Source organism: Paralichthys olivaceus, chromosome 13 (genome assembly GCF_024713975.1).
Source record: "Paralichthys olivaceus isolate ysfri-2021 chromosome 13, ASM2471397v2, whole genome shotgun sequence".
Lineage (NCBI taxonomy): Eukaryota > Metazoa > Chordata > Actinopteri > Pleuronectiformes > Paralichthyidae > Paralichthys > Paralichthys olivaceus.
This window is the reverse complement of record NC_091105.1, coordinates 4863593-5333834: the sequence shown is the minus strand read 5'-3', so window position 1 is coordinate 5333834 and position 470242 is coordinate 4863593. Positions and strand designations below refer to the sequence as shown.

General features: G+C 41.9%; 39 protein-coding genes and 6 long non-coding RNA genes across 100 annotated transcripts; 21 read left to right on the top strand and 24 right to left on the bottom strand.

Annotated features, from left to right (window-relative positions):
- Positions 1-4401: 4401 nt before the first annotated feature.
- Positions 4402-28183, bottom strand: slc9a1a (solute carrier family 9 member A1a). 2 transcript variants are annotated; one of them, XM_020093404.2, is made up of 13 exons: positions 27025-28150; positions 17441-17913; positions 15986-16236; positions 14745-14962; positions 13482-13684; positions 10963-11052; positions 8956-9026; positions 8484-8660; positions 7764-7890; positions 7297-7398; positions 6647-6728; positions 6308-6364; positions 4402-5832 (listed from the first exon to the last, which is right to left on the bottom strand). In XM_020093404.2, exons 1-13 carry the CDS (start codon positions 27314-27316, stop codon positions 5537-5539), a joined length of 2439 nt encoding a protein of 812 aa, XP_019948963.2. In that variant the 5' UTR covers positions 27317-28150; the 3' UTR covers positions 4402-5536. The 2 variants fall into 2 exon arrangements, with proteins under 2 accessions (XP_019948963.2, XP_019948965.2); XM_020093406.2 differs by lacking the exon at positions 6308-6364 and having other exon boundaries at positions 27025-28183.
- Positions 28184-51537: 23354 nt separating this feature from the next.
- Positions 51538-68012, top strand: fam110d (family with sequence similarity 110 member D). 4 transcript variants are annotated; one of them, XM_069537549.1, is made up of 3 exons: positions 51550-51689; positions 56091-56263; positions 63926-68012. In XM_069537549.1, the coding sequence occupies exon 3, from the start codon at positions 64642-64644 to the stop codon at positions 65986-65988; it is 1347 nt and encodes a 448-aa protein (XP_069393650.1). In that variant the 5' UTR covers positions 51550-51689; positions 56091-56263; positions 63926-64641; the 3' UTR covers positions 65989-68012. The 4 variants fall into 4 exon arrangements, with proteins under 4 accessions (XP_069393649.1, XP_069393650.1, XP_069393651.1 ...); XM_069537550.1 differs by lacking the exon at positions 51550-51689 and adding an exon at positions 55118-56016; XM_069537548.1 differs by lacking the exon at positions 56091-56263 and having other exon boundaries at positions 51538-51689.
- Positions 68013-82231: 14219 nt separating this feature from the next.
- LOC138413596 (uncharacterized) lies at positions 82232-83404 on the bottom strand. Its single transcript, XR_011245976.1, has 2 exons — positions 83260-83404; positions 82232-82624 (listed from the first exon to the last, which is right to left on the bottom strand). It is a non-coding gene; the product is annotated as an uncharacterized lncRNA (long non-coding RNA).
- A 534-nt stretch (positions 83405-83938) lies between these two features.
- Positions 83939-88239, bottom strand: LOC109633205 (uncharacterized protein C1orf232). Its single transcript, XM_020092854.2, has 4 exons — positions 87867-88239; positions 86368-86445; positions 86094-86200; positions 83939-85552 (listed from the first exon to the last, which is right to left on the bottom strand). The coding sequence occupies exons 1-4, from the start codon at positions 87945-87947 to the stop codon at positions 85195-85197; spliced, it is 624 nt and encodes a 207-aa protein (XP_019948413.2). The 5' UTR covers positions 87948-88239; the 3' UTR covers positions 83939-85194.
- Positions 88240-92090: 3851 nt separating this feature from the next.
- Positions 92091-100681, top strand: LOC109633555 (uncharacterized). 2 transcript variants are annotated; one of them, XM_020093525.2, is made up of 11 exons: positions 92091-92470; positions 93888-94105; positions 94186-95207; positions 95421-95564; positions 97033-97113; positions 97731-97847; positions 98206-98355; positions 98503-98670; positions 98991-99143; positions 99276-99467; positions 99813-100681. In XM_020093525.2, the coding sequence occupies exons 2-11, from the start codon at positions 93931-93933 to the stop codon at positions 99915-99917; spliced, it is 2307 nt and encodes a 768-aa protein (XP_019949084.2). In that variant the 5' UTR covers positions 92091-92470; positions 93888-93930; the 3' UTR covers positions 99918-100681. The 2 variants fall into 2 exon arrangements, with proteins under 2 accessions (XP_019949084.2, XP_069393100.1); XM_069536999.1 differs by lacking the exon at positions 92091-92470 and adding an exon at positions 92932-92987.
- A 456-nt stretch (positions 100682-101137) lies between these two features.
- tektl1 (tektin like 1) lies at positions 101138-106028 on the top strand. The gene is made up of 8 exons (XM_020093273.2): positions 101138-102350; positions 103063-103347; positions 103545-103649; positions 104080-104230; positions 104681-104847; positions 104934-105029; positions 105107-105220; positions 105354-106028. The coding sequence occupies exons 1-8, from the start codon at positions 102069-102071 to the stop codon at positions 105579-105581; spliced, it is 1428 nt and encodes a 475-aa protein (XP_019948832.2). The 5' UTR covers positions 101138-102068; the 3' UTR covers positions 105582-106028.
- LOC109633425 (uncharacterized) lies at positions 102388-110043 on the bottom strand. 3 transcript variants are annotated; one of them, XR_011245851.1, is made up of 7 exons: positions 109787-110043; positions 108344-108440; positions 107043-107146; positions 104611-104811; positions 104054-104192; positions 102986-103309; positions 102388-102666 (listed from the first exon to the last, which is right to left on the bottom strand). It is a non-coding gene; the product is annotated as an uncharacterized lncRNA (long non-coding RNA). The 3 variants fall into 3 exon arrangements; XR_011245850.1 differs by lacking the exon at positions 102388-102666 and having other exon boundaries at positions 102702-103336; XR_011245849.1 differs by lacking the exon at positions 102388-102666 and having other exon boundaries at positions 102702-103309.
- On the top strand, positions 106258-109037 carry LOC109633424 (sperm acrosome membrane-associated protein 4-like). The gene is made up of 3 exons (XM_020093274.2): positions 106258-107270; positions 108302-108421; positions 108551-109037. The coding sequence occupies exons 1-3, from the start codon at positions 107219-107221 to the stop codon at positions 108754-108756; spliced, it is 378 nt and encodes a 125-aa protein (XP_019948833.2). The 5' UTR covers positions 106258-107218; the 3' UTR covers positions 108757-109037.
- Positions 110044-110309: 266 nt separating the features above from the next.
- zp3d.2 (zona pellucida glycoprotein 3d tandem duplicate 2) lies at positions 110310-113668 on the top strand. Its single transcript, XM_020093269.2, has 8 exons — positions 110310-110696; positions 111495-111610; positions 111690-111793; positions 112059-112233; positions 112332-112437; positions 112608-112693; positions 112780-112853; positions 113242-113668. The coding sequence occupies exons 1-8, from the start codon at positions 110310-110312 to the stop codon at positions 113643-113645; spliced, it is 1452 nt and encodes a 483-aa protein (XP_019948828.2). The 3' UTR covers positions 113646-113668.
- Positions 113669-114441: 773 nt separating this feature from the next.
- On the bottom strand, positions 114442-128912 carry fli1rs (Fli-1 proto-oncogene, ETS transcription factor-related sequence). Of its 4 annotated transcripts, none has more exons than XM_020093270.2 (10): positions 128671-128912; positions 121920-122125; positions 120781-120947; positions 118968-119171; positions 118377-118454; positions 117159-117227; positions 116939-117001; positions 116319-116366; positions 115982-116068; positions 114442-115473 (listed from the first exon to the last, which is right to left on the bottom strand). In XM_020093270.2, exons 1-10 carry the CDS (start codon positions 128686-128688, stop codon positions 114953-114955), a joined length of 1461 nt encoding a protein of 486 aa, XP_019948829.2. In that variant the 5' UTR covers positions 128689-128912; the 3' UTR covers positions 114442-114952. The 4 variants fall into 4 exon arrangements, with proteins under 4 accessions (XP_019948829.2, XP_019948830.2, XP_019948831.2 ...); XM_020093271.2 differs by lacking the exon at positions 128671-128912 and adding an exon at positions 128170-128641; XM_020093272.2 differs by lacking the exon at positions 115982-116068 and having other exon boundaries at positions 128671-128898.
- Positions 128913-133352: 4440 nt separating this feature from the next.
- Positions 133353-138580, top strand: etsrp (ETS1-related protein). Of its 4 annotated transcripts, none has more exons than XM_069537571.1 (8): positions 133353-133541; positions 134262-134343; positions 135689-135775; positions 135866-135940; positions 136030-136179; positions 136270-136509; positions 136846-136964; positions 137853-138580. In XM_069537571.1, exons 1-8 carry the CDS (start codon positions 133488-133490, stop codon positions 138135-138137), a joined length of 1092 nt encoding a protein of 363 aa, XP_069393672.1. In that variant the 5' UTR covers positions 133353-133487; the 3' UTR covers positions 138138-138580. The 4 variants fall into 4 exon arrangements, with proteins under 4 accessions (XP_069393672.1, XP_019948338.2, XP_019948337.2 ...); XM_020092779.2 differs by having other exon boundaries at positions 133360-133541; positions 135656-135775; XM_020092778.2 differs by having other exon boundaries at positions 133384-133541; positions 135656-135775; positions 136027-136179.
- A 459-nt stretch (positions 138581-139039) lies between these two features.
- Positions 139040-142733, bottom strand: LOC109633171 (uncharacterized). 2 transcript variants are annotated; one of them, XM_069537812.1, is made up of 6 exons: positions 142316-142726; positions 141422-141447; positions 140957-141316; positions 140428-140584; positions 140115-140303; positions 139040-139365 (listed from the first exon to the last, which is right to left on the bottom strand). In XM_069537812.1, the coding sequence occupies exons 1-6, from the start codon at positions 142563-142565 to the stop codon at positions 139067-139069; spliced, it is 1281 nt and encodes a 426-aa protein (XP_069393913.1). In that variant the 5' UTR covers positions 142566-142726; the 3' UTR covers positions 139040-139066. The 2 variants fall into 2 exon arrangements, with proteins under 2 accessions (XP_069393913.1, XP_069393914.1); XM_069537813.1 differs by having other exon boundaries at positions 139210-139365; positions 140394-140584; positions 142316-142733.
- Positions 142734-143089: 356 nt separating this feature from the next.
- pycard (PYD and CARD domain containing) lies at positions 143090-146336 on the top strand. 3 transcript variants are annotated; one of them, XM_020093186.2, is made up of 4 exons: positions 143116-143416; positions 144647-144685; positions 145061-145120; positions 145633-146336. In XM_020093186.2, the coding sequence occupies exons 1-4, from the start codon at positions 143164-143166 to the stop codon at positions 145890-145892; spliced, it is 612 nt and encodes a 203-aa protein (XP_019948745.2). In that variant the 5' UTR covers positions 143116-143163; the 3' UTR covers positions 145893-146336. The 3 variants fall into 3 exon arrangements, with proteins under 3 accessions (XP_019948746.2, XP_019948745.2, XP_019948744.2); XM_020093185.2 differs by having other exon boundaries at positions 143119-143416; positions 145055-145120; XM_020093187.2 differs by lacking the exon at positions 145061-145120 and having other exon boundaries at positions 143090-143416.
- A 580-nt stretch (positions 146337-146916) lies between these two features.
- Positions 146917-149258, top strand: dnajc28 (DnaJ (Hsp40) homolog, subfamily C, member 28). Its single transcript, XM_020093183.2, has 2 exons — positions 146917-147191; positions 147567-149258. Exon 2 carries the CDS (start codon positions 147569-147571, stop codon positions 148721-148723), a length of 1155 nt encoding a protein of 384 aa, XP_019948742.2. The 5' UTR covers positions 146917-147191; positions 147567-147568; the 3' UTR covers positions 148724-149258.
- Positions 149259-149298: 40 nt separating this feature from the next.
- On the bottom strand, positions 149299-151063 carry LOC109633376 (potassium voltage-gated channel subfamily E member 1-like). Its single transcript, XM_020093188.2, has 2 exons — positions 150754-151063; positions 149299-149754 (listed from the first exon to the last, which is right to left on the bottom strand). Exon 2 carries the CDS (start codon positions 149719-149721, stop codon positions 149299-149301), a length of 423 nt encoding a protein of 140 aa, XP_019948747.1. The 5' UTR covers positions 149722-149754; positions 150754-151063.
- Positions 151064-151656: 593 nt separating this feature from the next.
- LOC109633373 (sodium channel regulatory subunit beta-1) lies at positions 151657-154867 on the bottom strand. The gene is made up of 6 exons (XM_020093184.2): positions 154446-154867; positions 153569-153735; positions 152680-152914; positions 152343-152493; positions 152159-152212; positions 151657-152019 (listed from the first exon to the last, which is right to left on the bottom strand). Exons 1-5 carry the CDS (start codon positions 154486-154488, stop codon positions 152167-152169), a joined length of 642 nt encoding a protein of 213 aa, XP_019948743.1. The 5' UTR covers positions 154489-154867; the 3' UTR covers positions 151657-152019; positions 152159-152166.
- A 2793-nt stretch (positions 154868-157660) lies between these two features.
- LOC138413586 (uncharacterized) lies at positions 157661-158485 on the bottom strand. The gene is made up of 2 exons (XR_011245960.1): positions 158031-158485; positions 157661-157902 (listed from the first exon to the last, which is right to left on the bottom strand). It is a non-coding gene; the product is annotated as an uncharacterized lncRNA (long non-coding RNA).
- A 172-nt stretch (positions 158486-158657) lies between these two features.
- Positions 158658-183892, top strand: gramd1a (GRAM domain containing 1A). 3 transcript variants are annotated; one of them, XM_069537810.1, is made up of 19 exons: positions 158658-159130; positions 168845-169064; positions 169983-170003; positions 170951-171035; positions 171193-171296; positions 171505-171600; positions 171926-172006; positions 172658-172776; positions 173226-173535; positions 174835-174988; positions 175589-175735; positions 176916-177037; positions 177540-177682; positions 178449-178552; positions 178772-179002; positions 179616-179700; positions 181098-181205; positions 181593-181713; positions 181878-183892. In XM_069537810.1, the coding sequence occupies exons 1-19, from the start codon at positions 159015-159017 to the stop codon at positions 181977-181979; spliced, it is 2469 nt and encodes an 822-aa protein (XP_069393911.1). In that variant the 5' UTR covers positions 158658-159014; the 3' UTR covers positions 181980-183892. The 3 variants fall into 3 exon arrangements, with proteins under 3 accessions (XP_069393911.1, XP_019948739.1, XP_069393912.1); XM_020093180.2 differs by lacking the exon at positions 158658-159130 and adding an exon at positions 161406-161851; XM_069537811.1 differs by lacking the exon at positions 158658-159130 and adding an exon at positions 166149-166449.
- Positions 160714-161801, bottom strand: LOC138413585 (uncharacterized). The gene is made up of 2 exons (XR_011245959.1): positions 161661-161801; positions 160714-161580 (listed from the first exon to the last, which is right to left on the bottom strand). It is a non-coding gene; the product is annotated as an uncharacterized lncRNA (long non-coding RNA).
- An 835-nt stretch (positions 183893-184727) lies between the features above and the next one.
- scn1ba (sodium channel, voltage-gated, type I, beta a) lies at positions 184728-197933 on the bottom strand. Of its 2 annotated transcripts, XR_011245958.1 has the most exons (7): positions 196143-197933; positions 189195-189361; positions 188035-188269; positions 187554-187695; positions 186912-186983; positions 186700-186760; positions 184728-186085 (listed from the first exon to the last, which is right to left on the bottom strand). XR_011245958.1 is itself a non-coding variant. In XM_020092601.2 (6 exons), exons 1-5 carry the CDS (start codon positions 196198-196200, stop codon positions 186917-186919), a joined length of 669 nt encoding a protein of 222 aa, XP_019948160.1. In that variant the 5' UTR covers positions 196201-197930; the 3' UTR covers positions 184728-186085; positions 186912-186916. The 2 variants fall into 2 exon arrangements, 1 of the variants encoding a protein (XP_019948160.1); XM_020092601.2 differs by lacking the exon at positions 186700-186760 and having other exon boundaries at positions 196143-197930.
- Positions 197934-198401: 468 nt separating this feature from the next.
- Positions 198402-204974, bottom strand: LOC109633494 (uncharacterized). Of its 2 annotated transcripts, none has more exons than XM_069537815.1 (4): positions 204802-204974; positions 201799-202155; positions 201028-201315; positions 198402-200517 (listed from the first exon to the last, which is right to left on the bottom strand). In XM_069537815.1, exons 1-4 carry the CDS (start codon positions 204959-204961, stop codon positions 200408-200410), a joined length of 915 nt encoding a protein of 304 aa, XP_069393916.1. In that variant the 5' UTR covers positions 204962-204974; the 3' UTR covers positions 198402-200407. The 2 variants fall into 2 exon arrangements, with proteins under 2 accessions (XP_069393916.1, XP_069393917.1); XM_069537816.1 differs by lacking the exon at positions 204802-204974 and adding an exon at positions 202948-204127.
- On the top strand, positions 204252-210914 carry psmc4 (proteasome 26S subunit, ATPase 4). 3 transcript variants are annotated; one of them, XM_020093407.2, is made up of 11 exons: positions 204252-204337; positions 204954-205052; positions 206063-206249; positions 206974-207120; positions 207467-207576; positions 207777-207870; positions 208435-208602; positions 208763-208839; positions 209354-209522; positions 210277-210332; positions 210461-210914. In XM_020093407.2, the coding sequence occupies exons 1-11, from the start codon at positions 204305-204307 to the stop codon at positions 210572-210574; spliced, it is 1254 nt and encodes a 417-aa protein (XP_019948966.1). In that variant the 5' UTR covers positions 204252-204304; the 3' UTR covers positions 210575-210914. The 3 variants fall into 3 exon arrangements, with proteins under 3 accessions (XP_019948966.1, XP_019948967.1, XP_069393915.1); XM_020093408.2 differs by having other exon boundaries at positions 204280-204425; XM_069537814.1 differs by having other exon boundaries at positions 204305-204639.
- Positions 210915-213674: 2760 nt separating this feature from the next.
- Positions 213675-230352, top strand: LOC109633433 (beta-1,4-galactosyltransferase 3). 2 transcript variants are annotated; one of them, XM_020093285.2, is made up of 7 exons: positions 213675-213851; positions 220912-222228; positions 224086-224321; positions 225131-225318; positions 225423-225545; positions 225749-225853; positions 225963-230352. In XM_020093285.2, exons 2-7 carry the CDS (start codon positions 221955-221957, stop codon positions 226207-226209), a joined length of 1173 nt encoding a protein of 390 aa, XP_019948844.2. In that variant the 5' UTR covers positions 213675-213851; positions 220912-221954; the 3' UTR covers positions 226210-230352. The 2 variants fall into 2 exon arrangements, with proteins under 2 accessions (XP_019948844.2, XP_019948845.2); XM_020093286.2 differs by lacking the exon at positions 213675-213851 and adding an exon at positions 214010-214272.
- A 599-nt stretch (positions 230353-230951) lies between these two features.
- Positions 230952-239764, bottom strand: LOC109623672 (uncharacterized). Of its 2 annotated transcripts, none has more exons than XM_069537106.1 (5): positions 235109-235248; positions 233524-233669; positions 233277-233415; positions 233023-233130; positions 230952-232712 (listed from the first exon to the last, which is right to left on the bottom strand). In XM_069537106.1, the coding sequence occupies exons 2-5, from the start codon at positions 233667-233669 to the stop codon at positions 231699-231701; spliced, it is 1407 nt and encodes a 468-aa protein (XP_069393207.1). In that variant the 5' UTR covers positions 235109-235248; the 3' UTR covers positions 230952-231698. The 2 variants fall into 2 exon arrangements, with proteins under 2 accessions (XP_069393207.1, XP_069393205.1); XM_069537104.1 differs by lacking the exon at positions 235109-235248 and adding an exon at positions 239630-239764 and having other exon boundaries at positions 231330-232712.
- lsr (lipolysis stimulated lipoprotein receptor) lies at positions 236475-248631 on the top strand. 4 transcript variants are annotated; one of them, XM_069537096.1, is made up of 15 exons: positions 236475-236605; positions 236945-236995; positions 237171-237194; positions 237716-237967; positions 238624-238689; positions 241949-242278; positions 243197-243316; positions 243582-243638; positions 244885-245031; positions 245508-245705; positions 245824-245880; positions 246126-246239; positions 246405-246693; positions 247074-247545; positions 247983-248631. In XM_069537096.1, coding segments are annotated over exons 1-15 (2214 nt in total). In that variant the 5' UTR covers positions 236475-236604; the 3' UTR covers positions 248019-248631. The 4 variants fall into 4 exon arrangements, with proteins under 4 accessions (XP_069393197.1, XP_069393198.1, XP_019949044.2 ...); XM_069537097.1 differs by lacking the exon at positions 243582-243638; XM_020093485.2 differs by lacking the exons at positions 236475-236605; positions 236945-236995; positions 237171-237194; positions 237716-237967; positions 238624-238689 and adding an exon at positions 240270-240598.
- A 1216-nt stretch (positions 248632-249847) lies between these two features.
- mag (myelin associated glycoprotein) lies at positions 249848-267515 on the top strand. Of its 9 annotated transcripts, none has more exons than XM_069537103.1 (13): positions 249848-249990; positions 259028-259119; positions 261665-261765; positions 262118-262193; positions 262310-262678; positions 262830-263126; positions 263981-264238; positions 264622-264882; positions 265086-265394; positions 265534-265633; positions 266220-266316; positions 266588-266641; positions 266928-267515. In XM_069537103.1, the coding sequence occupies exons 4-13, from the start codon at positions 262148-262150 to the stop codon at positions 267084-267086; spliced, it is 1950 nt and encodes a 649-aa protein (XP_069393204.1). In that variant the 5' UTR covers positions 249848-249990; positions 259028-259119; positions 261665-261765; positions 262118-262147; the 3' UTR covers positions 267087-267515. The 9 variants fall into 9 exon arrangements, with proteins under 9 accessions (XP_069393204.1, XP_069393201.1, XP_069393202.1 ...); XM_069537100.1 differs by having other exon boundaries at positions 249959-249990; positions 259028-259126; XM_069537101.1 differs by lacking the exon at positions 249848-249990 and adding an exon at positions 254922-255059.
- A 2824-nt stretch (positions 267516-270339) lies between these two features.
- LOC109633079 (sialic acid-binding Ig-like lectin 5) lies at positions 270340-278071 on the top strand. 3 transcript variants are annotated; one of them, XM_069537093.1, is made up of 12 exons: positions 270340-270435; positions 270729-270819; positions 271165-271575; positions 272028-272348; positions 272453-272764; positions 273291-273566; positions 273651-273929; positions 274074-274182; positions 274270-274339; positions 274990-277109; positions 277744-277854; positions 277960-278071. In XM_069537093.1, exons 2-10 carry the CDS (start codon positions 270759-270761, stop codon positions 275371-275373), a joined length of 2223 nt encoding a protein of 740 aa, XP_069393194.1. In that variant the 5' UTR covers positions 270340-270435; positions 270729-270758; the 3' UTR covers positions 275374-277109; positions 277744-277854; positions 277960-278071. The 3 variants fall into 3 exon arrangements, with proteins under 3 accessions (XP_069393194.1, XP_069393196.1, XP_069393195.1); XM_069537095.1 differs by having other exon boundaries at positions 274978-277109; XM_069537094.1 differs by lacking the exon at positions 274074-274182 and having other exon boundaries at positions 274978-277109.
- A 229-nt stretch (positions 278072-278300) lies between these two features.
- On the top strand, positions 278301-282044 carry LOC138413499 (uncharacterized). Its single transcript, XR_011245855.1, has 2 exons — positions 278301-278540; positions 279247-282044. It is a non-coding gene; the product is annotated as an uncharacterized lncRNA (long non-coding RNA).
- A 268-nt stretch (positions 282045-282312) lies between these two features.
- Positions 282313-284553, top strand: irgq2 (immunity-related GTPase family, q2). Of its 2 annotated transcripts, none has more exons than XM_020092835.2 (2): positions 282313-282424; positions 283247-284553. In XM_020092835.2, exon 2 carries the CDS (start codon positions 283249-283251, stop codon positions 284386-284388), a length of 1140 nt encoding a protein of 379 aa, XP_019948394.1. In that variant the 5' UTR covers positions 282313-282424; positions 283247-283248; the 3' UTR covers positions 284389-284553. The 2 variants fall into 2 exon arrangements, with proteins under 2 accessions (XP_019948394.1, XP_069393208.1); XM_069537107.1 differs by having other exon boundaries at positions 282328-282420.
- LOC138413500 (uncharacterized) lies at positions 282701-284336 on the bottom strand. Its single transcript, XR_011245856.1, has 2 exons — positions 283920-284336; positions 282701-283734 (listed from the first exon to the last, which is right to left on the bottom strand). It is a non-coding gene; the product is annotated as an uncharacterized lncRNA (long non-coding RNA).
- Positions 284277-294036, top strand: LOC109633080 (B-cell receptor CD22). 14 transcript variants are annotated; one of them, XM_069537082.1, is made up of 17 exons: positions 284710-284846; positions 285037-285121; positions 285633-285706; positions 285804-286202; positions 286689-286961; positions 287266-287550; positions 287666-287938; positions 288686-288973; positions 289516-289791; positions 290573-290836; positions 291236-291317; positions 291409-291472; positions 291569-291708; positions 291929-291977; positions 292643-292719; positions 292806-292863; positions 293110-294036. In XM_069537082.1, the coding sequence occupies exons 3-17, from the start codon at positions 285658-285660 to the stop codon at positions 293320-293322; spliced, it is 2790 nt and encodes a 929-aa protein (XP_069393183.1). In that variant the 5' UTR covers positions 284710-284846; positions 285037-285121; positions 285633-285657; the 3' UTR covers positions 293323-294036. The 14 variants fall into 14 exon arrangements, with proteins under 14 accessions (XP_069393181.1, XP_069393186.1, XP_069393193.1 ...); XM_069537080.1 differs by lacking the exon at positions 285037-285121 and having other exon boundaries at positions 284277-284846; XM_069537081.1 differs by lacking the exon at positions 285037-285121 and having other exon boundaries at positions 284658-284846; positions 285618-285706.
- LOC109633081 (myelin-associated glycoprotein-like) lies at positions 293833-300601 on the bottom strand. Its single transcript, XM_020092673.2, has 12 exons — positions 300503-300601; positions 300349-300391; positions 299552-299607; positions 298980-299348; positions 298593-298889; positions 297520-297777; positions 297180-297440; positions 296348-296614; positions 295962-296258; positions 295787-295874; positions 295547-295604; positions 293833-294765 (listed from the first exon to the last, which is right to left on the bottom strand). Exons 3-12 carry the CDS (start codon positions 299595-299597, stop codon positions 294487-294489), a joined length of 2220 nt encoding a protein of 739 aa, XP_019948232.2. The 5' UTR covers positions 299598-299607; positions 300349-300391; positions 300503-300601; the 3' UTR covers positions 293833-294486.
- A 1023-nt stretch (positions 300602-301624) lies between these two features.
- phldb3 (pleckstrin homology-like domain, family B, member 3) lies at positions 301625-323966 on the bottom strand. The gene is made up of 16 exons (XM_020093494.2): positions 323653-323966; positions 322828-323399; positions 315463-315618; positions 315188-315298; positions 314391-314528; positions 313811-313939; positions 311868-312056; positions 309696-309806; positions 307280-307381; positions 306609-306696; positions 305916-306072; positions 304858-304939; positions 304387-304536; positions 303447-303657; positions 302629-302714; positions 301625-302320 (listed from the first exon to the last, which is right to left on the bottom strand). The coding sequence occupies exons 3-16, from the start codon at positions 315607-315609 to the stop codon at positions 302186-302188; spliced, it is 1836 nt and encodes a 611-aa protein (XP_019949053.2). The 5' UTR covers positions 315610-315618; positions 322828-323399; positions 323653-323966; the 3' UTR covers positions 301625-302185.
- Positions 323967-327427: 3461 nt separating this feature from the next.
- On the bottom strand, positions 327428-332000 carry ethe1 (ETHE1 persulfide dioxygenase). Its single transcript, XM_069537108.1, has 7 exons — positions 331404-332000; positions 330429-330573; positions 329688-329836; positions 328784-328913; positions 328527-328616; positions 328019-328135; positions 327428-327871 (listed from the first exon to the last, which is right to left on the bottom strand). Exons 1-7 carry the CDS (start codon positions 331602-331604, stop codon positions 327825-327827), a joined length of 879 nt encoding a protein of 292 aa, XP_069393209.1. The 5' UTR covers positions 331605-332000; the 3' UTR covers positions 327428-327824.
- Positions 332001-332734: 734 nt separating this feature from the next.
- Positions 332735-341158, bottom strand: LOC109633082 (transmembrane protease serine 11D). Its single transcript, XM_020092674.2, has 9 exons — positions 340622-341158; positions 336736-336828; positions 336390-336521; positions 336014-336179; positions 334867-335045; positions 334414-334509; positions 333585-333727; positions 333298-333453; positions 332735-332785 (listed from the first exon to the last, which is right to left on the bottom strand). The coding sequence occupies exons 1-9, from the start codon at positions 341061-341063 to the stop codon at positions 332735-332737; spliced, it is 1458 nt and encodes a 485-aa protein (XP_019948233.2). The 5' UTR covers positions 341064-341158.
- A 2503-nt stretch (positions 341159-343661) lies between these two features.
- Positions 343662-359524, bottom strand: drd2l (dopamine receptor D2 like). 2 transcript variants are annotated; one of them, XM_069537751.1, is made up of 9 exons: positions 359127-359524; positions 353583-353705; positions 350919-351400; positions 350370-350479; positions 348831-348967; positions 346693-346910; positions 346355-346438; positions 345869-346223; positions 343662-345606 (listed from the first exon to the last, which is right to left on the bottom strand). In XM_069537751.1, the coding sequence occupies exons 3-9, from the start codon at positions 351282-351284 to the stop codon at positions 345410-345412; spliced, it is 1467 nt and encodes a 488-aa protein (XP_069393852.1). In that variant the 5' UTR covers positions 351285-351400; positions 353583-353705; positions 359127-359524; the 3' UTR covers positions 343662-345409. The 2 variants fall into 2 exon arrangements, with proteins under 2 accessions (XP_069393852.1, XP_019948354.2); XM_020092795.2 differs by lacking the exon at positions 353583-353705 and having other exon boundaries at positions 343663-345606; positions 359127-359523.
- Positions 359525-361071: 1547 nt separating this feature from the next.
- Positions 361072-377549, bottom strand: xrcc1 (X-ray repair complementing defective repair in Chinese hamster cells 1). The gene is made up of 17 exons (XM_020093498.2): positions 377088-377549; positions 376908-377000; positions 376021-376128; positions 375754-375912; positions 375464-375541; positions 375033-375156; positions 374695-374801; positions 373149-373311; positions 372830-373061; positions 370862-370978; positions 366054-366135; positions 365840-365942; positions 363603-363651; positions 363106-363245; positions 362740-362830; positions 362554-362629; positions 361072-362030 (listed from the first exon to the last, which is right to left on the bottom strand). Exons 1-17 carry the CDS (start codon positions 377136-377138, stop codon positions 361923-361925), a joined length of 1881 nt encoding a protein of 626 aa, XP_019949057.1. The 5' UTR covers positions 377139-377549; the 3' UTR covers positions 361072-361922.
- A 385-nt stretch (positions 377550-377934) lies between these two features.
- Positions 377935-383319, bottom strand: LOC109633083 (sialic acid-binding Ig-like lectin 5). The gene is made up of 8 exons (XM_020092675.2): positions 383012-383319; positions 381860-382261; positions 380796-381107; positions 380447-380710; positions 379857-380129; positions 379113-379215; positions 378853-379018; positions 377935-378723 (listed from the first exon to the last, which is right to left on the bottom strand). Exons 1-8 carry the CDS (start codon positions 383052-383054, stop codon positions 378583-378585), a joined length of 1704 nt encoding a protein of 567 aa, XP_019948234.2. The 5' UTR covers positions 383055-383319; the 3' UTR covers positions 377935-378582.
- A 2352-nt stretch (positions 383320-385671) lies between these two features.
- LOC109633084 (free fatty acid receptor 2-like) lies at positions 385672-388604 on the top strand. The gene is made up of 2 exons (XM_069537645.1): positions 385672-385810; positions 386541-388604. Exon 2 carries the CDS (start codon positions 386552-386554, stop codon positions 387464-387466), a length of 915 nt encoding a protein of 304 aa, XP_069393746.1. The 5' UTR covers positions 385672-385810; positions 386541-386551; the 3' UTR covers positions 387467-388604.
- LOC109633085 (free fatty acid receptor 2-like) lies at positions 385719-392139 on the top strand. Of its 2 annotated transcripts, none has more exons than XM_069537646.1 (2): positions 385719-385810; positions 391129-392139. In XM_069537646.1, exon 2 carries the CDS (start codon positions 391140-391142, stop codon positions 392052-392054), a length of 915 nt encoding a protein of 304 aa, XP_069393747.1. In that variant the 5' UTR covers positions 385719-385810; positions 391129-391139; the 3' UTR covers positions 392055-392139. The 2 variants fall into 2 exon arrangements, with proteins under 2 accessions (XP_069393747.1, XP_019948236.1); XM_020092677.2 differs by lacking the exon at positions 385719-385810 and adding an exon at positions 389239-390816.
- Positions 392140-392288: 149 nt separating this feature from the next.
- lim2.5 (lens intrinsic membrane protein 2.5) lies at positions 392289-395516 on the bottom strand. Its single transcript, XM_020092824.2, has 5 exons — positions 395297-395516; positions 393857-394069; positions 393243-393392; positions 392892-393026; positions 392289-392461 (listed from the first exon to the last, which is right to left on the bottom strand). The coding sequence occupies exons 2-5, from the start codon at positions 394032-394034 to the stop codon at positions 392400-392402; spliced, it is 525 nt and encodes a 174-aa protein (XP_019948383.1). The 5' UTR covers positions 394035-394069; positions 395297-395516; the 3' UTR covers positions 392289-392399.
- Positions 395517-397666: 2150 nt separating this feature from the next.
- On the bottom strand, positions 397667-403809 carry vsig10l (V-set and immunoglobulin domain containing 10 like). Its single transcript, XM_020092739.2, has 12 exons — positions 403568-403809; positions 402321-402650; positions 401434-401706; positions 401087-401347; positions 400528-400773; positions 400148-400426; positions 399522-399614; positions 398981-399205; positions 398767-398886; positions 398647-398687; positions 398218-398304; positions 397667-398134 (listed from the first exon to the last, which is right to left on the bottom strand). Exons 1-12 carry the CDS (start codon positions 403638-403640, stop codon positions 398060-398062), a joined length of 2103 nt encoding a protein of 700 aa, XP_019948298.2. The 5' UTR covers positions 403641-403809; the 3' UTR covers positions 397667-398059.
- Positions 403810-405577: 1768 nt separating this feature from the next.
- Positions 405578-410389, bottom strand: etfb (electron transfer flavoprotein subunit beta). Its single transcript, XM_020093515.2, has 7 exons — positions 410229-410389; positions 408738-408896; positions 407989-408147; positions 407816-407878; positions 406995-407153; positions 406552-406752; positions 405578-406246 (listed from the first exon to the last, which is right to left on the bottom strand). The coding sequence occupies exons 1-6, from the start codon at positions 410280-410282 to the stop codon at positions 406582-406584; spliced, it is 765 nt and encodes a 254-aa protein (XP_019949074.1). The 5' UTR covers positions 410283-410389; the 3' UTR covers positions 405578-406246; positions 406552-406581.
- Positions 410390-411837: 1448 nt separating this feature from the next.
- Positions 411838-427187, top strand: usf2l (upstream transcription factor 2, c-fos interacting-like). Of its 3 annotated transcripts, XM_020093376.2 has the most exons (11): positions 411838-412269; positions 412727-412767; positions 412985-413088; positions 414173-414292; positions 415019-415172; positions 417814-417907; positions 419742-419780; positions 422722-422780; positions 423119-423213; positions 424024-424152; positions 424952-427187. In XM_020093376.2, exons 1-11 carry the CDS (start codon positions 412235-412237, stop codon positions 425039-425041), a joined length of 960 nt encoding a protein of 319 aa, XP_019948935.1. In that variant the 5' UTR covers positions 411838-412234; the 3' UTR covers positions 425042-427187. The 3 variants fall into 3 exon arrangements, with proteins under 3 accessions (XP_019948935.1, XP_019948936.1, XP_069393412.1); XM_020093377.2 differs by lacking the exon at positions 419742-419780 and having other exon boundaries at positions 411854-412269; XM_069537311.1 differs by lacking the exons at positions 411838-412269; positions 412727-412767; positions 412985-413088 and adding an exon at positions 413854-414074.
- Positions 427188-433137: 5950 nt separating this feature from the next.
- hamp (hepcidin antimicrobial peptide) lies at positions 433138-434142 on the top strand. Its single transcript, XM_020092771.2, has 3 exons — positions 433138-433566; positions 433667-433744; positions 433878-434142. The coding sequence occupies exons 1-3, from the start codon at positions 433480-433482 to the stop codon at positions 433980-433982; spliced, it is 270 nt and encodes an 89-aa protein (XP_019948330.1). The 5' UTR covers positions 433138-433479; the 3' UTR covers positions 433983-434142.
- The last annotated feature ends 36100 nt before the right edge of the window (positions 434143-470242 follow it).

The window sequence follows — 470242 nt, the reverse complement described above, 5'->3', positions numbered from 1 at the left end:
CTTCAGATTGAATCCCAGGAGTAGCATTTGCAATTCAATCATCATTAAAGACCTGAAATACTAGACTTAATAAATAATATATATATAAAAGAGAATATACAGTATATAACATATATTTATACAATATAAAACATAATAAGATAAAACATTATATCCTAAGATAAGGTTAGATAAGATAGTGAAGTTGGTTTTGGAACAGTGAAGCAGGAGGAGTTGTATCGATGATACTTTAGTGCAGCAGAATGAAGATCGCTGTGTTTGTAGCATCCACCTCTATGTGGAGATAGTGGGTCTCAATCTCATGGTTGTGTCTCCAAGAAACAAAAGTTTAAAACACAAGTTCCACAAAATTATATAATAATAATAATAATAATAATAATAATAATAATGATACATTTGTGTCCATTTGTTTGTAATTTTACTTCAGTAAAATGTTTGAGTACTTCCTCCTCTTCTGCCATCTCATCTGCATCTTGATGATTTTCATGGATTAATTATGTTTTGAAGAAATACGTCGTGTTTATGTTACATCCAGATGAACCGTGATGTTTTCGCACAATGTGCTCGTTGTCGTTGATCAGCTGGTTTCACTTCCTGTTCAGTCCTCTGGATGAATATCAGCTCAATGTCCACAGACACAAAAGAGGAGGATTTTCCAGCCAAGAACAATTCTACTCTCAAATAAGACTTTCAGAAAAATGACACTGGGCCAAACAGACGCTGAGCTAGAAAATAATACAACGAATCCAGACAATTAGAATAAGTGTTTTTTTTAAACAGCAGCATATCTATTCCAGACACATTACACACAGCTGGTGAAGAGTCATTGTGAGTTCCCCCATCAAACACAAATAGAAGCAGAATAAATAAAGCATCTCGGCCGAGGCGACCACAGCTCCCTCCCTCTCTCTGCTTATCTCACATCCTCCATACAAACAGCTCAGGGACGATATCACACGTTAACGAGGCCGACAGCTCATCCTCAGTTTAATAAACTAACAAAGTGTCCAATTATAAAATGTCCCAGACGCACAAATGTGAATCCTCCCTTCTGTTTTACATTCGGGACTCATTCTGAATCTTGTCTGTTTATTTTCTATAGGAAGAATAATTACACTGAGTGGAATATTCTGCCTCCGGGCCTGAAATATCAAACGTTTCAGGTCGGAGCAAATGAGTTGATCCTGCACGGAGCTCGTCTTTACGTTCCTCACACAACGAGAGATTCACTCTATTTGATTTGATGAGGACAGAGCTCATTGATCCAAACACAAAATACTGTAAATGAGCCAGAGACAGTTTCCTCCAAGGTAAGTGACCTGTATTCACTCCTGTGTTTGTTAAGCAAGATGATACAAAAACAACTCAACAGATTTCCTTGAAACTTGGTGGAAGTACGTGGCAGCTTTTCATTTTAGGGCGGATCCAGGAATTTCTTTTAACTTTATTTAACATTTCCATAATTTATCCAGGGAACAACTGACGGATCCTGTTGAAACAAATCAAGCATATTTAGGGAACCGATATCTAAAAATCTTTTCATGACACTTTCAGAAATGATGCGACATGGACACATCGGTGCTATAAAGTAAAACTTTTATTCTGTATATAGTTTCTGATGTAGTTTCACCTCTGGTTGTTAGTTTTCACTGGTCAATACAGGAATGGAATGCTAAAAGATGAAGATTAATCAAAAAGAAAGTGCACACGTATCGTTCAGATTCTTATTTCTACATTATCGTGATACATTTCTAGTACATATTTTTTTCTCTATTTATACTATATATTTCCCAGTCATGTGTACATAAAGTAAAAAATAATCTTTCATTATTGCAAAATTGAAATTGTCAAACTGCACAAAGAAACTGTCACAAAATTTCAATGAAGACATGAAGATAAACAAAACATGAGGGAAATAAAGGGAAATATAATCAAGTCATTGCGAGGCGTTCTCTTTACATCAGGACCGAAAACAAAAACCCATCTCTCTGATAAGGCCCGGCACGAAAGTACATTCCTTTTCCCTGTGATGTGCACGTTACGTTAAAGCCACTTATTGCTCTCTCTAACATCAGCATTTTGAGATAAAGGTTCTGCTTCGTTAAAGTGCTCAGTGTCGTGTGAACGGTGGAACACAACAGAAGAGACTGATGAGGTGAACGAGGGTGGAAAACAGTCTTTGGGTGGAGGAGTGATGAATCGACAGGGTCACTGTGGTGATGACGTGTTTGATTACAGCTGTTTATAATCGTCTTAATGTTCACCCAGGTTCTAACCTTGCACTGCCCGGCTGGTCCAATATAACTGCATTTAAAGGAACATACCAGCGTCGTACCTGCATATTTTCTTCCATGGAGTAAAAGACACCAAATCAGTGCAACACATAGTGTTTTTCTATTCTTTGAAACAACGTTAGTTTATGTATATTTCACCGTTGCATGGAATAACTGTTATTAGTTGATTAGATAAATATGCACTGTTATTATTACACAACAAAAATGTACCGGACAGCACTAAAACCTCATGTTCATGAAGTTTAAAATTCATCAGTTAGGACAAAAGTAAATGAGAAACAAAAACACCAGTGTGTCGTTCAGGGTAAGAGTCAGAAACCAGCTTGTGTGGCTGATTGTAATCGATATGAAGCCAGAGCCTGACCTCCACAGTACTGTCGTTACAGGTAAACAGCTTTAAAAACCTCTGTAATCCACATGGAGTGATGCAACGCAACAGTAAAGCACAAAGAGAGGGACTCAGATTTCCCTGTAAAGCCAAAATAAAGGTCTCTGCGTGATACAAGCAGTTGAACTAGTAAAGCACATGGAGGTCGTTAAAGCAAAAGGATGCAAAAATAAAAACATCACAGAGCTGGTGACGCAACAGTGTTGACATAGTCCAACACATTCAATGAAAACAACTTGAAACAATTCATCGCTGAAGAAAAAATGATATCCAGAGAGGAAACTTTTCAAATTGGAAACATTCGTTTGAAAAACAAGCAAAGACACGAGTGATTAAAACGTTAAGATGTTGAGCAGAAAAAGGCAAAATGATGTGAATGACATTCTGATATAAAGAAATTCTTCTTTAAGGTGTTTGGCTTCAAACTGAGGTTTTCTGAACCAAACATTTCCCTCAGAGGAGAAATGTTTGTCCCAAAAAGATTCATTTGGTGTGAGAAAGAAAGAAAAGCATGAAAATAGTGATTATTAATCTCTTTGGAATCGGGGAAATGTGTCTCATTTTTGATATGAAAGACTTCCAGTGTATAAACGTATTCCCTCTATGTATCACATCACAGGCTGGAAACCTCCCGAAAGGTCTCTGCAGAATGAGAGAGCAAGAAACTGCCTTTGACTTCAGGGTTAATCATTCAACACGTGAGGAGACGTAATAGATCAAAACACCTCTCCGGGATTCGGCAGCTTGACTTTATACAAACCACTTTAGAACCTGATAAATCTAACGTCGCACATAAATGTCACTTTCCTTTAATGGGAGGAGGATCTGAGGAAGAGGAGAAGATGGCCCCACCTGTCATTTAGCCATTCTCGGCTCTTAACATCCCCCTCTGTGTTTCACCTCGTCTGTTGACATTTTCAGCAACATTTCCAAAAAAGAATTTCAGTTTGGTCGTGACAGGGAGAGGAGACGCTTTTAGATTTGACCCTCGCATCTCTCTGCTGCAATTATCCTTTTAGAAATAGGGGAGCAGGAAACGTGTCGGTGGGAAGAAAAGGACTAAACGCCCTCGAACTAGAGAGCAGGCACACGGACAAAACATCCCACTGCTCTCCAGACAGAGCGTCTGTATTTGACCTTCTCCGCTGTGATGTGAGAGGGAAAGATTCAAACAGTGAATCTTCCAGCGTCTTCGGTCGGACTGTTTCAAAACCGAACTTTGCTCTTTGTGTCACGTCTTTTTTTTTTTTTTTTTACGTAATGTGAACTGATGATAAACAAATACTCAAACGTTTGCTACCGAACTCCTGATTGGCTGTTGCACTTTGCTTTTCTGAATGTAGAAAAAATAAAATGATTTTATATTATCTTTTGACGTTCAGCAACTTTAACCTGCATCATAATCTGATTCACTGAGCAGCTGTGTAGAAAAAACACAGAATGTACTTTACACTGGCTATCATACACGCTGTACAACTACACAGAGTAAAGTCACAGTAACAACAGAACTGAATATTATGTGTTCGTGTCTTTTCATTCGAATGTGCAAGAATGAAATATTTTTTCTGTGATTGTTTGTCTTAATGCCCGTGTTTGATTTCAGCTTTAGTTAGTGGTTTACATGTTTACAAGATTATAAGACTTCAGCTTTAAAGGGTATTCATAAATATATGATATTAGAATAAATTTACATAATTTACACATCCATACTGCATAGAGTTCTTTTTTTTTTTTTTTTTTGCCGTGACATGCCTACAGTCTTCAGGAGGTTAGGGAGCGTGGATCGATTCCTGTACAGACAAACCTTCACTTCCTTCTGAAATATGCTCGAGAGAAACGTAGGACATTAAAACTTCTTTTAAAAAGCCATTAAAAATTGGAAGAATGCTAAAAGGTGAGCGTTAGATCTGATATATTAAATCTCCAGTGGTAGAAGGATGATGATGATGATGAGTGTTAGATGTTACATCTGAGGAATCTACTTCAACATCAGACTGATCGAGGTAAAACAACAGATATGTGACGTGTGACTGAACTCAGACGGAGAATCAAGCGTGATGACTGACATCAAAAACACCTGTGCTGCACCGCCGCCTGTCGCACACTCATCCGACACACGAAGGTCAGAACTACGTTATAGAGCGAGGAATCTTGCGAGTCCACGTAAATTCCCTCCACGGCCACAGCTCGAGGCCGCAGTGGTTTGCAAAGTGACTGAATACATCCAGCTTTAACCTGCAGCTCAACAAACATGCGTCAGTGCCCCTGAAATTAAAACGCACTTTGTTAAAAAAGAGAGATAAAAATGCACCAAGTGAAAAGATCTGACGTAAAATCAGGCAAAAATACTTTCGACTCACTAAATGTTTGGATTTTCAAGAGGCAGAAAGAAAGAACTCAAGTTCTGTTTGTGAAAGAGGAAAGTGGACTGAAGTAGTTTGATTTGAATCATTTAGATCTGAAGGACCAGCACGAAAAGTTGTAAAATGATAAAAAAGTAAAATTGACATCTGTGAAATCATTAAGAAAGAAAAGACACTAAGGTAAAAATGACATTGTCTGACCAACAGTCCAGACCTTTGGTAATGCATAGTTCTTTCCTGAATGTCTCACACTAACCATCATTAACTGTCAGCGGCTGCTGTTCGAAGCCCGTCTAAAAAAATAAAGAGCAATGACGATAACAAACTAACGGCTCTTTTTCTTCAGCTTGTAGTTTCTGCTTTGTACAGCTTCAGCAGTTTTGGCTTGTTTGGTTTTTCTGGACCAAAGAGATAATCTAGAGCAGAGCGGTGAAGCGGCCCCCCTCTCCTCTGACCACGCAGCCTGATCCCTCCGCAGCCGCTCTGCCGCTTCAGGGCAGGAAGGGTTCGTCCTCGTCTTCGTCCGCGCTGGGACCCGGGTCACTGAGGCACCTCGTCAGCTTCTGCGGGTCTCTGGACCCGTCCCCCTCGGCCGGCTTGTTAGGTCCCCTCTGCCCGTGGGGAGGCTTCATCATCAGGCCCTGCTCCTCCTCCTCCTCCTGTTGCTGCTTGGCCCGTCTGAACTCATCCATTACATTGACAGAGTCTGGAGACTGAGGGGAGGCCAGGTCTACCTGGATGGTCGGCACGCTGTCCGACACTTGCTTCATGCTGTAGGCCTCGGGGTCTATAGGCCGGACAGGGACACAATATCAGGGAATTCGCTTTAATACGGATTTAAAAAATCATTCAGTCATTCCATCAGTGTGCGAGAACATATGGAGTAAAGGGACGTGGAAATAAATAAATAAGGTCAAGAAAGCTCCGCTGCACAGCAGACGACAGGAGGCTTTCAAAGACCTTTCCACAAATCTAACAATACAACAAACACAAAGGTCACAATCCTTTATGAAGCAATAACTCCACAAAACACAAACTGAAGTTCCCCACATGTAACATGCTGTTAACAGCAGGACTCTTTACTCCTCGGCTGTGATTAATCACCTGAATGTGGCTTTGTCAATCACGTCATGGTTCACAATTATCATTAGTAATGAATAATTAATGGTTGTTAACAGGGAGGGTAATTGGAGCATGCATGTTAGGAGTGCTGCTGGGTTATCACTCGAAATGAACATTCTCTACGCTCGCTCGCTACCTACCTGCACCGACTGTGGTCCCTTTCTGCTGCTGAGCAGGAGTGAAATCAGTATCTCTCCCTAAAAATGAAACCACACACTGGTTTACACGCCGGCCGTTAAGAGCAAACACGTTTCCATCGGTGGGGAAATATCTGTTGCCGCAGCGGTGGAGATCAGCAGCTGCCTTCCTGCAGCGTTTAGTGAATTCTGCTTTGTGAGCCTCGCACAATATTATGACCGATCCTCGTGGGTCCCATCAGCGACACTGTGAATTCCTCCCGTCGGGTGGCGTGGTGCCTGACAGTAAAATGCGGGTGGATATTGAGTGTTTTTGCGTTTGGCTGAGACGGATGTGTTTACCTGAGGACAGTCTGGCTCGACGCATTGTCGGGGAATCTGGAGGAGCCGCGGGCACCGTCAGGTAGTTATTCATCTCCTTTATCTGGGAAAACACAAGGACACGGTTTGTTTACGGAATGACTGCTCTGTTCCACAATGAAACTTCCATAATTGTTTTCTAGCAAAATGAACAGAAGTTCAGATGATAGAAAAATGAGAAAAAATTACTGTTGTGCCTCATTCCCTTGTTTTGGAATCACAGCAGCCAAAATTAAAGAGTTCAGCAGTTCTCCATTAATCAACATCTTAAACTAACTTCATTAGAATTATGCGCCGCTTTCTTGGCCTCTCAGAATTTCTCTTGAGGCCGCGGGGGCTTCAAGCACTTTCGATTTAAACAAAACAATCTATTTTCATTATGTAATTACAGGCTGATGAAATGGAAATTTGTGGTTGGGCCCCTCGACCGAGCAAATAAATCATCTCCCGTTTGTGTCACAAAAATGAATTTAGGAGACTGGAGGTAGGACTGGATCAAATCATAGTTTTGCCTCAATCATTTAGCTGCTGGAGGTTCGTTATGAAAGGAGAAGAGCCGCTCTTCATCTGTGGGCGGTTCAGAGTCGTCTGTGCTTCTCAGGTGTGAACACAAAAACAGCCACAAGTCGTACCTTCTTCTCCAGCTCAATCATCTTCTGCTTCTTGATGAGTAAGTCACTGAATCCATCTTCAAATGGATCGGCCATCAGAGTGTGTCTGTTGTAGGAGCGCAGCTGAGAAAGAAAAGACAATTTAATGGGGAAATAATAAAAGTTGAAATTTATGAAACCTGCAGAAGAAATAGACAAAAAATACTTCTACTACAGCGAAATGAGTCGTCACAAGAGAACCAAACCTGAACCAGTGTCAATCAATGTGAACAAAGTGCTTTTCTGTGTCTCTCAGTGTTTCTCTCACGTTTGTATGAGTCGATGTATGAGCAGAGCTGCTGATTATCGAACCACAACACAGTCAATACATTAAGCAATAATACAGGGGTCATCTATACAAATCAGTGCTGTGATGAAAACAACTGGTAACACAAGATGATATATCTTCAGCTGAGAAAACTTTGTGTCTTCATATCGCAGCGTGTTACCCTCTGTCGTGTCTTCTGAAGGTTGCTCCTCAGGATCTTCCTGATCTCCTCCTCCCTGCCTTTAGTCAGCTGTGGCAGAGCTCTCTCTGCAGACTTGGCAGGAGGAGGCTTCTTGGGCTGAATGTTCCTGAGGAACACAAAAAGGAAATGCATCTGAGTTTTAATCTCGCGGGTCAGAGGAAACTACATTTCATCCCTGTCGCTTGTTGCTTTTTGCGACAGCACACAGTTTGTTAGTTTCTGTTTTGACGATCAAAACTCTGACAGTTTGGTATCTGTGAGGTGAAAAGTCCTTTTTTACGAGTTTCATTTGTCTGACAGGTCTGATCTCGTCTGTCTTTGGTCTGAGTGCAGCAGAGTGTAAAGGTCCTGTGATCAAACTGGTAACAGAGGGGCTGTACATGAATGTCTGGGTCAGTTACTCTGATATTTTCCAGAACTTTTCCTGCCTGTGAGCCATGATGACAAGATTCAAGAGCTTTTGTCACAAACCCATGAGATATAAAATTCTTCATACCTGTGGATAAAAATCTTCCTTAAAAAGAGAACCTAACATATTTACTTAAAAGGAAACTAAAATGTCACCATCAAGCTCCAGGAAGCTGCACAGCTCACTGGATGATTCTGTGACCTCTTTTACATTGTGATGTATAAAATATGGATTATAGCTATTTTGGTTTTCTGATGTGATCACTCTAGACAAAGCAACTCAACACTCACTGCATGGAGACGGTGGAGGGAATAGCAGCAGGCAGCTTGACTCCCCCGCCGCTCTCCACCAGCTCAATGGCCTGTTTAAACTCCATCTTGTGATAGAAGGCGATGAGCTGTGGCTCCTTGGAGCGTTCGCCGGCAATCAGGCACTTCTTCACATACTTCTTGTTGAAGCGGTTCAGTCTGAGCAGAGGAGACGAGCAGCAGATGAAAACACAGACCAGAGGTTATACAGAGACACGGGACGGCTGGAATAATTATCTGATCATGACAGAAAATATATTGATGATCAATCAATTAACTAATGATATGAGCCAATTGGACATTTCTTCAAAGTTTCAGAATCAAAGATTTTCTTGCATCTCTTGATTTAATTAAAGACATAACTTTGAGCTTGGGTAATTTTTAATGAGGATTTGTCAACATGTTTCACATTGAGCGATCAAACAGATGATGACTTTTAATGCAAAATCCATACTTGTCCTTCCAGTGGTGGTGTCCATAGTGTCCACAGATGTCCTCAATTCCAGTCAGGAGGTGGTCGAGGAACTGGGGATGAATAAGAAAAGAGAAAATGATCTTTAAAGCTGCAGAACTGGGATCAGATCAGACTCTGAAACTGGTCCCTGAGACGTGTTTTGAATTGTTTTATAGCAAAGCAAGAGAACGGTCGTGTCTCTCAGTGCAAACTTAGATCTGAAATACCCGACGTTCCAGAGCCCACGTTACAGCTGCTGTAGTGGAATGTCATTAAAAATCAATAACTGAGTCTCACAATGTTTTCAAATCATCACTACGCACAGTTTACAACTTGTAGACAAAATGAGTTTTTTTTTAATGAATAAACTTCATCCAAACTTGACGATATTAACATTATTAGCAGTGACTCTGCTACTGCACGTTATCTATTACCATTCGTCAAAGTCACATCACCCTCCCTGGACAGACAACCGACATCATTATCATCGACAACAGGTTTTAAAAACGGAGAGCGTCTGTTGCTCTCGCTGCTGCTGCCGGGTCCGCGGGTCGCCCTGGTGCTCTGACTAAGCCTGACAGCCTGACAGGCAGCGTTGCTATGGGAACAAGTCATTAAGTGGAGCCGCAGAATTTACTTGTGCTTATTCAGAAGTGACTGATTAACATAAAGACTCTCCAGCACTGCAGGGGTCGGGTGAAACAGCAGCTACTGTATGAAGCGTCTCTGTGAAGGTGTTGTAGGGGTGAGAAAAATAATGAATACACATCTATATATATATTGAGATACATTCTGTACTAGTCATAGTATCTATCTATATATCTATATATATCTATATATATGCTGCACATATACATGGGCTTAAACTTAAACTTCTAATCAAATGTTTGATAGACAATTGTTTTTACACATTATGCAGAAAACACATATTATTACATTTCTTTTTATCATCGGGTTGTGTTTTCCTTTTTTGCAGTAATGTTGTGATAGACTATACGAGATTGTCCCACAATGCAGTGCAAAAAGCATTTATCTCCTGTGCTGTGATACCGTGATCATTCTGAGGAACAGAACTGTATTTATGTTGTTTTTCTATCACCACCTCTAATACAAACAGACTAACGTATCTTTAAAAAGCTGTTTGAATGGATCCTCAGCAGATGGAGTATGTGACTTCGCTGCTTGTCTAAATAAATGAATGAATGAATCACAAACTACATGACAGACGACTGGGTAGCACAACATCTGAGGCCCAGTAGGACTCCGTACTCAAGCAGCTCTGTTGACTCTGACCACTGGTGTTTTACAGAGGAGGAGAAAAAACCCTTTGGACAAACTTCTCTTCCAGCCTGGAGCACTGGAGACTCACCACAAAGCCCCAGAGACGCTGTCTGTGGTTATTTGTGTGTAGTTATGCACTGTGACCGTGTCCATGTGTCTTCCTATCTGAGCTGTGTTAAAGGAGGATGGACCAGGGTCAATCATGAATTTGGTGTTAAAAGGGTTTGAATTTAAAGAATTGAGCAACAAAATTCAGAATGATGTGTATTTTAAATTTCTAGTCATTTGCGTTCTGTGTTTCAAACCTGAGCATTGCTAAAAGCACCATATGAACAAAAAGTATTATTTTCATTATTATGAGGTGAAGTACCACCACACAGCCAGTAGGTGGTAGCAGCATTCAAAATTTTATCATCTGAATGGCCTCAGAGCAAAATTACAACAAACATCAAAACGTTACTGTTTGTGTGGAAACTGATAACAACGGTTATATCATTGATGAAATCATTGAAGCTGAGTAAATAGAGATGACTCATTAACAAAAGGTTGGTCACTAAAAGAGGAAGAATTTATGAATATTTCCTTTGACACATTAATAATTTCCTGTGGTTCCAACCATTTCAAGCTATTCTGACATTTCATTGATTACCTGCACACACAAACATTCTAAACCATCAGGAAATCATCGGCTTGAGGCGATGAAGGCCGACGATGTGCTGATTTTACCTGGGTGTGGATTTCCTCATTAATCGTGCGCTTGGCCTCCTGTTTCTTCTTCACTGCCAGCAGCTCCACCAGGGGTTTGATGGTCATGCCCTGCAAGAGGAGTGAGAGGAACAAAACATGATTCACTGTGAACACTTCCTGACCTCAGCGAAAAGCAGAAATAGCCTCTCCTCAACCAGTCGAAGCAAGAGTGGAGTATACGAACGCCACATGTGGGCTTTGAAATATGTTTCTGAATTATACTTGTGATGTTTTTGTGTCAGAGTGATCGGTCGTCTCTATGACACTGATCAGGTCACATCTGGATCACAATGCAGACAAGGACCTGGAGTATAAACCTTGATGTGTCACAAGTCACATCTTTCAAGTTTTGCAACATCTGATTAACAAAACCTGCAGATTTTCACACAGCGTTTCACAAAAAACTGTCGTCTCTGATGCAAATCTCTCGTCACTGTAGAGGATGACAACTCCTTCTAGTAGTAAATTGTGTTAAAGAATAGTTATTCTTTGTTCCGTTGTTCCATGGACATTCATCTGTGAAGTATTAGGGACATAGAGCAGTTTAAGATTATCTACAGAAATCCTGACCTGCTAAAACTATGAAGTTGTTTATGTGCGACGCATTGTCAGTGACAGTAGAGTTATCATTCTAATAAGTCACCTAGTACTGTGATTACATTCTGAAGAGTGTGATCGTACACACAACACAAGTGTACGCACCATATGTGTGTTCCTCTGAATGTGGTTGTAATTTTACACCGGAACACTTTTGTTAAACCTGTCAAACCTGTGTTCAAACTATAAAACCCAGAGTTCAAATTCCCCTTTCCTCCTTTCTTTTTGACACAAACACAGATTTTCAGATAATTGAAGAAGCTAAAATGTGTCTCCATCTTGAAACCATTATATCTTTACGAGAAATGTCTCGACGTTTAATCCCATCGTCTATTTTTGGACATTTATCAAGAGGATTAAGAAAAATGCAAAATGACTGAACCTAAAGGCTTGAGCATATCATTTTGCTTTTAAATAGATTAAACTGGGCATCTGGTTAAGTGTAATATCTTAAAGTGAGTAACAGAAGATTTCTGCTCTTTCTGCCAGCAGACAATGAACTTGCACTTCTGTCACCTCGTGTTGATTCCAAATAAACCACACAAACCTGGATATTAAATGTATTCCTTCACCCTAAACAAGTAGAAATGTCATATATGATGGTTATTCCTAATGTTCAGGTGGCACTTTAAGCCAACAGGTTAAATTTTAAAAATGTCATAATGAGGGAACGAGGTAAATGAATAATTCAAAATCCTTTCCTCGAATTCTTTGCAGGAAAAATCTGAAGTATAGACGAGAGATTTATGCTCAGTGTGAATTTAATTCTTCTGCGCTTGTGATAATGTTCGTTTCACATTAACACAACATATTAACACAGTCTCTCTTTTACCAAATTGTCAACCTCAGCTTACCCACCTAACCTGACTCACGTGGCACTTGTCAATAAATTAATTATACTTAAAATAGTTTGAGTAATCAATGAGATATTAAACTAGAAATCATAAGTTGTACTGTAACTATTACTGCATCCCACTCTCAATCCCAGTCTCACCTGCACAGTTATACTTTAAAGGTGGAGTGGGTGTCTACCTTCTATCTGCCTCAGCATCAGGCTGCCAGTGCTCAGTCGAGTGCCATGAATAAAACATTGTTTCTAATCCAGCCTCAGAGTACGGGGCACGTCTCAGGGTTTTATTTTAGCTGCTGCCATTCTGGGTCCAATTCACGTCCAACAAGATTTCTGCAGTTTTTCCCGACAGCCTTGTTTATCTGAGCGGATGCAGTGCACAGTGCTTACGTACACAATCACTTCCTGTGTGGCTTTGACTTGCCTTCATGTTAAGGTTGTTGTATGTTGTCTTAAGGCAAAGAACAAACTGAACCGGAAGGTCATCTTCCCCTAGAACACATTTTGTATTCTTTCTGCACGTTTTGATTTGTGTGTGTATTAAGCTCACCTTCCTGTCAGCGTGCTTTAAAGTGGTTTCATGAAATTTGATTTTAAAAGCCCAGCTGCAGATGTTTACTTCGAGAGCGAAAAAAACAGTAAGAAAACATGAACACTTGAGGTTGAGGGGCTGACGCATCATGAGGACGAGACTTTACTGTAATATGACGTTCTTCCTATAAATATATATGAAAAACTGATTTAATCTTTAAATCTCAGCTTGTCCAGTAGGAACAAGATTCATTGTTCTGATCTACACTGGTTTTGTTTTTGTTATTATTGGGTGAGCGACAGAAAATGTATATAAAATCCACATTGTTTTTGTATGAGTGCAGAGGACAATGTGCAATGTTTAATTCAATGGAGGTGACGAGTAGAAGCTCACAGAAAAGTTTAAATAGGTTTAACAAAAACTAAATTAATTGCCTACGACAAGGCAACAACTTAAAGAAGGCTACAACGCAGGAAACCAGGCCTTAAAAACAGGACGGCCTGTACATGGTAGTCGCACCTGTACGAAGACTGTGAAGAAGATAACGGTGATGATGGCCGTGAGGAACATCTCTCTCATGGGGAAGAGATCCTTGTCCAGCAGGAAGCCAAGGGAGAAGGCGATGGCCCCTCGCAGGCCACCGTACGCTATAATGAACTGGTCCTTGGTCGTTAGCTTGACAATGCGGAACTTGTTGATGAAGTAGGTCAAGCCAACCACACCTGGGAAGGAAGACACACAATCAGAAACTGAGGTTGGGTTTGTGTCATGTACGTTTACATCTGTAATAGATGCAGGTCAAACAGCATTCTTTCCAACAGTAAATAATTAAGTAGATGCGCCTCAGTGTATTTTTCCTTATCTCTCATTTGTTCTCAATGGGCCATGCTCCATTACAGTGAAAACCAAACCTGCTTTATTCACCCCAAAAACATTTGGCTCCATGAGTATGGATTGTTGACTCTTTTTTTTTTTAATCAATCTGCACGTGGCCGACATGGTTTTATATTAACGAGCTAAGTTTATCTTTAAGAAAAGCGTATCGCAGTGATACAAATGGAAACTAACTGCTGACTGGACAGTCAAGTATTTAAAACTAAATAATACTTTAAAAAATAATCAGCAGTTAAACATGTGATTTTTTTTTCTGTAAATAATCCAAATCCTGCAAAAACATTTAAATGGTAATTTAGCCGACAAGACAATTTAAATTATTTTCCATTACTGAGAAAACTATTTAGTCGCAGGATTTTGTAGGAACGTTTGCTGAAACCCTCATCAGCTCCTGAAGCGAAGGATGTTAAATAAATTCATGACTGAAAACATAATTTCACTTTCAGCCTCTCTCTCCTAAACAATAGCAGTAACTGTCACATGACAAATGTTCAGCAGAACTTGTGACAGCCTGAAGTCAACATTAAAATCCTGTTGGCTGTTTGCTCACACACCTGCTGTGTGCAATGAAGCAGTGATTCTGGCCACAGCTCCCAGTTCCCTTTTTTAAAAAACAAGGTCTTCTTACAAACATAAAAAACCTTGTGGTTTAAAATAAAATGAATTGAAAAAAAAATTGTACCTTAATCTCCTATGCAATTTAACTTGTGTGTTTTTGATTAGCATATAAACTCTATGGATGAATATGAATCTGCTCTCATAATGAATATAATCTCAAGAACCCACAACATTGCAAGTTTACAACACTTCCTCAGCTGCTTGTTAACACCTATTTCCGCTTTATGTTAATTCACAAGCACGGAGCCATGATAGAGCAGTGGAGCTGACCTATGACCCGTGCCACCAGACACAGGATGACGGTGACAGTGACGAAGGTCCAGTTCCACAAATGGGGTCCGTCCACCGTGGCTACGCCCAGAAAGATGAAGATTAGCGTCTCACTGACGCTGCTCCACATTTTCAGGAAGTACTTAATGGTGGTGTGGGACTTGTGGGATATGTTCGCTTCCACGTAGGGCCGCATCACTGCTCCACACGCTATCAACCTGGAAGGAGGCAAAGAGGCAAATGTGGGCTCAGTTTATAGAATTAGATATTTTACTAGTTTACTTCTTTCCAAATTTGTTGTTCTTGTTACAAAAGCTAAGATGTGTTATCCAAACTGAATAAATGTCATCTGATAATGGGAACATGTGACACAGACAAACATGTCACCATCCCTGTCTGGTGACCACTTCTCTATTCCTTTCTTGTGTCATGCAGTGGAGACAACAAACGTGATCCGAGTTAGATAAACCGCAACAGCTGCTCAGCGGTCACAACATTCTTCTTCCATGTGAATATTGGTTCGGCCTAAAGGGCTTTAGAGAGACGATAAAAGGAATTCGCAGCAACAATCCAACTTCTAACACATGATACGCAATAACGCAAATCCACCGAGACAAATCCAGTTTTTGATGTGAGAGGCAATATAACAGCCACAGGCACCGGGGAAAAGATTGTCCTTGAAAGTGCAGATCCATCGGCCCTGACACACGAGGGGAGACTCAGTATATTATCACCTCCTCCATCCAACATCAATAACACCTTGCTACGTAAAATAGAGGGGGATTGATGAGTGCTGGAGGAGCTGATGAGAAATGGCCCCTCAGAGAATGTTGAGATGCCAGTAAATTTAGGTTCGGTTTAGATGACACTGGATGAGATTAATTCATTAGACCCCTGGTTACCCGGAGTGCAATCCAACATGATGTACAGCTGACTTACTGTCATAGACGCGGAGCTGGAATGGATTTTCCCTGCAATGGCAAGGTTGTCTATAGACCTGACATTTAGTCCCAGATGGAAGAAAAACATATTTACTAGAATTTGCACCTTGCAGCTGCAGGATGCAAACAGAAGATGCAGTTTAGATTCATGTCTTTCTAGATTCATATTATTTCTGTAGTGCAGAACGCTATGATGGTGCAATGAAGTTGACCTTTGACCTACTGGATGTCTTATTGTCAGTCTTACTGATCCCATTTACTTAAGAGACATTTATTGATGGCATATGCCCATAAACTTACGCCATGATGCCAGAGAGGTGGAACATCTCCGCCGACAGGTAGGCCATGTAGCTGTACACAAAGACAAAAAGTGGCTCGATGACACGTGTGTGGGAGGTGAAGCGCGAGGTGAAGGCAGCCAGGAAGCCGTAGATAGCCCCCACTAGAATGCCACCCAACGCAACCACCAGGAAGGAGATGATTCCAAGGAAGCCATCCATCACCGTCACTGTACCGACGGCTGTGTACTCCTCAAAAAGGTGGTATAGTACCTAGGAGGGGGAGGAATGGAAAAAGAGAAGAGGGAGGGAGAGAATGAGGGTGAATAACAACAACACTATTCACTATGTAACTCTATTGATTCTCTGATTAATTCAAAAGAGGAAGATGGTATAAAGTCATGAGTCATGATGGACATTTTTGAAAATAGATTTGACCTCTGGTGTTGTTACACAGTCAATCACAAATCTAAAGCCAAAGGTTCCAAAACATTTGACATCATTACAAAGTCAAGCGGAATGAAGCCTTGACTTGACATCACTCTGTGTTGCAGGGATATTATTTCTTTTAAAATTAGTTTTGTAGGAAACCAAAATCGGTTGGTCAATTCAAACCCTTGTTAGCCGGCAGAGTTTACCTGTGCCAAATGGATAAAAAAGATGCTCTGAGTCCTGTACCAAGCATTTGCTAAGCATTTCACTATAATGCCAGGCCATGCAGATCGGCTGCCAAGTGCTCCTCAGCTGATGAATGAGCTCTGGCTCTCACTGCAGTCAATGACAAAGTCCAGCTCAGTGTAAATGTGCACTGAGGCTAAACTCGTAGTTCAACACATGACCTTGAAACAATGGCCTTTGAGAAATGACTTCTGAAAATATCTGGCACAATCTCCGGTGCAGGAATGATTTGTGCCAGTCAGAAAACACCAGACTTTAAAAAGAAAGTTGGTGACTCAGGCAGCGACGATGTGAGTAATTTTGTTACAGTATTTGAACAGGTCAGATAACAGCTGGTGTTCCGCGTAAGCTGAGAATAACTAGGAGGGGCCAGACTAGTCAGATGATCATGTGCTATCTGTTTGCAGATTAAATCTTACAATGAATTCAATGCCCCATAGCGTGATCTGTATACATCACCCACTGACAGAGGTTTTAGCTTTGTCACAGTCTGCTGAGCAAAAGTTTGAATTTGTCTGAGCAAGAAGTCTTTCGGGGTGAAAAGGTTCAGGAATGACTTGATGAATGATGCTCTACAATGTTTATGGTTTCTCTGGACAGCAGAGTTGCTACTGCACCTAATTATGGCTGCAGTACTGACACAGGAGCTTCTGAGAGGTACAAGCAAAACTGTATCTGTGCTATCATTTAGATTCCTGACAGTCTTCACTGGAGAACAGATAAATCAATAAATGCATTCCCTCATAACAAATGGCAGCGCCAACCACACTGCACTCTGTTTCTTTATCCGGTCGCTCACCACAGTGACGGCATCGTTCAGCAGTGACTCCCCAAACACCAGGATGTGCAGCAGTTCGTTGATGTGGATCTCCTCAAACACAGCGAGCACAGCGACAGGATCCACAGCTGAGATGATGGAGCCGAACAGCAGGCAAGGCAGCAGCTCTAGGTTGTAGGGGTTCGACGGGTTGTTTGGCTGGATCTGAAACACAGCGTACAGGAGGCCCCCGATGAAGAAGGCATTCCACAAGGTCCCCACCACAGCGAACATCAGGATGGTGCCCATGTTCTCCATGAAAGGGCGGATGGGCAGGAAGTAGCCGGCATCCAGGATGATGGGCGGCAGCAGGCAGAGGAAGAACAATTTTGAGTCCAGCACTGGTGGGACCTCCTCTCCAGCCACTTTGATGAGCCCCCCCACCAGCAGGCCCACCACAATCAACAGGCAGCTTTCTGGCACAATGTTGGACAGACGAGGAATCAGGTGGAACCCTGGGAGAATGGAGGGAATGGAGAGATAAGATACAATTAACACAGCAGAGTTCATTGCTTCAGGCTGAAACTTAACTGGAAATCTTTCTTCCAATCTGTTTTCTTACTTTTAAAAATGGAAACAGTGCAAAAAGCAATCTGAAAAATCATTACAGGAGCAACCAGCTGTGACATACTACACTTCGGTGAACATCAGCAACCCCCTAGACGACAAATTAAAAACTTCTGCTTTATGTGTAGTGTCCGCTCTGATGGTAGACTGCCCTCTCAGGAAAGTAAAACACTACTGTGTGTACAAAGTGTACAAATCAATGCAAGAAAGTTTTTGTGAAGGTTAAGTTAAGGTTATGCGAGAAAAATGCATAGATTTCTGTGTTGGCGATGCAGCGTGTCGATGCTTGTCTGCCCCCATTTGCCTATTTCAACAACCACCTGTCTGTAACACAAACAAACACATGACCTCTATGTGTAACCACATGGAAAAAATCTGATCTAAATAAAGTCAAGGCCGCAATTTATTTGGCCCACGCCCACATTCAGGAAACAAGACTTAAAAAAACCCAAAGTGGTGAGACACTTTTTCAGCTTTAGTTTAAGCGTTTAAACAAAGCGTTTATATAATAATCAATTTTTTAAAGGAGTTCCACTTAATTGAAATAACCTTTTGCAATTATTCGCCAACGCCGGAGGCTGCACAGTTCAGAAGTCACACAGAACAAGCAGCTCTGCAGTGAGACTGTCAATGTCAATAGACGTCTCCCTGACAAATGATAAAAGCTGTTCCAAAGCCTGTGTTTTTGACTACAGAAGGCAGGCCTAGGTTATATGTTACAACAAACACGGTCACCTTGCGTACCATAAATAAATGGAAGGGGAATTTAATTTTGCAGCTGGCACTGAACCAGGAGATGACATGATGCATTAACACTGACATGCAAACACAACACAGAAATATGAACCAGGTAAGGTTACATGCTCTCATGCTGGCAAAACAACCTCACAGGGGGTAGATTATATGAAACTGTATATCATGGTGAAATATAATCTGGAAGCACTGCAAACTTGACTGGTACCCAGTAGAGTGCACAACTAAGGCCCGGCAGTTCCCTGCACCAAATGCACCATGTATCGTTCCAAAACTATTGAGGATACATACAAACCTTAGCTTCCCTACTGAATCTAGATGATCTCAGCTACACATTGGTGCGAGTTGCAGGTTTCAAGGTTCCCAGTTTATTTGTTTACATTCATACTTCAAGTTATGTTAGATTTATAAAACCGGTATCACTTTTATTCATACCCAGGACAATGTTTTATATTCTGTGTGTGTTTATGGAAACAGAGGGACTGACATGGTAACTGAGCCACAACAACAAGCTGTTTTACACATCCGCCCGAAGCTACAGCTATTACATGGAAATACGTCGTCCGCACAGCCCAGCATTTTTATACCCAAACGGAAATATTCATCTTAAATGTCAATGCGGCTGTAAGAGTATACATAAAAGCACCCACAGAAGCACATGACACGCTGTCAATCACCACCACAGACACTGTGTTAAAGCTCTTCAGAGAGAATGGACAGAGCTGTGGCAGAAGCAGCGTTTTGCACCATAACCACAGGGTTTACAAAGAGGGGAGGGGCAGGCCCAGGCCTCCTCCAGTTAGCTTACATTTACACAATCAGAGGTGGAACAGCTTATTAATATTCCCTCATTAGCACATATCACAGCTCATTATGTAAAGGACGAGACTGAGTAAATAAGAATTAGAAATAAATAGAGCTGGAATCATATTTACACTTGAACACAATGGAACCGGCTTCGTCTGCAAAGTAAGTTAAGCAACTGATATTCTCTTTGGGGAAACCCGACATCAAAGGTGGGGGTGGGGTGGGGTGTTTACACTTGGGCACTTAAAGACAACACTGTTAGTGTTTCAGCACAGTGCATGTCTGTGAATTATACAGCTGCATGCAGCTGTAGGTCTGCTGCTCTGAGCAAAGACAGTGAGGAAGACTTTGTCCTAAATGGTCGACTGAGGACTAATATCAACTCAATGAGATGTCAGAGCCTAAACTCTTTTTAGGGAAACTTTTTAGACAATGAGCTCCACTCACAACTCTACAGGGGCTTTGAAGCCAGCTGGGTTAACAAAAGAGATTCTGTGATAACTACATTTAGCAGAAACCAGGCTTATCTCGTGAGCAGGAGGTAAATTCCACAGCTAGTTCTTAGACTTTCCAAAGCACAATGTCTCTGCCGAAGAAAGCCTACAGCCGTTTACTGGAGGCTTCCACATGAAATCTAAATTAGCACATTAATGCTTACAACATCTCAACCCCCCTAAGATACTGTTACATAATTAAAAAGCTGTGAGACACCAGCACCAAAGACATCTCTGTTCAGTGTGGGGGGGGGGGGGGGGGGGGGGGGCACCAGATGACACAAGTGGGCCTGCACATTTCCAGGACGCTAATTGATTCCCAAATGAAAAGAAAAGAGATTACAGTGACAGGCTTTCTATAAAAGTGATGGTAGAATGTAATGTAAGACTTGTGAGAGTTAGGGTTAGAGTTTAAAACTTTGTTACTTCCCTGCTTTACTACAAATGCATGTATAGAAAAAGAATGAAGTATAACGCTATTAACAATTTGAGATTAGCAGCAGTTTAACATAGAAGGTTTTCAGAATTGTCCTTAAAGGTAGATGGGCTTGTTCAGCCTGTTGCAACCTCAAAAGCAAGCAGGAAGAAGTGCAAACAAGGCGGTGAGAGAGAGAGAGAGAGAGAGAGAGTGAGAGAGAGAGAAACAAGGTCTGCTGACAATGATTGTTTCATATCTTCAGAGGACTTGTGCTCTACTTTGCTTGGCATATTGTATATTTATGATATCACTATGGTTGGACGATTATACTCAAGGAAAAATGTGCATCCTTTATAAATGCTACTACTCAAAAAAACAGAAGCTCAAGAGGAAAGCAACTGATATTATCTAAGAAATGACTTGGTGTATTTCATCATAAAAGATTAATTATAATTTAAAGCATGTGCGTGGAAGAAATAGCTCTTTCAACTTTATTGAAGTAAAATATTTCAGGAAAGCCTGCAGCAGACAGGGTTTCACAAATTCATGCAGCCAACACTGGTCGTGATCAAGTTACACAAACGTCATCTGCTGTTACTCACTGATGTTAAGTGGCTATAGAGCAGTTTGCCTAAAAGGGAAAGCTCCAGGTCACATGCTGAGCATAAACAAATCTCAAAGGGCTTCCCAACGTTAAAGCTTTAGTAAAAGAAACAAGTATAACTGTCTCCTATGGATGGCTTGGGAAATCAAGTGAGCTATTATTAGAAGACAGTCCTACTATCCCTAATTTAAAGTGTTCTTCCGAGTTCCCATTAATGAACCTGAGCCAAGGTACTTTTGGCTGACAGCTTTCTGTCCTTGAATCTTTATCTATGAATAGGCAACAACCCACTGGCACTTAAAGCTCAAATATGCAATGAAGCAATGGCAGCCATGTGAAGACTGTGGTAGGCCATTTTATTTTAAAAATAACAAAATGGAAACACATTAGCTGAAGTTCTGTTGGTATTTTTCATGGGTTACATGGCAAAGCTGGGGAATAATGCAATAGTATTATTTATCCTCTTTTCATATCACTAGTGCAGTGCCCATTCTAAACATGCCTGTTTGCCTGGCCTGTGGTAATGCTGATTGGAGTTTTCTTTCCAAAACTTTAAGAGTGACCTGGAGTAATTGAGTAAAGACTGATTCAGGACTCTGTCCACACAACCCTGAAGCCCCCGCTGCTGAACAAAGAGCTGTTCACCAATCTATTCAAAATTTGGTGAAGCTCATGATCGACAACGTATGTGGATCGATGGAAGGACATGAATTTGAGTTTTTATCTTTTGCCCAATACTCCAGTGAACACTATATCACTGTGTCGTCACATTGCTCAGCCTAGCAGGAGCTGTGAGATAATACTCAGTGACTCGCAGGAATGTTACTTAATCCTCATGGGAAGGCAACACCTCAGGAAACATTTCTAAACAGTTTTTATGACCAAGTCATTTACAAAAAACCTTCATTAAAAAGATGTGCAGTGTTTCCCTCGATAAAAGGGCAAACAGGTCATGGCTAGATGGACTAAATGTATTTCTGCTGATGCCTCTAGCAGTGGTACTCTCAACACTGGACCCAAGAATGACGCCCTTAATGGCCCATTATCATTCATGGGTGACCGGGAGGGACAAGCATAGACTCTGTGCACGCTGCATAACCAGGAGACAAAAAGACATTTCTGCATCAATACTGACCCTTTGAAATATAAATATATAAGGACAAAAAGGATCAGCGAAGAAAGCCTGAAGGGTCGAAACATAAGTGGTGACGGTTCACACGTTCTTAAGTCTTTCCAGCATGACGCCAATTATGGCTTTCAGTGTTCATCTAGTGTAGAGCCGCACTGCAGGAGATAAGATAGGGGAAAGGAGGGCTAGAGAAGTTCAAAGAATCACTCTTGGCACACATCTCAAGTGTCGCCAAGATTTGTAAGAAGGTGATAAGTGGTAAATGCACTCGCACAGCATGTGCAATATTCTTGAACTATAAGATCAAGTGGTGAATCCTGGCTGCTTGTCAATAACGACAGGTGCTGTGCCCTTGCCTATATGCAGCAAGGTTACTGAAAACCAGTAAAGGGTAACAGGTCTTTCACTCGTGAGCTTGTGTTCCCAGCGTCAGCAGAGCCTGCCACTTATTTATCATCTCAAAACCTGGGAACTGTGTACTGCTGCCAGGTAACTAATTGTACACCGCTGGCAAACCGAAATCTGCTGGATCAAGCAAACACAAAAAGACATAAAAAATATTTAAACAGTGGGTTTTTTTATAAAGAAAGTGACTGGTGATGCATTCATTTGATTGTTTTCCTAGAGACCATGGTGTTTAACTGGCTGACCAGCTTTCCTACACCTTTATGTTCCCACGAGAATCAGGAAACGTTACAGAGCAATGTCGGCCTTGTTCCTGACAACAGAGCTGTGAAAAAGATAAGCTTTTGTGAGCCATTGTTTGATTGTTTGATGCAGACCATTGTGCTCCTCAAGTTGCTTGGGCAAGATTAGCATGGGTTTAAATTATTAATAATGCTGCTGGTGTATGGCATTTCAGTATGACCCACTGTGCAATAACTGCACAAGTACACTGCTGGCTTACACAGGAGATTGCTCACCAGGGTGTGTTTCCAAGTTATAGTGACAGTTGTGATGTCAACACCACTACACCTTATCAACTTACAATAATTCACAAAGCCATCTAGTCAGTGATAGTATCCAATGTCTGTTACAAGCAGGACTGTACACACACCTTCTAGTGATCTGAGTGTGTGAATGGAAAGAAAACGCAGAGAAAATGTTGCTTTAGAAGTAAACAAAAGAAATCAACAAAAGAATGAACATGATAGACACTAGTTCTACCTCAGTGAAGACATGGCCTTTTGTTTCACAAAGATGACAGCAATATTGTAGAAAAGATAGTAAATTATATGAGAGTCCAAGATAATGACATACATAAGAGGTCATTCTTTGAATCACATAGAAGAACAATCGCAAACACCGTGAGTCAGGCTAATCATTGAAATGTCCTTATCTTATGGCACATAAAATGATGATACTGACCCAGTGATGCATGGACAGAACAGACAGCCTTCAAACTAATTCATATTCATTACTGCTTTTATTGCTATTGATGTGGTTGCTCAAGCTACATACTAGATATCGAACGATCTTGCTGAAGGCTAGGCAAAGATTTCTAAGATTAAAAGTACATGAAAAGTTTTCTTTGTCATAACCCTTCAGTGCTAAGTCATAACCTAAATAGTAAACGGAAGATAAGCTGCGTAACGCTTGTGACACATTGACCAAAGCTTTGCCTTAGGTGTGGTTCCCAATGCTGTACCTGGAATCTTCCCGACACAATATAGATAAGCTAAATTGTAAGGCCCATATTCCTTCACAGATTTGCCAGATCTTGTTACTTTGGACTCCACAACAACAAATGCATTCATTAAACTTACCTATAGAGTTGTATATTTTGTTAAAACAAGGTCGGACGTAGAGTCTTATACTGCCAATTCATAATAAATCTGCCCCTTCTGAGACACTGCTTTAATTTTTTACATTCATTAAAAAAGTTAAATACGACTCTTAAGGGACACAAGGATTATACAGGTGATTTGAAGGTTAAGCCAGTAAAACTGATAATATCTCCCTCCTTAGTTATCAGCCATTGTTTACTCTAGATAAGAATTATTTTAAGGTATGGGCAGCTCTCTTAGGGAACAATTGCTATATACAGGATTAAGAGAAAAAGCAGCTGCTATAGTGTAACAGGAAAGTAAAATTCTAAACATGTAATATATGAAACTATAAAACTTCCACAGTCCTGAGAACAAAGCCATTTCTCCTACCTCTATTTTCATTCACAACCTCTACCACAATCTGTGGTTTATGACATATATGACTTAACAGCCGGAAAATCAGTGATGGCACCATTGTATTGTTTTATCCTACATATAAGAATCAAGGTCCAGATTGCAGCCCAACTCTCACATTGACAAAATACAGTTTACACAGATGACAGGATCTTGTGTGTGTGTGTAGATTTAATGGCACACACCTTCTCTTCAAATTGTTTGGGTGGTTATTAATTATACATGGAAGGTGAGACTAACTGGACTTGTTAGACATGTTACAAGGCAGGAGGGGAACACTGGAAACAAGCGGCTTCACAGGCAACAAGGTAATTTAACAGAGGCTTGTCCCACTGCCCGCTAATGTATGACTAGAGAGTAATATCTGAGGTCATATCGAAGGATCAGTCGGAAAGTCAATGCCTGGTGGATGTTTGATAAGAATACTTTACTATGTTGCAGTAAACACATCGATGTTTATAACTGCCGGTGAGCTTTTGTTCATGCTTTAATTTGTTACATATTACTTTCAAAATAAGACTATGGAACAAGGTAATATAGATAATAGCTTGGTGTCATGTATTCTAGCTGATTATAACTGTAACAGATCCTTTCAACTTCATCCTTCTACTGAACAGAGGTCAATGAGGTCAATGAGGAGAAATGGGTTAATATAGAATAGTTATTTCTGTGCTATAATAATCTGCAGCCTAAAAACATGAGCCAAAATACAAGATGACTCATAAATATAAGGACTTAACCAATTACTTTAACAAATAAGGTTAGGTAAAGCCTGACCACCTCATCGATTGGTCAATAAAAATATATATCAGCGATTAAGTTTGCTAGTATGAAAACTTTTATTTTACACAATAAACAACACAGAAAAACATTTCTATTTTATATTTATGATTATTTTTCTAACTCAAGTTCTACATGTTATACTGTTTTCTAAATGTTTTAGCTATTTATGACGTTTATGGTTCCGCTTCAAAATATCAAGCCTAATTTACATTTTTTGGTCATAAGGGTGTAAATAACGACATCTTACGTGATGAATATACTAATATTAATATATCTGCCATTGTATCAGGAATTTTTTTAACTGGCCAATATCGATACTGACATCTGGCACACACATCCATATCGGCTAGGTTCTACTGGGGCAAAATCGAAGTGAAACTACACTCACTGGCTTTTGATTTATATGAAAAGCTTCTGCACAGGATATAATCATTCATGAGAAGTACATGTGTGTGAACAAGGACAGAAAGGCACCATGCACACAGGCAGGGTTGCTTAAGAGGTAAATGGTCTGTGGATGTGCTTTTAGGCCTGTACAATATTGGGTTTATGGGGATGAATAAGAGACAAGGCCATGGCTGAACAGTGTAGCAGTCACATCAAATTACCCACAGCCCATTTTCAGCGGTTGTGAGACAATCAAAGGCTTAAGGTCACCACTGTCTACTGCTGCTGTCAGCTCACACACACTCAATCCAGTCTCAAATCTTTTCTGCCTCCCTTCTCCTTCACACTTTCATAATTCCTCCAACTATCTTGCTGACATCTCTCATTTTCACTCCACGGCCTTGAGCTGTGTCCTCACGTTGATCTACCCGAGCCAGGTGGTCCCTCACTTGAGACACAGGGATTCTTGCCCAGACAGTGAGGCAGTGTCCCCCCTGGCTACACACTGGTGCTCAATCAGGCCCCTGGTATCGCAGGCAACTGACAACCTTCTGGCTCTCAGGAAAAATGCTGCAGAAGAGGACAATGCATGTCTTATGTGGATATACAAGGAAGTACTGACAGGAAAGATCGGACAAAGAGGACATGAGTAAGAGTGAAAAGGAATGGAGAGGGGAGGAGCAACAGAGAAGTCTTATAATGTGGATCAGAGTTGAAAAAAACTAAAGAGGTCCAACTCTAATTTCCCTGTCGCTTTTGAGACATTCATCACGACAGTGTCACAAGGCTTTGGCACAAAACAGAGGGAGGTTTCGTCTACGTTGAAAACTTGCCAGATAGTTGCTCTCCAACATCCACACGGATGCATCGAGCTGCTTAGTCATCACTGTGGTGAGGAGCGAGTGGAGCCCCAAACACAAGAAGCTGACAGATCTGATGAGTAATCTGTGTGACCAGCAATAAAGATTTACGCTGACTTCTTGACCGGGGTGAGATGTTCAGGTCAAACCTAAGTCAGCATGTACCAGTGGGATCGTTGCTTAGTGTGCAGAATGGAGGAACGGTAGGGTGACGCTGTGGTCAGGGATTATCTTGAGACTGTGAAGTGATCAGATTCAATGTGAGCCTGTCAATACGAGGCATGTACTCTGACATGTCACATGCTATCTCTGCTGGGGTTATCTATTATTTCATCACCAGGAATACAGTTGACACACCTTCTATTCAACAAGTGGCTTTGATTCAAAGCCCAGTCTGATAGAAAAATAAACAGACTGTTTGTGTTGGTGTGCAGGCACCTGAGCGACTGGCTGCAAACTTACCTGCAATGTTTTCACCTGAAACCGAGGCCACATCACCTGGAGCTAACTCAGGTGGAGCTAGCATTTCTTGACAGTGCAGGACTGAAATGCAGGATGAAGGACATCCACATGCTACTCACCTAATTTCATTAAAGAAGCCAGGAGCACCCATAATGAGATTTCAAATGGCATCTGTATGTGGTGGTAGTCGATGCTGAGCACAGGGAAAGCCTTCTTGGTGAAATTATGTCCGGCGTCCGCGGTTTTCTCGTTGCCTGGATCTGGCTGGTGGTTGTGATCCGGAGAGCTGGCGGCTCCGAGGGGGAGCACGGATCCCTCCAAGAGCACCAGAACCACCAGCAGGAGCAGCCCCCGCTCCGGTAGCCTCCTCCCGGATCCGGCCGGGCCAAGCGAGCCTGTCCTCGAAGGCATGTTTTCGAGAAAGTAATACTAATATTGAGTTCAAAAGTCCGCTTGGAAACCTAAGCACGTTCGAGGAAGTTGAGTTTCTCACAACTTCGTATTATTTGGTTCGTTAATTAACTCGTCAAATCGCCGAAATGACTTTAGCGGTGGGTTCGGCTAGCTTACACCGAACCTGGAGCCCGTTCTCCGCGGGGACGTAAGCTAGCTTGGATCCGGCTCTGGATCCCGTCGCCAGGTGAACACTCGCACCGACACAGGCCGGAGGAAGAAGACAGGGAGCGGCCGGAGGAGACTTTTTTTTTTTACAATAACGCTGTAAAAGTAAAAGCTTTTCCTTCTCTGTCCATTTTGTTTTCACACACCGGCGTTTCCTAAGTTTGTCCCCCCGCTTCTCTGTCAGTGGCTCTCGGTGTCCGTGGACGATGTCCCTGCTGATGCTGGAGGTAACAGAGGACACAGCGGTATCCACTCCGCGCCTCGCCGAGGACGGGTCCTCTCCGACAGACAGAGAAAGTCGTCCGTGAGGCGGCGGTGCTCCGATACTGACCTTGAGGAGTAGCCGCACGGCTGCCACATCATATTCCCGCCGTGTGTCCTGAGTGTCTCAACTTTTCTCTTTTTTTTACTGTCAGTGTCCGTGTGGATGCGGCATCCCACTCCCCTCAGTAAGTCCCCGGGAGGACAGGAGCTTGGTTGGCGGCCCAGCAGCGCAGAGAGACGGCGGGGTGAGGAGCGGAGGAGACTCTGGGTGTGTTGATGATCCCCGGCTCCGGAGGCTCGTCCCGGGTTGTGAAGCCTCAGCGGGTCGCGCTTCTGTTTAGCTCGGTACAACCTTCAAAACACACACCCTGGGAGGAGGAGGAGAGGAGGAGGAGGAGGAGAGGAGGGGAGGGGAGGGGGAGGCCGACTATAGTGACACCTATAGGAATGGAGGTTTGAGGCGTCTCATGGGGAGAGAATGACAGAAAATCTCCTCAACTGCATCTCCTGAAATACATTTCACCTTCACACATCTGTGCATGGATGGGATGTGTTTACTCTGTGTTGCTAATGACAGTAATCTGATACTGGTCTGGTCTCACAGGGACGCCGTATGCCAGAGAGGTCAGGGACGGTAAAAGGACGCAACCCGGAGAGAGAATGGTAGGTGGTCTGTATTTATATCACGGACGACACATACGAGGGATAACCTCCATCTTGTCCTGTGTTCTAAAATGGGACAGCATAGAACAAAAGGCATAGAGGTAATGATGTCTGATCCACATGTTTTTCTGCCATACAGACCAATAGTCAATCAGATTTACCTTTAGCCTCAGCATACCCTCAAGTTTGTACCAAAACACTTGATGACGCGAAGGCGCACACCTGAGGTGATGTCCCTAACATCCGCTGGTGGTCATGAACAGCTGAAGAAAAGAACTGTCTATTTGCTGCGTGGTCTGTATTTACTTCTGAACATGTAGAACGCCTGAGGATGCAAAAACATTTGTAGTTATTTCTTCCCTCAAGGACACTTTGGGGGACCATTATAAATGCTGGCTGTCATTGAGCCGTCAGCTTTAACATTTTTCACCTTGAATCACTCCGTCCTCCTGCAGATTGTTATTGTTAAGGGAAGCTTGTCCACTGAAAACCTCAGCTATATGTTATTTTACAAAACTGTAAGCAGCCCATCACAGAAGTGTCATCAAATGGATCATCATGGAGCCCTTATAGCCAACCCTGATGATATCAATATGATTATAGAAGCGTGCCTTTGCCTTAATCTCAGATGCCAGAGGACACTGGTTTGCTCCATGATCTGAATACTTATTAAGCTTGATGTGACCCAGCATTATGCAGTGATATTTGCCATGGCAGACTGAGGAGTCAGGGGGTGCATACATTTGCAGAAATCAAGCCTGAATATAAAGCTCAATCTAAATGTTGTTTAAGGACTTTTAGTCTACACTGTCAGAGGTCAGGTTCAGCCTGAATAGGAGAGCAGCAAACAGTGAACACACAAAAAATAATGAAGTTATAAATGCTTATGTTTAAAGATATATATTCTGCACCACACTGTGTTTCTGGTGTGTAGCAGTGGGAGTGGCCTTGGACTTGCATTGTTTGTTCAGTATTATGACTCAACTTTTCCAACATAGTTTCCAGGTACACCTTTCTACATTTATCAACACAGAACTGACCTGATAACAAAAGCATTGATTTGACGCAGGCCTGTTTAACAAGGGTCACTTAGGTCATTGTAGGTTCATGAAAGCAGTAATAATCATTGCTTTCTACAGATCAGGAGTATATAAAACATAGCTTTTACAATTATAGATTAATTGACCAGTTTATTTAAAAAATATATATACTTGAAATTATACTTAGTAGTATTTTCTTAAGGTATTTATCAAGCACTTAATCAGGAACACCATGTACTGGGCTAAGCTAACAAATAGAGGTCCATTTGCTCTCAAACAGCCTCAGTTCTTTGCTGAATGAAGTCCACAAGATACCGGAAACATTCCTTAGAGATTCTGGTTCTCAACATCATTGCATATCTTAATTTCTGAACATTCACGTCCTGTCCTCCTCCCAATGTCCTTTTCTATCACATCCCAAAAGCAATCAATTAGATTCAGATGTGGGAACAGGGGAGACCATCAAATTACTCTCATTGTGTCATATTCTTTGTTACATGGTTGTAGCCATTAGGAGGCTGTGTAAGCTATGGTCATAAAGGAATGGTCAGGGTAAACAACAACACTCAGAGAGGCTTGGCATTCAAAGGATGAATGATTGGTAATAAGGGACCCAAACTGTGCCAGGAAAACATTATCATTGTACTGCTGTCATGAGATTTTCTGATTAGGTAATTGTATAAATTAGCAGAGATGTTAATGGATATTGTCTGTTAAATACATATTCTTGCAGATCAGCTTCTGCCCTTCCACTGATGTTTGTGAGAACAAACCCTGGTTGTACAGTTTGTCTCTGTTACTGTGATGAAACCAGAAATTACAGTAATATATGTTGAGAAGTGCTTATTATTGGAGTCCCCAACAATTAGGCCTCTAACAAGAAATGAACACATTCTCTGATTATAGTTTTGTGCTTGAAAAGCTGTTTTCCCAACTTTTAGACAAAAAATTGACGAGTGAAAACGATAATTGTTCTGAGGCTAAACTGAGAAACAAAACTGGATTAGTTAATGTCTAGTCCATCAGTATTAGTAAGATATGGTTGGCGTTGATAACAGTGCGCTTAACAAAACACACACACACACACACGCACGCACACACACACAGACACACACACAGACACTTAAAGCCGGTCAGAGTTCAGGCGACATGGTGTCTACACTGTTAGTCATTTCTGTGCCTCTCTATGTCTTTATCACTCTTTATGACTGCGAGGCGCTTTATGTTTTACAGCCGTATCGAGCTGTAGAGCTTCATATTTCCACTGCATTAACAAACTGCCCCAAACAGGGGAACACCCCACATCCTCTGTACTGTTGTTACTTTTCTCACTCATAACATTTTTATTCTTATATTTCTGCTCTAATGTTGTGTGATCTTTAACCTTCCTATCGTTTGGTGATCAACTTTGGGGCTCGCAGGATAAATTTAACAACAATTTGCCATAACTTCAAAAAGGATAAAACAATTGTTTAAATTTAGAATAACAAAACAAAAATAAAGAAAATATGTGATTAATGTTCAGATTTGAGTTGTTCCCACGTGACCCCTGAGTTGATTTTAGCAGATTAGCATCAGTTGCAGTTGGTCACATTACAGCATCACAGGAAACTGCAACGTGTGCATGTAAGTGTGCTCTCTATCCTTTATGTTCCTCAACAATAATGGGGGGTTATAGGGGGTGGGAGGGTAATGGTCTGGGAACCCTGGATGTAAACCATACCAAGAAAGACAAATATGGGGTTGTACCCAGTCAACTTCACGTTGGAACACAAATCCATAACCTTTACTTTACACCGTCAGCTCTGTTGTGATTCAGCTGTGATGCCAAGAACTTTCTGCAGATTTCTACTTAATGATTCCAAATGTCATTAAATCCTTGGAGAAGATAATTGGAGGCATGTTTCTGTGGTTAGTGGATATGAGGTAAATTATTCAGGATGCCGCTGGCCTGACGTATTTTCTGTTAAAACTACTTACACCAAATAGACTGTGGGCATCGAGGCCACATGAACTGAATGCCCTTTGGGTTCAGAGCTGTAAACCATTCTGCATCCTACAACCGAAGCCAGAAATTCAGATTTGATCAAAGATAAATTGTACCCTCCTAAAATAAATCCCCCGGCTGGAGAAAGGCGCAGCATGTGGAAATCTTTGTATTCATCAAAGATCAGGGGGAAAACTATTTTTATTGAACTGTAGTAACCAAGCCTGCAGTCCAAATCCTATTTTCTTTTGCTTCTGGGAGGTGTTCTATCAAATTCCTGAAGCTAAAGAAAGCACAATGATAGAAGTCAATTTTCTCTCTTTCTCAAACTGTGCAATTACACATGTTCAGAACATAAAACTCTACGGGCTCAAACCCCAAAACACTTTTTGTTGGGTTTGAAGTTTTCTGCTTTTATCTGCAGGAGCTGTGTCACAGAGTCTATTTCACACAAACCACTCACTGTGGAGCAAAACAAGTTTATCCTTGGCAAGTGACACTTGAAATTACAATAAAAAGATGGTTCAAAGTTTTATTATATCCACTTGATTCATTTGTTAAAAGTGAATCTAATATTCAAAACCTGTTGAGCACACGGATTCACATTTATTTATTCACACAAACAGAACACATACAAAGGTAAAACAGGCTACACTGAGCCTTCAATGTGAAGCAACATACACCAATCATACACCAACGTTAAATTGTAAAAGGATTGTATTTAGATTTATATTATTAGATAATATATTATGATGTTATATCAACCACTTAAAATATTTTACAGCAGAAGACACATTCACCCATTCACACAAATTAATACAGTGCTTCTATACACTCCTATTAGACACGTGGACGACGCTCTCTACATCGACTACATTTATAGAGCTGTTTGTTTTTCCTCAGAAGTGTATTTGCTGTGTTCATCTTCAGGCTTACCTCAGGATCCACCGCTGTCACCTGTAGGATTTGTGATGATGAGCCAGCAGGAGTCTGGGGTGAGACTCGATGAAACAAACGTTGACGTGACGCCACCGCAGATAATCTCTGTAAACGATGACGAGCTCTGACAGCACGTCTCTCAGCAGCAGGGACGAGAAACAAAGACAATTATATTTAAGAGCACCCTGTAGAGCAGAGGTGGTGATCTGAGGATTCTCTGGGTTAACAGTCATTTTGACATCTGTGGTCTGTGTCTCACTCTCTCTGTATCTGGTCTCTTTCAACAGGATTGAGTTTGTTGCTACAAACCTTTTTTATTCCTGTTTCCTACCAGCCACTGCAAATATCACTGCTCTAACTCCTGCCAGATCCCATCATGCCTAATAACAGTCACCCCAGCAGAGCACCACTGTCCTCAGGGTGTAATTTCCATCATCTTAGATTAAGGCATATTTTCATAATTATGGCCATGTGGTGGACATGGAACTCGACGCGTCAGACAATAATCCTGGTACTGTAATGTCTCGTTCAGAGCTTACTGCTGCTGACAGGATGCTGTAACCAATCATCATAAAATGACCAAGAATTATCGTAATACAGAGCATCGCAGAAATGTCACATACATGCAGCAGGATGATTTATCTTTACTTGAAACGTGTGTGTGTGTGTGTGCAGAGAAGTTTAGTTCGGCCAACTTCATGTAAGAGAAACAATAAAATGGTTTTATGTTAGGTTACAATAAAAGAAATAAGATAATGATTCAGCCAAAGTCAGTGAGTTTCATATTCAGCCTTTAAACCTGATTTCTTTATCATTGAATGACACAGTTTTTTACCACACAAATATTTGTCTCCCTTTGTTTTGGGCATTTTCTTAGTTTTATGGTTTTAATGTTATACATTTTACGATTAAAAGGAAAAGAGATTAGGAATTGATAGCAAAAAGGGAACTTTTGCTTACAAACAAGGAAGTTAGGAAACCAAATCCTGGTGTGACATAATGGTTTATTGGTTTAATATGTTAGGAGTTAACACCCACCACCTCTTCACTGCAGGATAAGGTCCATTCAAAGTTTCCTCCCCTCCTTCCCTTCTCATCCTGTCTCCTTGCAGCATCTTCTCCAATGACTCCTGCCTGAACGCAGAATATGTTCCAACAGACATTTTCATCTCAAAAACTAAACACTGTCAAATTGTGTTCAGATGATGCAGCACCACCTCAGTCAACCAGGTGTCATCGTTTGCTACTTTAGGAAAAGAGTGCACGTACAACTTTCAGCCTGAAGGTGGCGACATCATTCAAGGAGTGTGAACACGTCACTGAGGAGACACAACAGTGATGTAGAATAACACTGGAGTTATTGTCATCATATGTTTTGATATTCAAACCTTTATTAAAACAGCCATGTATTGTGTTTTACCTGGATTACTACACGTTTCAACCAGGGACTATAGAGAGAAGGTTGCAGGGACAGAAGCAAAACACTGGAAACAATTCACCAAAATAGATTTCATTTGTCTGTCATGGTGGTGAAGAGTAACGACTTCCATCCACTGACTGAGGACAGGTTTGAGTCCTTGAGCGAAGACAAACTCAGCGGTGTAAATCAACTTCAGATGGGAGCCCTGCGGCCCGACACTATTTTTTTTCTTTCCTCTGTGTTGTCAGGTCAAGGTTTCCAAGGTGTTCTTCTCTTTGTGTTGCAGGCAGACCTTCCTTTTGGCTCCGGGGCGAACCATAACTCTTACCTCATTACAATGAAAGGTGCGCTCGCTCAGCGACTCTGCCCAGGTCACATCTGGCACCACCCAGAATGCACTTTGGGTGTAGGCTCAATAACTTTGAACTTCAAAGCAGGAGGTACAATGTGCTCAGAGGAATCGCACTCTAAACACAAGACATTATAATCAGAGGTAAAGTAGAGAAACATTGATTATCTTGGTGGACGTGAATTATTTTGGTAAGTGGAATTTTAATCCCACGGCTGAGTTTTTGTACTTGACCTGTAGAGGGCCCTGTTGGTCCCAAAGTGATGTTTGCAAATGAACATCTGCAGGAGTTATGACTTCATCTCGGAGGGGATGAATGAGAAGGAGACGGTGAGTGTCTTTCCTCAGGCTGCACTCTCCAAGGCCAGTGGTGATATGAGCTGTACGTCAGCACCTCTACATACCGACTGACGGAAATGAAGAGACAAAAACCAGCATCAATTTTCTCTCTGTCTTATCCAAACACATGCACACACCGAGCATTATCTGCCGCACTCCACAGAACCACACTCCACCCACACACACACATTACGCCTGCACTCACAAAGTTGTTAGCGTTTAACCGTGTTCTGACTCGACCTTTGCTCTCACAATCTTCTGGCACAAACACAAATCATCCTCTCAGCTAGGTGCAGCCAGCCAGGAGGAGATGTTCCAGCATGTACCTTGACATGGCGGCTCTGTAATTCACCACCACAGTATTCATGTATAATTTACCACCGCAAGAAATTCCTCTTTCATGTATTATTAAACGGAATAACCCGTCATTTGGACTCCACTCGCTGTGCAATTATGTCCGTACAGGGTGAGTGCTCTGAGAGTTTGTGAAGAGTGAAACTGAGTAAGGACACTAATAGTCAGAAGTTGTAATGTGGAAGGTCCAAATTTAGAAATGTGGCAGAGTGAATTTACCTTTCTGCATTTTCTGCACTCTGTCCATTTTTACTTTATGTACTGATTGTATTGGTTTATACTTCTGTTGGTCACTTGGGAGCAAAATGACAGCTTCCCAACAGTAAAGCCAAATCATCTAGATTGCCCCATGGTGGCTGGCTGCAATAAAGGGTCATAAGTCCCAACCTACTCCATGTTAGTGGATGGACAATGGACCAAATTTAAAGACTACATGTTAAATACGTTTTTCTCAAAAATGGTTTCTGTCAATTTAAACAGTTCTTATCGCACTGAGGTTTGTTCGAGTGTTCATTTATCCAATAAGTTTGGTTTTAATTAGTAATTTGATGCCATCAAAACAGGGTTAACCATCATGATTGACAGCTGAGATTGTCTCGTGATAGGTTGAGCACATATCAGCTGGAATTCAGTGCGAAAGCTCCACCCACTACTGCACAGACGTGAAAAGAACAAAATGGCAGCACCCATATTCAGCATATTTTAGCTTCGTTTCTGTACAGGGAGAGGGGGGAGATGTGTCATCCATCTTTATATACAAACTATGACCATGTCAATTTGATGGCTAACAGCAGCTAAGCAGACATGGACCAACATTATCATTTATTTGGAGAGTTGCCTTCAGAGTTTTGTAAATCCGATCTTTTTCATCAACTCCTGCGGAAAAGATTTGGCTCTTTAGCAGCGAAATGCTCCAATATCTTTACCAGCTAGTTGCAAATTTCCTCCGTCCAGATTGTGGTACCGAGCAGTCAGAGTGCAGTGGGTCAATCAGATTAAACTGCTGCCTGCTACGATTGGAAATCAGGATAATTTGACCAGGTTCACCTTCATCATTTAATCCATTGTCATTGGCAATTCTGGCTTGTGTTGGAGAACTGAATATACTGACTGTGATGCTGTAGTTTAATGCACTTCAGAGATAATTAACATTTCCTTTGTCAGTCACTGGGTCATTTAGTTTCCTGCCCAACACCAGATTCTTTCTGACTGAAGCTGCAATTTCCATAGTGATGAGAGTTCTTATGACTGAATGTGTGCGTTGTTGAAACATGAACCATCTTGGGTCATTGAGTCAGCGCTGTTCCTCTTAGATAAACTGTCATTTACTTTTGCTTTGCTAAATATGTCACCGTGCTCCGTCACCCTCTTTAATCAGTCTAATGTTTCTCAGCTTAGTGTCACTTAAACCACTGCGTCAGATCAGGGTGACGAGTCAATGCCAGAGTTCACTTCCACTGTGTCCCGCAGGGAAACCACATGAGAGCAACACAGTGACCAAAGAGTCTATAAACGGAGCAGCCCGCTGCAGAGGAAGAACCACAGAACTCCATCCTCATCCCCTTTTTCAGTGTAGGATCGACAAAAATATAGGTCCTCATAAAATATGCAGGGTGCTATTTCTGTGAGACAGCACGGTTACACTAAAGGGAGCCAGGGGACTTATTGGGGCATGCCTAAAACTGCTTTATCGACTCGCGGGTACAACGTGGTGACTTGTTTTATGAGAGACAGAGAGAATGTGAAATAATGTAACCCTGCCAGTAAACATATAGTACATGGACAGAGGCAGGAAGAGTGAGGCAGCACCGAGCAGGACAGGCCACATCCTTCCTGCCTTTCTGTATATCTCTGTCCGCCACACTCAAAATCTGAATCATGCTTCCTGGGATGTTATCCTGTCGGATTAGCCATAAATGCATATTAATGCACATTGTTCATTCCATTCAGATGGTTGCAATGAAGTGTGTCCAAAACAACTGCTATAGGCCTATTGAGTAATTCTGCTCATTTAAATGCAAGTACAGTAGAAACAAGGATCAACATACAAAAAAGATGCAGATTATTTTTCCTGAAAAGAAAAAGTTATGGAAACTGCGCTCAAGTTAATGAGACGCACAGCTCAAATATGTGTTTACATCGGCTACTTACTAATATATTAAACATTGTAAACACAAGATCCACCTACTCAGCGGTTCCTGCACCATATCTCATAGTCTTCAGCAGAAATTGGTTAATGATTATGTTGATCTGTTCATGTGACGATAAACTAACCAATCAGCAAGCTCATTTTGATTCCCTTTATCCGTCCTGAGACAGTTTGGGCCAATCACAACCATTTACTGCGTGTATAATCGGATGGGTTTAATGCAATGATTGACAGATGAACGCCACTGAAGTATTTTCGTTAAGAACAAACATGGCTGGATTGTATATTCAGTCTAAAGGAAGAATAATCAACTGCACTCCCAGAGTAGGTTGATAAGAAAAATGTGCTGGATGTAACAAGTTAAATTTACCAACCGGCGCCAGTGCCTCTGTCACACATCACGTTTCATTGGTCTACTTGGTTTCAGATGTATCCAATTGCGTCCTGGGGCATTTTGCTCTGAGACCGTTGATAATGCCTCTTAAAACCTGAAAAAGATCCGAGGCGATGCTGGGCTAGGCTGCGTTAAAGAGTTCCAGGAGTAGCTATGAGTTGAGCTGTGGTGATAATATCTCTCACATATTCCCTGAAGGTCAAAAATAAATCGTCATGCTTCATGTTTGAGTTACGTCCCACCAAAATGAGGTGTTCTTAACATGTTCACACAACTCTTACTCTTACTAAACTAATTTAAGTTAATAAACAAATTAACTCATTCAGGTATTCATAATTAAAATGTTCAGTTTGAAGCGTGTGTGCATGTGTGTAGGTTTTCATGAAGAGGTTGCCTGCTTACCTAGAGCGCACGCACATGGGATTGCCCATACCTCTGCATGCGTTGTCGCCCCCGCTGCCCTCCAGCATTACACAGAATGTCAAGAGGCTGCGGAGGCTGTGTGGGGAGCGTGACTCAGTGCGGACGGTGATGAAACAGGACAGCTTTACAGCAGCGGGCCACGCACCAGCATCAAACAGAGGCTAGATTTGAATATTGCATTAGAGAGGTGGAACTCCCTGAACCTCCCCCAAGGCTCCGTGAAGCTCCAGCCCAGCGCTAACCCCTTATTCTGGGGGAAGGCACTGTGGAGCCTCAGTTGGAGTTGACTGGATCATTCTGGAGCTTCGTCTGTCTCTATTTTTCTGGATTAACGAATTTATTATCTCAGAATTCCACCAAAAACTTTTAATTAAATGTCTTTCTGAATGAATGAAGATAATAAACTAATTAATTTGGAAAAACAGAGCAGATTTTCCTCCCTAAATTCTGCTCATGTTTTTCTTAATTAACAAGATAAACAGGGCAAATGCATCTGAGCTCCATGAGGAAGGTGCCATATCGAACCTGACGAGAGGGAAACCGAGCTTCTGTTTCATTTAGCCTGTGTGAGTATCGGCTGACCACAGACTTGCATTCTGGGCCAAACCCAAAACCACAAAGCGCAGAGTGTATAGAGAGAGGTGGGTGGGAACTTTCAGGATGAATGGGCTGAAAGCTGCAGGGTTGTAGAGTAGTGATAAGGATCTGCATATAAAAATCAAGAAGATGAAAAAACAACATCAGAAATTAATATATACATGTGCCCTAAATATAATATTTAAGCCACAGGGGAGGAGACTACACGGTTCACCATCTCCGACATGATGCACATCTGGTAGCTTCTCTTAACCTGATGTAAGTGGAGGGAATGAAAGCCAGAAAACATCAGCACAAAGCCCAAACTACAGATTCTACCATTAACCACAACAGGCTTTGTAAAGTGCTACACTCGCACGTGATAGAGCTTTTTTAAAACAACACGGTGTTGGATTTTCGTTTGACTCACAGCCGCTGACAATGCCAGCGCTGGAGAGGCCAGACGTGTTGGCAACCAGGGCAACAACACAAAAGACAAGACAAACACTTCTCTGTGAGTGGCCCGGCCCACTGCTGGATTCCAAATGAAGATGTCATCTACTGCACAAGTCTGCATGGAAAAACAATCAGGTTTGGTCGGGTGTAAAATAGAGGAAGCGTCAGCCTGAAGGTCGGAGAAACAGGACGGCGACTGGAGCCGTGCCAGCTGACGGGGGGAAGTAGATGATTAACACTTTTACCTCAACAGTTCCAGTCAAGAGGTTGTTGTGTAAAGGATTTAATCGCCTGAGCCTGGAGGTTAATTTTGAAACGACAGGTGCTGATATAAGATTTACTTAAGAAAAGGTCTTTGAAAGCAGGGCTCCTCCAGATGTGTTCAATCTCCACGGCTGGAACACTTCTTTCGTCTGCACCACATCGTCTCGTAGAAGACGACACACTCACAAGGCCTCCTCTGAATGAGCCTTTGTCCACAGCAACAGCAACAACAAGAAAAAGAAGAATGGAAGATGAGAGAAACAAATAACTATTGTGCTGTTTTTTGGAAGGGGGGAGAAAAGCAAGCGATTGTGGCGTTTCTCCACGTCAGCGATCATAAGGAGCAGGGTGGGGGGTGAGACAGAGAAACAAAGAAACATGTCATGACGCTCGTTTGGGCTAAAAGTTGAAGAGCAGTAACTAAGAGCAAAGGAGTCCGTGTGATGTGGTGTGTGTGTGTGCGTTCTTAGTGGGGGGGCATGTGTGATAGGTTCATTTTATGTGAGCACACATTTAAAAAAAGAAGAGCAGCCATTACACATTTTAATGGGCCTGTGTTTGTGTTACGTAAGGGGAGAATCCTGCATACTGTATAAAGGATGATGTTGCTGAGCTGCAGGCAAGACTGAAGCTCTGTAACGTTTTCATTTATTCATAAAGACTGATGCAGGGTCCGGTCATTCAGTGCAGTGTATGTTAAAAGTACTAACTAAAACGCCATGTACAGTATTTAAATAAACATGACCCTGTGGGGAGGAGATACATTTCTTCAGACAACAGGGTTTTACAGAATTGCTGACGAGCTGCACTCACCTAAGCCGGACATTTTCCTGAAATTGTCCGGAGGAGCTGTATGTGAGAACCCAAATGTTATCATAGGGTCTTAAAAAGTCCAAAATTTCATCTGAAAAAAAAAAAAAAGATAAACTGAAGGGAGAATAATAATAATAATCGTTTGGCAGCTCGACATTGCCTGGAATCATCTAAAGCGTATGAGAAGTGTGTGCCATGTTCAACACGCCTGCCTGCTTGTCCTCCCTTTCTTTTCAAAAGACTGAGAAAAAGAAAGTAATCAAACACGTGACTCTCCTCCCTTCAAATAGTCAAAGTCAGTCAGAGGAGTTATGAGTCATAACTCCACAGTTTACCGATGCCTGACAGTCGCACTCACATCAGCCCACATCAGCCTGTCAGCCACACACACTCCATCGTTACATTATCATCGTCGTTAACGTTAGCCTGCAAATACTGACTCACACGAGTTAAACAGCAAAGTACAGGTACGAGGGGGAGGGCACGCACACAGCTGATACACTTAAACACTGACGTGCAATGTGCAAACTCATATTTACACACACACGTCGAGTAAATGCCAATACAAACACATTTTTTTCCACTCCCCTTCTTATCTCTCTCTTCCTCTCACTCTCGTTCATTTTTCCTCCTGGATTTTTCCATCTCCTGCTGACACAGCTGCACGTCCGTCAGGTTGAACTCCTACTCTGACGATCCTCATCTGTATGTGGGCGTGTTTGTCCGGGTGAAGAGATAGGACTTCTCAGAGAAAGTTGCAAATTCCTCTTGATACTGAAAGCAGGTCAATCTGCCATTTGTTTTCCAACTTATATGACTCATATGAGGTGTTTCACCAGAACCTGTGAATGTTATTTCAATAGGATTTAACGTTTCCTTTCACAGCAGCTTTTCCCAATTGTTCATAGGTGGGGTTCAGACTCAAGTTTTTCCTGACAACAAAAATATCAGATTCAGGGAATCGAGAAGAAAACATGACTCTGGAACTTCAGGTTAACAAGGAAGTGAAGTAATAACAGAATAGAATGAATCAACCGGGTTTCCTCTGGAGCCGTTTTCAGACATCGACTCTGGGGAAATATTGGGTCTGAACAGCAGGAGATCGTCTCGGTCAGATACGTTTACACAACAACAGGAAAAATGTCCAGAACATTCAGACGGGGAATTGGCGTCTGGGTAGAGGAGGAGGCAGGAGCGAGAACCTGACGCTCAAATTCAGCTGTGGAAATCACAATGTTTTTGTTTACAGAACATCAACACCGCTGTCAGCTCTTATCGCCAAAATCGCTCGAATCTCGTCGTCTTTCCAAATTGAATACAGATAGGAAAAAATAACATATTCCTCTCTTTCATGTGCGATCCCTGAATTCTGATCAAGAGATGTCATTACACAAGAAGTATTTCTTCTTCTCTCTCAAATAAGATTATGCATTTTTCTGGCAGCGTCAATGTTCTCACTGTAAAACTGGAGGTAGATTTCTACTCTGTGTGTTGACAAGTTGAGGATTAAGGTGTCAGGGTGGGTAAATAAAGCCTGATACTCGACAGATGCTGAGGATTGTTGTTTGGTGTGTGTGTCACTGTGTGTGTTCTGGTTTGTGTCACTCAGTGAAAAGGAGTCGAAGCTTCCTGGGACCAATGAGACGAAACCAGAGAGGGCCTCTGTTTCCTGTTTATAGCGTCTTCCTTGTTAATGCTTCGTCCCCGGAGACAACACAGAAACCTCCACCTGATAAAAGCAACAGAAGGACAAACAGATTTCAAGTTACGCTGGTGCTTTTTTAGACACAGCTAATCTCTTATCATAACACTTATCTTGTAGCATTGTCTTTAAACATGATGCTACTTGTCTGACTGCGAATTTAATAAGCTCGCGTGTCTGTTTTTCGATAAGTGTTCTTGATCATTGAAGATGCCATGCTACAGGGACCAACGTGTTGATGTCTTTTTAAGTGGAAGGGATGAACCAGGAAAAAAGAGGATCCTCTGGGACTCCAAATGCAACAAGTGTCAATTAGGGCAAAGCTTTCACACAAAATGACAGAAGACACTGACCAAAGCAGACTCGTGACCTTTGAAAACAACGTGCGAGTGGGAGGTCTGGGCCAAAAGGCAGAGATGGAGGTCAAGCTCTATTTGCCTTTTGCTCTGAGGCCATAAAGGTCCCAGCTCTGGAGCCAGGACCCAACCTGAGCTGTTTGGCCCCTGAGAAACTGTGGGTTAGGATTTTTCAAGACAGAGTTTTAATGGGAATGAACTGTTTTATGAGATGAGCTCCAGTTTAATTTTTTTTAACTGGGCCTTATTCAATACACCTTTAACTATATTAAATTGTATAATATTCAATATGACTATTCAAAAAGAAACACAGATCCTATATTTGTCAACAGTTGGACTTCTATTGACACTTTTTCATGGGTTCGCATCTAACAGTTTTAAGTGTTGGAAGCCTAATGCTCCAACCACGTATCCATTATCCTTAACTATTCATTTTCTCTGATTTCAACATGCTAAATACTTTTCACACAATCCCATTGGTTGATTCAGCTCATGTCAAGAGGTTTATCTGAAACATTGTTTACATACTTGTTCAACAAGTACAAAAATGAATTCTACAGACATGCTACTGCAAAATTTTATAAAAGATGAAAAGGAAAGGTTTGATGGATTATGTGTAATTTATGGAACATAAGGAATTCTACAAACAATGTTGAAACCACAGTCGCTCTCTTAGCTGATCTGCTTCCTTCCAAGTCAATGCTCTCCGTCTCTTAGCTGCCATGCATCCGGTTGTTTATTGTGTTTGTGACCAGGTTCCTTCACTGAGCGTGTTTCAGCCTTGACTCACGTCAGAAGGCGATGTATGTGCTTTGTAATCACGTAATCACTGAACAGCATGATCTGCACTATAAACTACACAATTTAGACACTAGTCAAGCAGCAGTGTGTTGCACATTTATCACTGCCCTCACGGTTTGTCAAACATCCCCTTTATGTCAACAACTGTGCATTGGGCAATGGTCCCTGTAATGGTCCCATATGAAGGGTGTCAGTGTGTCGGACCCTGGTGTCAAAGCCGTTGTGTCCAGTTTAATGGCGGCTCCTGGATTTAATGACCATGTGACATTAGGTATGGTAGTACCCTGAGGTTATCCCTGGCTGGAGCCAGACTGTGTCTGCCAATCTGGGCCTATTTTCCCGCTCAGTCTCACCCATTAATGCTCTCGTCTCTCTGCAGCCCTCAGGGAAACCTGGACCTGTCCACAAACTGTTGACTGGGGGGGCAATAAAACTTCCTACTCCACCAGATCAAAGAGCACAGGACAAGCTAATCAGAGGGACCTGGGCTAATCAAAGTTAAAGTCGGTTTAAGACTCCATTTTACCAGGGTTCCAATGGCTGTAGACAATGTGATTTCAATTAAGGCTGATGGGAAAATCCCTTCTCTTTGAAATTTAAAAACAAAGACCACCTCTGTGACTGACAGCCATGAAACACTGGAGCTCACTGTCTGCCAGAGTCACGGTGACATTTGCCAAAGGGAGGAATCAAAGCGTGGTGAGCTTTTGCAAAGTTGCACACAGTGCTGTTGGAGCTGAACAAGTTAACATGAACCATTTGTTGGGTTGAAGATGCTTCTGTCAAGCGACTATAAATTTGTTTCCCTCGGGATAAAATGTAATATGCAACGAACAGACATTTTCTCAATGGAACCAACATCACAAAACGTTGTAAATTCTGATGTGTCAGATAAATGACTGTAATCTCAAATGAAAACACAGTCGTATCTGTACCTTTGACTTTAATTCATGACTTGTGGTTTCATGGTCATTTGGACACTGGCTAAATTGCAACTCACATGTTGGCACAGGCGCTTTTTACTTGTTACTGTTTTCATCAACCCGGGTGCAAAGCTTTTGGTCTTGCAGCAAGCTGCTGCACTTTAACACTCATTAACTGAAGCAATGTTTGGTGAACACATGGCTGATCCAAACAGTTGCAATCCTCCATTAATTAAAATCTGAACCAAGTTTGACTTTGCCACACGTTTCAAATTATATCATAATGATTGCTGGCTGTCTTAAATACCAAAAAAGCCATCTGAGTATGCACAGATCTGCTCCAAATTATCTGCTACGGTTTAAATCAGAATGACAGATCTTGTTGTGTGAGCCTAATGAGGAACAAACAAGAGACGAGCAAACTCTGCCACATCACCACGCTTCACGTCGCCGCAGGGTTCGTCCACTTAGAGTCTTATGTTTTGGGACAAGATAGATGTTGACAACCACATCCGACCACCGTGCTCTTCAAAAAGCCAAGTCGCTTTACAAGGTATGAGTGAAGCCATGCGCGTTACTGCAGGCTGAAAACCTTACATGGATCTGCATCTCCTGTTGAGGGACAAGCACAAAGGGAAGGCCAGACTTCCAGGCCTAAAGGGACAATAGCAACTGTCACAGGGCCACTTACCGTCCTCAACACCTCAGCAACAGGACAGGTGATAAGGCTCCTCTCTTCCTACTGGGGGGGGCGAGGATAAATCAGAGAGAGCTATCGGACCACGGAGAAGCGAACGACATCCTGAGTTACAACAGGAAAAGCTGATGGAACATTATCCTCCTCAGATGATGCTTTGTTTAACTTGTCCGCTAACTGTGGGATTAAGGCGCAGTCTGCAAACCATCTCCCCATGACCCTGATGCTTGGTGTAGCTCATTAGCCAGCCCACAGGAGCCATTCATCACCGGGCAACACGAATACATGTGGAAACCATTTCACCTGGTTGTAGGGGTACAGTCGAGGCGGAAGTGGTCTGCTCAGTGTTCCGTAATGTTACTAATTGGTGGTGCAGATCAATTCATGGAGTTGAGCTGCTCTGTCTTGGGAGGGAGGTCGTATCTTTCACAGATTGAGGCGATTAGCCTGGATCTAGATCCACATCTGTTCTGTGCCAGCTGCTTGGCAGAATCCTTTGGAGAGCAGGAGCAGGCTGCCGCTTAGTTCTGTGATCAAGACCTTTGAAGTCCGCCTTGTTTCCAGAAAGCGCTGACTGTCCAGATTCATACTCCGAAACAGAGCTGGCTATTTTCAAACCTCTGGCTAAGGTGGCAGGAGATGAAAAACAGCCATCGCATGCTTTTAATGTCGTTTCCAAAATGTGCAGCCTAAAGAAGTTTGAAGTGAGAGCTGAAATCTTAAAATCACAGTGACAATGAGATTATAACACCAAAAAGCAACGTTTCATGTCAGGTTGATTTGTGGTTTTTGGAGTTGGAACTTCCCTGAGTATGTTGGTTGCACCACATTCAATTAAAGCCATGTTTTCATAAAAAAATAAAACTATCCGAAAACCATATGGAGTAAACTCCTCACTACTGAACCAAAATACACATTTCAGCCATAAAAGCTGGATATTCTTAATCAAATCTGGCTAAAAACTGCTGCTTCTTTGTCTAATCAGACATATTGAAGTTACTTACTAAGGAGGCGAGAATGTTCTCTGGACATTGTGATGTTTGTATCTGCTGTAAACAACCGCGGATCTAGGGACAGAGGATGATATGCTACAGATTTTAAAACCCTTTGAGGTAAAGTGATTTTTTACACAATAATGAAATTGACTAAAGTTGTAAGAACCTGTCAACATCAAAGTCCATAGCAACCAAATGATTATTAATTTTTTTAAATGTAGTATGTATTTATTAAATTAAATTAAATTTAAAAAAACATTAACTGCCACATATTAGGTGTTTTTGATGTACTTGTTGTGTTTGGATGAAGCATCACTTTAATATCACAACTTTAAAGAGACAGTGATAAGGGAACACCAAAGTGTCCTCATTTTCAGTCTTGTTCCAACAAACATGTTTTTACAGTGTTGAATATTATTGCAGGTGTCAGAGCCGCCATCAAGACACGACATCTTCTCCAATCATGCAGCTGAAACACACTGACCCACATACAAAAACTAATCCCCTACGTTCCACTGTTTGCTTTCATAGCGCTCCCAAATGTGTTGGCTGGGTCTGTTTATGTGGAGACCTTTTGGCTCACTGACCTCTGAAGTCTTTCTGCAGCGTGCCAGCTCCTTCTCTGGTGAGGCCTGTCCACGTCTGGTATTGTTTCTTCACAGGAAAGATGTTCAGCCAAAGGCTATGAATCCCTGATCCGACTGTAAATACCCAGAGAATGTCTCTCTTTCGACAGGATGAGGTGGCTGCTTTTCTCTGCACTTGGACAAATATTGATCTTTAATAATAGAAAATATTACCCGCACCACATTCCTGCCATTCTCATCATACACTTTGGATTCATTTCATATTTTGACCCTGTTCCTTAGAAAACAGAGAGAGAGATGTCGAATGATCCACAACACAGGGCTTCACACCTCGCAGGGATTTACTTGGTTTATTGTTTGGAATCTTACTCCTCAAACTCAAAATAAGATAAAGATTATTAGTTGGCACAACTTTTCTTAATAACGTAGCAGTTTTGCTTGTTTTTGAGTTTTCCTAACTTTTTCTTCTTTGCTGTGTCGAGTCCAGGCGTCAAACAAAGCTGTGGCACATTGGATGATAAACTCAACGAGGTCTAATGTTCCTCCGAACAGCCAAAGGTCAACAGCTTTAACTTGTTCAGGACTTTGCGAACATCTTTTTCGCCTTTGTTTTGCTTTTCTTTCCTCCTTCTTCTCTGAGAAATGCTGCGAGCACTGAAACAAAACAATGCAGGGGCATGCTGTTCCTCAACCAGATGTAAGCTCCAAACAAAAGGCGTCGTAACTGGCAGCAGTGTGGAGGGGAGAGGGGTAAAGGTCAGCACACAGGGCAGAATAAACAAAGGAGGAATCACCAGTGTGAGCACGTTCAGGTCAACCACCAGGTACAGACCCAATCAAGCTTCAGAGATTCTGTGGATAAAAGCTTCACCTGCAGATGATGAAACAAACTTAGGTTTAGATTTAATTTTTAAACCTGAGTCTGCTATATCATAAATAAAAAATCTAATGGATTCTGAGCTCAATAATGCATTGACACCGCAAATGAAGAATGAAGAAAGTCGCCTAAAAATCATATTCACATACAACAATTTGCAAAATATCCTCTGCAGTCAACGTAGAGTCTGGATTTCATTTTAATAACACACTACAATATATATAAAACAAAGTTTATAGACTGTCATCACATTTTATATGTCTAGCCTTCTGGGAGGTTAGTGCACCACATTTCTCCAGACTGACATATCTTAAAAACAAGGCTTCATCGTCTAATCTTCTGTCTCTTCATCTAGAATCACCAGCATGGCTGCATTTTCACATTTCACATGATGTATTAAATGGAATGGCACAGATTTTAGCTGTAGATCATGTTCCCCAAGAGGATGAATCCTTTCACTCTGATTTACCAGAAGCCTACAAACCTAAAATTTCAGCTCTAACTAGTCAATGTTACCATGCTAATGCTAATTGTAATTTTGAACATGGTAAATATGTCCTTTGGAGGCTGTATTTGAAGATGGATTATATCACAGTGGTGTAACTAGGCTGTCCCATTTCAAAGGCTCTTTCAAATGTAGCAGACAAATACGTCCTTCTATCCCTGAGAAACGAAGGCACCGATAGGTGGATCCTTCACGGCCCAACCTATCCCAGAATTCATTGCCCTTCAGTGACCATTTTTCAAAGAGGTAACGGTGCCAGAAAGTGATGAGACGTCCAATGCTTAAGTATAAACTCAACCAAACAGCTAATGGTACACATGTTGAAAAAGGTGTCATGATAAGATGGTGACACCGATCACGTAAAGCCTCTGTAGACCAGACCATCTCCTTTCAGCCTTCACGGTCTATGTGTCCCACAGAGTGTGTGGTCTTCCTGGCCTTCCTAAGGATGCAGCCCCTGGATTGAGACACCACAGTTTTGCCTGCCAAACGTGAGCATATTAGCACTGTCGCTGTGTGCATGTTAGCATTTAGAGCGCCAGAGTTCTCTACTGTTGTCTTTACTGAACTGTTCTACAGTGTCTGTTCCTGGTTACCAAAAGAATGATAAACATTTTCATGGTCAGGTAACTCAAAGTACTTGAATTCGTTTGGAGAAAGAACGTTGTTATGGTCAAATAATGAAAAGGTCAAAGCTCGCTCGAAGCATGTGATGGAACATGTTGCTTTGATTTGACCTTCTTCTCTCTACGACTCCATGAGGACACCATACATTTCCAGGGCTGGAAAAAACATCTAACCTGATCCACATAGCAATTATATTTGCTCCAACACAAATGTGAAAAGAAAAGCCAGACACAATTGCTACAGTGCTTTGTTTAATTATACAGTATATGATGCAGGTTCAGACGCTGCTTTTCTGCAGACAAAACACTGACAGACGGAAGACTGAGGGATATTTAGCAACAAGGGCAAGTACAGTTTTTACTCTGCTCACAATCCAACCTAAAAAAAGCATTTTTTTTATTCCAAGACAAATGAGCCCCATCAAGTTTGAGCATCATCACGGCAGACCACTGTGCCGCGGGCGTCTCAGTGTTAGACTCAACCTGCAGAAGACAAAGTGCTGCTACATCAATGGGAAGCTCAGACGATTTACCTCTGTGGCTACAAATAACCACCACATGGCTCACAAGGCCATCGTCAGCCACAGAGATGCCAGCAAATGGTCCAGAATGGGCCGGGGCAGGAAGTCGGCCACAGAGCGGCTTCCTCTCTTTGAAGTGCTATTAATCCTCAAGCCTGTGTGTGTGTGTGTGTGTGTGTGAACCCGAGCACACACACTTACTCACACACACACACTCTATGTTTGTGAGGACCAATTTGAATTGAGGTTGGGAAAGTGAGGACTTTTTTTGAAAGTGAAGAAAGTTTGATCCTCATGTATTTTCATCACATAAGTCAGTTGACTTGTTTATCGAGCAAAGTTGTGAAAAGTGTATTTTATCATTCCTGTATCTGAATGGTGTCCAGCCATACATAGTTCTGGTTTATAGACTATGTTTATGTATTTATAGCCCTTATTGACCATTGAACACATTCATACAGTTCTATTGCTGAGCTTTTTCCACACACCGCTGGTACAGGGGCTCAGTTTCTTGCCCAAAGACACTTTGAAAGGGCAGGGAGGCTGGGATTTGAACCACCACCCTGTTCGAAACCTTCAATATGTCTAAATCAAAGCGTGTTTGAATGAGAAAATGTAAAATGTACTTAAACTGGACGTGGCTCTGTCCATTAGTCTGTTAAAACACAACTGGTGGATTTAAAAATAGACAGAAATTAGTGACCAAATTGAGATTTTGCTGTCCACTTAAATATGAGGGTGAGCGACACCCAGTTTGAACCCTTTTGTCTCCCTCGTCCTCTCGGTGCGCTATCTTTCACAGCTTTCACAGGATTATCGCCGCCGACTTATCAGGGTCTTAAACCGCTGACTGGCACCAGGAGCTGTGCTACAGGAATTAGCCACCTGCTACATCGATGATCCACTGTCACATAGCTGCAGGGGGAGAACAGGAAATGTCCACCCGGGGGCAAAGATGGCATCAGACGAGGTTGAGGTCGCTCAGCACCTCGCACACAGCGCTCATCAGGAAGTGTGGCTTCCGTGATTCTGAGCCGTGGAGGTCAGAGGTCGTGGAACGGGATCAGCGGATCGCGTTACCGACCCCAGATGTGGCACGAGGACGGCCACTGCTCCACTGAGGAGGAGCCCCAAATGTAGCATGACCGACAGCCTGCTGGAACTGGAGGAACAGGAACTTCTATTTTGAGAGATGTCATTCCTCTTTACAACAGAAGCGAATTGATCTCTCTCTCTTTTCTTGTTTTTAAATCTTTCAAGGCTTTTCTGAGTGTGTTTGCTGTTTTTAATCTTCACATTTTCACACTTTCTTTTAACCTTGAAACGACACTTTCACTGTGACCTCTCGGAGCCTCTTCTCTGGTCTGTTTAGTGTGAACCCTGTTCCTCGTGGGCAACACAGCCGAAGATGGACGTGCGTGTGTTTGTACGATGTATTCTCTATGTGTGGATCATGTGAACCTCACCGTGGCTCTGTTATGGAGCGTGTTTATAATCTGAGTAAAATATTTCCAGTGGCTCTCGGTGTGCTGTGCTTCCTCACGGGCCTGTCTGCCCCGTCAAGAGTGATGAGCTTGGGAATGAGAAACAGGTGTGCGTGAAATGTGCGGATCGCTTCTTTATCCCGCTCTCTTTTTACCCACCCACCCTCTCTCTCTCTCTCTCTCTCTCTCTCCCCGCCTGTCTGAGTCGGTCGTGTCGAGCTGCGTTTTATGACGAAAGTGGTTTAAGGGAGGAGGACGAGAGGAGAAAAACACAGGAGGAGACAGGCCGAGAAAGAGAAACACAAAATGAGCCTGTTCATTCTCCGTTCAAACATCATCTTTTCCGAGTGTTCAGCACAGCGACACTTAAAGTACTGAAGGAAAAATAACAGTCACATCAATCCCAGCTGACGAGAGCCCAGGGAAGAGTTTCTCAGCTACAATGATCACCAGTGTTATTTTTATCTCACCGTCACATGTGACTTAAACAACATGAACGTGATGAAGTGGTAACTGTGAAGCTGAAAGTCCAGTAAGATACTGGATGTGACTGTTTCAGATCCGTTAATCAAACACTGGAGAACAATACTGATCAAAGCACAGACGATCAATCAACTATTCAGAGTCTTGATTGACATTAGTTAACAAGGAGATCAACCAATCACCATGAACGCAGAACTCATTTCAAACTGATCAGCAGGATTTAATCTCAACACGTACTGGACATCATGATATTTGCTACAGATAATCTTAGTCCCCACAGGATCAACCACACTGACTTTGGTGATTTTTTAATGAACACAAACATTTTAAAGTTATTCACCAAAATAAAAACATTGATTTGAATAGAGAGAGACTAAATCTTATGGCAGCCAAGTGATAAATGCTGTGTCTTTGGTGGCATGTGATGAAGATGTTAAAATATATAATAATAAATTATATTCAGAACAATAGAGAACACTTTACATAGGTTAACATTTTCAGTGAAACTTTTTAAGGGAATAAATTGTTAATAATCTGATGTTTCTCCAGATGTTGTCCAGTTTTTATCCTAAAAATGATTTTGGTTGTATTGACCTAACTATGATTAACTTTTTAATACAGACTATTCCCATTATGTAAAACCCCAGCTTAGTCTTTGTTAATGCTTTTTGTGATGCACAAAGTTTTATCAAAGAATTCCCTTTAACAATTAAAAGAGCACAGCTCTTAAATTCGCCTGCAGTAGATTAGAAAGTGGTTTCGATTTCGACTTTAACTTCACACATACTGTCTGTGGCTGTTTGATTAAACATCTATTGACGTTAAAAGGCTTCAGCAGTTAAAGAGCCTCGTCATGTTCTTAGTCTTAATCTTCAGCCCCCCTGCAGCTCCACTCAGCTCCATCAGCTCCTGCAGGCGACACAGGAGTCAGTTTACACAGACTCGTACCTGCCCCCCCCTTCTCTCTCTCTCACTCTCTCGCTCTGTCTCTCTCTCTCTCTCTCTCTCCCCCTGTTTACTTCAGTGCTGCTGCGCGCAGACCAGCGTCATTCAGTCCTTGTGCCAGCGGAGCGCAGAGCGCAGCGCTGAACCAGAGGATCTGTCACACGCAGGATCTCCACGCACCTTCACTGGATTTTTCAAACACAACACGCGTGGATCCACTGAGCGAAGCAGGTGAGAAAACAGATCCTTTATAATGTGAATGTAACCAGGAGCTGTGTGCGATTATTGATTATCTGTGAAGTTTTCTTTTTACCGATACGTGTAGTTTGTGATCCCATAATGTGGCAGCACTATTTAGCTTTACTCCAGTGTGAGGTGGCATCATGGATTAATCACATATTATCTGGGCCATATATGAAGTGTAAAACTCAACTAGTCCATTTGTTAGTGTCTGGCTCTTACTGGTGATTTCCCCCACATCTATAGGTGGAATAAAAATCCTTATATTAAGATTATTAGACACAAGTTAATACCTGGAGTGTATATGTCTTTACTTCATGGACTAGCAAGCGTCTGTCATTTTAAAAATGATGACAGGATTACTTCAGTTTGTCATTTTAAGAGTCCTGCCTGAGATCTTTATGGTGTGTTTATGGTCCATGCCCTATAAGGAAAACTCTCCTCAGCAGTGTGTCTGTGATGGATGTCAGGCTGTGTTCACCAGACCTGGCTTTTGGAGCAAGAAACCGTTTTTTAAAGAAGCTGACAAGTGCAGCAACTCATCATCTGCTGTGTAAACCTACAGGGTTGAAGCCTGCAGGCTCTGGTTAGAGTGTGAGAGGGAGAGGAGACTGACCACTGTGCTCGGTCGACCTGGGGATTGCAGGTTTATTTCATCTCTGCCCCTGCACACTAAATATTTACATCTGGATGAAATCAGAAGGGGAACGGCACAAATGAGGCTCTGGCTTCTAAACATCTAATCAGGGAATAAATGTTTCATAATCCTAAATCAAGTCAAGTATTTTCCTACCAATCAGCTCATTTATGGCAAATACGTGTCTGGCTTTTGAAGCCAGTGTAACCTGAGAACTTCCGAAGAACAAAAGTAAGTCGGGGAGGGTCATTATGCAACCCACCCACTTCCAAGCAGGCGATCACATGCCCTCAGGGTCAACTCCACCTTGACCCACCTCTATCACCCCCACCCACCCCCTCTGATATATTTAAGGCTGCGGATTCCCGAGTTGGTTGATCAGCGCAGGGTCACGAGCATAAACAGCTCGGCAGCAAGACTAAACAGACCACACAGGTCTTCTAAACACGCTCACCCTCAGACTCATAGGTGAGCATGTGTTGGTTTGGCCTGTGTGCAGCAGCAGCAGCAGCAGGTTTCAGTCACGCTTTTTGGCTCAGACCATGAACTGGCAGTGATGCTGCTTTACTCTGAACTTTCCAGGGGGGAGACCTGCTCTCTCTGTTCCCTGCGAAAGAAAGGAGGATGAACTGATTTCAGCAAGACGCCCGTTTAATCGCTGCTCTTGAGCTTTGTAAGATTCAGTGTTCCCTGGCAGATGAGTTTGCCCATTTCTCTGAGCACTTAAGGGACTTAGATGTTAATTTAAAAGATAAACTATTGCAATATAAAGCGATTGGGTGTAATCGCCCTGAAGGCACTTATTAAAATGAATGGAGGTTATGCACGAGTTATAATGAATTGCCAGAAGGTAGATTACGATCCATCTCCTCCCTGCCGTTGCTCGATTCAATTTTTTGTTCTTATGTGAACCCTGAATCCTTCAGATCTGACCTGGCTTGCATTCTTGCCCAATATTTGAAAATGAGTCACGCTTCATATTAAACACCCACAATCCTTCATATTGCACACGTTCAAACACAGGACACAAAACGCCTCTGCCGAATACCTACCTGCTGAAATTACAGTGCGATGCTGTCGTAAACAGTCCTTTCTTCTGCTCCCCTGATTCATGCAAATTTTTCCAGCTGTAATGCGGCTGCATCCGTGTTTGATGCAGATCCCAGCAGAGGGGATGAAAACAACCTCCTCCCCTCACAGAGCCGAGCCCGGCGGCGCAGAGCGGCTCGCTGCAGCCGCTGTCTGAGGTGTTGACAGGACGCCTGACATCATTAGCCTGACTAAATGAATTGTAATTTAGGTCTGTGCCTTCCTGCGAGGCCTGTAGCCCCGGCAGTGATATCGATGATGATGATGGCGCATCTCTGTCCGCTGAAGGCAGCCTGGAGACAGTGACCTGCAGATTCAGGTTGACCTCATGACTTCTTAGACACTTTGGTTTTTGCTCCCACATATTTATGCACTCAGCCATCCACACAGAAGCTGCCTCATCATTGACCTGATCGAGCACAGGTCTGAGAGTTGCATATCTTTGGGGATTTAATGGTAGACGTGGATTTCTCTTAGTCTTTTATTTTCCAATTTTCTCCCCTTTTTTTCGTCTTTTTTCAGCACTTTTTTTTTAGGACTCCAGAATAAATATAATCTGATTGGTTTGAGCCACATCACTGAGACCAAGCGGAAGCCACAGGTTGTTTAACGGTCCTTGTTCACAATGGGCCGCTCATGTGTTTCTTATCACTTAAAGTTCCACCGAACCACAGTCACATTCACGGCCTGGTTTTACTTTCCTGAAAGAAAAACCTTACAAGCAGGACGTCAAACATTTGTTCTGTTTAATCCCTTTTTGTTGCGTGGTTGTACGTAAAGACCCCCGAGTTATGGCAGGAAGCTCAAGTTTCTAATTAGAGGGGGGACTGTACCCTGCTAATGACATCATCTTCCCCCTGGCACTGCACTGAAGGAGTGTGTGTGTGTGTGTGTGTGTGTGTGTGTTGTGGAACAGCAGCTGCTTTCAGACATTTGACGTTCGCAAAAGCAAGGGAGTTCAAACGCTCACACACAAACCGTCAGACTTATAATTTAGCTTTATTGCTCCTTGTCGCCCTGCTATCGGGCCATTGTGCCCACGGAGTCTGGGAACTTCCTCACCGAGTGTTTTCAGGAAGAGCCGATTGAAAAAGAGGAAGAAGTTCTCAAAAAGTCACAACGTCTCAGTTCCATCGAGCACCAAAACAACACATTCAGACCGACACCCTGTTATAAACTAATCCCCACACTCACAAAGAACTGGAACGAGAAGTGAAACCTAACATCTGTAAACCAGGGGTAGTATTTCTTCTGTTTTGTAAACACCAGAGTGTGGAATCATATTCACTGAACTGATCATTTCACGAGCAAAGACATATTTTTCAAAATGTCGCCTTCGCACAGTAGCTTCACTGAGTGAGACCTTTACTTGCTGGCTTACCTCTCCTGAGGGATTTACAATTCTCCTGCACTCTGGAGGAATCAACATTTTCCAACCACGTGTTTAAATTTAAATTTTAACTGATGTCTTGTCATTCTCTGACTTAGTCTGAGTCAGTTTCTGCTGTTACGTCACGCTCACCTCCACTGGCTCGTAACTCAATCCATAATTTATTGTGGGCGATGGAATCATGAAACATGATTTGACAGATCTCCATCTCCTGACAGCTCCCTGTGTGTGTGTGACAGCTGTGAGAGCCGCCCCCATCTCCCCACTGCTCTCACATCCTCGTAATTGTTCACAGTCCGACCGGGCGCCTCTGTAGCTTTGCCACATCGCATCACACTCAGCCACGCCGAGCTGCGTCCGCTCAACCGTGAGGAAGACGACACAGGCCCCGGACATTCCCTCCGACGCAGGAGGAGACCATCCACGCAGCTCCGGCGGACTCTCCGGGCTCCTCCAGATGTTTTCTGATTCTGACAGGAGCGAGGGAGGAGAGGGTGGGGCTGGAGGCAGAAGTGGGACAAACGAAGGGGTCTGTTTCCGTGGCACTCGGGGGGCTGTTTGCGGGAAAGCAGGTCGGTCGATCGGTAATGAGAGAAGACAGCTGGCAGGTTCAGCGGAGGTTAACAGCTAAGCTTAGATGGCAGCGGGGAAAAACAGAAGAGCTCAGGCGAGGGTCTCTGTGAAAGAGATTTCTGGATGTTTCGTTTTTGGATGTAGTTTGTTTTTGGGGAGAAGTCCGGATGTGAGTCAGGTTCGAGGTTTTGTTTTTGGGAGGGTTGCGAGAGATAAGGGTTGGATTTTGATTTATTTATACTGAAAGTTCAGCACTCATCTGACATTAAACCTGCAGTATTGTATTTCTAACAAGAAACTCTAGGTCAATGCTCCGGTGGTAAAACCTGAAAGGATTTTTTGACGTGTTGGCACTAGTACCGTTTTAACAGAATCGATTTAGCACCAGTAACAGAAAAAACCCAAACACTTAACCACATTGTCACATTTGTCTGATTCTACAGATCAGCTTCTGATGAAACTTTCACCGAATCATGACAAAGGAGTTATACTTAGTTATTTTAATAGACAAACACTTTCAGCGGCTTTGATACTCACGACGATTTCACACTTGTTCAGAAGCTGAAAGCAGTTTTGGATGATGCAAATAAATTGCTGCAATATTTCTCACACGCGTCTTTACATGATGAGTAAGTTGAGTATTTTATTTCATCAGCAATCGGGTTCTATCTGAACTCTATCAAACTCACTGCTTTGTTTCCAGAGGGCGAATCAATGTTGGCACATTTTGAGTGTTGGAGAGTGAGTGGTAGCACAATGGGTCGGGGGCACTTTGGCACCACAGCCGCAGATGACCCAGTGTTTGGGGACACAGCACAGCTGGAGCAGCTCTAAGCCCCGACCAACCCCAAACAGCCCCATGACACGTCCTCACAAGTCAGTGCTAACCTTTTACTGTTGACATCAGCAACATGTGTTTACGATAACGTATTAATTGTCTGTGTGAGAAGAGCGGGGTTGACGCAGATGTTACACTAAGTTTCTGTCTCTCCGATGCCGTGCAGCTTTTCATTTCATCCTCAATCTAAACGTTTCCTCTCGAGCGGCTTTCACATCCATGTTTTTCAGGATATCGCCGTCATCTCAAAAGCAGGTTTAAAGGTGTATACTCTAACACCACTGACTGTGTTTTGACATTTTAGTTACTCTTTACACTCTATCCAGTGAAGCGTCTTTTATCACCCGCCTGGCAGAGTTGAAAAATGTGCCGACCTGGTGAAATAAAACATCTGGCACCCGGCCAGACGGAGCTGTCTCTCTCGGAGCATTCACACCAGCTGAGAGCGTAATGAGGGTTCACAGTGTGAGAACAGGCCTCCATGATTCAAGACTCTAGGAGACTGAGGGATGTGCCCAGATTTATGCCTCTGCACCACACTGTATGAACAGCTTCAGGACAGGCCTTGTTTTTGGGGGAGGTGTCTGTGGGACCCTGAGTTGCACAGTGCGTTCCCAGTCGTGAGCAGTGCAGTTTGTACCGTTGGTCACATAAACTGAAATGTCAGCCGTGGTCGGGATTTACAAAACGAAGCTGTCCAGGTCTGGATGTTTTGTGTGCAAACTATCTCCCACATTCTGTTTCACTGCATTGTCTCCTCCTACACACACACACACACACACACATCCACACACTGCACACTGTGACTTGTATGAGATCCAATGTAAGAGTTTAAAAGGCTGCAACACACCGATACAAACAACAAAGTGCAAAATAAGACAATACAAATTTAAAAAACACAGGATGATATAAGGTACGAGTCTGAAATAAAAGACCAGATTTCGTAATTGATAAAAACAGAATTGAATGAGTTTCTCGATGTGCGTATCAAAGCTCAGGTCGTCATCAAAGATAACAGAGGATAGAGACACAGGAGCTTTCAGACAGAGGCTGAAAAGAGGAGCTGCAGCAATGGACAGTTTGAGGAAAGTGATGTGTTTTCTCAACATTAGAGCATGAAAACACAAAGCAGAATATGTCTCCCTTAAGTTCTATTAAACTCTCAGAAACCAGCAAAAAATAGTTTCCACAGCTCAAATCGTTGTCTTCAAATGTCTTGTTTTTTGCAACTAACAGTGACCAAGCAAATATTGACACTTGAGAAGATGGAACCTGTGATTTTTTAAGCTGATCTATCATCAAATAGTTTTCATTTAATTTGAAGTAGATTGATTGAGCTGTGACAAAACATTATTCTTGCATCGCTCACATGCGGAGATGGCGGTGTTGTCATTGTTTAGCTTTGAAGATATGTTTTTTTGTACAGTTCCCATTTGAGGATCCAGGTATTCGTCGTCTCCTTGTAAGTGTTCGAGTTCCCCGCCAACAGTTCACTCATCGACAGTGAGGTACTGCAGGCGGGCTTAACATTCCTGGACGTAGTGGCTGCTTCAGGTGTCTCTCTGTTAGCGTAGGAGATGAATTATTAAGTTCCCTGGTGGCTTGCACCTGGTAGAGAGAAGATCTGATCCTCTCACGTCAAAATTTCATCTGAAGTTTGGATTTGCGTGATTAACTTTATCATCATTTGGCTGTTTTAGTCTAGACTTTTATAAAACATTGTGTGCCCTTTCTTTTGCTTTAAAGTAACCGTCGCTGAAAAAGTAAATAGAGGCTGATAAAACTTTATAGGTCAGAGCGGCTCAGTTATCAGCTGTAGCAGCTCTCTTCCTGAGCCCCGAGCTGAGAAAGAAAAGGGAACTTGCCCAGTCTCTTGATAAAAGCAAGAATAACTGCAGCCGTGTTATCTCAGCACACTTTATCTATTAGCACTGCATGGGTGTTACGATGTTGATAAAGACCTGACGTACAGTATAATGGCTGTAATAGGTCGACTATCACATGGTAAAGCAGCTGCTAAAATCAGATTATAATTGTTTTAATTACAGCTCACTAAGATACGTTGTGTTATCAGTTCAATTTTGTAATTTCAAAATCAAAGAATATGGGAATTTTTACATAAGAGGTTCATACTTTGTGTTTCTGGTTATTCATTGTAGACTTCACTCATTTCATGCTTGACCTTCATTCTTAGCTAATATTGACATGTACTTGTACATGCACCCAGCAGGTCGCTGAGTGGTACAGTATCTTATCACTTTCATCTCAAAGTCTGCACTGACTCGGCCTCTTTGGTTGGTGGCTCCAGCCCTCAGCTGTCCCTGCAGTCATTAGCTTTGAATAACAAAGGAGTGCCAGCAGAGAGCGAAGAGCCCATCTTGTCCATTTTACAGTCTGGGAGGAGGTCTGTTTAGGTCGGGGGGGGGGGTCTCTTTAAGTCGTCCCAGGTGGCCCCACTACTGCTCTGCATGAATGTGAAGAAAGCCTCTAACCATAGATCCAGCAGCTGATGACTGCAACAATGGTGACTGGATTTACAAAAGGCGGCAGTCTTTGAGGGGACAGCGTGTGTCCCGTGGCTCCGGCTTTTTCACATTTTATTGTCATCGCGTTGTTTGTCCCTTTCCCCTCCCTGGCTAATGAGGCAGAGCAACCAGGTCAAGATTTATCTGCAGACCTGAAGGAGGCCTCATTGTTGTCAGTCATTAATAATGCAAAGAAAGCCCTGTCCCTCTTTGTTCGGGGTAAAGAAGAAGACACCTCCTTTTCTTCATCTAGCCCCTTAAACAGACTTCCTGAGGCCTGTTGTCTGTGTTGGACCCGGACAGAGTCGTGAATCCAGGCTCATTAGTGGCAGATGCTCCACATTCACACTGTAGAGGATCAATGCGTACAGATGCCTCGTCGTCACGTCTCTGAATGATCTTTGGTTAATGTTTGAACGTCCAGAAACTTCAGTCCATTAGTGAGGATTGTTAGTCGGTGGCATCATTAATGGTGGTGCCAGATGTTGGTGTGTAGCAAGTGAGAAATGCAAAAGGGGAAGATATTTAAAGTTGGCCAGTTGGCTCCTTGTTGGCAGCAGATGCGTCTCATCTGTGCAAAGATTCATTTGACAGGTAAGCGTGCTGGATACATTCCCAGGAGCTTCAAAGGTGGTCCTCATGAGTTTATTAACCTCTTATCTTATGTTTACTGCTCTGAATACATCATTCACACTGGAACTTCCTCTAACCTCCTGATCCGAGGAGGGCTGGAGTTTCTTTGGATACGCCCAGCGAAGTTATTCTTTTGTGGGCTGCGTTAAAGCAAACAAATGGTTCCTGGATTTGTGTGTGTGTGTGTGTTTAGCTTTTCTCACATCAGGAAAATAAGCAGGTCTGCATCTTTTCATTTCGTTAGCGTGACGTTATAATCAACAACAAAACTTTGAACATGACCTGCTCTTTCTCACGGGGTCAAATGCAGCTTATAGCTCAAATCGACTGAAGCACACAGCCCCTTTCCCATGACAGGTCGGTGTCGGGGCCGTCTGAGCATCTTGATGTAGCTGGACTCAAAACATCTGGTTCCTCTTTAGCTGCACGGGGGCGCCTTGTTAAGCCTCCCCTGCAGGCCGGACTATCTGCTCCACGCAGAGGACCCGAGGGAGGGAGGGAGGGAGGGAAGACGGAGAGAGGGCAGCAAGACAGACAGAGGAGGTTTATTAAAAGAACAGAGAGATGGAAGTTGTGTAACGGGGGTCAGACACTTAACGCAGTAATCTGATAATCCTGCAGTTGGTGTTGTTTTGCATTTTTGGTGCGTTTTGTGTCTCGGAGATCACTTTAGGAATTAGAAGTATGGAGCTTTTGAAGGTTCATCACAGTCGACTATATATGTCAATGTTGACTGGTTGGTCATGTTATTCACCCTATACACACTAACCAGAGACTGACTGTAGTAAGGCAGCTATGCAATTCATTTATATTACGAAACGAAAACAGAAATATCATTATCTTAAAGTTTTTAAGATGAGTGCGTATGAAGGCTTTAGGCCTTTAGCAACGACCATGGGAAAAATATATTTAAAAAGAAGTGGATGAATGTCTTCATCTGTCTGAGTGTGTTCATCAAAATGTGACCTTTCGTGTTTCTCTTTGGGCGCCGCCGCCTCAGGTCTGTGCAAAAAAGTAGGTTGTGACACTGTCAATATACAGTCAGGCGTCTTTGGAAAAGCAACACAAACATGTTGTTCCAAGCTGAACAGAACCTTTAGAGGATTCTGCAAATGGAGAAAAATAGAGAACGATGCAGAGGGAAAGAGAGAGGGTACGTTCACAGGAAGAGAGCGATAGAGTGGGGAGGGAGACGGGAGGGTAAGGAGGCCCTGTGGCATGTACAGGAGATGGAGAGAGATGAATAGTGGTGCAGGGGAGTGCAGGGGAGTGAGGCACAAGTTTAGGTAGCGTCAGGAAGGAGAGTGTGCTCGTGTGGGCGCGGGTTCACGGAGGAGATGAGAAAGAGGGGACGGAGTTTAGAGGTTAATGACGACCTGCAGTGAGAGAACGAGGGAGACAAGATAGACTCCCCAGCCTTCTCACACTCTTCACAGGCTTTCAGATCACAGGAGAAGGTGCTGGGTACTAATTTGACTCATTACAATGTACAATGGAGCTAATGGCGGCTATTGTTCTCACGCAAATCCCAACTGAGTCACTGTGTGTGTGTGTGTGTGTGTGTGTGTGTGTGTGTGTGTGTGTGTGTGTGTGTGTGTGTGTGTGTGTGAGATTGCACTCGGAGCAAGAGATAACCCCTGAGAGTGGCTGGATTCCTTCAAGCTCTCGATGTTGTGAATGCACACGAACATTAAGAAAAGAACTAAGGAAAAACATAAATACTTTAGAAGTAGGTCAAATACGTATAGTTCCTGTGTTGTTGTGGATTTCAAGGTTATGACTGCTGGGTGATTGGGGGATTAACAGTTCCTGTATCCACATATATTCTACACACTTTAGCCCCATCCCCCCCTCCATGGAAAGCCAACATTAGGATTAATGACTTTGTTTTTGCTCCCGTGGTGATAATCTCCTTCAACGCTTCAATAGCATTAGCCTGCCACTTTTCCATTTTGAACTGTTCTGGAAGAAAGTTGTCCAATAAAATACCCTTTAACTCCCCCAGCCTTTGCACCGTAACCCCGATTCCAGATTTTCTGCCCATTTTTCTTGTTTTATACCCGCTCCGTGTCCTTTTCATCCCCCTTCACACCTGTTTGGAGACGTTTTTTCCCGGAACTCTACCTAAACAATGGACGACAGCCCAACATCTGGAAAAGCTGCCTGTTGCCTGAGTTAATTTATAGCTGTATGCCATTTGACAGGCCTGGTCTGTGAGGGGTGTGGTGGTGGCTAAATGAAAGTAGAGAGTAAAAGTGAAATGAGGTCCCTTTGTCGTAGAAGATATGGTTGAAATGAAACCAGTTGAAAAATGCAGAATGGATTAGTGTGATCTCTTGTAATTAGAGAATGTCTGTATAACCAGAGCTGTGGCTATATAATAACAATTGTGCTATAAATAATAATTTTCACACACCAGTCACAACCATCATCTCTCTGCTGTCTACATGCAACATTTAATCTATTGAGTCCTAAACAAGAGATGAAATCTCACAGTCTCTCATGTCTCAAGATTCTAAAACTCATCTGTAAAAAAAAAAGTAAAATACATCAGGATTATCTCTCCCTGTCTCTGGGTCAGACGTGTCCACAACAACTGGAGAATATCCAGAAGATTCAGGTGAAGGGTGACGTCTGGGTAGAGCAGCAACAGGCAGGACTTTCTGGATAATGTCTGGACTTCAGCGGATGTTTGAAAGCAGCTTGAGTGCCAGAATATTTCTACCTTTAAAAAATAAAGTTCCACTTAATTGAGTTGAGATATTAAGTGTTTTATTTCCCTTCATAGTTTAATTCAGTTGAATTCACACTGTGAGTGTCAGGGGATTCAAAGGTTTTCTTTTGTGACCTTTTTAACTTACTTATAATTCAGCTGTTTGTTTGCGATCTTCTAAATCAAGGCCGTGTCAAAGTCTAAAAATGGAACACGTGTACATTGCGGTGTGAGTTTTCTTGTGTTCTCGATTGTTTGCGACAGACGACATATGGATCCTTTTTCCTGTCAGACGCGGTTGTTCATTGTTTCACCCAATGTGGAGGAAAAGCTATAATAGCATTAGATAACACTTGAAGCGGACCTGAGGGAACTGTGAGCACAACGATAGAACACCCTCCTGCTGTCTCGCACACAATGAGGAGCATTCATCTCTCCAGATGGACTCTATACATTTTGAAAGGAAGGTGAATAAAAAACAGACTCCACCTGTGCCTCTGGGTACTTATGACAGCTTCAAGTTTGAAACATCTGCACATCTCACAGCTTTTTTCTGCTCATGAAAAATGTGCAGAACAACAGAAAGGCTCCAGAGTCTGTAACTGTGCACAGAGGCCTCCTGCATTTACCGGGGAAGCCTCTTCTTGCCCTGTGCTGTCATTGGCTCAGTCGCAAAACTAGAGCAGATACACAAATACACCCGTCACGAGACGCACATACACACATACATGCTCACATACATAGACACACGATAACCGTGCTGGAGTGTTTTCAGGCTATTAATACTCCTCGGTTGAAGCCTATCCTGTTAAAGGCACATGCAGCTCCCTCCCCCTCACAAATCTTCGTAAAGCTTGAAAACGTATTGTATATGAAACGTGTCTCTCTTCAGCACTGAGCGGGAAATGTGACGATCCGTGTCGTAGGTTTAAAGTTTCATTTCACTTTAGTTATTGGTTGTTAATTTGAAGAACAAGCTATTTAACTGTGACTGTGAAAGAGTTATTGCCGTATGCTTGCATTGGTTTACTCAAGCTGTTAAAGTTAAAGCTGTTTAAATTACAGGAGCCTCAGTGTGATTTTCACTGGAGACATTTGTTTAAAACTTTACAGAGGTCAGATATCCACACAACTCAGATTACTGCAAGTTTAGAGATTGTAACTTCTTGTTATGTCAGTGCAAAGTTGTGACAGTAAAAATAGATGCCAAGATGTTTTGCTTGTAGCAAATTACAACTTCCTGTGCAGAATGGAGACAAGTATGTCATCATCCTGTCACTGTTGTGTCCATTTTTCTTTCACCTGCCACTGACAGGATGCTGTCATCGTGGCTAGACACAGTTAAAATAAACAGAAATAGTTGCATAGCGCCAGACACAAAAGATTTTCCTGCACAGGGAACATTGCAGAAGTGTGCTTGTTGGTTTTATATGTGATTTCTGTGTTTAAATTAATGCAACAGCTCTAAATTACGTTCAGTGTTAGAGTCACGTTTTGGGTTCAACGTTCTGTGTCTGCAGCAACGTGCTAACGCACGTTTGAACTCTTTGAACCTGTGTTTGAACTCTTACCCGTTTACTGAAAGACTGTTGATTTACAGAGTCAGCTACTGTACATGTCTAAAAATAGTCTGCGTGTTGTATTTAATATGTACGCATGTAAGGTTGAGGGTCATTAAAAGTGCTTACATGTCAGCTCTGCACATGCAACTCCCTCCAGCTTTAGATAAGCACGATCTGAGCGGAGCTTGAGGGAACACTGTTCTGCCTGCCATCTGGTCTCAGCACTTCCAACTATAACCACTTTTTCTGTCTGTCTGTCTCTCTCAGGGGTCCGCCCAGGTGAGGTGAGGACGAAGACGAGATCTACACCACCCCTATCCGTCCATCAACAGGCCAAGTGCCTCGGTGCCGGCCACCCGCAGGTCACCTCAACCCCAACAGGCGCCAAACAATAAAAGTCTTGACCCAGTGTCCCTCAGACAGCCTGCGCAAAGCAAATATTTGAGGCCATTATATCTAATTTCTCCAGGCAGCTGTCACCGAGAAGATCAGTGAAGGGTGTTGTGAGGAGATAAAAAAAGAAAAGAGAGAAGAAAAAGTGGGGGAGGAAAAAGTCACTCTTTCAAAGTGCTCCCTGCGAGTTATTTCTGCTGCGCTGTGGGCAGAGAGCATCTCATTTAGGAGAACTTTTGGCTGACAAAAAAAGCACTTCCCTGTGCCCTGCCTTCCTCTCCAAATGCCTGTGTAAATACTGGATAGAGATATAAATTTGTCTGGGCCCAACAAAGAGACCGTTTGCTATCTATAGACAACGTTACAACAACTTGGACTCTGTGGTCACCTGAATTGCAGCTTATCTATTATCCTTCAAGGAGGATTCAAGAGCTGCGAGAACTGGAATGTGACCGTTGCCTCCTCTTAAAAACCTTTTCAAACACCCTCACTGGTTCAAATCTTCTCAGGGTCAAACAACAACTCTCTTAGGGAAACTGAGTCATCGGGCGGCTGCAGTTTTGATGCCTTTCCCTGCCCTGTGAGTCAACATGAAACCCCTAACACCGATTGGATCCCCCTCTCCACTGAGGCTCCTCAACAAGGGTCCAGACTACCTGCGCAGGCAGATTGACGGCGGTGGTCATGGTCGCTCGATCAGCGCAGTGGAGAGGCTGGAGGCAGACAAAGCCAAATATGTGAAGAGCCAGCAGGTGATCAACACCAAGCAGGAGCCTGTGCTGGTTCCCTGTGCGACGCCGCCACCGCAGCCCCGGCGAGGTGTTGCCAGCACCGGGAGTCTGACCCCTCATCTTCCCCCACGTCATTCATCCAACACCCCCTTCTCCACACTCTCCGGCTCCTTCACCTCACGAGATGAAGATGAAAACGATGACTCCAGAAAGGAGAACAGACGGACTTCTCTCGACACTGAGACACATAACAGGAGCAATGTTAACAAAGTGATGCCTCCAAGCCCCAGGACACCGGGGATTAACACCTTCGTAGCACCACACAGCGCCCCTGTGCTCAGAAGAAGCACTGGTAAACGCATGATGAGGCCCGACTCGCTCCTCATCTACCGTCAAAAGAAAGAGTGCAAAAGCCCCAGTGGTGCGGCAGTGGGAGAGAACAATAACATGGAGGTGAAGGGATACAGTTTTGTCCGCCGCCTATTTCAGGGCTCCATGAGGGAAAAGAGTAGCGGATGTGAAGGTAGAATTCAGAAAATGGTGATCGGTGAAGAAAAAGCACCATCACGGGATGGAGATTCCCGCATGTCTTGGACCAATGACAAAGACACAGTGGATGCTGGACCAGGGAGCAGGAGGTCGAGTAAAACTGACCAAGAACGCAGCCCGGGCTCGTTCCCTAGTCCTGGGTTCAGCTGCACACTTGAGTGGACTAAGAATGGATTTACAAATAGTGCCCGGGAGGAGATAAACAATGGAATCACCAATGGAAACCACTCAACCGACCATGATGACGAGAATGACCCGTGGAAGCGGGCGTCTCCGCCACCAGTGCCCAGGAGGAAGTTTGGGCAGTTGCATCGCTCCAAGTCGGACCTGCGTCTGCGCTGCTCTGTGGCGTTATCAGAGCAGGAGAATTTCTTTGACTTTTGCGGGCTGGATATCGACATGATCGAGCGTCTGGGTCGGGAGAACTTCCTCTCTGGGGCCAGCTCCATAGACACGCTCTCATTGGCCCTCCGCAGCTGTGGCGGCTCGGAGCCCAGCGAGTTCTCCCGACACTCGGGAGACGGCCTGTTCCAGGAGGAGCTGGCCGAGCAGGTTCCCACTGGTGTGTCGATCATCGAGAGAAACGCTCGGGTCATAAAGTGGCTTTATGGGTGCAAGAACGCAGCCAGAGAGGGACCCAAAGAGTCGACTGTTTAAAACAAGGACAAGGAGCCATGTGCCATGGAGTGCTGAGAATCTGCCGGAGTTATTTTTAGCAAAACATGAGTTTTCTGTCTGAAATCATCTTGTGTCTTATTTTTTTTACCCTTTGTGGAGAAATTTGTCTCTGAGATGCACCGCAAACCAAAAGTAAAATTCACTTGAGCTTAAAAATGAACTGTCGGAATGGGCTGTAATTAACAGGCCACATTCCTCCAATGCAAAACAAAAGGGAAAAAAAGAATTTGCTTCTATTTTTGAGCCACAAGAGGCAAAGCGGGTGAAAGCGGCCGAGCTTTGCAGGGCGAAGCTGTCAGAGAAGTGAGACTTTTCTTTTCAATTTCAAACAAGAGTCAATGACGGTCGATCCAAGGTTTGGTTTGTTCCATGGCACATTGAAACCTTCACCCCTTCGTTCTTCCCCGACTCCAAAGAGACTTTTAATGAGAGGACAGCGACTGCTACTAGTTATCTCGTGTCAAATTGATATATATTTTATTTATAGATCCTATGGAAGAAGTATTGTGTGGGTGAAGACTGACCTTACTGGCGAATGGAACCATTTTTCCTTGAAAATGTTTTTGTATCTGTATGTGTGTGTGTGTGTTTGTGGAGTGGACACCTTCGTCTTCTTCATGTGTAGCTTCTATATTCAGTTAATGACACAACCCTATTCACAACTGATCTGAAATCAGCCCTGTGACTCCTGACGAGACATCAGTGGACACAGTGGTTTCACACTCTTCCTTCAGTTAAAATGGAAAACCACTAAGCTACGTTTTGTTTTGTTTTTTCTAAACTAGAAAACTGTTGTGTGAGTGTGAAGTGAACCGTGAGTACCTCATTCGAATCTGTCCCAGTTTAGTTTGTGTGTGTGTTGCTGTATTTTATTTTTTTTTACTCCTTAAACGCAGGCGTTGGAACATGCGAGGCGCCCCTGTGGGGTTTGTTAATGCACTGAACTGGACAGGGAGAGAGGACATGAAACATATGAGATATACAGAGATTCAACACATGTAACGTTAAACACTGAACTGGATTCAAAGCAGCACCTGCACCTTGGAGGACGAGGAGCCGCGTCCTGTTCATCTCATCGTTTTCAATTCAATATTTTAAAAGAGGATCAATTCTCACGCTGTCCAATAATCACTCGTGACACAGTTATTGATTAACACAGATAACACTTCATGCCTGTTCCGTTAGCTACAGATCTGCAGCTGAGAAAACAAACATAGAAACATAGAGAATTGGAATCTCACAAAGGAAGTTTCACAACTCAATAAATACTTAAAACGATGTTAAAGAAAAATCCTGGATCTGGCCCATGGACCAAATTTGACGTGTTCTTCCTTCAGTCATGCCCCGCCCACCCTTCCACAAAATCTAAAATCGGTTCAGTAGTTTTTTGATTACAAACAAATGCTGACGAAAACATTACCTCCTTGGCTGACGTAATCGACTCTCCAAAAGTCAACTTTAAGTCATCAGCCCCTCACTGCCAAATGCTTTAGGATGTTACCATCTGGCCGTTTACAGATGTTTAACCTCCCCAGCTGGCTCCGTCAGCCTGTTTCCCATCAAAACAAGCAGGGGAGGCTGAATCCTCTCTGATAACAGATCCTACCTCACTCCATCCATCCTTCAGGGATCGTCACTATCTCAGCTAAAGGTCATTTCCATCGCTTTCCCCGGAGGATGCCACTGAAATATGAACTTAGGGGTCTGCTGAGGTATGTGGAGGTTAGACTGAGAGCATCACTGAACCCAAGGGAACATTATATCTGTGTATGCGATAAATGAACACAATTATTTGTTGCCTTTATATTTTTTTCTGTATAAAATCCTTCAAACTGGACTAGATTTATATCTCCTCCCTGTCCGAAACACATTTTGGTGCATGTTTACAAAGTGGCTCCGTAACTTCTGAATCTCATTTTTATTTCATGTATATGACGGATTTTGATTTTATTCCAAAGAGATGTGTGTATGACGTACACAGCAAATAAACACAAATGAAGTAATATATGTGTGAAGGACATTTTTTTTTATTGTCTTCCTTTTGTTGCTGGTTGATTTTATTGCATCTTTTATGACACATTGTGTTTTTATTCATGATGCTTAGAAATAATAATCATCATACGCACTTCATACATGTTGGATTTGTGTTGTGTTAGAAAACAGTCAAAGAGCCAGAGGAACAGACTGTGATTGTGATATGTTGTCTAATCTTGTTGGAGGGTGGTGGTCGACTGACTCAGCGTCGTGATGGTGTCTCGTCCTTGACTTTTTCTTCACCGCATCGCGTCTCATTTTTCACATTATCTCAAGTGGCTGCCTGTTAATCCTTTTAGCATTCCCCGCATGCTGCGCTGCTGAGTGAGTTGCAACAGGTTGTGTTTATAGACAACGAGGCCTGTGTGCGGCCTGATGCTGTGTCTACGCCTTCGAGGAGCGGACCCTCTTCTCCACGCCGTCTGCAGACGCCTCCTGACACCCTTTGTCTTTTCTTTTTTTTCTCTCCTTCTCAGCCCTGACTCAGCTCTTGTTTCCTCATGCACCAGCTCACAGTGGATTCAAACACTTAGGGAAAGTCTAAGCAAATGACAAATGTCTCCCTGCAGGCTGGAAGTCAGAGCATTAATCTTAAACTGAAAATATCGTCAGGTTGATCCATCGGTGCCCGACTGTGGGACTGTAGATTTTTTTTAAAAAGACGTCCTCACATATCAAGAGGTTCCTGGTCTGAATACCAGCTTGGGCTCATCTGGATTATTTCAGGGGAATATCTGGACTTCAGCGCACGTCTGAAAGCATCTTATTAAGTCTTTTCTAGCTTATTTCAGCAGAAACTCTTTATTACAGATGTGAGTTACAGAATATATCCACATCTGTAAAACCATCACATGTGCTGTGCGGCTTCAAGTTGTTTCCATTATTCACCGTCTGTGGAGCAGCTCCACGATTCATCTTATTGAGCGATTTAGATGAAAAACTAAAGTTAAACTTAACAACGGGGGGAAAAAAACGTGATTTCTATTTTGAGGACTTTCCCTTTAAAGAGGTTTGAGGACATTTAAGGACACAAACATCTGAAACATTCTCAAACTGAACACGATTTCAAGTCTGTAGTTTTAAATAGCAACACACAGTGTACAATAACTGCATGCAAATACACACACATCCGATTTTTTTCTCCCATTTCCCATTTCTCCCACCTTCTGTCAGCAGAACAACACAACAGCCCTCCTGTGTGTGTGTGTGTGTGTGTGTGTGTGTGTGTGTGTGTGTGTGTGTGTGTGTGTGTGTGTGTGTGTGTGTGTGTGTGTGTGTGTGTGTGTGTGTGTGTGTTACTGTGACCGGAGGGCCTGCTGTGACATCCTGTTTTGGGTTCATAGGACAAGGTTTAAACATATGGTCGTGTTTTTGGGCTCAGCCATTTCTCCCCTCAGTCTGCATGGAAATAAACAGACTACAGCTGGTGGAGCACAATTCTTTATTATTACTATTATTACAGGGCTGACACACCGTGCAGGTTGAGGTTGGTCGAGTGCTGAGTAAGCAGAGTTTTTCAGAGGAAAAGTGGAGCCTGTTAAAGATGTGAGAAGTGGATGATAAAGTGTCAGGGTGTCCACCGGGCTTTGATGCTGCTGATGTGGTTTTCCAGCCACATTAAAAAAAACACCACAGGGGGTCTGGAGATGAAAACCTCCTGTTTTACACTTTTGCCCACCAGCGAATCTTGTCCAGCGCAGTTCTGACCCAGTTAGGGCCTCACAAACTGGTTTGATGCTATTACTGATTAAAGCTTCTCTTTAAACTTCACAGAACTATTCGTGGCCGTTTAATGAGCCACAAATGCAACAAACCAGGCTGTTTATTATTTACACGAGCAGTTGTGGGTTTACTGAACATGAAAATCTCATTCTCGCTTTGCCAGGAGATTCAAAGTCTTCTTGGCTGTTGCATCAAAACTGTTTCAGGCTTAAACTGCTTTCAGACGTGCAAGAACAACAGAACACGTGACTGAACGGAACTATGTTTACGTTAGCCAGCTAGCCACTGTTAGCAAAACCAGTTCATAATAACGCTGCATTTCATATACGACACATTTAATGATAGAAGTGCAAATAAACAGTAAAATCTACACTGTTGATAAACGGAGCAGCCATCTTGGGTTTCGTAGTCGGAGGTGGTGAGGTTCCTCCGGCCCTCCGAGTTGAAGTTCTGATTTGAGAGGTCATTCAGTAGCAACTTCTGACTTGGGGGTCGGTAATTCCCAGCTCCGAGGTTTAATGGAATGCGGCAAGAGGGGCTGTAAACGGAAATGTCAGAGTCTGTTGCTTGAGACATTCACTGGAGAATTCACTGTGAGCAAGTGGGCGTGTTGATGACATTTCTGATCTAATAAAAAACATTACTAAATGTCCTGATCATTTCTTGTTGCATTCTTCATCTGTGAAAGTCTGGATAATGTCTGGACATTTTTACAAGTTCATGTCTGATAACAGCTTTATAGTTCCTGAAACTTCCAGTCCAGCTGTTTGATAACATCTCATCCATGGATTTGTTCCTCGTGTTCTCGTCTGGTCTCAAGCTGTGTTGAATTCGTAGTTGGGATTGTTCCTCCGTGGTCTGGGAAGAAATAATGTGTCAGGGTTAGCATGGCTTGTGAAGTGTGTCAAATCTGGCCTAGTTCTTCTGCGCCAGCAGCCTCAGCAGACTGCGGACGTCTACGCTTGAGAGGAGCTCAGTTCATGACTCAGGGACAGTGGCTGAACACACACACACACACTCACTCACACATATACACACACACTCACTCACTTGTACAACTCATACACTCTGATCTGCCAAGGACAAGAGTAAAAACATGGCAGCCGGAGCCTTCACCAAGTCACTATTCGAGAAATATGATAGAAACGTCAAAAAGCTACAAGCACAGGGGACTGTGTAGCAGCCGCGGTGTTCGGAAACTGAAAACACTGGAGCAGAGCGAGAGCTGTGTCCCAGTTCCATATGTACTGATCCTGACAGGGGGTTTCAGGTGTGATACATTTAGTAAATATAAGTATATTTAAACTATATCTACTCTTCTTCTTGTTAGATTTTGGTCTGCTACGAGTGTCGTATGACTTAAACCATAAATATGCATGGAACAAACCTACGAAGCTCCACAGAGACACTGCAGCTGAGTTGTGAGCTTCCACTTTCACATCCAAGCAGCCATCACCTATTATTATTTTAATTACAACCACTTTTGGCATATTCCTAGAAAGCTATTTGCATACAAATACTAAATTAGCTTGATTTCAATGTGTTTTCGGTGTTAAACTATATGACCCCAAAATAACATTCAATAAAACACCTGGAAAAAGTAAAGTGATTTCAAACAGACACACACTGATTCACTCCTGACAAACCAAAATAAAATCTTCTCAACTCAGTCCAAGGAATGATTGGAACGGTCCAACGCAGCAGCACTCAGATCAGTTGTGTAATTCTGTTCCAACAGCTGGCCCACATCTGGGAACACAACCAGCAGACGATCATCCAGAATTAAATGATAACTGTTGTTGTGGCTACTTGTTGTCCTCTCACATTACAAAGCAGTTTTGTTTCACCTCTCAGCTTCTGCCTGTGGACTCAGAATGCCAAGTTGCACCCCCCTCGCCCCTCCCCCCCACTGAAACCTTAAACCAACGCTGGCAGGAGGCGGTGGAGGAATCTGCTTTCGTCTACCTCCACCTCCGTAACAAAAACCATCCCTGAGCTGAAGGTATCCTGTAGCTGTGTAGGGCTGTAAATCAGAGGAGTGGCCCTTTTCATTCCCCTCTCTCATGCGTGACCTCCGCCTCCCAGGGGTAGTCGGGGGAGATGGGCTGAGACTCTGCCCTGTGGGAAACCTGACCAGGAGCCGGGACCCTCTTCAAATAACCATCTGACGTCAGGAGAGGCTGCTGCGGAACAACGGTCGGACTGCCGCGGGGGGGCTCTGGTTTAACCCCAGCTAAAACTTACAGGAAGAGCACACAAGAGTTTTATGTGTTGTCTTTTCTGTGAGCACCAAGGTCAGCTGACCCTCATTGTGGAGCGAGGGCAGGACCGACAGCTGGGCTGACCTGAAACTGAATATTGAACCTTTATTGTTCTGCTTTCACTCAGAGAGTATCACAGCTATCGATAACGTCCTGGTTAAGGAGTTGTTAGGCATGTTTACTCGTGAGTCAGTCTGAGCTGTCAATCACAAATACGCAAATAAAATCTAATCTACCAGAAAATTGGAATTGTTTGTCGTCCATCTTTTATACACAGTCTACAGTTTTTACAGCAGAGTCGCTTCATCATCATCTTATTTAAAGCCAGTACTGTATATAGGACGCTGGCGTGTTCATGTAAAGACTCGTATTTGTTTTGGAAGGAGAGAGAGAGATGTATGTCCTGTGTTGTTACAAGTGTTGTACGAGTGAGTGGAGGCTGTGTGGTCGAGCAGATCTGGGTTTAACGCGAGCAGCAAACGGTCCTGTGTTTGTTTTCAGCTCAGATTAACAGGGTTTACTGAGAGTTTTGCTACGAGAAAGAAGAAAAATTCTCACTGCCTGTAAAGTTTATCAAAAGCAAACTATACCGTCCCTGCCGGTGAGAAAAGAACAATAAGAATTCTACAAACAAGCAAAGGTGTTGGTGAACGGTTTAGTTTATGAAACTTATGGAGGTCAGACGAGTTGTGCATCAGTCTGTGAGACTCACATGAGCGTGAATGATGTGTGATAGAGAAAGTGGTGTATAAAGATGTGCTGTGTAATAATAATAATCCATTTACCTGCTTTTCGTCTCCAAACTGTTGTTACTTCATACGACAGAGAGATTGATCTATAACTTCAAGTTAAAAAAAGAGAGACTCTTAACTGTTAATTAAAAAGACGAAATGAGAGCAGTTATATTTGGTAGTGCACCACACAGTGTTAGCATACTATTAGTGGTTCCAGCTTTTTTAATTATGCAGCTAGTTAGTTGAATAGCTGATTGATAGTTGACTATGTTTGTCCCTTTGAGGGCTGGTGTTCCTCCAAACAAGAAGCAGACAGGTCTATAATGGAACTTCTTGAAAGTACATGGTGAAAAAAAACTTTTGTTATGATCCATTTTTAAAATTGGTGGTGAGAAAATGTTTGCAAAGATACAAAAAAGTCTGTCTGGATTTCACAAAATGCCACTGAAGCAGTGGTTTTATTTAGACTCCAAATGTGTTTTTCTGCAAATCGTTATTGCATTTAGATGCAGCCGTTGCCTAATGTGCATGAGTGTGAGAAGACACGAGTCTTGAGGATGAAACAGCTGTTTATAGGAAAGAAACTATGCAGGATTCAAACTTGAGAAGTTGCTGTTAGCGGAGAGACAGACTCTCTGATTACCGCCCTGACAGAGTCCTGAAACATGGGTGTGGGCAGATTTTCTGAAATGACTGTTTTCTACTCTTGTCAAAGAATTAAGAAGAAAAAGACATTATGATTATTATTGTATCTGAATCCACTCTACATCAGTTACAGTAACATTGTGCAATGTGATCTTCACCACTGCAGCGAGAGCGCAGCCTAATCACACAGTCAGATCTATTCCAGGTCGTGTGGGAACAAGAAAACATCAGGACGACAGCTGGCCCTCCCTCCTCTTCTGCATCCACCAAAACATCCAAGCACGTTTCTCCAGCTCCGATATTCGACTCTGGCGAGGACACAGAGTTCAAACTTCTCGGTACAGTCTTTTTATTGGTTACTTTATTGCACCCATAGGTTTTTTTGTTTTTTTTCGTTTAGTCGCTTTCACTTTCAGTTCTTGATGTTTTCACCAAACAGGGTAAAAGCGTCTCCAGGGAACATATGTTCACAATATGTTCCACAGACAACCACTGACTCTTTTTAGCTGCCGGCTTTGATGTGTTAGCTCGTCGGTTGAATTTGTTTAGGAAAAAGTGAGTTTGAAAAACACACATCGTCCGCAACTTCAAATAGTCTGAATCGTGATCTCTTCACACAGGACGGTTTCTGCAGGCTTGTTTAACTTTTATTGGATTTTACTAGTTTCTCCATTGAAACTATTCTTCGACGAATATTTTTCACTCTCAGAACTGTATCTCACCACCTGACCCTACATAGAAATACCAACTGAATCCTGATTCTAATGATGGATGTTCATACATGAGCAAGTTTATGTGTGTTTGCACAAATATGTGGGAAAATGGCATGAAGGTTTACACATGGTCATATTTCTACCGGATGTGTTTGGATGTTTGTCTTGTAAGAAATGATCGCGTGTAGATCGTAAAAAACTAATTTCTCCAGGTCACTCTGGCTTTAATAAAATCCATGTAATTTAAAAAAACCTAATATATCAGTGGGAGAATGTAACTCTGGAAACAGACGTTCAGGAGGAACTATTTTATCGACGGATGTCCACTGTAAATGTTCCAGGATCCCTGATTGTTAAACAAATGAATTTCCTTTTGCTGTTATCCAAAACATTTGGAGGTGAAAACCATCAGATGGTCAAGGTCAGTTTATTCTGAACTTCTGCGTAGGTATGGCGTCAGCAGGTCTACGTACCTGAATAAACATTTGTTGATAAGGTTCCTTTGTTTTTTTAGCCATGACTCTGGTGCACAGGCTTTCGTTTGACTTATATCCTGACACTGATTTTTATCGGCCTGGCAGGAAAAAGTTGCAAAACCATTTGCACAGAACACAAACTCAGTTACACGCACATGAGTTTTGTCTCCACGTGCATATTCACAGACGCAGCGATCAGCAATACTCGATCCATCCTCCCAGGATCCGTCTGTCTCCAGATGAACAGAGTCTGTCTGCTGCAGCCTCCACCATCATCAAAGCAGACCAGAGAGTTTGACCTCACCCTCGTCTCCACCACAGCTCTGGGGTTGGCCTTTCCTAATTTAACCCCAGTCTGGTTGGCGGGGCGAGGGAAGGCCCGTATCCCTGGCGCCACCCTGGGGAGGACCTCCCCTGGGGATTTGGCCCTCAAAAGCCACAGAGGATCCCCACCTGACACATCAGTGCTCAGTGAGATCTTATTATCGTATCACACAAGAGAGCCTGTCAGTCGCGAGAGGTGACGGAGGCTTCACACGAGCTGAGCCGGGCGTCCAGCACCATATCAGGTTTAAGACGATTCAATTCAAATTCAGCTGTGGCCTTCACTCACTCTGTGAGAAGATGTCAGGACGGCTTCAGGTCACATGGTACAGGATCACCTCTGCTTATTTGGCTCAAACATCACAGCCAGGGTTTGGTTTAGACAGATACTTCTACGATTTACACAACTGCTAATTACTAAAGCCATTTTCTGACATGAACTCCTGAGGATGTCTGTAGAATTGGGTCCAGACTTTCTCCGGACGTTGTTTTTCACACATCCGAAACGCAGCAGCACACAGAAGCCTGTGGAGCGTTGAGGTTAGGGGTGGAGCAGCAGGCAGGAAGTAACGTATAACTCTGCTGCGGAGATCACATGTTTTTATTACTTACGACCAGAAGCGCTCTGGACATGTTAGTCATCATCTTCCACGTTTTCATCCAGAGACTTTTTCTTTTTTTTCTATTTTTGCTCGTGTCGCTTGTTAGAAATGTCATCAACACGCCCACAGCGAATCCTGCGGAGGATCTCCTGCTGTGTTCTCATATCTTCGGACATTCTGCAAAGTTTTTAGGGGGGGGTTGCTTGCGTATGTCTCAACAGTGGACAATGGTTAATGAAACCTCGACTAAAACTGCTCTTACATAACTCCGACATTCTGCAGCTTGTACCTCATGTGGCTGCATTCCTCACTGAACTGTGCCCAGTTATTCAGGACCTTAAGTCATGAGAGCTCCTGCTGATGGACTGAAGACTGTAATTAGAGGAAGCACAGTGCATTAGATCACATTGGACTCTACACTGGGTCAACAGGCTTTCACATTTCACACGTAATTTGTCGACAGATAATTTGTTTTCAAGTTTCTCACCCGTCACTTCTGATCAGGGCTGCAGATTCTTTACCTGCACAAGTACAGTGGTTTTTTTCTCATATTTAATATCCTTCCATACGTATTTCTACAAGCTTGTCAGAGCAATTTTCATCTCCCACTTAAAAGTGTAGCTGAGTCAAATATTAAGACTGACCAGTTCAGGTTTATTAATTGTTTTCTGAGAAAATGGTGAAAATGTCTGACGAAAACACTTTAAACAAAAGTTCCTGTATGTAAACCAAAATTGAACGACTTCTTTTTCTTCCCATGTCTGATTCACCAAGTTTGGTTGAAATCCACTGAGGTGTTTTTTTCCGTAATGTTGCTGACAAACAAACAAAAAGTCAATGGTGAGTAATAATAAAGTCAAAGTAATCAGCAGGATTTGAAGTGTTACCTGTTACCTGAAGTGTTCCAGAAGGTTTGAGAGTGATAGTAATATGCTGCCTGGATTATTATTATTATTAATTTGTGTTGTTGAACTTTTATGGCTGTTTTCTAACTTTATTGAGTTGTGTCACGTCCACACAGGCTCCTCAAAAATACCAACTGGACACACGGAGACAACAATAGCTCTACCTCCTGACAGTCTCCATCAACCTCTCATCGAGTGACAACGTCGGCCCCACCGCCTCCTCCCTCAGACAGGCAGTGACACCACGGATTCCCACGTCAGAAATAGAGATGGACAGAAAGAGGACGAAGACTCCTGGGAGAGGAGACATGCAGAGGAACGCAGGAATTCCTGTGGGGTGAAGGGGTAAAAGAACGACTAGCCTGAGAAGGAGGTATGGAGGAGGGCTTAATGACATCTTGTTGACAAGCGGGATGGGGGTATGTGCCCGGTTCCTGCAGGAGCTGAGGAAGAGAAGAGTGTAAGACGAGCCATATGGGCTTTGTGTCGCTGTGAATAGTCGCTGCTCTGTTGGGCCTCGACCCTGCGTGTCTCCACACTGGCACTGATCGTACACGATGAGAAACAGGAGCGGGGGAGTCTCCAGCTGTGCATCAATGCACAATTTCCGACTTGGCGAGTTGTGTTACGGGCCACTGGTTCCTCCAGGCCCAATTTGCTGATCACGGATGCATGATCAGAGTTTGAGGTTGGTTACTGATGTGGTGGAAAAGAAAAACCCTGAAAGGGAAAATCGATATATGGACATAAACGTAAAGGACAACATCATCGACCAGCGGCTCTAAAGATCAGAACTTAGTGCAGATATATTCTGTCTTTATTCCATAAAAAACTAGACAGCAAAAACAACATTAGAAAATCATGATGCATTAGAAAATCTCTTTTTTTGGAGAAGTATTTTTTGAATGTCTTCTCAGTGTCGTGCCCGAGTCGGCTGGTTCTCACGGTGAACTGTGTGTTTCTGTGTGTGTGTATTTAGTCTTAGAGGCTGTAGCTGCAGGTCGGCAGCAAAAGCAAAGAACAACAATCCTGAAGCAGCTGCAGAAACAGTAACTCGAGACTCAGTCGAAGGCTAAAGCATCGATTAGCATCCCAGCGACCACAACACCCAAACATACGACGTAAAGATGTCCCCCATGCTGGCACTTTTATTGTCCGAGTGACCACAACAACCAGTGATCCAAAACAACAACGTGACGCTCAGCGTGATTGATGAAGAACCGTCGCACTCTGGCATATCGTAAAAATAACTTTAAATGTAAATGTGGAGCCTGAAACATCTCAGCTGTGCAGTTATATTTTCTATGTCATGTATGGAAAACACCAGGCTCATGTTCTACTCGCTGAGCGCTCCTCTTGGTAGGTGCGCCCCCCCCCCTGCTGTGTGGAAATAATCAACACAACTAACGGATACCAACAGGAATCGAGGAAAAAACCCACACACATTGACTGATAATGTCGATTCATGCTCATGGGACAATCCTTTAATCCCCGAGCTCTTGTTAGAAAGTGTCAATGACTGTAGAAAAATCTATTTACAGCAGACAGACCTACATTTGGAAATAGGTGATCAGATTTCAGCAGAGATGGATAGATGATGGCGTGTCTGTGCCTGCAGTGTGGTTGGGGGTTGGTTTAACTGAGAGATTACCGCCCTGCTGGGGAAGAGAAGGGGTACGGGAGGCAGGTTTTCTTTTATGGGGGGGGGTCTCAAATCCGCCCACAAAGAGCCATGAGATTACAAAAGCGAGATTGAGCCTGTAGATTACAGGGATGAAACGTACAGTGGGAACCTCCATGAAGCGAGGTGAGGGACAGAGGATTGTGCTTCTCTAAATAATTCACTTTTCTGCCTCATTTTCCTCCACTGAGAGACTGTGGCTTTCAAACATGGACTGAGCTGCAGACATTTTCCTGAAATCTTCCGGAGGGGCTGGATGTGAGAACGCAAATGTCCGAGTCAATTGCTGCGGACATTTCACTGAACTTTTCCTGCCGGACCCCCAGTGAAGTGTAAAATGTCCAAGTGAGCCCATGTCAGAATGAAAAAAGGGCAGACGCCGGTGTCGCAACGTGATTTCATGTAATTTCATTTGTATTTCCTGCTCTACCCAGGCACCACCTCTAAATGTTTCAGATGTTTCCCTGTTGTTGTGTTGTGTGTTTTCACGTCTGACCCAGAGAATCTCCTGCTCCGTTCTTCATGTGTGAAAAGTAAATTCCAAAATGTCCGTACGCAATTTTCCAGAAATCTTCTGCATGTCTTAAAATAAACAGTGGGGTGCCATGCAAGTTAAACTGAGCCTGTGATATAAATATTTTGTGGTGTTATATAACATGTCATGGCTGTAAATCTAAAGGATTTCCACTTCAAAGTGAGATGTCCACCTCTCAGCATCATTACGAACTATTTCAAAGTATTTACTTCCTCATACAAACATTTGTGAGGATGAATCTTCCTGTGTCTGAATATTAAGTGTCGAGTATTTAGTTAAAATGAATAAAGAGCAGAAGCGTCAGTGCTTTTTTCTTTAAATCCAACCCTCTGATTTTAAACAGGCAGTCACACGTTGTCACCTGAGGATTAACAAGACCACAGGTTGTGAGACAGGGGTCAAAATAAGCCCACAGAGAGTTAGACTCACTCCCGAAATCAAGTCTCCTCCTTCTTATCTCTGCAGAGTTACTGCAAACAGTGACAGATTAACACCGGCCGGCTGCGTCGGCTTCGTGTTTGTTTGGGCGATCTCCTGCTTTTAGCTGATAAAACTATCAGAGTGATGTCTGGTGCAAAGTTACAGCTAATCTCTCACACTCTTCTGTCTGTAATCGACCTCTGTGCAGTAATACCGAAACGTCCAATCTGTAAATTACTGACCACAGAACCACATTCAGGGCATTAGTATAATTAGTGTAAACAAGAAGGACCATTAGAGAGGAAATGAGCCGCCTCTGGAGACTATTTATAAAGTTTCCCTCTGGGTCAGATTTCATGTTGAATCTACAACAAGGAATAGTGTAAGATTTAATTTTGCTTTAAAACAAGATTGATCTTTGGATAAAAAAATCTAATAAAATAAGAGATAATTAACTTTTGTAAGGGGCCATTTACTTAATGATGATTAGAGTTTGGTCTGCAAACATGGAGGAGCTGGGGTCTAAGTCCTGTACTGCAGCCAGTCACTCTGTAGTCAAGGAACTCAAACTTCAAATGCTGCCTCCTAGCTTTAAACTGAGGATATATATCCACAGAAAGATGACAAGTGTAGGAAATTAAGCCTTTTTTTACATAATATATATAATTAAGTTATCTTATATGATATTTGGGGTCAAATCATTTGATGGAATCCGGCCCTTTGCTGCGTGTCTTCCCCATTCTCTCTCCTCCAGTTCATGCTTCTGCTATCTTATCAATAAAGAGGAAAAATACCCAAAACATTATGAAAAACAACTAAATAAAGACAGAAAATATCCCTGTTCAGCCCATAAAACATGTCACTGTCTCGGTGCATTGTTAGAAACAGACAGGCGCACGGACGGCACACACCTACACCAAGGCTTGATGGCCTATCCTGCCACATTAAAGAAAATGCACAGGAAATGACCGGATCTGTTGTTTTCGGGTTAATGGGCTCTTCCTGGGGTCACGACAACCGCTACGTTAAAGTTCATGGAAATCAGTTCAGAGATGGACAGACACAGACGCACAGACAGACACAGACAGACATGACCTCCTTGCTCAAGGTAGAAATAGAAGATTGTGAACTGTGTTTGAAGACCAACACGAGACATTTGATTCAATGTGCTGGATGAGAGACAAAACGATTATGTTTTCCGTCTGTGTGTTTGTGTGTTCATGTTTTCCCAAGAGTAGTTTCTTCATCCTCACCTCAAGCAGGTGTGGAGTGTGTGTGTGTGTGTGTGTGTGTGTGTGTGTGTGTGTGTGTGTGTGTATCTTTGCTCCCGCAGGTTGGTTTCCATATGAGACTGCTGCTACCAAAGCGTGTGAGTCACAGCGTCTGTTGAAACGTCGACCACAGCGTCGTCATACCTGAGCGCTGCCAGACATGTCTGTGTATGTATGTATTTGTATGTGTGTGTGTGTGTGTGTGTGTGTCTGTGAGGGCTTTTATGTGAGAAATGTGTGTGTGAGGGTGAAAGTCAAATATCACCTTCTGCAGTTCCTCTTCCATGATTCCACCTGTAAATCTTCTCAGACAAAACCATGAGGAGACAACACCTGATATTCTTCAGTGACTCACACCACTTTCGAAAAACTTAACAACCTCGAACTGAAAAATCCCCGAACCTGGCAGAGTCCACTCTCTTTAGCTTCGTAATTTATGACTCTGGTCGGCCGAGAGGAGTCAACGAGGGACAGATGCTGGGAACGCAACATCAGCTTACAACATAATCACATGGTGGCTTGACCCAAAGTCCCCATACGGCACTGAGTCTCCAAAATAGTCCCACTGACCTCATCTAATGTTTCTTTTCTTTCATTTCTTCAGTGCAGCAATCGACAAACGAGCGAGCTGCGGACAACCAGAGTCCCCTCAGAGGATTGAGACACCATCTACGTATAATACATCTAATTTAGTGTCTAAAGCAATAAATCATTATAGCATCAACTTGTGTTCATAATCACTGTGCATTACCTCCATAAATAATCAAAATTACAAAGGTGATCCCGGCACAAAAACAATGTTGGATATAAACAGCAATAACTTTGATCCAGCAAAAGAGACGTAAGAGCATTGTGGCCTTTGTGCAGCAATTAACGTCGCCTCGCACAACTTAGTGCTGTTTTTGTCTGCAGTAATTACAGTGTGTGTGGAACAGAGCCAAGGGCAAGGTGTGAAGCAGCTTAGTCATCGTTGCTCATCGGCACATCTGCATCTACGTCTTGGTGTTCGTGGTGTTCGAGGCGGGCGGGGAAACGTTTTGGGCGACACGAGAGAGAATGATTTTTTCAGGACTTTCACAGTAAAACAAAGGTGAAGTGTAGATTTTATAAGTGTTTTGATTCCTGACGCATGCAGTGAACTCCAGATAATCTCCTCTCACATTCGCTGTGAGTGAAAACGCAAATGTCAGAGAGACTTTTTCCGGAGTTTCTCCTGAACAGCCCCCAAAATATTCTCGAAGGGATTCAGACTACAGACGCATAACTGGAAAAAAAACAAAAAGACTATAAATATCTCAGGATAAATAAGCGATGCCACACACATGGAAGACTCATTTTTCAACAGAAGAGAAGAAAAAGAGTGAATATCTTGCTTTGAATGATCGGCTGCCCTAAAACAGATAACTTCTTATCAAGACTAACATTGTTCTATGTCTGATTTGTTTGTAAATCGGCCACAGTTCAACTTGAGAGTGATAAAATTGTGTTAACAGCTTATTCCTGCTCCCCAAGTGGCCCAATTGTAAACTTGGCTAATGCTGCTCGGTTCGTCACCTCAAAGTATAAAACCTATTATCTTCTTAGTTGAGAGTTAAATGAATGACTTGCATTTACAAGTGAGAACTCCACTTGGGAATTAAAGAAAAAATACTATGATTTTAATTGCTGATAATAAACAGTTGAGTATTTGATCTTCCTGAGACACATTTTAAACAAACTCCAGATATGAAACTTGTGATCCATCCTCTGTGTTTCCCTCCTCAGCTCCTCCTCCTCCCCTCACACAGCCATCACTGTTCAGTGTCTGATGCTGTTATTCTCTACAAACCACATTTCCACTGAGCGTCGCTGACCCGGTGTCGTCAGCAGCGCTCATCAGCTTTCACCCGAACAAAGCACTCACTGAAATATCATTTTATTATTATTTCTCCTGACACAGAAATCAGGCGAGTTAACGAGTTAAATAAACGTCCCAAAAGCCGAATCATGTCGCTGTGATCTGCTCTGAGTCAAACTGAGGCTGACAACTGTGGAAGTTACTGAGAGTCCCCGAGCTCCACGGGATCCATGATGACAGCAGAGTCTGACTGAAGATGGAAACGCTGGAGACTGGTCAGCTAAAAAAAGAACGAACAGGAGCTTCGGGTTTGTTCGCTCACGCAGTTTTCACCTTTTATTTAAAGGCGTGTCTTCAATGTCAATGGAAACGTCGACAAAGGCCCTTAAATTGAAAAGGAAACCGTTTTGTATCTGAGGAAACATGGCACACTGAGACAGGAAGTGGGTGTAGATCTGGGAAAACAGGAAATAAAAGAGGAGAAGGAAAGGAGGCATCAGAGAGAACAGTTAATGATTAGAAATGTGGAGCTGAGTTTGGTGTGAATGTCAATCAGCTGTAGAGTAAAGATTGTTTTATATTTGTAGTAGAGGGAGCCACCTGCTGGTTAAAGGACCAACAGACAGACAGAATTACACATTCACTATAATTTGGGATTTCAGTACCAAAATAAAAAATGTTCACTTCAGTGCTTTTATTCTAATTGCACCTTAAAATGAAATGAAGTGACAGTGGTACAGAAATTAACATACGGACAAGTAGACCATTCCAGGGAGGGTATTAAAAAAATAGTCAATGTACTGAGTTATACTTATATTTCACTTAATATTGCATAGTTAGATATCATTGCACTTCTTTTTAATATTAATGCTCATGTTAGGGCCTCCAACAAAGTCAAGGTCAAACCAGTTGCCACATGGAAAGTCCCTCAACACTTTAACAACATTAGGATAGAAAGGATAAAATAAAACTATCATAGAAGTAACTGGTCTGATGAGTGCTGGGAGTTACTGAAGCATGAAGCAGGATCAATATACAGTATATCAATAATATGATTCAAACAAACTGGATTTGTAAACATGAACCGAACCTGAGAACAGGATGAGTGAGATCCTGGTCCTGTAGATCTTCATCAGACCCAGGAGAATAATACCTTTACATAGGAAAACATTTCACTGCTAACGTTACTCAAAACAGCACAAATAAAAGATTCTATTCAAACACTGTGGCCACAACAAGACAAACAAGCAGGTCACACTCTCTCCTCCTTATCGGCTGCAGAGTCAATGAGCTCAGGTGAACTTTATTCTTCAATTAGACGAAGAACGCAGCAAATTAACACAAAGCAAACGTCAGCGCAGGACGTTTCATATCAGATATTCTATCGACCAACTAAACTGATTTTTGCTGTTAAGATGTGAGTTCTGTCTTTAAGAACAAGCTTCTGAAATTAACATTTGACATAATGTTTTTGTCACTTCACAGTAAAAGTAATCTGTGATACTTTTTATATTGTCGCTTGAAACATAAGCAGATTACAGGGCAAAGTAATACTAAGGATTACATAAAGTTTACTTACTTTTTTGATAAGGGCTGTCATCTTACTTAACACCAATAAACATCATTAAAATAATACTTAAATATAGTAATTGTATTTATGTTCCCTTTTCACCTCTAACTGATAAAAGATGCAAAAAAGGTTAAATCTACCTTTATTATATTTCTTCTTCTAGTTGTATCAAACAGTCTTGGAACAGAAAGTCATGTCATTTAGTGCAATAGTCTTTATTAGAGCATACCAGAAAACAAAAGCAACAGAATAAAACAAAACACAGAGACCAAAATCAGAGCGGAAACATATTAAATATATTAAAATAATGTCTCATGTCACAAAATTAGGAATGTTTAAAACTCACACCTTCAGTCACAATCAGAAAATCCAAGTCAGCGAACTCATCACGTGAACAGACCACACACATTCATATTTCACACAGTTCATTTGAATGCCGACATGAATATTATGTAAGAGTTATGTTTCTCTCCGCTGTTTAATCCCCTGAACGGGTTAAGTGAGATTATCCTCCACTTATCCAGATATCACTATCTTTAATCTCTTAATCCTGTATTTGCTAAACTGCAGATCAGATCAAGTTTGCAGACAGGTGTGAAGGCCCCTTTATGTTCAGTGTTGCAGCAGTTTGGATAAAATAGATCACGTTAAATCCCCAGAATAAACTGAGCATGAGCGAGAAGCCTTGTGTTGGAGGGTGAAATAATCTGTTGAATTTAACTTCAGACTGATTCCTTTCGGCTGCATGCGTCTTTAGTTATTAAAGAAATAGCTATTAGCTGTGTGAGCAGATTTGCATAGTGCACCCATCTTATTTCTAAGGCATAATAAAATATTTCTTAGAGAATAAAAATAGAATATTTTATACAGTGTAGTCTTTAAGTCCCCCTAGTAGTTTGTATGACTCTATTCCTCAAATTGTGTCTCTAAATGTGAATAAAGTTATTGTTCATTGATATATGTGCAAGTATTCCTCCTTTTTCTGGAAAATGAAATACAAAAAAGTCTAAATGACTTTGTATTATTATCTTCTCTCTTTGGTTTTACATTCTATATTATATAACTTCTTGTCCTTTAATTAAATGAAATCTCATTCGTTCTGATTTTTTATATTTTTGTTTTTATTCGATCTCTGTGTGAAGAACTTTGTAACATATGTTCTCTTTTGGAAAAAGTTATTTGGTTATTTTATTCAAACCTGAAATTGTGTAATGGAAAATTAAATTAAATATAAAACACTGGTTTATCTTCTTTCCTTCGTCGTGATGGTTGGTGGATAAAAAACATCTCTGGGGGATGTTGCCAACGTTCAGAATGCAAGAACAATGGATGCACACAACAGCTGTACAGTTCAGTTACAGGACATATTGTGTGATGTATAACCTGCTGGAACACAACCATTTAAACTTCCTCCACCTCCACCGGCCTCACACCCTTCACTCTCTCCTCCAGCAGCTAGTTGGTCTTGGTCATGCTCTTGGTCTTCAGCTCTGCCAGCTTACTGGTGACAAAGTTCCACTTGAAGGGAGCGTCCTCGCTGCCTCCTCCCAGTGAGACGTATTTGGAGAAGCTGTTGTTGCTCCTTCCTTCTCCTTCGCTCTCCTCTCCCTCAGTGATCTGCCCGTCCAGGTTCTCTTGCCCTCCTGCCTCGGTCACCGCCGCCTCACCTTGGCCTTCCGCCGCCTCGCTTGCAGCGGCGGCTGCAGCTGCGGCCTCTGCCTGCTTCTTGGCGGCCCAGTTGGCTGCAAAGCTATCCCAGAATCCTGAGCGCCTGGTGGGTCGAGGAGGCTCCTCGGGCCTCACTGCAAGAGGACTGAGAATTGAAGAGAGAAAGCAGAGGGCAGAGATGTCAGTTGCTTTGAAACATATGATACTTTACACAGAACTGTTTTTATTAATTGAGCGTGTACAAAACATACAATGAACGAGGACTCATTTTTGTTAAAGGTCTATATTCTTAGAACTTGAGTAAAGTAGTTTAATATTTTTAATTTACACTTGTTCTTTTCTTTCCAAGAATCAGATGAGCAGACCGACTCCACTCTCATGCTTGGCCCTGCAGCCATTTAGCATAGTTTAGCATCAAGAATGGAAACAGAGGGAAAAGGCTAGCCTGGAAATGAAATATAACCTTATTTAAATGTTACCTTTTAACCAAATCAAGCCCAAATTTGTATTTCAGAAACATATTTTGATCAGACCTTCTTTCCTATTCAGGCTGTCTGTGGTTATTTGAGCTTCTTTTAAGTGTAAGTGAAGTATAATTAACTTGTGATAATGCACAGAGACTGTAGCAACGATATTTACCCCACACAAATGTCACAGATGCTACAAGGTGTGGGAATAAAACTCACTGGTCTGCAACCGGTGGGCTCTCTGTCTCCTCCAGAAGCTGGTGTTCATCATCTTTGTTGAACAGAGCTGAAAATCTGTTCCAGCTTTTGGCCCCGGCCCCTTGCATCTGCACACACAACCAACAGGACGCAGGGGGTCACAGGTCAAAATAGACTGAATTGAACACTGTTCCCCTTTTCAATGATTATTCCTCATTACAACATATGATCTGTATTTGTCTTCATTCATCTCAAACCATTTTTAAAGTTAAACAAAACTCCAATGTTCTCCTACTTTCTTGGCCAGTTGAGAGACAGCGTTGGGCCCCTCGTCCTCCTGCACTGGACTCATATCATTCTCCACCTCTGTGACCTGCAAAATAAAAGTACAACTTGATGATTGATGAAACAGAAATTCAACTTGATTTATTTTAAACTGTCAAAGTGAGTGTGGATACACATGACTTGTGCAGATAAGTCGCCATCTACTGCACATGTTGGATATGACAAGAGAAAAACTCTATGAGAAAAGAGACCGAGGTGGAAACAAACATTTTGTACTTGGTGTACACTTATACACTTTAATATTAGAGTAGTATTTTTACAGTATATGTTAAGCTCATGGTACGCATGGCATAGACTCAAATAGCAGCTCTGACAACCCGACATCCATCTGAATGGAAACTATCTCTCCAAACACACTCAGTGTTTCCTGTTGTCCTTGTTGAGGTCGGGGGATTGTGAGTGAGCACGGTTTGAAGTCAGCTGGTTCATTCGACGACAACGTCCTGGCATTCTGGAACGCCAACTAATGTGTATGTCCAGCTCTCGTGCAGGATCAGGTTTCTCAGAGAGATCTGGGTCAACTCAGCCTGTTTCACCGGCACCGAACACTGGATAGAGTACAGGTGTCGCAGTGAGGCCAGGAAAACCAGTGGAGGTAGAAGTACTCAGAGTATTCAAGGGAAATGCAACCACACAAAGTATTCCACATACAAGTAAATCTGCTGCTGTGTTTAAGTTTATATTTCTTTATTTACAATAAGAGTTGATCCCTCAAATGAGTCAGAGAACAGAAATCTGAGCTGTCAAGAATGGAAGTTATTGAAGTTCTGTAATCAAACAATTATTCAAATGAAACGATCTGAGGAAATTAGTGAAATAACTTCTCAGACAATTGAAATGTGACTTTTTACCTTTGCCAAGGACGTTATGTTTGCACAACCTTGATTGTTTAAAAACCACTGAACAAATGTGGATGCAAATGTGTGTGAGGAAATAATCCGTAATAATCCAGCTCAGGGAGCAACATCGTGAGATCAGACGTATTTTTCAACATTTTCACCAATTTCTCAGGAAATAATTTGTGGATTTTAATGAAAAATATCTGACATATTTAGAGAACTAGTATATGAGTGTGTGACATTTGGTGCAGCTCCATTGAATTTAAGCGGAGCGCTCTGAGTGCGATTATAGTTTTGTAAACCAAAAGGTTTGGGAATGATTATAAAAGTAATGAGAAACTACAGTGTTGAGAGAAAAGTGGTGGAGGAGAAAGTATGATATCGACTTTTCCAGAGGAAGCGCTGCGGAGGCCTAACTTCTGCCTGGAAGTTCCCTTTGCTGAGAAAACCATGAAGCTCATCTGATGAATAAGAAATGATGAGCAAAACCAAACCTGCTGACTTGTGACTCGACCTGGTGACGGTGCCGACGGCCGTGTCAACCTTCTCGTGCTACACCACATGAATCTGAATTACTAACATGATGGAGAAAGGTGTAAAGATGCTGTACCTCTTCAGCAGCGTCCTCCTCATACTCCGGGTTCAGCGTCTTCAGCACTTTGCTCTTGTAAACCTTCCACATGGGATTCATACTTGCATGAACGATGCTCGGCACTCGGGGAAAGACCTGTGAAGACCTCTCTGATGTCCACCCTCCACCAAGTCTCCTCGTCTAGCGTCAGCACGTCTCAGTTGGGCCGACGTCGACCTGTTCCCATGAATAAAGTTCTCAGTGGTTCGGGAAGAGCAGGGGAACGTGTTCAGCTCTGAGGCCCCGACTGACTCATAGCATCTCTCCTGAGCTTGTCAGAGCCAACTGGGTTGACAGCTGTGTTCCTCCCTGCGGAGTCTGATCAGGTGAAGCTAGGGAAGCTGTGCTGATCATGCATGCGCCCACGCAGGTGTATACACACACACACACACACATACACACACACACATCCAGTGTCACTGTTCAGAAAGAGGTGTGGATTTCCTCATTCATATTTTAGAGCGTCTCCTTTCCAGAGCCAGAGGTCCATTGTCAGCCAGCGTTGGAACACTGGCTCCTGTAACTCTCATGCAAACACACACACACACACAAACATATGCACACACACAGTACTGCCATGTTTATGTTTAGATAGGAAGGGTATATTGATGTATTAAAGCTCTACAGAGCTCATGTTGAGTTGACAGGTTCCAAAGATGGATCCCAACTCTTCCTGGTGTAGGAAACCTTAACCGATGTAAAATGACAATGCAGAAATACCTTAGAAATAAAGATATATAATATTTTCTTGTCAATGAACCAAACACACACATTCATGCGGTTTATTCAGGGGAACACACCTTTGCACCATCTCAACACCACCCACTTATCTTCCACTGTTACCTGGGCACTTCCTCACCATCCTCCACTCCGTCCTCATTGGCTGCTGCCACATATCAGTCAAACACCAATCAGATTTGAGGAACGCTCCACAGGGTTTTTGTGACTGGTCACTTGGAAACCTGAGTGAGGACGTCCAGTGTCGTGGAGATAAAGAGAGATGTATAAAGCTTTGATGACTGATTGGGTTTCACCGGCCACCAACAACGATGCAGTCGACCAAGGAAATACAGAGTTTGGTATTTATTGACTCAAACATCAGAAAAGTTAACATCTGAGAAACCATTTAATGAAAAGTTAGAATGTGAAGTTAACATGTCCGAATGGTCTGTTTTATTGCAGTAATGATTATGACATGGGAAAAATCTATATATTGACTCACACAATAGAAACACAGCACTAATCCACACTTGCTATATAGATGATAATCTTGATTATACACCAGAGACTTTTGATCCAGACTTTCCTGTAGCTCCTGTTGCTGGGTTTGATTAGCACACACAGTAATGAAGCTGTGAGGTCGGGCAGATCCATAAGATCAGCATTAATTATGAATGCAGTTCTATGGACGACCAGTCTATGCACTCAGACTGTTGGGAGCTTGTTGGTTATTTGAAGAGGAGCCAGTTTGGTTGTGGCCTCGAGCAGCTCAGGTTTCAGACCAGAGAGGGACACACCCAAGTATTTAACACACCACGCCAAGGATCTGGAGGCAGCTCCACTTCTTTGATGACCTTCATATGTTTTTAAAGGATTATAGGTTGAACCTGATTTAGCAGCATGGCCGTGGAACTCTGACGAGACAAGTCAAGTTTGAGGCAACAAAAAGATCTGGATGTAGTTTAAAATACTGCAATGAGATGTATTTATATATGATCCTGATGAAATTATGAAAGGCTAACACAATACAAAGCTATAGTTTAAACTACCTGATATATATATATAAAGAAACTAAAATAAGCACATTTTGCACTAATCCAGTAATATGGGACATAACATAGAACTCATTAGGGGACGTCACACTGAATAATGAGAATCTCTAATGTAGACGATGACAGTATTAAATAGAAATGTTGTGTAACATATTTAAAAACATACCAAACCTGTTTTTGTCAAACCATAACAAGTGGTTCTATTTTACTGACCTCAACAAAAGGGTTTGAAACAATAAATCATAGTTCCTTCAATTATCTTTTGTATTTTCTTCTCTTGATTCTCTGATTAATTCATTTCTGAATCATTAGTGAGTCGTCTTATCTCCTCGATTTCCACTGACGACCTTGCAATCGAACCAAATGATGTAATTATTGTAAGTATAATGGATGTAAGAGACAGATCTGTAACTTCACTGATCTAAACTTCCTCTTCTTCACTGAATCTCGATCATCCCTCCTTTTGTTTATCACTGGTTTTCAACATTCATTAATTACTGACAGTTGTAAGTCATAGCCTTAGATTACCACCAGGGGGCTCAATAGGCCTTTATATATTTTGACCAAATGTAACTCACACATTCAGACAGAGATGTTTCACCAGCTGTTCTTCCTTTAGTCCTTATTGTTGAATGCAACAGTTTGGTCCTCGGTGTGAAGTATGAGGCTCTGCTGGCAGGTCACTGGTCCATGTCTGTGATTGACCCTGAAGTTGCCCCAATAAGAGGAAGTCCGGATTCGTAGTAAAGGGCCCGGTCACAATCTAAAAACCTATCTGGAGCTATCTAACTTATCTTAAAAACTAGAATCTCTTTTTCATGAGTTTATTAACGATGATACATGATCTGAAGTCTGTTGTTCATTTGTAGTCATCCATGATTTATTAGACTCTGATGAAAATGTACTTGTCTGATCTGTCAACATTTCTGAGTTTGTTAAATTGAGGAAAGGTCCATGAAGTAAAGCCTGAGCTCAAACTTGTCACACTTTGATTAGAATGTGGTTGTTTAGTGTTGAAGAGCAGAATGTGTGAGTCCGTCTGCAGACCTGCTGCCATGTAACGTGTGCACAGACCTTCAGCACGATTGACCTGACAAAAAACAGTAACAGTGTTTGACCACAAGGTGTCAGAAAAGAGCAAACGGACCTGGCTGCAGACAAGATGGTTGTCTCTCCTCCGTGGGCGCATGCGCATTAGATGTCCGTAAGCCAATATGAAGTTGATTCATCAAGTCTTTACAGGATCTCCAATTATCTGATTTTATAAAAATTAATCTTTATTGTCTTAATCCAGAGAAGTTGAATGCATCACAGTGACATAAAGCTTTGTGTGAAGCTTTGAGTCGGCTTAGTCCTACAACATTTATAACTTGTTACTTCAGTGTAAAAACGTGAACCTTAGTGATTCATTGACTCTTTTTCAACATGTAAAGATGCTGTTGAAACTTTTCTTTAACGTTAAATCAACTTCAACCACAAAGTATTATCTGTAAACACACGGCATTACAATATAAAGTAGTGAGAAGTAAAAAGTCTGAATGATACAATAAAGAGTCCAGAGATCAACTAACAAGACAGAAACACTTTCAGGGACAAACAACAAGCAAACTAATGAGTTTGAATATTTCTATTTCTCAGACTTTGAGCACAGTGAACCCTCCTTCAGATACAAAACAATACAAACTAAAAAAACAAGCTTTTCCTCCACTAGTGAAACTTCTTCTCAAACAAACCTCCAGAGGAACAAGAAGTGAGGAGACTGATGGACTCACTGAAGAGTCTGACATCACAGAGCTGCTGCTGCTGTGCGGCCATCTCTCCACAGGGAGGCGCCATCATAACAGCTACTCTTCCGTATTTAAAGGTGGAATCACTGATTCACTTCAATTAAAAAGTGTTGAAAGGAAAGAATGGAGACTTTCTGTCTTTGTTATTGTTTTTACTGTATTTATCATCCAGGTAATACTCACTATCTGTGCTAGTGTGCAATGAATTCCACTGTAAATGTATTCTGTTTCAATTGTATATATAATTTCGATTATATTTCTATTTTATTCAATGTTTACTTATTTATTACTTTAACCAATGTCTGTTTTGTGACTATCCCTGTTATTACTGCATCACAGCTATTCTTATTTGCATATTCTTATTATATGTGCACGGTGTTAACACTGATAATAACAAGCTACACTGTTGTTCTACATTGTGTTTTGGAAAACACTACTTTAGTTATTTACATGTATGACTCTTCTGCCCTTCACACATGATTAGATCAAAGCTGCATACAGGGGAGTGATCAGTCAATCAAACCCATTGATTTCTCCCCGAGAGAGGAAGAGAGAGAGAGAGAGAGAGAGAGAGAGAGAGGAAGAGAGAGAGAGAGTCTCTCTGTGTGTGTGTGCTCTTCACGCTCTCTCCCCCTCTCTCTCTCTGATTGCAGACCTCCTCCTCTCAGCTAGTGATGTTTGTTTGTGTGTGTGTGTGTGTGTGTGTGTGTGTGTGTGCTCCCCCCTCCCTCTCCACCCCCCTCCTCCTCTTCCTCCTCCTCCCTCTGTTCGCGCGGCTCTAAACAGGTATGACTGATGACGTCAGAAAGGTGACACCTCCTCTCTTCCTGCTCCGGAGTGAATCTGCTCCTCTGTGCTCCTCTCTGCTCCTCTTCCTCCTGATCTCTGCGGAAACTTTTCTTTTTCTTCACTTTGAACCAAACCTCCGCTCCTGACTCGATGACCATGAGGAGTCCTCCCTCCACGTATCCAGGACGTTTAACCAGCACGTGATTCCCGGAGGACTAACGTAAAAAAAACAAAAGTAAGACGCGATTTTAAAAAACTACACTTGCTGATTGTGTGTGCTTGGAAAAAAAAAACTGAGGGTATCGAACTGCACACGTGTAACCGCCGGAGCTCCAGTGTCACAGTCTGACGTTACTTTCACATTGAATCGCTGCACCTCACTTCCTCCTAATAGAGATTTAACACGAGATCAAAGATTAGAAGGTTCAAATGTTTCTGACACATTGACGTCATGGAAACAGTCGCTTTCATGTCTCGTTTTATTTCATTAAAAGTTTATCTCTAGTTATATTCGCGCGTCCAGCTGCTCTCGTCCTCTCACGTGTGTTTGAAATGTGATTGTGAGAAGTCTCATATATTTATATGAGGTCTTTCATTCATCGGTCAGTGACTGGATCCACTGTCAGCGTGGCTCAAGGTCGACGTGTCCCGCCCTGTGGGGAGCTACTGTAAACAGGCAGCAGCTGTGAGCAGCAGCAGCAAACAGGCAGAATGTCCACGCAGAGCCAGAAACACAGAGTGGAGACTCGTCGGTGCGTAAAACTGGATCCAGTGGCTCAACCAGCCTGTTCTCAATGTGCAGAGACCCAGTGTCACAGCAGCAGGAAGTGACTGTCAGGCCACAATCCATCTTTAATCTCATTATTCTCTGGCTTCTTCCCCAAACTTAATATTTGTGACTTAGTCTGGGATTTTCTGGCATTTAAAAAGTCTTAGATATGTTAAAATATGACGTACCTAAGTCTTCATTGTGTTAACCAGCTACTTCTTTGCACTTTAAAGTAAGTTTTCCATATGAGACAAGTTATCGCCGTGTGTCGAAGTTCTTTTTCAACTGTGCAAACATTAGCGTAATGTAATAAAACGACAAACAAGTCCAACGTGGGTCTGATAACTGATCGTCTACGAACAGCCCAAGTCAGAATTTATCTCAAAACGCTGGATACCAACTGTCTCTGAGAGAGATAATGTAGCTTCCAGGGTTATTCTCTACTCGGCTTCTTCACCTAATCTTCAATAATAGGAAAGTGAAGGTAATTGTAGGATGTTGCTTCATATCTGTCGTACTTGACATGCATCTAAAATTTTACTCTTCATGGTCTTAAAAAGTCTTTCATTTAAATCTGTGAAACCTGGAGAAACCCTGCAAAGATAAATCTGTGAGAGAAGATATACCCCCAAGTTGTAGAGCTGTAACAAGTAACTGTGACAATTATTATGTAAAACAAGGAGGTTGTGTTTTCACCAGTAGACTTTATAAAGACGACGCTTCCTCAAATATGAGTCAGTCTCAGTTGTCAATCATAATGTTTCCCCTGATTTAAACCACTTGAATCTTTGCCACTGGAACAGACATTAGTGGGATTTGAACTCCCAGGTTTTAACCCCTGCTAATGAAAATTCATCCGTGTTTTCTCTGTTTTAATTCACAGACATCTGTCGGACATCAAGAGGAAGGATTGCAACCATCTGTCCATGATGTCCTCCAGAGGTAAAAATGACCTGTGCCGAATATGTGGCAGTGCTCTCCAGGGAAACCAAAGGCGGTGGCTGTTTGGGGGCCAACACAAGAAGACGAGTCAACCTCAGACCCCGACGGAGTCCCTGAGAGGAGGACGCCTCTCCCGGTCCTCACGGAGCAGCCCCTGGGGTGAGTCTGGAGTTTAAGGAAGTAAAGACGAGCTTTAGGTCCCACACAAGAGTCTGAACAGTTTTTCTTTTTCTTCACAGGAAGCACATTATCTCTTGGTTCCTCAGTGTCATCCTCCAGGTCCCAGTTATCCCTGAGCTCCCCGTCCAAAGGAGTGGATCTGCTCTCGGTGTTGACCCACATACTGGGGCAGTCTGTACCTCGGGGCAGCAGGAACGGGGAGTTTGTTTGTGGCAAATGCGTATGTGCCCTCGAGCGGGTGTTCAAGTTCGACTCAGTGATAGCCAGGGTGAGGGTGCTTTCAACCGAGAGGCTGCAGAAGCTGGTGCAGGAGAGGGACAAGATCAGACAGTGGGTGCGTCAACACTACCAGCAGAGATATCCACAGGACTTCAAGAGCCGGGGCAGCACCAGCGAGGAGGATGGAGACCCAGAGAGGGAGGGCTACAGGGAGATGCTCAAGGAGAATATGGCGCTCTCAGAGTACGAGTGCTGGTCTGAGAAGTGGGACACGTGTCCGTATTTCATAAGAACTGGTAAAAGATGCAGAAAGGGCAAAGGATGTGAAGGCTGTGATTCCTTACGTGTGTCCGACTCAGATTATGAGTCCGTTTGTGGGGTTCCTCGTCACTTGCCTTTCCAGCCCTTCTCCCCTTTGTCGCGGGACAAATCCCAGAGCATGCCCCTCCACTGGCAGAAGGTGCCATCCATCACCTCCAGCCCTGCTTCACTAGCGGGATCCAGTTTCTCCTTACGGCCGTCCTCCCGCACAGAGTCCATCTCCTGCGCCGAGTCCATTCAGTCTCTGGACTCTCTTGATGGCAACGACCCGTTTGATTCACCAAGTGATCAGGCAATCAACTTAGTGCTGAAGGAACTGAGAGGTATCGAGGGGAAGTCGGTCAGTTCGCCATCAGGGAGCAGAATCCCAGTTCTGGACAAGAAGGACGGGAGGTACACTGGAAAAACTGGAGAGTTGGCGTCACCCACAGTGAGGGTGCTGACCTTTGGGGATGTGGAGAACGGAGGGGATGAAATGGATGAAGAGGACGGGGATGTGCTCACAGAGCTGAGGGACGAGTTCATGCCTCTACATCGACAGGTGATTGTTTCATCCGTGTCTAACTGAACCGTATAGAAATGGAAAAACTCTGACTCGACGCTGTGTGTGCTGCAGTGGCTGTAAATATTGACTCAGTGTGCTGCAATAATTCATCCGGGATCATCTGAGTCCAACGAGATTACACATTTCACTAATGTTTCTACTGACTATTATTACAAACCATGTTTCCAATGAAACCATTTGTTATTTCAGAGCGCTACTGGCAGGGTTCACCAGGCTGTCAGGAACCTACGAGGCCAGCTGAACCAAGCTGAGTCCCGAGTCAGGGCCCTGGAGGACGAGCTGGAACATGGGAGGAGCAAACCTACTGAAGTCAACGGATCAGACTGGGCACCCGTAAGAAAGCGTTCAGTTTGTTCTCTGGCACGCTCCATTTGAGATAGTTTCAAGAGCAGTTTGACATTTTTGTTTATTCACTATGTTTATTCACTTTCTTGCACGGCCAGTTATCTTAGCTTAGCATAAAGACTGAAAACAGGAGGGAAAGTTTGCCTGGCTGAAAGGAAATTGATAGTTTTATCTAGAGGGACATTAGATAATAGCTAATATTAGCATACAAAAACTTCATTGCTGTTAAGTGAATTTGCAGCTATTTTGGTTTGGCTGTATACATTTTTTTTAAGCAGAAATATAAATTTCTAGCTTATCAGCCCTCTGAAGTTTTGATGGTTTTCTTTGTCAAACATGATATTGAATTTAATTTCTTTGGATTTTGGACAAAACAAGACATTTGAAGATATTTGGTGGAAATTTACAAAAAAGGATTTTTTGAAATTATTTTCTGGAAATGTTTTGACCAAATGATTAATGGATTAATCAAATCAGTAGATCACTCTAACATTCAAAACAATCAACAGTTGCAGCTCGGCAAGTAAGTGAAACGTGTTTCTTAAAATGTCAACTTCTCCTTAGGGAGTAATGTGGTCAGTGTTATATCATGAGGTGCATAATAATGTGAACATCATAAGTTTTATGCTCACATAAAAATATGAAAGAGTGAATTGTCAGCATAGTTATGTAACAGAAGTTTAGCCTCGCAGCTGTTGTTTGCGCAGTCGTCATGATAGATGTTGGCCTCTAACCTTTTTCCTATGGAAGGAAAACAGGTTTATTACATGGTTCATCAGTCCCTCAGTCACATGTCCTAACAGCTCCATAAACCCCTGTGTGAATGTGAATGGCGCACACATATAGCATTATGAAAGGAATGGAGGGTGGGTGCCCTGTGTTTTGTCTGTGCAAGGGTGTGTCCATGATTCCTCATTTACAGGTGATTACACACACACACACACACACACACAGCCTCTCTCAGGAATCCTCCCCGACCTGTGGAGTTTGCCCCGGGCTCAGAAGTCTTATGATAGACGATATCATTAACATGCTCCTCCACCTGATCTCTCGTCAGATGGAGGGCTTGTTAAGATGAGCAGGATATTAAATGTGTGGCAGTAGCAGCAGATTTGCGGTAACTATTTGTTTGAGGTCACTTGGGAGCAGCAGGAACAAGTTTAGAACACAACACTGATGTATTTATTTAATCACCTTTTTAACTTGATGTGACGAGGTCTCTGGGAATCAGTCACATGATCATTCAAGTGAAGTCACTTGTTTCTAGCCTCCTGGCAAATATAAGCCCAGTGTTCATTATCTTTTTGCTCTGTTTTGGTCTCTACCAACAACTGAGGGAAATATCCACGTCTTTAGCGGCCTAATGATCCGCTCTGTTCACCAGCTCGTCTCTCACAGTGTCTCATGTTTGGTGTGGAGCAGGTAGTAAACAGATTTGCTCTCCTCTTTCCTCCAGCTGGTTCAGGAGGGGGGCGACGACAGTTCCCTGCTGCAGAGCCTCGGTCACTCCCTGCAGAGCCGGGAGCGTCTGATCCAGGTGGGTGAGGTGATGAGGGGAGACAGGAATCATTCATGCACGAGGCAGTGAGATCTTCTGCCACCGCTCTGGCTCTGGCTCAAAGCTCACTGGAATGTTGTTTGTCTTTGAGGTCGCTGCCCGCCCTTAAAGCAGCAGTGCCAAAACTGCATTCACGTTGTTCATCAAATAGTATCAGCGACAATGACAATGACGTGTGTTTTCTTTAGCTCTTATCGCTCCTGACATTATTTTTAGCTGCATGTTACGATGTTGATTCACAGCAGGAATTGTTTTACCATACACTAATATTAGTTTGAGCTGTTAAAATGCAGTGAATCTTCATTTAGATACGAATTTAATGCTAATAAGAAGAAAGCTACTGTCCTAAATCTTTATAGTGAAAGAACAAAGAGTTTTAATTTCCTTTAGCTTTTTCCTGAATCTGTACAGTGAGACAGTTGTGTTTATTATGGCCGAGTGTATTGATTCAAGAAATGGCTTCAAAATCTTTACTTTACATCTTAAAAACCTGCATAAAGAGTCCAGATCAGATTAACTGCTCTAGATTAACTGTGCTGCTGCTGCTGCTACATTTATATTTTGCACTGAGCAGACACATGTTTCCTCTCCTCCAGGAGTGTATGGGTCTGATCAGAAGACTGTGTGTGGAGGAGGGAGCAGGCGCTGAGCTGGCCAACAAGCTGACTGAGAAACTGACTGAGAATCTGAAGGAAATTCTCTCTGAAAACAAGGTGAGAGTCGACATTGATCTTTTACATAAGACTTTTATACGAGGCTAATTCATAACAGTCGTTATATCAGGTCACTGTATATATACAGAGAGCCACCATGAATTATAAGCAAATCATCAGACTCGGTCGTTCTGTCCCTGAAGGATTTTGTGTTTCAGTGCAGGTCTTGTGACCATTATATTTATTTTCATTTTTTAACCTCAGGCCAGTTCAACCAGTCCAGCATGTCAGCGATTCCATTTAGCTCTGTGGAAAAAGTACGGCCCAGATTTCACACTGGAAAATCTTCATGTTCGATCTGATAAAGAGACGTTGTTTTTAAATGTGACGGAGGTGTCTCATGTTCTGTGCTCTGCAGGCTGCCCTGAAGACTCTGAGGTCTGAAACGACGGAGAAAGAGAAGAGCATGCAGGAGGAGATCGATTCACTGAGGAAGGCCGGGAGAGACCGAGAGAGAGACCTCGACACACTCAACACTGTGCTTCAGTGCAACCAGGACATTATCAATGTAAAACACACGCACAATGTGCATTCTGGTTCAGAACACACACTCCCACATTCGTCCTATACATTCAGGCACTGTGGACATTTGTACTTTGTCCTCAAGCTGGAAGTTTTGTTTACACCTGCATTTTTTTGTGCTCACTCACTCTAGGACTTGAAAGTGTCTCTGGGGGAGAAGGAGTGTCTGCTGAAGGAGGTTCAGAAAGAGAGGGAGGTGTGGAGACAGAGGGACCAGGCCCTCGCTGCCGTCCAGCAGGAGAAAGAGGATCTGATCCGCTGCCTCAAAGAGGAGCTGGAGGGCCGTCAGAAAAACGTGCAGGTAATATACAGTATGTACACAGGGGGCGTACTTGTAACAATGTCGGCAGGGTGCACATGAACTGAAGGGGGGCAGGTAGGGGCAGTATGGGAATGTGGACACAACAGCAATTTCAACAGTGGATCTGTATGTATGTGTATTTATAAATTGTGAGTGAACGTATTCAGCTCTTTTAAAGAACACTTTCATTCTCTGTGTTGTTGAGTGAGGAGCTTGTTCTCTGCTCCTCAGTACTTTGAGTCTCTGGCAGTCATATAAGTAAATACTGACCTCGCTGACCTCAGGGAAACTCTTACTCACAACCTGTCATTTTCCTCCAGGCTCGTTCCGACTCTGCGAATGGTCAGGAGGTGGCAGGGGGCGGGAATGGGCAAGCAGCCTTGTTGAAAGACAGAGTGGAAAACAGCGCCATCTTGTGTCAGGAAGTCACTAAACTCACCACAGCCCTGCAGGAATACCAGGACATGGTGCAGGTGAGATATCGGCATGAGGAGATGATTTGAACATCGAAGAGAAAACAAAAGATCACCTTCACCTTCAATCTTCTTATTTCCCCGAATGACAAACAACAAATCTCAGGCTCTCTTTTTTTGTGTCGTCACCAGAATCAACAGGAGAGCTACAGTCAGACGGTGTCTTCTCTGACGGGTGAACTCAGGGACGCCCGGCGGGAGCTGAGGGAGAAGGAGAAGAAGAAGAAGGAGGCTGAGCGAGCCTGGCAGAACGTCCGAGAGGACGGAGACAGACAGGAGAGGAAACTGAGGGACAGTCTGGACAAGAGAGACAAACTCATAGAGGTAAAGATTTTCATTCATTTTATTTATATTCTATTTAAATCACTGTGAACTGGACATCTATGGGTTTTGAACTCACATCTTGACAAATTAAGATCTTTGATGACGGCATTTTAGACGATAAGAAACTGTGACGGACAATCTCGTGCTGCGTTTTTCATATGAGAAAGATGAACTCCGCAATATGTTTAGAACTAATTTTCCGGACTACCAGAAAACAGATTTACAGAGAAATATGTTAATACCAGGTCTCAGAATTAAAACCACTTTATTGAACCCCTCGGTCGTTCATTGTTAATATTTGTGATGGTTACTGATCGAGATCTTTTATTTTTTTCTTCATTGCAGCAGATCCTGTTGGACGCTGAGGAGCGGGACCATGTGTTCAGAGAGCTGCAGCAGAACCTGCAGAACAAACGTAACCCTCTGACAGCCATCAAACACACACTGTGACGGAGGTGTTGAAACGACGAGATGCAAACCTACTGCACATACGTTGGAGGAAAAATTTGCACTTTTTGCACCACCTTTTTGCCTCCTCATATTTATCGTGGTGCACATTAAGTCTATTTATAAATTTTTGAGGTTTGCACTTTGCAGACCTGCCCTGCTCTGCCATGGCACGAAGGAAAGTTTCGTTTTCCACAATTACTACTAAACTCTCTGGTGTGAAACAGCAACTTCAGACTCAGAGCGTGAGACACAGGCTGATTGTTGGAGATGTGTCGGGTGCAGCTTCTCACAGCTGGATGTTTAATACTTGATTTATAATACCAGAGTACTGTATGTAGTTATTTTTTTAATGATTCAATGGTACGACAGTGATTACATTCCATTTCATGCGGTGTGACTGTTGCAGAAACATTTCTGAGAAGTTTGATTATCTGAGGATCTGAGTGACTCATTATTTCCTGTAGGACAGGAGTGGGTATGTTACTGCTTTAAATCGTATCTTATTCTGTAAAGCTCTTGGTACAGATCTGCCAATTATTATTGTTTACAGTGCTGGTTTGTTTCTCATGGAGGGGAATACTTACAACCAAAATTATATTTTTAATCACATTCAGTTTCCCCTTTTATATTTGTCTCTTTATTTTAATTTTATTTAGTTCCTGTTCTCTATTCACCTCAGTGATTATATGTCTTGTATTGTTTGTCCGGGACAAATGCTGTTTTCTTTCTTTTAGCTCATGAGAATTAAACTCTGATCCAAGTTACTTATGTTTGTAGAAACTGTTATTTCATTGTCCAGTGTGGGCGCGTGGTGTTGAATATATGACCTTTCAAATGTTTGTTTAAAGCAAAACTATGCCACTTATTTTTCAACCTTAGATAAGCAGCCTCATTAAGATGAGTTGGTTCAGTGACTGTGAATATGGAGAATGTTTCCTCATTCATCCCCACTCTGTGAACGTCTGTCTTGCTCTCTGTAACTTTATTGAGTGGGTGTGATCTCCTGTGAGAAGAGTGGAACTGACTGAGAGTCTCAGCTTCACTTGTCAGAATCAGCTCCAGCAGGTTGAAGAGTGAAGCTGAACTGTAGATCAGTTAAAAAGACTCAGAAGTTATTAAAAACCAGAGTTTATCTCCAATGTTCAGCAGGAAACGTTTAAAATATGAAGAATTCTAAACAGAGTTTGGTGGATTTGTTACAGCAGCAGGTTCTCTGGTTCAGGAGGCCGGGGATCATGGGTAATATCCACTGTTGTGTATCACATCAACGAATGGGACAAAACTGTCAGAGCTCCACAGACAGGGCCCAACAGAATGTATCACCACATGTGGCTGTAGAGGGCGCTGCTGCTCAGTAAAAGTTACATGTGTTTTAAATGAAATTTTACTGAAGCAGGATTCATGTAATGATCCTCACTTCTGATCATATTACATCAGGAAACAGTTTGAGAGAGTAGGGGGATGGTGTGCAGTAAATGGTCCGGCCGGCCAGGATTACGCAAAAACTACTAAACCACTTTCCACCAAACTTGGTAGAGGGACGGGGCCTGTGTTTGGGAGGAACTTCACATGGTGCGGATACACATTAAGAGGCGGGTCTATGAATTTCTTTTCATTTTCTTAAACATTGTGTTATAGAACATTTTTTAACATCTTAACTACATGTTGGACTTTGTTTTATGACATAAATCAATGATGTCATCACACCACGTCCTTTTTTCTGATTGTTTGACAGAGGCATGTGACCTGAGGGCAGAAAGAAGTTGTTTATCTCATGTAGCCAAATAATTGATAAATAATAATAGATCATAATTTAAAAAAAGATAAATATGTTGTTACTGATAATTCGAACCCGGAGAGTTTGATCCTGATGTTCTGGTTGTTCACTTTAAAATCTTCTCCAGTTGTCAGATGTTCAACTTTGTCTTTTGGGGAAAATGAAAAGTGTTGGGTGACTTCTCCTCACTGTCCAATCAGCTTTGAGTTTCTGGTTACTTCCTGATTACTTCCTGGTTACTTAAGGAACTGTTACTATGGGGATGACACAGTTGTGACTCTGGATCCTTCACGGTGGGACAGATGGTTCTCTCCAGATGTTTGTATGATTCACGCTGAAACAGCTGCTGGGCAACTCATTGTGGAAGTCAGGGGATGCAGGTGCAGTCGGTTCCCCTAGGCTCGGTCACCATCGGCCCGCTGTCTTGGCGCGATGGGACGGTTCGCTCCATCCGGTGTGCGGAGCGCCTGGTGCGGGAGACTCGAGCAGGGAGGTCGGCGGCGACTCGCAGCCGGACCCGGGGCAGCAGCGCCGGGTTCACCGCGAGGCGCACAGCGGAAACAACCAGAGACGATAAGATGACAGAGGAGGAAAGTGCAGCAGAGAGTCGTGACTGCAAAATCAAGATGTCCAGGCCCCAAACTACAGGAGGCACGGTGAGGAGAACACAGAAGCACAGCGATAAGTGACGAGACACATGGGTTGAGTTTCTCCATAACACTGTGAAGTCTCCCCCTTTATTGGGTGAGATGCAAACACATTTAATTGAATAACAAGATAACAGAGTATTTGGTCTGACAGATAAAGTCTGACACTCACATGGAACAGCATGGATCTTATAATACAAGTTAACATCTGCAGACAATAAAAAACTATTTGTATTTTCATGAAGATAATGTAGGTCAGAGGTCAGATCCCTGAATGGATCCCTGGTGCATCTGTAGGCATCACTGTAGTTACTCTGTTCTGTGTCTGTGCCAAAACAAAACAGGAAGAAGGAACATGTGTAATTCTAACAGGGAGACACGATTTTATTATAAGATGAAATCAACTTGTAAATCTGCCTGTGAAACAATAATTATTTAAGTATTCAAAGTATTTCGTCCAGTAAATTTACTCTTAATACAAGTTAGCTACATAATTATCAGAAAAATACAGTTAGAGTACATAAGTTAAAGTATTCATAAAGTGCGGCTCCATGGTTTATTTGATCATTACTACATGTGTAGAATATTTCAGTGGTTTTAAAGGTTCAGCAGTGGAATCTGCAACAAATCATAATCTAACTCACCAGATCACTGTAACTTTTTATAGATTAGGCACCACTTCAATACTTATATTTGGAATTTATTCAGATTTTCTCTCAAGTTCCCCAGTTCGTCCCTGAGGACACGTGTGGCCCCGTTTCCGCCCAGCAGCTTGCGTGAGCAGTGTGCCGGGGTCAGCGGCGCTGTGGCCTGTGAGTACATGCGCAGGGTGCGGGAGGTGGAGGGCCAGCTGCGAAGGCAGGCCGGCAGGGTCACCCAGGAGGGGGTCAAGTTGGAGCGGGAGAGGGGTCACCTGGAGAGGATGCTACGCAGCATCAGCACCAATCTGACCGTCAACAGGAAGAGCTCTGAAGGGAGGAAGAGGAGACCAGCCGCTGCTGAGACGGTGAGTTTACAAAGATAAGAAATAAAGTTGATGATCAAAGTGCAGCAAATATCTCATCATTTCAAAAATCCTCTTTAGTTATGACTGTGAAATATATGAAGTATTTTCCCAGCTATTAAATCTTAATCCACATGTGAGTGGAAGAGGAGACTGAGGATTTATTAGTTGAGTTTGGCGACAGCTCTGCTCTGTTGCAGGAGAGAGACGGTGCTGATTACTTGCTGCTGTGTGAGAGAAGAGAGCTAGTGGAGCTGAAACAAGATCTGGAGGCAGCGCTGAGGAATGCACTGACCCAGCTACAGGTGATTCCCCCCCCCCCACAGTCTGTCTCTGTTTCCTCCTGTTCTCTCCAATGACACTAGAACCTCCATGTGATTTAGAGACATTGATAATGCAAGAATAACAACACTGCTGAAGCCTCCACACACAAATAACCTCCACACTGATCTTTTCATCAGGTTATATTTGTTTTTTTATGTAGCATGGATTGTTCAGACAGAAGAAGACATTTGAAGATGTTGTGGCTCAGTTGACATTTTATAGAAAGTAATCAAACAATTGGGAAACTAGAATGGAACTCAGTAGAGCTCATACCGCCACCAACAGCGGCACCAAATAGATTTCAGTCCCCTGGATATGCATGATATTTTTCAAAGAAATCTATGAATTATTCCCTTGGAAATTTGTGAAAATGTCAAGAACATGCCTGATTTTGCAACATGTGTGGTCCAGGCCCTGGGTCAGAGCAGCAGACGGCTGCTGGACTGTGCCGGGGAGAGAGCTCGTGTCCTGGAGCTGCTGCCTCACAGCGGCTCGGCTTCAGGACGTTACAGCACCGCTCAGACCTTCACCAAAACAGACCCAGTCAGCCCCTTTACACCAGGTGATTATACACTCTGTTTACAGCGCAACTCCATGTCTGTTATATTCAGTATGTGCAATGGGATCCAACATGTGGAATAGTTCTCTGTTTACATCTTTATCTTTTTATTCAATATTTGTAATTTAATTTGGTTGAGTGCAATACTTTAATGTGTGTTTGCACATTTATCTGTAAATTATTTTACTTATATTATTACAATTCTTTCCACTTTTGATAGCTTTTAACTCCCTGGGAAACCACAGCATTAACAAGAGTCTTGTTAATGTGCAGGAGCATTTTATTATTATATTGCAGTTTATTTACTAAACATATATGTTCAATGCAGAGATACAAATATAATAATATGTATAAATTCTGTAGAATATATAATCAGTACTTACCCTCATCACTAAACTAAGTCTAACAAGAAAATTAAATGAAACGGCTCATCTCTGGTTTGTCCTCCTGCAGAGTGCAAACAAGTCTTAGAGTCATCTACTGTGACAGTCAACCAGTCACAGCTACTGAGGGAAACCATCAGACAGAAGCTGACCAGCGCCATCGCCAGGCAGAAAGCTGCACACTGCACCGTCAACGATGGCCTAGTGAAGAAAATTGCAGAGACAATCAGTCTGCAGGTACAAACACTTTGCAAAGATACAGAAATACTCAGCAACAGCTTAAAATCGAAATAATAGTTTCCATTTTATTCCGTCTTCTGTAGCAAAACCTGACTTTGGCGTGTGCAGCCACCCGGCAGGCCTTGTTCCGCAAGCAGAGGGAAATCAACTGTATCCGTCACAGCCACGGCAGAGCGCAGGTTAGTGAGCATGTGAAACAGGACTTTGCTGTTCTCTGTTCTCGGTGTGATGTTTCTCTGTGTTATTGTGTTCACAGGGTCCAGAGTCCAGCGGCGACACACTGTCCAGAGAGAAACTCAACAGGCCTCTGGTGCAGGTTTATCAGAGACACCCGGGGACTCGGTTACCTGAGGCTGCACATCTCATACAGGTGCTCACTTCCTCCAACATCTCAAAAAGACTCAACTGTGACAGTGACTGGAATTCTACCACCTTTTTCTTACTTTATAAAGAGGTACTGACTTGTAGGTCACAATTTCCTCTGTGTATCCTGTGTCTCTCAGGGCAGTGCAGTGCTCAGACAGTGCCTCATGTCCTCTGAGGGCGAGCTGGCGAAGCTGCACTGCGCCTGTTTACAGCTGCTGGACGACCTGCAGGGCAAGAGAGAAGCAGCTCGGGTCGACGCAGGCGTGATTCGCATGAGGCGTCAGCAGGTCGACAAGCGAGCCATGCCTTCTCTGCTCCAGCAGGGGGCATCAAGAGGCCAAGTCCACTTGTCTTGTGTGGAATAGGGCTGCAGCGAGTTTGAGTAGAGATGGTAGAGCTAATTCAATGTGTGGTGAGAACAGGAAGCTGTGTGCAAGAATATTAGGTAAAAGCTGCACTATGTGGCCAAAAGTAAGTAGAAGCTGCTGTAGATTTACTCCTGTGTACTTTAGTTTGATAGTTTTGTTCGGGGCCATTTCCTATTTTTTGTCCCCTTTAGTGCAGTAAAACCCTGACATGTATTACAAGCTATAGGTATTTAAAGTGTTTCAAAACAACGAGCCCGACTCTTCTGTGGAAAACGTTGCACTTCTCTGTCCGAGAGATAAGCAGATTTGTCAACAGTGACTCAAGAAAACTTCAACAAATTCAGTCCCATATTTCTAAATCATGTTTGTCTTGTTTATGTGACTGTGAGAATCTTAATTGTCCTGGTGCAACAACCCTCAGAAAAAAATAAATACCGAGATTCATTCGCTGAAATAGTTAATTTTGGCACAATAAATTCAATTTACTGTAATAAAACATGATCACAATAGGTGCCACACAATCATGTACAGTAACTGTTGGGCGATGGACCCGTGGTTTGAACTAATTAAACCAAAACCTACCTGAAAACATGAACACTTGAAACAAACATTAATGTGATAAGAATTCAATTAGATAACCATCTTTGAGTACTTTTTAGTTTACTCCAGGTCCCATCCATTAACATGGAGGAGGCGGGGTGAATGACCCATACTGCAGCCAGTCAGCAGGTGGTGTCCATAATAATCAATAATTGACTAGTATGCACAGGCTGCTAAGCGCCACACTGGACTTTACCATTTCCTTACAGAAAAGCACATAACAATGGAAGCCTAATGAAGGAAGTTCTTTAATTTTAAAGTTTTATTATAAATAACTCTGGAGCATATAACTTCATCGCTTCCCCCTGAAACAGTACTTTTATTGAGTTAATATGATTACCTTCCCTAACAGTTTTATCACATTCCTCTATTTACTTATTAAACTAAAGTATGAGAGTTTATTTTAACATATCAACTGACAAACTGCCCTTTTTCCCCAGTGTAACGCTGTGGCTCTGTCCTGCTCAGTCGCCGAGTCATGGGACTGCAGGTCACCTGACAGCCCTCCCACCAAACTCAACGTCTTCCATTAAGAAATAAAACATGATTCAATAAACCCGCCGCGTTTCACCTCAGCACAGACCGTGTGTCTTATCTTTCTATTAAAAAAACATTGCATTAGTGACCACGAAATAACACATTTTATACAGATTTTAAACGAGAGTGTAGTTTCCTAACAAAGCCCTATTGATTCTGGTGAATGTGAATGGGGCTATTCTCTCCAGGACAGTGAGTGCAGAAAAACAAATCATGGCTCTCCTTGGGGAGCTAACAGCCTAATTGAATCATACATATTGGGTTGTGGAAATTCTTGGTAGTTAATTTACAGAATATCAAAAGAAACCAGAAGAGATTTACCTTCAGATCTCTGCAGCTAAACACGCAGAGGAAACCGACTTCACGCCTTTGAGACGAGTCTCAGACGGGATTCTTCTGTTCAGGATGACCACAGCTGGTTTCCTCTAGAAAACAAGGGGACGACGTCAAGAGCTGAAGAATCCAGCAGTGAGAATATTTGACAGAAACAGTCAGTAATGTGGAAGCTGGTTTGTCCTCTGCTTCTCCTTTGTTTACTGCCAGCTGTGGGTAAGTGAACAAAACATCCGTGTGTGCAAATTTAAGTGCAAGGTGTTGCCAGCAGAAATAATAGCTCATATCAGGGCTGCGACTCGAGAGTGTAGTTTTAAACATTGATGAGAATTATGTGCTAATTACTTTCTCTAACGACTAAATATTTGGACTCTCAAAGGTCAGAAAATAGGGAAAGTTGCTGATCAAAGTTTCCTTGAGGCCAAAGTAACAGTTCACAATGTAAAACAAGGTAAACCAGCAACAGTTTGATGTTTGGGCTTAAAAAATGACTGAGACCATTATACAGTATTTACTTATAACTCAGCTGATTGTTCATGAATTTACTTCCACAATTGCAGTACCACTAATAATAATGTTTTTTTAAGCTCACCTATTATAAATTAAAGTTAACCCTTGTTGTTGTCACCTGTTTTTCAATAGATGTTACAGTTTGACCGCTTAACATCTGTGTGAGAGCTGGGTGATATAAGATTATTTATAATACTTATAAATGTTCATATCAGTCAATATTGAGAAGTATCATGATAAATGTCACATAAGTATTTCTTGATAACGCTTGATTCAACAGAAAAACATACAATGTGTTAAACCTCCTCACTGTGCACAATGCATAAGCATAATATGCATTGAACTCCTACTCCATTGCTTTTGAAAATGAAAATGATATTGGGATTTAGTTTTCGAAGATTACACATAAACTACTCAGTGGATTTGAATGAAACTTGACGGAAGGATGTGATGTGAATCAGGGAAGAACCTAAAGTTGGTTGTGGATCCAGATCAGGGGACACATCCTGGACTTAGTTTTTCACTTTCTTTAACGTTGCAAGATGGGATCGGTTTTTTGGGACATTTTAAACATTTTCTCAAGGAATAACTCACAGATCTTGGTTTCAGCAGGTATACTAAGGGAAGTGACAGTTATGAGTGTGTGAAATTTCTAGCTTGATTGACTTTAAGAGGACTGTTTGAATGTTTTATTGCCGGGTCATTTTGAGGTGCTAACCAACACGTCTGTCCTTCAGTTCCCCTCTTCTGTTACACCTGTGTGTTCCCGGCCATCTCACCTCTGGACTGCATCAGATACCCTCTGAAGTGTCCCCCGGGGCAGCTCTGTCTGTCCAGCAGAGCAGTGGGCGAGAACGGTGAGGGCGCCTCAAGTCACTGAACACAAATTTAAATGAATCAAAACTGAGAAGAAGAACTGAGAAAGGTGCAGAGGGAGGCATGCCAGAGTGCTTTATTTTCTGTCATGTTGTTTGATGAACTTTCAGGACACTTCCGTGTGGTGTTGTATGAGAAGAGCTGCGTCCTTCCCTCGCTGTGCGGAGTCACGGGTCAGAAATACACCATGGGATTCAACTTCACCTTCACCAATGAATGCTGCAACACACACCTGTGCAACGGAGCCGCAACTCCTGCGACCCACAGCTGGACTGGCTCATTACTCACACTACTTCTTTCATACTCTGTCTGGTGAATAGGAAAAGAAACATGTGCAGGCAATGTGAAACAGAACTAGTTTGACTCATATGAGGTGGAGAGGAGACTTTTCTTACCTCTGATAGACTGACACTGCACTCAGTTTCATTTTGTGCACTAATCTGTGCTAAACCAAGATTTGTTGCATTAATATGAGATGGACAAAGTCAAATTTCTTATTTCTAACAACATTTAAAGACATGTCTTCCTGGTTGTTTTGGGAGGGATGAGTTGGGATGAGTGTAAACTGTGATGAAATAAACTACTTCTCTCCACTGATCGGTCAACTTCATTTACACAGGTGAACTTCTCAAGTCTGTCTCATTTGAAGAAATTAAATCAAATTGCAAACTAGTACAAAGTTGAAACTGGAAAATGATTTTCTCATTTTATAAATTCCTTTTTTCAGTCTCTGAAATGACAAGAAGTGAAAAATGCCCAATTAAACTTATCAGTTTCACATGTGCTTCTCTTGACTTGGACTGGATGAAAAAGGAACAGTAGAACAAACTAGGTTAAATATGAATTATACACCTGTTAAAAGTAGAGCATTAAAATACTACTGAAAGGGGCCATTTTGTTTTTGTCTGCTGCCATTTCACCAGTGCTTCCACAGAACTGGAAGATAAAACCGATTCGGCTGGTTAACTTTTACTCTTCAGATGGTTTCAACCCATGATGAGGAGGGAAAACACTTCAGGTGCATGTTAAACAACAGGAAGTAAGTGATTGTAGTTTAATATTCAAACAAATACATAGGAAAAATCAGGACAGAACACAAGATCTGTTAAAACCAGTGAAAAACCAGCATTAAAAGTCTCTTGTTTAAAAATATGTTTTAAGCAGTGATTTAAAAACAAAGTCTAAACTCCCCATATCATGGTCAGTCTTTAATTACCAGCCTGGATTTAGAAGATCTTAGATTTAGAGCATGTCCATTACTTTGAAATGATGAAACTAATATATAAACAAACGTGTTATGTACTTTGAGTGTGTACATATACACATGTATAGTCTGTGTTACTTACATTTCCAGAATATCATTATTTTTGAGGGCCACTCCATAAACGCCATAAATCTGCTTAGGAACAAAATGGCCGAACTTGCTTGAGAATCGTCACGTTTTTAAGTTTTCTTCAATGTCACTTCAATTCACTAAAAGTTAACAATACAGCCAATGGTACGTAAGGAAGAGACACTTCGAGTAGCTAATTCGGCGCGTTTACTTTAACATTATATGATCAAATACAGGTTCAAAATCTGATTTGTGTAATTGTACCCAGGTTAAAACGGTGGTTGACTTCCAGCAGCACGGGGCGTGTTCTGCTCTCTGATTGGCTCGTTTTGTCAGCGTGGTTCCGCCAGGTGTTGTTAATCTCACCGAACATTAGATCGCATCAACAGTAACGAAGCTCCTGCAGAGTTCCATTGAAAATATTCACAAATAAAGATTCAATGTGTTTTTACCTTTCGTTCGTCCTCTTACCGCTGCTGATCTCCACTGATGGAGGAGCCACGTCCAGGGCGGAGGCCTCAAATCAAACAGCCCAGATGAAAGCAGATGTTTCCCGCGGGGAGACACCGACCCTGCCGCCGCCATACCTCTTCCTCCCGGTGTTCGTGGACTCGAACCTGCCGCTGGTGAAGAAGGAGCACTTCTCTCCGGCCAGAGGCTCCAGGCAGGAGCCGCTACCCGAGGCCGTGCGGGAGCTCCTGATCCCGGCAGCGCTGCCCGGCACCAGCCCGCCCAGCGCGTCCCAGGACCCGGTGAAGACCTGGTGCTGGGGGAGCAGGATGCATGTGCAGGTGGAGAGGAGCCTGCTGGGGACCGGGGAGACTCACCCGCAGCTCCGGCTGGGAACATGTGAGACCAGCAACTCTACCCGGGAACACCTGTACTTTGAATACGACTTCGACACTTGTGGAACCAAACGCACCGTGAGTTTGAACTAAGATCTCATCGTCTATCACTGGAGATAATGTATATTTTTTTAAATATAATATATAAAAGTCATAGTTGTGAGATTTGTGCTCACTTAAACTGTATTGCCTCCATGAGCATGGTGTTAATATGTGTTGTTGGGGCCTAGTGCCCCCACACTATACTCAGCAGTGGTGGTACAAGTACACACATTCTTTTAACAAGTAGAGATACTTGTGTTAGAAGTGACCAGTAAAAGTATAAGGACTGATTAAACCTCTTAAAGGTTCAGTTTGTAAGATTAAACTTGAATATAAAATAAACCTAGTGATATTTTCTTTAGTGTGTTTCATCCAAATTGTGCGAATTGTTGTTTTCTTTCCTCTTTATATTGAAATACTTTATATTTACATCAGGAGTGGGCCTTCTCTATGGAGGCCGCCATGTTTTTTTTTACAGTAGCCCAGACTGGACACACTAAACACCCTTTGAGTTTTTTATGACAGCTGAAGGCTACCACAGGTTCTCTGTCATGATTTAAAGTAAAACGTTTTTTCTGACTGCTTGTGTGCAGAGCAAACTGAGACTCGTGTCATTCAAATTATATTATATTATATTGTCCGAAGACTATTTAAATTAAACCAATCTTACTTAAAAATAACTAAAATAAACAATTTACAAAATGGGTTAAAGCAATGTCAGACACAAAGACATCAAGAGTCATTTTTCAGCATTTCACTGTGAATATATTTTTTCAGTGTATTTTTGGACTCAAGATTTAAAAAAAAAGAAACAAGTTCGATGTCTATTTGCAGATAATTGACAACCAGGTGGCCTATTTAAACACGCTACGATATGATCCACCAAAGCTCCAAGGACCGATCAGACGAGCCGTGCCCTTCACCCTGTCTGTGGCTTGTTACTATAACAGGTGAGGCTGGATGCTGACCAGTGAGCTCTCTGCAAAGCAAGTTATTAAAATCTCATGAACACTGTATTTAACTGTCAAGGTACCAGTACTCCTACAAGATTGGCTACAAACCAAAGATGCAGATGCGCAAGATTTTCAAATCCATGAAGAACAGAGCGAAATTCAGTCTGACTCCACGAAATGGTAAAAAATCTTTTGGGGGCCACTTATTATGAGTGAATCAAAATGTGACTCTTAAATCTTAAAGTATGTAAATATTGTTATATTGGCTAATGCATTGATATTTGAAGGGTTTTACTTAAAAATCCCTATTGGTCCTACTCTTCAATACAATTAGAGGTTTGATAACCATATCATGTTCTGACAAAAAATTTTCTCTTGATGAATGAGGAAGAGTCTTGAAGCTGCCGTTGGTCTCGTTGCCTGACTTCTTCTGTCTTTCTTTCAGCTCAGTGGGAAAGACTTTCTCCGTCTGATCAGTACGTGCTCGGAAAGCCCATGTACTTCGAGGCCGAGGCTCCGTCCATGTCCCAGGACAAGAGACTGTACGTCCACTTGTGTTACGTGACCTCCGATAAGTCCCACACCTCCACGCTTCAGTTTCCAGTCGTGAAAAACTTTGGGTAACAACAACCTCACTCACACAAACCGAGTATCTTTTAATATTTATCCAAAGAGAAATATGTCAAGTATGTCGCTGCCATCTTTTCTGCTGACGAAGGTGTATGGTTGAAAGCAAGGAAGGTCACTCCAGATTCATCCCGTACAAAAACAACGCTGTGAGATTCACCGTGGATGCCTTCTTGTTCAAGGGAATGACGGACCAGGTGAGTAAAGATGCCTCCAGGAGAAAAACTGTTGTTTTTATGCTCTAGTTCTGTGTCATAGACAAAGTTTCTCTGCAGCCTCTCGGCTACAAGTTGTCAGATTTATGTTTAAACACAGTGTAAAGACTCTGAAGTATTTCACTGATCTTGACTTTGCTCTCCTACCGCAGCTCTACATGCACTGCGACATGTCTGTGGGCAGTTCTGTGCCCTCACCAACAGCCAAGTCCTGCAACTATGACACAAAAGCAGGAAGGTTAGTTTTTCTTTCTGAATAAATGAAAGAATGAGAGGTAAAGTTGAAATAAAAGGCAATCAGCTTCTCATCACTGTTTTCCTCAGATGGGTTGAACTGTATGGATCAGACTCGGTTTGCACCTGCTGCGACTCCAACTGCCGCTCTGCTGCATCTCCAGGTGAGACATCGATTCTCACATTGTCCGCAGTAAAACTATAACTGGAGAAGTCTGGAGATAATCTGTCTATAAATCTCATGAAAATACCAAAACAACAGACAAAAGTTGATGGTACCTTTTTATTTAAAGCCTGGAGCAGCTTATTTCTCGTATTAGCACCACCAAGGAAGTTATCTTTTCATCTGCATTTGTTTGTCAGTTGGTTGGAAAGATTATGCACAACTAAAATTGTGTGTGTGTCTGTGAGTGTGTGACCAAGGGACCAAGTTCCAAAGCTGCTTTTATGTTTTGTAATGCATCTTGGAATATCTACATTATTCTACTATTAGTTAAGCTGTCTATTTTGTGTCATTTGATTATATTCTAATTGCAAATCAACATTTTCCAGAGACCAAAATAATCAGCAGCAAACCGTGGACAATAGAGCCTAAAGTTAAACCTACGACTACCCCGAAGAGGAAGAGGGTTTCCACCACCACCACCACCACTACCACAACAACAACAATAACAACAACAGCAGCAGCAGAACTGCAGCCAGAGACGACCAGAAACATGACTGAAGGTAGCACAACGCCACAGATGGAAGAGAAAGCAGGGACTCAGATGGGTAAGGTGGAGAACAAGGTGAAGGAGTGGCCCTTTGGAGGTGGAGGAGTGACGTGGGTTGAGATGGAAGGTGAGGAGAGGCAGGTGATGAAGGGCTCTGCTGTTGTGGAGGAGGAGGAGGAGAAGCAGGAGGAGGTCAAGGAATCGCGCAGAATATTTGAAGAAGTCTTTGATTTTGGGAAATAAAGCCGACATATGAACAGTGATAAGATCAGCACGCGTGGCTTCATTACACCTAGTGAGCTAAAAGCAAAAATCTATAGAGTCTATGGAAGTGTGTTAGGTGCCGATGTTTTCTGCACAATCATTTTTGTGATGCAAACTTATTGTAATATTCCACATAGCCTCATCTCTTTAAATGAATAGTTCAATGTTTCAAGAAATTATCTTCTCTTTATTTAGAGAGAGAGAGTGAGTTAGTTGAGAAGATGTAAACCAAACTTTGATCTGTTCATACATAACATCGACTGTATTTAAAGGTAGATTATGCGTCTCCACTTCATCTCACGATCCAGAAATTAAGCTGAAATATCCCGGATTTAAATGCAGCCAACGTGTGGATCAGTAGCGATCCGGGGGGGTAGTCAATGTCAATGTCCCATCCGCTAACATGGAGGAGGCAGGGTTTATGACCTATACTGCAGCCAGGCTCTAGGTGGCAGTCTTGAAACTAAAGCTACAGTTGTCTTAGCATTTATATTTCCTGGATTAATCAATGAATTGAAATAGTGTGTTAATAACTAATGAACTTTAAAGGTGCTGATTTTGTCATTATGCTAAGCTAACTGCTGCTGGCTGTAGCCTTACACAGAACAGAGAGATGAGTGGTGTCTTGATTCTGAATCCTCAGAGGCCACAATGAGAAAAAAACAAATAAGCATATTTCCTAAACTTGGAAAAAATGGTATTTTGCCAATTTAATGAAAGACAGAAACATTTTTCTTTCCATAATCTGTGAATGTTAATGGTCACAGGAGTCGACTTTCAGGTACAAGCATCATTTATTAGCTTTACATCTTGAGTAAATGTTACATTGCTACATGAGAATCATTCTGTACAACTTCTCTTTTACAAATGTCAGTCACATTGAATGTGAAAACTGCAGGGATGCTATCCATTGTGCTACTCACACAGTTAAGGGTTTGACTTGTGTCTTTACAACAGTTTACTATCAAACAATGTACAAATTTTAAAAAACACTTGGTATCATAACAACTGTATAACCGTTAATATATTGTCTTCAGTGTATTTAGAAAAGAAAACTCGACGAGGAGTACGATATTAATCCTTTACATTCATCACAGAATTAATTTACCCTCATGGTTTGTCCATTTTCAAGAAAGAATGTGACAAAGACAACTTCATAATGCCCTCATAAAGCAGACTGCAGCGTCATATCACCTTCATTTCAGACGGGGTTCAGCTCATCCTGGAAGACGTGAACATGTTGTCCTCTCCCATGTTTTCCCTGTCAGGTGTGAAACGCCCTGTCCTCAGTAGTACGAGCTCAGGTGGGAGTGAGTGGCGGGATGTCTGGTCATGGCTGACCCTGGATAGATGGGGCTATTGGGGGAGTTCCAGTACGTCGACGGGGGGCCAAAAAAGTTGCCGGGGGAGACGGGCATTGGTGCCGGGTGTCCACCCATGAAGTTCATTTTAGGCTGGTGGCTGTGGTAGGGTTGAACGTAAGACATATCCGTCTGGTACTTAATCCCGCTGTCGGCCGCGTGGTTCTGGTGCGCCTGCGAGATGCCCTGGAAGTCAAACTTGTAGGCGTAGCGCTTGCCATGCACCTTGGTCATGATGTTCTTGTCGTAGTAGTAGCGCAGGGCGCGGCTTAGCTTGTCGTAGTTCATGTTGGGCTTGCTCTTTCGCTCGCCCCAGCGCTTGGCCACCTCATCGGGGTCGGTCATCTTGAACTCGCCGTTGGTGCCCTCCCAGGTGATGATGCCGGCGTTGTTGCTGTCGGACAGCAGCTCCAGCAGGAACTGCCACAACTGGATCTGCCCCGAACCTTGGGGGGGGGGGGAGAGGAAGAGTAAAGTGGATAAATCAAGACAGAAAATGTGCAGTTAGCTGATGTTGCTGTGTGAAATGTTTGTCTGTTCTTCTTGCTCATATTGGAACATTTTGCAGGATGTTGTCATCTGTGTGAAAATATCAAGTTTTTAAAACTGGGAGCCTTTAAAATTAACATGAGCGTTTTGAATAGCTTTAGTTTTAAACAGCTCATTGATGTGTTCTGTTTTTGATGTATTGATGTATTCCTCCGCAGGTCATCTTCCTGTCTGTGTTTGTTTGTTAGCAGGATTATACCGCTTGACAGATTATCACGGAACTTGGAAGGATGTAATATGGGTCAGGAAGGTGTTTGCTCTACTGAGTGACATTCTAGTTTTCTTTGTGCTTGCATTGATTTCCTAACATTAATATGACATCCCAGTTTATTTATTTTTAAATCAAATGTGACCTTTTCACTGTGTGGCTTGGAGGACGTGTGAGACGGCAGGGCAGAAACCTACCCACAGGCCTGTGAGCGCTGGGGTCAGGGAGCTTGTACGGACTTTGTTTACCCGTTCGGTTCTTGGATGAGCTGAGGGCTTGGCCTTCTGTGAGGAAACAGCAGGGCAAACAGTCATTTTTTTGGTCGGGAGGGAAGCCGGATTTTATCTCAGTGCAACATGATGCAACTTTTGCTGACACAACAGGTGTTGCTTGAAGTTTACTTCATTTTGGAAAGTTGGTGTGTGCCAGCCCTTGCTCGCTTTTCTCTCCCATGTTGCCAAAGCAGACAGTGTAAAGGCCTCATTTGTGTCATCTTGTTTGTTGGCTTGTCTTGTTTTTGGTTATGGTTCTTACCTGGGTTGGCTAGTCGACTGCTGATGGGCCCTAGTGTTTGATATGGGTCTGGAAAAAAGAAAAAGTGTTATTAGTTTTACATATTGTCTCTTGCAGATACAATTTTTACTAATTCACCCTAAAATTTAAGTTTTGTCAAGACTTGATAAAAGTGAAAATGTTTGACGTCACATTAAGTTTCGTTATTTGTGTGTCTGGTATCGTGCTCATTAATAGTCACAGAGGGACAGAAATGTTACTCACTGCTTCCCCACCTCCCCCCCGCCCCACCACTAAAAACACAATGTGAGTCTGAATGAATAAAGAAAAACAAAGTGGCCATTAGTCCTGATTATGAGGTCAAAACAAATAGTCTGTCTTATCGTGCAGCCATTTTAACCATGCCAGCCGCATGGAGCTACAAATGTGTGTTGGGTCGTTCAGATACTAAAATATCTCAACAATATTGTTGTACTTCCAAGAAATTTGGCTCAGACATTAATTCCCTACCCCTGGATCTATAGTAACAACTCAGGTGATTTTTTTTATCTTTCCAATACCCAGATTACAAACTTTGGTTTGCAATTAAGACCCCTCTTAAATTTGAATATGACAGTGTCTGGTGCAAGGTTCCTTCATACCTTGCACAATTCTTGGAGCTGGGTCTGTAACTCTTGTGCCGTGTTGGTGCTCCATGGAGGAACCTAGAAAAAAAGAATTAAAGAAATGGTTTGATCTTCAGCTGGAGCTTCTTTTTGGTTTTCAGTCAATTCCGAAGCGAAACCTGACATTTGTTCATGCTTGAAAAAATTCATCATCATGGTCTGTGTTCCGTGTCCTCCTCGGTTTTTGTTGTGTTACCTTTGGGCACTGCTGTCATGGTGTTAGCTGGCCAGCTGTTTCTGCGGCTGATCTCATCAAACCCGCTTTCTACACACACACACACACACAGATAACACACGGTTTAAAAAGGCTTTGAAGTGGACAGTGGGACAGGACGGCTTTAGTAGGAAGGAAGGCAGTAAATGGACATGATAAGTCTGTGGAGGTCTAAGGATGACCCTCAGTTTCTTGGGTGAGCATATTTTTTTATTAGTTCAAGCCACCTCTGTTTCTCCACAAGATTGTGAATTGTGTCCCAGGAGCTGGACCGATACCCGCCCCCCCCCCCCCAACTTCCTGTGCCGGTGCAGCTGTTTCCTGTCTGAAACTGGCTGTTGAATTTTGAACTCGTCAAAGTTTTTTGTTCACTAAAGAGTTGTGGCACGAAACCTTTTACACTCTTGAAATGATGTAACATTTCCTTAATGCATCTTTTTAAAACCTGAAGTTGTGCTGTATATTCGTGCGTGAATCTAAGCTTTGATTCAAACCCAGAAGCACACGTTTAAATCAAAATATAAATAAATGTGACTTTTTTCCATTTGTTTTGTGTCATGTAATGAGCAGTAGAAGAAATAATAGATTCTTTATCCAAGTAAAAGTACAAATAGTAGAACATATTTCCAAACAACAAAATTTCCCATTACGAGTACAAGTAGTCAAAGTTGTACTTCAGTGAAAATACAGAAATACTTTTAAAGTATTTTATAATTGTGGTTGATCCAGGTGCAGATATTTCTGATTACTGTGTATAAATTGAGGTGATGTGGTTCCCATGGTTGAGGCCCCTCCACAGGATCTCAAGATAAACCTGAGGGGTCATGTGATGATTAATGAGATATAGGGAAGAAAAGACACGGCTCTGCTACAGAAATGTGAAATATTTAATGTGAAATATTGGATAATTTGAACTCAGACTGTTTTGTAAGTGAAGCCACTTCAGAAGTTTAGAGTGGAAATGTTTTCGGGGGAACTGTTAACATCTGAAGCGTGAAGAGAGGAAACCGGTGACAATAAATTCACTTCATCAGGTTTGATCACAACATTTAAATGTTGCTGAATCCTGATTGGTGCGTGAAGACGAAAAACTCTCATATCGCTTTTCAAATAGCAAACTGTTTTGGTTTTGGCAGAAAATGATGAAAACCCTGTTGCTACTGGTGAGAAGCTGATTGAGAAAGTAGGTGTTGATCTCACCTGCTTTCACTTGTAGTCTTGGTTGTTGTGGGGGGGTGTTGTTGGTGGGAGTTGTGGGGTAGGAGAAAGTCGGGCTGCCTAAAGAAAAAAAACAAAGAAAAGCTAACAAGTCAAAAAAATTTTTTAATATAAGATGAAGGATTGATGTAACAATTTACTTAGTTCATTTTTATCTATTTATTTGTATTTCTACTGAAGTAAAAGTACCACATTCATTTAAGTAATGTGGTAGAACGTAAGTAACTACAATAAGAAATTATTCTTTTCGTTTATTTGTGACTGTGATTTGCAGAAACTAAATCACTGCTGCTACACAACAAAGTAAAGTATCAGAAATCACGACAACACACTGAACACCACACACAGGAAACCTCCATAAGCAAAAAGGGAACATTCAACAAATTACATCATGTTTTTGCCGCATCAACAAAATATATGAGGACGTTGTAAGTGCCCCTGTATTTCCAGATGTTTGTAGTATTTTGTCCAAGTATTAGATTCTAAGTGTCAAAATAAAGAAGAGTGAAACACTTTGGGCCACAGAACAACGTAAACCAGAACAATGTCATCAGCTGGAGAGTGCAATCTTACTCTGCCGGAGGTAATTGAGGTGCGAGAGCAGCATGTCTGCGTTGTAGGCCGACGTGAGACGCATCATGTCGTCCTTGGTCATCTTGCACAGGGCCTTGCCGTCCAGGGCTTGGAAGAGCATGACGTCCACCTCCTCCAGGACGTACTCCTTGATGGCCCAGTCCAGCCACTGTCGCACATGGTCCTGTGTCCAGACCTCTGGATCTGGTGTCAAAGGGTGGAGGGAAGAGAGATGATCAGGAAAATACTCTGGATTTATTCATAACATACATTTACAACATGGTTTCTCACTCTGTCCGAGTAAATCCTCTTGTAGCAGGGTGCAATCTACGACCTTTTAATTTCAGATAAATGCTGTTCTGGTTTTCAGGCTTTCAAAAAAGGTTGTGTGAACAGGAAGGTGTAGAAGTTACAGGAAGAGTCATAGAGAATTTTGAATTGTTATTTTCATATATATGCGAGTGTGCGCGCGCATTTATAGATAACCTTTTTTTATATCCTCTAATTAAATCTGCAAATATGTTTTGTTTCAAGCAATGATGCTTGGATTACTTTTTAATAAGTGCAATGAGGAAAGATATAATTGGATAAGATGCTGCTTCAGTAAACCTGAAGCACTGTGTTGCTTTGCCCTTTAACTGTATCTCTTGGTTTAAAAATACTCAATGTCATGAACACATACAGGCTAAAGCTAATGTGCCTTATTTTGTATAGTTGTGTCTTATCCAAAGAATCAGACCTTTGTGGTACAGACGTAAAATGGATCCTTCAGGGAGGTATACACACGTTTCCAGTAGCACACAATGACTGTGTGGAGAATTGCCTGTGATACTAGTCAAAAGCAGAGGCCGCCACACCCTCGGGTCCCAATTGTCCTCGTTCGACACGTTTCAACCGTGATGCAATATCCACGAATTATAAAGCAGAGTAACTCGGTGCCGGTGACTCATTGACGAGTCTCATTGGATTCCACCGAGCTTAGTGTTTAATCGTCAACTGTCTGAGGTGGTGTCCCTCCAGAGGATGAGTCACTGTACAGGGCGGACAACGTAAGATATTTCATCATATTCAGTTCTCAGGTGGCTGTGACAGAGATTTATAGTGAAGATGAAATGGACTATAGACGCCGCAGGTTGTGCTTAGGTAGAAATGACACATCATTCACTCCCGAGTTAAGTCTGTCTCAGTGGTTTTCCTCTGTAAAGAAACTGAGTTTCTCATAATGAGAATCATCAAGATTCTTGGATCAAATGTGAAGCAAGTGAGTGGGTGCGTTGATGAAGTTCCTTACACTTAACTGGAAGAATAAAAATAACTCTGGATGAATCATTGCCATTTGTTTATTTATAAATTAACTCATATATCACCATCTGAAAGATTTATTCTCCTAACTGGCTCCAGAGTCCGTACCCGTCTGACTCTAGATGTGACTTCTGGTTATTAAACCAGGGTTGAAAATGGGGTTATTAAAAATATAAACGCCCCCGCCCCGCTAATCACATGTCAATTCCTGCTTGTTCTCTCTCGTATGAACTCTAACAGCTCTGAATACTAATTTAAATGTTTAGCATTCCTTGTAAACCCTGATGTTGTAGTTGTGGTACTGCAAAGTCATAGTTAATAGTAGTAGTTGTATTTTGGGGAAGAAGAGTTTAATGCACAAACACAAGCTGTGCCCATCTCTGATTCAGTTATTTACGTTGCATAAGCCCAGTGCATGCCAGCTGTTGGGAAACAGTCTTGTGACAGTGTTGTGTGATGGAGGGAGGGTGACGGAGGGAGACGGGCAGCTCGTGTGAGTGAGTCAGCTCACCTGCTGGCACGATGACCCTCTTCTCCTCTGTGGTGCTGCTGGGCGGGGTGACGGTCTGGGGGCTTGCGCGAGGCTCCACGTACGAGGCCTGGTACGACAACGGAGCCCCGTCGTTGCTTATGTGTCTGGAACGTTTGGTGACGCTGCAGTCCACAGGGGACTCACGGCTGAAACGGGGGAGAACGCAGCGTGTGACAGTTAACATGTCTTTCAAAGCTCGTTAAATGTTGTACAGCATCAACACGCGAATAGAAATCTAGCTATAAGACATTTCAAATAATTAGATATTTGCGATCGTGGTCTCTGATTTCTGACATTATACCACGAGTGTCAGTGTCGGTCGGGTGCAGGTGTATTTCATCTGCAGTATTTGCTAATATCTGTAGCTGACAGGTTATAAATTTAGTCCAGGTTTTTTTATTTCAGGTTTTTAAAGAGCAGGGTTGTGGTCTCCTGTAAGCAGCTGCTGTTTTTAAGTTCAAACTCAGTTGCACATCACTTATTTTATACTTTTATTATTATATACTATTCGTATAATCCTCTCTCTCCTACTCTAACTCTATTGCTTTCTATCCATCTTTACCTCTCTCGCTCTATCTCTCTATCTACCTCTCTCTATCTCTTTATATATCTCTATTGCTTTCTCTACCTGTCTGTCTCTCTCTATCCCTCTCTCTTTCAAGCTCTGTCTCTCTATCACTATTGCTCTCTCTCTACCCCTTTCTCCATCTCTATTGCTCTATCTCTATCCCTCTCTCTCACTCTCTATTGCTCTATCTCTATCCCTCTCTCTCACTCTCTATTGCTCTATCTCTATCCCTCTCTCTCACTCTCTATTGCTCTATCTCAATCCCTCTCTATTGCTCTATCTCTCTTGCAAAAAAAGCAGAGAAAGGAAATACAATAAAGTAGTTTTCCTGAACAAGAAAACTTGAGTAAATGTATTTAATTACTTCATTCCACATGGTTAAAGTCAAAACACTGTCACTGGTGATTCATCATGACACAACTTCATTAGTTGTAAGAGCAATAATCAAATGATTTTAGGATCTGGGAAAAACCTGAATTTCGACATGGAGCCGTAAGAAAGTCAGATCGTCCGGGAACCCGTTGTCCCCTGGGCCCCAGCCCTGACTCACCTGGTCCCGTTGACATGTTCGCCTCTTTTCCCCGGGTTTTGTGCCGCTGACCCCACCCACTCTGGCTCGGCGGCCTCCGGGCTCTGCTTGGATGCCTGGCCGAAAACTCCGGGCGACGTCATCTCAGCCTTCATGTGCATGGCCGGGGCTGCCGGGTAGGGCGGCTCAAACATGGGCTGATCCTCGCTCACCACGGACAGAGCTTCCTGTCCAACAGAGCCACAGCGGTCAGAGTCTGACATTAATGTGCTCGTCACAACCTGTGGAAACTTTGTTTTCCTGTACAGACTCGGTCTATTCAAACTGAGATGCTTCAGTGAAGTTAAAACCTAAGTGGAGCTGTCGCAGTAACAAAGCAAGCACATCATGTTTATCTGAACCTTCAGAATCAAAACGAGATAGTTCCTTTTTTACAGTCCGAGCACAGACAGATTTCCGTTTTTAAAATCTTTGATAAAAGAAAGTAAGGGACTAAATTTAGTCTTATGGAACTTGGCTGTGAATCAACAAAATCATAGTGTGCAGAGGATACACCAAACAAAACACATCTTGTAGATATGACAATATGACAGATGTGGGTTTTTTTTTTAATACCTCCACCAACAAGACCATATTTTTAGTTTAGTTATTTTTTTGTTAGTTTTACAGCATTACGCAAAAACTTAACCGGATTACCATGACATTTTGGGGAAGGATGCAGTATGGGTCAGAAATGAACCCAGTAAATGTTGATGTCCAGGATTTTAGTTTTTTTCTCAGGCATGTTTAGGGGACTGATTTATAGGAGTGAATTTAAATGTGGATTAGGCCACAGCGGACATATGCGCTCTGAGTTCCAGTTCTTTACTTTAATGTAATAAATAAATGGATGTACTTTACTTATCCCAAACTGGGAAACTCACATCTTTCTAGCTTTTCTACTTCAACAGTAGATTTTGAGTTCTGACCATTTCTTGTTCACTCTTCTCTTCCACGCCCAGTACAATGTTGAAATGCTTAGATTTCAGTGGTATTCACCTGTAGTTGACTGAAACATTAGATGTGTATCTAAACGCACAAAAGATATGGCACACAAGAATGTCAGGAGGCTGCCTCATCTTAAAAAACACATCAGTAACTTTACCCACAGCTTTATTTTGTCGTTAGGATTGGGGTTTGGGGGGGGGGAGGGGTGTCATCGAGATTTCAGTCCGTCTTCCTGTGTTCAGCACCTTCGAAATGGCACTTTCATCTCTCACACTTGCGAGGGCAAACACCCGACATGTTGTTCACGTCTGCTGCTCGCATTACGCGCGTGCATGTGTGATGCGACCATGGCCGTCTGAGCAAGAGCGTGTTTGTTTAGAAGAGTTGAGCATTGTCTTCGGGCCTCGTACGTCAGCGCCGTGCTTTGTCAGTGGCCTACAGGAAACCTGGCCGCCATGTGCAGAGGAACCTTTTGGCACAGGCCGAGAGAGAGGAAATGGTGGAGGAGGGGGCACAATGTGAAAATGTGGGTCATTTTAAAGCTGGAAAACAACACTAAAGACCTGTGGAGAGGGAGTCGGGTTCATTGGACAGCGAGAAGAGCGCAGCCCTGATTGAAGTGCTGCCTTTGCATTGTTTTCCTCGTTTCTGTTTTCCTATGTGTTGTTTTTAGCTCAGCATTGTTAACCACGTCTTAATGCATGCCACACAGTTTGGCATTTCCTTGAGGCTGCAGACACTGATACAGACGTGCAAGTTGGATTTCAGAAACCTTTGTTTCATATACATTTTCTTCTTAAGTAAACACAGGCAAAGGGTTTTATCTGAAAAGAAAAAGCTTGATTTTATATCAAATGAATGAAACCGGATAAAAGTTGTTCAATATTTAAGGACAGAGATAATGGAACCACAAACAGTCCCCTTACATTCACTGTTACTATCACCCTGCAAATAAATTGCCTTACAATGTTAGAGAAAGTGAACTTGAATGGGTTCTCTCTTGACCCAACATCCTTCCACCACGTTTTGTGGAAATCCGTTCTAACCAACCAACAAATAAAAAGAAAAGGCAAAAAATAACCTCCTAGCACAGCTAACAGAATTTCATGGTGCGCTGGTGAATTACAAGATTTACCTCTGAGCTCCCGTGAAACTGTCTGACCTGAAAAATCTCAACTTTTTACTTAATTTTACAAGTTTCAAATTGTTGTAGCAGAACCACATACATCGCTCTCCTCCTTCGGCAAAACATGGTAGCTACATTACCCACAATGCAACTCCATTCTCAACAGCTCTGTCAAAGTAGGACATCATTGGAGGCCGTTAATCAGACAACGTCACACAGCTCACTGGAGTCAATGACTCTTTATTCACACATGCTCCTATAAACTATTTATCTGTAGAATTAGCGGATTTGTCCTTTTTAAATACTAAATACTTTAAATAAACAAAATAAAATATATTGCGAATTAAGGATTTGATTAGGTGTCACCTTAGATCTTAAACAAACATGGACGACACTTTATCACACTGTCCACAAATGAAGCCAAAAGGGCGTAAAATGACGATGTGATATTTTGACTTTTTAGTTTGGTCCATGTCCCATCCGCTGACATGGAGGTGATGGGATAAATAACCTATACTACATCCAGCCACCAGAAGGCGATAGAGAGGGAGCCTCCATCTTTATATCCAGTCTACAGGAGTCAGTTTAAAGTGATTTTTCATCCTAACTCAACACAAATATTTTTAAAAACATGTATTTTGCTTGTCAAGCGGGTCGAGTGTGAGACGGTAAACGTTGTTTTAACGATTAATTTCTGTTTTTCTGCTCAACACTCAGAACTGTTGATATTATCGTGACTCACAGCCGCTCGTCACATTCAGCTTTCAGCACATTCAGCTTTCACAACCACAAACTCACACTCCCGCTCTTTCTTTATCTCCCCCTCCCTCCCTCCCTCTCTCTCTCTCTCTCTCTATCTGTCTGTCTCTCTCTTTTCTGCACACTGATAGAAATATACCAAAATGTGGCCTGACCGCTGATGCCACAACTGACTTCCTGTTCACAATGTTTCAGCCTGTAAATGTTGCTCGGGGACACAAAACAACTTTTGAAAAACCATCTCGGGGGCGATTGTGCCTCGATGTCCTGAAATGTACAACCTGGTTCTGCAGGGTTTGAAAGTAAAACACCTTCGAAGTTTTTACTCTCAGCGAAGGCACTGATGTGAAAAGTCCTGTGTGGAAACTTTAGTCGTGGCTTCAAGTCAGCAGCTCTGCGGGTTGCATCAGGCACGTCTTGCATAAACGAAGAACTTGTTTACGACAGTGAGGTTCTTACTTCTTTCATGTTTTAGCTTCACAAGGAAAAATAACTAAATCAAAGTGTTTGACTTTAGTTGCCTAAACCTAAAAGTTTAGCTCAACCGATCTATTGCTTGGTCGATAAAAATGGCTGATATGAGCCTTTCTCAGACGTATCTGTGTTTATGTTTGCTGATATGAAAACTTTCAGAATAAACTGCAGAAAACGTGTAGTTATCCTTACATTTTACATAAAAGTAGATTTTCTTTCTTTCTTTTGTTTTTTAAAGACTAATGTTGTTGTTCTTTTATATTTTTCACACTGTCGACAAATCCAATCAACAAAACTCTTGAAAAGGCCAAAGTCAATAATGTGCTTGTCCATCGTTCCATTTGGTTGTACTTGTTTTATCTTACAGTTATTGATAATAAAGTTTATGGTTAATCTGTAAAATATCAAGCCTCAGTAACATTCTTTGTCACAACATCTTTGGAATCATTGCCATTTTAAAAAAAAAACATAAAACACGTGGGCTTTGTATTAAGAATCTTTTTACGCCCTAATATTGAAATTGGTCTCGTTCTATGTTAAAAGTTCCAGCCCCAGTTACTTGTTTCCACCTCGTTGAAGTCACTTGTGGAGTATTAAAGAAATATTCTAACAGTTATGTTATGAATCAGACACTGGGGTGGAGGTGGTGCTTGGTGCTGCCTCTCAAATGTTAAAAGCCAGATGATTATCACCAAGTGTAGGTGGAGCAGCCTGAGAGAGTGGGTGGATTCAATTAAATTTAAATGTTTTACTCCCAGTCATCAATAATCAAACATTTAAACATCAGTACACGGATCAATCATTTGCACTGTAAAACAAAGAAAACTGAAAAAGAATTAGGTTTATCGGTTTCATCGGTTACTGGTTGATCGATTTACTGGCGAATCGTTTGTTTTACTGGTATCAGTTCAGATCCCAAGGAAATTCTGAGGAGTTACAAACTGAATAAGGATCATTTTTCATCTCTAGACCTTTAAAACCATTCACCTACTTTACATCTTTGTTTAAATTAATTGATTGGTTGATTACAAACAGAAAGGTTTGGGGCTAATACCCTAAACTACAACCAAGGATGTGGTTAACTTCTCCACCCTCTTTTGCAACAACAATGTGATTTTTATCTAAAAATGAATTTAAATATCAGCATCTTTTCAGGAAGAGGAGTCTCTTGTCCATTTTTGGAGACACAATGGAATGGTCTTATTTAAAGAAGCTGGTATTCTGGTCCTAACACCTTCAGTTAGGTTCACTGCAGCTGGTTTTGGTTGTGTTGTGTTGGTTGTTTCTTTGCTTTTTGTTGAGGATTAAATGTCAGATTTCTTATCTGAATAGTGCATATTGACTTTTAAAAGCAACATTCACATGGGACTCATTATATCACATCGATTCCATTTTATGACGTGGCCTCATGATACCTTTTGCAAAATGATGATCATATTGATATTTCCACAAGATATGTTGAGGTCAGGGCTGCAGCTAACTCTTATTTTCATTACCAGTTGATTTACTTTTAACTTTCACACCATATGGTCTGAAAAAGTCAGGAAGTGAGAAGTGTGACTAATCTATAGGGCTGTAATGATGATTTTTACTGTGGATTAATCTGCTGTTTTATCATTAATCCACCATCTCCAGATAGCCTGTGCTGTTTTCAAAGAACTGGACCACCTTCAGTTTGCAGTGATAAGGTTTAGAGTCTGCTGAAGGTGGATTAAAACCCCAGATCTAGCTCAAAACAACAACAGCTTATCCAATAACAAGTTGTGCAAAAGGCTCGTCCCTCTGTCTTCGCCATGTCTGAGGCAAGTGACAGAAAGCAGAAGTAAAAGTTCAGCCGAGCTGATTTTGCAAAGGCCTGAGCTGCTGCAGCTGCGCGCTCAGCTCCTGCACCAACAGGCTCTGGCTCTGCAGGCCTCACACCCACAGGCCGGCTTCTCCTCCGCTCACACAGCACATCATCCAGTCTAAACACATTGTCCACTGCGTTTCTCTCTGCAGAGGCTTTGTTTGACTTTTTCTTTGACTTTTTTTTTTTTTTTTGTCCAGGGAACGGAAATGTGCGCGGAAAGTCTGAGGTTTGAGACAGGAAGCCTGCAGAGTTCAGATAACGACACCTGACAAGTGCTCCCGTTTGCAGCTATAAATTATACTTAAAATAACCTCAAACACACAATCTGCTGCGACACAGTCCAACAGAAGAACTGTCTGGATTATAAAGGATTCACGCAGCAGATAGATCAGTGTTTAAACAGTAAAACCCCAAAAAGTACTAAATTCATAATTTAGTTGCACTGGCTCTTTTTTAAATCACAGAATCAACCGTATGTTAAAAGCATCAGTGTTGTCAATATAAACATTATTCCTTAGAAACGAAACTAGAGAGAAATTAGTAGAAATATTAGTTCCTCTATTTACTCAGGCCTCCTTTTTTCAAATGGCTTTTAATGCAGTTTTAATCGAGGCTGAACAACACTTGTTTTGGTTGAAATATCCAAAATATCATATTAAATCCTTTCAATAAGTGACGTTAAAGCGATGTTCGTATTTCCAGGAAACGAAAAACAAATTCAGTTAGCGAGAAAGTTTTTGTCGCAGAAATAAAACCGTGCAGGCCAAAACGCAGATTCGATACAAAATACAACGAATACTTTGAATTTATTTAGACGAAATAATATATAATGTAACATATATATATATATATATATATATAATGTGTCTACAGCAGCAGATTAAATTGTTTCCCTTTTCTCCACTTGCGCAATGATCTGTTTTCAGTTTAAAAAGTCTCTTATGTAAAGTGCTGACAGCGACGCCTTTTTTTTCTGCGTTTCTCAGAAGACAGAAACATTAGAAACATTTACCGGCTCGTCGGGAGAAGGTAGAAACATGAAGCAGCAGCAGTGTGAAATGTGAAGTACCAGTCACCTGATGAAAATTGATCCTCCTGCCCCGAGAAAGACGCGCTCACTGCGTCCAAACTGATCCATGGCGCCCTCATGGACACCTGCCAGTTGCGCATCAGTAAACCCCCGCATCCCCTCGACTTGCTCCTCGGTAAAGAGAAAAATAACACCTGCCGCGTCCGATACAGCTTCTTCAATTATTAGTTTTTCAGTTTCTGCGAGATTAGAAAAACGCCAAAACCCAGCGATGAGCGTGGAGGTGGAAAGTCGTGCGCTTGGAAATCCTCCATTTACTCGTGTGAGCGGCGACCAATTAGTGTGTTTTTTATGCGAGTGTAAAGATGTAGCGGTTAGTTGTGTTATTATAGAGCCGACATACAACCACGAACGGGAAGGAAGAGGAAATTTTGTACAAGAAGGAAAGAGTGGGGACTCTCTCACTCAGCAGCAGACTCGGGGCTGGTGTGGGTGTCCGCCTGTCACTTCCACAACCAGCAGCAGTTCCACAAACCATCACTCTTACCTTTATCGTGCAGTCCATTGCAGCAGCCTCTGGGTCATTTAGTCACTTTGGTCCCTTTAAACTTCTTTTAATTTACTCTTCTGACTTCTCTTCAATTCATGCACGGGTGCATTGGCTCTATGGCGCAAACCATTGCAGTTAGATTTTTTTTTTGCTCGCAGACCATAACCGGATGACACGTTTTCTCGCTCTCTCACTCTCTCTCTCTCTCTCTCCCCCTCTCTCTCTTTCTCTCTCTCTCTCTCTCTCTCTTTATCTAAATTGGGAAGTGAAGTCACCAACACACTGTGAAACTGTCAAGCAGCTTCTCATGAAATCAACAACAACTTTCTGACCAGAGAGGAACACAAAACTCCAACACAACACACGTGTTCTTCTTTTATATACATGTGCTTCACTGTATATTGCAAGAATTGACAATGGCACAATAACACAACTTTGATCCTCATCTCTGAATTGCACATTTTTGAAAAACATAAACAGCCTTGTGTTATTCCTACTTTACTTTATTCACATTTTAGCTCTTGCATGGCGTCTTCCTTTTGCTGCTGTGTCATTTGTGAATTTCAGGATCAATAAAAGTACATCTTATGTTTTATAAAACTTGTTATTCTTCAATATAATTAACAGACATTTTGATATACATTGCACTTTTGTTCTATTGCTATTGATAAAATTGATATTACAATAATTACTAATATCACTATTACTCATATCACACCATGACATGTCATTAGGGAGTCTATAAACTACTTTTTATTGTTTGTGTGTAGAGCTTTTTAGAAACAGTCTATGGTGCAGAGTGAAGTTAGAAAGCTTTGTGTTCATCCTACCTGGTTTATCTATTTGAATGTTTTTCCTAAAATCAAACTGAATTTGCTTAATTATTATTGTTGTTGTGTGTGGTTTATATATGTGGTGGTTTATTTTTTTCATACATTACATGTCGGTAATGTCAGAGGTCGGTTAAGCTTTCGACACAATTTTCAGACCCAATTTAACAACTCTTCAAATAAAAGCTCTTTAATTCAGCTCGATGTGAAGCATAACAGCAACAAAAAGAACGTTGTGCTTTTACTTTGAAGACAAATTGCCAAACAGGAAATGATTATATGAATGCTCCTGCCATGATGGCGATCAGCAAACACCTTAATAGTTTTTGTGCCTCTAAATTCTAAATTTTGGATTATTTGTTTAGTATTGTAAAGTTGAGACATGATGTACTTTGTGTGTTTGTGTCAGTCAGATATGGTTAAGTCAAAATCGTTAAATTATCAAAATAGTCTGATGGTAATTTTTATGCTGGTGTAGTTTATTATTATTATTTGATTTGTATTTTCAATGTTTTCAATAATTTGATGTGTTTGTTTCAAGTCCAATGCACTAACATGGAGGAGGCAGGGTTTATGACCTGTACTGCAGGCAGCCATCAGCGGGCGATCGAGCCTTGGCTTTACTTCTTGGCACTCGTCCTGTCTGTGGTTCTTCACAGAGGCCTCGTCCCTCCACCAAGTTTGGTGGAAGTTGTTTTTTTAAATTTTTGTTTAATAATTCTGCTGACAAACAAACTCACAAACAAACACAGGTGAGAACTAAATAATATATAATGTTGGCGTCGCTCTCCACCACCTGAGACACATGACCATTAAAGAAGGAACATTCAATTAACTCAAATCTTTTCTGCTGGATTGCGAAGTAAACAACTGCTGGTGCTGTTTGTCATGTAGCAAAAACTTCACTGTTGCCCCTTTAGGTACTGCATTGTACTTCAGAACCACGTTGAGGTACTTATACTTCGGTTTGTCCATTTTAAGATACTCTGTAATGCTATATTTTAAAGTAGCAGAGAAGCGTCATGAAATGCTTTTTACTTATTTAAAAACAGAGGCTATAATACACTGATAGGTTAAATCTATAACATAATATGATATAAAAGTGGCTCCATCTTATTTCACTGCATCACGACTCACCCTGACAATATCTGTAAAACAAGAACTCAGACTTTCAGACGATGCAGGAAGTAAAAAAAAAACTTCTTAACTCACGTTATGTATTTGGTTGTCTTTTTTTTATTGCAAATTAAAATAGTTATATTTTTTTTAAATGTTAATAAAACGAGAGAATTTCTAAAAAAGAGGAATCAAGCACAGAGAAATGAACGCTGCCATCTGGTGCTGATGACGTCATTTGGATCTAGAGTCGTTTCGTTGGCTCAAACATATCGTTAAAGGTGTTTACGATATGAAAAGTTTTACTTTACAGAATAAACGAGGCAGAAGAGAAACTCTGCATTACATTTCACGAGAGGAAAAAGTCAACTCAAGTGTTTTCTTTTTCTTTGACGTTAAATTAAAGTTCTTTATTAAACATTTAAATTAACGAAGATCATTTCAAATAAAATAAATGTTCTGGTCTACGGCTCCACGTGAGTTAACCTGGGCTGACCCACAGTCCTGAAGGGGATTCCTGAGCTGGTAGTTTCTGCAGACAGTTGTTAATCACTTCATGTGTTGTTGTGTAACTTTATCCTGGTTGTGTCCTCGTCTCCCAATCACGACTCTGCTCTCCCACCGACGCGCACGATTTCCCCCGGCTCCACTTTTCCAGATGTGTGTGTTTATGTGTGTGTGTGTTTATGTGTGTGTGTGTGTATGTGTGTGTGTGTGTGTGTGTGTGTGTGTGTGTGTGTGTTTGTTTATACAAGGCCCTGGACTCGCTCTTATCTGCTGCAGCCACTCACGCTGTGATTTCAGACTTTCTTCAGCGAACACTTGGCTCAGTGTTTTTTTTTTTTTTACGGGCCATTGTTTTGTCGAATGGTTTCTAAAGATACAGAGATTTTTTTTTTCTTCTTTTCTTTTGCTGCCACCTCATTAAAAACCGACTGAGTGAGCTCTGATTTCAAAAGGCTGCACTTCAGCTCCACCCAGACTGAGACTCACAGACAATAACAGTGAGAGAATAAAAATACACTCTTGTTATTCTTCCTTGTAATTAACACAGACAATCAATTCAAGATAAACATTGATAATTATATTAATAAAGTTCACATCATTTGAAGTTTGAAGTCCCTTTTTTTGCTTTTGGCTTGAAAATGACCAACATTTCAATCATTTGATATAATGATATTTTTTGTATTGTGGCCGGTTTTTAAATAGAAAGATATCTTGTTGGATGATATAGATTCTTATGTCATTCAGTTAAGAGACTGATTTTTGCTCCTGAGGGAAGGTTTTAAACTTCTTTATGAGCAGAGAATGACAAACACTTGATAAACTGAAAAAAAGATGTATTATTGCCCAGCCCTAAATTAACATGTTGTACGGACCTCCACCTCCCTACCTATTTACGATTATGATATTTTGTATAAGCTTCATATCAAGTTGTTTATTTTAATGAAGTTATATAAAGTGGCCTCACTATATCTTCAGGGAAATGTTTATGTCGCTGGCTCCAGCTAACTTATTTAACTTAAACTACTATGAAGTGTGTAGAGTCTGTAGCTAATGATGGTTTTCATTGTGGATTAATCTGTGTTTTATGATAAATCCACTAATCATTTGTCACAATCATCCCATAGGGACAATATTCAGTTTAAAGTGGGGAAAACAAGAAATCCTTGCGTTGATAAAAAGTGAAATCAGGAAATCATGAACATATATAAGTCAGATCGTTTGAAACATGAATCTACACTATCCAGATGTTCCAATTTAAAATTTAGTGTAGTGACTGATTTGTGTCCATTTAATGCTTTATAGGCTAAAAAAGTATTAAAGCTTATACTTTATTATCATATAGTTATATACACAAATTCCACATTTGTTAATTTTTAAAAGTGAAAAGAAGTAAATAAAACCCCTGCAGCAAACAGACATTCAAATTATGATTTTATCAAATAGGAAAATTACTGTTTCACTTCTTTAACTTAAAAAAATAGTATGTGCCAAGGTTTGGACACCTCACTGAGTCATTGTTTAGTAACAGGAAGCAGTTAATGGTGGATTCTTCAACGTCTTGACCAATTGCAGGACTTGTGCTTCCAGAATTAGCCAAATCTATTCTTCCACACGTTTTGGTTTCCTGGCTGCCACACAACCTCACAGCTGAATATTTCCACCCAGTGTCAAACAGCTGTTATTATTTTTTACGTGCCACAGGAAATTAAAGTTGATGAAATAAAAACAACAGTAAAATAATATTTGACGAAAAGCGATTTAATCTCATCTTTATTTAAAGTCAACAAGATACTGAAGTGATCACTTATCACTTAAAATTACCTTTTTTAAAACAGCTTTTTTAATTAGTTTTTATTATGCAGGATTTTACTTTTGTTAATCTCCTTTTTATTTACTAGTAAATAAACCAGTGAGTGTTTTCTTAATGAATAAGTGTTTGGTGGTTATAGTGTCACATGAAGCTAAAGTGGATGAAATAAGAACAAAATAATTGTGTATAATAATTAAAAATAAAAAAAACGTTGCCCAAACTTTAACACACAGCTGCATGAGACGTTTTAACAAAGCGTTTTAAAATCATTTCTATCTTCTGGATTTTTTTTAATTCTCCATTTAAAATAAACTAGTGAATGTTTTTTTTTTTTATGAATGAATCTTTGGTTGCTGGGAAGGGGGAGGGGGGTCTGACGTCACTTCGTGTTAAACAAAAGCTCGAGCTTCTGGTCACGACGCACGGCGGTCACGCGCCCCTCCCACCCCCCCTGTAGCCTTTATAATGGGACCGCGCGCACACTGACCACTCTGTCGTTAAATCATAACACGTCTGAGAAAACTAAAGAAGAGAAGAAGAGGAAGAGAGTGATGTACTGGGACACCATCATCAAACCTGCAGACAGAACAGAGCCCAAAATAAAGGTAGAGTTCGACTCTTATTCTATTTATTTAACTTTCAATTTCATTATTTGAAGATGAGAGGAAATAAGAAGGAAGATGTGCTCATCCTGAGCTGTGATGTGGCTTAATTCGTTTTTTATAAAATCTGACAGTGAATAAAAGTTTATATTAGAAAAATGATTTAAACATATGTCTGACATTTTAAAAACAAAGATAAATCACTGACAATTAAAATAATTGCAAATAGAAGCATCTTCTTTTTTCCTATAGCAGACAAGTCCACATGTGGCCCGCAAACTCCCAGGTTTACTACCTTGGTTCTCAAACTGTGGTTTGGGGACCCCCAATGGTCCTTAAGGGGGTTCCATGAGGGTCCTTTATTGTCCTCTTTAACTTCATGACCTGATGTATGACTGTTTTGCTCCTGAATTCCAATCTGTTCCTGTTATAAAACACCTGAAAGTAAAGATCTTGTCAAATGGGGGGCCTATCTGGGTCAATGTAGGGGTCCTTGATGTGTAAAGTTTTAGAACCACTGCTTTTAGGATCACAGAGGGGGTTGGAGCCAATAGAAAACCAACACACATTAACAATAAATGTTCTTTTAATTGATTAATCAGCTCTGTGTGCATATGAGTGAGTGAGTGAGAGAGAGAGAGAGAGAGAGAGATTGCTGCCTCTGTCTCTCCATCTTGAAATCAAAGCTGATGAAAGTAATAATCACACGTTCTTTCAACACAGATGGAGATTTGCCAGACTGGATACTACACAGAGGACTTCAGGACACAGGAAGTGCCCGCCGGCTTTGACTTTACATCTTATGGTGAGTTTAGAGAATCACTTGACTCTGTGATGTCACTGTATCACAAGTTAAAACCATCAGGGCTTTTCTTTTTTCCCCTGTTGGTGACGATCTGAGAATGAAGCAGTGATGAGGACAAAGTTTTTTTTTCGCCCTCAGTGTTTGTGCGATCTGTTTCCTCTGAACCTGAGCAGCTGAAGGACAGAGGAAATATTTTCCGCAAACAGTATCATCACATCTGTCAGAGCTTTCTCGCTGAGACCTTGAGAGTGGGGGGCTCTCGCTCGAGCCCAGTGGCGTGTCAGGATAATGGGGTGCCGCCGGGTTTGTGTGTGTGTGTGAATGAGCTGAGGTGGACAAAGACAGAGAGAAACAGGGTGGTCAGGTTAAAGACACTCCCCGTGTCGCACTCCCCTGCCTAATCCTTTCCTCCAGACTTCCTCTTCAAACAGATTTAGAGCCCCCCCTTCCCCATCCCTCCATCACTACTCTGTCACACACCCTCCGCTGGCGTTTCCTCCTCTCTCTTCCTACCCCTCCCTCCCTGGTTTCCTCCTCAGAGCTGCCTCCATCCATTGAGCTGAAGAGGAAAAAAACAGCAGGGCTCGAGTGCCTGGTGCTGATTCGACAGTAAACAAACTGGCTTTTTCTTGTGTCAACTTCCACCGTAAAGATAATGACCCAAACTGACATATTCATCTCTTTTCTCCCCTCTCTTAATGACTGTTTCCTTTAGCTGAGCTCTAATCAACCTGTTTAAAGGATCATACCAATGATTTAGCATTTTATAGCAAATTTGACAATGTATTAGATTAATTCACGGCCTTACAATTTCATTTCACGGTAAGAAAATCTACTTGCAGCGACTTGGGAGTGACTTGAAAGGTTGTAGTTAGCTGCTGCGTTCCTGAAAGCAAAATCTAAATCCCAGAGAAATCAAATGGAAAACGAGACTGGCACTTATGCTCATATCTCCTTCAACAGTCCGCTGAAATCAGCGAAAACATAAAAAATCTGAACAGGATCCAAACCAAAATGTAGTGGGTTCTTCCTCCACTCATACCTCATCCTCCCACCAAGTTTTATTTTATTTCGTCCAGTACTTTTTACTAATTTTTGTTCACAATCCGACCGACCATCAGTGAAATGGACAGGGGTGAAAGGGTTTTCATGTTCTCGTGTGGACAGAGATGTGTAGCTGAAAATAAGGCCATAGCCTCATGTATAAGCACCAATAGGATAAAAGCACTGGTATGCTCCTTTACCTCAGTCCTTCCTCCATCATCATCATCATTCACTGACTCCATCTGTCTGTATTATGTTTAACCTCCAGACTACCCTGGTGAAGAGCTGTCTTTTCTGTTAGACAGTAAAGGACCCGGGCAGCAGCAGTATCCAGCAGAGAGCAGCTTCCCAGAGCCCCCCAAATCTTCTCATCCTTACGACTCCAAAGGTAAAACCTCAAAAATAAATCCACTCTGTCACCATGTCTGTATTTTTTGCCTTTTATGACAATTTTCGGTCCAATTCTCTCTCTCCTCAGTGAGCACCAGTGACACTGCTCTGTTCAACCTGGACTCGTATCAGGAGTTCAACTGGTGGAGCTCTTATCCACATGGTGAGCCCCTGACTCATGTTGTCTCACTCTATATAAGTACCTTTGTAAAGGACCCTCTTTTTATGACCAACTTTCTTTGTGACAAGCAGACGGGCCGACGGTAGATCAGCCGCAGGCAGGATACCAGGAGTCTCCGCAGACATATCAGAGCCTGGTGCCCCAGAGTGGACAGTTCAGCCCGGCCGTGGAGGGCAGCCACAGCCCCTTTTTAACCACAAAAGCACCAAACACGTTACAAAGTAAGACATTGTCATTTACAGTTAGAAAAACAAAATGATCACACTGCCAGTGGGCGGATCTGTAAAGTGTCTACCTTCTTTTTGTCTCAGGTGAGATGGATCAGAGTTACTACGACTCTGACGGACAGAGGCATTCGTCAACCTTCTGGCCTGAATACCCATCTCCCAGCTTCGCCAGCCCCCTACCTCATCTGCCTCTGGCCTCCTGCCCCTCAAGCTCCAGCCCTCAGTCCTCAGAGCCGTACTGTCCCCGTGTGGCCAAACGCAAAAACCCACACCCTCAGAGACCAGACAGGGAGGGCCAGATGCCAGGGATGTCGGCCTATCCAGGTTAGAATATACCATTCTTGTACTTTTTTACATTAAGTGCCACTTTATACTTCATTATTTATATATATACTTATATATAAGACCAGGAAAGCAGTATACAAATGCTATCGATTATTATTGATTACATTATTCCAGTAAAAATAATTATTAAGCAGTATAATGCAATTATAATTCCTCTATAATTTTTTATTTTTGGATACTGAATTGAGTATTTTTTGTGCTGCAGTGCCTTGAATATTTTCTCCATCTGATTATTACAGGTTAATAAAATCTCACATTGTCTTATAATCTACTTGCCCTCTGTAACCAAAGTAATCTGTGTATTTATTCATTCAGGTTCTGGTCCAATCCAGTTGTGGCAGTTTTTACTGGAACTACTTCTGGACTCAGCCTGTCGCACCTTCATCTCCTGGACGGGAGACGGCTGGGAGTTCAAGATGTCCGACCCCACTGAGGTAAGGATACATTCTGTTGTGGTTTAGAGCCACTGCTGAGTATTAGTTGACAGTAGTGGAAAACAAGTGGAAAGTAATTTTTTTACAAAGGTGCTGTATGTATTAACAATGTTTGAGGTACTTAACTTGAGTAATGTAACTTGAATATTTCCATTCATGCCTCATATTTGTAGTCTGCAACATTTAAAGAGAAAATATTAACTTTTTACTCCACTACATTTATTTTAAAACTGCAAATATGTTAATATGTCAGTATTTACAATCATACACTGTCTTAGATAATGATATATCACACATGGGCCTATTTTCTGCAAATTTCGTACTTTTACTTTTGACACGTACAGTACATTCTGATGTCAACGCTTCTGTAGGTTTGCTGAAGTAATTTAATCTCAAATCATAGATTGTATATAAAAATGGACGTAGAGTCCGGGTCTGGAAATTGAAGCCATTTGTGAAGTTGTCTAAAACCTGTATTGTCTTGAATGACCAGCAGAGGGCGGCAGTATTTGAAAAGTCAGTTTTTGAGAAAATTACTTCCCACATGATTTATAACACCAGTAAACATTTAAAAGTTTATTGTGTCACTCTCTAGTTTTGAGTCTTCTTCAATACACTATTTAGAGTCAAATAGACCATAAAGCACCAAATGCATTGTGGGTGCAGGTTCCTCAGGCTCCACCCCCCACTCCTCACTCCTCCAGATATAGATACTTCTGATTTAAAAAAACAAGATGGTGCAGGACAAAATGCTAAACTCGAGGCTTCCAAGTGGCCGTTCACAAACCAAACCACCGTGGGTTGCCCCTTGGTGTCAAACGTTCTGCTCCCACCGCTGTGTTTTTCTCAAATCTGAGCCCACCTAAGTGGTTATTGTTGATCTTACAGGTGGCCAAGCGCTGGGGCCAGTGCAAGAACAAACCCAAGATGAACTACGAGAAGCTGAGCCGCGGCCTGCGTTACTACTACCACAAGAACATCATCCACAAGACGGCAGGAAAACGCTACGTCTACCGCTTCGTCTGTGACGTGCAGGGCATGCTGGGAAAGACGGCGCAGGAGGTCCTGATCAGTCTGAACGTTGTGCCCACAAACACCGAGTCGTGGCAGTGCCCAGGGGTGCCGGCTGCGGTGACGTCTGAGCACAGCAGTGAAACATGGCCGCCTCAGTAGGAGATGGAGGACTGGACTGGTGCTGCTGGCTGAGAGTGACCAGCACGTTTCAATGTTGCATTTCAGGGAAAAGAAATAATCAAAACTCATAAAAGTCACAATCCATCAGTCTTTAAAAACAACGTGTTACTCTCTATGAAATAATAAGTCTCCCAATACCTGACTCATAAACATGAGGCTCCTTCACCTCAGGGCTAAATAACTGCAGAATAAAGGCCTTATCTTCATTCGATGTGTTTCTAAGGAGGAACTGATATGTAAATAGTGTTTATAGAAACCCATATGTAGAGTTTTGTGCATTTATATATTTTTTTATGCAAAACTCATGTCTACCTCTGTTGCTGATCAGAATAACATGAAGTGAGATCATTTGCAGGCAGCCACTGTGAAGGTTTGAGCCTGTGTGATGATCATTTTGTGTAAATAAACTGTATATAAACATAGATGTTTGTGTAGTCTCATTCTCATTTGGTATTCTGGTAACTTTTCAACAATTTCACTTTTATCTATCCTAATATATTAAATTACTAAGGTTAGGCCTACCACTCTCTTACAAGGTACTGTTAGTTAATGCAGCTATAAATAGTTAATACAACATTTACTGATGTTTTATAGGTCAGTTGTAAGACATTAACAATAGCAGCTTTCGGGTTGCCAGGTTGTGTAAAACCAACATGGCTCTGTTCTTGTCTTTTTAGTTTGCTGTTTGATTTATGAAGTCAAAAAGTTCAAAAACACATTTCTCTGCATCATATAGAACTAAATAGACATGACCCGATCCTGAATCCTTCTCCTGGTCTGGAGAACGGATTCTTTCCTGACCAGTTTTTGCATAATCCTGCTAACAAACAAACAAACACAGATTAAATTATAACCTCTTTGTGGAGATAATCAATAAGTGTCAATGAAGTACAACATGTGTGATCTCTTCAAGCAAGTGGAATGAACCCCTTACCAAGAATAGTGTCATCACAAGGATTGTCAACAGAAAATAAAGGCATCAGTGTTGTTTTTTCATCCATAATAAACTTCCATGAGTCTGCAGCTTCAATGAATGAATTTCCCCTGACAATTTTAAATCCACATCCTTTATTTGCAGAGTAATTTGTTTGGATTAAATAACATTGTGAAAACAAGTAAGAAATCCCAAAGAGGATTTTGTCAAAAACGGAGAAGACAGGTTTGTTGTGTCTTCGACCCGGTCCTTCTCCACTTCCCCTGTACGGACCTGTAGGTGCGACAGACAAAAGAATGCAGGGTTGAGCCAAGCCTTATAAAACGTTTTTTTTTTTTCAATAAGTCGGGGACATTCTTGAGACTAAACCTCAACTTTTTTCGACAAGGAACAATTTTGTTGAGAAGACATACCATTTAATACATAAAAAATGACCACTAATGTGTAAAATATGTCAAACGGCCTGCAAAAAGTGGTAATGAGATGCCTGTTATAAAATGTTCAATACTTATTGCCAGTTTTCACAATGAACCAAAGCGATTTGTACTCTTAAATAATAAAAACTCTTTTCTCAAAATTTACATTCCATCTCACTCCCTGCTCGGAATTCAAAGCTTTGATTGGCTGAGCTGCGTCACATTTCCTGGGCTGCTGAACCGGTGCTGTGAAGGCTAGAAAAGCTGCACCAGTTCTAACAGAAACACTAACACACAAAATTTGACAATGATTTATGATTTATGGTTTATTGTTCTGAGGCTGGAACCAGACTGGTGTCCGCCTATTAGTGACCTCTGCTCTATAAGTTAAACTAAAGGATAATATTTAAAAGATAAAAATAATGAATGACTACAGTATGATAACTTAAAATCAATCCAATCCGAATCAAGTTCTAAATTCATAGTGGAGAGATCAATCAAATGAAAGTATATTCAAAAAACATGCAGAACGAGGACCTCCAGTACACTACATACACAGACAGTAGAAGAAAGTACTACAACACTTTCCCAGAGTACAACACATACCTTGAGGAACTGGTTCTGTTGCTCTTTCTCTTCCTGGGTCCCCTGCAGAAGGATCTGGTGAATGGCCTGCTGGGAGCAGTGCCAGCTGCAGCCAACTCCTGGTCACGCTGTAAAATGTATCTGATGGCGTCCACCATCTTGGACCCAGGTGTGCACTCTGACTCCATTCTTCGGAGGTATTTGACATAGCTGTGTGTGTAGAGGGGAGAGCAGTGGCCTTTAATGTCTGCTGATGCACCAACAACACCATCTGATGCAATTCACTCTTTTTTATCAAACCTGATTTTGTCCAAGTCCTTCGACTCATACAGACCCTGCAGCGTCTCCCATCTGTGAGCACCAAAACCAAGGAGGGCCATTCCCTCTTGGCCTGGCTGAAGGGATCTCTGTTTGGCTCTCAGGTACGCATGATGATATCTGAGTTCTTCTGAAAGCTCGTGGTAAGCAATCACGTATTGTGTCAGGGAATCCTTCAAAATAAAAGAAGAGTTTATGTCATAGTTAAAGCTCTTTCTATGCAATTCAAGTTAGCAAACAAACACATAAACAGTTTATTTACATAAATGCAACCTAAAATTCAAATAGTAAGAAAATGAATACAAATTGGTAGCAGTGTCCAACCAACTGTGAGAAACGAACCACGGAATCAGTTGAAAACTCAACCTCCTTGCTGGAAGTTATAAACTTGCCTTTCCTCACAGGCCTCTCTTTAGAACTTTGTATGTTATTTTCATTAATGTATTCTCCAACTATTCTCCTAAGTTTAGCTGAGCTCTTTTTTTTTTCAAATAAACAAATCCCGCTTCAAATGTCAGTGTGCATCTCATCTTCCTCTGCAGTACCTTGTGGGCCATGTGTGGGCTCTGGATCATCGAGTGCTTTCGCTCTCTCTGGTGTTCAGCCACTATTAGGGCAGCGTAGGTCAGATCATTCTCCAACAGCCATTTGAAGTTTTGACCTTTGTACTTGCCAAACTGAATCACATATCTGCTCAGAACGAGCCTGTCATTGCCAGGGTCTCCGCCCTCAGAGAGAACTTGAGCCTTGGCTTCAGCCTCCACCTCCTCTGGCCTCATCATCTTCACAGAAGCACCTTTAACAGCTTTTGAAGTAAAGGGCCTGGCTGCATGGTTCTCAGCTTCCTGCGAGGGCTTTGTGTTCAACTTTCCGTCAGAGGTCTTGCGAAAAATGGGATCACCTGTCTATAGAAGAGAAAGAAAACCAAAACAATCCAGCAATGTGTCTTTATTAATGACCAGCCACTTGTGATAGAGAATCTCTGAATTGCACTGTGAGGTTGAACTTACGTCCACACATGCTTTGGTCTTCGATTCTGTAGAGAAGGATGACAGGTTTTTAAAAAATAATGTTATTTTCCAGTGTGCAGCATGCTGACTCTCTGACTTTGACTTTCTTTTGACTATAGAGTCCAACTGATTTATTTTATTTCACAGACGGAGCAATATCAAGGTTTAACTGCCATGTACTTGTTTCATTGGGATGTTGAGTGATCAATACAATGTTCACAGGTATGTTCATACAAAAAAGGGCATCTAATGTATCTTTACATTTTAAAATGATCTTATATGAGTTTAATAACAACACACGATTTTATACTTTGTTGTATATCAGTGATTTAGTTGTGTTATACAGCAAAATAATCCTTCTGTCCCCATATGGACATTGTTTCTTTTGATAACGACTTCTTGTTCAAAGACAATGCTTAGTTTTCACACTGAACAGGTCCCACTAATCCCAAATAACAAGCAGAAATAAAAAATGCATACGCAACATTTACGAAACTTTGGGACATTGTATATTGAAAAGCATCAATGAGGTGCACTGTGAGAGAAAAATCAAGCTGAGTTACAGGACAGTATGAATCTATACATATTCACATTATGCGTTATAAGGGATAAGGCCGACAACTATGCTGTATAGGAAACGAGACTAGCATCTTCTCCAATGAAATGTGCAACAGCACAGCTTTAATTCAGGGTTCAGTGGCGAAACAAGATAAACAGCCTTGCCCTCTTCTCTTCTTCAGCTGTCTGGCTTTTAGTCTGCTGAGCACTGCCGGATGCTTGGGAGCCATACTGCTGCCCCCCCCCCCCCCCCCCCCCCCCCCCCCCCCCCTCAGGTAGGTCACTTATTTAGGATCCAAAACGGCGAATTTCGCCGAAAGGTGAGTGATGACTCACCCAGTGTCTCAGCTTCCTGGTTACAGTCGATCAGCCTCAGTGTCTCCACGGTCACTTTCACAGCTCGCACTGCGGTGAATTTAGAAACCATGAGGTCTGTGATCTCCACGGGACTCTTCTTCTCCACCTCTCGGGTCCTGATCTCCGGCTTGTCCCCGCGGTTCCTCAGGTGGAAACAAAACTTTTCCAGGTTTTTACGGCTCAGATCCTCCAGGGCCTGCAAGACGCGTGTTTTTATTGTGCGCTCCATCTCTCAGCAGCCCGCACGTGTTGTTCACATCGATGTTTTTAAAGAGATTTTATTTATTCAAAGTGAGACTAGGCGCCAACATTTTAAAGTCAGCGCCAAAATGTAAAAGTTAGATAGACGGGGTCAACAGTCTATGGCCCCGCCCAGCAAGCTGCTTTCAATGACGTCGGGAAAACAAACCACCCAACCATGTAAGCAAGCAACGAACTGACAACCAACCAACCAATCAACCAACAAACCAGCCAGGTACCTACCGATAACCAATCAACAATATAACCCACCAACCAATCCCCCAGCCAACCAACTAACCTTATAAGCAAGCAACCAACCAACAAATCAACCAACCAACAACAAACTATATAACCAACCAACAGCCTCTGTGTGGAATATTTAATACGATTGTAAACCATTTATGAACTATTTGATATTTCCCAGAAAAACTAAATAGGTGAACTGTGTGTCTGTACGCGTTTTAATAAAGCTTAACAAACAAATTATAAAAAAGAAAACCAATTTTGGTATTTCTGACAGTACGTGAAGGCAGCACCATCACTCCTTCTTTCACTTTCGTTTCTGGTCGACAGACGGTCTGTGAGCCATGGCGCCAAAGACTGTCAGGAAGCTTTTAGCGGACACGTTGGAGGATCTGTCCGAGCAGGACCTGCAGAAGTTCCGCCACCAGCTCGTGGACCGCCGGGGGGAGCCCCGGGTCAGACTCAGGCGGGTGGAGGGGAAGGACTTTCTGGTGCTCACCGACGTCCTGGTCTCCACTTTCACCGAGAAAGGAGCGGTGCCTGTGGCTGTGGAGGTTCTCAGAGACATCGACTGCAACCAGGACGCAGAAAGACTCGGTAAAAGACTGTCTGGAGAGATACGTAGTAGAAGAATGTCTGCAAAGTCCACATGCATGATTAAAGACAAACAAAACTAATTGACACGTATTTACAGGAAGAATAAACATTTGTGTCCATTACAAAAATTAAATAATGAATCCATGATAAAAAAAAAAATACATACATGTCAGTGGTACAAGCATATTGTGATGAAAAGTTTGATGTGTGATCATAATGAAAAGGAGAATTGGAAACTATAATAAACAATAATAGATCGATTGTATTAGCTTAACAAGAGAGTTAGGAAATTAATAACATTTCTGCAGAGTTTGAAAAGACTCACATTAGAGTCATGTTTATAATTGTGTTTAACTATTTTTTAGGCAGATGTTTTTGCTCCTGCAGTTTAGTGAACTTTGTGGTTTTAAACTAAGCAGATAATAACTTTTCTACAAATCTGTGGACGCGTTATATCGATGAAGATTGAACGTAATGCTGCTATTGATGAAAAAAAATGTGTAATAGCTATTGATCCTGTTTTAGTGCCCAGAGTAAAGTCAGAGGAGCCTGCATCTTAAATGAAATCCTAAATGATTCCAATGCATATTGCAGCTTTAGCTCCGACCTCAAATGAATGATTGGTTTGTGTAATAAGAAAATCCTGAACTTCTCCAGATATATTGACATCCATGTGTTTAGCTGATTTATCTTCAGTCCTACAAAATTCACAAATGTTATCAATATCCACAAATTCTGGATAGATTTGTTTTGGTGGGATGGATATTTACCCACTGGAGCACAGGAAATGTATTTTGGAGAAGCCAAATAGTTTTCCATGTAATTTCTTCATGTAATTTCTGGCGTAGTCCTATGGAGCACCATATGTGCCTCATTTTATGTATAACAGCAATCGCGTGTCACAGGCCATATATAACTTTATTCATCTTTAATATTTTTAGTGGTCAGTTCCTCATAAATGATTGCCCTTTTGGATATTTCTTGTGAGGCTCTGCTTGTCGGATGGAACTAGTAATAAGAGCGATGTACCTGGTTAATGTAATATTTTCCCAATGCCCACAATCCCTGGTGGTTTTTTATACACTGAGTCACTCACCTCACTTGTCCTGTATTACTCCCCATCCATATTTCACTGCCACACTCAACTCTACTGAAATGTTTTTTTACATGAAGCCTACGTGTCTTTATCACTTAAAGAGAACTTAACTGTCTGTGGTTTTTTTTTTGCAGAAGAGGAGGTAGCTAAACAATCCTCTGGATCCAGTGACGGTGAGTTCGTTTCTGTTTTTTTACAGTTTCACATGAAGTTTCCGTCTTCTCCAAAGTGGACATTTACTTTGGACTGTACTTCACCGTGTAATTTGACCATAGAAGGTTCTTTGACATCATAGATGTTCAGACAAGTTCAGTCAGAAAACTGTTTATCAATAATATCATATCTATGTAAAGTAGAAGAGAAGAACACACAATAGAATACCACTTGATTTTCCATTGGTTCACCAACACCTGCTAATCTTTGATTTTGTCATTAGACTATGAAATAAAGCTGTGTGCTTGCTTTGTGTTTGGAGAAAACAGTTTATATGCATAAAAACTCACCTCAGACCAATCAATAATTGAATCATTTCCCAAAATTTGTTTCAGCTGCAAGAGCCTCATGTGGAGCAAATGATGGAAGCGGAAAGGCAGAGGGTGGATGCTCAGGTAGTACGACATCTTGTCACTAAAAGACTTCTACTCTGGAGGGTTAGGGTAACGAAAAATAATGTAAACATCACTGTGTGTGCTTAGGTAACGTTACATTTAAAATGAAAACATAGTCATGTGGATGTAGCCTGTGTCTGTAAACCCCGCACACTACAGGATCATTCGGCCAGATCATCTAGATCAGCCTCAAATCTGCAACGCCCCTGCAGTGATAGAGAGAACTCCATCAGCCCCAGACTTGGGCCGATAATCCACTAGTGTTCCGCAGGCATCATATAGTTGTGTGCGTCATGTTTGTGTTTAATTTCCACACAGCACAAGAACAACTGAAATATAGAGAGTGGTGCTACTATCCGACTCTCAGACCAACCACAACATGCATTGTCTCTATTGAATATTTACGGAATTTCACTCATCTGCATCTCTTTTGTAGAAGGAAGAAGTTCTTAAAGATTCCCCAAAAAAATTCCTAAGTGTTTGGTTCTAACTTCATCTCCTCTTTTCCTCAGAAAAGCACTTTGTGGACAAACATAAATGTCAGCTGATCAGCAGAGTGAGCAACGTTGGACCAATTCTGGATGAGCTCTTGGAGAAAAATGTCATCCAGCAAGAAACTTATGATAAAATCCGGGCTCTGGCGACCTCTCAGGAGAAGATGAGGGAGCTCTTCTCTACATCCCTGAAAGCCAGTGAAACCTGCAAAGATATCTTCTACGAAATCCTTAAGAAAAATGAACCATATCTCGTAGATGACCTGCAGAGACAATAGAAAAGGTGTTGGTGAAATCCATTTCTTGAACAAACATGACTTGTGATGATGAAGTATAGATGTTAATGGATTTTATCTACTTGGGTTTTTTTTAATGTTTATCAGAACTGTTGCTCTTAATTTTCTGTTCTCTTAAATTTGTCTGGTGTTAAGTTTCTTCTTTGTCCTGATCAGCAAGGTTTAATTTAATTACTTTTTAATTTTTTAACAATCATATGTCATGAGACACCTGTCAGGTTTAAAGCAACATGTAGAAAGTTTTGATCTGATAATCATGAAGAATTAATTGATTAAAAAAATACTATTATGCCCAATGTTTGCATGTAAAGCAAGTTTTAAACTCTCTTGTATGCCTGATATGCTAAATGATTTTTTAAAGATAATTTGTTGTTGGAACTTCATTCAAATGTTTTTTAAATTTATAATAAAATGTTTTGATTTCTGTTTGTGGTTCTTATATTTGTAGTGCATGGATGGAGAGTCTTACACATTGTATATTAAGTATTTATAATGATATAATGCTATACATTCAGATGAGGAACTGTGCAGGAGTGGTCGTGAGACAGTAAAGAAGAGAGGAACCTTTCCAAAGTGTTCTGTCCTCTGCTTTTCACTCATAAAGCTCGGACAACATTTTTTTGTCTTTGAAAATCATAGATTCACTCTCCATTTAGTAGGTGGTGGTAATACACCTAATTGCTTGATGCCTAATCAGAAGATTATTGTATAATTGTATTTGTATATGAAGATACCTAAACTTTATTCCACCATTTTTTTGCAGGTTACACGTATTTCATTGTTGGAGGCCAACCTTTTGATCCGAAGAGGAAGCAGCAGTAGCAACAGTTTATATTTTGTGGTTCGTGTGTGTGTGTATGTATTTGTAAATGAAGATTTATATTTCAAAACTTTTTCCCACCATTTTCTGCACGTCACAATCATGCGTTCACACTATAGTCCAGTAGATGGCGATAATACTTTCAATTGTTAGATGCCAAACTTCTAATCAAAAATATATTGTTTACTTGTGTGTGTGTGTGTGTGTTTGAGAGAGAGAGAGTGTGTGTGTGTGTGTTTGAGAGAGAGAGAGAGAGTGTGTGTGTGTGTGTGTTTTACATAATTTTTCGGCCATGTTTTGCAATGTTACAATCATGTGTTCACACTCCAGTCCAGTAGGTGGCGGTGATGGGCCTGGTGGTGTGGGGTCTGATCAGAAGAAGAAGTGGCTCTCTGTCCTCTGGTCATGTAAACACTGTTTGGTCATGTAACACTTTTCTCCGGAGGTTCTCAAACCATCAGGTCTGTGCTGAAGTTTCTATGATCATTTTATTCATCAGGAGACGAGACTGTCTTTAATCATGTTTCCATCATGTTTCCGTCATGTTTCCGTCATGTTTCCGTCATGTTTCCGTCATGTTTCCGTGTTTCCATGTTTCCGTCATGTTTCTATCATGTTTCCATCATGTTTCCGTCATGTTTCCGTCATGTTTCCATCATGTTTCCATCATGTTTCCATCATGTCTCTATCATGTATCGTGACTAGATTATATACTCTATTTATTCTCTATACTACTGGTGGTCTGTTCTGGTTCGTCATTGCTTACTAATAGTAAATGTATTTATTGTAAGATATCTTCTAACTTGACTGACTGAGGTAACGCCTTTGCTTTTCAGACATGAGTTGCACGTTCCTCCTCCTGGCTTCTCGCAGTGACATCTATCACGGCCGTTTCCTGCTCGTCTTGACTCGACAGTCCCTGTTGCTCAGATCACTCAGCTCTCGTGCCCAAATCAGCCGCAGCCTGCAAGAGAGCTACAGGCTCCTGCAGCTGCCTGATGAGGGACAGAGCAGTCCTGCGCAGGTGAAGGAGGCCTACCTGCATCTGGCGAAACTGTACCACCCAGACTCTGGGGCTCCGACCGCAGATTCAGCACTGTTTGCCCGCGTGGAGGAGGCCTACCGCACTGTGCTGGCACATCAGAGTAAGACCAAACCAGCTGACTGGGCGAAGGAAGTGGAAGAGGAGGATAGGTCCAGAGGTGCAGCACTTCCACACAGACACTACCTCAGCTATGACGGTATAGGCTCAGGCACTCCCAGCCAGCGTGAGCGTCAGTACCGGCAGATTCGTGTCGACCGGGCATCTGAGGAGATTTTGAACTACCGGCAGAGGGAGCATGAGAGGGCAGCAGCTGCAGAGGGAGCTCTTGTGGAACGGGATATGCGTCAGCGCAGCAGGAAGATCAAGATCACCCAGGCAGTGGAGCGGCTGGTGGAGGACCTGATCCAGGAGTCCATGGCCCGCGGGGACTTCAGGAACCTGAGTGGAGCTGGAAAGCCCCTCAACAAGTTTGAGCACAATCCGTACGCTGATCCTATGACCCACAACCTCAACCGCATCCTCATAGACAATGGTTACCAGCCAGCCTGGGTCGTGACACAACGCGACATCCGAGAGATGACTGCTCAGTTCCGAAAGCGGTTATTGGAGGGGAGGGCCAGGCTTGGTGACCCCATGAGCCCCATGGAGCACAGCCAGTGGGATCAGCTGTGTGCATCTGTAGAAGAGCAGTTGGTGAAACTGAACAAGATGGTGGACAATTACAACCTCATTGTACCGATGCTCAACATGCAAATGGTTCACTTCAGCATGTCCAGAGAGATCGACCGTGCTGTGAAAGGAGCCCACCAACACAGACTGGAGCAGCAGAGAGAGAGAGAGAAAGAACGACAGAGGAGAAAGGAAGAGAAAAAAAGAGCCAACGCCGTCACTTATCCTAAAAACAGCAAACAAGGTCTTGTGTCATGGATGCAGAATTTATTCAGATGAAAACACTAAAAATCTGAAAAGTGCTTTCAGACATGCACTGAGATTTGTCCTGTAATTTTCCAGAGGGGCTGTTTGTGAGAACGCAAATGTTTGAGTCAAAAGTTCTGTAACATTTCCTGCCACCCCCTCTAAAATGTCCAGAAAAATTGAGAGTGAGCCTGAGTGAGAAAACAGCAGGAAAGTGTCCGAGCGTGTTGATGACGTTTGAACATGAGACACTGGGGAAAAACATAAAAGCAAACTCCTCTACTGGCAATGGGAAAGGAGTCAATCGTCAGAAAATGTCTGAACACGGCTTATGTGACCATAAAGAAGTTTGTGGTTTATTTATTTTCTCCCACTTGAACCATCATTATTACAAATATCTGACCCAGACTTGTTCACCTGCTTTGCTCACAATCTGAATCAATGATTTTTAATGATAAAAGTTGTTTCTGTGAAATCACTGATCTTAAAATACAAACCTATCACTGGAACTTTTTCGTTGCTATGTGACATTTAAAGTTAGGGTAATTAAAGATCTTGTTTAAAAGTGTTTCTGTGTTTGGTTATTTTAAAGTGTGAAACGTCTAATTCTAGTCTGACAGCTGATCCAGTGTTGCAGGGTTGCAGATGATGACTGGGTCCTTGCTGCTGGCTCCGCTTCCTGCAGCCTCCCTGTGCAGAGCCTGAGCGACGGCCCTGGAGGGAGTCGTCACCTTGGTCCAGTCGCGGGCGATGTACTGGTGGTACGGGTCGTGAGAGCTCTCCAGCTTCTTGGAGCGAATGAAGCTGAGCATGATGCCGAACGTGAAGAAGCTGAACAAGCCAACCACCAGAAGGATGTACAGGAATCCCTGAGACTGAGCGTGGGCCGTGGCTCCAGTCGCGTAGTGCACAGCCTGCTGGGAGGTGTGGTTCTGAGGTATCGGTGGAGACAGCACTCTTGTGCTGTTCAGGCAGTGCTGCAGGAAGGACAGCAGGAGCGACTGCAGCTCAGTGACGTTCATGTTAGACATGGTGACCCCCGCTGGACACTCAGCAACCTGCAACTGAGGAAGAAGAAGACAATGAGAAAAACTATTCCTCCTTCTTTATCACTACACTATTTTGTTTTATTTAAATGTACAGTGTGTAACTTCTGCCACTAGGGGGTCCCTAAGTCAAAACAAAAACAAAAGTCCTGTTTGATGAAGTCCTAAAGCAGCATGGGATCATGGGAGTTGTTATCTCCACCACCATTGCTGATGAGAATCTACCTGATACAACTCAGGTGTAAGTAATGAGATTACGCATTCAAGAGTTTTTTACCTTTTGCAGCAAACAACAAAGATTAATCTTGATCCAATACGAGTGACTGATACAAACAGTGGACAGGGTCACAGTGTGTTTTTCATTTGTCAAACATAATTACTCAGGAGTTAAAGCAGAGCCACTGCTAAAGAGAAAACATTTTGATGAAATTAAATCTGGGTTTCAACATTGCTGGAAAAAGTTTGGATGAACAAGTCAACATAATATATAACAGCTGCTTTATACTTAAATGAAGTATTGTAACATATCTTTAATATGTAAATTCTTACTCCTTTACAACACCCTAGAGACGACAGACTAATAAAAATGCAGGATATCTGAGCTGCAGATGACTTGAATTTACAATTCTGCCAGAAGCTTTTACATATACTCCCCTAAAACCCAATTTGGATTAAATCAATTCATGTTATGACATGAGAAGAAAGATGAAGGAACTAAGTGGGAGATGGACATGCACTTAAAATTGGTCTCCCACTTTAATACAGGAATTAGAAGCTAAAGAAAAAGAGGCACATTACACAGTAGTTTTAATAAAACTCATCCAGGAGAAGGAAACACAAAAAACCAACACATTTCATGGAGGAGACTCATTTTCTAATAACTTTGCATTTATGTATTTTTAACCTCGGGTGAACTTTCAGTGTTCAGAGAGGAAACTAGACATATCTACGTCATGATTTTTTAAAATCTACATCATTATTGTTTCAGCTACCTTCAGTACAGAGAAATAATCCCACCTTTCAAGGATCCAGAATCAGTTCCTGCTCTTATTGGCATCAGTCATTTCAAGTCTCCAGCAGGATGAGAAGCATCTGATCCGTCCACGTTTCCCAAACGACACAGAGCAAAAAATGTTCAACCCCTGTTCTCTTCGTCCCACACGTCTGCCCTTCTTCCCTGGTTTTACGTGAAGGAGACATGCTGCACGTTCTGCATGTCAACACGTTTAATGAAACAAGGAGGTCACAGGGCAAGGTCAAAAGCTCGGTGTCGTGAGGCAGCGGTGTAGCGTGACTCAAACCACGGAGCTCTGCAACACTCGTCAGTTCACTGAGCAAAGATATTTAATTTACATCAGATCTCACGCAGGCAGTGGACATCATAAGAAAAACATGTCATGTATTTATGCTACAACTGCATGTGGAATAAACAGCAGTCTCACCACTGTGTCATTTAATCAGGGGCAAAAATCATCATCCTTTGCAGTGGGAGCTGGGGTGTGTGGTAGTTTCTGGCTGATGCAGGAGAACAAAGCTGCTTTCAGACCAGAGCCTGAGTCTCAGACGAGATTGAGTTACAACACAATCACCTCTAAATGTCCTTTAGCTCGCTCTCACAGAGCGCCTCTGCTTTGTAGAAGAAAATATGCGACTAAATATCTCTTCTTGTTATTTTCTTAATCCAGATCCACTTCGTTCATTCCTCTATATGACACTGTGGTCTGCGTGAGACAAACTGGTTTCACACTAATTATCCAGTACCTGTGTAAAACACAGAACCTGAAGACTTTCTTTCCTACATGTGGATTCAATTTAAGAGAACCTCAAATAAAACTCAGATAATTAGAAGATCAGATGAAGGAAATAACATCTGTGCTTAAGACAACTTAACAATATCCTCCATTAAAATCCTGGGCTGCATTGACATGTAAACAAGCTGGAGCCATTTATTTAAAACAGCTTTGGTATTAACACGCATCTGGAGATCCTGCAGAAACCGATCATTTAGGATGTCTGTTATTCTCTGTATACATTCGATAGGTATTTCAAGTAATGCTACATGAACATGAACAATAAAACATTGTAATTCGTTGGATTCTTGCACTGGAGGCCATAAGTTTTCAAACACTTTTATCGTCCTTTAAAAAAACAATTTAAAAAGTGTTAAATTCTCCCGTTAGACTGAATACGACCAAGAATCAACCTCCTCCGCAGCAGTTGTGTTGTTGTTGTCGTCACAGAGCGGAAATGAAAGCTTAACTCTCGGGTAGATAATCTTCCAACCTGGTGGATACAGAATAAAAAAATCAAAACACAAAAGTGCCAAGAAAATAGAAGAAAACCAGATGCCTTCGCTGATGAGTCCTAAAAAATGTTGATTTGATTGAAGGTGGCTCGAAGCATAAAATCCACAGGAACTCACTGTCAGTGTTACTCCAGCTGCACCCCGTCACAGGTGTCTTTAGATTCCAACAGTCTGGAAACATACAAAGACAACTTGAATTATTTAGACTATGATTAAATCTGATGGCATCATTGAAAACCCCAGTTGAGAGTGTGATGGCTTGAATTTGAGATGTGAAACATCATATAGAAGACAGACTCACTCTGCCTGAGCCTTACGGGCCTCCCGAGCCTCGTGCTCAGCTGAAATCTTCTTGTAGCAGTAGACCAGAACCACAATGAGCCACAGCTGCAGAACCAGGATCAGCACATACATCATTATCTCTGCGACCACTGACGTCAGCTCCCGATTGGCTGCGAACATTAAACAAACACATCTCTATTGAAAGACAAAGTAAGTATACAGGTGAAGTCCCACATCAACAGTCACCATTTCATTTTCATTTTTGATGGGTATTGTTCTTTTAAAATCCAAGAGCCTGTAATGTCATGTTTTACAGCTTGTGTATATTTCCACCTGAAGATATCCCGCCAACTCACCCACAGCCACCACGCTGAGCTCCACCTCCTTCTCCACGACGACCTGCTCGTCAGAGATCGCCAGGAAGAGGGTGCGGTGGAAGGTGCAGCGGTACGTCCCCGTGTCGTTGAAGGTGACGTTGTGAAGGTAAATGGCTCCTGTCTGAATATCACTGTTTTGGGTCCCATGCCACTCGAGACGCTCGCTGAAATCCTCGTGCAGGATCTCAGCACTGGGGTGGTCATAGTGGAAAATCTGAGAAAAAGACATCAATGATAATAGTCTAATGACTCAGGGAAGGTTTGAGAAGTGTAAATACAGCAGAAGAACTTCCACCGTTAATAAAGGCTTTATATAAAGTACAGTATTGAAACTTATCACATCTCATCAATAAGAAGAAATCTGGGGTTACCAAGTTTTGGAAAATCTTCCACCAGCACAACATTTTTGTTTTTTTAACTTGCTATTTCATTCATTATGCAATCCAATAGGCATGTTAGAGTATTTTCATACTATGCAACTTAATCCAACCTAAATCCAAATGATTACTCCTGCACACTCGAGGATGCCTCGATGGGTAATTGATACAGATGTGGTAAAATAATTTAAATGGGCTCAAAGACGTAGTGATTCAATGTTGGTGGTCGGAGGTCACCATAAAAAGATAAAAACTTGTTTAATCTATATGTTTGTGGATGTGATCATGTAAATATATGTATTATATACATAAATATGTAGTACATGCCTGTGATGTACAAACAGCATGAATCTGGATGTTTTATGTCTGACTGCAACTGAAACAAAAATGTCAAGTTAACATCTGTCCATGTTCCAGAGTTTTAAGAAAATACAGATGTAGAGACGTTAAAAACTTGACTTATTAAAAAAAGGGATCATCATTCGACTCACATGCCTGAACTCCTCCTCTTCCACTGGTTTGAAGTGCCAGTCCACGGTGGCTCGGGCAGAGACCTCCTCTCTCCTCTTACAGGAGATGCAGCCCAGCAGGAATCTGTCTCCTGCCACGGCCTCGGTCAGAGAGTCCACCTCCGCACAGCCGCCGTGACACTGAGACACTGCGGGAGGGGAAGAACAGAAGAAGAGAAGAGGAGGATTAAGTAGAAGAAAATGAGACACAGGAGAATAATTAAACAAATGACAAGAACGAGGAGCATGAGAAAATAAAATAATGAGATTAGATTGAATTGAACAGATTAAAGAGTAAAAAAGTTACGGATCACTATCCCAATCCCATCATGTTATTAGTCCTGTTAATGCAACATCTCAGGAACACCTTGAGGTCATTTCTACATATTTGGTACAAATATTTACAGATTAATTGATTCCATTGTGGTGGTCAAAGGTCAAAGGTCACCGTGACCTCACATGAGTCTGGAAAAAAATGTATGTACTGGTTGTTGGAGGCAAACAACTGCTGGATGGTTTTTCTAGTTTTAAAAAGTCCAATGAAATAAAGACGTTCATATTTATAGATACACTTATCCATAACTCATTTACATATAAAATATAAGGATATAAGCCGTGTGAAATCACCGAGAGTGAACAAATTATCCTAAAAAATGCTGGTTGTTTCTACAAAAACAAAATATTTTAATAAAAATGCACATTTTATTTACAGTCGACTGATTCCTTCTATAACAGTGATCACAGGAGTGTTTTTTTTAAGAAATTTAATAAGACAGATCTGAGAACTTTTAAAAGACATTTTAAGTGTTTTTGTCCAGTTTGCAACTGGAGCCACAGACCTCACTGACTCGGGACTTACCAAAGAGGCTGACGACGACAAAAAGAGACAAGCAGCAAATCATTTCTGTTGGAGCAACTTATCACCAGCAGCTGAACAGAATGTTGAACTTTCCTCAACCAGGAGAAAGATCTGCAACAATTCTACTTCACTGACATAACGACGTCTGATCGCTGACTCTTTCCATGTTCCTCAAAGTGAACCAGTCCAACTTTTTAAATCCACACTGTCAGTCCATGAATTCAACAATCTTACCCTCACACTGGGCAAAAAGGAGGAAGCCTCTAAATCATGTGAGGACGCAGAAATTGTTAAAAAAAAAAAAAAATCTCTCCCTGTTCCCTCGCAGTAGTTTTAAGTCTCCCCTGATGTCCTGACTGTCGTTAAGGCAGCTATAATTAGAGCGTGTGAATCCAGGAGAGTCGGACGTTTTGAGTGTTGAAAGGCAGCAGGAAATCTGAGATGATGAAACTTGATTCATAACTACAACATGACCGTCCAAAACAAGACTACAGCCATGCTTCTTCTGATTTATAGATTAACTAAGAAATATTCTCTCTTATACGTAAAGATTTTATTTTAGATTTTTTGTGCTTTATTTTAGTTATTATAGAAAGTTACTAAAGAATAAAATTAAATGTTGTACAGACTTTGTTTATTATACTTTCTTATCAAATGGTTTTATGTAGTGGCCGAAAGTGCCACTATATAAAACCATTGCACAAACATTATGGAAATAAATGTGAAAGATGCAAAGTGTGCGAGTGTGTGTGTGTGTGTTTATTCACATTCATTATTTGATAAAAAAGAAGCAGGTCAGACTTGAAAAATCACCTCTGACATATTTTGTTAAACAAATTTATTCAAACAGGTGCTGAGAGTCGAGCCGCTCAGGCCTGAAAGACACAACTACACTTACAGCACAGTTTAGATCGAACCTTTCTGCCTTTCCCACCTTTTTCTGTCTGGGTGGGATTTCTGTGCAAGAAGATTCACAAGTTTGAATCCCAGCTTTGCCGTGGTCTTTCCGAGTGGAGTGTTCTCGCCATGTGTGCGTGGAAACGATCTGGTGTTGTGTGTTGTTTCTCTGTACGTCAGCTGGTGACTTGTACAGGGTGTACCCCATCTCTTGCCTGTCAGCTGGGATTGGCTCCAGCCCCCTCCCTACGACCCTCAAAGGATAAACACTTTTTATAATGGATGGATATATGTCTGTAAATAAATGCTCTGTTCTGCTGCTCCCCATCCTCAGGTCAGAGGTCACGGAAAAGCTCCAGCTCCCTGTGGCTGTCAGGGATTCAGCGTCTTGCTCAAGGACGCTTTAGCAGTGATACATGAAAGTATCTCAGTGAGTAAGCAATGAAAATAAAGTACCTTCATCCAGTGTATTAGGTGTCAACTCTGCAAACCACACATTCCCATGAATTTAATATCAAAGTCATTTTTCTCTCAGCGTGAAATATGTACAATATATAGAAAACACACACTGACTGAAGGCCTCGACTTGTGTGCTGACAAAAAGATTCACGTGGTTGATTAAGCTGCAGCGTGTTGACGTGATGAATGTAATGAGTTCTATTTATTTATTTATTTAAAAGAAGGACGTCTTCAGGGACGTCAGGTCAAATTAAACATGTTCCACTCTGAGGACGTCCAAACATTTCAAAAGGACGTGAAGGATCGTACCAGTGTTTCTGCCAAACAGTGTGTGTGTGTGTGTTCATGTGTATGCGCTTGTGTTCATGTGTGATTATTTGTAAATGTATCTGTATATGCATGTGTATTTTAATTTGTGTGTGTGTTTGTATATGTGTATGTGTACATGTAGGATCATCTGTGTGTGTGTGTGTGTGTGTGTGTGTGTATTAGTGTACAAGGACATGTTCGTGTGTATGCATGTTTATGTGTGTGGGTGTTTACACGTGTGTGTGTGTGTGTGTTTTGGCTGTGCTGGAGGTCAGGGATGTTGTCCTGTGATGTAACCAGATGACAGCTCAGCTCTACATAAGGGTCCTTGCCTCTTTTGACCTTGTGCCTGCCTTCAAATGATAATGACGCTGAAGAACTGCCATTGTGGAAATTATTCACATGTGATCACAAGAGGCTGGAGAAAAAAACAGACCTTGGGTTGGCACACTCATGCGGGGGGGAAACCTTATGGAAATGTTGACATGTGATAAACTCCATGTTTAGAGTATGTGTGTGTGTGTTTGTAGAGTGTGTGTGTGGAGTATATTGGGGTGGGCTGCACCTCTGTGACCCTACACAGACATACACATATACACACAGTGAGTGACACACCTCCTTTCTGGCAATGCTGGTGATGTTTTTTTATTTTTAGCCCAGATCGAGTTTCCAGTCTCCGATTCAGCAGCCAGGAGCGTTCAGCAACACAACTCCCTCTCTGGCTGCCTTGGTGACACACAGCTCATCCCTCTGTTTTGAAGTGGAGCCGGTGAAGTGTTGATTTCAGGATGCAGTCCCAAGGAGGGAGAAGACACAAGATGCCTGGTGAATCTATGGAGAATGTGAAATTGCCAAGTCATTGTGATGCTCTGCTATCGATTTGAAAGGACACAGAAGCACCTGCTAGCTGAGGAGTAAAAAACACACAGGCAGGTAAAGACACATCTAATATGGAAAAGATTTACAGGATGTATGTTGTTGAATGTGTGTATTCCCTAGAAATGAAAAGGGATGATATGACTGCCTCCCTCAGAGCCACAAACTTCTCTGCTTTTTTGTGTAGCTTCTAAAATGTAGTTGCTGCAGTACGAGGATATCTGCTGTGTATCGATTTGTGCTGCTTTAAAAAGACCGGTGCAGCCAGTGCACAAACATTAAGGAAATAAGTGTGAAAGATGCAAAGTGTGTGTGTTTATTCTGTGGTGCAGGCATTAGAAATGTGACAATGTAGTACTTCTTGCAAAGTAAACTAATACTATTGGGTTCTTTTCAATTCACAAGAGCTGAGACGATAAATACATTTAAAAAGGTTTATAAACAGAAGCGTGTTGCATTTTTTAAAAGAAAAATGGCTCTGAGTCGTGAGGATTTGTTGCATTTCTATATCTCGTGTGATATAAACTGAATTTTTAACTGTTGGTCAGAAAAAAACTGTGATGGACATTTTACACCATTCAGTCAATTGAGATACCCTGTGGTGCTCAGTTAGAATCTGAAGAGTTTCAATTATTTGATTTATTGATTCAAAAATGACCCAGTGATGAAAATACTTGTGATTTACTGCCCTACATTCAACAGCATTTCAATTTATTTTTACAATCTGTGCATGTATTTGGTAAAAATATGCAACTTTTTCATCACCATCATCATCCCAACTAAAGGCGTCTTGTCATCGTTTTGTTTTCAGCTCGGGACAAGGTGACCTGCCCTGTTTACTGCATGTTTCCTGGAGAAGATATCCAATATCTCACAGGCTGCATCCGAGTTGTTCATGAGACCAGATGAAACAATGCTGCAGCAGGAGGACGCAGGAGGTGAGATGAGCACACCGAGCCACTACATTTCAAACATCATTTCTGCTTACATGAGGTCACATGTGCGAGTTAACAGTAATTTAGTGAAGTTAGTGATGTTACAAACAATGCCTGCATGTTCCCTCGTCAGACGCAAGGGGTCGCACTGTCTATGTGTACTTTGTTCTGGCCACGCACCAGCTCCCTTCACATGAACTCAGAAAATGAACCAAAATCTGCGACTGCTCCTCCACGCGTGTAACTTATCATGTAGCACGTTCGCAAGTTTGCGCTAGAACGAAATGACTTCGATGACACCTCCGCGTTTGTTTCCATCGTAGCGATAAAAAACAAGCGTTAAAATAACGCGACGGCATCAACACAGGTGCTTGTGTAAGTCGAGCGAATCGATGAGACAACATCTGGTAAAAGATCAAAGCGCCTCCTCGCAGATCGTGTTTGTTTGATGTCACCACATCTACTGGACAGTTATTTTTTTCGGACTGTACCACTAAGTTCAACAGAAGGGGTGTTCCTCTCCCTCCATCTTGTGGCTGTTTGTATTTTACAACAAAACTAACGGGTAAAAGTAAATGTACACATGTAATATAAAGTAGATATTTATATTTGCTGGGTTGAGTGTCTCGTTTCAGGTGATGTCGATAATAGCTTTTTCTTCGTGTAAAGTCCGCCCCCCCCCCCCCTCGCATCCTGTGTGAATGGTCCAACTGACTGACTTTGTCTCTTTACACTTATCTCACAAAAAAACGCATCGTCCGCTAACTTTAACCCAAGTTAGCGCGCTAGCCGCGTCAAGCTAACTCCGGGGCTTAGCTTTGAAACCAGTGTTTTATTCTCGGGGTGTTTTTAAAGTAGAACATGGAGGCGGCTCTTAGCTGGAAATGAAACCCTGTTAACCAGATAGTCGTCTTTTCCTTTTTTTTTGTTAGGTGGGGGGGCTGGTGTCAGGAAGGTGTGTGTGTGTGTGTGTGTGTGCGGGAGGGAGGGGGGGGGGACGCTAGCTAAAAACTCCGGTGCTTTTTGTCAGGGTTAGCCGGCTACAAGCTAACGGTTAGCCGCGGCCGGCAGATGAGTCTTCACGCGTGGGACAATGTTGATGTGTTCCTGCGAGAAAGTGGATTTTAACATCGCGCCTCGCAACGTCGCTCGGCTCGTTTTCGAGGCCGAGCAGGATCACAGGAGCGGGGGGATCTCATCCAATGGGAGGTAGGAGCTCCAGCCTCGGTCCTCCGGGCCGTGGAAGTTGTCCCGTGGGTTTTATTCATGGTTCTGTGGAGTTCAAGCTGCACGTCTGTACATTTAGTTCCGTGTGTTTCCTAAGTTACAATGAACAGCAGCAATGGTGAGTGATGAACTTTCTCTCGCAGGGTCAGCTGTTCCTCACTCTGTTGTTTTTCTTCTTCTGTAGTTTCCATTTCGTCTGATGTGACTTGTCGAGGTGTAGTGTTGTGTATTTGTAGCTGAACATAGTTTATAGCAACAAAAAAAAAAAAGTGAGACCAGGCTGTGAGTGGCCCCAAAGAGTGAAGGCAGCGCAAGAGATTATGGCAGATTACATTGGACAAACAAGTATGTGTCAAGATTGTTCTTGTTCAAACAGATCACAGTAAATGCAGTCAGACGTCTGTTCCTTGGAAGTGGTACAGAATGGAGACACACATAAGTGTACTTCTATTTTAGGGGAAGTATGCATTTGCATAATGTATTCCCTACCCCCCCCTAACCTAAACCATAACAACTAAATGTCAACTACCTCTAACCTTAACTCTAGAGCAAGTCTCAACCCTTAGCACCCCCTTTAAAAAGTGTTGACTGGACAAAATGTCCTCACTCAGTAAGGTTTACGTTCAAAGTGCTCCTAAACAACACAAGTACACACACACACACACACACACACACAGTATTGGGCAGCCATCCCTTTTAGTACTTTGCATGGATTTCCAGTCAATGTCGACAGCTTCACCAAAACCTTATCCTTGATCTTAACCCAATTTAAAGTTGTTACCCCAAAGCTTCAGAAATGAGCCTTTGCCTCATAAGGACCTGACTCTGGTCTCCATAAGGTGTCCTGGTCCTCACAAAGTCAGTATTTATGCTGGAAAAGGTCCTAAAGAATCCCAAAAACTATGAAGGACACATCTGTAGTATGTTGTAATGTAGTGATGACCTTGTTGGCATATAGTGCCAATTGGAGCTCTTTATGGACAATGCATTTTCAAAGGGGTGTGTTGTTTGTGTCTCCTACAGTGCCTGGTACTTGTGAATGTGTGAGATTGTGTTTTTGTTCTTTTCGGGCCAGATCATCTTGGAAACGCCAGCATTTAGATGGAACATTTGCTTTTTTTCCCCAGCAACCGATAAAGAATTTCCTTGCAACACACAGAGATGAATTTCCTCAGTGTGTCTGTTCTAGTCTGCTGATACACAAACACTTGTGTCATTCCAACGGTTACAATTTTGGCAATTTCTGAGTCACTTGAAGGGAGAAAACTTAAGTAACATCACTGAAAAAGCTATTTTAAAAAATTGGGCTGAAGAAATAAGATAATAAATGACTCCACCTGGAAAAAAGCTATTAATTTACTAACAGGAATAGTATTTCATTGCAAATCATCATCTTTGTCATATAATACCTCATATTCCCAGAATTGGCAGAGGAGAAAGTTTCAAAAACCAGACATAAATAACTTAGTCCTGTTATGGCTTGATTTCGCAGTAATGTTGAAGCATTAATATTTCATGAAAAAACACAAAGATTCAAATAAATTCAACACAAAGAGGCAGTTAGATACAGGTCAGCCTTTTTAAATGCAAAGTTTCTGCTCTTTTCACTCCTCAGGTAGCAACTTCCAGACACAGATCCGTCTTTGTCTGAAACTACAACTCTTGCAAAGATGAGCTTGATTTTATAAATTCAAGATTGAAGTCTGCCAAAGGAAGGAAAGGAATATTGAAGAGAAAGAGAAACATCGGAAAGTGCAGAGGAGGAAGGGGCGAGGCACATAAACTAAACATAGAAGAGGGACGACACAGCATTTTAGTTGCTCTTACCCAACATATGCACATGAGCGGATAACTGGAAATGGATTACCTGAAAGAGAAGGCCTGTCACATAATCCAACGGGGCCCCTCCTAGCTTCGTGCTGCACTGTTGACTGAAGAAACACCCAAACCACTGTCTTAATGGTTTTAACAATAATGGGGAAGGAAGAAAATTGAAGTTCACAAAAAATTTGTGGAAAGATGAATCATCCTGTTAATCTGGTTAGTGTTACTTAAGAAGTCAGAGCTGATTTGAATACAGGACGTACCTGACTTTTTTAACCACCCTGTTACTAAATTATATCAAAAGCAAGCATGACTGGAACTTCACAGTCGGTCATGGTTCAGGCTCAGCTCTAGATGCAACCAGCGTATGTCGGTGCCTTTTTAAAAAAAAATGTGTCTAAAAGAGAAAATGAATCAGTAGAAAGCTTTGAAGATGAGTATGTCCTCTCCTGTGGGACCAGAAGGTATCACTCTGGCTCAGCCCGTCCCTGTCCCAATGCTGACTGTCATGCCACCATCCTCAGATACAGAGTCCTGGTCTTGCTCACCAAGCCCCAGACTGTCACGCTTTGGCCGCCACAGTCGATCCCACCGCAGCAGGACCAGAACTAAGAAACGAAACGAGGATGAGCAAGGTTGCAGTCCGAAGCGGGGCAAAACGCCGAAAATTCAAATAGAGGACACTCACCAGCGAAGCCCCTCGCCTTCCCCCTCTGTGGCCACTCACATGGAAGGCGTTGACCAAGGTCAGGACAGCCCTTCACAGGACCTTCTCCTACCACCGTCGTGCTCATGGTCTCGTAGTCCATCTCCCTGCCGCCGCTCTCGTTGGTCTCTCAGGAGCCTGCTAAGCAGAGACTCTGACTGGGACAGCTGCAGGTTAGTGTGCTGGATTCATCCCAACCAACCAGCCAAAGATTAGAAACAGTATGATGAAAGAAGTAATATTTTTTATTCCCTTATGAGCAAAGGACCCAAACTAAAGCTTATTTTTCTATCCTTCATTCAGACTCTCTCTTTGAAGCTCACTTATCTTACAGCAGCACCAATACATATAGGGTTCAGCGACTCGGAACAGTGTGTCCACACTGTCAGCACTATGTTTGATTGTCTCATGGGTATTCAGTGCTTGTAGCTCTGTAAAACCTCAGCCAATTTGCATGCAGGCCTACAGAGACCAGATTTGGCTGCAATGACTTACTGGAATGAGTAGCCTCTCATTTGTGCTTGTTGGCTGGGAGTAAAATGGCCTTACATCTGACAGATTTACTCTTAGTCCACTTTCCTCAACTGCCACACAAGGTCAACTATTTTGGAACAGGACGTAGTTAATTAGCTATTGGCTAAAACTAGTGAGGACAGATTACACTGTTAAAGTCCAGATTAAGCGGAGTTGGTTCATGGGACACTCTGACGTTAGATAAATTAGTTGGCCTACGCTGAGGTGGTAGAATTTAAGTGATAAAGCAAGAAATGCTCTTGTGCAATAACCCTCCCCCCAATAATGTACATGATACATTTGACCTGGTAGTTCGAGGAGTAGCGTGAGCTGTCAGCATAGACAACCTCTTTAAATAAGCAAGACATCAACATTATGCAGACTGTAAACAAAGAAAGTGAGACCACTGTTGGAGCAGCAAGGAAAAACAGAGCTGGGTCAGTCACAAGGAGCTAGAGGCGGGGTTAATGCGCCATTTATCCTTCCTCTGGATCATGACATCACCCTCAGCCAATGAGAGTGGGCTCTCAGTCTGATGATGTCATGTGAGTCCAATCAGAGGAGGTTCAGGGCATCACTGCAGTGGGCTTTAGAGGGCGAGCAGAGGGTGATTCTCTTCTGTGCTCCATATGAACAGCTGTGCCCTTGTTGTTTTCATTTATACATAATTGTATTGATTGATATATTCGCTTTATGCAATGGGATTATGCATTTTCCACTATAAAGCTAATGCTTTGCTGTATATGTAATTTAATAAGTAAATGAAAGCCATAAAATAATTATATAATGCTATTCAAATATAGCGCTAAATCTCTTGTGTCCAATTCTGGGTTTTCTTTTCAAAATACAACTTCAAATGCAAAATTATACTTGACAGTTAACTGGGTTGGTTTTCTTTTTTCATAAGACAACTCACAACACACATGGCCAAATATTCAAAAAAGAAAAAAAGCACGAAACAAAATATGGAATTTGGAGCGTCAATGTTAATTCTAAGAAAGTGTGTGTGTAATTCCTAAGATGTTGTTATCAAATGCAACTGACAGAAAAAAAATAACTGAGGCTAGAAATTTTACAGTTTAACAATAAACTATAAATTGCAAGGAAACACATACAACCAAATATGTAGAACCTAATTTTAGAAAATACACAATTGACAATCAGTCAAGGTGTTTATGAAACATACATAAGAGGTACAAGAGGTACAAGAGGGAAATACAACACAAACCACAAGTAGTATAGTCTACAAAGCAAGCAGCACAAATAAAAGACAGAATAAAACACTCAAAATAATTAATTTTTATAGCGGACCTGGTTTGCCCCATTAACAAAAGTCAGCTTCCTCCTCAACACTGTCAAAAAGCTCCAGATAAGATATTAAATATGCAACCTTATCTCCTCTTTTAAATGAATTGCCTAAAGCCACCTTGTGTAACTTCTGTTTCCTTTTCAAGCGTTTCTTCAGTACTGGTCTTTCCAATGTCGCTGAGTCACAGAGCAGACAATTGATGTATTGGACATTCATTCTGAACCACAGCCCATCTAATCTTGGCTTTCGTCACATCAGTGTAAAGAGAGTTTTTGGACTCTATTGATACAGTCTATAATCATTTTTAACTTTGCCCTGATCATGCCTCAAGCAATGGAAGCTATTAAGACTCTGTAGACGGGCTGTTACACAGCAAATTACTGGTGTCTCAGTCCAGACTGTGGACACAACACACATTATACAGTAATCAAGGAGGATGCCAAAAGATTTTTAATGAAAAGTTAGAGTGATAGAACAAGTTAGAGCTGAAGCTTAAATGGTTTTCTTGCATGGGTCTTGAGTGGACTGCCAGTTTACACCTGAAGTGTTTGCGGCAAAGTATGAAAACTTCATAAAGTTCATAAAGGTCAGTAGCTGTGTTTGTGAGGAGCAAATTGATTCCTTTTTGTGTTGTCGAATGTCTATGTTGATTTGCTTTAGTTAAAGCTGCCTTTAGGGAGTACAACTGAAAGAGTACTTCTGCTTTACACTGGAACCTCATCCTATATCTTTTGGTGTACTTGTTAAATGGCCATAACAACATTCCACTTGTTGGCCTCTGATTTTTAAATATTGCTAATCTGTACGCTCTTGTCTTATGTTATGTCTTGGTTTTTTGTGTGTCTGTTTGCAGAGGACAGTATAAAGTGCAATTTGAAGAGTTTAAGAAATGTGTTGAAAAGACGTTCTGTCCGATATTACTTAAGACACTGTAGCACCTTTTTATTTTCAGGTTACCCTACAATTTAGATGTATTCACGGATAAACAAATGGAACCACATAATAATAAAAAAAAATCTCTTTTCATACCTTCACTGATTTGTTTTGTACTATGCATAGTGTTTATTTTTGGCTCTTTGGATTTTGCACCAAGCAGCAAACTCCTAAATAGCTCAGACTTCGATCTGTGCTCTCTTCTCCTCTCTTTGACATTTTCTCTTGGTGTATGAGTAGAAAATATACATCTTGTAGTACATATAAACCCTGTAGTGTAAAATGTACATCTTCTACTTTACCAGTTATTCTTTAAAGCTTCATTTTGTCTCTTTGCTCCATGCCCACTTGGCCCACGAAACCCAGACGTTATTGTGGGCTATTGGTGAACCTCAGAAAAGCAGATTACACAGAGGGAGGCAGAATGGTGGAGATGTGGGTTTGGCTCAGCCCAGCGTGGATTATGATGTGGACTCTAATCCAGAGGGATGGACAGAGAGATTGGGGGTTGAGGGATTGGGTGGGCTCTGGGCTTTGGCCAGGTGAATTCACTACTGCAGACATGGTCTCTGTAGCGTTGTAGTGAACTTGTGATAGCTGCATTACAATGGGAAAGGAATCTTGACAGCATGACACCCACCACCTTAATCTTATATTACTGTGAAGACATTCATGCTAAAATGAATTTAACAACAACCGCTTTATACGAGATGTTTTTTATGTGGGTTGGAAACAGACTTCGAGAGATCGTTTAATTATTGATATATCTGATGGTTATTATCCAGATTTTTATTTAGTCTCTATATGATCATGTTATTAAACTTAAATATGTTTGTATAAATAAAAAGTAAACATAAAAAGTACAACAAAATATATAAAATAGAACTAAAAAGTAAAATAAAAAAAGTAAAGTTTCTTTATTGTTCATTCTGTAAAATAAAAGTTTGTATATTGGCACATATCTGCAAACATCAGCCGCCACCAATAAGTTTGGGAAAGGCTCGTGTTTGCCAATGTTGCAAATGTATTAACGCGTGTACCGGATGTCGTCTTTTGTCTTGCTGGAAATACAGGATTGTCATAAATGAATTGGAGAATAAATAGAAGACTAATCTTGAAGCTTGTCAAATCTGCCAAAGAGGTTATGTATTTATCTGCGTATGTTAGTGAGCAGGATTACGTTAAAAACTACTGGATGGATTACCAGTAAATTTGGTGGAATGGTGTGGAATGGATCAGGGAAGAACATAAAACATTTTGGTGCGGATCAGAGGATGGGTGCCTCTGGAATTTCCTTTTTTTTCTCTCTCTGTAATATTGTGAGAGGTGTTTTTGAGAATGTTCATTTGGTGTGTGGAAGTAGGATTGAGAGAATTTAAATGTAGTTTCACTGGGAGACTGTTGGTGGAAGAATATGCACTTAACACTTTAGGGCCATTCCAGTTTGTGAGCATGTGTTTGCTCACCGGGCAGAAGCTGCGTGTAAAGCCAAGTTAAAATAAAACTTTCATCACAAAGATGACTGATAGTAAAAATATGTTTTAATCTCTAAATCTTCACCGATGCCTGCACCTCACTGTACACATGGAGCCGCCTCCACCTCCCCCCTCCTCCCTCCTGTTCCTCCTCCCACCAGCTCCCTTCTTGCAGAAAGGGATTACGGATGGACGCAGAGACGGCAGCCCGTCACCGGCTCCTGCTTTCGGCATAGGGAGCGGCGGTGTGTCCGGTACCTGGCTGCGAGGTGCTTGGGCGTCGGTCGCGATGGGAAATTAACAGCCGATCCTCCGGGGCGGTGGACGATGGTGGACGTTTCTAACCCTCAGATAAACGAAGGAAACAAGGCATAAGCGCGGACATCCAACCCCCTCCTCCTCCTCCTCCTGCGTTTTTAGCGTCTGGTTTGCTTTAGCTACACACACACACACTGGAGACACCGTTGCAATACTGATGCAAAATCGTATAAATTCTCGTCTGAAACAACCGTGAGCAGCAACCGCCTCATGACATGTTCGAGTAAGTGTGCGTCATGGATAGATAGCATCTGTTGTGCATGTGTTGTGCAGGGAATCAGTTTGTTGTGGTCAAATAACCAGAGAATCTTGTATGTATGGTGCATACATGCTCGATGCAAAACCTGCAGAGTGTGTCTTTGTGTGTCTGTTGCTGTGTGTGTGTGTGTGAGCTTGAGATTTGTTTATGTTCATCCTGTCTGTCCTCATTCGGTCACCCTGTCTGTCTACACCCCCTCACCCTCACCCCTCTGCCCCCTGTCATTGACCACATCGCCTTTGCACAATCAAGTGTCTTTTGAACCAGTTGCCTAATTTCCCCTTGACTGTTTTGACTTAGCTCTTGTGTGTTTGTGTCTGTCAAGATGTAGTGTTGGTTGGGTTGTGGGTAGCTGGTTGTGCTAGCTTCCCATTAGCCGATGAGAGGACAGTGTTTACCAGGTTGAACCACATCAACGAGAACTCCAGCGGGAGGTCTGTGTCGATCTGGAAATGCTGCCGCTCGGCCTTTTGCATCCGTGCTGCTGACGGATTGTAAACACACGCTGACACAGATTGACATCACTCAGTGTCCTGGTCACATTTAGTCGCACCGACTGACCGCACAGCCTATTTACAGCCTCCTCTCCCCTCATGGCAAGATGGCTTAATGCTGCGTGTCATCACGCCGCTGCTTTGATCAACACGGCCTCATTAGATAGAGTCATATTTCTTTGATTATTTTCTATAAAAGCAACTTGGTGAGATGAGGGGATGACGTCTCTCTAGCTACAGTGGTAATTTTGTCTGGTCCTTTCCTCTCCAGCTCCTGTCACTGACAACACCAAGCTGCACTCATTTCATTTTTCACTCCTCTACAAGAGAGGAACCAAGAAAACATTATTACAACATAGAATAAGATAACTGCCATGCACTATAGAAGACAATAGATCATTTTCAGTTATATGTACAGTACCGTGTGTAACTTTGGCCACAATCAAAACAATAACGTAAGCCCAAGTTTGATGATGTTCATGCAAATTGTTTTCTCCACCACCATTTCTTGTCACATAATCTTGAGTTACCTGGTCTCCCTGTGTGTTTGTGCTTTACTCAAAGAGATTTGCGAACTGTTTATTATAAATGATGTCTATTCCATTTACAAACAGTGGGGGGGGGGGAAGTGTTGGACTCTTGGTTTGGAGTCGTTATAAACTGCAGCCACATTTCATTCATAGTGAACGCTCGGGATAATGGAGCAGACAATGATAAATAGTTGCATGTATATGTTTGAAAGACGGAGGTAAACTTCTAAGATGATCGATGGTGAAGGTGACAGTTAATAAGCTGCAACCATGGAAACGGTGTGTTGTGGCATAAATACAGCCATTCTCACAAGCCACTGACCCCGAATGTGATGCTTTGGCAGCTGTAGGGTGACTCCAAAGAGGCATTACATCTGTGTATATAAATATATAAAACGACCAGGGCGGTGCTGGAGGTGTAACCTCTTCACACCTTTTCCTTGGACGTAGGTAAAGTTGTGCCTGAAATTCCTACGCTAGTATTTAAAATGTAAAATTTTGTTTAGTGTGTTTTTTTTCCCCATTTGCTTTTCAGTTTGTGCTAATAAGGACTGAGGAAAAGAAGAAAATAGTTGTTAGTACACAAGGGAAACGATTGTCACAGTTATTACAGATTACTTTTTTGTCAACTATTCATTTCACCTCTGTTTTGGCAGCATATATGTATAAAGAGGTAAATCCATAAGAAGACAAAGGAACATTTATGGTAAAGGATATGGAGGATTCAGATCAGTTCAATTTATTAGTATAAAAAAATTTAGTTTGGTCCAAGTCCTGTCAATTAACATTGAGGAGACAGGAATTATGAGGTTTACTGCTGCCAGCCATCATGTGGCTATTGAGATGCTTTGGCTCCATCTTTATTAACAGTTGTAAATGTAAGACCCAATATTGTCACTTTTGGGTCCTTTATGAATTTGTGGGGAAAAGGTCCTTAAAGTGCAACAATCATCTTTTTCCAATGTGACCTGTTTGTGTACCACAGTTTTCCCAAGTGATGTAAACAGTGAGTCCTTGGTTTTGTACTTAGCTTCCTTGATTGGACTGTCTGAAGACACATTACCAAACAGCGTTAAATACCCTCACTGCCACGCTCCATTAAAAATTAGTCTAGCTGATAACCCTGGCCTTACATAGCCTTTCTCTGGTCTCCACTAGTCAGTCTGAGATGATATGCTATTATCAAATAGGAAGTGCCTGCAGCCTTAAAAAAAGAACCAGAAAGAACATTTTTTAACGCTCGTCAGAGCAAAATTTAGCGTTTGATATATGAAACCATTTCTGCTGTACTCCCCTGAGGTAAATCTCACCGTGTCTTTTTTTTTTTTTCTACAGTACGGCCAGTAACTCTCCACGCAGCACCCCTGGTAGCTCCCCCTCCCTGCGGCGCAGGGTCCTTGGGGGTGGCAGGGCCAGTGAGAGCGAGGGAGGAGGTGAGAAGGGCACAGGTGGAGGAGGTGGAGGTTCTGATAGTCCCCTGCCCTCCATTCCCTCGGCCTCCTCCCTCACGTCTGCCTACCCGCTTGCTTCCCGCCACTTCAGCCGCAATGCCAAGGTAACTCGGAATATTCATTGCTCCTGAGAAAACGCTCTGCCTTTGTTCCAGTTACTACACAGGCTGATCGCTGTGTAATGTGTGTCAGCCAAAACCTCAAATCTCTTCTATGTGATCCCAGTGTCATTATCGTTCACTGGGATCATCACTAAATCAAACCTATTATTACATCAAGGCTATTTATCCTGCATTCTTGTCCTCATCCATGACTCAAATCCTTTTCATGATGACTTTGCAGAGTTTGAACAACACTATAAACAGTTGTGCATGAGTGAACGGATCTGGCAGAAGTTCATAATCACCTTAAATACCAAGTATATCTCCACTGTCACCAAGTCCTTGCTCATTGTGGGAACTGTTGGGCTTCTCTGTAATACTGTATGTAAGGTCTGGACCTCACTATACAAAGTGCCCTGAGATAATGCATTTTCTGATTTGGCGCAATACAAATAAGATAAAATTGAATTGGGGTTTCCAGTAAATTCTACCCTTTATTTAGTGGTTTACCTTCCATATTTGTCTTTTGTTGACAGTTTCTGTCAGCAGATTGCATTATAGGATGTTTACATTAGCATGTTTGTTGTAAGTTAATTAACCTGGATGTTGTATGTACCTGCTTTGTGTACTAAGGACTGTTCATTACAGCTGGTTAGTGACACGTATCTTTTTGAAATGGAGACGTGCTGATAGTTGACAGTGCTTGAAAAGAGCAAAACATCAAGGTTACATAAAACAGACTTGGCCTCTGGTCTGGACTTGACTGGCGTGAACACATGCTTTAAATATCACACTGTGCTGCTTTACCAGGGCATTGAACACTCATACCTTCAAAGATTAACTGGTGTAATCTTTTTTTTTATTCCTGCTGACAAATTTCTGCACTGTTCACTACTAAGTGTGCCATTCTTTTCTTCACAGAAAATGCAGAGCTGGTACAATGTAAGTAAATATTAACAGACCCTCGATACACATTTTCACTCCAGTTAACTTTAAAGGTGGAAGTAGTTGACAGAGTGTTTTGAGATTGTATGGACGTGTCTGCACCTTGCCATTAGATTTCAGTGCATATGCTGGCACCACAGAGTAGAGTCCTGCACCAGGTCTGATACCCGCAGGTGAAAGTTTTATTTTTATATATATATAAATTCACAGGCAAGGGTAAAAATGCAAGTCCAGCGTGTGAGAACAACTCTTTTTTCCATAGGAATCAGAAATTAAAACACAATATTTTTTCTATATCTAAATCAGCTTATATGAAGCCTAGTCAGACTCAAGGATTTGTTTTATTATGAAATGCTTTGACAGCACCTCTGACCCCTTCGCTTCCACTCAGATAACTGTCGCTACTGACAACAAATAAGCTAGAACATCAAAATGGATCACATTAGGACAAAAATATGCACTGGTGAATTTGTTCTTAGTGGCTCTGCTGCTTGTGAAATGTGCCACAAAGTATTAGCTTTTGACAGCAGCAAGCTCAGCACGTTGTCACTCATTGACAGCTGGAGGAGTGAGCGCAGGTGCTGTGGCAGTTCCCAGATACATTTCAGAAATCACCACTCTACCCCCCTAAACAGGAGGGCATTTGACTGACTGTGCATGTAGCATGTGTGTTTGGAGGGGTCGGGTTGTAAGTCACATGTTAACTGGTCCGGGATGGTCCAGATTTGACTCGTGAGATTCAACATTACCATCTACCCAATGCTTGTTGTAATGACAGTGGTGTCGTCATCATCAGCATCTCCTCTCCTCAAACACTGCAATGGTGAAGTACTCATCACTGCCGTTTAACTTTTTTTTTAGATAACCTAGCAGGTGACTGCTGTGTAGGCCTGTTGTGAATTTGAATTTGTGTTCTCCTTTCTTATTTCTGTTTTTCCCCTCAGGTTCTCAGTCCTACATACAAACAGCGGAACGAGGACTTTCGTAAACTCTTTAAGAAACTTCCTGACTCAGAGCGACTTATAGTGGGTGAGTGAAACAGAGAAGTGTCAAAGACCAGAAGATTAAAAGCTCACCGTCACCTCTCTCTCTGAAGTCGACCTCTTAAATTGTTGGAATGATTCCTGGCATAAGCGGTTGTGTCTCAGTCCCCTGACCCCTTGTCTTTCCCTGTGTCACTCCTCAGACTACTCTTGTGCTCTGCAGAAGGACATTCTGCTTCAGGGCCGCCTTTACCTGTCAGAGAATTGGCTCTGTTTCTACAGTAACATCTTCCGCTGGGAAACCACTGTAAGTCATGCACGCACTGTGTACACATTTGCACGTGCACGATCAAACACACGCCTGTTGTAACCAGGTTAATGTGACACCTGCAATCTGATAAGAAGTCTTTTTAAATGACTTGTTTGCAGATCAATATAGATACGCTCAGGCCCTTGGTGAGATAAGAGTGTCCGACACACTGACACACAGTAAATCCCTTTCCCGCTCTGTTCAGATCACTATCCTGCTGAAAGATGTGACCTCAATGACCAAGGAGAAGACTGCGAAGCTCATCCCAAACGCCATTCAGATCAGCACTGACAATGAGAAGGTCAGACTCCAGCACAAATAATACTGAGTCCTGTTTCACACATTTTCAAAGAAATAAAGACTCTGTTATGCATTAAGACACCGTTATTATAGTTCAAGTTTACGGCTTCTACAACGGCAGGAAAAGTGTTAGCTGTTGATCCTTTTCTTTGCTGTTGAAGCAGTTTAAAATCAACTGACTCAACAGTATCTCGTCTGACTGACAAAGCAAACATCCCGGCAGAGGGAAACCATTCGTCAAATTCACTGTCACATTTGTCTCCCTTCTTTTCTTCCTTCCTTCCTATCCTCCCGCCTTCCTGTCTCACTGGTATTTACCTCCTCAGCATTTCTTCACATCTTTTGGAGCAAGGGATCGCAGCTTCATGATGATTTTCCGTCTGTGGCAGAACGCACTCTTGGACAAGGTACAACCTCCTCTCCCACCCCCCCTGGTGGTTTGTGCTGCTGCCTGATGGGACATGGCTATTAGTTAATGTCTTAGAATAGACCTCAGTGTCAAGAAGCAGGAAAAGACCATAAACGCAGGCTCGGGAGAACAGTTTAAATCCCTGTTATTTGCTCAGTTTGAATACAGACATTTATTTGGACAGCGCTGGTGCAGAAACAGCAGATTAGAGTTAAAGCACATGGCAACAGATGGTGAGATGAAACTTTGCATGCAGTGGAAACATGACCTGACTTGGTCTTTGCATCAGTGTCATTGTTTCATCCGCAAAAGGTTGGGTTAAGCCTTGTTCACACTACACGACTTTTAGCCCAATTTTTTGGACTATCCGTGTGGTCAAATGTAGTTTGGAGATCAGACAGACTAGTCGTGGGTTTGTGCTGTTGAAAGATCGAGTAGTGTCAGTCAGTCAGTGGAGTAGTATGAACTCCCAACCACTGCAAGACTTTTGAAGTTGTGTAATGTGAACTTGGCTTAAGCCACACTGGCCAAACAGTTTCTACCAACTGTGTGTAGATGGAGATCTGTGGAGCTATAAGAATGAGCAAATGAGTCATTTAATTTGATCCTTATAAAGTATTTAATTAAAGGTTTGTGTTTGTTTTCACAGTCTTTATCCCCCAAAGAGCTGTGGCACATCGTTCACCAGTGTTACGGCACTGAGCTGGGACTCACGAGTGAAGACGACGACTATGTTTCCCCCACCGCCGAACACATGAACGGCCTACTGTGAGTGTTCACGTGTGAAAACATGGCTCTTTGCTTTGTTTTATTTCAGGGCCTTATATTTGTTATGCTTGTCATCTGACATCAACACACTTTTCACATAATACAATTGATCGTCTTCCAAAAAAAAAAAATCGCCATGCATGATTTCTTGTGCTGGGAGAACAACAGTGAACTCAAATTATAATTTTATTGTGGTTATTCAATGTTTAACATCCATTAAGTTTTTGCTGTCCTCCGAGGCAGCCCCCATTCTAGTTTAGATTGTAGATAAGCACATTTCCATGAGGGGCATTCACATTGTAGCGGGCACCCATCTTGAGTTTTTCATGTGAGCTCACATAATAATAGCATCAAGTATCTAACCACTAAACAAACTGCACCTTCCTTTCTCAGTCGAGTTAAATATCTCAGTTTAATTCAGTCTGACCTCCTCTCCCTTCGTTCTCCAGGCCAGGAGACGAGTCTGTGTCGGTCACAGATCTTCTAGACCTGAGCTCTGTGTCAGTTCCCTCAACGGGCAACTCTCCCCCTCCCCTGGTGCCCTGCGGTCCTGCCAGCCCTTCCTCTGCTACGAACCTCGGGAGCTCCTCTCTCACGTCCTCCGCCTCCTGCCTGCCCGTAGACGTGCCATCTGCATCTGCACGCAGACTCAGCTCCGACCCCATCGAACCCAGTCCGCCCAGCTCCCACAGCATGTTGCCATCCACCACGCCCACCAACACCTCTGCCTCAGCCCCGGTCTCTGCTGCTGCCTCCTTTGTGAGTGTTTCTCTTTGACGTCCACACATCCTTAGACATCAACGCTAGTGTAAATGTAAATAGTGTAAATGCTCAGTTTGATCACATGGGATTTTCTATTTACTTCATTATTTCATTTACACTAGTTTTGCAAGAGTAACAAAAATAACTTTGCACCACCTATTGTTAAGAATATTAAAAAACAGGTTTCAAGATGTCCTCCAGATATTTGCAGGCAGTTGTTTAGTTAGCATTTGCTTATTTTGCAGTGATGAGTCAGTTACGTAGAATCCACACAATACTATCAGCCGTAGACTCCTGGTGGTTCAGCTTCTTTCGATTAATTTTTTTGTGAATCGCTCAAAAGAAATCCGACATGTGTAGAGTAGATAATATCTATGAACTGGTGCAATTTCGGGCAGATACGAATAATAATAATGATCCATATATATCTGGTTTTAATGAATGTAAATGCACTATGGTGATAAAGTGGCTGTGCAGCCGTGGCATTCTCCAACTGACGCCACATTTTCCATCAGTTTTTACATGAAAATACTCAAAAACAAAATCTAAACCTACAACAAATATTTGTGCAGTCACTGATTGATCTGGTGGTTTCTGTGTTTGTGTAATGTCTGTGTGTTGGCATGTAAATAGTGGTGTCTGGCCAGATTCATGATGTACTTGCTAAACAAGTCTGATTTGTCTTCTGTAAAATATCCAAGCAGTGCTGCATAGTTGCCTTTTTAACATGACATGACTCCTCTAGAAGATTTGTGGCTTGATATAAATTTGAACTGTATTAGTAGTAGCACCTTTGTAACACAGCAGCAATGCGTAGATAGTGTCAGGTCATGCAATTTCAACACTAGATATCACAAACTTCTACACACTGTACCTTTAACTGTCATTTTTCCAATAAAGGCATAAAATGTCAAAAAGAATGAATTAAGTCAAAGCAGAATAACTTGAAGTAATAGATGACAAATGGGGTGAATGTGTATTAAGGCAAGAAATAGTCACATAGTGTGTAGTTGTTCTTGTTGGCCTCCGCCTGCCGAATCAATCTCAGTATGGACAGAGTGAGCTCAGGTCGAGCTACAGTGAATAATGGACTGCTGTGTAGACGGTGTGTCGGCTGCAGATTAATTGCACGGCTGCAGTGGTGTGTGTTCTCGGGCTGTATCAACACAAGGTCATCCAAGTTGAGCCCTTGTATGTCTAGTCATATGACAATGGGGTGATTTCTCCAAAAACCTTTCACTGACACTCCTCTCGTGCGCTGCTTTCTCCCCCCACCCCCAACCCTCTCTGTCTCAGAATCTAGAAGAGGGTGGAGACAGTCTGTCTGAGTCAGCCAATCACATTCTGCCCCCACCGTCCACCAGTCTGGGAAACCTCTCGTCACTGGACATCACCAACGATGAGGAGCTGCCCTCTGACCACAGCAACTCCTCTGACACGCATGAAGAGAGTGAGTGATTTTTTGGCATTGGTGCAGGTCACCAGACAATAAATTCAAAGTATTTAAGGTTTCTGGAATGAATCTGTTCTAACACTGTTGTTAAAGATTATTATTATTGCAAGTTCTTTTATTTCCTCCTGAGCTCTGTGAATGAATCTCTTTGCTTTCACTTCTTCTTCTTTCAACAGTGATCACAGGGAAAATGTTTCAATCATTAACATGGTGTGATTAACTGCTCTGTGGAGGTTTATGTCCTCGATATATATATATTCACATGATATACCCTAAAAATAACTTCTAAACTGCCAACATTAATATATTATTGCCTGACATTTGAATATAGAGTGAGCTTTCACCTATTCAGCAAAACATAAAGCAACGACTTGCTCCACTGCTGGAGTAAGTGTCAAATTAAACTCTAAAGCAAACATGTCAAAGTCCAGCTTTGTATTTAGAATCTACAACAATACAGGGATAAATGTTTAACTATGATTAAAAGAAAAAAAATATATATATATAGAGAGAGAGTGTATGACGACAACCAGAAAAAGAACCCAACATAAAATCTAAAGAAAAGTAAATGTTGTATATGCTGTTCTCGATGTGAAGGTGAGGTGGAGTCCTTCTGTGCTGACCTGAGCGGACGGCTGCACATCAACACTGTGGTCCGTATGAGTGTAGACAAGCTGCACGACCTGCTCTTCTCCGCTGACACACACTTCATCCAGCACCTCTTCTCTCAGAGACACTTCACTGGTAGGTAACACATACACACACACACACACACTGAAAGTCTGGACAATGTCTGAGTGAACCCATGTAAGCGAGTGGGAGTTGGTGATGACGTCTCTAACTTGCGAAGGATGCAAAACTGGAGGAACACAAATATCTCAGGATGAAAGAGAAGAGCCATTCACATAGAAGCTGAGGGAGAGCTTTAGGTGATGAGGGCCAACGTTGGTGTCAATATACTGTGAACAAAACCACATGATTACTGCAGTGGAATTTATACGTCATGTCCTGCCTCCGTCGTTCTTTGTCATGTGTGGACGACAAACTCGCAAAATGATGAGACCCAATTTTCCAGACTTGTGTGAAAACAGCTCTAGGTTAGCCGGGATGATAATGTACCGTTCCTACAGTTTCCTGAGTGTGACTTGTGTTTACTTGTCTCATAAACAGTGAGAGAGCGAGTTTTTCCTGTTGTGACCGTGACATCTGAAACGCAGAGTTTGTTGTTGGAGCTCACCGGACCATTGATGCTGCCGTTTGTTCTTTCATGATCTCTGTATCAAGCTAGAACTTCATTATTTGTTGGTTTTTTTAGATATCATGGGATAAAAAGATGTTTGGAACCTGTGATGGTTTCTACTTTTTAAGATTTAACTGTGGAGACATTTTCTTTGGTGATGTTTTACTTTTGGCCACTGGCTCCATCTGATAAATACAGAAACAAACTGAAGCCCACTGTATTGTTTCACTAATGAAAGTGCTGCACCAGCTCTTCATGCTGCGTTAACCACCATTTATCGTAGTTTTTTCATGCCCTCTCACTGTACATCTACATATTTTTAAATTGTAATTTGGATATTTGCACACATGCACTGTGTATTTTACATATTTCCTGTCATGAAGTTCATTTGGAGCTAGAGTTACTTTATTCCCCAGTTGGAGCCCCAGCCTGCCAGAGAAAATTGTGTCACTCTAATTGGGGAATTCTTTCTCTTTCTTTGAAGGAGCGTGGTTTGACCCTCTCTTTTTCTCTCCCCCCTCCTTCAACCCCTCCATCTCATGGTCTCTCTCCTCTTCTCATTCATTAAATTCTCATCCTCTCTTGTCCTTTTGCCCTCTCATTTTCACAAAATCTCTTCATGTCTTCTCTTTGGATTTGCCTATTTTCCCTGACTCTTTTCTTCTCTCTCCGTCTCTCTGACAGACCTGTCGGTGGGTGACTGGCAGCAGGACAGCAGCATTGGGAATACCAGCCGTGTGCTCAGCTACACCATTGCCCTCAACAACCCCCTCGGCCCCAAAACCGCCCCTGTGGTGGAAACGCAGGTCAGTCCTTGACAGGCAGCGGCTCTAATACAGGATATTAACACTGTGCTTATTCAGCCTGAACTGGAGGAGAACTTTTAATTTGTAACGATGACCTGTTAATCTTTTTAATTTGCTTTATATTGGTTTCAGTTTTAGGTCTATTTATGGGTCGACAGCTGGTTTCAGCTATTTTAGTTTAACACAACTACTATTTATACATATAAAACTGACTGCTTAACTGCTGTGACAAGGTCATTTAATGTTGTAGATAAAGAGGTAGTGTTTTTTTTTTCACAGTTAAACAGTAATGCAGTTTGTACTCGTTACGCCTGGGCCACGCTGTCTGTGTGAGCGGCTCATGTGCAACACAGAATGTCTTGCTTTTCATTTAGACCCGCTGCCTCAGGAGCACATTACAACGAACAGATGGAATGAGTTGATGCTTTTGTTCATATGAGAGGAAGCAAACAAGTTTACTCACCATTAACTTTCCACCTCCCACTTTTTCCCCGTCTTCCAGACATTGCATAAGAACAGTGTCCGAGGCGAGTGCTATGTGGTGGATTCGGAGGTCATCACCTCGGGCATCCCCTACCAGGACTACTTCTACACTGTCCACAGATACTGCCTCACCTCCATCAACAAGCACAAGAGTCGGCTCAGGTAGGGTTGTTGTTGTTGTTGTTGTCTTATCTCAGCTAATCCACCTGGATGGGTGGGTGGGACGGGACAGAAATAAACAGGACTCCAGGGAGAATACGCTGCCATGTTTCATCACCTGTTCACGTTTGACCCATGTGCTGTCAGGCTGTAGCAACATAAATGATGTAAACTTTAATTGACTGGCTCTGTCCTTTTACTCTGGGGACCAGAGACTCTCACTGGGGAGACAATCCCACGTGATCTTTCTCTAGCTTGCTCCCTCGCTGCTTTCCAAATACGTAAAGTCCGAGCACTACAACGCTACTGGTATTTTTTTCTCCATTGATAGATGTTTTTGCCAGAGTCACTGGCCAAATGAATTAAAAGAGTGGTGTTTAAATATTATGACCACAAATCTTGATGTCAGCGTTTCAACATCAAAGAGCAGGGACGTCTTTCTTAGCATTTTGCAGCAAAGTTCAACAACGAGAGGATGAAAATGGAACCAGTCATTTCTACACTGCAGCAGCCTCCATAGACCATTATGCAATGTGATTATAAGATATGTTTCATTAAGTGAGGGCTTTGACTGTCTCACACTGCTTTTACATGAGGTTATATCACTAGATGCCTTTATTTGGAAACCCTTTTTCCATTAATGCAATGTTATTATACGAATCCAAAAAGGAGAGAGTGGCGTCTCTTTCCGAAGAGACCGTCTTTGCGTAATTAAAGGCAGATCAACAAAATCCAAGGAAATGTGTGTGTTTGTTTTTCCTCCGGTCAGAGTTTCCACAGACATCTGCTACCGGAAGCAGCCGTGGAGCCTGGTGAAAGCACTGATTGAAAAGAACACCTGGAGCGGCACTGAGGAGTACTACAGACACATGGGTGAGTCACATGGCTCTCCTCTCCGAGCATATCTCTGTGTACACACACACATCCCCATGGAAACCAAAGTGTCCCTTTCAGGCACATTTTCCTTTTGTAAATAACTGAACAACAGTAAAGTTTGAATGTCAACACAGTCCATGTAGTTTTTAGCATTAATGTGTAACTGTGTGGTGGGTGCGTTTTAATTCCTCCATATGTCTCCTTTGCCCCATGCAGAAAGTGAGGTGTGCAAGCTGGAGACACTTCTGCAGTCTGAGGTTTCCGTGGTGACCACAGGCGAAGCAGTGGGTGCCGGTGTTGTCAAGACCCCCCCGGGCCTGCGCCGGCGCAAACGCACCGGCTTGCGGCGGCCAGGCGAGAGGGAGCGAGAGAGGGACGGAGGAGGATTGGGCCCTGGAGAACGAGGGGACAGAGGAATCGGAGAGGAGAGAGACAGGAGAGAAGCTGGTGAGTCAGTGAGGAAACAGTTAGAGGTGCTTTGGCTCAGTGCAGGAATTTCAAAACTTCCTCCATCACTGTCTGTCATGGAACCAAGAAGAGAGCTTGAATCTGTGCGATACTGCCCTCTCCTGGGTAACTACAGAAACAGGTGTTTATCTGAAGATCTGGAAAACATTAATTTGTGATTTACAAAGTATTAAAAACCTACGTAGTCTAATTTATGTCTTTAGTGTGAAATACACGTTAACATTAACAACAAAATGTTTTTTAATCTAAGAAAACCTGGGGGGGGGTCCTCTCCAGCAGCAAGTTTAATAAGTTATTTATTTATGTTACGTTTACCTGTTTTAATTATGTAACATTTATTGTACAGATAAATTCATATTTTTAAAAAAATTTTGTCTTTGGTATTTTCTGCAGTGTGACTGTGAAACAGTGATTCACATTTTACAGTGTATTAAGTATCCCTCCATTGTTATATTGAACTTCTGTGGATTTCTGAGGTCTAACTAAAAGTTTTAAGATCATATCCCTCCTCATGAAATATGTGCAAAACACATTTTTAGAATTATTTCAAATCCTGAATCTGCTATATAATTGTTTACCTTTTTTTTTTTAGGTTCTGAGTATATGAAGCTGGGTGAATGTTCGCGTGGTGGAGGTCAGAACAGTATTTCCACCATCCTGCTCATCGTCAGCTTCATGTAAGCTTGTGTGTGTGTTTGTGTTTGTGTGTGCGTGTTTGTGTGTGTGTGTGTGTGTGTGTGTGTGGGGGTCTCTGAGTCCATAAATAACTTGAGACTATGTGAACCAGCGCTCGGAGCTTCCCTCCTGGCTGTTTTTTAATTCAAGATCGTTTTCTGTTTCACTGATCATAAGAATGTTAGTTTTAGTCATTTCATGCACAATGAGTTACACAGACGAGCATTTCTGAATAGAGATTTTGTTGTGTTAGAAATAAAGTAAATCCGTATAGTCTACACATAGAAGCATATGTGTGTCTTTGCATGTGTTCCCCCTCTTTAGAAGCACAGTACCTCCTTTCCTATACAGTGGAGTTTACGGAGTTCCCACCCGATCAAATCACTGGTTTGATTGTGTAGCTTTAATTTGATCTTTCTGCTGTCTTGATTCTTTCTGCTGTCTTGATTCTTTCCATGTCTGAATGCTCCTTCATCCAGACATGCTGGATATAGATCTTCTGCATACTAACAGCCTCACAATGCCTCTCTTGCTATTTCTCTTCTTTTCCCCTCCTCTCTGCAATACTTCTTGTGCATAGGATCTGTATCAGGTTCGTATAAGAGGCTTTGATTTTACACCATTGGCTGCATAACTATGAACTGTATCATTTTCTAACAGGAAAAATCCACCATTCAAATTATAATAAGCGTTCAGATTGAATGTGATTTTATAGTTTTTGTAGTATTTGTAGTGCTGCTGCTGCAGTATTCAGTACCTCTGCCAAGGAGGTTGTTTGTTACTTGGCAGGATTACACAAAAATTACTGGACAGGTTTCTATGAAATGGTTTGTTGTGGGTCAGGAAAGAATCGATTCAGATCTGGATCAGATCCAGGATTTAACTTTTTTTCAATATTTGTAATGTTTTCTCAGAGAATTATTCATCCAACTCCAAACGATCAGAGCGCCAGGTGGGGTGGCGGCAGTTTAAAGTAGTTTAAAGTTCACTTGTCAGGATTTCTCCTGGTAAACGATCGTGTAGCTGTGAAATGCAGATTGTTCAGTGGAGGAAGACGTTTTTACCTTGTTGTTAAAATGGAGCTAACAGGGAAACGTCTAGATTCGAGTCAACATTCAGCCGCATAACGCAGCAAGTGTATCAGCATTCATTGTTTGTAACATTAATATTTGTGTTGAGTGGATTTCTCCTGTGACAAAATGACAGTATGTTATGATCGAGAGCTGCTTTGTGATAAATTGGACTTTGCATTTACAAACCTTAAATTATCTACATTTGCTTATTTGGTTGCCGTACTTTAAGCTTTTTGCTTTTTATTTCTCACTGACTGTGTTTCTGAGTATTTTCGTAGCACTTGGTAAATGTATAAATCTCTTTTCTCTGTCTGTGTCCCGATCAGTCTGGTGGTGCTGGTGGCTCTCAACATGCTGCTGTTCTACAAGCTGTACGCTCTGGAAAGAGCGGCTCATACACTGGAGACGTGGCACTCCTATTCTGTTGCTGACAGGTAAACACGCTGCATTATTTTCTATAGAAATATAGCACACTGTGTTATCTTCATCCCTCACCCAGTGGGATCGTAGTGTTAATTGGTGTTTGGTCTCAGGTTGAAGTTTTTCTCATGGGAGCTGAGGTATGAAACGTCCCTCAGAGTTTTAGTGCAGAGCAACAAAGTAAACCTTTGCCTTCTCATGGTTAAGTGCATAGAAATTACTATGATTAATATTTTCCACTGTGAATCACATAGATACTTGTAGGTGAAAGGTTTTTCTCCTAATGATAAACCCATAGAGATTTTTCACCAGACTCTACAGAGCACTTTTTTTTTTAATGACTCTGCTCCTGTCCCTTCCCCTCCACCTCTTTCCCCCTCCTCCTCCTCCTCCTCATCCAGTCCGTTGCCGCAGACGGCTGGAGAGTGGGCCCAGGTCCTGCAGCTCCAGAGGCAGTTTCACCAGGCTCAGCTCAGCAAGTGGCAGCAGATCCTGCAGTCGTCCGTCACACTTCTCGACCAGGTACGTGTGTGTTTTGTTTCAGTCTGTTTAGAGAAATTCTCGAGCGGACGGGCAGCGTGGCACAAACTGCTCATGCTCTCTCTGCATTATGTAATCCAGCATATCTGACTCTCTCTCACACCCCTCACACCCTCATCACCCCAACCCGTGTGTTTATCTCCCAGATGAAACAGTCTTTAGAAAAACTCCACCGTGGTATTGTGGTCCCAGAGGTGCATCAGGAGCCCCCATCTGACACGCTCACCGAGTCCCTGACTGAGGCCTGAGTCCTACCTCTTCTCCGACTGCCCCACCCCACCTCTAAATACACCCTGGCGGACCCTCTCCCCCTCTTTCCCACATTTCCAAATCGCAAAACCAGGTGTGGGACATGCGGGGGAGGAACTACCTTACCCACAACTCTCTTCGCCTGACTGACTTGAAATGGCAGCGGTTGCCCCACAGCCTCGACCAGTAACAACTTCAGTGAACTCTGTCGAACGAGGAAGATTTCAGGACCACAGCAATAACGTAACCTACAGCTGCAAGTCATCTGTACGTCATGTCTGGAAACAGGCCACTGGCTGGGCTGATTCAGACCATCCATCCACTCCTCGAGAATCATACACACATTTTAAACACGGCCAAACCCCGTCGTTTCAGAATGACTTGAACTGAGACCTCGTCCCCGATTTCAAGACTATCACAGACTCCAGTTTCTCTTCCGACCTGCAACATTTCATAGATTCAGCAGAAAAGGGATCAACGACTCTGGAAGGTGGGAGGTGTCCCTCCTAGTCCTGGGAACCGTCTGATGCCTTGTCCTCTGGTGAATGCCTGCTGATATAGAAGAAGAGGAGGGGAACGCCACCTGCTGTGAGGACACGAGGAACCAACGGGGGGAGGACAGAGAGCGCTGACAGGGAGCAGGACGCACCTCCCGTCAGAGGCCGTCAGTCTCGGGGGACGAGGAACATTTCTACACTTACGTTTTCACCCAGATGTTTTTAGATGTAGATCGCACATCTGGGGATGAATCCCAAACACTCCCACTCTTCCTGCTGTTTTATCGTTTTTGAAAATCAGCGTGTTGGCTCGTTTGTTAGGACCGTTACAGTATTTATTATTATTATTATTATTACCAATGACTTTTGATCTGAAGTCCTGTCCTGCTCTTAAGGAGTCACATGGGGGGGGGGGTCTTGTGCTCTGATTTGCTGTTACAGTGCGGACCAAGAGGAACTCAACACGATTAGTGGTCACAGCAATAATGACAATAGTGATTCTAGTACTTTTTGAATGTTTCAAAACAAAGTAGTATATAATAATTATTATAATAATGATGATGATGATGATGAAATGTGTGTGAATGTGTGTAGAAGCAGTGAACAAACCAAGAAAAGAAGATTTTGACATCACAGATGTGTGCGAGTATGCGAGTCCTCGATGTTACATCCTCGATCGTTTCTCTTTAGGTTTTCTTTTTGTATATATATCATTTTTGAGATTCCTCTTTCAGGTTTGGTCGTGAGCCAGACCTCAACAGTAGAGTATTTACTGTAGACTTGATCAGGTAGAAACTTCAAATGTCAGAACAGTCAGTGACGTGTTTGTCCAACCGGGTCGCACATTTCTGAAGAAGAGGACCAACAAGGACTTACATTGGCCCAGGTGAAGAAAAAGGGAATCTGATTTGCAGTATTGTTTCTTTTTGTGTGTGCGTGTGTGTGTTTGTTAGATTAATTTGACTCGTCCTCTCTTTTTATTGAATCCCTCTTTGTTTTCTATCTTTCATCCTGTCGTCTTTAGTTGTTTTTCTTTCTCCCACCCGTCTTTCTTTTTGCCTCTGACGTTGGAAACATCTCACCAGTCTGTACTCCCTTCGTTTTCTCCACCTCATCTCTTCCTCTCCTTTCCTCTGTGTGCTCACTCTTCTCCCCCCTTCACGCACTCATTCTCTCTCTCTCTCTTTCTCTGTGTCACTGAAACAAGTGGCTATGGAAGCATGTGGGCCCTGCTGTGCACGGCCGTCCGCGGATAACAAAAGGATGTACTATTTATTCGGGGGGGGGAACTGGCTTGAGGGGGAGAAAGAAAGAGAGACACAGCTGAGGAGTATGGGTGAGAACGTACTGTAAAGATGTGATTGTACAACAGGCCATGGAGAGAAATGAAAACTAAAACGTGCAACAAGTCCTCACTCGTCTTTGAGTCTGTGTGTTTCTTCACCTCGAACAGTGTTCGGGTCAAATGAGGCTAACTCGTCTGGAGTTGTGCCGCACGGCCGGTCGCTCTTATTATCACCAAAGCTGAGCTCCCCGCTCTCACCACAGGAAGCAAACGTGAAAAACATTCACTTGGATTCAAGAGTGACCTAAATCAAATGTCACGATGACCTTTTCATTTCCTCTGGAACACGTTAATCTTAAGAACGCCTCGAGAGAATAACCTTCACATTTAGAGCTTTTAGATTCATGGATTAACTGAGTAGATTTGGGAGGTCAAAGGTCAAACTAACTGCGGATTTTCTTTTCTTCAAATTTGGACCCGTTGTCACTCGGACTCTGATCAGCTGATAAGATTTCAGTGGTTAAATGTTAAAGGTCACAGTGATGTCATGACACTGAAAAATGTTTTTTTGTAATTCAACAGTTTCAGTCTCAGTAAATGTTTTGCGTCGTGAGACTCATCCAAAAATAACCTTTCGTCCATAGACGAACTCTGTTCAAGTTGATCCATGAGGTAAAACCACAAACTCCACGACTCCCTACCTCCGCACGTTCTGTTCTTTCTTGAGAGTTTAGAGAGTTTGTCATCTCATCCCAAGATCCGGGTATAATTATTGTTTCCTCACCAATATTCAGTGAAGGCAGCTTTGTGGCTAAAAGGATTCTTTGTAGATTTATAGGTGTTAATGAAGAATGATAAATTCTGGTTTTGTTGAAGTTTGTCTTCAGTTTGTGAACGTCTCCGACACGTCCACGTCTTACATGTCCACAACTGCACATTACATCAGATCAATGAATTTCAGCCAGTGAATTTTACAGTTTTATTTAGTTTCATCCAGTATTTTCTGGAGAGAGTGACGCAAGTACAACAACTTTTTATATTTATACAAACACTTCAGCTCTTTGCTTTTCCCTCTTTGGTTTCCACTGTCGTTGCTCTGGGAGGAAGACTGGACAGGAGTTTTTAGCAATTTGCCAAGACACCGAGACATTAGTGTGGAATTACACTGCAGCCGGAAAGTCTCCGCTGCAGATTTTACCTCTGGACAAATTGATAGAGCTGATTTTTCTTTAAATCCACATCAGTGAGGTGCTATCGTCGTCTGAAGCTTTCAAGAGATTCAAAAGAGCAAATTAAAATCAGCATGAAACCGACTGTTCAGCTGAAAGTGAAGATAAATTAAGCTGATGTTTAAATTGAATTTCAGTTGTCGCTGCAGGAAAAGTTTCATTGTTGATTTATGCGTCGGGAGCTCTGAGGGAAATCCTGCAGCAGAAAGTGTCTCATCGACTCCAATGTTTAACCTTGAATTTACTGTCGCTTGTGACTATATTTACCTTTGACCTGAGGGCCGATGACTCTAAACTCTTCAAACAGCCGACGGTGACGAGCTAAACATTCAGCAGGATCCAAACGCTTCAAATTAAGCCTCGTTTTAGCAAAATTCGGGGGGGGGGGGGGGGGGGCGACACCTGATGCTTGGTGCTTTCATCCTTGTGAAATGAAACACTGAACATGAGGACTAAATGCAAGCTGTTCTCACTGCAGTGTTCAGTAGAGCTGCATCACAACAGCAAGAACAGAAGCTGTAAAAGCTCATCTGAGTTTTAAAGGTCACATAAAAAGATTGCAGGTTTTCATTTGCGTTTAAATGTTTTGAATTGCCTCTAAAAACATTTCATTTGCAGCTCAGCCTCGTGAGTAAACAAATGGATGAAGACCTTATCGACGGAAGCCTGAAGCCGACACACTTATCGTGCAATGAAATGAAATGTGACAAAACTGTTTCTTAAAAAACGTGACGCAACCTTTCGAGCATGTCGCCGACGGTTTAGATAATCTCGTTAGCATGCAACTAGTGAATATACAATGTAGGCCTACAGTTTATTCTAGATTATCTGTGCAGACATACAGAACAGGTCTGTGTCTGTGTCCTGATGAACTACAACCTGATGCATCCCCCCCGTCCCTCACAACAGGACACAGCTCAGTCTTTCTCATTCTTCTCGTTGGAAGTCACTTTAAATAACTGTGGAGATCTGTCTCCCCTCCGTGGTTTCATTTGTCCATCGTGTGGAGAGGTGGTGTATGACGGTGAGGGGAGGTGGAGCACAAAAATGGACGTGAGATTCCTCAAGGAAGTCGTCTTGAATTCTTTCTTGACCTGAAATAAAGAAAAAATGGAAAACTTTCATATTAAATGAAAAATGTAAAATAAAAACCAGGACAAGAGTAACACCAGGTAGAATGTCTCAATCTAAAATGTGTTAAAAGCTCGTGAAAGACGACACAACATTACCTTTTATTCTTCTACGTTGTTCCAAGATAAGAAATCAAACATTTAAACAGTGAAAAGGTTTTGAGATCACACACTCGCAGTGTTGGAACTTTTTTCACTCACAACAGATCCACTAGAGTTGAATTTAACTTAAGTTTGATTTTTGTTCGACATTTATTTACAGTAGATATTTTATATAGTTATTTATACATTTAGATGCCAACTAATTTGGAGTTTCTGGGTGTTTTCGGGGGGCAACATCATTATCAAACCAATATAATAAAAAAATTGTAGAAGCTATAGAAATTTTCCAGTTAACCACAAATTTCATTCAAAGTAACTCAAATACAACCAAATATATAGAACTTCAATCAAGAAAATATATTTTTTACATAAAATTTAATGTTTTCTGCATAGCTCATTCTGTAAAATACACCAGGCTGATATGTCAGTTATCAGAATTTATTGACCAAAGAATCAGTCGCGCTGAAACAGCTTACCTCTAATTCAAAGACGTTATCAGATCATGAGTGACATGATTGAAAATGTCTGAGAAGAATCCTATGAAAGTGAAAATATTAGATTTACTTTATCAGAGGACTCTCTCCCAGGTTTCATTCACAGGTTGTAGCAGCAGGACACGAGTCAATTGTCAAGTGAACAAGAAGGAATAAAGGAAGAGAAGAGAAGTCAAGTGAGAATCCAGACGTACCAGTTCTATTCTGCCACTTGGACACTCGCACAGTTATCTTTACTTTCCGATGCTATCGCTAAATACTCGGCCCTGAGGGGAAGAGATTGAAAAAGAGGAAAAGATCAGTGGAACAGAATCAGAGCAAGAAATCAGTTCAGTCCGGAAAAGGGAAAATATTTGTCATTTTTGAGACGAGCAGATTTGAGACAGATTGTATCTGCAGGAGCGTTTCTCAGGACTTTGGAGGCCCCAGGCGAAAGCGACCCCCCCCCCCCCCCCCCCCCCCCACCACTCAAGAAACATGTGATGTCAACTTAATTATTCCAACAATTGAGCAAAGTGCATACACATAACAGAAGCCAGTGGCCTGGGGCCTCGTTCGGTGGTTTCTGTCCGTGCTGTTTTGCAGTTTCCTGTACGTAGCCGATCACAGAATTTAAGGGTTTCCTATTAATTGTCAGGGCCCTGATGTAATTGCCTGTTTTGCCTTTTCCCTGCGTCTTCTCTTTCCCAAACGGACAGGAGACAAAACCAAGGGTGAAAGCAGAAGGTGAGAAATTGGGACATTTGGACGACCCAGCGTGATCTGGATTTGAGGGAGTGGTACCGCGGAGAGGCTGCATGTGCGTTTACTCTTTTCGTGTTGTAGGCGCTACTCACGCGCTCTCTCTCAGAGCTTCCTCTCCTGCCGCTGAGATTTTCCTGTAGCAGTAAATCATCTCAACCAGCAGCCAGAACTGCAGCCCGACGATGGAGACGTACATCATCACCTCGGACAAGATGGATGCCAGTCCCCTGGTGACTGAAGAGACAGAGAGGAGATGAGATAAGACCTGTGTGTGTGTAAGAAGAGCGGGTTGGATTTAATTTGTAGCTCAAACAGGAGGAGTACTGCTCAGGCCATTTTTTTAAACGTCATAACTCACGTCCTGAATTATGTCACATGTCGTGAATGCTGCTGCAGATACTGTGGATGTAGCTTCAGTTAAATAAAGAGCAGGCTTCACTCAATAGAAATCACTAAGGACCAAGTATTGCACCTTTTTAACATTCTCTACATATACATACATTTGTCTGACCACTAGGGGGCATCAGAGCATAATATAAGACCCTGATTGTCTGTATAACCCCCCCCCCTTACGTTGTGCCACCACGTTAATGGTGATTTTCTTGGTGAAGTTGGTTCGAAACTCATAGTTGGAGTAGATGAGGGTGCGGTTGAATGTGCATTGGTAGGTGCCCGTGTCGTTGTAGGTCACGTTGAGGATGTAGATGGAGCCGTCCTGCAGGTCCCTGGTGTCCTTGCTGCCGATCCAGTCCAGACGCTCGTAGAAACGTGGGTCGATGATTTCCGCTTTGTCTTCGTAGCTGAAAACCTGGAAGAAAATGACACGTTGGTATTTCTTGGAACAGGAGGCAAAGAAAAATAGACAGTGAGCTTTAACCTTTGACCTCTTCCACGTCAACACCAGAGGACGCAGCTCGGCCTATTTTTTATACGTAAAGGAACCGTGAATGAGTCTTTGGAGAAGATTTATATCCCTGATACTTTAATCTTAGTTTTATTTACTTACTCTGATCAAGTTTTCCTCACAGCTTTCCCGTCGTCCTGGCTAACAGCTCGCCTCCACACCCTCACCGCTGCTACATCTCCGTAATTGACCGAGCTGCAGTTAAAGCCTCGCTGCCTTAAATGTGGGCTGATGGGATCTCTCCTGCTCAAAGTGCTCTGTACTGTAATGGCCTGTTTGCTCTTCCTGGTGTAGTTTCCTCAGCTAAGCAAAAGTGCTGCCTTCCGTTCCATCATGAAAAATGCAAACTCTGCTTTCTCTCTCATGATTAATGCATCGCAGCCGTTTCCCAGAGGAGACGAAACACGATGTTTTAAGTATTATTTGGGGTTTTGTGCTGATTTTATCATTATTGGACATTATCTGGACACCAGATAACTCATAACAAGATGTTTCCATTCTTTGTGCTGAGCCAAGCTAACCAGCGTCTGGCTGTAGCTTCATATTTATTGTGGAAAGGCTAAAAACTTGGTGCGTTGTTTTACGGACACTTGGATGACACCACAGGAGCAGCATGGAGGCATTTTATGTTTTAATTCTGCTTCTTTTTTACATTTAAAGAAGTTGTCCCCATTTAACTTTCCCCCTGGAACTCCAAAAGTCTTTTGTGGACTCAACACTGCATAGTGGTGAGTAGATGATGAGTGAAGTTTCATTTTTCGCTGAACTATCCCATATATATATCACTTTAATCGAAGTCTGCCTTGTGGTTCGTCTTGTTCCTACTTACATGGGAGAACTCGGCCTCATTTGAAGCCATGAAGTACCAGTTGACGAAAGCCGTGGCCTGCACCTCGCCCCTCATCTTGCAGGAGATGCAGCCCAGTTTGAATCCCTCATTGGCCACGGCCTCGGTGTCTGAGTCCACCTCCACGCAGGCTCCATGGCACGGAGATGCTACAGGGTGAAAAGGACGGAGACCGCAGGGTAAGGAGCACCTCGTTATCACTCTTTCATCGCTCTCCTTCCTCTTTTCATCGTCCCTGTGACTCGAGGGAGCGGTTGACACACGGGCAGAGCTCTGGTGTTTTCCACTCTCTCAGTACTTGCAGGCAAATACAGTATTTTACAAAACAAACGTTTTGTATTCTTACGTGCTCTCAATGCTCGTTGCATGCGTGCTATTTCTTCAACTTTAATATTGGGCATAGCTTTTTTTCTTGCATGTCTTTTATTTCCAGTCATCATTTCAGTTCATAGATTGTTGAAACTTGAATTCATTTGTCTCTGAGTTTACATTTGATGTGTTTAAATTTGTGAATGAGAGGAAATAAAGCGGTTGCAGTGAGTGATGATACTATTTTCTTGCATTCTGTCAATTGGTATCTGAGCTACAGCGTCATATATAGAAGCGTGAGTCTATATATGCGATCATCATCATGACACACACTTCTCATCGGCCGGGAGTTACACACCTGTAACTCCAAATGTCTCTTTCTCACACTGCACCTTGCAGTTTCCACTGAGGCCTCAGCATCGCTCTCAACCAATGATCGAGTGCTATTCTCAACTTTGACCTCTGGGGAAGCTTTTGTTTTAAATCGCAAGATGGAGGGGAAGGAGATGAGGGAGAGGAAACACATAGCACAACGATGATCACATGAACTCCAGGATGTCGAGGTTTTCAAGGTTGGTTGAGATTCACAGTAACTCCACGTCCTCCATGTTTGCAAATATAGACAAAAAAAGCTGTGTATCTTTTTCTTTTTTACTCCCTGGGATACAAATATTAAAAGAATTACAGAAATAGAAAGAACACAATGCAGAGAGAAATAGAGGTGGAGGACAGGTAGAGAAAGTTAGCACAAGCTTCAATATTTGCTATTTTCTACAAAAGCAAGGGGGAGAAGGAGCCTAATGCTGGATGATGCACTGCAGACATGGAAGAGGGAGAGAGGAGAAAAAAAGGGGAAGGAGGAGAAGAGAAGGTTAAGAACATAGTGTAAGACTCCACAGGCCTAGAACTAGAAACTAAAATGCAGCTCACACAGATGAACTGCCTTCATATCTTTTTCTTTGGCCCATGCATTTCAAACCGAACGCAGACCCAAACCACCCAGCTGCACCGAGAAAGAGCTGAGACAGAGCCTGAGCTTGATTTCACTCCAGATCAGTGGTTTCAGTCTGAACAGAGGAAAGTGACTCAACACTTCAACCTCAGATATAGAAGTGTTTGCACCACAGCCAAAGGAGACAGTTGCATTTTGTTATTTCTGCTCTTTATAGTCTTTTGATTCAATTTCATGTATTTCTCTCTGTAGTTGTCTCTCGTAAATATGATACTATTTATGTTCTTCAATATTTACTTTTCACGTTTCTTTCTGACACATCTTTTTTTGCATTTTATTATTTTATCTTTATCATTTATATATATTTAATTTAAATTTTTTAATTTGTTGAAGCACTCTACAATCTTACCATAGAAGCTCCACATGTTAAGTTCTTGCCCAACTTGTTAACAATCTGTCTACGTGTGTGTGGGGGGGGGGGGCTTGTGTTCACGTGTTGTTGTGGTCGTCATGTTTTTGGGTTTTCTGGGTGGTGGGTCTGCTCAGGACCTCGACATAAAAACAGACCCGAGGCAAAGATTCATTTGCAAATGCTGGACCTGAACTGCTCAGAGATGCAGGTGCACATATTCACAGAAAGCAGTCGTTGCATTATTTATAAGCTCTGCCGTGATTAGCTCTCTTGTCTGTTACAAATGTGATCTGATTGTTTGCGTTAATTACACGATGCTGTAAAGCTGCACCAGCTGTCGGTGCTGCCGCTAATCCACGGCTGCCACCAGAGGCCGATGAATGTCGATAAAATGTCACAGGAAACGACTCCAGACTCCAGATTTCAGGTTAAACATTAATACGCAATGATTTTTTGACTCAAGTCTGTGAGAGATTCTAAGACATCAGCTTTTACAGACAGAAGAGACAGAGTGAAAGAAAGAAAAAAGAGACAGACTCAGGAAAATTAAACATCCCATGCAGGGTTTGAGATCAAGGAGGTGAGACCTGGAAGACAAACAGGAGGAGACACATCACAATCACATCGAAGCACATGTTTGACACACGAGAGGAGAAGAATGAGGAGGAGGTTTGACGAGGGAGAGGAAAACTTTAATTTGCGTGACAGAGGGAACAAGGAGGGATGGAAACCTGGTGCAGGAGCCGCAGCACACACAGACATTATGAGGCAGTAATCCTGAGGGAGGCCAGTGACACAGTGAGATTGTGCAAGGTGAGCATGGAGGCTGCTGACTGTCCAAAGCTGAGACAGCAAGTTAAGACGACAGCGAAAAAGACAGAGCGAGAGAGAGGGAGAGGGAGAGAGAGACAAACATGCAAGCAGACAGAAAAGGACCTGCGCGTCCAAAGTGCAGACTGAACAGGGTCAGAGGCTCCAAACTGCCTCTGCAACAACTCTCACTGACAACACACACAAACACACAGAGCATCAAAAATGCAAAAACCATTGCGTAATCTGTGAAACGAGGTTCAGGATTATGCAACGGATATTCCAGAAATTGCAGATTAGGATTTTTTTTTTCCCTGACCGGGGGGGCTGGCTGGTTAATCCCTCACAAAAGCAAAATAAAAAAAACCTGACTTGAAGCTTTAGCACCACAAAAGACCATCCACCCACTGAGGTTAGCTAGTTTAGCATGTCCCTGCATGGGAGCTAAAGGAAAAGGGTCATTTAGATTCGCTGAACTGGTCGTAAGAGAGAACATTGGCGACAGCAAAATGAAATGAGGGAGGAAGACACTGGTTTCCATGGCTGGGTTTCTACGGACACACACACACACACACACACACACACTGTAGGCATACGTAACTGGTGGAAAGGCATCCCTGACATTTCCTTTGACACCAAACAAGCAAGAGACTTTCCACAGAAACAAGTAGAACCACCGTCTCTTTCCCTTCACTCCACTTTGGTCGTGGCAATGGAACAATATCTTTTTCAAACATGGACTAGCGTCAAACTATTCTTACTTACTTACCAACAATTAGCAAATGTTAAATCTTACAAAAGGTTTCACTTTGTCCGTCTGTTAATAGTTGTCGGGCAGAGTCAGCACAGGAGTGACTGTGGTGCGGAGTCACACATTTGACCGATCACGCGTCAGCCTCAGCTGTCAATCAAGATGTTTCAGCCTGTTTTCATAGAATCAATTAACTAAATCAAAACCAAACTTATCGAAATCAATCAGCATTTGAGCAACGTGAAGTGAGTCATGACGGCCAGCTCTGTTTAAATACTATGCTCAAACATGTGACACTTCAACAGTAACTAAGATACATGGGAATAAGTGTCCATGTCCAGATTCATATTATTTGTCCTCGGCTGCGGCACACACACACACACACACACACACACACACACGCACACACACGTAGTTTCCAGGAGTTCTGTAAATGAAGAGTACGTCACTCTTGCTCATAAACCATTAGTGACGACAGCACTCGGGGGAGGGGGCAGGTGTCTCATGACGTCACCTCCTCCTGCTTCTTTCTTTCTCTCTTTCCTGAGCGAACGCTAAAGAACTTTTTTTTTTTTTTACTGTAGCTTCTTCATTGTTTCCTCAAACTCTCATGTCGCATGTCTATCTATAGGTATCAGGGCCAATTTTTATTGTGAGGACATTTTGACCAGTACTTACAAATTAAATTGACTGTTTGAGGGTTAACTTAGGTTAAAGGTTAGATTAGGGCAAGAGGCCAGGGAATGCATTAGGTTAATGAGTGTCCTCACAACCATAGAGAGACACGCATGTGTGTGACACAGGATGCATACAACTTACAATTAGGTCGTGGCACAGTGTCTCGCTCCAGATGTGTGGGTTAGAAAAGCCTCGAATAGAACGGAAAATTAAACTCCTCCGTCTGAATCAGTCACGCAGCTGTGAGGCCGCAGCGTCTGACAGCAGCTGCACAATTTAACGACTGGATTGGAGAGACAATAAGATGAAGGGCACCAATCGAGATCTCTTCCTGGTTTATGATGTCTGCTGCTTGTGAAGGCCAATAGATCCAGATGTTTTTTGAACACAGAATGAAGCAGCCACTGATATATAATATTCATTTAAATGATTTGCTGCAGTGCGTCACTTGAGTAGCTGTAATTGGTTAATGCACGTCCAACCCTGCAACTTAAGATGAGAAGCCTCTGCGTAATGTGATTTCCAATTTGTGCAGATGCAGTGAAGTGGAGAGACGGAGTGGATCTGAACTCAAGTGGCTTGATGGCTTGGTTGATGGAGATCTCCTTTGACCGTAGGTCCGCACTCGAGCCATTTGCAGACTGAACGTCTCCACGGTGCGAACACAGTCTCTTTGCAGCACACATTAGTTAACATCAGGGTTTAAGAGCCCTGCGTTGTGGAGAGCATGGAAACACGGATCTGTGTTTTGTTTGAATCATATCTGATTTCATTTATCCTCATGGCGCTGGAGGCATTCGTCCACCAAGGCCCAACAGTCTCCTTAAATCCAATCAAGCTTCACCAAGTCCTTTAAATATGCCGGATTCTTAATGAAGATCCATTTATGTTCCGTCCCCTCCTTTCACCAAGTTTTGTAGAAAAACCCAACAACCAACGGACGGGGGTGAGAACATAACCTTTTGCTGAGGTTGTGGATAAAGACATCTGTTTATAATTTCTGCATCCTCAGTGCTGTTATTGAGAAAAGCTTCTGAGCTCTTTCCCCCAGCGTCGCCTCCAGACCGACCCGGATGAACCTGGCTGCAGCTCAGCTTCAATCCGGCTCAGGTTAAAAACCTTCTGCTTTTCAGAGGAGGCAGACATTCGGCATTTGCACTGATATCTGTGGATTATTCTGGAAGATCTTTCATTACATCTGGAATTTGAAGTTTTTTTGGCACGAGTGTGTAATGCTGAATTTTAGGCAGACTGAGAATTATTTTCCTGTTTCTTCTTTGTCTCACTTCCCCTCTGCAGACCTGATTTCGACGGAGCCTAGTGTGAGCCTGATCATCACTCTTAAATATTTAACTCTTGCCATGTTAGTTTCTCCTTTTGTTTGTAGATCTCAGACATTTTAAATTCCCACTCATATATTTTTAGCACATTAAAATAGACATTTCTAAATAAATAAAAAAAGAGCCCATGCAGGAGTTTTCAGCCACAATCCGTTCCTTTTCCTCTTCTTATGGAAGAGTCCATCCAATTTCCTCTCCCGCCTCATGTCCTCATCCTCACTGCGTCCAGCTCCAGATGTGCTCGCTGACTTCAGGCCTTAACTAACCCGTCTGCCCTTTAACTGAACGTCTATTTTCGTCCGTCGAGGTCGTATAAACTAATCTTCACTCGTCTGCTCTCTCTCTGGTCTCTGACTCAACTTTCTGCAGCGTCTGCCTGCTTTTGTTCCTCTGTCATCTGTCGAATGATCAGCCTCTTCATTTAGAGGAATAACAACGTTACAGTGAATGTGATGATTTTTGAGATTATGAATGTGTGTTGACTTTTGCATGTGTGTGCACTCACTCGTATTGTTGCCAGTGACGGAGTGTGAGACAAAGAGAAGCTCAGTGCTCAGTAAATCTCTCTATTTAATGCATTGCTTCCTTTTTGTGCTTAAAAAAAAGTTTTGATATCTGCCTGTCACGTTACCTAACATCAACTACTTTTTGGTTTTCCTTTCATTTGGATTGGTTTTCTACCCAGATTTCTATTTTCTACTAAGGATTTAAAGGGTTTGTTTCCATGGTTTCAACCCATTTACCAATATTTACATCTTGTTTAAACTGCCTCCAGTCATTATTAATTCACGCCTATTGATTATTTTACATTAAGTTATGTTTTCAAATCAGCCTAGACGCCATAAATAAAGAGATGCCAGCTGTGATCATACATTTCTCAGGACAGCTGGTGAAAGACGCAGCATTCCTCCTCCTCTGAGTCATGATATCTCAAACGAGACCAGCGGGAGGAGGGGAAAGGTCGAGGGCAATTTAGTGCTGAAATCACCAATTTAATCACTGAAAACATTCAGCTGATCTCCAGCGCATCGATTATCAATTAGTTTATCTGCAGAAAATCCATCAGTTGATTCATTATCTTAGAACAATTTCAAACAAAGACAAATTTGTTGCTCAGCTCTGTTTTATGTCAATTTAAACTGAATATTTCTGAAATATTTATATTGTATTATTACACATTATTATCTCTCTCTCTCTCTCTCTCTCACTCTCTCTCTCTCTCTGTCTCTCTCTCTCTCTCTCTCTCTGTGCATGTGTGCATGTGTGTGTGTGTGTGCATGTGTGTGTGTCTGCAGCCCCACATGGCCTCATCTCATTACTGTGTACAGGAAAAAAAACTGAACAGCCGGGCTTTTGGCAGACAATCCAGCCTAGTGATGGAACCACAAAGCACTCACTCACTTATCTGCATCCACACACACACACACACACACACACACACACACACACACACACACACACACACACACACACACACACACACACACACACACACAGTCGTTCTAAAGAAACCCCCCAAACATTGCCAACAAGCAGTGTCCGTCAACAGGAGACACCTCAGCAGTAACACACGGCGCAGACAGTGAACAGGGGAATGGACGGTGGCCCATATGTGCATGCCTGTAGCTGTTGCCGCCACGGCATCGCCATGGCAACATGAACGCTACCCACCACTCACCTTGGAGCACCAGGAGACACAGAGGTAGCAGCAGCAGCAGCTCTGGTCCTGCAGACATCCTGACAGGAGAGATAAGATGGTGGCAGCTCTCAGTGGCGTCCAAATAGACACACACACACACACACACACACACACACACACAAACACACCACACAGCTCAATATGACACACACAGGCAGACAAAGCAGAGCAGATATTCCAGTTTGCGGATGAGCACAAAGATACCCAAGCCGTCCTGACTGCGAGTTAAAGTCTGAGAAGTGAGAGGAGGAGGCTCCTTCCCGATGCTGGGGTCTGGGTGTGGTCCACTTGGGTTCTTCTTCTTCTTCTTCTTCTTTTCTTTTCAGCTGATACAAAGGCAGGAGGAAGGGGTGGGTGGGTCCTCTCAAGCACCTCTACAGGAGCGTGGACGGTGCTTCGCTCTTCACATCCCTGGGTCTATATCTCTCTCTGGTCTAGCCTGTGAGTGTGTGAGGGTTTAGAGTTACCAGAGGGAGGAATCACTCAGAGTTTTGGGTTTCTGACTCCAAAGGAGCCTTTGTTCAACTATTTATACTCAGTGGCAGCCCTCAGGCCTCCTGCACAATGAGGCTGTTAGGTAATGCCAGTGCCCCGACTGGCAGACAGGTCAGTGATTAACAATTAAAAGCTAATGGAAGACTCAGATGTGATCTGATACAGTGGACGATGGTGAGGTGTGTGATGGATTCTGTGCTGGAAAATGGAAGATGCCTGCGGTTGTTGTGCAGTTTCAAAAAGTCTGTTCAAATGTCAAAATGCTGCATGCATGAGGAAACATTCAGCTGCACTCACACAGCTGCAGATTTGACCTGGGCCAAAAGAAAAAGAAGGAAGCTCTGTGCTTGAAACAGAACGAAGAAGAATGTGTGAATCCTCCTCTTGCTCCTTTCTTTGGCTTTGGAAGAATAATTATCCTCCTTGTTATTGACTCAAAATCTGTGTTATTGCTTAATTCTTTCTGCAGATTCACAAACTATACATGTCTCTTTAGATTAAAGCTGACTTGATCCACGGCTGCTTCTGTACTCATCAGTTAAATCATCCGCTGGATGTTTGGTCTGGCCTCTGTGTGCACAGGTGGCTCTGCTGCTCACATGGAGGCAGTGTGGAAGTCATGCACTGCACAGTTCAGAGGGGGGAGGATTGTTTACATCGCTGTCCGCCTCATGCGCGTCTTTGGGGGCTTACAAAAGTGCGCAAGGCTTCCGTGCATTCCTGCGGGATTTTAAAAATAACGCGTGGCTGTGCGTAAAACAATCAAGTGAGGTGAATTTGCACAAAAAAAAAAAAATAATAATACGCATGAAGTCTTTTGATTTCCACAGCTTCTCTCACCTCAAACCAAACAAACGATGCGCTCTTTTCCTCACTGGTATCCTTCAGACGTCTCCTCCAGCTGATGATGGGTATTGATGAGTGGACGGTCCATCACGCAGTCAGCTCCTCCGGGACCGTCAGAAGAATAAATAAAAAACCTCTGTCTTCTTTTATTTTATCGCCTTCCAGTTCCAGGAGAGACGCACGGAGGGAAATACCTTCTGCAGAAACGCGTCTTCATCCTGGAGGCGACGCCACAATCAGAGGGAGCCGGTGGGGACGTCCACGTGTGCACACAAACACGAGAGAAAATCAGAAACCTCCAGAAATGACGTGGTGTGAGTGTGTGTGTGTGTGCGTGTGTGTGTGTGTGCGTGTGTGAGAGTGGAGGGATGCAGCGCTAATCAGTCTTTGGGATGGGTGCAGGCTGGGGAGGGAGGTGCATACCGGGGGAGGAGGGAGGGTGATGCATTACTGCAGAGGGATGGATGGAGTAATAAGAGGAGGAGGAGGAGAGAGGTATGGTGCCGTCGTTATGGCAACAGTGATTTAATGTGATGGTTCATCCCTTCCACAGAACTCCCCACGTGCTTCCAAAGAGAAGAGTCATGGGCTGGACAAGGACATTCAAATACAGGCGAGCATGTTGTGAGAATATTATGGGATTTATATTTATATAAATATGTATGACGTAAACATGGAGAATTTAAAAACTGATTTTTGTTTTCAAAAATAATTTTCAACAGGATCTTGGGATGTTAAAAAAAAGATTTAAGAGTCAAATGTGAGGTCAGTTCACAGGGTGGGCCAGAACACTAGTGTGAACAGCAAAAATAGATCCTAAAAAAAGATGATTTATGGATCAACTGTATGTTAGAATATTAATGTGTGATGTGCAGGAACCAGAAACTGGAATCAAAATCAAAATCAGGATCTTTTAATAATAACAAGTCATATAACATCTGTTATGATTCTGCCTTCTTGTGAACCTTTGACTGTTCATGTTGTGGACGTCTCTATGTTTGGACTTTTGATTTATGTCAAGGACTCGGTATCTACTTGTGTTTAGTTTTCTGGATTTGTGTTCTGTTTATGAATTCAGTAGGTCCAGATTTTTTATTTATATATCATTTATATTTCAGATCTCTGAGCTATTCTCCGGGAAATAAATGAAAAGCCTGAAAAATGCTCAATCTCACGATGTTACAGAAAGAAAAAACCCGCCCTGATCTGGATCTGCGCCAAAATTGGATGGGTCACTTGGAGAATGCTAAGGCTAACACTCGCCAAGTTAAAGAAAGATTTTACTAAATCCTAGATCCACCCATTTGTTCTGATCTGTTCCAAAATGTAATTGGTTCTTGCCTGAGTCATGCTCCACCCCTCCACAAACTTTTACAGAAATCTGTTGAGTGTTAACAAACTTACTTCAAATATGATGCAGTTTATCACAACACATTCTTTGGTGGAGGTTAAATTGAATAACTCATTTAATTAGACTTTTTGACAATGAAGATTCTCAAGCCTCTGTTGCTCTTGTAACATGTAAACATGAGCACAGGTACACTGCTGCCCTCGAATCAGTCCACTGAGTATGTGTTTGTGGAAGTGTGTGTGTGTGCGTGTGGATGTGGATGTGTGCGTGTGCTGATCTCTTGTTTTGGCCATTTCATCATGCCAGCAGTGAGGATTACTGTGGTGATTGCGTCCCTGTCCTCGTCCTGCAGAATGCACCGTGTGTCTGCATGTGTATGTGTGTGAGTGACCTTCTTGTCCCTAATTCCACTGACCTCCCTTTTTATTCATTTATTTTAAATGTGTGGATTAACTTCAGTCACAGCAACAACACCACCGTGGACAAGAATCACTTCTTCATTCAAGACACATTTAGTAAAAAACGTATTCTATCATTCACAAATATAAACACGTCTTGTGATTTCAACACAGAAAGGCAGCTTCGCATTACTTTGCTTTGTCAGGGGCCGTGCACAGACGAGCCGCTAGGTCTGCATTATGGAAATGCTGGGCATTGTGATGTCACGTCACGTAATGGTGGAGCTACTGACGAGGTGTTTCAGGAGCTTCATTCTTTTCTGTGGTAGAGAGGAGCTCGAACTACCAAGGACTTTTGGCTTTTTAACCTCGCAGAGGTTTTACATGAGTTTATAAAGAACACTGGACGAAAGAGAAACTGAAAAACAACATACTTCTCCTTTAAAATCTGTATATCATATACAAGCTCTCAGCTATAAGGTACCAAGGCAGAGAAAACAAAGAATGCAATGTCTTGTAGAGGTAAAATGATTTAGTGGCCGAGAACCTTTGAAAGCAGGCAGGTTAATAGAGATTATTAAAAGAGTCTGGGGGCGTCTACACCGAATGCCCAGTGAACTTTCTCTGGGTGGTGCAGGTGACGGAGGGCGGACTGTGGGTTTGGGAAGGAGGAGGTCAAACAGGCATTTGGGGGTATTAGGGAGGGGATTTAAAGTGGGAAGGGCAACATTTTGTAAAAGGATGTGGGACTTGACTTGGCAGCAAGTAAAGTTGGTTTAAGGTGGGGGGGATGTCACGCTCAGTGGTTTTGTGCAGCTGCTCTCGTTCACCATGAGAGGGCGATAAAGTATCATCAATACTTTTCCGTTCTGATGACATCACTAAAAGTCTCTCTCTGGCCTGACGTGAGTGTTGCACTAGTTTAAATTGAAAATAAATAAATAAAAGATGTGTAAATTAAAAGAAGCAGAGCAGACTGTGAAAAATAGACGATACTGAGAAAACAGAACCAGAGGTGTACATATCCTTAAATCACCCCCTACTCCACTCATAGATACAGATTATTCCACTGCACACCTTGAGTACACGATTTGTAATTTTGTCCTCCTTGAATGCATTTACAGTCTCTTCCTGAGATGTCTTTGGTGGCAGACTCAGCATCTGCACAGCAGGGCAGTTACCAGACCCAGCAGGATGGTGACTTGAACCAGAAGTAGACCCCCGTACAGGAACCACGGCTCTGGAAACTCCACCACACCTGAGTCTGAGAAACACAAAAGCAGTGATGTCAGTGATGACACTGTTTTAATCCCCCTCGGTGTCTTTTAAATACAAGTTATTTGGTTGAGTTGAAGCGTCGTGCTCAAGCATCAGACATCTCGTCAATTGCCAGAACCGTTACCTCTCAGAGGTCATTTGCAGCCAATAACAGTTATCACTGAATGAATCCTGCCATTCGTTGAAGGGTTAGGGTTGGCTGGTTAGTATAAGTAGGTTTTTATCGGCCACATTTAGGAAGAATCTTGGAAATGGGACTGCTTCGTCACGCAGCTGTTAGCCAATAAGTCTTCAAACGCAGCCTCTGAAGGATGCAGCACCTGAGTTGATACACAGCTCACAAGAAGAACTAGGAGCTCCAAACCAAAAAGCCCTGGATTCAGTCAGCAACACTCACATTAGGATTTGTGTAATAAAAGTTTTGTTGGTTCAGGTGCTGAGCTCCTCTTGGAAACTAGAATATTAGACACATTAGATGAGGAGGGTGGATCATTACCAGGCAAAATGTGGTGGAAGATGCTTTTCGTTATCAGCTCTTCACTCAGGTGCAGCCGACACTCATATTTTCCGGCGTCCCTCAGGGAGATGGTCTTAGAGAGTGTGACATAGGGCAGAGCCACTACAGGGACTCCCGGAGCCGAGTCGACAGATTGTGGTTTCCATCCATTGTCAATGTCAGTGTTGTTGTGAACAATAGACAAAACCAATCCTGTCTCCCGTGTCACGTTTATTTCACAGTGGAGCAGAGAGTCGTTGTGGGCGGTAAGGTCAAAGGTCATGGCGTCTGAAATGAAACGCAGAGATAGACAGGTATGTGTACAGGTGAAAGTGTACTCGTGAAAACAATTACTTGTTGCAGTTTGTTAAAGTTCTCATCAAATGAAACAATTACATTTGAATATGATGTCGGAGGAGCATGTATATTATAACTGTCCACATTTTTCTAATTGCACATTATAAGTAAGGTTTCGTGTTCAAAATATATATTAAAAAAATGCACTTCTGTTTGTGTTCATCCTTTAACATCACTCACTATATATATATTTGAGGGCTCAGCTGGAGCGTCTGCTTTTTGGCCGCCTGCAGTTTTTGTAACAGTCAATCCTTAAAATATCCAACAAATCTCGAATCTTCACCCTGGTCCTGATTCCTCTACCACAGTTTTTCTTAATCGTCTTGACAAACTAAAACTTTATCCCACTTCTGTTTTCAATTTGACTCTTCAGATCCTCCACACCCCAATTAACTGTAGCAAGGGAAAAATTACCGTAAATCATCAATAAAGTGTAATTTCCTTTACACCTGAAACTTTTGGCCTTCTCTGTGGTTATGGACAGTTTGCAGTTGTACCTCCCGTTATCTGTCCACTGGACATTTTTGAGAAGCAAGGACTTGTTTGAAAAGTTGTTTTCGTCGAGGAGTTGTACACGTCCCTCATATATCTCAGATGGTTTCCACAGTCTGTGCTCCTCAGCGTCCTGTGACGCAAACACCCAGTACAGAACCGGTGCAGTCACCAACGTGTCATTGGGGGTGAGGATGAGCTCGCACCACATGATGACATCCTGACCCAGAGCAGCGGTGACCACAGGGGGCTGGTGAACTGTGACCAGGCAGCAAGAACCTGAAACGGCCATGAAAAATAAGATTAGAGAAAAGTCAAATCATGTTGGTAACCGTAATATTTCACTATCAGTTGTATGTGCAGTCACAATAATGTAGTTTTAAGTTTCATTTTTTAGCTAAATCTTCATTTTTAAATGTTTGTATTTGAAGGCAACCATGTAAATTGAATGAAGGTCAAACAAAATGCCTGCTAATATGCTGCCAACCAGATTTATTGGATCCAAAGATGCCCCAAAAAAACTAAACAGCAAAAATCTAAAGAGCCACTTTTCAGATTTTTGTTACATAGGTTTCATTAAGTCTGGTTCATTTTTTCAAACTTGTTGCAGAACATCAATTGTAAAACTAGAACAACTGAAATCCTGAACTGACTTAAAAAACAGTGTATCTCGATCCACCAATGTAAGTTATGTTTAAAGGTTTTATTCAGTTGGATTTATGAAAGTAAAAGAAGTTTAACAAGCTAGAATGTGACACTTCAGTTAACTAAAGAATAATAACAATCAATGATGCCTGTTCTGTTTTCTGTACACGTGTGAGCACCACAGCAGAGAAACAACTAAACAAAGGTTAAAATGAATGACTGACACCATGTCACTTACAAACAGTGTCAACAGGGAAGCCTAATGATTAGATTTCATGAATGTATAAGAATTACCTCTAAAAATGCATTTAGAGCCTGCAGCACATTTATGATTAAGCACAGCAAACAGCAGAATATATAATCACACACCATAATAGACATAGAAATGTTTTCCCTTTCATAAACAAATAAAAAGTAGGATTTTACCTGAGACCGTAAAGTAGAGAAACACCCACGCTCTCCAGACCCATTTTGTCAAAATTATGTTGCGATGCCATTCACAAAAAGAGATTATTATCATGACTCCTCCAATCAAAGACACTGCTTAAAAAATATGATGTTACCTCATTTCACTGCAGACTATGTTTGACTCACCACTTCCTCACCCGACGGAAAATATAACTCACTGGCTGGATCTAAAACGTAGCGGTGTTTCAACCCCCAGTATTTTATTATGGTCTTGATGGTGCAAAGACAGCATTGTTTAACTTATAACAACATATGTATTGATTAGAAAAATTCTAGTAAATTAATTAAAACTTAAAAGTTGGAGACTTGAACATGATATCTCAGATCTGTCTGACGGAAATTTCTTCAAATTCTGGATTCAAAGTTTAACTGATTTCAGGGGTCTTTCTTTCTTTCTTTCTTTTTTTCTTTCTTTCTTCATATCAGAAGTCAGTCCCTGACTGGCAGTTGCAGTGGTGTGTGGGTATATCACCCCCCTTTAGTGGAGTTCTGCAGAAGTGTAACGTGCAGCAGCTCTGCAACAGGATACAAACAGGTTTTTCACACCCTCATGTGCTTGAGGTAAAATGGTGTGAAGGATAATTACTAAAATAACAACTAAAATGTTCTCTGAAAAGTATTTTGTTCTTTTCTACCCGTCAGATTTATTTTATGATAATTTCGAGAGGTTGACCTCTTGGTGGGGAACCACTGGCCTAAACAACCTATTTATAAATAAGATATCTTGATAATAGATGAACTGAATATCTAAAATAAACCAGCTGCAACGGTAGTATAATGCTTTTATGTTACTGCATCAGTAGTAACAATCTAATAAAGCCATGTATGACAGCCTACATCAGACGACAAAGGATAACGTATCCTGCAGAATGAGTACTTTTACTAGTACTTTTACTTTCTTTTACCTCGAGGTTCAGTGTGTAGAATCCACCTCCCCTTCTGAACACGATAGAGAACCTGTGGAAACCTTCAGTCGTCATAAAAACTCAAAAGGTGTTTTAGTTTTTCCAGTCCGGGCCACTGTCAAAAACATGGCGGCCTCCGTGGAGAGGACTCGCTCACGGTGTAAATGTAAAGTGAAGACATCACGAGCATCGTTTCATGTTCAATTTCTCCCTTTCACCTAAATCTTCCACACTGAAGCTTTAAGTAGGATGTTTACTGTCTGTGTAGTATTTTTTTTAAATGACAGTATTGCTTGGATACTTTTACTTTAGCTGTGTGCCCCATTGAAAGCACGAAGTGAACTACATTACCCATACAACCTTTCGCCAGCGTAACACGTCAGAACGTCAGTCGGTAAGCAAATTCCAACATGGAGGATCTTGTAGCTGTAGAGAAGAGCCCGGTACGATTTACAGAGATTGTTTCGCGTCGGTTTTTGCGCCAAAGATCGAGTTAGACTCTGCGCACTTCGCAGTTTTACGTGTAAAATCGTGAGTTTTGCGTGTCTGTGTTCGTCAGTCGTTGTGTTTGCGCGTCTGTTCGCTCGTTAACGCGGACGAAATGTAAACCTGCCAATTCATTCTCTGCTCGGTGCGGATGCTATGTCATGGGAGTTAGCCGCTAGCATTAGCATGGTGTTTGTGGAGCTATAAAACTGACTTAAGCGGCTTCTTTTTTTTTAAATTAAACCTAGAAACGATGCAGGTGATTGAGATGATGGTTTGATTTTGTCCTCGTGTGTGTCGCCGCTGCTGTCGCTATTGTTTTAGCTTTTGTGAACGTAAGCTAGCTGTCAACATGCTAAATGTTAGCTAAGCTTGTGTTTGTCCCTGTTAGCTGTTAGCAGAACACCCAGCTGTTGTTTACCTGCACCTCGTGTTCTTGTGCTTTCCTCTCGGGCTGAAAACAGTCTGCACCCTGAACATGAGCTGAAACGCAGTGTAGCATCGTCGATGGTGTGTTGTTCACTGCTGTAGTTAGCTCCTGTTAAATGTACTGTGTCGTTGTCACCTTGACAGGAAGACATGCCGGCCACACTGAGCTCCAGACCCCAGACAGGTCTGTCCTTCCTGGCACCAGAACCAGAGGATCTCGAGGACCTGTACAGCAGATATAAGGTCTGTAATCTGCTTATATACTCGATGTAAACGCTGTGAACCAACACATGTGTAGCTATGATCAAACTGGAGGCTTTATTTTGCATCTCCGTGGAAAACCGAGGCCTGTGATCTGCTTGTTCATTTTCATTTGTGAGGTCATGCGTTAAAAAAGAAATCCAGCATTTGCCTGCTTATTCTGATACCATGACAGTTGTTGCAGCGTTGAAGCATTCAGCTCAGCCGTAATGTCTGAAACACTATCAAGCAATTGTTGTATAGTTCACTTTTCATCACAACCTATATTCAAATATGCCTCACAGAAAAAAATTATACAATATGGTGATTGCAGATAAACCAGGGGTCTGCGGCAGTTAATCAGAGAATATGTCACACATGATGTGCATAATGGTCAGAACATTCAAACTCTCAACAGCAGTGATATTGACTGGTTAATTTGCAGATCTTGAATATAATTGAAATTTTAGATATATAGATGGATACTTTATTGATCCCAAGAGAAATGTGGGCATCCAGTATCTCACAAAACAGCCAAACACAAGTACATAATAATAATAAAGGGTCAAAATGAGTCAAGAATAAGTTCACTGTAGTGAGATGAAATTCAAGCCACTAGAACTACTACAAAGCTGTCACTGTAAAGGAGTAGAGGCAAATAAAGATATTGACAACACAGATATTTTAAGTACAAGGTGATTAAGCCACAAGTAACTGAGGCAGAGTATTGGAGCCAAATATAAATACAGATTTAAAGATAAGTAACTGAAGCTGTACAAAGTTGTGCATTAGACCAACATAGACTGTAAAAAATATAAAATCAAATAAAGATAAAGATGCTTTATGTACTTTTTATTCCAAAACTGCTGTCAAAGTCTTTCTTAAATGTTTTAGTTAGAGTTTTAGACTCAAAGCAACTTGGGTCTATTATCCAGCAAGTTGATTTATGGTACATAAATCCCCAGCAGGTTCTCGCACTCAATTCTTCCTCTCTTTTCGTGGTTTGTTTGCAGAAGCTGCAGCAGGAGCTGGAGTTCCTGGAGGTGCAGGAGGAGTATATTAAGGATGAACAGAAAAACTTGAAGAAAGAGTTTCTCCACGCTCAGGAGGAGGTGAAGAGGATACAGAGCATCCCACTAGTCATTGGCCAGTTCCTGGAAGCTGTTGACCAGAATACAGCTATTGTTGGCTCCACTACAGGTACCGTCAAAAGAAAAAACGAATGTATTATTTGCTGCCATGTTTTTGTTTTACCAGTCCCATAGAGCTTCACATATATGTCAGCCTGTCAGCCTTAAATAGGACCACCATTTTACACAAACTCAAGAGGAACTTAATTAAAAAAACATCCTTAGACCCAGGCCTTAACAGAACTGTGTAGCTGTACCTAGAAATGGGACCTGAAACATTGCAGATCGGAAAGTTACATCACTCTGCTTCTACTTCCTGTGTGCACAGTGGTCAAATGTCAAACTGCTGACAAGCCCCAGCTTATTGACAAAAACGATGCAAGGAGTGGATACGTTGAATTATTTAGCTTAATAAGCTGACAGCAAAAACAAGCGCAGTTTTGAAACAAATAATTTTAGGGGAAGATCTCATGCTGCAAGGAATAATTCAATTCTGATGAATGGAATACCAAGTTGTATACCTCTTTAAAACAAAAAATGACTTTGAAAATAAAAAAATAAATAGTGAAAGCTAGGAATTAAATATTAATGTTATAACAAATGATGCATGTAGGCTGTATATTCAAATGCTTTATCATGTTCTGGCTTTCAGAGTCTTATGAGAAAACCTAGAAGAAATGTACTGTGTGTGCTGTCAAATTTCAATTATTCAGTGTAAAGTACATGTTTTGAATCTGTAATGCATTCTGTTCCTGTGTTCTTTCCATTTTTACTCGCTATCGTTTCCCTCTAAGGGTCCAACTACTATGTGCGCATCCTGAGCACCATCGACAGAGAGCTGCTGAAGCCCAACGCCTCAGTGGCCTTGCACAAACACAGCAACGCCCTGGTAGATGTGCTCCCTCCTGAAGCTGACAGTAGCATCATGATGCTGACATCAGGTAAAACGCTCAGTGTCACTCTCTCTCAGAGGATTTCAGGTTTCATGATCAGTAGACTTGTTGAGGTCCTCAGAAGCTCAACACAGCTGAACAGAGTGTGACAGTGATCACTATTTATAAGCTGTGAGCTTATTTATTTCTAGTAGCATGTCAAAAGATTTTATAAATTAAGTTTTACTATCAAGCTGTCATTTAATATTATTTCCTAATCCGCAGACTGTAAATTTTCCACTAGAATGCCCAACAGGATATTTTCTGGGCAAAAATGTATTAATTTCTGAATAAAGTTTATTTTTGTTGAATATTAGAGATGGTATAACTTTGCTTTCTCTGTTTCTGCTCCCAGACCAAAAGCCAGATGTGATGTATGCTGACATTGGTGGTATGGATATCCAGAAGCAGGAAGTTAGAGAGGCAGTGGAGCTGCCACTTACTCACTTTGAACTCTACAAACAGGTCAGAGATTCAACAGAAATGTGTAATTTCAGCTCAGACAGACAAACATTTATAAGCAAAGTGAAGGAAGTTATCATAGATTGGCTCAATGAAATGGAAGAAAGCTAGATCCTTTGCATGAAAAGATTAGCATAACCACAGAGGAGCAGCAGCGTAGAAACAGGACTAATCTTTCAATCCCTGTCTGCTTACTGTCTCAGATTGGTATTGACCCACCCAGGGGTGTCCTTATGTACGGACCTCCAGGTTGTGGTAAGACCATGTTGGCCAAGGCTGTGGCACACCACACTACAGGTAAGTCCTCCCAACCGGAGACCTCCTCTCACTGCTCAGGAATAACGTCATTGAAATACTATTACTGGACTCTGTCTGTCTTATTTTGTTGTGTGATTTTGTCTTGCTTTATACCAAATTAGACAATTAGCCATTTCCCACAAGACCGTCTACCTGCATGATTCTGTGGGGTCAGTGTAGGCTCACCACAAGTCAGCTCTTCTTTCAGAACAGGAAATGTACAAGAAAAACAACTACACTAGCTATGTAGAGACTTCCGTTTCTACACTGTTGTGTGAACATGGCATATTGTGAGTGTATCTTTGAGGCTGTACTAGGGCTGGGCGATATGGCCTCAAATTAATATCAAGATTATTTCAAACTTTGCGATTAATGCACGATTATCCTATGAATTAAATACTTCAATACAAATGATGAATTCAAACAGTATAATAATAATTATCCATATCATGACTCAAAACATCACAGACAAATACTGACAAGTGATACCTACATTAGATGCTGGATTTTAGTTGCAGGTTATTGTATAAAACGAAAATAAAATATATCTGTCTTTCTCTCCAGCTGCGTTCATCCGTGTGGTGGGCTCTGAGTTTGTTCAGAAGTATTTGGGTGAAGGCCCTCGTATGGTGCGTGATGTCTTCAGGCTGGCCAAGGAAAATGCTCCTGCCATCATTTTCATTGATGAGATTGATGCTATTGCCACTAAGCGTTTTGATGCACAGACTGGAGGTAGGAATCTGTGTGTCTCACGTTGAATAAAAACCCAGTTTGTGATGCTGTGTAGCTAATATTTCTGTCTTAAAGTCAAGATTAACCCTGATCACATCGTTGTAAGTAACATCACGCTGATGTAACTTGTACCGTCTTACATTGTTGTGTTCATCTGCAGCTGACAGGGAGGTGCAGAGAATCTTGCTTGAGCTGCTTAATCAAATGGACGGCTTCGACCAGAACGTCAACGTCAAGGTGAGTCATATGCATCTCCCTAGAGAACAACTAAACAGTTTCCCCTGAGGCTCAACCATCTCCATATTTGCTGACTCGTGATGCCTATGTGAGTCATCCTAGCAACTAAAGCCCTGCCCCCCCATCAGCCATCCATTCACTGTACCATCGTCACTCTGTCATTCAGCTTCGAAAACACCCCTGAAGCTTGTTGCCAGTTTTCAAATCCTTAAATGCACGTTTTCCCTAAAAGCCATTGAGTTTCTGTTTGCAAATGGCAGTAGCAATGCAAAAGTACATTTAATGCCCTTTGTATCTTACATCAAAGCTTGAGCGGTTGGTGAGCGATTAATGTTTCAAAGGATATTCAAAAAATCACTGCCTTAATGTATCCTGGATGGGGGTTAGCTCCAAGTTAAGCTAATTTCTCATCCATTCAGTAAAACAGAAGCAACAATTTGTATATGTATCACCATATGTTTACAGTTTACCGTTATGCTCACATGATCTCTGTTGACATTTGAACCCCCCTTAGGTGATCATGGCCACCAACAGAGCAGACACACTGGACCCAGCCCTGCTACGCCCTGGTCGTCTGGACAGAAAGATTGAGTTCCCCCTCCCCGACCGCAGGCAGAAACGTCTCATTTTCTCCACCATCACCAGTAAAATGAACCTCTCCGAGGAGGTTGACCTGGAGGACTGTATCCTTTTGCTCAATAACAGCAGTGGTGTTTGTGTGTAACTGGGTAAATGATTGTCCTCTTAGAGGGTATTTTTTACATAGTACAAATCATCCAAAACTTGTTTTATGAATTTGAGATATTTTATTGTGAAGCAGTTTGAGTCAGGACCACTGAAGGTAGTCATACCTGTACTTGGTCGTTAAATGACACCAGTTTATATTTCAAATATTTGAGTCACACTCAGCTGGTAACTAGATATAAGAATGATCATTTTAGTTGTATTTTAAAAGCATATAAGTGTAGAAAAGCACTTCGTATAATCTTTAGCTCACTGAGGCTGACAGCCCTAACGCACGTCTCTTCTTTGTGTTAATGAAAGAGTCATTCACGGACAATGTGTGTTAGTATCACATGTAACACATAGCTCAGTTTTTATTTTCTTCATGAAGACCCTTTAATAAGTCATTATTTTATCTTCTGCTGTGTCAAAACTGGGGTGCAGAGATGTTGACATGACACTCACTTTGTTCCTGACAACAGCGTGGTTACTCTGTATAAGCTGCTCTCAAACCCTCAGCTATACAAAGAGAGAAATGAGAAAAAGCAAGGGGAAAAAACACACAACAGCTATTTCATTTGCAATTCAAAAAACATTTAAAGTTAGCATGCGCTTTACATGAACTTGCAGTGCATCATTCCTGTATGTAAAAACACCGTGATCTATTTCTTGTATAATTGCTGTGTAGTTCAGTCATCCTTAACTAAAGCAAAGATGTGGCCAGACCAGACAAGATCTCTGGGGCTGATATCAACTCCATCTGCCAGGAGGTAAGCTAGAGCTTTAAATAAGAAAACTCATGAAAATGAAGCAACTTTTATTTTATGTATAGAACAATTAAATATCAATTATTTTATCATCTGATTTCTTCTTTCTGTCTCTTCCTCGCCTCTCTCAGGCTGGCATGTTGGCAGTGCGTGAGAACAGGTATATCGTCCTGGCCAAAGACTTCGAAAAAGCTTACAAGACCGTGATCAAAAAGGATGAGCAGGAGCACGAGTTCTACAAGTAGAGAGAAAACCCGGTCCAGGAAAAAACGTGTCCAGACACACAAGTTTATTATTGATATACGTCTGTGTCTGTATCTACTGTGTCTTTTGTGGATTTGCAGTCCCCGACCCGCATCGATTTTTGGACTAAATTTACTGCAGAGCACGGCCGGATGTCAGATTAGCCCCGTGTTGTTCCAGCCTTGAGAAGACACTACGTTGTGATGGAGTGTTTTTTATACGGGCACTCTTCTGGTTCCTAAAAATATCTGGCCTTGACTGTAGCTAGGATAGAACATTTATATGTACTTAACTAAGAAGACATTACTTAAAAATCCATTAAAGTTTTCCATATAAAAGGTACATGGTCTTCATTGTTTCTCTGACTTGAAAATGTGTGTTTGGAGTGAAGATACTTCGTTGCCAGATTGAGGTTGTGTTTAAAGCTGTACTGATTAATGGGTTTATTGGCAAGTTTGTCAAAAGTAAAGAATTTGGTTTTGATCAGTTACAATAATGTTTTCAAGCAAAACAAAAAAAAAGCACTGGTTCCACTTGTCTGTTGTGAGTATCGGCCGATGGTCTCACTGTCTTATATAACACTGTGTTGGTCAGACAAAACAAGCTTTTTGAAGGTGTCAGATTAAAAAATCATGAACCTATAATTTATCTGTCGAGTACAGATAAATTATAGGTTAAAATGATCCTCAGTAAAAGCCCTTGTCGAGGGTAATGTTAGTAAGTCGGCAATTCTCTCAGCAACATTCTCTTTCATTACTTGGTCTTTGTCCGCACATTTCTCCCCCACTTTTGAGTAGTGGTGTCATATTTCCTGCAGGCAAAATGTTCTTTGGAAAGATTCAGCTAAAGCACTTACTCAAGACACTTCAACACAACATTTAGAGGTAGTGGAGAAGGGAGATGCTGCCCTCTGTATAAATTGATTCCTTGGACTAAATCGATTTTTATAAAATCAGTGTTAACCTGAAAAATACCTGTCTAGAAACATATCTATTTGATACATATCTGCGCTTGTATGAAATTACAACATCAGTCCTCAGATCCCAAGCGGCACAATGGCTCGTTTCTGTTTTGAGTCATTGCAGAACAGCCTGAGGTTGCAGCTCTCCCCGCAGGCCACAAGTGGCAGGAAGAACATTCAGTACAGCGTTCAAGCTGCACTGTCTGTAAAACAAACACACACCAAGCTACACAGCTAAACAGCCTTTTTTCAGAAATATTCAGGGTTTGCATGGTCAGGGTGAGGGGTTCATGAAAGACGCTTGGATTTTGTTATAGTAGATTTGATTGAGGTTCAATAAGGAACAACTTAAAAGAATCGATCAGACATTTGAACTTTGCCTGCTGTTAAATATTAACTGACCAAATAAGTAAAAAAGACCTAGGTGTGCAATGAAAGCTTCATGTGGAAATCAAATTAATGGTTACCCAATCAGTGAAACCTGTAGCTTGGTGAACTGAAAGAGGTTTACTGCTTTAGTTTCTGAGGGATGAGCTTTGATGGAATATACAAAGTTTGTGGCACAGCCACTGCACCTGGCTGGAGCTGTCGTGTTTCATTTCTCCAGGATTTTACCAGGTCAAAACAGTTCATGTTTGCTATATCCACATGTCGCAGCATGTCCTCAGGCACTTTCTACTGAAGTCACAGCTTCAACTAAACAGGCAACAATTTCAAATAATAAACAAACCTTTGTGCCACTTTCAAAGAGGATGCGTTGCAATTGGCTTTAGGCAAAACAGCGCCATGGTCGGAATCACCCAAATGAGGCCTCATGTCACTGACTTCCTGCCAAAAGTGTCATTATTATTGAGGTTTAGTTTGAAGCTGGAACGTCAAAATGTGTGTGTGATGTGCCGGAGAGATAGTGGTGGAGGTTTGCACTTGAACTTTACTGTTTACTGTTATATATTTGTAAGCACATCTGCACTTTTTTTTATTTTCCAACAAAGAAAGACTTGGGGGGGGGGGGAGGGGGTGTACAGACAAGAACCATGTCCTCAACACCTCCAAGATGAAGGAGTTGATTGTTGACCTCAGGGGAAGGAAGTCCGACCTGCAGCCCATCTACATCAACGGGGAATGTGTGGAAAGGGTGACCATCTTCAAGTTCCTGGGGGTGCACATCGATGGAGACCTCCAGTGGAGCTCCACCACCTCGGTGGTGGTGAAGAGGGCCCAGCAGCGACTCCACTTCCTGAGGATCCTCAAAAGGATCATCCTGAAGAGAGAGCCGCCGACCATCTTCTACCGCTGCTCCATAGAGAGCATGCTGACCTACTGCATCTCTGTGGGGTTCTCCAGCTGCACCACGGCACACAGGAGGGCGATATATTATCTGTATATGTATCTGTACAATTATTTATTTTCTATAGTATAGCCACTTCTTTAAATGCCTTTGGTCCTGGAATCCCCTCATTTTTATTTCAATTTGTGTAGTGGATTGTGTCTTGTTAATTGTATGTTTGGCATCGAGGAGGAGGACTGCGCTACAATTTGTTGTGCTAGTGTACAAAGTACGAATGTGCAATGATAATAAAGTCAATTTGAATTTTCACCCCCTGTCTGTTTGGTATTGGCTTATCTGGATCTGGTGAATTTAAATGTTGGGCCTTGGTGGAGATGTGAGCTCTCAAGTGACATATAAGTACACAACATATAAAGTACTCAAGTGACATACTGTGTAAGCACTCAACATATTAGTATACACACAGTACAGGGAATGCGGTTTATGCTTGTAACTGGGATAATGTAAAACTGAGTGAGCAGTTCAAATACTTAATGGCTGATGTGCAGAATGTATTAATGTAATGTACATGTTATATTAATCATAGTAAATGACGATGATGATGAAATCACCACAAAAAGTGATTGTTTTACATGTGAAAGGGTTTAATGACAGTCTGTGCCTTAATGTGTTGGTTGTGTTTATAATATCTGACCTTTACTTTTTATACTTTTTTTTTTTTTTTTTACCAGTAATTAAATACTTCCACTTAACATTGGACACTTCTACTGCAAAGTACCAGTATCACCCAGCCTCAGTACTTGTGATTACAGCTGTTTCCAGGTGTTGTCGTGAACCATCCTCCCCTCGTGTTTCAGCTCCTTGAAGGGGAGGAGGGGAGGAGGGGTGAGCCGCCGCTCTCACTCCCTCTCCGCCGCTAGTCGCGTCAACTTCCAGACCCGTGTGGCCGACAGAGGAACCGCGGCGTGTCGGGGGACCTCCGACCGTGAACAGCCGGCTCAACAACCCGGGAACACACCCAACCTCTCCGGTAAGGATGAAACGACCCCGCGTGCTGCGAACACCGCCCCGGATAAACGGCACCAAAACAGCATGTGTGTGTGTGTGTGCGGCTCGTGGCTAGCTAGCCAAGCTAACCCACTCGAGTCAGTTAACCCGCAGCGGCTAGCTCGGCTCGGCTTCCCCGTCACAGCTGGGGGCGAGAGTCGGGTGTAGTTGTGAGGCCGGGAGTGGTGGGGGAGAGAGAGAGAGAGAGAGCAGCGCGTGTGTGTGTCCGTGTCCGGGGGCTTCAGGCTTCAAAGTGTGGCCGGTCACCTCCTGCTTGTTTTGGGGTTAACGCACCAGCCGTCGACCGAGCGACCCTGCGGCGAGAGGGGACGGTTGCGTCCGCGAGCGTCGGGAAGGAAACGCGCGAGCAAAGTTGACTCTCACGTCGATTCACCCGGACACTGGTGAGTTACCAGTCTGACACACAAGTGGACGTGTGGCGCCGCCATTATCTCAGCTGACCGAGAACCAGCTCAAAGTTTCGTAGCACCCCCCCCCCACACACACACACAGGCGTTTGCGCAACTTTTCGCTAACACCCCCCCTCCCACACACACACACACACACACACACACACACACCTTTGAGAGTTTGCATGAAACAAACCGGTTCTCTCGTGTTTGGTTTAAAAACAACACACAACCGGGACACGATGCAACTTTTCCCGTGAGTTCAGCCGCAGCTGGGATCTGTGAGGAACCCGGTTTGTTGGTAGCTATCTACCGAATAACGGGGGGGTGGGGGGGCTTCACTGTTAGCACATCAGGGTTGGTCGTCGCCATTGTTGGTTTCTCAGCCTCGTAGTGTTTCTTCATGTACACAGTCCTCGAGCGGAACAAAAGGCTCAGCATGGCCGCCCCCTCCCCCTCTCAGCTGTCTGACAGATAAGACCTGAGGCTGGATCAGTGCAAGGTGCAAACTCTGCTCCCACTCCTGACAATCTGCACCTGAACGAGAAACAACAGGATGTTCTGGTGACGGTCATGAGGATGAAACTCCCACAAACCTTCTTTACTTGGGGGGAACTCCAACCACTTGTTCTCACATACACATGAATGGATTGATGTGTACTTCATTGATGCCAGATTGAGAAATGATTGCAGCACATCAAGGGCTCTGAGAGAAGTAGCAATAAAACGGTTAGGCATGATTGAATATCACAACAGATGGGGAGAGGAACAAAGTGTGCCAGGCCGGCGTTTTTGTTCTTGCGTGAGTTGTGATGTTACGAGAAGAAAGTCGTATTTGAGAAGTAGGTCGAAGTATTACTTGAAGGAAGTCTTAATATTGACGTCAGGGAGAGATGATTTTCCTCCACGTCCGTGTGATTCTTCGCTCCGAATAGACACAGTCACAACACGATCTTTTAATAATAATGTGGTGCTGATGAGCCAAAAGATTAAGTATTTAGTGGAACTTACTCTGAAGTAAAACTTGTCAAGATGCTACACATTCCTCATTTGAACTCAAGCAACACACTGATCATCTTATATTCCCCTCTAAAATGACATGTAATCTAAAATCATGACTGTATACTTGTACTTATATGACTTTATTCTGGCAGTCTCAGATTGTTCCCCTTTAAGTGCCCCTGCTACTCTCTATATCATATTAACACTGATAGGCTTTCATTTATTATTTGAACTCAGACTCCAAATAAGCAAAGGAAACAGACCTCTATGAAAAGAGATGTGAAAGCAGGTATGTCGGCCCAAAACCATAACTTCTAAGTTAGCAGTGTAAACCACTGTATAACCTTTCCGTTTGGCTTTCTCTTCCCTAGTTGTTCAGTAAAAAGTTTCCCTTTCCAATTCACAATAAAGAACAAGAATATAATAGAATAAGGTGGGAACATGTTGTAAAAAATAAAATGTGAATACAAAACCTACAAATTAATTACCCTCCAAACCATGACAGCGTATCAGGGCCATGTTAAGGAACAGAATAGTGTCATGATAGATACCAAAATACTTTATTGTTCCCATGGGGAACTTAGCTTACAGCATCGCGACAGGACATTTCAACAAAATAAAACGTAAAAAAAAACATTTAGTTCTGTATCATAAAAGAAGGTGAGAGGAACAAAATGAGCGAGGCGGCACCAGGTTAGCTGGGACAGCCTTTGTATACTTGTGTAACTTGTGAAATTGAACGGAAAAAAGATGATGACTGATAGATTGGTTTTGATAATACAGTCCTGTGGAAGAGCACTATTCTCAATGTCAATTTTTTATCCATTATCATCTTACACATTACTGCATTAGATGAGTTCATTGTCAGTCTTTTGTATATTATTCTTCTTTCTTCTGGATTAGATATTCCCATGGAATAACTGTAGAGCCACCGTAGCCCTGGTATCAGTTATTATGCCTCCATGTCGATGTCAGCTGTTGCTGGAGGCATAATATGTTTGGGTTGTGATGAGTGAGTGAACACCTTGAGGAAAGTTTTTTTCAAGTTTGGCACAAACGCTTAAACTCAAGGATGACGTGATTCGATTTGGTCAAAGGTCACAAAGGTGGTGATTGGATGTCTTTGTGTTATCTTGTTTGAATACTCTAAACTCAGCTATTTTATCCAACTTGTTGCTCCAGTTATGTTGTGGTTTTATGGTCACATGGGAGATTGCTTGTCTCCATGGTTGTCATTGCTATGTTTGATTGGATAGGGGACTGGACTTTCCCTGAAGGCTTGGTTACAGCATGAGCACTACACTGTGTAAACTGTATGAGCAACCGAAGGCAGAGGGATGATAAGAGAAAGTCGAAGGAAGGCAGAGGATGATGGTGTATATTTTTTTTATGCTTCCCCTGTCCTCAGCAGTTGGTCCCAGTGGATTTGGACTCGAGGGAACAGCTATAGAGACGTGTACCAGCTGCACCCGCGATTAATAGCCAGGGCTCAGGATGGGTTGCCATGACGAGGACACTGGCACGCGTTGTTATGCAGATACCTCTTTTCTCCTGGCATGTTTGCACATTATTCCATTGCCCGGTCTTGCTTGGTTAGTGGTTGAGACAAAAGGACTGCTTGCGTATACAGAATCTGAATAACATTTTACTTTGTGTAAAGAATATTACCTTCGGTCTGTTTTTGGTCTAGTTTTCCACGTGTCTCTAAGTTTTTGGTGTTGCATAAGAGTGATTTGCAGTCTGCTGCTGACCACATCTGTCCACATCAGTTTCAGCTCTACATGTTGTATTAAGCACCAGCTCCTAATCCTGTTGAGATACTTAATTATATTACACTCACAGGTCTTGACTTCTGGTTTTGAGGAATGACATAGACCAGTTGTGGAATCACCGTCCCTGTCTATGGGTCAGGGAAGGATCTAATGCGTTTCGTTGCTGATCCAGGAATTTTGATTTATCACTTTCTTTAACATTGTGAGACAGGGTGTCCTTTTGACATTTTCACTGATTTTTCAAGGAATTAGTCATGGATCTTGACTTTTTTTTTTGACTATTTACTGCATCTTGATTGAATTTAAAGGGACTGTTGGGCCTTGGTGGAGATATGTGCTCTACTGAGTGCCACTCTGGTTTATTCTGTAAAATGGAAGTTTTCTTTGGGCTAGTGGTTGGGCTATGATCTCTACAGATCTGAACAGTTGCCGGTGCCAAAGGGGACCTAGGCCGAGGTCAAATCTCATGAGGAAATGTGTCATTGCTGTTACTCAAGACTTTGTGGCATTATACGCAATGAGAAAATCGGCCCCTCCAATACCACACACCACCAACAGAAAGAGGTAGATTTTACAGGAAGGTCTGAAGAGAACAGGGTCATCCTCAATAGGCTGGCCTATATTGAAGTGATGACACATTAAGACAGATGTGAAAGCTTCATCCTTTAATGCAGAGCCCTGCTATCTGCTACAATGAGGTTAAGAGGTCGACGTCTTTACCAGACAACTTAGACAGCCCTGGTTTTGTTGCAAGCTTTTATACCTTTTTTTTTAAACTCTCTTGGTAAAAAACAATCCTTGCCTCACAATTCTACATCACACATTTTAAAAGGAAAAGGTAACACTGGTTTAATCTCATTAACAATGCCTTGCCTCCAAGGAATTTAAATATCAATTCTCATTACTGTTGTACACAAAAGCTTTTGATTCCCTCTTCTTCCAAACAGCTTTGAACTCAGCTGTGGCCATTTTTTGATATGAAAATACACTCGAGCTGGAGTCTCCACTTTGTACTCTGCTTATTTGATGTGAACCAGCTGTTCCTGGAATTTCTGGCTCAGATAACTACCAACTGCAAAGATACCAACAACAGGCGATGAAAGACTGTTGCTGTTAAAAAACATTATGATTTGTATGTTGGTGCAGCTGATCATTTCCAGTGCAGGCTGCCTGGACAATTGGAGAGACATAGAAAGGGAATAAGAAGGGAGGAAAAATAGAAGTGGTGGTGGGGCCAGTGTAGAGTTTGGAATGTCTAAACCTCCTCAGTGGATGAACCCCACTGTGATTAGGTCTGGCTCTCGTTCTCTTCCTCTGAGACGGCTGTAGCTGTCGATGGGCTGTGCATGAGTCCCTTTAGGATTTGAACAGCAGTGCTGAGGGTAAAACATATTCCCCAGATGATGGTCTAAATATATAACTCCTATACCCCCATCCCCTTTTATTTCCTTGCTTGCTCTTTATTATAGCCCCCATGCTGTCCCTCTTGGCTCCTCTTGCATTCATTCATGTGTGTGAAAGCATGCATGTGGACATACCATATACAGTATATGTAATATTAATGCCCCATGGGCAGAAAAGAAAGTGTCCCATTTGTCAGCTGTTATGTGCCATCACTGTTTAAAACAGAGTGAAATAAAATAACAGGAGAGTGGGGAGGGGGTGCTGGGCACATGGTCACGAATGTCTGTCTTTGCTGTGCTGGAGTTTGTTACATCACGCCAAACCTGCCTCTCTACATTCTAAATGTGGAGAGCAAAGATATCCGTGCAGGAGAGAATAAAGTCAAAAACACAGCATAACCCGAATACAGGCTGCATTCCATCTCCCCCTCCAGCTCCTCTCAGTTCACTTTGTCCTTCTGTCTCTTCAGTTCACCCCTCAGCCTGTTAGCTAACACCGGAAGATTTGTCTCGATCTAGTCACTGGGTCTCCTTTTATATGCGTGTTAAGTCAGGGCCTGCGCGTTAGTGAAAGAGGTTCCTTCCCCCAAGTTCTTTCACTGTACAAGCCAGCTTTATCACAATGTGGCACTCAAGCATTAAAATAACCAGACTTGTCTTCTTCCCTTTGTAAAGACGTTTGTATATCTCATTACAGATAAATGAAATAGAGGAGACAATGACATGGGTTTCAAAGAGGTTTCATGGGGGGGGGGGCGTTGTTTCCTTGTGCATGATGGTTAGTCATCAAACTCGAAGTCCACAGTGATCTTATCGGGCCATGTTCCGCCCTTTAAAACTTTTGAGGTTTTATCGTTTATATTAATCCAGCGAGCCTGGAAATCATAAATGTGTTTAATAATTACTTTGAAAACGCTTGGTGTTGTCCCAGTTTTTGTGCTCAGGACGGATCACATCACTGAGTGGTGGAGCTGAACTTCCTGTCTGTAAGATTAATCAGAGTCTTTATTGCATGATCTCTATAAACCATATCCATAATCTACAGGGTTATTATAGGGGCCAGGCAAAGTGAGAGGGTCAATCCCCCATCTGCTCACAGTTCCACGTGCAGATGAAAATCATCTGCAGAGGCTTTCCTCTCCCTTTTGATCCACATATCTCCCGAGAGAAAAACCTTTTATTATCCTTGCATTGGAAATCCTTGCAGTCGGCTGTCAAAGCAGTTTGCATACATGGATAAACACTTAAGTTCTGCGAGCAGTTGTCAGATGTCATTAGTGCATCTGTGTCGTTGATCTAGAAGGCTGTATGTTTCGGTAAATATAACTCAACATAAAGAGAAGGCAGCCATTCATATACATATCTTTTCCGCAAGCATTCAATTGGACTGGGGCTTAACTGTATATATATCTATATATAGATATATATAAAAACATATATTTCTGTGTGTGTATACCATTTCTTGCAACAGATTTAAAACACCACTAACCTATTTTTACCACCTACACAAGAATCATGTCAAACCATACATAGAGAATCTACAGATGAGAACCACAAGTATAGTACAGTTAAGTGCTCAGAAAAAACCCCAGACTCAGACGTTACAAGAGGCTTTTGCTGGTGGCACACCATATGGCAAAGAATCATAAAAACGGAAAGAGGTAAGGCTGCCGTTAGGATTTACATCTGCAAAGACACAGCTCCCGTTTACATGTCTAGAAGTGAAATTATTTCAACCATGCAGGATGTGAGATTCTTCTTTCATTCAGTGCCATAGACATAAGCAAGCTTTGAAATTAAAGCTAAAATGTAAATTAATAACAGTATGTGAGAGGTTGACAGCTGCTCTACTTGTTTTAAACATTTTTTTCTGTCTCTTGCAGTCTCTCTCTCTCTCTCTCTCTCTCTCTCTCTCTCTCTCGTAGTATTTAGAGGGATTAGGATTAGTGGTCGGAGGAAGGCTACTTTAACAAGTACTAATTGATTTGCAGCTAAGAACGTGTTGGATGCTGCAGTAGACAGCACCAGAGCCGTGGCAGGGGTTTTGTAAGGTCGGCAGAGACACAACATTGCGTCAGAGCAGAGAAGAGCCATTGAGATTATTGAGAGTTTTTGTTATTGTTAGAATTAGAAAGTTGCAGTGTGGTGCATGAATTCCCGTCTGCTGTCCACCGTGTGCAGCAGGCCTCTCTTTGGGGAGGCATCTGCACTGGAGCCCACGCTGGGCCTGATTAGTCGAGGCCATCCAACTGTACTGTTGACTCTTCAAATAAACAAACACACTCCATTCTGTGCTGCACAGCCTGTGCTGCACACAATTAGTTATTGTTTGCATGTGAAAAACATTCTGCTGTAAGTTCAAAATTGCTGATGTCAACAGTTTGAATCAAAGAGTTTCAGTGAATGTAACTGTCCCTCCTCCTCTTCTGTTTTTTATTTTTTTTTTCTTCTATCAGATCCGGAGCGATTGGTCCAGTTCCTGTCCATCCTCGGTGTCTAGTGGCTGTCGGCCCTGTGAGCTGCGAGAGGGCTCTCAGAGCTGCAGATTGCATCATTATGGAACAATAGCAGTGGAAACATCTCCCTCCGCCACCTCCCCCCATTTCTTTTTCTCTCAGCCTGCCTTTCCTCTGGAACCCTCCCCCTAGCAAATACAGAGTCACCCACCCACATGCAACCATCTGACCGCTCCTCCCACGCTGGTCATGGTCCACTCCCCCTCGTCTCTCTAGTCAGTCAAGGCAGTGAGTCAGTGGAAGCAGTGTAATCCTCTGTGAAGTAAAGGGCCTGTACGGTTGCATATGCTGGCTTTTGTCATGGCGGTTGTTGTTGTTGCAGAGGCCTCCCTCAGAGGAGAACATGAGGGAGAACAGGAGGCAGCGTAAAGCTCACAAAGGGAGGAAGAGAAAGCAAAGGAGTGAGTGAGTGAGAGACTCTGACATTGCCATTTATTTGAGCAGAGGAGCATGAGCTTCACAGGCCAACGGATGGGATTCAGTGGTGGTGACACTACATGATGAGGGACTGGCATTACTCTCCCACATCAGCCACAAGTTGGACCAACAATCAACTTTGGAGATATTTGCCACATACAATTTTAATATTTTAATATTTTGGAATACTTTTTATTTTCCATTTCCTTGGTGGTCTCCTTCCATTGCCGCCCACCAAAAGTGCCTTTTTGTGTTACCTTTGTCTATTTTTTTTTACTCATCTGACTTCATTATTAGATTTCATAATTTCACAGATCGTTGGTAATAACTTTACATTCAGTAATCATTAAACACGTTGCCATATTCTAGAGAAAGTACAGCCACGACACCACCTTCCATCAAATGCACACGTGACAATCATCACCTTACTGAATTTAATCTCTGTGTGGGGCAAGCGCATTGAGCCACAGTGTTAAACCACTGAGAGTCAGGTTACTTAAGGCTGGTGTGACTTTTTACACTGCCTCCCCTGGATCGCTGCTTTTTGACGACGCAGAGCCGTCGCCATGGTCACCATCCAGTCAAAATGGCGCTACATGTTCATGTTCCTGGGCATCCAGCTGGTGGTCATGGCACTGCTGTCCCGGGAGGGATACCAGAAGAGGGTCAACTACTTCATCCGCATCTTTCGCAAGGCCAACACCACTGCTGTGTCAGGCCGCAACCACACTGCACCCGGCATCGTTGGAGGGGATGTATATGCCAACCTCTCCCACTTAGCCAGAAGTAATAGCCATGGAGATGACATGCCTTACTGCCCCAAGATATCCCCTTTGATAGGTGAGTGGTCTCTCTTACTTATAAAGCTATTTTCAGTGTTAATTGGTTACTTCACCAGTTCAGTAGTTAAACATGCAGTTGTATAGGGTCGCCACATTGCCATCGCCACAATTCTACACACTGTACCTTTAAGAAAAGTGCTACTGCTATTCACAGATTTGACATAATAAGACAGTGATGCTAATGGACTCATTTAGTAATCAACAAGACTTTCAAATAAACATTTGTATAAACCTGATCTAATTTCACAATAGTTCCTCTTTAGAGCTCCACAGTATCAGCTGGGCTACATTTCCTTACCTGACATAATATTGTGATATAAACTCTGGCAAACATGGCACGGAGTCTGGCACCATATAAAGACACAGAAAGAGTAGTGTACTGACTAATGCTTGGTTCATGGCATAACAGATCAGGTCACAAGTGGACAGCTCTAAATTAGTCAGTTCCCATCTGGGATTAGAATACGTACCGAATGTGTCCCCTGTGATCTCACTTCCCAAACACACGTTTGCCATTTCAGTTTGCAAAGACCCAATGATGTTGTTTTTAGCCCGTCTGAGTTTACACGTGTCCAAATAAATCACTGTGTGGGGAAACAGAGAAGTGTAAAAAAAAAAACGTTTTGTTCATTGTGAAACTAACGGTCAAATGTGTAGGCGGTCCTTAATCGTAACCCAGGACATATCTGTGCATGCTGATTAAAGAATGTAGTCACACGTGTCTCAGACCACCTCCGGATGTGATCTGAGAGGTGAGCTCTCGGATGTGTCCTCACTGTGTCTCGGGTGCGTCCACTCTTGAACTTTATACATTCTATGCCAGATGTGAACTAATACTTAGAACGGTTCACGGTTGAGCAGATCTCTTATGTTAATACCAGTTCTGAATGGGGATCAATGTGGATGATATGGGGCAACTTAGCATGTGACTACATTATTCTCATATTGATCAAACCATTGTTACATTTTGCAGAGAGACATTAGTTTTTGTTCATTATAACATAGAATGAATGTAAACTTACTAAACCGTTTCTGCGCCGAGTGTTGTGTGTGTTTGAGTATGAAGAATTCATTTGTGGCCTTGGAAACTGCAAAAAAAAACCAAACTCAAAATCTACTCTTGGCTTCCACCCCCCCAGAGCTTTTAACCCCACTTCTTAACCACATTTTTCAACTTAGTTGCTCAATTATCAAATGAGCCATTTTTATTACAACCCAGCAAACGTCATCTGATAATGAAGAAAACGAAATTTGGTTGAAAGTTTTGGGGGGAAGTGGACCGTGTTAAATGTTCATTTGTCTGATCCTTTTCACAAATTTCAGTCAATCTGCATGTTGAAATATTTCTGTGCCTGTGTTGACAAAAACAATAAATGAACAGAATTGAGACCATGGCTGCCACAGTCAAGGCAGCTATTTCAAACACGGACATCGTGTGACACTTGTTCGTACAACTACAGATCAAAAACGGTTCTGTCTCTGTTACTTCAAAAACACTGTGTATATATAGATATAAACACAATGACCTGTCTGTGACAGTCAGTAACACTGGTACATAGAGTAACTAGATCTTTTGAGCTGGGTTTTTATATTTATCTGTACATTATCATCTAAAATTCATTGAAATTGGGTCGTGTTTGAAAGCTATTCCAGTCAGATAAAAATGGATAATGACTATAAAACACTGTGGTTCTCTAATCACACGTACCAGAACTGTTATTGGTACATTTGATAACATATCAAGGATGTCAGGGTCATTGTAAACCATGATGTCATATTCAGATAACAGGCTCCAGATTATTTGCCTTCCCTCTATTTGACCTGGTGATGACAGCAAACTGATTTCTGTTCTCAGGTGGGCCAATCCATGTCAACTTCCCATCAGGGCTCAGTCTAGCAGAGGTAGAGAGGAAAAATCCCCTGGTGGTTAGGGGAGGACGTTACAGGCCACCTGACTGTGAGGCGAGGCATCGAACAGCCATCATCATTCCCCACAGACACAGGGAACATCACCTCAAGTTCCTGCTCTACTACCTACACCCTTTTCTGCAGCGTCAGCAGCTCAACTATGGAATTTACATCATTCATCAGGTAAATATTTCTGAGGGAACATTCAAAGGGTGAATAAGGGAGTTGATGAATGTGTCACTCAGTGCTTTGGTTTATTTGTGTTGTACATTCGTTAGAAACACATGGTGGTGTTTTTATTGTATGTGTTTCATCTACTTCATTTGCTCTGTATGGAGTGTTGTTTTTGTTGGTATTACAGTTGAGGCTAGCTGAAGAGTGCCCCCTTGTGTGCCAATACCAGTAGTACATGTTGAAGTATAAGACGACTCAAGCGGTTCAGAGTGTTTAATCTCCTGAACTTCTTTAACAATAGATGGATGTTTACTCATCAGCTTCTTGCCTCTTACAGCTCAAGAGCAGGATGTGTCACATTTCTGTCTCTGTTTTCATTAAAGCTTAAAATAAACCAGCTGTTTTTTTAAGGATGAGTTGGAGAAATAAAAATAAGATCTGAATAAGATCACATTGGGAGAAATTGGAGACATCACATATGAAGGATGAAGTGCTTTATATAAAAAAATATCATTTAATAATTTCTTGGGTTTAAACGTAGCAGGTCTTTAATTACAGCCCTCGTCTATATTTTTTATGAATGAAAAAGAAAATCCCCCCCCATTTACTCTATCAAGGTGGGCTTGATAAAATGTCAAGCCCACCTTCCTTTATGAGTCAAAGGTTCCCTCACTGTCACAGGCTGAACTGAAGTGCCCAATTGAATATATGCAGCACTTTAAGACAAGTAAGAGGAGCAGTTTTCAGATCTCACCAGACCCACTGTGTCAAACTTTCAAACAGGTATTTGACACTAAATGTGTATGTTCGCTCCGCAGGCTGGAAACTACACGTTTAACAGAGCCAAGCTGATGAATGTTGGTTTACGGGAGGCCATGAGGGAGGAAGACTGGGACTGTCTCTTCTTTCACGACGTAGACCTCATTCCAGAGGACGATCGCAACACATATGTCTGTGATAGCAACCCGAAGCACTCGGCCATCGCCATGGACAAGTTCGGCTACAAGTGCGTTCCATTGAAGGGTTCACAGACGGACCTTTACCACATTGTGTGCTGCACTTATATTTGAAAGACCAATCTGAGCTTTTGTGATCTCTAATCGTCTACAGGCTTCCATACAAGATGTACTTTGGAGGAGTGTCCGCTCTGACACCACTGCATTACCTCAAAATGAATGGTTTTCCCAACAACTACTGGGGCTGGGGTGGAGAGGACGATGATATCGGAGTCAGGTAAGAATAGTTTCTGCCAGAGGCTCTTTTAGGAATTACTTTTTACAGATCACTCCTATGACATTAATCCTAATCCACATTCAAGCTATTTTTCACGTCTATAAATATATAAATACTGCTGATGACATTATTTAGAAAAATGTTCCTACTCAAACAGCTGTTAGACTGTGTGAAAGACTGACCTTTGTGTCTCATGTTCTCAGGGTGTCTCTGGCCGGGATGTACATCAGTCGTCCATCAGTGAAAGTCGGCCGTTACAAGATGATTAAGCACAAGCTGGACAAAGGAAATGGTGTGAACCCAAAAAGGTGCGTACAAATTTGATCTAATTTGTTGCATGAAGAATAATTTTTCTTTAGATTGGATAAAGCGTTGAGGTTAAGAGAGTGAACTCTGCTCCATGTTCTCCATTTAAAGGTTCAACATGCTGGCCAAGACACGTCAGACCTGGAAGTTGGACGGGATGAACACAGTTGAATATGAAGTCATTTCACGGCAATACTTCCCCCTCTACACAAACATCACGGTCAACATCGGCACTGAGAACGGTTTACATCCACTTCCTCCAGTATCATCCGTTGCTGCCAAAGCTGCGGGGAAACCTGCTGCTAAAGTGCCAGCCGAAGTCAAAGAGAAAGAGCACCCCTTCGTAAAAGACAGCTAGTCGTGCTTCACTTTGCCATTACTTCAGGAGGATAATCCTGCCAGCACACGCTGTAGGATGGTGGCTTTTCTTCTCAGTGGCCTGAAGCCTTTTGCTCATTTCAAGCCTTTTCCTCTGTTTGTGGAGAATAGACATGATTCTGTCTGCAGACAGTCAGCCAGTCCTTTAAGTGATAATTAGACCTGGGGCCGTATTCACAAACATTATATTTTCAGAAAGCTCCTAACTTAGTCAGAACATTTCTAGCAAGGACTCCAACCTTGGAGTGATTTTACGAAACGTTTCAAAGCAACTAAGAGACAAAGCAGGGACAGAAACTTTGACCTCAGTGAGGAGGTGTGTTTGACCCTGGCGCCAGGTGCTGCTGTCTTTTATAAGGTGTGATCAACAGATATAAAACTGAAATATGGACACTAACAATACAAGACAATGGAGGAATCATAGATTTTAGTCTCCATCAAGACATAGGTGGTTATAATTATTTTATACTTAATCTCTTGAATAAATAGACTGAGTAGTTTTAAAGTAGCCTACAAGATGTTTAATTACACAGGCCTAACTGCAAAATCATCTGCCCATTGTTTTATTTATTTAGTTAAATGTTCATTGACCATGCTGGTGATTTTAGTATATTATATATTTGATATGAGGGGGGGGGGCTTTTACTGATTCCTGTGATTGTTGACCAGCCTACTGCACAATGGTCGTTGCGTAAACTTAATGTAAACCAGCAAACAAGCAATTGAAGCCAGCGAAGGAAACAGAAAAAACATTTGCACAGCAACCAATATTTATTATCAGCTCCGTTTGTCAACAAATGTAAAATCATTTCAATTTCACAGCTCAAACCAAGAAGCTGATTAACGCCTCACTGCCTCTGGTTGTGCAGCGAGGAGTGTGGAAAGCGGTGGTCGCTATGTTGCTGCAGTATGACTGGAAAGATAAAGAGAAGTAGACTCTGGGTCCGCCAAGTGAAGCCAATGTAGAAGTGCCTAAAATCTTTATTTTCTCAAATGACCAGCAGAGGGTGACTCCACTACTTGTAAAAATAAAAAAGAAGTCAGTTCCTATAGAAGTCTCTGAGAAAACAACTAATTCTCACTTGATTTACGACATCAGTAAACACTAGACGATTGAGTTTCATATTTATTGCACATGGATTCCGTGTAATTGACAGCTGGTACCGTCTAATGGCTGCAAGTGGCAGGTGAAGGTGTGCGTGTGGTGTCTCAGTCAGGCTAGACTGGCTGCAGCCCAAATCTGGATTTCAAATGAACAGCTCACAAACCAATGTGTGACGTCGTGGCAGGTTGCCACTTGTCTAAGAGCAACAGAGTGGATTTATTAAAATACTTTTTAAAAGTCCTCCTCCCACCTCTCGATAGTTTTCACATTAAGAGCTTTCTTATTTGCTAAGATGCTTAGTGAATAACTTTAGACTGAACTTAGAGGAAGTTCTGAGCATCCATCAGAATTCTAAGAGTTTTATTTTGAATATCTCCACTAGGAGCAGCTCTTCGTATCGGGAAGCTTCATGAATACGGCCCCTGGTTTTTTTGAAAAATAAAAACAACAGATTTTTTTTCAACCCTTATGTGACGGCTCTGATGATCGCGTTATATCGCTGGTTTTTCTTCCACGGCAACCACTGCACAGAGAGAAGGCTAAAAGTTGGACTCTATGAGTTTATATATCTACAGCGCTGCGGTCGCTGGTTAAACCTTGCGATGCCTTAGAATCTTGTTTTTGTCTTTTCACTCGTATTTTACATTATCTTAGAATACTGGGTTTAGATGGAGCAGTAGCTGCGATTTCTTGCAGTCACACTCTGCCACAACAGAGTCCGAATTATTTTTTTGTCTCAAAGCCAATGAATATGTGAGTGTGTGTGAAGCTGCTACAGCGAGAACGAAATCTACAATAACTGTTCACATATCTTTATCGCTCTCTGTAGTTTTATCTGGAAACGGTTTCTGACCAGAGATCCCTGTTAGCTCGCTCATCAAAATATAAGCTGAAGCTTTCTGCTGTTGTCAGAGCCACACATGGTTTGGCCTCATGTCATATTCAGTAGAATCACCAGTGTGAATGAGAATGAAGTGAAGTGATGAGGCTCTGATGCCAAGGTACATTTCCTCTGTAGCGTTTATCTCAGCAGCAATGAGTGCATTCAATTCAGCCTTTTCAATGATTATCTTATATTTCAGCATGTCCACTATCTACTTTATTTTTTTGTGTTTTTATTTGTGTGTGTATTTGCCTTTATCATATAGAGCAGATGAGCTTGTGATTCACATCAGAATGGAGTCTATCTGCGTTACCTTCTCACACGTATATACAGTATATATCAGAGTGGCTCGGGTCGCATGTTTTCTGTCGGAACCTGACTGAGCCAGAGGAAAATACTAAAGGAATTGTGTCTTTTGTGTCTGACCCCGACCGGAGTTTTCCCTGATTACAAGCATCAAACATAACCCAGCCAAAGTGACTGAACCCCACACCAATATCATTTCCTTACTCTTACTCCTTATGTAAACGTAACTTCTTCACTCAACAGTAAATTATTGGAGTTTGATTTATGCTCTGGACGTTGACTTCCATATTGATCCAGTGTCTCGTCTCCACAATGTGACTCAGAAAACCATTTGGAGACATTTGCCATGTCCCTTCCCCCTGTGGCCTAATACCGCGTCTGGACTCTTCATCCTCTCCTCCTCCTCCTCCTCCTCTTCCTCTTCCCCCCACTCTGACAGATTTGATTGTCGACAAGAAAAAAACAGTCCCTTTATCCAGCGAGTGTCTGTGCTGACAGGCGGACATGTTGAAACCAAAGACGACTGCACGGAACGCTGTGATGATGGATATAATACTGTGTGTATGTAGGACGCTCCATTTGTTATGATGATTTCTGCAAAGCTGTATTTCTCCAACTTAACGGACCTTTCAACATTTCAAACCTCTTTCAGTTCTGTGTTCAAAAGCCTGTCAAGACCACAAACTATTTAAAGATGGACGTCTTGTGCATCCAGAAGTGACGCCAAAATATCCCAGATGCGAACGCACGCTGACATTGGGGGGGTGGAGCCACGGTATAAAGCTACTGCCAGTAGATGCACTCGATCAATAGTGAGTTAGTCCCAGCTGTCAGTCATGATGTTTCACCCTATTTTACTAATTAGAACCAAACTTATAGGAAAATTAGTGTTTTTAGACACATTTATTGGACGTGTACTTTAATTTTTCCCATCCACGTTCCACTCATTAACATGGAGTACTCGGGGTTTATGACACTGCCGTAATGTTGTTTATCTTTAAATACAGTCCATCATCAAAACAAACCTGCGTGTTTTCCAAAAATGTTCAAACCACAGATGAAAAGAATGTTTGAGGAGAGTTCACGATGAAATGTTCTTTTTGTTAGTATTCTATCATTTTTACCTTCATTGTTTGTCTTTGTGATATTTGCTGAAGCGAATGAGACGACGTCTGAGAACAGTTGCCTGTGATTCTTCTTAAAATAGATGCCCAAATACTTAATAAGCGTTTTTGATATGAACTCATGTTCAACTCCTATGGCCTTAGCGACACACTCTGCACTGGTAGTTCGACACTTGCTCACTGCGCTTTTTTTTAATATATTGAGACTAAATATGCATGACAAAGAAACTATTAGTGAGGATATGAGAATGTATGGGGCATACAGTGATTCATATCAGTGCTCGCCTAGAAAATGTGAAGCATGCTGAAGTGTCCGTTCTGTACCCTGAAACTGTTGTTGTGACTTTATATGTAAACTTCCATTTACTTTGCAGGGTGCCTCTCACTATAACTCAAAATTGGAGAATGAGGAAAAAGGGCATTTTTTAGCAAATGGTGCAAAGGAAGCTTGTGTGTCCAAAGTAACAGTTGTCCATATTTTATGATTTAACACTTGTGTCTATTGTTTTTCTTTTCTAGCTCCTTTATGTTTCATTGATTAAACTCCATTCTGATGTGGATAAGCTCAGCAACATTAGAAATCAGTCACCACAGGGTAGCACTGGTACAACCAAGGGCAATGTGACTTTGTGAACTTTCTGCTCTATATTCTGCACAGTCCAGAGTGGCCTTAAATTCATTAATAAACGGATAATTTCAAACAAATGCTCTTATTTTCGTTTTTAATTGTCAACTCCATGAAGGGGGTTATGTTTTCACTTGTATGTGTATATTGGTTAGTTGGTGTCTTTGTCTGCAAGATTTAGCAAAATGGGCTAAGAAAGCTCTCATAGTAGAGTATTACTTATCATCTTTCAAGTTGCATATTTAAAACGTTTGTCTCCACAAATTCCTCTCATGGTGTTAACACGGCTTAATCCTTCTTCATATTGTACCTGAGGTAAATGAATCTGTTAATATGGGCCTGCCCCTGCTCTCTGTCTCCCCACCCTCACAGCGCTACCTGGAGTTGAGCGTTTTCAGTCGGCTGAGCCCCACACTCAGGTTCACAGGATTGGTTTTGTCCACCACTTTGGTTTCTGGCCAGCCACCACAGGTTCTCTCTTATGTTGGGAACGGGAGGGTGAGGTGAGGGGTGTTCAGCTCCAACATTAACTTCACCACTAGATGTCACCAGCTTAACTTCGTCGACTGTATGCAGCCCAGAGGAGACACACTTCTACTGAACTCTGAAAAGGAAACCACAGCCACTTCCTCCATCTTTTAGACATAATCATAAAAACCACATGAGCAGAAACAGGATATTAGGTCTGTTCAAAATCTCTTCTGCCTTTTATTGGAATTTCTGTATCACTGGTTTGGAGGAGGAGGAGGAAACGTGCAGTGGTTTTATTACTTTGTGAATCTTGGATGAGGCAACACAGATTTGCAATTTTAACACACGAGCACATTGAGCAGAGCTCAGTCAGCAGTGTTGCTGGTTGAGCATCGGAACATCATGCTGCTGCATCTGAGCACTGCAGATCGCTATCACAGACAGTGTTGCGGTCAGGGGAAGTTTTTTTCTACAGCAGTGTTTAACACAAACTAAGCGTAGAGTGTGAAACAAGATTTTCTGGCTTTTAACAACCCAATACTACAATACTATACTGAACAAAAAAAAAAAACATCCCTGCAACTGAAAAATTTAATTTCATATTTATTTATATAAATATACTGTTCACAATGTCAAGCGCTCAAGTGCTGCAAAACATTCACAAAGTGGTTGTTCACCCCTGCAGACATTTCCTTCTTGGCAAGAAAATGAGCAGCTCAGTCAAATTCCAAATATGGTTGAATATCATGTTCAGGCACAACCAACTTTTTAAAGATCTGTTTTTATCACAGCTTCAAACACCAGGAGGATGCATTTGTTAGTCAGTTTCTCAGTTTACTCTTTGCAACTGTATATTTACAAACTCTCCCAAAAAGATGTGACCCTGAACAAACCAGTCAACCAGCTCATGCAATTGCTTTGTGACGACATTTAACAAATCCTTAAACTCTCGTTCCTAATTGCTGTTAAACATGACATTGTCAAACTTGACAATCTTCCCGTCACGTGTCACCACCTCCTTCTGCTCCCACGTTTCCACCTCGCCGTTTTTCTCCTCAAAGCGTCGCACCACCACCCTCCCCGTCGTGGGCAGGTTGCAGGGCAGATCCTTGGCGGCCTCCTGGTAAAGCCTCATTTTCATGAGGCCCTGTGTGAGGTCTCCCCCTCCTGTTGGCACCAGAGCCTGGTTTTTGTCTTTGTCCTCAGTCCTACGAAGGACGGGGGGAGAGGGGTGCTGTGCTTTGGCATCTGGTCTGGGTGATCGCTCCCATTTTAGCGGCGAGGGATCCCTGTTGAACGGTGCTGGATCTCGTTTAAATGGCAATGGATCCCTGTTGAACGGCGATGGGGCTCTGTTCAATGGTGAAGGATCCCTGTTGAACGGCGATGGGGCTCTGTTCAATGGTGAAGGATCCCTGTTGAACGGCGATGGGGCTCTGTTCAATGGTGAAGGATCCCTGTTGAACGGCGATGGGGCTCTTTTAAATGGCGAAGGATCTCTTTTCAGGGGAGATGGATCTCTGTCCCTGGGTGAAGGAGACCTGTTTCTGGCATTCACATTGGGTGAAGGTAGCTTGAGGTGGTCTCTTTGTGGAGGTGGCTTGGTGACGATGCCTGCACTTCCGGCCATTCGTATTCCACTGATGACCCCCCCCATGGAGGCCCTCAGAGAAGGGTCAGGCTCCACCATCCTGCACACAGCGTGGCAGTATGGCTGATCGTGCAGGGTCTCCTTGATCTTGGCGGGGCAGACGGTTGGTGTGTACAGCCGGATCCGGGCGCAGAGCTCGGCGATGATCTTACCCATGGCCCACACGTCTGAGCGCTGGTCCCGCTGGCTGCCCCTCTGCAGCACTTCGGGGGCCGAGTAGGCCGGGTTGCCCATGTCCATGGCAGAGTTGAGGCCGCATCGGAAGAACTTGGCGAGTCCCAGGTCAATGATCACCGCTCTGTTGGTGTCATGCTCCACCTGGAGGACAAACATTTCATAAGCTTTACTGTCTGTTCATTAAGCTTCAGCTTCTGCTCAGGGATTAGAGGTTGAATCTACAGCGATGTGAGGCTGAATTTAGACACAAAATCTTTTTCCAGTAAGCTTAATTACTTATTTTAGGTGAATACCATGGCTCCATCCCCCGAACACTACTGCACAGACTCTGTCTCCAAATGTGCAAGATGGGGACGTTCGTATCAGGGATATTTTGGCTTGATTTCTTAAGCCAGAGCAGTTGTTCTCCACTAACACACTGACAGCACAGTGCGGTGCCCTCTCCACTCACCATTATGTTTTCAGGCTTGAGGTCTTGATGGACAACATCTTTGGAGTGGAGGTGCAGCAGCCCTTCACACATGCCAATAATGATTGTTCCTCGATTAGATGGAGTCAACTGTGGAGATGAGAATTTGAGATCAAGTTTAGCTGGATTAGCAGAATATTCAAACTTTTATTATCATTACTATCTTTAATTCCAGCTCTTAATTTCAGGTTGCACCAAGTGCTGTGTGTCTGCCGTCACATCATATCTTGTCATACCTGTATTTTAGACTTGGAAGTTTTAAAGATGGTCGTCTCCAGGTCTTCTCCGAAGATGAACTCCAGAGGAATGACCCATTTCCCATCTTTCAGATTTATGTTGCCCAGAAGCTTCACTATGTTGGGATGACTCACCTTGCTGCAGATCAGCGATAACACAACATGTCAAAAAGAAATGGACAAATTTGACCTTGCAGCATTCTGAAAAAGCTAAAGTGCGTGAGAATCTTGTACTTCTACTACGTACTTGTACACTTCACACTCTCTCTCCAGGTCCTTCCTGTTGATGAGATTTTGGGGGACCTTCTTTATCGCAGCCCAGGTGTCGTTGTACTTCTCTTTGTACACCTTCCCAAAACAGCCCTGCGCTAGCGTGCCAGTGGAGTACGCCATCTAGAGTGAGGTAATTTATATATTTATATATATGTATATAATATATATATATATAGAAAATGCAGGTGTGGCGATTATACATTATTATACATCCATCAATTATTTATACCATTTATAAGCTAATCCAGCCAATTGTATTTCATTCAGTTAAAGTCTTGCTAGCAGAGTCTTACAGTGTATTTCAGCACAAGGTTATTCATTAAGCCACTAAAACCTTTCCAGCCTCAACTGAAGCAACTAAGTACATTTACACAAGAACTTTAGCCAAGGACCCTTTTAAAGTACTTCTTTTACTCCACTTTATGCAACTAATCATTCACCAAACTGCTCTTTAACCACAGAGCCACTGTGCTGAATTTACAAGTCATGTCTTTCATCAAGGCTTATCTTCAGCATGAGCGTCTCCGTCGAGCGTCTGTCAGAGATACTGTATATACAAATATGTTCAAACAAATGAAATCTTGTTTCATAATCTTAACAATGAGTACTGGAGACCTAGATGCTGGAAGTGTATGACACACCCGTACACTTACTAAAGACAAAACGAATAACAACAATAACCCTCAGACTCACACACTGACACACACTCTGAAACCTGATAAATAAAGGAAAGAGTAGAAAGAGTAGATGTACTCAGGCAGGGAGTGTCATCTCAGTTGAGTAACACTGTGAATCCTGCGTGGCAATCCTTTCACAATCCTACTACGCGGCCTCACTGCAAAACATGCCTATCGAAATGTGAACAAAATCGAAGATGGGATGAGATAGGTGGTGGAACCAGGATATCCTGAATCCTGAAGTGGCTGCTCGCCTCAGTGGGGGAGCTCACAAATCAACCCTATCTGAGCCTGTTGTGTAAATAACAGATCCTCTGTACTGATCTTAACAGACCTGCTTATTGTTTTGAGAGATTTGGACAAAAGATTGACCTCAAGTCAGAATTCTGCAGTCATACACATGCGCACCCATCCATTCCCTGAGCTGTGTGTTGTATAACAGGATGATTAAAAAGTGGACTAACTGGTAAGTCCACTAGAGAAAAGAAATCTGCTGCTGAAATATGAAGCTGGAAACCTGTAATTTAAGAAACTGTGGAGAAAATGACTGTTCTGTTTACATTTCATTGGCTAATAGCATGAGAATGACCAGTCCTAGTGTGTAAGAGTACAAACTTACGATAACTAATACAAAGGACAGACTAAAATGTGAAAGTAACCAGTGGACATATGAAAGACTCATTAGCACATTACCTATATTTTACTCTAATTACAACCTCCTGAAATGCTGTAATCTAGAATAATCCAGAGTCCAGACACTGAGCTGACTGGTTGGAAACAGTGAGTGAAAAGATTAATATGTGATTTCCTGACTACACAACAACTTTAAAATATTGTGACTAAATGTAAAAGTTTTCCTCAGGAATCTACTCAGGTGCCTACCTTGCTGTGGAGAGGAAAGCTGCTACGTCAGGTCTGAACAGGAGTTGACATAGTTCTGTTTCTTTATAAGATCTCCACGCCTCCTTGTATCTGCTCCACAGACTCAGGCTGCGAATGACTGGAGGTCACGGAGGCGAAGCACACCCATTATAAACGCACCAATGGTAGAACCAGGTGGAACGGCACAGGTCGGAAAAACAGGAGGACGACATGTGACTGTGGGCCTGAGGCAGCTTTAATGAGGGGAGGGTGGGGTGGTCCACCATTAATATACTGGTGATCACAATAGTACGCATTAATTGTACATATTAATCATAATTATTGTTCCTGTATTTTATATTTTTATATCTTAAGTGTATGTTGCTTATCTTCTTGATTATTTATAATGATCCTATTGTAATAGAGGCAGTAGCTCAGTCCATAGAGACTTGGCTTGGGAACCAGAGGATGGCCGGTTCAAGTCCAGCATGGACCAAAGTATGAAAGGTGCCAGTTCACCTCCTGGGCACTGCTGAGGTGCCCTTGAGCAAAGCACCGAACCCCCCAATTGCTCCCCAGGCAGCCTTCATGGCTGCCCACTGCTCTGTGTGGTGTGTGCTGTGTTGACATGGGTGGGTTAAATGCAGAGGTCAAATTCCCTCATGTTGCATGTAGTGCTGTGTGTGCATGATTGTGGGACAATAATTAATACAAGAAATGTCCTAATTATATTATTGTATTATTAATTATTATTATACTGTTCATACTTCAAATTTCCTCCATTGTGAGATGAAGATTATTTGTTGTGACATTTCCTGTTATCTGATTGGAAGGGGGTTTTTTGAGCCTACGGTTTGCTTTGCTACAGCCATTTACAGTTAACCAACGTATTTGTGGTATCATTCACAAGCTGTAGATAATCCCCTCCTGCTCTCTAACTTTTTTTCTACATATTGCATTTTCACTGCAGGCATTTCAGACAAATCACTCTCTTTATAATAATAATGAACAAGTTCCTAAAAAGACCCAGGATGAAATGGCTGCTGTTTCTGAACCTCTGTAATGTTTCCTGATTCTGGTCTTTGGGCTTTTCTGCTAGAATTGTCAAAATCTATATCAGGTAAATACATTATCTATATGTAAAGTATTATAATCCTGACAATGTGTGTACTGTTGTAAAGATAATACAAATCTTTTTTTGCTCTACAATATATGCTTTATCTATCCCCTGAGATCAGGAACATGAGATTATTATAAAAACCTTAAAATCAACGTCTCAGATACATGATAGATGAATTACAATAACAAGGAAGTGAAACTGATTCTGCTGTTTTTTATCCACTACTTCATGACGAATGAAATACGTAACCTGTTTGAGTCTGAAAGCCACATCTACACAAAAACCACAAACACTTACGTATATTCTATCATTGCTGGGATGTTGGGGCGAGGACTAAGCAACAAATAAAAGGAAGTATAACAGAAACTAAACAGATCACTTCTATCCTCAGCCAACCAGTAAGTATGACTATTTATTTTTATTTGGCTTTTAGTAGGCAGGGATTCAGAAAGCTCTGACCAGTGATTTTCATTCCTTTTTGAAAGGAATCAAATTTTTAGTTCATGACTAACAAACTAAAAAAACAATTTCATTTCATTTAAGTCTACTCTGACAGAACAGTTGTATTGGTGTACCAAATAAAAAGACCACTCAGTGTATAATTATCATGTTAATTATGTGTCTCAGTTATGACAGAAAGTTACCCAGATGGAATCTATGAGTATAATAATATTAACAATGAAAATGTTTCATGAGTAAAATAGATTGTTATACATTTTCTTTGTCTGTGTTTCCAGTGTACCTCCTGGTATGTTTTATAGTGTTTCCTGTCTTTGGGGTCTTTGCTGGTATGTAGTGAACAGTTAATATACTAAAATATATTAATTGTCACAAATATTACACAGTGCAGCTTTGTACTCGTATATTTTTTATTTTACGATTGTCTTGCATGGAAGCTGAAATTACTTTTACACAGTGTTGGCTGAAAACTGCTTCTTTTTTTTCTTTTTTCATACATTATAGGAGCTCAACCTGGAGATGAAAAGAGTAAGTTAAGACATTTTGTAAAAGTCTTGATTTTCAAATAACATCACTGCAAGAATGTTTTTGGCACTTTTCCCTCGAAATATAATTTCAACACATTTACATCTGAACTCTTAAGATAAGGTTAGACGACTTTTTTTAATCCTGAAGGAAATTCTTGTGCCACTTTGCTCCAAGATTACAGTGTCAGCAATATATTTATAATAGCATACAGCGAATAAAACAATAGAGTATTAAGCCTTAAGTGAAAAATATTAAAAATGAAATATAAATATAAAGTCTATACAGACTAGTAGCGCAGAACAAGTGCCTGATAGTGAATACCAATAGAAATGAGAAGAAAATAAGAAGAAACAGGGAAACTTATACTAAACAAGTGGTAAGTAAGAAGTAGATACAAGTAAATAATACTGTATGTGATATTGCACATGATATTGAAATAGTATAATGATGAAAACATATGACACATATTGCACTTGAGCTTATTTGCTACTCATCAATCTTCTCCTCTTCTTTGACCACAGTTCAGTGCTTTACCTGCCTGGACAAGGAGCAGTGCTCCAAGTTGATGACCATATATCAGAGTAATGACAAGAATCTGTACTCCAGAGACGACCAAACAGTCCCAGAATGCAATGCAATCTCCCCACCCCCTCCTATGAAATGCTCTGTGTGCCACGCCCAAACTACGGTCGGAATCATTTGCTCAGGGGATGTGGGAGAACTGGAGGTGGAGTCCAGTGATGGAGTCCAGATTTCAGACATCTCCCCTGGCTGTGAGTATGACATGAATAAATGGAACACGAAGCTCTGCAGTTTCTGGTCAGATCGAGGTTGACATTTAAGTGGCAGTAATTTTACACCAGCTCATTTCTCAACATATAGCCAGATCAACATCGGTATCTTCATATTTGATCCACTTAAAAAGAGAATATGTTAATAAACAACAAACATACATCAAATACGATCATTCAAACTTTGACTCCATTTCTCTCTACTGAGTACCCCCCATATTTTATAGTCCGTCAAAAGCAACTTCAACCAAACACCGTTCTGGTGTTATTGTGCAACCACTTCTGACTGCTCTATGTTTTAGTCATCTGAAGGGTTAGTGGGTTTTCTAACGTGATATTTTCATCCCACGCGTATTTCACTTCTTTCAATTGTAGTAGGTGCAGTTGCTGTTGTAGACGATGCATTTTAATACCATGAGTGAAGCTTATATGTACAGAATGAAATGGAGTAATGCCTGAGTCATTGCCTTTATAAAAACTATATCTACCATAACATACTTGAAAGTGTCATCATCATGGCCGTCAAAGCCATGCCTATGTCATTAGCGGCTATTTAGTTACGTCAAACTAGCTATTCCTCCTTAAATTGAAAGAACAAGTTAACTTCTCTTTTTCTGATGCTCTTTGAATTTCTCCAGGTTCCTTCACGTTTCCCAGTGAAGACCCGCAGTCCAGCAGCCATCCAGGATTCATTACCAACAGTGGTATGTTTTTAACTCACTGAAGGTCAATTTAACAAAGGCGTCGCTAGTAATGGCTTTAAAATCTAGTTAACTTGCCAGAGGCCATATTGTTTTTCCTTGATTAACCTGACAGAAATCTTTTTTCATTTGGCAGATCTCTTTTTGATTGGGCTCGGAGTGCTTTTGACACAGTGTGTTTAAATCCTTCAGTCCTTTGAATCATTCTTTCTTTTAATGCTTCTTAAAATGTAGGTCATTTCATTTCTTTAATGACTGCATACATCTTTCTCATTTCTGTTTCCACAGCTGAATAAACAGTTTTTGGCACAACATTATTCAATTATTGACAGTTACAGATTACAGGATATCTAACTTCATCTTAGCTGTAAAATATTAGTTTTAAATATCAATTCCAAAAATACAGGAGTGGGCTCATGGTCCTTCTCATGGGCTTTGAATGTTTTCAGTTGAGTAGGTTTACGTGTGACTCTTTCTTTTGAAACAGGATTTAAAATATCCAACAGCGATGAACTTTGGGATCCAAAAGAAGGCACGTACATTACGTATGTTGTTGTTGTTGTAATACATTTGCTGTCAACAGACTGAGGTTCTGTCATTATTCACAAGATTGACAGTGCATCTGGCAATAGCAACAGTAAAAGGTATAATATTCATTCTGCTCTATACTTTGTATCATTGCATTACATTTAGGCATGCATAAATGTGCAGGCATAATTTTAACCACTAACTGCTGCTACCGCTGGGAAATACCCCCCCCCCCGCTTTTCCTTTTTGAGAAGTATTGGTTATAGTATTGGTCGCAGGGTTGACATGGAGGGTCACGCAATCACCAGCACTCTCACCTGAGGACCATCAGGATTAAAGCCCATGACCTGAGACTGTGACACCCCCCCCCCCCCCCTTTTTTTCTTTTGTTCCCCTATTTTTTTTCTCCACTCACCCCAACCGGTCCTTGCAGAGGCCGTCCACACCGAGCCCGGTTCTGCTGGAGGTTTCTTCCACCTGGGAGTTTTTCCTCCCTGCTTTTGCTCATGCTTGCTAGGTGTGGAACAAGTTGGATTCTGTCTTTTTTCAGATCTTGTGCAGCACCCTGAGACAACTGTTTGTTGTGATGCAGTGCTATAGAAATACATTTGATTGATTGATGATGTGTGTTGAATTTGTGCTGAGTGCGTCCCGATTACCAGTATGCATACAGAAGGGGGCAATGGACTGTTGCAGAAAATAGAACGTTGCAGCCAAGGAACTAAAAACAGTGTAGTGGTTAGTTGTATCAACATGGAGGCACAAGAACGAGCTTTTGTCCCCACGAGGTCCCCTGGTCCTGACAAAGCAGGTGTTGCTATGGGGAAAGGTCCTGAGCAGGCACCAAAAACGAGTACACACACACGCGCGCGCACGCACGCACGCGGGTTGAACATTAACAAACAGTACTTTGATCGCGTTATCGCTGTCAGGATCGTACCAACTTATGGGGGGAGACGCTGCTGTTCCTCGGTCAAACCACTACGCTATACGTAGCTACGTCGACAATGATTTCTGTTTCTGAATCACAAGTGTTGAGTCTCTCTCTCTTACCATCGGGTGCGTGCGCTCGAATAAACCCACCACGGACCAAAACAAGCCCCCCCAGCCCCGACCCCTGGATCTCTACACCCCGCCTGTGGTCGCTCACCTGTGGGCTGCTCCGCCGAGGTGACGCGGTCAGGTAGCCCCCGCCCTCCCGCCACAAAATGGAGGCGACGCTACCTGGCTGAGGAAAAGTGCGTCTGCGCTGAAATATTGTGCTCAAGCTGAAGACTTCGCTGGAGCATCTGACGAATTCAAGATAGTTGCGTCGACCGAGACGAAGGGAAACGAGGAATTGAAATGTTGTGGACGCTGATAATCGCCGCTTTGATGGCGACAGGTGAGTTTCGCCTGTTTTTTCTTCCTCTCTAACAGGGTGGGCCCACTTCCGGGAAAAGTCCGCTGATAAACACCGCTTCGTTTTCTCCACTTTCTCCGAGCGTTGCCTCTGTTTTTATTGAATATCTTCACTGTCTGCGCTTTACTCATCAGCAGGTGATGGTTTGGTGGGGATTTTAATGTAACTACCACATAAACACAACGTAACCACCTGTTACTTCAAAATAAAACCGCTTCTTCCGGTCAATTGTTGTTTTTCTTACACAGACAAAAGTCATTTTAGTTAGTTAAGCTTTATTTCAGATCATATCCGGTATAAATTACAATACGCAGCAAAAATATACAGTACAGTTATCACAATTCACAAGTATTTACTCTAAAACTATCTACAATCGTTGATGAATGTTGAAAATATTTATATAAACAAAATATAACTAATAGGCCTACCCTAAAGACAGCGTGCTAATACAAAGTTATAGAAAAGGAAGCAACGTGTTGAATATTTATCACATATTAAATGTTTTACAACGTTATTCTGATCATTTAATCAAACGTGGTGACACATTTCCACCAGTATCAACTTGTCACTTTCATATTGACTTTAGTGAAGAAGTTTGAGTCAGAGCTGACTGATGGTGGATAAAACATTAAAATTTAGACATCGTTCACTATATGCAATAAGTGAAACCACCAAACAAATATATGCAGTTCTACACATAAATATCCTAAGTTAATCCAGTGAAGTTTCTTTTTTATTAAAACATGTGAAACTCTCTATTTCTGTCCATTTTTTAGTTTCTGTATTTATGTAGTTATTCATCAAATTTGAAAGGTGAACGTTCCATCTTTAAAACCACACTTATTGCACATTGTGTATTGCTGTGTCATATAGTTCTTTTCAGGCTTTTCTTTGTTGTTAAATCAGAGCAGATAAATGTCATTACAGGGGAGCATCTCCATTGACAGTCTGTGTTGTTGTTACTCACTGTAAAACCTCATTATAGGACCAAAGTCAATGGATTTAAGTGTTAATCTAAACTCTGGAATAAATTGTTCCTCCTCTCAGAAAATCTATTATTTTTTTCTAAGTATTTTTATTTACCTGGCTGTAAAGTTCCGGCTGGAAACATAAATCCCATCTGAGGTGACTCATCACACCCACTCTTGGTCGATACTAGTAGTGATGAAGAAATATTGTTTGTCATGTAACACACCCACGTGGTATTGCAGACTAATTATGGGCCTTGAACCAATATTATAAATATGACTAACATTGTAATAATTGTTATAATAATCATCTACCATCAAGTCTCATTCATGTAAATCTCCATTATATGTAATTTTTTTGTAGAGTCCACCATGGCCATCTCTGTCCAGTGCCCCAAAAAGAGGTATATCGTTATCCTCTTCCAGCCCGTCACCCTCACCTGTGACTTCCAGACGACTGCCAGTCAGCCGCCTGTAATCACATGGAAGTACAAATCGTATTGCCGGGACCCCATCCAGGCCGCGCTGAACCCCAGCAGTGCAGAGAACATCCTGTCTCAGAACAACCCCAACTACGACCCCAACATCGAGTGTGCTGACAGCCAGAGGACGGTGCGCATAGTGGCCTCCAAACAAAGCAATGCGGTTACTCTCGGTGCAGAGTATCAGGGCCGCAAGATCAGCATCATAAACAGTGAGTTACACTCAAACTTACACTGTGAAGGCCCATTCACATGCATGGAACAAACTGGGTGTTTAATTGACAGATATATTAAAAATGTGTTATTGTAGTTTAAATAAAACATTTGAAATTCGTAAAAACTTTATTCAGTCAACAGTATAACAATACTTCATCAGAACTTTGTCTGACTTTTTACTATACACTGTATATAAAGATTGACATCATGACAACTCCAGTGAGGTGAAGCCCAAACGTCCCCCTCCCGCTGGGTGGATGGCAAAAATCAAAGCACATGTCAAATGTTTCTCAGAGATGGTTTCTATCAGTAAAGTTTGGGTTTAATTAGTAATTTAGGGCTGTAAATATGGGGTGAAATGTATTTATTGACAGCTGAAACTGATTGGTCGGCCACAACTCCATTCCTAGGCCTTCATTTCTGGTTAGTGGGAGGTAGTGGAGAAATGTGGTCCATCTTTAGATAAAATCTATGCCTGATAAATAAAGATGTTAGAGTGTCAAGCTTCAAAGATTTATTCGTCACTCTAATAGTTTCTGTTCAGAATGCGGAGGCGACCTACAGAGACCAGTGGGTTTATGACGAGTCGCTCGTGTGAGGTTCTGAATGAGAGTGTTTGTTCACTTCGATTAAAAGTCTCTTTAAAAAATTTGTTAAAAATGACATTTTATTTTGCTAACAAGCAAAGAAAAACCTTTGTGAAAGAAGATTCGCACAAGGCCACATTAACATGATCTCTGGATCTCTCATCATTGTTTATTTATCAAAATAAAGCGAAGCTTATAACTGAAGAACTGATGAAAAGATGCCCCAGTGTAAAATACTTTTAAGATCCCACCATTATAAGATCGTAAGAATAGTTTTTTTCCCTCTGTGAACAAACATCAAACCCGTACATCTGTTGTTTGTCACAGATGCAGACCTGAACATTGCACAGACGGCATGGGGCGACAGCGGCGTCTACGTTTGTTCTGTGATCTCTTCTCAGGACCTTTCAGGAAATGGTGATGACTACACAGAGCTAATTGTTCTTGGTAAGTGCATGAAGTATGTCTGGGAGACACTTTCTGCCACTGTTTCCTGTCTGTGATTCCCCCTTTCTTCTGGTTAACACCATTCTGCAACTATAAGCTGACACATTGTGAACGTGGCACAGCTGTCAGAATTACAATCAAGAGAGGTGATGCTAGCCAACACCCGGGTTTCAAAGAAATCTTTATCATAATTTGTAGGGGGTAAAACTTAGACCGATAACACGGGGCACTTTAAAGTAATTGTGGCTTTATCTTTCTTTCACAGAGAGAAAGTCAAATAATTCTGACCTTCTACCTGGGATTGAGTTGCTGGTAATGGAAGGTATTACAAGCCCCTTGATATAGCTCAGCCATGATTTACCACAGGTATGGGGGTGGGTGAGATGTAGTTGATAAGGTGGTGGAAATGGCAAACATGTCTTACACATCTAAACTGCATTGCATGATGTTAAAATAGTAGATTTCAGGCCAGTATTCTTCATATCAAAATTACAGAGAAGGAGCTATAAAACTATGACCTGAATTTAAGCTAAATATCCTGTTGTGGGGTAAAAAATGAACAAGCTCTCAGTAGAGCCCACACCTCTGTCAGGGTCCGACAGTCTTCTTAAATTCAACAAGCTCCAACAAATTTCACACACTCATAAATGTAAGTCCCCTAAACATGCCTGATTTCCATGAAATATTATCTGAGAAATCAACAAAAATGTTGAAAAAAGCCAATTTCCGTCCCCTGATCAGGATCTGCACCAAAATGTTTTGGACTTTTGTCATGTCCCAACCGTCTGTAAAATTTCATGGCAATTGGTAACTAACAACAACAGATGAAAGCATTCCCTCCCTTGTGGAGGTGATAAGATTATGCAAAACCAATTTGCACACTTCTTTCCTTTATTTTCTCTTCCTCACACTCTCTCATTGTGACTATACGTCCATTTTTCTTTCTTTAATGTGGCTCGGCTCCCATGTGTGACTTTCAGTAGTGACTGCTGATAGCGTGTGGCTGTCCAGCTGCAACAAAAGAACACTCGCACATAATTCCATATCAGCATACACAGCCAAATAATGTGTTCTTTTCTATTTTTTTTCTGTGCTTTGCTTACCCAGTTTCCATTAGAGTTGATTCAGTTAAACACACAGTATCTCTTCTCTCTTTGCACTTTGTGTTTCTGTATTTTATGTTTGTGGCATGAGCTGCTTGAGCGAACATGCAGAGTGAAATCTGGCCTTGAAAGAACTGGCTTTACTGGTTTGACAAACATTGAAGTAGAGACCATCTGGAGATGGGATCACAGCAGCTGAGACGCGTGTCAACTTGCTGACACTGTGACCTACAAGTACTATTCGGCACTCAGTGCTGTTTCATATTGATGGTTTCAGTGAGGAAATAAAGCATCGTATAAGGCAGCTTCCTCCGATGAAGACAAAAGTTTTCAATAAACAGAGCCCCTGTCTAAAAAACGGACCTAAGTGTGATGCCTGTGTTCTTTAATTGTAGTAATATTTAAGATAATATATATAAAAAAGTATTGTTATATAAATTATACCCTCCCTCTTGGTCCACACAGACTGGCTCTTGGTTGTGCTGGTGGTTATCGGGTTCCTGTTGCTGCTGCTGATGATTGGGATCTGCTGGTGTCAGTGCTGTCCACATACCTGCTGCTGCTACATCAGCTGCCCCTGCTGCCCCGACCGCTGCTGCTGCCCACGGGCATGTGAGTACAACTACTAAAGAAAGTGTCAGAAGCATGTTGAGTGAAATCCGAGTACCAGAGGTTTACATCAAAACTAAATTAAATTCTGATTCCAGTGATGCTAGTGCTGAGGATATAGAAAATTGAAGGAACATTTTGGTGATGGATGGTGCCTGGGTAGAGCATGCAGGAAGCGTGTTGTTATGTATAATTCCAATTGCCTCCTCTTTTTCATCCTGAGATATTTGTCTTTATGTTTTTGTATTCTTTTCTTTTATTTGTTGTGTTGTTGCAAAGTAGACATGAGTGAAGACAGTCTCTCTCTGTGTTCATATTGTACTTTTATTCTAGAGCACGGAGCCTGTGCAGCAGAGCGATCCACAAAGTTTATAAATTCAATTTATTACAGTTACAGTTAATGAAAGTTTATTTAATTTTTAACAGTAAGACTTTACATTTCTCTCCACTGCAACTAATTGTCTTCCCTTATCTCACAGTGTATGAGGCAGGTAAAGCAGTGAAGAAAGGCATTTCCAATCACTATGCCCCCACCCTCTATGCTCCCAGTATGTACGCTCAGCCAGCGTACGGGGCTCCTATGCAGCCTTCGATACCCCTGCTTCCTCTTCCCAATGGAGCTGGACCCCCACCTCCACAGAACGGTTACGGGCGGGATTATGATGGTGCCAGCTCAGGTGAGAATTACTGACCTGAAGACTTTTCTGAAAAAGGCCTGATGAAGAATTTCTCTAGCAGCTTCATTATGCACTCATGAGTATCAGTAAAAGTCTTTGCTCTGTTTTGTCCGTGCAGTTGGACATGGCTCCCAGGTGCCTTTGCTGCATGACCAAGGTGGGGGAGGAGACCACAGTGAGTAAAAACACACCCACATACTCATGGTTGTGGTATTTGTATGGGTGAGGTATTTTGTGCTAAAGGTAGGAAGTACAGAGAAAATAAACTCCACGATCAGATGAACACACAACAGTTTCACCAGCTGGTGAATCTTACTATCAACACTCGAACGAGCAGGTTCAGGATGAGTTAACATTGAAATCTTGATGCATGAAGCCCAATGATTTACTTTTATTTACGCCCTCTCCTCTGCTCCTCAGCTCGCAGTGGGTATCGTATCCAGGTGGACCCTGATGGAAACGCCACACGTGCCATTTACTACATGGAGCAGGAGCTGGCGAAGTTGGACCCATCCAGACCAAACTTCAACCGCAGTGAGTGACTGATCCCGCTCTTCACGTCACACTTACATGCCAGCTGTGCCACAGATTACTGTGGGGACAAGTAAAGACAGCTCTTCAGTTGATGTGTTGTTCAAACAGACACCATTTCTTTTATTCTGTTCTTATCTTCTCTGCTTCTCTCTTTTCCTTCCTCAGTGGACAATATGAGTGAAGTCACTTCCCTGCACGATAGCGTGGAGGCTCGAAGCCGCGGGGGTCGTTCCCAGCCACCACCTTTGGCCACGGTCTACGACCGTGATGAAGCCATGAGCACCATCAGCAGTGTTTCGCAGCAAGGTCGTCGCCGTGATGACTACCCACGGCACGGTGGAGGCTACATGGGGGATCGTACACGCGCCCGCTCCATGGATAACCTCGACGACATCGGGCGCCGCTACAACCGAGACAACTACTCCCCTCACCGTGATCCCAGAGGAAGGAGAGGGTGAGTCATATCTCCCAGATCTTCTCATTAGCATTACCCCCCCCCCCCTTTTTGTAAACTTTTGATTAAGCATAATAAATGATAGATTCAAACAACAAATTATGTTTGTGAACCAGGTCATGTTGAGGGACTGTGTCCTTCTTTCCCTACAACCGGCTTAGATGAACGTTTTTACTCAATGTGTCAGAGGTCAGCAAGTAAAATGTGAAGCTATGCTATGCTATGTGCTGCGGCCCTGGTGACTCCTACAAATGCAGTTTCAGCTAAATAAAGAGCTCTGGTATATTTTAATATCTACTGTAACTTGTCTTAAACTCAACTCGGTAGGAAATCAAATGACATCTTCTGTTTCCTCTAAATTTGCTGCCTTGTCTCTCCAGTTCGGATGATGAGTGGAGCACCAGTGCCCGCGGCGGTGGCCCCGACCGAGACTTTGATGACCGCAGGCGTCGTGACTACTCCCCTGAAGATCGCAGAAGAGGTCAGGGAGGAGGCCACAGTGACCTCTTGGGGAAACGCAGCCGCAGCCGGGATGATCTGATGGACATGGAGAGGGATCGGCGGCACGCTGGTGGTGCGAGGGCCGGTCGAGATGAATACGATGACAGCTTCTTGCGAGATGCTATGGAGAGAAAGAAGTTGGGCGAGCAGCAGCGGGCACGCAGCCGGGAACGCCTGGACAGCGAGAGTGACCGCTCGGACCGGGGGAGGGCATATCGTGGGCCCCCACCTCTCCCTGTGAGCCCACCCTCTGGATACCCCGGTCGCCGTGATGACTACCCACCCCCTCCACCGCCACCTTACAGCGAAGATGAAAGTGTCTCATCTTCAAAGAGAAGCAACCTCCGTAAGGTGAGTCACAGCAAAACAAACAAGACTCATTTCTGAAAACTATATCAGAGTGAAATACGACGATGATCGATGAAGGACCGACATATCGAGCTTAATTCAAATGCAACAACTTCATGAATCTTGCATTCAAGATACAAACAACAAAATCAACGTCTTCTCTTATTTAAACAAACTACGTGATGTGTTTTCTGGCTGAAAATAGTTTAAAACAACATTTTTACCTCAAGTTACATTTAACATTTGCTGTTAAAGGAATGTTTTCGCCTTTTAAATTAAAGGTCCAGTGTGTAAGATTTAGGTGAAAAGGATCTTTTGGCAGAAATTGAATATAATCCTAGTGATTTATTTTTATTAGGGTGTTTCATCGAAATTTCACAAATTGTTTTTTCCTTTACCCTAGACATTTTTAACGGAACATCACTTTTCTTATCTTACAGAATGGAGCTGTCAGTCGGGAGAGCCTGGTCGTGTAAACCATGCAGCTTCAATCCGCCTTGAGAAAAGGACCAGTTGATTATTTTTTAAACTGTAAATATTAGTCACACTGCTAATTTGCTATGCTGATTTTTATATTGTTTAACAAATGAAATGTGTATGTAAACTTTTCCAAAAGGGAAGAGGTGCACAAACAAAATAGTTTGTGACCTTTCATGTATAAAAGATTGTGGCTGCCACAAGTGCCTTAGAGTGTACAGAATTGAACATGTTGATTTGTAAGGTCGATGCATGAAGGTGTTAATGTTAACACATAAACTGATTTGTCTCAACTTTGGCTGTGATTCAGAAACAGATGTAGATGTTTAGGGGTTAATGGGTGTTTTGTCTTCTTTGTTTGTGAAAAAACAGTTTTTATAAGAAAACCTATGGATTTTAATTATGTTGCAGTCTTTTTAGAAAACTGGGGAACAATACAGTCTCAGAGAAAATGTTTTTTTTTTTATATTTACCTTTTATTTTGTACTCTCAATATCAGTTTTAAGCTACAGTATATTGTACAGCGCAGCAGTAGAATTCTTGTATTATGCAAATGTTGATTGTGATGTGATGATTTCTAATTTTACAATAAATGTCTCCTTCACCAGGCCATTTACTGTTTTTGACTTGCTGAGTTTTACCACTAGATGACACCATCACGCTGGTCTGTGATTTAATGGAACACTGTCAGCAGAGGAGCTGAACTTAATTCATCAAGATTAATTGGACTCAGGTATTTCTGTTAAAAACAGTTCAATTTTAATGATTTGTTTTCTGGTACCGTTACATTCAAATATCATAAATTACAGCTTCATTAAGTACTGCTGAGTTTAATCAACACTTGCATTGTAGTTTCATCGTAAACCTTTAAAAATGTTTAACTTGGCTGAGGTGAGATCTCTTCCTACTTTTACTAAATCATGTTTTATAAAATGTTTGTGTTCGTGTCTCCACTATCTTCACTGCACACTGTTACGCACAGCCTTCAATAGAAGAGTGTCAGGTGGGATTTTAGAAAAGGTTTAAGGGTAAATTTAATAACTGTTGTACTTACTAATACTATGAGTGTATATTAATATAAGAAGGTGAAATATCAGTGTTCGTCCCTTTAAAGAAACCTGCTGATGTGAATAACTGTCCCTTTAATACAGGTAAGAATATTTTAAATAATTACGTGACTTAAAGTCAGACTTTAATCAAACGCTATTGTTTTGAGTTTTCCCCAATGTCGTCTGTTTCAGGTTTTCTGTGTTTCCGATTCATGGTGGCCATCTTCTCTGTTCTCTCACCTGTACGTTCTCAGGTCCCTGCTCCTACAGGACGGGCACCGTGACCGAGGTTTGTGCAAATCACCTCCACAGTTCTACACAAAGTTGGGTGCAGCAATTAGCAAAGTCTGTTGCTTAATTTAACCTAAAGGTTAAAGTATAATATGCATTTATTTAGATTTGTCCATTTTTTTTGTTCATTTTTAATGTTGAAGAAACTAAACCAAATCCTGCATCTGCAGCAATATTTATATTTGGCCATAAGTTGACACCATGACACGGGAACAGTGATGCCTGTGCACAGATGAGAGGTTGCTGGGGACACCAGATCTACTTTCAGTTTTATCTCCCAGTGGTTTAGATAATCAGGCAAAACAGTTTAGCAGCTGTCTGATCATCTGATTGATCACGTTTTCATTAATTAATCACAGGAATCCCTGTCATAATAGAAAAGATTAAAAAACTGCAAACTTCAAGCAAAAGGAAAAATGATTCTTTCTGTGTTATTATTACAGGACTGAAAATCTGAAGCCTGAGCGCTGTGTGAAAGTGTCCACTGGCCGTACATCACAGGTTCTGAATGCCAAAGATCCAATCAGCTGAGAGGGAGAGAGGAGGGGGGAGGGAGAGCGGGAGAGAAAGCAAATGCCAAGTGAGAAAAGACGACTCTGAGCTCCTCACTGGCTCCAGATCAGCTGATAAGGTAAGAGCTCTGCTGCTGTCTGAGCTACGATTATTATTACTTTACTTTTTTTATCAGATTTAATCCCTGAACGAGCTGATTTCTGGGGTTAAAATGTTCCATTAAAAATAATTGATTTGCAACAGAATTGCAGTGATTGGACAATTGTTATTGGCTCCTTCACATCGTTCTATTAATACAGTCTATATGTGATAAATTCCTCCTATAATAGATATAACTGGATTGCAGCTATTGATGATATGTAGATAATAAGTAATGTGGAGCCTGTTCTGTTTGATAACTGCATTATGTATTCAGCTGAATGAGAACTGGAAGATAAGAGGTAACTAGAATAAGTAGGAATTATTCAAAAATGTCTGCACTTTAAAAAAAGGATCATCGAAACATTGAGTTCAGTGTTTGTTTGTTTTTTGTTTTTTTATCACACCCTCGTTAACTGCCATTTTGTGCAAATCCACATCACAACAGTCTGCAGGTCGTGGCTCTGTCTGTTTATGTTTCAGTGATTAAAACCAACTTCTTCAAAGCAAAATCAGAAATACGTAGTTTCTCAGTCGTTTGAAAGTAGTTTTATCCAAAGTCTGCGGTGACACAAAGTGACCTGCATATTAAACATGCTCACAAATCCAAACCGCACAATGACAGTTGGGGTCCAGTGTGGAAACCAAAGCCAAGGGATAAACTTCAGATTAGTTTCACCTTTGGGAATAAAAGTCCCATGTGACACTGGGACAGCAGCGTGAGGCGGCTGTGGCTCAATGACCTTAATGAGGTCATTATACATTTTAATGTAATACTTCATATTCTCTCCATCAAATTCCCTGGTGACGCCCTTAATGGATTAGTTAAACATAATAAAATCATCTTGGAATAAAAAGGACTTTTTTCTCTCCACGGTCGACAATGTTTGCTCGTTGTGGGACCTGTTGGGTTTGTCTTTAATATTGTAAGATCTCTTGAGATAGTATAAGTTGGGATTTGATGCGATACTAAAGTTTTATGTTTCATTGTGTCTCGTGTTTTTTTTTAAAAGAAATATAACTCAGGACAGAACACTTTGAGGGAATTATGGTGCAAGCGTTTAGTTTAACTCAAGGATCAACTTAGTTAATTTTGATAGTCGAAGGTTAAAGGTCAAGGTCACCGTCGCCTCACTAAAAGAGTTTTTTGGCCTCGACCATGTTATCTCAAGTCTGCCACTATGGACATTTTGACTGGCTGTCAGTGGGACACCTGAGGAGCAGTGATTAAAGCCTCAGAATTTAACTAACAGGAACATTGTCCTATTAGTCAGCTAAGGTTAGTGAGTAACCAGTAAAAGGTTTCCAGGACAAAGTTCTCAGTCGAGCTCCTGTCTTCAGAAAGAAACGTGTGTAACCGAAAAAATGTTCCAAAGTGTAAAATGACTACAGTAAAAAAACCTGATGATACGTGGAACAATAAAAACCCAAAGTCTGAGCGTTTCTTTAACTGTTGGTCTGTTTGCAAATGGCAGCCATCCACTGCTTCTGTCCAGTGAGAAGGCAGAGGGACAATGAATCCATTGTCATCATGTTGTTCTGTCACCCGTCTCTGTCCAGCACAATCCCAACGCCCCCTTACCCGACCGCACACACTCTCTCCCCACACACGCTCTCACCCCGCACACGCTCTCTCCACACACGCTCTCTCCCCACACACGCTCTCTCCACACACGCTCTCTCCACACACGCTCTCTCCACACACGCTCTCTCCCCACACACCGCTCCACATCTACGCCACAATACTGGAAAAGCAGCTTGTGTGTGTTTGTTCACACTGTGAATGTTTTACTCTGACCGCAGAAACAATGATGGTTTGCCGGGTGTTGGGAAAAGCAAACAGATGCAGTGTAAATGAAGGTTGTCGACCCCGGACACTGATACAGCTCTCAGTCTTACAGTTTTAACTCAGCTGCTTTGAATTTGCAACTTTACTTGTTTGAGTTAAACGAGCAGATCATCACTAACAACACATTTATATTAAACTCAGAAACTAGAATAAACAGCTGTGTGTTAAGCTGCTGGATAATGTATGTAAAGTATTTCAGTGGACTTCTGCATGCGGACTTAACTTAAAGGACTTTATTATCTGTAAAATTCACAAGAGGATGGAAACTGTTAAAAGAATCCAAACTAACAGAGGGAGACAGGATGACACTTAGTTAGTTTCATGCTGAAGTCACTTAAAATCCAAACTTAAAGAATATAAAACCTGAAAAAAATAGAAACATTATAAATATTTGAGAATTAAAATATTCCTCTGTAGCCGATGAAACAAACGTCTCACAGTCAACTTGACTTGAAGGTCAGGGAGAAGAAGTGGTTTCTTCATCGATGATTTTTAAATATTTCTAGGTTCTGAGTGGTTCTGATACTGAGAGGTCAACTGTTCCAGAGATTAGATGCAGCCACTGCAGAGGCCCCGTCACCTCTCTTTTCTAACTGGGAGCATCAGGCGGGTCGACTATAAAGTCCCCGGTGAGCTAGCAGAAAGAAACTAGCTCACAAAACATGTGTTTATGGCCGTTCGTGAAGGCGGCGGGACCTGAGACGGGAAAGTTTTGATTTTAGATTTCACTTCCAGATGGACTTTCTTTAAAGGCGTTAATTCAGTTGCAATTGTTTGTTTGTTGCTGATGAGGATTTTCTAGTCAAGATCAACTAACAAAAGTACATCAGTGTCAGTCATCAAAAGCTATGGCTTCATTCAGGGACATGATGATTTCACGTCATTGAGTTGTGGACAAACAAAGATCTATTTTTATAAAGTTTCCCCCAAAGTTCCTCCCTCTACGAGGCCCCTTCGCCAGCTTCCATCACAAAATCCCCAGTTCGGAGTCTGTGGCCGATGAGTTACAACTGCGAGACAAAGGTCGAACCAGAGACAAACGAACGTGGGCCAGAGAAAAAGGGATTGTTGTGATTAAAAGACAATTATCTGTGCGCATCGACTTCCCAGTGTGGTGCGGTGTCAGGCTCGAGCCGAGCGGTTTTTCCCCCAGAAGGCCTTGGGAGACAATGGCTACTGTGTGAGGAGGAGGGAGGGGGGGGTTTCACAGCACCATGTAACTGTGTGAACACTCCTGAAGCCATATTTACACTTAATATTGCGGAGATTTTATTTATTCGTGTGAGCAGTAGAAAGGACGAGTTGGCAGATTAATGAGTAAAAATCACAAATCATCATTTGAATTTCACTTTGTTTGTACTCGACTGAGAGCCATCCTAGTTCTAAAATACATTTAGCTGCTTTGTGTAACAGCTGATAAGACGATATATCATGTTTTCATAGCACTAAAAAAGGTTTCTATGCTCAATTTTAATATTGTAAGACAATATCTTATCGACATTTTCACCGATTTCCCAGGAAATAATCCATAGATTTTGATTTATAAAAAAAGGTCACATTTATGGGAATTCTATCTGAGTGTATATGAACAATTTGTTGCTAATCCAAATGAAAATCCAAATGTGGTTTCATATAGGGAATATATGAGCCACTGTACAATAACAACCAGGGTTAGAAAGGTGTTATCATTGTGTTGCTGAGATAATGTGGATTCATCAGGGATCACGTTACATTTTATATGGATCTTCAGAGGTGTTAGATGTGACACATGATGTGATCTGTATGAATATAATGAAAGTTGTAAAGTTACAATGTGGAACTATTACAGGAAAGAAAGACACTGAAGTGTTCAAAAGCAGATGATTGACCTCGTTCCACAGTTTGGTTCATTCAAAGGGCGTCAAGGAGGAGTCAGTAGTGTCTGTGATCACAGACACAGAGGAGGTGTTTCTCACACAACTCCAGCTTTAAGATGCAAGAAAGACCAATAACATTAGTTTGAAGTTCAAACTCAACAATAAAGCAAAGTAAGTAGAATAGTTAGGTTAACTTTACTGAAGTGTGAAGTTATCTGTACTTGTGAACTAACCAGAACAGAGACGATGCCACTTTCTTTTTCTATGAAGAACAAAAGTGTCTTGTGACGTCCATCTCTGAATTTAAGAGAAATAAATTACAGCATTTCAAAATCAAATGTTAACCTTATGTTCATTACCGTTACATTAATGATGTGTTAATGTCACGTCCGTAGTTTTAGTCGAGCTTCAAGGTTGTAAACACCCGTCACCTCAACATCCAAGCTGTGATTACAACTTTTCTGAATCCTCATCTGTAACAAAGTCGAACCAACACGTGTCGTCACCTGGAGGTCAGTCAGTGTAATTACATAGACGTATTGTCATATGTTGTCGGGGCCTGTTGTTGGATTTTGGCGGAGGTACATGCTCTACTAGTTATTCTTATATTCTTTAGTAAATCTGTTATTATTACTACCTCAGGATGTGGGCAGCAGATTTATGGTCATTGGGATAAAACGTTGTTCTCCTTTCAGTTTTTCTGGCCTCTGAAGTGTTTCCTTTGGTTTTTTAGTCCCAAAGGTTTAACACGTGACCACAAGACAAACATTAGATTTTAGCCTTCAAGCTGCTTCAGTTTATTTCCTTTTCTCTCTCTCATTGTTCCTGCCTCATCATCCTCATCCCCTCCTCCCAATGTCACTTCCTGCCTTCTGTTACACTGACCTCAAAAACACACAAACAAACAAAAAAAAATGTGGACGTGCACTCCATCAATCCAAATTGGTCAAATATGCTCGGTTCCATCCAGCATGAACCAATCGTGCGGTGTTGTATGGAAAGGCTTCAGAGCTCAAAGCCTCACCCATATTTGTTGGGGTGAGGGGGAACAGTGTGGCCCTTGTGGCCCTGTGTGTATTTATGAATGGCTTGGCCTCAGGGCGAAGCTTTAGAACAATGCTGCTATACTGAAGCACTGATTTTCATATGGGAGGGGGTGATGGTGATGATGATGGTGGTGGTGGGGAGGGCAGTTTATTCCCCACCGTTGGGGCTTGGTACAGAGAGTGGCGAGAGATCTTGTTGGCGACAGGCTGGCGTGACGCTTGGCGTGCAAGTGTCAGAGAGAAGGCTCATACAGGAGGCGGTGAACTGCTCGCAGCTCGGACACGATCACCTACACAGGTGAGGGGCGGCAGGTTTCCTCTGCATTGCCATTTTTGAAATTGTAAGTGGAATGGAAATGGAAATTAAGGGAGGACTATCTGTCTGTCTATCAATCTATCTATCTATCTGTTTATCTATCTATCTGTCTATCTATCTATCTGTTTATCTATCTATCTGTCTATCTATCTATCTATCTGTTTATCTATCTATCTATCTATCTGTCTGTCTATCTATCTATCTAGGGTTGGTTGTTATGGTAGACTGTGTGTGTGTGTGTGTGTGTGTGTGTGTGTGTGTGTGTGTGTGTGTGTGTGTGTGTGTGTGTGTGTGTGTGTGTGTGTGTGTGTGTGTGTGTGTGTGTGTGTGTGTGTGTTCAGCCAATTGTTACTGGACAGATTTACCCTCCGGTTCCATGAGCACTGAGTGTATCAGCTCGTCCACACGTCTGATCACAACCTCAACAGTTTTACAAGTTTGTTTTATTTAATGATGATGTCAGAAGCCAGTGGGTTTCTCTGCATGTGCAGATGTTTTAGAAAAAAGTGCAAATGTGTTTTTTTATAGAAGAGAATTGACAAACCTTTTTGTGTGGAGGTGAAGCAGTTTTAGGAGCAGGGTAATAATTAGAGCCTAGTTGGTAATTAATATCACCACTGTCACATTTTAGATTTTACCTTAAATTATAGTTTCTCCTTTAATTTAGTGAATGGGTTTTGTAAGAATCATCGTGTTGCAAGTTTCTCCACCAAGAACTGGGTTTTAATTATAATTATAATAATTATTAAAAAAAATAATTTATATAACACTTTTCTATATATTCAGAATATATACAGAAATATATAAATGAATAAATAAATAGGAATAGTGCTGGTAAATAAGAGCCGATGTCATTTATAAAAGCTTCTATAAAAAGTTTGAAGACGGGATTTAGAAGAAGAGAATTAGTTCAGTTGGGAGTGAATTCCATAATGTGTGGGAGTCTTTGTCATGTAATGACATCTTGCATCATTCCTCCCTGAATGACAGAGCCTCCCATGAGGCTGATGTGTCATCCTTCTAAATGTCACCAGCATCAGACGAGTGGCGGAGGAAGAAAAAAGCCGAGAGCAGATCCACACTCGCTCTCTCCGTTTAGGGGCCACACTCTTATTTGTCTGTGCGGCTGAACAGGTGACAGCTCTGTTTGTCGCCCCCTTTTGTTCATAGCGGAAGGGAGAGCGCTCTAATAAGAGAGGGAGGCCTGTGGCTCGCCATCTGCCCACTGGGCCGGGGATTGGCAGAGTCACCGGGTTTGCCAGGTAGAGGAGATGGAGATGAGCAGTCGAGGCTGTGGTCTCTTGTTAACGTTGGTGATTTGTCAACTGCATCTCACTCTGCTGTCATGCTCGTTTTATGTGGCCTCGCTAAAAGATGCATTTCCACCTGTTTTTAAAAATACCATCTATAACTAGAGATAGAAAAAAATGCACGCTGGTTTGAAGCTGTAGAGCTATTGGTAAACTAGGAAAGACTCAAACGTGCACCTCACTGAATCAGGAACTGTGCCTGGATTGTGGACACATGATTGGCCCCTCTGTGGAAATTTTGGCCCCTGATTTAGAAAAGTCTTTGTCCTGCCACTGAAGTGGAAGATAAAAAAAAAACATGTTTCACATCTCTTTCAACAAACCTTTACCTTGAAAGAACAAGATGCACACGTCACAGCAGCAACAGCAAATAAAACTCAGACAGAGATTGAGGATAAAAACCTGAAACACTAAATACTACACATATCAAAAAAACAATACGAATGTAATGTGATGTAAAAAGAGTGTTTCATGCATCTCACACACGTTTAAGAATATTAACTGTAAGAGGCGAACAGAAACCTCAAAGTTCGAGTCTTGAATCTTTCACTGATGCCAGCTCTCTCTCTGCTGTACCTTGGACAGACTGTGTGACTGGATATTGGCATAACTCTGTGTTTATGTTGGTATCCTGTGTGTGTGTGTGTGCATGTGTGTGTGTGGTGCACTGGACTCATGGCAGCTCCGCGCTCCATGTGTGGCAGGAGAGAGCAGTCATGTTTTAAGACCATCTGCTCCTCTGAGTATTTTAGTGGGGGCCTAAGCTCGTGGTGGACCAACGAGCGTCACAGGCAAACAGCAAAGCGCAAGCTGTGAGCAGGCCTGTTCCGGAAAAAAAAAAAAAAGAATTCCTCCAGTTTCTCGCTGGTACAATGGGCAGTGTTCCGCACACAAGGTTCCCATTCTTTTATCCCACCCCACGCCACTCCGTCCCCGGCCATCCAACAGCCACAGACGATAACTCACAATGAAAATCTTCTTCTTGGCACAGTCGACTTTCTGTGTGAGCAATTTCAACAACGTAAAAATGACTCATAAAAAGGTGCCGTGGCCTAATTTAGCCGAGCGGATTGTTCTGGCAGCGTCTGTATCCCTGAAGCGTGATGTGGAATCTGTGATCATGTTGAGGTTTCATTACCTCGGTTAATAGAGGTTCTGCAGAAGCAAGATCAGACTTTTAGATGACACATAATATAAGTATAAGTAATATAAACCGAGCTAAGCTTTGTGCTTTGGTTTATTTTATACTTTTCAACAATCAAATGTATAAAACACATCCACAAAACCTGTAAATCACTATTTATATCCCATTGAAACAAAATGTTGTTGTTTCAGAATCAGTTGAATCATAATTGATGACAGAAATTAAAATTATATTCACTGTTTTTAAAAATAGATAACATGCAGGTGTTGTGATGTAATATTCAGCTGAGCATGTTTGAGTTTTCTGCTTTGGTTCCTCATGATTACTATTGAAGCGTCGTCAAATTCCATTTTGCTTCCGTCTTTGTCAAGAATCAAGATGAAATGCATTTTCACCGTGTGCTCACTGGAGCTGCTCTCATGTGTATACTGTACAGAGAATGACTCCAGCAGGACAATGGAGCAGGCTGAGCTGCACGGAGGAGATGCAAAGGAAGGTCACATAGCTGCACACCCCACACTGAGAAGTGTGCTGGCATGTGTGTGTTTGCCTGAGTGTGTGCGTGTGTGGGGGGGGGGTTATGGCATGCAGCGTATTTGTTTTACACATCTTCACACCCTCAATGCAGCATTCTCCTCTTCAGCTCGTCTCCAGACTGTTTACAGAGGGATTCCCTGGAGGTTATCCGCAGCTCGGCCGATGCCATCACTTGGCCGGCGGCCTAATGGCCTTTGGACACACTGACTCATCCGACATGTAACAATGAGGGTGTAAATAAAAGTTCCACATTCATAGACAAGTTGCCTTTTGTTACGTTTGTATGTAAACTAGCTGGACCTCTGAGTGGATCTACGCTCGTGCTCCCCGCCCACAAACATTCCTCAGCAGAGAAAATATTAGATCTGATTACGACTGGAAAGATCAGTGATCACGACCTGAAGCCTTTTTTTTTTATTTCTAAAATTCAAATGTATCCAGACACACTTTCATATTCACACTTTCTGTCTAATTGTTTGATTTATGCTTTTAAATACACAAACCTAAGATTAAGAATATGTAAATCTGTCATTTACATAACCATATTCATCTCACAACATCCTCCTACTCTCCGTATGTTGCTCCAATGCAGCCTTACTCATAGTGGTACTGAGTCATCATTCCTTCGCCCTGCAGATTTTGCCCTTCAGGCGCCGGGAGCAAGAAAAAGTTGAGCTCATGTCAAAACGTTTTGCCGCGACCTGAGAGGGACGTACGATCCTGGTTCAGAGTTCAGGGCGTCGAGACACACGGAGCGACTCGGGGGAAATGGTGGAAGAGAGGATAGGAATGCTGAGTGGGCCAAAGAACCGCTCCAGAAATGCCTGAATGCATATTCAGGGCTGCCCACGACACATGTAAACCAAAGCTCACACAGACTCCCTCTCTTCCTCTCTTCCCCTTCTCCTTGTCTCTGTCTCGCATCTTTCTTTATCTTCCTTCTCTGGATTTTTCCACAGGACATCTGGATTCAGAGCAAGACAACCAACTCAGGGAGAAGAAGAAGAAGAGGTCAGGACCGAGAGGTGGCAGGAGCCTGGTGCTGAGGCTGGTATGAGGCAAGTGTTTTGTGTGCGTGTAGCGTGTGTGTGTGTAAGTGTTCACACGTATGCTCTGAGCCAGCCGTTTGTCTGCCCCATCAATGAGGCCGTTGTCGTTGGGAGGTTGGTGGTGGTATCGGTGGCCCTGCCTGGCCGCCCGGCTCTATTCTCTCTGGCCGCTGCTCCGGCACTCGCCCGGCTCTTGGCCTTTTGTTGCAGTGCAGATGGTGGAGCTTGACGCAATGTTGGAGAAAGTTAAGACTGTGACAGACCACAGTGTGACATTATGAGTCAAGACGTCTCCGAGTGTGACCTCGCTCAGGCTGAGATGTTTGTAGTTGTTGGATTCTCTCTGGAGTACGGAGGCCGAGAGAGCTCAACGCACTGCTTATTAAGAAAACACATGCAAATAGAAAAAACACCTCATCAGTTTGACGACACACGGGCTGCAAAAAGTCACAACACATGCAAATACTGTCACACACTGCAAATTGCGAAACACGACAATGGAAATGTTTCCAGGGGACCCAGAACAGTGATGAACCTTGTTGTAGTTCGATGCTTTGTAATGTTTCATCAGCACTGACGAGATGCAGACTTTAGTATCTTCTGCAGCTTCGTTTGAGCCTCACAGCGAGTCTCAGTTCTACTTAAAAGTGTGTATATGCAGGTGGTGATTGACTCCTGTCCCATTGCCAGTCGAAGAGTTTGCCTTTCCTTTCTCTCTTTTTCCCCCGGTGCCTTAATGTTCAACGTACGCACTGAAAATGTGACGCTCTCTCACCTTCCTTTGACCTGGAAGTGAAGTTTTGACCAATGGAAAAGGGGCTATGGAGCCATTTTTGGATGCAGGAGGCAGTGCTCACTGCCTGTACTGCACCAAATGACAACAAAAAGGTTTGAAACTATCTGGTGAAAACAGTGGAGCAGCTAAAGAGCCAGATATTATCTTCAGCAGTTGGTGAAGACCAAAAACAAAACAGGACTTAAAATCACCAGTTGAGCAGAAACACAACTGCAAATAAATAACCATGTTGCTTAATGATTGTTGGATCTTTAATTAAGCAATAAATTCAGTTATGTATGGTTGATGAGTGGCAAATGGAGAAGCTATTAAATAAGTGAACTTTAAGTTTTCAGATCTTTGAGACTATTTGGCTGTGGAACTGTATGACGAGCAAACATGACAAATCCACGGCAGCTAATAGTAGTCACGGATTCTCCGGGGGATGTTGGGATGTGTTAATCACGAAGCTCCGCAGCACAATCCACTCTCAGGCCTGCCATCTGCGCACGCCGGCTGCTGCAGCATGAGGCGAAATCCTCTGCTGCCACTCCTGCCTGTACTCCCTCTGCATCCACTCCAATGTAACACACAGTTTATTTGTTCATCACGTTCAGATTTCTTTGAGAACAAGAAAAGTAAGGAAAAAACAGTTACAGTTTTAGAAAAATAATTAGGCAGAATATAATGGATAAAGTGAGAACATTACAATCTTTGTCATAGTATAGTATTTTCAGGTTCTACATTATCGTCACCTGTGTCCTGATGCTAACAAACATAAAGTTCCAGGAAAATGAAATTAATGAAACACAACCAGATGTTAAATGATGTTAATTTATCTTCTATTGAAACAGATTATTGCAGCTGTTCCAGAATCAGTTTCATTTTCTGTTTAAATTATAGAAATGTGATTTTTTTTTTTGTTTATATATATTTTTTTTTAATGTGATTTTAAAGTGAAAAGTAAACACGTGAAATCAATGTATAACATCAAACTTTCTTATTAAAAACTGACGACTGATGTCCCAGACTAAAAGAGAGAAGTGGAACATCAAATCAAGATTTATTAATTATTCTGTGGGAAATCTCATAATATCTCACATTGTTAAAGAAAGTTAAAAACAAATCCTCTATCCACCCTCTGAACTTGATCAGCACTAAAATACACCAAAATATATAACCTCATTGGCGGAAGCTAATAAAAATCATCCAATATACATCTCAATATAAACCGTATGCATTGTGTAAGCACAGTGAGGACATACAGCACATAATTGATCCACCTTTGATTTGTAAAATGTTTTGCTGCTTATCAAGTGTTTGTGATTCCAAGCTCAAAAAGATGAAGTTATCGATATCGACTGATTTGAAAAACCTTTATATGCTGTCGAAGCCCTGTAGGCATTTTTGAAACTGCTGCATGTTGATGCTGCCATGAGTCCAAAAGATTCACTCTCTCAATAACTGGATCTGTATCTCCTTTATTTCTCGTGCAGAACAGAACAGTGATCTAAGATGACATGATGTTTGCTGAGCAGAGTTTGGCTTCGTGTCAGAGCTCAGCTCAACAGTGGGAGTCATTCACTGGTTGCACGGTTACGCATGGCGACTGTAATGAGTGACTCTACTGAGGGGGAGCGAACAGGTGCTGAGTGACGCTGAGTTTGCATGTGACTTACTACAGCTCTGAGTGATGTCACTGCCTGACGACGACGACGACGATGATGCTGCTGATGATGATGATGATGTCACTGATTCTTTTCTCTTCACAGAGAAGTAGGCTGTCAGACTGTCAGGGTGTGAGTGAGCACCCTCTAGTGGAGCTGCTGACGAGCTGTGCTGCGGAGTCCGTTTCTATCATCAGCTTTTCAAGGTGAAACCACAGTCGCAGTATTTTGAAACAGCAAATTTTTTTTTTTTTTTACTTCAAACTCCGCTGAGGTAAAGGTACAATTGTCAGTCAGTGAATTCTGGTGATTTGCATTAATTTATTAATTCTTTCTTATTTACTGGAACCATTTAAAACTCAAAACTGGAAGCGTGCTTTGTCTTTCACATTTTTGAAAGTACTATGAGTTTAAACTCAGGAACGTTTCAGAAACATGTTTTGATAAGTGTGATGGTTCTTAGACGCGGATGAGTCATGCACTGGCACCAAACTCACTTTGATTTCTTTCTCTCCGTCTTGATGATGCATGTAAGTGACAGAATGTTCCCTCCTGCAGAGTTCTATGTTCCAGCGCTGAGCAGAGACCATGTGGTGTTTGGAGCTGCTCTTAACACTGCTGTTGATCATCAAAGGTGATCAATTCCTCTTCCTCTTCCTCGTTTAACCTTTTCATCACCACGTGTGCAGGGATTTCACACCACTGTCATGATCATATTTCACTCATCCGGGGCGTCTGATCTTCTCTCAGATGCCAGTTGCCAGTGGAACGTCTGGGTACCGCGAGACATCTCGGCCATGACGAACTCCTGCGTGGTCATCCCTTGCACCTTCATGTATCCCTCCGGGGTCAGGCCGTACCGCGGCATTCACGGTATCTGGTACTTCGGCCAGCCCTACCCGCAACTCTTCCCTCCGGTAGTCTTCAAAACACGCACAGACGTCGTACACGAGAGCTACAAGGGCCGCACCAAGCTGCTGGGCGACCTGCACCAGAGGAACTGCACTCTGCTCATCAACAACATCGGCACAGAGCACTCGGGGAGATACTACTTCCGCGCTGACCTCGGTGGAGCCAACATGTACACGTACCCGGACTTCGCTGAGCTCAAAGTTCTTGGTAAGTTTATGATCAGAGTGAATATTAAAAGGGGGCGCTGTTCCTCTGGAAAAAGTTACATAGTGTTGCTTTAAGTTACAAAGAAAATTAGAACAATTCTTAGGCTGTTTTTCTTCAAAATCCACTGATGTTTTTTCTTCCTGTTCACCAGATCAGCCCAACATCGACGTGCCAGAGGAGATTGTCAGCGACGAGAATCTTGAGTTGACATGTTACGCTCCTGACAACTGTCCTGAAATGACTCCAGAGATCCAGTGGATGTACACCGACTACCTGCCCGACCCTGAGTTCTCGACTGACTACCTGGAAGAGAGCAACACGGCCGTACTCTCCAGCACCCTCACCTTTGTACCCAGACCCATGCACAACGGACAGCTGCTGGGCTGCAGGGTCTACTACCCTAACACCACGCTGGTCTACGAGAAGCTCATCTCTCTGGACGTCAAGTGTAAGTTCAAAAAGTTAAAAAGGTATTTGAGTAACATCTTCAAACATCTTCTCGGTTGTTTTGTGTCATGCAGCAGCATCATTTATGTTCTAAAGAAGACTGTGTTTAAAAAGCATGGTGCTAACACTGAAGCTTAATTCAGGTTACAGTTACTACACAAAGGGCAGTGGCGGATCTAGAATTTCTCTAAACCGGTGTGATAAAGGGGCCACAATTTACACAAAGGGGCCAATTATCTGTCCAACATCTGTGCATAATTCCTGATTCAGTGAGGTGCATATTTATGTCATTCCTTGTTCACTGTTAGCTAAAAAGCTTTAAGCAAAGCTACACACTATGGAATGTTGTAGCAACATCTAAGGAATTATTGCCCATTTTTAAGTATATATACTATAATATACTATATATATATATATATATATATATATATATATATATATCGGTCGGCATCAGGCCCAACAATCTGCATCGTTCTGTTGCTGTTGTTAGGCTCCAAACAGAATCTGCATGTTTCCCTTGTATTGGGCCTTTCGTAATAATCTGCTCAGGCTTAAAGTCTGATTTGTAAATTTTCATTTACTTTGTATATTTCCAAACTGAGTGAACCTTGAAGGAAATGTTGCTCTATTATTGTTCTGCAGCACCGCTCCAAAAAAGTCCAACACTTTGCATCAAATATATACACTGAACACATAGTTAGCATTTTAGCTCCGGAAAACCTAAACAAACATGTTAAGGCTTTTCTACTTTCACAGCCTTAATTGTTTTAGCAGCAAAGATCCACTTGTTCTTCATTTGTTGTCCAGACACCTGGGTGCTTGGAGATGAAATGTCTACTTTACTTTTCCTTCCAGACGCTCCACGCTCGGTGTGGGTCAACGTGTCCTCGGAGGTGATGGAGGGCAGCTCCGTGGTGCTGCACTGCGAGGTAGAGAGTAACCCTGTGTCCAGGATCTCCTGGATGTTTGGAGACCAGGAGCTGTTGTGGGACACGGCGTCCAACATCTCGCTCTCCCTGGATGATTTGACGCCTGCACAGGAGGGAGTCTACACCTGCATTGGTGACAACGGCTATGGGATGATGAACACCTCACTGTACCTGGCTGTCAAGTGTGAGTGTCCCTATTCATTCAAACATACTGTGCACAGTTAGCATCTATTAAGGAATCAGTACATTGGACTTTCATTCTGGAGTTTAGGTTCATCCTGTCCATCAGTTCATCCTGGACTGGGGCTAGAACCAATCAATTTAAAATGAGTTTCAATAGTACAATGAAACTGAAAGAAGTCCTGTCCTTTATCCATCTGACTTACCAATATATTATTTCAAAATCAGCAAATCACACAAGAAACAATCAAACTGGGACCTGACCGTTCCTGCTGTATTCTCACATGGGCTCATTCGCACATTTTACAATGGGGCTAGCGGGAAAAGGGATACGATGAAGAGACATTCTCTAGATCTGAAAACCTTTTTTTCATATTTTTGTTGCAGACCCTCCACGCGAGCCGGTGGTGAACGACTCTATGACTGTGCAAGAGGGCACAACACTGGCCCTGCACTGCAGCACCCAGGGCAGCCCGGCCCCGACCCTCACCTGGCTGAAAGACGGGGAGCTGGTGGGCACCATCACCGCTGACGAGCTGTCCGTGCTGCAGATCACGGAGATCACACCTCAGGGAGACGGACAGTACCGCTGCCTGGCCGAGAACGAGCACGGCAGAGCCAGCAGCTCCTTTAACATCACTGTTGAGTGTGAGTGCTGCAGTGTATTGTATTTTATCCAGAAGTTGTGTAAATGTAGGACAAAATGCATCATGGCAACATCAGGGGCACAGAGAGCATCTCTTAAATGTACAGACTTCTAGTTTAGTTGAAAATATGTCCAGACCAGAAAATGAAGTATCACCGCATTCTTCACATTACTGACTCTCTGTTCACTGTGCTGCCTCTGACAGATGCCCCAGTCCTCCTGGAGGAGTCAAAGTGCACCGTGGTGAGGGAGGGTGTCCAGTGTCTGTGCATGGCAACAGGAAACCCAGAGCCCACCATCGAGTTCTACCTGCCCGACCTGAACATCACCATCAACGAAACAGACGGCCGGTACAACTTTTACACGCACACGGACGGACACACCTCCACAGGCATGATCAAGCTGCGGGAGAAAGGAGAGCGGGTCGATAACGGCGGCCCTGCTGTCAATGTCCACTGCAGCTTCTACAACATGTACGGAAGAGAGAGCGTACTTCTGGAGCTGCAGCAGGAGAGTGAGTAGAAACTAGCTGCATTTTATACTGACCTGTAGTTTGTGTGGTATTCAGTGTATAATCAGACTCATAAGTTGACTCACAATCACAATCAAAGTACTATACCCTAAATTTCAATTTTGTTCACCCTTATCTTCAGAAAAGTACATGATGGCAGTTATAGTTGGCACCATTGGCGGAGTAGCGGTCATAGCCTTCATCATTGCAGCAGTGAGATACGTTGGCCACAACAACAAGAAGTGAGTAAAAACTAATTCAGAGGCCGGTGCGAGGCAGAAACCTCATTTTCCTCACCAAGCATTTTCTGAAATCCAAGGAAACACTTAAGCCTAGTCATCCATTCTAAAACACATTGGTGCACGTTGTATATGAGTGTATGTGGGACTGATGTGGACGCAAGAACCATTTCTCCAAAGCAATTTAAGTTTATCTGCGACGACAAGTCCCAAGTGAAATGATCCACATTGGGTTAGCAACCTGGACTAACCTTATATTTTACAGGCACGATTCACAGCCTCTGACACTGCTTCTGTATCCTTGACCCGCTACGCTAAATACAACCCAGGTAGCCCTCTTAACCAAGGTGCTTTATTTAAGCCTCAAGGCGTATTTGGACCCCCACACGCCTAACTGGCAAATCACCCCTGAAGTGGGTGTGAGCTCAGCGACTAAACCCATAAAATAACCACGTCACTCACAGCCACAGTTGGCCTCCAGCATAACCTTACACAGCTTGTTGTTTTAAAATGGATGCCCAGGCTTGGCGTGTCGCCCTGCGTTCGTGGCAGTCGAGACCGAGTCTGATTATGTGACTCCGTCCCCCAGAGAGAATGGCAACCCTATACAGGAAGTGGTCCTGGAGAACCCAGCTTTGTACTACAGCGCAGTCAAGAAGGACAAACAAAATCTCAGGAAGAAAGTGGTGAGACATGCCGATGTCAATGATTATGATTCAAATGGAGGATGGGTTGGACGACCGTTCTCAGATGGTTTGGGGTTGTATTTTTGTGCATTCATACACGTCTTAAATCACAAGACCCCATTTTGACCTCTGAAACTGAGGTCGCAGGAGGAATCCCTCCGACTAGCAGCCTCTTAGTTCCATCATGACCTTTCCAAACACTGTTTTCTCCTTCTTTCATTGCTTCTCTGCGTTTTTCTGTCTGTTTTTCTCTCCCCTAACTCCTGCACAGCTTAAGACAGAGCTTCTGGGCTCAAAGTTTAACTCCATTCTAGAGGAGACTACGGTAAGGTTCCCATTAAAAGCACAAGTGACAGACGCATCTCGTCGCATGTCAGCTTCTCCGCTCTGTACACTGCCATTTGTCTCCAAAACTTCCTTTTGTATGGCTGCCTCATCGCTAACACAAACTGCAATACTAACAGGAAACATCTCAGTCTCCTCGCCAGTATGTCGACCAGTAACCACTAACATCTTTCCTTTGTGGTGTCTGTCGCACTCTTTTGTCATGTGAGTTGTTGCTAGCACCTCGCCGGTAATTTGCGCCGCTGACCGGGTCCTTCTGTCCGCAGGGAGAAGACGGGGATTATCAACCTGTGGGCTCTATGGCAGGACTGGAGAAACAAGAGCTGAATTATGCCGCTCTGGAGTTTATCGGGGCCAGGCCCAGGGAGGGGGCCTCAGGGAGGGGGGATGACGGCAGCAACTACACGGAAATCAAAGCCAAATGAATCGCAATCCTTCCCTGATCCCTCGGCTATGCGAGACGCAGTGGCAACCCCATATCATGCACATCCCCTGCCCCATAATAACCACCCCCGCCTCCTCTACTGGACCTCCCTCTCTATATGACGACTCCTGGGTTCTTCAGATTTGTCACAGATCACTTGATGCCAGTGCCCCCCACTCACGCTGCCCCTCTCCCATGGGGTGCCCCTTCATATGCCGTGATTTGGGACAAAACTGGTTCTTTTTGGGTCATAACGTGACCCATTGGACGATAGTAAATAAATAATGTAAATTTCAAGCCTCAGTTGTAATGCATGGGCTCTAAAACATGCAACCAGTGGCCATGTTTTTGTTGCTTTCTCCATGTTCTTCATTGTGATTGCTGATGTCACTGTCAAATAACGGACATCTGAGTGCTTGCATTCGTCTCACTATTGGCTCTACGTGTCGCTCCTGTAACTGTCACTGTGTCTGCTGCCAGTCGAAGCATTGGGGGAAGGAGTAACCAAGCTTTTTGTTCTCTTATCTTTACCCGTCCATCTGACTGAGAGCGGACCCGTCTCCTCTCTTTCCTTTGGTTACTTACATCCCGAGAAGATAACCGAGTGAAGCGGGAGACGGAAACGCGTCTCAGAATCTTTGTTTTTACATAATTGTATTTAATGTGTGCTGTGACTCAGTAGCCTCTCATAATAAATGAAAGAAGAAAATGCAGCCATCACTTTTGATAACATTTGGCAAGTTTTTGTAAATCTAAGTAAAACACTGTCCGGTTTGGAAATATGTCACAGCTTTTTTTTTTCCAGCATCCAACCAGATTGTGTAAAAAAAACATAAACATTTGGAGATTTTCCTACACTGTGGCCGACGCAAAATGTCTGTCTCATCTTATGCTTCATCTCCCTGAGGCTCTGTTATTGATCTATCTGGAAAAAAGTGACCTAAAGCACATCATACTTGCACGTGAGTGGCAAAGGTATTATCTCTTGTAGACAATGTGTGTGTGTGAAGGGGTGTGTGTTTGGTGGGGTGTGTGTGTGTATGTGTGTGTATATTCATATTGTGCTGAAAGACCACAGGACACTGATCTCTGGAGTCTTTGGGAAATTCGAGTGTCACTTCACTTTGACGAGCGGATGCTTATTTCTTGCAGGGTTGCATCAGATGTTTGAATGACAAAAAGTGACGCTGTCTAGCCAGCTGGTTGTGCTATTCAACGACATTTGATCAGCCCACGACGTCGTGTCAAAGTTCACTAATAGTCTAACTCGATAACAATGGTGTAGAAAATATAACAATAAGATGTTTGTTGATCGTAAAGAGATGCGTGGATGTACAGTAAATTAATTTTGAGCCGGCAGGCACACATTGGAGTGTTGGGATGAAAAGCCAGTGTGGAAAATTAAAAACCACACATCATTCAACCAGTGACTGAACACTGACTTGATACAAGCTTAAGGACAGAGCAGAACACAGCCTCTAACTGTGGGGTGGGGTGGGGGGGCTTTTTCTATCAAGGGTCATGTAAATGTTTATCACATATTTCCGAGGGGCAAACTAGATTATTAATTATTGCACGAACCGCTCAAAGGCAAAAGGTGGAAGTGCCCTGCTTCGGTGAAACGTCTGACGTCAGATGGTAGTGATGAGGATGATGATGCTACTCTGGTTTTAGTCAAAACAATATGCTCAAACAAATCTTCATGCCAGGTAGTGCAGTGTAGTTCTCCCTCCTCAGAGGAGTGCGTACCTCCGCCGAGGACGAACGGGCCACCTTGACAAACGTAACGGATAAGAGGTATTAGGTAATGAGTAGTTTTTGTGTAACTCTGCTAACAGACAAACAAAGAAACAAACCCAGATGCAACATAACCTCCCTGACAGAGGAAATAATCCATGATGATGAAGCCTCAGGAGGCCACTGTCCCCAGGCAAACAGGTAATAAGGATATAAGGATGTAAGATACTCTCTCTCTAAAACAGGTTCTCTGCATGTAAACATCCAGTGTCGACCAGCTATTTTACTTCATATTAAGCTTTTATTAAGACACTGTTCTGTCGAGGGTTTCAGATACAGGATATATGCTGGCTAGCATTCTTAAACTACCTGTATGCACAAAGTCAATAACCTGTTCCTGTCTCTAAAACTACCCACATGGGGATTTTACTTTTTGTTTGTTCATTTCCAGAATTTTAGAAATATCAAACAAGTCTTACCTAATCTTTTGGCAGTGTGTTGTAAAGCAGATCTGTATGTAATATAATTTATGGTGATCATAATTATTATTATTATTTTTATTGTTATTGAGAGTTTTTTTTTTTCTACATATGTGATTGACACAATAATTCAGATCAGGGTTAAGCAATTTCTGCAAATTAGCACAGTTAATGACGGTAGAATTTCTCCAATGATGTACTTTGCTTGCTCTTTTGTTTTAAATGACTCTTTCACACCCCGAGCAAATTCATCTGTCTTCAGTTCCATGCAAACATAAATAAAGGTAAAACAACACAAAATGGAAACAGCTCATTATTGTTAGAGAACAAACTGTGAGGTGTCTGTTTGTCTTGTTGTGTCTTTTCTTTGTTTTGAAAAGAAACGTTACACCATCATGGAACCTTAACACGCTTTACATTTTTGGTTTAACTTTGGTTAAATGAGCAAAACAGGAAGTTATTGGTGTCCGCTTAAAATGTGGTTCTACACAGTTAAAATAATAATAATGACCAACCCTTCCAAACAAGGCTTTGCAAAGATTGATCTGGATTTACTGATGTTACAGAGCTTTTGTTGGTGACATATTTTGTGAAGTAGTTTATTTAGAGTCTGGGTTCTTTTTGATGAATATTCGTACAGATAACAATACACAGTGATTGTTCTATTTTAGAAATAGAAAAACACGGCTAGAGTGTAATTGAAAAGATTTAGAAATCAATAAAAACCAGCGTTTAACAGGGAACTTCCAAAGAATTCCAAACAGAATTTGGTGGATTTGTTACAGCAGCACCTATCCTGGTTCAGGAAGCCGGGGATCGTGGGTAATATCCGCCGTTCAGTTGTGTTTAATATATACTACATGATGAAAGAAGTGCATGCACTGGATTCTAATGAAGATAAGACACAACACATTTCTCTTATTGTAAGATGTCACATTTGAATGAGTTAAGGAGAAAATGGTGGAAATTTGGAAAGTGCGTAAAAGCCTGTCGATGTTGAAAGAAATATTTCTGAGCAGTGACTTCCTTAAACTGTGCGATTTCATAAATGGGGAAGGAGACAGAAAAGCAAGACGAGGAAGAATCACTTTAGCACAGAAGTAGAGAGAGAGAGAGAGAGGGAGACGGAACGAGGTAAAAAACCACATTTAACTAATGCTTAACATATAAAATGATTTGAACTGAGAAATAGAGTTTTTAAAATAAACTGTACAGTTAATGGTTCAAAGTTTGACAGGGGTCCTGAAACATGGCAAAAATGATCCTGCAGATATAAATCTATTCAGAGCTGCTGTTGTACAGATTGTTTTTCGTAAAAGAGCAACTGCATTTCAATCTCGCAACTAAGGAAAATCCAAATGTGCAACATCCTGTTTTGAGATGATGATTTCGATGGTATATTCCCCTGGGTCCGTTTTTTGTGTCAGGTTTGTTGAAGGAACTTTAATCGACTCAGGATGTTTGTTCTCATCTGGTCGACTCTGCTTTTCTCTGTGAGAGTCAGCGATGCTGAAACAGGTTTGCACTTGTTCATTTTACTCATATGCCAACTTTAAAGTTATGAAGAAAATAGGTTAAAATAACTTGCCATTAAAAAAATATGCTACTGACAAGGTTTTCGTTTGGGATTAGGATTTCAATCATACATTTGTTTTCCAAAGATGTGGTTTTCCGAATTATTTTATGTTGAATATTGGAATTCCACTGTGTTGTGTTTGCTGAAATCATTTTATATATAAAACTGTGTAAAACAGACAGATTCACATGTTCTATTTTTTTAAGAAGCTTTCTTCTTATTTTTGTATTTTATAAAAGTTTAAATAACCTCTCTCAATGTTTTTCTCTTACTGTTTGCATTAACAGGTTATTCAGCGTGGGGGCCAACAAGTTGTTCGTATGGCTTCTGTAACACTCTTGTTGAAGGAGACATCACTGCAGAGGTCGGACTCTGTGTCGTGATACCGTGCTCCTTCACTATTCCTTATAGTTTCCGACTCTCAACTTTGGTTTGGTCCAAATGTGAATCGACTAAACCAAGATGTGGTGACGTAGACATGATATTCAACAGTAGGGGTTCCAGCAGAAAGGTTCAGGTGGGGTTTACAGGCCGAGTGTCACTGCTGGAGTCAGATGTGAGTCAGAAGAACTGCAGCATCATCATCAGTGACCTGAAGGAGTCGGACTCGGGAACATATCAACTCAGAGTTAATGGTCATTTCAATGGATATGCAGACGGATTTACATTCCCCCAAAGAACAACTGTCCATGTCAAAGGTATGAACCATTCTGATGGATGCCATATTTGGTGTATTGGGACCATAGGCTGCATATAAAGATAAACGACACGTCTCCATGTCCTCCAGTTGTAAAACCAAACTTTAAAAAATAGCACTTTAATAAACAACAGTGTGAAAAATAAAAGAAACCATTGTTGTGAAAAGTTCATTCGATGTGAAGTTTGAGTTTTGGGTTTGATCCATGTCCCATCTACTAACACGGAGGTGGCATGGTTTATGACCTGTACTGCGACCAACCACCAGAGGGTGATCAAGGTGATTGGGCTTCACTTTAGTGGAGCTGTCATCGTCCATCCTTATTCACAGTCTATGAGTGGGACCTAAAGTAATGTTGGACATTTGTTTGTCGTTGCCACATTTTTTAAAGAGTGAATGAAGTGAATGACGACCTTCTCATCCGACTCCACTCATGAACTGGTCTCCCATCAGGTCTGAGTCAGAAGCCCACTGTGACAATTCCTCCTCTGACTGAAGGACGACCGGCCACACTGACCTGCACAGCTCCCGGCCTCTGCTCTGGCTCTGAACCTACAATCACCTGGACGTGGCGAGGAAGAGGAGAGAGCGACGCTCACATCCCGGGAAGCATCACGGCCCTCATGACTGAGAATGTGGCTGCGTTCGCAAAGAGAAGTCGCTCGAATCTGACCTTTGACCCTTCAGCTGAACACCACGGCGGCAACATCACCTGCACGGTCAACTTCAGAGGAAACGTGATCACAGAGGAGACGAAGACTCTGAGTGTGACCTGTGAGTACACGCTGTACTTCATTTCTGTGGGGCTGAATTTTACAACAGGAAACTGGAATTTAACAACATTATATGATTGTGCAACATGTGTTTTTGTATCATAGATGTGAAGGAAGTTAGAATCACACGTAATACAAGTGTGAAGGAGGGTGAGACTCTGAATCTGACGTGCAGCGTTGAAAGTTTCCCTCCATCGATGATCACATGGACAAAAGATTTTGACCAAAACATCAGAAATGGAACAGAGACCACTCTGCAGAACGACACATTCAGTAACCTGCTCAATGACACCGAAGAAAGAGGAACTGCCACTCTCGCCATCTCTAATGCGACACCAGAGGATTCTGGACAGTACATCTGCACATTGACACACAGGAACAACACCTGGAAGGAAAGTGTCAATGTAACAGTGATCTGTAAGTGCAACAACAAACTAATATATAGGAAAACATCGAAGACAAGAAGCAAATTAAAACAATGCCGTTTGAAATCTAAGACACCAAATGAAATGGTACAAAATCTGAAATAAAAAAACAGCAGATAAAAGTATGCAAATGCATTTATACTGATGCTTACACCTCTGAAATCAGAAATCTCTTTATATAGATACCGAGATTCTTCATATAGACCCTGTAATTCCAGAGATATACTTTATTCATTTAGGGCATGTTATGTTTGAGCAAAAGTCAAGAAAAGTAATGGCACAAAAGGATGAAAGAAAGAGCAACAAACAATAAAGTAAAATAAAGGTTTGAGAGATGATTTAAAAACTGACAGTGACGTGTTAAGTTTGGTTAATGAACCAATAACAGCTTTGTGATATTCCTGAGGAGTTAGCACCCTCCAGTGGTAATATTTAAAAGTACACTGAGGCAGACAACATGCATTATCTATTTGTCTGTCTGTCCATCCATCCATTATTAATTTATGTTTTCCTCACAGACATGAGAGATCCAGTGATCACCGGAGACTCCAAAGTAAAGGGGGAAGATGTTTTGAATCTGACCTGCAGCGTGGACAGTTTCCCTCCATCTCTTGTAGTGTGGACTAAACTTGGCTTCAACACAAACCTGCACAATGGAAGCGTCCTGCAGAACGACTCTGGTTCATCCACACTCATCATCCCTGATGTGACTGCAGAACATTCAGGACATTACATCTGCACAGCACAACATCCGGACAGGATCGCAACTACATTTACTGATGTAACGGTGACTTGTAAGTATGCGGCACTGGTCATTTCTGAGGAGGAAGTTGAAGTTCATCAGCCTTTTGTTCTCATGTTGCTCGTGTTTCTCACAGGGTTTTCAAAGATCTTAAAAAACTCCGGCTGTGAGGTCCAGTCGGGGGTCCTGACCTGCGTGTGCATCAGTGAGGGGTTTCCTCTTCCCGCCATCAAATGGCCGCTGTTGAAAGACCACACTGCGTACTCAATCATTACCACAGTGTCAAACTACACTGTCAGCAGCACCGTCATCCTGAAAGGCCGAAGTAACAGCTCTGTCGAGTGTGTCAGTGATAACGAAAATGGGGAAGCAAAAGAGAAACTCATCACTCGAATAAACTCCTCTGAACTCGGGGGTAATTTCAGCTTCTGCTATTTTAGATCGCTGCTTGAGGACGTTCTTTTAAGCTTTTAACCTTATTCACATAACTTCTGGTCAAACTATTTATTATCGTTCAGAAACACATCAGCATGTTTTTTTTTTTTCCTTCTGATTGCAGATGAACCCAAAGTATTTAAAAGATTTTCATGGTTGGAAGCCATCATCGCCTTTTTCCTTGGGGTTCTTCTCTCAGCTGTAGTTTTCCTTTTGGCAAAACAATGCCAACGGTATTCATCCTATTAAATTATTTCCACATTTCGTTTGTGGATAATAACATAACACGTCTCTAAATTTTAAATACATTTCTCTTCCAGAAAGAAACAGAAAAGCACTGATTATCTGGATGAGACTCTGGAGATGGCGACTAATCAAGAGGATCCACTGGTACTTATTTTGTTTTATCTAATACTATAAACGGTACTTTAGTTTTCTTCAGAGTGGTTCCCAGCAGAGGCGGATGTAGGATTTCTCTGAATCAGGGGCCATGAAGGGCCCACAATTTACACAGAGGGTCCAATTTTATGTCCAACACACATGCACAATTCCATGTGATCCATGCCACAACATGCGATAGATATTAGTATGTTCCAAGTCCCCTCATGAAACCAAATTTAAACTTACTAGATCCAGATTTTTATTTGGATCTGCACCAAACTGCTCACACTCAGATGTGATGTGAATCCTGCATTTGTTTTTAAATGATAATCTAAATAAACTACTGTTTGTGAGGGAAAGTGAACAAAATTACTGGATCAGTTCTTCCCTAACCTAAGATTCTTGCTAAACTGTCCAAGTTTATTTTTTGTGTAATCCAGCTAACAAACAGACAAACGCAGACAAACGCATAACCTCTTTGACGGGGGTAAGAACTTAACTTGTAACCTAGAAGAATAGAAGATGGTTGTGACTTGTGACTGTCTGTAAAAATACAGAAATGTAAATATCACAGAAAAACAAATTGCATGCATTGCGCACAGACTTTCGATTTGTACCCGCTGTCAAATGAGTCCTTTAATTTACAGTGTATCTGACAGATACATAATGGACAAGCAGCAAGAGATGCCCAGACCCACGGCCAAGAGAGAGCTGAGGCTGGATCTGTGGCAGCGGAGACACGAGCCCCTGATCTGGACGGTGGGCCAGATGACGTGGACTACGCCAGCATCGATTTCTCACTGCTGAAAAGAAGGAGTGCCAGAGATGGAGCAAAGAAGCCGGAGACCACTGAGACGGAGTACGCTGAAATCAAAAAACAAGTCGAAGAGGAGAGAGAAGATGGTGGTGCAGAGGAAGGTGAGGTGTTGGAGGAGGCCAGGATAGGGGAGGAAGAGGAGACAAATCATTGTGTCCCAGAGGAGGAGGAAGGGGAGGACATGGCAGTGTACGCCAACATAAAGGATGTAATGGCTGAGATTTAAGGATTGTTTGTTGTGGAGTCGCTTGAGGATAAAGTTTCTTTGCTCTGATCGGATGTAAAGACGGGTTGATATGAGATTCACAGCAAATTCAGTCTGTGACGAACAGACAAGACACGACACACCTCTTCAATTAAAGGGCATCTGCATTCATTTGATTAAAGGTGGACTGGAAGTTGGCTGAATATACTTATTCAAGTGTTATTTTGCTTTAGTCTCTTTGCTTTTTATAAACACTCCACATGAATTGAGCCGGCTCCATGTGCAAGTCGCAGCAACAAATCTGGCAGCGACGTCCAGTGTTCAGAAAACACATCAGTCTCCTCAGAAATTCAAATATCAATACTGAAAAAAAACACAAAAAAGTGAATTTTACTTCTATGTTTTAGGGATCTACAGATCAGTGTGACGTCTTTTCATTAATATATTTTTATTCCAATTTTCTGGTCGAGCTGATAAAATGTTGCAGCTCTTAATTGTTGGTGTTCTTCTTTTTCTACTTCCCCTTTTAAAAATGCGCTACAGGAATTAGACTCAGAACAGGAAGTTTTTTTTTATTTTGGCAGTAAACCGTTTATACATTAACAAAGCCCTCAATTTTTATTCTGCAATATCTACAGTCTCTGTGAGAGTGAAGTCTTCAGTATGCAGGAATGCATTAACTGATGAGGACAGTCACAGTACATCGCTAATGCAATAATTACGTCTGGCGTCTTGAAATGTGTGAAAAGGAAATACACAAATGTCATATTTGCATAATAAACCATTAAACCTGAAGAACCTTTGTGCTTTTGCATGCAGTTGAAATTAAGAACTAGTGAATTCAAATAATTATTAATAAAAGGGTTTTTATTGATGAATAAACAAACGGCTTTGACAGTTATTCAACTGACACTGCAGATATCAAACAGTTATATAGAATGAGCACATTCCTCCATGTCCTGTACGTATTATACACAAACACGTAGGTTAGTCAGTAGAATAGATGACATCTTGAAGTTGCCCAAAGTATCTTAAGTGTGACACTCTTGGTGTTGAGCTGTGATCACGGAAGTGGACGAAGGACAGAGGAAGTGATGAGCAGCAGAGCAGACAGAAACTTCCTGGAAACTTGTTAGAGTGTGAAGAGGCAAGAAGAAGCAGGAGGAAGGGAGATTGAGAGACACAGAGGTAATGCTCCACATTAACCTTAGTTTAAATAATTCTTTCAAATTGTTAACGAAGGCTAATCATGTTTTATTTTTCATTATTTCTAGGACTTATTTTTAAGTAATAATAAAAAAAAAGTATTTAATCAGAACATTTTTTAAATTAAGTAAAACTATCCCGGGACTCAGCCCTGAAGAAATCGGGAACTCTCAGGTTTCTCTATAAACATTTAGGTCTTGACCTCAAACTGAAACTGAATTTAAAACCTTTCATTTTTGCCATGGATTTTGTGAATCACTTTGTAACCTTGTTTAGATAAGTGCTATACAAATAGTTATTATTATTATTGTTACACTTAAAGATGCACCTGCAGAATCACTAACCATGCAACATCCTGTATTCAAATCAGTGCACATGGTCTTGTTTCTAATCCGGTTTCATCGTGTGAACTTGACTTTTCATGTATTTGCTCTGAGCTGCTGAACTGAAGAGTTTGTCCTCTGGAGAGACCGACCACCTCGAGCTCTGAGTCAGGATGTTGGTCCTCATCTGGGCGTCTCTGTTCTTATCTGTAAGCGGAAACAAAAAAGGTAAAGATTGTAACTTTAAATATTTATCTTCTGAGGAGGCTGACGATGACGTGAAGGATTTTAAAGTGAGAATGATCACATGTTCAACATTGACGTGTTTTTAAGAATGATTTAAATTGTGTGTCAGTAATATGAAATATTTTTTTTTTACATATGAGTCTCTATTGTCATAATAATCCTCTGATAAAAATGTCTTAAACCTGCTGAGTCATTTTAAAGGTTCTCAGCCTCTCACTGGAGCCACAGGTTTAAAACAAGGAATCACATCCTGCACATTTTGAGGTCCCAGAGATCATATAAGTTTTATTGCTTCATTTAATTCACAAATTCAAACTTTACTGGACAATTACTAATTCAAGATACACAAGTGTACGTAATAACCGGTGCGCCAACATCCAGGAAGCAGGGTTTATGAACTGTACTGCAGCCAGCCACCAGGGGGCGATCAAGATGCTTTGGCTTCACATGTCGTCCATCTTTGCATACAGTCTATGTTAATCACTGGAATGACGAATGTTTAGCACACAACACTGACCACACATGAAATGACAACAACCAGGAGATGAGAAATGTCCACACACCAGGTGATGCTCCCAAAAACGTATTTCTCATCTTCTTGGTTTCCTCTACACAGTCGCAGAGTCACCGTCGGAAAACAACTGCAACGTCACCTACACCGCCAACCAGAGCAACCCTGCGCCCAACTGTGTCAACAGCACCGCCGAGGTGCACGAGCGCTTAAAGTGTGAGTGTTTACCGACACTTTCAGAATCGAATTGTTGTGTGGATTTTGTATTTTCAATAAGAAACGACACTGAGCACAGTTCATTTTCTCCTTTTTTTATTTCAGGTCTACTCAACCAATTGTTTCTCACTGTGAAACAGCCACAAGTCATCATTGCATTTCTGACCGGGATTCTTCTCACAGCAACCATCTGCTGTTTGGTCAGAGCATGCCACAGGTTCAACCTCTAAACTCCTGAACCTTCAATTACAGTTTTGTAGTTTGTAGTTTGTAGTAGATTTATAGTTACATTGCTTCAGCATGTTTATTCATATTTACTGAAAATCATAAATAATAAGCATTTTCAAGATATACCACCAAGGTTTTTAATATATGTAAGAAACATGATCAGCTTTCAGAGACAAGAGACACAATCATGTCTGCTGTCATTTGTTTTTATTGTTATAATATTGTTCATCATTGAATTACATCAATGTTTCTTTAAGCCACAGTAAAGGACTGTTGTGTTGAAAACACCTGATTCAACAACAAGTTATAATCTGAACAATTCAAAATCATACGTTTAATTCTTTAGAAGTCTGTTTTAAGAGTTTTGTTATCTGTTGACATTTTTCACCAGAAAAAAGAGGAAATCTGAAAATGTGGCCGAGAACATGGAGATGGTGACCACTGAAACAATGCGGCTGGTATGTTTATTATTCATTTGTAACACAGTGTTTTGTGATATGTTAGTAAAATGATATTCTGCTCACATTCAGGCTGATAATATTAATTTTAATTTATTGATTGAAGAGGTTGACATGCTCTAATGTTCAGGAAACACATCGCTCTCCTCACTGTGTCCATCGCTGCACCTCCTCTTTGCAGCCTCTGTCTTCAACACCTCGTTGTAGCTCCTGTCTCCTCTCTGATTGGCCAGTGGGCACACTCTGTTTTGATTGGTGCCTCCACTCTTGCTTTATCTGGCTTTTGGGCTTTATTAACTATATATATATATATATAATGATTGACAATGGGACAGCTCGTGATTACCCCCTGGTGGCTGTTTGCAGTACAGATCATAAGCCCCACTTCCTCCTTAGTGGATCAGCCAAGAGCCAAAATAAAAAGTCAAAGCCCACGTCAAGAAAAGGTTTTTATTTTAAATTTAGAATTAATTAGTTATTTCATATTTAAAAAAGGAGTTGAAACATCATGATTGACAGCTAAGACAAACAATCAGTAGAATCTCCTGCACAGACTCCGGCTCCAAAGGACGTCAGGTCAGCAGTTAGATAATGTTGTTCAGAAATGTCCCTGATGAAGAGGAGGGATTTGACGCATCGTCTACTAACTGTTGTCTGACCTGTGTGAAATAGCAAATGACTCATTATTACATCATATATATGACAGGTCGATGATTGTCAAGCAGTGGAATGTGACGACGGGACTCATGGCTGGGCAGCTGAGGCTGCTGGGACATCAGCGCCTGAAGGTGACCAGGAACTAAAAGAAGTGGAGTACTCCAACATTGTCTTCTTTGGGTCACGGAGCAGTCTCACAGAGGACAGGGACGCTCGAGAGGCCGCAGAGACAGAGTATGCTGAAATTAAGAAAGACACAGCGGAGGAGGGACAAGATGATGGAGGGGAAGGAGGTGAAGTGTTGGAGGACAACAGAGAGGATGAGAATCTGGTAGAGGAAGAGTTGGAGGCGGGACTGAATGTGTTGGCAGAGGAGGAAGGTGAGGACGGGGCGGTGTATTCCACAGTGACTAGAGAACGAGAGGAACCCGGGGGCAGAACAGAAATACATGTTCACATATAATGTGTTACGATAAGGGCTGAGTGTGTTTATGAGGCTGATGAAGAATCCTTTTAAAAAAATGACACAATTAAAATTCACATTTCTTTGTCACAAGGGTTTGATAACGACAGGAATCATTTAATTTGTTTTTCTAAATATATAATATGAGCCGATATATCATATAGGACATTTTTTACTCTTAAGCATCAACTCCCAAAAATCCACATGGGTCGGGCTCTGACTCAAAGAGTCCAGGGCAGAGAGCAGGTGTGAAGTACAAAACTCTCGGAGAGAGAAAGCACCCATTACATTTTGTCATAGATCCGGACAAAGGGTCAGATCCAGGACTTCCTTTTCACTTTCTTTAACAATGTTGGATTTTGTGTTTTAAAATAAAAAAAAACAATTTTTGTAAATTTCCCAGAGAATAACTCGTGGACCTTGTGCAGATTAACAGAATATAAGAGGAGTGTTGGGTCCTACTCAGGGTCATTCTAGGTTTTTTTAAAAGAAATAAGTGTGTTTGAAATTTTCTCTAAGTTGATAGAACTGTTTGAATCTAGTTTCTTCTGTGTTCATGGAAAAGTTGACTGTGTCTGAAACATACTGTAAATATCTGCTGATGGTCAGACCAGTGCGCTGCATGCTTCACAATGTCAGAATGTGAATCTGAGGCAAACTGAAATGAATTGAATAACTAGAGTTTTGACCGCTTCAGTTTTGTTTTTATCCTCCATGCACCTTGGAAGTAGATGAAATCCTTCTCTGAGAAAAGCTCTTCATAACTTTTGAACGGTTTGAAACGGTTTTAAAACTCAATGTCTTTGTCCGAGTGTTTAAATGACTGAAATGAACCCGTCTCTGGTATTTATCCTTTGTCCTCAGTCGTACTCGCTCTGTTAAATGTGCTTCAAATTACCGACGCTACTGTTCTGGCCTAGTTCTTTTGTAAATCATTAGAAGAAGAAGTTACCAGAGACTCTGTAGAGAAAGTGATGCCATATATGGAAACATCTAAATGAATACCCATATGAGTGTTTACCACACTAAGCTGACAACTGTTCCTGTGATAGCAGCAAACACAGATGGGGTTTGTAAGAGGTGCAATAAAAAAAGATTCTGATAATTTCTCTGATACAAGGGAAATGCAAAGAAGCTGCATACAGCGAGCATATACCCACAGTTACAGAAACGAGCATGTGCACAAAGAAAACACAAATGTTTCTTTTGTCAAGATGAGCAGATTGGTTTTTTGTGCAACTGACATCAACTTCCCCTTTTCTCATTTCATATTCTTGAAAGTGGTACACAAAAACATAGGACATAGAGCATGATGGGGTAGATAATAACTGTCTCACAAGATGAGCCACAGAACTCAGCATTAAATGTCTCTGCTTGAAATGGGAGAGGGTAGCGGTAGTCAAATCTAGTCAGAAATCTTAAACAGATGAACATGCAACATCTGTGCACCTGCTTCTGAGCGTGATCAACCAAACTTCCTGTGTGAGTTTCTTTCTTTCTCTTAAAGTTACAGAGTGAAGAGTTTTGTGATATGTAGTGTTGAAATTGCATGTTGCAGCTGAACAGCCCTCACCTCGCCCTCTCCTTCCACACATGAAAAAGAAACTGCTGTGAACTTTAATTGTCATAAAAACTAAAATTTAGAGGAAACGAACGAGTGAAAACATCATGAGGATTATTCTACATTCAATTTCTGCCAATAGTTCCCTTTCGCCTAAATCTGGAGCTTTAAAGGGAAGTTTGTGTTCTGCGGAGGGAGAGATGAACATACGCTGGTTTTAGACATGAACTCCTGAGAATGTCCGCACAAATGTTGCTGGACTTTCTCAGGAGTTTGCCACTTTCTCATGTGAACAACCAGGCAGGAGATTCTTTGGTCAGACGCATTCAAAACAGAACAAGAATCTGTGGAGTGTAAGCAGCTGCAGAGGAGGGTTCATGACGTATTTACTGCAGTCAGCCACCAGGGGGCGATTCAAGCAACTTTACGGTGACAACAAGTCATTACTGCATCCTGTGGTTCCAGTTATTTACAGTTTTGCTGTTTCTCTTGCATGTATTTAATAAAAATATTTATTTTTAGTGAACCAGATTGAGTTAAAACTGTGCACTAGAAAATTCCTCCCATCTTTTCGTTTTTGAAATAAGCTTTTAGTGTAGAAATAAAAGATATAAATTCACATCACGGTCTTCTGCTGTGTGAGAGGATGTGAAGCTGAAAATAACTGGAACACAGGTGGTTTGTGGGTCCCAGAGAGTAAAACTACTTTTTTTAACTGTATATATTCAACTTTGTTCTTTTTTATTCTACATTTTAAAAATATCTGCAGGGAAACTAAAAACAGCTTTCATTGTAAATGACAATAAAACTTTCATATTGCTGATTGTGGTATTGAGGTGTGGTTTTACTTAAACAACTTGTTTTAGTCTTGGTTTAATTAATTCAAAACAATTGTTGCTATAACATGAACGATGCTTCATTAAAAAACTAAATATATAATTAAACACTTTTTATTTAGGTGCCTGTTATTGTATGATTGAAGGCTTGCACATGCTAGCCAGTAGCTTCACATTCACACAGAGTGTGCATGGATGTGCTTAAAAAGATTGTCGGATTAAGGAGCTAAAAGGATTATCATGTTCCACTGGCTGGACGAACACCTTAAATAGAGCAACCCGACGCCGTCAGTGCTGCAAAGCTGCAGAGGAACAACCGGAAACACCGATTTCACCCGGAGGGCTACTTCTACCCCACATTGTGTAGGTGAGTGTGTGTAGTGTTATGTTGAAATAACAACTGACAGCTCTACATATTTATTTTCATTTTATGGCGAAATGAACCATATCTTGTGATGCATTTCTATTTGTCGGTCATGTAAACTAAACTAAATTAGATTTACTCGAGTTAAGTAATAAGTAAAAATAAAATCAAGTATATGACTATATCCTGAACTTAAACTCTTGAGTATCCAAAGTAAAAGTATTAATTCTGCACTAGAACATTCTGAGACATTAGAATTTTATTAGATAATTTTAAGTATTTTACAGTTCTGGAGTGTATTTACTTTCCACCACAAACAGTACTGCTTAGACACACAGTTTTTTTTCTCTAGAGAATATTATTTAACTTTTAACAGAAGTTCAGGTTTCCTGTAATAGGCTTGTGATATATTATTATTATTACTGCAAAGACACCAGTTTTTTTTTGTTATCAGTGCCAGTTGTAAACGTGCCTGTTTGAAAGAGGCTGTTTGCTTCGCCGACCGTGGGACTCAGTCCACAGAACCGTTGATGGTCCCAGCCGCCTCTGCTGCAGAGCGCTGGTCACCTGTTTATTCACAGCTCATTAGTCTATTATTGAACGTGTTGCATGTCTAAATCACGTCAATTTCAACACTTTGCACATTTCACGTGTGAAGCCGATAAGATGAGATCAGATAAGAAGTCACAGAACGTCAGACAGTCTAGATAGATAGAGAGAGATTTGTGGAATTGGTCCATAGATGTTGGATTGTATCCATTATATCTGTTCTATATTAAAGGACCTGTTGTGACTCTTCCAATGATTCGTTCTGTCTCTCTGCAGTAATGGCTGATGTTTTCAAAGGCCTGAGCTTCCTTGAGACCCTGAAAGAATCCATAGACAGCAATAAGTTATCAGATGTCAGGGATGCGGTGGAAGATCTCTTGATCAGTAGGATCAACTTGGCCGTGGAGGGAAACCGCGGCGAAGGAAAAGACTCCTTCATCAACTCCCTCCGTGGCCTCGGACCTGGGGATGAGGGGGCGGCTCCTGCTTCAACCCCCGTGGCCTCAGAGGACGTGGCCGGCTATCCGGACCCTAAACACCCTGACTTTCGCCTGTGGGACCTGCCACCCGTACCCAGCGCCTCCCCATTTGAACCCGAGGGATACATGGAAAGAGTTAAATTCCTCCGCTACAATGCTGTCTTCATGGCATTCACACATACGCCCCATCCCAACAGTGTGCAGGTGTACATGGAAGCCCGTTCTCTGCAGAGACAAATGGTGTACTGGGTTCTCTTGGCTTTGGTGGGAGATACAGAGAAGAGCCTGGAAGAGAAGAGGAAAGCCGGTCTGGAAACACTGAGGTCGCAAGGTGTGACACAGCCTAAAATCTACGTGGTCAGACCCTCCACCCTGGAGAAGTCTGACTTCCCTGGTCTGTTGGACGACATGGGCAAAGACCTTCCAGAGATCCGAGCCCAAGCCCTTCTCCTGGCTCTCCCGACACTCACCTCGGCCCTGGTCACCCAGAAAAAGGAGGCCTTCAAAGCTCTGGTATGGGCCGCTGCATCGCTATCTGGTGGGATGTCTGCTATTCCCGTCCCCCTGGTGGCGTCTATGGTGGACTCGAGTGTTGCAGTGCGGATCCTGACGAAAGCACAGTTATCTCTGTGCCTGGATGACAAATCAGTCGAGCGATTGGCCCGACAGCGAGGCGTGGAATCCTCGAGACTTAAAGTGCTGCGGACTTGTGCGCTGTCAGTGGAAGTTACCAAAGGGGAAGTGAAGCGGCGGCTGGCGGCGGCAGAACAGGATTTGGCCACAGTGTCGTCAAAGCTGGTGGAGATGGCCATGCCCAGACACGCCCGTTATGCCAGCCGCTCCTTCGCCGCCATGCTGCAAGCTCTGAACGGCGCCATTGATGAAATGGCGGCTGATGTCGACAAGATCTTAGCTGCAGCTCTCGGGCAGGGGGAGTGAAACGCTTTTTGTCTTTGTGCGAAGTTTCCTATTCACGTGTGGTTCACGTGCACTGATGTTTATAAAACTCTTCACAAATGCTTTTATTTCACTTTGTTTGATGAAGTCTTGAATAGAGACACTGTCAATACTATGTGAGCATAAATAAATACGTAGTGCTGTAAACTGCTCAGTGCCGATTAACCCGGCTGCACCACAAATACCACCGAAACGAGGTTTTCACTTAAAAAGAAAAACCAAACAAATACAGGAAGTGAAAGGAAGTTGATCTGTGTGCATACACTGTGAGATGCTGCAAACGCTATCACTTTGATCAGTGTGCCTACGAGAAGCTGTTAGAGGATGGAAATTTCTTTAAGGTTTTAAGTCAAGTGTGAAAACTTCCTTTTTCTGCGAAGTTTCATTTTTAGTCTTGGAGGGATGGTGTGTGTGACAGGCTGATAATAGCGTCGTCTGAGGTAAGAACAAGCTTCTATGGTTTTTTATCTCCTCATAATGTAAATCCACTATAGTAAAAATAACGAAAAAGTGTGTTTCAGAAGTTTCCTATACAGTATTTTCACTGCTTAGAAACTGTATTTATGTGGACAGTCCATTTAACTTTCAATTCAGTTGAAATACTTTCTTTAAAATAAAAAATAAATTCAGTTTCAGATATCGTAGCACCCTGATGACTGAGATGAACCCTAAGAGGCAGATATGACTTTTTAAACAAAACATTTCAGACTAAAAGGTACAAAAATAAAATGTATGTTTGCAGTCGAAATATTTTACGTGTTATGTTTTTTTTTATAATAAAAGAGATTTGAACAAGTATCTAATGACAAATAAAAATTTAAAAAATACCCTAACCCTGTATCTTAGTTACAAAAAAGGGAAAAAAGAAACTTGTGAACTTCTGGGATTAAGAAAAATGTGGCACAAATATTTCATTTTAAAATAATTTCTTCCATTTTTCTTACACAAAATGAAATTTTTCAGTGTGGATGTGACTGACGGTGACGTTTGTATTTCGAATCTGCATTTTTCTAAACCACAAGTTCGCAACCGTCTTGAAATGAGGAACAAAACAAAGACAGCTCTTAGTGTAGAAATGAAAAGCGGAAGAAAAACCTTCTGAGACAAGGTGATTTACAGTGAACAATAAATTTGATCACACGTTTTACAGTACAAAGAAACAGTTCTGTGATGCCATGATGTTTTTAATTATGTACACAGACACTGTTCAGTTTTATTTGTTTCAGAAATCAAGTTTTAGTCCCACATGAGATGGAGGCTCAGACAGTGACGTGGTTTGTTTTTCTGGTCCTAACAAAATGTAAGGATTTTATTTCTCTACTTTGAAAACAAAATTTTTTTACCCAGCATTTGCATCAAAGATTAACTGACTTCACCACTTGTGTTTTCACTGACAGATGTCTCTACAAGTTACAATCCAAATCCCTTTCAACTAAAACCTGGTTCGACGACTGAGGCCACTGAGGGATCCTGCTTTGAAATTAAATGCAGTGTCATAAAAGATTTATATGATCGTAGTGCATACTGGTTTTGGATGAAAGATGCAAAATGGGTCAACAATGATTTTAGCTCCACTGTCATTTACAGCTCAAATAGCTCAAAACGTGCGGTCAGTCCTGACTTTGCAAACAGAGTGAAATTCATCGGTTCCTCATCTTCAAGTTGGAGAAATGGTCACTCTTGCAGTATTCTGATTTGTGACCTGAGAACAAGTGACAGCGGATGGTATTCTTTGAGATATGTTGGGACGGGAAATAACATTTGGAAATCTGAAGATATGACCCTCAATGTTAAAGGTATGTATAATAAAGATTAGAACAATAAAATACATTTCAGAATATACACAAAATTAAAATCAGTGGACAAATGTGTCGTACCTGACCCGAGCAACGAGGGCTCCACCTGGTGGATCCTCCCCGGCCGGACATATCCCATGAGTCATTGCGCTTCAGTGACGAACTAAAGAGGTAATGGCGGCAAAAAGTGAGGCAAAAACCTCAGGAGAATTTATTTTAAATATACTCAACCGAACTGCGAAAGGTACACATGTTAAAAAAAACACGTTTAACACTTTTAATCAACTGAATAAAAATGTTTTCTGGAGCGTTTGTTGCTATGCGACGGTTGTGGGACAAACTGAGATGAAATGCGTCGGTGTAGCCAACATCAGATGCGTAGACCGGGACCTACGCAATGCTGCTATAAAAAAATAACACTGTACAATTAGAATTTAGCTGTTGTGTATACACATCATCACATTTCTCTTGCTTTTGTATTTTCAGAAAACCAATGCCTGCTCACTTTTAAGGAACCACCTGTCGTGGCGGAGAACAAATTAGTCACACTCACATGCTCCACTCCAACTTCATGTCCTTCAAACCCATGCATTCAAGATGTGACACAGCTGAACGGGTGCAAAGGCACTGATGGAATAAAGAAAAGCACCACCTACAGCTTTATGTCCAGACGGGAGGATGACAAGAGGGTGTTCTCATGCAAAACACAGGACAACACGGACACATATTTAATTCGGAATATTACAGTCACTGTTGAATGTAAGTTGATGAATTCATTTTATTGATGTCCTATCTTTTCAGTAATACAAGCTGCTGATATTATTACTATTATAATTCTAAGAAGGCTGTTGGTTCGAATCCCAGTCTATATATATGCCACATAAGATTCACATCCCAATTACACTTTGCCACATTTGTTTGGAGATAATTGGGTCACTTTAGGCTTGACATCCATTTTGTCTGGGCCACAGGAGGACCAGAAGTGCTGGATCGTTGCCTGAGGTGGCTCACATCCGTGTGCTATCTGGGTTGTGAATTCACTTTAAACTATCTTCTCTTTCAGATTCACCTGATGTTGAGATAAAGATAATGGCACCAGTGTCTGCAGTTAAAAGAGAAACTAAGATCATTGTGACCAATGCAGTGACTTTGGATTTAACATGTGACGTGAAGAGAAGCAACCCACGACCTGACACCTACACTTGGTTAAAAGATGGAGCAGAAGTTGGTTGGATACAGAATTATACTGGGAGAATGATCCAGCCTGGGGACACAAGCTTTTACATATGTGAAGCCACTAACAGAAAAGGTACAGGAAGATCAAAAGAACTTCAACTGGACGTTCAATGTAAGTTTAACTTGTGCTTTCACTGTTTGTGTGTCAGAGAACAACAAGAGAAAAAACATGCTACAGATTGTATCTCCAGTCAGAAAGCAAACTGAAAGTTGGGTCCTTTTTTCAGATAAGCCGAGGGGGACCAAAATTTCTGTCAGTGGCTCTCCTGATCACAAAGTGAAAGTTAATCAACGTGTCAAGTTCACCTGTAACACCGAAGCCAATCCTGCCCCGAGGACTTACTTCTGGTACAAACATAATTACTCACAGTGGAAGACCACAGGAAGCCCTACGCTGGATTATAAAATACAAAGAGCAGATGAAGCATGTTACAGATGCAGGGCCATCAACGACATTGCTGAAGGGGATACGAGTCAGCCAGTGTGCATACAAGTACTGTGTAAGTACCGTGGTGTTTCCAGGGATTTTTATGAGAATTGAAATACTTTGGTCATCTGCTTCCAGCTTGTGTATGAAATGTCAGCCTCTGCTCTTGCTTTGAATTCCTTTTTTTTAGAGGTGTGCCAGATAAGCCACTATGTGTGCATTATGCAATTATGGGGTATTTTTGATACCCCGGAATTATCGGCTGCACTGCTGATGAGGAGTTTGAGAAGCTTCAGGAGAGGAGCTCCCTTTAACACAGATTCTTTGCTCTGCAGAACATTTACATTCACAAAAAGCTGATGTATCAGACGAAAGGGAAGAGAAACTGAAAAATCGTAATGTTCATTCTTTAAATTTGAAGGTATGTATAATAAAGATCAGAACATTAAAATTAATTTCAGAATATACATAACATTAAAATTAGTGGACAAATGTGTCCTCCACCTGGTGGATCCTTGCCGGCCGGACATATCCCATGAGTCATTGCGCTTCAGTGACGAACTAAAGAGGTAATGGCGGCAAAAAGCGAAGCAAAAACCTCAGGAGAATTTATTTAAAAAAAAAACAAGTTTCACACTTTCAATCAACTGAATAATATTTTTTTTCCATAGCATTTGTTGCTATGTGACGGTTGTAACAGTGGGACAAGCTAAAGTGAAATGCGTCGGTGTAGCCAACATCAAATACGTAGACCGGGACTTACGCAATGCTGCTATAAAAAAATAACACTTTACCAAAGGACGTTGTGCTCCCTCTACAGACCCACCCACCCAACCTAAACTGTCTATGCCGGCTGAGGTCACAGAAGGTCAGAAAATCACCATCAGCTGCACTGCTGAAAGTTTCCCACCGTCACATCTCACCTTGACAAGGATCAACACATCAAATCATCAGTCTTTAGGAAACGCTCAAGAAGTTAATTATTCACAACCCAACAACACTCTCCACCAAACGTTTACTGTGACTTCAGCCCACGCTGGCTTGTACAGCTGCAGTGCCTGGAACACCGAGGGCATGAAGCAAAGCGAGCAGAAGCTTGTGGTGAAATGTGAGTGTTTCAGCTGCGTCTTTTTTTAAGAAATCTAACCAAAATTTAACAAATAAATTATGACCTAAAGTAAATGTGTCTATTTGATTAATCACTGCAGAGCTAAGAAATTAAATTGGTGCGTCATTAAATTATGACTTCAGGGCTATGGCTTGCTATGGAGTATTTTTGTACTTTGATATTTCTACTTTTACTTAAATCTCTGTAATTCTTCCACCAGAGTATAATTAAAATGATAAAATAAAATAAAATAATAATAAAGTAAAATTCTGTTCAATTGAGGCCTCGTGACTTTGAGTTGTAAGTGATCTTGTGATATAATGCAACACCACAATAGTATCATTTGTGGTGTAACTGTGTATTGTGATGTATTGTTTTCACAGGTTTGCATGTTATTGTGCTCCTACTACCTCCAACTTTACCTTGAATTCCACCCTGATGGAATAAAATACACATATTATGCAGAATCCTTCTAAATGACCATTCAATTGGACAGTGGTTAAATCTGACAGTTCTGTTGTTCTATATTTTGTTTACTGCAGACCCCCCCCAAAATGTGAGAGTTAATGCCCATCCTGATCTCGCTGTGAAGGAAAACGTGTCGTTCACACTGATCTGTGATGCTGAGTCCCACCCACCAGTGAGGGCTGTCACCTGGATGAAGACGACTGGTGGGAAAGATGAAATCGTCCAAAAGAATCTGACTCAGACCTTCACTGTGAATTCAGCCAATCTCTCTGACAGCGGACTGTACAGCTGTGAAGCCACCAACGACATGGGAACAGGAAAATCACAGCCAGCTGAGGTTAAAGTCAAATGTGAGTAATACGATGCAACAAGGAGGATATATACTACATTACTGCGTATAAAAACAAGTAAATACTGATCGGACAGGTTGGTTCCAAAAAGAAGAAAACAAAACGCCATAATGTTAAAAATTATTTGAATAGCACTTCTCTAAACAATTTTACAAAGTGTTTCCCAAAGAGCAAAAAACACATCAAATATGAATAGAAATATAAAAACATAATAAAAGTCGAGAATAAATACGAGAATAAAAACTAGAAATACGTAAATTCAGGGAATGAATGTCCATTAAATTACTGTACATAAAGTAAATACTGATCGGACGTGGTGGTTTCACAAAGAAGAAAATATTACATGATGTCAAAAACACCACATGGTTCTTTTGATTATGTTGTGAATTAATTCAGTCATTAAACTTATTAAACCTTCTCTTTGAACTGAAAACACATACTTCAACATGTGGCCTGTTGTCATCACTTTATTTATTTAAATAGCACTTCTCAAAACAACGTTACGAAACAAAAAACACATATAAAGAATAAATAAAAGAATAAAAACGAGAACTACGTTAGAATCAAGGAATGAAGTAAGATAAAAGTATTAGTATTAGATTTTAGCTGCTCACTCAGTGTCATGTCCTCATTCAGGCTGTTTTAAAAAAGCTCTGTCCTGCAACTTTGTCTTAGTCCAATAGATTTGTTTATTATTTAACTCAATTTCAAGTTGTTTTCACTTCTCAATCTATGATGTTGAGGAAACTAACTTGTCCTCTCTCCTGAATTTCCCTGCTAGATGCTCCAAAAAACACAAACATCACAGGGTCGGCTGAGAAGCGGGAGCTCGATGGGAGGAGCTCCGTGACGCTGAGCTGCACCAGTCAGAGCGTTCCCCGAGTCCACCACTACACATGGTACAGAGAGATAAAGGGCAAAAAAGATGAAGTTGTGTCCAACTATCAAAACCACACTGTGTACTCAAACCAGCCAGGAGCCTACTACTGCGTCGCAGAAAATGAAATAGATAAGAGATCATCTGACTCAGTCCATCTGTTTGAACGTGAGTGAATTTCAAAGTCATCTAACTGTGTTTTATCGCTCAGGAGACACGTGGGAGGTTTAGTGACATCGGTCTTATCGTTTTGTTAAACGGTTGTCCGTCCGTACGTTTTGTGAACGTGATATCTCAAGAATGTCTCGAGGGAATTTCTTCAAATTTGGTGAAAATGTTCAGTCGGAATCACAGATGAAGTGATAAGAATTCGGTGGTGAAATGTAATTGTGACCTCACAAAGCATATTTTTTGCCTTGTGAACGCAATATCTATGTAACGCCTCGAGGGAATCCTTTTACATTTGGCACAAATATACTGTTAGACTCGAGGAGTAACTGATTTGATTTTGGTAGCCAAAGGTCAAAGGTCAAGGTCTATATGATGCTTTCTCTCTTTTAACCACAGGAGACTTCTTGGACATCCTGAAGTTCCTCATTCTTGGTCTACTTGTCCTGATTTTTCTAATTTTTGTCGTCTTGATTTTAAGGTGAATGAATAAGAAGCACATTTGATTAAATTAAATAAATACATTTAATTCTGGCATGTTTTACCACATCATGTCCCCTCTGTGTTTTCAGAAACAGGAGGAAAAAATCTATTCAACAAGGAGAAAGGAACACAACATTCATATTTGGTTATTTGGTGATGAAACATTTATTTAACCATTTTACTTCTTTATTGAAAATATCCAGACAGAAGTGACATATCCTGTGTGTGTGTGTGTGTACATCATTTTAGTGTTGGCGTAATGGTACCAGGAGGAGGAGTCTGATGAATGAGACCGTCTCTGCGGAGCCTTTCAGGAGCAGAGACGACCTCTTGTCAGAGAATTTGAGGCGTCCACAGGCCCAACGACACCAGCAGCTTCCAGACAGCACGTAAGACGGCGCCCACACACACACAGGACAAGGAACACTGTGTGGGACAGAGAGTCAGACATGGGCTGCTGCTCAAAGCATCCATTTATGTCAGATCCTCCAGACATGGATGGCACAATGAAAGTCTGCCCTGTTATTTATAATAGTCATTCACTCTGTATGCATGTGTTTATTCTTATATATATTCTTAAGTATATAAGTTTATTCTTCTGTTCCACAGGCCTCTGACCAACATCGACCCTGTTTACAGCGTTGTGAATCTGCCCAAGGTGAGTGCCGGGTCCCAGTCCCCGGTTGAGACAGCAATTTAAACAAGAAAACAATAAATGAAAGCAATCGATGGAGACTTTACTAAAACCCAAGAAGATTTATATTAAAATGAGTTTAATTTCAAAGTGAACTTTGTCTTCACACAATAGATTCGTAAATTATTTAACTACCAGTTGTTTAACCTTCAAAATCTATTTCAAATTCTCTATTTGTATATTGGAAATTGTAGGAAAGGGTGATTGTAGAGATTAACTCAGTATAGGTATAAGATTCAGGATATTTAAGCTTCTGCGTCATCACTTCTGACTGTTTATGACAGAGCTTGTTTTCTGAAAACCACCACATAAAATGCTGTAAAACTGTAAAATTAATAATTCTTCTAAACACTCTCAATCATGTCATCAACAGTTCTTATGATCTGAAATTTAAAAAAAGGAAATTCATTTTAATGGTGATATTACAAAGCTTTCAAAGTCCCAGAATGTGTTTTATTTTGAGTACACGCACTTGCAAGGACCTCAACTAGACAAAAACATGTGCACATTAGATTAAAAAATATCCTTATCACCTAAATAATCTCTCAGGAAATCTACAACCCCTCAAATTTAACACGATTCAGTTGCTGCTTGATAATTACTGATGTTTTCTGTCTGCATCTGCTCAGGGTGCCTCTGCACAAAATGGAGACACAGAGGCTGATTCTGTCAACTACGCTTCTCTGCATTTTTGGAAAAAGCCAAAGTAAGAATTTATGTTTGCATTACAACACCAGAACAATGAAGGTGTTATTGAACTCCACACGTTCATGTTGCTATTTGTTTTTCAAGGAACAGGCAAAGACAGGAAGAAGAACACGCAGTGTATGCGATAGTGGCCAAGCCAAAGGTCAGGAACCGTGAACTCTCATTTCATTAGTCTCTATGTTTTACTACTAGTTGATTTTAAATTGTGTATTTCATATGGTAAGAAGAAACAAAAACCATCACCCATTTATTCTGTGCAACATACAAAAATTTTAATCAAGGAAAATGTCTGCAAGTCCTAAAAAAAATCGATTGTGTGTCTTGTATGAAGTTTTTTATTGTTCATCACATCCAGACACAAATAACCTATTAACGACTCTCATCCTAGAAGGAACCAGACAGCGTGCAGGACTATGAAAACATTAGTAAGGCAACTGCATGTGCACCCAAATCTCCAAATCTATTTGACGACGGTGAAGATGAAGTGGAGCTCAACTATTCACAGGTGATCTTCACAGCGATGCCCCCACGTCAGATGACCGACAGCGACTCCAGCACCTCAAGCGAGGATGAGAGTCAGTACTCTGCCATCAGGATTTGACCCAAGATGTTCTTCTCCTGCTTTTTACAGCAACATTATGTGTGCGAAAGGTTATATTCACAATAAGTCATCACAGAGTGTATAACCAGTTCATGTGTTAAGCAAAAATAGGTTGTAATCTTAAATCTACAGTAATGTAAGCTGGCCAAACAAAACGTATGCAGCTACAACACAACCATGCATGTTGCCATTAGGAGTATTTTAAACCTAGTTAGCAAAAAGGCAGAAGTTACATTTCTGAGCTAAAATGGAAAAATATTTGAAACTGTTAATTGAAGGTTTTGGGGTAAAAATGTTAAAATAGCTAAATGTGAGGGATAAATGGTTAAAATTCATATTTTGCAACTTAAAATGTAAATAGTGTGACTGTAAAATGATATCAATAACTTTTAAAATAATTTATATATATAAATGACAAAGAGTTAGACAAGAAATGTGAGAAACACTCACAAACCTGAAATGTAAATATATTGCAGTTTTAAAAAAAAAGAAATATATTTAAAGAAATTATGTACTTTAAAGTTTATTGACATTTTTGTGGAATTTGTGAACATGAAACAGCGCAAAATGGTTTCTGAAGAATACATGTACTTGCAAAATGCTCCATTTTATAACTTGCTTGACTGCCAACATAAGTGCAGGAGGATTCATTTTGTGCATATAAAAACTGAAGAGGAATGTATGACAAAGATCAATAAAAGCGTTTGAAAGATATCGAACTGTGTCTATGTTCAGTTTTCACTTTGCGTTTTAAATAATAAATGAACAGCACCATAAGACATTGAAATATTAAATACAAACAGTAGCATGATAAATCAGCTCTTATCTCTAGTATTTAGTAACATAGATGATTTTAAACATCGTTCTGGCTGATTAAACACCAGCATAAAAACTAGCTGTGAAACCTGCAGTATTAGTAACTATCCATTGTATCTATTAAGAAGTAGTTTTACTGTGCTAGGCCATCGAGAGAAATTAAGAGAGGATTGTTAGTCAAACAGTCAAGATGAAGTTCAAACCGCAGACATGTGACATCACTCTTGCAGAACAGATGTTACCTCTGCTGCTGCAGATTTTGAAAGGTTTTTCTACCCAGAATCCTTAGCTTCTGGACAGAATCAGCAGCCAGAATCCTGATGTGATTCACCTGTATTTTCTTAAACGTTAAGCCATTGGTTCGTCACTGCTCTGTCCCATAAGACCATCAATGCCTTCCCCAGTGTTTGCACCTGTTTCCTCTTCCTTTGCATCTCCACCATTGCATTCTTCTGAGAGCAGGCAGATTTCAGAAGTTGTCATCTTGGAGTCCAGGCCTCTGATCTCCTCGTCCGCGAGCTTTCCCTCTGTACTGACCTGGATTTGATCAAAGTCCACACTGGCTCCAGCTTCCTCCTCCAGAATGACATTACTGACCTGAATGATGTCCAGGTGTGAAGAGCTGGTCTACAGGAAGACAAGCAATGCATTCAAGAAGCCAAAATTATGCTTTGAGAGGTCACAGTGAAATGTGAAAGGATTTCCTCAAGGCGTTCCAGAGATATTGCATTCACAGGGGGAAAAAACAGCTTTTTGAGGTCACAGTGACCTTGACCTTTGACTTTTAGCCAAAAAATCTAAACTGTTCATCCCAAGTCAACCTGACTGTTTTCGCCGATTGTGAAATGATTTCCTCAAGGTGTTCCAGAGATATCGCGCTCACAAGGCAAACAAATAGGTTTTTGAGGTCCCAGTGACCTTGACCTTTGACTTTTGGCTACAAAAATGAAATCTATTCAATCCTAAGTCACAATGAATGTTTACGCCAATTGTGAAATGATTTCCTCAAGGTGTTCCAGAGATATCGCGTTCTCAAGGCAAACAAATAGGTTTTTGAGGTCACTGTGACCTTGACCTTTGACTTTAGGCTTCCAAAATCAAATCTGTTCAATTTTCAGTCACAATAAATCTTAACGCCAATTGTGAAATGATTTCCTCAAGGCGTTCCGGACATATCACGTTCACAAAGCAAAAAAATGCTTTTTGATCAAAAGATGGTGAAATGAAAGATGCTACAGAAGTGAACTCAGACAGACTGGCAATCAGAAAACTTAAAAACTAAACATTAAGATTAGATTCTTGATACATGTAACTGGTGAAGGCATTCAATTGAATGTTTGTGGGACTTGACTGAAGGTGCATCTGTTCACATTTACCTATGATATATAGTGCAAGAACAAAAGCTCACCTCATTAGTGACTAAAATGTCTGTAGTGTCCACCAGTGACAGTCTGTCTTTCCTTTTCCTAAAACCAACACAAACATCAGTGTTATACGTGAAATCAATTATTATTCCTCCTCTCGTGATTTGTTTCTGTGGAAGTTATCAGAGGACGTCCAGTTTGCTCATTAATGTCGAGTCAAACCTCAAAATCTGTTTTTTCCAACCAAAACATCGTGTTTGTCATCGAGTTTAAAACGTCCTCACCTGCAACAGAGCAACAGTGGCACACACACCAGCAGCATCCCCAGGGCTCCCGCCGCAGAGCCAATCAACAGAGACACCGTGTGGAAGCCTGGAAAGTCCATGAAGCAAATTAGGCAAAAAAAAAAACAAAACAAAGAAGACAAACATGGACACAGCATCCTGCAGATCTGTCTACCTAGCTGAGTTTCACTGGCGGACATGTTGAAGGTCAAAGTATCAGAGCCCAGAGAGTTGATGGTGAGGCAGAGCAGAGAGGGCACTTCTTTGTCCAGATGGTACAGAGTGATGACGCTCCTCTTGCTGAAACCCCCGAGGGGTACCTCTCTGATTGGAATGTCAGCGGAGTGACTGACGGGCTCCCCGGCCAATTCCCAAACCAGGGAGGGAAGCGGGTTACCCTGGCTGTCGCAGGAGCATCGGAACTGGGACAAAATCTTGATGCAGCGGGAGGAAGGCAGGATCTCTGGAGAAACTGAGAGGGAGAACTGATTTAGCTGTTTGTGCACAGCCGGTCAAACGTCGGTCAAATACCAGCTGCAATTATAAATGAACAAATCTCACATGCGACATCAATGCGAGCAGGTTCTGAGTATTGAGCTCCGTGGACGTTCAGGGCCTCACAGTAATAGTAATCCTCTGAGAGCTTGGTCACGTTGAAGGTGAAGTCTGGCTCAGAACCCACCACCTTGTTCTGTCTCGCAGTCACTCTAAACCAGGTGAAGTTCGTCGCTGCTGGATTGGCGACGCTCGTGCACGTCAGAGTCACAGAGCTGCCGTCCGGCACCGGAGCGGAAGGCTCAACCAACACGGAGGTGTTCTTCGGTGAGTCTGGAAAACGTATTTTTCTTGAGACTATAAAAATGGCAAGAAAAGTCTGTAGCACAAATATAAATTTACACAATTAAATTCCACGATAATTCAATCAAGCTGCACCAAATTGCACGAAGTGCTTTGAAAACGCAATTTACACAAACTGAAACGTGGTGGGATGGATGTAGCCTCAGGGTTTGTGTGCTGGTGATTCTGGGATTGAGGAAACGCTGTAAACATTCACATGTAAATGCTTTTATATAAAGCAGTGCTGTACTTTCGTTAAACAGAGACAACCTCTTTATTTTCTGTGGTTGGAAATGACGTCTTAACACGAACCAAACAATCATCCACACATACATCAACACACTGGCACACATGTGGACTCACAGCAGAGCTCAGTCATCGTGGACCGTTGACATAGAAAGGATTTTGAAAGTTGTCACGAAACACGACAATACATCACTGTTCACGCTCCAGACAGTCTCGCTGGGGTCTTGGCCCCTGGTCGTGTTTGAGCACACTGCAAACACACTGTTCTGTCCCTGTAAATCAACATCTTTACTGTGTTCAATCAACTTACACTGAATGTCCAGATGAACGGCTGCTGACGCGTCTTCTCCCAGAGCGTTTGTTGCTTCACAGTGATAATCACCACTGCGGCTCAGGTCGACGCTGCTCAGAACCAAGCTCGGCCCGACCTCCTCTTCCTCAAAGTCGTCTCTGTACCAGGTGTAGTTGGTCACCGAGGGGTTGGCACGGCTCCGACAGAGCAGAGACACAGAGCTGCCCTCCAGTATTGGACCGGTGGGATTAACAATCACCGTCGTGTCCTTGGGAGAAACTGGAAAACAAACACAAAGTCTGGTTTCAGTCGATTTTGTCAGCAAATATTTGTCATCATGAGTCTGTTTTAGACTTACACTGTACGTCTATCTGAGTGAAGGAGGAGTTCTCGGCTCCATATTGGTTACTGGCTTTGCAGAAAAATCGGTTGTCGACTTCTGAAACCGTGGTTGAAAGCCTCTTCTTGGAGCCCACTGCCAACACCTGATCTCCATCCTCTTTGTACCAGGTGTAGCTGTCCACGGCTGGATTTGCGTTAGCGCTGCAAGTCAGAGTCACAGAGCGGCCCTCCTGTGCAGGAGCGGGGTAACTGATCGACGTGTTATTTGGAGGATCTGGAAGAGAATTTTTAAACAGTTAAATATTGTCATTTTTTGATGTTGTTGACAAGTTGAACTTTTTTTTTTAAATTAACTTATCATCACAGGATGCAGTGTGGTTGATGTGGGGAACATGGTGTCAAACTGTCGTCTCTTTTTACACCAACCAAACGTTAACACTCTTTTGTGTTTGTGGGCTCCTGACAGACGTTTATAAAAGATTCACTGTACTGTAGTTTTTGGTCTCTCCCAACTTCTCAGGGAAATAATTGTCTAATCTGCCTTGCAGCACATCTAAAAGGCCAATTATTGACATATCTCACTCTGTTTTGATTTCAATCTGAAAGCAAAAAGATCGTTTCCTGTGTTTATGCTAAGCTGAGCTAACCGGCCCTCTAGCTGTGTCTGACACGCTGCATGAAAGTGAACAAATATATCCAACGATGTCAAATATATTTGTGTAAGACATTTGACTCACCAACTAAACAACACATGCTATTATGGATCATATATTATTTTGAAATGATGAATGCCTCATGAGAAGTTTACACATTGTTACTACCCAAATAATTAATACACTGGATTAGTCACTGAGCTTTATCAATTAAAATTCTTCAACGATTATTAACGAGTTTCTCTAATAAGTCATCGACCTTTGCAGAGAGTAAGCGTCAAACTTTTCAATGGAGGCAACGATGCTGAAGGAGGACTAACACAGTCTGAATGTGTTTTTCTCACAGCACGCAGTTATATAACTCCAGATGAGGTGTTAATGGCGTGAGGTGAAATAACAGCCAACACAAAAATAAGATACAGAAATACACGCTTACAGTAAACGTGCAAGGTCACACTTTTTTCATACAGGAGGTCGCTGTTGCCGGCTTGTCGGCTGTAGAGGGTGTTGCAGGAGATCATCTGTCCGTGGTGAAGGTAAGAAGCAGTGAAGTTCATAACAGAGGTCACAGATTTGCTTTCTACGATCTCCTCGATGTCGCCTGTACTTGGCGTCCATGTCAAAACTGGAGGAAGGAGGGGACAGGGCGAGACAGCCGAGCAGTTCAACCTCACAGGAGTCCCCTCTTCTACCTCCAGCCTGGACGGATTCAGAGCAGGTCTGGGGAATGAATCTGAGAAGTAAACACAATGAGGAGTTAAACCAGAGAGAAACCAAACGATGTGGGTTTACATATGAGAGAGAAACAGGATGTAGCACAAACCCTGAGCGATGATGATGACACTGGTTTGAAAGTTGAACTTCAGTGAGTTGTCACACTGCAGCCTGAAGTAATAGTTGTCGTAGTGGTTCGAGGGCAGGTTGTTGAAGACGGTGGTGCAGTCCTTCTCACGCAGATTCCCCGTCAGGGTTCCCCGCAGGATGTTCAGGCTTGCACTCGATCCGCTGAGGCTGGAATCAAACACTTGTGTTCGTCTCCAGCTGCCTCTCTTCCAGATGGCTCTGCACGAATCATCCAGGTGTTGATCCCATTCTGGGGGCAAGCTGAAACTGCAAGGGACGAGGACACAGGAGCCGCTCAGACCCTCCACTGTCTGAGGCATGACGGCTGCCCACTGTTGGCATGAGCTGCCTGAGGTGACACAATAACAGAGAAAACTGAGTGAGGATTCGATTCCAACATTTGTGCAGATGTCACAAGTGTCCAAACATATTATAAACTGGCAGTATTCAAAAAGGAAATAAAGAAATCCAAAATAGACAATGGTCAAAGGGAATGGACAAAAGCATGTCTTGTAAAATTTATTTAACACATCATTTATCAGAACAGCTCACCTTGAAGTAGACAGCATATGAAGAAAACCTTTATGGCACCTCTCATTCTGACGCTCCTACACCGAAAATATATCAGTTAATTATTAATTATGTGCTTTTAAATTGTAATTTAAATTGTAAATGGACAATCAAATTGAAACACAAGATTTCTTAACAGTTAATAATTTGAAGCTTGAAAAGTTAAAGGCTGGCCTGTTTTTGTTTTTTTTAGTTGCACACATTTAGTGAAGGTAGACAGAAATGAATGATACAAATAAATCATTATGTTAGAAAACAAACAATGAGCAATCCAATAAAAACAACAAAATACATTAACAACAATACTTGAAAAAGAAAAACTCTATATTTAAATATGCTTCATATATTTACAGTAAAATTGAATGGACCATTAGGTCTTTTCTTAGTTGTAGCAATAGTAGAAAAGGGAAATGAAAGACAAAGGTGGAACCCATCATGCATCATAAAAACTATTTACAGATTTAAAAGAACAAATATGAAGATGTTTATTATCGTCAACTTCAAAAAATGAAACAAAAAAAGTTTTTTTCTGAAAAAAAAAAAAAACCCAGCAGCAACATGAGTAAAATCTTGCAGGATGGAAAATTATTTTAAATAACTTTCAAACAACAAGTTGATGCATTTCCATTGGAGGTTTGAAAGTTTGGAAAGAAAAATAAAGACAATAACAATTTATCTGTGTAGTTATTTATGTATATTTTTAACTGAACAGATTCACGATGCATGAATTAAAACAACCAGTCAGAGTTATGATTTCATTCACGTTTTCCAAGTCTTACCTTAAAACCAACAAAGATTTTCAGCAGTAAGTTTCTTTATTCTCTAAAAAAAAAAAAGAGCATATTTGAGGTTGAATCGAAAAATCTTTGAATCATAAATACTGACAGAAAATGTGTTTGAAATTGTAGAAGGAAGCTGATGAAGGTTTTTTACCAGCATTGAAGGGTCAGTGGTAATATTCCAACAGCTGGGTCATGTCCGACTGGTGGCCTGTGTGGATGGGACACTGAGTTCTTGTGTGATTGGTCTGGGGAGTGGCGCTCAGCACAACAGGGTTTTCATCCTTTCTCTGTTGTACAGTAACTCACATCCGTGCAGTTGTTTACCGAAGGATTCCCAATATTCTTATACCCGAGGCAGCGTTTTACAATAACACACACGTGGTATTATTTGTGTCAGGAATATTATTTCAGAATACCTTGTTGAACAATGGATTTACTGCAGTAGATCCATTCAGCGTGATGATTCTAACAAAGTGAATTATTTGTGTGTGACAAAAGCAGAATATAATACTTCTCATTGCAACTGAGGAGGAAAGAGAAAGTGAGCAGAGACGGAAGAGTTGATATTAGAGGTAGTGGAGAGATTCAAGAAGAGAAAAAAGAGAAAAGTACAAATTATCCTGTGTTTAAATATAATGGGTTTATTTTTCCCATCAAGTAAAAAGCAGATGCTTCAACAGTGTCAAGTTACATGACTTGAAATCATAGATGCATAAAGATGGATGATGGGACAGCTCCCACACGTGAAGCCAAAGGGACTTCATCCCCCGGTGTTGGCCGGCTGCCGTATCAGGTCATCTCCTCCATGTTAGCAGGAAGAAATGTGTCTTTTCCATCAACGGAAAGACAAATAAAGCTGGAAGGATTCAACGTGAAGGCCACATGTGTTTGAAAAAGTTTAGATCATGTGATTTATATTTGAGGTAAATGTCATAAAATACAGATTCTTATGAATTGCATGCATGGTATTTTAGAAAAGTAATTTCCCCGAGAAAAAGGGGTTAAAAGAGGCTATTATAAAAAATAAGGAATCCCCCCCACCACGCACGGACACGCACACACACACACATGCACACACACACACTATTGAAATAACGAAACGAAAACAGACATATTTCAAGAAGCAAAACAGGAAGAAGATTCGGAAAAAAAAGTGTAAAAATGGCAACATTGCAAAGGAGAAATCATCCACCGTGATGGGAAATATATTTCTTTTAGGTCTTGATTTAAATAAAAATAAATAATAACAAAAGAGAACAAACTAAAGCAACAGTTTTTACAAATAAAAATTTAATAGTGCGTTCATAACAGTGTATTCCTTCAGTTATTTGCATATCAAACCCATATAAATCTCCAGTTAATAACTTAATACAACATAATTGAATTTACAATCGTCGTTACTGAAAAAAGTTACAGAATGTGGACGCAAACATCTGGACATGTAACTTGTATTGGATTTCATTGCATTGAACCGGTGCTGCTATTACTCCGCCCTCTCCCTGTTGTAGTGTAGTAGTGACCAGCAGAGGGGGGTGGAAACTTCCCAGTAACAAGATGGCCAGCGTGCACGCTGGTGCGTGAAGCTGCGTGTGGTCTGCAACTGGTTCAGCGGTGAAACCTGTGCCGCCACTGAAGTCTCACCCCTCCGGTAACAGTTTCCTCCAACGCGTTTGAGTAAATCTGTTCAAACGCATCAGCTCTGACTCTCACGAACCGATCGTCCTCAGATTCATGAGTCCAGGTGCAGAACGAGCCCCCGAGGTGGAGCTCACCCAGACCTGCTCCAGTGCTCAGTAGCTGCACTCGAGGATCTTACAGTCACATATGCAAGAGGTCAATAACGGCTGTGCTCGTCTGTTGCCGTGACGATGACGTCCATCCAAATCCGCATGGATACCGCATTGGACGCCACGAGAAAGAAGAGACGGTCGTACGTCTTCACGCAGAACGTCAGAGTGGGCCGAGGAGACTGGAGAGAGGACAGTCACGCTGTTAGTGATGCTGTTGATTTGATTTCTCTCAGAGCAGAACTTTTCCGCCTGACGACCAAAGTTAATAACAAAAACATTACATAATCACTACTTAAAACAATGGTTTACTTGAATCCTTTCTGTTTTGCTCTCACAATCCTGGCATTACAAATAAACAGGCTTTTGTTGCTTTAAATAATTATTTATAAAAAAAAAAAAAAAAACTACAGGATATTTCTCTTTTTTTTTCATTAAAAAAGTTGCATATTGTTGCTCTGAGTCAGATTGTGTCGTCACGGGAACTCACGGATGTGGCTGTTCGTAGATGGTCGTAGTAAACTTCTTCTATGGCCTGGAAGTAGATGACTCCTTTAAGCTTCCTCTCATCACAGTCTGCAAATAAAGGGAGAAGTGAATTAAGAGAAAAAGTCATGAGGACTCGTTGGATGTCCTCAAGTCACAGAAGCTCTTACTGGTCTTTAACTGTATTGTGAATTAAACCTGGATCTATATCAGGTTTTTACTTCACCATTATTGTGGCCAAAAGAATTCACATAATGTGATTTCCTATAGAGAATCTGAAAAAAATCCTCAAATAAATGTTTTACTTTTTAAAAATTATTAAAGAGGTAATCTATTATTTACACAATGTTATCATATTTGTATTATTATCATGATATTCATATTTTATTACCTCCACCCAGGATTCTATGCTTTCATCTGAGGATCCGGGGATTTTTTCAACATTGTGAGATGTGGCGTCTTTCAACATTTTCCTAATTTTCCTCAGTAACATCGCCTGGGTATTGATGATCTGGTGTGTTTAGAGGGCTGATGGGTCTTGACGTAGGTATGTGCTCAACTGAGTGGCCTTGTAGTTTTTTTAAATACGCCCTTCATTAATACATTTCTCTTTATAAACTGTGGACAGTGGCTGTATGCAAGTAAATAAAATGACAAAAACTAATTTGCTTCCTCTTCATGTAAATCATTTTGGGAGATAAAACAGTCAGTGCAGGAAAAGAGACAGAAGAGCGACTGGAGACTTTTAATCTATGCAAACATGAAGTCATTAAGGTCACACCCCAACCAACCCATCCCCCTCTCCTCCCCCGCCGGTCTAACCTGTATAGTAGGCCAGTCGTCTGTGGTCTGTGTCAAACGAGAACCACCTCTTCTTCCAGGTCTTCACCCTCCCCCCTCGCTTGGTCAGGAAGCCCGCGCAGCGTCGAGACGTCATCCGCAGTTCTGTGCAGCCGGCCACCCCGTGACCCAGGGACTCCACGTGGGCCCGGAGGTCAAAGTTCGCAGAGAGGAAGAGGGGCAGGCTGCGGGGCTGCGGAGACAAATGGAGTTTAAACCTGGCTGAAAGAGAGTCGCTCCATTTTCCACAGACAGTGAAGAGACATGACGAGCATTCAGTGTTTATCTGGACAAAAAATATTTATTCTTTTTTTATACATCAACTTAAAAGTAGTGTCTACTTCACTTTGGTTTACTTTTACATTTATACAGTTTAACCTGCAAACCTTGTCTTTATACAAATCTAGAAGTTTAAGCAGATCAGAATATTTTTCCAGTGGCATCTCTTTGTTCACACAAAGCCTGTGTAAAAAAAAAATGTGACAGCTCGCCAAAAGTGAAGTGTCTCGATCGCCACCTGGTGGTAAATCCTTTCTCCTCCATGTTAATGGATGGAGGACATGGACTGATCAAAAAAGATCAAAGCACACGCTAAATCATTTTAGTGTTTATGTTTCTGATAAGTTTGGTTTTAATTAGATCACTACTGCAGCTTCTGGATCCAAATGTGCAAGATGGCTACGTCTGTATCGGGGGTGTTTTAGCTTCATCTGTGGATAGTTGGAGGAAGTGGAGACTCATCGTCCATCTTTATTAACAGTCGATAAATTAGAGACAAAAAGTTCAGGAAACTTTAAATACTCTTTTTCAACCAATCTCCTGCAGCTCTGAATCTTTTTGTGATAATCTGAAACTTGTTAGTTCACAGCTGACGGAGAAAGTGACTGAAACCATTTCTTTGTGGCTGTGATTTCACACATACCTCTGGGGAGTTTGGGGGAGAGCTGGCGATTAACTGCTCCTTTGGTTCTGGTTCTGGCCTTTGTTGGCTTTCTGGCTCCGGTGGTTCTGTTAAGGGACAGTTTAGCTCCCTCCGTTTTCTCTCCTCCAACAACAACCACCGTTGCTCTTCCTGGGGGCATGAATCATAGACAATAATTTACCATCTTCCAAACAATGTGATGGCCCCTTTGTGGTTAATAAATAAAAATTATTTAGCAATAAAAGTCAAAACTCTCGCATAAACTCAAATCACATGGTTAGACATATTAGAGCCTTAGCATCTCTCTGTGCTGAAAACACACTTTACAAACATCCACACATCTGCTGTCAGTTTCCGTGCACCCTCATGCGTGAGCTGGGTGGGTGTCAGTGATCAGACAGCCACGTCTAACGCAGTGTGTACCGGCTGATTCGAGGTGTCGGCCGGTGTTTCCCACGGCAGGTGACTCACCCGCTCTCTGAGCAGTCGCTCTCTCTCCACCTTGGCTTCCCTCAGCTTCTTCTCGATCTCAACCAGATCCAACAGACACGGGCTGCAGGAGGGAGAGTTAGACTCGTTACCGATGGCAACAGAATCACTGCACTCGGCAAATAAAGTAAAAAAAAAGGTTTTAAATACAAACACTGTGAATCAAATGTGTTGTTTGCAAAACAAGCACAAGAGTTTTTTGTCGAGTAAAACTCAGTAAAATGGATCAGTCAGAAACAAAGTGAATATGTCGAAGGCAAACAAACAGTTTAATACCATCAAATTATATTCGGCATCATCGTGATGTGACATTTGCAGAATGCATGTATAGCGGATAGTCTGGCACGCCCCCTGACAAAGCCATGTAAAGAAGGCTGACGCTTCCTACACGAACTAGAAGCGGTTGTCCAATCACAACAGACTGCACTAACTGGCCAATCAGAGCAGACTTGGCTTTATCAAGAGGCGGGCCTTAAAGAGACAGACACCTTAGGGTTCATGAAGAAAATCAGAAGCCTAATAACATATTTTCTTGTTAACATGGTTAATTTTAAATTGTAGAGGTGATCTTGCGACCTCTTCTCTGTGTTTCCCCCAGATCTCCTCTTTTCAGCCTGCGTCTGAAACAACTGTACAAATTGGAAAACTGCTTCCAGCTCATGTAGGAACAGACGCCCTCCACTTCCTCTTCAGCCGGCTTTGTTAGGAGTTAAGCCAGACTAGCCGCTGGGCGCGCATTATGCAAATATGGGCCAAAGGAGCTCCCTTTACCACAGACTTTCTTTTTAACCGAACCTTTTACATTCAAAAAAACATTTTAACAGACTAGGGAATAATTGAATAAAAGAATAAAGCGTCATTCGTCTCCTTTCAAACCTAATTCACATTGAGTGTGATCCTTATTTGTGTTTTTCTTCTTAAGCAAAGACATGAACCATATCAATCACATTCCTGCTCCTACGCTTCCACAAAATCAACTACTCTTCATTTCACTCAACACATGAGAAGTCGTTCATCAGTCGAGCAGTGGAGAAACCGACCTGGCAGCACGGGAGCTCGCCGTACTGTTGCAAGGCGTGAGGAGCGTACCGCCATTGCTGGTCCCAGGTCTGCTGTGTCCATTGCTGAGTCTATGAGGGGAGAGTGGGGAAGTGAGAGCCTCCGGCGACTGGGTGTCTGGAAGCGTCCTCAGCAGCCCTGAGAGAGGAAGGGGATCGAGAAAGACACGTGAGTCTGTCGCTTTATTTGTAAGGTGTGGCGTGGGAGAGATCCTGCAAGTGGTGGCAGTTTATAAAAGTGATGTATCACGTTCGATCAAGAATATTCAGTTACAGCACAGTTACTGTAAATAAAGGTCAAGATGAGGACAAACCTGGCAAGACAGGACATGACCTTGCAGAACAGGCTACTTTCATACTTTGTAACAAAAAAAAAAAAAAAAAGACACAGAGGAGGAGAGTTTGGGCTTAAGTGTAGGCGCGCTTCTCTGGCTCATCCGGTCTGTACAGGTAAGTCGTGCTTTCTCCAAGCGTAACCTGCCCACTCTCGTGACACACCTTCGATTTGACTAAAAGCTGAACAAACAGTCAGACAGAAACGGGGACATGAGTGCAGCGAGAGAGTGAGTTGATTGTTCTATATCCCCGTGCTCTCAGCTTAAGCAATCAAGAGCACAATAGAAAATGGAGAGATAGAGAGAGAGAGAGAGAGAGAGAGAGAGAGAGAGAGCTCACCCTGTGCAGAGAGCGGCCGGTCGTTGAGTCTGTTGCTGCGATGCGAACTCCGTCTTCTGGGCAAACTGGCAGAATCTTTGCATGGTTCCTACAAAACATGGGTGAAGTCAAGGAAAGTCGATTTTACTTACAAAGCAGAAACGTCTTATAAACATATCAGTTACATGTGAAAAATCTTAATTCAATAAAGATTTAACCTCCCATGAGAAAATGATTAATTTAAGGACAAAAAAAACAACTGTTCAAATCAAATGTGCCAATTTAATTATATTTTATTCTTCTACTACAGTTTGGAAATGTATGAATTTAGTCATTTCATAGACTTCACAGCCAGAGGTTGCTATAGACAGCTCAACTCTCTCTGAATATGATAAATAACCAACGTTTACTTTGAAATTAGTATTATTGTGCCGACTATTGTGTTTTTAAAATTATTTTTAAAACATTCGATTCCACTTCATGATTGTTTCATTTGTTTTAAAACTGTCTTCTGACTGTTAGTATACGCACATGAGGTCACGAGAAACACAATTTCGTTTCCCTTTATGTTTTACAGATATGACTAGAAGTACATCAATAAACTTGAAACTGGACAATCAATGAAATAATCTCGAGGATAAAATCATTCTAAAGTGCTGCAAATGCTGTATCCATGGCGACGGGATGCACACCTGAGGGGGCTTGTGAGGAGTCAGAGGGGAAAGTGACATCATGCAGGGGGCCGAGCCGGTGATGTTCGACCAATCTGCGAGCGGCGTCTTTTCCTTGTGACCCTGCGGGAGCAGATTCATCGTCATTTGAAATTCGGTGACGTATCTTGAGTGGAAACCGTCAGCGAGGAACAAACGCTGACGCCTCACCTGAACTACAAAACCATGACGAGATCTGCCACGCGAGACATTTAACTGAGGCTGAAAACTCCACTTCCGTCACAGATCATAATGAGTTAAAAACTGATCACTGCCTCACTATCTTCCCCTCCAGCCTCCCCCTGGTTGACTCACAAACACATGAGTAATTCAGTCACCACATGCAGTCCAGTGTTTAACCCTTATCTGGCGTCCTCGCCGCTCGACACTCTGCCCTCAGGGGAAACTGTGTCGACTCGAAAGCTTTCATGAAACAGTTTTAAGGACGAATCTAAAATCTGAAATCTGTTGCAAGTGCTTCCGAATGTGTCTCGAGATCCAATCACATTCGTTCGTTTTTTTTCTAAACTGCACAATAGGTTTTCCTTCGAGGAGCGCTGACTGCTGGAAGTTCACATGACAGGAGTTAACCACATCCTACACACAGTTGTTGCAGTCACACACACTTGTTGTCGTGTTGTTCTGACACAGTCTCTTCCCTCTCTCCTCTTCTCCACTGCCACTCCCTTCTGCCCTCCCTCCAGCTCTCTCCATTCTCCATTCTCCATTCTCTTGGGAGAGCAGAACGTTTTTTCTCACAGACACAGTTGTAACACAGGTTCATTAGATCTTTCTTTACCACTCACCACTCGCTGCAAAGGATGTGAAACTTCTCCCAGCTCGCCTTCTTCTCCCTCTCACACATCCACACGCTCTCACATGTGCACACACATTCACACGCAGCTCCCTCCCTCACATAACTCACTCCTCCCTCTATCCTTGCCCTTCCCTCCCAGTTTGAATGAAGCTCACTCTCTCTCTCTCTCTCTCTCTCTCTACATGTCTCATTTGCTTTTTCTTCGTCCCGGTCTCGTCTCCTCCTCGTTTTAACTGGTGCGGTCAGAAGTCTGATCAAAGGGAAAACCACTGGCTGTGTGATATTATCACAGCACACTTTAATTAGCCACTGAGTAAATCGCATGTAGAAAGTATTCATAATATAAACACAGATAACACATGGTGTGGGCGGACCTGGAGATTTAAGCCAACTGACAGACGCTGGATGTTTTTGATAAAACTCAACTGAAGCCCAGCGAAAAAACTCTTCCTCTCTATGTTGAGGAGTGTATGAGGATATCAATCGCTTTAGTCATCATTGATTAATTCAGGTCAGTTTTATAGTTTTACAGTAAAATCTAGAGCAAAAGAAAATGTGCAGCGAGGAAAGGAGTCAGAATACTTTCTGAAGGTACATGTGTACTAGTAAATCCAGTAAATACACTGATTGTTCACTACATTGTGGTAAAATTTAATTCACGACTCTTGAACACAAGACAATTAATTTCAATTAGCTCATCTAACAATAACATTTCTTTCAAGATTGTTAAATAGGATGTTAAAGCTTCCATTAAACAATTATAAAACCTCTTATGATGAGCTCATTAGCATACAAGACCCAGGCACCTTAACTAGTGTGTTACACCCTCTTTATATACAGTCTGTGGTTACACCCAGTTTGGCCACTTGAGAGCAGCAACAACTGCAAACAACACTGATGTAATATCACCTCATATAGTTCATTTAATGATCCTAACAACTTTGCAACCTGCAGAATATGAACCCAACATTCACTCTCTTCCAGCTCTGTTTTGGTCTCCCCCACCCAACTCCTGGGGGAAATATCTAACACTTCTTCTGCTACTCGCTGACTTTGCACGTTTGGTGCTGAGCAGGTGGAGTTCAGTGAGTTTATCGGAGCTTTTTTGTGACGCTCGGTATGAAAATGCTGAGAGAAAACAGCTTCAGTTTGATTTCTGGACGTAAAACCACAACACTGAGATGAAAGACTTATTAATTTTCCATCGAGCTGTTTCACTCACAGTCATGTGATTCATTTCCTTGGGTTTACCCACAAAGAGAAGTTTATCTGGTGTACTGACGCACCGATGCACAAAAATGCTCAGGGCATAAACAAAATTAAAAATTTTGTCATCAAGAAAAAGTTCCAGAACTTTTCCATCGGCAACTTGCGAGCTGTGTCAAAAACCGCCACTTGTTCACTAACATAACATGCATATAATTAACACTCATTCATTCTTAGATTTCTTACACAAGGGAACAATAAATAAATTATCCTGTGAAATAAAAGTTTTCAAAATTCAAATGCCGTTTCTAAGATAAATCAATCAATCAACCACGACTGGAGTTAAGGAGCCAGATCATTATCGATACCTCGTACCGTTTGAGTCGTGTGGACGAGTTCTCTCTTCTCTCTCCTCAGGGCGTTCAGCTCCCTCTCCTTCTCTCTCTCCATCTCCTTCAACTGTCTCTCCAGCTGCTGGACTCGCTCCTGAAAACACAGAACTCGCATCAGAACAGCCACACGGCTTCGGCTGCTCAAAAGAAACGTCACGTGCCGTAGCTCATTCACTGACTGGCCCGGCTTTACTTCGTCTTTTCTTTATAATGCTCTGGTGGATTGGGTAAATGTCCCTGATGCGACAGCGTGTGTGTCGTGTGAGTGAACGCAGAGGCCCCCCCCCCCCCGGGGTTAAGTCAATCTCCTCAGCCTGAGACACAATGCAAATCAGACATCCATTTTGAAAGTTAATGAGAGGCACGAGAAACGGCAGGGCCGAGGGTTTGACTCGATGAAATGATGGCTCATATTAAAGCAGCACCTTAGAGCAGCACATCTAAATATTCCACCAATCTCTCTCTGTCTGTGTGTGAATCATTCATTTTATCAGCTTCACACTTGGCATGTGTATCGTTAAGAGCACAAGGACATGGAGTCGAATTTGGGGCAATGTAGAAACGTGTTCAATATCAATGGACATGTAGCAGCGGCCGCTGGGACTCAAGTTTATTTCTACATTTAAAATTGGTCCTTAGACGTGATTTTTACCTAAAAGCATTAATACCAAAGTGTAAAATAAACATTTGAAATGTATGGTTGTTGTTTTTTTACGTAATAATCCGACAACTATGACGTAATTTGGTATGGTAAGTGGGGGTAGTGAAGGATTTTTATCAGTGTTATTACGATAACACTGATAAAAAAAGTCTTATCTCCACATTGAACAAAATAATCCTGAGACTTCATGAATTCTTGCTCCAAAATGTTCCACATCCCCCTCGTGTGTGTTTTTAACTTTTCATTTTCATGTTTGGATTTCTCTCTCATGTTGGCCTCTGATGTGATTACGCTCACTCTACAGAGTCATGTGACAGTGTCGGGGTGATGCTGGTGAGAGCGAGGTAAAGAGTTCATGTTCATGTCACCAACCGACAGTTGGAGGGGGGGGGGGGGGGTTACCTTGCAATGACAACCATGACGGGAGAGGTGAGTGTGTTTAATTCCCGTCCTGACCAGACGATCTAATCTGGCGTTTAGTCCTTAATGAGCAATAAATAAATAACAAATTCAAGCTAATGTAAAGAAACACATATTTGAGGTTATGAAGTTCACTTCCTGTTCTGTTGTCTCCGTATTCTAACTCATAAAATGAATTTCAGATCACAGTAAAATTGGTGGACGTTGCGAAACAGGAAAGCGAGAATAAGCACAAAGCTACTTCAGCCTGAGTTCATGTTTGTGGTGGACCTCGAGCTCCGACATGAATGGACGACCTTTTGTGTCGGCTGCCGGTCACAAATAAAAGAGAGAGAGAATCAATGAAGCTTGTAGAAGTCGAGGTGGATGAGGGTCATGGGTTATTAATGTCACAATACTATTGTTGTTCTAACACAAATACCGAAACAAACTGCGAAGTGAGTTTTTGATAAGCTGAACATTTACACTTCTAACAAGATAAAATAACATCTTGTTTTTTATTGCATGTGTCCAGGATGTGATCGCATTAACAGACAGTTCAATCTAAAACTTTTTAAGACCATAGTGGAAGAAATTTAAGACGTATGTGACGTAGAACAGACATGAGGGAAAAGTCCCAGACGGACTTACACTTCCCCATGATTGAGGATAAGGTGAAGCAGACAAGAAGTAGTGGTCAGACTGTCAGAGGATCTGAGAGCAGATGGAAGTGTTGAAATCTTTAAACATAAATTTAAAACCTAACTCATAAGTCTGGCTTTTGACTAAGACTGGTCTTTAGACATTTTTAGTTTTATTCACAATTTACTCTCTTATCATTACTTATTCTTACTATAGCTCTTTTTTTTAACTTTAGTTTGTTGATTCAGGTTTTACTCCTCACTCTTCTACTACTGTCATTTTTAATATCTCCATTCTACGGCGGGCATTAGTCTCAAATAGATTTTAAGTTGTTGTTGACTCTGACGTCACATATCTGTGAAGGTTTATCCCACATCAGCGGGCGAATGAAAACACTGAAACGAGGTGCAGGACATGCAGATACGCTTCAAACAGTATCAACAGTTGTCTTACCTGTGCCGTGCTGACCACATTCTGCTGACACACGATTTCCTTTTCCACTTCCCCTTCCACTTCATTCTTTCCCTCCGTCTCTTTGTCCGCCACGCTCTCGTCCTCCACATCGATGCCGCTCTCTTGCTCCAGAAAACGAAACTCCCAGTCCTCAAAGGCCCGAGTCGCTGCTTCCATCACCTCCTTCTCCTGCAGCAAAGACAGAAAACCAGTTTTTTTACAAATCCAAATTAAATCAACCCACGTTTCAATTCATCTTACATATGACGCCCAGCTGAGTGTTCAGCCTTTAGTGTTTTTCCACACTTCACAGTAATAACGCAGAGCTGCAACGATTAGTCTATTATTTGATCATCTCGTTAACAGGAACTCAATTGGAAACTATTTTCTTCAGGGATTAATTGTTTTAAGTCAATTTTTTGAGCTTCACAAACATGAAGATGTGTGAAAATATTGATGGTTTGGACTGAAAATACTCAAGTTACCTCTGCATCTGGGAAATTGTGGCTTTGCAAATCTCTAGAAATATTTTCTTCTGAAATATAGACTTCAGATATCTTCAGTAACACTTTTGGTGGACGTGCGTGAAACATTGTGAAATTTACTGTGCATCAGCTCATTAATCAGTTTGTATGAAATTTGCCCTAATGCCAAAATACTACAACTTCTGAGAAGTGCTTCAACTTCTTTCTAAATCTGATTCTGTGCATAAATGTTATTGTGCAAAGAAGAGAAGGAAGCTGATAATCTGAAGATAATCTAGATTTGTAGTTTCACAACAGATGAGTTTGTGTGCACCAACGTGCAGATGTTTGCAACATTATCTAACCCAAGCAATCACATTTGTATCCAAGAGCTTTTTTCAGTTTCAATGCCAAGTGATTTAGAGTAAAAACCCGTCCACTACATAGAAGTGAAAGTAAAAACTCAAACAGCACACACAACGAGTTGCCGACCTCTCTGTCTCATAAGTGAAATACCTGTTGTCATTTCTTTTCAGTTTTTGTTTGCTTTTCCGTGAAGCAGTCTGTTCCAAACCTGTTTTATAAACTTTATAAACTTAGGTAACAACCTGCTGCTGCCGGACTGCACCAACACCTGTCATTAACAGACGGAGCACCCTCCCAGCTTGTTCTGTCACATTCACAAAAGACAATGCACTGATGTGTGTGTGTGTGCGTGTGTGCGTGTGTGCGTGTGTACGTGTGCGTGTGTACGTGTGTGTGTGTGTGTGTGTGTGCGTGTTTGCGTGTGTGTGTGTTCTTCTTCTGAAACATTGACACATCAGGTTGAACAGGTACTGAACAATCACACATTGTGCAGCCAAACAAACAACATCATGTTTTGACTGAAACACACAGTCATGTACCGAGTTTGCACTTTTACGTTTCTTTCAAATAACCTTTTTTATTTTTCCCCTTTCAGCCGTGAAATATTCAGAACTGGACAAACTTTTAAAATCAGATTTACAACCCAAACCCTTTCAAAGTAAAAAGAGACACTGGTCATTTCTGTGCTGGTTCTGACAGGTAACTAAATCACTTGTAATCTAATAGATTACGTATTTAGATTACATTACATGCTAGTTTGATTACCACGGTGCTGTCTGAAGCTCAATGTGCGCAGCTGCAGCTCTACTGATCTGCTGTGTGGGTTTCATTTAATAGAGAGTGTCCAGTGTTGCACAGGTGATGATCATGAATCCTTCTCTGATAGTTTTGGGGACGAAATCACAAAAAGCTCAGTGGTGGATTTAACAAAGTCCCTTACATCTAGTGTGGAAACTTAACTAGACCTTCAAACATACCAGGGATCCTCAACATCTTCTCCTATGTTCTGAAAATGATCTAGTAGAAAAGTTAATGTAGTTCTTTTCCTTGAGTACATTTTTGTCTATTTTGTATTTTTATCTACCCACGCTGCACTCTGCTCAGTGGGCTCACCTGTTGCAGCTGCAGGGTCAGCTGCTCTCTCTGGCTCTCGGGCTGACTCGGGATCAGCTTCTCCTTCTCCTCACACCTCCTCCTCAGCTCCTGCACCCTGAGACTCTCCGCCTCCAGACGCTCTTGCTCCTGCAGGAACGAACACGGCGAGGGGGAAAAAAAATCAGTGACGCAAGAAAGAGTCATCGCCTGATTTTTCAGATAAAAAAAGAAAAAACTTCTATTTCACAACTTTATTCGGGATAACGAGATATTTATCTGTGACCAGCTCTGTACTGGAGCCTGAAGCAACTTATCATTTCTCAGGAGGTCTGGTGTTGATGTTAGTGGACCATTACTGAGCCCACACATTTCTGTTGAATCCCTTAAGCCTTTTATTTCTGCAGCGTTTATGATCCTTAAGCTTTGCAATCAAATGTTACATCAACACAGTTAGTTCTAATGAATCACACAGACATAAGATAAAACAAGTACAAATACAGTCCATCTATTGCTGTAACAAAAACACAATTTCACATACATTACACAATGAGTACATTACACAACATTGCAGTGAGTGTGTGAGTGCCGTTGCTCTTACCTTGAGTCTGTTTGTGTGTCTGTGCGTCTGCCTCTGTCCGGCCTGCTGCTGTAGAGCCTGCAGCTTCTGTGTGTGTCTGTGCAGCTGCTTCTTCTCCGTCTGCAGTTCACCCTGCAGCAGCGCGATCTCCAGCTGCAGCTGAACGACAGGAGACACGACCCAGCTGAATCATATTGACCGGAGCTTGAGCAAGTCGAGAGATACGCATTCCTTTACCGTGACTGTGGCGGCGTTTGGAAACTTGGTGTGGAGATTTAAAAATGCAGAGCAGGGACACACTCAGGAATCTTTTTTTTTTTTCCATGAAGACTCAGACTCAGTTGTTGATTTGCTGCAGCAGTAATTGATAAAATTAAATAAAACCTTGAATAAAGCATTAACTCTTGAGTCTTTCTTATATATTATTTTATAATGGGGCTGCAGTCTCTGATCATTACCTCAGAGGGGGTTATGGTTTCATTGCCCTTGGTCCGTTGGTGGACGGGTGAGGTATAAGACAAGAAGGAACCAATTAAATTTTGGAACTGATTGATTGAATTAAAATTGTCCTTTAAATGTCAAATAGTTTAAAAACACATTTTCTCAGAGCTTGATACAGATTCCAACAAATATTTAACTATTTATGCCGCAGATACTTTGAGGAGCAAGAAACTGCAAATGTTTCTATGCGATTGATGAACAAAATAAATTTTCTCTCAAATCACCTCAGTTTTCCATTGATTGACTCTTTAACTTCTGATTCATTCATCGCTCTGCTGCACATCTTTGTGCAGATGTTTCTGTCGCCACATGCTCACCTCAATCTTCAGTTCCTCCTTCTGTTGCTCGATCTCCGTGATTCGCTGCTGGAGCTTCGAGGACGACGGCAGGAGCCTCACTGAGCCCACCTCCAGCTTCTTAACGCAGGACTGGCAAAAAGAAAGAGTGGACAAAGTCACCAGATGCAAACCTCAGAGGAAAGTATACTTTAGTCTTGAAATGAGGTGTGAGTCATTTGTTTAGATGCATCCAAGAAGATGCTGGTTTCATGTGACTCCACCACATCACCTTCAGCCTCACCTCACTCGCTTACCTTCTCGCTCTCCGTGCTGCTGCTCTCCGTGTCCGACTCTGCCCCCGAGGAGGCAGGACTCTGACCTCCAGCGACTCGGGTGACCCACGGCGACTGTAGCCCCTGTGGCCACTGGCTCCTGGGGCTCTCCATGTTGTGTTGGGGCATTTCTAAAGGCTGAGAGAAGTTCAGGGGGGGGGGGGGCAATTAATGAGAGGGGGGGGATCTGGCCGACTAAAGCGAACATTGTGGTAATCCAATCTGCTGCATGGTTGAGGTAAGAGGGATCAGGTGACAGTTCACAAAGGGGATATCACAGCTGAGCAACACTGCATAAGAACTTAAAAACACCCCCCAACCACCACGGCTTCCAGAAACAAGTCCGTGATGGAGAAAACACCTCAGAGGAACCGAGAGCGAAAGAGGAGAAAACACACGGCAGTGAAAGAGGAGCGGATACAGGATGTGGGTGGTGGTTTGTGGTCGTGTTTCAGGGACTTTCTTTTAGTGAAGGACTTCGGTGAAGCAGATATGAGGGTGATAAATCCTGGTTCTTTTTTCTGTTGGAGGCCTTTGTGTCAGCGGAGAGACGGTAAATGAAAGAAGCTCGAACAATCAGCGAAAGCCGACGCCCACAAAAATACATCAGAGCAAACTTTGACGTCTGAGCTTTCATGTGCGTTTACCACGACACTGTATTTACACTCGTCTGCATCAAAGTGTTTCCCAACATTTGGGGATAGGTTAACCTAAAGGCCTTTATTATCCTCTGCACTTTATTCTATTTTCATTCCTTTCTTCCTCATCTGTGTGGTCTCGTCTTCACACAAGAAACATGTGAGCCGGCAGAAACACGCATACGTGTGCACAGAGCAAAACCAATTTGTGGGAAAATACTTCTGCAGCCTATTGTCCGACCTTTCCACCCAGCTTCCTTCACCCTCGGTGCCGTCCCTCTCTCCTTGTATCCAGACCTTATTAGGGCTGTAGAGAACGCAGGCCGAGTGGAAGGGGATAAATATACAGCAGAGATATGAGTGAGGCCGTCCAAACACTGACTGGCACACTGACATGGAGAGAGAAAGACGAGGGAGAGGGGGGAGACAGAGGAAGTGAAGAGTGACATGTCGTGAGGAGCTTTGGAGAAGTGTGCGTGGATATAAAACAGGCCACATTAATCTCCATATTTTTCACCCACACATTTGTTTGTTTTTAGGATTATGTAGAAAACCACTAAACAGATTTCTGTGAAACTTGGAGGAAGAATGGGGCCTAACAAGAAAACATTACATTTTAGCCAAAGGGGCGGATCTAGAAATATTTTATCACTTTGTTTAAGACTGCGTTTTTTGACACTTTCACAGATTTCAATGATGCAATGTTGAAATAATGAATGGATCATAACTGTTATCTACAGCTGCTGTCAGACATGCACTTCGTGTCAGCACAATTGAGAACTTTTTGGTGATTAGGGCTGACGTCAGTGTCGATGTGCTGTAAACAAACATAAACAGAATTTATTCGTCATGTCCTGCCTCCTGCTGCTCTATCAAGACGTCGCCCCTCACCTGAACGCTCCGGACATTTTCCTGTCTGACCCAGACTATCTCCTGCTGCATTCTCCATAAGTAAAAGAAAAGTGCGTCTGACCCGGAAACTCAGGAGAAACTCCTTCCGTGTAGGGTCCAGACATTTTCTGGAGTTCCTGTCTGCAAACGGCTCATGAGTGGTTTGGTGCGACTCGATCGAATGTGAGGAGACTGTCGGGCCTCGGCAAAGGAATGCGCTCCACTCAGTGTCAATCGAGTTATACAGTTATACAGTGGTGCTTTCTAAGCTACTGCTGCCCAGGAAAAGCCGTCAGCCTCAAGGGAAAACAAGGCAGCGAGAGACTCACAGTGAGTTACATTATCATCCAAACGAACATCAGTGGAAGCATTTGCTCTCTGACCTCCAGTTAAAGTCCACTCAGATACACTATCGACACAGCAGAGCCGAGACGAGAGAGACATTGACTTTCAAGAGCAAAGTCCACGCTTTCCTGTTAACACAGTTTGTCCAATGTCAGAAAAGACTAAACAAACAGGACATTAACAAGGAGACAGTGAGAAGAGCACGGAGTAAAGATGGAACAATAAATCAGCAGAGTCATGTTTCGCCTCAGAGCCACAGTGAAGAACAATCAACGGTTTTGTGCCCAAAATAAACGAGCTTGATTTCTTTTTTTCTTTTTTTTTTGAGAATAAGATAGCAGAGAGGGAACAAACAGTTCAGCATCGAGTCTACTCTCCTGTGGATGTTGTTGTTTGTCTTATGTAATAACTAACCCATAAGGTAACACAAGACACGACCATCAACTTCAAACAGACCCAAGAAGATTTCAGGACTCCGTGCACCAGCATGCGATGATAATTATCAGCCACAGATCAGCAATAACGGGCAACAGCTGACTCACCATAACACAAACACATGCACACAGTCGGAGCTCTGTGAGAGCGAGGGCTGCGTCCAAACAGGAATGTTACTTGTGCCACTTTATCTCACCATGAACTCACATCAGCACAGTCTTATCACTGCTTCTCTCCCCGTGTGGCTCCGCCGAGGTTTCAGCCGCTCGTGGGTTTCTGATCAACTGATTCAGATAGAAGTCGACCAATAAACAGTTTGTTTGGGTCCAGCTGCGTGAACCGGCTAAAATCTGTTGAATAAGAAACGAGGTTATCACGTGAATTTTTTTGCACAGACTGTGTGGAACTGCACGGACAGTTTGCCAAATCGGCGGCTGCACACACAGACCACAAGCTTTCATCCAGAACATTTCCTTAGCCGCCATGTTGTTTACAGCTAGAAAAGCTTAGACGACAAAATAAGAGTTTTCAGTCATCACCTCGAACACTGCAGAGCATGTTTGGAAAATTACAACTCGACCATTCACAAGACAATGACTGGACGTCTGCCACTTTCACTGTTCAGATATGTTTGGTGTAATGGAGATTTTCACCCAGAAAAAATACGAAATAACAAACCATGGAAAACAATTGTAAGAAGAACACAAAGTGGAGAATATGTCTGAAAAACCTTTGCTCTAAAGTGACGATATTGTATCTGAATTGGATGTTTTATACTCTATTCCAAAATATTGTCTTCTTAGTTTGTTTTTGAATTAACTTTAATAAAATGTTGAGTTTATTAAAATATGGTTCAACGAGATAAAAGTAAAATTACAGGATTTTAGAGATTTTAATGTTCTTTCAATTCTCCAAAAACTGCTTTCCCACTTGGCTGTGGAAGTGGAAAACTTTGCTAATTGCAAATACTTTCACAGATAAATGACGACATACATGAGGCATTTTTCTCAAGTGTCCACTAGATGAAAAAGTACAGCAGACGGATAAAGCGTCTCGATCTCAGTCCCCAGAGTGTGCAAGTGTGTGAGTGACGTGTGACAGAGGAAGTGCTGCACATAAACGCTCTGTATAGAGACAATTTTCTTATATTCCTCTCTATATAACTGTATCCTGCCTTCACAACATGTTGGTCTCTGATGCACTGGTCACTGAAACCTGGGCCTCAGCATATTTAAAGTTTCACTGATGCTTTACTGGAACCTGAAAACAACATTTAACCCGAATCGCAGCAGCAGCAGCAGCAGCGATCTGAAATGACCCCGTCAGGACCCCGTTGCTGGTGAGAGGCTGAAAAGGAAAAGTGAGGCTAAGCATTGTGTACACAAAACCATAAAGTCAACACTGACAACAGCGATATTCCACATACAGGACAAAAGAGCTGTGACGGCAGCGTGCCCTGTGTGGGTGTGAGTGCTGTTTGCGGCCTGTCACTGTGCGCTCAGCGGCACTATTGGGAAAACATGTCACACATGGAGCGCGTGAGCAGAACCTCTGTGAAGAGAAGGGGGGGGGGTGTACAATGCAGAATTAATCCACAGAGGTCAAGAGGTCAAGTCGCCCTCAGTTCACTCACGTCAACGACCGCAGTGACGTTTCATTACATATTAATGGAGGTTTATTCCTTTTTCTTTCCAAGAATAATTTAAGTTTGAAAGACGACATTGGAAATAATACATCAACACCCATTCACAAAAATATAAATATATCAATGTGAAACAATAAATTAAAAGGACCTCAAAAACTTGATCACTTTATTTACGACATTTCATTGAATAAACTTTATAAAGTCAAATAACATCTGTGTTGACTTTACCCGAGGAAGGTTTTAAAGAATGTGTGGGATTTTGCTACGAGTCTATGAAGCTCAAACATTTTCAGAGGATTAGGTGGTGAAATCAGTCGAGCTCAGCACAAACACACTGCGACCTTGAACCACGTTGTACTGTGCTATACAAATTCTGCACAGTGGCGTGACACTGACCAGAGGGTTATCTGCAATCCAGATGACAAAATACCTCCTCACTTACTGTAAGTGGCCGACTCCGCATGGGCAGAAGGCATGAGACCAAAATGACGTATTAAGCAACATGAACTAGTGGGACAACACATATTTTTTTTGTATTGGCCACAATTACAGGCTGCAGCTTCAGTCAAACGGACCAAATTTCCAGCTTTTAAAGTGTTCAGCAGCAGCCTGACATCATCACATTAGTATCTGATCCAAAGTGTTTCCAGAGAGCATTAAGTCATTTTCCAGTTTTGATGGTCAAAGTGGAGAGAGAGGTCCTTCGTTTTACCACTTTATTGCACTGCCCATGTTATAATTTAGCTCTAATCAAAGAAATAAATACACAAGCAGTAAAAAAACAACACTATGCTCCCTCAGAGACATTCTGCTCATATTCAACTTCATCATTTTAATAGGGGTTGTTATATGAAAAGGTTTACAAGCTCTAAAGTTCAGAAAACACATCACTTTCCTCATTAGCTGCTTTCAGACATGCACTGAACTCCGCAGATCCTCCGCCTGACGTGCATGAGTGAACGCAGAGTGACTCTGGCCTCCTATAGCAAAAATTCTGTACAGATAATCCGGAGAATTGGATGTGTGTGTGTGTGTGTGTGTGGGGGGGGAATCCTTCTAACACATTTAAGCAAAAGGGCACGCTGTCATCTGACAGAGTAAATTCTGCAGACTACCCTGCGCTGACCTCAGGACCTGCTGGCTCGGCGCCGAGGAGCAGGAAGCTGTCATCACAGTGTGTAAGCGGGAAGAGCAGGTGAGATATTGTGGATGTCACACAGCTGTCACCATGTTACTGTGGGGAAAAAGTGACAAATCCCTCCTGACACCTGGGTGACACGGCCGCATATTACAAATCTAATCATGCAGCTCGGTGTCACCTGCAGGGAAATAGCAACGACATCAGGCTGACGAACATCAGAAGGAAAATAAATGACCAAAAAAAGCCACAGCTGTAATTTACTGGGTGTTACATTTCTGCTGTTTTTATTGTGCCTTCCTCGGTGTTGCCGTCGAAAACCGGCTGACTGGCTTATTGGCTGTTTGGCAAAGACTACCACTGCACTTAAAATGTCTGAGAAATCCCCATCGACAGTTGTACATGTCAAGTTCTGTCAGACAGTAGTCAGACTAGTCAGACAGTATCAAATGTTTGACTTCTTTCCAGATCTCAGATTGAAGATCAGGAGAAATTAAATGTAGATGGAGAAGTCGATTAACCGGTTTCTGCAACACAAGCAGTTAAGGTTCAAAATTAAGTTGGAGCTGTATATGTTAATTTCCATTTAACAGGGAAACCAACTTCTGCAAATGTTAAATACTAGAACACAAATAGAAAGAGGTTTTGGACTCTGTACAAAATCTGGTCGATACCAAAAAATATTAAGGTTTAATGACCGGAACGCAACAACAACTATCGTTATTAACGAATCGGCAAATTGTCCAACTTCAGCTGCTGACGATATTCTTCTTGCGTTACAACTAGATGTTTTACAAGTTCAGGTTTCCCTAAACAAAGTGAAAGGCACTCTGGGAAATCGAGGAGAACAACAATACCAGCTAACTGCATGAAGAGGTGACATTATTTTTCAAGGCCCCGGTGCTGCTGTGATAGTTCACAGGGACTCATGAATTATAGAGTCGAATGTAATGTTGGTCCTGTGCTTTCCTTGCTGTGATAACTCAAATGTCACAAACAGAAGAGTGTGAGAAAAGCCCACTTGTGTTCATCTACCTTGAGGCTGCAACTTAGTTTACACTGGGGAAAATCTAATTCATGGAAATAAAAAAAAAAAACCCATATGATTACAAATTGTTTTAATGTGGGAAATTATCTGAAGGCGATTATCGGTTCCCAGCTGTCTGCTGTGAGTAATCAGACAGCTTCCACTGCACTCACAAGAGATTCCTTTGGCCTGAGCAAATCTGTGGGAACTGTGATGCAAGAAAGCGTGAGCCATTAATGAGCGACTGGGACGCAGGGCTCAGACACAGATTTGTCTTCGGTCCTGGTCAAAACAAGTCGTGCAACGAGAGAGAGAGAGAGAGAAAATAACTAGAAGGCAGAAGTCCCCAGACGGTAAACCCTCCCCACCCAAGGCAATCTCTCCTCACAGCCACGCTCCCACCCACTCTGTTTACCCTGCATGTGCTGATGGAGGGATAAAAGAGGAGATATCCCAGGGTCACTGTCAACAAAAGGCCGATTTTTGTAAGCCGAGGTTATTGTCATGGGACGAGGTTGGACTGGAAAACTAAAAATGTGTCTCAGAGAAAGTAACTTTCAGTATTTTCACAGATAAGAGACTGAATAATCGTATTCATATCAGGGTTGGACAACAACAACTATTATCGAAAGGATACATCACGATAATAGTTCATTATCGATAAATAAAGTTCATTATCGATAAATTGCTTCTGCATTGTTCAAGCAAAACTCAGTCTTTAAACATAATTGTGGATATTGCCTTAATAAATAACATGAATGAATGAATAACATTAAGTAATATAAAGTAAATCAAGTATCTCTAACAGTAGTAACCTGGGTATTTAGGCCAGAGGGAGGGATTCAACACATTCTGATGAATGAATCAATGAGTGGAGACTATTTTACAGTCACAGCCAAAGAATTTACTTAAGCAAGGAGGCAGGTTTTGCTTTTTGATTTAAATTCCAGGAAGCAGTTTTAAATCCTCTTTTGTTAAGAGAGCAGGAGAATTAAGAAGGTACCCACAACTTTTCACACACACACACACACACACACACACACACACACACGCACACACACACACAGATGTTAGAGCTGTGCCTGTGTGTGAATTAAAGTTTCTCTGCCTGATATTTACGACAGAAGCCGCTTTTTGCTTTGAGCGTAAAGTGTTTCTGGGGATTTGGAGTCATGTTCTGCTCATTTGGAGTCAAAGCGAAGGGAAGCGGAGGAAACTCGTCTCTTACCTGGAAAACGTGCTCCAACCTCAGAGACTCCAGCAGCTGTGGCTCCTCCGCTTCATGACACTCGCTCCAGAGGGAGAGAGGAGGAAACCAAACAGCAGCGAAACGTCACTTCAGCGAACTTTGTGCTGCGCTTTCGTTTCAGGACGCACGGACGGAGCCTGGGTCGCGTTAAAAGTTACTCTCCGGTTGCGTCCTGTGAATCTGAGCCTCGTCAGATTTCCTCCCCCTGGTTGCTTTAATCCTCACCTGGTTTGTTTCAGTCCCACCCAGGATTTAAAAGAAACATCCGCGGGTCAGTGAGAGCTGCTGGTCGGCGTCGACAGGTGAGGCTGAGCCGGACGCATGTGGAGGAGGAGGAGGAGAGCGACGAAGGAGGCGGGCACCGACCAGAACATGTGTTTTGAGCTGGTAGCAAACATTAATAACCTCATATCCTCTTTTACAAACGTGTTCTTTTCCCCTCTGAGCTGTTACAGACTGTTAGAGTTCAAGTCCCTGCTCTGAAATGGGATCTCTGTTCTGGGCACTGGCAGGACTTTCTCATTTTGGAGCGGAGGAGTCATCCAGGCAGACTGCCAGTGAAAAAATAAAAACCCTTAATGCTTTTAATGACAGACTCCCACTGGGCTGATTTTAATATGACAGTGATACAGCAGGAGGATGAACTTAAAGGTCAGAACAGATTATGGGAACTTTGTGGCAGCATTTTTAATATTCTTACTTTGTTTGGGGGGTGAAGTGACCACACACTTTTTTTTGTTTTCTTTCAGAAGACTTTCAGAAGAATTAAAGGGGTAGTTCACCCTAAAAACAAAAATTACTCACCACTGTTCCGATGGAGAGGTGGGTTTCAGTCTCAGGGGTTCAATCCAATTGAAATAACTGGTGATCAATCCTTCAAACGTAAAAACAACAGGAAACAGAACTGCTCCTGTGTTGTCATCCAAGTGTCCCCTGTTAGTAAATACAACTTTATTAAATCAGAGATACGTGAGCGATCAGTGTTTGTGACTGTCTGCCACAAATACCCTCATCCGTGCACCGAGTGCCAAGTGCACATTTTTTCATTAAGAGGTTTTGTAAATCTCATAGCTTTGACTTGGCGACTAAAAGCAATAAGAATGAAAGATGGCGATGTCCCGCCCTAGCAGGAGCAAAAAAAAAAACTAAGAGGAGCGTCAGAGAGGTGTCAATCAAACTCTCTACGTGCCCAGGCCTGAGGATGCAGTAAAACCACATTACACTTCCTTTTCATTGTTATATGACATCTGGGGGGGTGCGCTTGTTTGGCGTCAGTGAGTGACAGTGACAGAGGTTAATGACGGTAACAAGTTTAATAAGAAGCTCAATCATTAACAACTTTTGTGGACTACTGTTGTTAACCTGCCTGCCTGAAGTACAACCCATCCCCAGTCCCATCTGCTTTTCACAACACAAATTCTACAAACTTTCCACTTTCCCTCTGCACACGAGTGTCACCTTGGTGAGCAGGGCCGTTTAGCAATGAAAGCTACCATAAAAATCGTTAGGGATATTCAGGTTTTTCCAGTTTTGAAGTTTACTTTTATTGTCATTCATCCTCATACAAAGTGCACGGCCAAACAAGACGTGGTTTCTTACGGCCAAAGTGCAAAAATAGTGCAGCAGAACATGGAACATAAGAAGAGAACAAGACAACAAAGAGACGTGCTGCATGTGACTACTTGTGAGTAAGGTGCTGTCAGAATGATTGGCAACAGTAATATAGTAGTACGATGAGAGAAGATGATAATGATTTTGTTGTAGACAGAATAATGATAACATCAGTAATATTATTAAGGTTATAATAATATGTATTGGTATATATGATCTATTTATAATAATGTATATTATGGTGTAACACAAGAATAATAGTGATACCACATGTTTAATAAAGTCCAAAAGTCAATAGAATACTAATAAACTCACCAAATGTCTCTACGGGACATTGAGTAAAAATATCATAACATAGTATTAATTATTCAATGAACATTGAGGTAATGTGACTTGCTACTGTCAAAAATCCCATGACCTGGATAACAGAGTGTGTTTACATGTAAAGTGCTTTAAGAATAGTTGAGTACCACAAGCCCTTTCTTTTTGTCGTCTCATAATGATCCCAGAGATTAAAATACCATAAAGTATTACACAGTCACTGTAAACTTACGGCTGAGCACCACAGCTCTGTACGACTCTGCAGAAATGTGAGTGATACTCAGAGATTTAAAGCAACACGATGCAACTTTTTACCTAAAACAGCAGCTTCAAAATTAGTTTGACGGCGTCACTAACTTGGAAATGGTGGAATGGTGCCACGGGTGGGATCTCCTGTGAGAAATATGGAACTGCCTGAGAGTCGCAGCTTCAATCTTCAGAATCGGCTCCAGCAAGAGTGAAGCTGAACTGTAGATCGGTTGAAAAGACTCAGAAGTTATTAAAAACCAGAGTTTATCTCCAATGTTCAGCAGGAAACGTTTAAAATGAAGAATTCTAAACAGAGTTTGGTGGATTTGTTACAGCAGCAGGTTCTCTGGTTCACAAAGCCGGGGATCATGGGTATTATCCAGTGTTCAGTTGTGTTTCGGTTCAGTGAGCGGGACGAGGTCAAATGATAAAAATCGCTTAATTGCTCGAACACAAAGCCCAGCAGAATTAACCACATGTGGCTGTAGAGGGCGCTGTTGCTCATTAAAGCTACACCGTGTTGCTTTGAGAATACAAAAGTCTTTCCACTTCTTATTAACATCGCGAGAGCTAAAGATGTTTTTTCTGCAGCTCAGCAGTCACCACTGAGTCCACGGTAGTGAGTTTAACACTTAAAGTCTCTACAGGAGTATTTTCTCCGCCCCTCACTCTGAGGGCTTTATCACCCCGACCGGCCTCTTTACAGCTCTTTGTGAATGAGCCGATAGTGTAATAGATTCTTTCCACTGACATGTGGCCGGTGTGGGAGAATAGGCAGCAGGTTCACGGTGGCACGGTGTGAGTGGGCAGAGGGGGGGAGGGCCTGAAAGAGGGCCGGCAGATGGGTGACACAGACTGGTGAGGACAGCTGGCACCTTCGCCTCCCAGCAGCACAACAGGATCAAGAGAATAGAGCCATTTTACATTGAGACGACTGTGAAGCAACATATCTTCAGCTCAATGGTGACAACGCTCACACGCCTCCTGTTCCGAGGGAAAAACAATGTAGGTGTCTGTCGTTGTTACACGTGAGGCAGAGGGGATGTCCAAAAATGTTGTTTATCGCAAATGCTGACGGAGACAGCTGGTAGATGTTACGTATGTGGTGGTTAAAGGTATTAACTTGCATATGAGCAGCCAACACTCGCCAACACAAAACCTTTTCTTCCACTCTCCCCATTCTTCTTAAACCAAGTCTTCTATGATAACAAAGTTTCTGTGCATCTTTGGACGGGGTTCAAACCTTGCAGGCATCCCACCACCACAACATCAAAGACATCCGTGTACTGACGTCACACAGATAACAATAAGAAGAGCAGCGGAAAGGAGATAATTCACATTACAAGCAGCGGGTGTGTAGAGACAATATGAGACTTTTACCAACAGAGATGTAGAGATCAAATTTCTTTCTTTACCACAAGATACATCTGCTGTTATGACTGTAATCTTATAATAGTGCTCTGTCAAAATGTCTTTACCTCAAAAAAAACGAGGTGACACAAGGTTGAGGTTAAACAGTTTGTAATCTGGGCTTTTGTTATTTGTAGCCTTCACACGGAAGACGTTCTTTCAGACTGTGGAAAGCTCCCTCCTTAATCCCGGAGGACATTGTACTGCAACTGAAAGTTTTAATTTTTACCTCATTATGCTCTTTACCCATTTGTTTTATTCTTAGCTTCTCTTTAGGCTCGTTTTAAAAAACTGAACTAAATGTGCACAGTGAGTGGAACACTGCTTTAAATCGCAGCAGGAGTAAAAGATCGAAGGATGATGATCCATTAGAAACAGCTCAGGAGGTGTATTTTGTAACTGACCCTGGAGCTCATCAGTCACATACTCTTGCATAGCTTACTGTCACATGTGCAGGTTTCTCTGGCGGAGGCATGTGGCCAACACTCCCTCGCAAACCCGTCTTACTGGTTGACGAGCCGCTTGACGTCAGCTGACAGCAGCACACACGGGACGTTTGTAAATCTGGATTTTGATTTTACTGCGTTGATACTTGGCATCGATGAACTATTTCATGTTTACTGAGACAATGATACACATTTCAAAAGACGCCCCCGTCTACAGATGAGAGCTGAGAACACAAACGCATGGAGGAAACTTGGCCCCCAGTGTTTCTGAATGCAAATAGTGTAGTTTAATTTCCCTGCCATGCAAAAAGGTTGTGGCTGGCAGCCGTCTGGGTGGTGTGTGTGTGTGTGTGTGAGAGAGAGAGAGAGAGGCCTTGGCTAAAGGAATCACTGACAAAGGCCAAGTGGAAGAACTTAATTGTCCCAGTTTAGCATTCGTGAATACTAAACCAAACCTTGAATGGAACATTTCTTTCTGAGCGTTCCCTCTCGTAAAATTCCTCCCCAAACACAGCTGAATAAAGAGAACATGCACATTCATATTAAATCCAAAATAAATTTAATAGTGATTCTTCCTCTTCTGCAGATTTGTAGGATTCATTTTAACAGTTAAAACTGAACTTATGGCATTTTTATTTTCGAGTGTGATCACAATGATGTTGGTAGCTGCACTACAAATAAGGCTCAGGAGAATAATCCACTAATCGGAGGGACTGTGGTTAAATTCCAGCTTTGAGTGGTTGTTAAAAGACAAATTTGGTCAATTTACGATAAACAATAGCTCTTAAAACATAAATCTTTATTTTTATATACATAGACACAAAAAAAAGCTCTTAAACCTCAGATTTTGGTTACTCCTGCTAATTACAGATATGTAAATCCTGATTATTTTGCTATGATGTAGATGATTTGATTAAAAACCTCCTTTTTGCAGCACATTCAAAGGTCATGTAACCCACAAACCAGATTAGCAGGAACTGCAATATCTGCAAAGGAAGGAAAAAATTAACTGTATTCAGAGGGAGTGTGGCTTCAAGCAAGAAATTAAATGTTTCGGTGTCCGTCTGTGCAATGGAACTATGTTTACTTACGGAGCATGAATTGTGGCTTGACTGAGAAATTGTTTTTGTTACCTATTTTTGCAGGCTTCCGGAGATTCAGGTTGTTCATGATGTTCACAAACTCCTCCAGGTTCTTTGTCAAGCGTGGGTTAAACTTTCGCTCCTCACCAACTGTAGATACCGTCTGACCTGATACACAGAGAAACACACAGCTTCTTATGTCGTCTGCGGCCACTGTGGTTGTGATGTTTACCAGTTGAACCACACTGATCAGTCAAATGATATATCAGTTTCAAAGTGTGGAGAAATCACATGCTGCTGGCAGACATACAGACAAGTGATGCATTGTACAGACTGTACTTCTTGACCGATGGCATATGCACTGAAATACACCATCAGTATAAACTGTGTAATATTTTATACTGATGGATAGTTTTTTTTTGCGGCTGTCGTATATTAGAAACCTCATCCAACACACTCACCTCCAGTTTTCAGGACTGTGCTTTAATTCTGTCCATTTGCACCAGTTTTCACACAAGTAGCTCTTTGAAAAAGGACATTAACATTTAGAATAACCAACCTAAGTAGTCGTGCGCTGGGTAGATGAGGCACTGGTCAGGCAGGGTGAAGATCTTCTGATGGACCGACTCGTAGAGCCTCTCAGGGCTGCCTGAATCAGAGAGAGAACATTCTGCAAAAGCAACACACTAATGCAAGGCTGCCCTCATGTGTTCATCTAGCAATACTGCAAAAGCTTAAATCTGTGTGAGGGCGAGTAAAAGAAAAGCAAGGTATTTTATATGAGATCATTAAGAGAGTAAAGGTGAATATTTCTACCCTGCTGGAAGTCTGTCCTGCCACAGCCTCTGATAAGGAGAGCGTCCCCAGTGAATGCCATGCTCTGATCCTCCAGCACAAGCGTCAAGCAGCCGTCAGTGTGTCCAGGTGTCTGTCTCACTGTCAGATACTAACGGGGTGAAGAGACAAACACTGAATCACACCTAAAATTTGAAATATGCATGGGTGTGTCTATGTATACTATGAAGCGGAGAGAGTCAAATCAGGATATAAGATGCTGTATTAACAAAAGCTTTGTTACGACCAGAAGTACCTGGAACTTTTTTCTAGAAACGAACAGGAATCCTGCAGAGTGTTGTATCTATTGCAGTCTAAAAACCAGGGAAGATTAGAGACATTACCTGGTGACATATAAAGAACAGACAGCTACAAGGAGCTGTTCCACTCCAGTCCACCAGCCAGCGGTAATACAGAAAACTAGATAATGATGACACGATGTAAATTTAGCAACACTACAACGGTTAACGTGGGAGATCTGGACATTTTCTCCAAAGTGGAGTAATAATAATATTATTGGGATTTATTTACAGAACTTCCATGGTTCTTTCAGGCTTGAGACAGTTTCGCTTCTTACAAAAAAATCTCTCCATCCTCAACTCTCACATGACAGAGAAATTCAGTGTCATGTGGCGCAGGTGAGGTGTCACATAGTTTTCTGCAAACAGATACAAGCTTTGAAGCAGCTCTTCTTCCGGCAGCGCCCTTCATACACTTTGGACCTGGAGCTTTAAACGTTACATCACTACTACACGGTTTTACAGTACTATATTTCACTTTACATTTTGATAGTGATAGATCCAAACACAACCAATCATTCTCTCTAAAGTACGTGTTGTGTGGTTTGATGTTGTGTAGTGAAATGTGTTAAATCGGTTCTTCTTACATGTTTTCCAAAGAGGATTCTGTCTCCCTCTGACAGGAGGATGTCTGCAGCAGCACCACTGAATTTGGAGATGGCGCTCTTCAGGCCGGCCAGTCTTTTCTTCATCAGGCCAGTGCTTGTGATGTGGTCCGCATGGCAGTGGGTGTTAACTATCAGATTAAGAGGGGACTCAAGTTTACCACAGAGTCAGAGGTTTTGTAATAATATTGCATAACACTCCACTCTCAATGATTCCATGTTAATTCTAATTAAAACAATTATTAGAGCATATAATTACGTCTGTTGAAATGAGAAGCAAATGAACATTATTTTGAATATAAATTCTCTGTATACTTTTGTCAGTGGAAAAGTATTCTTAATTAATTTGTTATATGGGAATAAAACATATTGCCTCTTATCACACGAGTAACCAACAATATACAGCTTATAGTGATGTATGTGTTAGTTTACTCCAGTCCTATTATAATCAGGGCAAACTAGAATTATCAACAGTAAACTGAGATTACTGAAATTCATGATAGTATAGTGAATCTGATAGTGTGCATTTTGCCCCTAAATGTATTTGACAATTAAAATGATGGGACACAGAATTAGTGTGAATTAATTTGATCGCTAAAGTCTGAACTTAAAGTCTTTAACTTTCATATCACTGACACAGATTCAGAAATGTTATTAAAATGCAGTGTCCCTGTCAAATAAAGTAATAAAGTCATCACAGCTCAGTCACAGTTGGACAGATACCTGCCACTTTCAAGTCGAGCCCCAGTTCACGTATGAGCTTCAGGTCCCTGTCGAGCGTCTCCAGAACGGGGTCGATGACGACAGCCTCCTTGGTTTCAGCGTCTGCGAGCACGTAGGTGTAGGTGCTGCTCTCCGACTCAAACAGCTGAGGAGAAGAAAAACAAATTTAAGGCCCAGGAATGACTCTTTGAGTCATACACATTCAGAGATGAAAGGTTTTGCACTCTAACTTTCATATTTACATGAAAGCAGGTATTTTTTATAGAGTCTGAACATATTCTTTCCAAGTTGCACATGCTGCACATTCAATTTTGAGTCAAATGATTTTGCATTTTAAAGCAAAGAGGAGCAGAGAAGTCATAACATGTATCACAGAGAATTAACTGCTGTCATGGCCATTTTCAATGACTTCTTTTTATTTATGTTTGTCTCTTGTCCCAGACACTAACTCCATGGTAACATTAATAACACTGATGCTGCTAACACCTTGATAACTTCATGCTAACATTAATAACACTGATGCTGCTAACACCTTGATAACTTCATGCTAACATTAATAACACTGCTGCTGCTAACACCTTGATAACTTCATACTTACATTAATAACAATGCTGCTAACACCACCTTGATAACTCCATGCTAACATTAATAACACTGCTGCTGCTAACACCTTGAGAACTTCCTGCTAACATTAATAACACTGATGCTGCTAACACCTTGATAACTTCATACTAACATTAATAACACTGCTGCTGCTAACACCACCTTGCTAACTTCCTGTTAACATTAACAACACTGATGCTGCTAACACCACCTTGCTAACTTCCTGCTAACATTAATAACACTGCTGCTAACACCACTGCTAACTTCAAGCTAAATGCTGCTAACTCCACGTAACTAACTTCCTGCTAACGTTAGCTACATTGCTGCTGTGTCTTCTTGTATTAAACTTCTAATCTAAAATCCTGGACCGACCTGTCTGAAGAGCGGTCCTCCGGTCCGAGCCATCCTGGTGCAGTACCGTCTGGTGGAAGCTGCTGGCGGGTCAACGCCAGCACCCAAGCCGGGTCGGACGGTCCTGGTGTGGGCTGCTGAGCGACTCGAGCCCTCGGTGTTGAGGCGAAGCGTGAGAGCCAGAGCCCGCTGAACCGGTTTCACTCTTAACACCGAGCACATGTTGATGGTTCTGCAGACAGCACCACCAGACTGTTGTCTCCAGAGGAACCAGAGGAACGACAACCAGCAGCCACACGCACGGCTCTTCTGTGAAGCGGTGAACCGGGGTTGGGTGTCTCCTGGAGGCTAAACTCTCAGCTGCTGTGACCCCGGAGTCTCGGTCATTTCTCCGGACCAGCCTCTGTTTGTGTTGTTGAGCAACAACACGAGCTTCACTCCTGCAGAACAGACAACTCCCTCCATGACCAGTGATCAGCGCGTGCACACTCCCACTGGTGTCTGCGGGCGTGCACGAGCATCAGATGTGCGCGGCAACGTGTGACTGGCACGCACGCACACACACGCACACTCGTGCCCAGCGGCCTACGTGACTACAGACAGATACTGAATGAGACTGACTCCACCCACTATAAACATCTGTCACCTGACATGTTGACTAACTGTGTTAATGATTCAGGTGAAGTTCAAACAGACTCAATGAAAAGTGTAAGAAGAAAACTTTATTTGATTTCCCTCCTGGTGGAGGATTAGATAGATAGACAGGTAGACAGACAGATAGATAGATAGACAGGTAGACAGGTAGATAGACAGACAGACAGGTAGACAGACAGACAGACAGGTAAACAGGTAGACAGACAGATAGATAGATAGACAGACAGACAGACAGATAGATAGATGAAGAGATAGACAGACAGGTAGGTAGACAGATAGATAGACAGATACATAGACAGATGAATGGATAGATTGATAGATAGATGAATAGATAGATGGTCAGACAGACAGATAGATAGATAGATAGATGGACAGACAGACAGATAGATAGACAGATACAGTAGATAGATGGACAGATAGATGCAACAATTGAATTGATTAATCATTTTAAGCACAAATCACACCAAAGAATCACACAGTGCACTTTCTGTTTTCGTCAACACGACACCTTCTGGCTGATGCTCACACAACAATTAGAATATTCTCACTTGTGCCTTCAGGAAATAATGATGAGGATGTTTCACTATTTTCTGACATTTTATAAACTAAACAAATAAAATCCTGTCATAGAAGATTTTTCATAAGAAAGAAGAGAAACAAGCAGACATTGTTGATTCATATCTTTATTGTCACTTGTCTCAGTCTCTATCGTTGGCTGTGGTTGTCTCCTCCACTTCCTCTGGTTTGTCCTGCAGCAAAAAAAAAAATAGAGAAGTGGAAATGCAAGCATTGACATAAGATGTAATTTTACATATTTCCATGAAGAAAATGTTTAAGTTCATCATACCTACAGAATAAAGTCATTAAGATTCTACTTTTCTTTTTCTCTTTCATTTATAGGATCACATTAGTTATCTGCGACTTTGACACAGCCCGTAAATCAGCTGATGTAATTTCCATTTAACACATTTCTTACAGAAAAAAATCAATCAGTTCATGGTTGGGAGAGCAAAAATGTTTTTCCAACCCGAAGATTTCAAGCTTTTCTCAGTTTTATATCATCATTCACTTTGTATATTGTTCAATACAATGAGAAGACAATCACCATGGACTCATTTCATAAACCAAACAACAAATTGATTCAATAGTCGGCAGGATATTGAAAACAACCGTTGGTAGCAGCTCTGAAATCAAGCTTCATGATATATTCATGAAGGGAAAGACAGACAGGGTTGGACATGGATATAACTTGATACAGTACCTCTGTATATCTTTCAACCCAGCTGATCAGTTGCGTTACTCGACTGTAGACGCCTGGTTTGTTTCTCCGTCCGCAGCCCTCTCCCCAACTCACCACCCCTGCCAGCCTCCACTCCCCACGGGCTGTCTCACAGACCAGGGGTCCTCCACTGTCCCCCTTAAAACACAGACAGACCATTTTAGGAAACTGTTGGAAAATGTACCTTGTGATCTATTTCAAAGTTAAAATATATATATGTGTGTTAATAAATCTGTGTTACTGAGGTGATTTGACAGTGGGTGTTTAACCTGGCAGGAGTCCACCCCTCCGTCCATTGTGCCAGCACAAATCATCCGAGGAGTCAGGAAGACGCCGTAGACGCTCGAGTGGGAGCAGACGGACTGAGCTATCACCTTGACCTGAGCCTGCCTCAGCTCGTCTGAAACAAAGCCTGACAAAAAAGATTTAAAGAGCTGTGACAGTGATGTCAGAGTATGACTCAAAGATGGCAGCTGCAGGTGTAATCGTGTCCTCTCAAAGAAGAAGAAGGAGAAGAAGCTGCTTCCGGGCCTTGTACCTGCAGCGCCAGGGGGCACCTTAGGGTGACAGACTGAAAAGCCTCCTCTCACTTTGTGTCATCGTTTCAAGTTTTAAAATTTGTTTCTCAAATATTTTTCCTCTCAGAAAGTCACATTTATAAGACAGAACTTGGGTTTTAAAACATATCAATTTAAAATTCACCAGTTTGCCTTTACTTCTCCTCACTGATTATCAGTTAGATAAAACTGGTGCTCCTAAAGTTTGCATTTATATGTCCATAGAAGTTGGTGAAGGGGGGATGTGCAGCCTGCAGGAGTTTCCTGTGTTAACATGTCTGTGAAAGAGTCATGGGAAGGTGGTGGAGTCTGACCTGTGTCAACAACACGCAGAACAAACCAACTGGATGATGGCAGACTGACAATTTCGTGTTTTTAAAGATAAAGACTTGGCAGTAATCATGTGACCATATGACGCAGGTTTTTAACAGCAGTTGAAAACTTTTACTTTTAAGTACAGAGGTGACACTGAACTCAGAGGATTGGAACAAAGTCGCCGCTGTCAGGTCCAATAGCTGTGATCTGAGTGGGTGCAACACACCTCCTTCATGAACGTATCCCCAGCCTGTGATCCAACAGGCAGCTCCAGGAGGAAAAGACTCACTCGGGTGAGGTAAACACACCGGTCGCATCCCACCTGCAGACAACAATCAAACAATGAAACATTACATTTGAAAGCAGAGCAATAAAGTTATCACACAAGTTCCATATGTGTCAGATATCTCACACATTTCATAATTTACTTTTTTACAGCACATTTTCATTGGTTTGAAAAGACTATACTTTATTAAATAAGATCAAATCATTACATTTGTATCAAGGCAGTTTTTTAATATTTTGTGCTTCAAAAAAAAAAAAAAAATCAATGATCGCTCTTTGGCACCTTGGTGACAGCAAAATATTAATAGCAGAATCAAACTTGAATCAAAAACAGAAAGTCAAGAAACCATCGATTCATTTTAAATGTCTGTTTTTTCCAGGGCCTCTGTCTCACCGCTCATGTCCATGTCAGTGATGGTGCGCAGCAGGCCCACGTCGTAGTCATTGTTGTAGGTGTTGAAGTGGGGGTGGTAGAGGACCTGCAGTGCTCGGTAGCGTTGGCCCTGAGAGCCGTGAGCGATGCTCACCGTGTCCACCACCACCTGCCAGTCAGCCACTTCAAGCATGTTGTTCCTGTGGAAACAGCAGCGTCACACAGACGTCCACTTCATGTCGACTGATGTTCTATTTTCTGTGAAATAGAACATCAGTCTGTGCTATACAAAACAAGCACATCTTTCTTTTCTGTGCAAGACAAAAAAAAAAACTTTATGTAATAACAACATCTGCCTGAAACTGTTTTTCAACCTTTTTAAATGTAATAATTATTAAATGAGAATTGATTCTTCTCAAAGTTGCTCTTCATCAGGCAGAGACGTGTGAAAAAATCAGAGCCTGTGACAAATAATCGATAAATGTATCAACTGCATGATTAAATAAACTGCCTAATGGAGGCAAGTATATCAGCTCATTTATCTTTTCATGGTTTAAATGGATTTGTCTTTGCTTCAGAGCCTCAAAAGATTTAATGAGCTGCTTAATTGTTGAAGTGTCTTTGGAATAATTACCCTAAATCCTGATTAAACGCTCATCAGAGCCTCTGCAGAAGATTTTCATGAGTGATATTCAAGAAACCCAGCTGCTCCAAATCAGAAATGTCCTGACGGGATCAGTGAAATGGCTTCAGCTTGTTTTTGAACCTGCTCTTGACTTTTACCTGATTATAGCAGAAGATGGAATCAACCTGGACTCGCATCTGCATTAGTTTGTTTGCAGGATTATGCAAAAAGACATTACCCAAAGTGATTTCCAACCCAATGCAAAAAACGTACAGGACGGTTTACCACAAAACTTTGTGGATTGATGGAGTACGTTCAGGGAAGAACCCATCGGGGGAACCCAGGGCAATCCAGGAATTAATTAAAAACCAATTAAAAACCCAGATAAAAATTAAATGTGGTGTTGGGCCTGAGTGGAGGTATGTGTTCTACTGAGTGCCCTTCTAGTTTGGTCTTGGTTCATGTAACACTGACCTCCTGAGTGTACTGCTGTTAGTATTCTACCTTAACTCCTTACTTTCATCCCCCATGTCCACCTCTTACTCGACAAAGCAGTGAGCCGCAGTGATGACCCAGCGAGAGGAGATGATGGCGCCTCCACAGACGTGCTTCCCCCTCCAGTGCAAGCTGACCTGCCAGCCCCACCTGCCGCTGGCCGCCAGCGTCCCCCCGACAATACGTCGGCCATCATTGGCTACAGCTGTGCAGTCTGGAGGTGAGAGGATGATTAAAAAGATGAGAACTAGAGTGATAAGTGAATTATTGTGGTAATATTCCTGTTCCACGATAAGGTGATTCAACTAATGGCTGGAAATGGACAGTGGATGGATCTGTAATCATTCTATCTGTGATTAGATAATCGGGGAAACATTGATTAATATCACAATCTTCATCAGCCCTGCACGTGATTCTTTTTTACCTGCTGTGATGTTTTCTGTCTGGTTCACAGGATTCTTGGACAGAAAAGACACCGGAGTTGGGACACTGCAGTTCCCTTTTGCACCACAGGGGATAGAAGCTTCAGCCTCAGAGGGGAACACCAGGAACTTCACTGAAAAGAAGAAACGAGGAATAAAAAAGGGGGAAAGTTAACTTACCTGGATGCTGAAAAACTAAACATCACATTAAGTAAAAATATCAACTTTATAGGAACTCTAATACTTAATGTGACAAACTATGTGTCTTTTTCCTCCCATAGTCTCTCTCTCTCTCTTATTTTAAAATTGAATTGAATTGAATTAATGGAGAGCGGTACAGCTGCTGACCTAATAAAGCAGAGCTGATGATGGGGATGATGATGAGAGGGAAGCTCATGATCAGCAACACGTCACGAGATGAACATGCTTGAGATGCTGCATCTGGAAAAAAGAGAGACACCACAACTGAATAAATTAATCTGCCGGGCAGCTCATCATCTTCCTTGGTTTTTATGCTCAGGATGAATTGAATGAAAGAATCACCAGCTAGTCATGCAGCTAAACATGTAAGAGAATTTCATCTCTATGCAGTTGTGTTGCATTTAGTGATTTAAATATTTTCACACTGTGTAGTAAATCCTTAAAGTTAACAAAAACTTTTTTTTAACAAACATCTGGTGCAAACAGCTCCAGATGTTCAGCCTCAACGTGCAAATCAAAAACTTGATCTGGTGAATTTGTTGGAGAACAGTTTTACATTTTTACATCCAGCTGTCAAACGTTCTTTCCTTTTCAGCTTCCGCTCAGATCTACTGCGTTTTTCATCTTCTCCTGAGGGAAATATCCGGCTCCTCTGCTAAATGTTTTCATTGTATTCACCATCTATAGTCTCTAAGTGCTTTTCTGGAGTTTGGTGCAGTGGTTTTTTCATTTACTGATGAAAACCGACAAACGGACTGAAATAACAACAATCCTGCACAAAGCATGAGAGAGTTTAAGATTCAGGCGACAGTTCTAACACATTATTGCATACATTTAACATATATATATATATGTTAAACACATGTAATAAAATATTAAATATGATAGCTTATTCATTTATCATTTTGAACAGTTCATGCTAATAGAAACAAGAACATATATCAGCAAAATGACTTCAAATATTTAGATACACAGAACAAGATTGATTAAAGAAAATATTGAGAAAAAGATGCCAGACCGGTGTGTTGTTTGTAATTTCTTCAAAGAGACGAAGCTGTTCAGATTGGTGTTTATTACTATGGAGGTAAGATGTAAAGATTTTTGAGCTGGCACTATAATGGTAATTTAGAGTCTGTTTTGAGTTGATATGAATTAATAATTTCATTTACAAAGATGTAATATTATTTAATTTAATATTTATGTCTTTGTGTGCAAAATATGTCCATCTAACCAGCAGACAAACACTTCAAAGTCCAATTCCAAACTTGCAGAACTGCACATTAACCTCGGTAGTTCTGTGAAAAGCCTCAGGGCTGCAGTAAATGTTAAGGTGAGTGAAATGTGAACTCTGGGAGGTAATTTCTGCTTCTTAATGGAGCTTCCTCTAGTCGAACCTTTATTTCTTTCTTGCTGCATCCTGTGACAGGCTAGTCTACCATAACAATTTATACCAAACTAAAAAATGCATGAAAAAAACATGTGTACCGCTTTGGCACAGAGCCAAAGAGACAAACAACCATTATTTCACATATATGGTCAATTTCCATTGGGGAACCGGGTGCTGCCCTAAATTCTGTTTCGTTAATTGAAAGTGAGCATTGGCTGACGCTGAGATGAATGATGGCTAAAACAGAAGAGAGGCTGTTCCAAATAATAAAGAGATAAAAGATCTGATAAGGGAAGAAAAAAGACGTTAAGAGCCAATCAACACGCTGCACAATACTTCAGTTTACTGAATGGAGTGGGCGACAGATTGTGCCAATTTCCATTTTGACAGTAAAATGGCAGGGAAATATTCTCAGACCTGCTAAAAGCTGAGCTCTCTGGTTCTGAGGTAGATCATTGTCTGAATGGTCACATTGTATCGGCAAAAAACATCATTTCCATGACAAATGACCCTCCTGGGGCGGAGAGGGGCCTCTGGGAAATGACCAAACCATTTGGGTAATCCACTTTTTTCCAGTCACTTAATTGTGATGCAGTTGAATCGATGGCCGTTGTGAGAATTCTCAGCTTTTAAAAAGATATCAGGACCAATGTGTATCAAAAGGGGTCGAGGTCGAACAGCGGTAAAAGAGATCGAACGCCAGCATAGTCCGACATTTCAGAGGCTTTAAAACAACTGCATCATACATTCTGTTTTTGGAGAAACTTTGACAGTTGTATCTATTTCTTCAGAGAGCTGATAAGAAACCATGTTATCAGGACGTTATGACGGAAAGAGGGAGCTGCTGCAGGAGCTTACAGTGTGGATGGCTTATGTCGAGGCAATAGATCAGGGCTGCTTTGTGAGGAGAGGCTGAAAAGGAGCGGGCGTGAAGAAGTAACAGAAACTTCTAAGAGTTCAGGAACAGTGAGGAAGTGTGAGTGATTTATCTTTAATAGAAAAAGCCTTTGTGGGAAATGAAGCCGGACTGTGGGGTGCTGTATCAACAGTATCTGGAGAGGAGACGGAGCAGAGGTGTCTTTAATGCCTTTGAAGAACTGCTGAGGCAGAAAATCACAATATCAGGAGGTGGTGAAATCTCAGGGACGAATCTTTGCTGTTTATAAAAGCGACTGTAGAGAATAAAAGCTCTGTGTGCCATCACTTTAACAGACAGGAACAGCCCAGGGGAACAGGGTGTACCGGCCTGAGTGTGCAGAAGAAGAGCCTGTGTGTGCGTCACATCTTCGACTTTTTATGATTTGAGAAAACTTTGTACACGCAGGCTGTGGGCTGTGAGTCGCTTGGCTGCTCTCACTCAATTTTGCAAAAGTAAACAATCTAATTAACTGCCAGTCAGAGATGTTACGGAAGTGTATTGCATTCACTCGAGAACAAAAAATATAAAATCCCAATAGAAGCTTTCATTTAGCCTCAGAGTATTTAGGCGAACACGTCCTGCCTGTTGTTAAATATGAGTTTGAAGCATTTGGAGACTTTTTATATTTAAGCAATATAAATCATTAATTTGTCAGCTTTGCACATCACAGGAAGGACTTTGGGATTGTTCACGTGGAGAGTAAGGATTTTGAGCTATGTCGTTAACTCAGGAAAGCAGAGAAGAAGTGAATGCAATACGTTTCTGTAAGATGTAGCCACCGGTGAATGTTTTCTGATTAATCAAAGTGCCTCTCTGACCTGGTGTCAAGTCTAAAAAGGAAAATCATTTATCTGAACTGAACTGGGCTGTTGGATGTTTCACTGACTTCACATAAAGCTTTGTTTCTTTATTTAAGGAAATAAACATTATGGAATAAAATATTTTTCAGACTAGCTCTTTTAAACCTCCAGAAACAAACATCTGCACATAGTTTTATATGTTTTAAATTTTATATGAGAGAAACCTCCCTTAAAAAAATGTGTAAATAAAAATCTATATAAAAAGTAATGACCTGTGGAGGGTTAACCTTTGGACCAGGCTAACAGTTTCCCCCTGTTTCTAGTCTTTAAGATAAGCTAACAAGCTACTGGCTCCTGCTTCATATTTAAGCGTCTTTTCATCAGCAAAAAATTTAAATAGGAGTAAATCCCCAAAAAATGATTATTGTCCACAGTTACTATACAGAATTACATGTGTTCGTAGCATCAATGCTACACTCGCTTTAAATTTAAATTAAATTAATCATCAACCGTCTTAATGAGAGAACCTCGCACCATGTTTTGTGTTATCAACACATATATTGTGTTGTCCCTCCAGACCTGCCAGCAACACATCTGGCTGTGGCTCGATCCACATATCCTCATGGAATATTTCTCTGATCAAATAAAAAAAAGATTAAAAAACGTTGTGAGCTTCCTGTCATGTGGATGTTTTTGCCTTCAGATTGAATCTGGCTGATGTTTATGTGCCCAGAAAAGCAAATGATTATTGTGCATGAAGAAGAAGAAATATTACAAGCTCGAAAATCCCTCAGGGGTGTCTTTGGCCATTAACTGTGTTTTAATTACATTTGAGTTTGTTGTAAAATAAAATCCAAGTCAGACCTGACTTTTTTTAGGCCTCATCAAAAATCCTCTTTGAACCATCAACCGTATATACGACCGTACCTGGCTCTTCCTCAGGGAGATCTTTGGGCAACATGAGACCGACTGATCCCTCCTCCAGTGGTCCCCCATCTGACGGCTTCCTCAGCGGAGCTTCCAGGGGACTGTCGCTACAAGGGACGGGTGACGTCAGGGTCTTGAGATCTTGAGACTCTGAGAAACCAGAGGATGAAGATTCTGCAGGTTGAGAAAAGGATGGAAACTCTGGATTACAGTTTCCATTAGTTGTGGGATTGCAGTGGGGCATGAGTGTGAGGACTGTAGAGGGGACCAGGGATGAAATGCTCAATACTTCATGACTGGTTGGACTTTGAAAGGATGTTGATGACCAGTGCTCCGGGGACAGAAAGATTGAGGGAACGACAGGCTGATGTGCAACAGGAGTGCTGGGGCTACCGGTGTGGACGTGTAAATCCATGCTTGTAAAGTCGCTGGTGGAAGTCATGAAGTGCAGAGTAATGTGTTTACAGTTGGCATTGACTGCACACGTTTTTGTCAGGGTACGATCAGCTGAGTTTCTGAGGAGTGGAAGATATCTGAATCCTGCAGAGGAACAAGGAACAAAGGCCACATGAGCTCAGAAATATCAGTGAATTACTTATGCTTCTCGCATAAGATACGACAAATCAAATATGTCCTTCATAACTGTATAATATCATAGATTTACCAGACCTTCACATCTTTTTAAATCATTGATTAAAACACATTTTCATAGGAAAGCAATTTAATACCTGATTTTCATTTGGTTTTGACGGCTATTGTTTAGTTTTATTATTTTTCTTTTATCTTGACATATTCTTCGTCTTTTTCTGTGTTGTTCTATGTCAATGTATTTTGTATAGCACTTTGTAAACTTACATCCATATATGAGCTTATACTATTATATATATATCTATATATCTATGTATAGATATATATATATATATCAGTAAATGCAGAATAAGGCCACAGAACCAATTCAAAATTAGTTTTACCCTCCATTGATGAATAATTCATATTCATCTGTGATTGAATATACGTTGTTTGTAGAATATATCACCCTCACATCTGTGTATTTTTCCCGACTGAATATTTCCTCACCTGAGTGTCAGGCGTACAGGTTCCTGTGTGTCGACCTCATCTGCATTAAAGTGATTATTCATCCGAGTCCGTCTCCTCCACTTATTAAACCAGCTCGTACCACAGCAGGGACGAGAAATGCATCACTGCCGCTCCGTCAGTGACAAGATTCAGAAGATGCTCGCTCTGGTGCATCTGTAACCCAGATGTATCTGCTATGTTAATGTGAATCCATCCAGCACGGGTTTCTTCTTCTCTTATCTCCTCAGTCTCCACCTAATCCTCTCATCGTGTCTCACCCTTCAGCTTCGCTCTCCTTCTCCTTCCAGTCCCACTTCTTTCCCCCCCAACCACTCAAACTCAATTCCTCCTCTGGTCAGAGCAGTTGAGGCTCCAGTCAGTCAGGTCAGTAACGGATACGTGCACTCTTGTCATCGGGCGTCTATGAAATATGCATGGGGATAATTGTGAGCGTGGGTCAGAGTTTAACAACAAAGGGTAATATACACCACACCATTGAGTTGCCTCCACTCACAAGTACTGAGGAGCATAATGGCAGCATGGAGAGTCACACATCCAGAGGGTCACTGTGTTAACTCCACATAGTTATGAGAGGTGTATCCAACAATTAATCTCTTGTTATGAATCTGAAAAGGCCTGATTGTATGTGTGAGTCTGTGTGAGTGTGTGTTTGTGCGTCCAGGCTTCTCAGAGGTGGTGTGTGTGTGTGTGTGTGTGTCCGATCATGTTACTGCTCAGTGCAAAGTGCTGGCTGTGACAGGGATCCCCAGTCTGGGTGTTACTCAGCATCATCTAGGTTACACTGCAGAAAAATCCAGATCAAAGTTGTGTCACAGTTTTCGCTCCTGAGCTGCTGTCGTTCTGCTTTGATTATTTATTGTGTTATTATTGTTTGTGTACTTCACAGCCACCTTGGATAAACAATTTATTTATAGATAGACTACAGCAACACACTTTCCTGTGCTGATGTTTTAGAAAGTTCTGAGCATTGCTCGCTTGTTGTTCATAACTCAGGGTTTACATTGCTGCAGATCAAGGGTATATGCATCGGCTGCAGACATGTGTGGTGCTCTGTCTACAGGAGACAAGCAGAGCGCTGCAAGTGCAAAACAAACAAGACACAGACTTCAAATAAATGAACTTGTTTTGCAAAAATACGTCAAGACAGATGAAATGTCATAAAATAAAGTAAACATGAATGGACAGACTAAGACGGACATCCACGCAGCGACATCACTAGTGTAGATATTTTGTTCTTCGTATACTTGTTCGGTGAAATGTCTTCATTATAGACTTGCTAAATATGTAATTGTATTTTGGAAAAATACTTTTCAATAAGTTTTATTTTTTTAATCTTCTTCTCTCCCCTGAGTGTTGCTGCTTGTTGTTTATGTCTAGAAGTAGCTCCTCCACCTGCTCATCAGACTGACTGACTGGATGAATAACAAATCGACCACAGAGGCTTTGATTGTGCTTGTATTGATTTTACAGAATCCTTGTTAAATCCTATCGATCTGACTGGCGACTTGTACCAATCTCGACTCATCAGTTCCGTCAGCTTCCCCCTCCTCGACGAATGAGGAACGGGAAGGAAAAGAGGAGCTGTGTGGATCAGGCTTCTCCACAGCCGCCCTCAGGTGCAGCAGCATGTGCAACTCAATAATATTTGTGTTATTCTGTGCAGAGAGGCACATCAGTGGGGTTTACTGAGAGGACAGCCGAGTTACTGCCAGAACGAAGCTGCACATCCTTTCTCTAAACTCTCTGGCACTTTGTTTCTTGAATCTCCCAGTTAAAAGGTGAAGTTTAGCCCAGGTAGTAAATTCAGTAGGTGTTTCTCTCAACTTCTGACGCCAGGTTCTTAAAAAAATCTCCACATTCAAATTTCTGCAATAAAGTCAAACACTTTTTTATTCTCATTTAAAGGGCGTTTAAATCAGCTGCATGTACTATATTATACATAGTTCACACATCCCTATTCAGTTTTTTATATATATAAATATTGTTGTAAAATTATTTTATACATAAAAAAATAAAAATGAACTTAACATATTTTATTATATTTTTCTACTCTAACAAAACAATTGCCGCAGACTTCATTCTTTGTCTGTAGAAGTTCAAATAATATTGAGTAATTGTATTCAAATGAATTATTTCAACAATGTAAGAAATTATTCTTATTGTTCATATTACTGCTGAGGATTTGCTCGGGAGGGTTTTATTGAAACCAGAGTCAGTTCACAGTTAATTTAGCTTCCAAGATTTAATACTTTATTGCCACAACTCAGTCGTTTGGAATTTGCCTCAGTGTGCCCACAGTGACACAACAATCACAGCATAACACATAACAGGACACAACACATAACCTCCTCCCCATGTTCCACATTCATGTTAAGCCCATAATAAGCGTTTTATTTTGAAAAATGGAACCTTCAGCCTTTGAAATTCGACTACAAGTCAGAGAAGTTCAGGATTTCAGACAAGGAAAAATATCTCAGATGACCACAGCTCCCAGTTACATGTTAATTACATGTGTAAATTAAACCAATTCTCTTCAAATGTTGGTAGAGGTTGTATTTTTAGGAAAGACTTCTACTACTGAGGACAAAATACACTTTCAGGGGCTTAGATAACCGGGACATTTTTAAGTATTAAATCCTGAATCTTTTGGGAGGAGCAGGTAAACACACTCACACATGTGCACGCACCACCAATCTCAGGATTAAAAAACAGGGAAAAGCCCATAGGAATATTAAAACAGCATATTAATGGGAAAGATGGAGGTTTGAAAAATAAAAATCAAGATCTGAAATCCCAACGTGGAGTCCTGTCTGAATACACACCGTTCAAATGTGTGAAATACTGTCACTTCACTTAAACAACCTTTACAGTAAAATTCACTTTATCAATCTATACATAAAGAAGTTGTCAATGTCTTTGTTCATTTGTCACCAGATACATTTATTTAATCTATTCTAATTCATTTTATTTTATTTCACGTTAATGTATGACTGCATACGCAAGGTAAGCACCAAAATAAAATGTTTTATTACCGATGGTCTGTACAACGGCTGTGATCCCTGTTCTAACCAGTCAAAGTATTGTTTACGACACTGAATGTTAAATGTATGCAAACTCACTTGAAGCGAAAAAGTCCACAATGAAATCTGCGACTTCAGTTTCGTGTTGTACTCTCGAAGTCAAAGTTTTTTGTTCCAGTCCTTTGAGAGAGAGGCGAGCACATGCAAACAAATAACAAGATGCTGTTTGTCAAGATTACAAGAAAATACAACAGCGAGAGTCTGACACCAGTCGAGCCGTCCAGCCAATTGGGAAAACGGTCACGTCTCAGCAAAGTCTGACGTATGTGCAGTCGTGCAGCTGCGATGAATGTGGCAACATCCTCAGCCCTCACGTATTCCCTGTACAGAGTGAATGTACACAGCACAGTGTGTTTCTTCTTTTCCATAAATATCTCCAGCTTGTTTGTGTTTCTTGTCTTTTACTTGTCACACACATAATTTTTTCGTCTAGTAGTTTGTTTCTTCCCGATCTGCTGGTTCTCTTGTCTTTAATTTCCCAGAAAGTTAATATCACCTGTTTCTTCCTCTTCCCATGATCCTTCCTTTCCCCTCCACTTACTCTCATCTCAGATCTTAAAGGCCTTTTTCCTTTCATCTTGGTGGTTGACACTTTTCATCTCGGCGGCTCTCAGCAGTGCAGGATCTTGATGAAGGCTTTGCGGAACTCGATGTTGAAAGTGGTGTAGATGATGGGGTTGACGGCGCTGTTGAGGTATCCCAGCCAGGTGACAGCGCTGTAGAGCGAGGGCGAGATGCAGCAGCTCGTGCAGTGGGCCTTCAGCACGTGGGTCAGGAAGAAAGGCAGCCAGCAGATGATGAACACGCCTTGGAAACAGGACAGGAAGTGGATTCGAGGGAACATGTGCGTGTGTGTGGGTGAGAGTTTAGCCTCACGTGTGTGTGGCACAAAGTACACAAGGATATAATTACTGAAATCTCATGACATCTGTAATTAGTGGCTGAAAAGATGGAGATGGATGGATGGATGGATGGATGGATGGATGGATGGATGGATGGTGCAGGGAGAATGTGTACAGGGATCAGAGATGAACACCTCCTCAGTTATTCTACACTTCTCTCCACTCACCGAGAACAATAGCGAGCATCTGTGTTGCCTTCCTCTCCTTCTGCTGAGACAGCCTCCCTCTCACCCTCTCCTTGGTGATGCCCCATTTATCTCTGCCTCCGCTGCGCTCCCTCCATCCCTCACGCCCCCTCATGCCATCCTCCAGAGTTGGGGGACGAGGCGTCAGGCCTGATCGCGTCACGGTTGAAGGGAGAACCGGGGTAGGTCCGACAGAGATGGACAGGGAGATCGTTGCCCGTCCCGAGTGGGGGGTGGTCTGGGGTGCAGGGGGAGGAGCCAGACTCTGACCCATCTGCGGCAGAAACCGACCTGGCTCCACTTCCAGGGGGTGAACCACGGCCTCCTTCACCAGGGTCTGACGAACAGAGAGGGAGGAAGGAGGGATGAACGACAGTGTGGCGGCCTGATTGGTTAATAAGGGAAGGAGAAAACAGGAAGCAAGCAGAGCATCACGTGTCCTGATTTGGTTAAAACACTTTATTTTACCACTTTCTTGCGCTGAGGGGCGGCTGTGGAGGGCCTCAGGATCAAGGTGCATAACTTCACATCCTCTGGTTGTGTGCATTTATTCTGAAAGGGAAGGAGAGAAGAGAGAAGATAGAAGATTAGATGTTTATGCCGAGATCCATATTCGAGTCAATAAGATTTTTCATCACAACACCTACATTTCAGATTTGGAAAAAGCGAGACTATTTGAATTCATTCAATATTTTTGACACAATCAGTGTTGATGCAGACCAGTGGGTCAACATCGATCAATGTCAAAATACCTGCTGCAAGAAAAAGGGAGAACACATTCAATGACATCCAGTTACAGATTTTACCTTTCTATGTCGATGACCCTGTCCGGCTTCTGCCCCGCGTTGTGTGTGCAGACCATGTCTGCGCGACGGCGCCGTGCGTCTGCCTCGCTTGCGCAGCACCACGCAGATCTGCGCATACACCAGCAAGGTTACGATGAAGGGAACGTAGAACGAGGCCACAGAGGAGTACACCACGAAGGCCGGGTCGGCAAAACTGCAGGTGGTGCCTTCTGGGCTGGCTAATGGAGAAATGAAAATAATTCATAATGTGTGGGAGAAAAAGTTAGAAACTCATTTTAAAGTCCTTCTTTAAAGAAACATCAATATCTTCCCAAGATGCATTGGGTGGCTGCTATATCACATGATATTCAGCAGCAGTGAATGTTTTCCTGTTATTGAACTGAAGAAGTTCAAATATCTACCTCCAGGATGTTCTATCCATAATTAACCCTTTGGGGAGATTGGTTTGTTTCCAAAGTCAAGACTGAAATTTGAACCTCAGCTTTAGACATTGATGATAAATTCTTGCGTCATTGAAAAAACCTACAGAACAGCCACTGCACGGAGCCTGTGTGGTTTCATCAATAACTGTTCCTCTCCAGAAATATTCAGTTCAGGTTAGTTGTTATATTTTTGTAATGAGATGTGTAGGTTATAAATCATTGCTGTGTGCAGATACATGGACGGATTTTCATCAAACTTGTTGAGAATGTTACTCGGGAGAGTATCTGAGGATGATTAACTTTTGGTCAGGGGTCAGGCGGAGGGGGACGACATCCTCCTGCAGTGGAGAACTGTATGGTTGATGCCTGAATGTGCACAGCCTGCTGAAGACGGTAACATCTTTATGGATGTTTTAGTGGCCACTGACACAGGTAAGATTTCTCCCGAGACTGCTGATGGTCAGTCTGACTGAGGAAGATAATGACTCTGCATCTGTAATAAATTGGGGATCCCACATTTTAGTTACATTAACTCCATCACTCTCTCCTAGGGTGTGGGGAGTGGCTGAGAAGGGGTGGCAGAATTGACAGGTTTATCAAGGGGGGGGATGTTTTGGTCATTTTGATTTAAAGGGGATGGCCTTTCCACTTATTCATCTATAAATCCCCTACTGGTTATAACTATCAACATATTACTGCGGAGAGTCAAATATTTCCCACAGTTTGATCAAAGACTGTTCAGTATCTTGCTGCGTTCAAAACCCACGACTGAGGCTGCAGAACTCTCCCTCTGCTTCTCGTCTTTGACTCACCTTCAAGTGTTTTCCTTGGTGTTCAATGCATGCACACTCGCAGCTTAAGTCCCTCCTCACAGCTGCCTACATCAAGGCAGACGTGAGCCGCCGAGTGTCTTCACAAAGGAATAAAATATTATGTGTGCTCACTTTTTAAGTATTAGCGTGTTGATTTAAGTTTAGTTGAATGATTACACCAACAGTTTTTTGTTTTCTATCTAAATTCAGGCACAGATGGTCCAGAATGCTGCAAAGGCTTTCTGTGCATGAGAAAACACATGATGCTCCAAAAGTGAGTCTTTAACTTTTTTCAATGACACCAAAGTTGAGAGACAAAGTTTAAAACCTATTTGTAGCTGAGATTAAAGAAACCACGGAGGACACAAATTTTCAAATCAAATTCATTACAAGAAACCTTTTTTTGTCAGCATAACCTCGATTGGTGAATAAAAGGGCCAGATGTTGGAGCTGCAACAAAACTCTCCGATGAAAGTGAAATACAGGTTCTTTAATTAATTCCTCAAAAAAAGAAATCATATTTTCTCTCTTGAGAAACGTCTTCTCGTGTAGGTCTGGGTAGCAGTTATACACACTGGACAAGTCCCCAGCTGATAACAGGGCTGACATATAGAGACAAACAACCATTCGCACCCACAGGCGACGTCCATCCATTCACCCATTGTCTTAACCGCAGATCCTTGAGGGTCCTGGGGGGCTGGAGCCAATCAAATCTGGCAGGGGGCAGGGGTGGGGTTCACCCTGGCCACTTGATTAACTCATTATTCAATGTCCAACTAGTCACTGCAGTGTCAAAGCTCTAAGCTTCAATTAGCACCTATTAGGGTTGAATTTAACTCACATGTTCTGGACCGAACAGGTCAACAACTAAGTGGGAACATGAGAGATAAGATGCAGCTGTTACCAGTGTTGTTGAGTCCGAACAGTAAAGGGCAGGAAATGGCAAACGAGAGGAACCACACCACAGAGATCATCACCGCCACCCTTCGTCTGGAGCTGTATCTGGTGTTGTAGAGCAGTGGCATGGCCACCGCTGTGTACCTGCAGCCACAAGGAAAGATGACACACACAGACAACACATCAGTATTCCTCTCACACACTCTCTGTGCCTGCATTTGAACACACACTTGGAGTATATATAGATATGGAGTATAGACACACACCTTCAGACTTCATATCTCACTGTCATGTTGGGGCAAATTTTAAAGAAACCTCTCCAACACTTGACTCAGCGCTCAGACAAACAGATTCCCAGTTCACGTTCAAACAGACTAAAGCTGTCACTCCCTGTTTCACAGCCGCAAGGACACAGAACATATAACTGTCAGCGAGTCACAACCAATTAGAGCCTGTCTGTGTGAGCAGTCTTCTTCAGGGACACGCTGTATACCGACTGCAGGGGTCACCAACAAAACACAGTTACGCAAACAATAGCTTCTAACATCAGAACCTGCAACACACAGTCTAGAGATGGTTTAATTGCAGTAATTTCTTAGGATTCTGACAAGAAAGCCTCTCAGGGACTGAACAGGGCAATGAAATTGCTCACAAACCTTTTCTGGTATAAAATAAAGGTATAATTTTATCACTCCAAGTGGGAAAAAAAGGACAATATTTCAGCATTTTACTTAAAGTTAGTTCGAACACTGATAATGATGTTTGCTTTTCCTTGACATACATAAACCAAAAGAGCAAAGGGCATGCTAGCAGCTCTAGGAGGGAATATTAACACATTGAAGTTGTAACCTTGAAGTCACAGCTTCATTTTCTGCCCTTAGTTATTGCACCAAAGTGGTGCAGCCTCAATGTGTCACATTGTCAGAGGAATTAGGACGACGCGGCCGCAGATGGCCTGTCCTCTGGGCATCTGTTGACATCCCCTTGGAACGGTGAAGAGGGCGTCAGGGCGAACGCCAAATCATCAAACACATTCTCCTTCATCTATGTACGAACTGAGCGAACACTAACGACTGTGAAGGACATCGTAAGCGGCACGGTGGAAACCTGCCGTTACCTGCTGGCTTCTGTCCTGCGGCTCCGTGACAGAGTGATGATGGATGCAGCTTGGAGGTTTTTGGTGGATGTCTGTGTACGCGCCCATGTGTGTGACACGTGTGGCATTGCCATAAAAGTGATTTATTACCTCCGTCAAGGAGTTTTTGTTTTAGTCTGCATCTGTTTGTTTGTGTGTTCGCAGGATTAAGCAAAAACTACTCAAACGAATTCCCTGTTTATGCACAAGGAAGAATCCATCATATTTACGTGCAGATGCAGGATTTTTTTTCATTTTCATTAACATTGAGAGATGGAATCTTTTGGATCTAGAAGAAGAAAACCAGGCATGTTTATGATTTAATTAATGAATGAATATCACACATGGACAGAAGTGAATCACACCCAGCAAAGGCTCCACATTAAGAGCGAAGAGTAAAGAGGAACCCACCTGTCGATGCTGATGGCACAGAGGTTGAGGATACTGGCCGTGCACATCATGACGTCCAGGGTGAGCAGGATGTCACAGTGGATGCGGCTGAAGTGCCACTCTCCCACCACCTTTAATAAAACACAGTTTCTCTTTCAACCGGTTTGACTTTAATTTCTTCACTCATTTTGCACCTTTCATCCAATATGATATGTTCTAACACTGAGGAGGCAGCGTGAATATTAACTAGACTGGATCAGGCTTTGGTATAAACCTATTTCCCTTGATAGAGCCTGTTTAATTTGTATATCTATCTCTCTATTGGCCAGTGATGCCACAACAAATTTAAATTTAATTTCAAATCAAATGAAAATATGGGTTTGTTCTTACACTATAATGTACTGAAGTACTAATTAAACCCAGTTGTTATTGATTAATCAAATAATGCAAACGAATCATTATCCAACAAAATGTTTTCTTGTGCAAAAATGCCAAACATCTGCTGAAATTAGCAGTTTTCTTTTGTCTTATGAGACACATTGTGAATATTATATACGCACGCACACACACCTCCAGGTAGACACCCCACGGCATGACCAGCGTGGCCAGCAGCAGGTCGGACACAGCCAGTGAGACGATGAGATAGTTGGTGGTGGTCTGCAGAGCTCGCTCCCGAGAGACCGCCACACACACCAGCACGTTGCCGAACACCACGCAGAAGATGAGCAGCACCAGCAGCACCGCGTAGAAGTTGTACGGGGGAGAGGAGGCCGACTGGGGGCTGGTGCAGTTGGAGGAGGTCAGCTCGGAGGAGGTGGGGAAGGCCTGGGGGGAGTTCGAGGGGTCGTGGGTGACAAAGATGGAAAAATTGTGCTCCGAGGATGAGGGAGAGAAGGAGGGAGGGGAGGTCTCTTCTGACTCATTGTGGAAAGTCATGGTCTCGCTCTGGTGGACATGATCAGGGGGGAAGAAGAGGAAGATAACGACCTTGGGACCTTTCACTGCCCACTGTGCACTTAGTCTCACAATACATCCAACAAAGATGGAAGAGCCTGACAACAGAGGAAAAGAAAAGGAAAAGAGGTTATTGTGGTGCCGCGGCTGGAAATCTGTCTTTGAGAGACTATTACGCAGGACGCCATGACACAATGATACCAACAATACAATCCATTAACCCACAGGTACGCTGTCGATGTCACCCGCTCGTTTCTAAACCATTAACAGAAAAGAGATAAAAGTTCTCGTAGAACTCAACGATTCTGTTTGTCGTCTGGTTCTCGAAGGTCGACTGAACAACTGAGTTATGGAAGAATAAACTTCTGTCAGTGTCACTGCTATTGTACAAATAAAACAAGTTTGAACAAAAAAAACGATTTCAGTGTGTTTCCACTCATAATCTGAATCGTACTCACTCTCCATCACTGTGGCGACAGAATGCGACTGTTGGGCCTTGTTGGAGATACGAGCTCGACTCATTTTAACAAGGTCACTGAAAGTTTGAATGGAAAAATCTGATTTTAGATATTAGATGTTATTCACAGCAGAATCGTTTGAAAAGTTTTGTGACATGTTTGGATGAAATTTGTTCATTGTTTACATCCATAATTACTTGTTCACAGTTTTAAGTCTGGTTTTATTGACGCCTCAAAGAGCTTTACACAACATTCATTCATTCATTCAGGGGTTATTTGAGGTTCAGTGTCTTGACCGAAGACACTTCCACGTGTGGACCGCAGGGGGCGACCTTCTGGGTTAGTGAACGACACGCTCTACCTCCTGAACCACGGCTGCCTTTTGCAACGTTTGCAAATACTCATTGAAAAATTTCATAATCTAAACTTTAACGTGTCTAATTCAATTCTTCTCTGTTTATTTGGAGCGAAGTTGAAAAAGTTATAACAAGTTATAACAAGTTCCCTGAATCCCTGGAAAACCAAAACAGTTACAGATTATGATTGATTTATTTGTCACAGGACATGTCTGGATTATAATATATTAATATTTTAACTTGTCAACTGTTTCCTTTCACGTTTGTTTGTAAAAAAAAAAAAAAAGTCTTGTTTTCTACCTTTGTTCGCATGTTGCCACATTTTTTGACTCGTTACCATCAGAGAAAGCTGATCAGCAGAGTGAAGCCAACAGAGTGGATTTATAAAACATCACTCGAAAAACAACACTCCGTAGAGACACGTGGTTAAATATTCCAAATGTTACTTTAACCTTGTTTTTCTTTTCGTCTATTCGCTTTGATCTTCATGTATTTCTTATTCACTGCCGTCTGAAGATCCCAAAGGAACATTAAAGCTCGACTCTGTTTTAACCTGCAGCTCACTTGAAGCCATATCTGGTGAGTAACTGGTTTAATTCAGTTTAAAGGTACAAGTGCAGCTGTGTATATGAACTGTTGTCAGACTTGACAGGGTTATACAGAAGTGAGAGAGACGGAGAGTCTCGATGTGAATGTGTGAGTGAAGCATCATCAAAGTTTCCTTTAGAGTTTATTTTTAAAACTGTCGACATAGTTTTGCCGTTAAAAAGTCAAAAGCTAAAACCATTGAATCAAAACACTTTAACTATGGTTAGACTCTGTTCAGACATCAGTCCTGAGTGATCGTACACAGACTGGAACGTCTCCAGTTCGAGCCGAGGGGGCCGAGGTCCCGTCGATACACTCGTTTGACCAATCACGAGTCAGTCGCAGCTGTCAATCATGTCGATGTTTCACCCCGTTAAATAAAATTCATTTTAGGTAGTTCTTATCACACTAAAGTGTTAGTTTTTTTCTTGAGTAGTGTGAGGAAGTGAAGACACATCATCCATCTTTACGTACAGTTCATACTTTACAATGTGCTTTGGCAAACAGACGATCCTCTCCGACTGTGGTTCCGGGGTTGTGATTGGATAATTGCCCGTTTGAGGGTGTGACTCTGGAAAACATAGATAAATGAGCTCTCTGAAAGGTGGGCGGTGACGTGATCCAACACCGGTCACTACGGTAAACAAACCAGGAGTATCGAGGTTGGCCAAAATGATGGCGGACACGTCCACATGTCTGTGATAAGTCGATAACTGGCTGTAGAATTGTCCGTCTTTGCGACGCAGCATTCGCAGGTTGAGATTTTCACAGTTAGTCGGAGTCGATAAAGAGGAAAAAAGAGACTGGATGAAAAAGCTTAATGTAAGAATCCATCATTTCTAATCCATCTTCATTTCAAACTTCTGCTTCAAACTCACCATGAAATCACGGCTGATGATCGTCTGTTGGTTTCTGCAGAGCGGAGACATGATGAGAATACCTGAGATCTTTACTTCCTCTTTCTCATCTGTCGATCCGTCTGACACGCTCTAACAAGCAGGCTGTATAATAGCACACGAAAAAAAACTGCATTAAATATTTATCAGCTCAGCTAGAGGCTGTGACAGACTTGACTGGCAGATCCTGTCAGTGCCAAGGTCCTGGATGATTTCAGGGAGAGCCCAGCACATCCCACCTGCACCATACACCACCATGTGTCTCCTGGCAGTACAACGTCAGCTATCGTTCTCTGACCCCGACCTACGAGCCGAGCTGCAAAACAACATGTTTCCCAGATGAGTCGGGCCCTGACGAATCAATAACCCATCCCATCGCCTGTTAATCCAACACCACAGGCCACAGCACCTTGATTGAAGATATTATCCTTTGTAGCACAAACATTGATTCCACCCAGTTAGATATTGATTCGACTCAGCAGATGACTTGAAGCGGAGTAGTATGAAAATGTCGTTAATGCGCTCGAGGGAGTGAAGGGCCAGCGTTAAACTGGAGAAGCTCATTTCAAGTCTTTTACTCCCTTTTTTTTTAATCCAAGTGTGTGGTTTTCTTATTTTGAGAGAAGGATTCATGGATTTCACCTTCAGATTTTCTAACGCTTTCCCTCAAATCCCTGCTTGTGCTTCGATTTTGCTCAAACTACGCACGTGCACACCGATGTTTTGACAACACAATGGAGTTGGTGCAGGTTATGAAATCAGTGAGTAACACAAGTAACATCAACTACTGCAGCAACCAGGGTTGTTGCAACAGGGTGGGCAAAGCAAGATATCTCCTGGGGACCCGAGCTTTGAAATGTTATTATTTCTTGTTTGAAAACTAGAATGTTAAAACGTGTGACGCAGCCTAAAGTCAGAATGAAACTGTCTCACTGACACGTTGATGATCTATAAACAAAAATAAGAAGTGTTACTGATGCATTGCAGCTTTTCTGCACAGAAATTCTTTTTGAACTGACAGCTTTATAAAAAGCAATCTATACAGATTTACAAAACAACAAACGATTCTTCTCATTTCATCTTTCATCAGTAGAACTCACTGCAGTCGCGCCGACCACGCTAAGAAAGAGCTATTGTTTGTCAAATCCATCAAATGTCTGCAGCGCGTCCTCTGAAACACTAACTTCTGTTGAAGGAGAAATGAACAGACTGCAAAACCACAGAGGAGCAAAGTCAGTCACTGGATCATTGACGACGCACTTTCACCTTCAACTGTGACCGATTGAAATCCCATTTCATCCCCACCGAGCCCACCGGCTATCGTCTGATGATGAATTAACCTCTGGGGGCAAAGACCAATATTCCAGTGCGGACAACTGATGTCAGACCAAGACTAAACAAATGTTTCCAGAAGTTATCACATAAGTCGAGGATGCATTAACTTTAATCTTCTCTTTCATAGGTTTTCAACCAGGCAAACTACATCTTCATAGAACTTCACAGACCATGAAACTTCCTCTGCAGGTCACCACTAACCAGAGTCTGCGGTTTGATCCCCAGTTCCACAACTTGGCTCGTCCAAATGTCCTTGGGCAAAATATCAAACCCCCAGATTTGCCTCTGATGGCTGTGCAGCTTAAATGATAAACTACGTAAAATAAATCCGTCTTTCATATAGTTTTTGATGGATAAACATCACAAATTATTATCTAAAACAAATGATTCGAGCGATTTTTGTAGTTGAATAATTTCCCTCGTCTGAAATCAATCAAACCTTCACAACAGAGACGGCTGATCAGAAACTGCTTTATCAGAAAACATTTCAAACTTCATCTGAAGTAAAAGATTTTGATTCAGAATCACGAAACCCATCAATCAAATAATTCAACAAACAGCCGCAGCGATGCAAAACTTTTTTGTGAACACAAACAAAATAAAAATGATTATCACTGGAAGGAAACTGGGAGCAGATTGAAAAGTGAGAGCGGTGAGTGATTTCCATCATTAATCAGTAACCTCGTAATGTGGCGCAGCTGGAGCGGAGCAGAGCCTCTCAGATCTCTGGGAAATGAGCCGAATTTAAGAATCGATGCCCGAGAGGAAACAAGTTGGTGAAAAGTCAAAATAAAAACAGCCGGACTGGAAACTCGTCCAATTAGTAAGATTGAATTGTTAAGCTAATGAATGTCTGTTTCTCTGACTAAGTTTACCGAGCCAAACCAAAATCTTTTTAAACCTCATGGTTTCATGACAGTTAAGGAAAAGAAAAAAAAAGTTTGATATTTAATTTGTGGTGCGGGAGCATTTATTAATATTGAATCTGCGAGTTTGAGCTCATCTGTCCAGGTCTTAGGAAACTGTGGTGTCCAAGCAACGGGCAAAACAAGCAGGAAACAGCCCAGATGCATCTCTTCTGATGCTGTTGCTCATTACAGCTTCAATGTCTTTTGTACAGATTCATTATGGGAACAGCAAAGTCAGAGTTAAGCCTGAGCCACAGCGTCACTCAGGGCCAGATGGAAAACCTAACTGAAATGTAATGGTTTTGATTTTATATTCAGAACAAACCAGCAGATATGTTCAAAGATAAAAAGGTGTAAGATGTGAAAAGACAAGTGAAGACAAAATGTATTGGTCGCCCCCTGGTGGCCGGCTGCAGCATAGCTCAGAAACCCTGTCTCCTTCGTGTTAGTGGATTGGACATGGACCAGACTAAAAAGTCAAAATACATGTCAAATTAGAAAATCACTCAATAGAGTCCAACAGTCCCCTTAAATTCACTTGATATTTATTTGGATCTGCACCTCATAAATATCAGTCCACTAAACATGCCTGATCGTTTTCACCCTGTCTATGAATTATTCTCTGAGAAATGTGGAAAAATATCTCGCAGTTAAAGAAAGTGAGCCGTGTTTTTTTTTTACCCATATTTCCATATCTCCTTCGGTAACCTTTGTGGTAATCTGTAGTTTTTATGAAATCCTGCTATATATCAACAAACAGAAAAACATAACCTCCTTGACAGAGGTAAAACATTTTTCTTAAAGATTAATGAATACTGAATACTTTGTTTTTAAAAGATGCCCATAAACAGAGACCCGATAAATGAACCTTTTTTTTACATTATCGGCACCACCAGCTGCCTCAGGCTGTGCCTTTGGTCAATCATTGGTTTTTCTGTCCCACATGTTTAAAAAAAATAGACGTGTGTGAAACACAGCCTGAAACAAGGATGGTCTTCTCTGGAAAACCATTTTACAATATTCATATTTTGCGCTGCAGGAAGAAAGTAACACCTCATTTTTAACCACAGGACACAAGCTTGTATTTTTTCTCATTACATTGGTTTCCAGTGTTGTTCATATTAACCGACCTCACTCCTTCAATCTCGTGTTATCTGATGGCCTTTCTGTCCTTAATCTCCCTTTAATAACATCCACCAGCCCACGTCAGTCCGTCCTCCTCTCTTATCTCCATCTCCTCCTGTCTCATCTCCTGTTTCTCCTCCTCTGTAGCTCCTCTCTTGAGACCTGATGGGTCTATTACTTTCCTGGGCTCGTCTGCCCAACACCACAGAAAATACAAAACACAAGAGACTCCTTCATATTTTGCTGCGCTAAAGATATACGAGTTAATGTGCGATACATTATTTATTCCTTTCACTGAAACGCAGGAAAGAGTCGCAGCCACTGGGACTGATGTGGACGTTCAGCTGCAGGATAATCAACCCTGCTGGGATTGGAACTAAACACATTCATTGTTGTCTCAGACTTCTCAGCTCTTGATCGCTCCCAGAGCTCCGCGAGTTGCTTTGTCCGCTGCTTTTTTAACGAGCAGCCAAGCAGTAACTTTATCAGTCAAACTGAATTGCAGGACAATGAATTTAAGCCATAAACCACAGGGAAATTCACACGTTGCCTTAATTTTTCTTCCAAAGGAGCAGCGCACTTGCTTTTTAGAGCAAAAACCCAACTCAGTGGAATATATTTGGATTAGGATTTGGATGAAAAGCAGCTGTTTACATACAAATCTGTGCTGCTCTAAAAACTGCACATTCCTCATACACACTGGATCGGCTGCCCACACAGAGCCATGGCACCAATAATGATGGAGTGAAAGGAGATGGAAAGAAAAGGTCATTCCCTCAAATCCTGACAGACAGGTGAGGTCAGATAAAGAAGGTTTTTCTGTGAAAATATTGAGATGGAGATAATAAAGCATTTTCTCTCCTGCAAGAAGTAACCTGTCAAAGAAAGGATCAAAGAGGTGGAATGAGCCAGAGAAGAAAGCAGTCTCTTGATTTCAGCTTGTAACAACAACAAAATGTTTGTTTGACTTGTTTTAAATGACTTCACGGAGGATCTTTTAACTAAAGGGAATAACCTCAGTGCCGAGTCACATGAGGAGACCTGAACCCGGAGGCGATTCTATCAGCTAACTGCCATCATCTTTTATTTAAGAGGCAATTTTGCATCGACTCCCATCTTTTATTCAAGCTCCGACTGATGTGTGCGGACCAGATATGGAATTACAGAATAACTAAAACACGATCACACGTCGATTGTCGAGGAGGAAAACTGGCAAGATAACAGGAGGATGAGGAAACAGTTCACCTGATAAACTGTGAGTGAATCTCACACAGGTTCAACAGATGCTGCAACATTTAAGATGTCAGCATAATCGCAGATGGCTGCCATTTACACATCTAACCAAATGTCTCGCTGCCAAATAAGCTGATCTGACCTTTCTAAATTTGACATTTCAGAACGATTTAAACTGTTTCCTCAAACTTATTTTTTTATCATTTTTGCCCACAATTGCCCTTAAGATGAGGCTACTTTGCCACCGGAGAGTCTCAAAGAGAACTCCACAAAAGGTATACTTATCTGTTTCTGCAGTTCAAACCATTCGATCACACTGAGGCATCGTTATGTTGGAGCCTCAGTGGAAAACTTTAAAATGAAACTTTAAAATGATTTTAAAAATACAACATAGCAAACCAGAGTAATGTGGATGTTTGTGCTGAAGGGAAAAAAACATCTGAAGTGCAGGAATATAAACAGTCCAGGGTGAAAAATTTAATTTCACTCGACTTAAAGAAGAAATGTAATGTACAGTACATGTCAGTGGCATCTTGTAGGATTTGCAAAATTAAAAAAAAAAAAGTATACTCATGCTTATTGTATGGTAGATCCATGCTGAAGCAATAAAACATGGAAACAATCTTTAATTAGAGCTTAGTTTAAAATAAAGCCCATGCACACTTGACATGACATGAAAGCTGCCATTTGAAAATCCAATTCATCAAGTTGCTCAGATTTTTATTTAATAGGAGAACGTTTTTGATTCCTGAGGAAAGTATAATAAACTACGACAGCACTGAAAAGTCCTCACACAGAGGATGCGTGGGCAGAGTTTGATCTTAACAGACAGAGGTTGAGATGTAGAAATAAAAATTGGATGTTTTTTCTTCAAAGCGTTTAAATCACTCACCCTGTGCCCCCCCCTGCAGAGCTGCTCACTCACATCCGCTCTCCTCGCAGCTTCACCGGGCTGCTGGGCTGCAGCTTCTCTCCAAACTCTCCACAGCCGAACCTCCGACAGTCAACAGGAACACATGGTCCGTGCACAAACTCACACACACGTGTAAGATCACAAAGAGCTCCACTGAGGCTCCGCTCCTCCGTCACATAGTTCACCTCCTCTCCCGCGGACTGAGCCCGGGTCAGTGCGCCGGGAGTCAGACAAATGAGCCGAGGAGGAGGAGCAGGATGGAAACAGCTGGAGGTGAGAGGAGGAGGAGGAGGAGGAGGAGGAGGAGGAGGAGAAGGAGGAGAGAGCAGGAGGAGGAGGCAGGTGAGAGGAAGAGAGGGGAGAGGAGGAGGAGGAGGAGAGAGGAAGAGAGGAGGAAAGGATTTGAGAGAAGAGGAGAGGTGGAGTTTTACGCACATTTTACGCACAAAAGTCAGTTGGTGCAGAGGTTAAATACGCTGCTGCTATTGGCTGAGGTTGATGTTGGGGCGGGGCTATTATACCTATATTATTACCTTCAGGTAGCCAATAGTAGTACTCTACTATACATACTATTACCTACTATCATATTTTGAAGTGTATAAAATATATAACTTTACTATATAGCCTACAGTAGTGAAATACTATGCCTTAATGTATACAACACTATTCAGAGTATAAAATACTGTTATACATTACATCACATATACTAAAGGAAAACGTTTGTCTTTCAAAAAACGCTGCAGCCAACAACAGGTTGTGACACAACTGGGAGAAAGAAGTGGTGAAAGTACAAATTGTCAATTTAAACAAGACACTGTGTGTAATTCAGTGAGCTTCAGTTGGTTTGGGTTGGGGTTGGTTTGAGACATTCTCAGGTTTTGTGGTTTATTTTGAAAACTGACCATTAGAAAAACAGATCTTTATCAATAGACCTTATCAAATAATGGCGTGAATTCTCCAAGGCCCAGCAGCGCCCTTAAATTTAATGGAGCCGCACCAAATTGCACTCGCTCATCGATATCAGGTATGCTTGAGTTTTAATTTTTCATCAAGGTCCATGAATTATTCTGTTTTCAGACACGCACTGCACGCTGGATGATCTCCTGAAACTATCTGGAGATGCTGAGGGGGTGAGGACACAAATGTCCGAGGCTCCAGAGTTTTTCTTGCAAATAAAGAGAAACATCTATTATCTGAAGGGAGACTAATATTGTGTCAATTACAATGAGGATTAAAACCCAAACAATGTTCCGGTCAGGTTATCGGAACAAGGTTAGGGTCACTCAAGGTCACTGTCAAGATCTACGGGAGCTGTAAAAATGCTAAGAGCATAAAATATAAATGTGACTGGTGGAGATGAGGGAGACGAGAGTAGTGAGGAAAAGTCGCTGTTTGATCAAAGCCGACTTGTCAAATGGGACCATTTCAAATCACCCTGAAAACAGATGGGCACTAAAATAGAACACGACATTGAACCGGGGTGAGGCTGTAGGCTGCTGTAAATTTTCCTGCTCCCAGACCTGAACGGATGTGACCTTCCACTCTTCCACGTACGAAAAGCACATCGGTGATTGATGTTAAGCTGCAGGAAGCTGTACTAACATGCTTCACTCTTGATGAGTGTGAGCGAATTTATCTCATTGGATCCTTCAAAACTCCAGACCTTCTCACCCTCTCTCTCGAAGTGTCTCTCTCCCATGTAATCAGCCCTGATTCTGTGTCCATCATCCACATTCCAGCCTTCTAATCCCCTAGACTGGAGAGCAGAAGACTGAGTGGCTGCAGGGCACAGAAGAGGGGAACTAAATTAGAGAGGGGGGAGAGAGGGAGAGAGATGAGGAATGAAAAGCGAGAAAGTGCCTCTCGAGCCGCAAACATGGAGACGAAGGCAGAGGAAGGGATGAGAGCAGCTGAGTGCAAGAACAGTTTGATGAACAACAGCGAGCAGCACAGTTAATTAAAAATTATTATTTTTTTATTTAGACAAAATAATTAGGAAACATTAAGGGAAGAAAAATCAGGACTTAAACGAGTCTCTTTGGAAAAGTGAGCAAACCAAAGTTCAACATTTCCTCGTGTAAACCTCCAGAAAACCACAAACGTCAGTTCCTCGTCCTCAAATCTTTTGAGCGCGTCCATCTTTTGTCATATTGAACAAACATAAAACCAAATCACAAACTCCAGGTTAAAACTTTTCACAACACACAGACAAAAGTCAGTTCATCACACAGTTCCCCAGTCTTCATTTTCAGCTCCGAAAATGCTGCAACCTTGAATAACTGGCACCTTCCACATGAATGTAGGCTGGTCGTATAATAGTCTGCCCGCTTACACGAGTCTTATCAGAGCCGCTGGCAGTCAGCACAGGGAGACAACTCATTTCCAGACGGAGCCTGAGGTGGCAGAGCAAACGGCAGCACAGGACCAAGGTGACCACAACGAGTCTTGAATCCACGCACACTTCGGTCCTGAGGACAAAGCAGCTGACGATGTAACGTTGCAGCCGAGCGAGGTTTAACAAGCTTCAAATAAAAGTTTAACAATAAGTCTAAACCTTAACCCAACTTAAACCACAACAGGCAATTTAAATTATTTCTAAGCTCGGCCAAAAGGTGAAACCTTTTGTGTAAAGTGGACAAAGACTAAGGATATTTCATGAATAGTACAAAAAAAAAATCATTATTTAACAAGACTTCTTCTAAAAAGAGCGCTGAATCTGAAAAAGATAAAAGAAAAAAAAAAAAAAACTGTCTATGGCTCTCCCCCTGCTGCTTCTTCGTCACGATATGAGTCCACACAGAGAAGTGTTCAGGGGACAACAGAGTAGGGTTGATAAGGAAGCAACTTTTGTCGTTCGTTGACGGCGTAAATCCACGTGGGTTTGACAAAGTTCAGATTGCCGTTCTCCATCAGTGCCTGTGATGAAGAGGAGGGAGATGGCAAGAAAGAAAAACATGAAGGTCATGAAGTGTTCTTGTTTTATCACTCATACGCTCACAGGAGGCGGCATCGCCATATCTGTAATTCAGACACTAACAAGGACCTCAAACGGCTAAAACTGAATTTCAACCCATACCTGGGGGGGGGGGGGGGGGGGGGGGGGGGCAACACTAATTCAATTCATTGGTTTTATTTGATTATACCTTGAAAAAATAGCAAGTGCTAACAGCTTAAAGGAAAATTGCTAAGATATATCCTTGCCGGCTATTTTTGTTTTCCCCTCCGAGGGTTTCTGAGATTTTCATTTGTGCACTTGACTGAGCACTTAAAAAAAGTTTCCAGAAGTAATTACCTTCACAAAACACTCTTGTTTGTGGGAGGGAATAATAAAAGCAAACCCACGTTTACACAAATCCTCAACGTTCTTAGGCCCAAAGCTAGAAGAGCTTAGATGAACAGCTGTGGTATTACTGATGAAACAAGAGAAGCCTTAACTCACATCTTCAAAAGAGTCATGCCAGCCCTCACTGGTCACCACAAACTGCACCTTCTCGGTCATGTAGTCCTCGATCACTCTGCGGCACAGACAACAGCGCGTTTTACAGACATTTAATTACACGCATTTGCATTTTCTGCCTGTGACCAATTCAAGTCCTGGCGAGTTATTTCTGGACGTCTTTCTCACCCATTAAAGGCAACGATGTATCGCAGCAGTAGGCGTCTCTCGTTGTGAGGGAATTTACCGTAAAGGAAAAAGTGCTTTCCGCTCAGGAAGTCTGGAACAAACAATTAAAAAGGAAGAGAAAGTAGCAGAAGAGTTGAAGACTACAAAATACATATGGAGTAATTATTGGTGCTCTTTGGTAAAATAAAAAGGGGGGGAAGGAGCAAATGGTGTGTGTGGTTTCCCTGAGAGGCAAAAAGTTATCCAATTATTTTCTGTCAGAGTTTGCAAAGTGCCACGAGGAGGGGAGGTCATTTTTTCCGCTGCCATGAACAGGAACAGACAATAGAGACTGGGGGACATGAGGAAAAGAACAGAGAGACAAACCTGGTAGCTCAGGGATGGGATGATCCTCTTCAGCCTCAGCGTCTGTGTTTTCATCTGTCGACCCCCCGTATGGATCCTCCTCTTTCACCGTCTTCACATCTGCTGACGTTTTTTTCTTCTGTCTGTTCTCCTTCTCCACTCTTACACAAGGACAAAAAAAATAAACTTGAGCCAACTTTTATGCTCCATGTTGCCTCTCAGAGGAACGAACCTCATTTGTCTCCTTCACATTCTGTCTTGTCTGAAAACCCCCCCCAGCTCTACTTCTGTAGTGACATGATACAGCAGTTAAAAACTTATTGCATGATTATTATCTGATGATTAATCAAAAGTTGAAGTTGTGGAATTACAGATGTTAAAAGGAATGTATGGATCACTTTACTACTGGTGCATTGTGGGAGCAGATATGGAGTCGATGACCATACGGGACACAGAAGAACAAACCTGTCCACATCAATATCACAAAGAGCATTATTGACATTATTTGTTGTGTTTACCTCTGCAGCTCGTCCTCCGTGTCCACGGCAGATTCGTCATCATCATCTCCTGTGAAACCAAAGTGTTAATACAGAAGATCTCTAACCAGAAAACTGGCAGGTCATTTATTACAATAATCCAAAAGGCCAAGCTGAAAATTAAATAGAAGTTTCCTAAGCGTGGAAAGTTTCATGCATCTAAGATCAAATCTCCGGATTGTGTTCAGCTTTTCAGACAAAAACAGATGGACAGGGTAATAATCATCTTATTTTTCTGAGGAAAATATCAATTCACTGAAATCACAGGGTTGTTTCCAAGTTGAAATCTTTTCCTACATCATGTTATTATCAGTGCACTCACACACTAATTGAATCCAACAATCAAATGTCAAACAGCGCTGCTCATATGATGAAAACAGTTTGATCTTGTTCTCTATAAGATACTATTCATTTTCATCTTGCAGAGGAAGCAGAGATAATTCAGGTAAATCAGAATTTCTTTTCGTCAGCAGTTCAGTTTATGTCACCTTGTTGTTAAGACTTTCCATTACCACACAACCCTGCGTTGTTGCGGGGGAAACAGGAGGAAGCTCTAATTAAAATGTCGTCTCCTCATATGTGCTCGGTGGGTCATTGTTTATGTGTCCTCAGTGATGCAAGCCAGCACTTTACTTCTGGACTCAAATTAACATAGAAATGAGAATCATGCACAAGTCTCTTCACAGTGATTACATCGTTCCTCTGTTCTTCCCACAAACTCCATCTACAGAATGTTGTTCATTTTCTTTACACGGTCGAATTATCAACCGATCCGTTTCCAAGTGCTTCATAAAGCTGATCCCATTTGTCTCTTTCCCGGGGTTTCACATTGTCCCCTTGCTCTTCTCATTTCATTCAGTCCTCCTCAGCTCCACTGCTACCTTCACCCCCTCGCTAGATATATGAGACGAAAGACTTCCCATGAGTCTCTGCCACATATCTTTTAGTTTTTTGATCTTACAAATATATATACAAACACACACACACACACGCACACCCCCACACACGCACGCACACGCACACATATATATATATTACTGGATTACTTATGGTTTAATTGTTTTCTGCTTTGTCACAGTAAAAAGTGTTTTCCTGTCTCCCCCAATTTACTCTCATTGAAATTAATTTGTAGTGGGTGACCCTGCAGCAGCGGAGTGATTAAGTTTTTCCATTTTAGTATGCAAATTGATTTGAAGAGAGAGAAGCAAAAACAAAACACGAATTAATACAAATAATTTGTAGAATTTATGATATTTTAGGGGCATCTGGTGATTATGGTTTTATTCTCAGCAGGGGGCCACTTTCAATTAAAGGCAAAGTGCGAAAAAAAAAATACGAGAAACAGATAATTCAGGAAATATTAGGTTAAAACTTTCTGTTAAAGCATGTTAGTGTGCTAATATCTGTGTGAGGGGATCATTAAAATATTTATTATGTGGAGACAAATATGTCTACACCTAATTTCACAGCAATCCACAGGGGAGTTGATGAGTCATGTCACCCACCAAACCAAGACTGACTGGCAGGAGAGCACATTTCTGCACAAATCTGAGAGAAATCCATTCAATGTTAGAGACATTTGAGAGGTGGACTGATCATATCTTTTCTAGACAGCTTTTACTATGTGTGTTTGAACTGCAGCTCAACACTGATAAAGATCAGTGATAAAGACTGTGTACTAATACTCTGTGGAAATACTTTGGAAATGTAAACAGCATTTATAATTTTGTACCAAATTTCGGTGCGATCCATTATAATTCCGTTTCCACCTCTTTCTATCCGGTCTTTTTCGAAACTGGACTTTATATGTGTTTAATGTACCTTTGGCTGTTATTTGTCTAACAGAATGTTTTTAAGAATTTACAGTTCAGAACCCAGGGAGCGAGGAAAAATGTGTTAAGTTTGTTTCCTTCCACTATATCAGAACTAAGTGCTTCTTTCTACCTTGGCTTTCATTCTTCTATTTCCCTTATTCACCGGTTCAGCCCACTTCTATCCTTATTATGTCACCCTGCCTTCCTGCCTCAGGTCAACAGCTACAAGTCAATGAATACACACAATCTAAAAAACTCTTTAAGAGCAATAATTTCTTTCTCTTTTATGTCAACAAGTTTCTGTAGTGGAAAGTAAGAAAGTAAAATAAGTGTTGACCGAATCTTAGACGACATGTCAGGTAGAGTTCAGGTGCTTTCTTTAACCATAAGTAGTTTGATGCAAACCTGGTTCGTCCATGTCAGTGGAGCCACCATATTCATCATCGTCTTCACTCCTCTGTCCTGGTGTTTTTTTGGGGGTGACTTGTCTCTCCTGCTTCTGTGGTGTCTGCAATAACAGCAGGGACAGGATATTACTACTGATAGTTACGAACGAGAAAGAGGATTTTTCATTTATCAATTATTGTTTGTGGACGCACACAAAAAAAACAAATGGTACCTTTGCATCCATTTCCTCTTCACTCTGGTTGTCTACTTCCATTTCACTCTCCGAGCTCGACTCGGCACCATCCATCAAATACCTGAAGCAACGGAAGAAAAAAACGGATGAATAAAATGCGTCGGGATGATTAAAGACTGGGGAGAAAATGATGCCTGCACAATATATCTTGTTGCCAACCAGCCTCACTCACACGTTTTGAACTGCAGTGGCCCTTTTAGCAGGCAGTAGTGGAACATGAGCTAATTTAACAAGGAAGACATGATGAAGATATAATTTCACACCATTGAGTCCCGATCATCCTGAAATGTCTTTAAAACATTAAAACAGCCTGTATATTAAATACGTTAGATGTTTGCATGTTCTTGAGCTTCAGCTTATTTTCTGCATGGGGAGAAAAAAAATTACAAACTTCTCCATCAACCAAACTCCACAACACACCGGTCTAAAATAAACCTTCGCCTCATGCGCAAAGTTCATTCTTACAGAGCAGCACCAGTTTGTTTATGCTGAGTTATCTCTGTCTACTGAGAATAGTACAAACTTTATGGACGCTTTAGCCCCAGCTACCTTTGGTAGTGAAGGTCATGGCATTTTAAGCCCAGTGATTGGGTATTCCCTATTGAAATGTACCTTGGGAGTGATATTTAACTTGACCTCTGAAGTTTTACTTACACAGGATTTTACCTTAACTTGCAGAGAACCAGAGATTTTCTGATGCTGATGATCTATGGGGGGAACTTTCACCTTGCTTCTGGACAAAATGGTACGTAAAACATCTCCTCCCACTTTTTAGCTCTGTAAGTATGTATACTTTCTTAATCTATAAAGCATTCAGACATATGATACACCTGAGTGCACAGTCCTAGGTTTCTATTTTCATGATGAAAAAGTGACAGATAATCAAAATAATGAGCCAGATTCTTCTCATTATAGTTCGTTACATTCCTTCGACACTGAAAAATAATCACTTGATCTTTAGCCCAGAGCTGAACATGTGATATATAATTAAATCTTTTCAAATCATGTGGAAAAATAAAACATAAACAAGACTGCAACCAAAGTCTTATAGACATATAATTAAATATGACTTCCAGAGAATGTTAAACAGACATCGTGCCTTTAGTGCTTTACATCACAGATCACTTTCACCCATTGACACATTAATACAGCGATTCTATAGTGCTTCTCTATCCATCACTATCTGGGGTTCAGTGTCTTCCACATTTGGACTGGAGGAGCCAGGGATCGAATCACTGACCCCTATGATTAGCAAACGACCATGCCCCACCTCCACAGCCACTCAGATGCATAAAATATGTAGTGTCAGACAACAGATCATGTTCTCAGCAAAGGTTAAGGGAGTGTGGCGGGGAAATAAAAAGACAGATTTTACAATAACCTCAAAAGTGAAGACATTATTTTGTATAATGATGCAGAAAATGGGTAGGACATGACGAAAAACAGGAAAGGGCAAAGAGAAACTCTTTCTGCTGCTTTCAAACACAAAAACAAAAAGAGATGATAAAATTAATCCTTATTTCACCTCAAGCCACAATGAATTCACCTGGCACCTGAACATTATCAGCAGAGGAGCAAAGTGCATCAGCGCCCAGTAGTTATCATTTCCACTCACACTATTTTCTTTTTACAGTGGATGTACATACTGGTTCTTATTTAATAATTACATCTAAAAAAAAACATAAAAAGCTGAAACTACTCAGTGATAATGACAAAATTATTGCACTTTTGTCAAGGAGGATGAGAATTAATATTTTCCGATTTTATGTGTTGGGTTTTTGTATGTGATTAAATTGTATGAGCCACAGATTAATCACGATGTGATTGTGCTGATATGTTGGCACCAACATGCCGACTATTTTCCACGTCCTCCTGGGATGTTGCAACAGGGCCTCAGCTTTAATGAGAAATTTATTTACTTATTCAGTTCCATTGTGATGGGATGTTGTAGAGCCACTTGAACGTTTTTTGCTTTCCCCTCTTTTGGTTCCATCTCTGGATTCTCACTGATTGGATGATGTCCATGGAGAAAGCATTTATGCTCTGCTTAGGTGACTCATTTATATATATATATATATAGGAGTGATGCTGTGCATTTTCCCGCAGATGCTTGGTGACAAAGTGTTTGCGTGCACGATGGGGCAACAGTTAGAGGATGCGAGTGGGCCTATTTGTTTGGGTACTTGTCATCATCAAAGTAAGTGGTCCTTTTAATTACCCATAGCAGATGCAGCTTTTAAATAAAGGATGCATCTTCAAAGCTGCTCACTCCACATGCTGCACAATAGCGGAGCTGGACAGGGCTATGACAACGAGAGCAGGGGGAGCAGTGGGGGAAAGACGGTGGTGAGGGATCTTCAGCACAATCAGAAACTGACTGAGAAAGGCAAACGTGAGGGGGAATGATGACGCAGGGAACTCGAAGTATTTTTTTTTTTTTTTTTAAGCTGTCCACGCTACTCTTTCTCTCTCTTAGCAGAGCTCATACTGCATGCATGCTGGTTACTTTTTATTTCAGGCTGTGAGGACTTACATTAGCAAAAAATTGATTTCTCTGCACCAAGTCTAATCTGCAGACATGCTGGATCTCGGGAACAACAATCTCTTTGAAATGACAGTCTCATTGATACAAGTAATCATGACCCACATGAGACACACTATGAAGGTCTGTGACTCTTCCTGTTGTGTGTCTGTGACTCTAGGTCTGAAACCTCATGATTATCTCTGTTATTGATTAACATGCTTCCACTTTGCTTGCTATATTTTGTCCTTGGTGACATCTTGGAATTGCTAGTTTTGTTAATAACCTAATACCTTATAAAGACAAAGAAAAGCAGCAAATGATATGAAAATCTGGATCCAGCTAATGATAAAAATTTTGGCTTCAAAATAAGTTAAAAGATTAATCACTCATCAAAACAGTTGTAAATCAATTATCTGTTATAACCAAACCAAGCCTCACCATGACCGTGAAAATTGGGACCATGTCTCTGCAGATGAAAGTTGTAATGGCAGCCATTACCTCCTTCCATCATTGTGATTCTTTTCCATATGGTGTGTCGTGGGAAAAAGAATTGCAGTACTTATATATTTGCAATTAAAATTGAAGCTGCTAATGAAGGCAGCAGCACTGTGGTAATATCACAGAGTAGTATTAAATTATGTTTATGCTGTTTCTGTAGTAGTGTGTTTCACTATGTTATAGGCTATAGTAAAACTGATTATTAATTAACCAAACTGCCATTGTCTAATTTATGCTGCCATTTCTATAATGACGTGAATATTTTTTCTCTTTATAATATAAAATATCTCTAACTTAGTATTTTGATTTGCTGCTTCAGTGTGGAGCTGTGTGGAGTGCTCTATGCCCCACAGTTGCTCTCGCTCTCCCATGGTCACATTCACAATTGGACCCATACATCATGGCCGTCAAAAAATCCATTAGGTTTTTACTGTCCGCAGCAGGCAGGCAGAACTCGGTAAAACATTGGTATTTTCTTATTTAGCTTGAGTTTCTCAGGAGGCAGATCCAGACAGTTCTTGGCCTACGTCCGCCTGTGTGCTCTATTTGTACCAGTCATTCGGGTGCATACACAATGTGTGGGAGATCACATTTACAGTATCAACCCTCATCAGCTTGACCTTAGGTGACATCTACTATTTTGGCACTTATCTAGAAACCAGGAATTTTACAGATTGTATGTTTCGAAGTGGGTTGAGAACAGTATAAACAATATAAAAAATAACATGTCTTGTGTGGTGTCATCCAAGCCAGCGTTATATTCAACTCGAAATAAGGTCATTTACCTTGTAGGAAGATATCAGGAGACTTGTAGTCTAAAAACACAAATGACGCTGTTTGGAGTCGAATATCAACGTAGGGGCTTGCGGGCTCTTGGATTACACCACACAAGCAGTTTGGAGGCATGTTGTGTTTTTTCTGGGTGTTTTTTTATTACGTCTGATATCAACATTGACTTCAATTGTATTCGAACAAAGTTTACCCCTGAAACTCCAGAAGTGTTTTGTGGACTCAAACTCTTAACCCACCCTTCCATCTGCAAAGTGGTGAGTAGATAATTCATTAATTCCTAGAATTGACACTTTGTCATATCTAGCACAATACCAATTTTGCACATTGGATGCGTCTGAATGCATCAGAAGCCCGAGATTATTCAGTAGCCTTGCACACCTCATCAGTGTGAGAGCTTGGTTGAACATTGATTCATGCTCAGGCCAGACATGATCATTATGGAGGCAACAAGTATGAAGGAATTCCTGGAATGGTAAAGCACCACCAGTACACTGAGATTTCAATTAATTTGGACCTTCCGTTGCCCAAGATGAGTGTTCAGCTCTGCATTATTCAATAGACACAGATTCGTCTGGAGCAACAGCAGACGGCCTTGATGTTGCAAAAGCTCCCCCTGTAATGAGGCATATAATTAGACAGCTGCTGGAGCTGCCTGGCCTGAAGTTGTGATCACAGCAGGCATCAGCTGTTCAAGGTTACAATGTTGTAGCAAGTGAGAATCACCGCTGTGAGGTGTATTTCTGGACGCTTCAATCAGTGTGATTGCTGTGTGCCCACTGCGAGATGCAGAGGTACAGTTGTGGCTTCAAGAGAACTTATTAATCAGATGAAGCTCGGTGGAAGCGTCCTTTAACAAGACTCTTAAATCCACGCAGCTGTGCCAGTGCTCATGCCTGAGCCCGGGCATTTGGTGTGGAATTCAAACTCAAGATATTGCTTCTTTTCATTAGTTTTGTATTTCATCATTTCTTACTGTTTATAGGAGATCTGCTCTTTCCTCTTGTGGCAGTCCATCACCCATTCCTTCCGTACAATGATGCCCCCTGCTGATTTCACCTGGCTGTACTTGGGGGTGTTCGCAAAGGCACAGCTGGAAATGATTGGGTTGAGAAACACAAATGATTACAAAGAGAAGTTGACAAGAGAGAAGATTTTTTTTTTTTCATCTTAAGAGAGCATTGTTTGAAAAACATGTTTGCACTTTTATGTTAAATGTTGTAAGAATGTGGAGCCAGCACGACACAAACTCAACGTTAGCACAAACAAAATGTTTTATCTAATCATGAAATCCAGTTGGTCAAATGAGAATGAGACCAATATTAGAGGAAAAATGTAAAGATCAACAAAGTTAGGACCTGGAGCTATCTTTTTTGCTATTGTGTTGAGTCCAAGACATGTGTAAGCAACAGGATGCTGATTAGAGATTGCTTAACGTCCACTGGTGTATTCAATAACAATGGCTTCCATAATTATTACACATTCACACATTTAAGAAGAGTGATTTAGTCATTTATCACAAAATTGACTCTGATCAAAGCCATATCAATCGCAGAAGTCCCACAATTTAATTACCACAATATTATCCTCTGCCAAGGAGGTTATTTTTCACCCATTTGTTTGTTTATGGACATTTTTACCAATTTTCCAGGGAATAATAAATGAATCTTGATGAAAGATAACAGGCACATTTAGGGGATTAATATCTATGAGTGTGTGCAATTTGGTGCAGCTTGATTGAATTGAAGAGACTGTGGAGCCTTGGCTGAGGTATGCAGTAAGTGATTTTATGATATGCTGAGAAACTTGCCAAAAAATCTGATTGATCGACTTTTCTTTCAACTCATCTTTCTGTAATCAAATCAGCTGCCAGCAATCTGCTGTTCTACACGTATTGATTGAATTGCAGCTCTTTAGCATTCGCTCACCAGTAATCTCTTCACCCTCTCCGTGAGGAGTCACATTTCTGAGCTGTCCGTCTGTTTATTAACAAAGACAGCGAACAAGGTCCCTTAAAGCAAAAACTGTGGCGGGAATGTAAAATCCTTTTTAAAGGCTTATAAGTCCAACACAAGAAGAGGCAACGAGACGCTCGATGACTTTATAATGAATTTGCATTCATATGAAAAAAAAGTCCACCAGACTAAAGTGTGTGGAAATCTTTTCTGCTACAGGTATTTACATTACTTTCACAATGTTAACCATTGTATGATCTAAAGGTGCTTTCAGACATGTGCTGGGCAGCACATGTGAACGGAAATGTTCGAGGGAGAGCCTCCAGGGCTTCGGCGGACTCCACCAATTTATGTTACATCTTGCCTGAAAGGGAAACTCTGGAGCAAGTACGGACTAAATTCTCAGCTTATGAAACAATATTAGTACCAACACAAAACACTAAAATGATTGGGTTAAGATCAGATTCAGGTTATAGTTTTACATTTTGGGAAAGGAATGCATTTTCCTTCTTCCTTAATTAGAGGAGAAATTAGACACCACTCAAGTATGTTCACTCAACATGAAGTTAGAGGCTATAGCGAGCAGCAGGATAATGAGTCTTAATGAAGCTGGTGGGTGGATTTCTTATCTTTAAAACAGAGCTTGACTCATTGTTTCTCCACTTTTGTGCTAAACTAAGCAGCTGCTAGCTGTTGCTTTGTATGTACTTTGAATTGTTGCATTTAAGTAACACATCTATAAAATAGAATCAATCTCAGTACCTCTGCTAAGGCCCAACCGTCCACTTTTAAATTCAATAGATCCAGATTTCTATTTGGATCTTCACCAAATGGCACACACTGATAAATATCAGTCACCTAAACATCCCAGATTTGTTTTAAATCAACAGAGATCATTGAAGTCATAACGTCGTTAGTGGAGGTAATAATGGCAGATACTAAAGAGCACAACCTCAGGATGCACTTTTCACATGCTACCAGCTACTTACATGAGGTGTGTGGCCCCAGGCATCCAGTCAGGCCGGTACTTCGCTCCCATATCCAGAGCCTTTTCCCTCAGCTCCCCTCTGTATGGGTTTTGGAAACCACTGAGTACAAACACCACCCCCTCCATGATCCGGTTGAATGGGACCTGGGATTTAGTTTTCTGTTGTTTGGGTTTAGCTTCGGATTTGGACAAACTCTGCCTGTTCTTGTCAGAGGACTTCTGTGTCAGGGACGCTGGGGACACAATTCAGAAAGTCAATGAAATTCTGTGAGAAAACAATTTTTATGCTGAGACTGAGACACTAAATTAAGTGTTGTTACCCTTCGCAGCACTGGAGTTGGATGTGCTGGCTGAGCTCGGCTTGTTTTTGGGGGTTGCAGCTTTACCCTCGGGTGAACCAGCTGGGCTTATTTTCTTCGAAGGAGGAGGGCCAGGGGCAGACTGGCGCTCTTTGCTGAACTCAAACTTTCTTTTTGCTGGTGGCTATGTGGAAACAATTCATGGGACAGATTGATCAGTTCTCATGCTTACGTCATAACAACGACAAAAATAATGTGCAAATATATATTGAAGACTTTCTCTTTATCTAATGCAGAACAGTTGAATACATTTTGCTCAAACTTTAGCTAGGGTTTTTTGTCCAATTTCTAATGGGTGAGCTTTCTGAAATAAACCTTTCCCCTGTGTATGCAGAAACATTAGATTAGAAAATTTAGTTTAAGAATTCCTAGAGGCTTTCATAAAATGGTTGCTTAACAATTACAGAAGAAAATTGGAAACAAGACTGTAATCACTGGAATACCTGTTTCGACAACTTTTCAATGCATAGAGAGTGACAGTGACATTTCCAGAGTTAACATTTGATGTTTGCACAGAATTAAAGTCATTTATTTTTACTTGTGCCAGGAAATGTTGCTTGAAGCTGTTGATGAAAGCTACAAATTTAAGCTGCTGCATATGAAACAATTGCCATTAAATAAACTGGGAATGGACAAACTATGATTTTGTTTGTAATGAACTTGGACACATAACACCATGTTTCAGCTGCACATGTGCAACAACAGGCCCAAAGAAAAACAAGTAAGTCTTCCAGGCACAGGCTGTAATGATGTTAGAAATTAATAACAAAATAATGACATTTTTTCAGTTTTAAGTCCCAAATGTTCACATCATATCAGAAAATGTGGCTTTTTACCAAAATGCATTTTTTGGACATAACATGAAATGTTCCATTTACTAACAGTAAGAAAGGGGGTATTTACACAGGATTGATGAGTTACTGCAATTCCACACTGGACCAGAATGATGTGTGCATTATTATATGAGGTTTCTTGAATGAGTCCATGTGAAAATACAGCAGAAAATGTACTGAAATGAAAAATGATTTACTGTGAGTAAGCGAGCATGCTGATGCAATGTCCTTCCCCTTATATGATCTACACAGGTGCCACTCATTGCCTAAATGCTTCTGACATTTTCCTGTTGCTGCGAATGCCTCTGACTCAAACTGGAGTTAATGTCTGAAGACGGCTTTTGGATAAGTGCAGACCGATTTACCTATGTTCCTGCTTTAAGGCAATTAAAATAAGTGTCTTATGTCAGTTCAGATGCCTTTACTGGCAGGTGAATGATTTATTTGTTGGCTTAATTACACTGAAATAACAGACAGCAATAAGAATTTTAAAGGTCAGGAAGTGAACTTTATAAACCCAACTTTTTCTGGTATTTGCAGCGTAATGGAAATAATAGCCCTACAGGCAGTACATACAAGAGTGGTTATAATTTTATTTGGAAAAGGGTCGATGCCGGTTTTATATGTATCCTGGATTTGAGTTTGGTGGAGGAATTGATGGTGATGTTTAGTACCTGTGGAGAGACAGTGCTGGAGGATGAGGCTTGGCCCGATAACTGGGAGGTGCCACCGGTCTGCAGGGCAGCAGCAGCGTAGCTCAACTTCTCACTCTGAGGAGACACTAAAGTGGAGAGAGCAGGTTTGAGAAACTATTCCCACAAAGTGTCACAATAATGAACAAAGTCTTTGAAATCACCTCTTTGCTCTTGTCTCCTGCTACAATTCAGAAGCTTTAATTACAACCTAATTAATGAACTATTGTTTTTTTATTATTATTTACTTTATTATCACAAGGACCTGAAAGAATTCAATATGGCTTCAGCAGCTTGTAATTTTGAATAAATGGGTTTACCTTTGAGAGAAGGACTGGCTTTTGTTGTACTGTCCCGACTGAAGAAAAGACTGCCGGGCTGAAGGCTGGGCCCAGATGACGGAGACTCATCCTTCACTCTGAACTGTCCCAACTTTGTCAGTTTCTGACAGGAGAGAAGAAGAGAATGTTCGTGGCCAGAAGAAGAGATGGAGGGACTGACTGAAGTACTCACTCTTTTAATACAACAAAAGGTTTGAGTTTGACAAATAATTTCAAAAGCTAAAAAACTGCAGACAGTCGATAACAGTCATTTTGTGACAGTGTCCTCTGATTAATTTGTGTTTGGACAAAATTGACTTTTAATATGGTTAGCTTATTTTGTAACATTAAATAAGAATGAAACAAAAACTCAGGTCATTATCAAGGCCTCAGTAAAAATATTAAAAAGAACAAGACATTTTAATACTCACAGGGGAAGTTGTTGGAGAAGGATCATTTTTGTCAGGCGGTGAGTGGAACTTAACAAAGGCCAGACCGTATGCTATGTTCTATGTGCAAAGACAAAAACAAATGAATGTACATCTTTCTTAAGAATCCACTTTCATCATATAGCTCAAAATCTAAACACACTGCAGGTGTCACCACACTGTTGTTTAGCATGTTTAAGAATATAATTTGCTGTATATGTCCTTCTGCTGATGTTGTACTTGCTAATGATTCATTTTAATCAAGAGTTGGTTACACTGCATACAACCTTTACCTTGCTATATGGCTGGCTACAAACGAGTTTCACTCTGTCCCACTTCTCCTGGGCTGGGCTCTTCTGCAGCTGGTTTGGCCCAAAGAAACGCACCCGGTTCATATTGGCGCCACTGCGGCTCTCAGTTGGAGACATGAAGGAAGACGTAACCAGAAGAACCTAAAAAATAAATAAATCCAAGGAAGAAAGGGACAGAGATAACATGCAGACATTAATAGTCAAGATAAGCTAGGTCGTGATATATTTGGGTTTGGTTTGTGAGAATACCTGATAATCCTGGTCTCTGACTGAGGATGAGTTCCCAACCAACACCTCGATGAAAGCTGAGCCTTCATTTCCAATGTCGATGCTGTGCACCTGCTCCTCCTTCTCGAACTGAGAGAAGGAAAACAGCAACAGTTTCAAAAATAAATAAAAAGTTATGATAAGCTCCCTCAGTGGCTACAAGCAGCACAAATACTGTTAAATATTCTTTAAGTAAAAGAAAGGGTCACACATGCCCATGTGAGCACAGACAGTTTTACTTACTGACACAGTTATCGATCATGTATTCATTTTTGTTAAGCACCGTTTCAAACACAATTACAACACGAAACTTCTGTTTAAAAGGTTTGGCGTGTAAAATGTAGGTGAAAGGGATCTATTACCGTGGGTTTCATTTCATTTAAGTTTTAATATTTTCAAACCTTTTAAGGTCCAGCGTGTAAGATTTAGGTGAAAGGGAACTATTGGCAGAAATTTAATGTAGAATAATTCTCATAATGGTTTCACTAGTTCATTCCATCTAAATTGTATGAGTTGGAGTTTTCTTTACCCCAGAAAAGTCCCTTTATATTCAAATACTTTATATTTACATCGAGGGGGCCCTCTCTACGGAGGCTGCCATGTTTTTTACATTAGTCCAGACTGAACAAACTAAACACCTTTTGAGTTTCTATGACAATTAGAGGCTACCACAGGTTCTTTTTCATGTTTGGAAGGAGGGGGTGAGGTGAGGGGTGTTCAGCTGCAACATGCAACTTCACCACTAGATGTCACTGAATTCTACACACTGAACCTTTAAAGACTTTTCGGTGTCTTATGGAAACCCTGAATCAAACTTGTTTCCCAGACAGCAGCAGCAGCAGCAGCAGATGTGAGAGGCAGGAACTCACCTGCAGAATGACTGATGTCTGCTTCTCCCCGGGTCTCGCTGCTTTCCACTTCCTGTAGGTGTCAGAGCTCAGCAGGTTGTCTGCCTTGTGGGTCTGTGATGACAATGGATGAGTGAAAAGGAAGCTGACTTTTGGGTAAAACGCGTGAAATTCACAAAGTCGGTGACGGGAAGAACTCACCGTGTCCTCGGTGCTGCAGGACACAACGTGCTTGATCTTGATCTCCGGCATGTTGCTGTTGATTCCTCACAGGTCCGACACTTCTTAACACTTCGCTAATAAAACATAGAACACACGCGGTGTCCTCGCAGTGGAGAAAACTACAGCCTCCAGGAAATCTACTGTGTGTTCCAATTCAGCGACAGACGGTTGGCTAACGTTGTTAGCACGCTAGCAAACAATGGGCTGGAGTGAACTTTCCCCGGTTGTCCTGGAGGTTTTAACAAACACACCGAGCTCCCATCAACCCACCGGCGCGACCGTTGTGTAGCTGTCACCCTGACGCTGCGGCCCACGTCAGAAAATACACGATAAGACTTTTAATTACAAGATGAACGAGGAAGGAGGAGAAATCATTTTCCCACCAAAAGCCTGACGTGTGTCGTGTTGTTGTGACCGCACCGATGTTTCCAGCCAATCAGCGTGTGCCTTTTCTTCTTCTGCTCTCTAATAAGCGCACCAGCGGGTTATGTCGCCACCATAAGACACACGCACTAATAATTTCTTATTTAATTTCCACCCTTATTCACTTGGAAACCTAATCTTGTGCTATGGTTATTATAATTACTCTAGTATTACTGTATTCTAAATGAAATGTTTCGTTATTATAATCTTCAGGGAAGGAAGGTCTGTCGCAGCATTGCTGTATTATACTTGGCCAATCTGAGTTCTGCCTCAGTTCAGTTAAGTAAAGTTTAGTTCCTTTCATTCCTTTGTTCCCTCAACTGTGTAATTCAAACAGTGCCTCCACCAACCCGCATCGTTGTGTACTACACAATAAAACAAAATAACAACACCAGAGTCCAGTGTATATAAATGTTCTTTATGAGTGTTGATGTGGTCTGGGTGCTAAAAACTGACTTGTGCTGTTGAATTATATTTCATGAGTAAATTGAATCGGCAATGATCTATGCATAGATAAAAGTCTGCTTGAATGGTTCGATAAAACAGAAAAGATAAAAAGTGAATGTCTCAGGAACAGGAAGTGCATCTTTGATTCCTAGGATGCTTTACAGGGCAGAGCTTTTGTTAATGTTACACACTTCCCTCACTGATGTGATGCATCATAGCTTGAGCAACTTGTCTGTGGATCACTTTGTGTTTGTGATGCCTCAGCCACTGTTACAAATGGTTTAATGTGTAAAATACTGGTGAGAGCAAATCGAATCTGAATGTTGGCGCTTGTGTGCTGAGAGAAGTCATAGATTATCCACAAGATCAAATGATGAAAGATCTTTTGTGATGCTTTTTCATCTTTTATATAACAAAACAGCACAGAGGTAGGTCACAGGCCAACAATCAGTGGTTCAATATGGAGATTATAGAAATAGATCACACTGCATGATTTTAAAATGCTGTTGACATTTGCATGCAGTCTATAAACAACGACGTGACGGCTATAAACATTCCCATTAGAAAGAATCAGAAGTAAAATGTAACAGTTTGATAATGTAACTCAAAGTATCTCCAGGTAAATAGCAGTTTCTGCCTCGGCCACGTCTCTTGTGCCTCTGACTCCCAGAGCGACTTGTCTGTCCGCACCTGCTCCCTCTCCCCTTCTTCTTCTCTCTCCTCCTCTTCTGCCCATTGGACGCATCTGAAAAAATGTCAGATGTTAAAATTCCCCTGTAAATTCGGGGATGATAGATTTTGAAATTCAAATCTATGCAATGACATCTGTTATCGAGGACATAGCCTGCACTCAGAGATCAAGTAAATCCAATACCTGGTTGGAATGGACAAAGAGAGGCGTGCAGTTCTGGTAAACAAGTTGGTAGCTGCCGTTGGTGTAGATGTGAGTCACTTCTGTGCAGTTAATATAGAGAGGTGTCCTGTCCTGATAGATCCCCAGTCCTTCAGGGTAAACAGCTGGACCTCTTCTCAGGACCTCTCTGAGAGAAGCAGAATAAGTGTGTGAACCTCCCAGCAAAACACTTGTTTCGAAATGTCAGTGTAACAAACAAAGGGCTGGTTTGCCTCACGTACTTTCCAGCTCTCCTCCGGCAGCAGCAGAAAATAAGAGACAGGAGGACTATGAGCGAGCAGATGGACACAGCAGGAATCACCAACCACCACAAAGCTGCTGTCACTGGGAAGAGACAAGAAGAGCAGCAACGGATCAGTATATGATGTCAAACATCTAAGACGTACATAGAGATGGATGACGCATCTTCACTTCCAGAAACGGAGCAAAAATAGCTCTGTTACGAATGCTGCCATCTTGCTCCGATAACATCATTTGGAGCCAGAGTCTGCACAGTAGCAATTGGGGGATGTAGCCATGATAAAGATGTATCGCCAGTACACACGCTCAAATAATCCTTAGTCTTAGCCATCAATCATGACAGGATTAACATTTAAACAAATTTTTGTGTAATAAGAACTACCTAAAATGATAGAAACCATCTTTCAGAAAAAATATTTGAAATGTACTTTGATTCGTTAACATGGAGGAGGCTGGGTTTATCACTTATACTGGAGCCAGCCACCAGAGGGCGATTGAGACACTTTAGCTTCACTTTTGAGGAGCTGTCATGTTCGTCCATCTTTATAAACAGTCTATGGTTTAGGCCTGGCCCTTACAGACAGATCGTCATTGTTTCTCTCACTTACATCTGTTCAGGTGTTTTATAACATATGAAGCAATAACAACAGCATACGGTTTCTTTTGCAGCACTTCAGCTAATCCTCTTGACCTTTATCTTAAAGCTGCAGGCACACAGAACACACCTTCTCCTCCCTGCAGCAAAACCAGGGAGTCGTTCCCCAGAGCGTTGAAAGCAAAGCAGATGACTGTCAGGGGTTTGTCCATGTGACCCCTCAGAGTGGCTGTTAGCACTTCAGGCTCTGATGTCACAGACACGTTGTAATCACGAGGGGGAACCGTCCCGTTAACGCTCCAGGTGACCGCAGGTTTGGGGTTGGAGGTGACCGAACACCGACACAGCACCTCAAACTCCTCAATGACACAGGTGGAGGAGAGTCGGACGATGTCTGGTTTATCTGGAGGAGAGAAAGGAGGAACAACTCTTTAAATGTACAAGATGTAACTTCTGCCACTAAGGGTCACTGAATCAAAACAAGACGGTTAAAGTCTCCGGTAAAGAGGATATGGCGCAATTAAAAGTTGACCACAATCAAAATGTCCCATTCCCTTGAATGGGTTTGAAAATTGTTGGAGTAGTAGTCAGCAAAAGATCTTTTTTAAACATTGTAATGACCAATTGTAACACATTACATATTTTTAACATATTCCACCAATATTTACTAAATATTCTTTACGGTTCATTGAAAAGTAGGATGACAGAAAGTAGGATTACATCGTATGTTCAATGAAGTAGGCCGGGACTCTCCTCGACCAATCAGGTTGTGAGCGGAGCAGCAGACCCTCATGTCTCGAGTCACGTTGTACACCCGGACTGAGTGTGTGCGCTGGTGGAGGTGCACCGTACGGCCATGTTGAGTGTAGGACCAGTGGTACTCTGACACTGGAGGATCAGCTTTACAAGTGCAAACCAGCAGTGCATTACCCCCCTCGTGCACCGTCAAGGACTGGACCTGCACCTTCACCTCTTTTGGAGGAACTACAGCAAATAAAAACACAAAGACATTTCTTTTAGAGTGAACTAAACCAAGAAACACAAAGTTAAACATCAGATCAGTGCTTACATGTTACGTGTAGATCTTTAGAAGTGGCCATTGATTTGCCTCCAGGGTAGGTGACCTTGCATCTGAGCCTGGGCTTCACCTGGTGTGACACAGTAAATGACAGCTGGGCCAGTAACATCAACCTGTGGGGCTCCGGACGGAGTGTCAGTACCTCCCCAGGTATGGTGCTGTTCAGCTGGGCTCCTCTCTCCCAGCTCCAGTGCAGGCTTGGAGGTCTGGAGGGGCAGTGATAGCTGACGGAGCAGTTCAGGGTGACCAGCTGTCCTTCAGTGGCTGCCAACATCCCGCTGATGACAGGAGCCTCGAGAGTCTCTGTCAGCGTGGAAAATATTCATCATGATTGTGTTTCACTACTGCAGTGTGTTTTATTAAAGATACAATAATTATACACCAGCCTCACAGGGAATCTCCCACAGAAGACGTTTGTTCTTTTATACTTAATTTAACCATTGTGCAATTGCAACCTATTTAAGGTGGATGATTACACATTGAAACTTTCTCTTTTTAGATTTTATTTAAGGAGGAATACGATCCTTTTTCAGTTTCACTTCCTCAAGTGTGTTATATAGGCTTTTTGTATATGTAAAATTTCTGCCAAGTTAAAAAGCCAAACATCTGCGGTACAGGGAGCTTCTCTCCTCCACAGAAAACACTGACGCTCCTGAAGATCCTGAAGATCATGAGGTGCCCCGCATTTTGATAACGCAGGCTTTACTGCAAGTCACGCCCCTCAACACAGCCAGGTAAAGTAAGAGTGGAGACGGTTCCTGCACACGGTGGAAGTGGTTGACGAATCACAACAGAGCGTTTCAGCTGGCCAATCAGAAGGGGGGGCATTAAAGAGACAGGAGCTGTGTTCTGTTTGCCGTAATGGTCCTTTCCAGAAATTTGCTTTGCTATATATAAATCTTATCTTTTTGGGGTTTGGCCACATGTCGGAGTATGCACTTAGTTTCTACTATTTCATCCCCAATGTAATTCTCTATTCCTCTGAAGTCCCACAGCCTCCATACCCACATGATCTGGTTGAAACTAGGACAGTGCAATGTATTCCCTGTACTCACCAACTACATCCAAATTGAAGCTGCTTGATTTTCCCCAGAGTAAGTCATCGCCTTTCTTCAGAGCCAACTCGAACATGCGTGAGTCATCCAGGCTGATTCTCTCTATCTTCACCGAGCAGTCTCCCTCTGTGATTCGCCCAAAGAGTAATGTGCGGCCTTGGAAATCCCTGCTCACTTGACTCTGGTCCTCGCTGTTGAAAGCAGTGCTCCGCAGAGAAAATAAATGGCCACCGCCTCTGAACCTCAGTCGGACATCCACCCTCTCCTTCCTCCCCCTGAGAGGATGAGGAGCCAGAGGAGCGAAAGAGCAGGGAATCACCACGCAGGACCCCACCAGAGCCTGGACACGGTCAGGGACTGAGGGCACTGGAGAGACAGCCTGGACCCCCCTCCACATGGCTGCTGTTGTGACAGAGAACAGAAAATCATTCACCAAGAAGGATCAGTTAAAGCTTTATTATAGGTTTATGCTTTAATGAATGGAGACAATAGGCTAAATTGCAAGTTATTCAACCATTGAATTATTTGTCCAATGTTTTCTGTTTTTATTGGAGGAGCTGTGGAACAAAAGACGTTTCCTAAGAGTGTGACCAATTAAAAAGTTTGCAGTGTTAACGGTCTAATTAAAAAATAACTTAATTTATTCTTTGAAAGAAGACATGTTGGCGTATCCACATTTAATTTAGCACGAAGTTGGAATTGATGATCTTACTGCACAGTCCGCAAACATGACCTACAAAGGTTTTGCAACAGATGTAAATATAGAAAAAGGGAAGCTGGCAATCGCTTTTCTTTCTCTGGAACTAATCTACAACCATAAAGTGTAATTATTATGTGGATATTATGCAGTCAAATAAGAAAAGAAGAAAGTCTCTATTTGAAGGCATGTCTGCTTATACATTATAAAACTCATCATATTCATGGAGATACACAAACATATAATTTTTACAGCAATGAAATGATTTCTATCTGTGAATAGAATATAATTGTCCAGTACAGTAAATTCTGCAGGAGACATTCCCAGACAAAAAGAACAACTATGTCTACTTGTGTTGCAATGATAGTTATGATTAGTGGTTAGTAACCCTGAAGTTCAAACTTAAATCACAGTAAATGCATGAAAAATCATAGATATTGGATTGAATAACTCACCAAAAATCAGCGGACACAGAAGAAAGACAGTGCTCACATGCATGTCTGCAACCCTGCTCTGCCAGCACAGACACAGGGACGGCCAAACGCTGGGCAAAGAGGGGGAAGTGGGAATATTTCATGTGCTACTGCTATAACTTCACCTTGATGCCCAATCTTTAACCTCCAACCTTATGTTTGTATAGCAGTTACTTCCTTTAAGATAAATTCTAATAGCAGACAATATCATTTTATAATTAATGAATTATTGACTTGCAAATGATTCAAATATTTCAAAAGTGGTGGAGCTAGGAATTGTTCGCTAGGGAAAGAAAGACCTCAGCAAGTATTTGTGAGACAACACATGACAACGTGTGAGTCATTCTCATGCTGTTCGTCATTTCCTCAAAGACTGCTGCGACTCATTTCTGATTCCCTCTGTCAACACAGACAGTCCCACATAAAGTACAAAAGTAGCAGCGATAAAAGCTCCATGAAAAGTTGAATAAAACAGATTATTGATTAACTTCAGCCTGACAATAATCTACTGCAGATGACCACCACATTAGTAACTTTTGCATACCAACAACAGACTGTAAAGAAAGGTTCACAAAACAATAGACTACTGAGCACACAATCTGTTTGAACACATATTTGTTACTGTTTTGAATTTCATTTGTTTGCTTTGAGTTTTTAAGGGTATTTACAGGATTATTATTGTGCAGATATATGCACGACAGGGACATTGACCCAGTGGAAAAAGCAGGAGGAGCAGTTGCGTTAATACACTTGATGATCATTCGTCATTCAAAAATTATTATTCACAAAACCTTACCGTAAAAAGTGAAGGACAAAAGGCAAAACATTTTACTGCCTGAGCAACAGAGAGGTTAGAGGATTATTAACGGTGTGCAGGGTACAATCAATGCGATGCCCTGCCAAGTAATTTCTGCTGACTTTGGGATGGAAGGAGTGTAAAATGCATAAAGTCCATTAAGCTCAGCTATAAATGAAATGACTTCACAATGACCTGGTGAATTGCTGTGAAATTAGTCACAGACATTCATGCCCCCCTCAGGATGAATTGTAGCGACTTGGAAGATCTCCTAACTTTTCATTTAGTGACATCATCGGGTGAAAAAGTTATAACATCTTGTCTAAAACTTTGGTCTTGAAAAACAAATTAAACTTCTATGACGCTAATAAAACTATATTAGTATGCTTTCATGCTAAGATGGTGAACATCAGCGTAGAAACCTATTTGCAAAACTACTCCAAAGGAAGAGCAAGGGTGCCACCCAGTCTCCTGATGTTAGTGGTATAGATATATTATTTCATCACAATATTTCTATTCATATTCTATATATGATGATTTATGAAGTCCCATTTATTATTTGATTGATTTGATTAAATTATCTCATAGTCTATTCACTGTGCAGCTAACAAGGAAGGAGAAGGCAAGAGTGTGCAGTTGACTAATTCAAGGTACGTGGACTCAATTCAAATGTCCATCTGAAATAATTTAATGTCAAATTTGTTCGCAGTACATTTTATCTTCATGTCTCCCATTGCAGTTTCCATTTCTGCTCATAAAACAACCCGCCTGAAACAAAGGGAGCGGTAAAAGAGTTACTCAGAGAATGAGGGAGCGGCTTTCAACAAGCCCCTCACTCTTCATCTTGGATGGATTAGATGAGTTCTGACTCCCCTGGGATTAGAACAGTCCTGGTCAAAAACATTGTAGTGAATTCAATAGAGCCAGTGTCAGAGCTGTTGGTGGTTTTAATAGAGGGAAGCTTTCTCCCCCGAGGCATCTGTCATTCTCACAACAAGACCATCGACTCAAGCTCCAAAGCATTTCTTCCCAGAGATGTTGTGTTATGCTGGGCGTTGAGGGAGGCCAGGTGAAGAAATACACAAGCAAGTTCTGCAAAGACACAAAAGTAGGATGAAAAAGTTTGAGATTACATCCTGAATAATGAAAATCTTTCCGTGCTGCCCCTCATCCCTCTCAGCACAAAACCTCTCTGAAGACACTGACGCACAATTAAAACGCAGCAGCTCCTTCTCAGTGTTCCCAGGGATTTAATGTGTGAAGACCCTGCCATCTATTGTAAGCTACACCTCACCAGACTTTAAAAATCATCACAAAGAATGCAGAGAAGACAAGGAGCTCCAGACAAAGATTATGGAGTTGCTTAAGTCTTCGACTGATCTGATTGGATGAAAATGACCATAAGTTATGTAACGCATTTTGCAGGAGACATATTGTGCTCATATTCAGGTTATTACTTGGAAATGTTCAGAAAACTCATCACTTTCCTCTTACTGTCCATTGCTGGCTTGAATTACATGCACAGTACTGTGAGGCTGCCGTGTTTATTTCCTGTTGCAGTCAAAATGATGCTAATTGGGAGAAAAACAAATATCTTTGACGTGGAACAGCAGAGAGGGATGTTCTAAATCGATTCTCTATGTGGAAAAATAATCTGTTCATCGTAAATTATTGTGCAGGTGTGAATATGAATAAATGCAGATGAAATCCAAACCTTATTATCATGTTTAGAGTTTATGTAGTGGGAGGAGGTTCTTTATAAACACATATGATAGTCAAGATGAACCTGCTGTTTTGCATACATCAGTATATAATAGGTAGAGAAGAGTTTGACTCTGGGCTGGAGTGCGACTCACCACTTTGCAGTTATAGTTTTATATCAGCTCATCTTTGAAAGCACGAAGCACAGCAAGGAAAAAAAAACCATAGAGCTCTAGTTGTTTCGTCCTTGAAGCCCTTAACATTTTCAAAGCGTCTTCTATTAGGTAAGTGGATATATGTTTATTTTATGAACCATTTTTTCACATCTGGTGTTTGGAGTCAGAGATTGAAAGCATGGCTAACTTTATTCGTTCTTGTATGAAAAAAGAAAGTTGGTAACACTTTATATAAGTGAACACATATCAACCATTAACTAGTTGCTTATTAGCCTGGATATTAGAGGCATATTGGCTCTTTATTAGTCATTATAAAGCACTTACTAATGCCTTATTCTTAATGACCTTATTCTGCAACTACTCCATTGATTAACAGTTTTCCCTAAATAACCTCCTAATTACTGCTTATTGATGGTAAGTGAGGAAGTTGTTGTACATGAATTACAATCAAGTGCTTGGATATGTTCACTTTGTGTGTTCCCTAATAAAAAAGTGTTATCAGAAAGTTATACTACAGGGTAAAACCTTTTAAACTACATACTGTATCCTAAGCCTGTAAAATGTATGTCATGACATCTCCTCTCAAGCTAAAAAGTCAAAGTGCACTTTGATTACATTGTGCTCAAAGAGGATGTTCGTTCCTGTGTTGAAGGGGTCCTGACTGACTGATTCTGGTTGAGTGCGTGTATTTGCAGAACTTCGGTGCCGCTGCTCCTTACCACAATCACCACTGTGCAGATTTTGGGTCAAAAGTTTAAATCAGAAGTATTGTCCAGTTTTATATGCAACCTATCATAGCTACATTTTTATTGATGTTTGTTCACTTCCTTTGGTTCAGGTCCATAGAAAATGGTGAGGAGCGAGGTGATTCTCTCGGTCTACATAATTACCTTTGTGATAGGCCTGCCAGCCAACCTCCTGGCTCTCTATGCCTTCAGTGTCAAGATCCACATCAAGACACATCCAACAGACGTCCTGCTACTCAACCTGACCGTCTCCGACCTGCTCTTCTTGATCATCCTTCCTCTCAAGATGCACGAGGCTGCGTCAGGCATGACGTGGGATCTGCCCAAATTCCTGTGCTCCCTCGCCTCCTTCACTTTCTTCTCCACCATCTACACCAGCTCCTTGTTGTTGATGGCTGTCAGTGTGGTTCGCTACATTGCAGTCGCTTTCCCTATCACCTATCGTCGGCTGAAAAATCCTGTGTATGCAGTAGTGATCAGTGCAGTCATTTGGCTGATGTCTTTAGTACACTGCAGTATCACTATCATCACCCAGCACCACCCATCCCTCACCAGCAATGACACTCAAGGCCGTGTTTGCTATGAGAACTTTACGGAGAAGCAGCTGGAGGTCCTCCTCCCGGTACGTTTGGAGGTTTTCATTGTCCTCTGCCTTGTACCTCTTTTAATTTGTGTTTACTGCTACGTGCAATTGATCTACATCCTGTACAGCCGGCCCAGGATATCCCACATGAAGAAGCAGAAAGCCATCGGTATGGCCTTGGGGACTCTAGCAGTGTTCCTCATTTGCGAGCTACCATACAATATCTCTCATTTGGTGGGTTTCATTCAGGATAAGAGCCCAGAGTGGAGGTACTACGTTTTACTGCTTAGCACCTTCAACACCTGCATTGATCCCATCATCTTCTACTTCTCTTCCTCTACCTTCCGCTGCAACAGTAAAAGGTCAATTTTCAGGAAACGTAAACTCCCTGTTTCTGAGTTACAAGGACAGGCTACCCAATCTAGCGAAGGGTAAAAGTCACTTTCAATATTATCCAGCTTCAATGTTATTATTGTGCTTTTTATTATTCCATTCATTCTGCGTCTTTTATCTCTACCGTTTATCCTGGAGCTAAACCTGTTGGGCAAGAAGTACCATACAGATTGTTTTAGATATTTTTTTAACTTGAACTGTATTTCACATTTATTGATCTAAAACAATGTCTTAGACCTGTAAAAAATCTGAAGTGTGATCTGATCCTGCTCAAAGTGACTGTGTGGCTTTCAAAAACAATGTAGACCCTTTGAATACAAAATGCAGAGACATTTTATTTGCATATGCAAAATTCCAAATTCTATTTTTGTACAGTAAGTTCTCTATTTCTTTATGGGAATTCAAATAATATTCACCCTTGACACAATAGTTTGTGTTTTTACTTTAACGAAGGCCAGCCACTCTTCTGCACTCATGCATTCTGTTGGCACACATGTAGAATATACCTGCAACAAAAACCAAAACAAAAGTCACATATGAAGTAAATTGCTACAAAGGCATTTTCTTCAGCACAGAGATGTCAAGTACAAGATTGTGGCACAATAATAAATTATAGACAGAAAATTATTATTTTCTTAAAGACAATGTTTATTTTTGTATTAGTTATCCAATATATCTGAAGTTTACTAAGGTGCGAGTTTGAAAAAAAAATTTATATGTTGAAAATATATCGAGTGCACCTTTAACAGCTTCTTTAACAATTGTTGTGAATAAAACTTTGGGAAAATGACAAAAAAAAGCTTTATATTTGTTTAAAGTATCTGTAATATCAAAGGGAATTTCAGTTGAAGTTTACACTCTGCACCAACAGTTTCTGCAACAGGACGACTGGCAGTTACTGTGCATGATATTCAGATTCACCACAAAACATATCATCCATGCACATATTTGGGTATTGCGACTCACTTAAGATTCTGTTACAGAAGAGTTACATGCAAAAATAATATAAGCAAATCCTCCACCTGTGTTTGTACACAGAGGTCGTCATGAGAGCTGCTGGACAGAGTAATCAAACCATCCACAATAAATCAATGAATAACAACATGTGTTTTGTTTTTATGCGTCCTGTTGGTACAAATCACAGATATGTTTGTACAACTAACAACAATGATGTGATGTAAACCACAGCAGCAGAAATCAAACATCAAGGGAAGCTTTTTCCCTCAGGTGTCCATCATTCTCACAACAAAACCATTGACTCAAGCTCTGAAGTATTAATTCCAGAGATGTTGTGTTGTGCTGGGCACTGAGGGAGACCAGGTGAAGGAACATACAAGTAACTTCTGCAAAGATATAAAAGTTGCTGAAAATGTCGACAATTACATCCCGAGAACTGAAAATCTTTCCCATCTTTACTGCCCCAGCACAAACACCTCTCTGAAGACGTACGATTAAAATGCAGAAACTGCTCAGTGTTCTCAGTTATTGAATGTGTGGAAACCCTGCCATCTAGTGTCAGCTATGCCTCATCAGAATAACTCTGATTTGGTTACTTTCTCCTTGATCAGCATTGTTGAGAACGATATCAGAAAGGTGAGGAGGAGGAGGCTGAGGGATCTGAGACAGAGTCGAACAGGACCAATTGTAAACTTTGGGGATGACCTTGGGTTCCTCCAGGCTTACCTAGGCTGGGTGGAAGAGATCTGGGGGGACAGAGACCAGATGGAGTCTGTGAAGAATGTAGATGCCCTGTGTGGTGGAAATTTATCTCGAGATGTGAAATAAAGAGTTTCTCAGAATGGAGTTATCTTTGGATCTTTAATAGAAAGCTCTGCAGAGGTTTTCACACTCAACATGAATACTCAGAGTGGAACACCTCAAATAGGGAAAGAAGAAGGTTTTTATACATTCAGATAGACAGGAAACATAAGAGATAAGTGTTTCTGAGTAATAGCATGAAAACTGAACCTACCTGTAGTCTGGTTAACACAGGAAACTGTCCGCTCTTGATTTCTGCATGTAAGAAAAAGTTTGCTATCTTCACAGCTCAGGGTCAACAAGTGGATCATCATCAAGCAAGGACATAAACTCTGAGGTTACATCTGCAGAGTCCATAGCAACACTCAGGGCATTTGTTAGTGAAAGGTAAAAATGAAAAAAAGGAGTCTGTCTAGTGTTGAATCGTCCATCTGCATGTGAGCACAACTGTTTCTGGTAACACTTTATATTAGGGAACACATATCAACCATTAACTAGTTGCTTGCTAGCCTGGATATTAGAGGCATATTGGCTCTTTATTAGTCATTATAAAGCAATTATTAATACCTTATTCTTAATGACCTTATTCTGCAACTACTCCATTGATTAACAGTTTTCCCTTAATAACCTCCTAATTACTGCTTATCAGTGAGGAAGTTTTTGTACATGAATTACAATCAAGTGCTTGGATATGTTCACTTTGTGTGTTCCCTGATATAAAGTTTTACCCTGTTTCTATATGAGTAATTGTTGAACACAGCACACGAGCATTGATCGGACATAGGAAAGAGTTCAAGCTAAGGTCATATGCAAATTTTCCATTACACCTGTCATCGTGTAAGATCTAAGAACAGACAGTAATAGGGCAATCAAGAGCACTGAATGGTAAAACCTTTTATTGCACAAGCATTCAAAAATATTACTTTTGACTTTCCACAAAGTTTGTTGTACCGATGTACAATATCTGGACTGCTGATCTGAAGATATCTGCTGCTGCTTCATACAATTCAGTTGCAACCTAAGCGCAATATCCACTTGAATAACATGCACAGTAGTGTTTGAGTTGTTCATTTCCTGTTGCAGTGAAACGGATGCTAATGTAGATAGTGCAAGGAATGAAAACCAACATTTCAGCTGTCAAAAATTAACAGAGACAAAGCTACTCTAGGCCAAAGGATATCAAAGGGTATGTGGAGTGTTTATTCTTCTAAACCTTCTGATGTCTCGAATGAAAGCAGAGAGGGATGTCCTAAATCGATTCTCTACGTGGAAAAATAATTAGTTTATCTTAATTTATCATGTGGGCGTGAATATAAATTAAAGCAGATACACAGCCTGATGAAATCCAAACCTAATTATCATGTTTGGAGTTTATGAATTGGGAGGAGGTCCCTTTATTTGCATGTATGAAAGTCATAATGAACCTGCTGTTTTGCATTTAAGTAAAGATTAACCAGCTGGTGTCAGCTTGTTGTTCCATATAAAATGAGTAGAAAAGAGTTTGACTCTGGGCTGGAGTGTGACTCACCGCAGTTATCATTTGAATCAGCAAGGCACAGCGAGGAAAAAAACCCCAGAGAGCTCTAATTGTTTCTTCCTTGAAGCTTTAACATTCGCAAAACGTCTTCCATTAGGTAAGTGGATATACTTTGACCTTATGAACCATTTTTCCACATCTGGTGTTTGGAGATTGAGAGTGTGGCTCCTTTGTTTTGCAACTTTTCTGTATTTATTTTATGATGTTTGTTAACTTTATTAATTCTTGTATAAAAAAAGAAAGTGATGTGATCAATGATGAGCAATCATTGAAACTGTCCACTCTTGGCAATAAACCATTTTCGGCTGAAAAACTTACAAATAGTCCTTCAGTTTAAATCAGAAGTATTTTCCAGTTTTATATGCAACCTATCATTTTTATTGATGTTTGTTCACTTCCTTTGGTTCAGGTCCATAGAAAATGGTGAGGAGCGAGGTGATTCTCTCGGTCTACATAATTACCTTCGTGATAGGCCTGCCAGCCAACCTCCTGGCTCTCTATGCCTTCAGTGTCAAGATCCACATCAAGACACATCCAACAGACGTCCTGCTACTCAACCTGACCGTCTCCGACCTGCTCTTCTTGATCATCCTTCCTCTCAAGATGCACGAGGCTGCGTCAGGCATGATGTGGGATCTGCCCAAATTCCTGTGCTCCCTCGCCTCCTTCACTTTCTTCTCCACCATCTACACCAGCTCCTTGTTGTTGATGGCTGTCAGTGTGGTTCGCTACATTGCAGTCGCTTTCCCTATCACCTATCATCGGCTGAAAAATCCTGTGTATGCAGTAGTGATCAGTGCAGTCATTTGGCTGATGTCTTTGGTACACTGCAGTATCACTATCATCACCCAGCACCACCCATCCCTCACCAGCAATGACACTCAAGGCCGTGTTTGCTATGAGAACTTTACGGAGAAGCAGCTGGAGGTCCTCCTCCCGGTACGTTTGGAGTTTTTCATTGTCCTCTGCCTTGTACCTCTTTTAATTTGTGTTTACTGCTACGTGCAATTGATCTACATCCTGTACAGCCGGCCCAGGATATCCCACATGCAGAAGCAGAAAACCATCGGTATGGCCTTGGGGACTCTAGCAGTGTTCCTCATTTGCGTGCTACCATACAATATCTCTCATTTGGTGGGTTTCATTCAGGATAAGAGCCCAGAGTGGAGGTACTACACCTTACTGCTTAGCACCTTCAACACCTGCATTGATCCCATCATCTTCTACTTCTCTTCCTCTACCTTCCACTGCAACAGTAAAAGGTCAATTTTCAGGAAACGTAAACTCCCTGTTTCAGGGTTTCAGAAGCAGGGCTCCAACTCTAGCGAAGGGTAAAAGTCACTTTCAATATTATCCAGCTTCAATGTTATTATTGTGCTTTTTATTATAAACGGTATATTGAAATATGTAGCATTTCCATTATATCCTGGAGCCAATCCCAGTCAACATTGTCCAAGAAATACCAAGTTGATTGCTTCAGATATTGTTTTAACTTCAACTATATTTCACATTTATTTATCTTTGCTTTTGAAAACAATGTAGACCCTTTTAATACAAAATGCAGAGACATTTTATTTGCATATGCAAATTCCAAATTTTTATTATTTTACAGTACGCTCTATTTTTTTATGAGATTTGACATCATTTTCACCCTTGACACAGTAGTTTGTGTTTTTTACTTTAACGCGGGCCAGCCACTCTTCTGCACTCATGCATTCTGTAGGCACACATGTAGAATATACCTGCAACAAAAAACAAATCAAAAGTCAGATATGAAGTAAATTGCTACAAAGGCATTTTCTTCAGCACAGAGATGTCAAGTACAAGATTGTGGCACAATAAACACGCATGGAAAGAAAAGTAATTTTTTAAATGACCAATTAATTCTTCTTTTAGTTATCCAGCATAGCTTAGCTTACTAATGTGTGAGTTTGATAATATATGTGTATATTTGAATATGTCAAATGCATTATCAACAGCCTCTTTAACAACTGTTGTGATTAAAGCTTCGGGAAAATGACAAAAACGGCAGTCTTCGTGTTTTTTTTATCGTTTGTTTTTCATAAACACAGAGGTGTAATATTCATGTCAGAGTTCAGAATGATTTTGTCGACTGTCAGCAAGAAACAGTTATGACAGTGAAGTTGACTCCACTTGTGTATTTGAACAAACCTGCAAAGAAGGTCATGAGCAGAGCCACCCAACCTAGTATGTAGGACCAGGAAAAGCGCCAGTCACCAAAACGCTTTCCCAGGAAGTTCACCGTCACCCCGGTGTAAATTGCCATTGCAAGCAGAACGAAGAGAGCTGGCATTGTGGGCAAGTGAGACAATTATTTAAATGAGTATCTGTAATATTAAAGGTCATTTCAGTTAATCATTACACTGCGCACCAACAGTTTCTGCAACAGGCAGTTACTGTACATGATATGCAAATTCACCACAAAACACATCATTCATGCTCAATGTGATGTTGTAAAAAGACATTTCATAAAAATATTTGGTTAATACGACTGTGACTCACTGGACACAAAGAACATGATCCCAGCAGCGAATGAGCGGTTGAACCTCTCGAAGGCTGAGAAGTGGGCAAAGGAGAGGATTCCTGCAATGATGCCGGCAAAGCATGACATGGCAGAGAGGATCATGAAAGCTCGAGTGGCATTCCAGTAGGCTGAGGAGGAGTAAGACAAGAAAAAGAAAAAAACAATTTATTTCCAAAGTCCTGACAGTTTCAATGTTTGATGGGAATTAATCTGTCTCCTACACTTTTTGTGGTTTAAGACACGATACCTGCAAAACTACTATATGCCAACATCCTCCACCTCTGTACTATTGTGTTTGTACTCATTTCTAACTGAGATAACTTTTAGCATGATAACCTGCTAAACTATGTTTGTAAACATGGTAATAATTCCAGGTCCGCAAGTTAGCATTGATATGTGACCATGTTAGCATGCTGCCACTAGCCTGTAGCTGAAAGCACCTTCACCAATGGGTATGACTGCAGCCTGATCATCCTACAGGGGTCACCTACAAATTATTGATGTACCTTTAAAGTAAGGGCAGAACATAATCATTCAGACATGTTGGCCTGGAAGATCTGAGAGAAGTCCAAGAAGATATTTCACCACTTACCAATGCTGTCAGTCTGCATGTAGCACTTTCCAGACATGCAGTACCTCCAAAGGCCCTGATGGGCGAAGCTGCCGGACAGACGGTACTGCATCCAGTAGTCTGTGGCTGTGGAGACCACCAGCAAGATGTTCCCCACGATGGCACAAAACAGGCCCCCTCCCATGAAGCTGTACATCATGAGTGACACTATGACAGCAGCTAAGGCTTTATGCACTGTGCAAAAAGAGAAAATAAGAAGTCTTAGTTGTGACCTTGTGGTAATGAAGTAAAAAAAAAAGATTGATTTTAATATTTATTCAGAAGGAAAATGATTATGGAAACAGAAATGCTTTGATGCAAAGGCAGGACAAGCCTGATGCATCTAGAGCTGCCACATGCATTCTGCTGTGATGATGGTAACATGTGGCACAAGGGAAATTGAGGGCTTATCTTTGAGCTGACTTTAATAAATATCCAATGAAGGGAAGATCACCTGTTTCTATTCACCCAACATGGGCTTGGCTCTTAAAACAGCCTTCTGTCCAGCCCACACCATCTTCATTATTATTTGACCTTTAGGAAACAGTGTTGAATTTATACAACCACATTTCCTCAATGACTGACGCGACTCCTTCCTATGGACCATGTGTGAGAAGGTGAAGAATCAGATCAGCTGAAATACTGACTGTGAGAAACCTTTACACGTCTTCCCGTAGGCCTTAATCACAGAAGACATCTTGACTCACAGCAGGAGAAGCATGCACGTATGTAATGTAGAACAAGGCGGCAGAGAGGTCGTCATGACCACGAAACATCAACATGTGTTTTGTTTTCATACTCCCTGCAGCACAAGTTACACATAGGTCATTTCCTCAGCCAACCACACAAAACATGAATCCAAAAATGATCTGTGAACATCAACTCACACACAACTAACACTCTGTGAGAGATACTGATACAACTGAGGCTTTGTCTTGGCAAAAGCAGATGTGTCCAGCTCTTTGAAGATAAACCCACGTTGAGGTTAAATCCTGTTTCCCTGTGTCTCTTTTGAGTATGACAACAACAACAGCAGCAACAATGATGTGACGTAAACCACAGCAGCAGAAATCAAACATCTATGACAGCCAGGTTAATTACACTAACTGAGACCACACTCAGGGGCGGAGAGTCAGAAAACTATTTATTTATCAATTCCCATGAAAGGAACCTGTGGGAAATCTTGTAACTCAAGTTTGGAATGAAATCTTGAAACAGAAATATATTTTTTAAAACTCACCCACTTTGATACAAAATGCTAAATCCTTAAAGCTTATCACTGTCCCATTGTGGAGACCCTCTCGGCCCACCTGTGCCACATGCACCCCCTGGTCAGCACCATATCTACTTTGTTATTTTACTCCCTATTCTTTATTATCGATGTGGTATCAGCCATTTACAAAAGACCCAGCATCATCTTACCTGAATTCCTCAGGATATACCAATCCTCTTAAGTGTCAGCCTTTCCTCAGGGAAAGAGTGAGAGAGAGAGTGCAAGCCGGGAGTGAGCGGAACGTCAAAGAGGAAGCCCTAGGCTGGATTCCAAAAAGTTATCCTCTCCACTTTTCTGTTGATGGAGGCAAAATCCTTTAAAACAATCAGCACAGAACAAATGCACTTGAGCTGCTGGGCCAAAGGCCACGTGACTCTTTCACACCGGACTACATGGGAGTATTTTGGGGGGTCAGGGGTATAAGGGGAGGGGTGGTGGTGTTGGGGGATGGGGGAGGTTCTGGGATGCGAGGCCGCCACCGCCGCCGCGCCGTGCTCATCTGTTGTTCTCTCAGGCGTTCTGGAACTGTGGATGTGCAAAGGCATGCAGTACTGCTGTGGTCAATGGAACATGCTGAAATGCACACTTTCTTTCAGGGTATCACAGACACACAGACACAGACACACACACACACACACACGCTTTAGAACAGACACATGACCACAGAGGTGCTTATTAAAATGAAACAGAGTTCAACATAAATATGTAATGATGGAAACATTGCACCAGTACTGCAGATACAAATGGAGACACACACTATTTACAATATTATCAATAACATTATGCAATAATTTGGTAACCATGGAAAAGTCATATATATGCCAACTGTAGTTTTGATTGACAGTCTTCATTAAAAAAATTTATGAACATAGGGCAGTAAGTTGCACTCGTAGATTTTACTACACTATACAATTTCACCTAATAAAGAGGCAACAATAAAATTAATGATAATTTAAAAAAGATTGGATTATTTAAGAAACCAGGAAGGGAATATCAGCACAGGTGATTATTTCTCAGGTGCTCTGTGTTTACATTCAGTGAACTCTGACCACGTCAGCAGCAGTTCTGTCTCAGATGATTAATAACCACATTTTTATTTAAAAAAAGGAATTTCTTAAGAAGTAATTAGAATCAATTTATATTCTAAACACAAAAATATTCTGTCAATATTTGGTCAAAGTTTTGTTATCAAAGTTAATTTGATTGGTGTATCTAGCTTTAGATTGGTGTATTTAGCTTGTATATGCATAACTTTAAAAATACTTAGTTGTGTAGTTGGTATTTAGAAAGCATGATGTATTCATCTGAGAGAGAGAGAGAGAGGAAGAAATAGGACAAACAATTGTGTCTAAATCATGAACAAAGAAATTCCCCTTAAAATGAGCGTTTATGTGAGTCACAACCAGTAGGAAGTGCAATATCCAGAAGGACCTGAGGATGGGGCTAATTCCGTGAACGGTGCGAGCTGATGACTTTGTGCTGGTGGTTGGTTGCATGAATGGAACAAGCCCTTGTGGAAAACTGTCCTGCCAATGCTTCACTTCACATACTTCTCCTCGTGGATGTGTTACATGACGGGAGACATTTTGGTAAATGCCAGAACCATTTAGAGTTGAGAAACATAAAATTGCAGGACTATGAAAAGTCTTGGTAATTTTTTGTACTCAATATAACCTTGTTTTATTACAACTGATATTATAACAGCAACATGAAACAACAGTAACTTAGATTAAGTATAAGTAACATATTTAGTTGTTGTAATTAAGATTATAGACAAATGTTGTATAAGCCTGGTTCTAAAATACTTACCAATCACTGTGATACTGATGCTACTTAATTATTAATATTCATTTTGCATTAATAATAATACATATTCTTATATTCTATAAGTCAGAATCAAGTCGCTTCTTTATATTTACTTGTGTGTTAAAATAATATTAGATTTTTTTTTTAGTCAACAGAACCATCTAGTGCTCAGAGTGTGACCTCATCTTAAAGGACAACACTTCCAAGATATGATCCTTTGTTTTGGCAACAACCACTATTGTTCAGAGGGGACGTCACTAACCATCTTGCTTCCTCGTGTTCATCACTTCACAACTCCCACAAAAAAGGGAAGGAAGGAGCAGGCTTCCCCTTGCTGATTTAATTGTGCCATGGAAAATGTTAAAATAATCAAATATAGATCATTTCAAATCTGAACTTACAAGTCTGAATGTGTTATGTGGGCTACTTTGAGTATTAACTTTGTTTTAGTCTAATTCACAAACAGCTGTATCACACAAGGAGGTTTTTCTCTTGAGTCCATGGTTGATATTAGATACAGTGTTTCTGCAATCTCTGCTTTTTCCATGTGTGGTCAAACCTGTACTGTCACTTTATCTGACACGACACACAACATGCCCCAAACGGTGTTTACACCTGTAGTCCTGAAAGAAACTACAGAAATAAGTACAGAAAGATGCAAAATAAAGATTGTACTGAAAAACTACTGCATAAAGAACATGTGGGGCAAGATATAAAAGTGTATAAATGAGGATTTATTTGAGCATCCTGCATGTTTACACAGAATATACAATGTGAAGTAATACATTGATTTAACTAAGAATTATGACATGCAATTCAATAAAAAAATAAATACCAAAGGGGGACATATAAAATATTCAGTTGAATATCACTAAGTGACCTGGGGCATGAAATCGGTATTGTTAAGTTGTGTTTTGAATTATATCCTGATAAGATGTTACGTTGGGATAAATAGAAGGGAGACAAGTTGTGTTATTAAGCTAAATATATGTAAAAACTTACAATAAATATTGTTACACAATGAACATTTAAATCAGTTAAAGTAATGATACAAATATATAAAATCTGTACAGAATTAATACACACATCAACACAAATACTTCAGTTCAGACGGTTGTGGCGACTCTGGTGGGCGGCGGAGGGACGAACGTGGGGAGAGCCCCCGATCGTTCAGAGGGAGTCTGAGAGAAAACAGACCAACGTTTCATCGTTCATACTGTGAATCCACAAAAAGAAGCAACGTGTTTTAATAGATAAAAACTACCTGCTGTAATTTGTTGTAATCAGGGGGAGACTTGAGTCCTCCGGTCAGCAGGTGATGAGGAGTCATCTCGGACTGGGTTGTTATTGCCTGTTGAGAGGAAACAAAACTCAGTGATAGCTGCATAATTCATTGTAGAACATGCTAAAGAATCTGATTTACTGTATAGTTTGTATTTAACGATGCACAATCATTTGTTGATATTGAAGCCACCGAAAAAACTCCTCCTCCTCATTTAATAACTCCGCCTGTGTCGCTTTAAAGCTTGAATTTGTTGTATACATCAATATATACAACAACCTGATCTAAAAATACTTCAGTACTTCTACACAGATACTGGAGTTGAAAGATGGATGATCTACCACCTCCTACCACCCTCCTGGCATCAATATACCACTGGTCTTCTACTTATGTCAGTGAAGAGATTTTAACCTTCTCGACGGCTCTGGTCACCGGGTATCTCGCCTGCTGACCTACAAAACACAGAAACAGTGTCAAAATCATTTCTCACAGCATGTGAAGAAAACTATGCCTCATCTTCCTTGCACCTACTTTTGTTCATGTTCCAGTAGACACACAGGTAGATGGAGCCGCCCAGCAGGGCCAGGAAGAGAAGGCTGCAGGGGATTCCAGCTGCAATCCCAGCGATGGCAGGACCACTCAGCCCTTCTCCTAATGTCACAGAGAGTCACCGATGATTTTCCCACTGCTGCATCGTCCCTAACCCCCCGTGGTGAGAAATCTGGTTCTCAAAATGTAACGCTACCTGGGCCGAGTCTGCGGACATCAGAAGGCTTCCCCTCAGTCGAACGAGCTAGGGGGATGACTCGAAACCGGTACGACAAGTTTGGATCGAGGGCCAAAACGTCTGTGCTCCGAATGGAGCCAAGTTTCTTTTGGATGGTGCGATAACTGTTTGAGGCGCCTCTCGATTCGGTGCCATTATGCTTTTCGCTCTGGAGCTTTGGTCCTTTCATTTGGACGTTGAACCCTTTGCAAAGAAAGCACAAGCAATTCAGTTTGACATGATCGAGCATCAATTTGGGAAATGTTGCTGTTATTTTATGTACATACCAACTGGCAGGAAGGAGGCTACAATAAAAAGTGACATTTGCTTTTCACAGTGCTTTAGCTCAGCTGGTGGTTTTACCCATGACACAATATTTACGCCCCTATCTTCTGTGGACAGTTGTTTGTTTTCAACCCGTGTTTGAATTTGTAAATGTCAGCGAATCTGATTCAGAGTGAGAACAGCGTGTTTGTGTGTGGTGTTTAAGAATCAAGCTGGGTCTCTCTTACTGCTTTACCTGTAACGACGGAGGTGGGCGGGACCTCCCAGGTCAATGTGACGATGGTTCCTTCGGGATTTGGGAACAAACTGAAATCTGAGATGGATGGTCCTGGAGAAAGAGGGATTGTGAATGTGGGGGCAGCTCAGGAGAGGACAGGAGGAGAGGGAGGGCCGGGGGTTCACCGAGACTGGGGAGCTTTGTTTAAAGAGAAAAGTAACCTCAGGTATGACTTGGCTCTCTGACTGAGGAGCCATTGTGTCTTTTGACTCTGGTCGTACAAGCAACCACTGCACTGTGCTGTAAATCAAATGTAGAAGGAGGAATGCTACTTTTAACTATATAATTGTTTCTTCATTGTCTGTTATTTAGGTAGGTAACTAATAACATTTACTCAAGTACTGTATTTAAGTAAAACTTGATGCTAAATTTGAACACTTACATTTTATGCTCCTTTATGCTTAGAAAAAAAAAACTAATTTGAGTTGCAGATCTTTCATCTGATGACCTGTTCGTTCTCTTGAAATTTGGGAAGAGCCCAAACTCAACTACTTAAATACACAACTGCAAGTATTTACTGTATATTTGGTATTTGACAACTTGATTAAGTGACTGGCTAATTTCCAAGAGCAGCTATACTCTACCTTGTAACTGGATTTCCCCCCTCTGGCTGCCCAGTGGGTTGCGGCAGGTGCAGATGTATTTTTGCTGGATAAAGTTGCTGACATTGTAACCGAGAATCTTGAGCTGTGTGGTGTCACTGCTGATCTCGTGCGCTGTCCCGTTGGCGATGGCCTCGCTGCCTTTGGACCATGACACCACAGCCGGAGGCGAGGCCTCACTCACACAGTGCACAGCGACCTCTATTTTGCCCTGAGAGTCGAGTGAGGTTCTCACAGCTGGGAGGAACTCCACAGGATGACCTGCAGGAAGATAAGGTTTTGCAGAGGTCTCAGTTTTTTAAAATGACAAATTATCAAATGGAAACCCTTGACTGATAACCCAAGGAACATCTAAAACTTACTTGCTGTAATATTGCACTTATTCTGTTGAACTGGGTGGGCTGCCTTGCATGTGACAGCTTTCCCATTTAAGTTGGCCAAGGCGGTGACGGTCAAGCTGAAGTTTCCCGCTCCACTGCTGCTGTTGCTCAGTGCTGGGAACGACAGATTAGCCAGTGGCGTTCCCCCCGGCCACTGACAGTGATACTGCAGGGCTGCGTTCACATTCACCGACTGTACAGAACATATCGGGTCGCCCGGCGGCTTCTCTGTTCAAAGAGGGAATTGATTGAAGACCTTCCTCCTGAAGACTTAGCAATATATTATAAAATCTGCCTATTCAATTTCCCAGACATGGTAGTAAAACTTTTATTTAGCTAAACAAGCAATGTATAAAAGTTGTGTATTTACATTTATAATTTAAACATTTTTATTTTCAATTGAATTTCTATCAATCATGTATCAGTATCACACATTTTTTTATTCCCTAATATCAATATCAGCTTTCAAAAATCTGTCTGGCTTAATTCTGAATTCCATCACATAAAAACACTGAATATAGAACTCATGCTTTCCACGTACCATAAACATTTAAAGTCATGCTCTTCTGCCGCTGTTCTTTTGTCTGCTGGTTGGTTAACTTGCAAGTATAAACACCTCCTTGGCTGATCTGAACATCTGTTCGATTCAGGACTCCAGAGTCAGAGAGGGTCAGGTCACCAAAGACCCACTGAGCAGTGGGCCGTGGGGATCCGCCCGCCTGGCAGACGAGGCTCAGAGAGTCCCCGGGTACGTAGAAAGGCTGCGCCGGACGGGCCTCGAGTCTGGGCTCGTCTGGTCCATCTACAGCAGACCACGAAAATACAGGAGATTGATCAGAAACTAAAATGATGGATGGATGCGGATAAGAATGATGTCAAAGTTCTTACACAGCACGGTGATATTCACATGAGCTTCCGCACGGCTGAGGGGGTTGGTCAGTACCACTGTGTACCGTCCTGTGTCATTTCGGTTTGGGTCGAGTATCTCCAGGCTCCTGTCGTTCACTGTGTAGTGCGAGCTGGTCTTTATCTCTGTGCCGTTGAAGAACCACCTCTGCTGCTCAACCTCTCCTTTCAACACTCTGTACTGCAGGAGGAAGCTTCCAGCTCCCTCTTTGAGGAGATCAGGCTGCACCGTCAGCTTTACATTCTCAAAGTTTTCTGTGAGAGAAAAGGTGAAAAGAGGATGAAGCACTGAAATCCTTTTGATATCGAACCTGTTTTCCTTCTAAATGCACGACCACAATATCTTATTAAGATGAGAAATCTGTGAAGACCTGATTAACTTTCGGCCTGAGGAATTTATATATTTCACGTCTACTGACCATCATCAAGGTTTTAGTTAGTTATTTAATGCTATAAATATTGGCCTCCAGCCCCCGAGGCTGGGAGGGAGCCTTGGTTGACTGACTCTGGTTCCTCTGGAGAAACACCCACTGCCCTGCTGCACAAATTAAATTCAGTTTTATTCGTATGGCGCCAAATGAAACCATACATTATCTCAAGGCCCTTTACATAGTAAGGTCGAGACCCAGTTTCCACATTGAGCAAGCAGTAGACAAAACACTCCCCTTAAACAGGAAGAAACCTCTGGCAGAACCAAACCAAACCCAAAATGTAATGTTTTTTCAAATGAAGAGTCAAAAATGTAGTTTTTTTTCACGACAGTCCACATCTCCCCTTTTTGACCAAAATAAACTGCAGAACAAGCGGATACAAAACATATGTGATGGTTAATACATCAGCACATCTCCAAATCAGCCAGTTATACTCACCAAATACTTTCAGAGTGAAAGTGGCCACAGCTTTACCCAGCCCAGACTTTGTCAGTTCGATGGTGTAGTTACCAGCGTGGTCGAGCGGCACATTCACAAAGGTAAGAGATCCGTCCTCCTCGATCCTCAGCACCCCCTTGTTTTCTGGGCCGATGTCTGCTGCAGCACTGGAGCCAATGGTCCACGTGAGGACGGGTAATTCTCCCTTTAACCAGGTGACCGCTGGGTCAGTGGCCCCACCGAAGAGGACAGCCAGAGTCACATTGCTGCCGGCTCTTGCATTCACCAATTTGGGGCCCACACGAGCCACCACCAGTTGGCAGTGTGCACCTGTCAGCACGGAGCCCAGGGAACAAGTTTGGAGAGGAAACATTTAATCATGAAGTCATCGCTCATCAATTTATTATTTAGTATTGGAAAGTTTTTACTTAATTTACACTGAAATTAGTTTGTTGGATTTAGTATCACTCTTTATTTGACCTGTTAGGCGATTATATGAAAATATATTTAATTTATAGAGAGTGTGCTGTGAAATATTCTTTCTGGTGGATTTTACTTAGCTTTGGTTTTTTATTCCAAGATAAATTAAACCACCAGTTTGCAGTGAGCACCTGTCAGCATGGAATAGAGTTATTACGTTTGGAGAGAAAATATTAAATTACCAAGTCATCAATTCTCTGAAAAAGCGCTGAGCAATCAAATAATACCAGTAAGTATCACAATATAATTTCCAGCAATTGCAATATATCAAAAGTTCAATATACATTGATATAATGCTTAAATGCATTGTGCAACAGAGGAGCATAAAACATGATAATTCATCAGATTAATGAAATATTTCACTCATTAACAAGTGTTTTTCATTCTCTGCTCTTCAAGAAGAGTTTCAAACTGCAGCCTGAGTGAAGGAACACAAATCCTTACTGAACTAAATATAATGTGACATTTATCATTACACTTATTGATCTTATTGACTCATATGAACATTTTTATCATGACACATTTGAAAACAGTTAATAGTAAAACATAATGATATATGACAGAGGTTTATTTTCTGCTTAAAACTAAAACTTAAAATAGGCACAAATAAATGTAATTACCATGGTTCATCACAAATCATCTACAAAAGGGAACAATCACACACTAATTAATGAATTCACAGGCTTTTTCTTAATAATAAGAGGAACAAGCAACAAACAGCAAAGGAGCAACCGACTTGAAACCTGAAGGTTCGTGTGGAGTCTCACCTTGAAAAGAAACGCTCAGTGAAAGGACCAGAACAAGCGCAGCGAAGGTCCCGGATTCATCCGGAGGAGTCATGTCAGTGAGAGGGAAGAGAACCGAGAGCACAGCCTGAGTTTATCAGCTCGATCTCCTGCACATTAACACTCTGCTGCTGCTGAATGATTGTCCTTCGTGTCTGAGACATTAGCGACTGAAACACCTGTGTCCTCCTGCGCGCTCCCGAGCTGCAGCTGACAGGCGCGTGCATGTAGCTCACCTGTGCTGAGTCAAAGCCCTAATTGTGCACGTGAGGCCACGCCCCTCACACTACTACACATTACACTACTTTCATCATGTCAGGAACTCACTGTTGTTCCAAACAAGTAAAGTATCAACACATAAATAAATTCATGCAGATATAAGTAACTAAACTCATGAGTAAAATAGATGCTGATGAAAAATACTATTTCTACATTTATTCTGTATTTCTACATGCAATCATTCATTTATTCTTATATTTCTACATGTATTCATGTATTTCTTCATGTATTTGTTTCTACATTTATTCGTATTTTTCTGTTTTTTTAATTTCCACGTTTATTTATCACTTTATTTGTTTCTACATTTATTAATTCATTCATGTTTCCCCATCTATGTATTTCTACACCTATTCATTTGTTTATTTATAATTATACATTCATTTACATGTTTATGCACTTGTTCATTTATTCCATTATATGTTTCTACATTTCTTTATGTACTTATATATTAGTTCCCCTGTCTACACATGGAGCTGTAAAAACCACCTACAGCTCTATGTGTCAAAGACAAAGGAACTGGTGGTTGACTTCAGGAGTTCGAAGGGGATAGTGACCCCTGTGACCATCCAAGGGGCCAGTGTTGACATGGTGGATAACTACAAGTACTTGGGGGTGTACTTAGTCAATAAACTGGACTGGTCAAAAAATGTGGACATGATTTTCAGAAGAGGCCAGAGCCGTCTCTATTTTCTGAGACGGCTCAGGTCCTTCAACAAAGACAGAACGATGCTGCGGATGTTCTGTGAGTCTGTTGTGTCCAGTGCCATCATGTTTGCTGTTGTCTGCCGGGGCAGCAGCTTGAAGAAGGAGGACATTAACAAACTCAACAAGCTAATCAGGAAAGTCAGCCGTGTTGTTGGGGAGGGGCTGGACAGTGTCACAGTGGTGATGGAGAGGAGAACTTTGTCCAAAGTAAGGACAATATCGGACCTTCCGTCACACCCTCTCCATAATGTCTTGATTAGCCTCTGCAGCTCGTTCAGTGGCAGACTCATCCGCCCACGCTGCTCGATAGAACGCCACAGGAAATCATTCCTGCCTGTGGCTGTCAAACTGTATAATGACAACTGTAATTTATAAAGCTTAATTCTGTATACTGTGTATACTTTAACTTACATTCATGTACAAATGTAAATCTATACATACCCGGTTTTGATTTCTACATATGTATATCTTTTCATTTTAGTCTTACTTGATTTTAAATTGCTATGTTTATACCTGCTTTTTGCTTTCACCTCTTTCTCAGGAGCTCTGTGACATTTGAATTTTCCTGAGATTAATAAAGTATTTCTGATTCTGATATTAGTTCACAATGAATACTTTGGTTGGTCAATGTGTCAGCTTAGTTTTTATTCCAAATAATTCCTTGAATGTCTCCTGAAAACAACTTTATAATTGACTTCCAGATGACAGAAAATACAACTTTAAAACATCTGTTTATTAATTACTGGAATCATTAATCTTCTTTTATGCTGAACTGAGTTTGTTGGATTTATGTTGCAGCGACTCTCACATTTTGCCTCATTCCTCCAAATAAACATCCAAAAGTTGTGATAGCTTATCAACTAATCATTTGATCTGTTTTTAGTTTTAGTGGAATATATGAAAATAAATGTCATTTACAGAGTGTGTGCTGTAATGTTTTCTTTTTAGCAGACTTCATACCACTTGTTTTTTTTCCAAGCCAAGCACAGAGAAGAAACAGTACAAGTATTTCATATTTAGATATGAAAAAGAGTGGGTACTTTATTGTTATGGTAATGGTTCTGTACAATCAACAGAGAACTGAGGCGCTTATGGTAAAATTCAGGTTTATGAATAGATTTCCCTTGCTCATACTGAGAGACACCGTCTAGACAGAAACCCTGTTAGAATTCACAGACAAACTAAACAGATTCACCGACGGTTATGATGCTAATTTTCATAGAAATAATTATCTGAATATGTCTGAGCTCATATTTACAAACATCATTAACACAAACTGCACCTCTGAGCGAGACAACAGAAAAACAAGATGAAGAGACTGTTGGTAAAATGCATCGTACTGGTGGTGTTAGCGTGCGGAGCAATATGAACAGCAACAGTGAGAGAAAGAAGGTTAGTAAGTTTAAATTATTGCATCATGACTGCTTGTCTAATATCAGTAGCCTGTGATTGAGGATTCATCCATGTAAGATGGGATGCAGGTCAAAGACGACATAATCTTTTTGGACGTGTCTGGTTCTGCTGACAGACAGTGTTTCTCAGTATTCCTCCTCTCCTGTCAGTCCCTCCCTGCGTGTCCTCAGGAGGAGTAGTGTCAAGCAGAGGGATTGGGCTGACACATGAGCGAGTCCTCTGGGTGCGCTCAAGTAATCCAGTCCAGTTATTCATTAAAGAGTCCTGAAAGGAGAGCAGAGAATAGACAATTCAAGACATGAGCTGTCTTTAAAATCAAATAAATTCTCTGTCACAGCAAAACACTCAGTCCATAAAGCAACACATTCATTTTTGCAATGAAGACATAATGATGTTAAAATGACATTGATATTTCAAGCAAACAATTCTGTCTCAATAACTATATAACTATTATGAACACTTAATAATAGCATATGGAATTATTTTTCACCAAGGACTAGAAAGCACAGGTTATCACTTATGATTCTACAGTATAAACTTAAATACTGATAAAGAGCAGTGACACTCACCCTTCTTCTCTCCTTGTACTCCTCCTGCCTCTATATCGTCCCCGTCTCCTTCAGTTTGCTCACAAGGTCGTCCACCGTCTCCACCTTCACCCCCGCCTCCCTCTTTGGGGGCTCGTCCACTCTCAACACCTCCAACCGTGACGTGAGGTCCACTCCCAAGTCTGCAGGCTTCATGTTGGCTATTTTCTTCTTCTTGGCTTTCTGAAAGAAAAGAAACACAGGATAATGGTTATGAGCAGATGGTGCAATACTCAACAGTATCTTAACTGTATCTGTGTTTATCCTTTCTTTTAAAAAAATAAGTGTAGGCTAGTAATGAAAACAGCAGCTGTTTTTTTTTCTCAACACAAATTAAATCATATTCCTGACAACCAGAATCAAAACAAACTGTAATTTTCATGCTTTTTTTCCCCCTGTTGTGTTTTGTACTCCTTGCAACTCACCATGATGTTAGGCAGAGTAGCATATCTGGGGGTGTTGAGTCGAAGGTCTGCGGTCAACACTGCCGGTGTGTTGATTTTAATCGTTTCCAGGCCGCCGTCAATCTCTCTCACCACTTTAATTTTGTCTCCTTCCAGTGACACCTCTGATGCAAAGGTGCCCTGAAATATAAAGATACAGCATCGATGTTCAAAAACTGAAACTCAAGCAAGTATTCAAACTGTCCAACTGGAAAACATTTCTCTTACATCATTTCTGTCCCTGAAATGCAAAAATTAGAGTGAACAAAACAGGTTCACTTGAGACCATGAGGCAGTGATTGTGCCCCATCTGCTGGTTGGCCTGTGTAACTGTATAAACTCCATAAAGGTGTATTAAAACAAACTGCTTAAAGTTAAAGGTAATGCTAATGATATGATGTGAGTATGAATTCTAAATAACTGACTGAACAGATACGAAAATGGAGATAAAACTGAGCTCTGGATAATCTGTGCTTCAGACTGCTCAGCCTGTGAGATAACAAAGTACTCCATCTACTGTTCAGCCAGTGGAACTTCACTACAGCTGTCCAGGTGACCTTTAACCTGTTTTGCTGATCTGTGCAGGTTCATTGTAGCTCTGACTGACTCACACTCGTCTCCACTAACACTGATAAGGCAGTCAGAGCAGGGACATAGCCTGATAAAAGCATGTCACACATTTAACAAGTAAAGTAGGAAACGACCCAGATCATTTAAGGCCTAAATCAACTGTTGTTATTTGTGGGGCAAGTTTACCAAGTCTGGTTTAGAACAACTAATTCAAAAGGCTGCAGTCAAGTCACCTGAGGCCAGTCCAGTAAGGCTGCCGTCATCTGGCCCGTCTGATTGCAGTCATCATCGATGGCCTGTGAAAGCAACACAAGTTAAATAAAGATAAGAGCAGTGCGAGACCTGAGTGTTTGTCAGATAAGAGGAGAAATATGATTTTCTAAAGAAATGAAACTGGATCTTTCACCTGTTTGCCAAGGATGATGAGCTGTGCATCCTCCTTCTTGGCCAAAGCAGTCATGATCTTGGAGATCTGCAGGGGCCCCAAGGTTTCATAGTCTTTCCCAGACACTTCCACATGAATGCCTCGGTCTGCACCCATGGCAAGGGCAGTACGGATGGTCTCCTGTGTGAGGGAGAGATATGGGTCAAACGACTTTGACAGGCATTTAATTATGGGGAGCTGCTCCCAGAGTAAACCAGAGAGGATTAATACACATTGTGGTAGGGCCCAAAACGTTAATAACATTTCTACCAGTATTCAGGAACAATAACTGCTGTGTTCATGCATAATATTTCCTTTCTCATGTTGACTTGTTTGTTTCTTCTGCCCTGATAAATCCCATTATTACATATTTAACACTCTGAACATGAAATTCTGATTATTTCACAGGCTGTACATATTCTCAGGCTACATACACAGGATTCCAAAAACAATAAATTTCACTGAACGTTAACTATAATTATTACAATACATGTACATAATTTGCAACACAGGCAAAATAATTATATCCAGCTGCACTACTTGATAATGGAAGCTATGGTGTGTGTTGTTATTATCACTCTGCATTTGTTTATATATGGAATGCATCTCTGTATCGCACACATTAGACATATACTTTATTAAGAATATACAAACAGCCACAACAAACTGCACTTCCCCAGGACATCTGATGACCAGGCAGGGATGCAGAGTCTCGCCCCCATGACACCCACCTGTGCTTGCTGTGGCCCACAGCTGACAGCCACAACCTCCTTAATGAGCTTCTTCTCCTTCAGCTTGACCGCCTCCTCCACAGCGATCTCACAGAAGGGGTTCATTGAGTGCTTTACTCCATCCGTCACCACACCACTGTTGTCCGGCTTCACGCGAATCTGAGGAGGAGCGAGACACCAGGACAGAGTCACTACACTGGTGCACGGTGACAAACAGGAGCCATCATCTCCTCTTCTTTTGCTCTGCATTGATTTATTATCAGAAAACCTGCAACAAGGATTTAGGAATACTGTTCAAACCTACCCTGTTTTGAGATAAAAGATATGGCCATAAGTATATAGACATTCAAATACATTGTTTTGCTAACATCAATGTGCTTCTATAACAGTTTCCACTTTTCTTTCCCATTTATGAGATTTTGGAACATACCCAGGGGGGATTTGATCCTGCTTAGTCACAAGAGCACTTGTGAAGTCTGGCGCTGGCGTTAGGTGATAAAGGCTGGCTCACAGATCATGTTCCAACTTGACCTGGCTTTGTGCACAGTGGCACTGTCAAGCTGAAACAACGGAGTGCAGTCTCTGAATTGTTGCCTCGTTGTTGCAAGCATACGATTATCTGTATAACTGTAACTTTTCAATTTCCGGCAGTTCTGTCGTATGTGTGTTGTTTCTTTTCTTATGTGTTACGCTGTGATTGTTGTCTCGTCGTGGGCACACAGGCAAATTGCAAACAACTGTCTGTAATAAAGTATTGAATCTATTCCAAAAATCACAATTTGTGTCATGGGGCTTAACAAGATCTGACATCCTCTGTTCTTGACACTCAACAAGAGTTAAACTACCAGAAAAAACAACAACATATTAACAGCGGGAAAGATAACGTAGAAACCTCAGAGACACACGTGAGGGACAGAAGTGAAATATATACACAACACAGTAACGGTATTTACAACATTGATTAGAAGAAAGAGTTTGTAACATCATGGAAAAAGTGTGTTAAGTGTCAGTGATATTGATCCAGCTGAGGGCAGCTCCAGCAGGATCTGTCCCTGCTGCACACACACACACACACGCACGCACACACACACACACACACACACACACACACACACACACTGACATCTCCAAGATTACAGCAACTATATAACTGCACCACACAACACTACTGCAAGATTGAGGGAGGGGGGGGTTACAGTAGGTTACACAAGTACAAAAACAGAGGAAGGTCACACACACACACACACACACACACACACACACACACACACACACACACACACACACACACACACACACACACACACACACACACTTTCGTCATGTTCAGCTCAACCTGCAGGTTAGCATAATGACATCCCACAGCCTGTTTGGCATTAGCATGCTAAAGTTAGCTAGCAGAGCAGAGGAAGTCCAGCCGAGTGAGAACCGGCGGAACAAAATATGTTCAACAGTGAATAAAACAGCAGAAACGAGAGAAGCGTGTTTCACCTTCACTGCGTAGTCGATGACCCGCTTAACTCCGACGAGAACCCGGCCAGACATCGTGGAGGACACGAGCGAGCAGCTAACGTCACCGTCACCGAACCTTCACCCGAGGACGCGGCGGAATCATTTCAGGGTGAATCCAGTGGGGGGGACCCGAGGGGCGCCACCTACCCGCACAGCCAATGAGAGGCCGGTAAAATCCAACGCTCTCCACTCTGATTGGCTGAGAGGCAGCTGGTCGCGTGGTTAAATTCAACATGAAGCCAAACGCCTTTCCCTCACCTCGTTTAAAGATGACTTTAAATTAAATGGAATATTTAGCTACTGTTTTATCTCTAATGATGCACATGGTTGATTTTACATCGTTGAAACTTATTAAAAAACGTTTGTTTCGGAGAAATTGCCTGAAAATGATGTGGTGCTTCTCATATCTGTGTCGCAAACAAACCCCAGTAGAGAAAGGTTCCGCTGTAAGTGGGGTAAAGTTCACCAGCAGCAGCAGTTTATTTAGATCCACACGTGTTAAATGACTGTGGTGTAATACAACAGTCCTGCACCACATGCTACACATTGATAATAATAATAATGTGGAGTTTTATTTTATTTATTTTACAGAGGGGTTGATACAACTGCTTAATTATTGTGTATTTTGTGGTGCTGTTTAACTGCACCGGATTGGAATAAAAAAAAATCCACATTGCTCCTGGGTGAACGTTATGGTTTTAAAATCTTCTTGATAAAGAGAAAATGACAAACACTTGACAAACAGACACAAAACATTTTGATCGATTATGTGTTATACCTCCTCAGTGTGCTAACACAACATTCGACATGTTATATTGCTATTGGTGAAACTTGTATGCTGCAGTAGTTGATAGTTGTTGTTTTATTACCCAGTCCTACACAGAGACACAAACTATTGGAAACAAACATGCATCAGCAACACAAAGCACAACCACAACCACAGCATTTAACATGATATGGCAAATGAGTAAATATCATTAACCATGGCAGAGTAGTTCATACTAATAATATTGTGGATTAACTTTATTTATATCGACCTTTCAAAATTCAGCTACAAGGTGCTTTACAAGTGAAAAATAGCAAACAACAAGAAACAATAAAAACAAACATTAGAGCACAAATAAAAAAAAAATCAATCAATCAAGTTAGTAATTTTTCACGTCCTATTAATAATATTAATAATAATAATAATAATAATAATAATAATAACAACTCAGTTATGACTCGGTTAAGAAGTGTTTTGCAATTTAAAAGAAAAAGAAAAAAAAGAATCTTAAACAAGAAAAAAAATCTAAAAGAATTGCTTCAAGTAACAATAATAATAATAATAATATTAATAATAATAACAACATACACATGGTATTTGTAATAATAATACTAATACAAATAATAATAACCACAATCATAACAATCATAATAATAATAACAATAAATGAGTTGATGTTTTTTAAACAAGACAAACAACCAAAACTCACAACTGCAAACTAAAACCTCCAGGTAAGAAAAACACCATGTTTACCAACTTTAACCTCATATTTGTAAAAAAGTATGCACACTGTTAGTTTGGTTATTAATTCTCATTCTTCTTGTTCTTCCTGTCTGTCTCTGCAGCTGATCATCACACACACGCACACACGCACACTCTCTCTCACACACACACACACACTTTACCAGGACGTGTTGTCGTGTTGTGGTGTTGTTGTGTTGTGGTGTTGTTGTGTTGTCGTGTTGTGTGTGCTCCAGGTTTAAACGCTGGAACCCAGCAGCTGCTCTCTGAGCCTCGGATCCAGCGGCTCCGCAGCTGATCGCAGCGCAGTCACCTCGGATCGCCCGGCGGCAGCAGCGGCCTCCATTTTAACTCCGACACCGAGCGATACCTCACGTGTCCTGGGCTGTCTCTCTCACATGACCCGAGTGTTTGTTCCCGTGATCAGCACTTCCATCTCCGTCTGTGACACCGAATATCACTTTTTACTGTAACCCTGATGGATATGCTCGAACAGAGTCTGGACACCGCAAGGTAACCGACGCCGGGGCCAAGATGGCTAACGCAGAGGAGCTAGCCGCAACATGCTATTTCGGAGAGCTAGTTTAACGACGGCTTGAGAAAAAGGCCTGATGTAAAAGCTGCTGTCAAACCGACTACACTGTGAAGACTACTTAGCAAGAGGAGTGGGATTAGCATGCGAGGTATCAGCTGTAGCGTAGAAACCTAAATGAAATACATGGTTATTATTAGCTTATTACAGCGGCACAGCTAAGTTAGCTTTAGCTTGCTATTAAAACACAAACAACTCTGTGGGTAACCTGAGGACAGCAGCATTTCTCTTGTTTTACATGGGAGTTGTGCTGTTTGCTGCCTGTTTTCAAACCATTAGCTAAGTTAAAGTTTATGCTTTGTTCGTTTTACTTGAGAAGATCAGATGGTTTTTCACAAATATTTGGGTTTTTTTTCTTCTTCTTTTTTTTTTTTGCAGCCAAGACAAGCAAGACGAAGAAGTGGTGCAGGTATCTGAAGGTGAGCGATTATACAGCAAGCTGTCATTGCCAACATCTGGCCCCTGCACAACATCTGGTCACAACACATCTATAAACGGCCCCGTTTGGTGAATTAGAGGTGTAATACAGCTTGTGCCTCGTTTTCTGCAGCCCAGCACAAGTAGCTGTGTCTTGATTTAAGTTTTCCTTCCTTTCCATTCTCACAACTGGCTTTCTCTCCTCTTTCCTTCTTCGAGACGGAACAGGGGACGAGCAGACGGTGACAATAGCGAGTGTTCAGCAGGCTGCAGCATTTGGTGACCATAACATACAATATCAGTTCCGCACGGAGAGTGGGCAGGTGAGTAAATAATGATAGGAACTGTTCTGATACTTGTGATTGTCAGGGGTCACATGCTTTATGGTGAGATCCCATCAGTTCAGCCCTCACAACACTAACAAGCTCCAGAATTACTTTTTGATGTCATGCTGACTAAAAGTGAATGTGCGGAGTGTCACGTTAAATATTGATTAATGGGGATGAAAGGATTTTGTCCCATGCATCGTGCAATGTGACAGTGGGAGAGAATATGATTGTCAGTAAACAACATTTTGCGCCGCATGTATGTAATCATTATTCAGAGTGCTCATTGTGATGTAGCTGTGTCATGCTGAGTGTTTGGGTGTAAGTACTCACAGTGAGAAACCCCTCTCACGAACAGTCTTTTCTGTGTACGGTTGCATTTTGTCGGGCTGTTGTGTGTTTTCGCCAAATGCGTCAACTCCCCTCCCTGTTCCAAAGACGAGTCAGGAGGATAGCAAATTGCCTAAAGGTTTGCTTCTACTCGTCACATGATTGATTGATGACCTTTTGTCTAGAGTGTCTCCTTTGCTGTCCACCATTGTGGTCGTCACAACAGCAAAAGGAAAACGATGGGCAATGGGACAGTGACGCAAATGAATAAGACTTGAAAAAGTAGCCTGATATTCAAGTTGGTCTATCCTTATATGGATGATTTGCACTGCAGGGAATTAAGTCAGTGATCCATGTGGCTCATTTGGCATGCTAGTCTGAGCGATCATGTGATTCCGGTCTGGTCGAGGATTGGCATGAGGCTGCTGTCACATGTCAGTCAGGAGGTGAGTCACATGATGGAAGGAAACAAATACTGATTCTTGGAACAAACAAGCTAATTTTCTCGACTTGTTGAAATTGAATCAGGCGCATTCTGATGCATAAGCATAATGTGGGATGGTGAGAGCTATGCACTGCAGAGATTTGGATTATTGTGTCAGATACTTTGCTGAACTGAAGCTGTAGAAATGATAAACAAATCTGCAAGTCAGGTAAGGTTGTTTTGATTTGGGCTTGTTTCTTCTGCCACAGCGCTGTGAAAGTTTGTCTCCTCTCAGTTTCTCTTTTATTTGTGTCTCGTCCCACGCAGGTGACGTATCGAGTTGTTCAGGTGACTGACCAGCACCTTGAGGGAAGAGATGACGGGGGTGGAGCAGTGAGCGTCGTCTCAACAGCTGCCTTCACTGGGGCTCCTCAGGCTGTTGCTCAGGTACCTCAGTCTTTCTCTTTTTTCAGTTAAATAGAACCCGCTGGTAAAATCAACTGTTTTAAAGACAAACTTCTTTTTCCACATATTTAACAAAAAGGCTTTTGTTATTCCAGGTATTATTTTTATTAAATGAATCCTACCAACAAGTTTTGTTTCTGCAGGCACAGTGATGTCACAAACAATGCCAATGTTTGCAAAAACTACAAAAAATACGTGACCGAGACATTCAGATTCTTTATTTTGATTAAAGTTGCAAGTGGAGTTTGTTCCTCGGAGATGGTTAAACCAGCAGAGTGGTGTTATCGGTGAAGCATGTGCCTGCATTTGCCTGAAGCAGAACGACTCACAGAGACTTAAGATGCTGTTGCAGAGTTATTTTTAAATAAACTGCAATGGCAGTAATTATTGTAAAACAGTCCCAGCCAGATTTAGAACATGTTTTTAGATAAAAAACTTTCATTTTTCCTTGGAAGGACAGAACAAATGTCTTCATTTGTAGCATACTGATGTTTTTACTAACTTTGTTGTTACCTCTGTTAACAAGATCACTGCCACTTATTTTTACTTCCTTTATCCCAGCTGTCAAACTGCACTGCGTCTTGCTTGGGGGTCTAGAGGGGATAGCGGAATTGAGTCTGACGGAGACTGAGGTGTGTGTTTACCTGCTGTGACTGCTCCACTGCTACTTGTTCAAGCTCTTTTCTGTTTCTCTCTTATCTGTTGCAGGCTGTGATCCAAAACCCTTTCAGTAATGGAGGAAGCCCAGCAGGAGAGGCGGTGGGAGGGGAGACGCGATTCGCTTACTTCCCCGCAACCGCGGTGAGCGATGGGACTGTGTCTGTGCAGGCCGCCGCGGACCCTACACTCACACAGGCAGGGGGTGAGTCACTTCTCACACTTAATTTGGGTTGAAGCTCGCAGGAGTGCTTCAGAGCTAATTTAGCCATTATTTTAAGTGACAAACTGAGCATCAGCCCTTTTTTCAGCTGTTGTAAATGAACCATGTTCCCCACAGTTCTGGCTGATGAAAGAAACTAAGGTCGTACAAAACATTGAATATCATGTTGCTCTTTTTGCTGAGCACTTAAATATTATTCGTCCCCCAGTGCACTATTCACTTTTAATTTCAGATATTTAGATGTTGCTTATATTAAACCCTTTTATAATTAAAGACTTTCCTGTCATATACATTCTGCATCACGTTTTGTTCATTAACAGATTCCTCGCTCAGGAATAAATCAGAAACATTTTAAACTATGTTATCTGTAACAGTTTGAAAACAACACAAGTCAAATATCATCTGAAATTAAGTTAGTTACACTAATCATATTTACTGTTTGCTTCATGTCACATGTCACACACTCATCTCCTCTTCCTCTTTTCTGCCAATGTTGTCGCCTTGCTGCGCCAACTGTCTTTTGAGGAGATTGGTTTGAATAATCCTGGCTGAACATTGTTGTCCTCTGCTCTGCTTTTCATGTGGAGGGTCAGGGTTTGGTTGACCCTGAGAATGAAGCTTCGAGGTTCTGTTGTACAAAGCCGGCATCTTCTTGTTCTGTATTATTCAGTCAGATCTTGATCCAGCGGACGGCCGCAGTTGAAATGGTGAATTGTTAGTATTTTCTGGTGGTTTTAGACGAGGTGAACACTGCAGGCCTCTCCTTCCCCAGATTTCATGAGGGAGGGGTGTCGTGCCTGGACTGGAGTTATGGATGTAACTTGTAATTCTTTACCCATTCTGTCTGCTGCGGTTTGTGCTCTTAACCTCCCTGTTGGCCCTGAGGTCCGAGGTACGAAAAGGTACGGACGTGAGATCAAAAAAACAGTGAAAATAAAAGTAAAAGTATTATTTTGTTTTACACAAAAGTCACACAGCTCTGGAGCATTTCATAATAATAAAGCACAGACACTTCCGGTAAGTTATAAAGCTCACATTTGCTTTTTACGAGTTTACGAGAAACGTGAACCGAGCTTGTAAACCAACGTCTTTATCAGCGAAACATTACAGTCAAGTCGTACTCAAGAAAAGACACAGTCACGAATAATTCAAGATCATTGTTTTCTCCTAATTGTTAGATTTTTTTGTTAAGTTCCCCCTTTATCAAGTTTTATTTTTTTATGGATTTTATCCATAATCGATTCTTGATGTCTCTAATGCAGCGTGTCCACACACCCTGTTTCCCTTGCAGAGCACTGTGTGTCCTCTCAAATCACATGCCACACACACACCCACAGAAGTCTGACACCCTTGAGGCCGTATCAATTGGCTCACCTCTGTTACAACTTGTATGATAGACTCTAGGTACAGCAGCAGAAAGCCACTGTTAACAGCCGTGTTTGGGTCACTTCAAAGTGACTTCAGAAGCGAGATGAGATCAGAGCAGAGGTGTTGAGACATTTTGATGTGGGAGGTAACGAGCTTGACGTGTGTTGAGCATCTTAAAACATTGAGATGTGGGACAGATCTGCCAAGCGGAGGCTGGAAAAGCGCTCGGGCCAAACACACCAGACCTATCTTGCTGACTCCGTCGGTGAAATGTTGTTGGTTTTCTTGTGTTTGTTTTTTTTGGGTGTTGCTAGCGGCAGCCTGCTTTTGCCGCAGAGGCAGGACGGAGGCTGAGGTTTCTTTGCTGTGGGTCACTGTTAACACCAGGGCCTTGCAGGAGCAAGTGCTGCTGTCTCTCTCTCCTCTCTGAGCCTCGAGTGCACTGCAGGGCGGAGGTGGAGAGTGCTTTACAAGCTGACGTCTCCTATGAGGTGAGGGATCGTGAAGGGTAGCACAACGGGCTCTGTCCATGAAACACATTCTGGCAGGACTGGACCCTGCACAGGAAATAGTTTGACCTTCAAGCATTAAGGAGGAGAAAAGGGAGAAAATGCCAAATGAGTTATGACTTAAACAAGAGACTGTTTGAACTGAAAATGTAATTTATGTAATTACATTTTCTTTAAGACTTTGTAGTGATATCTTTTAATCAGATTTTTATTATTTATAATAAATACAGTTTTTGTTTCTGATTCTTTTTTTGAAGAAAACTCCCTGTGAAAGTTAAAGAGTCCTTTTACTTGACAGGGAAGGTTTAGTAATTGTTCTATTTTAAGCTGATTTATTCCGTCTTTAAAATAGCAGTAAATTGTGGGTTTTTTTTTCTTTGTCTAGCCAGGTCAGGTTGGCCATCTGGTGTTAGTGTCCTGGTGTTTTTGTCTTACAGGCGTCGCAGCAGCACTGAAACAGACGCTGTCTGCACCCCTGAGTGTGGAGTATGTGCATTTCTATCTATGAAAATTCAGTTCGATTTGGTTTTGGAGTCTTGACTTTTAATCCGTCTAAGTGTTCGTTGTACAGGAGAGAAATTCATTGTGTATGACCATGTGGATTTTGCTTTCTTTTCTGTTTTCTTTACAGTAAATACGTTCTTGTTTGATATTTTATTGAGGCAACAAGAGTCAGTCGTTCCTGCCAGGTTGCCCCTCTGCCTTTTTCCTTGTTGCTAAATGAATGACTCCTGTGTCTTCCACAGCCACAGGTCAGTTTTACGTGATGATGACCCCACCTGATGTCATTCAGACAGGAACGCAACGAAACATTGCCCCACGCACACAGTCCTTCCCTGCGTAAGTATCAACTCTTCAAGGCTTTAACCATTTATTGCAGCAATAGTCCATGTTTGAGTTTGATAGTGTGGCTTCATTTCATTTAAAAAAAGTCAACTCTTCAAAGCCAGAGATACACAACATTTAAACAAACATCAACAGATATTGGGTGAACAAAGCTCGTAAAATTCACATGAACCTAAATACTAATGAGGAGGAAGCTGGAGAAGTTGCTGGGATGTGGGTTAGGTGTGTCATTTCTAGCAGTGGTGTATGCAGATCGCACTGTTTACACCACTGTTTAGTTTCAGGAGACAGGTTTTGTATGGACATGCGAATAGAGAAAAACTTCCAACACAAGTGCTACTGCAGTTGTTGTTCTTTTACTCCAGACTGTTTCTCCCCAGGGAGTCTTCCTCATCCCTCCTGAGTTCGCTGTGAAGGTTGATATTTTTATTTTTTCATACCCTCCTTTATCAAGGGTCTTCATTTCAGCACACCACGGCTGGCCTGTTTTCTCCCCCTACTTCAAAACTGTCGTCTGTTGTTTCTCTCCGAAACTCACCACATGCATCATTATAATCAGGCATCAGAAAGGAATCCATCTCAGACTCTCTCCGACTGTTAGCCACACGCTGGTGATTGCTGTTATTAAGATAATCAGCAGGCTCACCTGAGCAAAGACAAATTGTGTTGTCATTTTAATTGCATGATACCAGCCTGGCTCTGGCCGACTACGGATAATTACTCTGATAATGATGGTTTATTTTGTTTTCCGGGTGCACGTTTGTACTGAAAACACATTGTTCACATGGATTATGATGCTAAGGGATTCATGGTTCTTGTACTTCCTTTACACCAAAATGAGTCTGGATTTTTATAACAGGGCTAAAACGCAGAAAAAAAGGTGACTCCTTTCCTGTTGCCAGTAAAGGAGTTTGCCTTTCTCTCTTCCCCCCCTTAAACGCAGCGACAACTGAGGCGCTCTCTCACCTCTCTGCCTTGCCAAAGTAGCGCATTTACCCAGGTGTTATGTTTCTATCAGAGCCCAAGCCAATTTAAAAACCTCTGTCTAATTCAGTCATTGTATCGTTCCCACTGCAGACAAGAGCTAGATGTTTGTGGGTGTTGGTGAGTTTTTACTGGTGCGAAAAGGGGCTTTGAATGTCGTGCAACTGTGTTTTTCTCATGTAAAAGCCAAAGCGTAGCCGTTAACTCGTTTGGTCACTCAAAACGAGCACATGACTTATTGTCAAATTGAGTTAGCAAGGAGCTAAGTGAATATGCCTCCATTTTCTACCAGGCTTATTCTTCAACTTTAACTTGTGACACTGTAGTGAGCATATAACCTGTCTTTTTCTTTGTCACTGTGGGAATTACTTAAAGAAAACATAAGTGGGAATCACACCACCCTACGCTGGCTTTCATTTATTTTTTGTCAGCTCAGTGTACAGTACATGGTTTGACAACAAGGATTTTCTCCGCTTCTGTGCTCATGTGATTTTTACGAACTTTAGATTTCTCAAAGATTTAAGCTGCTTTGTTGTGGGCAGAGTTATGGGGAGTTTTTGCCTTGAAATTGGCAGCAGCACTTTCATTTTTTTATGTTCACAGCGTACAAAGAGCGAGCTTCATTTCATTGTATTTCTGCCCTACCGTGTTGAAATGTGAATTGTTTTTCTTTTCTTATCCCTACAATGCCTGTTTGCAAGATGTTTTATTTCTGTTTATTTTCTCTTTCATGAAAAGTTTATGATTAACACACGAGGCTCTTGACTAAACTAATGTGTAAACTAATGAACAGTGACTTTATTTTTGAAATGTGAGTGAAATGAATGAAAACTTCCATTCGCAGAGGTGAAAACGAGCTGCTGCAACATGAAGGTTTAAACTGGTGAGGACAGTTTCCACATTTCTCCCACACTCTTCTTTACAGTAAATGAACAAATCAAATTAAAACACAAGAAGAGAGAAGACACACACAACCCTCTGCTCTCCACCCCCTTCCCACAAGACCCTGGTGATTCTCCCCCTACTCTTGATGTGTGAGACACAGATGTATGGTTTCTTCAGTGCTGACCCTGATCCATTGTTGTTAGTTGAGCTTGTGGCAAACATCCTTTTCCATTAGGACTTAGAAATTAGGTCAATGTTCTCCATCTGGAAACAAATGGCTCACTAGACACTTTTATTTTAGTATAATTTTTTAAGTGTCCTCTATTGTTCTTTTCTGAGTTTTGTTCCCATTTAGCCCAGTTTGGAATGAGTTAGTATTTGAGGTTTGAAAACTAGTATGTTTTGTTTATAGGACAAATGAATTTAGGCTCTATATAAAGATGGACGATTCATCTCCACTTCCTCCCACGATCCAGAAAAGAAGCTAATATATCCTGGATCCAAATGCTGCAATCTTGGCACTTGAAGCCAGAGTCTCTGCATGGAGCTGCGGCATCAAGGTCCAGCTAATAGAAGCACTCGACCAATTGTGAATCAGTCTCAGATGTCAACCACGATGCTTCGCCTCGTTTTAATAGCATTGAATACATTAAAACCAAATTTACTGGGGAAAAAAAGATTAAACATACATCAGTGTGATAAGAACTACTAAAATGACAGAAAACAGAAAAGAGAATCTTTTTTTTTTGTTTGGTCCATGTCCCTTCCACTAACATGGAGGACATGGAGTTAATGACCTATACTGCAGCCAGCCAGCAGGCGTCGATTGAGATGCTTTGACATTTTTAGGAGCTGTCATTTCGTCCATCTTTATATGAAGTCCATGATTTCAACCAAAATTGGTTCATATGATCCACTGAGAGAAAAACCAAGCTGCAGTCCCTTGTATCTCAATATACGCTTCACTGGTTCATTGTTCAGGCCCAGGCTCGGTGTAATACTGTTGTACAATAATGGCATTGCTCTTTTCAAAGATCAATTTAAGAGAGTACAAACTTAGTCCTCTAATATATCCATGCTTTAAATTCTATGGATAAAGTGCTTCAGCAGTGGGATTGTGTTCTGCTAATTTTCTGGATTTCTTTGGCTATAGCTCTCAGGAGCACTTATTTGAAGTCTGTCTCTATAAGTTGTGAAAGTAGGAAGGAAAATCTCTAGGCCTGTACGTTTAGTTATTCATACACATTTTTTTAATGTTCTTCTGAAGAGTACTGCTGGGCTGAATCCATTATACAGCTGAAATCCCATTAAGATGTCTTGAGATACAAGAGAGACTGCAGTTTGGCTTGACTGACTGTCTCAAACGAAGATATGAAGCAGTGCAGTTGCGTTGATGGGTCACAGATTCGCGGCTGTAGAGTAAAGATTTGTCCTGCAAGGACAGGCGAGGACATTGAATGACCTTACAGGATGTTTATTATCATCATACAGCAAGGACCCCGTTCAGACCTGGTATTAATATTCGATTACAAGTGGAAACTTACAGGTGCGAATTACAGTGCGTGTTCCCGACCCTTTCCTATCAGGTCAAGTTCGGACACATTTTTGAAATTATATTTCAGTTCGGGTTTGGTCACGCTGCCAACTTTAATTTTTAATCTGGGGATATTAAAGGCTCAGGTCAGGTTCAGACAAAAAAACAGAATGCCGGTCTGATCTGTGTTTGGTTAGTTTTCTCTCAGGCTGGAGCGGTTTCAGCTCCATGCGTTTGTGAACGCACCCAAATGCATCCTCGATGCACCTCGAGATCCCATCACTCAGACCACATTGGGAGGTGGTCTGGGAGGCATGTGGCCATGCTCATGTGTTAATTTGAATTTGGCCTCCACCAAAAAATCAACAGAGACAACCACATAATGGATTCTGGGCACACAGACAAACACATTGACAACAGACACATCTCTGTACTCAGACGAGAGAAAAACATCACTTGGCCTTCCTCAAACACAAATGACGTATGTGTTTATTTGCATATAGATCTGAGTATCGAGATTTGATCACAAGTGGTCACAGGAGACACATTCCGGATGCATTTGACTGCCAGGTGTGAACTGAGCTGTCCACTTGTGAGCGGATCTCTCAGGACGGATGTTAATACCAGGTGTGAACAGGGTCAAGTTACAAGAAATATATCCAAAAAACACGAGTCAGATTAATTCCCTTCACCATACATATTTCAAGACAAGATTTGCCTGAGCAAAGACATTCCTTCTGTGCACTGTGTCTGTTCTTTTGCATGACTGGTGAGTGTCTGTTTCATTAGAGAAACAGAAGAAGCAGTGAAATACAGATATATGCTTTTATGCAAGTGTGTTATTGGCCTGCTTGTGCCGAGGTGGGTTGTTAGATAAGTCTCCCTGTCACTTCTCAGGAACTTAATTAACAGAATACCTCAGGGAAGACACGGAGACAAGAGACAGTTGTGTCATTAGCCGAGCGCCCACACTCCAGTAGACAGCAGCTGGTTTTCTCCAGTGTCGTAATTTTACAGCATAATAAAGTAACGTCCTCCCTCTGGGCCACACCTGGGAAATGGACAGCCAACAAGAATAAGAAGGTCGGACGGGTCTCAGTACTCCTGTCAAAGAAGCCTGGCTTCAGGCCCTCAGGCGTGTCAGGACTGAATATGCAGCCTCATATAGCTGTGCGACTTAACAGTAATTGTACCAAAGGCACTACACAGTTTCAGAGGCTCCGTTTTAAATCTCACTTTGGTACTGACAAGAGAATATAGAGAAAGCACTGAAGAACATGTTCTAATAAGGACTAGATTAGGCAAATTTGGGGGATTGGATTGTATTTGTGCCTGATTGCATGCCAGGCAGAGAGATGAGATACTGTAGTGCATGAAAAGTGTTTTATTCTCTGTCTGACTGCAGGAAAATGGATGGACCACGAACACCGAGAGACGAAAGAAGGAGAGCGCAACATAATGAAGGTGGGTAATTAGCAATCGGTGTGGCTTTTGACTTCATCAGACAGTGCGACACAATGCTGCGCGGCGTCTAAGTGGAGCTAACCCAAGCCCTGTCAAAATATTCTAATAAGAACAGATAACAACATGTGGCTTTCAGTCTGGCCACTAGAGGCTACTGTGCTGCTGTCGAACTCATGCAGTATCTACAGTCACTGAAACGACAACATCCTTGAGATGAAAACATGGCTCTTCTTTTTAAAACGACCTCTGATATCTGAAAAAAAAAAAAGTAATTAATCTAGAAATTTGGCTTGCATTCATACCATGTTTGCTATCTGTCGATGTTTTATCTCCATCAGTTGAGAGGCGGCGAAGAGACAAGATAAACAACTGGATTGTCACCCTCTCCAAGATCATCCCAGACTGCAATATGGACAGCACCAAGACCGGAGCAGTAAGGACTCTTTTATTTGGCTTCTTAACGGCTGCTAACATTTAACAGGTGGTGCAGGGCTCTTTCTAAACCTGCCTGTTTGGAATCAGGCTGCTTGTTTGGCCTGTGGTGATGCTGGTTGCAGCTTTCTTTCAGAAACTGTAAAATTGATGTGCAGTAATTGAGCTGCGGTGCGTTAACACCTGCGGCGGGACTCAGTCTGCAGAACCCTGAAGCTGCACCACAAAGAGCTGCTCATCTGTTAATTCAAAGTTCGGTGAAGCTTGACTCAGTACCCAGACCTGAGGAATCAGTGGTAATTGCCATTGTTGTGAATGAGCTGTCACGTTACTTGCGTAGATGAGTCCCAGCCGCCACTGCTGCAGAGCATCGCCTTTTTATTTGGTTGAAACCAAATGAACCACTTCTCATAACAACAAAAGATCTGTAACTTGGTGTGTGCCGCGCTATTTGCAGCACAAGTTGCCGCATTCTTACTCACGCTGTCACTCTACTGACGCTGCGAGCTACAGCGTGGTCGCGCTTTGGTTCTTAATGTTTCTACTATCCACGCAGACAGTCAGACCTCAGAGTTTCACCCATATCTGATGTGTATGAGAGTGACCTTTGTGCACACGCACTCCCGTTACCGCCATACATTGAATTAATTCTGTGAGAAACGCTGAATACACATGACAGAGTGTGGAGCCCATAAGATGAACGGCTCTTGAGATATGTCACAGATAGAGAGTTCCGGAGTGAGTAGATACATGTTTCTGTTTTTTGAATTTGAAACGTTTCATGTGTGTGACAACATCTCTGTTCCTCCAGAGCAAAGGAGGCATCCTGTCCAAAGCCTGTGATTACATCCGTGAGCTGAGGCAGAGCAACCAGCGACTTCAGGAGAGTCTGAAGGAAGTGGAGAGGATACAAGTGGACAATGAGTTGTGCAGGCAGCAGGTATGAACATCAGCCTTTGCTCTGATTTCTATAATGGGTAAAAGAAGAATCTTTCTTATTAGGTTTGTGTGTAGAAGATAAATACATTTGCATATAATCAGGCAGCCATGGTGGTCTGCATATGTGGCTGTGAAGATTGTCACTGCATTGAATTGATGAGTACTCTGCTTTGGAGTGCATTGCAGCGTCTTTCCACTCAAATCTCAGAGGCTTGAAATCCACCTCGCCCCATATGCATCTTTATTTCTCCAAAACAAACCCTGGAGGCTTCAGCTGAAGTAGCTGATCATCACAGCCCGACATAGAGGTTCAAAGACTTTGCTCTCATATAATGAGAAGTGTTACCTGAAATCAGTGCTTTGAGGGTTAGACTGTGGGAATAATATACACTGGGGTTTGTGTGAGAACTGACGGCATGCACTAATGCACTCAAAAGTATTGTGAGATCTTGCAGCTCTGAGGCGAGTACTTCTCCCTATTGAATCCCAGGCCTGCAAGGCACTCAGCAGTATATTCTCACTCTGATGCTCAAAGCTCAAGCTCCGTCTCACAGTCCCCTAGTTGGGAGGCAGTGAATTTGGGATCCACCCCAGGGAAATGTGGCGGAGATGACATACCTCATCAGGATGTGATAATCCAGTTGATTGTGGACAGGTGTGTCTTTGAACAAGGCTTCATACGCTCGCCTTTAATCCCAAGGATTGCACAGAGGCAGCAGTTGGTTTGTTAACTCGGAGCCTATATTTAGCTGTCACAGGAATGTAAATGTTGAATTTTTTTTTTTCTTCTTCTTGTTAAGATTGAGGAGCTGAAGAATGAGAACGCTTTGCTCCGAGCACAGCTCCAGCAGCACGGCATCGAGATGGTTGGAGAGACACCGCCCCAGTGAAGGAGGAAGATGAAAAGAGCGAGGGGGGGGCAAGCACTGCCACGCAACCAACGCGGTGGAGGCGGCGGCGAGATCATGAAGAAAACAAGGACTTTGAGAAAAATCACTTTCTTTTCAGTGAAGGCGTCCTTCCCTGGGCTCCCAGATTGCGAACCCTTCACCGGCCAATTCTGGCTGTACTTGACTGTTCCAATCATATTGAGATAACAACCCGTTACAGCTCAGTAGAAATGTGCTCAGCGAGAAGATGCTCACTCACCACCATCAGAGTGCTTCACTCGCTACTATGAAAGAGAACCTCTGCTGAACTCCTCCCTTGTTTTGTATTTAAGTAGCCTCACTCTTGGACTATGATGTTTGTCATTTAATTTTGTTCCATGTCAGTGTCCCGTCCCCCCCCACACCACCATCACCACCACCAACCCACCCCCACCCCGCAATTATTAATTTCTGACTTAGTTCATGCTTTCTGTTTGTGTTTTTGAGTTGTGTATTGATATGTTGTTTTTAGCTGCTTTAATTTATTAGTCCGCATGCTGACAGAAGCCTTGATGGAGACCAGTTACACTGAGGCTCGTGCACCCCAGAGACGCAGATTGAATTTCAAGTGAAAAAAACATCAAACATCTGAGAAACATTATGATTCTGCAGAGCGAACATAATGTGACACACATAAATCACCTAGACCCAAAGACAAACAAGGAGCTGTGCTGGCCTTTGCCTTTTGGGCTGAATTTTGTAAATATGAGTTCTCGTGTTTTAATACAGATGTTACAAAATGTTAGAGCAGATTCTATCTCTGGGAGTAAACAATCAATAACTCATTAACTTCACGCTGGCCCCTTTGTCATTTTAATCACCATGAAGTGTGTGCAATCTTGAAGCTTGATTTGAGAGACAAAAAAAAAAAAAAAAGTGGTATACTTGAATTGTCGGGCATTTGCTTAACCCAGAAAAAAATAACTCAAAAAGTCAAAATCACTCGAGGAGTTCCTTACTGTTAAAGTGCTTTTCAGTTACAAATGGAACATGCAGACGATTGATACACCCAGCGCTCTGGAGTGTGGACCCGGAGACAAGTGCAGCACAAATTCCAACTTTCTGCTTACCCATATATACATGTGGGCACTGTGGTTTTCATTCTCATCTTTTGTTCATGTGACTGGTGTCTCAGTACCTATAAAAATAATCCCCCTCGTTTCATTTCAAGCTGTTTGCTCTATTTTGGTATTGCAACACTTCAAATGCTCAACGCACAAGGGGAGCGAGGCACCCTGGAGAGCCGCACTCAAAGACTGTCTGCTCACTATGGAGCAGGAGAGATTCTGGTGCTGCACTTGTTAAGTTGAGCACGACTCGTTCTCCATGAAAAGGCGGCGTGGTTGGAAAGTGGGGTGGTGGGGGGGGGGGGGACTTGGAAGCGATCGTTGCTCTGCTTCCACTCAGGCAAAACAATTAGTAAAACTGTAAATGGCTGCACAAACAGCAGAAGCCAATATTAACATTGTTGATGTTTTGGTTTTTTTTTTTGTGAATGAATATACATGATCTGTTGTTCTGCTCTGGGCGATGAGAGTGGAAGTGGAAGAAGGATATTGAGTTTCAGAACCACTTACTAGAGCACAATTGCTTCTCCCTGTACCAACAGCTTAGGATGCAGCAAAACAGAAAGCAACAATCAGGCAGACGCATCACATTTTAATATCTCTTCTCACTCTGTAACTCGTGCTTTGGAAGTTGCCGTTCTGCTTCTGCCGCTAGATTCAAACGCGACATAGCTAGTGCAAGTGTCTGATCTATCAAATGTGGCTCCTACAGCCAAAGTTGACTGATGAGAGATTTTGCAGTAGATTTTCTTTCTATTTGTTTGTCTGTTTTTTTACACCTCAGTGAGAGGGGGGGGGGGGGAGCAGAGAATGTGAAGACATCAATAATGCTTTGGAAAACACGCTCGCAAATGAAAGGTCATTCATGGCTAATTCTTTTTTTCTTCTTCCTCTCGTTTCTCTTTTGAAATGGCAAAAGAGGCGAGGAAAGAAAAGAACAACCCCTCTGTCTGTAGCAGCCTCACTGTTCTCAGGTTAGATAGGAAGACGTCTTTTACAGTAAAATGGAAAATAAAACTTTCACTAGCTAATAACCTTGATGGACTTTGCTTGTGACTCATTGTCTTTTTTCAGCTCTGGAGAGTCGGATATCTTTCATTCTTTACTAAATTTGGCAATAAAATATAATAACACCATAAGAACTTTGTTTAAAATCGTATGTATTTGTTAATAACATTGAAAATTCTGGACTATTTGTAAAGTTCAAAATTCAAGTTTGGGAAAAACACATACTACTACTACTACTACTTGAAATTATGATATCATAAGACCTTTATTTAGTATCCTAAGTATTAATACTTTTAAATACATAAGCATTTGCAAAGATCAAATATATTTTTTTGGGGGGGAAATAATCATAATACCATAAGAGCTTTGTTTCAAAGCTTAAAACACCTTGAGTTCATTACAGGTAACTTTATTTGAAGATTGGAGGTGAACACATCTGCTCTGAAAGATACATTCTGATGGGATTTCATTTGGGGCTTTATGGCACCGCACCATTCCCCTTCTTACAAATCTCCAGTTTTTCCCCAAACGTTTAAAAAAAAAAAAGATTCACTGTTTACTTTGCCTCATTTCTGCATCCGAATTAAACATTTGAGAGATTTTTCTGTCTGAGAAATAACAAACATGGAGCATTTATTGTCCCTGGATTAAATATGTGACCTTTGTTTGCTCCTGAACTCATTTGATCAACACGCTGGTAAAAGTGAAGCTGTGAAGCAGTGAGAACACAGCGAGGGCATGTCGGGTGAGAGAGATCAATGGTGGATGAAAAGGCCCATCAGCTGTAAGCTCTCACTGACACCACTGATCTGAGGCGTCTAAACATCAGTCTGCTGCCGAGAGGCGGACGTGAATCGGACGATCTTTTAACCTCGGGCTGATTCTGTACAAAAAGCAGTTAAGAGTGAAAGACGCATTATCTCCCAGTGTTTACAAGACTGACGTCTGCTTTGGTTTTGTCTCACCTGCCCACATCTGTCTGTTTGTGCCTGTCAGCTGCCATTCAAAGACACCACAGCTGGGCAGACATGCAGGCGTCTGTGTGTCTCTGTCTCTGTTTGGAGTGGCTGATCTCTGATCCCAAGTTCCTCTCTGATTGGGACATACATGCTACCTGTCTGTCTGTCTCTCTGTCTGTCTGTCTGTCTCGCACACAACCAAGCATGTCACAGGTTTGTGGAGAACCATGCATGGATGAAATGAAGTTTTCTTTTTTTTTTTTGTCTGTCTCCACAAACACCCATTCATTCCTATTCACATACAGCACATGCACCTTTCACCCTCACACACGTTTGTTCCCATCGAGGTACTGTCTGTACATGTGTACTCTCTGTACATGTGTACTCTCTGTACATGTGTACTGTCTGTACATGTGTACTGTCTGTACATTATGTCTTTTTACTTTATTGTGTCCATTCATGTTTGTTTAGATACACTTATAGTCGTGCAGTGCGATGAAACAGATCTAAGTCATTTTAACTCCCTCCACCAAGCAGGTTATGGTTTCGTCTGGGTTGGATGTTTTACTACCTGAAGGATGTGGTACGGGTCGGGGAAAGAAGTCATGACATCAGGGGGCGGATACAGAAATACTCCATATTTCACTTCCTTTAACATTGGGAGATGGGGCGTTTTTGGACATTTTCCTTAATTCCTCAGAGAATAATTCATGAATCTAGATAAAAATAATCAGACATATTCAGGGGACTGATGCCTATTAGTGCGTGCGGCTTGACAGAGCTGAAGGGGCTATGGCGGGGGTATGTCCTCTATCAACTGATTCCACAACAGCACGTGTTCTGCAGGTGAACTGTAGGGACGGAGTGGAGAGTCTCGATACGATAGAGAAGAGGCAGGTTAGGCAGACTGATATTTAAGAGTACATACAATTCAGATTATTCATTTCTTAAAATTATTGTTAAAACTGTTGTTTATTGTTGTGAAACTGAAGCGTTTCCTGTTTTTGCAGCCTATAATATAGTGTTAAGGTTATTCATCGGGACCAATACACAGATTAAAGAATAAAGTCAGTTTTCACGAGCAAAATAAATCATTTAAGATACGAGTGTGCGCAATTTGGTGCGGAACCAAGTAAATTCTAGATTTTGGTCTGTGCTCGACTGAGTGTTATTCCAATTCCAGTTCAATCATTATCACTGATTTGAAATAAAACTATAGAAAAAAGAAAATCAAGTTGGTTTGAAATGAAATGCAAACAAACACAGATGTTTTTCAACTCCAATAAAAACGAATGCGACTCATGTAGCAGGGAATGTGACTTCCACCCCTGCCTGCTGATAATTCACTTACAATTAATGGAAGTATTAATTGGAGCAGGAGAGTGTGTCCGCTGTGAGCGATTAATTGTTATTGCCAACGTTATGTTTAATGGATGTGAAAGGCTGGTTTATGTCTGGTCAGTGCTAAACAAATGTCTGTTCCAATGTCTGTTGCTGTCTGCTGCTTCATGAGATTTGTACAAGTTCACCCCCCTCACATTTTCTTTTTTTTTTTTTTACATTTTTGTCTTTAGGCGCGTCGGCCAGAGCAAAAGGTTGATTGGACTCACGCCGGCCAACACGTTCTGCTGGAGAGCCAGTGTTTCATGTCCTGTAGGCCTCTCTTACCTTTGTGCTTTCTGAGCTACAGGAACACGCCGTCGGGAGCATGTTTTGTCCTCCACCTCTGCTTGTTTCACATTCCCTCTCTGTCGGAGGTTGTTATTTGTCGAATGGCAGACAGAGAGACTTTTATTCCACCTGACACACCTTGTGTACCACACCGACTCTCATCTGTCTCAGGCCCACTTTAATATCTACACTGCGCCTGTCTTGCTCTTAATAGCGGCAGCAGCACAAAGGTCTGTGTTCTGCAGCTGTCAGGAGATGCCGGACGAAAGGAATGAGTTGCCACAGTCTCAGATTTGTGGAAGACATGTTTCGATTATGTTGGAAGACATGTTTGACTCCAGTGTGAAGCTCTGGGACACAGTTTGGAGTTTACAGTTAGATTGTTAATGCCACAGCAAAAATTCACCATTCCTGAAATGATTATTAATCTTTAAAACTATTTTAGAACATTATTAATTCAGTGAGCTCCTTAAAGTCCCTCAGAGAGGTCTGTAAATATAATGGTGACAGATTAGCACTGAATTAAAAGATTTGAACAAGATTATGATTAAATCAGCATCATATAAACATTCAAAATCACATGACAAAAACTCTGGATTAGAAGATCAGTGGACTCAGACGCATGAATCAATATCACATCACCCTCAGGTTCAAAGAAAGGGCTGGTGTTATATGCGGAATGTAAAGTATATCACAGAGAGTATTAATATCTAATATGATCAATGTTACATTTTAAAAGGAAGGATCCCTGAAGGCATTTTCAGGAATATCACAGTTCAGATTTGGAATTGAATGAACACTCTGTAATTTGTTAACCCCTGTTTTATTAGTTTTTTATTTAATTTGAAGTAAGAGTGGTTTAATGTAAATAGTCTTTAATCTATAAACATGTGATCTCTGTTTGCTTTGCACTGATGCAACCGGATGAAACCTTTTTACTTTTATTCTTTGAGTACATTTCAGAACCTGCACATTTATAAATTCACTTGAATAAAGAGGTTGAGCAAGTTCCAGTAAAATATGGTAACATTCTTCTCATTCCTCACACGCTGGGGAATTCTCAAAGTGAAGCAACCTTTTAACCTGACCTCCACAGCGCCCCCTTCATTCTGACAGTTACATTGCACTTTGCTACATGTGATGATGAATCATTAGTTTGATTCCAGATGTTTAGGTTTCACCATCACTGGTCCGTCTGTGGCCCACTTCTGAGGGAACATGTTTTTGAGGTGATATGTTGAATGTGTCTCAGCTCCATATAAAGCAGGCGGGGGGGGAGAAGGAGGGAGAAGGGGGTGAGAAATGGACAAGGACAGGGGAGAGGACGATGATGAAACACAGACAGACGGGGGCAACGGCCTCGACCAGGAGGAAAGAGGTAGCGTGGCGCCTGCTGAGGTGAATCTGTCCGCCGCGCTGGTGCCTGGCTTTGTTTGGCCAGGAGATTACTGATTGCCTCAGTGGCTGTTAAGTAACACGCATGCTCGGGAAAACACGGTACTATAAACTCTCTCTCTTCTGGGCGGTTTTCACTCATTTTTTACTTTAGCCATTCAGATTCGTCCTGAGCTGTTTCTCTCTCTCCAACAATGATGAGTGTTTGTCACATGTGCTCCGGCTTCCTCTTGCACACAGAAACAAAAACATGTGATGTTATTAAGTTGTATTTCTAGTCGCTGAGGTTGTGGTCACCCAAAGCAAGCGCACGGGCCTCCGGGGTTATCAGAGGTCGAGTCAGACTGACGGAGGCGACGTGAGACGCGTTGTTTCACTAATTGAGTCCACACATGCAGGCGATTTGTAAAGACTTTGAAGGTGTAATGAGAATTAGAAAACGCCCCCTTGATTTTATCAATGAGCCCGGCCCACCGTTTATCAGTTTGTCCCTTTATTTGGCCTTTTTCCTATTTCATCTCCGCCACTATTGATTTCTGAGTTTATTCACAGCCCCGATGTTGTTGTGGAATAGTTTTCTCATGCTGACAGGTTAATTAATCTTAAGGTGTTTATCGCCGCTACAGCGATAAGGGGGAAAAAAATATATTCATACAGATTTAGAGTTGTGTTTTTTTTCCTCTGCAATTATTTACAATCGGGGCCATTATCATTGTGTCACTGTCATTAAATACACACTGTTTTAATTTCGCACATTTTCAAACATTTATGAGTCACAGTATCAACAGCTGTGTGCCCGGAAATTAGCGATTATGTTTTAATGAAACTCATGTAGCTGCTCTTTAGTTTTTTGGGTTCTACTTTATGTAAGAATGATGAATGAAGTAGACAGTGTGAAAACTATAGAATATGTATAATATATACAGCATGAAAAATGAATAGCTTGTGTTATATACATTAAAGGTACAGTGTGTAGAATCTTGTGATATCTGGTGTTGAAATTGCATGTTGCAGCTGAACACCCCTCACCTCACCCTCTCCTTCCACACATGAGAAAGAACCCATGTTAGCCTTCAGTTGTCATAAAAACTCAATAGGTGTTTAGTTTGTCCTCTCTAGTCTACTATAAAGAGGGTCCCCTCGATGTACATATGAAGTATTTAAATATAAAGGGTCTTTTCTGGGGTAAAGAAAACTACAATTCATCCAATTTAGATGAAATGCACTGGTGAAAAACATCATGAGGATTATTCTTCATTAAATTTCTGCCAATAGTTCCCTTTCAGCTGAATCTTACACACTGAACCTTTAAGTCATGATATACAATCCTGTATTTTTGCTGCAGCGTAAAAACACCTGAAGCAATGTTTCTTTTTGCTGTTCAGACGTAATAAACCTCATCAGAAGACATTAAATCCATCTTTATCGAATTCATATTGAAGCACCTTGACTCTCAAATGAACGTTTTTAATCCTGGCTACTATTCCACTGCTCTCAAAGGGATTTAATTTGGTTCCACTGCAGGTTCCATGTGTATTATGCAAAAACCGAATGTGTTGAAAATGAGAGGCTAATTGTTCCATTTGAGAGGTTGTAATTACATCTTTTAGAATGAGCAAAGGATCGAGAGTGTCTCCTTCTCCGCAGCAAAGGATTTCCAGCGCGGTGCCACTCAGTCGGCCGTGCAGCACACTGACCCGTACAGTCTCTGCCTTTTCAGTGGGAATTTCCAGCTCTCGCTGCCCGTTTGCTCTGGGAAAAGTCACAAGTATTTAATAAGCACTAGAATACAGGATCATAATGTAAAAAAATCATGGTCTCCAGCAGCAGCAGCAGCGGGTTGCTCATGAGTGGAATTGTGTGCTCTATCTGAGGAAAGTAATTTATTATTAAAGTTCATGGCTGATTTTTCGAGCACACTCTAAAATAGATGGGGGCATTTCAGAAGAAGAGTTGCAGAAGTACGAGGAGGTGAAATTAGGAGGTCAGAACTTCCCCAGCAGAGTGAGGTAACTGCTGCCAGGAATGGGACGGGCCTGCAGCAGCGATGAGGCAACACAGAGACAAAGTGCATATAAATACAAGTGCACTCTGCAAACCCAACCATCAAGCTGTGCACACGCTGACAGGGGGTCACCACAACATCTGAAGAAACCCACATTCCTAGAGAACCAGCATCCATCACAGGAGCCGAAGAATACAAGACGCTGTGGTGCTCGTCGGTGGCCTGACACCCATGAGACAGAAGACCTGCAAACTCTAATTTTGATTTCCTAACAAACATCATCTAAACCTCAAAATGAAGGCATTCAGCATTGCAGTTGCAGTGACACTCGTGCTCGCCTTTGTTTGCATTCAGGACAGCTCTGCCGTCCCATTCCAGGGGGTAAGAACGCAACTTTAACTCGCTTCATTTGCTTATTAGCCATAAATGTTTTGTCAGGATGCTGAGACACGGCTCCTAAATGTGTATAATTCATTAACAGGTGCAGGAGCTGGAGGAGGCAGGGGGCAATGACACTCCAGTTGCGGCACATCAAATGATGTCAATGGAATCGTGGATGGTATGTTCAATCTGTTCAATCGACTGGATGAATTAAGCCAATTACTGTGAGCGCGTTAACATTTAAGTGGCTGTGTTCCAGCCCGGTGCTGTAGGGAATAAAACCCCTCGTTCATGTGTCTTGTCGTCCACAGGAGAGTCCCGTCAGGCAGAAGCGTCACATCAGCCACATCTCCATGTGCCGCTGGTGCTGCAACTGCTGCAAGGCCAAGGGCTGTGGCCCCTGCTGCAAGTTCTGAGGATTCCCGCAACAACCTCAAAATATATTAATTTATTACACTTGTTTGTCAAGAAATGACCTTTTTCTTGACCTCTTTTGTAATTTTGTATAATCTGTAAAAAAAAGGGTATGATTCATGGAAAAGCACTTTGAATAAATGCTAAAAAAAAAAGAAAAAAGCTGTTCTGTGTATTTATCGTGCACGTTTGTAATACTGTCACTCTGAAACTTTTCTTATCTAAATGACATCTCTAATAAATGAGGAAAATAATGAGCATCTGAAGCAAATACATGTTTTTGTTGTGATGAAAAGGGAAAAGGATTTGAGTGGGCGACAGGTTTATCACAATCACCTGGAGGACATACGCTGAATCTTCTGCCTTCTGTGTGTGTCATTAATCACAAGATATTAAAGGTCCATTGTGTACGATTAGGTGAAAGGATCTATTGGCAGAAAATAATCCAACTGGTGTTCTCACTAGTGTGAAATCACTTCACTAATAGCAAGTGTGCAAATTGTAGTTTTCTTTACCCTTGAATGGGCCCTTTTATATTTAAATACTTTATATTTACATCAGGAGCGGCTCCTCTCTAATCAGGCCGCCATGTTTTTTAACAGAAGCCCAGACCGGACAAACTAAACACCAACTGAAGCTACCACAGGTTCTCTTTCCTGTTTGGAAGGGGAGGGTGAGGTGAGGGGTATTCAGCTGCAACATGCAACTCCACCACTAGATGTCACTAAATTCTACACACTGAACCTTTAAGCCATAAAAGGAAATCTAACCACTTTGGTTTTGACAAAATACAAACACTACACTATCTTTACCTCTGCAGTATCGTTATTTATCAATTATTATTATTATAATTTATATAATATAATATTATCATTTATTTATTTATCAATTGCTGTGTAATTACTTCATCTGCAGTGGTGGTGAAGACAACAACTCCCATGATCCCACGCTGCCTTTCGACAACTCTGTCTTTTTGAGAGACCCCTGGTGGTCAATGTCACATGTTGTGCATTTAATCACAATGAGGGGAAAAGTACAATAAACCTTTTACTTTTTCCATATTTGACATTTTTGGCTTGTTTGCACGTTAGCGTTTTGTCGTGAGTACGTTCTTCCTAAAAGATTTATTTTTTCTTTGTGAAACTCCTTCAGAGCATTGGAAGTGACACATTTCCTGTTAAATAGAAGAAGTGTCAGCAGAAGTGATTTTCTAGTCTGGGCAGGAGGAATCTTTCCGGCTGGTGTGTTGCAGAAAAACATGTAGGTTCCTTGTGATGACTGAACATAAATGAAATGAATGTGGGGGGAGAGCTCAGTGTGAAGTCTTGTTGGATATTTGGTGTTTTAACTGTGTGAGCTGTGAGAGCAGAGACGTTCCTCTGGTAACTGTGGGAAACATTCAGAGGAAATGTGCAGAGAACTTCAGATCAGCGACATGATGCCAACACTATGACAGTGTGCCCCCTGCTTGTTCAGCCTGTTATTGCAACTGTGGGAAAAATGAATCAAAAAATGTCTCAAAGATGTCGTCTTCATTATTCCACCTCAGTGAGCGTGATATCTAACTATTGAACCCTGGCACAACACATTACATTACAAGCCAGGCCAGAGAAAAGAATTTATGTCTCAAAATAAAACTAAAAGAAAGAGTGTGTGTGTGTGTGTGTGTGTGTGTGTGTGTGTGTGTGTGTGTGTGTGTGTGTGTGAAGACACTATAAAGCAGTGGCAGCCATAACAACTGCACACAAAAGGGATGAGCATTTTCAAATCTGAAACCTTCTCCCTTATACCTATTTTAATTCATCAAAAACGCTGCAGTGGACTGGATAGCCTTAAATAATCATCTTGAATTAAAACCACATTTATAAACTCTAAATACATCAAATAAACAATTCGATTCCATCATTTACTATCTACTATTATATCTAAATAGGTGACACATTAAAGAAAATAGAATATAATTGAATACAAACTATGTTATTGTTATCATCATGCAAAGTTAAGTGACTTTCTGCAACTGACCATCCTTCAGCATGTTTTATATACAGTATAAAATATATATTAGTATAATATAATAATAATACTTACATTTAAAGCAGCTACACTCAGCTCTACACAACAGTGGCAGCTAGAGAGTTTCTCAAAAGAGGAGGTGGAGACTAAAACCAGAGCCAAATGAAAGCAAATGCAACAACAAAAGTGTAAATAAATAAATGTTTGGGAAAGATATCCAACTCAAGCAGTGATGACATGTTAGTGTTGTATTCACAAATTGTTTCTGCTGATCCCTGACTGGTCAAATAATTAAAAAAAAGTTTTTAATAACATTTATATTTGTAACATTGTGCCCGGAGGTCATGCTTTTAAATTAAATTACTTTTGTACATCTTCTTCCTCTAAACACCATTATTATTAGTATTGTTATTATACCGGAGCAGTTTCAAAGCCGCAGTTTGGGAAGTGCAGTGCAACAAATGAGCCGACAACCGCTGCATCAAAGACACTGTCAGAATAAACAGGCTCATAATTTGAGATAAGCTGTGACCAGGAAAGAAACTCCGATTCATTTCAAGCCACAAAGCATCTGTTTAATGTTTCCCCACAGCGCACAGACACACACACACAGACACACAGACACACACACACACACACACAACACAAATACAATCAGTCTGTTTTGACAGTTAATCATTTTCATAGCAATCAAGTTCCAGTGACGGCTGATCATTTTATAAGCTGCCATGATTTCTGTGTATTGTCATGTCATCCCAAACACCACACCCACTCAAGAGTAATAATAAAACGGACGTCCCTCCATAGTCATTGTAATTTAACAGCAGCCATTTGTACGTGTCTGTCACTCCATATGTCCAAAGTTCATAGAGACAAAACTCTATTTCATGTATGTTACCTGGTTGTTTTCAGTGCCCCCCCACACTGGGTTGCATGAGGTTAAATAAACAGAATAAATGAGGGTGAATCTTTTTGAGATGAACTCAACCTGAGGTCGCTCGGTGCCGAATCACTGCCCGAATAATCAAGCTGCTCAAATTCATTTATATAGTAGTCCCCGGAAGATGCCTTATTAAAAAAAAACAAGATACATGAATGGATGAATTGGAAAAAACACCCTGAATAGTTAACGAATTTGGACATTAAAGAGTAACTTGTAAATAATTAAACCAGACCTCAAACGAAAACAACGTGACTTTTATAAAGCGACGACCCCCCAGGGTTTGTTTACACTGATCGTTGGACACAGGGCAAAGATTAGTACTTTGATGACAAAATATGCATTTAATTGTATTTATATATATCCCAGTTATAAAATTATTGTCATTGGTTTGGTTGGTTTGTAAGAAAATTATTTCAGATCTTTAAATCTCCATTTTGTAATAGCTGCTGTCGGTGGGAATTCTACTTGATCTAAAAGACCGTCCTTTTCCCACTTCCTTTTCCTGGAATCCATTTTCCCAGTTGTAAATTCAGTCGTATCTTTCTCTTGTTATATTGCCAACAGTCAGAAGAAGGTGCTATTTGTCATAATTATGGGTCACCGCGGTGCAGCCTTTGGGTAAAGTGAGCGAGCGTGCTGGAGGAATGCTGCGATGACCTAAGGGCTCTTGAGCCCAGGTGTGATTTAAAAAGACAGGGCTGGGAATAGACATAGCCGTTCTCTCACTCTCCTCCCGTCCTCCATTGATCACAGGCTTGCTCAGAGGCCTCGGAGAAAACATGTTAATCGACTTCTCGGCTGCTGAGAAACGATCTCCCCCATTCCCGAGCTTTTGGAGAACATTTAGAAGCCTGACGCTGCTATTGACCAGCGGCCATTGCTGAGATTCCACCGCCTTTAGTAAAAGAAAGCCTCTTCCTCCCGCTGCCCGAGTCACTTCTCCTCACGGCCTGTATAATGCATCCCACAATACCATTTGCATTTAGATCACCCCCTTCTTTGTTGCATTGCGCATTGTGTGTCGGTATCCGAGTCGATACTGCTCCTAAGAAGAATGGATGAAGGTGGTAATGAAGGTGAACCACCAACACAAACACGCCGCCCGGCCGCTCCTCGGCCCGGCGTCGTGCAGCACCTGGAGTCGTTAGTTTTAATTAGCGGAGGGGAGTGATAGCTCCTCTCCCCTCCCACCCACTCATTCCCTCTGGAGGAGAGCAGCTGAATACTCAGGCGCCCTCACACTGCTCCATGTTTTTGGTATTTATTGTAATTGATCCAACAGATCCAAAAGCACAATAATTGTATCCTCCTGCAAGTGAGTGTTTGTTTTGATAGAAAAAAAATATAACGTTGACGTCAACATATTCATTTGTTTTTGTTGGATTGTTTAATTAAAGTAATTTTTCCTCTGCTCTGGTTCCAACAGCTGTGCAGCACGAGCGGATCCTCTCGTATGAAACACTGTGCACAGCCTTTGTGGAAATCTGTGTTGGCTGCAAAAGAGAGAAGAAGTCTGTTGATAGAGAATGGCACATGGTTTATCGAGTGGGCAGCTCTCCACAGGTTTTTCATGGAATTAACCTCCTGACAGTTGCAGAAAGTTGAGCAGCAGCTACTTGCATCCTTAAACATCGCATCCCTTCTCTATATTTGCACTGATAAGACCTGGAGTCACCTACGCTGCCCTGCCACTCCACCCACGCAGCGCAGATGCCTTGTTAGCCGAAGTAGAGGGAAAAGCGAGTGCGCCGTCTTTTAAAGTCAGGCGAAAGCAGGAGATTAGCTGGAAGGCACTGTGCGATATTTCAGAAAATCTCCTGTTTGTCTAATATTACACTTCCTATCGCTCGTCCAATCTTCCAATCTTTACCTGTTTCATTCTTATTCAAAGCTGCGTTTGGAGGATTTGGTTCCTGATAGAATTGCTCAGCTTCAGCCCCGTCTCTCTCTTTTCCGGTGACGCATATTCCATAATTTACATTACCTATCAAATCTTCCAGTCCCTCGCTGTCAAATACTCAACACAGCCTTCCAGCCTACAGGAATAGCGTAAGCCCGTACCTCATCCTCAAAATGCATGCGTGCCAAACGGTGGTGGTGGTGGTGGGGTGGGGGAGCAATGTCTGCAGAGGTTTTGATGGACTTATTTCTGAAAAAATAAGTCCAGTGTTTTGAGAACCGTCAACACTCTGGCAATCCCATTGATATGTAAAGTCCTATCTTGGTTCAGACATGTGGAACTTTTTTTTTCCCCCCGTCCTTTTCCGAGGTTTCTCGAGCCGCAGTCAAACTGTGGAAATGTACAAGTGCATTGCAAGACTACTGTGCTCTCCCTCTTCCAGCCTGCACATGGATATGAGGCAACTTGTGTGGGTAAAGAAATACATCTGAGGTGAAGCATAGCCACTGGTGCGAAATGTGACACAGTCTGCCTCTGCAAAACCACATACCATATAACCCTATAGGCAATATTCTCAGATTGTGACCATACACATTGTATATACACGTCAGAATATGCATACTGCACACTCTCACATCTCCCAGCAGCCTCCTGTATCCCAGCGCCCCCCCTTAACCTGTGCAAATTTGTGTACCTTCGCATGCAATATTGCACATAGCCATGTGTTAAAATCAAAATCATGTCCGTGTTACTCAGACTTATATTACCCTTGGGAGGGCGATGTGTTTGAGTGCTGCGCTGTACCCCTTGGTCCATGCTGATTATATCAAACAATATGCAGCACGGCAGGAATGCATAAGGAGAGTGGGTGCGTTCCCCCCGCGGCTGAACTGTGCAAGAAGCCGCTTTATCTCAGGGCTCAGTTTAATACGCCAGACTTCGGAGGAGCCACCCTGGGGTGGATAGATAGGGCTTGTCATTGTTTTACTGGCTCACACTCTACTATGGAGCTGTATAGACTCCCCTGTGTGTCTCTAGTCAATGTAGCCGTGCTGCAAAAATCCTACAGCACGGATTTGTCATTCCAGCCTCACACGCATCACTTATCAGCCAGTGTGTGTGCTCAGACACTAAAGTGGATGTTGTTTGGAGTCTCTGCATAAATGTAACTGTTTCAGATCAGTGTGAAAGATAGAAAAGATAATGAGGCTCTTTTCTCTTCTATCAAAGAGATGCTCAGTTGGTGCATGTCAGCTGTGCTCTTATAGCAAAGACTCAGGATATGGAATCGTACCTCAAATAAAGGGTCATAATGCGAAACTATGAGAGCAGGTCCAAAGTTGAGAGGTCAAATTAGCCCGGGATTTATGTGACAAACTAATACGAGGTATATACATAACTCTGGGATCACGCATCAATGCATTTTCATGTAATACTATAACTCCGTAGGTGACTAACTTAATCTGTTCTCACCCTTTAAAGGTCTCCCTCTTTCTCAGCCACTCCCTCGGCCTTCGTTCACATCCATCACCACGTATGCCCGGTGGCCTGAAACAAGCCTGTCCTCCTATAATGGATGGTTAAGATTAGCCGCCTCTGTGTATATGTGGCATTGCGAGTTGAATGCCGTACGTGAGGCTGGTGATTTGTAAGGTCACGTGCGACGCTACAGTGGGGGACGGATATTAGCGGGCTGTTTGGAGTCCCAGGAGGGAAATGTTTCCTGCTGACGCCATCACATCTCCCAGACAAATGCACGCTTGTCTACAGTTTCTCTCATCTCCAATGCCACGGCTCTTGCACAAATAACTTCCTCCCGGACCTAAAAATGAGCTTTGCGTTGCACCATCCATCGATTGGGTTTTCCTTCTCGGGTCTCCCCTCCCCCTGCCGCTGGCAAGACTCTCTCTCTCTCTCTCAAAAGGCACTGCACTCTGCATCTTCTCCAGCTTGCTTCCCTGTTACATCTCCGTGTTATTTTCTTTAGGTGAAATTGCAATTCAATTTAATCCAATTCAGGGAGCAGCGACAAAGTCTGACTGAGTATTAAAGAAAGACAAAGAAAACATGATGGGGAGTTTTTTTTTCAAAGGAAACTAAAGGGAAGGAAAATCTTTTATCTGAACATTTGTCAGTCAACAACAACAACGAGACACATTAATATATTTTGATAAAAGGCACACGTGGTGCAGACTTTGCAACGATGCACCAGACCAAAGCATGATGGGAAAGAAGTGAGAAAGTGCATTTGAAGGAAAATCGTCCTTAATTAAGAAAATCCTTTCCCTGCTTTTTTTGCAGCACTGTGCTCTCATATGCAAACGCCACCCAAAATCCTTACATCCTCTTATGTAAGTCTGAACTGATTCGCCTGAGAGGGATTTTCTAAGCGCCTCTTGAAAGCAACACATTAAAGATAACAACACGGCTTTGTTTGTTCTTCACGTCACCCTGAGGGGATTTCAAGGAAGGTGTTTCTGTTTGTTCCCTGAGCAGCAACTGTGACTCAATCAAAGCTTTGGTGTATGCATTGTGTGTACGTGTTAGTGCATGTGTTAATGCATGTGAGTGTGATGACTCAGCACTTTCCGGACAATCTAAGTGATCAATAAACTTGTTAGAGCAGCCGTTACGTCTTCCCCGTTCTTGAGGGGAAGGTTCTCATCAGAAGTCGATCGCAGAAGCTCCACACGGGGGTCAAAGGCCTCAGGAAGGATCCTCTTCACTCCCCTGGGTGGAAATCAGGTGATGATGCCGACCTGAAGAGTTATTTATTAGACTCAGACACACGCAGCATCTTCCCCTCCTGCTGATTCAGCTCTCCACCAGCGCACAAGAGCATAAATCAGCAAAACCGGCCCCGTGTCCTCAAACATTTATCCACCTATTCCTGCATCTCGAACCATGCGGGGGGTTTAGTGTGTGTCTGTCATCTGTTGCAACCAAATGCCCCAAGCACACAGGCAATTGGATTTCCAGAGCCAAGCGGCTACCATACGGCGCAGCTGGGGAGGGATTTCCCTTCCTTTCTCAAATGTGACTTCCCCCTCGACAAACATCCCGTCTGTGCTCGCCGCTGCAAGACGAGTTAAATGGAGAGGAACATAGTTTGGGGAAAGGGGAGGAGAGACACATCCAGCTGTTGCCTCAGTCGGAGAATTGTGCCAAATCCTGACTCTGGTTAGTCCACCTTGTTAATCTACTGCCATCTCACCTATTCTCCAGGTGCCCATCCACCATGGTCCACTTCAGATCCTGGCAGACTCCTCTTGCCGGTCTGTTCCAGCCTTTGTCAGCGGCCAGAGCGAAGGTCTGAGGTGTCACTGTTCCCCCTGAAAATCTTTGCTGCCCGATCAGATTCAAAGGATGGTGTGCTACTGGCCTCTGTATTAAATATCTAAAGCATTTTTTTGTTGGTTGAGTCAAACATATGAGCACAAAAAGATGCAAAACAACAACCTCACTCAGCCACATTGTCTGTGGTCTCTCTCTCTGGGTGTCGAGCTCTTATGTTGATGGGATGTGTCTGAAAGCCGTGTGGATGCCAGGATAAACGTAACAACAATGAATGTTGATTTGGCCTTGAGGTTTTATTCGGTATCCAATTACTACACAAAATAAACAATGTGCCTATTAAAAATCAAAACAGTTATTACGCGGACTTTTTATTCGTTTTACAAGGTGCTCTCCTCTTTAATTTTATTCTCTGCTCCTGCATCTAAAGGTAACTACACCTGCCTCCGATGGACGAGGCCGTCAAGGCCAGAACTGAAACACTGACTCACTCTGCCACGGCTGGAGAAACGTTGCCTCATCTCCTCTACAAACAGGTTGAGCTCAGATAAGGTCCCTGTGGGGGAACTTGCATAAAAAAACCCACTTCCTGCTCCTCCTGTTTTATACGCTCCATTATTCTAGCGGGCTGATAAAGTATCGACTCTTCAGCTTGTAAACCGTTATGACCTTTAGCTGTTTTTCTGTAGACTTTCACGGCGAGACAAAACAAAGCCACTGACAATTTACTCCTGACTATTTACTCCCAGTGTATTCCGGAGCAGGATCATAAAATATGCGTCAGTGACACTAAACGATCTCGCTTGATATTTGTTTCTGATTATTCCACTTTACTGATCAAATTTTGATTTTAGCTTTTATTTTGATTTTGTACAAAAGAGAAAATCGTCAACCAGCATGGGACAGCAGCAAATGGATTCCTCAAAATTCAACTTGTCCTTTTTGAAATATAATCCATCAATGAATCATAAAGAACATCATTATGACTCTGAGCCTCTTTATTCTGTCGCGTCCTGGGTGCTTGGGGTATTTTTATGGAGCACTTCATTTCTCAAATGTAATATCTCTTTCTTCTCCGCCTTCTGAGCCTCCCTTAAAACATAAATCCACTCCAGACTAGCGTGCTCCACAGTCCACAACGATTCCACCGTCTCGCAGATTAAGGCAGAGTGATCCAAACAACTTGGCAACGTCTCCCTGACACTGCACTGATTTGCAAACTGATTACCATGTAAGGGAGGGGGGGGGACACTGCAGCGGATTTGAAGAAGTGTCATTTTTCTGATCTGAAAAAAAGACGAAGCAAATAACAGAAAGAGACCGAGGAGTGGGGGGGGTACAAAAAGGAGAGAGGGAGGCTACTGATTGGAATGGTGCATCAAACGAGGTGGGGAGAAAATGGCGAGTGACAAGAGAAGATGGGGTAAGCTGCTTTTAGACAAGCTTAAAAAAGAAGGGATGGAGGAGGAGAAGGCCAATGAGACGATGTTTTAATTGAGGAGTGTGAAGCAGAAAGAGTTGTTAAACCAGAGGTGTACAGTTGTACGCTGGGGTGAGTCACAGTCGAAGGGGCTTGAAGTCATGAACAAAAGGAGCAGCACACTGCCAAAAATAAATGCCATGGAAAATGCTGTGATCCCATGTTGCTGTGAGGGAGTCTTATGTCTGTGTGTTTGTGTGCTCAGCCATAAGCTGCCGCCACCGCCGGGCCCCTCGACACGGTGCCGGGCCACAGTCCAGAGAGCTCAGGTAATTTGACGGATCGTGCCACTCAGACCGGTGATACCTGCAGCTCTCCCCTGGCTAGGGATTGTTTCCCCAAGCTTGTTTGGCCCAGACCGGCACACCGACGCAAGATGAATAGCGGCTCCTTCTTCCCGCGCCTGTCTGTGCCTGATCCGTCCTCGCTGCTCCAAGGTCAGCCAGCCGCAGAGTCGCCGAGAATGGGAATGAAAGGCCCGGGAGGGGGAGACAGAGGTGGGAAGAAGGGAGAGAGAGAAGACAGATGTCAGGGAGTCTACAAGCGAGGTACATGACTTGGGTCTGAGCAGGTCTGCCTTTGCCCTCTGTGAGTCCTGGGTGTTTTTGCGGTGTGTGTGTGTGTTATTGTGCATGTAGAAGATGTGAGAATTACATCAAACGCCATCAGCATGCTGCTGAGACGGAGCCTGTCGACGCGCAGTTTGCTCGGCCCACCTGCAGTTAAGTGTGTTGGTCTCGATTTGGTTTCTGCAGCCACATGGAATGCAATGCACTTTCCAGCATTTATTTAACCCTCCTGCTAGAAGAGAAATCATTATCAACCTGGATGGATATATCTCTGCATGTTAGCCTGTGTTCTGTTGCTTCTTCCGTTGTAATTACACTTTCAAACATCTTGAGGACATTTTCTCAAACCAATCATTAGACAGAACACAGATATTGAAGGACTCAGCAAAACCTCATATTCTGCTCCATGCGACGTCCCCAAGAAATTATGTTTATTTAATACTAATTTGTTTTGGGAAATGCATTTTAGGGGGAAACATAAAATGCTCCCCGGAGTTATGTTCAGCTGCAATATTTTATTACGTAGGAAGGAAATGCAGCATTTTCGTACAAGAAGGGAAACGTTTGGGTTGGATGGTGGGAGAACAACATCCAGGAGCGGAGACCAGGACGTGATGAGGCGTCAGGTGAGCAGCCTATCAACAAAATAAATAACATAGGTCTGGTGGTTTGTGGACACAGTGCTACCCCCAGTATCGCTGTGCCGCCCAATATGGCTTTTGCTGATGATATTTCATCTAAGCGGCTTTTCATTAAACATATTTCCTGCTGCAACTTAGTTGTATAAACATAAATTGTGGAGAGAGTGTTTCACTGACAAACAAATTTGATTTGATTCAATATCCAACCATGGCAAGCACATTAAGGCTGAGTGCTGCAAACCTTTCATTGAGGTCAGCGAAACACCGTATAGTTAAATTCTTTAAAAGTGTAGAGCAGTGATGTGTTAAATGCTCAGTCACCAAAACGACCTCTGCTTCGTCCTGACTTCAGTTTGAGCGTTCAGCCTCTGAGAGAAAGGATTTGGGTCGGAATGGTAAAGATTAAATCTGACGATAAGGGAAAAGTTTTAAAACACTTGGCGAGTGTTAAAAAACAGGCACAGCTGGAAGAGTTTTAACCAGCACAGCCACAGCGGCCTCACTCACACTCTGCTATTGTTATTCCCTCTTCCGCATCACCTGTGGCTTAAACTGACCCCTTCAGATCATCCTCTATGATTGGACTTTTCACTTTGTGGCCAGAGCCACCTCGTGCCTACTGTGTGTAGCTGTGCGAGGAGGAGGCTCCGACGTGACTCGCACCGTGAGAGACTCGGGGACATTTCTGCCTTACAAGATTTTGCTTTTTGTTCAAAATCAAAGAGCGTAAAAGTGGAAGATGTAGCATTTTCCTTTAACCACTGTAGCCCCGGTAAACCACAATGCGACGGTGTTGTTTTAGTGCGGAGGCCATTGTTGCTGTTTGGCAGCGCCTTTGTTCTCCTCTGATATCTGACATGAAATCTTTATTTCTAGATTGTGGAAAAAATTGCTTTCGGCTGTTGCTGTTGCTCTCTACGCCCACGTGCAGGAAGGTGTGTTTGTGAGCAGCGTGTATCTGAGCGTAGAATATGTGCGTCTGCATTGGCGAGGAGTGCATGTGTGTGTGTGTACATGTGTGTGACGGTGTGCGTGTATGAGCCTCATGAGTGTATACTGTATAAATGTCACTACATCATCTCTTTGTGGATGCGGCTGAGCAAGTATAGCTCAGAAAATCAATTGAAAGCCCCATGAGCGGAACATAAAACCACATAACAGTATTTTTGTTTTTTCATTTCAAAAAAACTTTAGCTTAGCTTTAGACTTAAAGCTTCGCCTGCAAATCATGTGGACGTTTTTTTTTTTTTCACTGCAGTTTAAAAAAAGAATTGCAATACATATGGATGTTACCCTTGTTGCCAGATTTATTTTCTTCTAGCACTCTACGAAAAGCTGCCGTCATTAAAATGTGATTTCCCCCAGCACGACGCTTGATTTGTGCTCTAAAGGTGCTGGAGACAGTGGATTTGTTTTACTTATTTAAGGAGCTGTGTGAAACTGTCTGGGAAAAATGTAGTCTGTAATACGAGGGCAACAGCTTCCAGTAATGAGAATAGTTTTTTCCAAATGTATGACCCAGCATATAGAGCCTGCACATTCCTAAAATCATTTCATCAGCTCTCGTCACCCCTGTCCTATTCGCTCTTCCTCTCAGCTAACTTTCTCCACCTCTCCTCTCCGCCGCCATCCCTCGCCCCCCCCCCCTCGTTCAATCTCTGCTCTGTCAGTTCGGGGCTCTCGCCTCTCCTTCAGTCATTGATCACAATGGCAACAGCGGAGTGTTTGCTGGTCTGGAAACGTGTCTCGGCGGGGAGGGAGAGGAGATCAAACACTTTAATTACTGCAGTCTTGTAGGTGGTGCCAGCTACAGGCAGCAGTCATGTAACAAGGACAGGTAGGAGAGAATCGCTCGAGCAAACACGGACGCACCCGGGCAAAAATCCTTCCTTAATCCAGATGCACTCACTCACTCACACGAACACATAAGCCATAAAACACAGCTCGGTTCTCGTGCTCATACATTGGGCTGACATGGATGGGCCCTGAATGTGTATGACAGGTTTAAAAAAAAAAAAAGAAGAAATTCCGCCGTCCATATTTGTAAGAGGAGAAATCAGTCACTCGTGCAGAAACACCTCATATGCATTAGCTTGCATAAACAGTCGAACACAGCATGTGTGCACTCAATACCAACATGTACTTTTTCATAAATCATTTCCTCCTGTCTTCAAACCAACCAGCACGTTCAGTCCCTCAGTAAAAAAAACGTGACATCCTGTACGACCCTAATGACCTCATGTCATTCAGCCTTTATCGCTCTACTGATTCATTTATAATACCTGCATTGATCCTGGAGAGAAGTACAAGGGGAGGAAGAAAAGGCTGACACAGACCAGCGCCGTGATTGATGCCCCGTCTCTGCCTGTCCCAGTTCTGACTCTGAGCTGCAGGCACAGTGGGAACCAACTATCTACTCCACTGGTTTTTTATTCCTGCCAGGTAAAGGGCTTGCCTGTCACTCAGGGCCCCGGCTGCGACAGCTGCAGTGTTTATGTTACTAAAGGTCAGAGGGTGGACCAAGGTCAACGAGGAGGGTCGCACGACCTCTGGGTCGTCAGTTAGAACGAGAAAAGATTTTTAAAGCGATGATCAGATATGATCATGAGCAAAGACTGCACCCGTCCACCCTGCTACACCACCAGCCGACCCACCCTCTACCTCCAAACAACAACAACTATTACTGAATGTTTTCAATGGAAACCTTTTAAAGTAATTTTACTGTAAATGTTTTTATCATACTACAACTGCTGCTATCCTTAACGGCTTTATACTACAATCCCATGAAGTATTTTTGCACTCTCAATCCATTTCTGCACATTTCCGGTTTGCACGAACCTCATCCTATCCACTGTGTGCCTTATGATTGCATACTATATACTGTGTACTATGTTTTGAGTACTTATTATGTGTACCCTTAGGTTCTGTGTACTTACAAGTTTGCTCCGGGATCAGAGAGAAACCATGTCCTGTGCATATGGCAGAAGTGACAATAAACTTGACTTTGATCAGAGAAGAAAAATCCATTAGTTTAACATTAACACAACGAGAGTATGAGCGTTCTAATTAAGTCGGCTGCACAAAGCCTTGTGCTGGTGGGACTTTTTGTTATAATTGTTCAGGTTGCTTTGTTTGTGGGCCTCTGGCTTAATGAGCAAATTATCTCAGTGCTGAATTTTATCTCAGTCCGGGCAATGAAGTGTTTTAATTTTTCCTTGGGAAAATTTTAAACAACTGGGCAAAATGTAATCAAGGAGGCCAATTCTGTCTTATTGTTAATGAACATAATTTGTATTTTCATCAAGATCCTCCTCAAGGGCGCTTTCTCTCAAAGGTCAGGCTCGAATATTGGAGATAATTAAAGTGATATGTGAAATAATACATGTAAAGGGATTAGTGCGTTCTTCCAGCTTTTCTTACCTGCACTAAATTATTTTATTATGTGCTCAAATGTTCTGTTTCTCCCAGACCCACAGGGACGGCCAAAAAACACATCAGCTTTATGGTTGTTGGGTCTGACCTGCACCACAGAAATAGATTTTTTTTCATTACGAGATGAGGTCTTTGATACGGTGGATCAATTTTTCAGATGTGTTTTTCTTTGATAAACAATGGCTCCCCCCCGAGTGAGAGAAAGAGGGCGAAAGAAAGAGAGAGCGGGAGAGAGAGAGGGTGGAGTCCTGGAAAGAAACAATTGAAGGTGGAGGCAGCGGCAATGAAGAGTAGAGAATAAATATTTACGTCTTGTAATGTTTCTGCACGACAGATTCTATAAAATATTGGAACAGGTTGCTACACCTCAGCCATGAAAAATGTGTTGCACTCTGCCAACAAAGCACACTGGGAGATTTGGAGAGAAAAAAGGGGGAAGGGTAAACAGATCAAGAAAGGCTGTGAAGAAAAGCAGGGATAGAAGCAATGCCAGAAAGATGAGAGGAGGAAGAAAGAGAAGAAAGAGAAGAGAGGAACTGATATGGAAGGAGGAGTAGAGGGAGGGGATACAAACAAAAGCACCGACAGGCAGAAATTGACATCACAGGTACGGCAAATGGGACAGCGTACATCAAGCACATCGAGATAGTGTACACAGGGAGCGATGGCAGAAGAAAGAAAGAGAGAGATTTGTGGCCTGCGGAGTGAAGGGCATGAAATGAATAGAGCCAGGGGGCCCACTGGAGTGTGTCCTGGGGATATGTGCGACTGGGTCAGGCAGAGGAGAGGGCTGTGTGAGCAACGGTGGTTGCAGGCGAGGTCTATAGAAGCAGCTGGAGGAAAAGAGAAGAGACGGACATGGACCATTAACCCAGCGATAGTAGCTAACCAGGATCGCTTAGGGAGGAGCGGCACTGATGGGAGACGCTGGACTGAAGACGTTCTGAGTGCCAATCAGTAAAATATCTATAAGTGAATGTTTATTTTGATGAAATTACCAGTGGTTATTATTTCAAATCTTTAATGGAAGGTCATGCAGTGCAAAAACAAAATATATTAATAACGAGAATAATTAGAAAGTAGGAAATGTATAACAAAGACATATCCGAAACACTGGAAAGTCCTGCTCACGTGGGACTAATTTCATTCAGGCCTTACGAGTGATTTGTAATAATTGCGTTGCTCGTTGGCTGTAATCCACAGGGAATCTGCTGCGTCTTGTGTTTCAATCTTCCCCGTGCCATGAAAAATGAAGGCAGCTGGTGATGGAATCAATCAGGAGAGATTTTACTCTGCTGCAACAGACTGTGAGTAAAATCTCAAATCAAAACCTGGACATGAGGAAACTGTAGTTATCTGTTCACAACAGTTTTTAGATTAGCGTTAAATGTACAATATGTAACTTTGGGCGTCAGGGGTCTCTCAATCAAAACAATAACAAATCACCAAGTTGGTGAGGCAGTGTGGGATCATGGGAGTTTTTATATACAATATTTCTTGGGTTGCTTGTGCATTTACACTTTAGAATCTCTAATTTAAAAGACTCAATAATGTGAAATGCTTTATATCTGTCCACTTCCAGTTCACTTTGACCGGCTATATTGTTGAGTCACTCTGGCTCTCACTGCCCCCCCCCCCCCCCCGACATATTGGACCACGGGCAGCGGCTCCCAGCGCTCATGCACACACGAGGCGATTGTAGGCTTCCTGCCCAGCGTGATATGGTGGCGAGCCAAAATAACTGAGTGGCTGGTGAACACAGTTGAACATCCAGGAGGCCAGGAAGAGCCAGATGTTTTTCTCAGAAGTTGGCGGACAAAAATAGGAAGGACGCGCCAGCGAACGTTGGACCTCATTCAACAGGTGGAGAGAAAAAGGGGCCGACTGTCTGGATGTGTAAGCAATGTTCGGCGATCGCCAGCAAACACATTATCCCTGTGATAAATTGGTAGTTCATTAAGGTTTGTTGCCGTGAGATCATGTCGGAGTCCAGTTTCTCTGCCCACTAGTGATGACAAATGTTTCATGCAACTTTAATTTCGTCGCATGTGAAGAGATTGGATGATAATGCACACGTTCATTTAGTACGTTTCTCATCTGTCGACCTTTCATGGCAGAAACAATCACACAGTAATGATGCGGGAGCACTTGGTTTCAGTTTTCTGCTCAAGGACACTTCGATATAGAAGCCAGGGATCAAACCATGAACCTAATGATTATTAGATGACCACTCTACCTTACTTGTATGTTTTATCGTCCATGATACATTGAGCAATCTCATTTTATACCAAGCCTTCGCAGCCTTGGACTATATGCATGTGAGCCCATGCACTTTAATTCCGTACAGCACTGAGAGGGAAGCACTAGGCTGTGACAGAATTGCCTGACGGCTGGCGATGCGCTATAGCTGCCCATATCAATGGAAGCGTTTTCCTTGCTTCCCCTAAATGTGCTCAGACAGAGACAAAGACGGAGGCTGCCAACTGAATCCCTGAAATGGACAGCCCTGGGACACCGAGTGAAAGTCAAACAGTTTAGCACAAAGTAGTTAGGGCCTGGCTCAACTGTCTGCTCGCTCCATTAATGGAGAGTCGGGCAGGTGAGTGTTGCAGTGGTGCAGAGGCTGGCATATGCCAAGCTAGAGAGGTGAGAGTGGCACAGCAGACCCCCTGCCTTCAGTGTCATCTGTCACCGATGGAAAGTATGCATGCCAGTGTGTGAGTGTGTGTGTGTGTGTGTGCTCTGCAGGGTGAGAAGGTAAAAGAATATGAAAATGAAAGACGAGGTTATAGAAGAGGGCAGGGAGACATGCAGTGCTTTCAGAAAGTATTCAGACAACCTGCTCAAACTTTCACACATTCACACGAGGATTCAGATACTTGACATATGTTGAGGTGTCTCTCATTTCTTTTTTTTCATGTTTGGAACCTCAACTGTAAATCTCAACGCCACCTGTGGTTAATTCAATAGACTGGACGTGACTTGGAAAGCCACTTGTCCATACGAGGTGTCACAGAAAGATTCCAGCAGCACGGATGATTCCTAAGAGCACAGTGGCCTCCATCATTTTTTAATTTTTAAACCTGGAGTGTTCCTGGAGCCGGCTGGCCAGACAGAGTGATCCATGAAGAAGGGGTTGGTTTGAGAGGGGGCAGAGAATCTGATGGTCTGGCTGAGCTCCACAGATCCTGTGTGGAGAAGAGAGAAACCTCCAGAAGGAAAACCATCGCAGCAGCACTGATCGGAGCTTTATGGCAGATGGGCCAGATGGAAGCCTCCTCAATGAAAGGCGCATGGAAGCCTGAGTGGAGTTTGCAGAAAAGCACCTTGCAGACTGCGAGAAACAAGACGCTGCTCTAATGAAACCAACATTGTTTGGCTTCACAAAGCATCAAATCTGGTGGAAACCAGCCTCTCAACACCGGCTGATTTCACCTGAAATTATTGAGACTTGAAAATACGATTTTATCCAAATATCGATCAACTCTCAGGTGAGACGATTTGTTTGTCATTGTCAATAAATCAGCATTTCTGTGCCATCGCCATATGGAAGCCCAATCATCTTGATTGCCCCCTTGTGGCTGGCTGCAGTATAAGTCCTGAACCCCACCTCCTCAGGGTGAAACCTCATGATTGACAGGTGAGAATGACTCATGATTGGTCAAGCACGTGATCGCACCAGTGCAAGATGGCGGCACACGTATTCAGGATATTTTAGCTTGATTTTTGGACGGAGAAAGTGGACACATGGCATCCATCTTTGTATACAGTCGTCAACAGTGCATTCAGCAAAGCAGGACATTAAGAGGTCGCACACACACACACTCACACACACACACTGAGCTTTATCTTTTAAAGAATGGAAGCAATTCCCCCATTTTATTTGTCCTTTCCTTTTTCTTTGCAGAGTCGGGCCCTAACTTGATAGAAAAACATTCTTCTTCAGCTCATAACATCTTATAACCCCCTTGAGTTCCAATTCATTATCCAGCATCCAAACCCAGGACGCTCTTCTGTTTGTTCTTTTTTTTGTAATCAAGGTTAAAAAGGACGCAGCTCAGCGATAAGATACTAAAAGCCAATCATTCAAACCGTTATTGTGCCATCAGTGTTGTGGATACTTCCCCGACTGAGCTTTTATTGGTGGAGTCGAGAGTAAAAAAAAAAGCTTCAGAGAAATCTTAACCTGCAAACAAAAGTTTGAGAACTAAAAAATGGGTTCGCTTCAGTGAGTCAATTTTCAACCACAGCATGTATCTATTCAAGGAGTCTCGTCCGTCAGTGATGCTACTTAATCCGTCTCCCTTGCAGTTTTGTAAAGACCTCTCTTCACCTCCATCACTGTGCTCTGAGACGTTTGGGTCTGACAGCCGAGGCTCCTGCCTCCCCTACGTGTCTGCCTGCCCAGTTTTTCTTCTTTCATTTAACTTCTCTTCTTCTCCTTTGCTGCAGGGCACAGTGTGTCATCACGCCGTGCAGGTATTGCTGACAGGGTGTGACGTTTAGGTGGGAATGCACAAAGGCCCCGCAGGTCACTTTTGTTCATTGTCAAGCTGAGATCATGCGGCCAAACATTCTGTGTAGGTGTTAATATCTTAACTGCATTGTCACTGCTGAGCGTCAGTCAAATCTGCAGACTTAAATCTTGTCTGCCAACAACCACATGAGCCAATCACTCATTCTAAAATTACTTGGTCTGCGTTGCACGTTCCTCACATTTCTCCTGTGTTAGTTATTATCCGTCTTGATTCTGCTGCCTGAGATGATTCAACAGTACAGCAACTATTAAACTTTTACTTTAAACTCACTTGTGATAAATCCACTATTTTGGTGCAACAGCATCACAAACATTGCAGAGAAAACAGTATGTTCCTTCTGTTTGATTTGACTTGTACTTATGTTCTTACAAATGTAATAGTTATTAAATGGTTATTTGATCGGGGCACTTTATCTTATCACTTCAATTCCAGAGGATGCACATGCAGTTGAGGCTGGGCTGGGGGGGAACAACATAGAGATAGTTTATACTAGACAGACGTCATCACGGCCATAATGCTGGACGAACACTGTGCCGCCCCTGATCTGGATCCTCACCAAAATGTAATGAGTTCGTCCTCGGCACATGTCTCTCTCCTTCAAAAATATCATGGAAATATATTTTTGCGTAATCCTGCTAACAAACAAACACATAACCTCCTTGGCAGGGGTAGTGATGTCTTGTGAGGATCAGTGTTAAGGTTGGAAACCTCTGAGTACTCCACTACAGCGGCTCTCTGAGTGATATACAAGGTAAACACCCTGCAGGGACAGATGTCTTAACTCACTGACGCTATATAACCACCGCTATCTGAAAAGAGGAGCAAATAACAACATCTTGTATCAGCGTTCAGTCAGCGGAGCGCTCTCAAACAGCAGTCAACTGCTGCCATGGGAAACACATATCCCCATAAGCCTGAAGCTCAGATGCAGTTTTCACAAATTTGTTCAAATATGATTTTCTACTCAAAGCTGCAGTATCATTATGATTTGTATTCCCCTGCAGGAAAGAGAGGATTGAAGGTTTGATCAGAAAATGTAAAGGTTTGTTGAGTAAATATGCATTTGGCAAATTAAATTAAGTTTGGATTTTGCTATATTGTGTACTTTAGTATTTCCCATGAGACTGGATGCAGGGTACTGTTTTTGCCGTTCTATTTGTGCAGGTGTATGTATATAAGATAAATATATACAATGCATTAGTTGATTTTCACTAAATTTAATGGGAATGTTTCTTGGGATTTTATCACCACATAATATTTTTTTGAAGCTGATCAGTCAAAGGTCAATAAAAATATGGTCAAAAAACCTCTTTCCATGATATCTCCAGAATTAAGAGACAATGTAAAGCTTATATTGATGAGGAAAATATTCCTCATCATAGGACATGTAACATTATTTATAGTATTATATATATTTTGCAAATAATATCTGATATTTTGACATCTTGCTTAGTGTGTGATGTGCCTGATACCTTGTTGCTGCTGTAAAACAGGAATTTCCCCGTTCGTGATCAATAAAGTACATCTCTGTATAAAATGACATTAAATTCTAAAAAAAAAAAAGTTGCCTGATTAGAGTACTTCCAGTAAGAGACTACTTATAAAAGCACTTTTCCAGTCTTATCAGCCACTCAAAGCACTTGGCATTAACCCATTTCACACATACATTTTATACAGCGAGGGAACAATCAACCCCCTGGTTGGTGGATGACCCTCTCTACATCTAGAGCATTTGTTTTTTTCCTTCGTTTCCTGTAGTACGTGTGGGAAGTGAAAAATACAATTCACTGTCGAATAAATTTGCAAAGTTGAACATTGCATTACTCACCAGCTCTAAGCAAACCGAGTCTGCACCCTCTCTATGAAAAGCAGCTAGAATTATCAGGGAGCCGGGCCTAGCAGAGAAATGCCTCCCACTTGGATGGAAGACCGGCAGTGCATCTTGACGCTAAGCTTTTGGAAGCAGCCGCCCAGGAGTGGTGCCTGAAGCTAGAATTATACAGCTCTGCTCTCAGAGTCAATCTAAACTGTGGCGAAATAGGCACTCTTGGCCTCCATGCGCAGGCTCAGCATCTGACACCTGCTGCAGTCCTGGGTTACAGGTGCATGTCGTCCCCTCGGGGCATTAGTTAGCAGCTCAGACTATCTTCCAGTCGCACGGCCTGGGGACAGACGGGAGTAAATGGATGTCGAGTTATCTGATGGACTGTTGGTAGAGGAAGATACATGTCATGTGATAAGAGCTTGATAGCGATTGCTTTTGACAGAGTAAGAAATACAAGATATTTAAAAAAAAATGTCAACAACATAAAGACTGTATATGATAAATTGACTATTATATCCTGGAAGTACCTTTAACGCATGTGTTCCACTCTTCAAATTACTGTCACAGTACAATTAACAGAGCACACTTGATGAAGTGGAATATATCCGACTGGGGAACCCTGAGAGGAAAATGATTCAAGGCAGCTTTTACATTTTCTCCCTTCAACTGTGAGGAGCTTTTCACAGAGAGGGTTAAGAGCTTGGGACTGAACATCAGGGCCATCATCCACTGACGCCCTCTGCCAGAGTCACTTTCCACCAACAGAGCATCCTCTCTTTGGAGGTACAGTCAAATTCTAAGCAGTGCTCTTTGAGTGTCAAGGCCGCGTGTCGTGTTGCTTCAAAGACAAAGGCCCAGAGAAGTCAGAGCCTCTGCTTTTATTCAGTCACTCGGAAGACAGTGCTGCGAAGCGTTTCTGCTGTGGCAGGAGTTTTCTGAAAGCATTGGGAGAAAAAAAAGAAAAAAAAAGAAAGGAGGACACAGAGCAAGATCAGTGAACAGCCTCCACTTTCCCAGAGGGGAGTTTTCCAAAGGTCACAATGCCCATTCACACACCAGTTTGCATTGATCAGCAGTCTCCACAGTTGTTTATGCATCAGGAAAATCTGCCCAGAACCCCTGCCATTAATCAACCATGCACAAAAAAAAACTCCAAAAACACTTTTCACATAAAAACAGCTGCAACAAAAGAGTGTTTAACCGATGTATCTGTTAGAAACTGTTTGGTTTTTCCCTCCCCAAGTTTAGTTTGGTTTGATGTAGATCAAAGCACGGCACATTTTTACAAAGAATCCGCCTGTGAATCCCAGCGGTCACTTGAAAGCACCGACAAAATAAATAAATAAAGCAGAAAGACAAATTGTACTTGACATGTATTCAGTCAGTCTGTGTTTCAACGTCATGGGGCCATTTGTCTAATTAATATATCAGTGTTCACTAGTTTAGTCGGGGTAAAGTGAATAATTGCTGTAATGACTCAATCAGAGTTAACCTCTGTTTCTCTCTGGGAGACACCTGCAGTATATGTGTTCGCTTCTCCGGTGCATTTGTTTTCCCAGGACACCAGGTAAAAGACTTTCATGTTCACTGCAGTGAGCTGAATACCTGCTGTGCATTCCATACGCTATAGTTACACATGTATATTCATAGGCCCATGGACATGGAAATTATGCTCAACAGCAAGTGACTGAGTATGTAACAAAATATATATACAGACTGTTTCTCTCCAATCACCAGCCGGGTGATTTAGAACGTCAGTAAACATTTTCCTGCGGTGTTTATTTCTCGAATTCTAGTTTCAAGTCTTTTTCAATACAGCATGATGTTCATTTTGTAAAGTATGGTCCCGTTTAGCTTAAAATACAGTATGCATTGGGGCAGGGATACTGTGTGATTGACGGCTAGAACTGTCCAACGGGTGCAGGTGTCGGTGGGCGTGCCGAGTCCTCGAGCTCTCAGTGCAGCTCGCCCCCTAAATATGATCTTGTGGTTTCAAAAAAACAACATGGCGCTGGCAAAAGTGCAAAACTAGTAGCTTCAAAACAATATTTTGCTTCATGGTGGTTTGCCAATATTCTTTCTTTTGTCAAATAAACTCATGAAAAGTCCAAAAATAATGAGCTCAAGCTACTGATATTGCTTGTGTAGCCAAAATCTGATATAACTTATGTTTGTGCCACAGACCCATTTTTCCAAAAGCTACTGCAAACACATCAGTGAGCTACGTAGCTTCACTGGGTTTCTTCATGATGATAAATAACTACAAAGTCAATTTTATTTTGAGTCAGTGTCACAAACACAGTCCCACTGCTGCAAATACTTCTTTCATTGAGATTAACATTAGTCTTTGACTCTACAGCAATGCCAGCGGCTGTGTGAATTATAACACAGTGGTGCTTTGAGCTAAATGCTAAAGGAAGCACACACGCTCACAATGACACGGTTAAAACTAAGCAGGTGTAATTTTATCACGATTGCAAAGTCTACAAACCACAAAATACAAACTGTGTCTGTAGAAAACTTCAGGAGTGATCCTTTTGATATTTAGTGGATTTTTCAGTCTGGAGCAACTAACCAGCTCTGCTATCCCTCCAGCCATGCAGTGATTCAGTATTAATATTTCACACGAGAACTCAACACAGATGTTTCCAAAAGGTTGTTTATTGTAGAATTTTCGCGAAGATGGTTTGGGGAGCTGGACGAGGAGCTGAGCGGGAAACTGAGCCAGGCTTGTCTGCACATTGCTGAGCTGAAGCTTGCAGGCAACATGGTGAGTTAGGCCAGACAGGAAGAAAAGGGAAGGGAAGGCAGGCAGAAGTGAACCCCGACGCACCGGCACATAAGAGTTAAAACAACACGAACTGACTCAGGTAAGAATAACCAGGAGTTGGCTGAAGGGTATGCAAACATCTGGCCAACAGAGGAGCGAAGAGCCGAGGTTTAAATACTGCAGGAGCTTGTTGAGCTGATGACATGATCAGATGCAGGTGGCTTGGCAGGGGGAGGAACTGAAGACACACACACACACACACACACACACACACACACACACACACACAGACAGTTTTAAATATCCTTATTAGGACTTTACATTGACCGATTCATTGAGGAAATCATTAACACTATAACCTTAACTCTAAACTTAACCTGCCCTCAATTCACATCTTAGCAATAATCCTTTCACCAGGACCTCAGAAATCAAGTTCTGCCTCATTAGAACCAGACTTTAATTGTTCCCAATGAGGTTGACTGCTCCTGACAAGACAGACACACACACACACACACACACACACACACACACAGTTTATCCTTTTAATCAATGATTTTGTCAACAAAAGCCATTAAGTGCCCTCTTCCTCCACACAGGTGGAAACCTGCCACTATCATGATATGGAAAAAGATTATATGAAATGTAATGCAAGTTTGCAAATGCGTGAAAAAACAAGATTCATGCCGTGATGCAAATCTGTTTGTTACAGCAACAGCTGCTGACCTGTCAGACAACTCTATCAAACAAGACAAAGCTTCCAGTCGTTGCATCTATTCTTGCTGCTCACTGTTTCATATCATTTGATTAATGACATTAGAGTTTAAAAAGTACAAACTAAAACTTGGGCTAAACATCTGATGAATGTGATGAGATACTGAGGGAGGTGAAAAGAGACAGAAGACAGGGCCAGAGGGGCTGAGAGGGAGATTATATCAGATAAGTGATTGAGATGCAGAGCAACAGGGACGGACAAGTCGAGGAGCTGGTGATGTGTCATTGATTGGCACTCTCGTACAGCGAGGGCAGATTCCGCATCAGCGCCGAGGTGTTACATTCAGAGTTGGCAAAGATTCCCATGTGCTTAAAGGATGCATTTAATTAATGAACAAAAGGGGTCTATGTGAAGCAGAGGCAGGGCAGAGCAGATCGGCAAAATTGTGACTCAAATTGTACACAAATTGCATCGAAGCTTGGCAGCGTCTACAATCGATACATTAATTATGGTTGTGTGTGATAATCACAAAGGCTTGGTGATGACGCTCCCACTTTGATTAATGATTTTACCGGGAATAAGTCCAAGCAAATGCGCCAGAACGGTGACGTTAATAGCATAGCACTTCCGACGTACAACTGTTTAAATGTGTATTGATGGACCATGTTAAATGGGTTAAAAAGACACCCGGCAAAATGAATGTCAGCACCATAAACAATCAAACATTCAATTGTACATTCCTTTTCACTTAGCAACTGGGGTTGGCTGAAAACAATCAATTTTAAAAGCCACTGTCTCAGGAGCGCTGAATCTGTCTTTTTAGGATATCGTTAATGCACCGTTGACTCATCACCATCACGCTGAAAGCCTTAATGCTTCATCTGTATACGAAACGATTGCATTTCTGAAAGTTCCTCTCTGTATCTTCCTTCACTGCTCAGCTCCACGTCTGGATTTTTCTCTCTTTCTTCTTTAGCATTACAAACACAGCAGACATCTTCTGAAAAAAAAAATATATATACTGTATGGCACTGATTGATTACAGGTCTTAGCTTATACATCAGAGACTGCCGCATTGTACGGGTGTTGCTGAGAATTGAGAAAAGGATAAATCCACCAGAATAAGCGTGTCGGGGTACAACAGCTGACTGTAGCTTCTTTTTCTGAAGTACTTTAGTAGAAAAACTGAATTAACTGAAAAGGTTATGGCGATATTATGCTATGAGGTTATGTTTCCACCCCTGTCCGTTTGTTTGTTGCTTGGTTTGTTAAACTGACAAGATTTCCACAAAACATTAGATTTACCTTTAGCTCAGCGTACCCTCAAGTTCCACCTGTAGGCCACAAACCTATATTCTAAAATGGTTGAAGGATGTGATAAGGGTCAGGGAAGAGTCCTTTAAATCTTTTTTGCAGATGTGGATCAGGGGACGGATCCGGGATATATTTTTTTACTATCTTTGACACTGGGGAAATCAGACTTGTTTAGAAAACCAATATCTATAAATATGTGAAATGTTGCCTTTGCAGAGGTATATGCTTCTGTCTGGAGTTTGCATGTTCCTCACGTGTTTGCATGGGTTTTCTCTGTGTTCTCTGGCTTCCTTCTACAGTCTGAGAACATGTAGATTGAAGTTAATGTCAGCGTGAATTGGCTCCAGCTCTACTTACGACCCTCAAAGGATTAGCAGTATAGATAATGGATGCATTAAAGCAATGTTTTGTTTTTCATCTACAAACTTGTGTAAATCTCTGGCTGTCGACCCTGAAGCTGCTTATCAAATCATTTTTCCATCAATCACACACTGCAGCACGCATGTCTTCAGGGGGGAACACGTTTGAGAGCAACTACTGCAACCGCTTACTGAGAGACAACAATCAAAGAGACAGAATGGAAACACAACTCGCTTGTGTGCTCGGCCATTTATAGCTGCCTCTCTAGCATAGTTTGAGGGTTAAGTTGAGGCAATCGATATCTGCCCTCCTCTGCGCTCATACGGTTTCTTGTTATGTAACGGTGCAGCACTGATGTGAGTGAAGCATGTTTAGCAGGTATTTGGAGAGTTGAAAGCCTGATTCATCGTTCAGTTGAGGCCTACAGAGTAACATCTTAGGTTTTCAAGTGGTAGAAATCAAGTCTTTGGTTTGATTACAAAGAACAAATCTTTGAATGTAGACTTTGATTATTTTAAAAGGGCCGCTTGAGGTGGTATTCTAACGTTACATTTTTATTGATTCAGGAAGAAAAACAAGTCGGTACGTGTACATCATTTCAACTTCAGCTTTGATACCACATCTGCTAAGCTCTTGGCAGAACAACAGATTCTTCTTCTTTCCAATCATAATTCTTATATTCTAAGTTTCAAGATATATCAATGTTTTTACAACTTTCAGTCTGTTTACTACATTTGATCTAAAAGATTGCTGCAGGAACATGATCAAATTTATATCTTAGCCTTCAGATACAAATTTTGATCTATACTTGCACTGTAAAGTAAAGAAATTGATTTTACCTCGACAGCTCAAGCTTTATACCCACAAACAAATATTGAGGGCATGCTAATTTCAACACATTAGTACTAACTATAACCACTGCACATGGGAATAACATGTGGAATCATTCAAAATGGATGCAGTTATAAGGATCCTGGGATAGGAGGTGGAAACACAAAATATTTTTCTTTCTTTTCAGGCGATATCGATTTCTTCATGATTAGTTCCGCAGGGTTCTGTTTTAGGCCCAATTTGGTTTCCTTTTCACAAATATTCAAACATTTCAACCTCAAAAAATTGTTCATAAGAAGAGAGCCCTCTGTTTTTTATCTCTCTTTAACTTTAGGTAAAAAAATGAAATGTTGGGCATTAAATCCCTGGCCCTATAATCAGCTATTTGTGCTCCTCGTGCAAACCCTAATTACATCCAGGCAGTACAGATTCCATTGTGGAATGTATACAGAAGCTGATATTTCATACAGGTATTCACATTCAATGTTCATATTTTTAATAAATTTCACAATATACAATTCTGGGATATTTTACAAAAACAAAAAATATGCTGCCTTTAGAAGTCTTGGATCTTTATTGCATGTTCACAGCTATTTCATTTTAAGAGTTGTACGAGATTTGAAATCAATATAGTCATCAAATAAAGATGTAGTGGAGTCGTCTAATAGCATCTTGAGCAGATATTGAAAGCACAATCTCCTGCATGTGTTGTGACCCAAGCTTCTCTGTTCTATGCTTTGTTTGCTGGTCTGAACACGGGTTTGTCTTAGTGCAGGTTTGGCACCATTCTACACACAGAGATGCGAGATGCTGGTGTTAGTGCGGCGTCTAATAGCGGTTACTACTGTACATATGACCTATAAGAGGGAGACATATCATGGAGGCCTCTGGGCTTTACATGACTTACATCTGCCCCTTGAGATTTGCCCACTCTGCCAGAATCAGCACAGTTCAGGTCCGTCCCCAGGGACACGGTTCTTTGGCTCTGCCCAGTAAACAAATGTGATTACTCTGCTGCCAGAGCAGCTCTGCCTCTGGGAGTGTTTGTATCACTAAAATTGCAATCTGTAGAATATGTATGCATGTTAATGAAGCAGTGAGAGTTTATAAATAGTGTTGTTACCTTCTGCAAACACATGTGGCTGAGAGATGTTAATTACAGCGCTGCAGCTGCTAAAATACAAAGTATTCAAATGTTTATTTTTTATGATAAATGTGAGAACGGGATAATTTGTAGACAATAAATTGAAATACTTCAGCGGTAAAAAATGAAGTGCATTAGCATCCTATGACACAGCCCTCCTGACTGATTGGTAATCCATCTTCATATTACTGTATACCAGTGCTGTGGTGATAATAAACTGCTGGCTGCCATCATAATGTCTTACACACAGCATCAATTCTGCAGCACAAGATGCTTAGCAATGCCAGCCACATCCAACCAAGACATTGTTCCAAAGCTCTGCAGAGGGAGAGCCCCATTTGTAATGAGTGGCAGCGGAACGCAGAGTGTGATAGAGAGCGACATGGAGAAGGAGAGAAAGAGCCAAAAGATGGAGCGGGATGAGAGTGGATGAGGGATAGTGAGAGTGGAGTGCAGGACTGCGTCAACGATAGGAGGTGGTGAAATCAATTCTGGATGAAATGAGAAAGATTGATTTGGGAGTGAAACAAAGGAAATAGTGACAAGGGAAGGGGGGGGGGGGAGAAAGATGGAAAGATGTCAGAAGAGATGTCACTTGAAGGTGACTGTGGGCCACAGGAGGAAGTGACAGACCATTAAAAGAACACTAAAACTGTTTCATGGTCAGATATTTAATGTGTCCATCAAGAATCAAGCTCTCATAATGTACTTTTCACTCTACTGATGATTTTTTTCCCATTGTAGTTTCAGTTTGAGGTTCATTAAGTATTTTTTAATCTAGTCTAATTGGATCTTAAGCTCTGATGCGCTGCCATCATTTATTAATTTGTTTAATTTATTGTAATAATTAATGTGTCTATTTCCTTTCTCTTTCCTAATAGCAATATTACTTTTCCCAGTGTTTGTTGGGATGAATGAGAAGAAGAAAGACCATTTGTTTGCTTGTTAAACTGCAGGCGGCTTTATGTTTTTGACATCGCATGCCCTTGTTTGGTTTTTCATTTTCTTAACCGTAGGAACCTTGGTGATGCAATTAATGGAATCCTTCAGAAAGTCCCAGATGGCTGTACGTCATATTAAAATTGTACATACATGTGTTAATAATATATGATGACATATCACTCTTTTATTTACAATATTTGAATGCAAAAAAAAAAAATCATCACCATCGTCACTATAAGGCGATCGTGTCTTTTTTTAACCCACAAACACGTCATGAAAATCAGGATAAATGCTAATTCCTGCATTGGTACTAATGATCATCATTGGACATAAATCATTCGGTGTGGAATCATTCAAGATGGATGCAATTTGTAAAGGGAGCTAGCAGCGTTTAAAGTGGAAAAACATTTTCATTTTCTATTATATTTTTATATGCAGAGTGATTTATTGAGCATTGGTTCTGCAGAGTTCTGTTTTAGGCCCAGTACAGTTTCATTTTCACATATATACAAACATCTTAATTTAAACAATATTTTCTCTTTCACTTCAGCTGTAAAAAATTGAATGTTGGTCTTTAACTCATTCACTCTACAATATGCTATATTTGATACTAAGGATTAGCTACTTCCAGGTTTTACACATTCGATTTTGAGCTCGTCTAGAAGTTACACATGAGTGTATTTGTGTATCAGCCTTATCACACAAGTTCGTTCTCTGTCAGTTTGTCTGTCTGTGGCCCTTTGCTCTCCCTCTCTCCTCTCCCTCTCTCCTGCACTCATCCATTTACTCTCTCTTTAACACCTCAGGCAAAACGCGAGGTTGCTATCCTCATTAACCTCCCTGCCTCTCTCCAGCTCACCTCAGGCCAGCCCCACCTTAAGCTGCACTCATTACTGCTGAATCAAGCTGGGGAGACAGAAGCTGAAGCTGGGAAGAGCAGAAAATAAGAAGCGGGGGATAGACAAACAGTCGGCTGGAGAGGGAGGACCGTCATAATGGATGACAGAGAGGGAAATAAAACGAGGCGAGACACAACTGTAAACAAAAAAAATCAAAGAAAGGCAGATAAAAAGCAGCGATTCTCTTGTGGTTGAATGAAAAAAGGACAAAAGAGATAGAGAAAGAGGGATGACAGGGGCAGAGAATCCATTAGGGGGAACTCAGGAGTGGCTAAAATGATGTGTGAGCCAGTCATAAGCAGACATGCTCACAGCTTAAAACTATGGCACTTGGCATGGTTAGCCATGATAGATATCTACTCTCAGAAACCTGTTATTTATCACTGCCACATTTCTGTTGGTTGTGAGACAACCAGAGTCTGACTGGACTGAACTGCTGTTGTGGATCTCGCTGCCGCTGCCTCACAGCTGAGCCGGAGTTCAATAATCCCTACAAACATATCATGGATTAATGAGTTGCTGCTTGGAGTGCAACAGTTATGATTACAAATGGATGCAAAAGTGCTCTTGATGATGATGATTTTTTTCCCTCTCCATCTCTGAAATGTTCTGTTTTCTGCTGCCCATTTCTTTTGAGATCTATGAGATATGCAGGTGATTAATGGCAGAGGGAATGTTCTTGAAGCACTATCATTAAGAATTTTTTAATTAGTAGGGGGTGGTTTGTGGAGTGAGACGCAGCACTTATTCCTGGACCAAGGGAAAAACGCAGCAAAGCCTCGCCCTTGCGGCCAGGAGGCAACCAGTGGACGCTCACTAACTGATGTGGCATGAAACACGACCCTCAGATCTGACATCGGCCTGCGCTAATAAAGTAATTATGCTTGTATATGTCATTTCACCTCTACAGGCGTGTACCAGTGACTTGCATCTAGAAAGTCAGACCGTTGCGGCGATGGAAAAATTTGATGGAGTGGCGAATTAAAAAAAGAACAGAGAATGGCAGTTGCATTTGGAGAGCCATAAAACAGAGGGAGAGGGAGGAGGAGAATGAGAGGTAGAGAGAGAGAGGGAAAGAGCGAGCGAGCAGACACGATTTAATTCCATCATCTATTACAGCTCGACTCGTGGCTTTGATCTGGCTTCAAGGCCGCACTCTCTAACGCGCTCAGGCTCCATTCGTTTCTTAAAAAGGTGACTCTCCCTGCACTGTTCCATCATTCTCCATGAACATATGCCTGCGTCCGCCCACACACACTTACGCTTACACACACTCATGCTTTGGTTAAAGCAATTAGCAGCCTTGACCAAGATAGAGTAAAACATTTATACTTTGACTCTCAGAAGGGAGAAACGTTTTTTGCCGATATGTTTTTCTCTCTGTTTTCTTCAAATCTCCATTTACTGAATCTCTTGCAAGGGTTTCTTTGACATCTCCTCTTGAAATTCAGTTGCAGCTCCTCAATTTCAAGGTACTTTACAAGCGTGGCATGTTGCAGCAGCAGCAGCAGCAGCAGCAGCAATCAGCGGTGTAAACAACTGTGCACTTAAAGTCGATGTAACAACATCAACTTTTGAGGCGTTTACAGCGAGGGTGATATCAGCAGTGGAAATGAACCAAATTAAAATATCGTGGCTAATACATCAATTGTCTTGAATTAAGAAATGGACGCCTCTTCCCTTCATGACTTTCTCTCAGTTGAGAAAGTTTACCAAGGATGAAAACTGATTAAATTTCAACAGCAGGAGCTTTAATGTCACTTGACCCCGTCATCTTCTTCCGACCCACCGCTCTGTTCTTTTTCCATCTCATCCTTTTCACGTCGATCAAGTATCCTAGCTCCCAGCCCCCTATCCTTCTGCCACTGATCCAACTATCAATCTCCATCCATAATCCCCTACATGAATCTCCCATCCAATTCCCCTCTCGTTCCATCTGCAGACCTCCATTTCTCCATGTGGGCAGGGGAGCTCACATCACAATTTCCTCTAAAGCTTCTCCCTTTCTTTTCCCTTCTCATCCCATATCTTCCTCTCTAGCTTGTCCCCTCCCTGTCTTTCTGCTTCCTTGCACCTCTTGGGATAACATAATTCAGAGGACAAGCCTTTCGAGACCAAAGGCTGCTCGCTCACTCTCCCTCCATCCTTCTCTCCTTCAATCATTTCTCAGTGAGGTTCTCCGGGGGACAGTGATTACAACCAAGTGACTGCCGCCTCTGCCATGCCAATTAATGCGGGGGGCTTTTAGATAGAGCAAGGGGAAAGAGGGAAAAAGTGTCTGCGCCCGCATCTCCATACATTATCATACTAAACAGGATGGTGGGGATGTCACAGCCCAACTGGAAGCTCTACAGCAGACACTTCAGGGACAGGTTCCCATGGCCTCCCAAGTCAGACATGTTTGCATAAAGTGCACTGCTCCCAAAAACAAGTCTGGCAAGGTGTCCTTCTGTGTTTGTCCTTAGAGTCAAGGTGCCAACATCTGACATTAGAGTACAGGTCTGCTTTATACTCACTTTGGATGGAAAATTACTCTCATTTCTGCTCAGGGACTAAGTTTAGCCTGAAACATGTGCACACTTATGCTTCATCTTCCATTCATTTCTTATTCTCCACTGATCAGGGCTCGGGCCACGGAGGTAGCCCACATAGTAGGGGGTACCAGGTGTCCCACCCCCCAGCCAAGCATTCTCAGGCCAGATGGGATATGAAATACATCCAGCAAGTTCTGGGTCTCTCCCTCGTTCTCCTTCTACAAGGAACCCAGCAGGCGTCCTGACTACATGCCCCAAACACCTTGACTGTCCCATTTCTACTCTGAGCTCCCTCTGGATGTCTGAACTCCTCACCCAATCTCTAGGGCTGAGTCCAGCTATGGAGAAATCAAATTTTGCCTGCTTGTACTTGCAGTCTCGTTTATTCAGTCTCTTCTCCTCTGTGAATTACCACCTTATCATGACAGAGGGATTTTTATTTCCTGGTGAACCTGGGATTTGTGTTGTCTGGGGAACCAGCCCCCTAGTGGGATTTGCCAAGGCAAAATGGTCCCAGACAAAACCCATATTTAAAGGCAACATGGAATTTGTGTAACCTCACCCAGAAAAGGGAAACCGGGGCTCGCTCCTGGAGCCTGTAGCCACCACCACGTGGACCCACCAACCATGGGGAAAGGCCTTTAGGAACAGTGCTGTGGAAGACAAGAAATTCCATCTTGCATTCTTTAAATAGCTGCAAAATACAGTTAACTTTCAATTAATCTAAGTGCCTCACTTTTCCTTCCCTGCAAAGTAATGATGCATTCACTGTGTATCATGAGCTACAGCAAAGCCCCAATCACTGTGACTTAACACTCAAGGAAAGAAAAAAAACATCTTTGCTCCGACTTCACCATGACAGCCCGAGAAGCTTGTTAGGTCAGGGCGGTGGGACAGACTACAAGAAAATGGACACTCAGTGAAGTCATTAAACACAGAGACGATGACAGTATAACACTTTTTTTTGCATTTGAATCAATAAGTAGAAAAACGGATTTTAAAGAAAGTCTGCTGCAGCCGAGACTAAAGGTAAAACCAGCAAATCTACAAAAGGTCAGCGCTCTAAGATGACTACTCTAATTAGTGTTGCCTTCGGGGGGAAGAGGAAAAAGTCTCCTGCTCTTCTGTGAGACCTGAGAGGCTTTAGTGCTGCATTAGGTTCCATCCACTTTAAACATTACTGCTGGACAGAGGCGCTTGCCTTCACTTGTCTTTTGCATTACTTTGCCTTCAGCCAACGTCTTTAATTTGGTGAGCAAGCTAACACACACACACACACACACACACACACACACACACACACACACACACACACACACACACACACACAAACACACACACACAAACACAGACACACATTTCTAACTAATTAAACTTCCCTCTGCCTCTTGTCCACTGACCTTCATTTGATTATTTTTTGGTTTTCTTTTCAAGTATTTCTCTTTCTCTAAACATCTTCTTCCAGCATGTAGTCTAAAATCAGTGTCCACCATCACTCTCTGTTCAATGATTCTCAGTATTTCCAAGTCTCCAGAATCCCTCCGGTTCAGCTCGATGCTCATATTAATGATTATTAGATGGATGACATTTGAACACATCGCACAAGACGGCAAAGACGACTCTTAACTGACGAGCCAGAAGATATAAAGCAATAAAACTAGCTCTTTTCCATTCCTGTTTATTCTAGCCCTGGGCATTTACCATACAAAACCTATGATAAACCCGTTCAGATGGTGAAGATGTCACTGCACGTATAAAAAAAAAAATCCACAAGGTCTCAGTCTGCAAGCATGGAAGCACATTGGGATTCAGCCTATGAAATCCACCTCAGCCTCTTTGCAAACCCGCTTCCCCTGCGCTCAGGATGTCATACGGTGTGATGGGAGCTGCGAGGTCTGAGGGTAATTGGCTTTGTAAAACCTGAGTCAAAATGCAAATTCGTGTCAACATTTCAGCAGGTGTTTTCTCCATTCATCGAATGACTCGGAACAACGCAGTGCAAACAAACTGCAACTTGTGACAGGTCTATAAATAATATCTGTGAGTACACGGGAACCCAGCTGAACCACTGATTGCAATCATGAATTCTATTAATGAAACTTTGCAAACTGAGCGCACGGTATGTTTTGCCGGGATCAGAGTTTTGAGTGTCACGCAGAGCCGGTGTTTCTGTGCCACTGTACAATAACAGTCCTGCGGCGAACACTCTAAGTCCAAACGAAGAGGAGGAGGCAGAGGAGGAAACGCTGATTAGACAAACAGCATACTGTGCTAGGCTTGTTTTGAACAAACAATATAGTTACGGGTGTATAAGCCATGTTGAATTGGGGTTTCCCTCAGGCCGAAGACTAAGCCTGTTCTCTTTATTCACTTACTTGTAATGTCAATTTTGCTATTGTTTGTGTGCTGCTCTGTTGCTGTTATCTATCTATCTGAAGGTGAAATTTAAAATATGATGAAATGAGCCGGAGGTTAACATCGTCAACACGACTCCTGATTCACACCAACATGTCAAATTTAATTACGAGTGAGTGATAGGTATTTACAAACGAATCCTTCACTCTAAATAATTCATCTATCCGTCTTCTGGGGCAGATAAGCAGTCAGTTTATCCTCCACTGTATTTATTCTAACTCTTTCCAAAAACCACACACCGTCAAGCAGTGCTTTATTACTTATGCACTCCGCAGCAATAAAGCATTGATTTGGTTGCGTGGAGGATAAAGAAACAAGTTAATCTGTCATAAATTGAATAATTCACCAGTTATAAGAAAAATAATAATGTTAGATATGCAGCAAATTCTGTAGGAACAGACCTGGTGGGCACCGTGTGTTTCTGACTGAGGGGTTCCACGGATATGATACAAGATGACTGTAAGTCATCGGCAGGTTTTTATTCTGGAAAGTTTCACGGCTAAAACCAATCAGCTCATCATGCAAATGGTCTTTTGTTGAAATAAAATCTTTATACTATAGGCAACTGCGCGTTTAGCATCTCTCGCAGCCCAGAGAGTGAGCGACAAACATGTTTATGAATGCTTCATAAGTACTTCCGCATAAATATAAACTGTCTTCATAATAGGGTTTATGTTGCCTGCCATTAAGTCAACAGCAAGATCAGATGGTGTGTTTTCTGTAGGGTTGTTACAATCTGTCCTGTCTGCCCACAATGTACTGCCGGTTCAACAGATTATTTGAAAAACCAACATAAAATGTCAAAAGCTGTTTTCAGACAGGCTCTGAAGTCTGGACATTTTCCTGAAAAACTTCAGAGATGCTGTGGGTGAGGACGCAAATGTCAGAGTCAGTTGCTGCAGACATTTTCTGGGACATCTCCTGCCAGAACCCTGGGAAAAAATGAGTGAATCTTTTTTTTAATAATGTTTTCTGTTGTTGTGACCTGAGCAACCTCTTAATGATGTTTTCATGTGAAAAGCAAATTGTGATGTTGACACATTTAACTAACGATGTACTTGTTGATGACTCGAGTTGTGGCCATGGAACTTTCTAATGAAACACAATCTACCAAACTATATTGCTTGATTTGATGACAGTGGAGATCACTGTTACAACATCATTCCAAAATCTCGGCTTGAGCTGGTAGAGCAGCCGTGTGTCAATGTGTCCTCGAGCCAGACACCCAAATCCTCATTGCTCCTGTGTGAATATGAATGGGTGAATGAGACATTAAAGCACTGTGATTGGACTAGAAAAGTCTCCCCCATAACTTAGCTGTAAACATTTCAACTGGGAATATATCCATCCACTAAGAAAGGCCCCATCTCAACACACATCCAACAAATCACTCATATTTATCTGCCCTTCTCTGAGGCATCTGGATTTGTTATCATCGCACTCTTCAATTCAAGTTTATCTTTTTTTATTCGTCACGTACACCTCGTGTACGGGTGCAGCTTTCCTCACTTTACAATCTTCTCCTCCTCTGCTCTGGCAATATTCATTATCCTCAGTTGAGTAACATCTGCTCATCAGCAGCGCAACCTGTCACTCTTGTCTCCTCCTCGTTTTATCCAAAGTCTCCAAAAATACGCGCGCACAGGAGACCATATGGCTCCACCTGCCCCTCACTCACCCCCTCCACCTCTGTCCCTGTACTTATT

Excerpts from the sequence above, each read along its gene's own strand:
- slc9a1a (XM_020093404.2), bottom strand. The coding sequence starts at position 27,316 with ATGCCTTCGAGGACAGGCTCGCTTGGCCCGGCCGGATCCGGGAGGAGG. Across the intron at positions 8,661-8,955 it reads CACCACCACTGGAAGGACAA|ACTGAACCGCTTCAACAAGA; the intron begins GTATGGATTTTG and ends TCCTCTGCTCAG. Across the intron at positions 7,891-8,483 it reads CCCTCCACCGTCTCCATGCA|GAACATTCAGCCCAAGAAGC; the intron begins GTGAGTGTTGAG and ends TGTGTTCCTCAG.
- fam110d (XM_069537548.1), top strand. The coding sequence starts at position 64,642 with ATGAAACCCCTAACACCGATTGGATCCCCCTCTCCACTGAGGCTCCTC.
- LOC109633205 (XM_020092854.2), bottom strand. The coding sequence starts at position 87,947 with ATGAATCCCATGTGGAAGGTTTACAAGAGCAAAGTGCTGAAGACGCTG. Across the intron at positions 86,446-87,866 it reads AGGAGGACGCTGCTGAAGAG|GTCACAGAGGTGGAGAATGA; the intron begins GTACAGCATCTT and ends TTTATTTTGCAG. Across the intron at positions 86,201-86,367 it reads TCTCTCAACTGGCCAAGAAA|ATGCAAGGGGCCGGGGCCAA; the intron begins GTAGGAGAACAT and ends TTGTGTGTGCAG.
- LOC109633555 (XM_069536999.1), top strand. The coding sequence starts at position 92,947 with ATGTCCACGCAGAGCCAGAAACACAGAGTGGAGACTCGTCG. Across the intron at positions 98,356-98,502 it reads GCAACCAGGACATTATCAAT|GACTTGAAAGTGTCTCTGGG; the intron begins GTAAAACACACG and ends CACTCACTCTAG. Across the intron at positions 98,671-98,990 it reads GCCGTCAGAAAAACGTGCAG|GCTCGTTCCGACTCTGCGAA; the intron begins GTAATATACAGT and ends ATTTTCCTCCAG.
- tektl1 (XM_020093273.2), top strand. The coding sequence starts at position 102,069 with ATGCAGGTGCAGTCGGTTCCCCTAGGCTCGGTCACCATCGGCCCGCTG. Across the intron at positions 103,650-104,079 it reads ATGCACTGACCCAGCTACAG|GCCCTGGGTCAGAGCAGCAG; the intron begins GTGATTCCCCCC and ends TGTGTGGTCCAG. Across the intron at positions 105,030-105,106 it reads ACAGCCACGGCAGAGCGCAG|GGTCCAGAGTCCAGCGGCGA; the intron begins GTTAGTGAGCAT and ends TTGTGTTCACAG.
- LOC109633424 (XM_020093274.2), top strand. The coding sequence starts at position 107,219 with ATGTGGAAGCTGGTTTGTCCTCTGCTTCTCCTTTGTTTACTGCCAGCT. Across the intron at positions 107,271-108,301 it reads TTGTTTACTGCCAGCTGTGG|TTCCCCTCTTCTGTTACACC; the intron begins GTAAGTGAACAA and ends TCTGTCCTTCAG. Across the intron at positions 108,422-108,550 it reads CAGAGCAGTGGGCGAGAACG|GACACTTCCGTGTGGTGTTG; the intron begins GTGAGGGCGCCT and ends ATGAACTTTCAG.
- zp3d.2 (XM_020093269.2), top strand. The coding sequence starts at position 110,310 with ATGAAAGCAGATGTTTCCCGCGGGGAGACACCGACCCTGCCGCCGCCA. Across the intron at positions 111,794-112,058 it reads CAGTCTGACTCCACGAAATG|CTCAGTGGGAAAGACTTTCT; the intron begins GTAAAAAATCTT and ends TCTTTCTTTCAG. Across the intron at positions 112,854-113,241 it reads CCGCTCTGCTGCATCTCCAG|AGACCAAAATAATCAGCAGC; the intron begins GTGAGACATCGA and ends AACATTTTCCAG.
- fli1rs (XM_020093270.2), bottom strand. Across the intron at positions 118,455-118,967 it reads CCTCAATTACCTCCGGCAGA|GCAGCCCGACTTTCTCCTAC; the intron begins GTAAGATTGCAC and ends TTTTTTCTTTAG. Across the intron at positions 117,002-117,158 it reads CATGACAGCAGTGCCCAAAG|GTTCCTCCATGGAGCACCAA; the intron begins GTAACACAACAA and ends CTTTTTTTCTAG.
- etsrp (XM_020092778.2), top strand. The coding sequence starts at position 133,488 with ATGTACTGGGACACCATCATCAAACCTGCAGACAGAACAGAGCCCAAA. Across the intron at positions 134,344-135,655 it reads CTTTGACTTTACATCTTATG|ACTACCCTGGTGAAGAGCTG; the intron begins GTGAGTTTAGAG and ends TTTAACCTCCAG. Across the intron at positions 135,776-135,865 it reads TCATCCTTACGACTCCAAAG|TGAGCACCAGTGACACTGCT; the intron begins GTAAAACCTCAA and ends CTCTCTCCTCAG.
- LOC109633171 (XM_069537812.1), bottom strand. The coding sequence starts at position 142,565 with ATGGAGCGCACAATAAAAACACGCGTCTTGCAGGCCCTGGAGGATCTG. Across the intron at positions 141,448-142,315 it reads CCAGGAAGCTGAGACACTGG|AATCGAAGACCAAAGCATGT; the intron begins GTGAGTCATCAC and ends CCTTCTCTACAG. Across the intron at positions 139,366-140,114 it reads AACAGAACCAGTTCCTCAAG|GTCCGTACAGGGGAAGTGGA; the intron begins GTATGTGTTGTA and ends TCGCACCTACAG.
- pycard (XM_020093185.2), top strand. The coding sequence starts at position 143,164 with ATGGCGCCAAAGACTGTCAGGAAGCTTTTAGCGGACACGTTGGAGGAT. Across the intron at positions 144,686-145,054 it reads ATCCTCTGGATCCAGTGACG|TTTCAGCTGCAAGAGCCTCA; the intron begins GTGAGTTCGTTT and ends TCCCAAAATTTG. Across the intron at positions 145,121-145,632 it reads GGCAGAGGGTGGATGCTCAG|AAAAGCACTTTGTGGACAAA; the intron begins GTAGTACGACAT and ends TCTTTTCCTCAG.
- dnajc28 (XM_020093183.2), top strand. The coding sequence starts at position 147,569 with ATGAGTTGCACGTTCCTCCTCCTGGCTTCTCGCAGTGACATCTATCAC.
- LOC109633376 (XM_020093188.2), bottom strand. The coding sequence starts at position 149,721 with ATGTCTAACATGAACGTCACTGAGCTGCAGTCGCTCCTGCTGTCCTTC.
- LOC109633373 (XM_020093184.2), bottom strand. The coding sequence starts at position 154,488 with ATGATTTGCTGCTTGTCTCTTTTTGTCGTCGTCAGCCTCTTTG. Across the intron at positions 153,736-154,445 it reads TGTCGTCGTCAGCCTCTTTG|TGTCTCAGTGTCACGGCGGC; the intron begins GTAAGTCCCGAG and ends CCCCTCCCGCAG. Across the intron at positions 152,494-152,679 it reads GCTCAGCGTGGTGGCTGTGG|CCAATCGGGAGCTGACGTCA; the intron begins GTGAGTTGGCGG and ends TAATGTTCGCAG.
- gramd1a (XM_020093180.2), top strand. The coding sequence starts at position 161,406 with ATGAGTATGTCCTCTCCTGTGGGACCAGAAGGTATCACTCTGGCTCAG. Across the intron at positions 175,736-176,915 it reads CTCTCAGAGACACTTCACTG|ACCTGTCGGTGGGTGACTGG; the intron begins GTAGGTAACACA and ends TCTCTCTGACAG. Across the intron at positions 177,038-177,539 it reads CCCCTGTGGTGGAAACGCAG|ACATTGCATAAGAACAGTGT; the intron begins GTCAGTCCTTGA and ends CCCGTCTTCCAG.
- scn1ba (XM_020092601.2), bottom strand. The coding sequence starts at position 196,200 with ATGTCTGCAGGACCAGAGCTGCTGCTGCTGCTACCTCTGTGTCTCCTG. Across the intron at positions 187,696-188,034 it reads CATTAACGTGGTGGCACAAC|TCACCAGGGGACTGGCATCC; the intron begins GTAAGGGGGGGG and ends CTGTCTCTTCAG. Across the intron at positions 186,984-187,553 it reads GAAGCTCTGAGAGAGAGCGC|GGCCGAGTATTTAGCGATAG; the intron begins GTGAGTAGCGCC and ends TCTTCCCCTCAG.
- psmc4 (XM_020093407.2), top strand. The coding sequence starts at position 204,305 with ATGGAGGATCTTGTAGCTGTAGAGAAGAGCCCG. Across the intron at positions 207,121-207,466 it reads CATCATGATGCTGACATCAG|ACCAAAAGCCAGATGTGATG; the intron begins GTAAAACGCTCA and ends TTCTGCTCCCAG. Across the intron at positions 208,840-209,353 it reads ACCAGAACGTCAACGTCAAG|GTGATCATGGCCACCAACAG; the intron begins GTGAGTCATATG and ends AACCCCCCTTAG.
- LOC109633494 (XM_069537815.1), bottom strand. The coding sequence starts at position 204,961 with ATGTCTTCCTGTCAAGGTGACAACGACACAGTACATTTAACAGGAGCT. Across the intron at positions 201,316-201,798 it reads CACTTTATTGATGATTTACG|ACGCCATGACCTTTGACCTT; the intron begins GTAATTTTTCCC and ends GTTTCATTTCAG. Across the intron at positions 200,518-201,027 it reads CTTCCACCACATTTTGCCTG|ACTCAGGTGTGGTGGAGTTT; the intron begins GTAATGATCCAC and ends TGTGTTTCTCAG.
- LOC109633433 (XM_020093285.2), top strand. The coding sequence starts at position 221,955 with ATGGTCACCATCCAGTCAAAATGGCGCTACATGTTCATGTTCCTGGGC. Across the intron at positions 222,229-224,085 it reads CAAGATATCCCCTTTGATAG|GTGGGCCAATCCATGTCAAC; the intron begins GTGAGTGGTCTC and ends TTCTGTTCTCAG. Across the intron at positions 225,319-225,422 it reads ATGGACAAGTTCGGCTACAA|GCTTCCATACAAGATGTACT; the intron begins GTGCGTTCCATT and ends AATCGTCTACAG.
- lsr (XM_069537096.1), top strand. Across the intron at positions 238,690-241,948 it reads AGGATTCATTACCAACAGTG|AGTCCACCATGGCCATCTCT; the intron begins GTATGTTTTTAA and ends ATTTTTTTGTAG. Across the intron at positions 243,639-244,884 it reads TGAGTTGCTGGTAATGGAAG|ACTGGCTCTTGGTTGTGCTG; the intron begins GTATTACAAGCC and ends TGGTCCACACAG.
- LOC109623672 (XM_069537104.1), bottom strand. The coding sequence starts at position 239,722 with ATGAGCAAAAGCAGGGAGGAAAAACTCCCAGGTGGAAGAAACCTCCAG. Across the intron at positions 233,131-233,276 it reads CTTCCAAGTCTAAAATACAG|TTGACTCCATCTAATCGAGG; the intron begins GTATGACAAGAT and ends TCATCTCCACAG. Across the intron at positions 232,713-233,022 it reads TCAAGCCTGAAAACATAATG|GTGGAGCATGACACCAACAG; the intron begins GTGAGTGGAGAG and ends TTTGTCCTCCAG.
- mag (XM_069537103.1), top strand. The coding sequence starts at position 262,148 with ATGTGGTGTTTGGAGCTGCTCTTAACACTGCTGTTGATCATCAAAG. Across the intron at positions 262,679-262,829 it reads CGCTGAGCTCAAAGTTCTTG|ATCAGCCCAACATCGACGTG; the intron begins GTAAGTTTATGA and ends CCTGTTCACCAG. Across the intron at positions 263,127-263,980 it reads CATCTCTCTGGACGTCAAGT|ACGCTCCACGCTCGGTGTGG; the intron begins GTAAGTTCAAAA and ends TTTTCCTTCCAG.
- LOC109633079 (XM_069537093.1), top strand. The coding sequence starts at position 270,759 with ATGTTTGTTCTCATCTGGTCGACTCTGCTTTTCTCTGTGAGAGTCAGC. Across the intron at positions 273,930-274,073 it reads AAACTCCTCTGAACTCGGGG|ATGAACCCAAAGTATTTAAA; the intron begins GTAATTTCAGCT and ends TTCTGATTGCAG. Across the intron at positions 274,340-274,989 it reads CTAATCAAGAGGATCCACTG|ATACATAATGGACAAGCAGC; the intron begins GTACTTATTTTG and ends TGTATCTGACAG.
- irgq2 (XM_020092835.2), top strand. The coding sequence starts at position 283,249 with ATGGCTGATGTTTTCAAAGGCCTGAGCTTCCTTGAGACCCTGAAAGAA.
- LOC109633080 (XM_069537080.1), top strand. The coding sequence starts at position 285,658 with ATGGAGGCTCAGACAGTGACGTGGTTTGTTTTTCTGGTCCTAACAAAA. Across the intron at positions 289,792-290,572 it reads AGCTGAGGTTAAAGTCAAAT|ATGCTCCAAAAAACACAAAC; the intron begins GTGAGTAATACG and ends TTTCCCTGCTAG. Across the intron at positions 290,837-291,235 it reads CTCAGTCCATCTGTTTGAAC|GAGACTTCTTGGACATCCTG; the intron begins GTGAGTGAATTT and ends TTTTAACCACAG.
- LOC109633081 (XM_020092673.2), bottom strand. The coding sequence starts at position 299,597 with ATGAGAGGTGCCATAAAGGTTTTCTTCATATGCTGTCTACTTCAAG. Across the intron at positions 299,349-299,551 it reads CATATGCTGTCTACTTCAAG|GCAGCTCATGCCAACAGTGG; the intron begins GTGAGCTGTTCT and ends GTGTCACCTCAG. Across the intron at positions 298,890-298,979 it reads TGTCATCATCATCGCTCAGG|ATTCATTCCCCAGACCTGCT; the intron begins GTTTGTGCTACA and ends TTTACTTCTCAG.
- phldb3 (XM_020093494.2), bottom strand. The coding sequence starts at position 315,609 with ATGCCCCAACACAACATGGAGAGCCCCAGGAGCCAGTGGCCACAGGGG. Across the intron at positions 306,073-306,608 it reads CCGGCCGCTCTCTGCACAGG|GGCTGCTGAGGACGCTTCCA; the intron begins GTGAGCTCTCTC and ends TTCCTCTCTCAG. Across the intron at positions 304,537-304,857 it reads AGCGACTGCTCAGAGAGCGG|GAAGAGCAACGGTGGTTGTT; the intron begins GTGAGTCACCTG and ends TCATGCCCCCAG.
- ethe1 (XM_069537108.1), bottom strand. The coding sequence starts at position 331,604 with ATGTGCTCGGTGTTAAGAGTGAAACCGGTTCAGCGGGCTCTGGCTCTC. Across the intron at positions 329,837-330,428 it reads GCTCGACTTGAAAGTGGCAG|TTAACACCCACTGCCATGCG; the intron begins GTATCTGTCCAA and ends TTAATCTGATAG. Across the intron at positions 328,617-328,783 it reads CAGGACAGACTTCCAGCAGG|GCAGCCCTGAGAGGCTCTAC; the intron begins GTAGAAATATTC and ends TCTCTGATTCAG.
- LOC109633082 (XM_020092674.2), bottom strand. The coding sequence starts at position 341,063 with ATGACTTCCACCAGCGACTTTACAAGCATGGATTTACACGTCCACACC. Across the intron at positions 334,510-334,866 it reads CACTGACATGGACATGAGCG|GTGGGATGCGACCGGTGTGT; the intron begins GTGAGACAGAGG and ends TGTTGTCTGCAG. Across the intron at positions 333,728-334,413 it reads GGGATACGTTCATGAAGGAG|GCTTTGTTTCAGACGAGCTG; the intron begins GTGTGTTGCACC and ends CTTTTTTGTCAG.
- drd2l (XM_069537751.1), bottom strand. The coding sequence starts at position 351,284 with ATGACTTTCCACAATGAGTCAGAAGAGACCTCCCCTCCCTCCTTCTCT. Across the intron at positions 350,480-350,918 it reads CGTGGGGTGTCTACCTGGAG|GTGGTGGGAGAGTGGCACTT; the intron begins GTGTGTGTGCGT and ends GTTTTATTAAAG. Across the intron at positions 345,607-345,868 it reads GATGCTCGCTATTGTTCTCG|GCGTGTTCATCATCTGCTGG; the intron begins GTGAGTGGAGAG and ends CCTGTTTCCAAG.
- xrcc1 (XM_020093498.2), bottom strand. The coding sequence starts at position 377,138 with ATGCCGGAGATCAAGATCAAGCACGTTGTGTCCTGCAGCACCGAGGAC. Across the intron at positions 375,913-376,020 it reads TCAGAGACCAGGATTATCAG|GTTCTTCTGGTTACGTCTTC; the intron begins GTATTCTCACAA and ends TTTATTTTTTAG. Across the intron at positions 363,246-363,602 it reads ACGGAGGACGAGCTGCAGAG|AGTGGAGAAGGAGAACAGAC; the intron begins GTAAACACAACA and ends TCCTTGTGTAAG.
- LOC109633083 (XM_020092675.2), bottom strand. The coding sequence starts at position 383,054 with ATGCATGTGAGCACTGTCTTTCTTCTGTGTCCGCTGATTTTTG. Across the intron at positions 379,019-379,112 it reads TGCCGGAGGAGAGCTGGAAA|AGAGGTCCTGAGAAGAGGTC; the intron begins GTACGTGAGGCA and ends TGCTTCTCTCAG. Across the intron at positions 378,724-378,852 it reads TCTTTGTCCATTCCAACCAG|ATGCGTCCAATGGGCAGAAG; the intron begins GTATTGGATTTA and ends ACATTTTTTCAG.
- LOC109633084 (XM_069537645.1), top strand. The coding sequence starts at position 386,552 with ATGGTGAGGAGCGAGGTGATTCTCTCGGTCTACATAATTACCTTTGTG.
- LOC109633085 (XM_069537646.1), top strand. The coding sequence starts at position 391,140 with ATGGTGAGGAGCGAGGTGATTCTCTCGGTCTACATAATTACCTTCGTG.
- lim2.5 (XM_020092824.2), bottom strand. The coding sequence starts at position 394,034 with ATGATGTACAGCTTCATGGGAGGGGGCCTGTTTTGTGCCATCGTGGGG. Across the intron at positions 393,393-393,856 it reads CATGCAGACTGACAGCATTG|CCTACTGGAATGCCACTCGA; the intron begins GTAAGTGGTGAA and ends ACTCCTCCTCAG. Across the intron at positions 392,462-392,891 it reads GCTCATGACCTTCTTTGCAG|GTATATTCTACATGTGTGCC; the intron begins GTTTGTTCAAAT and ends TTTTTGTTGCAG.
- vsig10l (XM_020092739.2), bottom strand. The coding sequence starts at position 403,640 with ATGACTCCTCCGGATGAATCCGGGACCTTCGCTGCGCTTGTTCTGGTC. Across the intron at positions 401,707-402,320 it reads TTTCACTCTGAAAGTATTTG|AAAACTTTGAGAATGTAAAG; the intron begins GTGAGTATAACT and ends TTTCTCTCACAG. Across the intron at positions 398,887-398,980 it reads TGTCCGCAGACTCGGCCCAG|GAGAAGGGCTGAGTGGTCCT; the intron begins GTAGCGTTACAT and ends CTGTGACATTAG.
- etfb (XM_020093515.2), bottom strand. The coding sequence starts at position 410,282 with ATGTCTGGCCGGGTTCTCGTCGGAGTTAAGCGGGTCATCGACTACGCA. Across the intron at positions 408,897-410,228 it reads TCATCGACTACGCAGTGAAG|ATTCGCGTGAAGCCGGACAA; the intron begins GTGAAACACGCT and ends GCTCCTCCTCAG. Across the intron at positions 406,753-406,994 it reads CTACTCTGCCTAACATCATG|AAAGCCAAGAAGAAGAAAAT; the intron begins GTGAGTTGCAAG and ends CTTTTCTTTCAG.
- usf2l (XM_020093376.2), top strand. The coding sequence starts at position 412,235 with ATGGATATGCTCGAACAGAGTCTGGACACCGCAAG. Across the intron at positions 414,293-415,018 it reads CTCCTCAGGCTGTTGCTCAG|GCTGTGATCCAAAACCCTTT; the intron begins GTACCTCAGTCT and ends TATCTGTTGCAG. Across the intron at positions 417,908-419,741 it reads CGCACACAGTCCTTCCCTGC|AGGTGAAAACGAGCTGCTGC; the intron begins GTAAGTATCAAC and ends TTCCATTCGCAG.
- hamp (XM_020092771.2), top strand. The coding sequence starts at position 433,480 with ATGAAGGCATTCAGCATTGCAGTTGCAGTGACACTCGTGCTCGCCTTT. Across the intron at positions 433,567-433,666 it reads CTGCCGTCCCATTCCAGGGG|GTGCAGGAGCTGGAGGAGGC; the intron begins GTAAGAACGCAA and ends ATTCATTAACAG. Across the intron at positions 433,745-433,877 it reads TGTCAATGGAATCGTGGATG|GAGAGTCCCGTCAGGCAGAA; the intron begins GTATGTTCAATC and ends TGTCGTCCACAG.